This window comes from Clarias gariepinus, chromosome 20, assembly GCF_024256425.1.
Source record: "Clarias gariepinus isolate MV-2021 ecotype Netherlands chromosome 20, CGAR_prim_01v2, whole genome shotgun sequence".
NCBI lineage: Eukaryota > Metazoa > Chordata > Actinopteri > Siluriformes > Clariidae > Clarias > Clarias gariepinus.
The window spans coordinates 14867706-15358982 of record NC_071119.1 but is presented as its reverse complement, the minus strand read 5'-3'; the positions used below and the strand labels follow the sequence as shown (position 1 = coordinate 15358982).

The 491277-nt window shown below is 37.9% G+C and overlaps 5 protein-coding genes across 8 annotated transcripts; 2 read left to right on the top strand and 3 right to left on the bottom strand.

Annotated features, from left to right (window-relative positions):
* The first annotated feature begins 15441 nt into the window (after positions 1–15441).
* nvl (nuclear VCP like) lies at positions 15442–34088 on the top strand. Of its 3 annotated transcripts, none has more exons than XM_053480370.1 (23): positions 15442–15748; positions 17895–17965; positions 18081–18133; positions 18995–19085; positions 20600–20660; positions 21372–21650; positions 21763–21901; positions 21992–22068; positions 22733–22867; positions 23791–23892; positions 24822–24939; positions 25282–25426; positions 25562–25829; positions 25936–26157; positions 27324–27428; positions 28138–28200; positions 28481–28600; positions 29537–29636; positions 29720–29826; positions 29913–29989; positions 30199–30287; positions 33444–33541; positions 33980–34088. In XM_053480370.1, the coding sequence occupies exons 1-23, from the start codon at positions 15692–15694 to the stop codon at positions 34022–34024; spliced, it is 2622 nt and encodes an 873-aa protein (XP_053336345.1). In that variant the 5' UTR covers positions 15442–15691; the 3' UTR covers positions 34025–34088. The 3 variants fall into 3 exon arrangements, with proteins under 3 accessions (XP_053336345.1, XP_053336344.1, XP_053336343.1); XM_053480369.1 differs by having other exon boundaries at positions 25562–25838; positions 25939–26157; XM_053480368.1 differs by having other exon boundaries at positions 25562–25838.
* Positions 34089–64572: 30484 nt separating this feature from the next.
* Positions 64573–71993, bottom strand: degs1 (delta(4)-desaturase, sphingolipid 1). The gene is made up of 3 exons (XM_053480227.1): positions 71776–71993; positions 66187–66929; positions 64573–65764 (listed from the first exon to the last, which is right to left on the bottom strand). Exons 1-3 carry the CDS (start codon positions 71855–71857, stop codon positions 65618–65620), a joined length of 972 nt encoding a protein of 323 aa, XP_053336202.1. The 5' UTR covers positions 71858–71993; the 3' UTR covers positions 64573–65617.
* An 8591-nt stretch (positions 71994–80584) lies between these two features.
* Positions 80585–89809, bottom strand: fbxo28 (F-box protein 28). Its single transcript, XM_053480371.1, has 5 exons — positions 89606–89809; positions 86900–87009; positions 86538–86676; positions 83296–83491; positions 80585–82945 (listed from the first exon to the last, which is right to left on the bottom strand). The coding sequence occupies exons 1-5, from the start codon at positions 89792–89794 to the stop codon at positions 82452–82454; spliced, it is 1128 nt and encodes a 375-aa protein (XP_053336346.1). The 5' UTR covers positions 89795–89809; the 3' UTR covers positions 80585–82451.
* An 8849-nt stretch (positions 89810–98658) lies between these two features.
* Positions 98659–110515, top strand: phf3 (PHD finger protein 3). 2 transcript variants are annotated; one of them, XM_053480050.1, is made up of 16 exons: positions 98659–98978; positions 101009–101266; positions 101366–101482; positions 101891–103181; positions 103377–103611; positions 104641–104686; positions 104781–104889; positions 105137–105293; positions 105432–105548; positions 105648–105767; positions 105853–105991; positions 106095–106305; positions 107450–107597; positions 107681–107770; positions 107865–108060; positions 108286–110515. In XM_053480050.1, the coding sequence occupies exons 2-16, from the start codon at positions 101029–101031 to the stop codon at positions 110118–110120; spliced, it is 5049 nt and encodes a 1682-aa protein (XP_053336025.1). In that variant the 5' UTR covers positions 98659–98978; positions 101009–101028; the 3' UTR covers positions 110121–110515. The 2 variants fall into 2 exon arrangements, with proteins under 2 accessions (XP_053336025.1, XP_053336023.1); XM_053480048.1 differs by having other exon boundaries at positions 101004–101266.
* A 2585-nt stretch (positions 110516–113100) lies between these two features.
* Positions 113101–444083, bottom strand: eys (eyes shut homolog). Its single transcript, XM_053479756.1, is given in 48 exon segments — positions 113101–115271; positions 117498–117659; positions 119659–119831; positions 120380–120554; positions 127639–127783; positions 128458–128624; positions 129334–129516; positions 137366–137538; positions 153960–154180; positions 159274–159382; positions 188532–188682; positions 205192–205350; positions 217746–217975; positions 224850–224962; positions 228144–228291; positions 240058–240149; positions 240389–240570; positions 257895–258054; positions 259102–259226; positions 259494–259618; positions 261781–261980; positions 266973–267051; positions 269632–269794; positions 272814–272959; positions 278383–278490; positions 279269–279365; positions 300864–301123; positions 304326–304447; positions 321913–322034; positions 337337–337534; positions 341593–341706; positions 342049–342162; positions 342542–342655; positions 342914–343036; positions 347232–347342; positions 353391–353503; positions 371361–371404; positions 373703–373959; positions 374636–374716; positions 374719–374754; positions 374757–374787; positions 381603–381685; positions 392432–392533; positions 398279–398380; positions 408226–408277; positions 410559–410755; positions 441829–441945; positions 443321–444083. Coding segments are annotated over 48 exon segments (8235 nt in total). The 3' UTR covers positions 113101–114078.
* Between the last annotated feature and the right edge of the window lie 47194 nt (positions 444084–491277).

Sequence of the window (491277 nt, the reverse complement as noted above, 5' to 3'; positions counted from 1 at the left end):
CTTTACATTACGTTTCATACACTGGAGGACCCGAAACCAGTATCAGAAAATTTTCTGTGTGTATGTGTTCATATGTGTGTTTGTATGTCTGTATGTCTGTCCAGCATCACACAAACTGGCTGTAATGAAACAGGATTTAATAAAACTCTGGCAGTACATGCTATAGGTATTTGCCTAAAGTTAAACCTGTGCCATAAATTAAATTGAATTGTTTAGTAGAAGGGAAGTTATAAGCAGTTTTGTGCCACACCTTTTGACAGAGTATTGCTCATGCGTCAAACTGTCAGTGTGTCTTAAATCAGTTTAAATTTAATAAAACTTTTACAGGACTTGGACGTCTGCCTGAAGTTTAACCTGCACCATAAGTGAAATCAATGTTGCGTAAAAGCGATGTTACAGTATGATTAGTTATGTACCAGATTTTATAATCTACTTTAAAATAAGCTACTAATAAGCTGCTTGCTCAGTGTAAACAAAGCCCTTCTCTAATAATCATAGTTGAACGTTTATGAAAATTTCCAGATATGAAGGTCTTTAGTTTATTTTTCCATACAGTCTAAAGTTTGTGGACACTTAGTCATCATACCAGTGTTGTCACAAAACTGGAAGTCCAGAATTGCCTAGAATGTTTTTTATAATGTAATGTTTAATGATCCTTCACTGGCACTAAGCATGTCCGAGCAAAAAGCAAGGTTTATGAAGACATGCTTTAAAGTGGAACAAGCTTAAAGTGCAACCTTTCCTGTGAGTCCAGACCTTAACATCACTAAACACCTTAGAGAACTGCAACATCGACCCAGACGTCCTCGCTGAGCATCAGTGCCTGACCTCATGATTATAATGGTCAGCGTCCATAAACCTTTGTTTAATGTAGGTGCATAATACACATAGTTACAGTGCCTTACTGACATTTGTCATAAAATTATTAGTAATAGTCACATGACATTATATATATTATACATTATAGTATATTAATATAGACATTAACACACACAATTTCAAAACTTAAAAATAATCTAATGTATTTTTATTACTTTCCGGTGCAATTAAATAGTTTCAATCCCATTTTATAACATATTTTTTCTTAGTAGTTAAATTAAATACAATTTGCAAAGTGTTACGTAATGCGGTATGGAGCGCCGCACCACGAGATGTTTTTTAATGATAAGAGCCCTGACGCAGGGCTTTAGAGGGGTTTAGAGGGGTGTAGTGAAATAGGAGGCTGTGAGAGTGCTTATGATACGCACGGAAAGACCTTCCTATTTGGAGATGGCGTTTGATTATTAGTTATCCGCCGTCTACTTAAGAATGGATGGGGCTCTGAAAACAAAACAAAAACTATATCCTCTTGGAGCGTTTGCCCTTACCAAGGATTTAAGGGGAGAGAGAGGGGTTGTGCTTTTGTGCAAACTTTATACTTAACCTGAGAGCGCACGCTACACAGCTGCGTGATGCTCTCTCTCTCTCTCTGCCGGCGTCTTAGGAAGGCAGAGGCTGGGGCTTTGTCTCTGTCTCTTTCTGCCGGTGCTACCTAATATTCGCACGAAGTGCGGAAGTATCAGGACCCTTACATATTTATTGGAGAGGTGGTGAAGTGTTTCAGTTGGGAAGTGTGGAAAACTGGATGGATTCGGAGCGCCGCAGGCAGCTGAAGCCGGTAGGTGACAGTATTCATCCAGTGGGTGATGCGGTATGGGCCGATGAACCTGTGAGATAGTTTGCGTGACTCTGTGTGAAGATGGAGATTTTTTGTGGAAAGCCATACCTTGTCACCTTCGTGGCACAATCATCCCGGAGGGTGTCGACGGCGATGCTGGGCGACGTAAGTGGTATTGGCACGTTGGATGGCGAGGTTTCCACAGCCGCCGACACCTACAGACCAACTGTTGGGCCGATGGTACGTCAAACCATAACATACCTCAAATAGGCTTAGGTTGGTGGCCGAGAAGACGTGGAGATTGTGAGACAGCTCGGTCCATTTGAGGTAGCGGGCCCAGGAGCGCTGGCGATCCGAAACAAAACACCTCAGGTAGCGCTCCAGTTGTTGGTTGGTCTGTTCTGTCTGACCATTAGTCTGGGGGTGATAACCGGAGGACAGACTGAAGGTGGAGTTGACCAGATGGCAGAAGGCCTTCCAGAACCGGGCGGTGAACTAGGGGGCCCCCTGTCCGAGACGATGTCCTTGGGGAACCCATGCAGGTGGACTACATGTTCCAATATCAGCTCGGCGGTGTCTTTAGCTGATAGGAGTCCGGTGAGGGCCACCAGGTGTACGGTTTTGGAGAACCGGTCGACGATGGTTAAAATAGTGTTCTTTCCTTCGGAAACCGGCAGGCCCGTGAAAAAGTCTAGGGCAATGTGCATCTGTGATAACTATAGTAAATGCACATTATGTTAAATGTTTTGATAAGATTGCTAAGTCTGCTTAGTGTCATATACAGTACATTGGATACATGTCATGTTGATGTGATTCTGAAAATGGTTGTTGACTGCTTACTTGTGCTTACTCAAGGAAAGGGTGTTCTGTGCCTTTAAATAGTGCTCCCTGTTAATCGGCATACCTGTGTCATGACGTCATCGCATGCCTCAGTAGGTGGCGCGCATGTGCTGTGCTTCATTCGCTGCGCATGTCTTTAATTAATTTTCTTAATTAAATCTTCTGTTCAGTCTGTTCAGGAGTGTTACACATCCAGGGCCGTCGGGGAACGAGCAGTGGTTGGAGCTCTCCGGGGGTAGGTTGGTTTATGTCCTTGGCCCTGGCGCACACCGGGCACGCCTGAACGAACTCCTTGATGTCTCTCCTCATAGTGGGCCACCAGAACGCCCGTTTTACAAATTTAAGAGTTCGTTGGGTACCGGGGTGCCCTGCGACGGGCGAGGAGTGGCCCCACTGGAGGACATCTGATCTCAGATGCTGGGGCACATAGAGTCGTCCAGGCGGCGCACCTGCCGGCCTGGCCTCTGCAGCCTGTGCCTAGCGAACCCTCGTCTCTATGTCCCAGTGGAGAAGTGCAATGATTCGTAAGGTGGGGATGACAGGCACGGGGTCCACCCAGGCCGCCGCGTCTTCTTTTTGACGGGATAGGGCGTCGGCCTTGGTGTTCTTGGACCCCAGGCGGTATGACAGATGGAAGTCGGACTGTTCGAAAAACAATGCCCACCGTGCCTGTCGTGGATTGAGTTGTTTGAAATTTCGGATAGTGATGTGGTTCTTATGATCCGACCTGACCAGATCCTCAGACCAGAAATGGCTCACTGGCGCCCTGGAGCCAGTGACGCCATTCCTGTCGTGGATTGAGTTGTTTAAGATTTCGGATGGTGATGTGGTTCTAATGATCCGACCTGACCAGATCCTCAGACCAAAAATGGCTCACTGGCGCCCTGGAGCCAGTGACGCCATTCCTCCAAGGCTCACTTTATGGCCAACAGCTCGCGGTCCCCCACCCTGTATCGCTCTGAGTGGGGTCAAATTTCTTGGAGAAGAAGCCACAGGGGTGTAGCTTCTGGTCTAGACCTCACTGGAAGAGAATAGCGCCAGCGCCCACATCTGACGCGTTAACCTCCACAACGAACGGTTGGTTGGCATCTGGGTGAAGAAGAATGAGGGCAGTGGTGAAGCGGTGGCAAAGTTCTTGAAATGCAGAGATGGCAGCAGGATGAGTTGGAAGGGACGAGAGGGGGGCCTGATCAGACTGGTCAGTGGTGCTGCAACTGTACTGTAGCCCCAAATAAAGCGACAATAAAAGTTTGCAAACCCGAGAAACTGTTGAAGCTGTTTGAGAGTCCTGGGTAGGGGCCAATGACGAACAGCTTCCAGTTTCTGCGGGTCCATGGCCACACCCTGGGACGAGATGACAAAACCCAGGAACACGGTGGAGTGCTGGTGAAAGGCAAATTTTTTCAACTTGCAGTACAGTTGGTGAGCGAGCAATCTCTTAAGAACAGCCCGGACGTGCTGGATATGTTCTTTGATGGTGTGGGAGTATATGAGAATGTCGTCTAAGTAGACGAACACCCATCGGCCTAGCATGTCTCTCAGGACATCATTGATGAATGGTTGAAAGGCTGAGGGTGCGTTGCAGAGACCGAAGGGGGTGACCAGGCTCTCGTAATGTCCAGTGGGAGTGATGAAGGCCGTTTTCCACTCATCGCCCTTTCTGATGCACACCAAGTTGTAGGCGCTCTGGAGGTCCAACTTTGTAAACACGGTGGCACCAGAGAGGGGGCGTCCAGGGCTGAGTTGGTGAGCGGCAACGGATGTCGATTCTTAATAATCATCTTATTCAACCCCCGATAGTCGACACATGGACAAAGTTCGCCCCCTTTCTTCTTCATGAAGAAGAAGCCGCGGCCGCTGGCGAGGAGGAGGGCTGGATGGTTCCATGGCAAAGGGCGCTGGCGACGTATTCCTCCATCGCCTGCGTCTCAGCGGCGAACAGCGAGTAGAGGTGGCCGCGGAGGGGACGGAGCCAGGTCACGATAGGCAGGAGGGATGGCATTGGTGTCGACATCGGGGGGCCTCGGACTCTGTGGAACACGTCCCAGCTTGGGCCCGTAGGCAAAGTTCAGTGCAGGTCAGCCCCCAGAGAAGTGATTTGCACTGGCTGGGATAACTCCTTGATTTTTACCCCTATTTCTCTGGCATCAGTTGAGTCAATGAAGTTGTCGGTGGAGTCGATGAACGCCGCACTTCTGTCTCGTTTGTGGCCAAATTGGAGGATTACCTGCACAGTAAGGCGAGAGGTGGTGGTGTCGGTAGTGGTGGAGATTTGGTGGAGATTTGGAGTGAGCACACCACCGGACGATCTGCCCTGTCTGTCCGGGAAATGCACAGCCCCAGTGAGCCGGAGGAGAGACTCACCGGGGCTGTGCATTTCCCGGACGGACAGGGCAGATCGCCAGGTGGTGTGCCGCGGACCCACAGTAGGCACACAACCCCTCTCGATACCGGTGCTCGCGTTCTGCTGCAGTCAGGGAGGCGCATCCTAATTGCATGGGTTCCCCAGCTCCGGTGTCAACCACGGCAGGAGGTGGAAATCCGACAGGTCCAGTAGTAGCAGTGGTGAAAGTGGTTTGTGGTGGAGGTGCAGTACAGTGATAGGTGAGAGCAGGCGGCAGGGTCCTCCCCAAGATGTCTGTACGGCGAGGGTTCTAAACTTGGTGTCGGTCTCCACCTCGCCCGCAGTGTGTTCGAAGGTGAGTCTGAGTTAGCGTGTGAATTCGTTATACAAATGGGCGGTGTCCGAGTCTGATCTAAGAACTGCCGTGGCCCACTCTGCTGCCTGCCCAGATAGCAACAAGACAAGTAGAGCAATGTGTAGCTGATCGATGGAGTATTTGGTGAAATTAAACTCAAACACCAGATAGAGCTGGCGGCCCGGGTACGAAACTCGACTGTGTAATCTGCAACTGATCGCCCCTCTTGATGAATGGAAAGGAGGGGCGACACTACACTGCTCGTCGTATGCGGATGATGGAAAGTGGCCCTAAGTGCCTCAACGAAGGCACTTAGGGTGGCGTGTTCAGAGAGGAGGTGCTGCCACACTGCAGTAGCCCACTGTAGTGCTCTTCCTGTGAGCAGAGACACCATGAATGCAACTTTTGACTGTTCTGATGGAAATTGGGAAGGTTGCAGCTCAAATATGAGTGAGCACTGCAGGATGAATGCATTACACCTCTCTGACTCGCCCGCATATGGCTGTGGAGATGGTAGTCAAATTTCGGCCACCAGATGGGGTAGTTGAGCCACTGATCCGGGGGCGTGTGTTGACTCCGGGATCGACTCGCGACCAGATGTAAACCCGGAAGTGGCGCGCGCCTCAAGCTGCCCAAAAATTTACTCGAGGCGTTTATTAATCCCACGCGTTAGTACTTCCTCATGCCTATCAAGCACTCTCGCTTGACCCTCAACTATTTTCTCTTTCACAGGAAGACCTTTCTGTTTGGAGATGGCGTGGGATTATTAATTAAGGGAACTCAAAAGGAAATAAATAAAAATTAATAACACAAAATATACAGAGCTCCGCCGTCTATGTAAGACGGGCTCTGAAAACAAAACAAAAACTATTTCCTCTCTGGGAGTTTGCCCTTACCGATGATTTACGGGGAGAGAGAGGGGTTGTGCTTTTGTGCAACCTTTATACTTATCCCGAGCGCACGCTACACAGCTGTGTGACACTCTCTCTCTCGCCGGCGCCTTAGGAAGGCAGAGGCTGGGGCTTTGTCTCTGTCTCTTTCTGCGCGCTTTTCTTTCTTTTCTTTTGTCTTTTCTTTGATCTTTGACCCTAATACCTTACCGGTGCTACCTAATATTCGCACGAAGTGCGGAGTTATCAGGACCCTTAATCGACGCGCCGCCAGGTGCGGCTCGTTCAGGCTGATTGCCTGACGGCGGTGTTGCCTGGCAGCCGTGTGCATAAATGGCCGCACCTTTGCCTGTTCAGAACTCCGCGTGGTAGCAGCCTGCGGATCTGCCCATTCTGAACAGTTTAAGTGCGGCTCTGCCCTTTGCGCGAAGTACTTTCATAGATGCAAATAAATTGTTTAGCAGCACTTAAACCCAACTAACCTAGTCACAAGTATTATTAAAAGTTACAGACCCTTTTTTTAATTACTGCATTGTTTAATCAATCATTATGTTTAATGTACCTTTGTAGTAGATTGTTAGTTGTGCAAAGTTTTTATTAAGTTTTATTACGTGTTTATTATGTTTTGTATATTCTTATATACAATAAGTTTCATACATTGCAGGACCAGAAACCAGTCTCAGAAAAAAAAAAATATCTATATGTCTGTCCAGAATTTGTCACAGCATTACGCAAAACTGGCTGGCTGTGTCATGAATGAAATCAAAATGTTGAGTGCTTTTTCCCTGGAGGTGGGCGGGGCTACACACGTCACTCAAAAGAGTCAATTAACGCAATAATTTAGCGTGTATACACAGTGTATACGGAAGACACATCTGGATAATGACCGTAAATCCCATACAAAGCGCCCAAATCCTTACGAAACACCAACAAATGCATGAAACAGGATGGCTAACTCCAAAAAAGGCAACTGTTCTATGAAAACTGAACCATTTAAAATAAATGGACAGATTAATGAACACAATACATGTTAAATGATAAAATACAGGTTTATTTTCCGCAGCAGTCTGAGGTGAGGGCATGTAAAATACCCGAAAAGCTCACTAGGTAGGCGGGCTCCTCTTCTGCAGGTGTGCCAAGGGACGGAGCCACGGGAATCGGCACAGCTGGTGAGCTATCTTTATTAATGAATCCCGGGCTTCTCCTCGCGCTATAAAACACAGTGGGGAGTATAGCTTAAGGGCTACAGGACTTTTCTAAGCGGAATCTCCGCGGCAAAGACAGCCGCGAGTTCACTAACATCACAGAGGAAGAAAAGGCCGCTAGGAGGTACACGTCGCGGCCTCTGCTCCCAGCTGGGAAAAGCGCCCAGCCGCCGGACGTCCCAGAGGACTCCTGTCGGAGGCTGCGCCAACAGGAGAGCTGGAAGGGGCCGTTCTGGCCATCCCCTGAGAGCAGAGCCAGCACAAGCGAATTGCACAGTTCCACGAGCTGCTGTCCACAAGAGCCCTCGCTGCCACTTTGCCCCACTGCCACTGCTCACCGGCCTGTGCCTGCATGCCAGCGGGGCACTGCCCACCAGAGCTGCACATGCACATCACATCATTCACAGTGAGACCTTGCCTCGTGTTCGTGCGAAAAGGGTCAGACCCGTTACACTAGCTACTTAAGTGTGCCATTTTTATCATGTACAAAATACCTGAGTGCTCAAAAAGCGCACCAAATCCAAAGGTTCTCCTTTTATAGAGGAAGTCATACTCTAATTAAGTGACTAATCTTGTGCAGTTCATTAGTAACACCTACAGGGGTTGAATAATGAAATTGAAACGCCTGGTTTTAGACCACAATAATTCATTAGTATGATGTAGCACTTCCTTTTGCGGCCATTACAGCATCAATTCATCTTGGGAATGAAAGGAACAAGTCCTGCACAGTGGCCAGAGAAAGCCATTCTTTTTGCAGAATAGTGGCCAGGTCACTACTTGATGCTGGTGCAGGAAAATTTTTCTTGACTGACGCTCCTCCAAAACATCCCCCAAGTGGCTCAATAATAATTGGATCTGGTTACTGTGTAGGCCATGAAAAATGTTCATCAAACCACTCTGTCACCAGTCTTGCTATGTGTGTTGGTGAATTATCATCCTGATACATGGTACTGCCTTTAGAATACAATGTTTAAACCAATGGGTGCACATGGTCCTCCAGAATGGTACTGTAGTCCTTGGCAGTGACGCGCCTGTCTAGCACAAGTATTGGGCCTAGGGAATGCCATGACATTTTAGCCCAAACCATCACTGATCCACACCCATGCTTCACTCTGGGCATGTAATAGTCTGGATGGTACGCTTCTTTGGGGCTTCTCCACACCCTAACTCTCCCGAATGTGGGAAAGACAGTGAAGGTGGACTTATCAAAAAACCATACATGTTTCACATTGTCCACAGCCCACGATTTTCGTTGCTGGCCCCATTAAAACGTTTGTCATTGGCTGGAGTGACCAAAAGTTTGGCTACAGCAGCCCGGCCATATACATTGACCCTGTGGATCTCTCGATGAACAGTTTTGGTGGAAACAGGAGAATTGAGGTGCACATTTAATTCTGCAGTGAGTTGGGCAGCTGTGGTTTTATGTTTTTTGGATACAATCCGGGTTAGCACCCAGACATCCCTTTCAGGCAGCTTCCTCTTGCGTCCACAGTTACTCCTGTTTGATGCAGATGTTAAACTAACCATGTCAGATCGGAACCTAGAATACTTTACTCCCCTTGAAATGAACTCATCTCTTTTGCAAATTCATCAACATGTATATTAGATCCTATACCAACACATTTTCTTAAACAGATAGGACCAGCAATAACAGAACCCCTGTTGAGAATAATTCATTTCTCACTCAGCATTGGGTATGTTCCAAAACCTTTTAAATTAGCAGTCATTAAACCAATAATTAAGAAACCTGACCTCGACCCCTGTCAGCTGTCCAATTACAGGCCAATATCAAACCTCCCTTTTATCTCTAAGATTCTGGAAAAGATAGTGGCAGAGCAGCTATGCTCATATATACAAATAAATAGCATACATGAACTGTATCAGTTAGGATTTAGGCCTCATCACAGCACAGAGACAGCACTCGTTAAAGTAGTAAATGACCTCCTACTGGCCTCTGATCACGGTTGTGTAACTATGCTTGTATTACTCGACCTCAGTGCAGCTTTTGACATAATTGATCATAGTATTCTTCTTTACAAATTAGAAAATGTAGTAGGAATTAAGGGTGCAGCCCTTTCCTGGCTCAGATCCTATTTGACCCATCGTTATCAGTATGTAGACTTAAATGGTGATTTTTCTGCATGTTCTCTAGTGAAGTTTGGTGTTCCATAGGCTTCAGTTTTAGGCCCACTGCTTTTTTCCCTTTACATGCTTCCTCTGGGCAACATAATCCGTAAGCATGGTATAAGTTTTCATTGTTATGCTGACGACACACAGTTATGTCTCAGCAAAACCAGATGAGAAAAACCAGCTTACTAATCAGTCAGACTTATGTCCTGCACACAGAGTTCAACTAAAGTTGAATAATGTGTGCAGGACATAAGAGATTGGATGCTAATTAACCTCCTTTTGTTTAATCCTAATAAGACAGAAGTTCTAGTTATAGGACCGCATACAGCTAGAAGTAAGATTTTAGATCACACTGTAACTTTAGATGGCCTTTCTGTTTCATCAAGTGCAACAGTAAAAGACCTCGGTGTGATTATAGATTCCAGCCTTTCATTTGAAGCTCATGTAGAGAATATTACCAGGATAGCATTCTTTCACCTCAGAAATATTGGCAAGATAAGAAATATATTGTCACTAAACGATGCAGAAATACTCGTTCATGCTTTTATCACCTCTAGGTTGGACTATTGTAATGTCTTACTGTCTAGTTGTTCAACTAGGTGCATAAACAAGCTTCAGCCACTCCAGAATGCAGCAGCGCGAGTCCTCACTAGAACCAGAAGGTACGAGCACATCACACCTACCTTATTTTCACTTCATTGGCTCCCTTTGAAATTTCACATTGATTTTAAAATACTACTCTTGACATACAGTATAAAGCATTAAATGGTCTCGAGCTGCAGTATCTGAGTGAATTGCTAGTGTCTTACGATCCGCCACGCCTACTTCGATTAAAGGATGCAGGCTGCTTGTCAGTACCGCGTATTATAAAAACTACAGCCGGGGGCTTAGCTTTTTTACTTACAAAGCCCCAAAGTTATGAAATAGCCTTCCAAATAGAGTTGAGGACTGTTTAAATCCAGGCTAAAAACCTATTTATTTAATCAAGCATTTTTATAAATAGATTTGTCTTGGGTAATGCCTTTCTGGGGGGACTCATGAATGTAGAGTATTAGGTGAACTGGTATGTTTAGATGCTGTCTTCCCACTCTCATTGATCACTCAGGTTTCACTCGGTAAGGTGATTGTCTGCTTTCACATCTCAGGGAGCCCTCATGTCTGTGTTACCTTCTGGCTCTTCCTTTTAGTTATGCTGTCATAGTTAGTCCTGCCGGAGTCTGTGCTTGCACTCTACAGTAAAAATACATTCACATTATACATTTATGTGTGTCTGGGGACGGTTTCACTCTACCTAAAAGACAGTTCTGGCCTCGACTGGTGTTGACAGCTGTTTCTCTGGGGACTGGACAGTTCGATAGTTGAACTGGCTGCCACCTAACACAATATAAATGCAGATCAATTCCTGCTATCTGTTTTACCCAAATGAGGATGGGTTCCCTGTTGAGTCTGGTTCCTCTCAAGGTTTCTTCCTATTACCATCTCAGGGAGTTTTTTCTTACCACTGTCAACCTCGGCTCACCAGGGACTAACTAACCTTTTTGATTCATACACATTCACATTCCATACAAACTTAAATAATTCTTTTAATTGTGTAAAGCTGCTTTGCGACAATGACAATTGTTAAAAGCGCTATACAAATAAAATTGCATTGAATTGAATTGATGTGGTTCGTCCTTCTTGGTGGTATGCTGACATTACCCTGGCTCTTGATACATCACAAAGACTTGCTGTCTTGGTCACAGATGCACCAGTGAGACAATTTGACCTCTTTTGAACTTTTGTGCATTGGAATATTTTAAGCAAAACTGTGCAATTACTCTATTAATTAAACCTTTACACTCTTACTGGTGGAATGTGCAATCAATGAAGATTGGCCACCAGCCTCGTCAAATTTAGCCATGAAAACTCTAACACTATATTGGCCAGTATTTTAGTTTCATTATGCAACCCCTGTAGCTGCATGGAAGAATCAGTGGTTTTTGAATGTTGGTTTATCTTTTGGAGGAAAAATACTTATACACAGAAATTTGTGGTGTGTTTATTAACACATTTAATTCATTTAATACTAGATGTGAATTAATAAATTTAACTACACACTTATAAGCACATTAAAAAAATTCTAATTCAAATTTTATTTCTCGCATACACAGTCATTCACATATGGAGGACTAAACATGACATAATTATAAATAAATAAATAAATGTGTGAATAAATAAGTAAATATAGAAATAAATAAATACATAAATACAATATACCCTGAAAAAATTGCTAAATGTATTCCTACTTTTGTTTATTAACATATTTCAAGATTTATTTATTTCTGAATTTCCACATTTCTTCATTTATTTATTCCTTTATTTGTCTATTTTAGATTTTCCACATTTTTACATATATTTATTTCTGCATTTCCACATTTCTACATGTATTTATTTGTCGCTGGATGATAATAAGGTAGGCGGTCCTAGCCTTAGTCGAAACCGTGATTGCTTAAATAAAGTGAGATTGTTTCGACTCTACTAGTAATGCCTTGGCTTGTAATGACTGCTTTCTGGCAACTATGGCATATTTTTTACAAGCTGCCACTAATGAGTTAAGATCATTAGCTGGTGAAAATAAGAATCTCGCAGCAAATGACTACGTTTTTATCATGTCGGAAGATTAATGGACGATTTAGTTCAGTTTGATGCTGAGATGGATGTTGAAAAACAAAATGAAGACTTTGGAGTGGCCTTGTCAAAGTACTGACCTGAATCCAATTGAGATGCTGTGGCATGACCTTAAAAAGGCGGTTCATGCTCGAAAACCCTACAATTTGGCTGAATTACAACAATTCTGCAAAGATGAGTGGGCTAAAATTCCTCCTCGCTGTAACAGACTCATTGCAAGTTATCAAAAACACTTGATTGCAGTTGTTGCTGCTAAGGGTGGCCCAACCAGTTGTTAGGTTTAGGGGTCAAACACCTTTTACACAGGGCAATGTAGTTTTGATTTACCCTAATAATAAAAACCTTCATTTAAAAACTGCATGATGTATCTTTGGGGCAAACACTTTTTTACACCACAGTATTTGCTATACCCGTCACTCCGCATGAGTAAAGGAGGGTTACCTGCATGTAGAGATTCATTAGCAATGGGTTTGGACTGACATACCTGTTTTCAATGTGGGGTTTACTCGCAGCTCTGTCCGCGTGCAGATCCTGGTGCCTGTGTGCTACCATTACCTGTCAACTCTGCGCTTCTCAAGCTACTCCAATGTAAGGCCTGTGACATGCACACAGTAAGGCAAAAAAAGCTGATAACTGCCTGTGACACGCTCACAGTATGACATAAAAGTTGATAATGCTGCCTATTGCTTCATTTGGCACAGAATTTCTGTTTTATATAGAAAAAGGGCCAAAAAATTTATGCACACTTCAATAGTTATCTATTCCGTTTTTTAAACTTGAATTTAATTATGGCAGCAAATATGTTTTTTTAGGAGCTGCCTCATCGTTGATGCTATCATGTGACCATCAGAGGAGAGGCGTATATTTTTTTATGTTAAAATGTGTATACATTTTGTAGACCCCCTGTATATAGATTGTGTCTTGCTGTCCGAATGTACTGCCAACTGTAAAAATGATTACTTTACCTACGTCCTAACCCTGAGTGCAGGTAGAGACCCATTATGTTCAGGTGACAGTGGTAAAGTCAAGGGTTGAGGGTTTGGTTCTCGCCTTGGATCTTTGTTCATTGACTTTGCACGTTCTCCCATTTTTGGTGGGTTTTCCTCCAGGTACTCCGGTTTCCTCCCACAGTCTAAAAACATGCAGATTAGGTTAATCTGCGTTCCTAAATCAGCCGTGAATGAGCATGTGTATGAGTATGTTCCCTGCAGTGGATTGGCACCCCACGACCCCGTATACAGGATTTAGGTGGAGACTAATGGTCAGATGTGGTTGTGGCTATCTTCTACAGAGGGCGATCGAGAGCATCCTGAACAGCTGCATTCAGGATGGTTTGTGAATTGTCTGGTTTGTGAATTGTGCGTCTCAGACCACAAGACCTTACAACGGATAATGAGGACGGCCAAAAAGATCATCAGGGTCTCTCTTCCGTCTAACACGAACATCTACACCAGGCGCGCATGCGCAAAGCATCGCAAAACCTCTGTATGGTATATACAGGAAACAGAATTGAACGATTCTTAGCAATAAGTCTTCAAGTCCCGAGTCGTTCGTTTTTTTGTCACGTGACTTCCATAGACGCTATGCAGTGCAATAGATTTAAAAGAGCGGATGACTTAGACTGGAAGATATTAAGAGGTAAGCTATTCATTGTTTATTATAATATGTCCTTGGTTGCATTGTAATATTTTCATAACTGAATCTATAGCCAAAATTTGTGTATGTAGACGTATTGGAGTATTTTTTCTTTTGAAAACGCAACATTTTAATCTATTTCTGATCGAAAGAACGAAATGAACGTCATGACTCAAAAAAAGATTCATTCAAAGAACCGAGTCACTAAAATGATTTGAACCTCCCATCACTATTAGATACTGTTTATTTTTGCCAAAGAAATACAGCTGGTGGATCTACAGTACCAAGTTCAAGTTGGCTTTATTGTCACTTCAACCATATACAGTTAGTACACAGTGAAACGAAACAACGTTCCTCCAGGACCAAGGTGCTACATGCAACATAAACTTACAACATAAATCAACAGAGAAGCTAAACTAGCTAACTAAGAGGCCTAGTTAGCTGGCTAGCAGAAACAAGACAAATAATCCTAACATAAATTACAACATAAATTAACAAAAACTAACTAACTAAGGAAGACTATCTACAGGTGTTACAGACAACATAAAGTGCACGTGCAAATGTGCACACGAGCAACAACCAAGTGACAGTGCGACAACAACGACATAACAAAACATAAAATATGGTGTTGAGGTAGTAAACACAGCAGCAAGAATTGAGGAATTATTGCAAAAAGTAATGAATATTCTGCAAAAGAGATAAACCATGAAGCATTTACAGATTTGTGTGTACCATAGTTTGGTAGTGTAGGTCAATGTGTGTCTGCGCTTGTGTTGATTAGTCACGTGACTGTATTTCACCAATCAGACGTAGCAACAGTAATCACATGACTCCTTTTGACCAATCAGCTGCAAGAACAATAACCACATGTAGTCACATCTTCAGCCATGATAGACCGCGAAGGAAACATGTCGCGGTTAGTTTAGATGTTTTATTTAATGTCGCAGTGTCAATATATATATATATATATATATATATATATATAATTAACAAATAAGCTAGAGGCTAAAAATATAAGTTTCTTACATTTGTTCTGCTGTACACAGTTAATTGTAAAGTGAAACCTTGTTATTTTCTGCTGAGTCATTTGGGGGGCGACTGAGTATACAGTATAATCTTACACTGGAAATAGTTTACACTGTTTGTGCACACATACATATGTTACCTACAGTAGGGATCTGCTTCAGTATGTATACATATATTCATTGAGTACAAACATATTACTTAGTCAACTGTGTTTACTTCTAAATATATATTTATGTAATTATTTTTTACTACACAGATGTCCATATTTTATAGCCAGATTGTATAGTATACATTTATACTGTTGGTATTTCCCCCCCTATTTTTATTTTATTTTACTTTATTTTGTTGTTTCTTAATTTTTAACTTTGTACTGTCCACTTGCTGCCGTGGCAAAACAAATTTCCCACGTGTGGGACTAATAAAGGTTTATTTTCTCTTATCTTCTTTCAATATTATTTTAAAGTACAGCTACTCTTACTTGAGTAAAATTTTTGGCTAAATTTTTGGATAATGATTTTATTTGACTTGTTTGTGGCGACCCCTAGTGGGAGCACCCGAAAGAACAAAACTGTTGAAACGATTTTGCACCACCGGATGGCAGTAGTGAGAGAAGAGGTGAAAAAAAAACAGCGCTCCAATCCACTAGGGGGAGCTTACTTTAGCTTTCACTTTGCTTAATGCAAAGGAAGAAGATTTGATTCACATGGCAGCGGTCGGATCGGAAAACTTAAAGGAATATAACATATGTTAACGATAAGATCGAGCTTCTAGATTAAAATTAAACGCATGAGGCGTCATTACGGTAAAGTGTGCCGTACTTGAGGCGCTGTATGGTTACAGACTTGATTAACCTAAAGCTCGTATCACTTATAACGCATTTATTTATATCTTTATATCTTACACGCTTGTAAATGAGGAGTTAGCTTTCTGTAAAGGAGGAATATGAAGAACAGGAGCGGCGGCTTTACAGACCAGCGACTCAAACAGAGAGTTGAGCAGGTAAGAGGGAATAGATGCTATATATTGATGTCAAAGTGTGTTACTGGCAGAAGATCAGAGTGACACGCATCAGGTTTTTACAGAGCAGATGACAGAAAGTAAAACTCTGCTTAACACTGAGCCCCTGAGAACTGTAATGCATAAAACATACAGGACACTCTGAAGTCATTTTCGTAACCGATCAACAGATCAGATCTTTAAATTTAAAATTGATTTGTCACGTGCACAGCTATTTACAGGCTGGTACGCAGTAAAATGCTTATAGGACTGTTCGTGATCTTAAAAAAGAAAGAGACGGGATGATTGAAACATGTAGTGATGGGGTCGTTCATAAATGATTCGTTCTTTTTGACTCAGAAGAACGAGTCGTCTCGGAGAGTGATTCGTTCATTTTCTACTGGGCGCGCATGCGCAAAGCATCGGAAAACCTCCGTAGGTTATGTACAGGAAACAGAAGAGAGTCCGAGTCGTTGGTTCTTTTGTCACGTGACTCCGATAGACGCTACGCAGTGAAATAGATTCAAAAGAACAAACGACTCGGACCAGAAGATATAAGAGATACTTCATGGGATGTTTGAATCGTTTTAGTGACTCGGTTCTTTGAATCTCGTTCATCAAAATAAAAGAATCTTTTTTGAGTCATTTAGTTCATTTCGTTCTAAAATAAAATGTTAACATTTAAAAAAAAAAGACTCCCAACATGTACAAATCTTGGCTATAGTTCCAGTAATGAAAATATTACAATGCAGCTAAGGACATATAATAATAATAAACAGAATGAGCAGCTCACCTCTTATATCTTCTAATCTGAGTCGTTCGTTCTTTTGAATCTATTGCACCGCATAGCGTCTATGGGAGTCACGTGACAAAAGAACGAACGACTCGCAGTAGAAGAGTCATTGAGAAAGAATCTCTCAATTATGTTTCCTGTAAATAACCTACAGAGGTTTTGTGATGATTTGCGCATGCGTGCCCAGTACAAAATGAACGAATCACTCTCCGAGACTACTCGTTCTTCTAAACACGTTAAAGATTTGCTCAAAAAGAACGAATCGTTCATCCCATCAGTAATCACTATTACCTGTGAATGGGGTGTGCGGTCAACTCGCTGATATTTCGGTTAATGTATTACAGTGACACTTAATACATTAACACACAAAGACACTTAATAACCTTGCACACCTACCTTCACAACTACACTACATTTTACAGTTTTACGTTTACATCCTGGACCAGTGCACAAAGACACTTTAATAACCTCTGCACTAAGACACTTTGCTCTATGCATATTTGCACACACCGTACAGTATATTTCAATTTGCACAGTATATTTCTATTTTGTACATCATATTTCTATTTTTATTTCTAGTTCTATTTTTTTTTTTCCCAGCACATTTCTATTTTTATTTTTAGTTCTATTTTTCCTAGTTTAATTTAATTTTTTAATTTAATTTCTATCGTATTTCTTTTATTCATATTTATTTCTTATTTGTAAAATTTAACTCTCTTTTAGGGTCAATGGTAGTCGTATAATGCATTTCACTACATTTCGTACTGTGTATGTTTGTGTATGTGACAAATAAAATTTGAATTTGAATTTGAATTTGAACAGTGGGACGTAAAAGTTGACACTGCTTACTGTTACACAGTGAGGGACGCCTTCTACGACATCCACTGGTAGCAGGCCAAACTGAATTTCTGTTTAAGAAATATACAGATAAGGCATGAGTAGGAGGCAAGATGGCGTAGTGGTTAGCACTGTCGCCTCACACCTCCAGAGTGTTTTCGATTTCCACCTCAGGGCTGTGTGCGTGGCGTTTGCATGTTTTCCAGGTTGTCCAGTTTCTGTGTCAGCTGCAGTGTTATTGTCCATGTCTTAAAGTGCAAGTTATTTGTGTGAACTAGAAGAAGAAATTTGCAGCGTATGAGCAGTAGTGCAAATGTGCAATGTGGCAAGTAATGTTGTGTGTTCCAATACAGGTGTAGATTAGTTTAGTTCAATGTGTGGTTCTGGTAGATGCTCGGATAGCCTGCAGGAAGAATCGCCTCCTCAGTCTCTCTGTGTCGGCCTTCAAGGAGAGTGGAAGTGCTTTCCTGACCACAGCAGGTATGATACAATACTAATTTTTTTTGTTTTTTTGTACAGTACCTGAAATCCAGCAGCAGTCAGTATGTTGACGTTGCAGAAATGGCCGCAGACCTCCAGCGACAATACAGGTCCAATACAATAAACTACATCATCATTATTATTATTATTATTATTATTATTATTATCATTATTATTATTATTGCAAAAATGACTCACTTTTGTTATGAATGATTATTTTTACAGACTGGATTATGGACGAAGGAATAAAATAGCTTTTAGGATACAAGTGGAAAAAGGTAAATCCAATCCAGCCTTTCAGGTGCAATCATATTAGCTTGGATTACTAGATTATTAGATAGAAAAAGCTCTAGACACCTCAAACCACATTACAGAGTCAGACTCTGGATTCTTAGCTATCGATCACCATGTCATCCAAGATTTCATAACTTCGTCACAGTGAAGTTGCTGGTTTCTCCATATATGATCTGAAACTTCTTAAAATAATGTCAGGCCACAGAATAGGATCAACAGCGTTAGATATTGCAGTTACAGTACGTCGTTAGCATTAATAGCCAGCAAGTCCTTAATTTCAGTTTTGCTTACAATTCCCGCAGTGATTTACACTTTCTATTGATTTTAGCTAGTCAGAAACCAGACTCAACATACTGTGGGTGTGGGAATAGTCTAGAATGTCTGTATGCTTTAGTGATACTGTAAATGTAGTTATCCCTTCACTGACTCACTAATGCTCTTATGACCAAGTAACCACAAATCCCCACAGCAACACTCCAAAATGTAGTGTAAAGACTTCTAGAACAGTGACATTTATTATAACAGTAAAGTTAATCCAGCAGGGGATGTTAAACAATCACATGACTGTAATGGTCAAGTGTCCATAAACTTTTGGCCATATACTCTGTGTGCTTAATTTTGGAATTATTTTCACCAGGTGCGTTATACAGGTAGTTAAATCTCATCACTGACATGTCATTCAATCATTAATAATAGTAATTATGTTTATCATGTAGTATGGCATGTTTGCAAAGTAGTTGGTGTACCTGTATACTAGATTGTTAGTTTTACAAAATACTTTATAATGTTATTATATTTTATTAAGTTTTTATTATTATTATTATATTTCTTTTACATTTATCCAGTGCACACGTTGTTGTGTAACGAGTCTGGGCTTTTAGCACTGGAGGAAAAACACTTGGCTAAAAGAGCCAGACGCAGTAAAGAGGATGATGGGTAAGAGATGTCGGCTATAGATGCTCACAACATCCAGTAATCAAGATAAAATGAATAACTTTGTTTCTAATTCATGTTGAATTGCGCTGTAGTCTATTATGTCTTTACATCTATTCAGTTAAAAAAAAAAAACTGTTCATTTTGACTTTTAAAACGAACCACAGATTATTGTAATGTATTTGAATTAATACAAATCACAGTTCTAACTGAGTAATCAGATTGGACGAAAGGCATTCCACGAGTGGTGATAATGGATGGTAACAGCACTGGGATATTTAACTACATTTATCAAGTGTCCCAGATGTCTATACACTCGTCGCAGTATGAGTAAACCCTAGGGGAGAGAAGCTTCTTGCCAAATCCACATACAAAACCATGGATGCACTTTAATCAAGAAAACATTTGGTAATCATTTGTCATTTTAAACAACACCATGTCTCCTTAACTACTAACACAGGGCTGAATCCCCAATCCTTCTGTAACCCCTAATCAGGGGCACTACTTAGTGTGTGGGAGAAAGGATTGTACAATGTACATTCAGTAGCACACCAGCTTCCCATTCAACACATGTTAAAGGAGTACATTTGAGCGAAGTTAATGGGTCTGATATTCTAAAGCAGAATATGTGGAAATATAAAGCGATGCCTACAACTGCATCACAAGCATGCTTAAATTCATCACCACAGCACTCCCTCGTCACGTGATATTCCTCAAATGTACTCCCTTTATTTTACTTCTCCTTTAAATGCGCTAATTGAAGGTCCTTTTCCACAGAAATCGTGCTATAAAAGAGGCAATAAATCCAACTTAATTTTGCGCTTTACCTTGCATTTATTTATTTTTTATTCACACAGAACCTATGGATTTGGATAGTGAGCCGGCTCAGTGTCGACTGGAATTCTGCGCTCAGTTGTAGGCGTGGTGTTTGTCACAACAGCGTTGGTGTTTAGTGAGATGTGTAGCACATCTGGTTTCAAAACAATAAGGCAGAGTGAACTGAGTGTTGAGTTGTGAGCCATGCGCATTTAGACCTCACTGTCTCCCCAGTTTACTGACATTTCTCACTGACGAAGCACTTAGACTAAGCTGTCTATATGTTCTGCCTTTGCACTCTAGAATATTTATTTCTTTTATTTTAAAACTCTAAATAGACATCGAAATAGGTTTACAGTCTTAATCAGAATCTTCAATCCAACCCAGTGCTGACAGCAGAGGGGATCTTCTTATATGAGGTCACATTAGGGGGAAATCTAATTGGCTTGTTTAAGCCCTGGTCAGTACCAAAGTGGAAAAAAGACAGAACACAGGGAATGGTTTGTTTGCCCCATTGTACTTGCTGTGATTTGAATTATAACTCTACTGGCATAAAGAATTAATCAGGCCATTTTTACCACCTTTTAATTTTAAGACTTAATGATAATACCGGAGTTATAATGCACTGCCTGGGCTGATAAAGTAATTACATAAAACCTGCTTGATTTTCACTCTGTTGCCATCTTTCTTGTTTTCTATAGTGAGGACGGCAGTGTGCTGAGTGACAGCACAGACAGCGAGGCCGATTTCTCTGAAAATGAGGTGTGTATGTGCATCTTATCATGACGCAGTAACATTACAGTATTATTATTTACCCTTCCACCGTGTAATCACCTCAGATGGTAAACCCTTAAACAACCTTGCAAAGTGTTGTGTTAATGATAATATTGTATTTATAAAACATCTTTTTAAGAAAACACAAAATAAATAAGACCCAGGTTTTGCGGTAAGATGTTTGTCCAAGGTTAAAAACTAATTCATGCCTTCGAGTGGCGCAGTGCTAAAGTGCTCGTCCTATCATCCGGAGATCGCGAGGTCGTTTCTTGAGTGATGCTGTAGCCTCACGCAGCCGGAGGTCTAGTGAGAGCTGATTGGCCGAGCTCTCTCAGAGGGGAGGGACGGGAGGTACTTCGTGCTCCCACATTAATTACGGCTCTACAGCCAATCAGGGACGTCTGTGAGCTCACGCAAGCGGAAGGAGCAGATGGCGCTTTCCTCCAAGGGGGGTTACTCCGCCCCCAACGGTGCGTGAGAGAGCAGTTCGGAAAGATGCGGTCGGCTGGAGTCACGTGGTTCAGAGGAAACACGTGATGGTCTCCGGCCCTCCTGAATAAGTGGTAGTAGTAGCCTTAATGTGGGAGCCCCCTAGTGACGGGGGGGGGAATTGGACGCGACTAAATTAGCATTGCTATATAGATAAAATGGATTATTATTCTAGATTGTTCGACTAAATATTTTTCTTCCTATCAACAGAACACCAATCACATGAACAACTCGCTGATGTCGCTATATTCCAAGGGGAATCCTAACAATGGAGTCACTTCAAGAGAGCAGGGCAGCAGTAGCCCCAATCCGGCCTCTCAGAAGGGTTCATCAGCTGAGGGCAGCAGTAGCAGTTGTACCCCTCAACGCTCCACCACCACCGTGTCCGCAGGTGGCTGGTTCATAGATAAGAAAGGATCGAAAGGACGAAAAGATCAGGAAAGCATCTTGATTGACCTGTGTGAGGAGTCAGCCAGCCCTGCAGTCAATGTGTGTTTGCTGTTTGCGCAGCACTTTAAGTTATTCAACTTTTTTTTTTTTTGCATTTGTTTGGATATTTACATGACTTACTCATGTGTTTTGTATTTGTATAAAATACCAGAAAGACACAGATGTATTAGCGCTGGAGCCGGAAAGGAAGCCAAAGACGAGCAAGAAGAAAGAGAAAAGAAAAGCCCAAAGGGAAGGAGAAGGTAAAGATGTAGATGCGGATATTGAAGGAAGTGTCATGTCAAAAAAAGGTGCGATTCCTCATGTAAAATTAAAGGATATTTTTTTTTCTTATTGTTACTTATCAGAAATTAAATGACATTACATCATTTGTGTTTTAGCCCGGACAAAACCTCCTGAACTTCAGCATTCCACAGTGACGTTTGAAGACGTTGGTGGTAACGATGAGACTCTAACGGTATGTGCAGGTTAACGTTAGTTAGGTTTAATCAAATGTTTTCACAAATCTTTAAAAAATTCTTCCGAATATGAGAATGTGTGTTCCTGTTATTATATCTTTATCAGCGTGGCAATATCTCATTAGGAAGCAAATTCATAAATATAATTTCATATTTCAAAAAAAAAAAATCAATTATGAATTTCTCTACAAATTTTTTTAACGTTCAAGTCAAACTGGGAGCGTTCTTTAGTGCCTGGATACCATTAACGTACAAAGTTTTCTCAGTATGCTAGAGCCATGATCAGACTGCCTGCTTCATGTCTAAAACACTGGCCACCCAGGAACTCCTTTAATGGCCCAAACATGTGGAAATGGCTGGAAGCGAGGTCAGGAGTGTACTGTATTGTATGATGTGTTCCACTCAGTGAATGTTCACAGCTTGTACAGTCTTCTTTAAAAACTTTTATACTACTGAAGTATGGTGAAAAGTCTCATCACCGTACTGTGGCTAAAGTCTTTTGTAAATGTCAATACATTTTACGTCTTCATTCATGAGAAATGTCATCGCCAGTCCCAGTTTGATTTGAACACCCTTTGTATATTGTCTTGTATGTCTTGGGTATTTGCATGCACCGGCCAATGTCATGCATGTCGAGCCATTTTTTGCGTTCTTCTTTTTCAGGAATTGTGTAAGTTGCTCATCCATATGCGTCATCCTGAAGTATATCAGCAGCTAGGAGTCGTGCCTCCACGAGGTTTTCTTCTTCACGGACCTCCTGGTTGTGGAAAAACCCTCCTCGCCCAAGCTGTTGCTGGGGTGAGTGCACATTAGGTGTAACTTATGATAATAATTGAATGGGTGATATGTATGTTAATATGGCTCATAATCACAAGCTGCTGAAAGAAAACTGCCTAGCTAAAAAATGTCATTTCAGAAAGTAGAGGTTAAAAAAAAGTAGAGTTAAAAAAAAACATTACTACTCTGAGTACTCCGGTTTCCTCCCACAGTGTGTGTCTGCGGTGGATTGGCACCCTGTAGGCCAACCTGTAGACAGGTTTGTTTGTAAGTCGGATTTGTTTGTAAGTCCGACACAGTGAGTCTTATACGCCTTTGACATGAATATACAATGTAAAGCATAAAAATTCACTTGACAAAATCTGCCCCCCTTCCCCACACATTATGTAGCCAAAAAACGAAACTTCACCTAAGGAAATGAATCACACAGTGAAATATTTATACTTTAATCCTGCGCCTTTAAATCTTTACACCATTTTGTCTCACAGCTATTTTCAACGTATTGGACAGTGAACCCTGTTTTGTTAAAGATTTTCCAAGATTAGGATTATTCACCAACAGGACAGCAATTTGCTATCATCGTGCTTCCAGATTGATTTGATGAAACCGGCGAGGCAGACTTATTTCTCCCGCACCCCTACACATGCACACATACAATACATGTGAGCTACTTCCATGATTAAACCGGAAGTAGAATCGCGGTCTATTCGTCTCTGCGTGTTTATCCATATTGTTTATGGACTTTACAAGGGATTGAGAATTGGTTCTCTCCTGTTTTTCTTTTACGTTTTGTTATTGAGCAGAAGTTGGATCTTATTTTTGGCAGTTCATCGGAAAACATGACTAGTACCAAGTCTAAAACATGTATATATGCTGTAGGTGATCTTGTTGAAGAGATTAGGCAGTGGTGTATGGTCATCAGAAAACTTTCCATGTAATTCCAGGAAATGGAGCTGCCCATGTTGAAAGTCTCTGCCCCGGAGTTGGTGTCAGGAATTTCCGGCGACTCGGAGCAGAAACTGCGTGAGCTGTTTGAGCAAGCTGTGGTAAGTGCACTATAAAGCCCATTTTGGACAGTAAACAACAGGTGTAAAACATTTAGCAGGGCAGGAAGGAACACAGACACAGGGAACACTAGGTTAGAGAAATAAGTGCTCTTTATGGCCTCCAGGAATAGCAGAAGCCGGTCTTGGGCAGTCGATGGGCTGGGCAGGAGGTTGCAGGCTTTCTTTGCTCTGTAACAGAGAGTGCTGAAAAGAAGTCTTCGGTTAGCACCAACCAGACGGCACGTTTTTGGATTTGCCGTCAGCTCAACCCTATTGAGTTCTTCCAGGACCTTTTTGAGGTCATAAATGGGGACCTTGTGTACCCATAAGGAGGTCCTTTGGTAGGCCCACGTGACTAAAGAGCTGCACTAGCTCTTTGGCGATGGCTTTGGAAGTCGCTTTCCGAAGCGGTAAAGCCTCAGCGTAGCGTGTGACAAAGTCCATCGCTATAAAGATGTACTCATGGATCCTTGCAGATTTTGGAAGTGGGCCGGCCAGTAACGTTTAAATGGTGTTCCAATGATAGGCAGAGGAATTAGTGGGTTGGGGACCGGCTTCTTGGGCGCACTCCTCTTGCACCCGGGACCCTGTTGATGTGACACCAGGATGGTAAGTGCTGTGCTGCCTTCTGCCACAGTGAGACACCCAGCCCCTTGTGTGTATGAGGGTGGAGCTGACTATGGTGCTGAACTTATGCTGGGGTTTTCTTTGTTTGGTTGAGTGCGAGGGTGGCAGATAGTAAGAGGCGCTGGCTCTAGGCACCCCCGTCACAACGGGATACAGACATAGTGACAGTATACGCAAGTGCATATTATTAATATAGCAAGTTTACTGTAAAGCTGTTTATTGGCAGGTCTGTTACGCAACTTTTATTGGTACCTTTTGTTGTCTTTAAAGTATATTTACGATTTTATCTTTCCCCGGTAAAGAGCGGAGCTCCGTGCATTCTGTTCATCGATGAGATTGACGCCATCACCCCAAAGAGAGAGGTGGCATCCAAGGACATGGAGAGACGGATTGTTGCTCAGCTACTCACCTGCATGGATGGTAAGTTTTCTGTGATGAGTTTATGATTAACGGAAATTAACACATTAATTTCCCCCAAAATGATCACAGTTTCAGAAGGGCCTGCATCAAGCTAAGAAAACATCTAAGGAGAACGCGTTATTAAAATGTAGAAAGCTAGCACAGAACAAATAAAAATAACTTTTTTTGTTGTATTATAAAACCAATCAATAGTGGGGTAGGAAATCATAGTTAGGTTTAATAGTAAAAGATCTAAACTCAGCAATGTTATGTGGCAACAAAATAAAGTCAGCTGAATTTACTAAATGACCGTCTTTGGATTTTTAAAAAATATTTCAATTCTTATATCCTCCTCCTTTTTAGATTTGAATTCCTTACACGTCCCAGCACAAGTTTTGGTTATTGGAGCCACTAACCGGCCTGATTCTCTGGATCCAGCTTTGAGAAGAGCAGGACGTTTTGACCAAGAAATCTGTCTAGGAATACCCGATGAAGGAGCACGTCTTAAGTATGTATCCCTCAAAACCTGCATTGCAGCTTCCCCATGTGTTACACCTCATGGAAAACAATGGCCTTTATTTTAAATATACAATACTCCAAAGTTTATTTTTTTATTATTATGATTTTTCTTTGTTTCCCACAGAATTCTTAAAACTCTTTGTCGTAAGCTTAAGCTGCCAGAAGACTTTGACTTTGCGCAGGTGGCACGACTCACCCCTGGGTACGTTGGTGCAGATCTGATGTCGCTGTGCCGCGAGGCAGCCATGACTGCTGTCAATCGGGTCCTTCTGCAGCAGCTTGAGACTAACGCCAAGCGTCATAACATCACTGTTGTCCAGAATGATGATGGTGCAAAGTCCCAAGATGCAGCGGAAGAGCCTGGGCAGGCTTCTGGCGATTTAAGTGCTCCGGTAAGTGAGGTGAAAATCACAGATTTTGAACCTAAGATCTAACACATTGTTTAGGTGGCATCAGATTTAGTATACTGTATGTTGATGTTTTCCTCCTATTCACCAGCAGGGGGAGCTAGAACAGCTGCGTTGTCTGGTGAGGAACAGCCAGTCTTTGAGTCAGGAACAGCTTGCTGATATCTGTATCGTTATTGAGGACTTCAGGGAGTCGCTAGCACGGGTCCAACCATCTGCCATGCGTGAAGGCTTCGCCACTGTGCCTAATGTCACGTGGGATGATATCGGTGCTCTGCAGGACATTCGCGAGGAGCTGACGATGGCCATCTTGGTAGGGTTATGCACACTGTTTAAAATAATCAAAAACGCATTAGAGAATAGTCGAATAACGCTAACTGCTGATAGTAAGGTGTTTTATTTATTTATTTTTAATCCAAATGTTGTGAACTTCATATTGCTTTTAAAAGTGTGTGAAAAACTCAGTGTTCTATGAACTGCCAGCACTTCCAGCAGGTCCGTGTTTTAATCCATTTAAATGTGTATGTCATAAAGAATCCCTAATAATATCTGGATTAAGATCTGGATCTGTAACAAGGAAGCCGGAGACACCAGTGTCGTGGAAGAAAACTCACTGAGACGAAATAAGGAAGACGCCTTAAAGACAGAAAAGACTCAAGAAGGGAATCCCTCCTGTTTCTTGTGACTCTGATGCCAGAAGTTTACAGTGTACATTATTGTAGTGGTGTTAAATCAACCAAGCAGGAGCCACACCCGATTCCACTTTATTAATTAGTTAATCCTGGCTTTTAATAGACTAATCAGGTGTGGCTTCTGCTTGGGTGGACCAGTTAAGATTTGATACCCCAGAATGTAAAATATGTTATAAGGAAACTGAGATCAGAAGTCCTGAGAACAACAGTTATCTTTTATTATACAGTACTGTACAATAGTCTTGTGCCACCCCTCATGTCTTCATATCAAATTAATAATGTATATTAAGTTAAAGAAATGGGAACAAATGTTTTACTAAGATACAACATACATTTTTTTTTTTTTAAAAAAGGTTGTTTATATATTGTTCCATCTTCCCATCACCCTCACGGCACCTGTCAGTACATTTCCATCCCTATCTTTAATCACTCTTACATGCTGCACATTCTTCCCATCTCTTTTTTTTTTGCCTCACCAACCCGTACAGATTCACCTCTCCCTCCTTAATGTCCAACCTAGCATACAAGTCCTCACCTTACGCCGCATCTCCTTGTACCTCCTGTCTACTTTTACAACCAAATTGTTATTTATATATCCTCAGCAGCAACCTCATTACACCTCTCGTCTGTTCTAGTCACTCACATATGGTTCATGCCTTATACTATGGTTCACTGACACAATAAACATTATTATTTAATAAATAAAGATTGTTTGCTAACTCCCAAGTGTTCCTGAGGTTGCTTATCCTGTCCAAAAGGTTTGAAATGTAATATTGTGTGTCTTCAGGCTCCTGTGCGTAGTCCAGAGGAGTTTAAAGCTCTGGGATTGAGTGCCCCTGCAGGAGTGCTGCTTGCTGGACCTCCAGGCTGTGGAAAAACCCTTCTCGCAAAGGTATTCAGATTTTTTTTTTCTCTTTCCTTCTTTATAGACTTTTCCTCATTACTAGGCTGTGATTTATATTTTATGACTGCAATGTTTTAGAATTTTCTGAACACAAAAGAAAAAAGCCCCAGATGCTGGACAAGAAAAAAAAAAAACATCACACTATGATGGTATTAAATATGATGTCACTCAGTATGATGTCACACGGAAAGTTATTAACCACTTTTTGGCATAAGTTTAAGGCGTCGTCACAGCTGACCTGTTTGAGATATCGAAAATCCCTCCACAATTCTGCATCCTGAATGTATTTAGATCACATGGATGGTTAGTTTGGTGCCAACTGTGCTATCAAATTCCATTGGGTGCGTTTTGCGGACAACCCAAAATAATTGACTGTTGAGTTGTTCAGCTCACTTGGATCTAAATGTGTACCCAGTTTCTTGTGTATTTGTACAAGTGCAAATTTCCGTGGCTTTCAGGTGTCCTAATGGCAGCAGATTCTAACATTTTATAATGTGCCCTCACAGTCTATGACGACATGGGGCCGATGTCATAGTGCTTGGGCCCTAAAAATGCACAGTATGTGTCCAGCTAACTGAACTGCAGGAATTTGTGTGTTTATTAGATAGAACATCTTGAAAGTTTAAACTAAAGTTGAACTAACTAGTAACTTAGCAGCCTTGCAGCTTAAAAACAACCTATCTGTTCTTTATTACAGGCTGTCGCCAACGAGTCTGGTTTAAACTTTATATCCGTCAAGGGCCCTGAGCTACTGAATATGGTGAGTACGGGTGACAGGCTTTCCATGCTTAAAAGCCCTTATGGGTTAGCAAGAATGCTTTTTTTTAAATACATTATCATCATCATCCTGCCAGAATGCTAAATATTGGTCTGAGTAAACCAACTTAAGAGCTTAAGTGTCTTTGTTTTATCTTCAGCACAGGTCTGACCCGTTTTCTCGTTTAAGGCGCTATGCATCAATATAATATGGTATTGTATTCTGTTACTGTTTATTGATTTATTTATTTATTTATTTATTTTTTAAAAACATTCTTCTGTAGTATGTTGGTGAAAGTGAGCGGGCAGTTCGCCAGGTGTTCCAGAGAGGACGAAACTCTGCCCCCTGTGTGATCTTTTTTGATGAGATTGATGCACTTTGTCCCAGACGGTCTGGTCGTGAGGTAATAAGAGCAATTTGTAAAATCACATGCATCTGCATTCTCACTGTTTAGTATAAATTATTTTGGGTTTAAGTAAATTTATACAGCATAAATAGAGTGTATTTCCCGGTCTAGTTCAGTACATGGACAGGTCAGACTTGATAGTCAGCATAAGGAGGGTAAACCACAGAAGGTCAGTGCTGAAATGGTTGGCTGTTTGCAAAATGCTATATCCATGGATATTCGTGGAAGGGAAAAGTGTAATAGGAAAAACAATCTGTAACAGAATGCAATAGGATGACTGCACCCTTTAGAAAATTGTCAAGCAACGCCAATTCAAGAACTTTGGAGAGTGTCAGGCATAAAGTGAGGCTGGAGTCAGTGCATCAAGAGACACCACCTACAGACGTCTATTGCCTGTGCTAACAATAGTTCACAACAGAAACAATGTAAGATCTGTGAAGAAATCCCTAATACAACATGCAGGGACATTACAAACAACGCTCACAGGGCAGGCGTGAAGGTATCACAAGCCACCAGAAAAGGTGAAATGTAGAGGCCATACCACAAAATGCACAACGATTCATTAGCAGTAAGTATTAAAGGGCCAGTATATTAGAATTTGCAAAGAAATACATATGTGGCCATATGTGCTGGAAGTCAAGGAAGCAACAATCTCTGTGCACTCTGGGTCTGCATATGCTCTTTCCTGTCAATTACAGAAACGCTAGACCATAGTTGCCACCCCTTTAGGAAATACGAGAAGAGTTAATAAGTTACTAGCTTGTCATATTACATTTGTCTTTATTTTTAAAAAAGGCAAACTGTTCTAAACATGACTGTATGTCTAGAGTTCTTTATTTCTTAAATCATCCGTGTAGCAATGTAGCTGTTAATTAAATTTAAAGCTGATATTCAGATGGGATTGTACAGTATGTGTTTGGTTTGTGTGTTCAGTCTGGAGCCAGTGAGCGCGTGGTGAACCAGCTGCTCACTGAGATGGACGGGTTGGAGACACGGCGGCAGGTTTTTATCATGGCCGCCACTAACCGACCAGGTAAAACGACACTGTGTACCATTTTACACACATTTTTTTGTCTTTGCCAATATCACCTGATAACTTCGCTGTGTCTGGTTCAGATATCATTGATCCAGCAGTGCTTCGACCAGGCCGTTTGGACAAAACCTTGTACGTGGGTTTGCCTCCAGCAAATGACCGACATGCCATATTGATCACTATTACCAAGGTGAATTTATTTATCTAACATGATTGCTGCAATAATCCACTTGTACATAACAAGCACGTTGTAAATAATTTGTTTAATTGCTCCAGGGGGGAACTAAGCCTCGTCTGGAAGAAGATGTAAACTTGGAGGAAATTGCCTGCGACGAACGTTGTAACTGTTTCACGTGAGTGTTACAAAACATAAAGAAAAGAAAAAAGCTTAAATCTGTGTTACAACGGATTAGGTAGTTTATGATATTGGTCAACATTTTTTACTGGCATTTACTGATATGTTGGTTGATGTCATTGTTTGCATTATATTGTCTCTCTGTGTGTGTGTGTGTGTGTGTGTGTGTGTGTGTGTGTGTGTGTGTGTGTGTGTGTGTGTGTGTAGTGGGGCAGATTTGTCGGCTCTAGTTAGAGAAGCTTCCGTGAATGCTTTAAGAGCCCACCTCAACTCGCAGACAGCTCTTGCGCACCCAGGTAAACACACCAACATGCCACACACTTACAGTATGATTGCCACCTTCATTGAGGTTAAATAAGAGATGCAACCCCGGGTTTTCACCTTAAAAAATATAAATGAGACAATAGATCTGGGTACATTAAACCACTTGGAACATAACACCACCAAGGTAGACCATCTTATTTTCATATGAACAAAGTCTTAAAGTAAGAAACACTTACTACTTGGTAAGCGCTAGATCATGAATAAACTGTGGTTATCCAACTTTTTTGAAAAGCTGCCACACCCAGGCCTAATTACTACCAGGTCTGTTGAATCAAAAAATCACCTAAATATAACCTGTTTGAGCAAATGAAGGATGTTTAGCGCCTTGCAATCTAAAGAAATTCTAGAGTTTGGACAGCTTTTTCCCTTAATAATGAAATTGTCGTTTGCATTTTGTCAACTGCATTTTGTATTTACTCAAGTTATATTTGTAAAATATTAAAACAAAGGTCCTGCATGATGTTTCTTTAACCAAACAAGAGGAATAAATATCTCTTGACCTGTATGAAAAGCAGTATCAAGTATCATAGTATCTTTATTTTCTATTGAAATAGGATATTATCTTGATATAGGATATTAACTCCATTAGCAAACTATGGGGGATACATTTCAGAATCACTTTTTAAATCCTGTGTTTGACAACTTAGCAGGTTACACAACAATCGTTCTAAGTGGATTCAATTAGAGTGGCTGTCCCTGTGAGTTGAACATGCCCAAATGCATGTTTGTATCTTCTAAAGTTGTAACTCGAAGTTTTGTGTGTAGAAATGTGCTTTTTAGTAAGCACCGGCTTCTTTTGTGGTGTCCTGTCATGGGCACTCTACATGTTCAATGTTTTATGGACTTGACTTGACTTGACTTGACTTGACGACTCATAAGCCAAGATGTTAGCCATTTCCAGTGTTGGTTTCTTTACCTTATTGAGTATTTGTTGTGCTCTTGGGTTGCTGCCTAAGTGACAGACCGGTCAGGGTGCCCATGTTGACCACTAGCAAAAGCACCTACAATGGGAAAAAATCTGGAAATCTGAATTGGAAAAGCGTGACTTGATCTGATGAACCACAGTTTCTTTTGCACATTATGTGGACAACCAAGTGTATGTGCATCACATTCTTGGGCAAAGGAAGACACCGGTCAGGGATGCACTATGACATGTTACAGAAATCTCTTCTTTGTAAAAGTACTTGTATATTGATGAAAATAATGAGTGACCTTCAGTTAAAGGGGTCCAGTCATGATCTTTGAGAACATATAAATCAAAGGCAGTAAAAATTAGAAAGACAAGGGGAAAATTCTTTGAAGCGGTTAGAGCAGGCTGTAGTGGAGTTTCCTCTACTCAAAGATGGAAAATGGGAATGGGATTTTTGTAAGTTGAAACATTCCAGTACACCCATTATCCAAGTTTCCTTTTTGTACCCATTTTCCAATGTCAGTACTGTTAAGAAACCTCCCTTTAATGTTAGGACATCTCCCCCACTTAGGACATCTGGCACCTTGACCTATTCTGCCTACCTCATGTTCAACTGGGTTTCCCCACTTTTTCATGAATCTCAAGATGTCCAAGCCTTCTTTAAACAGTGTAACAACTTCTTGTCCTCAAGGTGCAAGACTTTCTCTATAGGACAAATCTGACAAAAGTGTGGGGCTGAGATATCAGCTCATAAGATATGACCCCAGCCTACATCCAATATTTTCATAACAGCCCTCTCGGTGGCCACTTAGGGCATTTGATGCCAATTGGGGAAGTGGGTTGGTGGCCAACAGTCCGAAAAGACATATGGACGCCATCAGAACACATACCATACGTATGTCAGCTATATAAGCCAAGCAGCCAAAAGCCACCCAGGTATCTATAGAGCACAGAGGTTGGGTCAAAACACACACACACCAGTTCAAGGCTTAAAAAGTAATTTTCAAAACTAGCCCCAAAATGGAGTGATGAAAAAATTGGGTCCCGTAAACTAAAAGCTTAGATGGAGAAATGAGGACAAGATGGACATGGTTCAATGTGGAAAATATTAAACCGCATTTCGGGGCAAATCTCCCAGAGGCTCTGGCTGGGGGAGATAAGTGATGCAGCCACATAAAAAGTGTGCAATGGGTAAAAAATGAAATGCCCCATTCTGTGTATAGACTCCTTGTAAGGGGAAGGGGCAGGTGCTTGCTTACATTATATGTTAAACTTTGCTGAGCATAAATGCCATATAATTAGGGGGGAAAATGTACAACTGTCTAATGTTATGAATTGGTTTGGAAGCCTCCAAGAGGAGGAGAAGGATTGTGCGAGTGGCTTGGAGACAAAGATGGAAGTGTAGAAACAGAAGGAAGGAGAGCAAGTGTGAGAGAAAAAGTGTGGCTAAAAAAAACGCAGCATACCATAAAAACTGCATAAAGGAACTGCATAAAAAAGGTGGATGTACTTTAAAGTCACCTAATTTTTGAGAAGTTCCAAGGAGTGTACCAGATTATAAGTTTGTTTTGGGGTGTGCAGTAACATGAAAGAATGCCGAACGGCCAAGTGATACCCGAACCTCCAAGTGATACCCGAACCTCCGACTTAAACGCAGGATATGGACTCATTCTTCCAGAGCTTGATCTTGGATTATTTTGTTCTTTTTCCCATGAAATACATTGCTAAAAGATTGGGTCAATATATTCCTTCTGCCCTCCTTGAGTTAAGACTTAGTGGTTTCTACTGATGGACTGTTAGGAATGAACAATTGCGTATATATGAACTGTGCCGTATTTGTATATTGCCTGTATAAAGAGCTTATAAAATTTTGGTGTATACTGTATGTATATAGACATAAGGGGTTCTCTGCAGAGATATAAAGGTGTTGTTGGTGTTTCCCTATAATTAATGGTTTTCAAAGAGTTAGGTGAGGGTTTAATGTTTTCTCATTTAAGTTGGTGTAGATTTCTTCTGTACTGAGTGTAGCAGCCCCTTTGTTTTTAAAATTAAAAGGTTATTACGCATGGGGGCAGCTTTAAAAAACCTACATATTATTGTACATACTGTATAGTCAGTTTGAATTCACTAATGACACTTGTGTCACTTGTTTTATGATGGCACGGTTCTGTCCTTGTGTGCATATGGATCACTCATTGGTATTGTTTCTTTGATGCAGGGCACACATTCTCCTCCAAGTCTGTTAAAGATATTCGCGTCAGCAGGCAGAATTTTGAAGACGCTTTCAAGAAGGTGCGGCCATCAGTGTCCAAAAAGGTGAGAGCACTTAACACAATACAAGAGTTCCCAGATGTCAAGCTGCTAAAACAATTCTCTCTTATCTCAACATTTACCACACTGTCAAAATGAGTAGCATATTTTGACTTTACATTGAGGCTTTTTTTTTTTTTTTAATAGCTGATGTTTATATTTGTTTGCCTTGATGGAACAAAGTCAGCTCTGATTATTTGCGGTGGTTGGGCGGCGGCAGCTTTGCATTTTTGTGGATTTTTTTTGTGGAAATGTCTGCAGGATCAAAATGTCTGTAGGCATTTCAGCATTTTATAATTTTTTTAAATCAATTGTTGTTTTCTTATTTCGAGCTCTGGGTATTTGGTGCGTTAAAGGAACGGGTTTTAATCTCACTTTGACGTTTAACTTTTGCCTTCTTCTGTGTTTAAAGTGCATGTTTCCATTTCACTTTATTCCGTACAGGACGAGCTGATGTATGATAAACTGCGAGAGTCTATTACCAGATAGCTGGGTGGCTGATGAAGGGTCATGCGATGGTGGAAACCATCTCTTCTCAACTTTTTTTTTTTTTTCTTTTTTTTTTTTTTTTCTGATTCATAGTTCTGAAATAAAAACATGCCAAAATATACTTTTGGGGTTCTTGAGTTTGTTCTTTTGTGTACCATGTGTGATTAAGTATATTTGGAAAGAAAAAACATTAGCAGCCATTTAAATTTAAATTTATTTAATGGCATGACACAAAGTCATACACAATGTATAGAACGCAACAAAGAAAAATCAGAGCGATACATTCTTAGATTAGACTGTAAGGACAGTCGAACAGGGAATCTAACTTGGGTTTAATTTTAAAAGAAATAATTCAGGTAAGACTTTAAACATCTATTAAACAATATAAGGAAAGACATTAACAAATCTTTACAAAAGAGCCAAATAACTTCTGTTGACTTTAATCGTGCTTAATTATACTGTAAGTGCTCTAGGTCCTGGGTTTTATTTTCACGTCGGGTCTATGTGCATGAAGTGTGCATATCCTTTCTGTGCTAGATGGGTTTCCTCCGGGTACTCCGGTTTCCTCCCACAGTCCAAAGTCATGCAGATTAAGCTAATTGGTGTTTTCAAATTGACCGTAATGTGTGAATGAGCATGTGCATGCTTTTTTTCTTCAAAAGGCCAAAAAGGGCTTTTTTTCTTCAACACAGGTTGTTCCCAGTATTTGGTGTCAGTATAAACATAATAATATAAATTATAATATAAAAACATACTGTAGACCAAGAAGAATGCCTGAGCTTTAGCATAGAAAACTAAAAGCAACATGCCTTAAAATGCCTATTTACAAGCATATTGCAGAACAGGAAGAAATCAGCTGAATGGAGTGGGATTTCGATATAGGAAAGTCCAATGAAAACCAGCATTAACACCTAAGCAAAAGTTTAAAGTGGGCTTAAAAAAATGCAATTCTGACATGTGGGTAATTACATTATTATATTCAGGTATGAATCACATCTGTATTAATATATCACATGGATTTGATGATGGAACTTCAGTTTGGTGCTGTTTGAATGAAATGCATAAATGCCTGAGGTGAAATGTAAAAAGAAAAAATGGGAAATGACATTCATTAGCAACAGTCAATGCACAGGTGTACACTGAAGCTTTTTGCTGTTTGAAGAAAGTTAATAATAATAATAATAATAATAAATGTTATTTATATGGCGCCTTTCCAGAGCTCAAGGACACTTTACAATGAGTAGAAAAACAGTCAACAAACCAAAAAACAAAAAAAAACATGCAAAGGACAGGTGAATTCAGGTGTAACATTTGGAAAATAAGTGAGTTTTGAGTAAAGATTTAAATATGGAGATGTTAACAGAACGGAGAGAGTGTGGTAGAGAGTTCCAAAGTTTGGGAGCAATAACACTGAATGATTTGCCGCTCATTGAAGAGAGGCGGTACCGAGGGACAACAAAAAAAACAGAATCGGAGGAACGTAGTGAACGAGTCGGAATGTAGGGGGCAAGTACATTAAAATGATAAGTGGAAGCTAAAGCTCTGCATTCAATACCATATTTCCCTCCACACTCACCACCAAGCTGGAGCACCTGGGACTCAGCTCATCAATGTGTCAGTGGATCTCCAATTTCCTGACTGGCAGACCACAGGCAGTAAGGATGGGCAGACTTGTCTCAGCCTCACTCACTCTCAGGACTGGAGCCCCCCAGGGTTGTGTTCTGAGCCCCCTGCTGTACTCTTTGTATACCCATGACTGCGTGGCCACTACCAACTCCACCGCCATCATCAAGTTTGCTGACGACACTGTCGTGGTGGGCCTGATCACCAACAATGATGAGTCGGCCTACCTACAGGAGATTGTAAATCTGGAGAATTGGTGCCAGAGGAACAATCTCCTCCTGAACATCAGCAAGACAGAGGAGCTGATAGTGGACTTTAGTACAAAGCAGGAGAGGAACTACCAGACTCCCATCATCAACAGGAGCCCAGTGGAGAGAGTGGACAGCTTCTGATACCTCGGTGTTCACATCACGCAGGACCTGTCATGGTCCTGTCACATCAACACCGTGGTAAAAAAGGCCCAGCAGCGTCTCTACCACCTCAGCCGCTTGAGAGACTCTAGACTGCCCTCTAAGGTGCTCAGGAATTTCTACTCCTGTACCATAGAGAGCATCCTGACAGGAAACATTATGACCTGGTTTGGAAACAGCACCATGCAGGACAGACGAGGTCTACGGAGGGTGGTGCGATCAGCTGAGCGCATCATCCGCACCGAGCTCCCTGACCTGCACTCAATCTACAGCAAGCGGTGCTGGACCAAGGCCAGGAAGATCGTAAAGGACCTCAGCCATCCCAACAATAGACTGTTTTTTCTGTTGCAGTCTGAGAAGCATTTCCGCTCCCTGAAGGCCAACACAGAAAGACTGAGGAGGAGCTTCTTCCCGCAGGTGATAAGGTCTCTCAATCACACCACACAGGACTAATATCTTTTAAACATTGACATTGACTGGACAATCATGGACACATTCATGCAATACATATTTACATATCTGAAACCATTGCACATGTCACTTTCATAAGTCACTTTATACAATACATGTTTATATATCTGCCATTGCACTTTGCCACTTTAAAACATTTTAATGCCACTTTAAAACATTAAAAAATATATATATATCCCCCCCATATTCCTATATTTCTATATTTTGTGATATTTTTACATGCCCGTATTTGTACAGTTTGTTTATTTTACTAGTTTCATTTATTTTCTTTTGTATTTCATTTATTTTTATTAATATTTATTCCTTATATATAGTTTTTATTTCCTTTTTAAGGTCACCGGCGGTCGTACAAGCATTTCACTGCATATCGTACTGTGTATGACAAATAAAATTTGAATTTGATTTGAATTTTTAAGCCATTTATAGATTTGAAAACAAGGAAAAGAATTTTGAATTTGATACGGTAGACAACTGGGAGCCAATGGAGATCAGACAAGATTGGGGTTATATGAGCAGAGCGTTTGGTATGAGTGAGTATTCTAGCTGCAGAGTTTTGAATATATTGTAATCTGGAGATGGAGCTGGCAGGTAGACTAATAAAAAGGGCATTACAAAAATCAATGTGTGATGAGACGAATGCATGGATGAGAGTTTCAGCATCTTTGGTACTGATGAAGGGACGCAGTTGGGCAATGCGGCATAAATGAAAGAATGCAGATTAAGTGACAGATTTAATGTGAGGCTGAAAGGAGAGTGTGGAGTCAAAGATTACTCCTAAATTTTTGACAGAAGTAGATGTTTTGATGTAAGAGCCAGCAATCTCACAGGTGAAATTGGTGGAAATGTTGCTGGTGAGTGCTGGGGTTCCGATGAAAATTATTTCAGTTTTGTCCATGTTAAGTTTCAGAAAGTTTAAGTTAAGCCAATCTCTGATGTCCTTCACGCAAGCAGAGATTTTGTCAATTTGGGCAGACGGAGTAGGTGTACAGATAGAGTAAAGTTGAATGTTGGAACCAGCTTAATTAATCAAAGAATTCAACCAGTCATAAAAGCCTGACAAGGAGCAGAAGTACTAATTCTGTGAAGGTTTTTGTTCATGATTCCATAATTTATTGTTTTGCCTCATATCTATTATTTGTTCATTTTAAAATGCTGGATGAACAATGGAATGGGGGAATGGGGGGGGGGGCGATTCAGTTATAATTTACAATTCTTTGGTATGATGATTCATGTATTGCCTGACTCCAAAATTTATTTATTTTTTTTAACTGTTTTTACAATTATAATAGAGATGAACCGGTCAATCGGCCAGTGACCAGAATTGGCTGGTTTTCAGTTTGATGGCTGTGATCAGTGATTAGCCTTAGATGAAAACGATTCTGTACCAAGCGCAGAAGAAAATACAAGCATCTAGAGCAGCTGATGACCTGATTAATAGGTCAAAGACAGCCGCAGGGTTGGAACCTAAAACTAGTCATTAGTAAAGAACCTTAAGCAGGCAGGCAGGCACTGCCCCTTCAATTAAAAAAAAAAGTCAGCCTGCTCTTTCAGTTTCATTCCTGACTGCACAAAGGCGTAGCGACATGAAAAGCATAAAATATTCACACAGTACAAGCGTTTATCCACAACAGCCTTGGTAGAACTAAATAGCCCATCACTGCACAATGACTGCATATTATGTCAACATGAAATTAAATAGCCTGGGGAATAAACGCTCCTACTTTATATCAGGACAAAAGGTCCTGACACAGCTTCATGTCAACTGGCTGGTTGCAGGGTCAAAACGCTTACTAAACTTATGTAAGTGGCCCAAAAACCTCCATCCTTAAACAGAAGATGTGCAGACTTGACTCTTATACTTGTGTAAAAGTTTTATTAATTTAGTAGTCTGTGGAAAGAAACAGGACAAATATGACACTGCTTATCTGTTATCATTCTTAACTGCTAACTATTTTTATTTGGTTTTGGACATCTTAAAGCATTTTATCAAATAACTAGTTAAGCTTTGTGTCTATGCAGTAATGTTGCCTTCATATTCTTTTACTAACATGTACCCTTACTGTTAACTAGCAGGCTGCCATCCACATGCAGACTAGATAAAGTATTTCAATGACCCAAACAGTTGAAAAAGGTAGTGCAGGAAAACCTAAAAATATATATTTTTAAAATGTCATCGTTCAGTCATTTACATTTTTTACAGAAACCCTCTTTTGTAGCAACTGCTCTGTTGATGCTTCTTGTTTGCAGAAATAAGAAACCTTTGTAGATTTTTGTTGTATTTATCAGTTCTGGTCTGGTTAATAAAGTGTAGATAGTAAAACCGAACTGTTGTTCATCCCTTGTGACTCATCCCCAGGTCAAGACCTTGTTATATCCCTGGACCAACCGTGGACAATCATCTGTCATTTTCCTCACACATCGCTGCTCTTGTAGATTTCTTCTTTACAACATCAGAAAAATCCGCCTATTTCTTTCTTCACAGGCTACTCAGGTGCTTGTTCAGTCCCTTGTTATTTCAAGACTGGACTACTGCAACTCACTCCTGGCAGGCCTGCCTCTGTCCACGATTCGTCCTCTGCAACTGATCCAGAATGTAGCCGCACGTCTCGTTTTTAACCTTCCCAAGTTTTCCCACACCACCCCACTCCTCCGCTCCCTGCACTGGCTTCCTGTAGCTGCCCGCATCAAATTCAAAACGCTGATGCTTGCCTACAAAGCTAAAAATGGCCCAGCAACCACTAACCTCTCTGCGCTAATCACACCACGCACTGCACCACGTTCCCTCCGATCCTCCAGCACTGCTCATCTCGTCTCGCCATCTCTCAGGGATCGAGAGCGGCATTCATCCAGACTCTTTTCTGTTCTGGCACCAAGGTCCTCTAGATGTCTGTACAGCGGATCTTTAAACAACGACTCAAGACGCATCTGTTTCTGCAGTACTTGGACTGAAAACACAATGTAGAGATATCGCACCTCTACTGTGTGATGAAATCTGAGTCATAAGCTCATAAGGCTCTAGTCATAAGTGGTAACATTAAGCACCATTGGGGAACATAACCACCACTACACTGCCTCCAAACTCTTGCCTGTCTGTTTGAGCAGTTTCAAGCACAGGATTGCTTCTAGTGAGCGCTCACAGCTTCTAAAGCATGTGTGTGGAATGAGTGGTTTTAAAACTAGGGCTAGCAGAGAAAAGCCGAACAGAGGATTAAAAATGATAAATAACTTGCAGCTGTTTTTAATAAATTAGTTTAGAGCAGTTTAAATAGCTCAACACAACTAATATAACAAGTGATTTCTTAAAATTTAACACAAATGGCCCCTTCTAATGATTATTGCAGCCTCAGGATTAATCAGTTCCCTAAATAAAATCCCTCAGTAGGGCACAAATTTGCAAATCAGGTTTTGTCTCAAGCACACCTCATGAAACTGATTCAATTTCTCAGGTGAAGTTGTTTTAAAACACAGCAAAAACCTGGACTTTCTAGAGATTTGTTGATGAAAATGTTTGACTGCTTGTCAGAAATTTCAAGAGAGTTGTTCATAAATTTAAGAGAAGAGATCTTTGCCTTGCACAAACAATGACAGGAAATAAAAATAGAGCAAAAGCATTAAATGTTCCCAAAAAAATACAGCAGAAAACCTATTTTGCAAGATCAAAGTTAAAGAAACAGTGGCTACACTACCTGGACGTAGCAGAAAGAGGAAACTATGATCACCTGATATCATCATGAGTGCAACATCATTGTGCAACACAGAAAAAAACTGTAGAACAACATTCACACTAGTGATGGTAAGTTTGAATCACCAAGTTTGAATCGTTAATTTCATTCTTTCGATCAGTAATAGAAATATGAACGAATCAGTCTCCGAGATGACTCGTCCATCTGAGTCATGTTAAAGGTTTGTTCAAAAAGAACAAATTGTTCATGAATGACCCATCACTATTTCACACACACCAGTCTACCGATAGAGACTTTCACATGGACACACATGCACACACACCAGCTTACCAACAAAAGCAGAAAGAGGAGAGCTTGTAGGAGGGCTACTGTGTAAGACAATGTTTCCACACACCAGGTAAACGAATAGAGACTCTCACTTACACAACTGCACGTACGCACACACACACACACCACATGTGAGCCAGAGAGAGGAGAGAAGAGGAAGAGAAAGGGGGCTACTGTGTAAAATGACTTTCACACACACCATTACCGACAAAGAGACTTACTGACAAACACGCGCTCACACACACACACATACTAACTCAAAAAAAGCTTCATGCGCACATATGTGGTAACAATGTTATGGTAAACAGTAAATATGCGCTCAGATGTTGACAACTATACAAGTGGCACACGCGCACCGAGACCAAGCAAATGAGACATTTACCCACAATAAATACACCAAAAAAGTAATCCAAGTACTTTAACGCGTTACTTTGTAACACGTTACACCCAACACTGGTGGCCTATGGGGCTTGACTTGCTTTTGGAGCCTGCCTAGTGGACATTATTACAGTCTACAGCTATCAAGGGCCCTGAGCTACTAAATATGGTGAGTTCCATGGGCGCTCATGTGACACGCTTTCCATGCTTTAAAGTCTCTATGGGTTAAGAAGCCTGCTTTTAAAATTATTTCTAATAAATCATTTTTCTGTCAGAATGCTAGATACTGGTTTGAGTAAAAGGTGATTTTCTGAACGATGCTGCTTCACTACGCTTAATGATTAAGCATCAGCATTACAGTGAAAACTAATACCATGCTTAGGAATTATGTTGCCCAGAGGAAGCATGTAAAGAGAAAATATTAGGGGCCTAAAACCGAACCCTGTGGATCACCAAACTTCGCTTGAGAACAGGCAAAATAGTCACTAAATCTGATTTGTGGATCTTAATCATTAAGCGTAGGGATGCAGCATCATTTAGAAAATCACCTTTTACTCAAACCAGTATCTATGATGATTAGGAGACACATTAAGATCCACGAATCAGATTTAGTGCTGAAACTTTGTATTAATGAAAGAAGAGCATTAACAGTTAGGAATAAAGTCTCGCTGGTTGTTTTCCAGTGCTGCTGTGTATCTTTACTTAATAATATAATATAAAGCAGTGTTTTTCTATAGAGGTTATCTTAGTTTAGTTAAAGTGACCTGTTGTATATTACTGTATTAGCTTTTAAATTACATTTTTTAAACTGTGTCCTGCTTGTGCATGTGCAATCACCATCAGCTGTCTATCTAACACTGACTGAAGACAATAAGCATGAAGCATATTTAAAGCTCATTATCAAGCGTTGAAAAACATATGCTTACATATATATTAGAAATACTGTGTATGCAAAAAGCATGCAAAGTGAATTTAAATGTGACTGCTGAGACAAATCTTGTGTTGTAATGTGCTGTAATGAGACATTTTCTTTCTTAAATTTTATTTATTATTATTGATATTTTGGACAAAAACATAAATGAACAAAGAAATAATAAATAAAACCTAATACATAGTACTACTTTACGACATGTACTGTACTTCTCTTTCTCTTTTTGCAAGAAAAGGGATCAGTAATCTCTTCCACAAGTATTGTAACATACACCCTCTTTTCATTTTTTTTACAAGAGCAAAAGTATTGTAACAGAAAGTCTTAATGTAAAATTTTTTTATTCTTACCCCTTGCAATAATGCCTTGATTCCAGAGATTCACTGATATCATCTCATCACAGCACAGATACAGCACTTGTTGAAGTAGTAGATAACCTCTTATTGGACCTCCTAGTAGATGCATTCCATTTTATAATTTAGGAAATGTAGTATGAATTAAGGGAATGGCCGGCTCAGATTCTATTTGATTAATTGTTATCAGTTTGTAGACTTAAACAGTGACTATTTTGCTTGTTTTCAAGCAAGTTTGGTAATCCACAGGGTTCGTTTTTAGGCCCCTAATATTTTCTCTTTACATGCTTCCTCTGGGCAACATAATTCCTAAGCATGGTATTAGTTTTTACATTTGGCATATCCCGGATGTAAAGACCTGAATTTGTTCGACCTGAATTTTACTACCTGAATTTGTAAGCTTGAAAAATAATGATTGTATTTTTAACACTTGAAAATATTTTTAAACTGCAATTTTGCAGTACTTAGATAAATTTGCAGTACTTAGATACCTGCCTAAAGTTTATCCTGCACCATAAGTGAAATGTTGAGTAAAAGTGACGTTTTGTGAGTTATGTGCCAGATTTAATAATCTACTTTAAAATAAGCAACTAGTAAGCTACTTGCTTAATGTAAACAAACAATGGATATATATTAGATAAGCTATTAAATAAACAGAATATTTACTACTTAATATTTTTATTGCTGATAACATCACTGAAGTAGTCTAAGTGAATTTTAACATACTGAAATTGTTTTGAGACAAACTTAATCTTTATCCGATTTACTTCTTTGATATCTCATCTGCAAAAACTCTTAAGATAGCGAACAGGGGCTGTATGGGGTTAAAGACAAAAGAAGTACGACTTGGTTCTTACAACCTTTAGTGAACCTTTATTTCTTTGTATTAATAAGTTGGTTAGAATGCTGCTGTACAGAAAGACAGTTGGACATGTGGGTTTCAACCTGAAATTTGGGTTTATAAACTTAATATACGCTACTCATTTAGCAAGTGGCAAATATTGCTATAAGAAAAAAAGTTTAAGGAGCTTGCAATGCTGGTTTACTGGCATTGATTTCATTCAGTTTTCTGTTGCTCCCTTTAGTTTTTTAAATATTTGATAAGTATATCACAAAAGCAGTGTCTAGAAATACTGTACAAGTATTGCTGGCTCTGAAGCTCTTGCGTTGCTTTTTGGACAAACATGTCCACATTGAAATTCTGCTTGCTGATGCACATTTCTTTAACAGACCTGGAAAAGAATGTGTACCCAGCAATAAATAAAAAAGACATAACCAAAAGGTGATCCACATGCACCCAAGGACAAAACTGTGCTGTCATAAGAATATCCTAATTTATACAAGAGTCAGCGTTTGTAAATTCAAACATTTGTTGGCAAATCAGAAACCCCACATGACCTGCCATTTTGGCGACACTGACTCGTTTATCTAATAATCAACTGGTGACAGATCACTCCAGTATATTATAATACTGTAACTATCCTATCATTACCCTGTTAAAGAATACAAGGAAGCTTGTTTAACTAGAGCTGACAGGTCTGCCCCACTACACACACACAGACAATATAATGCAAACAATGACACCACCATATTACATCAGTAAGTGCCAATAATAAAAAAAGTCATAATTTGACCAGTAAAACTGTACAGCTGTAATAAAAACGATATACAATTTTTCCTTGAAATACAGAAGCAAGAAACATTTTACATTTAGTAACTAGAGAAATGTAACTTTTAACTAAAAAGCAAATCATATACAGTTAGTCCCTGACTTTTGAGTTATAAAAATTCCAAAGATACGACGGACCTCGCATCTACAGTACTATTATTCGTAAATGCAATCAAATCACGGAAGTAGCTTATGTGTATTGTACAAAATAGACACCGCAGTGCACCAGATAACAATATTTACAACTACAATGTTTTCAGTGCGTAAGTAAATTTATAAACTCTCTAAAGTCAGATATATTGTGTGTGTGTGTGTGTGTGTGTGTGTCTGTGGGGGTGCGTGTGAAATGAGTCGGCCTCACCAGTTTCAATGAATCATTCCGGGAGCACGATGATAGAAAACTGTCCTGTAAAGCTGTCCTGATGGTGAATAATCCTAATTTAGGAAAATCCTAGAAAAAAAATGGTGTCCGTTTAAGAGTGCAGTATGCACCATGCAGCTGACTCTGCTGCATCACCGGGATTTTACACACGATTTCGAGGTGCAGTCTTGCAAAAGGATATTGTGCAATCAAAACACTAAACCTGTGTGTTTGTTTTTTTATGCTTTACGTTGTATATTTAAATCAAAGGCGTACAAGATTACTTTGTTGGACTTGAGAACAAATCTGACTTACGAACGTGCTCCTGGAACAAAACTTGTTTAAAACTCAGGGACTTACTGTATAGTAAACTACCTAACCTGTTGTAGCACATATTAAACTTTTTTTTTTTTTATGTTTTGTATTACTCACATACAACTGGCACACCGTTCAATTTCCTGTGACGATTAATTCAAATAAATGTATCAGTTTAACAGCACAGACAAAGCATAAACGCTGCTCTATATATGAATGACATTCAGTTTATTCAGTTTTTGCAGTATGTGAAATGTGAAAAGAGAATTAATTCTCAGGTCTCCCAAAAGCAGTACATTATCAGTGGCTGGAAATCAGCTTTGTTGGCTCTTCAGAAAGTGCAGAGAGTTTTTACTGTAGGTTTTGACTGGTGATCCAGCGTTGCATTTAATGAAATGTATTTTCTGCAGCATTATAATTAATCCATACATATGTACTGTACACAAACCTACATCAATAGAGCAATTTTATTTTGAATTAAAAAAGCAAATAATTTATAATAATCTAACCAATCCATTGTAGCAAAGATTTAAGCTGTTTTTCTTTATGTTTTGTAACACTTACATGAATCAGTCGCACTGTTCATCACGGGCAATTTCCTCCAACTTCACATTCAACGCCCGATGAGGCTTAGATCCCCCCTGGGGCAATTTGACAAATAATTTTAACTTGCTTGGAATTCAAGTCATGTTACTGTTACTGTTGTGTAGAAGTGGATTATTGCACCAATCAGGTTCTCAGGAAAACAACACAAAAAAAGAATGGTAATCTCCACGAATCTCTAGCATTATGCCATTTTTGCAAACAAGTATGCAACCAAATTAGTGTCGTTTAAGACTGTCTGTTCCAATATTTTAGCTCATTAAAAAATAAGGTGGTCTGCCTTAGTAGCGACGTGTTCCAAGTTGTCTAATGCACCTAGATGGCCTATCTTTTATTTTAATATTTTATTGCGAAACCCAAATGTATTCATTGTACGGGGAAAAGGGGGACTGTTGTAATACTTTCTAAATTAAGTTGTTTTTTTAATTCAATCTAGTTTTGAGGATTGTCCCTTACTTTATCGCAGTGAAGGTGGCAACCATAAGTATGTGTTTCATGTAGGCGTGTTTATTAGTGTGCAGAAGATCTGTCTCAGAGGAGAGGTGGGCTCTTAAAGCGTTCACAGAAACTTCTCTAACTAGAGCAGACAGGTCTGCCCCACTACACACAGAGACACATAATATAATGCAATCAATGACTCCAATGAAACTACCATACATCAATAAATGTCAGTAAAACATTTCTATCAAATTGCCCCTCCCTCATGTTAAAATCTTCTCTAGTGATCTAAAGGTGGAAGGGGATATTGGAAATTTAACAATTTAACACATTTTTTAAGATCAAACTTTTAATATTACTGTATGGGAAATAGCTAATGAACAATTTGTGAACGAGACAAAAAATTATAAAACCAATTGGGATTTTTAAAAATATCAGTTTAGAAATGAAGCTATAAAATGATCTAAAGAATAATAATACACTTTAAAAAGGTTAAATTTAGAACGAGGAGTCAGGCAAGCCTGTCTAATTCCCCCCTTCCTTTTTCTATTAGTGGTGGAGATGCTGTACTCAGAATGATCCTATTTTTGAAGGTATTACAGTTTTTGATAGGGCGATTAAAATCTCGCAGTTACCAGATGACACTGCGGGATAATTGTATGTGTTGGGTTGGTGTGTTCAGTCTGGTGTCTGTAGTGAATCACTTGCTGACTGAGATGGACGGGTTGGAGACACAAGGGCAGGTTTTTTTCACCAGAAGACAGACATGTCATATTATTGGCTATTCTTAAGGTTTGTTTAGCATGATTTCAGCAATAATCCATTTGTGTACACAAGAGTAACATTGCTGGCATTTTAAGCAACTTGTAAATAATTTGTTAATTTGCCCCAAGGGGGTACTAAGCCTCATCATGAGTTGTGAAGGTGAACTTAGAGGAAATTGCCTGTGACGAACGGTGTGCCAGTTGTATGTGAGTAATACAAAACATAAAGAGCAAAAATTCTATAGCCTCTGGCTTATCTCTTTATATTTATAAAATTAATAAAGTTACAAAATAAAAAGTGAAATTATGCCCCTTTACTCTTTTAATGACATCACAATCGCAAATATACCTGTTTAAAATACCGTTAAATATGTGGGCATTTCTATTTCGAAAGGTGTGACTAAAAACAAAAGCTAAACCTTTCTCACAGACTGAAGAAAGCAGAAAGAATTCAAAAGTCTACATAAACATTTTCCATTAATTTAGAGAGAATGCATCCAATCTAATTGGTAGGAACTTTATCATGACCTTAAACACGCTGCACAAAAGGACTTCATCAGGAGGGAAAAAAGTAAAAGGTTTTGAATTGAATTGAAGAATTCACAGAAACTTCTCTAACTAGAGCAGACAGGTCTGCATCACTACACACAGAGACACATAACATAATGTAATCAATGACTCCAATGAAACTACCATACATCAATAAATGTCAGTAAAACATTTCTATCAATTCGCCCCTCTACCTGGGGCAATTTGACAAATTATTTACAACTTGATGGAAATCCAAGTCATGTTATTGCCAACAGAACAAAGGACTTCATCAGGAGGGAAAAAAGTGAAAGGTTTTGAATGGGCAAGTGATTCGTCAGGATTTAACCAAAGTGAGGATGTGTTTCACTTCCAAAAGAGAAGACAAAGGGGAGAAACCCCCAAAACATAAAAACTGCAAGAATCTGTAGTACAAGCCTAAAAAAGCTAAATAAAAGAAGATTGTTAAAAGAGTGGTGATTGCATTGATTCTCTGGCATGGTGCCATTGTTGCGGTCTAAGTTCACTATGAACACTCATACAGTGTTCACATACAAACAGTAAACATACAGTACCTGCTGACCAGAGACCCACACACACCAAGGGTGCAGAGCTAGCAATGACGAATCCCAGGTAGCCTAGTTGCAGTCTTTATATATAATAATGTCCCTCTGGGGCATTTAGACAAGTTATTTACAACTTACTTGAAATGCAAAAGTCTTGATACTATTGTGTACAAGTGGATCATTACAACAATTGAAGTCACATGCACATGTAATATACAATATACAATTACAATAAAATAAAATATAAAATTAAGATATATATGAAATGTAAATGTAAAAGTATGAACTCCTACTTACCCTTAATGACAAGACTTAAGCAGGATATGAATAAGTGGATCTCTTTATCAATTTTATTTTTTGGATGAATTAACACAATTAAAATGATTGTGCTCCTCTGTTTACTTTATTTATTTCAGTATACACTGTCATTTAAATCATAACTTCTTTAAGGGTGTACATGAAGCTATTAGTAAGATTATATGTAATAATAAAAAACCCAGGATTAATTCACTCCTCATCTCAAGTCAAAGGATCTTTAAACGACGACTCAAGATGCATCTGGTCCTCCAGTACTTGAACCCAGTGTAAGTATGTATCCAATAATGTAAACTTTAAGCACGTTTTGTAAGTCGCTCTGGATAAGACCGTCTGCCAAATGCCTAAATGTAAAGGTAAATGTAAAGAACTGTGGAGGTGTATCTTTGCCCAACATGCACTTTTGTTATTGGGCTGCTCAGATCAAACAAATGCTTAGACGCAGATGCAATCCCCAATCACCTTAAACCCAGATCTTCCTAGTTCGTTAGCTAGCATTGGCCTTGCCTATTGGACTTGGTTAGAAAAAGGTAGCCAGTTTATTTACAGATAATGTTCTCAAATGTTTTGAGACCCTTAGAATGGATTATCAACTTCTTAAAACATATTTTCTTTTTTTTTATTTCTCCAGCTACATCATTTTATTCATTCTAAACTTATAAACTTTTAAATTCATATCCAGAACATATCTTACCCCTGTATGCCTCCATAAAATGTATATAAATGTATCTCAGCTTATTTTATGGTTGTCATCTCTTGTACCAACTCTGAAGATGTGTTTGGCTCAATATTCTTTCTTTGGAAAATCTTATATTTGACATACAGAACAAATCTGAAATATTCTGGTGGATTTGGGCCCCATTGGGGATCTACTTAAACAATCAGGACCCTAGTCCTGACATTTAGACCTTTTAAACAATACAGTCAATGTGATTGTCCCACTTCAGGTCCTGAGATGCTGGTGCTCAGGAACCGGAATGACTCTACTCCTCTTATAGTGCTGTTCATGATAGTGAGCGGGGGAATTGCAGGGGGGTTTCTACTGAAGTCCACAATCATCTCCACTGTTTTAAGTGTGTTCACCTCCAGGTTGTTGTGAATACCCCAGACAGCCACCTGCTCAAACTTATATGCAGACGTTTTGGATGAGGCCTGGAGAGAACACATCTTGGTGCCAGTGCTGATGGTGCTGCTGTTGGACATGCATTTCCTTATTCTTACTAGCTGTTGCCTGTCTATCAGAAAGCTGGTGATCCACTGACCGCTAGGACCAGAGAGCTGGGTTAATTTGGTCTGGGATGGGCAGTGCTGGGATGATTGTATTGAAAGCTGACATGAAATCCACAAACAAGATCCTTCATTAATTTGTCCAGATGTTGCAGGAGGAAGTGCAGGTCCATGTTGCCTGCATCATCCACAGGCCTGTTTGCTCTATTATCAAACTGAAGGGGGTCCAGCCAGTATGGGTCCAATAATTCCCTTCAGATAAGTCAACTCCAGTTTTTTAAATGACTTAATGACCACAGATGTTAGGGAACTTGTCTGTATTCATTAAATCCTGTTTTTTTTTTTTTTTTTTTGTTTTTTTGGAATGTGGATGATTGTGGAGCATTTGAAGCAAGAACAGACTTCACACAGTTCAAGTGATCTGCTGAAAATCTGTTTAAAGATGGAGTCCAGCTGGTCAGCACAGGATTTCAGACAGGCTGGGCCTAAAGCTTTCCATCTCTTCTGTGTCTTATGAACATCCGTTTCACAGACACAAAGTGCATGAAAAGGGGGGTTGCAGGAGGTGTAAATGGTGGTGTAAAGAGAGTTTTAAATCCATAATAGAACTCTACACGCTTCTTGTAGTTAGTAATGGTTTTCAGGCCTTCGCACAATGAAGCAGGGTAATTTGCAGAAAACTGCTTTACTAGGTAGCTCCTAAGGGGTGGGGCAAGATCATATTAAATCCTATGGATTAAGGATTGACTGTTACTCAAGCTTATATGCATGTGAAGGCAGGTGAGCAAATTCCTTTGACAATTTAGTGTATCAGGCAATGTTTGTAATAGGTGAGTTCTCTCTGTAAAATGCTCCGAAAACATTGCGGTTTCATAAGGGCCTGCATCAAGCAAAGAAAACAACTAAGGAGATCGGTCAAATCCAACACATTACTAAAATTTGAAAAAATAACACAGAAAAAATGTAGGAAGAAAAAAAACTGAACTGAGATCACTAATCTGCTTGAAGAAGTTGCATCATAAAAGATCAACAATAGAACTCACAGCTTTGTTTAGTAGTAAAAGTACAATAAAAGCTTTAGACTCAGCAATGTTACGTGGCAAAACCAATTGACTTGTCGAGTCTATGATCAAACACATTGTTTCACTAGAGCATCTTTTAAAAAAATAAAAATAATATATTTTAAATGACACTTTGTTTATTTATAAGAATTAAAAAAAAACAGTATAGCCTATTACATGTTCCAAGAATGAAGGTAACACCAGATTTAGTATATGTTGACGTTTTTCTCCTATTCACCAGCAGGGCGAGCTAGAACATCTGCTTTCTCTCCTAAGGAAGAGCAAGTCTTTGACTCAGGAAGAGATTACTAACATCTGTATTGTCGTGCAGGGGTCCATCCATCTGCCATGCATGAAGGCTTCACCACTGTACCCAATGTCACCTGGGATGATATCGGTGCTCTACAAGACATTCGAGAGGTGCTGACTATGTCCATCTTAGTAGGATTAGGACACTGTTTAAAATGATCACAATTTTGTAAACTTCATATTTGCTTTTAAAACTAACTCTTTTTTAAAAAAGAGTTTTAAAAAAAAACTCTAATCTACATACTGTACAGATTGTTCTATGAACTGGATTTCACCAGGTGTGTGTTTTAATTCATTTAAATGTCTATGTCACAAAGTGTCCATGATGATATCTGGATTTAGATTTAAATCTGTAACAAGTCAGCCAGAGGCGGCAGTTTTGTGGAAGAAAACTCACTGAGACGAAATAAGGAAGACAGAAAAGACTCAAGAAGGGAATCCATCCTGTCCCATTTCTTGTGACTCTGATGCCGGAAGCTTACATTATACTGTACATTAGGGTAGTGGTGTTAAATCAACCAAGCAGAAGCCACACCCGATTTCACCTCATTAATTAGTTAATCCTGGCTTTCAATAGACTAATCAGGTGTGGTTTGTGCATGGATGGAATGCAAACCTACATGAACACCAGTTAAGATTTAATACCCCAGAATGTAAAATATTTGTTATAAGGAAACTGATAACAGAAGTCCTAAAAAGAACGTATGATGTTCTGACAGTTATCTTTTATTATACAGTACTTTACAATAGCCTTAAGCCACCCCTTATGTCGTTATATAAAATTACATGATGTAGATTAAATTAAAGAAATGGAAATGTTTTACTATGATATAAGGTACAGTATAAAAATTGGATGTTAATGGAACATCCTCAGCAGCAACCTCATTTCCCCTCTCATTTATCATCATTTGTCATCAACTACACCTGTTTCTCATTGGTTCATGCCTTACGTTAGACACTTTTTATACTTGACTTTATAATTCATAGGTCACTGTGGGGCTTAGCAAACCAAAATACATTCCTCTGGAACTGGTTAGGCCCTGGGACTGGACTGAAAACAAGAGTCGGACAGAGAACTGTTTCTCAAGGGGTTTTAAAAATATAAGAAAGTCTGGCTGTTTGGGAGAAAAATATTTTAAAAAGTAGGGGTGGCTAAAGGTTTTTGCAGAGAACTGTACATCTATTATCTCTTGTAGACTTTCACTGACTAAATAAACTGGCTTGACCTGTATTACGCAGGAACTGTCCCAAAGGAGATGCATGTCTTTAGTCACACTATATAACTTTCATTAAATGAGCACATACAGGGGTTGGACAATGAAACTGAAACATTGGCCAATTTAGTGTTCGAGGTTTTAGGGCTAAATTTGACCAGCCTGGTGGCCAATCTTCATAGATTGCACATTCCACCAGAATCCAACAGAAGTAACTGTGGACGCAAGAGGAAGCTGTCTGAAAGGGATGTCCGGGTGCTAACCCGGATCCAAAAAACGTAAAACCACAGTTGCCCAACCCACTGCAGAATTAAATGTGCACCTCAGCTCTCCTGTTTCCACCAAAACTGTTCGTCAGAAGCTCCACAGGGTCAATGTACACGGCTGGGCTGCTCTAGCCAAACCCTTGGTCACTCGTGCCAATGCCAAACGTCGGTTTTAATGGTGCCAGCAGCGAAAATCTTGGGGTGTGGACAGTGTGAAACATGTATTGTTCTTGATGAGTCCACCTTCACTGTCCTTCCCACATCCGGAAGAGTTACGGTGTGGAGAAGCCCCAAAGAAGCGTACCACCCAGACTGTTGCATGACCAGAGTGAAGCATGGGGGGGGGGGGGAACAGTAATGGTTTGGGCTGCAATATCATGACATTCCCAAGGCCAAATACTTGTGCTAGATGAGTGCATCACTGCCATGGACTACCGAAACATTCTGGAGGACCATGTGCACTCAATGGTTCAAACATTGTATCCTGAAGGAGGTGCTGTGTATCAGGATGATGATGCACCAATACACACAGCAAGACTAGTGACAGACTGGTTTGATGAACATGAAAGTGAAGTTGAACATCTCCCATGGCCTGCACAGTCACCAGATCTAAATATTATTGAGCCACTTTGGGGTGTTTTGAAGGAACGAGTCCGGAAATGTTTTTCTCCACCACCATCAAGTGGTGACCTGGCCACTATTCTGCAAGAACAATGGCTCAAAACCCCTCTGGCCACTGTGCAGGACTTGTATCTGACATTCCCAAGACAAATTAATCATGTACAGTATACCTGATATAGTGCAGGGCCAAAATGATAACTATTTCATTCAATTTAATTTTATTTGTATAGCATCATTGTCACAAAGCAGCTTTACAGAAAATCATGGAATTGTGCATGAAATATGAGAAAATATGTATGAATTGAAAAGATCAGATTGTCCCAGGTGAGCAACCTAAGAGCAACGTTGGCAAGGAAAAACTTCCTCAGATGGCAGTAGGAAGAAACCTTGAGAGGAACCAGACTTAACAGGGAACCCATCCTCATCTGGGTGATAACGAATAGCAGGAATTTTGTTAGGAGGCTGGAAATTTAATATAACAGATAATGTGTTCAAGTTAATATGGAGTCCAGGTTTGATTATGATTTATAACTATGAATTATACATACTTCCTCACTTTTTTTAAACTCATTTCCATAATAATAATTATTATCATAATTTTATTTTGGAACAATAACACTATATAATAATAATAATAATATATAATATAATAATAAGGTATAATGAAAAAATAATCCTAGCTGACAAGCTACCAAAGCTAACAATACACATTGTTAGTGTGTGAATGTGGCTATTGTTTAGGTCATGTGTTGTAACTAAGGCGTGAATAAGGTCGCCATTAGCATGATGATGAAAATCATTTGGTAACTCGTAAGTGTTTCTAAGACTGTAATGCGCTCTAGCCTGTCCAAAAGATTAAAATTGTAATACTATATTTATGCATGCGTGTGTGTGTGTGTGTGTGTGTGTGTGTGTGTGTTTTCAGGCTCCTGTACATAGCCCAGTAGAGTAAAGCTTTGGGATTGAGGCGACCTACAGGAGTGCTGCTTGCTGGACCTCCAGATGTGGAAAGACCCTTATTGCACTTAATAATAACTTGTTAAGTTATTACATTTTTTTTTCCTTTTTAGACATCTTTTTTTATCCCTTAGCTGTGATGTATATTTAATGACTTCAGTGTTTTAGAAAAGTCTCTAAAGGATAAATACGTGAATGGATGTATGTCTGTGTCCAGTTAATTGAACTGCATTGATTTGTTTGTTTATTAGATAGAACTTTAAAGTTCAGGTTAGCGTTTGTAAAACGTTATATCCGTCAAGGGCCTTGAGCTACTGGATATGGTGAGTTCTACAGGCCTCTATGGATAAGGAAGCATGGTTTTTAAACGATTTATCATAATCATCATCCTGTCAGAATGCTTGATATTGATTTAAATAAAAGGTGATTTTTTTTTTTGTATGATGCTGTATCACACTGCTTAATGATCAAGCTCCACAAATCCGGCATAACAATAATAATAAATAATAATAAATAATAATAGTAATATCAGGTGGTATCAAAAGGTTTCATGGCAGCATGCATAGTCACAGGGAACACCAACCTTTATAAGTCAGTGTGCCAAAAGACATCGTTCTTCGTACATGTTGAGCTGTGCAAATGGGGCTATGTGCATTACCAGACCTGCGGTTTCATCATTCGAAAAATTAGCGAACTAGAAATTCTGCATGGAAGTGGACGCTTTTTCAAAAGCTGAAGAATATCTCCGGAAGGTGATGAGAGAGTATGAAAACCTATACCAAGCTACGTACATGATGATCATTAGAGAGCACATTGTATTAAAGTCTGGAGGGAACTTCATCGATGTGCCGCGGATAGCCTGTCCTTCTTGTCGAGGATCATTACTGTTGACGAAACCTGGGTTTAGCTGTACGACCCTGAAACTAAGCAACAGTCTTTGCAGTGGAAGAGCCCATCATCTCCACGACTGAAAAAGGCGACGCTCGACCAAGTGCATGCTTACTCGACCAAGTGCATTGTGCATCATGAATTCGTCCCCAGGGGCAATATCGAGCTGTACTGCCAGGTTTTAAGGTACTCTGAGGTACATGTAGGACATATGGCACAAGCAACCGGATCTGTGGCATGTAATTCTTGAAACGTTTTGATACTCCCTCGTAATACAAGAAGAGCATTAACAGTGAGGATAACAATGTAGGGTAGGATGGCTTTGACAAGAATAGGTACATCGTCCATATCTCTCCGGTGGTTTGCACATATCTTGTGTCGAGTGCTGCTGTGTGCTCTTCCTTAGGACTCTCTGTAATTGACAAAGCAAGACATACAGCTAGATGAGCATATAGTCACCATAATAAGATATTTGTCTTTTAATAAGACCTTTTGGTCATTTCCCTATTTCATGATATTACATAAAGCAGTGTGTTATCCTATAGACGTTAGTTGAGTTAAAGTGTCCTGTTGTACTGTGTCTGTTTTTTTATTAAATTTTTTAAAACTGTGTCCCCCTTTCTTTGCGTGTGCATTCAGTATCATTTTTCCAGGAAAAAATCTGGACTTCTTGGAACCTATTCATGAGGCATAAAGCATATTATTATGCTTTAAAAACATATGCTTACATACTGTATGTGTTAGACATTGATGCATAAAGTAAAAGTCCATTTAGATGGGACTTTTGAGTGTGTTCAGAGAGTGTGCTGTAATGAGACCTTTTTCTCCTGATCTATTATTCACCGTATGGAGCGTGCAGACGATTTGGTTACTGCATGCAAGAGATCTTTCCTGATAGAGTTGTGCTGTCATGGCAGGTCACAGTGCAAAAGCTTATCAGTCTCTGTTGCCTATCACATACGGGCTCGAAAATCTCCGTTTTAATCTTTAGCACAGGTCTGACCCGTTTCTTCGTGTAAGGCACTGCGCATCAATATAATATACAGGGTGGGTGAAAAGTAGCTAGGCATAATAAATTGGTGATAAAGTCCATATTTATAATACATATTGCATACGTAATTTATTGCATAGGAAAATGAAAGCAAATCTTTACATTTCTTGAGCCATTAAATATTGCATAGGTAATTTTTACTCACCCTGTAAATAAAACATTATTGTGCCGTATGTTGGCGAAAGTGAGCAGGCAGTTTGCCATGTTTTCCAGACTCTGCCCCCTGTTTGATATTTTTTGATGAGTTTAATGCCCTTTGTCCGCGATGGTCTGGTCATGAGGTAATAAGGGCTGTAAACTGTAACGCCACATACATCTGCATTCTCACTGTTTAGTATAAATGTTATTCCTGTATGGTTTTGCCTTTCCCAATATTTACTGCTAGATTTATTATACAGCTTGTTTTGGGTAAACTCACATTATTCAAGCAATCAGAAATATTGGAACATGTGACAAATGATTATTTTTTTGCCTTTTTTGCCCATGTTATAGCTATAAATATTTACAAATTGTTGCATTAGTTATTAAAATAGATGAAACAGAGAGCTATCTACAGTGCATCTAAAAAAAAAAATCATGGTCAATCATTCCATCATGGTCATAAAAACATTACATAAATCAAAATGTGAAATGTAAAGTTAAATATTTCTAGTGTTTATGTTTGCTTTAATTTCAATGATTTCTGCATATAGTCAATGCAAAAAAAAACATTATTTTATTTTAGAAGTGAGGCTGGAGTCAGTGCATTAAGAGCCACCACCTACAGATGTTTTTAGAAAATGGGCTACAACTGTTGCATTACTAGTATCAAGCCACAGCTGAACCTAAACCAGAGACAATGCCATAAGTGTGGTACCTGTGCTCACAATGGTTCACAACAGAAACAATAACGGTGAGGAAAAACTGTAAAACCCCAAAAACAACATGTAGGGACATTACAAACAACATCCACAGGGCAGGGCTGAAGGTATCACAAGCCACCAGTTGAAGGTGAAATATAGAGGCTTATTTATGTGGAAGTGGGCTTTCCTTTGAGTGTGTAACTCTGCCCTGTGATGCAACATGTGCAGCAAAGATGGCTGGTTTCACGTGTCTCGGTGAAAGCATGTATAAGCATTCATTCTTCTTAGGCGATAAGGTGTTGCTGGTGCGAGGGTAGGGTGGGAATTGGCAGGTGAACCGACTGTGGTGTAAACAGACGTACAATGACAGTGTGTAAGTATAAGCAGATGGTATGTCGCGTGTAACAAATTGTTCCACTGCGTACATCCTCAGTCAGGCGGCATGCAAATTTCCAAATATAACCACAGCATTGTCCCTGCTCAAATAACTTCTCTCAGCCAGCAAAAATAAAGGCTTACTTCCCCTCAAATGTTAAACAGGTTTAAGTATCTTTCAAATCAGTAGGAAGTATGTAAGACAAAAAAAAGATCAGGTTAGACCTCATCCTGATCAGGCAGGTATTGATGTAGTGATCTGCAGAAAATATGAGGCAAGGCCTTGAGACAGTCAAAAGGAGGAGATGTTTCACTTGAAGGTGATGAACAGTTAGTTTGCTATATTAAGACAACTGTATGTCTGTAAGGTCTTATAATGTAGTAAGACAATGTAATCTAGTAAGAAGATTCCTGTGCTCTGAGAACAGACCCCTCACTGTGCTTCCTCATGCCTTCTGTGGTAACACCTTCTATATCCTGTATCAAGACGAGGATACATCCAAATGGCTCCTGTCTGCTAGAATCCTTTTGTTTAATCAGGAGAATGTAAATGTATCTCCTCTCACCTGTCTGTCTCCGGGTCCCTCTATGACTGACATGTTAATGATGGTTCTTTTGATGTTCGGGACGTAGCACTGTTTAAATGTGCTCTCTTTACTGAGAATAAAGAGAGATCTTCAGACATCATGCCTGCGTGTGTGTGTGTGTGTGTGTGTGTCTCTCCCGGTCGATCGGGCCCGGACCGGTAAGTGTATCAAGGTGCAGCGGACACAACAAGCTAAAACTCTTCTTCTCTTAGCTTAAAACTTAGCTCGGACACACACAGCTTCATTTAAAACCTAACAATGTCTAAGCTTTAAAGTAAATTCTTCATTTCTTCTGTGTAGAACTTTGCTAGATCTGGTTCAAATCTCATTGATCCACTAATGCTTCAACTGGGCCATTTGGACAAAACAGCGTTCAAGGTTTTTCCTCCAGCAGAAGACAGATAAGCCATATTGCTCACTGTTACCAAGGTGAATTTGTTTAACATGATTGCTGCAATAACCATCGTGTACACAACACTAAAATGACTTGAATTCCAAGCAAGTTGTAAATAATTTGTCAGATTGCCCCAGGGAGGAACTAAGCCTCATCTGGAACTAGATGTCAACTTGAAGGAAATTGCTCGTGATATTCGTTCGTGTGACTTTACAAAACATAAAGCTTAAACCTGTGCCATAACGGATTAGAAGGTTTACTATATATGATTTGCTTTTTGATTCAAAATAAAACTGCTTGAGTTACTAAATGTAAAATCTTCTGTATATCAAGGAACTTTCTCGGCATGTTAGTTGTTTTTATTACAGCTATAAAGTTTTATTGGTCAAATTATTGTGACTTTATATTTTTTTTACTGGCATTTCCTGATGTAATATGGTATTTTATTGGTGTAATTGTTTAGATTGTCTGAATGCTTTAAGACTCCTCTCAGACAGCTCTTGAGCACACGAGAAAACTCGCCTACTGTACATGCTACACACTTCAGGTTGCCATCTTTATTGAGTTAAAGTAAGGGACAATCCTCAGAACTAGATTTAATTGAAAAACCAAAATCCAACAATTTAATCCCTTCCAAAAATTTGTAAAAGCTAGGACATCTCGGTGCATTCACCAACTTGGAACATATCACTACCAAGGCAGATCACCCTATTTTCACACGAGCAGACATTACTCCTAACACACAATAAGAATACTTATTATTTGGTTGCATATCTCTTGCTCTCAATAATGGCATCATGCCAGAGATTCACTGATATCACCATTCTTCTAACAATCTTTTTTGTGTGTTTTTTCTAGGCTTGTACTACAGATTCTTTCAGTTTCTATGTTTTGGGAGTTCTGGTGATTCCTCCTAATTAGATTGAATGCATTTCTCATTAAACTGGCAGACGATGTTTCTGTAGACTATCTTCTGCTACCATCTTGAGTTACATCATCAGTTGGTGAGCCGTAAACTCAAACCACGAAACTAACTCTATTATGCTTAACCGACGATCATTTTTGTAAGGTTACTTTTTTTTCCAGAATTCGATCTTGGCCCATTTCTGTATTTTTTATATATATATATATATATATATATATATATATATATATATATATATATATATATATATATAAATTATGGCAATATTATGGCTTGCAATACCTTCACTCCTTCCATTTGGAGAATGTTGGTGATGTCAATGACTATTGTTTTGGTTTTTCTTCACAGTCCTTATAACAGCTTCTGTCATCACCTGTTGTTGTTTACCTTGTCCAACCTGTTTGATGGCTGGATGTTGATATACCAGGTCATTCTAAAATGTTGTCTTGGCCTTCCCAATTTTCTTAGCTTCAAAATGGCTTGCTTTCTCCCATAAACAGGTCTCTGGTCTTTTTTTGATGAATAGGAATAGGAATGAATAGGAAGTAGAATCCCATTTAGGGTGTGTTTCCCACCATACCATCAACAAATTCAACAAATAATGAATATTAATAACAATATTTACTATATAAATACAGGGTGACACAAAAAATTGGAAACTTTTTTACCATCCAATAAAACTAGAAGTAATTAAAGAAATAAATTTTATTCATAGTTATTGAAACCTATAACTTGCAATTTACGAAACATTGACGGGATTTATAATTTATAAAATTACGTATTTTAGATGGCGTCCTCCTGTATGAATACATTTTTGAAATCTGCTGTTGAGGTTCCTCATTGACAGATGCAACATCTCAGCTGGGATACTGTGAATTCCATCCCGAATTCTCTGTTTTAACTCATCCAGGGTTCTTGGTCGAGTCGTGTACACTTTACTCTTGAGGTAGCCCCACAAGAAAAAATCACAAACGGATAAATCTGGCGATCTAGGGGGCCAGGGAATGTTACCGAATCTTGAGATCACACGGTTACTGAACAATTCTCGCACAGCTTCCATTGATTGCCGTGCAGTGTGTGATGTTGCTCCATTACGCATTTCAAAAATTCCCGTTATTCTATGTCACCCTGTACAAATTTATTGCTTATTATTTTTGTGTAAAATTGTGAATTGACTTTGGTAATTTCATAATCTATTTAAAAAATACAACATTTTCAGTGATTATGGATTTGTTTATCTGGAATTTGTTTTGAATCTTTAATTTGAATTTCTAATTGTAATCACAATTTCTTTTTGCATATTTGTCTTAAATGATTCGGATCATCAAACTAATATTTATATTACACAGGGATAACAAGTAAATACAAAATGCAGTTTTTAAATGATGATTTCATTTAATAAAGGAAAAAAACTGTCCAACTCTACCTGGCCCTATGTAAAAAGGTCCACCCTCTGGCAAATGAATAATGAATGAACTGTGGTTGTCCACATTTTTTGGAAAGCTAAGTTAATTTTCACTCGACACACCCACACAGGCCTAATTACTCCCAGACTCGTTGAATCAAGAAATCACCTAAATATAACCTGATTGACAAAGTAAAGCAAATTAAACGATTTCAGATCATGCTGCAAACTAAAGCAATTGAAGAACATATGAGAAACTGTTCTTGTTGGTTTGGAAAGCTTTTTCTCTTAATAAATAAAATCATAATTTAAAAACTGCATTTTGTATGCAATGTATATCTCATATGTTATGCAAATCAGCTCATAACACTTGGCAGCCATCCTCCCGTCTCCAGTTGACCTATGCAAAAGGCGCTTCCATTTAAAACAGAGGATTTGCATCATGTTTCTTTAAACAAACAAGACGAACGAATATTTCATGACCTGTAAAAGCACTCAGCTAAAAGCTTGAAAATTTTATTTTTTGCCATATAAAATTTTATTTGTATAGCGCTTTTAACAATTGAAATTGTCACAAAGCAGCTTTACACAATCAAAATAATTATTTAAGTTTGTATGAAATGTGAATGTGTATGAATCAAAATGATAAGATTGTCCCTGATGAGCAAGCTAGGGACGCAAGAGAACGATGGAAACAGTGGCAAGGAAAAACTCCCTGAGATAGCAGTAGGAAGAAACCTTAAGAAGAACCAGACTCATCAGGGAACCCATCCTCATTTGGGTGATAACGGATAGCAGGGATTAATCTAGAGTCATACTGTGTGTTAAACAGCTGGAAGTTGAGTAAAACAGATGTGTTTAAGTTAATATGGAGTCCAGTTTGTTATTGGAGGCTTAAGTAGACTGTGGGTACGCCATTAGAGAACAGCTGTTAGCATTAGCCAAGGCCAGGACCGTCTTCATGGAAAAGTGGAAACGTCCCCAGTCACCACACACATCCCAGGCAGACCACATGGGGCAACCATGCAACGAGATCTCCAATCAGAAGCGGGCCACCAGGACGAGTCAAAAATGTCCAATCAGATTTCTACTGAAATACTAATGTCAACTGGATTGCGTTTCAGCTGATGTTGGTAGTCCAGCATGTAACTGGATGGGGAAGCATATTAGGTCCTGGTTAATGGGTAAGGAAATGGTGATACAGTAACTATAATATGTTGAGATGTTCTGGCACCAACTGGAGATTGGATGAGTGGATCAGAGTGTCTCTAAAATTCAAACCAAATGACTTCCAAGGAAGGATAGTCAGTGAACCGGTGACAGATTCATGGGCTCCCAAGTTAATTAGACTTGTCTCATGACTGCACAGTTCTGTCCTTGGGTGCATGTGGATCACTGGTATTGTTTTTTGAGGCAGGCCACACCTCCGGCTCTGTTAAAGACATATGCGTCAGCAGGCAGAATTTTGAAGAGGCTTTCAAGAAGGTGCGGCCATCTGCGTCGAAAAAGGCGAGCGAACATAACTTTAGAGCCAGCAATACTGATCTCTTTAATATAAGACCTGAGAATTAATTCTCTTTCCACTTTTCACATAGCAGGAGAAAACTGAATGAATTAAATTCCATTCATACCTAGAGCGATGTTTATGCTTCATCTGCATTTTAGTCTGCTAGGCATGTTTATTCACCATTAGGATCACACCTGTAACCCAGAATCGGGTCAGAGGAGCTAATTATTCCTCTAGGAGCCTTTTAGCTTCAGAAGTCATGGGATGTACCCAGGTGCATGAGAAGTGCACTCCCAGAACTCTTTTCAAACAAGATGCTCGTCAAGTGCGAAATGAACCAGTTTGTCCAGTTCCCAGGAGTGCAAGCTGCTAAAACATTCTCTCTTATAGCAACATTTCCCACACTGCCCTTGCTAAATGATTGACGTATATTAAAGTTTATTTTGAGGCCCTTTTTTTTTTTAAACATACCTGCTATTTATATACTATTTGAACAAAGCTCTGCTTTGTGCTACGTGGAATTTGCACACCGGATCAAAATGTAGGCATTACATAATTTTTTATTCTTCTGTTAGAAAAGCAAACAATTACTTTTATGCTCTGAGCATTTGGTGCAACTACTTTACTTCTTTACTTTACTTATCTTACTTTGATGTTCAACTTCTGGCTTCAACTCCCAAAGTGTGTTTGCATTTCAGGTTATTCCATACAAAACCAGCTGATGTACGTGAAAATGCAGGAATGTTTATTACCAGATAGACAGATGGCCGGCTGGATGATAAAGGGAAACCATGATGCATAGCTTTAAAATAATATTCCATTGATCTAATTACAATGCGGTAAACATTATTAGGCATTTACATTCTAATTTATTTAATGACATTAAGGACAGATGCAATTTCGTCAAACAGATTGAAAGCATTCTGAATAGAGATTCTGACTAAACTGTTTACACGGACACTGATCTGATAAGACAAGTATTTACATGCACAAAGCATTTACTCAGACTAAACCTTTTTTGACATGCATGAGGTGATTCTGCAGGAAATATAGCAGTTATTTAAGTTATATTTGAGTTTTCCATCCTGCATTCCGCATTCCGATCGGCTGCAATAATTCTGTTATTTATGATTGGTTAAATGATTTACTACATAAAAAAATTCAAGCCAATCAGTGGCCTTGAGTAAAGACTGGTGAGTTCTCACAGAGTTTACTAAAAAAGAATGGAAGCAAAAAATGTCCTTGCCGGAATAATTGTATGAAGTGTTTACATGGCTAATATTTACTTACTGAAACCAAGGTTTACACTCAGCTTTTATTGGCAAATCATTAGGCGCTTATTACTGGAATATAAGCATCTATGTAAACACAATGCAGCGAGTTGATGTGCTATAAGATGAGTGTGGTTTCCCTGGGGCTTCTTTCTATTTCTGCTAGTTGAGCTGAAACAAACAATGTTTTGTGTCCATATTATGGCCAAAATATCAGTCACTCAAAGGTAATTGCTTGTTGACTTTGTCCATGCTTATTTATACAACAGCTAGTTCTGACCAAGTACAGTAATTTGATTGGACGAGAGGTATTCCACGAGTGCTAATATAGAGCACTCATTCCAGCCAGGTCTTGTGGTTTTATTTTTAAAAGCAAAACTATTACAGCAGTTGATCTTGTCACATCTAACACAATTAGAGGAATGATGTCATGAAGCCGTTTGCCAAGATACCAGAATGGGCTTAAACTACTGCTGCTGTTGTGGTGTCAAAAAGTAAACCTTAATCTGAAAACTCCATAAAAAATAAAGTATAAATTTGATTACATTCCAATCACAATATCACAAAGCATGACGTTTTTTTTTTCCTTCGCCAAAGACTGACATTTTTGTATGGAATAAAACAGCCCGTAGTGCATACACATCCTGTTAAAGGAAAATCACACACACCGGGATGAATGATGCTGAGTTCATCAGGGTTCCACTGCCACTATTGTAAGTGTTTTATTGTTTGGGCCAGGGGTAGCTTAGTGGTTAAGGCATTGGACTACAGTTCGGAAGATCCCAGGTCCAAACCCCACAACCACCGGGGTGCCACTGTTGGGCCCTTGAGCAAGGCCCTTAACCCTTAACTGCTCAGATGTGTAATGAGATAAAAATGTAAGTCGCTCTGGATAAGAGCGTCTGCCAAATACCCAAATGTTTGTTAGTCCACGTATACCACAAAGGTTTGCACAAAATTATGATCTTTAACTTATAACTCAAGTTAGAGCTCCACTAGTCATTCCCTCTCTCCAACACTGTTTTTTCAACAGAGGTTGTTTCCAGTGAAATTTGGTGTCAGTATAAACATAATGAGGAGGTTATGAAAGAAAAACATACGGGTGGACCAAGAAAGACACATAAACCTCAGGATAAGAAACTCAAACAGCAATATGTCTTGAAAATTCCTATTTTTCAGGCATATTGCAGAACGGTAAGAAATTAGCTGAATGATATAAAATTTGGATAAAGGAAAGTCAAACAAGAACCAGCATCATCACCTAAACAAACAAATAAAAAAAACGTGGATAATTACATGAACATGATATTCAGGAATGAATCACAAATCTGTATTACAGGTAATTTAGACAGATACAAATTATTTTGTATTTATGTAAGTATTTGTTGTTATAACAATTGTTACAACATCCTCTTAACATTATCATTTGCTGATAGCCTGGATGAATAGGATTGAAAACAAAACGTCTATTTAATTTTTAAATACTGCTGTTGCAAATTTGCAATTTTGTATGTGACAAAATAATGGCAATTTTTTTTTTTATATAGCCCCCCCCTCTCAAATTGCATAAACCAATCAGAATGGAGCATTCGTACATTCGTACAAGTTTGTTTATTGCTTTTAAATTTTGTGTTACATTAGAAGGCACTTTGTGTTATTGCTTACAATCTAGAAGCAGACATGTCCAAACCAGTGTCTTCTTCAGCAGAATTTTTCTCTCCAGGCTTTGATCACGTGGAGAATTTGTTACACATGTCCTTCAATAGACAAGCATTATGTATTAGATCATACTTCTATAAACCTGTTATTTGTATTAGAGCCAGAAATCCCATCGTAGCTGCCATTATAGGAAATTGAACAACTTTTGACAAATCTGATTTAAAACAACAAACAAACAAAAATAATCACTAGTCATGTGGCATTAATTGGAATAACTTTAATATGCTTGAGTGACTTAACCTTGACCAAATGCACAGTGCTTGAATCAGAAGCCGTTATGTGTTTCTTAATGAACTAACAGTCCCACTGACATTATGACATCATGTTAAAAGACACTTGTAAAAACATTTTACAGGTAAACAGTTATGTTTGATTAAAGCTGAAGCTGACTAATTCAAAACTGTAAAGTGCAGGATGGCTATAGTCACAGAGCAGTAACATTTCTCCAATCCATTGGATGTCTTCACGTCCAACATTACAAATCATTTACACGTGATCGCACGGCTTCGTTTGTTGAATCAGCGCAACGTCAGGACTGTTCTGTGAGGCAAGGTCACTGACTCTCTGAACACTAAAAATAAATATTCGTGATAAGTTATCGGTCAGAAAGAACTTATACCAGACTACACCTTCAGTGCACACTCCTCATGTTAAGACAAAATATATTTTTTTAAATGCATAGACATAATAAGATAAGCACTGAAAGCAGGACGTGGTCACTTCCATATAGTTCTAACAAGGTGAGTCAGGTTGCAGCAAAAATTTCTTCTGCGAGCCGTTCCTGATCAGATTTGTTTTGGTCTTTTTTTTACTTTTTTTATGGAATTACTTTAGCAGTATTGAGGTTTTATTTTTAAGAAAAAAATTATATATATATTAAAAAACAGTTAAAGTGAAGGAAAACAAACAAACAAACAAAAATCACGCAAAAAATTAAATGTGCAGTGACTTTGAAAATTCCTAGACAAACATAATTGTGTACAACAAAGCTGCAGTGTGTGAAAACCCAAGCACAAAGGGCAAATGGATCCCATTTTCCACAACAGACTTTGAAGACATGTTTTGAAATGATTCAGATAAAAATACCATTTTCTCAATTACAAGCACACACAAAATATAGCCAGTCTTTGTTCGCTCACATACACAACTTAGTCCCCAGCTGTGTTGCTGAAAGGGTTAGTAGGTGGGGGCGTGTGTGCATGTCTGAGGCTCGGCAATCATTTTTGGTCAAGGAAAACCCGCTCACTCCAACTTAAGGTCTCCCTTCAGCTTCCTCTTCACACGCGAGTATGGACTTAGCTCGTCATCCATGATAAAGTCGTAGAGGACTCGCAACCATGATGTGTAACACGGCAGATCGTCGTAATATTCCGGTGCTATTTTCTTCACCTTTTTGGGACAAAAATTACATTATAATGTTAAAACCAGAAAAATATTTATTTCTTGTTTTTTTTTTCTCTTTTTTTTTTTACATCAATCCTTAATTATGTATTAATAGACATACAATAGTCATTATTTAATGTTTTCTAAAAATGCTTCCGGTTTTGCATAAGGCAAATCAATTCATTGGGTACCTTGGGTTATACAAATATATTCTTTATAAAAATGAAAACTCATTATCAAATAAATTGTAAGCACTTTAAAGCCACATGTTATTAAGATGATGGATTCATTTTCATAACTTTTTTTGATAGCACCTTACACTGCATAGTGTGCACATGGCCAAGGACTTCAGTTGTTTACACACTGACTAAGCGGCAGAAATCTACAAAAAATTATTTCATGTTAAAATCAAAACGGTTTGATCTTACCAGAGGAAGCCTTCGTCCAGGGATGCTGGGGAAGTCATGGTGCTCGTTGTGGTAGCCCACATTGAAGGTGAGCAGATTCAGCGATCCGTAGTAAGAGTAGGTCTCATGGCCCTTGAGGAACATATAATGCTCGGCAATGAAATGTCCAGAGATAGGATGAAGGCCCATTCCCAACATGGAGCCAGCCATCATGTAAAACAAAGGCTTGGTGCCCAACATCCAATAGACGAGAATGTTAAATGTAAACTGTATGACTACGTTAATGACCTCCAACTGAGTAATGGGTTTTGGGTTGATGCACAGAGGTCGGATTGCATAGAACAGCGGCTGAAGAATAATCCAAATGAATTTGCGAAGGCGAGTGCAAAAGAACCATCCCTCAAAGTTGGTTGGGATGTCCACGTCCACGCCATCCCCACCTAAATAACGGTGGTGGTCGAGGTGGTAGCGCTTGAACGAGGCCGAGTATGGCAGTCCAAAGGGCAAGTTGGCAAAGATGGCAAACCAGCGATTCCATTTCGCATGATTGTTGCCGAATGCCGTGTTATGGGAAATTTCGTGTATGGCTAAAGTAATGGAGTGGTTTATGCAACTGCTGAACGCGTAAGTCCAAAACAGGACCCACTTCCATTCCAAATCCTTCACGAGGTAAAAGGCCAGGAACTGGATGGCTACCATCATGCAGACAATCCATTTTAGCCTTGGGTCAGGTCCCATGAGGGATTTTATCTCTGGATGTTTGGCTACAAAAAGAAACAAAGACATAATTAGCAAAAATTTGACTTCAGACTGGAATAGACACTAGAGAACTAATTAAAATTTTCATGTTTCTCTTATCTCTGGCTACGCAGCGACAAGAAGAAATGCAGAGATATAACAGCTACTAAGAATAGACTTATTAGTCTGGTTTAAAGACTTAAGGTTGTCAGGGAAGGCTTTTATCTGTGACCTAATCAGGTCCTCTGTGCACTCTAAAAGCCCAAGGGTGAGCTGGCAGTTTTTAATAACAATAACTGGCACAGAACTGGCATTTAAATGAACGTACCCATTTTAATCAAACGTACACCATTTTTTCCCCCCCAACAATGCATAAAAAATAAAAATACACCTTATTACCTTAGATAACCTTAGATATGCTGTCTGTAAAGGGTGGGAAAAGCTATCAAGGACACCTCTCACCCCGATTATGGACTATTCACCCTATTCTCCTATTAGGCAGGGATAACACTGCCCGCACAAACAAACTGAAAAATAACTTTTTTTCCCCCCTGTGGTTCTTATAAGAATAAACAGCTGATCATACAATGTCGACCAATACACTACTGTTCTGTCACTTTCAGTCTGCACTGATTTTGCACCATCTATAATTTATGTTCATCATTGCACTACTGTACATTCCATCCATATTTATACTGTATGTACTGTTTCATACAGAAACTCACATGTACAAAGGTATATCACGTTGAGTATGTGATCTTCTTGACATGTCTATCCACTGCAGAATGTTTGCACGTATAATCCTTACTTCCTGCTGCACCTTCTGCGGTACATTAATCACTTTCACCCCCGTACATACTTTTTTATTTATTGTAAATACGTCCCGTGTACACTTTTGTTTAGATGTTAGCTGCATTGCATTGGCTTTGTACATGTACTTTGCACAATGACTGTAAAGTTAAATCTAATCCGATCTCTAAAAAAGTCCAGCAGTGGATTGTGGGAACTTACATATGTTCTATGACATATGAACTTACATACATATGCTTCCATTTCCTACTCTGAGAAAATGTAATAAATCTATAGACATGGGACTAAAGTGCATAAAACAGGTGCTGCATGGCACACCACATGATCTGTGGTAAAGGTGAGGTAACTTCCTGAGCATTATTTGATTTATACGGGGCATGTCCTGACTGAAAGAACGTGTCACAGCCTCCACACGCCTGTGAACGACAAACAGTTCTTAACATTCCTTTTACACTCTTTTTTCCACCTTCTCTGAACACCTTCTTCTTCAAACTGATTTGATTGTACAAAACCTAACCTAAAGTGTCTGCAGCAAAAAGATGTCTAACATTTTAAATAAGCATGCCTTGTTACATATGAGATAATATTGGGCTGAATGTTTGTAATGTTTAAAGCTTATCTGTTTATCTGTGCACTTAAATAGTTCTTGTTTCATTCCATTTCTCACAGCTCTCATGGCACGTTTACTCAAACTGACTTACAAATAAAGCTGAGCGCAATACAAGCATCTAGAGTAGCTGATGACCTAATTAATAGGTCAAAGACAGCCGCAGGGTTGGAACCTAAAACTAGTCATTAGTAAAGAACCTTAAGCAGGCAGGCAGGCACTGCCCCTTTAATAAAAAAAAAAAAGTCAGCCTGCTCTTTCAGTTTCATTCCTGACTGCACAAAGGCGTAGCGACATGAAAAGCATGAAATATTCACACAGTACAAGCGTTTATCCACAACAGCCTTGGTAGAACTAAATAGCCCATCACTGCACAATGACTGCATATTATGTCAACATGAAATTAAATAGCCTGGGGAATAAACGCTCCTACTTTATATCAGGACAAAAGGTCCTGACACTGGGTATTGAATAGGTCTCAATAAGATAACAGCTTCATGTTCACTGGCTGGTTGCAGGGTCAAAACACTTACTAAACTTATGTAAGTGGCCCAAAAACCTCCATCCTTAAACAGAAGATGTGCAGACTTGACTCTTATACTTGTGTAAAAGTTTTATTAATTTAGTAGTCTGTGGAAAGAAACAGGACAAATATGACACTGCCTACAACAACAATAGCCTAAGCGATTATCTAATTGCCAACTATTTTTATGTGATTTTGGACATCGATATAAAAGCATCTCATCAAATAAACTAGATAGGCTGCACTAATGCTGCCGTCACATGCTTCTGAAATTGGCTTTGCCTCCAAGCATACTGCTCATAAAATGTACCCTTACTCTTAACAAGCAGCATACCTTCCACAGCAGACTAAAAATGTACTTTTAAAATGTCATAGCTCAGTAATTTCCCCCTCCTTTTTTGTTTTTACAGAAATGGTTGGAACTTTTGTAGCAACTGCTCTGTTGTTTCCAGCACTTTGCTTTTGCATAAATTGGACTCTAATGGAAGCTCATTAGAAAACAGTAACCTTTGTAGATTTTTAATGTATTTAATCAGTTCTGGTCTGGTTAGTAAAGTAAAGATAAGACACATCGACAATGAAAACACAATGTAGAGATATCACATCTTTTCTGAGTCAATGGCTCTAGTCATAAGTGGTACGATAAAGCACAATTGGGGAACAGAACCACCACTAGAGGAGAAACAACAAGCCTTCTTTTGTCTTAAAGGGGCTCAAAAAATGTATACACTTTAACAGGAAAAATATAAGCCTCTCTTCTGAGGGTCACATGAGGGCATCAGAGATGGTGCAACCAGTAACATCTATAGAGGAAACATAATACTACAGATTGCTGCGATACTTCAATTTGAATTATAAAAAAAGGGAATAGATAACAACTGTTGAAATGTGTATACATTTTTGGGCCCCTCTGTATACAATGCCAGTCTAATGCCTGGACATAAATTTTCATGTATTTTTTATATTCTAGAACAATACTGAACTTTTCTGATGAAATAATTAATGTAATGTAATTAATGATTTAATTACATATGCAACAACAACAAAAGACAGTCAGTTGTCAGTTGTTATTTTAAGAGATGAAGCTGTTCTGGAATAGTTTTTGCAATAACAGTATTGTCAAGTACATTTGCAAAACCCATCAAGCACCATGATGAAACTGGCTCTCATGAAGACCATCCCAGGAAAGCAAGAACAAAACTTATCTCTGCTGCAGTAGAAAAAAATCCATTTAGGGTTGCCAGCCTTAGAAATCGCCTATAAAAATTAAAGCCGTTATAAATCATGAGCTTAGTTAGCAGAGACATCTCGACATCGACTGTTCAAGAGAGATTATTGCATATTTTGGATGCCTTCAGCATTGTTTTACAATGTTGATAGAAATAAAAATTTAAAAAGATCATAAAATTAGAAGATGTGTCCAAACTTTTGACTGAAAATGTATGTTTTTGTGGTGTTCAGAATGAGATTTTTTTCTTCCTGAACACCAAGCAGCATTTGTCATCTGCAAAATTATTCAAAGGAGATTTTATAATGTAGAAAGATTTTTTTTTTTTTTATAATTTATATATGGTTTTAGAAGATGCGTCCACACTTTTAACTAGTACTGTGCATTTACAGTAGAGAAATTCTTCAAATACCAGAGTTGTTAGAAAGTTAGAAAGTAGAGCTCAGGATCATTCATGAGAGGATTAACCATGAGAGCCTGAAAGTGCTTGAGCTTGAACCCTCAACTTTCTGATTAATAGTTGAGCCATGATACATTTTAGCCAGTGGTTAATGGTTAAAGTATTTACACAAAACTGGGTTCAACAATGAGTCATGTAAGTAAACTTTACTTAAAGAAACTACTTGAAGGCAAGGAATTGCGTAGCTGCAGTTTTAGGAATTTTAGTTAAACGACATTTCTCAAGCAAGTACAAATTACTGTAAATATGAATATGTACAACTGTATAAGTGGGGTAAGTGGAGGTGATTCAGTTATGAATTGTGATCCTTTTGTGTGGTGATTCAAATACTGCCACACTGACTCAAAAAGGCGTTAACAGATATGGACTAGTCGATCGGCCAGTGACTAAAATTGGCTGGTTTTCAGTTTAATTTAATTGACCGTTAATCAGCCTAAAATATAAACGATTCTATGGTAGAAATGAATTGTGAATAGGTTTGTTGAGAAATAACAATTACGGCAGATGACTGTGTTGCATTTGTAGCACTAATTTAAAGTTAGTTTGTATTGTTTAAATGTCTGCTTGTTTTTATGAGAAAACTAAAGTTATTAGGAAATGGCTACATATAATTAATCGTTAAACCTTTTTAAAGGTTTAAAAATTGTAAAAAGATCGGGGGGAGGGGTGTAATATCGAATCGGGATATTTGTAAAATCGGGTTAAACACCTGGGTATCGTGATAATATCAGATCGGTAGTTCATAACGTTTTTAGGTCTATAATGTTGCATGCTCGTACACACCAGTTCGTATGTCTTCTTGCTAGGCTGACTGAAGGGTGAGGTGAGAAATAGGTTCTAGGTTACAGTAATGTTTACCAGACTGATGTGGCAGTGTGTGTGTGTGTGTGTGTGTGGTGGGTTCAGGGAGTGGCGCTTCCATTTCAGGACATTAGCTTTTCTGTTAGCCGCCTGAGCTAAATGTATTGACATAACGGTATGTCATATGACGAGTGGGCTTTAGACCTCCGAGCTCTAAAGCTTCACTTATAACACCCACAGCCTCTGTTCATTACATAAACCGGGTGTTAAAGTTGAATTATCAGGGCGACACAAGGTTTATGTTACACAGGAAATTCGTTAAAACCGTTCAAACTACTGCACGTGCAGTAATAGTGCGCAATTTCTTAAAGAAACTTCTAGATCCCAACCGTCATTCGTATTTCAAATATGGTAGAAAAGCTCAAATGAAATGAACTGCTCACCGAGAATCTTTTTCCTCCTGTCGGCATGTGGCTGGTCTGTATAAACCCATTCGTAATCCTGACGCGGCACCCGGTTCCCCATATTCCCCGGCCTGTGCTTTAACTTAACCAAATATTAATTTATATCTCTTGTCGCTTTGTTTCCTCTTTTCCTCGTAGAGAACAGTTAGAACATCTGCCTGGGGTGAAATGGCCGAGTCGGGCTACATCCAGTGGGCGGAGCTTCATTAAGGGCTGGACTAGACTGGAGATGTTTTCCACCAGCCAATCAGAATACAATGTTCCTTTCACAGCATGACGAAGCGTCCAATCACAATCACATTAAAGGGTTTTCGGTATCTTCAAGCCATCTTTCACGTATTTGCTTCGTGCGCCACTTAACGTCCGCGATACGCTGTGTGGAAACGATGTGGGGGGACACTATATTGTATAATTAATCTCCTTGACAAACGTGTTTAAAAAACGTTTAAAGCGTGTTTTTTTCTGTGAGGCTAAAACATCATGTCGGTGAAAGACATTCAAAAGAGATTAGAATGACCAGTTTTTTTTTTTTTATAAAGCTGACCGGAAGTGCTCATTCAAATAAGTACTCTTTGTAAGCGTGGGGAGCAGAAAAGCACCTCAAAACGCATGACGCATTACACTTTGAAGTGGATAAGTATTACTTGACCTAAGTGCAGCTTTTTACACTGTTGATCACGCTATTCTTCTTTACAGATTAGAAAATGTAGTGGGAATTAAGGGTACAGCCCTCTCCTGGCTCAGATCCTATCTGACCCATCGTTATCAGTATGTAGACTTAAATGGTGATTATTCTGCATGTTCTCTAGTGGAGTTTGGCGTTCCGCAGGGTTCAGTTTTAGGTCCACTGCTTTTTTCCCTTTACATGCTTCCTCTGGGCAACATAATCCGTAAGCATGGTATTAGTTTTCATTGTTATGCTGACGATACACAGTTATATGTCTCAGCAAAACCTGATGAGGAAAAACAGCTTACTAAAATTGAGCAATGTGTGCAGGACATAAGAAATTGGATGCTAATTAACTTCCTTCTGCTAAATCCGGATAAGACAGAAGTTCTAGTCATAGGACCGCATACAGCTAGGAGTAAAATTTTAGATCACACCGTAACTTTAGATGGCCTTTCTGTTCCATCAAATGCAACAGTGAAAGACCTTGGTGTGATTATTGATTCCAGCCTTTCATTTGAAGCACACGTAGATAATATTACCAGGATAGCATTCTTTCACCTCAGAAATATTGCCAGAATAAGAAATTTATTGTCGCTAAACGACGCAGAAAAACTAGTTCATGCTTTTATCACCTGTAGGTTGGACTATTGTAATGCCTTACTGTCTGGTTGTTCAGCTAGATGCATAAATAAGCTTCAGCTAGTCCAGAATGCAGCAGCAAGAGTCCTCACCAGAACCAGAAGATATGAGCACATCACCCCTATCTTATCCTCACTCCATTGGCTCCCTGTGAAATTTCGCATTGATTTTAAAATACTACTCTTGACATATAAAGCATTAAATGGTCTCGCGCCGCAGTACCTGAGCGAACTGCTAGTGTCTTACGATCCGCCACGCCTACTTCAATCAAAGGATGCAGGCTGCTTGTCAGTACCGCGTATTATGAAAAATACAGCTGGGGGCAGAGCTTTTTCTTACAAAGCCCCAAAGTTATGGAATAGTCTTCCAAATAGTGTTCGGGACTCAAGACACAGTCTCAGTGTGTAAGTCCAGGCTAAAAACCTATTTATTTAGCCAAGCATTTTTATAAATAGATTTGCCATAGGTAAAGGAGCAGATCTGGGGGACTCATGGACGTAGAGTATTATGGTGAACTGGTATGTTTGGATGCTGTCTTCCTCACTCTCATTGATCACTCAGGTTTGCTGACGGTGAGGTGATTGTTTGCTTTACATGTCAGGAAGCCCTCATGTTTGTGTTTCCTTCTGGCTCTCCCTTTTAGTTATGCTGTCATAGTTAGTCCTGCCGGAGTCTCTGCTTGCACTCTACAGTTAATATACATTCACATTATACATTGTGCGACTGTGACCATACCTAACTGCCATCTCTCCTCTTCTTCTCTTCCCCCCCTCTTTCCTTTTCCTCTCTCCTCCTGTCCCCCCCTTTTACTCTTTCTCTCTCTCTCTGTCGAGCTACACATGTCGTTCCTGAGCTGCCAGTGATCCAGACTCCCTCTGCCCTCCGGACCAGTCTGACCCATCCTGGTGCCCCGCTTCTGGCTGAAGATCTCGTCACATGGATGCCCCGTGTGTCTCTCTGGGATGCGTCTGGTGTCTGGGAATGATTCTCTCTACCTAGAAAATGGTTCTGGCCTTGACTGGTGTTGGCAACTGTTTCTCTGGGGACTTGACAGTTCGATAGTTCATGACTGGAACTTCTTACAAGTCTACCTGGGTCTTCAATAACTACCTGGACTCCATATTAACATCAATTAACATCAGCTATTATAGCTGAACTGCCTCCCACCCTACACACTGTATAAATGCAGATCATTTACTGCTTTCTGTTTCACCCAAATGAGGATGGGTTCCCTGTTGAGTCTGGTTCCTCTCAAGGTTTCTTCCTATTACCATCTCAGGGAGTTTTTCCTTGCCACTGTCGCCCTCGGCTTGCTCACCAGGGACAAACTGACCATTTTGATTCATACAAATTCACATTTCATACAAACTTAAATAATTCTTTTGACTATGTAAAGCTGCTTTGCGGCAATGAAAATTGCTAAAAGCGCTATACAAATAAAATTGAATTGAATTGAAAAAATAAGTAACAACAGCGAAATAAATAATATTCAAAAAAGCCCATCAGATTCCCCCCTCTTTTTTTGGTGTTCCCAAATTGCCCATAGTGTGTGGATGAGTAAGTGTATGTGTGTGCCCTGCGATAGATTGGCACCCTGTCCAGGGTGTACCCTGCCTTGTACCCTAAGTCTCCTGGAATAGGTGCCAGGCCTACCGCAACCCTGAATACAGGAAAAAGTGGTATAGATGGTGAGTGAGTGAGTTATTATATTCAAGTTTTTACATTTATTTATTATAATGATTTTATCACTTAATGATTTAATCCATTTAAGATTGATGGGAGCAAAATGGCTCACCTTTTACTAATTTACATAATTGCAGGACAGTCTATTTAAGTTGCACTTTTGGATGGTAGGTAACCAACAATCCAAGAGAGATGGAAGGAAGTAAAACAGCATGAAAACCAAATTGGACAGATGAGCAGTGTTTACTTTTAGCTTTATGTTTAATGTTTAGGGAATATTTCTTTTTTCCGCCATTATGTCCTCTGCTATAGAAACTCTTAAGCCTCTTAAAAGTCCTCATCTTTAGTCTTAATCATTTTCACCTTAGGAGTAGTTTTTAGGGCTAAGATGTTTTGTGATGAATTTTTTATTTTTTATTAAGATTTAGTCCTAAATTTAAGGGGAAATTCTAAGAAAAGTTCATAATTCTAAGGATTTTTTAAAAAGAATTTTATCACTAGGAGCAGCTTTTAGGCTTAAGAAGCTTTGTGAATATGAGCCCAGGGCCCGTATTCACAAAGCTTCTTAGAATTATTTCCGAGAGCTCCTATCTTAGCCTAAAATGTCCTAGCTGGGAGTCTTGAACTAAAAGTGATTTAGAAAACGTCTTAGAGCAACAATGAGTAAGGAAAGTACAAAAACTTTTATCTTAGTGAGGGGGTGTGGTTGACCCTGTTGCTAGGGATGATGCAACAATACAGGGACTTTGATTTGTTGATTAAAAAAATAACCTATGACCTCTGCAAAGGTCTTGAAATACACTCTTTGTGAAAATAGAAAACATAATATCATAATGTTTGTATATAATGAAATTGTATAATCATGACTACAGGCTACTTTATGCAAATTGTTCGTTATAGACTTAATATCTTAAAGATAATTAAACAGCCAAATGTTGTCTACTTCCAAAATATGTCTACTTCAGAAGCAACAAATTTCCACACAGTAGTTACTATATTAAAGTTCTTACATTTATTTACCATACTGATTTTATTATTACTTTAATTATACCATTTCAGATTGATTGGAGCAAAATGGCTGACTTTTTACCAATATACATGGTTGCAGGACAGTCCATTTAAGTTGCATTTTTGGATAGTATGTAGCAAACAATCCAAGAGAGATGTAAGGAAGTAAAACAACAAGAAAACCAAATTGGACAGAAAAGCAGTGTTTCTTTTATCTTTATGTTTAGTATTTGAACAATCATTTTGTCCTCTGCTATAGAAACTCTTAAGCCTCTTTAAAGTCCTTCTCTCTACTTATAACAATTTTTACCTTAGGAGCTGTTTTTAGGGCGTGAATCATTTTTATCTTAACTAAGATTTAATCCTAAATTAAATATCTTTTAATATCTCCAATATTCAATATCCAATATCTCTCTTGGATTGTTCGCTACATACCATCCAAAAGTGCAACTTAAATAGACTGCCATTTTGCTCCCATCAATCTGAAATGGTATAATAAAAGTAATAATAAATTCAGTTTGGTAAATAAATATAAGACTTTAATATAGTAACTACTGTGTGGTAACTGGTTGCTTCTAAAGTAGACACATTTTTAACATTTGGCTGTTTTAATTAAATTTAAGATATTTAGTCTATAGCAGACAAATTGCATAAAGTTGCCTGTAGTCATGATTATACAATTTCATTATATACAAACATTTTACTGTTATATATAAACAGATTTCACTGTTTATTCTATTATCATGTATTTTATTTTCACAAAGAGCGCATTTCAAGACCTTTGCAGAGGTTATTTTTTTATCAACCAATCACAGTCCATGAATTGCTGCATCATTCCTAGCAACGGGGTCAACCACACCCCCTCACTAAGATAAAGGTTTTTGTACTTTCCTTACTAAAAGTTGCTCTAAGAAGTTTTCTAAATCACTTTTAGTCTAAGATGCCCAGCTAGGACATTTAAGGCTAAGAGCTCTCTGAAAGAATTCTAAGAAGCTTTGTGAATATGGGCCCAGGAGAACGATGTGAAGATATTCTTGATAGAGTTTTTCTACACTTTCATACAGTAGTTAGTCCTGCCAGGGTTCTTACTAGCACTCTGTAGTGAATATACATTCACCTTATACATTACGTAACTGTTGGCATAACTTACTCTCTCTCACTCTTTCTTCCAAGCTACACATGGACATTTTTCCTCCTGAGGGGCACATCATTCACAGAGGGCAACTTTAGCCCTGCCCTGTACATTTACATGTGAAGGACAAAAGCATACTCAATTATTGGAGATCATTAACCATTCAGGAATTACAGCTATTTCCATACACACACGTCCATTTTAGGGGGCTCATAAACAATGGAACGAACTAGAATAATTACAAACACAAGGACTGTCTTCAATGTTTTTGGATGAAAATCCTTTGCAGTCAATGACAGCCTGAAATCTGAAACCTATAGACATTCAATGTGGCTTTGCGAGAGATCAGTGCATAATGGTGGTGTTTACTGCAAACCTTGCATCATGTGTGACTTCTTTTGTTTTTGCAAAGTCTCCAGATGCATTTACATGTACACAAAGAAGTATAAAGGTGTTTCACACCACTCTTAGTGGCACTGCAAACAGTGGTAGAAAATGTCCTTTAAGTGGGAGTAAAAAGTGAGAAATGAATGATGGATCTAGTTATGCGTGTGATGTTTTATCTTAGAGGTTATTATACCATTAGAAACAATACCACATATTTACTCACTTCTTACCACCCCTCATTTAAACTACAGAATAGTCAAAGATCAACATGAAAAATCTTTTCATAAGAGTGCAGTGTAATGGGATACCGTATGATTAAACCCTGGCGCAGTTCCTGTGCGAAGTGTTCCAAAGACCCACCGTAACCTTAACCAGGATTAATGCTTATTGAATGACATGAATGAATGAAAGTTGATTTTGTAGAAAAGGCCTCTATTGATGCATAAAATCATAAAAGAAACAATATACCCAGTGTGAAATCCGATGCTTCAGGTGTACAAGAGATATACAAAGCTTGCACTCAAATAAAGCCTTTCGTTCATTTTGCTAGCCGGCTTGACGTCAGAGAAGCTAAATTTTACAAAGCAAATATACTACTAAGCCACGTTCTACCTTTCAGTCAAATACTAAGGAGCTTGTTTTCTATATGGATTCTATAGCAAGTATAAAAAAAAGATTTTTTTTGTCCTGACATTTGAGATATTTCCTACATTGCAACTGCATGGAACCTTTTACCACCTTTCACGTTATAAAAAAAAAAAAAAAAAAAAAAAGGAGTAGGAAACTCATGGGAACCAGCTAGTGTCAGGCTAAGTCACCGACAGTTCGCCAGTGTTTTGTTAATTTTTAACACGATCTCATCAACTTATACTCACAACCCATGATCAGTGGTGTAAAAGCAAGAGCAGGGAGGAACACTATGCAGATTGCTTAATCACATGCACCTATTGTGACATTTTATGTACAGTACGTGCAACTCAAGTCTTGTGCCACATCTCATTTCTTCATATTTTGCTCCCCTCAGCCAGACCGTCTTGTATTTTTAAAACAGTTCGCCAGGCTTCCTGAAAGCACTGAATGGTTGGAACAGACAAGAGGGAAAATGAGGCTGCTGTCAATGTTGTTACATACAGTAAATAACCTATTTCTAAATGTGTACCTTTAGGCAATTCACAGCCTGCTGCAGTAAAACATTTATTTCAATTTCTTTAATCTACTTAATCTAATTTGTTTTAATATAAAGAAATTAGGGGTGGCTCAAGACTTTTGCACATTGCTGTAGAAGTGAATACACAACCCAATCATGTTTTCCAGGTAGGCATATCGATTATATCAAAGTAAATCTTATATCATGGCATCCGCCAGCTAAATTTAATATTCATTTTAATCCTAGTTTAAAATCCTAGTGTTGCGGTTAGCACTGTCGCCTTGCACCTCCAGGCTCCGGGTTCGATTCCCGTCTCTGTGTGCATGGAGTTTGCATGTGTTCCCTGTGTTTGGTGGGTTTTCCCCCCCAAGTACTCCGGTTTTCTTTCACAGTCCAAAGACATGTAGGTAAGACTAATTGATGTTCCTAAATTGCTTGTGTGTGCGTGTGGCCTGCGATGGATTGGCACCCTGTCCTGGGTGTACCCCGCCTCGTCCCCTAAACCTCCTGGGATAGACTTTCAATCCCCTTGACCCTAAATACAGGATAAAGCATTATAGACGATGAGGGAGTGAAAAATGTAGATGTGTTTTTTTACAGCTATAATAAACTGTAACTACCAGTACATGTCCCCATTATAGGTCAGACTTGGTTTAATGTACAGTCAAGCTTTTACAAGTGTGTCAATATTTGCTTTCCTACAACCACATTTGATTGCATTTACATTTACGACGCAGGTATGTTTATGTTAGCTCAGCATTCATGTAGCTGAATTTTTTAAGGAATATTACTGTAATGTTTATTTGCTTGATTGTTAAGCGCTAAATAAATAAAATTGAATTTAATTTGAAAAAAAAAAATAGTAATGCAAGAAAAAAAAACACCAGTTTAAGAATGTTAGCAGCCTAGAAGACCTTGTAAAGTCTAATTAAAGACTATTTAATACTTAATGTCATTTTTTGAAATTTAATTTCTTATATTTAAGATTGTTTCATCTTAAAATTGCAGAATTGCTATTCTTAAAAAGTTTGGTTTCTAAAATTCACAATGACATCAAACTTCTATACTGGAACTGTCTGCGGGCAATGGCGGCTCAGTGGTAGGCGTTTCATCTGCCATGTGTAAGACCCGGGTTCGATTTCCAGCCAGTGCCCACACCTCAGCCACTGGATGCAGGCCCGGACCCAAGCCCGGATAAAATGGAAGGGCCTCTTTTGCCTGCAGAACTGCCTTACTTTCGGTCTGTATTGACAAGACAGTAGCAGATCGTTAGACAGCAGATTTGTCATGCATATCTACTGTATGATGCGAATCTCCCGTTCCAGCACATCCCAACGGTGCTCTGTTGAAATGAGATCTGGTGAGTGTGGAGGCCGTTTGAGTACAGTGAACTCATAGTCATGTTCAAGAAACCAGTTTGAGATGACTTTAGTTTTGTGACATGGCATGTTTTCCAGTGGACATGGTCAGCACCAATCTTCATGGCGGATGTAGCATTTAAACGTTGCTCATTTGGTCCTAAGGGCTTCAAGGTGTGTCAAGAATAGACCACCATCAGGTCCCTGAGCCACTAATAGAGGGCAGGATGGATCCATGCTTTCATTTCGTTTTCGCCAAATCTTGACCCGATCATCTGAACGTCACAGCGGATATAAAGACATTTTTTCCAATCTCCTATTGTCATTTTTGGTGACCCAATGTGAACTATAGCCTTAGTTTACTATTCTTAGCTGGCATCTGGTGTGGTCTTCTGCTGCTGTAGGCCATCTACTTACAGGTTGGACGAGGTGTTAATTCAGAGAAGCTCTTCAGGATACCTCGGCTGATGTTATCTGAGACATCTCTGCGTTTTCACCCAGAGAACTGCTTCTCACTTGATAGTTTCTCTTTTTACACTTGATTTTCGCAGATCAGCAGTTTTGATCTACGAGGCCACACTCAAAATGACTTCAATCACCCTTTCTTCCACATTCTGATGCTCGGTTCCAACTTCAGCATATCGTCTTAAATGCATCGAGTTGCCATCATGTGATTAACTGATTAGATATTCGCATTAACAAGCGGGATTTGACTTAGAATAAAGGAAACATAGAACCGAATGAAAACTCATCACACACATGACTCTGCCTTAAGCTGATTTAATATGATTGATTTGTACATTGTTTTAACACTAATATGTGCAACAAAACGCCTCCTTTCTGTCACAATCAGGCAATGAATGTACAAGATTCATTTCCCATTGTTACATACATAAAATAATCCAGTCCTCTCTTTGAAGTACATGTTTACAATACAGACTTTTTCTTTTTCTAAAATGACAGTCTTGCTTGAAGCCACAAGTTATAAAGTATTTCTGTGTGCCCGGTTTATATTTTAAAACATACTGTACATGCGATTCTAAAGCAAGGTTTCAGAAAGTAGAGGATGCTGCAGGTATGACATCTGGGTTTAGGTTTCATCAGATCGGATCGAATCATATCAGGCCGAAGCGATATTAATTAGTCTGAGGATAAACTTTGGCCAAATGGCTTGATGCATAGGAATAGATTAACAGAGTTTTAAGGCAACTCATTTTTTTTCTTCTTCTGCTTTTCAAGTAGAAAGAGTAAGGGCTCGAAATTTAAAAGTCTTTTTAACCCAAACAATGCTGATAGGAATCGTTTTAAATATCAAGGTAACAAGCTACGCTGTCTTTTATTTGGAGTTAAATTGCAGTGTTTTTTTTGTCATGTCCAAACCATGTTTTTTTTTTTCCTTTTTAAAGTTCAAATGAACCAGCTGGTTAAACTGCATTTTTTTATGTACATGTCAGCGTAGACATTTCAGTCATACTTCAGGAAAACTTAATAAAGAAATGCCAGATATTTACAATACATGCTTATCACGGTTAACACTGTATCTCAGCGACTGAGAAAAACGATAAGGATGACTAAATAGGTTTGTAGTTAGGCTTTATAGAGTTATTAGTTGATAAAAACCTAATAGTTTCAAAGAAAGTGAATCAACTTAGTCAGGCTGCTTAGGAAGAAAAAAAAATCTGTGCATTTCTATCTGTCAGGGAATGTGCGCTATTTTATCGTTTTTGTTTATTAAAAAAAAAAACGTTTAGGGCTTTAGCATCACATGACCAGTACTAACCAGCTTTAATTAATAAATATAAATGCAAGACACACTTTTGCTTGCAACGTGATAATGTTAAATAATACATCATTCTACGCAACAGCGTCGGTTTTCATTATTCTCGCTCCTGGTGTGGTACTGTTTACGGGTGAACTTTACTTTTTCTTTAACACTCTTTAACAGAACTAAACAGCACGTAGCGAAGTGAAAGCTTTGATATGATTGGGGAAATGGACTAACACAGAAATGTAGCTAGACAGGAGTAGCAGGTGTGTACATGTACTCCTCCGAAATAAATCAGACATTAATAGCTTGTAACGAGGCTTCCCGACAAGTCTCATTGCACTGACGGCTCTATTTAGTAAGCAACTGTACAACCACGAAAATAAGGGTAGCTACAACATCAGTCAAATGTGTCACCTGGGATTGTTAAAGATGTGGTTACGTCTGTACGATATTTGTCATTTAAATTAGATCCTCAGAATTTAGGCCGTACTTATATATGGGGCAACAGATTAAACGATAATGTTGCAGCCGGTGTATGTGTTACATACGTGCTGGTTTTTCACCTCCTGCGTATTCAGCAGGAAATACTTAATTACATCTTCCTTTCACCATGAATTTCGGGAATAATGTCATACAACAACAGCAGACACAGAAGGCAAGCATCACCTAAAGCCATTACACCAAGAGCCTTCAGGCAGATTAGTGTATATGAAACGAGGGGACACAACAGCATTTGCTTAAAACACGGAAAATTGAAAGCAGATCTCCATCACGCTCCGTCCACGGTTCTGGTGCAAAGGAAACGGATTGAGGGACAACAAAACCAAAACTGTAGTGAGCCATAAAACCTAAAAGACCTCCCTTTACTTCTTGCTACGCAGGCGCTTGGAGTGGCGCGGTAGGTCTGAATTCTTGCGGCGGCGCTTCAGAGAGGTGCCACATTCCTCGGCTATCCTCGCCGCTATCGTGCCCAGGCCGACCGGGGAAGTGGATGCTACAGCTACGGTGCTAGCGGATGAAGAAGTTGAGGAGGAAGAGGAGGTAGTGGGCAGGGCCCGGGTGGCGCTGGCGCCCACAGCACTCTCCATGAGTTCGCGCAGCTTGTGCTCGAGCTCGGCGAGGCGCGCGTTCTGCTCGCCGATGACCTGCGTCTGTTCCAGCAGCTTCTGCTCCTGGTCCTGCAGCTGCTTCTGCTGCTCGAGCTGCTTGACGCGGACCTCCTGCATCTCGCGCCTCAGCACCGTCATGGACGCGCCGTTCACCTTTACCTGCTGTTGCACCTTGGTCATCTCGGAGCGCGAAGGCGCGTTCTTGGCCAGAAGAGTCATGGTGCTTAGAGAGCTAGACGGCCCGGCCACTGCGGAAATCGGGGTGCAGAAGGGGTTAATAAGATTTAATTTTTACATTCAATGCATTTTATTAACTTGATTTAATTGAGGAAACTGGCATCCTTAAGATAAGCCCAAGGTCAAGGCTATTTCCTTATCAGTTAAGTGTTTTACTGTGTGATATTTGCTCGTTTAATATTTACAAGAGGTACGTGCTGAACGCAAGCAATATGGTTAACTGGAATACGAGGACCAGGTCAATTTCACTCAAACATTAACCGTTAAGATTCCACTCTGAAACCCTCTTCTACAATCTTACATTAGCTGTAGTGCTGTAATCCTGTCATCTTCAGGAAGAGTAAGAGTATGTGCCTCCTACCTGGTGCAGATCCTATAAGACGGCCAGACAGGTCAGCACCTGGGAGCTTCTTCTTGAGGATGGGGACAATCTTCTCATCGAAGTACTCCATGGCCATAGATGAGATGTCCCGCAGCTCTTGAAGCACCTCATGAGCCCTCTGTGGTGCTCGGGTAGAGTTCACATAGCGCAGGACTCGGTAAATTTCATCGATCACCTGTAAGGAACAGAAAACGTGGTTCTCTTAATTGTGGACGGTTCATGTTCTTCTAATTCTATAGCACGGGAGGGAATTTAAATTACAATATGGGGAAATATTGGGAATAAAAGGATACACTTTTAAATGTATGTTACTTCTGTGAAGAATTCTTTTCTACTAGAGATACTATAATTTATAGTTAATACTATACTTACTTATTCTAATCTTTTATATTTTTGACTTCAAGTATTCATTTTTTTATTCCTCTTTATTCGCCAACATCAGTCCCATTCCTCTTACTCCACAAATTCTAAAATTTATTCAAAACTTTGCTTTAAATTTAAAGATAATTTCTCAAAAATGTTTTAAGCATATCAATTATCAGCAATCTATAGAAAAACATTCTCACTGTAATATTAACACTAACTTCTATGAAACATATGGAACAATAACTTTTTTTTAAAAAAGTGATGTGTGTACTGTTTGTCTAAATGATTCTTTACTGGAAAATGTGCACCACCTAGTGGCCAAATTCAAGTATTACAATGTGAGGCTACAATAAGGAACTCTCCCTGAGGGACAATATAACAACCAGGCTTTGAATTAACATTGATCATGAGGTACATAAGCTCTGCCACATGAATTGCTGTATGTGCAGGATAAGAGCTTTAATCTTCAAATTAAACATCAGAACAGAGAGAAATATCTCTCTGTAACGATGTCTGTGACGTGTTTGTTGGTGCCAGATGGGCTAGAATACGCATTATAATATAGCATTATAGAAAAAGTAATGCTTTGCCTTTATCTCTATGCAAATGAACAAATTATGATCAGATCGGATAAGTGCATGAACGAGGAACCAAGTAGTCAAACGACCTAATGCTAATTGGTTAAAATCTTAATCCTTGGATCCAAGATGGCGACGCGGCAGAGCCAAAATGGTGCTTAGCCCTTGTTTGCACATTTGCACATGCACTTTATGTTGTCTCTCGTCTCAGCTAGCCAGCTAATTAGGTTTCTTAGTTAGCTAGTTAGTTTTCTGTTAAATAATGCTGGAAATTTATGTTACATGTAGCACCTTGGTCCTGGAGGAACGTTGTTTAGTTTCACTGTGTACTAACTGTATATGATTGAAGTGACAATAAAAGCCTACTTGACTTATGTACTAATTAGATGGACGTTAGCTAAAAAAGCTAACTAGAAAATTCTAGAAGATTCCAATTTTTCAGTCCAGTTCCAGTCAGTGGCTAAATAATAATAATCCCTTTTAAGTCTTTCACATTTTGTTATTATTTCACACTTATCTTAAAATACACTCAAATTCTTTTCTTGCTCATCATTCTACACACAATACTCCACTATGACGAAGCAAAAACAGGGGTTTAAAATGTTTTGTTCATTTATAAAAGACTAAAGACTGTCCTTATCCTTTAATTAGTATTCTGTACCATGACTTAGTACTTGGTTAAAGCACTTTTTGGCAGCAAAGGCAGCCTCAAGCCTGCCTGTGATAATGCTATAAACTTGGCACACCTTTCTTCTACAAGTTCCTTTCATTCTTCTTAGCAGGATCATCAATCTCAAACAGGTTTGATAGGCAGACTCATCGCACAGCCATTTTCATGTCTCTCCACAGATGCTCTATTAGGTTCTGGTCTTAACTCTGACTGGGCCGCTCTAGGGTTTTCACTTCCAGGAGTCGTTCGGTGATTTCATGGCGTTGTGGCCGTGTTGTTGAAATGTAAACCGTCAACCCAGCCTGAGATCTTGAGCACTCTGGAAAATTTTTCATTCTGGATTGCTCTTTAGTTTTTCAGCATCCATTTTCTCTTTATACTGATTATACTCTTCCCAGTGGCAGAAATACATATTGTGATGCTGCCACCACCATGCTTGACTGTAGGGATGATAATAACGAGGAGATGCGCATTGCCTGATTTCCTCCACACATGACACAGGGAAATTGTGTCATCAGACCAGGCAATTTTGTTTCTCATGGTCTGAAAGTCCTTGAGGCAAACCACAGCTTTCACGTGCCTTTTAGTCCCTAGACGTTCCTGATTGCACAGAACATGCAGTCATCTTATACATGTGACTATGACCATACCCAACTGTTATCTCTCTGCTACACATGTTTCTCCTGAGCTGCCAGTGTTCTAGACCCTCCTCTGCCCTTAGGACCGGTCTGACTCATCTTGGTGCCCTGCTCTTGTTATACTGAACTTCCAGCCTTCTCACACTTGGTAGGACTACAAAAAAATCCGTGCTATCCGTCATCACCCAAATGAGGATGGATTCCCTGTTGAGTCTGGTTCCTTGCAGGGTTTCTTCCTGTTGCCATCTCAGGGAGTTTTTTTTTTTCAGAGACGGCTCCTGTTAGGGGTCGGACCATTTGTCTCTATCTAACTCTGTCTACCACATCTTCCCTTTGTGACAATGACCATTCATAAAAGCGCTATATAAATATAGAAAAAAATAATAATAACATAAAATCACCCAGCACTGGTTAAGCTACACAGCATTCAGTTGGATCATAATGCGCACCAAAGAGCCTGTCCTATACAAAGCGATTTAAATTAAATTAAATCTAGAGTTAAACCTCTAGTCTTAATTTAAAGTGAACTGATTTATCATTAAAAGAGCAAGGATGCAGCTAATTTGTTAACCAAACAAATCTAGCGAGTGGAACATTGTTAAACGAGAGGGCTCATGGCTAGCAAGTTAAATTCTCATTAGAAAGAGAACTTTACTAAAACGATATTTAGCTACTTAGCTGAGTTTAAATAGAATCACTCTTTCTATAACTACATGCAACCAATGCTTTGTGTTTTGCTGAATTCAGTAGTGTCTGATTCAATAGTAGGTAGTAAATAAAAGTAGTAGTGCTTGTAAATACTTTTTACTTATGACATGCAACAGCACAATGCAGAACAGATTCTTGTTTGGTTTTATATCAACATATTAATAACTACAGATTCCCAAATTCTTTTTATTGCATCACTCAAGGATCTATGTTTTTAACTTTAAATCAGTAAATAATAAAAGCAAGTAAATAACTTTATACCTTGCCAGGTATGAAGCAGCAGAGATTGGAGTCCACGTATTTCATGAAGGTCATATTGAGCAAAGATAAACGTGTTTCCACTGCGGCTAAGATGTCTGCATGGCGAGCCAGAGAGTGGTTCCTCCTCTCTGATTCCCGCCTAAAGGTAACGACAGAGCAGATCATTAACACCATCACACCAACTAATGTCTGTTTTTAAACGGTTGGGCTCATTGCTAACTGATAACTAACTGATAGGTGAATGAGTGACAACCGGAAGCTGATCCCACAGATAATTTAAGTGACAATTATTTTGTTTGTTTCCATCCTCTGCCTGAAAAATGTACAGAAATCAGTACTATTATCTGAAGGTTTAATCTCACCTCGGAAGCTGGGCTTTGACTTGTCTTTGACAGAGGCTGTGATAACGCTCCACTTTGAGGAAACCTTGGTTAAGCATACGTTGACAAATCATGTCCATGCGCTTACATACCTAAAAAGACAACATCTGGTTCAGACAGAATACTTCCCAAGTTATACTGTAAACAAGCTTGTATATAAACAAGTCAATGTTTTATATACAGGTATCTATAATAATAAACAAACAAACAAACAAACAAACAAACAAAAAACCCATACATAACGAGCTTTGACTCAAAAACAAATCTGATGAATATCATGCACTTGAAAAACATTCTGCCAGAGGAAAGCAATGAAAAGATGAATGGCTACAACAAAAAGCCAGATAATTACTCTGCACATATGAATAATGAGCAAAATACACAAGGAGCGTTCACGTCAAACTGAGACTTGTGATAAAATTTCTTATGAATGAAGGAGTAGAACTGATTGACATTTACTAAGACTTCAAGTACGATGATAAGACTGGAATAACATTTGAATGGTGCAAACGTGGCTCAGTGAATGTCTGATTCTTGAAAACTGGGAGATAACACGTTGAGCATATCTGTCTGTGCGACAGGAACATACAGGAGCTGGGAGTTATTGCCACATCGACCGTACAGTCCTGACCTTGCTCCAAGCCACTGCTACAATTTTAAAGGGGTTTCTGGGAGGCCAGCGATTCAGATATGATCTTGCAGTCCAATCATGGTTCCAGCATACTGAGAAAATCCTGATGGTATTTAAGCACTAGTGCACTAGTGAAACACTGAGTGCATTAGTGTATCCACGGATTATATAGAGAAATTAAGATTGTTTTTACTCTCATAACTTTGATCCGTTATTCTGCGCTGTGTTGTCATGCAAGATCACAGCGCTCTTGGACAGCATCCATGTGTGTTTAGGCATCAGCTCTTCAATAAACACATTCAACATGATTGTTTAACCATTTCCTGATAATGTTCTGATACTGCCTTGAGAATTCTAGAAAACTCTAAGCCACAACTTTCCAGCTGATGGTTGACTTTTAAACTTTTTTTTAGTCGGCGATTAAGGATGTTTCCGTTCCGCACTCTGCCATTCGCTCTCAGGATCGTAGTGATTAATTCAGGTCTCGTTACCAAAAACTCCTTAGTGAGAGTATTGGTCTAATTTATTTATTTACTTATTTATTTATTGCAGATCTCCAAACACTCCTACTTCTGTTATTCCGGGCACCAGTTTTACCCTCAGATCACAAAACACGAATCACTGCACCTCTTTTATGAAAATTACAAGTGGGGCACCCATTTTTGCTCAATGAATTGGTGCAATATGTTTACACCCGCACAGCTGTGACTAGGAAGACAGTAGTCTTGAACGGAAACTGCGCTAAATGCGGCTCATTTTCTCGCACCCATTTATTTACACAACAAAAAAAGGACCGCAAATGTGTGCACTGGCATGCTGAGGAAACCGTGCGCGAATGTTAACATCGTGCGTTTGTGTGTTAACATTTGTGTGGAAGAGGGGGAATTTTTTTTTTGTCCAAAAAGCTGAAAAAACACCATCACTCAATGTGATGCCACGCAGAACGTTATTAACCACTTTTCAGCATAAGTTTAAGCCATCGTCACGGCTGACCCATTGGAGAAATCATAAATCCTCATACAATTTTTTATCCTCAATGTATTGAGATTAAGCTAGCATATAAACTACCTAGGAAGTGTGCATCAAATTCCTTTAGGTGCATTTTGCCAAGGACCCAAAATAACTGAATTCTTGTTGAGTTGAGCCCATGACATGCAAGGCGAAAGTTATTCAGCAAAACAAGCTCTAAATGTGTAAAGGTTTCACTTGCATACATGCAACCATGTTTGAGATATGTGCGGGCCCTGGGCGTGGCTCTCAGGCATCCTAATGGCAGCAGATTCCAATCTGTTTTTAAGCATGATCCCCAAAAGACCCCCAAAAAGCCCCAAATAGTGGGGAAAAAAATAATCCTTAGGAAAACAATAGGGTCCTGCACAATGACACATGACACAATGGGGCCTTAGTCATCTTCTACGAAGTGGTCTAATGGTGCAGACAGGAAGAGACTGGACAAGCTCAGTCCTGGGGATTCCCCTGGACACTGTACAGGTGGTGGGAGAATGGAGCTATCATGATTTCTGAATTATGACTCTCACCCCTGTCACTCCTTCAGTGACACACACTCAAACACTTATTCCCACACTAGGGCAATGTGGGGACACCAAATTAGCCTAATCTGCATGTGGGAGAAAACCAGAGTACCTGGAGACTTCATGTGGAAATCGAACCCGGACACATATCATAATAGCTTAGCTATCAACCTTAAGTCTAAGATGATCAGACTGACCAGGTAATGGATTTATAGCCAAAACAAATGATGCATGAAGAACATGTATGATTATCTAGCTGACTAACTACTAATCTAACTTAATTCCTTATGTCTGAAAAGAAAGTGTTTATTATTAAGTAGAAGTATTTTTAATAATAAAAGTGTGAATGAAGGGTGTTGTTCTTTTCTTCTGGTTAATATTTACACTGAGCAGGATAGTGCGCACTTCTACACTACACAGTATGTGCGAACAGGACGCTAGCGTTAACGCCATCCACACTGCTTAGTACAGAAGTACACACTACAGCTTTTTCCCTAGCCTTTGTTTTGGTTGTAGTTAGCTCACCAGGCGCAGCAGGCTGATTTCATCGTAAGACAGGAAGTTTAAAATGGTGTCGATGGCCACGATGGGAAGACCGAGGAGCGGGTTGTTTTGGTGAGGCTGATCCGGCGGTGGAGAAGGCAACCTGGGCGAAACCGAGTCGGAATCGACAGACCCTCCACCTCCCTCAGCTTTCTCCACATTAGCCGCCATCTTCTCGAGCTCGAGACTGCAGGAAGTGACGTCAGACTGAGAGCGCGAGAGAGGGGGAAAAACGGCGTTCAGTGGAAGTGGTGGACGTGACTTCATGATTTTACCGGATTCTAATAAATAATAAATAAGTCCTCCAAATAAATATAATAAATAAGTGTTGTAATGGGTGGCGGTGTTTCCCGCGAAAACACAGTATTAAAAAATGTGCAAAGAAGCTACTTCTGAAGTTTATACATAATGCAAATTTCAAGGTGCTAACTTCAGCCGTTTAGTTTTAGAAGTTATTTTATATGTGCTCATATGTTCTTGTGTCTGACAGCTTTGCAAGTTACACAACAATTGTTCAAAAATAGATTTAAGTGAGGGAGAGAGAGCAAGGTTGATAACCTTAAATGAAAACCAGAAAAAAGGGTACGTCACTATTCCTGGTAAATAACAGTCAAATCACTACTTCTAGAACACACCAGTTAAATAAAATTGAAATAAATACACCAACGAAATGATTTAAATAAGCTTCTAACACAACTGACACATACTATTCTATTAATCCTTTAAAGGACATGTAATACACAACGTCATATTAAATTTTTTGTGAATATATTTAAACTTAACCCTTGTATTGTGTTAGAAAGCTGTTTACACCTGTGGTGTTAGCAGGTCCATTTGGACCCATGATTTAAAAATGCTTAAAAATACCAGTTTTCTTCAAATGTTGTTTTTCAGCTAATTGCTGGCTTAGTATGTATTCATATAAATGGAACCAGTGTGTGAATCGTTTTTTAGTTGGCTCCACAGACACAGTATTTTAAAATATACCACTCGTTAAAATTATTAACAATAGTGACATCTTTGGTGTTTCGGGTCAAAACGGACCCGCATAAATAAATGGTAGGATAAAGACAACAAGTCAAAAAAAAATTTCCATGAAACCAACTTTTATTTAACCATACCAATGAACCAAACAATTTAACCATAAAATAAACAATGATAAACAACACTGTGTGTGTGGTTGTGTGCGCGCTCATGCACCTGCATTGACCATAAACTGAACATTAAAAATAATATGGTGTTAGTGCAGGTATGTTGTTCTGAATTAACCATAATCTAAACAATGAAAACAAACCATAATTTGAACTGTGTGTGTGTGTGTGTGTGTCCCCGTGTGTGTTCAAATGCATGAATCACAGTATTTGATGGTTACCGTGTGCTCCTTGCAAATGATTTTCTTGCATGTGTGGCAAGTGGTGTTGGATTTCCTGTCCTTGTTGGCGGGGCAGGACTGGCACCTCTTTCTCTTCCTCCTGGAATCTCCTCCCTGGTTCTTATCAGAGGATGATGGTGTAGGTGTTGTGCACCTGTATGCATGTGTTTCTGTGGGTCTCTGTCTGTGCCTTTGCATGTGAAAGAGGCCTGTGTGTGTGTGTTCGTGTGTGTGTGTGTGTGTGTGTGTATGCGTGTGTGTGTGTGTGTGTGTGTGTGTGTGTGTTGGTGATGTGGGCCATAACTGTGCCCATTGGGCCATAATTGATCCTCAGAGCAACCCATAGATTTAAGTGATGCATACAACAGCCAGTTTTCTCTGCCGGGTCATTTTAGACCCGTAACACTACATATGTAACTTTTTTTGTTGTTGAGACTTTTAGAATTTACTAAAATTGTGAAAATTTATTTTGCTGCATTTAAATAGGTGTGTCTGAGGATTAGGTGAAGCCTCATTCCAGGACAAAAAAGGAAAGTGTACTTTTTACACAGTTAAACTTGAAAACGGGTCAATTTTGACCCTTACACAACAGAAGGGTTAAACAACAATCACAGCATACCATAAGTTACGATTTTCTTGTAATGAGCACTATAGTGAATTAATTAAATGTCAAGTAACTCAATCAAGATTCAAGTGATCAGTCCTTCGTATAAGTAAAAAGCGGTATTATCATACCATCAGTGTCCCTGAGATGACCAGCAGCCGATGCGCTTCCCTGTCTCACGTCTCCTACACACAAGTTTTTATACACAGACCCTATACAGTTACATCATAGCTACATCATAGTAGATACTGTGAAGTGGTGATTCTCTGTCGCAGATGGTGCTTGTATGTTGAGTCTTTCACTTATTTAACTTTACAAGTAGTTTCAAATGCAAATAATTCATGTTTCCTTAATGAGTATTGATACTGAAAATTGGTGTAAACTTCTAGAAGCCTTTGACCTGTAAACATATAATGTGCATAATCAAGGATTTTTCTCCCAAAACTATCTGTGGTGTCCATAACCATGTCAAATTCACATCGCAATCTCTTAAAACATTAGCATTTTAAAATTATACACCTTTTCAAGATTCAGAACGTGATGAAAGTTTCACCTGAATGACAATTAAGATTATTGAAAGATTCGAATTCGAAAAAGTTACGGACACTACATAAACGGGCATGTAATTGAATTTAGCAAATGTGTTTCTTTTCATATGATAAAAATATGAATAATATTATTAAATAATAATATTCCACTCATCCTCTATACCGCTTTATCCTGTATTCAGGCTCGTGGAGACCTGGAGCCTATCCCAGGAGGCTTAGGGCACGAAGCCGGGTACACCCTGGACAGCGTGCCAATCCATCGCAGGGCACACACACATACGAGCAGGACTCATTATCTATGCATATCTACAAAAAAATAAAAATAATAAACCAGCACGGATCAGGAAGTTAAAAGCATTAAGTACAGTATTATGAAAAATGGTGTTATACGATCCTGTCTGAAAAAGTACTTTTTCACTTATGTGAGACAAATCTTAGCACCAGTACCATGTTTTGGCTAATATATACAGTATTATGATCGCTAATATATATTAGGTCCCCCATTTTGCCACCATAAGAGTGATACACTATGTGTTCTGACACCTTTGCTGTCACCGGTTCACTGATTTTTCTTCCTTGGATCACTTTTGATATGTCCTGACAATTGCAGACTAGAAACATCGCACAAGACCTGCAGTTTTGGATTTGCTCTAACCCAGTCGTCTAGCCATCACTATTCGGCCCCTGTCAAAGTCACCCAAATCTTTGCGCTTTTCCCATTTTTTTTTGCAAAATATGTTCACTTGCTGCCTAACCCGATATATCCCACCCACTTTAAGCCACCTTTGTATGAGACACTTTGACAAGGGGCAAATTATAATGGCTAGACAGCTGGATTAAAGCAACTCCAAAACTGCAGCTCTTGTGGGATGTTCACAGGCTGCAGTGGTCAGGACATACCAAAAGTGATTCAAGGAAGGAAAACCGGTGAATTAGCGACAAGGTCATGGGTGGTCAAGTCTCACTGATGCACATGGGGATTGAAGACCGGCCCATGTACAGTAGTCTGATTCAATAGAAGAGCTACTGTAGCTCAAATTGAGGAACAGGTTAATACTGGTTCCAGTGGAAAGGTATCAGAAGACATAGATTATATTGAGTGATGTTATGGCTGACCTGTATGTGTGTGTATGCATGAACAGTACCAGCTAAATGTTTGGACACACCTTCTTCTTCATTGTTTACTCTTTATTATTTTGATTATTTTCAACATTGGACATTAATACTGAAGACATCCAAAGAATGAAAGCACAATTATTAAACTATTTAGTAAACTAGTTTTAAACAACCCAGAAATATGTATTATTTCTTTTTTTAAGTTGTTTAATGCCAGTTGGAATCCAGTAGGTTTCATTACTACCAATTATAGGTTTCATTTAGTTTTTTATTTTTATACAGTGAAACCTTGGACTGCGAGTAACACGGTTTGCGAGTGCTCCGCAAGGCGAGAAAAGATAAAAAAAAATTTTTTGAGTTGATAAACGAACAAGTCTTGGTTTACGAGTACCGAGTATCGTGTATCACACATGCGCTACTTGTTTTGATGCCGAGCGCCACGTCACGTCACGTCAATTGCTACGGAATTGTGAATAATCGTCTCCCCCGCTGAGTCGTAGTGTTCGTCTCTTACTGGTATAATTAACATCCGTGCACGCGTGTACTGTTAACTATAACACTGTGACCATGTGTGTGCGCGTAAAGCCTCTTTTATTTTGTGTTTATTATAACACGTGTGTGCGCGCTTGTAAAGCAAAGTCTCATTAGAGAGGTTAAAGATCCATTTTCTCACTCTCTGTCATTGGACACCGTGCCCCCTCACACACATCTTTCCCTCCTCTCGACTTCACACACACACACACACACACTAATGGAGACACTGCTCTGTTGTGATTCTTTTTAATAGTAGATGTTTCTTGTTAATTTTCCCGATAAGGCAGTATTTCCATTTATGTGTGTGTGTGTGTGTGTGTGTGTGAGAAAGTCGTCCTGCACAGTATTTTCTCACCCCTTACAAATAAGAGAGGAGGAAGGGTTACTGTGTAAGAGGAAGAGGGTGTCGCACAAACACACACACACACACACAGAAACACTTATCTGTTGGGATTTATTTGTACTTTTTTCAAAGGTTAAGTGCACGTTAATTTGTTTTATTTTTACTTTATATTTTGTATTTATTTTTTTGGGTTGTGGAACGAATAATCTTAGTTTTCATTATTTCGTATGAGGTACAGTAATTTGCTTTGTTTTGATTGATTAATCCAAGGTTTTATGTGTTCTAATTTTGTTTCTTCAACCTTCAAAAATAAAATTCTTCACTCCCTGGTGCAGTTCATTAAGAGGCTGGTTGCTTCATTTCTCCTAATCCATTTGCTGACTCAACAATTGTCAAATGTAATGTTTCAAAATTGCTGCCTGTAATCCGTCTGGTTTGCAGTGAAGAAATTGAATGTTGACATCCAACAGTTTAAGGTTTTGCAACATGCAGCGAGTTCAAGTGAGGTTGTGTCACCCCAGCCTTGTCCAATCAGAAACAAATAAATTGTTTGATCGGACCAGCCTGTTACATCGACCAGCCATGAAAATTACAATGCAAAATATTATGCCCACTATTGGCTCCTCGGGCACGAGTCCACAAGACCTCTGGGGTGTGCTGTGGTGTATGATGGACCGGGTGTTTCTATCGCGACCACCACGAACAAGCATAAATATGAACACTAGGAAATACCACTAAGGCTAATGCTAATGTAATGACAACTATGATAAATCAACAAAGCCTGGCGGTGTCTGCAGCATGGTGTCCGCAAAAGCTGGGTGGTGTCAGGAACAAGGTGTCTCTGAAGCAAAACAATCAATAAAATGTGGTAAGATTGGGTTGTCCTCTCTTACTTCTCATTTTTGCTGTTAGTATTGAACCTTCGGCTGAGTTGGTTACAACTAACACATCCATTTCAGGTATTAAAGCGCATGTTGTAGAACACAAGCTTTCCCTTTACACTAATGACATTTCGTTATATATTCCTAAACCAGAGCAGTCTATTTCATCAGTTCTTAATTCTCAATACAGCAAACTATCAATTTATAGAATTCACAAAATCAAAGGCTTTAGCAATCAAAATATTTCCCCCAAAGCTAATATCTGTTAATATCTTTTTCCTATCTTATATATGGTTACAGTGGGATTTTAATAAGTGGATGCTATTCTACCCGAGACCTGTTAAAAATGATTTACCTTTGGTTTGCAGTATAGGGCTGACTTGGGTGACCAGAGCTCCACTTTTCCTTGGTAGAATAAGTGTGCAGAGAATTAATGTTCTTCCTTGTTCATTATATTTATTTCAGGTTACATGTTTTAGGAAATACAAACTTTGTGAAGCATCTGCAAATTGCTAATCTGAGGTGCTGTAAAATTGGCAGTTTCTAAGGCTGGTCATTCTAATAAACTTATCCTCTGCAGCAAAGGTAGCTTTTGGTCTTTCTTTCCTCGGTTAGTCCTCAGGATTAACTGACCTTAATTTTTTTCTAAATTTTTTTGATGCAATGTCTTATCTCTCCACTTAACTGAGTGTTTCTTTAAATAATGTGGATTTGCGAAGTAGATAGTAATAGCACTAATAGGGCTACTGACTCTGTACCCACCATTTCTCTGTAAAAGACACCTGATGGCATGATGGTCTAAAACACATTAAAAGGGTAAGAAATGTCACAAATGACCTCTTGACAAGGCATACATGTGAATTGAAAACCATTCCATGTGACTACCTCGTAAACTTAATGAGAGAATGCCATGTGTATGCCAAGCTGTCATCAAAGCAAATTGTACTTACTTCGGACAATCTGAAATGTAAAACATATTTTGGGTGTTTGTTTTTCATGTTTTTTCATGGGTTGGATGTCTTCAGTATTAATGCACAGAAAGACAATATATACACATTTTCCATTCTCTGGCTGAGGAATTTACTTTAATTAACTTTAAGAAAAGACAAATACATAATTTTTTACATGCTTTTCAATACACTTTGACCATCTTTCAACAAGCTTTCGTATCCCCTCATTTAAAATGTTTTAGGCTAAGCTGAAAGCCACAAATGCACCACTGTCTTTACTTCTTCATAAGAAGTGAATCTTCATCCTCGTAGGGCTTTCAGGGGACCAAATAGGTGAAAGTCAGATAAGACAAGATCAGGACTATAGGGAGGATGCTTTAACACTTCAAAACATGTTTTGCAGAGTGTCAATAGCGCGGCCAGAAATGTGTGGACGTGCATTGTCATGCAACACCCTTGGACAGCAGCCCTCTGCGTTTATATAGGTGTAAAACAAGTGCACTGCAACTGCTTTTGGCTAGCAGTCCATCCAGAAAAAGTTCAAAATACCCCAAAATAGTCAAAACTCAAAAATAGTTCTTAGATCCCTGCAGAGATTGTTTATTTCTGTATCTGCACAATAGCATAGGAAAATAAAAGATAACTAAAGTCGAATAAAAATGAATTCATGGAAGTTGACACTGCTGAGAACCTGGACAAGCCTAAAACAGGAAAACAACAAAATACAAGAAGAACTGAAGCAGCATTTGTGAAACTCACCAAAGAGAAAGCAAAGAGGACATAATAGAGAGAACAAAGAAACAAGTCATTGACCTTGTAAAACTAAACCAACAGCTAACAGGATCGAGAATTGATGGAGGAAACACATACACATAAAAAAAAGTCCAAAAGAAAACTCAATAAGGAAATCAATGTTAAAAATTCCAAAGAGGAAGGTATGACAAAAAAAAACAAAAAAAAAAAACAAGCAATGTAAATTGGTGTGTAGGATATCGATATGTGGTTCCTCTGAAAGCCTTCTTTGTTGTTCTTGACTTCTTTTGAACAATGCACAGTTATTGTCTGTTCTGAAAGGTTCATATTTGTTAAAAAAAGCTCATGGGACATACAGTATATTGCACCACATATATTTTAACACAGATATTCGACTGACTGAAACAGACACTCCACAACAATTTTTTGCATTATTCTAAATCCCCCAGTTCCTCCTGGTGAAAAATAACTGCATGAAGATACCACCACTGTACTTAATCACAGGAATTATGTTACCTGGCTCTTGAGCTGTTTTTGATTTGCACCTGCTTTGCTTTTCGAACCATAAGGCTTTTCTAAACTTTATTTTTGTCAGATAACTAAATCTGTTTCTGAAATCTATGGAATTTCCAACATTGTCGGTGTGTGCAATGTCACCAAATAGGTTCTGCTCATTTGTCTTTTTAAGGTTCTTGACAAACTTGATATAATCTTATAGTTAACTCTTGGTGAATATATAAATAACGGTAATACATGAAAATATGAATTATATAGATTTTGAACACTCATTTAAAATGTAACAGGTAGGCCGACCAAATACTGGATGCTTTAAAAAATATTAGACAAATTTAGTACACTGTTGTCACCTTGTGCTTGGATTGAGAAAATCTAATAATGTTAAAAAAAAGTTTCTACTGGCCTATCAGGGTCATTTAGGTATAAAATGTATGCATGCCATGTATTATTGTGGCAGAATTTTCTCCAAACACAAACCATAAACACTAGCCATACTGTAAGTGGCGGTAAGTGGCAACATAAACTGATTGTCTGGGGTCGCATTGCACTGTCTATATAATTAAACATAAATAGTAATAATTCCCCATCAGGGATGAAAAAATACATTGATGATGGTCATTTAGAACATTCAGGTCATCAGCTGGCTTAATTTTAATGCCACAAGACGTGTGACGGGGGGGGGGGGGGGTGGATGGTAATTGCAAGAAAGAAAGGTAGGGACGATAGAAGAGTTTAAATATTTGGGGGTGAAGAAGAGAGTGCAGGCGGGTTGAATGGTTGGAGAAGAGCAGCAGGAGCAATCTGTGACAAAAATGTTGCATGGTTTGGAGACGTTTCCGATGACAAAAAGACACAAAGCAGAATTGGTGGTGCCAAAGCCAGAGATGCTGTGATTTGCTTCAGGAGTGACAAGACTGGACAGGATTAGAAATGAATAGGCTATATTAGAGCGACAGGTAGGACAGTTTTGGGACAAAGTTAGAGAGAAGATGAAGATGGTTTGGACATTTGCAGAGGAGAGATAAGGGAGCCTGCACACGTCCAAGCCATCTTCATCTGGCCTTCCAAAACCGTCCTACCTGCACTGTCCCTCTCATATATTCATTGACTTAGATGAAGATGGTTTGGACGTGTGCAGAGGAGAAATGAGGGAGTCTATCGGGAGAATGATGTTAGGGATGGAGCTGCCAGGTGGAGGAGAAGAGGAGGGCCCAAGTGGAGGTTTATGGATGTGGTGAGAAAGGAAATGCAGGAGGCTGGAGTGACGAAGGAAGATGTGGTAGACAGAGTTAGATGGAGACAGATGGTCCAGAGTGAACTTTTCTCTCGTTTACATACATCAGCCGCTAGAGGGCGGTGTGCTAAACTCTTTGAGCACTGGTTCCCTCTAGTGGCCAGTCCACGCGTTGCATGGGAGACCGTGTTGTCCTGCAGGGGAAGGGGAAGTGGAGGCTACTTACTGCTAATTCCCATGTGAGCATGTGGACAGCGGGGTGCAGTGTGTGACTCAAACTACTGCTCACTAACAACATGCACGGTCTGTTCGCCAGTGAAGTGTGTGTGTGTCAGTGAGACCCCGGTGCGGTTACTCTGAGCCGCGGGTGGGCGGTAACGCGGGGGCTCCAGCGCCGCTCGGCCTTGTCCACCTCCAGCCTGCGGGCGAGTTGATGCTGGTAGCAGAAAGCAGCAGCAGTGCGCTTCTTCACATCTCAGGCGAATGAAGGCGCTGAACAGTAAAGTGAGTTTCTTACGCTTGTGTGTCTGTAAGCTGTTAGAAACGCGACTTGTTTTGTACTAGCTGCTGTAGCTTAGCTACACACACACACGGCCTGTGAGGTGACTCTAACTTCCTACTGTGTGTGTGGCTTCCTTAGTGCACTTTATAATATTGTTAACGTTCATGAAACCAATCAGACATTCTATATACGAGAGCAATTATCATTAAGAAACCCACGAGCTAGCTCTCTAACACTCGGCTAATCAGGCCTACCATAGCGTGCTAGTTCGGACCTGCTTTATTTTTTTTTATTCCTACCTGCATTCCGAGTGAACGCTCTACGATTGGCTGACCATATCCCGCCTCTTGGCTTGTGATTGGCTGCTCAACAGTCCAGTCTGGGGTTTGTTTACGAGCGTGAACTTTTAGCCAATCCCTGCGCAGGAGGCGGGACTTGCCGGAACACGGGTGGGCGTGATTTTAATTTGTGTTCATTTTTGTAGCAGGGGGGCTCATTTTAGTTTTAATAACTGACTTTAACGAGCATTTTTTAATTATTTTAATGATCTATACTACACGTATGCCTGCAGGTCATCATTTTTACACTGAGTGAGCTAGTTGACGTGAATGTAAACATCCTGCCCTGCACTCGGACTGATCAATGAGCAGCACGAGGGTCACGTGACTCTCACTAAACACACAACAGTCTATTTTACATTTCAGAACTTCATCAGTTTAAACCACGTGCGTTATATGAAAGTATATAAAGTATGAGGCTTGTGCTCTTTTGAGTCCTGATTAATGTAGATTCTTAAAGTATCACAATTTTGTAAATATCCCAATCCTTGATTTTGTTACTGTTTAAAACTTTTTTTTTTTTTTAAGTGGAAGGATTAATTAAATGCAATCTGCTTCTTATAACATAACAATAGTTTTCTTATTTAAAATACAAGAGCAGCATTTAACCAATAGGAACTAACTTCAAATACAAGAGTTTAACATTTAACTGAGCAGCACGTATCTCTGTCATCCACCATAATTATTATTTCTAAACAAACTTAGCAAATAATTCACTCCTTCCACACGGGATGGGAATGTGTAAACAGAGCTCCACCTGTAGGATTATAATTCTTTAATGAACCTTAAACTTGACACAATTTTTACCACATTAAAGCACCTTAAATTGTTAACAGTGTTCATTAATGCATCCTAATTGTACTCCCCCCCCCCCCCTCCCTTATTGCAATTCTTGTTTACTGCTTAAATGTTGTTTATTATTATGTGAACTGGCTGCTGTAATGTTACAATTTCCCTTTGTTATTAATAAAGTACTCTAATCTATCTATCTATCTATCTATCTATCTATAAAGAAACAGCAATGATTTAACACTTCAAATGCCTCAAAACTCTCAGGAGTTTGTGAATTAAGAGACATGATTTAACGCACACGGTTTTTGACTAATTTGCGCTTACTGTGATTTGAAACTGGTGTAAGCATGTGTAATGACTGGACTCGAGACAAACTCGACTGGAGATTTTTAATTTACACGATTTTTGATAATGTAACGCCAAAAAATGCGTTTCTGTTGCTACTTGGGAGCTTCTGCGCTCGGTACATAATCGATTATATCTGAAACTGATCAGCCTATCACCAGTCACGGGCAATCCACCTGATAACGCGACAGTTTACTGGTCACTGGTCGATCGCCCGGTTAAAAAAAGTTGTTTTGAAGTCAGTGTGGCGATACGTTAATCGTCTCACAAAAACAGTTGCGATTCATAACTGAAACAATTTTATTTCCGTACTTCTTTAGTTATTACATTACAATAGCTGCCAATTGTTAGCCTTAGACTGAGCTTAGTGGGCAACCAAAACATGGCGTTGGGTCACATACTGGAACGTCCACGTGCCTTGCAAGCTCAACGATGAATAGATTGTTTGTCCCCTTCTGCATTATTTGTCAAGGCCGTGGTTAATTTACGTAAATTCAATTAAATGTATCATTATTTTTTTCTTCTTTCTTCTCTCTCTCTCTCTCTCTCTAGGGCAGTCTGAACAGCGGAAGCATTCATGGATATAGTTGGCACATTTAACCATTTAATTCCCAGTGATCAGTTGGAAGACTCCCTGCTCCTTGGCCAGAACCTGGAATGTGAAGCGAGTGATGAGTTTGCGTCGAGCCACAGCCTGCCAGGAGACTCGCTCAAGAACATGCTCAGTGACAAGGATCCTATGTTTGGTTCGGCCAGCGCGCAGTTTCATCTCTTGGAAAACGACGACACAAACTTTCAGCTCTCTGGCTCATTAGGTCCAAAGAAATTAATTACTTATAAACGTAAAAAAACAAAAATGATGGAACTAAGAGTGTGAATGTCATTTTTTTTTTTTTCTTTTTTCTTTAATTCAGAGCATGACATGAATTCTTCAGGCTTCAGCCAGACTAGTGCAGGTGGGGATGAGACTCCGGGCAAGTTTCTCAGAGGCAGGAGGAAAGGTCTCGCTCAGCCACAGAGGAAACAAACCGGTACATACAGTAGAAGAGGAGAGGATTATCACTCTGGCTTTCTAACAGTTTACTGACAGGATTATGATATTGCGTTCTAAAAAAACTGCTTGTACTAAATCTAAATTTTTATTTATTTTTTTAAAGACAGCCATCATACACTGTGTAAGTAACTGTGAAAATGCAGCACAGTGACAAATCTATAAACAGTATGGCACTTGTTTAAAAGGGTGCTTGAGTTTAGGTATAATAATATACTGAGTTGGTGCTCGATGTGGAGAAAATTATAGAGGTTGTGTTTAAACTTTTTTTTTTTTTATACTATAAAGCCTGGGTATAAGTTTTATTTATTCTTCAATATGTAATCTTGATAAAACAAATTGTTTAGACTTACTATTGAGAGTTTTTTTCTCTTTTTTTAATGTCAAGCCGTTTCATCTCGAGGCCGAGGTAGAGGTGGACGGGCAAGACGCCCAGGACCATTTCGAGGAGTGTCCAGTGAGGCTCTTAGCAAAAAAACTGGCCGGATATCCGGAGTTAAGGACGACGAAGAACCAGGATCGAGTAATAGCTCGACAACGGGGAAGTGCATGGAGAAACGTGAAGAATTGCTGAGCCGACGGTTTAACGTCAATGAAGTCGACCCGTCGATGAACCCCGTGGTCGTGCTGAGGCGTCTAACGGTGACCGTAGGTGGTTACAAAATTGAACTGTTGCCTGGTCCTTCTCACACTTCTGCCACGTTACCTACAGACACTCTTGAGTCTATGAGCTTCCAGGACGATGCTGTGACCACGGGAAGCAACGGGTTTGATCTGGGACAGACCCAGACGTTTGACGTGCTTTCGGCCCCAGAGGTTGTCGAAGAGCTTCAGGTCATCGAACATTCAGTCACTGAAACGCCCATGGATTTAGGGCCATATGTAAATCCGAATGAAGTGCAACATGCCAACGGTGCAACAGAAGCAACGACGGACGCCACAGCCGCCGTCCAAAACGAGGCCGAAAAGCAGAGCGACGAAAAATCGGAAAGTAAAAATGTCACAACGGATAAAACCGCCACTAAAAAGCTCCTGAAACCCAAGCAGCCTGTAAGTATAGCCAAAAACAAGCCTGTTAGCAGAGCAGACATTATGCACAAAGGGTCCAAGCATCACAAACCACAAGATAAAAAAGTGCAAAATACTACAGAAGAAAATCAGCAACAAGTCAAAGGCAAGCAGAACAGCGTCGGCCTGAAGCGGCCAGCCCTGACTCCCAAACCCAAACAAACCTTGAAACCACAAAAGGAGCAAGCCTGCGATCCGGTAAAACAAAGCGTCAGCCCATCCGTTCCACTTTCTCCTCCAGTAAATAAAAAGGTGTCGTCCGATTCCAGTCCTGGTACTAAACTAGTTATGAATAAATCTCCCTCTTCGGGAAAGAAACCACAGAATCCCTCACCTGCAGGACTTAAACAAAGCCAGTCAGTGAAGGATGCTCCAGCGGAAGAAGAACAGGAGAAGACCAAACTCAAAAAAACTGAAAAGATCTTGCAGAGACAGAGAAGCAGGAGCAGCAGAAGCGTATCGATAGATGAACCTGAGCTGTTTATTCCTGATAATGCTCCTGTGATGAAGAAGGGACCTGCAGAGGGAGATCCTACACCTGCTTCTGAAAATGAGACCGCATGGGACTCGAGCAAGCAGTGTGGACTGTGTAATAAACCGCACAGCAACAGGTACCTTCTACAGATTGATAAACCTTATCTTAATCTTACATGGTGTCATAGTCATTATGACATATAACCAGCTCAGTAAATTCTAGCATCATTAATAAAATATTTCACTGAACGCTGTACATTTTGGTGTTTTCGATGCTTAATGTGATGTGCTCTCCAGGACGGTGCTGTAAGTAACAGTAAGGGTATTTTCAGATTCATGGTAGGCTGCGGGCGCTGTGATGACTGGTTCCATGGCGACTGTGTTGGACTCGACCTGGCCAAAGTACAACAAATGGAAAAAGACGATCAGGAGTTTGTCTGCCTCAAATGCTGTGCGAATGAAAGTGTGAAGAGCAACAGCGAGAACCCAGACAACAATCCAGCACCAGAGCAGAAACAGGGACCTGAAGCATCAGTCACGTCTGGTGGAATTCGGCCCTTCAGGAAGGTGAGACTCCTGTTCCTGAATCTAAATCAATCTTGCTTATGATTTGCTTCATAAAAAAATCCCTACTTTACTACAGGGTGTGTTTTTATATTTGTCTGGAGGCAGCATTTTAGAGCCAGTGTGGTGCAGTTAGTATCTAATTATGTACATGGATAAAATATCTGATCCTTCAGGCATTGCACGCTTTCTTATTTGCATAGGATAAAATCATTAAGAGCGTAATAAGAGGTACTTCCAGTGTGTTAAATGACTTATATAAATCAGAAAGTTAGATCACATGACTGGTGTAGATCGTCATGTGTGTGTAGTGTGCATCCTCTGCAAGTGCAGTACAAGCCCAGGATGTCTGGACGCAAGCGTGAAGGCAGCGGCGATTAAGCTGGAAGCACCAAGCTAAGAAGAACCAAGCACTACATTGGGGATAAAAGTCAAAATAACTGAGAGAATAGCGCGAAGTGAAAAGATGGCCGACGTTGGTTGTTCTTTTTACATGAATCGTTCAACCATCGACACAGTACCTAGACAATGTTTGTTGGACTTATGAACAAATTGGACTTAAGAACGAGCTCTCGGAACGGAACTGTTTCATATGTGGGGAACTTGATGTTTCCCACTCTGTGAGGCACTGTGAAAATCGAGTAAAACGAAACCCCTTTCATACCTTTAGGTTTTAATTGTCGCACGCACTATGGCAGCTGAGACAAGGTCTTCCTCATGGTGCCTGAAAGTAGTACAGCCCCAGATTTGTGTTCAAGCCAGATAGCTTGCAAGTACTTTTCATAGTTGTACTGCCTACATGTGGCATATACTGTATGTTAGACTTTTCTTGTTTGTTTTAGATTTTTGATTTGCATTTCCAAATATGTTTTATAAACACAACCCCATAATGATGGTAAGAGATTCTTTTTGCTTCTGGTAATTTCTATTCAACATAATAGTGTGTACCACACAGATCATCATTTTTACCAGAATTTGGTATTTGTTCATCTGAGTGAGTGAGTTTGTTATTTTCATGTTACTTTAAACCAGGACTCGGGAGAGAGGCGCTTATCAGCGGAGTCGGCACCAAAATCTGGTAAGATTCTCGTTATTCCTTCGCATCTGATGAAAAACATGCAGGGAAAATAATTTAAAATTCATTAAACACTTGCTTGGTGTGGTTTTCTCAGGGTCAGCTGTGAAAAAGGCAAAAATTTCTGTTCCAAGCTTAAAGAAACCATCCACCGGACAGATCAGGAGGAGTGTACGCGACTCACTAGAGGAAATACTCCTGAAAAGGTATAGGATCTGTTAACCTAGTAGCTTTTTTTTTTTTACTGTCATTTCGAACAGAAATTAAAGCTACTGGTTTGTACGGGACATTATTACTCTGATAATAGTAGTTGTTATTATTATGATTTTGATGGTGTTTTAAAGAATGATGATGTACTAAATAATCGCTCTTTGGCTTTATAATGTAAACGTGACATACTCTTATTTAATCAGTTATTATTATATTTAACCCCTTTTTGTTGCTTGCTCAAAGGCTGAAGGAATCAGACTTAAAGATTTCAAAAGAGAAGCCAGCAGAATTGGCCAGAGGTACAGAAAAAGAGCTTTTCGCTCTCTTCCAAGGTGTCGACAGCAAGTACAAGAACAAATACAGAAGCCTTATGTTCAATCTTAGAGACACAAAGAATAACGTAAGAGCTTCTTTCAACCCATATGTGTAGCAATAATAGATTTATAATTCTGTCGAGTAATTTTCCCCCCTTCTGTACATATTGGAAGGCTAATTTTATGCCTGACATTTGACAGTAAGTAAACACAACCTCTTCCAGGTGTTATTCAAGCGTGTTCTCAAGGGAGAGATTCCTCCTCGAGATTTAGTTCGTATGAGTGCAGAAGAACTAGCCTCCAAGGAACTGGCTGCTTGGCGACAACGGGAGAATCGACATGTAAATTAACACACAAATACAGATACATGAAAAAAATCTCTAATATACCTGAGCATTTTATTTTGATATATTGATTGTCTTCGTCAATCCTATCTGCAGACAATTGAAATGATCGAGAAAGAACAGCGAGAAGTCGAAAGACGACCGGTCACCAAAATTACACATAAAGGGGAGATTGAAATCGAGAACCAAGAACCTGCAAAAGCCCCAGAGGCCTCGGTAAGACTGAATAAACTTCTTCTGCATGCAGTATTCAAATCTTATGTCTAAGTTCAATTAAGAAATTTCTTCCTTCTTTCTTCAGCCTGATCTGATTCCTAAAGCTGTTGAGGTGTCTGAGGAAAAAACACCAGAATCAAAGGTAGAAAGCCCGAAGAAAACGAAAGATACAACAAGCTTGCACAAGTCTCATCTTTTTGATCTTCACTGCAAAATCTGCACAGGTAACGTGTGGTTAAACCTTCAAAATCCTGACTGTTATTGAATTTTTTTATTTATTTAATAAACTTTTTCAAACGCTTCTTTCTCTCCCTTTCCTCCTTCAAGGCCGAATGGCTCCACCAGTAGAGGAGGCGACCACTAAGGCTGTCAAAGTGGCCACAAAGGTCATTAGAAGACAGTCTACAGTTACAGAAGGGGAGAGCCATGAACTCCTCACACCCACATCTCCACCCATTGCTCCATCAGCACTGGTGGATGACTTGTCTTTGAGAGCAATGGAAGAAGGTCTTCTTAACTTTCCCTCCTACGAGTCAAGGTAAAATTCATGAGAGGTCAATGGAAACTTATGAGTGAAACCCATTGTTTAACAAGGTGTTTTATTCTGCTGTTAATTTACAGTACTATGGAAAGGTATTATTTACCCCCCATAACCTCTTTAACCTAATAATTTTTTGTTTGCGATTGTCAAACTCGAATGACATCATCAAACAAGTTTTTATGCTACACAAAGATAACACAAGAAATACTACATGCAGACTTTAAATGATGATTTCGTTTATTATGGTAAAAATAGCTGTCCAAATTAATTGCTAAACAATTCTGCAAAGAACAGTGGACCAAAATTCCTCCAAAGTGATGTGAAAGACTTATTGCCAGTTATCACAAACGCTTGATTGCAGTTGTTGCCACCAAGTGCAACACAACCAGTTCTCAGGTTTAGGTGGCGATTACTTTTTCACATAGAGCCAACTAGGTAACTTTTTTTTTTTTATCTTAGTGAATAAAATCAGGCGGCACGGTGGTGTAGTGGTTAGCACTGTTACCTTGCGCCTCCAGGGTCCAGGTTCAATTCCAAGCCAGGCACGATTCCCGTCTCTGTGTGCATGTTCGGCCCTGTGCTTGATGGGTTTCTTCCAGGTACTCCGGCTTCCTCCCACAGCCCAATGATATGCAGGTTAGGCTAATTGGCGTTCCCAAACTGTCCATAGTGTGAGTGTGTCTATGTGTGTGTGTGCCCTGCGACCCTGATAAAGCGGTATAAAAGATAAGTGAGTAAGTGAAATTATAATTGAACCTTTTTGTAAATTTTTAGGTCATCTTTGAATAATATTAAAATGTGCTTGATGAATCATTTAAACGTAACAAATCAGGAAGGGGCACATACTTTTTTATTTCACCGTGGTGAGGCTTACTGAGAATACGTTAGTACAATCTGCACCAGTGATGACTTGGTTGACCATTGAACTAGGAGTAATTTTCTATGACTGGCTTGTTAGTTTACAAACAAACGTTATGAAAGTTTTATGCAAGTAGCATATGTGTAAATTAGTTAGCAGTCAAACAAACAAAAACAATATTTGGTGTATACATGTGGCCTTAAGTAAGTAATTCCCTGGGATGGGACAATGAAGGTTGTATGTTATCATGCCTTTTAGGAATTGATATTTGTTTCTTTTCAGGTTGGAAAGTGCAAACAATAAGGAAGACACAGTTGCGTTCCTCGCTGGTTTAAAAACCTTATGGCACGGATATATAGACATGCCCTCTGTGGCTCGGTACCTCACAAAAGCTTACCCAGTCTCTGGAATTTTGGACCACCTAACCGAGGTGGGTGTCCTTAGATGTGAACCGGTATTTTGGCACATTCGAATCTAGGAAAAGTTTTCATTTCCGTTATTTTGATGTCACAGGATCTGCCAGACACAATCCAGGTTGGTGGAAGGATCTCCCCCCAAATGGTTTGGGACTACGTGGAGAAAATCCGTGCCTCTGGCACAAAGGTGACACTGACTTTTTTTTTTTATGGCTGCACGATATTAATATGAATAATGAAACGCCACATCTTATGATCTGCTGTTTTTTTTCATCCCTCAGGAAATATGTGTAATTCGTTTCACCCCAGACACGGAGGAAGATGAGATCTCGTACACTTTGCTGTATGCGTATTTCAGCAGTCGCAGACGATACGGCGTCGTCGCCAACAATCGCAAACAAGTTAAAGATATGTATCTCATCCCCCTTGGTTCCACTGAAAAAATCCCACATCAGATTGTTCCATTTGATGGTCCAGGTAAGACCGTGATTACTTTGCACTGATGACTCTCAAACTCTTCTGATATCCACTTACTTTTTTTTTCCCATTACCAAACAAAGGTCAGGAATTAACTTAGCTAAAACAGCATATCATTTAAAAATGTTTGAGATCATCTTCATCCAAACAAAAGCCAATATTGACCTGTATTTGCTCAAACTTGATTCTCAACAATTTTTTTTTTTCCATGATCATTTCTAACAGGTTTAGAGACTAATCGACCAAATCTTCTTCTGGGATTGATCATTCGCCAAAGGCCCAAAAGGGACTTTGTTGTCCTCCTCCCAAGCGTGGCTAGTGAACCTCCAAGTTTCTTGGTGGAGAACAAACCTCAGGTAGAGCCTGTGCAGAAAGCTGCAGTGGCCCAAGATGAGGAAAGAGACTTCATAAGCAGTCTTGGACGGATACAGAAAAAGGACAGCGCAAATCCTAGCAAACCTGCAGCAACTGAATCTCAGTTAGATATTGAGGATGAGGAAAACGTCTCGTTGCGTTTTCTCCCAGGTGTGCTGACGAAGTCCAAAGCTACACCAGCAGATGATGAAGTAAAGAACACAACCAGTGCTGCACTTGGTCAGGCATCTAGCTCTGACACTGACACCTCAGGATGTGTCACTCCTAAAACGCCCACCACTCCTAGGTTGGAGCGGTTCATCATCAAAAAGAAAGATCCCAAATCCGTTGAGAATAAACAAGAGTCGTCTGGCTCAACTGAGGAGATCAGGAGTCCGCAAGGGAAAGAAAAAGAACCACAGAGTGGAGTTGTATTATCCTTAAAGGATAAACCAGGAGATGTATCAACAGAGACTTTTCTAGCTAGTCTTTCCACAGTTCAGCCTAAAACCGAACCTAACAGCACCGAAACGAAAATAGATGTTACACCACCAAGCACACAGCCCAGTCCAGATGTAAACCCGTCTACTGTATTTGCTTCTGTATCAGCCGCATCGAAAGATAACACTAATGATACCACTGAAGATATTTCCCAGGACAAAAATGTGGAAAGTCCAACAAAGATTTTAAAACCGCTCACCACTGGCATTTTGAAAAAGACTGATGCGCCAGAACCTGTTGATATAAAGCAGCCATCTTTAAATAAAGATGTACCACAACCAAAAGTCACCCAATCACCTACACCTTCAGAACAGCCATCGGTTAGCCAGTCTGCACCTTCACAACCATCACCAGCAATAGATCCCGCACTGACATCATCTGAGTTTAAAGCTGTTAAAGATATCCAGACCATCACCACTATTTCCTTGTCTGGAAAAAATGAAGGCCCCAAGCCATTGAGGCAACGTCTTCTTAGCCCTCCTCCTCCTCCTCTTTCTTTTAATACTGGAAGTCACGGGCCGCCACCGGCTGCATTTCCTCCTTATCACGCCGCACCAGCTGCCCATGCTTACCATCCTGGACCAGTGCCCACCTTCCCACCCCAATCTAACCCTGCACCGTTTATACCCATTCATCAGCAGGCGCCTCCACCCTTTAACTACCCTCCACCTCCACCTATGATGTTTCCCCAAAATGATCAAATGCGCGCCCCACCTTGGGCTCAGACAGTGCTTCCTCCAGCATGTTTTCCACAGGCTGTCCCAGAGGCAGTTTCTGGACCTCCACAACAGTCGTTTACAACCCCAAGGTTTCCTGATTCCTCCATGCTAAACGTGCCACCCTTGAACAAGAGTGATCCAGGTTCAGAGCTGTGGGATGGGAAGTCCAGACCCTTGGCTGATCCCTTCAAAAAGGATGACCGAGACCACTATGGAAGGTACAGGCACAAAAGCCAACACTATGAGCGAGAGAGGCACAAGGCCAGGAGTCGGAGCCGAAGTCGAAGCAAGAGCAGGAGCAGGAGTCGCAGCAGGAGTCGAAGCCCGAGCAGGCACAGACACAAAAGCAAACACTCGCGGGAGGACAGGCATGGGGAAAGGAGGAAAGAGCGACATCATAGCAGTCACCACAGGGACAGGGACAAACACAGACGAGACTCTGATCATGAAAAACATCGGAGAGACTCGAGAGACAGACACTCATGATCTTCATGCTCAACCTAGATATACCCATTCTGCTTCATCGACCAGACATGTTCTTTTTGTATTTTACTGCATAGTAAGATGTTATTTATAACATTTAAAAGCAGCTTTTTACAAGTGTAGTTTTACATTTTTAGTTATTCATGATTTCAATTTCTCTTTTAAAGTTTTAACATCAGAACCAGAAATCAGTCCGAACTCAGATAGTTAAGAATCAATGCCAAGAAGCAAATGTTATATCCACCTTTTTAAAATATCTTCATTTTCATCAATTTTCTATTTTGCATTGAATTTCAATGTGTCTGTACATTTTGGTTTATCAAACAGTAGAGATAACGTGCTTTCTGCACAATGTGTTTATGTACAGTTAATAAATTCTTTTTATTGTTGATTAAAAAAATAATAAAACAAAATTTATTAAAAACTCGTGAGCAATTAATGAGAATTTGCTTTAATGCACAATATTGGTAAATAAAACTAATGTAGTTAAATTATAAAAGGACACAAGTGAACATGATGTCAGAATTATATTTGTCACCTAATTTAGCATGTTTTTAATACAAAGAATAGTAATAAAAAAAAAGTGTGGATTGTTGTAGTATGCTTTTCAGCATGACAGTAAAAAATTGGGGAGACTGTTTAAATTTGTAACATCAGATAAAGTAGAGCCTTTAAGTCACTGTATCTTGCCTTCCGTATGTGTGTAAGACGTGTATTTTTGTGACAGGTTTGACTACCGATGTGAAAAATGATGCTCCCAAGGATGTCAGGGATGAGCTAATTGTGCCTTGCTGGAGCAGATTGTGGCCAATGACACTGGTTACAGGAGAACTACACACCAGGTGCTCATCTTCGTAAGAGCAGGAGCTGAAAGCTCTTCTAGCTGTGTACAAGTTTGACGAACACAATAGGTTTAAAAGATTGCCCTGAAACTTAATTTACACCACCTTGTGGAAGGTGGTAATCCAATAATGTAGTCATGTAGGAAGTTTTATTTAGTTTTATTTGCATAATGAAACAACTAGAATAAAAATAACCAATTTACAAAATAAATATTTTTTAACAGACATTACAAATGAAATAATTAAACTGTGCACACTACAACTGATATACTCCCATGTTCATGTTTATTTTCTTTGGCTCACAAGCATCATATCTTAACCCCTTCTGGAACCTATTTCAGAAAGCAGGTTCAACAAACCCTGAGTTTAAACCTGAACTCTGGGTCGACTAACGTTGAGCTGTCAACATTAACAATAACAATAATTAGTTCGATTAACTCTAAGTGATGGTAAACTTAATTAAAGCTTGTGCACAAAGAAATAAAAGACCTCATCAATGGAATGCAGATCATATAAGTCACCATGGCAACAGGAGGAAAGAAGGGCTTGAGTCTTCTACTTCTTCCAGTTAAAAATATTAATGACTGCATATACAGGAGTATGTGTTTAAGGAAAAAACATCCATAACATAAATATACTGCTATAATACATAATAAAAAAAAATAATATATGATTATTTATATATGTATGCTGGTGCAAGAGGCACAAAATGTGGGTGCAAATAAAAAAAAACATAGTAGGATCAACTATATATAAGTAAGCAATTCTGGTATTGTTAAGCCTACATTACCTAATTAAACACCATTGTGTGGCAACATTCAACATGATGCTGAAGAACCCTCATCTTTTGTAGCGCCGCCTTTAGCTTTGATTGCAGCGTGGCATTGTTTATGTTTATTTTCATTGTTTTTGGAATTATGGCTTTGATTATGGCATGGTTCACATGTGAAATTGATTCTTTATGCTTGCAAATCCATCCCCTCACAATTATAGCCCAAATCTGGGCATTGTCTTCCTGAAATAAGTCCATGCCAACAGATGGGGAAAATACCCCAAAATATATTTGGTGTGATAACCTGGTCAATCAGTACATTCAGGTCATCATCTGACTTTTATTGTTATTTAACGTTTCTTAAACCTAGATCTGACCAACTGAAGCAACCCCAGATCATATCACTGCCTCCAGAGGCTTGTACACTGGCATGATGGATGCATCAATTCCCCTCGTACCCTGACGTGCACCTTGCTCTGGAATAGGGTCAATTTAAGCTCATCAACCAACATGACCACCTTCCATTCTTCCAGTCCAATCTGTATGGCCAAATTTAAGCCATTTTTTTTTTTTAGCTTTTCAATTTTCAATTTGAAAAGGATACCTAAATATATTTATAAGTGTCTCCAAATTTGACATCCATCCTAGACAATGGGGGAAAAAAGGGCTACAAAAACAAGTAAAACATTTTTTTCTCTGGAATTCATCTTTTATAAGGCTTGAGGGTCTGTGACTTGAGAGCTCCAACTCGGTACAGTAAACATTTCAGTACAAGACTCACATTTCTGACAGCCTGACAGATGGTTGCCTTGGAAATATGATGGCTGAGAAATATTTAGATAAATGATTTATTGTGCAGAAAAATCGTGGCGCTTAGACATCAGGAAATGATGCATCCCAGTAGAGACTGATCAGACGCTTGCAAAGGGGATTTCTGCAAAGTACTTGTGCTTTGATATCAACTGGCTCTTAAAAAAATGATTTTAGATGTCTGACCTTGAATTTGCAGGAGAAACTCAGGGTTAGTTGAAGAACTTGTAAAGAATGTGCTGCCATAGTAACTGAATCTGAGGTAAGCTCAGTTGGCTTCTGGCTTTTGGAAACACAAGAAGCCAACAAACTCAGAGTTTTTACTCAACCTGCTATGTGGAAAATAACGAGAATAAAACAGGAAATAAACATAGCTTTCATATTTTTGAAGTATGTGTACCGATTCAGAATATGATAGTGAAGTAATTGAAAACACTAGAACCACGAGAACACTTCGTATCAGGTTTACCTCCCCAAGGTGTAACCCTATTCAACAGTAGTTACCATATACCAGAAATTATTTGCTTAACAATTCTCAATACAGTTATGACTCTTGAAGTTTGAGTACTGTTTAATTTTATTACACACGTCTACATTCATGGTGGACATTTTATAGGCATATACTGTGACAGACATTTTTGATTGGTGCCATTTGTCTTAAACCAACTGTATCATTGAGATGTAAAAAAAAAATACAGCAATGCTCCTGGGTCTGATCCACACCTGTTCTACCATTTGATAAACTAGCATGTCAGTGTCAGTGCTGACAATCAGCTATGACCCAAATAATATCAGGTGGTATATGGCGTTCTCTTATCAGTGATGGGCACAGTATGGGCAGAGAATAAATTACATATAGCAAGACATGGGCTACAGTAAGTAAATACTTGTGTATCTATAAAAATACACTTACAATATATACTATATGGCTAAAGGTATGTGGACTCCTGACCATCACACCCATATGTGGTACACAAACGCATTACAGCAACATGAAACTAAGAGGCTGGTTCATGATGGTGAAAGTAACTTGAGTAGACAGCATCCATCCATCCATCCATCCATTCATCTAGGAGCCTCTGTAGTCCAAGTAGTGACCGTGGAGCCCAATGGTGATTACCATTGCATTCATTCCCATTTCACGGGAACGCCAATTAGCCCAACCCACTAAGCATGGGGAGAACATGCAAACATACCCAAGCCGGGAATCAAACCCAGACCTGGGGGTGCAAGGTGTAAGTACTAACCACAAAGCCACTGTGCCACTTTAGTAGCTTGCACAAAGCCTTAACCTCAACCCCACTCCAGGTGAAGACCTTCTCTTGCTACCTTAATTCACCAACGCTCTTATGGCTGAGGGGGCAAATCTCCAAACAGCCATGTTCTAAAATCTAGTTCAAAAAAATGTAGAGGTAATAATTACAGAAATCTGGAATTGGATATTCAAAGCACATGTTGGTGTGATAGTCATTTGTCCACAAACTCCACTAGGCAAAGCATAACAATATTATTTTTTAATATAACAACACTATTTTTATTAATCTCCATTGACAACATTAAAGCCCTGAGATGTTTTCAGAAGCTGTATTATACTTGTGTCTTGATACAAAAGAATATCTTTAATATGTCCTACAAATCCTGATGTAAAGAGCCCAGAAGTAACCCATCCTACATCTCTGTTCAGTTCAAAACCTCCGAAATAAAAAACACCCCCATAATTAATGGAAACATAGTGTTCAAACGGGTCAATATCTTCAAAAAGAACCTTCTTACCATCCACATAAGCTTGCATGACAGTGTGATTGAGAGTAATACATATGTATATCCATTGCTCACAGCATAGAGTTGTGTTACGGGAAACAAGAGGAACTGCAATCTTCTCGCCGAGGTTGATGGCTATTTTGAGATGACCATCCTGAAGTCCGACAGCAAGATAATCATCATCTTCACTCTCTGCCTTCCCCATCCACAAAATCATGCCATCTTTTGAGCTTGCTGAGAGATTAAATGATAACTGCGTGTGCATCAGGTTCCTTCTGCTGTATTTCGGGTCTCTGTATTTTAAATACGAGTTTCCAAGGAAGCGAATGGTTCTCAGGGACACTCGTTGCTCGCAGTAGGTTCCGTGCCATCTGAGGCCACACATGCAGGAATATGTGGCTGATGTAACGTTTGGAATGCAGAGAGAACCATGTTGGCACAGAGCTCCTACGCAATAAACAGAGTGCTGACAGTATGCTCCCGTCCATCCTGCAGGGCAAATGCAAATGAATGCATCATGGCTGTGTGCTTGGCAAGAACCCCCGTTCCTACACACTTTGTACCCGCACTTTGTCCCATCCCAATCCTTCACGTCCACCCCTCGTAGAGCCCCCCTCTCCGTGAGCTCAAGCTCATGGCCATTAACAATGACCTCACGAATGCTTCCGGTGAGGCTAACTGCCTCTTTCTCCACTGCATCTTTGGAAACAAAACTCATCACAGACACTCCTCCAATAAACACTTCAGTCGAGATATCAAGAGTAGTCATGCCCTTAGAGGTGTTGCGATGTACACCGCGCTCATCCAAAACCAGATAGCCTCGGTTTCCATCTCTCTCAGCTTTCACTGTATGCCATGTGCTTCCTGTGAGGTCCACTTTGTTTGGCGACTGTAGAACAATTGTTGTGTCACCAAGATTGTATCGCAGCTGTACAAACCCTCCAGACAAAGACAGACTGATGAAATCACCTTGAGAGAAGACAGAGATTAAAGATTAGTTTGAGTGTGTGTGTGTGTGTGCAGTCCTACTCCAGAAAAAAGAACTTTTTTTTAGTTATCTGGACCTAATAGCAAAGGTGCACAAAAATTCATAGGCATGTTGTCGAAGACTATGTCTGACTACATAGTGCACTTAGAGAATACGCAGTTCTCTTTCAAGAAACACAATGTACCATGAAATTGTGGAATTGCCCGGATGTTGATTCAGTTCTGCAGCGCAAGAGAAAGGAAAACCACGCTCGGCGTCAAAACAAGAAGCGCATGCGTGATACATGATACTCTGTACTCGTAAACCAAGATTTGCTCGTTTTTCAAGTCAAAATTTATTAAAAGTCTTTGCTTGTCTTGCGGAAGACTCGCAAACCATGTTACTCGCAATCCGAGGTTCCACTGTAATTTCTAATCACAAATGGAAAGCTAAAGTTCATTTGAATGTTTGATTTTGTTGTGAGTCTTTCAGCTGCCCCCATTGAGGGAGTCCGCACAACAATTTGACACAGGTTTTACACCGGGTGCATCCAGCGACTGGGGTTTGGGAATTGGCTGGGAATCGAAGCTGGGCCTTTCGCATGGTAGACAAAAGACCTACCACTGAGCTGCTAGCTCTGAAAAAGTACTAGTAATAGTAACTATTATTAGTTACTTGTATTAAAAACTAATGAGCACAACAATGCTTATAGATTACTAGTTAATATGTATGCATGTTGATTGGTCTAAAGAAAATACTTATATACAAGAGGGTATTGAAAAGTTTTGAGATTAGCTCTGTATAAAGGCGACTCCCTCATGCGACTTAAAACCATGCAGTACAATTCGCTATTGATGGTTTGGCCCCTGGGGATGAATTCTCAATGCACAATGGTCGAGCTGCAAACCTCCCTTGCATTTTTTGGTTGTGGGGATGATGTGCTCTTCCACTGTGAAGACTCAGGGTTGTACTTATACATCCAAGTTTTGTTACAGGTAATGATCTTTGTCATCCATGCCACTGCGTTCTTGGCAGACCATGATGTAAAATTCCTTCTGCTCCTGGACCAGCAGTCTGGGGGTGAACTTGGAAGCAACACGGCACATAATACACACGTTTAAATAACCCATGAAGATTGCCTGGACTCTTCCGTATGGTTTTTACATTTTCAGGGTTGGACTCGTTAAAGACCTTCCTGATCGCTCATCGTCTTTCAGTGACATTCTTCCACTCTTAAATGTGCGTGCCACTGGAAAAAACTCAAACAACTTATTGTTGCATCGCCGCAAACTTGCCAAATCACGTCAAACATCTCTGTTGTCCAGTTTCATGGCGAATTTCACGTTCACTCTTTGTTCTAACTTGCTATCGCACATGATCAGAATAGCACCAGTTGCACAGCTCCCGATGTACACAGGACAATGTCGAAGGTCCTGCCTTGTGCTGCCATCTGTTGGCGTGTTACAAAACTAGTCTCAAAACTTTTTGATACCACCTAGTATACATAAATTAATTATTAACATAAATTAAAACTAAAGAGTTGTTACATTGGTTACTGGTGATGCTGTGACCGACCATTTTGGTTACTTCAGTTGCTGTAGTTGGCGTTAACAAGACTATCCTGTAAAGAAATTCTAAGCTGATTGTCTGTTTTGTTTGTTTTTTCCTATTCGAAATAGATAAACCTAGCCCCATACTGGCAACCATTCAGACAAGCTAACCATCGTTAACTATTGAAGCAATAAAATGTACTTTTTTCTATTCATGGTTTCATTTCAACAGTCTGATTACATCATTCTTTAGTAATATAATTCTATTCTGGGTGGCTCCTATTTGTAAAACAATAAAAGAGTTTGTGTACCCTATCATACATTTCTATCTTTACTTCATTTTAATGAGAAACAATTGTACAGTTTCATCATTTCCCATCTGTGCTCTGCATGTATCACTTCATGGGAATCCCAGAAAAACACACTGTTTTACATTTTTAGCTGTGCCCTGCTGAACAAACCGCACAGCTAATTATCAAGCCTAATTGTCTTTGTAATCATTATGTTTTTCTTTTTTTTACACCGAGAATGTGCAATAAGATGTAAGCTGTCTAGGACTGCTAGCTGCTAGAGCCCCGAAACGTTATTAATTATGTATTGAGTAATACTAAACTTAGTGATAAACTCACTATTAACTTGTTAAGACTCTTGAGATAGCTGGAGAGAGATTTTTCATACCGGCTTGGTCACTCAGATACTGTGCTGTGTAGAACAGGATGCCCTCTGGTGAAATCGTCTTGAACTGCAGTAGAAGGTGTGTTCTGTGTCTCATGCGTATGAGGGGAAAAGCCATCCACGAGGACCGATTAGCTTCAAAAAATGGATCGCTGATGGACAAAACTATGGGGGCGATAAGGGGAATAATCAGACTTTTAAGGTTTATAGGACATTTGTTAAAAATGATTAAAATTTCATAAAACCTATATATATATATATATATATATATATATATATATATATATATATATATTAGTGCTGTCAATTGATTAAAAAAAATTAACTAATTAATCGCAAAATTTTTTTGCAATTAATCGCGATTAATCACAATTAAAAGACTGAAACTTTTGGAATATGTAAATGTAAATAATTAATGTCAACTCAAGACAATTAAACTATTTAAATTCAAATATGATTGTTTATTGGAATTTTTGTTTAACTTGTAACACAGATTTTCTCATGTAAACAACATACCTGCAATAAACCATCAATATTCTCCAAATTAACTGTTGGCTTGAAAGCCATATTTATTACAGAAATAAAAACACAGGTATGTGCCATTTGTGTCATTTGAATTTCAAAACAATCAATGCAATTTACATTGGGGAGGCCCTGTAGAGATTGTTTCGGTGGGGTGTTTTGCTTTTAAGTGATATGTCAAAGACGAATTACTTCTGTGGTATTTAAATTCGGCTTTGCAAAATGTACAGATTACTTTTGTTTTATCCACAGAACCATCCGGCAGAATTTTATACTGAAACTTTCCGTCTAAAAGTCCTTCCTTGGTCTTATCCATACTTCTTTGCACGTTGAACACACGTCGGCCACAACAGAAAAAAAAAAAAATGCAACCGCGTTAATTGCGTTACATTTTTTTAATGCGTTAAATATTTCAAATTAATCGCATGCGTTAACGCACTAATTTTGACAGCACTAATATATATATATATATTTGTCTCTTTAAAAAATTCTGGAACGGCAATGGTTTTGGGTTTAAGATCAAAAGATAAATATGAGATAATAGATTGGAATTTCATCTTTTCTTTTCCTATAGTTGACCAAGTATGTCCTTTAAAGTATGCCTTAATGGGTTAAACAAAGTAAAACAATATGAGGGCCAGAGAGCTGTCTACGGGATAAATGCAAGCCATTTGGACGCTTAGAAAAGCAGCCAATTTGATCATTGCACAATCATTGCAAAAAAAAATCTGAAACAGCTGTTAGTGTTACCACCAACAACCTCCACAGTGAAGGTAAAGGTATCACAAGCCACTGTTTAAAGAAGACTTCCAGAGACGAGGCTCATCTGCAGCAGGCTAGATTGGAATTAGTAAAGAAATTCATACTGAAATGAGCCACACAAGTTCTGGAACCGAGGGTAACACTGGCCAAAGCAACGAAAAACACAAAGCGTGAAAAGAAAGTAACAAGCTGCTTTGATGCATAACATATAAGCCCCTTGGTCAAGCACGGTGGAGGTAATACTACGGCTTGGTCGTCTTGCATGGATGCTCCTGGAATAGGCTCACTAATCTTTATTGATTATTTCTCTCATAAATGTTGCATTAGAATTTACAGATGCATGTATTTATTTCATCCAGGAGAAACTTTACCATGCAACATGACCTAAATCACATCAAAGCACCTCAACAGGGGAAAAAGGTGGAAGGTTTTACACTGATGAATCAATGAGTTGACCAATTAGGCATAGAAACAGCTGTAGTTATTTAACGTAACTTATAACATCCAAGTAAAAAATATAACACCAACATGTCAAAAAACAAACAAAAAAAAAAACAGAATCACTGATTTGGAAAAGGATTACCCCCCCCTCTAAAAAACGACTTGTAAACTAAATCAGGTGAAACTAATCACCTTCTCAATGGCAGAAGCTTTGCACATCTTTGCAATATTTGCCCACTCTGAGGATTATTCTTCTCTATACGCACTATATACAGTATGAAATATTCACTGTCTGGTTATCTCTGATTTTGCATAAGCTCCAGCTTTACAATTAATTCTCGTAATTGCTGTTCTTCTCTGTGATTGATAGGAACATCAATTTCACAGTAATTAACCATTATAACAAAGATTTATTTCCCAATGTACTTCAGCAGCTAACCTTCCTGGCAGAACTCGCCACCGGTGCCCAGGGGACACCGGCAGCTGTAGCCTTCAGGAAGCGGAACGCATGTAGAACCACGGGCACACGAGGGGGGCGGGACGTGTCCCAAATCACAGAAGGATATCCTCTCAGTGCAGAGAGCACCTTTCCATCCAGACCTGCACTGGCAGCTGAAGTGTCAGGAAAAAAAAGACATTAAAAAGTGTTTAAAAAGCAATACATTTTAATAGCAACATAATGTTAAAAAAGAAGACGGTGTAGAGCCAAGAGAAATCCGACATGCACAGACTCAAAAATAATACTGTAATATTTGTAGAGGTGAAATGTACAGTTTATCTAATCAATAAATGTCCTCAATATTGATGCAGCCTTTAAAACTGCATCAACTCTTGTATGTTTTATTAGGAAATCGGCAGCCAGGTTGTTTTTAACGTCTTGAAGAAAATGCCAGGGTTTTTTCTTTTTCTACACTGACGTTGGCTGTCTTTTCTCCCAGACAGCCTCAATTATGTTGAGATCAGGGCCCTTTGGAGGCCATACCATCTGTTGCAGAATGACTTGTAGGCAATTCTACTCATTCTACTGACACGTAAAGTGTATTATAGAGTAAAAAAAGATGTAGTTTAGCGATAGTACCCAGCATTCAGTCCATAGTGTACTAGTGTAACTAACATGCAAAGCCATATGGTTTTGTATTGTGGTTGAAATAAAGTCTTACTACACAGAGGATCCGGAGTCGACACAGGTGCCGTTGTTGTAACAAGAAAGCTGATGACATGGAGAGATCCCACACTGACCCACACTGCGGGCGGATACTGGTTGAGTACCCGGCCTGTCCAGCGTGTGGAACTTTCCATCATGTCTGGTCCGGAATTGAACATTAAAAATGCAACCTTCCTCAGACAAAACACATTACGCATCATAGATTAGATTGACCTAGATTTTTTACAAGATTTATAAAAACATGTTTCTTTTGAATTGTACACAACATACTCAGTGCTGGCCCGTTGAACAAGCAATGCTACTAGGGCCCCACCTTATGACAAGGGCCCCGTTTCCTTCTCATCATAATATAACGTGAATACATAAACATAGCGTTGTACTTGCAACACATGGACCCATTAAACATGATACAATTCACAACAACGGTGAGTAAAAAAAAAAACACACCATATTAAATAAAAAGGACAGCTCTATATAAGCAATACCTAAATTGCTAAAAACAATAATAAACACAAAACAGTATAAATCAAAGCATAAAAGATTTGAAACATATACAGAAGCACCAAATACTAATTCTCATAACACCACCTGTGATATACTGGGAGAACTGGAGAGCCGTAATGATCGTAGTATTTGTGCACAGGGATTCCACGATATCTCTTCAAATTGCTCATGTTTGCTAAAAAGTCAAAACTGTCCAAAAAATGTCCCATTTTAGATCTGCCCTTACCATTTATTGATGTTCTATTGCTTATTAGGAAGTTAGATGACAGAAGAGGTGCTGTCAAAAAAAAACTAAAGCTATTTATTTTAATCTTTATGGTAATATGGATTTAACACGTGTGTGTATTGCACATTGTTTTTTTTTTTATTTAAAATGACATGGCAACCAAACGGTATCCTTCTGGAGCTAAAAAAAGGAAGAGGAGAAAGTTAAGCTCAAACTAAAGTTATGTTCTGCTATACATAATACATGATTTATTGCTATAGTATTCATACTATTCATTTATATTAAATTTTATCTGTTTCATATATATGTATATATATGAAATATATATAACTATTTTTTTAAACATATGTTTACATATATATATATATATATATATATATATATATATATATATATATATATATATATATGTATATATGTATATATACACACACATGCAAATGTGTTTAAATCTGATTAAATGTTTTTACACCATGTATTGTATGTTGAATATTTTATACCCAATGCACATTTATACACTTAAATATCGTCATTTTATGTGCTTGTGAAATTGCTGTGACAGTTATTTACACCAGTGGGCCCAGTTTTCATAATCTCACCTAGGGCCCCACAACCCCACAGGCTGACACTGCCCATACTTTAACTTACACCATTTAAAAGCATCTCCTTAATTATAACTGACATGAACTTGCATGATTCATATGTGCGAGTCTTTCATACATGAATAATTTCTATTTTGTAGATTAACATAACAAAATTGCTCAATTTTACACATGCCTTAACAGTATTTTTAAAATGTATACATTGTGTCACTGTAACCCAACAGCGTCCCAGCCGAAGAACACGGTGTCACCATTGTGCGGCAATTTAAAGATTCAGCAAATTCAGCATTCTGGGTCAGCAGCTGTTGAAGCACACAAATCTAGCTAATCAGCCATTATTCACGGTGCACCTTATGTTGTGCTAAGCTCAAATGTTGGCATACAGATAACTTTTCCTTCTAAAAGATAATACAGAACAAAAACTACCGTTGGGCAAAAAAAAAAAAAAAAAAAAAATGTATTGTGGTTCTCCACCTGCTCAAGTCTCTCATCCTCCTACTTACACAGAGCAGAAGAACAGAACCTAATATTATTTGTTGCTGGCTGAACTAAGCTTTCTTTATTTCTTTTGTTTTTTGGTAAGTACATCGCATAAAACCTGTCATCGGGTTAATAAAGAAAAACATCATTATTTTTTAATAAGAATATACAGTATGTTGTATGAGTTTAAACTCGTCTCGTGCCAACCTGTTCATCTGGCCATGCATACCAAGATCCTTCAGCATTGTCACATTCAGGTGTATGTCACATTAATAAGTACAGAAATAACTACATCTACCACAAAACAATCATCATCTAAACCACATTCAGAGAGGTAAATATACTGTAAGTGTAAGTGTATAATACTTGCTTATTCTCAGCTATGGATGAGTGTGCTTTTTTTTCATCAGAGAATGCCACAGGGCTCTGAAGTGTCCTTTAGCCATAAATCTGTTTTTACCTTGTTAGCATCACTGCTTGCTACTTAGCGTACTTGCTCTTTTCACATAAAACTTGTACCTTGTATTTACAGGCTGCTTGTATTTACAAGGAGGCAATACCATCATGCTGCCTTTAGTTAATGGTTATATTTTGTATTAGTCATGTAATAACATTTTCATGCAACATATATGATATGATAAGGCGGGGCAGTGGTGGCTCGGAGGGATATGGCATTGAGTTACTGATCGGCGGTTCGTTCCCCAGGGTGCCGTTTTTGGGCCCTTGAGCAAGGCCCTTAACCCTGTCTGCTCCAAGAGCGCTGTATCATGGCTGACCCTGCGCTCTGACCCCAGTTACGCTGGGATATGTGAAGTAGGAATTTCACTGTGCAGTAATGCATATGTGATGAATAAAGGCGTAACTTAACTTATGTTTCACAGCAAAACGCTATAAATTACATTTTTGGAAATTTACTTAATTTGGCTAATTATTACTTACACTCACTATATAGCATTATCCTGTATACAGAGTTGTATGTGTGTGTGTGTGTGTGTTGGGGGGGGGGAGGGGGGGGGGGCAATTTTCTTTTAAGCCTATCGCAGGAGACTTGGGGCACAAGACAGGGTACACAATGGATGGTACATTTATTCGCACACTACAGGCATTTTAGGAAGACTAATTAGCCTAATCTGCATGTGTCTGGACTGTGGAAGGAAGCCGGAGTACCCGGAGAAAACCCCTCAAGCACGGGGAGAGCATGCAAACTCCACGCACACATACCCGAGGCGGGAATCAAACCCAGATCCTAGGGGTGCAAGGCGACAGTGCTAACCACTAAGCCTCCGTGCTGCCTCCAAATCATTACCATAATTGTATAACTTTTTATAACCAACCTACTTTTTATAATTGAGATCCTTCTGTTAGACGCTTTGAATCTACAGTACACATTTTCAGCAAACTGTGGCAGCAACAAGACTGCATTGGAGTTCTGGGGAATTTGTGTTCTGTATTATCCCTGGGGCGAGGGACAGGTAGGTTATATATTCCATATTGGCCTCAGATTTACATTCCATACTTTTTTGAATGTATTTGCAATGCTGAAATTGGGAATTTCAGGGTCACCTGTTGTTCAGCACCACCAGACTCAATCTACTGTCGTGCAGGAAAACTGTTCCCTGTATGTGCAACCCATGCACAAATGTAATGCAATTATAATGATAATCTATGTAACTGGCGCGACAGTTTAGGCTTTGTGATTTACATATCTATGGCTAAATAAATACAACCAAAATGCACATCAAAGTCACTTTTTTTTTCCTAAGGTCTCTTTTATGTAAAATATATTCTATAAAGTGTTGCTCTCGTGTGGTGCGAGCCAGCATCAGCTCTCAGTCAGACACGTGCCTGTGAGCAGCACCTGCAGTCAGAGGCTGCTGAATTAATCATTTCTCTGCTCCCTGTGTGAAATTCACAAAACGCTGCTTTCATCCCTGAATATTCATTACCATGAACTCAGTTCTCTGTAGCAAAGCGGAGAATATTCACACTTGACAAAAGGGTATATGGTTTAAACGACTGATGGTATTTTGTGCTGGCTAGGGAGTGAGGGACAGAGAGACAGAGACACACAGAGAGACAGAGAGAGAGAGAACAAGACCTCTGTTCACATAAACACTGTCGTTTCCCGAAACATCCACTGCGTCGGATCATGTAACAGTGAGGATCATTACAAATAAGCTTCTCGTCCTTCATTTTCTAAATCTATTAATAGATGTCTGTGTGTCAGACCTTTGACTCCTAATTATATGTGCTGATTACCTCCATGCAACACACACACACACACACACACACACAAATCAAGACACGAGTCCCCCCGAAGATATTGATGGCACTTTATTAGTGTTGATTGTGTTTGTTGACATTTCCTTAGGGACTGCACCTCGCTGATAACTGCCCATGGAGTGCATTAGCGGGCGAATTTACCTCTAGCTCTCACTGTTAGAGACCGGTTTAAGACAGAGGGACTTCTATTACCGGATTGCCTGGAGAAGGCGGTTGACTTATTGAGATTTGTTATCTGTAATGCGCCTTGCATGCCCAGGAAATGCATTAAGCTGCCAAGTTAGCGAGCAGATCTAAATAGGTGGCAAGCATTTTATTGAAATGCGGGCACCCGGTGAATAAAAGTCATTTTAATATGATGACTCACACTCTGGACTTTGCAGTGTTTCTCACTAAATAATAAATGATTGCCGGATGTGAGACTGCTTTAGGAACAAAGAGGAAGAAGAAAAAAAAAATCAAGAGCTCCATGATTATGTAGGTATTATTTCTAAGCAACAAATCAAACTTATTTTTTAAAACCTAACTGTTTGTTCAGTTTATTAGGAACACCCGGACATGGCGCAGTGGGAAAGTGGTAATGGCTGGTTCGATTCCCGAATGATGCTGTAACCTCACGCAGGTCCACCGAGGTCCTAGAGAGAGCTGATTGGCCGAGCTCTCTCAGAGGGGAGGGATGAGAAGTACCTAGTGCTCCCACATTAATCACGGCTCTACAGCCAATCAGGGGCGTCCGTGAGCTCATGCATGCGGAAAGAGCGGATAGCGCTGTTCTCCGAGTGTGTTACGCCGCCTCCAACGGTGCGTGAGCGAGCAGTTCGAAAAGGTGCGGTCCGTGACGTCATGTGTTTTGGAGGAAACCACATGATGTCACCGACCGCGTGATAGTCAGTCACCCTCCCAACTGAGTAGTAGTAGTACAGTGGAACCTCGGATTACGAGTAACGTGGTTTACGAGTGTTTTGCAAGACGAGCAACAATTTTTAATAATTTTTTACTTGAAAAACGAGCATTGTCTTAGTTAACGAGCACCGAGTATCATGTTACACGCATGCGCTTCTTGTTTTAACACCGAGCGTTACGTCATCACAAGTGAGCCAACGGTTTTTCTCTCTCTTGCAGCAGAATTGTAGGTAATCGTCTCTCCTGCTGGGTGAATACACACACTCGCTGTGTGTGTGTGTGTGTGTGTGTGAGATGTGCGTGTGCGCGTGCGCACACACACACACACATTAACGGAGAGACCGTTTTTAAAACCGTTTAAAAATTAGCAGGGAACATCGCTAGTCACACTCGCGTGAGTGCATACTAACGGGATTACTACTGTGAAGTAAAACAACAACAACAACAACAACAGCAAAAATTAAACAGCTCCTCACCTTTGAAAACAGTCGCGACAGAGAGAAGTTTGTGTGTTTATTTGGCAACCTGAGAGAAGGGGAGCTGTAAAGCCGAGACCTATTGTCTCCCCTGCTGGGTCTTAGTGCCTGCAGTGTTTTTGAGAGTGTGTGTTTGTGTCTGTGTAAGGCAGAGAATTTGTGTGTTTGTTTGGCAACCTGAGAGAAAGGGGCCGTAAACGCGAGCAAGCCCCCCTTCATTCCCCCCTTCTCTCAGGTTGCCAAATAAACACACAAACATCTCTCTGTCGCGATTGTTTTCAAAGGTAAGGAGCTGTTTAATTTGTTTTTTGTTGTTGTTGTTTTACTTACAGCAGTGATCCTGTTAGTATGCGCTCACGTGAGTGTGACTAGGAATGTTCCTTGCTAATTTTTGAATGGTTTTAAAAACGGTCTATCCGTTAATGTGTGTGTGTGTGTGTGCACATGCGCGCGCACATTTTACACACATACACCCTGCATGCACAAACGAAAACCCTTATCTGTCGGGGTTTAATTTTACATTTTTTTAAGGTAAAGTACAGGTTAATTTGTTTTATTTTTACTTTATATTTTGTATTAATTATATTTATGTATTTATTTTTTGGGGCTGTAGAACAAATAATTTAAGTTTCTATTATTTCCTATGGGAAAATAAAATTTGGTTTACGAGTGTTTTGGAATACGAGCCCACTTCCGGAACGAATTAAGCTCGTAATCCGAGGTTCCACTGTACTCTTAATGTGGAGCCCCCTAGTGACGGGGAGGAATTGGACACAACTAAATTAGGGAGAAAATCTGGGAAAAATCATCAGAGAATGCTACAGAAATACATTGTATTTTAAGAAGAAATACAATTTTTATTCATGTTTAACTGGCCAGGTTTGCTGAACCTGTGTCCGTGACAAAACTAGAACCTTAGGTCCATACTATCCGCCTTGTATGGTTCAACCTGAGATGGTCTTTTTGAGTTACCAGTCATCTCAACCCAGTCTGGACTATTCTTTTAAATTTTACATTCCTTTTTTTTTCCTTTATCAAATCTAGAGACTGTTGCTTGTGAAAGTCTCGAGAGAGAAAGTCCCAGCAGTATCTGCAGCATTTAAACAAACTCATCTGTCACCAACAACCACGACGCAGTCAAAGTCGCTGAGATCACATTCTGATATTTAATCTGAACATTAACCGAAGGCCTGTTTCTGCATTTTTTTAACGCACTGAGCCGCAACCACATGATTGTCTAAACGAATAATTTCACGAATGAGCAGGCGTATACAGTAGATCTTTCTACTGACGTTGCCAGTGAATTCTAAGATTTTTTACATTCTAAGATTAACCAAAATACAGCACAACTGATATTCACTCTGCTTAGCAGTCATAACCAATACATTCAAGCATTTTTACTCATCAGCCTTTCTTTTAATATCTTATTTCACTTCAATCCTCTTTAAAACCTGTAGAAACGTAGCAGTAAATCCCTTTGTAAATGTACCTAGCGCGCTATTTCATCAGGTCAATTAGGAAGCCTGCCTGGAATGCAAAACCGCTGGGTTGATATTCGGTAGCGGAAAAAAATTCCTAGGCCGATTTCCGCAAATTGAATTCGCCCCACGAGTTGCATCGTGAAACTGAAATGAGGTTCATTACAAGCCTGTAACGTTCAATAGGATACAATGCCTTTAAGAGTTACTCTATGCAGGGCTTACTTAGGATTAATAAACAAAGAGACACTGGGACATTAATTACCTTAATTAAGAAGAGTCCGTACGGCCAATTATCTTACCTTGAAAGCTTTTATTGTATCTGGCGCCTAAAGGCAGCATCTCGGGGAGGTGCTCGCTGTAGCCACCCACGTAGAGCAGACTAGATGTGGTCAAAGTTGCCAGATTACCAGGACTCGACCCCGTCTTGTTCCTTTGCCCGTCGACCTGAACATGCACCGCTTAAAGGTTATCTGACACTAACATGCATATTTTACTGTTAGGTCAATAACACTTTCTCAAACTGTTCACTTTTGACACTTAATGGATTTGCCGTTGACCCAGGTCGTCTCTCTGATTTTGCAGAATACAAATTGCAAATGTACTACACATCATTAGAGCTAAAATCTGCTCCATCTGATACATAATGTCTTTTAAAATGAAAAATCAATATGTTAAATGTAATCGGTCTTAAATTTTAAAGCATCACGTAAAGGAATGGTACATGGAATTGTGAGAATATGTATGAGCTTAGAGGTAACACCAGAGTGCTTTCATATCCTCCGTCTAGGAACCCCAGTAGTCCAACCATAGACCCCAATGGCTACCGATGTGTTGATTCCCATTTTTACATTTCGCATTTACATGCTACCGGCAATTTGGGAACGCCAATTAGCCTAATCTGCATGTCTCTGGACTGTGGGAGGACACAGGAGTTTACATGAGAGAAGATGCAAGAGAGAACATGCAAACTCCATGTACACATGGAACCCGGACCCTGGAGGTGTAAGCCGACAGTGCTAACCACTACGCCACCGCACTCTTTCAGAGCAGCGATAAGTCACCATGGTTCAGCTGTGAACTGTATGAACATGTGCATTGCTCGTAACTAAGAAAAGCACCTTCATCCATCCGTTCCTTAGATATCGTCCGAAGTGCACAGTGTGTGTTTTCATCCTCTGGTTTAAAGGGTCACTGACGATGGTAGCCATCCCTGAACCGAGGTTGAACTTATGGATGATTCGTCTGTTTCTCACCCCCAAGGCAAAGAAGTCATCTCCAGCGATACCTTTTGGAAAGATATGGAGTCACACCTCTAAGTTTTGTGCACAACTCATACAGCAAACACACCAATTTATCATAGCAATTATCAGATGAATGGCTGCTGTCTTATCGTCTTTCTCTCTCCACCTCTTTTTCTCTTTCTCTCGCTCTCTCTCTTTTGTGATTTCTGTCCTCCACTGTACCATGCCATTCCCCTGACAATTGCTTCATTATTCATACAGCTGTCTTCTTCTGCTTTTCCCCTGATGCATCACCCTAAACTGTAATACCGAGAAAGCGGTGCCAAAGTACGGAAGATTCACGACCCCCTCGCGTTCCTCTTCGCCTGTCTGCCTTTTGATTAAATGGCCCGCCACTGGTGACATGTCACTCAGCAGCCAGTGTGGCTGACCTCGGGGAAAAAATTGGGAACAGCGTGACACTCGCTTGAAGCGAACTACGTCATCTTTCTGAAACTGAACTGTTCTAATTAGAGAACGGATGAGAAGCATCTTCAAGAAGAGTAGACTTCAATGGATCGTATTCGTCTTTTGAAGGAGAAGGAATCTTAATTATAAGACCTTGTTTAAAAAAACAAGAAAGAGGAAGAAATCTCCTCTAACGCCGGCATCAAAACGTCCTGAAATTCCCACATGCATTACATACGTGACAGAAATCATTTCTAAACACATGCGGATATTAATTTCCCATGTGTGTACTATAACCTCGCTCACCGTGTCCTTTCTGTCCAGAGAAGAGAATAAGGTTATCCTTCACGGCTGTGCCGTTATTGGAAAACGTCAGTTTCAGATGGAACTCATAGAAGTAGCTCATGCTGGAAATAGGCAGGTAGGCCATGTAGGACGGGTATCCGAACTCATCAAGCCCGCTAAATCTGGGTCGTGTAATTCGGATAGCTGTGGAGAAAGTAAAAAGTACAAAAAAAAAATTATAATAATAATAAAGCCAAAGTCAGAAATAGTCTAGGTAAAATCTATTTGCTTTTGTAGGATACCATCAAAGACATGTAAGTGACACTTAACAGTTTAGTGCAGCCTCCAGAAGAGCCACCAGATGATGCTCTTGATTCACACACTACATTTTTAACCATGCACTTAGGTTTTTTTTTTTTATTTATTTATTTTTTTAATCCAGTGCCACATAGGAATGGCTGTTAGTTAAAGATTGCTATGCTTTTCTCCTTACATTTGTGTTTCGCTCTTTTATAGTTGGCACGCATTTGGTCACAAGCAGATGTTTCATAACCTCTTTTTTTAAATAAAAAAGTGAGGAAAACATGAACAAATGTACTATAATCCCATTTATTTACATAATTACGAATTGTCGATTGCTTCAAAAGAAAAATGAGTCATTTCAGAATTGCAAGCAAGCTGTCAAGTAATTTCATTTACGCCTAAACATACATACATACTGTACAGTACAGCATATTGTTGTGTCTTCAGGTTATCTGCATTTGCCTGCAATGCCACCCATCAGCGAGTGTCTTCCTTCCTTCCTTCCTTCCTTCCATCCATCCAGTCCCCCCCTCCCCTAATGCCTTGTGTGCACGAGACTCTGCCTAAACAGTGACTGCATGCAGGCATTCTGTTTTTCTTTCTGAATTATTTATGCATTTGCAAATTGCACAGATAGAAGCTCATTGCTTTATATTTGCACAGTGTCCAATAATTCCCCAGGACACTATCAAGAGAAGAAGTGGATGAGGTTCTGCCATTTAAAAGAAAAAAAAAAAGAAAAGAAAGTAAAATCCTGTGTGTGTGTGCAACGCCCCCGTTGGCTCACACACATCTGCTCATTTGTGCTTTCTTCGGCTCAAACAAGTCTTTAATGAGACCATGTGTTAAATGACATCAGGTGAAACCTGCGTCCTGTGCCAGCTTCGAAATGTGCTGGAGGACATTCGGAATTTGACATTCTTGAAGCTAAAAAAGGAAACCGAAAAACAATAGCAATCCCTCAAGAAGCTCACTAACCGTCCACAAATCTACAGATTTACTTTATATGCTGTACTAAAATGTCTTAAGCCAAAGTCAAACTGTCATGGTGAGACAGGGTGGTCTTGCATTAAAAAAAAGAAAAAAAAAGAAAAAGCCAGCCTTCATAAGGAAATCTCTCAAGAATTAAACAAGAACAGTGTCATAATTATGGTGTGATTTACAGCAAATTAAGCAGTTGGGAAAAGCTTTGGCTGGTGCATCCATTACTGGCAATTAGCATCAATTCTTTTATGTATCAAACTGGTGGAGGAGATTCAGCGCATATATTAACCAGGCTGTGGGACTGAACAGTTGCTACAGAGGTAACTGGAGTTATATAAGATAGACACATTTCAGTTTATGCTTGTTCATGAATATGAGTCACCCCACACAGCATTACAGCAGTGCGCGGTATTTCATGCCGGGGACTTTCCAACTTTCCCATCGAAACGATTTCTCGGTAAAATATACTCACTATGTTTTGGAAGAATATGTTCAATTTTATATAAGATATCCTTTTGTTAAGGGCTGCAGATAAAACCTGTAGTAATGAAACAAAATGGTGGAAAGAGTACAAAACATGTTAACTCGAATGAAAATAGTCATCAAGATCTAACTAATCAAGTGAGATATGATGAAGTGAACTCCACCTCGATTATCAGTAAGTCCACCTCGATTATCAGTTAATAAGGCTTAAATTATTATACAAAATCCTTTGTTGTACTTGGTCTGCCTTTTGGATAAAGTCCTTACATGCACCATGTGGCGGATATTCTGTGGAGCACAACAAAGTTATTTAAATTCTAAAATGTGGCTTGTGCTATATGGTGCCACTCCGCGGGACGAATTGCGCCCCTTCCGCTGGAAAAGATGTGCATTCTTCCAATAACCACATCTGTATGATGGAAGTTTCTTTTTTATCTGGCTTGCTCCATGTTTCCAAAGGTGATAAGTAGATCCTACTCATTACCCTGACCATTACCTATAAGCTGTGTAAGTACTTTGGGATATATTTAATACTCTGACTATATTGTAATTAATTTAGATGTTTCAATCAATCAGACTCCTTATCCCCAGTAAACTGCAATCTTAATGCTTCTGCATACCAAGACATCTTGGACAATGCTATTTTTCCAACTTTGTGGCACAGTTTGGGGAAGTTCCTATTCTATTCCAACATGACTGTACCCCAGTGCACAAAGCAAGGACTATAAAGACACGGTTTGATGAATTCAGTTCGGTTGATGAGTTCCCAGATCTCAATTCCATTGAGCTCCTTTGGGATGAACTGGAATGGAGATTGCGAGCCTTCTCTTCCAACATCCTCATAAATGCTCCACAGAATGAATGGGCACGAATTCCCACAGAAACACTTCAAAATCGTGTGGACAAGAAGACTGGAAGCTGTTATAGCTGCAAAAGTGGGAGCAACTCCATATTGAATTATAATGTATTTGCACACAATGTCGTTGCCCGGTTGGATAAATACTTTCGTCCATATAGTGTATAGTATATCTGTTAGGCATTTTCATAAAGTGTAGAGTTTCAGCAGAGAAACTGCTTTAAGTTTAAGTGGGTATGGAATTTAAATGATTTAACATTTGCACACAGGGTCTTTAAACGGGCTTGCTGGCTTTCAGGATAAAGTGCATTTTATTTTTTATTATTTTATTAAATGTATAGATCAATTTGCACGTGTTACATGGAAACGCATACTCAAGAATACTTGAGATTCCTGTCTGAACTGTTTTACACCAATAATTTAATATAATACACAAACTAAGTAAAAGAGCCTTGGTTAGCGTGCATTCTGATTACTTTGTCCCTATGCAAATGTTTTATCATGTGTACAAAAAATAAATAAATTAATCAAATCCTGCAGCTGTAGTGTTGTTCACACAGCAGTAGAGCATATGATCACCCCACAGTACACTGCCACAGGCACAGTTACGTTTCTCTTCATGAGGATGCTGGTAACAAGTGAAAGTGACTGGGCCGATGAGGAAGTAAGAGCCTATTAAAATTCTGCTCATGCTCTGTGAGCGACACACCGCCAGTTTATTCCAGCTCCCTGAGAAGAAAAAAAAAGTGGTCTCCATGCCAGTTTTACCACATTTCTTCTTCTTTCAGAAAGAATTCTTATGAGCTTATTTTTTTTTAAATACCAGCAGAGTGTTCTTCAGTGTGGGGGAAAAAGTACTGCAGCCTACGCAGTGTTTAGTCAAAGCAGATGTGCATTTTTTTAGGATACTTTCTCTACATGATTACTGTACTTTATGAGCCAAGCAGCACCTTCAGGTACACTGAGCTGGATTTACTATTAAAAAAACAAACAAAAAAAAACATTAAATCCGTTGAGATATACTTTTAAATGTAACAAAAAGGGGTCTAAGACCTTACCTTTTGACATTTTGGATAAGCATATGGATCACTGTGTATGTGGATTGGGCTGTGTTTTTTTAGATTGACCTAAGAAGAACCTGGACAGATGTTGCATGATTGCAGACAGCATCCAGCCAGCAAAGCTTTGGGCAAATACAACTGTTTTGGCACGCGTTATTGGATTAACTGTTTTTTTTTTTTTTATGTGAAAGCAATATTATCTGCCAGTGAATATGGGTTTTGGGAATTGCTTAACCTACAGAATACATGACTTATCCTGGCTGGCAATTTGTAGACCTTTAAACTGGAAGGACAGGGTTTATTAAAAGGTCACATGCACAGAGGCCATATGACCCCAGAGGATACGGTGCAGTAAAGATGACCTTTACAGCTAGCCACTGTAATGTTAACAAATAGCGCCCTACACCATGATGTCCTGTCTTAACATACTACTCTCACCTAGGGTTATTCTTAGTGCAGCTCGGTCAATAACTGCTTTATATTTATGATTTACTAAGATCAACACTGCATATATACAGTATATATACAGTATATATACAGTATATATATATATATATATATATATATATATATATATATATATATATATATATAATGTAATGTAATATAAATGCATATTGCATATACTGTATTTGTATACATACACAGATTCAGCCAAAAAAAACTTGTATAAGTATTTTAATACAGAATTCATTGCTATGATAATAATATAATAATAATTGAATATTATTATTATTATTATATTAAATGTTATATACATCATACTATTTTTCTTTTCCTGAAATGTGTCTAAATTATTTTGCTGACTCACAAAAGTCACGTAATTATTAATACTACAAGATACTGATTAACAAATCAAACTGGCTGATAAACAATATATATGCTCCACAGATGTATTGACATCGCTGGAAACATGCCAATAAATGCTGACATTTAAAATGCTCTTTAAATGTCCTATCAAAAAACATTTATTATTGTGACATGATTTCATAACCGAGCATTGTTGAATTCTTAAACATAAAGGTCAGGAGGTGTTGATTAATTCTTTCTACCAGCATGGCTCTGGCATCATTTCCAGCAGTGGTTTTATATTAATGCACTTGTTCTAATATGTTATTGTCTCTATAGTAACAGCTCATTCACAGGAACCTGTATCACAGCCTTTCCGCCTAATCTAATAATGAACAAAAAATGTCCTGTTAAACCAAAAAAAAAAAAAAGAAAAAAAAGAAAAAAAAAGGATAGAAAAAAGTCAATTTTATGATTTGGTAAAGCTTTCTGTAATAAGACATTTATCTAATATAACAGTAAGTTTTCTGCCACAAGGAAATCTTCAGTACAAAAGACTTCTAGTTACTTGGTAACATGACTTTTTTTGGCTTATTAACTTAAAGGTATAGAAAAAGAAGAATAAGAAGAAAAAACAGAAAGTCAAATTTTTAACTTATATCTTGCAAGGTAGAAATATAAATGCTCCAATGCATGCATGCCTGAAACATAAAAAACAAACAAAAAAAAACAAACAAACTATATATATATATATATATATATATATATACACTCACCTAAAGGATTATTAGGAACACCATACTAATACGGTGTTTGACCCCCTTTCGCCCTTAGAACTGCCTTAATCGTACGTGGCATTGATTCAACAAGGTGCTGGAGGCATTCTTTAGAAATGTTGACCCATATTGATAGGATAGAATCTTGCAGTTGATGGAGATTTGTGGGATGCACATCCAGGGCACGAAGCTCCCGTTCCACCACATCCCAAAGATGATCTATTGGGTTGAGATCTGGTGACTGTGGGGGCCATTTCAGTACAGTGAACTCATTGTCATGTTCAAGAAACCAATTTGAAATGATTCGAGCTTTGTGACATGGTGCATTATCCTGCTGGAAGTAGACATCAGAGGATGGGTACATGGTGGTCATAAACGGATGGACATGGTCAAAAACAATGCTCAGGTAGCCCGTGGCATTTAAACGATGTCCAATTGGCACTAAGGGGCCTAACGTGTGCCAAAAAAACATCCCCCACACCATTACACCACCACCACCAGCCTGCACAGTGGTAACAAGGCATGATGGATCCATGTTCTCATTCTGTTTACGCCAAATTCTGACCCATTTTTTTAGTCTTCAATTGTCCAATTTTGGTGAGCTTGTGCAAATTGTAGCCTCTTTTTCCTATTTGTAGTGGAGATGAGTGGTACCCGGTGGGGTCTTCTGCTGTTGTAGCCCATCTGCCTCAAGGTTGTGCATGTTGTGGCTTTACAAATGCTTTGCTGCATACCTCAGTTGTAACGAGCGGTTATTTCAGTCAAAGATGCTCTTCTATCAGCTTGAATCAGTCGGCCCATTCTCCTCTGACCTCTAGCATCAACAAGGCATTTTCGCCCACAGGACTGCCGCATACTGGATGTTTTTCCCTTTTCACACCATTCTTTGTAAACCCTAGAAATGGTTGTGCGTAAAAATCCCAGTAACTGAGCAGATTGTGAAATACTCAGACCGGCCCGTCTGGCACCAACAACCACGCCATGCTCAAAGGCGTTGACCAGGACCACACCCCTAAATGCATTGAAGCAACTGCCATGTGATTGGTTGATAAGATAATTGCATTAATGAGAAATTGAACATGTGTTTCAGCAATTGTTAACACTTTAACACTTACTTCTGCACCACCTGAAGGCTGTTATGCAAGAGAAATAAATAATAACAATAAAAAAATATTAGGCAAACTTAACCCAAAAGTTAACTCACTATGGTCATATTTCATATAAAAGATGAGTAAGAGTAAGATGAGTAGGAAAAAGTGAAACGGAAAAGTTATGTAGGAAAAAAATTAAAAGGAATCTAATACAATACAAAACAGCTTTCATGGCACTTTATATCTGAAATTAATTATAGGGCTTCATAACTCTTACCATTACTTTACCATTTAATTAAATTGAATTACATAAAATATATACTATCCTTAGCTGTTAGATTCTCTTTGTTATAGCAACTAAATGCTACAGGATCACATGACTACCAGACATCGCAATTAACATACCAAAAATATATAAAAAGCAGGTAACGTCTGAGCTGTCTCAGGTTATACTCTGAGTGTCTCTGCATACCCATAATGAATGAATGCAAAAACAAAGGAAGCGTGAGCACCAACGAGCGCTACGGCAGCCTCAGCTACTGATCGATATAGACTTTGATGTTAACTGATGGCACCGGGCTTTAAATTGAAATGTCACCCACACTCCATGTAACACAAGAAGATTACTGCGCTCCAGCTGGCATAGGCATTATGCTGTCTAATTGAGAGAGAGGTGTCTGGCACGGCAGCTAGGTGAGCTGTGCCAAAGCGTCTTTTAAATCTTGCTACCCAATTAAGTTATAGCAAAATAAGAGCTTTTACAGTACATCGTGCAGGAGAGATCTAATAGATGGAGAGAGCCTGTACAATACTGTCCATTTAATGTGTATAGTATTAGGTGCTCTGATGTCTACTGTTATTCCCGGTAAGGTTATGAACTAGACGATTGAAATGCAACTATATGAAATGTGGAAAAAAAAAAAAAAACAGACAGTCGGCGTAATCAGTAAACACTACTGTAATTTACACTGTCTGGTAACTTATGGGCAAACTTACAAGATACAAACAAGTTCCAATAAAAAAAAAAAATCTCATCTATCCTGGTTTCACTTGCTCACGACATTCCAGCTCACAACAATTTTATTTAACTGGAAGGCTTGCACAGTGGTGTTTCTAATAGCTTTCTAATTCCCGGTTCAGTCCTGAGCTTGGGTTACTGCACGTTCTCCTCATGTCCTCACGGGGTTCATCCAGGTTCTACACCTCCCAAAAACATGCCAAAAGGTAAATACAGGGTGAATTTGTGTGTAAATGCCACTCTACGATGAAATGCCATCTCCTCCAGGTGTATTCCCACAACAGGCCCTGTATTCCTGGGATGGACTCCGGATCCGCCGCAATTCCGACCAGGATGTTTTTTAAAATATTTTGAAAGATAAGCATCAAGCAAATGTATATCTTTATTTCTTTCTATGACACATTACCCTTATATACACTTAAAATATACCCTGGTGTTTATTGGACCACGCTGTGCCCACTTATTCTTGAGACATAGGGAATGAAATGAATGCATGATGAAATGTACCATGGAACTATGGTAAAAAACTTAGGAATATAAACCATCCTTTTTTTTTTTGTTGTGAACATAAATGTATAGGTTTGGATCAATTCCAAAATCAAATCCTTATTACAATATTGATAAAAAAACAAACAAATTAAATTAAATTAGCTTCAGCTCGAACCACTACCACCACAAATATCAGAACCTACCTTTGTCACACAGGAGGCCTTGCCTTCCATGTGGGCACAGACACACTGCCTCTAACTTGCTCTTGGGAACGCAGGTGGCGCCGTGGGCACACGGGTTACGTTCACAGGCACTGAACTGACACAGCTTGCCTGAGTAGAGCGGGGGACACATGCAGAACCAGGTCTCTGCATCACTGCACACACACAGACCAAAAAAAAAACAAAAAAAAGGAACGGAAAGAGATCATTAGGATCCAAGCGAAATGTTCTCTTGCTGCATCATTAATTCTACTCAGTGTAGCTTGTGTAGAAAATATAAAAAAGTAGGAGGGAGTGGGATAGGTAGAAGGACAGACAGACGGATGGAGAGAAACAGCATGAAGAGACGGGGAGAATACAAAATCACCCCGATGTGCAACGTCATGGTTCTGCTTTGCAATCAATACAAGAGACTGATGTGTACTTCGATAACCCCGTCAGCTCTCATTGAATTTGCTAGCATACATCTGGCCAGAGATTTAGGCTGCTGGATTGATTGTGCAGCGTAAGACAAATTAAATAGAACCGATTTAAAATAACAAGAACCACCTGAAGATGGAGGCTCGTCTCGGGGACGTCGGGAAATGTTGTACGGGGTTGATTCAAATCTTATTTCCTGGTACTGAGTGACTGGAGAACCAAGAGTGGTCTGATTTAACTCCAAGGATCAGTCTGGCTCTTTGAATATTACCATGCTTCATAGCGAGGCAAGAACTGGAAGGTGGGCCAACGAGATAAGCAATATTCTGACTCGGAGTCTATGATGCTTCTCCAAGATGATATCTGATACAGGAAAGATCAGAATTGAGGATTTTTAAATCCATAAATTAATAATGCACTTTGAGCTGCACTGCAGCAGGGTACATTTTGCCACTCCAGAGCTGAATCCAAGAAATGAAATATTTATATTCTCTTTCACAAAAATAAAATATACAGTACATAAAAAAAAAAAAAAATCGAAATTATGGTTTTAACATGAAGAAAAAAAGAAAGAAAAAAAGCGTCCAAATAAAAACCATTAGGATGTCTGGGTTAGGAACTAGATTACCGGTGTGGATAACAAGCTGAATAATGAGGCACCTGCTCAACCATAAAAACGTTTAACCTCTCAACCTGGCCTGAATTCTGTCCAGGAAAAAAATTCAGCAAAACTAATTTGCATCTAAGCATTTACACTAAATTAGCATGGCGCATGAAAACATCATTCACACACACTGATCTACAGTGATCCTGCGGCTCATGGGAGCCAAGCTGGTCGATAATTTTCTCTCGCTGTCGGTAACTCATTGGGTGACCTGGTTCATGACAGTTTCTACACTGGAGCTCTTTAGGATATTCCCAGGGAAGGTCTGTGCACAGTTTGTCACTGCCGTTTGGAACAGCGGGAGGTAATGCCACAGCAGACTGTGAGATTAGTGCCCTGCATTATGGGCAACATGCAAACACATCTGTCACTCTGAGTGATGGCCCTACCGCACACACCTAGCTCAAAACCCGATGCAGATAGAAGGGGAGAAAAACTCAGGTGTCTGCTGCTTAATGACCTAGTGAACATAAGCAAATGATTTCACGGAAGATAAAACGTGAAATAAAATGTTCTGCTACAACTGCTTTTTACATTTGTTTGTATTATTCACATCAGGATATGTAAAAATCTGAAACTAATCGAATTATCTAGGTAGAAAATATCAAATGAAAAAACAGTTTAAGGCTTAATAACTGGCCATTCTTTGACTTTCGTGAAATGAAAGCTCAATGTACATGATCAAGTTATATATCCCACTTCAGTAAAACTGGTGACAGGGTTTTGTGCACCCCAGGCCCATCGATGCCTGTGGGGAGGAAAGGCCAGTCCATCTGGTCCGATTGCACAGAAAAGCCAATGCAAGACAAATCGCCAAAGAAAGGCAATGCTGGCCACAATAGAAAGGCAGGAGAACACCAAGTGCACCACAGCCTGCACCAAGGACGCCACCAAGTGCACAAGGACGCCATCTTGGCCATCTCGGCCTCCAAACTCCAACCCAATCGAGCACCTATGTTAACGCACAAGACAAACAATTCAGTCCATTGATGCCCCATCTCATAACTAACAGCACCCAAATGACGTTCTAGTGCAGGCACCACAGCGCACCTGTAGATATCTTGTGGAGTCATCTTCAAGGGGCACCTTACACAATACTTCCACCGGTGGCACAAGGGGAACCTAACACAATACTTTCCTACTGATAATTTTGCGTTATAGCTCATCGAGATATGGGTGAAAATAAACTAGGCAATATGTAATGTAGAGATTGTAGTATCACTGGAGCCATGATCAAAGCATTCACTAAATAGACCATTACAGTATGTAAATAAGCTTTCATATTTCCTGCGTTGAAATAGTACAGGCATTGGCTGCGAGAGGCAGCACATACAACGTAAACAAAGATGGCCGACTGCTTGACTGTTTAGGAGCGAGCTAAGATCGCAGCATGCTATGTTCTTACGCTGAGATGGTGGCGTACAGTGAAAGAGAGGAATGCAACACTACTGTATGTCTGGAGACAATATAAAATGGTGCATTTGAGGTTTGAGGTAACTGGTAGACGCCACCGGAGCCTACGTTGAAATGTAAAGATTTGCTTTGATTATCCTATGTACAATTTGTACTTTTATTACCATTTTTTAATGCCTAGTTACTTTTAATCCACCCTGTATGTATAGTCCACTATTGATGTATACATTCATATACACCATATGGATTTTTGCACTACTGTATATGGCCAAATGTAGATGGGGCATCATGTGGACACCTGACTATAACACCTTTAACATCTCGTTCTCTTGGTCCTTTAGATCCTTGTCGCTATTATAATAATCTCCACTTCTCTGGAAAGGCTTTCCACTAGATTTTGTAACACAGCAGTATGCATTCGCTCACTTAACCACAAGAGCATTAGTGAAGTCAGGCGTTAATGTTGGGTGAGGAGGCATGGGGTGCTGTAAGTGTTCCATTTCATCCCAACGGGGTTCACTGGGGATCCGGTCAGGGCTTTGTGCACAGGGGAATTGACATGTTGGAATATGTTTGGGCTTTATGCAGTCCCCTACAAAAGTACCGCAATAGCAGGCCAGATCTTTCCCTTTGGCTATAATACTGAAGACCATTTGGGTTTAAGATCAAAAGATGAATATGAGATCATTCTCCAAAAAAAAAAAAAAGGCATATCTGTTCCAAGACAGCTAAGAGAAATTATAATGCTATAGCACACAAAGACATTGTACTACTGCGTGCTTTTGACTTTGTTGCAGCAGTTTGGGGAAGGCCCGTATAATATTATAAATCATTAATAATATAATTTTGGCCATATAGTTTATGACCACCTTCAGTAAATACTATATGACATTTATACATTTATCTCCTTTGGCTGATCCATTTTCCCAAAGTGACTTACAAATCTGTGAAATTGTGAAGAAGGGGTTATGTATCTTGCTCAAGGGGGCCAACAGTGATAGCTCGATGATGCTGGGATTTGAACTCTCAACCTTCCATTCAGGAGCCAAGTAGCCCAACGCCTCAACCAGTGAGCTACCATTGCCAGTTTATAAGACATGCTGTAACTGCAATCTGTACTAGGGGTAGCAGAGAATATAACATGGTGTCTGTCGGAGGAAAAGCAATCATTTTTTCCCATCACCTTGCGAAGAATTTATACATTTGATATGTAGTTTTAAGCAGCTTTAACAAAAAGTTTGTTAAACATTCCGTAGCAGATGATACAATGCACGGTTCAGTGCAGAATTAGCCAAAACACTACTGCTAAAGGATGGGCCGATTGTGGCAGCTGAACCCTACTGCAAACCCAAAAGTGCATCTGTTAATGACTATAATTTTCAAAACTGAAAAGAAGACAGTGAGTGCATGTTGCTAACACATTCCACATTCCACAGTAATTGAACTATTGACTGTACTGTAGATTTGCCTATTTTTTTCCCAACATAATAAATTAAGAGATGGGTTTCACAGACGACTGTGCATCACTTAAAGACGACCTTATGTAAATGTACTTCTAACCCATAACCATTTCTAATCCGACATTTCAGCTTTCTACCAAGCTAACGGTATGTATGCTAGTGGCTACATAACTCACATACAGCTTAGATTAGATATAAAGTGATTTTGTCAGCACTGTTTGCTACTCTAAGTGCATTAGCCTGCAAGCTCTTTCTTCTGATAAGATGATGATGGATGGGTCATCTGGTGTAGAGGCTTTTAAAAAGATCATAATCATCCCATCCGACGCCCAGAGATGCCCTTTATTTCAGTATAAAAAGTAAACCTTTGTTCAACTACAACTGGTGCCATTTTTGGGGCAATATCCAACCTATTTCACTGACTACTATATGTAATCCAACACTCTCAAATCTCAAATCTCTGTTAACATCAACAAGGTGGTTATTTAAATATACTGTAGAAAGTTTTTATATATAAATTGTACATTATAATTGTAATGTTCTGTTCTGAATGTTCTACATGTTCAGTAAAGTGTTTAAAGCCTGTACATCAGTAAGTCTCTCTATTCAGGTTATTGGACTGGACTTCTGTAATGCCCTTTATTTTGGCATTACCCAGTCCTCTTTCTGTCGCCTGCAGCTGGTACAGAATGCTGCAGCACGTCTTTCCACATGCATCACCCCAGTCCTTTTCTCTTCTCACTGCCTACCGGTATGTTAAGGAATAAAGAATAAATTTTTACTATTTGTTTTCTGATAATAGCTCCTTATTTAGCTCTTTCTGATATGGCACCAACATATATTTCTGATCTTACACACCCCTTGCTGTACTTTAAGGCCTTCTATCTACTGAAAGTACCTAGAATGAGATATAAATCGTGGTGTTAACATGCTTTTTTAGTGACAGCCCTACCTCTAAAAGGAAATTCAAAGTCAAACAGAATCAGAAAAAGACTATATTATTAGCTTAGTCTTTCCAACTTGCCTTATAATTTGATCGATTGTGGTGCTTTAATTGTCCTATTTTTATTTGATCTCCTGCTCCATATTTGTATGTCCTTTCTGTGTATTTTATTATTAAATTTTCCAAATTTCGTCCACATTTATAGTGTATAGATGCTATATTAATAAAGACTGATTGATTGATTGATTTTAGCTTAATGACTACTTTATAAAGGACCAAGTCTACTCTGGTAATGAACTAGATATTATAGACTCTTTCGATCCATGCACAACTTTTCAAGCTTCATTATATCGACAGTTTTGCACATCTGGACATCTTTCTTCAATGTGTACAACACGTCTTTAATATTATTAGTCTATTACTTGGACTTTGGACTAAAATAAATCATTTCTGTTACCCTAGCCTTGATCGTGTTTAATTTTTTTTTATTGTTATCTATTTTTCTCAAATTCATTATTAAATTGTCATATAATATAAAATATATAAAAAAAATAACTGAGAATAGGGAACATTTACATAATAAAATGCTCTATTTCTGGTAGATTCTTTTTTAAAAAAGAAGGTTTATCATAAGGATTTTAATGCCAGAGATGTCCACAATATGGCCGAGCCCTAAGAGCATACGCAGCTGTCTGAAATGTTTCCTTTTTGTACTGTGGTTTGGTTGAGCATCAGGGTTTCAGAAAATACTGTCTGACCCTTTCAAGGCTCATAAGCGTCAACAGCTTGCTGTCTTCCCACTTTTCCTCTCTGATTTCCACCACAAGCAAACATCAACATGAAAAATGTCACCAATAAATAAATAAATAAATAAATAAATAAATAAGCTTTAGGAGTTTCATATTTTTTATGAAACTCCCAATGCTTTTTTATATTTTTTAGACCTTTCTACTGAAATCAGCATTAATCTATTCCTCAATTTATAGATGTTAGGAGCTGTTCTATTGGATCAGACCACATGACCTAGCCTTCACTCCCCATGTGGATAAGTGAGCCTTGGCCACCCATGACCCTGTCGCCGGTTCACCGGTTTTTCTTTTTTGAATCACTTTTGGAATGTCCTGACCACTGCAGACCAGGAACATCCCACAAGAGCTGCAGTTTTGGAGTTGCCTTGACAAAGCTGTCTAGCCATTAAAATTTGGCCCTAATCACAGTAGCTACATTTTCAATATCTTGTCAGCTGAACGTGGGTGGGATATATTAGGCAGCAAGTGAAGCTTTTTTCCTCAAGTCGATGTGTTGGAAGCAGAAAAAATGAGAATGCCTAAGTGACTGTGAGAAGGGCTAAAATGTGATGGCCAGACGACTGGATCAGAGCAACTCCTGTAGGATGTACCTGATCTGCAAGTGGTACAAGGAAGGAAAGCCGGTGAACTAGCAATAGGGTCAAGGGTGGCCATGAGAAGCAAAAGGCCTGTGTATTCTGATCTAATAGAAGTGCTAGTGTAGATCGAATTGATTGAAGAGTTGTGATAGAAAAGAGTCAGTGCATCACTGTTATTGTGACAAAAAAAAGGGGGGCAGTTGGTCATAATGTCATGGCTGATCGATGTATTTCAATTCATGTCTATGATATTGAAACTGCTAAGATATTAATAAAGGGTGATACCTTTGAATATTGGCCTTCAATTTCTCTCTCTCTCTCTCTCTCTCTCTATATATATATATATATATATATATATATATATATATATATATATATACACAATTAAAAAGCACTTCTGAGTGTTCTGATGTTAATAAAACTGTCCATTATCACTTGAGGAGTGCTAAGAAAGTGTGAAGGATTAACATATCTTTATATGTTTATTCTGTTATAGTAAGGTAGCAAATCCATAAATGTATGAAGCGTTTATTCTCATAACTTCTATAAACCAGACAGGACACCAATAACAACACGTGATTTCATCGTCATAAATCCCTGTCGCTTCCCAACACACATTCTACTCGAATAAAGAGTATGTTATGCCACCACAGATGGACTTCTTAAGCATTCTATTCAGTCCTGATTTCTCACTTTGACTTGAGGTTCTTATGCACAATGGAAAAGAATGCAGCACAAAGTAAAAAAAGGTGTCCTATGTAAGTAGCCTGCATTTTTCCTAACTAATAAAGTCAAAATACTAAAATCGTACGCTGAGCAGCTTTAAATGCTTGTTAAACCTATAATGCGTATCCATAGTTACATAGTTTACCGGAATTCTAGCAAGCTTAAAGTAGTCGATGGAAAATGTGACTCATGTCAATGACTCATTCTTTAATTACGTGTCATTTTTAAAGAACTTAAATAAACTGTTTATTGTTACTGCAACTGAACTGACAGATCAAAATGAGTAATTGACTAAAAAATATTTTAAAGCACAAAGAAAGATTGGCTTAAAACGTGTATAAGAGAGAGTCCACCCTAAATGACCATGTATATACAGGGTCACGGGACTGAAAGCACAAGGTAGGGTACACTCTGGATGGGGTGTCAATCCATCAGTGTGGCGCACACACACGCATTAAGACATTAAAGGAACATTTTGCAAATTCTATGCACACAGCCCAGAGGTTGGAATCGAACGCTAATGCTAACCACTCCGTCACATTCAGTGACATCATCATAGTGTGATGCTTTTTTTTTCCAGCATCTCTGGCTTTTTGGAGGTTAAAACATAAAATTCCCTCTTTCGGACGCATGTGCCCACTGTCTTTCGGGTGAGCCCGGTGGCGATGTCGTAAGGTGCTTGGGCCCACTCATTGTTGCTTGCAGCTATATTTTGTATTTAAAATACTGAAGTCTTATTAACACATCGTTTAAACAATGTTACCAGTGTGTGCAGCTGAAAACAACAACCTACAGATATCGCAGAGATGGCACCCAAACCGAGCTAGACTTTTCAATTTAACGTTTGGATCTTCACTTGAGGCCAGGTTTATTATTTCCTAATAATGTGTGACAATTTAAAAACACGGTGCCTGGAGTCACCAGTTAATTGCCTCAAATGCTTTCTCAATGTATACCTTTCTGAGAAGAAATAATGAACTGCTATAACTAATAGTTATTTCGCTCTTGGAGGGAGAGAGAAATATAATTTGCAGGAATAAATAAGTCAGGGAAAAAAACCTAGTCTGTGCATGTACTTATGTTAGATAAATGAAATGAAATTTAATCAGGAGTTAATCAATAAAGAAATTATAAGGTTTAATATTATATGTTCAAATATACTATGTGAGGACTATTTAGGGCGGATAGTAAGTTAGTGCCCTGTCCCACTCTGACAAAAACTGTGAATCCTAAAAATATTGAAGAAGGAACTGGGTCAAAATGGAAAAAATGTGAATGTATCAAGTTAATATGCATCTATCATAATGTCATTAACTTCCTATCACGCACATGATCACATGCTCACACTGTCCACTCAGAGCGACCCGAGTTATCACTATGTCCAATCAGATTGCACCACGCTCTTACCAGACTTACCAATTAACAATTTAGTCAGAACAACATTCAATTCTGGCCCATGCTTGTCGTAATAAGGGGATATCAAAAAGTTCTGAGATTAGTGCTGTTTACAAGCTCTTGTACGTTCTTCCTCAGACGTATTAAAACCTGACAGTAGAATTCGCTATTGGCGGTGTGTCCCCTGGGGACGAATTCTCGATGCGCAATGCCGCGAATGTCCAAAAAAAAGACAATGACACTTGTTCAAGCTGTGGACCTGTCTCGCTTTTCTTGGTCATGGAGATGATGAGCTCTTCCACTACTTCGTCTCAGGGTTGTAATCATACACCAAGTTTTACTTGGACTTGAAAAAAAAACCTATAACACCATGGCAATGGCAGCGATGTTGTGGATTGTTCTCCGACAATCATTATACACAAGTTGTAAATGGGTTTGACGTTATCGGGGGTTGAGCTTGTTGAATGCCTGCTTAATCACTCGTTGCCTTCCAGTGATGTTCTACAAAACAACACTGTAATCATCCTAAACGACGCATTGCAGCATCGCCGGAAACTTGCTGAATTGAATTGTCCAGTTTTACATAGAATAGAATTTCTGTGGTCAATATAGCACCAATTGCACAGCTCCCGATGTACACTGGATGATGTCTTTTGGCACACTGACTTATAGATGTCGGTGCTCCCTGTGACTGTGTGTCCACCCTTGTGCTGCCACCTGTTGGCGCATTACAAAACTAGTCTCTAAACGTTTTGATTTCACCTCGGTGAAATCCCCATGATGTCAATATTACACCTTTATTGAGCTCTACCAAAAAAAAAAAAAAAGCTGTGGCAGCTGCATACAAACAGAGACAATACTGCATCCTAACCAGTTTTGAGTTTTACATGGTCTTACTATATTCACCCAATTATCTTGAGGATGTAGTGGGAACATGGTGCAGTGTGATGGAGGGTTTGCAGATTTATTATTAGAACAGAAAGAAAAAATGAAAGAAGGATAGAAGGAAATGTTTTACTTTCATTAGGCATGACATTTTTGTGTTTAATCTGCTTCAAAACTGCTTAAAAAAAACTTTGAACGAGATGCAATTGTTTAATCTTGATATGGCATTACATCTTGCATGCAGAATATAATGCTAACACTCCATGACAGTTGGCTTATTGTATTAATTCTTTATAAAAAGCATATGGATTACACAATGGCAATGAGTAATTAAAAGAAAATAAACTCGAAGAACCTCCTAAAAAGAATATTTAATCACATATACTGATATTACAAAGTTACTGGCACCCATGAAATATACATATGAACATATATAAAGAAAAACACATTTTCATATTTATTAATTTTTACATCCTCTCGGTCTCATACTGTCTACACCTATGTTGCTGCCCCTAAAGAATATAAAGAATCCCTAAAATCCCAATGCATCACCACTGTGAATACTAAAGATTAGTTCACCCCAAGCATACACATTTTAACACAGCTATGGTCATTATTATTATTATTATTATTATTATTATATAATTTGTTTGTTTAAATCGTATGCCTTCTCAGCAACACGTTTTCATCCAACCTGTTTCTCTCCTACCGAATGCTTCCCAAAAGAAAATACTACCCGACTCAGAATTTAATAATCTCTTCCCACTCTATGAGACTCATTAGCAACTTTCATTGCGATTCAAGGCAAAGCAGGGCCGTACCATTCGCATGGGGGTGACTTATTTGCCACAAATCTAAACTTGTTTATGACATTTACATTTTGTGAGTGTGTTTGTTTCTCTGGAAGTGGGGGCCAGCTGCAGCGAGGCGCTTTCATAAATGCAAGGTTATTAGCTTAGAGCAATCAGTCTGAAATGTTACCGGCCCCTTGTGAGTTCTCCAAACCTCTTGATTATAATTTTGACACTGTTTATAGAAGAACATTTCTGAGCGCGGAAATAAAACTTTGTATTTTATGAGGTACGAACTGGACGTAGTGTAAGAGACCTGAACTTTTTTTTACAGTATGCGCCAAAATATACAGTACTGAAATGAAAAGACGAACAGCATCACCTTGTTGTCATCTGTGAGTTTATTTCTCCTGAAAAAAAAAATAAGATACACACTATTAGCGTGTTGATTTACCACGGTATGTGTAATGTTTGAAGTGTGTGCAGACACAGTTCTTGGCGGATCTTCACAGTTGAACACACTCCCCTTTAACATTCCACACAAGTAGGCATCAGGCCATCTCGTGTAAGATTGGCGGAAAAGGACTCGGCCTCCGTTCATGACCGCTTCTACTGTATATGAGCGAAAATAATACTCAATTATAAATACTTTTCCTCCATCTAGAGAGAGCCATTTCCAACAACACCTGCACAACACAACTTCCTTTTTACAACTGGGAACCCGAGCGGCTGGAGCTCTGCGCCATCGACAAACACACATGCACATCCAAGACACGCAAGTTTCAGTACTGTACATTTGGTGCATCCCGTAGATTCACAAAGGAAGGTCCTTAAATGGCTATTTGTTAAAGTGTGGGTAAATTTTTTCCCAACCTGATTTGCACTGATCACCTGTGGGATGAACTTGAACAATGAGTGTATTCAAGCCTTGCTCAACCAATATCAGTGCTTGCACTGGCTAAGGCTTTTGTGGCAAATCTCAGTGGACATGCATTAAAGTTTACTTATAAGATATTGGTGTCTGTACCGTATAGCCAGTCATTTTGTATGTGATTTTGTACCTTTATCCATTGAAGAGCAAAACCCCCTAAAGCTGAATTTCTTTAGATGGAGGGGTTCAAATCTCATCTCTAATTCAATTCAATTTCGATTCAATTTTATTTGTATAGCGCTTTTAACGATTTACATCATCACAAAGCAGCTTTACATAAATCAAAAGAATTAAGTTTGTATGAAATGTGAATGTGTATGAATCAAAATGATATGATTGTCCCTGATGAGCAAGCCTAGGACGATGGCGACAGTGGCAAGGAAAAACTCCCTGAGATGGTAATAGAAAGAAACCTTGAGAGGAACCAGACACAACAGGGAACCCATCCTCATCTGGGTGAAAACAGATAGCAGGGATTGATGTGCATAATAATATGCGAGACTGGAAGTTCAGTATAAGAGGAGATGTGTGAGATTAAAGTCCAGTTTGTTCCTGGAGGCTCAGGTAGACTGTGAGAAATTCCAGTCCTGAACTATTGAGCGACTGAAGTCACAGGACCTCAGAGAACAGCTGTCTGCATCAGTCGAGGACTGGACCACCTTCACCTTCTAATCTGTGTCTACAGAGTTTCCTTTTTCCTCCACATGCTTTTTGGGTTTCTCCATGTACCCCAGGTTCCTCTACAGTCCAAAGACATGCACTCATCTGATTGTTGGTTCCAAATGGGCCATAGTGTTTGATTGGGTGTGACCCTTGGTCAAGGCCCTTACCCCTGTCTGCTCCATGGGGTGCTGTACAATGGCTGACCACAGCTTACTGATAAAAAGCTGGGCTGCTGCGAAGAATAAAGTATTTCACTCTGCAGTAATGTATTATGTGATAAATAAAGGCCTAACTCTGGCCATGTTTTCTTTATTGGACAGCTCAAATTCAAATTTCAAATTCAAATTCAAATTTTATTTGTCACATACACAAACATACACAGTACCAAATGTAGTGAAATGCATTATACGACTGCCATTGACCCTAGAAGAGAATTAAAGTTTACAAATAAGAAATAAATATGAATAAAAGAAATACGATAGAAATTAAATAAAAATTAAATTAAACTAGGAAAAATAGAACTAAAAATAAAAATAGAAATGTGCTAGGAAAAATAGAACTAAAAATAAAAATAGAAATATGATGTGCAAAAATAGAAATGTACTGTACAAATTGAAATATACTGTGCTGTGTGTGCAAATATGCATAGAACAAAGTGACTTAGTGCAGAGGTTATTAATTATTAAAGTGTCTTTGTGCACTGGTCCAGGATGTAAACGTAAAACTGTAAAATGTAGTGTAGTTGTGAAGGTAGGTGTGCAAAGTTATTAAAGTGTCTTTGTGCAATGGTCCAGGATGTAAACGTACGACATGTAGTGTATATATGAAGGAAGGTGAGCGTGTAATTGTCCATAGTGTTCATGGATGTAAGCTCGATAAATTAACAGATCAATGTTGTGATTTTACAAACTAAAAGCATCTAAAATATATAAAATAAAATGATACATTTTATGAAATGCTAGACCATGTGCTATTCCATACTTGCTATTGTATTCTTAAATCCAGCCTTGACCCTTCATTGGCATGAACTTCACAAGATGTTAGAAATATTTTTTTGAAATGCTGGCCCTAGCTGAAGTGTCTCTTTAATCATACAGTTCCTAAGGATCTCATGCTGTGAATCTCACACAACACATTCCTACAGATGTTCTATAGGACCATCACAGATGGCCACTGAGGAAGACTGAACTCATTGTCATGTTCATTAAACCAGCTTGAGATGATGATTTATTATTTTCTTTGTGACATGTTGCATTATGATGCTGGAAGTAGCCATTAGAAGATGGATAAATTGTGGCCACTGATGCGCATGGTTAGCATCAATACTCAAACACGCTGGGACATTCCGCTTGAATCGGTCTGTCTGGCCATTCTCCCTTGACCTCTCTTATCAACAAGGCATTTCCATCTCCAGATCTGTCGCTCACTGGATGTTTTTTCTCGAACACTATTCTAAGTAAACACTACAGAATGTGGTGTGTGTGAAAATCCCAGGAGATCAGCAATTATAAAAATACTTAAACCAGCCCATCTGGCGGCAACATTCTTGCCACAGGACAAAATCACTGAGATCAGATATTTTTTTTATTTCCCATTCTGTGATGGTTGACGTGAACATTACCCGACGCTGCCAGCCCGTATCTGCATGATTTCACGCGCTGCTGAGACATCATTGGCTGATTAGACGGCTGCATGAATAACTAGGTGTGCAGGTGTTCCTAATAAAGTGCCCAGGGAGTGTACAGTATGTTGGCAATATACTTAACTACTATTAGAGTTCGCGGTCAGACTTATATTATTCCCGTGCTTTGCTTTTTGCAATGGAAGGTTCTGTTTTTCATTTTTTTAATTGCGTATTGCTTTTATGGTACCCTGTTTGAACTTGTTTGCTTGGATGTCCATTTAAAGTCTCTTAGGAATTCCTACATAATTTATGATGCTGCTTATGGCAGCCACGAGGGCAGGGCGGAAGTGAATTTGTGGCTGAGGCTAAAAATGAATAAAATAAGTGACAGAGAAATCTATAGCGTCACTGTCTTAGAAGATCCATAATGCTAGTCTATGTACAACTAATAATGTAGAGTGAACATACATACAAGCATGACATGGGAGCATCAGGGCTGAATGGTTCAGGCTGAGGCGAAGATCAATATCTGCATTAAATAAATTCAGTCTCTTGGTAGGTACCTGATAGAAATGTGTTTCTATTCAACTTTGACCATTTTTTTCTTTGCCTGTGCATGGACATATATATATATAAATATATATATATATATTTCTGTGAATACAAAACACAGTATTTTATTTATTTTCATGCATTTCAGGGACACTGTTATGTTGCTTATTTGGACACATTTACATTTTTATTACATACTACTCCAATACATTTTGCCCTTCTCCTGCCAAGGACATGGCTGACTTACGACTAACAGACTGCCGGCTTTGGCAGAAACCTGCACTTGGTTCCCTGTTCTGTTAATTTGGCCAAAGAATTTAGGGCTGTATCTGACAGTGAAGATGACTGATGTGTTACTCTATAAGGAGAAGCTGAGTGGATAATGTACAGCTGTTCACATTTGGCCTCTCTTCCTCTTTTCTCTTAACCAGCCAAAAGATCCGTCTTAGCTTCGTCACACAAAGAAGTCGGGTCCATGAATCAATGCCAGGCTTGTATGTTGGTGGGAGGCTTTTTTTTTTTTTTTTAAAGGGGCAGCTTGGGCATGGCAATAAAAATGTCATCTTTCAGCGGTACTGCAGAGCATGGATGACTGTGAAAGGTCTTTAGTACTTGTGTGCGTGTGTGCGTGTGTGCGTGTGTGTGTGGGTGGGTGGGTGGGCGGATGGCTGTTATGTAGGGCTATAGGGGCATAACAACAACAATGCCACTGTTAGCGTGAGACAAAATGAGCATGGGGTGTCTAGAAGGAGGTACAGGAGATAAGGGCAAAAAAAAAGGAGAGGGTGGAGAGTATTTGCAAACCATCTGTTGAAAAATGGCAGGCTGCAAACATCAGCTGTGAGCTTGGAGGAAAATTGTTCCTCCTACTCACTGGTGGGTTGGAGCTATTTGGATTACAGTTAGGGCAGCAGAAAGCAAAGGCAGTTATCTGCTGTCAAAAATAAGCCCTACAGCTAGTTTTCTGCTTTTAAATCCAATGCGTCTTGTGTCTTAACGTCTTAATGTCTTCAAGCTGTGTTACTGAGGGTGACGTACTCACGAGTCAAAGTACAAACCCTCTGCTTCGTTGGCTGATTTTGAATGGAGAATGAATTGTAGAATGGATAAGTGCCGCAAGGATGTTGTCGTAATTTCATGCAGGGAATCCAGGTTGCAATTTGAACAGAGCATAGACATGGGATCAAAAAAAAAAGTATCAAGAAAAGTGTTGGTACATAAAAAAAAAAAAAAAAAAACTTAAAGAATGCTGGGAAAAATGAGGGAGTGAGTGGGATGTAAATTAGACTATTTAAATGCAAACCCAGAAGGCCAGACATCTCCTGTTGGCTTTGACCCTTTTTTTTTCCCCAGGTGCGCTATTAGATGTACCGCTAGAATGCAACAAACAAGCTAGGTTTTGTTGGCTTTGAAAAAAAAAAAATCTCTTTAAGGCAATGTTAACCCAATGGTAACAGGATTCACTTCAATAGACTTCACTTCGTCAAACCGTCCATGAAAACTAAACTCTCTAATAAGTAGAGCGCTACAAGTTTAAGCCGGCTACAAGTTCAGATCTGAACAGCAATAAAGTTTCACCAGTAAACTGTAAATAAGTACATGCTGTCAAAAAAAAAAAATCCATTCCAAAACACTTTGAACAGGCCATAATTCAGGCAAAAAGCACATCAGTCTAGATGAGCTTTTGAAAGCCTCAAGGGTTTAAAAAGAGAAAGCATCCTCTATAGTAATTATACTGTTAATGTCAGTTTGAACTGAATTATATTGAATCTAATCATAGTTTTTAATCATCTATTTTCATCTGTGTAATGTAGAATGGGTTTGGTACTGGTGCAAAACCCACCAAATTATGTCTATCTTTTTATATCAAGCAAAAATCTGATAATGTGATCATCAAAAGAGAATTGCTTGAACAAAATTATAAGTATTCACAGGAGAAAAAAAAAATGGCCACAATCAAATGATTGCTCGAGGTTAACGCGGTCACACATCCACACCTTTGTTAGCATACATCAGTAATGCAATCAAGTCTGTGATTACAGTCATTTTCAACTCAAGCACGTGTCTGCCTGCTAACATCACACACACACACACACACACACACACACACACACACACACACACACACACACACACACACACACACACGTTATCCCAGAGACGGTACATGGACATTAGTCATTCTACAGAAATAGCTAACCACAAGCTTTAGAATTTGAAAGTAATTATTGGGAATAGTGAAAGCAAAGAAAATAATGTACTGTTTTGTCTCCAAAGTCAGCTATTAGATGAAGCTACGTCCCTTAAATTTACTCCTAGCCGTAATGCTATGCCAATATGTTGGCTGATGAGCAAGCACTATTTGCAGCATCATTTAATCAGGAACATGCTACTAAATATCTTGTACCGTATGTAAGCAAACTTTTTATACATGTTCAGCACAAACAAAAAATTGAACTTGACAATAAAAAAGTAAAATCAACAATACTATCCTCATCTAGCTCAACAGTGCAGAGGTAGGAACTGATACTACATCGTTTTCATCCTCAGGACCACCTGACAGCTTTAGATCCCTTATCAATTAATTAGCAAAAGAGTAAAAGATGCCGCGTGCGAGACGGAAGCACTGTTTAGGAATATACGGCAAACTGCACTGTTCAATGGCTTTAACAAGGGCTTGGGGACCATTTGAAGGAGCAGATGAAGAAGAGCGCTTGCTTACCTGATGCAGGTGCCACCATTCCGGCATGGTTGGTGCTGACACACTGGCATATCACAGTTGTGGATGTTTTGGCCTCGATGAGCCTCTTCCATTATCCTCATTTCCCTAGAGTTCAACTGAAGTTCCATAATGCAGCCCACAAAACCAGAGGTGTTGCCTATTTTGCCATGATGCTTAGAAGGAAATGCAACACCACCAAGGAAAGTGGGTCCAAATTCAACCTGATTATAAAAATCAATCAAAGAAACAAATATCATATAGCAGAATTATATAGAAGAACTTATTTTTGTCCCTTTACTTTCCATAGAGAGAATAATAAAAAAATTAAAAAACTGTGACACAATTTGGGATTAATCAGTTGACATTATTTGTACCCAAGTGTACCAAGAAATTAGGACCGAACACATATTCCCTGAAGTGCTTAGCTTAAAATAATACACAGCTAATGATCTTTAATCGGAAGCATTTACAAGATTAAATGGACAGCCAACTTATGGATCTCTTTAGTGATTATACATTTTGGAAATTAAATACATTTTATGCTCCGGAGCATTATAAAAGCACCATTTAAGCCAAGATAACAGCACGTATATTGATATGAATCTCAGTTTAATTATGGCGGTGCCTTAGAACAGTCAGTTTTCTCCTTTCAAAAACAGGAAACTAGGCAATCAACCAAATGTCGACACTCTGAAATTTGTGCTTTTATTAGACGAGAATTAATAACACTATTGAGGATGCACAAGCTCTAACCTCAGCAGCAACTTCATTAGGTACACATACCTAGCACTGGGTTGGACTCCCTGTTGCCTTCAGAACTTAATTATTCATGGCATAGATTCAAGAAGGTGCTGGAAACATTCCTTAGAGAGTTTTGCTCCATATTGACATGATAGCACGATGCAGTTGCTGCAGATTTGCCAGCTGCACATCTACGATGCAAATCTGCCTTCACATCCCAAAGGTGCTCTATTGAATTTAGATCTGGTGACTGTGGAGGCCATTTGAGTACAGTGAACTCATTGTTAAGTTCAAGAAACTAGTTTGAGATTCTCTTTATCTTACGTGTGACATGGTGCATTAACCTTTGATCATAATGGATTATGGACATGATCGGCCACAACACTCAGGTAGGCAGTGGCATTTAAACAATCTTCAGTTGGTACTAAGGAGTGCAAAGTGTGCCAAAAAATATCCCCCATACCATTACACCAGCAGCAGCAGTCTGAACCTTGACATAAGACAGAATAAATCCATGCTTTCATGTTTTTTCTACCAAATTCTGATCCTAACAGACTAAAGTTGCAGCAAATCAAGATTCATCAGACCAGGCAATGTTTTTCCAATCTTCTATTGTCCAACTTTGGTCGAATGGTAGCTTCAGTTTCCAGTTCTAAGCTGACAGGTGTGGCACCGGGTGTGGTCGCCTGCTGCTGTAGCCCAACTGCTAGAAGGTTCAATGTGTTGTGCGTTCAGAGATGCTCTTTGGGTTACCTTGTTTGTAACAGGATGTTATTTGTGTGGGAATCCCAGCAGATCAGCAGTTTTAGAAATACTCAAACCAGCCTGTCTGGCATCAACAACCATGTCATGTTCGAAGTAATTCAAATCACCTTTCTTTCCCATCCTGATGCTTGGTTGAACTTCAGCAGATCATCTTGCTACATGCATTACATTATATATGTATGGCCATTACAATATGCATATATGGAAAGATAAGCATTCATGGCTCACCAGATATCGTCGATTTTAAATGCTTTAAAAAAAATGTAATTATTTGATAATTATAAGAGCCAAAACCTGTTGAGATATCCACATTTTACAGATTAACATTCACAAAACGGCCGACATCCTCATTTTGTTGATCCAGGGAATGCTGCATGAAGTGAGAAAATGATTAAAATATTTACAGTATGAGACACCAGTCTATCACAGGGCACCATTGCCGCAACATTCATACACTCCTAGGTGTCGTTTATCTTAAGTTCAGTTAGTTAAGCCTTTTTGTTTGTCACATATAAACTACAGCTCAGTGGAATTCTTTCTTCACAACAGAAGGTCAGCCATGATACAGCGCCGAGAAGCAGATAGGGTTAAGGGGCCTTGCTCAAGGGCCCAACAACGGCAACCTGTCGGAGCTGGGGCTTAAATTGCTGAGCTTCCGATGAGTAACTCAATGCTTAGCCAACTGCTTGGAGAAAAGATGCACAGAAACTTCATACAGAGAAACATTCAAACACAGGACTGAACCTGGGACCCTGGAGCTATAAAGGCAAGAGCTCTACTCTCTGCACCATGGTAAAGTAAGGGAAAAAAGTAGCAGAAATCCCTCTAGATTTCAGCTTTAGAAGAGGAAATCATTGCCCCAAACGGAAAACGAACATCTCCGCTCTCTCAGTCTGTACAGTGATACATGGGGAGGCATTTCTGCCTAACAAACTTAAGGAGACAGGTTTGATTCTTAGCTTGGATTGCTGTCTGTGAATGTTCTGGCTGTGTTTATGTTGGTTCTCCCAAAAAACATGTTATCTACTGTGACTCTTACAAAGACTGCATTAGTTAGTCATAGTTCGCTGCAGGCACTAAATATTAAACACAATTTAAATTGACACTTTTTTACCTCTTTTTCATTTTTTTCATAGTGCCGTCGTGCCGGTTGTAAACATATGAAGAATCATTTAAATGGCAATTACTCAAGAAGATTTTCACCAAGCGACTACTTAAGACTTTTATTAAAGTGAATTATTACTACAGTAGCAGTACTTTTACTGAAGCCAATGTGTGGTGTATAATTTCCCCTAAGGCATGACGAATGAAACTAATTTTACTGGCTACACATACAGTATGATATGTATGATTTTTACGACTTTATGCAGTTCAAAGAATTGTAATAAATAGTATTCAAATTGAATACATTATAAAAAAAAACAATTGTATAATGAAAATATGATCATTTTTAATGAAATATTTCAGTTGCAGTGTCATAGTCGGGGATGTACAGCATTGTTGCTGTTTGGGAAAATAACCTACAGTACTTTGATAAAGTTAAACAGTTATGTTTTAAGGGAAGGCCACATTCAGGAAAGAACCGAAGCCAAACTTGAGAATCTGTTTTTAGGTGCATTATTGCATTATTTTCCATCTTTTCAACTGTCATCTGAAGACATGCCGTAGCTTAATCATTTGCTGAGCACAGAAGTTTTGGCTGCTGAAATTTACTCAAGGGGAAGCAATATCCTTACCAAATTAAATAAGTATACAATTCAACAGGCACATTCGACTGAGTCAGCACAGCGCTACTCAGATTCTTCCTCTAAAAGCTAAGAAAAAAAAGTCAGTAAAGCACTATTTGTTTTTCCACGCTTAATGAAAGGACCAATAAGTGGTCCTTTTTTGATTAAAGTTTAGTCCGGTACATCTCTTGTTTTGGTTTGATATCAACTGATGAAATAGAGTAGAAACAACGCCAACAACAAAGTCTGCATGTCATTATTGTACAGCTTAAAAATACCAATATGCAATATTTGAGCCTGGTTTAAAGATTTAATTCATCTATCATGGTTGGGTATAATATAAGTGACAAAGTCATTTATAGCATCACAGTGCTGATCTCCCCAATCCAATCTGTGTTGTTTTCAACGGATTATCCAATTTTCTATAACAGCAGCCCTGACAATGGTGCTGCCTGTAATTTAAACAATATATATAACTTCTATAGAAACTACTAATAAACTGATACTTATACAGCTCATACGCATTGTGAAAGTCTGCCCAGTGTGGTTTGGTACCGTGAATCACAAAAAGATTCAGTGGCGAAAGACTAAGAATGCACCAGTGTCATCTTTAACAGATGTCTCGTTATTCATTCCGAACTGCCTCTGTACCATCGATCTTTCATTACCGATAGTTGGCATGAGCATGAGATCCATCCAATATGCTGATGTTCATCACTCACCTCTTTGCTTCTGAAACAAGCCTGAATCCCACTCTAATTTAGGGCCAGTGGAGGAGCAGAAGGTCGCCGGTTCAAGCCTCAGCTCTGCCAGGTTGCCGCCGTTGGGCCCTTAAACAAGGCCCTTAACCCTGTCTGCTCCAGGGTGGAGTTAATGGCTGACCTTGCATTCTGACCCCTGCCTACTTACAAGAAGCTGGGATATGTGAAGAATCAAGAATTTCACTGTGCAATAACGTACAGTATGTGTGCTGAACATAAAAGCTGAACTTACGCCATGAACAAGGGCACTACTTGGGGTGTGAAACAAGGGATTCTAACTTGCACTCTACATGGTGCATTAGCTTTCCATTTTATACTATTTGAGATTTAACCCCAGCACATTTTTCCCTGGAACAGTTGTAGTTGGTTAGATGAGGCTAATCTAAAGCATTTGGTTTATTCTCCTTGCCTTTAGCTACATAGTACTGGTAAAAATGTAAAACTACTTTCACCCCGCTGACATCTTTATTTAAGGAATAATTACAAACAAACAAACAAACAAAAAAAAGAAATGAAAAAAAAAAGAAAATGTATACTTTGAATTGTCTGAATTATTAAAGTTTTCTACAACAGGAAATTTTACAGAATAAAGAAATGAGCTATAAAACCAGTTAAAAACATGATGTCATGTCATTTAAAAGTAGTAGTAATAATAATAATAATAAAAAACATGCTACAGTATAAAAAAGGAGGGAAATAATTACATTGTATCCTAGAGAATAATATACTTTTGAATGTCTATAAACCATAAATTCTTATTTAATACCATTCATATATCGTATATCATAAAATATACCATCATGTATTATTTTATCTAGTTTTCCATTTAAGCTTATATATATATATATATATATATATATATATATATATATATATATATATTCTTTTTTTTTTTTTTATGTAAAAAAAGCACTGTAAGGGGGGCGATCAGATGCGTCTTTACCATCTGCCACCACACTGTATTATTCATCCAAATGCAAGATGCATGGGTTTGACCTGTTTGATATAGAGTAGATAATTAAATCAGCAACAAGGGAACCAACTAATATCTGTGTGTGAATACAGTTCACAATGTATTTGGTCGAGCTTGAGGTAACATGCAGGCGTTGTTTCATCGCAATCGGCTTACACATCATTTAATGATGTGGTCACACTAACGTATAGTAAATACATGGTGATCTACTTCCCTTTTATCCCCGGCTCAAATCGTGACTAGATGATGATCCCAACCCAACAGACGCCCTCGCAAGAAATGCAAAAGGCTTAGTGCTTAAATATCCAACAAAGTTCATTTGAAATCAGTGATAGTATTGGATTTACCTCAGATGGGAGTTCAGAAACATATTTCTGTGATCGATTAGCAGTTCCATTAGCCACAGCTATTTCAATCATGCATAACCCTCCATCTCCGCTGACAGGCAACCGATATCTGAGAGGATGAAAGTGGGAAGAAAAAAAAAAAAAGGGGACAAAGTGAGAGATATGGAAATGAAATCAGAATATATATGATTGTATGAGTGAGTGAGAAGAAGAGTGACAGCAAGTGGGGGCACAAAAGAGTGAGATTGTGAGAGGAGGTGTAAAAGGGAGGGAAATCTCATTAGGACATGCGGCATTCACAATAAATCCATTTAAGCATGAAAACGATGCAGACTTGGCCAGGGGAGTGTGGTCTGGTAATGGGGCCGGTGTGACTTGCTAACTCTCGCCGCTTCAAAACCTTTCCGTCACACTGCATCAACTCTGCATCAGAGTCAAATCATCCTCAATTACCCTTTCCCTTCCATCACCATTACCACAGAACAGCAGCATGCGCTTATTTATGAATTCATGCATGCGTGCATGGAAAAAAAAAATTATATATATATATATATATATATATATATATATATATATATATATATACATACATATACTGTGTGTGTATGTACAGTCTCTCTCTCTCACACACACACACACACACACACACACACACACACACACACACACACACACACAGTATATATTCCTCAGCCAGTTGGACACCATTAACAGGTCTCCTGCTGGCAAGAATAGGCTGCTGCTTTGAGATAATTTTTTTTCATGTGCAGCCAGAAGGTGTAGATGATGTACATGTTGTTATTCTGAAACGGCAGATCAGAAACCTTTGATTTTTAATAAGTGGGATTAAAAAAAAAAAAGAAATGCTGTAAAACACATTCGATTGCACATGAGATTAAGAAGTGTTGACTTTGGTGTTAAAAAGGCTTCGATGCCAAACACTTTAAAGAAAGACCTTACTTAAATCACTTCATGCTAAGAGCTTAATGCTAATAATATGTCTACACGAACAGCCGGCTCACACAAAGAGAATGCTATTTGTTAATACAACAGTAGGATTTATGGGATTTATGGAACGATTCGTTAGTCCTAAACAAAAGCAAGGGAACAAAAGATAAGGTCATTGGAATACATTCTCAATTCAGAAATGATCTTTCTGCTGTAACTAGTGTAGGGTGTCATGAGAGCGCCAGGGCTTTAGACTCTAAAAATTAGGTTTAAAAAAAAAGAGGCAAAAAACCACCCCTTTCCTTAGGAACAGGTTATGGGACTGACATATATATATATATATATATAATAAAACTGTAAAGTTGGCATGTCTGTACTGTACATTAAAAATATTATAAAAAAATAATTTTGGGATAAGATGAGTAATAGAACACATCAAGACAGTTTTAAGATTTTTTGTCAGTCTGTTTGTTCGTGTACGCATCACGTAAAAACTACTAAACGAATTTTAATGGGGTTTTTACATATGTTTTTGGCCGAGTTTGAGGTAACATATAGGCTATGTTTCATCGCAATTGGCTCACTGGAAGAGAAGATATGCTATTTTAAAATTTAAATGAAAAACGCCCTTATATCATAAAAAAAATCGACTTTGAAAATATCATTATTCTCACTCTCTCATTTATCATCTATACCGCTTTATCCTGTATTCAGGGTCGCAGGGGGCCTGGAGACTATCCCAGGAGGCTTAGCACACGAGGCGAGGTACAGACTGTACAGGGTGGCAATCCATCGCAGGGCAGAAAATATCATTCGTTCATTTAAAAATTTAACATTACACTGTACATTTTAAAATATGCGCTTATTAGTGAGTGCAGTTAAAATCTACTTAACAAACACAATCTCACACCTTCATTCCACGCACTTTACAGTAACACGTAAAAATCGTTTTAGTGGTGTTGTACATTTTTTAAAACATGCTTATGTTTGTGCAATTGAATTCCACGCAGACACATTTAGTAACAAATATACACTAGCTATTTAAAAAAAAAAGGGTTCCCCTGTGCCACCGGGGCAGCTCTGGCCTGCGAGTGTGTTTGGTGGTGTGTGGCAATGGGACGTGAGCAGCGGATCCTTTGGGTCCTATGGGTTGCGAGGATGGGGCCTCCACGGATCGAGCAGCCTATCTAATAATACAGCATGGTGGCTTAGTGATTAGCACTGTGGCCTTGCACCTCCAGGGTCCGAGCTTGATTCCTGCCTCGGGGTCTGTGTGCATGGAGTTTGCATGTTCTCCCTGTGCTTGCCCTGGTTTCCTCCCACAGTCCAAAGATTAGGTTAATTGGCGTTCCCAAATTGTCTGTAGTGTGTAAATGTGTGTGAATGTTAACCGGAGGTCGTACCACAGTCATAAAATGGAATAAATACAGTGATAATTACCATTGGACTCCACGACCCCTAGTTGGACTACAGAGGTTCCTAGACGGATGGATGGAATATCTAACAATGAGACATAAATAAATTCTTATTCAAGACAGTTTTACTTGGCAAGATATTTTTCAGTGTATTTTAAACTCAGAAGCTTATTAAGGCACAGTGTTCAAAAGTTACCGAAGTGTGCATAGTCGAAGAAGCGTTGAGAACAAGGCATATTGCGACCTACTTGTGGCCAAAATGGTGTACAAAAGAGATGGGTACAGCGTCTGAACCTGAGAGTAATGTCACGATAACAAATGCGTGAAATGTATAGTGAGCATAATAAAAACTCAATCTGCTTTTTACGGAAAAAAGTCTCTAACTGTGTAGCTTATTCAGGCAATACCTTTCTTAAACTTAAATCCTTTCATTTTTTTAGCACTTTAAACAATACACATTGTCACAAAGCAGCTTTACAGAGATTCGGATCCCTAATGAGGATGGCAGCAGTGATGGTGACAAAGAAAAAGGAAAAAACTCCTTGAGAAAACTTGAGGAAGAAACCTCGAGAGGAACCAGTCTAAAAAAAAAAAAAGACGCAATCTGATCGTTTGATTAGAAATCATTACAGCATGCGAGCGCAGAAGAGCAAGAACAAACAATGCTGGATGTCTTGCGAGTCTTATCAGAATAACAGGATGAGAACAGTATGTATGATTACAGCAGCAGGACTTAAACTGTTAAGATCTTTAGAGTACATATATGAGTCATAATTCACACATTCCACATCTAAATAACAACCTCTTTTGGTTGCTAGACAATTAATATGGGTTTAACATTTAAAAAGACACACACGCACGCTTGCACACAGTCATAGTTCTTAAGGCGGATATTGATTGCATATATTCCATTGTGCTCATGTCTACCTTTCACTGCTGGGTTTGTGTACTGTATTCTGTGCTGCGGGGGCGGGCTCCTGCAGGCTAGCATCGTTCTTTTTAAACCGTCAAAGGATGACTCGTTCGAAGTCGTGTGAAAAATGAAGGAACTGGCTTGATCTTCTGACAAAGATCTAATGCACAAGTGCCTTTAAACGTGGCAAATTTTTCCCCCACAACTTCTATAATCATTTATATAACTTTCATATGCAATGTTAGTTTTTTTTTTTTTCTTCTCACAAAGCAGAAATACATGATGATCTTTGCTGTAGCTGGAAGCAAGAGGAGGATTGGATCACATAATGAGACATTTACATTTACATTTAGGCATTTGGCAGACGCTCTTATCCAGAGCGACTTACAAAAAGTGAGACGACACTGTAGTAATGCATATTCTGCGTGCCCTTAGGCAGCTCCATGGACTAACAACTAGGTCAGTAAACGAATAAAATAAATGGCATTTAGAGAGTCAATTCAGGGTGACTGTCAGGGAGTGTGTGGGATTGAAAGGTCCGGTCAAATTTGGTTGGAAGCGTTTAAAGGTGAGTAGTAACGAGTTACATTTACTCTGTTACATTTATTTAAGGAACTTTTTGAACTTGACTAGATTTGGGTAGAAGTAACAGTAATTTTACTCTGCTACATTCAGCTACATTTGACTTGTTACTTTTCTAACCATTAACTGTAAACATGCAGCCGGTAGATCTATCGCATGACTGTTTCCCCAATCAGCAACAATAATCAAATCAAATTCAAATTTTTATTTGTCACATACACAGTCATACACAGTACGATATGCAGTGAAATGCTTACACATGACTCCAATTTGACCAATCAGGTCATGCGACAAAGTGGGAGAAAAACCTTCAGCCGGAGCTCCATAAATTCATCCTACCTGTGAATCCGTCCTACATACGCTCTCTTGCGCATGCTTCTTTTCATGTTGGTGTAATTATATGTCTGTACATATAATGTTACTTTAATAGCCTATGAGTATATAAGTATATTTAAGTACAGAATCAATCGCCAACACACATGTTGTACATTTTTTTGCATCCCAAAAAATATGATGCATCATATACAAAGCATCATATACTGTACAGAGCATCATATACAAAGCATATTTTACTTGCAAAAGAACAGCTTCATACTGCGGTGTCTTCTCTATCTGCCAAAACAGTTACACTTTAGCATATACAGTAATATATATATATATATATATATATATATATATATATATATATATATATATAGTACTGTATATGCTAAAGTATATGCTACTGTATATATATATACATATACACACACACACACACACACTAATGTGTATATAATTAGTGTATATATATATATATATGTATATATATATAAATAAATCAGACAATGCGAATGAACAGTTATTCAGGTACTCAGTACTTGAGTAATTTTTCACTGAAAACTTTTTTTTACTCTTTTTACTTCTACTTGAGTAATATTATTTTAAAGTACTGCTACCCCTACTTGAGTAAATTTTTTGGATACTCTATCCACCTCTGAAAGCGTTCAAATGAATAAAAAAAAAATGGAATAGATAGTAATTTGCTTTTTGAATTGCTCAATTTCCTGCTTTTTTAATCCCCACACTGGCTTACTATGGAGTAAAGTGTCTGCTTATATTGTCTATAATTAAATGACTGTAATTCTAAAATCCTAAATTTCCCTTTAAAAGGGAAATCGATAATATTCCTGCTGGTGTCTAACAAAAGTATAGCTGAAGGATTGAAAAAGAATTACAAAAACAAGGTTACAAGAGTTTTCATAGCCTAGAAAGCAGAAACACAACAACAAAAACAATAAATAATAATAAAAAAAACTCCAAGGTCCTGATTTAGCATTGTTCAAAATACCCCGCCGTTCCTCATTGTACCACAACTGTCAGCATTCCCAAAATAAGCATCTGCTTTTTCCCATCTGGGAGCTTCTCTTGCTGTTTTTCTAAAGCACAAAACAGACTTCTATTTCTGATTGTAGCAGGGGTTGGGGAAGGAAAAATAAATATAAGATCGTCTAATGACCAGATGCATGCAATCAGGCCGATTGCCCTTGCACTAATTTGAATCAGCCTTGCAGGACACCTTGTTGTAGGCAATCACTACCCTTCAACTTCAGGTAGCGCTAATTACAAGGCTAGGCGAGCTACGAAACTCGTTCTGCATACAGATTGATGCATTAACACCCAGCGTGGCCTGCAAGCAGTAAATGCAAACCGATGGGCCAAGTATTATACATGTATCAGGTTATGAGACTTGATTGCAGCCCTTTTATGATGCTACTGTTTATGAAATCTCTAATAAAGCCTATAAGGGTGTGATCTATAATGAAGTGATGCTTATCTTAATTATGGGATGTTAATCACATTACGGATATGGTACAGCTGTTTATATTAAGAAGCCTGGCACAAGATGAGATCAGAGTTTCTAAATCTATTTGCAAATCGTTTCAGTGCCTCAGTTTCAATTTTATTACAAAGTTTTTAGGATTTAGCGAAAAATTAAAGATCTACGACAATCTATAAATAAAAAAAAATCTTAATATCTACCTTTGGCAAGAAAGCGGCAGTTTGACGAGAACTGAGAAGAAAGAAGCATTGAATACTAATGCAAAAATTTTTCTGAAACCTACATCAAAACTAAATTAGCAAAAAGAAAATAGATATGTACACTTTGCACTTGGATAGGAAAGAACAAGAATGAGGAGTGAGAAGAAAAAAAAATGAAAGGTGAGGAAAATAGTAGGAAAGTGAGCCCTATATACTGGTGCTAACACCTTCTCTGAACATCATCAAAACAATGTTTGCATTTGCACTTGAAGAAAATGAAGTGGAGAAAGGAAAGAAAGAACGAAAGAAGGAAAGAGAGAAAAAAAGAGATATTTAAAAATAATATAAAATATATTATACTTTATATTATATATTGTACTTACTAATGATAAAAATGTAATATAAAAATGGTACATAATATAATAATAAAATAATATAATAATATTTCTCTCGTTTTCAAAAAGAGAAGATTTTTTTAAGTCGCTTCTTTAATAATAGACTAATAATAATAATAATAATAATAATAATAATAATAATAATAACAAATAATAATAATAATAAATAATGCAAAATAATAAAAATACTAATATAATATTAATATAAAATAATAAATAAATAACAAAATTATTATAAAAAACTATTAAAACTTGTATAAATCTTTACACGTCTAAAAATCTTTTTTTTTCTCTCTCTCATTTGATTTTATATATAAATTTAAATCAAATCAAATTTTATTTCCAGTGTTGGAGGATGTTACGTTTTAAAGTTACTTATTACATTACAAAATTACTGTCATTAAAATGTAATCAGTTACATTACTGCATTATTTTCTGATAAAAGTAACTAGTTCGAGTACTTTTCCATTGCAGAAAATGAAAACTCTTTTGTGATTTCTTATGCATGTTGTTTTAGTCAAGACCTTTATAATTATTCTACCATCATCACTCAGCGAAGTTTGGCCCATAATCTGTTAACTACTAACATGGGGAGGCAGGGCTTGTGGAACAACACACACACACACACACACACACACACACACACACACACACACACACACACACACACACACGCATGCACGCACACACGCACGTACGCACACAAACACGCGCACACACAAACGGAATCACTGCTGTCTGGCTCATGGATTACATAAATTGTTTGAATAACGGATTACATTTTTTTAAATATAACTAAAAAACTGAGTACTTAAATGGCGTACGTAATGCGTTAGATTATTCGTTACATAAAAAAAAGTAATTCAAGTACTCTAACGCGTTACACCCAATTTTGTTCATTTGTGACAAACACAGTACAATATGCAGTGAAATGCTTAAACTGCCTTAAAAAAGATTATTAATAGGAAATAAATATGAAATAAAATAAGTAAAAAAACAGAAAATGACTTTAGCTAAGGAAAAAAAAAAAAAAAAAAAAATATATATATATATATATATATATATATATATATATATATATATATATACTGTATATATAAGACAAAATATAAAAATATAAAAATATAAGAAAAACCTAGCTGGTCAAATATGGAAAAAAATAATTTGCTGTACAAATAAAGAAAAATATATAAACTTTAGTTGAACGATAAAGGGGATTTAAATAGAAATACAGTATACCTGTATAAGTTTATATAAGTATACAAGTGTATATACTGTATATACTGTATATATATATATATATATAAAAAAATATATATATATATATATATATATATATATATATATATATATATATATATAGTAAAGAAAAGACAAAATAAAAATTACAAAAGGTGTAGGAAAAGAATTGAGTGCTAAAGGAAGGAAACAGAAATGACGTGAAGTGAAGAAGTGAGAAAACAAAGAGGGAGAATTAAGATGACTGAATAAGTGGCCATGAGGTCTGATGATGTGCAGCTGCAGTGTTTGTTAGGTGCTTGTGATGCTCAGTGGCAGCTGGAAGTACCTCTCAATGGAAATACTTTAAACTTTAACATTTTCGATACATTTTAGTACAAAAATTGCTCATTATTTATTTATAAAAATAGACTATCTCTTGACAAAAAGATCCATGAAATGAAGCTTGGACATGAGTTTATTTGCCAGATTGAGCTGTATGATGATGATGATGATGATGATGAAGAAAACATTACAGTTGCCAGGCTTACAGGCGGAAAAATAATAACTTTACCTAATGCTTTAGTTGCTTGACCAGGCAGATTAAAAACAAAACAAAACATACACATATACGTAACAGTGCTGTGTTCAAATTCCATTAGAGGAGTGGAAGGTTTTCGAGGAAAAATATAATTAGGCATCATTTTCCCTTCTACTGCTCAGGAAAATAAGCTCATACAGCCTTACTGCACTAGCTGAGTGGAGCAGGAAATGGATGGCTAGTTATATAGGCAGTTAAGGAGAAGAGCTCGAGACAATCCACACTGCTGTTAAACCTCTGACAATAAACAGCAGCGAAGCCTGAAAGCATTTCCCATTCAGAGCACTTGGCTGGATACAGGTCGTTCCTTTCAGCTCTAACACAACACAACCAGGGTGTAAACAAACACCTATTCAATATTTCATCTATCAAAAAAAAAAAAAAAGAAGAAGGGAAAAAAAAAAAGCCTCTCTCATGCCCCTCTCAGCTGTAACTTATTCATCGCGTCATCCGAAATCAAAAGCAGCTTTTGGAGCTCAGCAGGATGAGATGTGCGCTTAAATTATTCAGCTTTCAGTGCTGCCTTTCTTTTTCTCCCCCTCCCCCTTTTGGCCTCACTTCTGATCTATTGCTGTAATAAGAACGAAGTCTCACCAACTTTTATATCCGACTCATTGAAGACTTTCTCCTCACCCGAGACATTTTTAACCACGGCAGTATTAATGGATTAGGTGATATATTACCTGAACAGCTTCTCTCCGATACAATTATCCTTTCTTGAGGATCTGTTAGCATGTGTTTGCCGGATGGGAAGAAACAGCATGTAAACCTGAGCTCACATCTGATGCAATGTGATGACATCTCATACAAACACAGAGTGCCTAGCATGGGGAAAGACACATGCAATTGGGCTTCTGTTACGATGCACATTTTAACAAAGGTTGCACTGAGCTGGAGGAGGAGGAGAAAAAAAAAAAATAGGAAAACCGAGCAGAGATAAAATACCGGAGGGATAGCTCGAAGTGGGGAAGGTGTCAAGAACTGGCAACAGATGGCAGTAAAACATCATACTGTGGAGGCTTCAAAGTCAAGTGCACGCGCACACACACACACACACACACACAAACACTCACACAATGCAGCTTCAGTGGTGGGTGTAAAGAAGAAGAAAAGGAAAGAAAAAAAAAAAGAAACAACAAACTGAAAATGAGAGGGAGTTCTTTTTATAACGTATTCCCAATTCCTGCAGGATTGGCACAACGTCAGCCGAAGCTTGAATCTGGAGAAACTGAGATCTCCTGGAAGTAACGCTTCCAATATACCCATGCAGCCTCTTAAGGACACATTCATGTCTGGCTGACTATAAATGGAATCTAAATAGGTCAAGCCTTTTAGATACAGTCACTAGTTTTTAACCACCAGAACACAGACGGATGGATGCGCGGTGGGCCGTTAGCTTGTTTTACAATATATAATGCAATTTCTTAATGTAACCCACCTACGACGTAGGAGCGCGTTTCATGTGGGACGACTGCTTCTCTCATTGATGATTTTGTGTGTAGGCTACACCGCTGCGTGGTTACAGATCGAGCCAGTTTCCCTGGTCACGCTCCTGATCATATTCATTCTTTTTTTTTTTTTTTTTTGTATGCCACTTTAAACAACAGACTGTCACAAAGCAGCTGCATCATAAATCCAGATGTAGCTTTAGAATGCTTCACAAAGGCAGCACAAAGAATATTTAGAAAATAGAAAAATAGAAGAAATGGTGGAAGCATGTACAAATTGTCCATCCATCCAATCATCCATCCATGGATGGATAAACATTTTGCACATGCATCCACCATGTTTTCTATTTTTGTATTGATAAGTATTCTATGTGCTGCCTATGTGAAAGCACGTTACATCTGGATTTATGGTGCAGCTGCTGTGTGACAGTGTTTGTCGTTAAAAGAGGCATACAAAAAAATGTAATATGATCCATCCATCCATCCAATTAATTTTACAGTAATTTGTCCTGGGTAACCTTAGTAAGAAAGTTTTTTTTCTTTACCAACTCTACACGCCCCTAAGCCATCAATTTTTCCCTTATTTGTTCATTTAATTATGTGCAGGATAGAAATATACCAAAGCAAATAGCAAATGAACCAAAACTATCCATTTATGTTCTACCTTAGACTAGGCAAATGGACTAATAAGTGTGAAAGCACCCTTAGATCCCTAATGAGCAAGTCAGAGGCGGTGGCAAGGGAAAAAAAAACCTCTGAGACTACATGAGGACGAAACCTTGAGAAGACCCAGACTCAAAGGCGAACTCGTCCTTATCTTGGTGACACCAGCTAGGGGATTAGAGATCATTACTCTTGTATGATTGTATACTATAAAGTCCGATGGTGTTGAAAGTATGTTCAGCAAGACTAAAAGACATAAAAGTCTTTATGATTTTAACAACGCAGTTCTTAGATAGAAATTGATGGGTTTCCAGCTCAGATTTTTTTTATCGTGTTAATGCAACTGTTAGCGTTCAACACTGTCCTTTTTTAACTATTTTCCATAAACAACTCCAAAAATCATAGAAAATTATCTAATATAGTAATACAGTGTTGACCTACTGAGTACTATATAAAGCGATTGCTTTACACTGCTGTCTCATACAAAACAGGGAGATTTTTGCTATAATGTAAAGAGAAAAGAATAAAATAATAATAGTAATATTCATCATGGATTCAAAAGTCAATCTATAAGGTCAGAAAGTCATGCTACACATTATAGCCTCTCACAGGGTGACCGTTGCCACTGTGTGAGTAGACTTTACACACCCACACATGTACACAGTCACGTACAAACACCAATGCACACTGCTTTCTGCCTACCTCTGCCCATCCAGGTCACCCATCCATATATTTATAAGCCTATATACTATGTTTACAGCTTCCGTTCCATTTCAGTTAGAACAGCTAAGACACACTGCTAGCAAAGCTGTTTATTGTCTGGCTGTTTATCATGCAGTAAAGTGTATTCATTAGGAACTGTTTGCACATGAGCAAGTCAAACTGCATTGAACTAGACATCATTTGTTTATGATGGTTATACTGCCTAATACGTCTTACCTACATGGTGATTGTTTGTAATAAATTAATTGGATGGAAATGTCTTGCTGCTAAGCGCGTATGTGGGTATTAAAAAAAAAAAAACCTACACATCAGATAGTGTGCATACTATAGGAACACGTTACAGGCGTTCATAAACAGGAGGGGTCAAATTGTCAGAATAGAAAATACAAGATCACAAAAAAGACAAAGTCACATGAGTTTAAATACTATTAACACCTCTGTGTCCGTATGGTCCAAGGTGAAGTGTCACCTCCAGATTTGCTACCTAGTTCCAAGGTGGAAGATCCCTTACACTGTGTTCATCACATGATCAGATTATGAAAGAAGAAGAAGAATGGCCCAAAAGTAATATCTCTCAAGGACAAGATGCAACCTTAGGACATCTCAAAGAGATAGACACCTGGTTTAATTGTGCTTCTTATACTGTAAATACACAGAAAGAACATTCCACACACAGAGAAAACGATCCATACAGAACGTTAGACTATAAATCGTATCCAGAGTTATACAAAAGAAAAAAAAAAAACATTTAACTCACAAACCACAAGTATACTGTATAAACGCATAAGGTGTAATATATTAAGTAGTAATGTGTCCGTGAGACCCTGCAAGTGTATGTGGGTGGATAGCACTTTGTATAATCAGTTTAAAAAGATGTAATCGATTGTCTTTACGTGTCTTGTAGAAGGCATGTGATAGCCTTGGCTCTCCCTGGTTGGTAGCAGTCGTAAGAGAGAGGCCTAAAATTGGTGAAAATTGTCAATAACCTCCTGAAATGAATAGAAAAACAAACACTCCAGTCCCATTCACATTTTCTACTAAATGAACAGCCTCCAGGTTTTGTACAAAAAAACAGCCTTCAACATGCATTTGCAAAGTGTCATCAGCTGCAAATATACACAGGGCCAGGATGTACAAGATCATACTGTATGTTTGTGCACAGTACACAAATAAAAGACACTGCACAAAAAAACAAATCAGCATAGCAGGTCAGTTACTAAATGATGCTGTTCTGAAACGTAGCAAGAAACTCTGGTAATAAATGACGAGTCTGCTCCTTGCTGAAAATAAGTCGAAAGCTGGTTTAAGATTTGCAATTACAGCAGTCTTTTAAGATTATTACTTGTGTTATACTGTACGAGATGATCCCAATAAAACCATGGCCAAAGTCTGTAACAGACTGTGCAATAATTATAATGTGTTGTTCATTATATGGCGAGATGCTTTAACAACAGACCTGTGCTGAAATAAAAAAGGCTACATTCTTTATACTCCAAAGATATGCATGATATGAGCTTCTTGAAGGTAAGCCTGTTTAAAGTTTTTTTTTTGCTAGCCCGAGCCACTTTTGTTTACACTATTGCCCCCCATAAGAAATTTTACTATGGTAAACTATAGCACTATAATATACCCTGGTATTACTGGAGTTCTTCTGACATTACTTTGGTAGACACCATAAGACTTCATAGTGTACCAGGGTAGGTACTATGTCACTTCAGTGGGTACTATGGTAGTACAGTACTATGGCATGTACCACCATACTTAGATGAATACCATAGTAGGTAATGTACCACATCAGTAGGTACCATGGTACTGTAGTACTAGGGTGTGTACCACAATGGTAATGGTAATATTTACAGTATGTAGTAACATCTGTAGCACCATTTTACCAGTGATGGTAACCTCCAAAGGTTAATGCTCATTACTTTGTTAATACCATTGTACTTATTGGGTACCACAATGCCAGGTATAAAAAAAAAAAGGCAGCAAAGTTTAGGTGTGTTATCTTATATGGTACTATACTATACTATGCCATATTAAATATGTTGGTACACACCACTGGTATAGGATAGTACTGGCAGTACCATACCTGCTGAACTTCACTGTCGGTTCACCAAATGTAGTGGTTACCATCACTGATAAACCTTCGCTACAGAAGTTATATACTGTAAATATTAACATTACCATTGTGGTACACACCATAGTTCAACCATGTTACCCACTGAAGTGCTACTGTGGTGTGTGCTCCATAGGACTATACTACAGTACATGGTAGAACCGTTGTACTAAGATAAGTACCATGGTAGTACCGTGTGCCATAATGGGTGTGCATGTACGTTATTGATGAATAAGTACCATGGTAATGTAAAAAAATACCACGGTATATGCACCATTGAATTACCTATGTACCTACGCCATGTTAAAATTTATTATGGGCCACGACCATATTTATAGTGACCTGGGTATTCTGTACAAAGTGTTTGGTTTAGCACTGTGACTGCATTTTAGCGTGCCACAACTTTCACCAACAAGTGAAAGTGAAATGCAATGCAATAAATAGTAACAATTAACTTTGATAAAAAAAAAAAAACACACACACACAAACATGCATTTGATGCTGCAATTCTTAATGGTGCAATGCACTTCAGTTTTTAAAATACAGTATACAGACAAATTGCATGGATATTATGCAAAACATTATGAAAATAAAATAATGGTTTAAGTCACTGAACCTAAATGTCAGTGAATCTAAATTTAGTTATTATGGTTATTGTACATGGCTGAAATCTGTAAGATGCCAGCGCAGGCAGATCATTCTTGACTAAACATAATAAACCAGAATCAACACTGGAAGCACTTTTCCAAGATGAAGCATTTGATTCCTGGTGAAGGGAACACGGAGTCAGTAGTATAACTTCCGAACTGGTTTGTTTATCCAATCTGTTTAAAGCTTTGAACGGTCGGAAAAGCCTGCTTTACATAATGATATGTGTACACATACTGTACAGTAAGTAGATATGTAAACTCCCATGTAGCTATGCAAACAGCTTCAGCTTGAGCTAAAAACTCATAAATGAGTTTAAGTTTACAGCTGAGTTTTGTTTGCTTCTGGTGCTTTAACTTTAAACTAGCTTGGGGTTCCGAATAGCTGAACGACTGAGCGAGTAAAAGCTAATTAAAAAATGCTAAGCTAGGCGGTACACTGAAGGTACATGAGGCAGTGCTTTACAACTGTGCTGTGTATTATTATTATTTCTCTTACAGTACTGTCCATTATTATGGGTTTCCACCACTCTTTTATATACAGTAGCTAAACATTACATGTTTTATGGGCTGGATATCTAAACAACAAAGGCCATTAGTGTAATGACCTTAAACAGCCAACCTTAACATATAAAATTGATGCTAATGCTTGTCCTTGCTAATGCTAGATGAATAACCTTAAACTTGTTAACAGCAGGAGGATTAAGCAATGTGGGCTCAAGGAACAGACAAGTGACTCAACTACTCACAACCTGAGTACCCGGAGGAAACCTACCAAGCACGGGGAGAACATGCAAACTCCATGCAGACTGACTGGGAATTGAACCCTAGCGACAGTGCTAACCACTGAGTCACCGTGCTGCTGGTATACTCTCTCCTCTTTTTTTTTACTGAAATGATCGAGCAATGTCAGATCACTGTAGTGAAGGTTTGGATTTTTAGTGCGGAACATTTTCTGCATGTTACCACTGTAATAAAAATTGCAGGTTCTTGTCTAGCATTTCATGTTCATTTACTTGAGATTAGTCAATAGAAGAGAAATTCCTTGTAGGGTTTGATTTCTAAGTTTGCACTGCGCATCAGCATAAAAAAAAAATACCAAAAAAAAAAACTTAATGACTTTTTAAAAAATGCATTTAATGTAGTTCATCCTCTGTTCTTGCATGGAATCTTGTCAATTATATGTTGTTGGTCTTTCGGCTGCTCCCGGCAAGGGGTCACCACAGCGGAATACCCAGTCCGCACTACAACTTGGCACAGGTTTTACGGTTTTTTTTTTTGGGTGCCCTTCCTGACGCAACCCTCCCATTTTATCCGGGCTTGGGACCGGCACTGCATCCAGTGGCTGGGGTTTGGGCACTGGCTGGGAATTGAACTCGGGCCTTCCGCATGGCAGGCGAAACACCTACTAATGAGCCACCAGTGCCCCACAACCCTGTCCATTATATACAAACAACAAATACAAATTTTATGCAAACAGTTTCATCCTTGATAAAAGTCCAAGTAGGAACTTTTGGTTGGCGAGACTTTGTGGTCACGTTACATACGTTAGGTAGTAACAAGTTACATTTAATTAGTTACATTTGCTTAAGTACCTTTTTGAAAAAGATTTACTTCTATGAGTAGCTTTACTGCACCATACGTTTTACTCTTACTCGAGTAAATGTGTGAAGAAGAAACTCTACTCTTACTCCGCTACATTCGGCTACATTCGACTTGGTACTTTTCTACTATTTATTCTACACATTAGATATTCTTTATTTTTGCCGGAGAAATGCAGCTGGTGGATCTACCATATGACTGTGTTTAAACAATCAGATGTAGCAACAATAATCACATGACTCACATTCGACTTTGACGAATCAGCCGGAATACCAATAACCACATGACCAAACTGGCTGCATAGCGGAGAAAAAAAAATTCAGCCGTGGTAGACAGCGAATGAAAACATGTCGCAGTTAGTTTAGTGATTTTATTTAATGTTGCAATGTTAACATATATAATTAGCAGTTAAGCTATAGAGCTAAAAAAAAAAAAAATTACGTTTCTTACATTTGTTCTGCTGGACACAGTTAATGGTAAAGTGAGACCTTTTGTAAATATGTTTTAATGTTATTTTCTAACTGCTGAGCCATTTGGAGGGCAACATACATATGTTATCTATTGTAGGTATTTGTTTTAAAAGCTTTATATTGTGAAAAAAGTGAGATTAGGAAATTTGTTTTTTGTTCCTTAATTTGCTGGTTTGTAAAGATATTTAGCTTTATTAATTTATTTGATTTATTTTCTGATTTCATTTTTCATTTTATAAAATGTAAGATTTTTTTAAAACATTATTTTAGCATTTTGTCTGGCTGCTTAAATCATCTCTCTCTCTCTCTCTCTCTCTCTCTATATATATATATATATATATATATATATATATATATATATATCAGACATTATTATTACTTTAATGAAATAATGTCATGACATTAACTACATTATTATAGGATAAGAAATGGCAAACACATTCTTGCAAAAACAACTTCAAAACCAAACTGATGGCCTGAGCAAGATTCCAACGCCAGTCACAATTGTGGGAGTGCTGCGGACTTACCAGTTGCCCACAAGGGAACATGCAGTGGAAACATGAGCCATCATTACAACACTACAAGAGATGCACAACATTAAATACATGAACTGTGCCTGTTGGAAACCCAAGGGACAATACTGTACTGGGTTATATATGGTGAGACGTTGTGCGAGAATCTGACGTACGTCTGTTTTTTTGTTGTTGTTATTCTTAACATTAATTTAAAAACAAACATTTATTTGGCAATTAACTTTTTGAAAAGAAAACCGTCTCCCATTTGTATATGTACTTTTTTTCTGGGTACCGACAATAGAATTTTATTTACTAAAATACTTGTGAAGAAAAAGTGATTGATATTGTTGATGGTGCCGTTGACCCCTAAGGAGTTATTAACTGGCTCACATTTTATAAAGATAAGTTAAATTTTTGTTTAAGGTTCTATTTGCAATGTTGTGATTGGGTCATTCATTTATTATCACAATGTCTCAATATCGTTTAACAAATCATTCTAGCTTTTTAAAACAACGTCGTCTTGACATTGTACTATTGGTGTACGTCATCACAATTACAATAGTTGTTCAACATTAGTGTTCCTCCTGGGATTGTGGGAAGAGGCTGAGTGTTGTTCACTCCAAGGAAGTCTTTACTAAATTTAAATTGTAGAAAGGTGTTTATTTTGATACCAGTATTTTGTTGAAACCTTGCACAGCGGTATATATTTTGTTTCATTTTCATATAAGGAGCTTATAAGTCTGGAGTTGATTGTAAGTGATCTTTAAGTGGTTCCCTCTGATGTTTAGAAAAAAAGGCATTTATTTATTTTTTTTTACTCAGCTGCACAAAACATCTGCACAAATTCGCATGGCCTCATTTACAAACATTGATATGTGAAGTACCAAAATACTCATCAGACGAACAGCTTGTGGGGTCTTGAGCGTTCGACTATCAGCAAAATATCACAACAGAATGGAAAACAGCTCCTACAGCAGAGGCTTTTTAAAATGCCAATCACGTGAACGTGACAGTGTGCGTCAATAAGGATTTCAACTGAAATGTCCAAAACGAGGCTTCGCTCAGGAACAGTGTGAGAGAAAGAAAGCGAACATAACTGCATGTTAAAGATAAGTGCGATAACCATGAGGTTATGGAACAGCCATTTTAAGATGCAATGTTTGGGAACTTGCACACAAGATACACACACACACACACACATCATCATTCTCCCATCTGCTAAGATCTCTAATCGGGTCGATAAGCTGTTGACACAGTAATTGGGAAGAGGAGGTTTGAGACTGTGTGCATGAAGGAAGGTGCTGCGCTCTACACCTGGAGCATTAAGATTCTGCCTGAGTGCCTTCTGGCCGACCTTGAATCTGCTGCTGCGCCATGCTTGATCCCATCAGATCTTGCCTGTAAAACCGGACCAGGTAAGGTGACCTCTTGCTGTGAAATCAAGTGGCAGAATTATTGATATTTGCCCAACGATGCTGAGTTGACTCGTATTCCTCAATAATTAGAGATCAGATGCACGAGCACGTCAATGTGCTCGTGCATCTGTACATGTACATATATACATATACTATATATATATATATATACTATATACATAAACATTATGTGTAGAATCGAGTAGGTTATTATCTAGGACGCATGTTAAATCCTGCTGGGGAAGTTCAGAGAGTGTGAAAGGAATGTTGTACCTTTAAGTGTCCACGGTGGCCGCTAATTTCTTGATTAAATATTCAGAGCCGCATTCACCCCCTACTGGTGTGTGATTATATGGGTCAAGAAGTGAAGGAGTCATGACACTGATGAATGGTTATGCACCTACATATTACGACTTTTTAATTCGATTGAACAGTGGCACTATTACACAGCAGTATAACACCCGAATAGCTGTGGATTTATTCTTTATTGCCGAAAGAGGTCATGTCATAGAAAGAAAATTCATTTCTGATGGTTGAGATCTTTATATTGCACAAAAATCTTATCAAACAAATTAATGAACTATTTAATTTTAGCTTAAGTGAATGATTAATTGTGTATATAACCTTATATGACTATAAATGTCTGAATCAGAATTTGGATTCCATTTAATCATGACTTATCATAATTAATAATAATAATAATAATAATAATAATGCAATAAATGTACAAGTTAATTTTTGCAGTATTGCAAATGTTACCTTGTACATTTATTGCATTATATATATATATATATATATATATATATATATATATATATATATATATCTTTTTTTTGTCTCCAGCAGAGAGGCATTCTCCCATGGGCACAGTGGGTGGTCTGTGCAGGCTATATGCAGCTGTCGCTTTGCTGGGAAATGTCAGGGGGACATTTTAAAATAGAAATGTTAAACAGAAATCATATTTGCACGAATGCCATACAAAGCGAGCACAGGCACATCGCCGCAGAACAAACTTCTCTGCAAGGGACAAAAGCAATAGACATGCTGTTGCACTCCACAGCCAGCAGACATGCATCACGCATGGAAGATCAAGGCTAGAAGAAATCTGCCAATCAAGCTCGGGTGTCGAGCACCACCACGACTGTAAAACAGAAGGCAAGTTCGACAGTGATCGGAAAAAAAAAAGAAAAGAAAGAAGGAAAAACCAAGTCAGATCTGTTTTTGTTTGGAGGACATTATTTTTTTCAGTCTGAAAAACTTATTCATATTCAGTTACATATCTAATATAAATATATATATATGTATTTATCAGTAAAGTTTAAGAATACAGATCTCAGCTAAAACCACAAAGGGATGCTGTCTTTGCTGAATCAACTCAAGTGTCCTTGTATTGAGAGTCCTTGTATTTATAGATTGGACGGGCCTCTCTATCTTTTTCTTTCTCTCTCCCTTATAATTTAAAATTCAGATTAGCGCCGGTATATAAGCGGGAAGAACACTATGCAGCATGCTTTTAAAAGGCAAATAAAAATCTAATCAAATCGATTGGCTGTGATGTGACAGAACAGTGGAAGTTGATTAGTTTCCTATAACAGCATGTTCCGCTGTGTTATATTACTTAGGTCACACCAATCTTTGTACACCTTGTAATTTTATATATCATTTGACAGCGATATTTACATTTACATAAAGGCATTTGGCAGACGCTCTTATCCAGAGCGACTTAAATTCTTTAAATGTTATTACACATCTGAGCAGTTGAGGGTTAAGGGCCTTGCTCAAGGGCCCAACAGTGGCAACCTGGTGGGGTTTGAACCTGAGATGTTCCGAACCGTAGTTCAATGCCTTAACCACTGAGCTACCGGGCTGCGAGGTACAATCAATGGACAGGGTGCCGATCTATCGCAGAGTACACTCGCACACAGAGCTCATTCGCACAATTCGGCAGACGCCCTTATCTAAAGCAACTTACAGTACATTTTAATCTATTTATACATCTGAGTATTTGTGGGTTAAAAGCTTTGCTCAAGGGCCCAACAGGGACAACTTGGTGGTTGTGGGATTTGAACCTGGGACCTTCCGAAACAAACTCTGAATGCCTTAATCACTAACCCATATCTTTTTTACTGTGTGAGGAAACCAGAGTACCCAGAGGAAACCCACATGCAGATTCACCACGCGTCTAATGTTTTCTAATTTCATATTTCTATAGCACTCTGCTATACTGTAAGTACACAATAACCTTTAGATTTGTAACTTTGCACACATATTAAATATAATTAAACAACTGCATCCTTTTAAAACTTAAATAGTCCTTCCTGCACCAATGACTCACAGTAACAGACATTAAAAATACAGTAATACTGTAGACAGTTACAATGGGAAGATGGTCGAAGGATCTTTACAATGGCATTTTAACACTTGACTGCAGCTTCGTCCTACTGACATTGTGCCATTGGCTGTAGCTGTAAATGACTTAATGTGTGCTTGATTTCATGAACATTCACCTTAAACTTTCTTTCTATCTCTGTAAAAGATAATTATTCACCACCCCCATGTTTGGAGACATGACTTGAAAAATGGAAAATTCTAATTAAAAATCAGTATCATAAATCAAGTCAAGCCCCCATAAAACATTTTAAGAATGTAACACAAAGCTACAAGCTACATTGCTGAATCGTGGAATTGTATGTCATGATGGTTCACATTCATAATTACAAGTGACTTTTATCTGACTCTAATGTGGATGCATCTGTCCTCTGAAAAGGCATGCATACACACAACAATACTTCTTCGCTAGTGCCATCTGGGTTAAAACATGTCATGGGTTTGTATCCCGGACGTGATTTCAACCAAAAATTATTCGGGATTTTGCTCTGGAGGATGGCAAGATGCTACAGTAGTAGGCTTTATTTTCTGCAACCCAGAAGGAGGAAGAAAGTGAGATGCCTTACTTTAGCTGTTTTATTAGCTCTTGCTAGCATTGCTATTAAATCCCTGCACTGCCTTTGCAGTGAGAACCCTACGTAGGCAGAGAGGAAAAAAGTAGCATTAATCCTCATCTGACTGTTTAGTATCACATGACTTTGACTCAGATCCGATCTGAAAAACATCAGGGTATTCACAAACATCAGTATTCACAAGCTTCTTAGCCTAAAAGTTGCTCCTAGTGATAAAATTCTAAGATTTTTCTTAGAATTATGACTTTTTCTTAGAATTCCTCTTAAATGTATGACTAATTCTTAGTAAAGATAAAAATGATTCACAAAACATCTTAGCCCTAAAAAAAAACAGCTCCTAAGGTAAAAATGGTTAAGAGTACATAGGATTACTTTTAAGAGGCTTAAAATGACAAAATGGCAAAAAGAAGAAATATTCTCCAAACACTGAACGTAAGGCTAAAAGTAAACGAACGTAAAGCTAAAATTAATTGCTGAGTCATCCCTAGTAATGGGATCAACAACACCTAAGATAAAGGTTTTTGTACTTTCCTTGCTCAGAGTTGCTCTAAGAAGTTTCCTAAATCCTTTTTAGTCCAAGACTCCCAGTTATTTTATAAAGCTTTGTGAATAAAAAAAAAATAAAAATCATCTGTGCCACATTAGGGTAAAAAAAATAGAATCGTCTCACTTTAGGCTGGTAATGTGAACACAGCCTAAAGCCTTCAAGTGAATCAGTGAATTTTATAAGTCTATCCATCTCTGATATTCTTCTTGCTGTTTAGCATCTCAGTATATAGCCTTACTTTCAAGAACAGTGTGAGTTTAGCCTTGACCTGTTTTCTTACTGAAAACATGTTTGTCTGACCCCATATCCTTTGGAGGAAATAAACCTAGGAAGTAATTCAGTGCATTTTTTTTTTATTACAAATTTCTATTGTACAGTACCTCAATGAAGAACATTGACCTGGACTGCACTAAAGCTTTTCTTCTTGTGAACTTGCATTCGCTAATGCCACTTCTCTCAATGCTTTTCTGCTTATGATTCTGTTAATAAATAATCAGTCATCCCATTTTCATAACAAAACCTATTTGGTTAGTAATGCATAAAGAGCATTTGATACAGTAAAGCTCATCAGCCTGTTGCCTAGCAATCACTGCTATTTCTGACATATCACTGAATATTACTGTATTCTCCCAATGGTAATGAAATAAGTTTCTTCCAAAGCAAAAACTACAACAATGAATAATAATAATAATAATAATAATAATAATAATAATAAGTAATTATAACAACATTAAGACACATTCATACAAAATAATGATTCAATCATGCAACAATAATCTGCATCAAAAATACAATTCAAGTGTCATCATTCTGTATGTGTAGACGAATGCAGTGTGAAAATTCCTTTTTAATCCATTTTAATATGGCAGAGAACATGTTTTGTTTTAAATCTTTTTTTAACATGGATTAAAATGTTCAAGTCTCAGTGGCTGTAAAGACCTGTCACTTACTAAACATTATATTCTTCAGTAGATTTTAATTATAAACAGAACAAAATCAGATTTATAGCTTCATCATGAATGAGAAGCATGCCCCATTGCACAATGACTGTCTGTGGTGTCTGACAACATGAACAACCTGACAAATGATGGGAAGCAAAGATGGGAAATGCAAGAAAGGTGCATTTTGTACTGACAAAAATGATTACATGAAATTAACACGTAATGGCGCAGATCCGGTGCCAGAACCGATTAAATGGGAGGGGGTCAATAGTATTTCGGGATGGGGGTGGGGGGTGGTATATGAGCTCACAATATGCGCTTACAACATTAAGGAATCCCACAGTTTTTAATCAAGTACACTTAGTGATATGAAACAAACATGATTTCTCACAATACACTAGTAAACACAGCCAACTGCCACTGCAGTACAAACTAAACGCTTGTCCTATACTTAGAGCTATAAGGTAACACTGGTGCTCAACAAGATAAACCATATGGCATCATATTAGTGCCTCTTTACTGAACCAAAAAAGCTTTTTGCTCAAGCTCTATCTGCTTCCATCAAGATCTTACACAACCATGACGATGCATTCACAAACCAGACCAATCAAAGCCTGGAAGAAGGTCAATTCTAACAACTCTGGCAAGGAAACACCCAATCAGAATTAATTGTCGGAGCCTTTTTTTTCTTTAACGGTGAGATGTTAAGAGAAAATGCAAGGAAATTTAAGCAAGCCTTGCTTAAAGTCTTTTAAGTATTTACTTATTTAAATCCAAATAACTTTATGGCTGATTTCTTTTGACCAGGCAGTGTATCCTCGTCCTGGACTACCAGCCATTAAACAGACTCCCTTTATCAATATATCATGATATTATCATGCTGTTTTCCTGCCTGCAATCCCTTTGCAAAAAGATTTTGGTCTCATCCCTCAACACATGACTCCAATTCAAGTTCCAATGATGACTGCCAAAGTTCAAATGCTGCAAATTTTCAGAAGCTCTCAAGAAGGACTTCTCTTGTGCCAAGAGTGTGATCTCTGTGTGATTTTTGGCCTTTCCTCCTCCACCATTCTTCTCACTTAAAGCAAAGTGAGGGGTGGGGGTGGCAATAGTGGATTGGCAGCGTACGTGTGCAACCTCTAATAGGCAATTTTCAACTGTTTCAGACTTTTTGCACTTTTTTTTTTTTTTGGTATGGCCCTCATTATGCTTAAAGGAATTTTTAATCACCTCCCAAGTGAGAGGATGGGAAAGACTGCAGAAGAGACAAGTGGAGATGAGTATCTAAGCTCAAGTATGCAGAGGTGGGCAGTTATTTTAAATGCCAAAAAAGTAACAGTAAAAAATGCATTACCACCTGGCTTCCCAATCCATTTTTTGCATCTTATTTGTTAAAATGTATTCATGTACATCTGAGCCATGCATGCATAATGCTCCTGCACAATTGATGTTTTTTTTTTTTTTTATGTTTTAACCACTCAGCCATAATACATTAACATTGATTATCAAGTATATAAGAGTAAACTAGTGACAGGATCATGGACACCTAAGGCTCATCTATGGCCACAGAGACCAAACGCCAGCGTGTCTGATCTAATCCCACAGCAGAGCCAATGCAACAAAATAGGGTCAATGCTGGCAATGATATAAAGGCACCAGAATACCCAGAGGGCAAAGAACCCAAGGCTGCCGACCTGGCCTCCATACTCCCCAGATCCCAATACCAAAAAGCATCCATGGAATGCACTGGACAAACAAAGGCCCATGCATTTTCTTTTAGAAAAATGTTAAATAAAAATGCCATTTTAACTAGACCAGTAATGAGAGTTTTGCTGTTCCAGTATTCAGTTTAATCACATGCTTTTGATTAATTTAGAAACTAAGTGTGTGAATATTTTTTAGTCTTGCCTGTACAACAGCTGGCTGACAGAACTTACAGACTTGATATATTTTGCCAATTCATGTTAGCAGATGTAAAGTTATTAAATTATTCAGTCATTTAATGATAGTTTTTTTTAGATGAGGTCAAAAAAAAAATCAAGGAGACGGAATGAGAAAGTGGACGTACACATTTGATCGACATTTCTAATGGTTTCCTAACCGCATTTATATTGCTGACTATTGTGTCAATAAATTGGTTGCTTCAATATAGTAATCTGATTTTTTAATGGATTTGGATGTAGTTCTATGGAGTTTATACATTGCATAAAACATCCACTTGAATCTGATGCGCTCATCCAATTTTAATTCAGTTTGTCAAAGGGCTTTTATCAACAGTCACAAAGTACTGCAACAGAAATCCTGACATTGCTTTAGATCCCTAATGAGAAAGACAGAGGAAACAATGTCTCAGAAAAACTCCCGGAGAGATTCATTACTCCTTTTCTGCTATACACGGTACTGTATAAAGTCTGACATTACTAACTGCAGTGAAAGAATGTTCATTATGAGCAGATTGTAAAAAGCAGTGCTGGGATAAACACTAAAGTTGTGACAGTGCCCTAAAGCATCAAGAGTTTTTAGGAAGTAAAAAATCAACTTGATTATTCCTGAAGCAAGGGTCAAGGGTGGGCATAAACTATTTAGTCAAAGCTCAAACGTTCACGATCCATGTGATATCGCCCAAAGCAGTAGATGATGATTCACAAGTATCTATCCTGGATTACAAGGTGCAACCCATCCTGTTGCATCATTCAACACATGTAAACTCAATAGCATCTTTGGTCAAAAAGAAACAAAAACATGATGTGTTTTTTTTGACACATACTAAATTTTTGCCATAAATTAGACCTTATTAACCATGAATGTGTTAGAATATGGGCGAAGTGGCCTATTTAATTTAAGCCGAGCTACACAAATAGTGAACCTTCAAAAAACGGGGTTAAGAAATGGGACAAGACATTTAAAGCTGTGCTAAGTGTGGGTCTCGGGAGAATGTAATCCCCTCCTTTTTTGTTGTAAAGCCGACATTAGTTTTGTGTGTTAATAAATTAGCATGTAAATAACAGCAGTGTGCTATTTAGTAACAACATACAGAAATGCTTCATACTTTTGATAAAAATCTCATCCTTATGCTATTTGATAAGGTCAGCGATTAGGAATATTATCAACATCATCAAAAAATGGTGGGAAAGTTAGTATAGTATGATCCGTGGCCAGCAACACAGCATAGGCCAATGGTGATTTACAAAATAAATAGATTAATGTATTTGATTTTTGTTTATATATATATATATATATATATATATATATATATATATATATATATATATATATAGTGTATATGAATAATTTTCAATTATTTTATTTCAAATAAAATTCAGTTTATTGTTTTGCCTAGGTTGTGTGAAACAAAGGATAGAGGTCACTTTATGGGGGACAGGGATGTTAAGGTGTTGGACTGCTGACCAGAAGGTCCCTAGTTCAAGCCCTGATGCTGCCGGGTTGCCACCGTCATATACATACATACATACATATATATATGTATATAACTTAATGCTCTTAAGTTTTAAGGGCGACACTTAGTATTTGAACATTTCCAAATCTCTTGAAAAAATTGCACAAACACTGTTGAAGGAAGTGAAATTATGTTTTTCGCCACTTACTAAAATAACCTGATGACTAAGAGTAATCATTTTATTTTCATTTAATTTATGAGGAACCAAATAAACCCCCACTGAGTGCTACCAAGTACAATAAAAGCTAAGCCCATTGCTGTTCAGTAAGGCCATATTTCAGAACAGCTGCCTCTGGTGCTGAATGCTTTCTCCCTTTGTTCTATAAGAATTGAACAAAGTGGGTGAAGCCTATAAAATTAGGACAAGGCTTTTCTGCGTATAGAAAAAAAAAGTACCCTCAATTACACTTTAAGGTCTTTTATCTCATACGTAGCAGCCATTTAACTAATACAAATCATCGCTATGTCCACAATTCTTTAAGTTAGGTTAAATTCCTTAATAAAAGAAAAGGACGGAGGACAAAAGGGAGAAGCCTCGGTGTATAAAGATCTCCGGAGTGAGGTAAAGTGACTGTTTGGATCATGAAAGTCAAATAGGTCAGGCAACTGTTTAAATCTTACCCAATTATCTCACATTAAAAGTAGGCCACCTACATTTTGCATTGGTGAAAATATTCTATTCTGGACAACACTGATGAATGCAACCTGTAATCTAATGACTAAACTGCTTTATATGCCATTTCTTCAAGGATACTAATCCAGCAGGACTACTTCTATTTAATATAGTACACACAGAAAGAAAGTGGGAAAAATACTCGTTTCACAGATTTTTAAGTTGCATTTTTTTATGTGATATATCAAATATCAAATATCTACACACACACACACACACACACACACACACACACACACACACACACACACACACACACACAAGCTACATTATAGTTGAAGTTGGATGTTTACATACTGTGCACTAAAGGTTAAAGCCTTTAACCTGTGTTTTAACCACTCTACAGATTTCATATTAACAAATTATATTTTTGACAAGTTAATCAGAACATCTACTTTATACATGACACAATTATTTTACTAATCATTCACTGTGTCACAATTCCAGTGAGTTATAAGTTTACATTCACCTAGCTGACTGTGGCTTTAAACAGCTTGGAAAGTTCCAGAAAATGATGTCATGGCTTTAGAGGCATCTCATTGGCTAACTGACATTATTAGTGGATGTGTTGTGGGAGGCGTCTTCTAACTGAGTGCTTGTTTGTTTAATATCATGGAAAAAGCTAAAGAAATCAGCCAAGACTTGTTTTCAAATGTTTAAAGGTACATGACAGAGAATGTTTAGTAGAATTAAATGTCAGAAAACATCAAAAACTGAGTATAAATACATTTAACTAAGGTGTCTATAAACTTCCAACTTCAGCTGTGTTTGTTTGTGTTACTGTGCTAAAGCCTTAGGCACCATATTATCTGTAGTACAAATGTCAGTATTTATCTTTATCATATATTATGCATTATTATGCACAAAACCATTCACTATTTTCAGACATAAATATTTATAAATAGATAACATTAAACAAGAATATTTGCATGCATGTAAAGAAAGGAACATATTACAGGACACACCAGTTTTTAGTTGCGAACAATACCTAATTCACGACCCTGGGTTTTGTATGAAAATAAAAAGGAACATAAATAATAACATAAAAATAATCAACTTTTAATAAAAAAAATAAATTCTAATCTTACATATGTTAGATTAGATTTAACTTTATTGTATACAGTTAGCATCTAACCAGAAGTGCATCTGTCGCAGTGCAAAATAATTTGCATATGTAAACGGTACACAGGGAAGGAGCTATATACACTGAGTGCAATAAAGGAAGATATATACCATGATAAAATAATTTGCATATGTAAACAGTACACAGGGAAGGAGTTATGTACAAGTGCAATGATTATAGATGGATGCAATGTGGAGAAGTTATTGGTTACCATGGTTATGATATCATGGTTTGAGAAGGTTATATACAGTACATTTGTGCAAATTGTTATGGAGGGTTTTATGAGGGAGGTTAATATATAAAGTACAATATGTGCAACAGTTATGAATAGTGCAATCCTGCGTGTTTAAGTTTATGTAACAGTAGGGCGTTATGAGCCGCAATTATGGGAGAGCAATTCTATTTACAGTATCTGTATAGAAGTATATATAAGTCTTTGATGAGATATAAAACAATATTCGTCCTGATTTGTCTTCCCATTCAGTCATTGTGTATTCTCAGGCCCTAGTTTGTTATTGCTTGCCACACAACAGCTAAGGAAAAGGGAGGTTTATGAGACTGGTGATGTCAATATACAGTATCCTGTTAAACCGCTGCTAATGTGATGTCACAGGATAGTTAAACATTCTGGGTGTAGATTCCAAATTTTTGAGACATGAGTTCAATTCAATTCAATTCAATTTATTTAATGAGTTAGGCATTGTTATCCTAAATGTCACCCTCCCCATTCTGGAAGCAAGGACAATCTAGGTCACATAATCATGGGTGGCTTTGGTATTGCCAAGATTGAAGCTTCTGATGTACAGATTGTTTGATTTATCTATTACTACTGACTCCTTTGCCATAGTCACGCAGTTCTCTGAACAGAATTAAAATTATTACTTCAGAAGCAAAAGGTACACCATCTGATCGTTTCATCTGCCTCATTATTTCTGTGGTGAACAACTGCTGAGAAAATAAATCTCTCAGTAATGATTTGGGCTCATGATTTCTTTTATCTACTAATACAATGATGGTCTCTACACACACACACACACACACACACACACACACATTTCCTATAAACGAATCAATCAAGCTGCTCTATCAGGCACTTAGATATCATTATATATTAATGCAACCATGACAACTATACAGGGGAATATACATTACGTATCCAAAATAAAGTCATTATTTCAAAAGGGTCAAATTATTGGGCTGTGTCAGGCAAAGAAAACAACAAGGGAGATTCAAAATTACTGGGACACTGGAACCCTTCAACACATTATCAAGACCTGTCTAAATATTTCTGGACTGTTAACTTTGTGTAAGAAAAGTGATCAGAAAAAAAAAATTATGAGTAGGAACACTTGGTGAAGTCGCATGGAAACGGATCAACGGGGAAAACAATAAATAGTATTACTGTATATGATAATTAATGCTTGTTTATAAGATAAAATATTAATATAATGTTTCATGGTGAAAATAATAGCATTTCCATATGCACATTGGATTTGAACTACGTAAACCGCAATAACAAACAGCCATAAGAAAACCACTTGTGACTAACAGAGTAATGCAAAAAGCTCATCTGATGAGCTCAGATTGTCCACTGTACAAGCATCACTACAAGAGACAGTGTTATGATCTGGGGTTGCTTCAGTTGGTTAGGTCTAGGCTCAGCAACATTATGGGGCAATAAAATGAAGTCACCTGACAACCTGAATGTACCTGGTTATGACACCAGTGCAGTTTTTCTTCGCGGATGAAATTGGCAATGTTGTGACTTAAGTATGTGGTTTCAGCTCACTTATTCATGTAGCTGATAGCAGGTTTGTCTGGCACCATTCATAAACTAATTTCAGCACTGGAAAACATTACTCACCTCACTGTTATTGGCATCACGGTGTTATTTTTAATGATCTGACTGGAAACGATTTTTAAAACATCCCCGCCACCGCAGCCCAGGCTGGCACCTGGATATCCGTTCTGGAGGAACACATGAAGAAAACTCTTCCCAAACGTCTGCTCCTCAGCTAAATAGACAGAAATCATGTGATCAGTTAAAGAATACATCGCCTGATATCAGCCTGCCAAAAGTGCCATGCTTTTAGGTAAAACAATACAGATATATACCGTAGGTTTATTCATTTAAATTTGTGTAGGTCATGTCTGCTATTCACACAAGTGTGATCCCTATTGAGACTGTTCCGAAAAATTAGGCACTTTCCAGATGTGCACAGATTTACATACTTAACAATAAAAACATTGTTCAATGTTGTCAAAATTAACATTTTTACTTTACCTGAAGATGATTTCAAAAGGGGAAAAAAATGTATTTTTTAAAGAGTACTAACATGAAAATACCACATAAAAAATACTCAACATCAACATCTGTTACAATTCTGTACATTTCTTTCAAATAGAAACAACCATGCAAACCCCAACAACAGCAGAAGACCATTAAACATTTAAAGACGACAGATAAATATCCAAAAGGTGGCGAGTCTCTGCTATAGCCTTAGATTCTCATACATTCTCAGAAATGGAACCTGTTGTGATCTTTGTTGTAGACTATCGATGTCAGTTGTGGGATCTGAGATGCTTTTCTGCTCACCACAGTTGTAAAGAATGATTATATGAGTTCCCTTAATTTTCCTAAAAGTTTAAACAATTTAGTCCCTCGGCTTACAGAATCGTTGCTAACTGTGTGTTGTTTGTTTTACAAACTAGGCTGTGTATACTCGAGAGATTGCTGTGCAAGAAAATCACAGAATATACCAGGGGTGCTCAAGTGAAACCGAGACTTTGGATTATGCAGGATAACAGAACACAGCTCTAACTCCCTTTATTTCTCTATATAATCCCCTGCTACACTAATGCACTTATCCCAGTCTTTCACTAGTGCTTCCACATGTTGGTGACAAGTTATCTGTTCATTTTTTCAAGGATCAGGTGTTCCACACACTGAATGTTCCTGGGAACGTCTGCAGTCGGCTTCGAGCGTCTTTGTCTGGTATCTGCATTCACGGCCTTCTTTAAAACGTATGCACCATTGAGTTTCATCACTGTACCGTGCTTGAAGTCTCTAAATGTCATTCAGTGAAGTCCTGGTTTGACTCCGCTCATACTCAAATCAGCCCATATTGGCACCAACAATCATTCCCTAGTCACTGAAATCATTTAGATTTTTGATGTGAACCTTACTTGAAGCTCTAAACTGGTGCATGCATGATTGTTTGCATTGTGCTACTGTGACCTGATTGATTGATTGGATATGAATGAATGAGCAGATGTTTGAGTGTTTCTAAAAAAAAAAAAATAAAAATAAAAATTTGAATGTAAATGAAACCCAAGACCAGCAAAATGGTCTAGATACAATGCTATTAATTTCATTCTTTAATTTATATTAAAATTATACTAAGGTTATACTATTTCATTCTATAAGAGATATATTCTGCTGTGTACTGTATATAGTGTGTTGTTTTCTTGCTCCTGTATCTTCAAACCTATCTTTGATGTTGCTGGCTTTTGGCAGTAAAAAGGCATGTCTCCTGATGATGTATAAGGACCAGCTATTGTCTCGCAGTGGGGTCAGGTGCTGATACCTCCCTGAAAGAACAAGGAATTGCTGCCCAATCTCTCTGCAGTGTTCTCTTTTCATTCTGCTTTTAATGAAATAAAGCTGCCCCTAATCTGTATAGCGCACGCCTTGTACACCATTATGCAGTTTCCTTCAGGGATTGATTTCCTAGACATCGACATCAGTGAGTCTCAGCCGTTAAGAGGACTTAAAGCCACTAGTCCATTATACCTAGCTTACTCCATAGTATACATGACAAGCACCGTGCAGCATACCAATTACTTTCGTTCTTGTTTCTTATGACATTCAAGGCACTACAGAATGCGTAGGCAGCTAAGTGTGACATTTTTCTTGCTGTGAATTAAGCTTGAGTTACAGTTCTTTAAGACTGACCTATTAAGTGTTATTCCACCTAGACCTCATTAGGTAAAAAAAAAAAAAAGAGCTTCTGATGACATTTTTTATGATTGGCAAGTTGCAGTTCTTCACTGTACAAGCTGTACAACCATCATTATTTCATAATTAACGAATAATAGTAAGGCATAAATGTTTTTCTTATCCCAGAAAATGTTTTGGTTTTCCATATTTTCTAAGTTGCGTCTTGTAAAAGCAACATTTTACAAGTTCTGGGATCAAAGAGCATCTAAACAAATATATAAAGTAGCGGATGTTTCGAACACAAAATTAATTCCATGCACATTCGCAGCCCATAGAAAAAAAAAAAAAAAACATCACTGAATAGAAGCAACCTTTGGCCAAAAAAAAAAAAAATAACTGGTATAGTTCTGTGAACTGAATGCACAATGTTTAACACAGCTATTAAACCTAAAGAGCCCAAATAAATGATCTGCAACCAATCATTATTCTTCAAGTATCAGTGCTGAAGTTGTGCTGAAGTCATGTTCTGCAAAGGGTGCAATCAATTCTACACAGCACAGAGAAAACTGCTTTTTTAATTTCATCAGCAAGGAGCCAGAGAATACCACTCATCACTGTTTAAAGTGATAGAAGCTGTACCAGTGTGGAAAAACTTATCTATATACATGGAACATTGAAAGACTTTACAAATAACATTATGTTAAGCTTGACAAGAGGTGCTGTTGCAGAACAATGATCAAAGTCAGAGTGTGTGTGTAGCAGCTTGGATATGAAGCATTTCGGCATCACAGCAATTCTTTGCAAAAATGTTCTCCTTGCAGAAATGTTCACTCTCAAAAATTATGATTTATCTGTAATAAATAATAAACTTAATATAGAAATATGTTGATTTTTCAGATGTTGAAGTCACTATAAAGATTATAAGACATCACTCTACTTTCAGGTGTCCATTCATCATTTTTAGAAACAGAGGCAACCCTATATATATATACTGTATACACTCACCTAAAGGATTATTAGGAACACCATACTAATATTGTGTTTGACCCTCTTTCGCCTTCAGAACTGCCTTAATTCTACGTGGCATTGATTCAACAAAGTGCTGAAAGTATTCTTTAGAAATGTTGACCCATATTGATAGGATAGCAACTTGCAGTTAATCCAGGGCACGAAGCTCTCGTTCCACCACATCCCAAAGATGCTCTATTGTGTTGAGATCTGGTGACTGTGGGGGCCATTTTAGTACAGTGAACTCATTGTCATGTTCAAGAAACCAATTTGAAATGATTCGAACTTTGTGACATGGTGCATTATCCTGCTGGAAGTAGCCATCAGAGGATGGGTACATGGTGGTCATAAAGGGATGGACATGGTCAGAAACAATGCTCAGGTAGCCTGTGGCGTTTAAACGATGCCCAATTGGCACTAAGGGTCATAAAGTGTGCCAAGAAAACATCCTCCACACCATTACACCACCACCACCAGCCTGCACAGTGGTAAAAAGGCATGATGGATCCATGTTCTCATTCTGTTTACGCCAAATTCTGAATCTACCATTTGAATGTCTCAATAGAAATCGAGACTCATCAGACCAGGCAACATTTTTCCAGTTTTCAACTGTCCAATTTTGGTGAGCTCGTGCAAATTGTAGCCTCTTTTTCCTATTTGTAGTGGAGATGAGTGGTACCCGGTGAGGTCTTCTCCTGTTGTAGCCCATCCGCCTCAAGGATGTGCGTGTTGTGGCTTTACAAATGCTTTGCTGCATACCTCGGTTGTAACGAGCGGTTATTTCATTCAAAGTTGCTCTTCTATCAGCTTGAATCAGTCGGCCCATTCTCCTCTGACCTCTAGCATCAACAAGGCATTTTCGCCCACAGGACTGCCGCATACTGGATGTGTTTTCCTTTTCACACCATTCTTTGTAAACCCTAGAAATGGTTGTGCGTGAAAATCCCAGTAATTGAGCAGATTGTGAAATACTCAGACCGGCCCGTCTGGCACCAACGACCATACCACGCTGAAAATTGCTTATATCAACTTTCTTTCCCATTCTGACATTCAGTTTGGAGTTCAGGAGATTGTCTTGACCAGGACCACACCCCTTAATGCATTAAAGCAACTGCAATGTGATTGGTTGATTAGATAATTGCATTAATGAGAAATTGAACAAGTGTTCCTAATAATCCTTTAGGTGATAATCCTTTAGTATGTGGGTCAATGACGTGACGCCCCCTTTTTCTGTCCGGGTTAATTTTATTTTGCAGAAAAAACTAAAAAATACATAAAAATTTCTCATCTACTTGTTATACCTTTTTTACCTACTAAACCACTCTAACTTCTCCAAATTTTTAAGTTTTTCATCATTTTTCTGCTATCTGAAGTGCCAAAACACCATATGGGGCGACCGCCCGGCCTTGACTTTAGTTGGGACAACTGGTTTAAAAACACCATCAACAAACCACAATTTTGGGACGTTTATTTTAAAAAACATCTCAAGGATGGGATACTGCATCAGCCAGACACAAGTGAAGACCCCCTGGAAACAACTGGATAGTAAATCAGTCTCTCTCATATAGTAAGAAAAAGCTGTTTTTTAACGGCTGTGATGTCGTAGTCACTTTTGGTCATCATGTGGGGCGACCACCCCAAAACTGTGAATTATAATTATTTTCCACAAATCTATATTTTGATGATAAATTTGATAGTGCTTTGTCACTAGAAGAAGCTAGTTTGGTTTCTGAGGCTAACTGTTAGCCTGTTATACTTGAGTAAACTTGAAAACATCATATGGGGCGACCGAGTATCATGTGGGGCGACCACTGCTAAGTGTTTTAAATGATATATATATGTCCTATATTTCTAGTTTTCATATTCTATACATCAATTATATACATAGAGTTAATAGTTTAAGTATAATTATTTGTATATTTTATCTTTTTTTCCTAAATTCAGCCATTTTCCATTCCTTTTATAGGGATAAACATTTATTTTAACTGGATAATGAAGGAGACTGGAGATTGTGAAATAATGGTTTTCACAAAATGAAAGGGCACTAAAGTTTATCTTTCTTCATCAGTTTATCTACTTACTGATATGAGTTTAACTAGTTATTAATTCTGAGATATATATTACGGTCGCCCCAGATGACTTTTTTAAGGCTTTTTTTTTTAAAAAAAAGTCTTATCCGTCAATTACCCATATATATATATATATATATATATATATATATATATATATATATATCAGTCACCTAAAGGATTATTAGGAACACCTGTTCAATTTCTCATTATAAATATATATACACATAATAAATAAATATATATAATAAATACATATTTATACATAAATATATATTTATATATATATATATATATATATATATATATATATATATATATATATATACTCAGCAAAAAAAGGAAGTCCTCTGACTTTCAACTGTTTTTACTTTCAGTAATATTTGTATGAACACTAAAAGAGTCAACACCATAAGACATAAACTAAAAATGTTTCCCAATGTGTCCCTGAATGAAGGGAGGCTCCAAATCATGGTTGGGCCAAAGTATAATTAATATATAATCTGAATGGCGCAGTGGGAAAGTGCTCGCCCTATCATCCAGGGACCGCGAGTTCGAATCCCGGGTAATGCTGTAACCTCTCTCAGCTGGAGGTCTAGAGAGAGCTGATTGGCCGAGTTCTCTCAGTGGGGCGGGATAAGAGGTACTTAGTGCTCTCACATAAATTACGGCTCTACAGCCAATTACGGGCATCTGTGAGCTCACGCAAGCAGAAGGAGCGGATAGCGCTGTCCTCCGAGTATATTGAACAAGCAGTTCCAAAAGATGCGGTCGGCTGGTGCCACTTAATAGTCTTCTGTATAATTTGGCCTATATATAAATATTAAGTGGCCTTGTACTTAATATTTTAAACAAGATATACACTATCACTCATTGTCTATAACGCTTTATGCTGTATTCACTGTGCCGTCTTAAGATATACAGTACTTTAAAAACGTGTTATGTATTCTTGCCTTATGCATAAAGTTTAAGTATATTTGTCTTGTAGCTTGGGGTGGAATAGTTTAGAGCTTATAGTACATGGGTGGAACTTAACCTGTACTTTTATGTACAGAGTTTTATAATTATACAGAAACAGATAACAAATTTAACTGACAATTCTTCCAAATTGTAAAAGTATTGTAACAGGCTGTTGTTGCGAGTCTTTTGGCTATTCCACGCAGCGGCCTATCTGATTCACACACAACTTGGAACAAGTTTCATGTCAGATGCCCTTCCTGACGCAACCCTCTCATTTTATCCAGGCTTTTATAGTGTCTTGGGTTGTGCACTCGATGCAAATTGGCAGGCAAAAAACTAACCACTGATCCATTAATGCCCATTAACAGACTTCATTTATACTAGCTCATATTTTAAGCCTTTACCATATGCAAAGGGGGACAGGTTGGTATAAAAAAGAAAGCACAGTGGCTTAGTGGTTAGCACTGTCGCCTCGCACTTTTAGGGTCTGTGTTTGATTCCCACCTCGGGTCTGCGTGCATGGAGTTTGGACGTACTCCCTGTGCTTGGTGGGTCTGCTCTGGGTACTTCAGTTTCCTCCATTTTACAAATGGTGGTACAATCACTTTTCAACTTCTCTTATCATATTTTTTTATTAAATGTGACCAGAAGTATTACATACTAACATGCAAAACAAACTTTGCTTTACACAGATCAGCTTAAACATTAAAAACACCTGCCTCATACTGGGCAGGACCCTGTTGTGCCAAAACAGCTGTGACCCATAAAGGCATGGACTTCTCAAGACCTCTGAAGGTATTTTGCACAAAGACATTAGACAGAAGATCATTTAAATCCTGTAAGTTGTGGGGTTGGGCCTTCATGGATCATACTTGTTCATCCAACATATTTCACAGATACTTGATCAGATTAATACCATGGGAATTCAGAGGCCAGGCCAAGACCTGTGTGGGCATCCACAGGATGCTAAAATATTGCAAAACTGGACTAACCCTTCAGATATAGGCATCAAGACCACTGATCTGCTCCAATCACTGCGGGACTCCTCTATGATCTGCATGTCAAACGTTGCCATGAGCTCCTCCCAAACCACCTTTTTTTTAAAGATTACACCGGTCTTGATGTGGTCCTCTATGCAGTTAGTATGAACAGGCAAAAGCAAAAAAACATTTGTAAGCAACATTTTTGCAACTAGATTGGGCCACATTTGTTGGACTTGTCACTGGTCCCAGCTCCACTCACTCAGGAACAACCGCTGCCAGAGATACAGTATAGGCACTGCCTCGCCTCACATATTTAAGGAGGTTAAGGAAGTAAATCTACAGTGCCTTGCTTTTATTCATTCATCTAACCTTATAGTCGACTTCCCTGAACTGCTGTGTGACCTCAAAGAGCCCAACGTGGGTAGGAATATGAGCGCTTTATCTCTTCGTGTAAATTCCCTTAGCTGCAGGCCTGGTTTACAGTCAGCAATGCTGTTCTTGTGCCTGTCGTCAATGTTCCTATCCCAGTTTGTGAAGTTTTGCTCTCAAGATCAAGAATGTACTGAATTTTATTTTCAAAGAAGGTCCTTTCTCAAACTTTCCCGGATAATATTCAAAACACCTTAATGCTTGCATCTGTACAACAGTTCAAATGAAGTGAACTCATGGAGGCTTGCAAGACCTCTCATACTATGAATAACAGGTCTTGAGCCATCTGTTCCAATTATGAGCATTATTGTGAATTTAACTGAAGAATCATGCTTTTAAGCATGATTAAATAGTTCAACCAGACCATCTGTTTGCGGGTAGTAGACACTGATGCAAATCGACCAAATGCCAATAATTCGTACAGTTTCGTTGCAAAGTTTATGTGACAAATGTGGTACCCTAATCAGTTAGAATTTCATTCAGAATTCCAACTCAAGACATGATGTAAAATAGTGTATCCACAATACTGCATGCAGAAATGCTGTATGGAGACACTGCTTATGGGTATGGCATTGCACAGTGCAATATAAGCACAAAGCGATATTCATGCAATACTAAATGGTCAGATGAGATCTATACCAATTCTTACAAAGGAGACCTCGATCAGAGGAAGGGGAAAGAATGGCACGTTTAGAGAGGCTGGCTATCAGCTGACGTTGGCCACAGACACCAATGGAGCATTGGCATATGTTTGTGGCTCAAGTTGTTTTCCATCCCTAAATGTCTCTCCATCTAATTACAGTACTATAAACTGCTTGGAGTAACATTTCCTAATATTCCCAAATAGGGAACCCGTATAAGGGAAGGGTAGATGGAGGGGCAGAGCTCTTCTCACTCCAGTGTCTGAAGCAGAGCTGATTTTGATGGACCCGGCTTCAGCTTGGTCTGGGTGGGGACCTGTCACTGAGACCTCGGAAGCACCGCAGAGCACATCGGTTCTTGGTATAGCATCGCAGTACATACCAACCGCAGTACACATCCACCTTCTTGTGTGTGGAGGAGGGAATCGAACTTCTCCTGTTGCTTTGTTCAAAACTGGAAAAGCTCCTGGTGTTGGAAACATTACCAGGTTAGCAAAGAGTCTGGACTCCATAACAATGTACTTCCTCTTCAATCCGGGGTTTTTGCACCAGTGTAGTGCTGAGTCAAGGACTGAAGCACAGGAGGCAGGTTGTGCTTCTAAATTTCAAATTAAATTTTCGGTCTCTCCAAATGAATTTACTTTTTAGCTATATCCTGATATATTCCACCCTTTGACATTGCGCTGAGGATATTGCCCCTATGCACACAAATAACACCACTATCAGTCACAGAATTAGCAAAAGTCACAGTAAAGTGATTGTAGAGTAGAATAGGGATATTAACATAAACTTGGTATGTAGATTATATATTACTTGGTCCATGTTTGGGAAAACAGCATCTAAGGTAAGGAAATGATTAAAGCCTGTATTCAGTTCCTCAGGATGTTAACCAGCAACCAAAGAGCTTAAGGTAGTGCAAACAGCATTTATCCTAATTCTCGTCTGGTAGGTATTTTTTGACATCTCAATTAATGCAGGGAATTTTCAACATGAGCAAAAGATGCCAAATTTACATCCTCACCGTCCACACCACTGTGGAGTTTAATGATTTTTCCCCCAGTTCTACCTCAACTAATTCAACTCATGTAGGACTTGTTAACCAGCTGACAAGTTTAATCTAGTTCAATCAAGTTTAAAGTAAGGCTCTGGTCCTCTAAGACTCGTCTTAGATATATCTGTATTATTGCCAAGGTTTATCTAGAGCTACTGTAGATATGACAGTGGAAAAACATGCCTTCTGATATCTCAAGAGACATTTTCCCAGCTGATTTTAAAGAAGTGAAATAAATGTATGTTAAACAATAATAAAGAAAATGTAATCATTATTACATTATATTTCCAGCATCAAATATAATAATAATAATAATAATAATAATAATAATAATAATAATAATAATAATTGAAGTTACAAATTTGTGAAGCAAGAAGCAAAATACTTTAAATTCACTGTTAGTTTTAATGCCCAACTGTCACCTTCCCTTTACTGTGGTGCTTTTTGAAAACAATTACATTTCCTCCAGGACACCTGCTCCCTGTAACTTGCGTTTCATTTCTTCTCCATCTTTCCCTCTCTTCTCACTTGTGGGATGACGAGATGACGAATTACTGCTCAATGTCCCAATGGCCCCATTACCCTGAGCTGGGCCTAACGGAGCGTTCGTCCTCTTTGTCAGTACCCGTCACCTGTTCTTCGCTGTCCACCGATTCCCTACTTCTTACCACCACATTCCTCTATCTCAGACTCCCCCAGGGCTGCGTTTGTCAGAGAGGAGGAGTGTAGAAAGAAAAAGGGGAGGGAGATGGATGAGGAGCAAGTCTAGCATACAACTTTGCCCTGTATTTTGATACATGCTTTACCTGTACATGTACTTTTTTTTCTTCCCTCTGGTCTTTTTTCAGCAACACAGACTGTGGGAGGATGGCTTAAGGTAGCTTTAGCTTTTAGCACAGAGTAGTAATCTCAATGTATATGAGATATACTAGATTTGTGAACACCTGACTATCCAACCCATACAGTATGTCCTTTTTTATTATAAAGGTGTTCCTGCTTTGTTGTTAAAATAAACCTTCACCCTTCTGAGAAGATGTTCCACACGACTGTTGGGATGTTTCTATTCAGTAAAAATAACGAAGAGACCTGGTAATGTGTGTTTCTTTATTTACAGCTACAAAGCTAACTTGCACTACATGTCCTAACATAATTTTGATTCCAAATGGCTCTTTAACCCATGATCAAGGGCATTATTTGGTGTGTTAGACAATGTATTGTACACCCTAGCGCATTAGCTGTTCATTTATTGCAATTTGGGATTTAACCTCAAAACGTGGACATTACAAATCTAACGTTCTAAAGCGGAATAAGTGGAATAAGTGGAAATATTAATACAAACTCCTGAAATTCACAGGACGGTGCACAACTTCTATTTTATTCTCATCACCTTTTGGCTACATACTGTAGCACAGTAAAACTACCTTCACCTTCACCTACAGTATGTTAATTAAACTTACTGTCGGTCGCCAGCTCTACTACAGTTTACAGTTTGCTAACTGTTGCATAGCTGATGAATGTAAAGGGAAAAAAAACAATGGCTAATGCTTCACCTAAATGATGCTTAAGATAATGCATTTTGTCATACCTTAAATTCCATTTATTTCATTACTTGTCTAAATGTGCTGTTCCAGTGTTTTTGTAAATAAGCTACTGCTGATGCTCAAGAAGAGGTTGGGATTGGACTACAGTTCACTGGGTCTCAGGTTTAAATCCCACGACCACCAAAGTGTCCCTGTTGGGCCCTTAAACAAGGCCCTTAACCCTCAACTGCTCAGATGTGTAATGAGCTAAAAATTTACGTCACTCTGGATAAGGGTGTCTGCCAAATGCCTAAAAGAGAGCAGGAGAGCTGAGCAACTACGGTAGCTTGTTGAGGAGATCTTCTTATATGAGGTCATAATAGGGAAAAAAATTAAGTTTTTCTTAAGCGCCATCCAAAACTAAATAGCGAAAAATCTTTCCATCCACATACAGTGGAGCCTAATATAAATCTTTAAAATAAGGAAAATGTATAAATCTTGCATAATTCTCCCTTTAAACCAGAAACGGGAGAGTTTTCACTGACTCAAAATTATTACAATTTTTATTTATCTAGTCTGGCTTGATTTGTGAATTGATGATTTTTTTTTTGTTCCCAATCTTCCAGTGTGAAATTTAAAATAAAAATGTCTTATCCAGAGGCTGCTGTGCTAGTCGCATATTATCAAACATCACAAAACAAAAACATAATAGAAAGACAGGAAGATAAGCGATACGCATCAGCATGATCTCAAAATAAGAACAGTAGTTTCTTATTGAACATCAAATGCATGCTGGTAAACTGACATGCTGTATGACTATCACAAGGACAACTGCACTTTTTCGGTATGTTATCAAATTATTGTGAAGTTTATCTGAATATTTTGGCTTCCTTTAGGCAAGTGGTTTCAGCATTGGCATACTGTATGTATAATTATGCGATGCAAACTTATTGTATATCTAAAATAACATCAGATGGATAGTAGTAGAAGTTAAGTATCTATAGAATCGGCAGATATTTTCTTAACTTTTCACTTGCTTGTATTCTAATTATCAGCAACACATGTGATTTTCAATAATAACCATTGGTCACTTCTAGGTCATATTGATAAGTTCACAAATATCCAGGAACTTACAAAAGTGCTTTAAAGTTTCTGTGGATTATTATTATTATTATTATTATTATTATGCTGTATTTGACTGATTAATTGACTGATTATTATTAGTAGTAACATTTATGAAACATAATTATGAACAATTTGAGTCATGATTGAAATAAATCTGCCACTATAAATTAGACATTTTTAATATTTTATTGCAAAATTAAGCATGTACTGGCAGCAGATTATTAATTTACAAATTCATTCAACAAGGTCATATTAAATTTACATTTTTCATTTTTACCTAATCATAAGAAAACATCAGGAGGACTGGAGTGCAAAATTAAATCCTATGATGACAGCAATGACAGAAACTGTTTCTGAATAATAAAATGACAAACAGCAAATTTCTTTTTTTTTTTTTTCTCAAGACCTCTATCAGTAGAGGAAATTCATGGGCTCCCTGACAGCCAGTGACACGAGATAAACACTGTCAGATTTGTCCGATGTGGCCAGTGGCAGCTGAGGTGCGCTCACATAGCCAATCTGACAGGGTGGAGGCAAAAAAAGGAATTTGCTAACTTGACATCAAGACCAATCTCATTCTGATAATACAGGCTAAGCCCCACCCATCTGCCATCTCTGTCACAAATTTATAGATTCAGCTCATCTGGCTAACAGGTTATTTAACTGTCAAGCTACAGCTAGAGGAGTTATTACTAATGATTGCTATGAGATGCGTTTTACTCAATTTAACAAAATGCTGAGGGCATTTTAAAAGCAAATGTGAAGATCTGCACAATATGCTAGTTAAATGCAAATGACTGTATTTTACTACATCACATCCCTTGGTAAAACAGACCCCTGAAACATCTGTATTTTAAAAGGGAAGCTTTCCAACAAATGGAAATAAATACAGTGACAACTACAGTGAGAAATGCTTTTTCCAGTCTGTTTCTTACATCGGCTTTACAACCTTTATAAGGCATTGGCTTCATAGGGCATTGACTTCCTCCGTCAATATATTGAATAACACGAGCTTCCTGGTTGTTAGACAACAGGGCAGTTAGAGATCTGACAGGTGTTTCATCAAGTACTGAATACTAATTTACTTTCTGTTATTGACTTTTATTAGACACACACCAATCAGCCATAACATTAAACCACTGACAGGTGGAGGGAATACCATTGACTATCTCATTACGGGGGCACCTATCACGGAATGGGATACACAAGGAAGCAGGTGAACAATCAGGTAAGAGTTAATGTGTTGGAAGTAAGAATAAGAAGCTGAGAGACTTCCAACAAGGGCCAAATTGTGTGGCCTAAATGAATGCAGGTTATATGGGGTGTTCTTGATATATACAATGGTTAGTACCTAACAAAATCATAATAAACCACAGTATATATCGATAACCCCTTACAAGACCTGCCATTTTGGAGATGTTTTTTATGGAGAGTCCTGAGTGGCCAAAGCTCACTGATGTATGTGAGGAGTAAAGGCTGGCAAGTAAATGCTGGCTATGATGGAAAGCCGTCATAACCCATGATGCACTGTAGCTTGCTGTGTATGGGCTAAAGAGTGACTCCCTCAAAAGGCCAATGTTGACCCGTGTCCACCCCCAAAAGTGCCTAGAATGGGAATGTGGGCATTAGAACTGGACCAAGGAGCAGTTAAAAAGGTGGCCTGGTATGATGAATCACATTATTATTTTTTTTTTTACAAAACTTGGATGCGAGTATGCAATATGTGTCTCTTTATTGGGGAAATTAATGGTACTAAGATGCATTATGGAAAGAAGACATGGGGGCAAAGACACTGGATAGTCCTGGGCGATGTTCTGGTGGGGGACCCTGGTTTTTGGAATTAAAAAGGATGTTACTTTGACTAACCACACTAACAGACCAAGTACACACCTTCATTGCAATGATATTGAACGGCAGTGGCCCAAGGATAATGCTTCCTGATACACTGATAACAAAATGTTTAGGAATGGGATGAGGAAGATGCTAAGTAGTCAAAAGTGTTGACATGGCCTCCAAATTCCTCAGATCTTAGATGGCTTAAACATTTCTGAGATATGTTGGATAAACTAGCGTAACCCATGAAGGCTCCACCTTACAACTTATAGGAAGTTGCTACTAACTTCCTGGTGCTGGATACCGCAGTACACTTTTAGAGGTCTTGCGAGTCTAAGCCTCAACGGGTCAAAGTTGTTTTGGCTCCACAAGGCTAACCTACACAACTTTGAGCATGTTTCTGTTGATTGGTGTACGCTGCTTATTTTCAAGTTACCTCCATAAATTTGTTCCAATTATAAACTGTTTTCAATGTCTATTTAATTCATTCAATTAATGATGTTACCAATAAGTAGAGTGTGGTGGCTTAGGTTGCCTGTGTCACTTATGTTACAGATAAACATGACAAAGTTTAAGTTGAATCTTCCTGATAAGGTTAAAAGGAGATGTTTAGGGTTGACCTTTGCAATTTAAAAACTCACTCACTCATTGTCTTACAGTAACCACATTATCCTGTATTCAGGGTCACAGGGGACCTGCCCTGGAGCCTATCCCAGGAGACTTAGGCCATGAGGTGGGGTCCACCCCGGACAGGGTGCCAATCCATCTCGGGGCACACACATATCCACAGACTAAAGGCAATTTGGGTACGCCAATTAGCCTCATCTGCATGTCTTTGGACTGTGAGTGGAAATCAAAGAACCCTGAGAAAACCCACTAAGCATAGGGAGAACATGCACACAGGGAAGGGAATCGAACCCGGACCCTGGAGGTGCCAGGCAACAGTGCTAACCACTACACCAGCATGTTGCCTCAACTGAATAGCAGAATTTAATATTATCTAATGATAATTAATTTGAACCCCTTATCCTCATGTTCTTATGGACTCCAAATATTACAATGTTAATAATGTGTTATAGAATAGCACAACCTCTTTGTAACCTTTTAATTTTGGAAATAAGATACATTTTTCTAAATGTCTTGGATTCTGCCAAAGGTTAGTTTTTTTCCAGCTGTCTAATGACCATATTAATAGAGAAGTATTTTAGGACAGCTCTAAAACAGAAAAGAGGAGCACTATTATAGACGTGCGCTCAGGAGATGCTTAAATGCCAACAGCAAACTCATTTTTAAGCTCATCAGCACTCAGGTGGCCATAGCAATGGAGAGTTTATTAAGAGTATGTCAGTGCTGTGAGAACTAGGAGTTCTGAAAAAAAAAAAAAAAAAAAAAGAACATGGTTAATGAATGTCATGTCTGTTGACCTTCTTAACCACTCATTGTCAGGATCCCTGAAAGGTTTCTAAGGTGAAATTAGATCAGGCTGAAACCTTGACTATAGCATGATAGAGGGGAAAAACAACAGATTTTCTATGCTGTTAAATGCAGTTTGAGTAACTGCAGTTGTTTTAAAAAGAAACTATTCTGTACCTTTTCTGTCCTTAAATCATCAGGACTTGTATTAAAATGGATTAAAAAGGCAACAACAAAATAATGTAAATAAACATAAACTTATACATGTAAACACAGCTCTAGACCTTCCATTAACGTTCACGTCAAACATTAGAATAGGAGAAAAAATGTGGTCTCACATGACTTTGATTGTAGTGTGGCTGTTGGTGCCAGACTGGCTGGCTTAAGTATTTCAGAAGCTGGGGATCTCTGGGGATTTTCATGCACAGCATGTGTATACACAGAATGGTAAGAAAAACAACAACAACAACGACCAGTGAAGTGAGCGGCAGTTCTGTGGGCAGAATTGCCTTGTTGATGTGAGAGGTCAGAGGAGAATAGCTTTCTTGTAACTGTCAGCTGACACCGTAACTCAAATAAGCACTCTTTACACCTCTGAAAAGCATCTCAAAAAGCATATTCTCATGCAGATACATATATGTATGTGATTATTTAAAAATGCCTTGCCAGACGATAGTTATAAGTGTGTAGGGCGTGCGTCCTATGTGCACAAGTGAGAAGTGATCAGAGATTAAATACAGGTAAGAATCAGAATTCCGTGCCGTCCATGCTGACACTATGTCCCTCTGGTGTCTCCAGTGTCTCCAGGGGCATAGCGGTAAAGTACATATTTAATTAAAAACAAATAAGAAAGAAAAAAAACATCAATGTCTGGTTTAGGCCATGTCTACTCCGGAGGTGAATGCAGATAAAAGCATTTGGGCAGACCTGAAAAGACATTGTATTTGAATACATATACTTCAATATGAAGTTGGTCCCCCTTTTGCAGCTATAACCACTTTCACTCTTCTTGAAAGGCTGTCCACAAGATTTTGTGTTTCTGTGGGAATTCATGCCCAGTCATTTTGTAGAGCATTTATGAGGTTAGGCATTGATGTTGGACAAGAAGGACTGGTTTCGCAATCTTCGTTCCTGTTCATCCAAAAGGTGCTCTCCATGAGGTTGAGCTCAGGGCTCTGTGTTTGGGCCAGTTGAGTTCTTCCACACCGAACTTATTAAACCATGCCTTTATAGTCAGTGCTTTGTGCCCAGTGGAGCACAGTCATGTTGGAATAGAAAAGAGCTTTCCCCAAACTGTTGGAAGCATAGCATTGTCCATGATGTCCTGGTATGCTGAACCATTAAGATTGTCCTTTACTAGGGATAAGGGACCTGATTGATTGAGACACCTGACTTTAATAAGTAACAGGTTTGGCCAATTCTTTTGTCCATATACAGTAATGTATGTGAAGCATTTCATGGATACAGATCCTAGAGTGCCAATGTGTCTTCCACTGTATGAAAGCAAAACTTAACAATACATACTGAAGAACAATGAAAACTGAATACTCACTGTAAAGTATGGTTCCGTTGGGAGCTTTTACTTGTACGGTGACATGAATAATCGCTGCGTCTCTAGTAGACATGGTCCCAAAAGCTGTATACACTGAAGTAAAGGGTTGAAGCTCCAAGTATGAAGATCCACTAAATAAAGGGAAGAATATAGTGGTTTCTGAAACATAGAAGGGGAAAAAGAAAAAAAAAAGGAAGAATGTCTAATTAATGAAAGTCAATGAGGTCAATTATTGTGATAGTTAAAGGCATATTAGGGCACATATTTAACAACAGGCAGTTCATCATTCACTCATTCATCAAGCACATTAATTCAGATCATTAGCGCTGACAGTCTTGTGCTTAAACAATTCTCCACACTGTTTGCATTTAAAATGCTTGAGCAGCTACAGCCTACTTAAGGATTCCAAGAGTGATGCATTCTCTGACACTCCACCCACATGCAAGGGCAGAAAGGAATCCCATCATGCTCTGCATGAGGCCACTGTTATCTCAATGAAGATGACAGATCCGTGTGACTTCTTCAGGCAAGCAGGCTAGAGGAATCTCCGGCTTCACTCGCAGATCCTCCGTGGCAGTAATGAACCCTTATCTTTTTTGCTCAAAGGGCAATGTATGTAGTGCTGTCACGCAGCTCTGTTGGGTGATGTCATGGGATTCAAAATGGAAAACCCCGGCAGGCTCACTGATAAGCGTGAGTCAGCAAAGACATAAATAGTAATGACACAGCGGGTCACAAAGCATGAAAAAGCAATTCATGCAGTTTTTTTTTATAAGTGTAAAGCACAAAGATTTTGTACTGTAATGATATACATAAACACACTTACAGTACATATAGCATTACTATTATTGACTGCATTTAGTGCTGACTGTGACATTCTTTCTAACAACAATTTTTTACATACTGTGTAATGTGTTAAATGTAGGTTAATTCCATTATAAAACCCTATGTGTACAAAGAAAATGGTTAAAGAAGACGAAGGCTTTTCCAATGCCTGACTGCTGAGAAGAAAAGCCTTTCTAACCTTCTGAGGAATGTTAATCTAAATGCCGTTAACAAAGTTTTTACATAATACTTGACCGACGGGAGATTATAACAGTTAGTACACAGTAAGAGTTAATGGCATCTGATTGCTCATGACTATTAAAGTCGTGAGGCTATCATAACAACACAGCGGATATTTTATAGAGAATTTCATGCTGCTTGATGTGCCATGGCCCCCCAAGATTTCTGACTTGTCATCATGTGATTTCTTTTACCAGAAGAGCCGTGTGTGCACTCACAAACCCTGTAATTTTACTGAATTAAAGGATGCCATCTGATAAGAAGTGGACAATTTCAAGCAAAGTATCGAAAGCTGCATTCAAGACGATGGTCGTAATCCAAATTTATTATTATTTTTTTTAAATAATAAGTAACTCAAATGACACGTCTTGCCCTATGCTTTTGTAAAAAGCATTTCATAATAACTAAAAAAGAAAAATACATAGTTTGCAAAATTATTTACAAATTAAAATTCCTGGGTTATAACTGAATAAATTTTCCCTCCTGTAAGACAAACTTCTAATAAGCTATTTTTCAACTTTTCCTTGAAATAAATCTTGAATGTCCTGTTGAGCATGCTCTGTGAATATCCTGTGGCAATTCATTGCAACAAGTACAATATAAAAAAGAATACGGCATCAACATGACTCTTCCTAGAGGAGTCTTTCCACCAAATGTCAGTGCACAGTAAGAATGGTTCTAGCCAGAGAAGCAGCCAAGAAGATAAGGGTAACTCTGAAGGAGCCCATGAGATACACATTGCAATTGGGAGAAGATTTTGGCTCCAGGCACTTGACACTCCATAAAGCCTGGCGAGAATAAGCAATTATTGAAAAGATGTCATGTGTGCTTGGAGCTCAGTAAAAGTGAAAAAAGGTTCTCTGGACTGATGACACTTCTATGTTTAGAAGAAACCCAACACTGTTTATCACTACCCTACAGTGAAACACTGTGCTCTCAGGCATGTTATACAGATTTGTATGATTGATGTACAGTATATTAATACAACGGGCAGGATCAAAACAATCTCGGTCATACATGGCTAGTATTAGAATTAAAAATAGTAAAGGTAAGACGAAGAAATCCAAGATTGCATGCAATTAAAAAAACTAAACAAGGACAAAGACAAAGCAAGGCAAGGTACATAAAAAGTTGTATACTGCATTGGCTCAAAATCAAGACCCCAAATGTGTTAAAATGCCATACTCAGAGCCTAGATCTAAACCCCAGGAGAGAATCTGTGACAAGACTGGAAAATTGCACCGACAGCTCTTCTGTAATAATCTTTCTAACAAGAGAGTAAAACTAGCAGGATCCAGATGTGCAAAGAAGAAAAACTCAAATCCCAGATGAGTTGCACTTGGAAACAACCGTAATGCCCCTAAAATGGCCAAATCCTGACCAAACACAATTGAATGCAAATGTAACTTGGAAAAACTGAATCTTCGAAGATGATTGGACATATCAGTCTACAGTATGTTTATTCTTCCTGCGGGAAGTTTTAAACCAGTTTTCTCATCTGTTTTGAAACCGTGGCGCCAATTAACGCAGTGATGTAAAACAGCGCTATGAGATATAACACAGGTCGACACATCCACAGCAGTCCGAGTTGAAGGTGTGTAAAAATACCTGAACTGAGAGTGTGATGCGCTAAAATCAGCAATGATGAGTAAAAGGCGTGAACATTTATGTGTCCGATGTAGTAATCTGCTTTAAACAGGAAGCGCATTTGCGTAAACACATTTTTTCTCTTTGTACCAAGTAGCTACGTCCTCATTAACCCTGCACTGAAAATAACGTCAGCCAAGATGCTGCAGGAGTCCAGTAACTGATACCATCATATATGCCAAGAGATGGTGAGTAAGACAGTGAGTAAGAGCAAAGACTGGAAATTCAGTTTAAGACACAGGTTTTACTCCTAGCATTCCCTCCAGAGGTTAACCTGACAATTTGAACAATGAGAAGTGTCCCATTGCACAATGGGGCACATTTATGAGGGCTGAAGACGGTGGTAATGAGGCGTTCGAGGAGGTCAGAATCAATATGGGAATGAGACTGAATAATTTCCTGCTCCAGTGCTTTGCTGTCTGGGACTGAGTCATGTGATCCCACTCCCACTACTCCTCTTTTGCTCTTCTATGCAGCTTACATGGTTGATAAACTTTAAGCATAGTCACTGACCTCCTGCGTAATGTTAGATGGACCACTTTAGCAAGAGACAAAATTTACTGAAGTCTCAAACTGTACTCTCTGAATTACATTATACTTGTTTGTGTATCCAGATTGTCACAGTCCCTGAAATTATAAACATCCCGCAATAGGGACCTGTTCTCATCAAGGTAACGGTTAACTGTAATTTAAACCAAATGAGCAAGGACTTTAAGCCCTCTGACCAGCGAATATAATTCTCTCCTAAAGACTTCAGTACAGTATATGCAAATAACCTTTGGAACTTGGAGTTCTCTCAGCTGCTTAGATGTGCTGCTGCCTCTGAAGTGTGCATGCAGGGACCCAGAGAGTGCTTGAGCAAATTTTGGAATCCTATAAAGCGCTCAGCCCAGACAGCACGCCAGTCAGACTGACGGACCTTTTCAAACATTCGATGTGATTTGCTCTCTCTAGTGGAAAAGAAAATCATGAAAGTACATTAAGCTTGATGATGCTACAGTACAATTGAAATCAACCTAGAGCAACAATGATTAATATACTTACAGTTGCTAAAGAACAGTGCTACGATTAACAGAAGCCTTTTACATCCCTTTCAAAACAAATAACCTCATATAACACTTTGTTTTTCCCAAAAGTGATAAACACAAGGGAAAAAAAAAAAAAAAAACTTCTATCTATTTTGACTTGCACAGCAACTTTTTTTTCTCAGATACTGTATTATGTTATTGTCAAAGACATAAAAGAACGGAGCCAAAAATGTCAAACAAAAAAATTAATTTTAGAGGCACGTTTAATATAGTTTAATTTAATTTGTGAATAATATTAAATTACATGTATTAAGCATTACAAAAAAGTAATATTATACCGATTTATTCATCTTGTTTATTTAAATCACAGAGACGCCCCCCCCCCGCCCCAGAATAAGGTATACATTTAACATCAATTGTACAGTACATTCCATAGTGCATTTAATTAGAGAATTTAAACAACCAACACCATAGCTAATATTCTATCATGAAACTATCTGGCAGAAACAGAAATCTTTAATAATTATATATAATTTTTAAAAAATTTATTGTATAAAAATATACATATATGTCGAATTTTGCAATGAACCAAAATGTTTACGTGTTACCGTGAAATACTGCGTGGAATAAAGGTGTGAGATTCCGTTTATTAAGTAGATTTCAAATGTACATTCATAAGCGCGTATTACAAATATACAGCGCCATCTGTTGAATTTTGAGATGAACTAATTATTTTTTTAAGGTCAGTTTGTTATGATATGATATAAGGGCGTTTCCCGTTGAAATGTAAAATTAGCATATCTTTTCTTCATGTTGGCCGACTGCAATGAAACAAAGCCTGCATGTTACTTTAAGCTCATCCAGAAAATGGGATGCAGTGAACAAACAGTCAGACTAAAAATTCCAACAACCTTCTTGATTGGTGATGATCTTTATAATCATTACTAATCGTACATCCTCCCAAATTATTTTTAATTTATAAAGAGCATAATATCATCGATTATATACACAACCTCGTTTCCCCTCTCGTCTGTTTCAACCACTCAGCATTCAGCATCACCAGTATACTAATTATAGATGCTTTTATGCTTGAATGACTCATAGGTCACTGTAGCCTTAACAAACAAAAAGGCTGCTTCAGGTATACAGTAGTACAGGGACTGCACTGTAAACACGAGCCAAAAAGATGAGAGCCTGGAGAAGTATTCCTCAAGACTACATTAATAATACAAGAAAGTCTGCATCTTTGGAAGCAAAATAGGAAGAAATGAGGTGTGGCTCAATACCATTTGCACAAGTCATTAAATATATTTTATTTTTGTACAAATGACAACCTTTTCACTGACAGCTATATTTTAAAAGCTATATTTAAATGATTTCTATAAAAAAAACAGGTTTTGTCTAATAATCAAGTGTTTTTTGTTTGTTACTGCCACGTATATATATATATATATATATATATATATATATATATATATAATTATTTAACTAGCTATAACTATATAACTGGCTTTCTCCAAGTTATTATGGATCGATAATAATCGATTCTTGCGTTTTACCTTAAAACAGTTAAGTAGTAATCCTATTAATAAATCTTCCTTAATGTTAAAAAATTTAATATTTCATTAGGAATGCTACATTGTGGGAACCATTCACAAAAAAAAAAAAAAAACACCAAAAATGTCTACCTGATGATTTCTGCCTGAGGTCTTTGTGCATGAAGTTTGCATGTTCTGCCTGTGCTTGGGGGTTTCCTCCGTGTACTCTGGTTTCCTCTCACAGTCCAAAGACATGCAGATTAGGCTAATTGGTGTTACCTTAGTGTGCAATTTGTGCGTATGAATGTTGACTGGAGGTCCTTCCACGGTCGTAAAAATAGGAATAAATACAACGTTCACCATTGGCCTCCACAGTCCCTAGTTGGACTACAGAGGATCGTAGATGGATGGAAGTTTCTAATTTGAATTATGCAGAGTGAGCATAATGTATACACGTATTAGGAAGAAGAAATAACTATAGTGTAGCAGCCTTACAATGCCAGATTAATGGGTTTAATGCTAAGCTCAGGTGAAAGTAACTCAGTTTATTCAGATGGGACCAATGCATGCATCTGATTAATCAAAATCAATGAGCTTTACTTTCTTGCTAACTTTCTAGAATATGTTTTGCGCACGTTTGGATTTAGCACACTTTTATTGCCTCATTTGAAGTACACAGGACTTGTCACATATTAATTGCCAATTTTTTTTAATCTAAAAAACAATACTATACAAATGATTAAACAAAATAACCCAAACCAACAATAGTACCTACTCTCAGTCAGGATGAGTGGTTATAAAGAAAGAAATGGCATAGAGCTTTACAAGAGTGATGGACCATGAGATCGACACAGATACTGTACCTGCCTGATGGATAGATGGAGAGAGAGGAAAATAAACACGTCATGATACAAGAAGCGAGTAAGCCTCAGGCACGAGTGATTAAGGGCATGTTGGGGAAAAAACAGATGGCAAGAAAAGAAAAATAACAAAAAATCTCAAAAGGTCCTCTTTGATCACAAGTACAGGTATTATGATCTGCTAGCAGGTAGAGTATACGATTGTTTACTGTTTATACATAAACAGTGTCATTGAGGAATTATGATGTTTAGATATTTTACTGGATATTCGCTCTTTTAATGATTTCTTCACATTTCATACATTGGAGGACCCGAAACCGGGGCAAAACTTTCTATCTGAATGTCTGTATGTTTGTCCAACCAGATTATATCACAGCATCACACGCAAAACTGGTTAATGAAACTTGCAGTACTTAATGTAGGTACTTGGGTAATTTGCTTGAAATTAAACTTGCACCATAAATGAAATAAAATGTTGAGTAGCAGTGAAGTTCGGAGCAGTTTTGTACCAGATTTTAAACTGCAAGTTTCGACAGCGTACTGTGCATGCGGTAAACTGAGGGTAAGTCTTAAATCGACAGCTGGACAGAATTTAATGAAAATTATGCAATATTTAGATATCTGCCTAAAATTTCACCTGCATCATAATGAGTAAAAGCGATGTTATGAGCAGTTATATGCCAAATGTAATAATGTATTTTATACAGTATATAAGCTACTAATTCAATTAAAACACCTGCACTAATACATTTTCACTAGAAAAGCTAAACTGAATATTTTTACTTGACATTTTCACTGTTTAAATAACAGCGCTGAAGTGGTATCAGTGAATTTTAACCTGCTGGACTCATTTTAAGACAAAACTTTTTTTCAATCTTTATCTGACCTACTTTTCCGATTTCTCATCTGTGATTCACTCTCTGATTACTGAACAGGAAGTGTATCTGGCTGACGGCGGAGAAGTACAACTTACTGTTAACAAGACATAAGATACTCATATATCTTACAATAGTTATTTCTTTGTATTAATAAGTTGAAAAAAGAGTTCTGCCCTACAACAGGTACTAACACTAGTTATTTATATTATAGGATGTTTAATTAACTTAAATTATTTGTCCCTTTACTGGACATTTAGTGATTTATATTACTGGATATTGGATTAAATTATTCATGTTACTGGATACTAAATTAAATCATTACCCATTATCGCAAGGAGACAAGGAACGCTCTTAAAAACAGACAATTTAAGTAGCATACCCGCCGAGTCATCAGATCTTCATGTCTACCAACTCATTAATAGGGGTTAAGGAAACAACAAAAGCAACATCTGCTTGGTGGCAGATGGAAGAGTGTGAAACCCACATGTCTGGTACAAAAGAACCTCACAGGAATAAAAAAAAAAATGCCTGGAAAGCTAATGAATTAATTACTGAATCAATAAATCAATGAATCTGCTTGCGTGATTATAAGATGTTTCCCCCCGGGGAACGCAACTGATCCAACCCCTCATATATAGCACCCCTGTTGCTTTTGTACTCTGCCTGGGGAGACAAATAGCATTTCCAAGGATTACTTAATTATCTGCAAATTAGCACTTTGAGAATAAATTGCAGAGGTGCCAGAGAAAGGGCGAGAGAGCATGGGGGAAAATGGTCCATGAGTTATTGGTAGGGGGGGGAGAGGGCACTGTTTGCCTTCACAGCCTTTTGATAAAGGCTCGCTGTGTCTGTGCGAATGCGCAAAGAAACATTAGTTCATTAAGATTTACGAGTAACAAGCAAGCATTAAATGTTAAGATTTAAGTACGCGATTTTAGTCGACACAGTGACGATTAATTAGCCTAATGCATCAGCGGCACACTAAAAAAGGACAAACGGAGGAGACGGACAAACAAATAAACCCCATAAAGGTATTATTTATTAGCTATTTTAAATACAGTACAACACTTTCACAAATTTTGAGACTTGTGCCAAAAAAACAAAACCGTGCTGAAACAAAAGCCCTGCATTAAAAGCCACATTATATAGCTAATTAATTTCCCGACACAAAGCTTGGCCTATGCATTATTCGTAAGGCACATCCTCACGGCTCTGGCTCCCACAGGAGGACCGATTTATCCGAAATACAGAAAGCTCAAGACGGAGAGAAAGCGGGAGGAAAAAAAAAAAGGAGCTCTCTCTCGTGTTTTCCGCGAGGCATACTGCATCAAGTATTCAAATGTTAAATATTGCCTAAAAACCACTACCAAGTGTTTTAATCCTTTTTTATTTTCCAACTCTAGAAACACCTGCTGCCTAACAGCAACAGCCCATTTGTGTTTATGTCCAACTACATGCTCATCAATCAATATGTATGATTCCAAGCTATGAAAAGTCTCAGTGTATAGCCTATGAATGAGGCTATGAATGACATTAGCATAAATCCATATTTGAATTCCAATTCCACATAAGACTGAAAGATATTCCTGAACGGCCTTGTGATTTTCAAGATGCATTACGATTAACATTTCACCCCGAGATGATGGAATTTTATATATTCCTGCTCAGAAGGTCCATACTAGGAGGACGTTTATGAATATTACAAAAACTTTATTGCTGTTGCGTACCGTCAGCTCAAATGCCCGAAGATATAAAATGACCAGATCACACTCACTTAACCACTCTATTTAAATCGCTCAATCATAGAGGGTTCATAAAAAGAAGACATGCTCATTTCTTTATGTATGTTCATATAAAAACCTTGCTTTGCTGACTGTTTCTACAGTTTTTCATGAGGGCAGTAAAGTATACAACATATCATTGATATACTGAAAGTGTGTGTGTATAGAGAAAAATAAACGCTCGTTTCCTGCATCAATTTACTGTCATGTACGTCATACAGCACACCGCTACGGTGCACCTAAAACAGTCACCGTTATGCCGTTAATGTCAGTCGAGGCTTGCACTTGGGCCACGACTTGTCCTTTTCCATACTGCAAGCTGAGGCAGAAGGACATAGGGCTGCTTTTAAAAGCGCATTAAACGGCATGGGCCCCAATTAGCACAGGGTATATGCTGGTACATACCATACGATCCTCCTGCAATGTCACTTACTGCAGACTCTCACCCGCTGAGCGTGAAAACATTCTCAGCACTGCCTTCTGTGTGATCTAACATTAAAAGAGATGTTTTCTCAGAAATTTTGGTCCCAGGGAAAATTAAAGTTCTACAAATAGTGTCAGTCTTTGGACAAATTTGTTCTGGGGACGGAGCCTTCTGAGAAGCAATGGCACCATTAAGATGAAAGGGATCTCACCCAGCACCATGCTGAGAACAAAAAAATAGGTTATATCAAAACCTGTCCAGAAAATGGCAAAAATCTCATACACATAGACTCTTTCTCTCTCTTACACACACACTCATACTCAATGAAAATTTCAGAATTGAAGCTTAATGACCGTGCTTGTTAGGGCCATTACGACACTTAGCAGCATATACTATACTGCCATAACATCAACACCACCGCCAGGTGAAACGCACAACATCGATATGAGACTATACTGTATATCAGTAAACCGGTGACATGATCATGGGCACCCAAGCTCAACAAAGCCTGGGGGGACGAAAGGCCAGCCTCTCCGATCCCACAAAAAAGCCAATGAGGCGCAACTCGTCAGAAAAGTCAATGCCGGCCGTGATAGAAAGGCAGCAGAACAATCCGACGTGGGATGTACTGGACAAACAAGTGTGATCCACAGAGGCACAAGGGAAAAAAATACATGATGCCTGTAAACCATTGCTTATGATAGAAATTAATTCCTTGCAGCTACCTTCACAGATACCAGTGAGAAAAAAAAAATTATAATAAAAAGTAGGGGGTTCAAATTATTGGCCTAAAGTACGCAATAAAAACATTACATTTTGCGCATGAAACTGTCTATTGCATTATTTAAACCTATAAAAATCATGATGAAGAGTCAACTTTACCATCAGAAAAAAATCATAAATGACCATGATTAGAAAAGCTTGGTCATAAAATAACTTATAGCAGAAAACAGATGTGTGGCCATAAGAGAAACATTTGTTGAAAAAAAAATTGAAAAAACATTTAATTAACTAGGGATCACAAAGATTGGAATTGGAGCTATTGGAAAAGGTCATGTGTCTGATGAGTGACTGACCGTATTCCATAGTGATGGGCGTGTCAAGGTAAGAAGGGGAGCGCATGAAGCGATGCACCCATCATGCAGCGCATCCACTGTACAAGCCCTGGGGGAAGTATTACGATCTGGGGTTACTTCAGTTGCTCAGGTCTCAGGTCTCTCCGTAACGTTATGTGGCAATAAAATTAAGGCAGATGACGACCTTGATATAAGGTCTCTATATACAGTAAATGATCAGATCCAGGCATAATATTTGCTCTACTAAGCAAGACCGAGCTGCAGGTCTTTTAAAGCAACACAAAAACTGAGAGCGGAAGTAAATTATTTTTAATTAATTCATAGCCAGTTATTTCTGCATGAGAAGAGCCGAGTGTTCCATTGACAGAAATCTATAGAATGAACTTGGGGCTCAGCAAATTAGCTTCACACCTGGGCATGGGCTTATCGACACCAGCACGAAACTGAGATAGCGCAGCACAGTAGAAAATACAATGAAAACACAATTAGTCTAATAGAGCTGTGGCTCTGAACTCGATGAGGACCGGCCACTTTTAAGTTTTCAAGCTTTCTCTCCCCTCAGCACACCTAATGCAACTAATAAAAGATTGCTCTCGTATGTCAGGAGAAAAGAAATACTAAATCTTTACAAATTGTCTCTGTCCTTAGTGTTAAAGCTGAAAATGTGGGCAGAAGAGAAAAAAGCTTTTAACACCTTTGTGCCGTTTGAAATGCATTAACAACTTTTATTGCCAGATGAAGAGTGACAGTCAGTCTGTAATGCGATAAATGTGTCCCAATGAGATCGATGTGAGGTTTGCATATAGTAGGATAGCAGTTTCGAACAAACTAAAGTTTAAATGTACGGTCTCATGCTAAAACAATGTACTTTAAAAAAATGGGTCTTCACCTCATACAGAATAATATTATATTGTAAGTTTTACCTTGTCAACAGTGCATGTCACTTATACATCTCATATAAGCTCAGTTTATATTACAGTATAAAGCTAAGATACTATGATTTTAATGTTCTATGAATAAATTCATGTTTCAATAGCATTTACAGCGTCCCCTCTGCATACAAAGCTCTCAAGGTGACATTTCGTATTGCAAAACGCATTTTCCCATTGGAAATATTGTCAATACAGATGATCCGTTCCAGCCACTCAAAAATATTACCAATACTACCAATTTCCAACAATATAATCATATTTTTGCATATAAAAATATTCAAAACATTTAGAAAAAACATGGTAATAAAGTAAAATCTAAAATAAATAGACATTAAATCTCACTTAACCTTAGTTTATAATTCCTCTTGGCACCGGCTGCTTAAAAAACTAAACTGAAGGTGGCTCCCTTTTCTTCTTGCTGTTGTCCTTCCTAACATTCTTGGGAGCCATGGTGCTATGTCTACACGAAATCTTGCAAAAAATGAAAAAAAAATATATATATATGTAAACTCATATTTCATTCATTCTTGCTTTAAAAAAAAAAAAAATCTAACAGACCATTCTTTTTTAAAATCCAAAGTGTAATCCTGTCCAAGGAATCTGAAGGCAGGAATAGGCAATAGTCTTAAGTACTGTAACTTAAAGATTTCTCCACACTTGTGTGAGATTTAAGTCCTCAAAATTTTTACAGAGACAACATCTATAACATGGGTTGAGCTTTTGCTCACAGCTTAGAGTTTACATACTTTTTCGGCAGTCGCCAATAAATGCTCTACTACTGCAGGTGGTGCTATTAAAAATTTAATGGCAATTCCCGTGACCTACAGGAAGAAGACTGCCTACTGCTAAGTAATGCATAAACTATTGTAAGCAGTTGTTGAAAGTACATGAATTAATAATAAAATGAATGAAAGAACTACTATTTTAGTTTAGCACGTACAAAGAAAAAAGGAACAAAAAAGTGAGATCATTAAACAAATTGAGGGTTGAGGTTGACATGTTTAACATGCGAGTGAAGCCTGGATAATTGCCTCATTTGCAAGGATCAATCACAGGCTTGGTTGCCTAGCATGTTCGCCCATAGTGTTTGCCCAGCTGCAATGTTTAGGCTTTTTTTTTGAGCTTCCAGTTATACAGGGCATACAAAAGTCAACACTTCTCAGTGAAAAAAAAAACAAAAAAACTCAGAGTTCAACATAAAGTCACATACATCTAAACGCTTTTCGGGTCCGGGGACGAACCAACGAAGCATACTATGGAGCACAGGTGAAAAAATAAAGATTAATATTCTTCAGAACAAAGTGTTTTGATTTAGGGTATGGTACCTTTCTCACACAGACGGCCGGTGTAATGGAGAGGGCAATTACAGAAGAACGATGCAGCACCACTTGGCATGGACAGAGGATGACACATGCCACCATTGAGACATGGCTCATCGGCGCATGCCAGTGAGGGCACAGTTGGCAGAAGATTGATGCTGCCTGCTCCAGTGGGAGAACTGAACGCATCGGCGGATACAGCAGCATGCACAAGGCTGTCCTGATGCCAGGAAGACCTGAAAAATACATAATGTCTTTTATATTAAAAGGAGTCAAAAAATCTGTACTGCTTAGATTGTCAATTTGTTTAACACAATTTCTACAGAAGATAAAACACAAGACAGCATTAGTATTTAGGTGAGGATTTCTGCAGGACCTGTGTTGTATTGCTGTACTCAGGGGTGTCCGGAATAAAAACAAAAAGGCAACAGACAAGAGAAAAAAATACTGATAAGACAGATCTATAATATAAGCCTCTTGAAAAAAAAAAAAAAAATTCTTCTTCTTTTTTTTTTTTACAGAGAAAAAACATAATGATACCTGTGGTGGTATTTTGATGAAGCAATATGTGCTTTCTCGTGTATTTCTGACATATCAATTTTACATTCTACTTAAAATACATACATACACACTCCCTGCCTTATGTCAACACTTGCACATTCATGCAATTATCCAATCATGCAATTATGCGAGTGTCCAATTATTCACTGAGATACTTTTCTGCTCACTACAGTTGTAATGACTAGTCATTTGAGTAACCAAACCTGTCTCTGTAATTTTCCCATAAACACAAGTGATGCATTTCGCTTGTATAAACATTTCACCATTTCTTAGAAACTTTAAAGCTCTCTTAACATTAGACAAAAATTGTACAACATGGGCAATCAGGCGCATAGTCAGAGGTAAGCTTTCTGACATCTGAAATTTTAGCACAGGGCTTTGCAGTTTCTGACACATACTGTACAGTGTATGGCCATAATAACAACCCACTACCTGGATTTATCTGTGCGAATAGATAAATAAAAGCCTTCCATTGGATAATTACTGCAGTGATTAATATGGACCAGCTGTTAATTTAACCCTAAGTGACGCAGGGAATAACTTCTGATCAACCATGTCAGAAGATGTATCCTGTGGTTTTAGTAAAGTGCATTATGAAAAACTTGGAAGGATAGTGGTGAACCATCATCTATGAGGAAGAAATGTGGTCAGAAAAACATCTACAGTAAGTGGGAGATCACTTAGTGAAATAAAATTGCAAAAAAAAAAAAAGGAAACAAAAACAAAAAAACACAACAGTAGAACATCCACACATACAGTAGTGTTAAGAGAACCTAAGAGACTGGGACTAAACAGCTGTGTATGCTTTAGAGCATAAAGAATGTAAAGCATCGGAAGAAGCTCGCATGGTTTGATGAGTCCAGATGTTCCAAAGTAAGGGGCGCATCAGGATACAAAACGCTTAGTGCCAACTGTACAAGCCTGTGGAGGCAGTGTTATGGTCTGGGGTTGTTTCTAATGGATTAGCAATGTTATACGGCAAATAAAATAAATGTTGTCAGCTGACTATCTGAATATACAACGACCAGTGGATTTTGTCTTATTTGGCACAGGCATATTCCAAGATGTCAATGCGAAAAGAGTGGTTAAGGAAGCACAAGACATCATTTTGACACATGGACTGTCCAGACCTTAACCTCATTGAGAAATGTTTATACATTATGTGCTGGAGAAGACTTTACACAGGGATCTGACTCTCCCATTACCAATACAAGCTCTTTTAGTAAAATTTTTGCAAATATGAACAAAAATAAATGTCACGGCTGTAATTTTTCAATTCAATTTTATTTGTATAGACAATTGGCATTGTCCCAAAGCAGCTTTACACAATCAAAAGAATTATTTAAGTTTGTATGGAATTTGAATGTGTATGAATCAAAATAGATCAGGTCAGATAGTCCCTGGTGAGCAAGCCGAGGGCGACAGTGGCAAGGAAAAACTTCCTGAGATGGTAGTAGGAAGAAACCTTGAGAGGAACCAGACTCAACAGGGAACCCATCCTCATTTGGGTGAAACAGAGAGCAGGAATTGATCTGCATTCATACTGTTTGTTAGTTGGCAGGCAGTTCAACAGTTGATGTTAATTGATGTTAATATGGAGTCCAGTTAGTTATTAAAAACTCAGGTAGACTCAGGCAGACTTTTGTAATCAATGCAAAAGGCGGCCCAATGAAATATTAGGGTGTGGATAGAAAAACAAAACACAGAATATGACTACTACTGAGGAAACCATTATTTATAGCTGCTAAAATGAAGCAATCCTTTTGTAAATTTTTTAAATGATGAGACAGAAACAAGGTGTCATTCTTTAACTAATAGAAATTCTGACACCACCTTACTGTAAATACATACCTGATTACATTCTGTTCCTCAGCTTTCTAAGCCTTAGCTATTTCTGCAGTAATTATGCTGCTCTAGACTTAAAGCATTAATGATAAGAATGTTATATAAAAGCGTTGCACAAACCAACTTGCATAATTAATTAGGCCAACTTCTTCAGTAAGCGTTTGGTTTTAGTTGCCAGTGTCATGTACATAAAGACCAGATATCTTTAGCATTAGTGTTATCTTTAAAACATATCTTTAACTCTAGTGTTATCACCAACCTTAGCTATATAAATGCTTTAGAAACCCTTTAAAATTTATGTATTATAGCTTACACCTGTGTATTTTGCTCCTGCACATTCTTTACCCTGAACACATCTCACATCACCTACATTCTTTCCTGATAGCCCATTAGAGAGGAAAAAGAAAGTAGACCAGAATGTAAGTCTGCAGTCTGATTAAATGGGCCATTATACAATAATGTGGTCATATCTGTGGGAACGACACAAACATCCTGGAGTGCAGGAAAGAAACCTGCTAGGAACTCGTTTTTATTTATGCGAAAACTTTATTTATGTGTCTCCTTTAACTATAAAGGAGACATTTTATTACAGATGACTTAAAGGGGCTTAAGTGTTTCAGTTTTTTTTTTAAAGACATATTAGGTTCGGTTTTCTGCACAAAATATGTTTTTAAGAGACTACAATGGGAAAATTCAGTCTTCCATAAAGATGTGGTGTAAATATGTAAGCTGTTTAACACATTATTCAATTTATGTTAAGGAGTTTCCTTATGTTATTAAAATTATTCCTGTGCTGTCAAAATTAGACAACATTTCACAAGTGACAGTGCTGTTGTACTAAATAACAAAAGATATGATAGGCAGGCCATGCAGTAATACAGTAGGTGCGAGTTCTACAAACATTATTTACAGTATTCTCAACAGATAATGGATTAATATTTGTTCGTTTATTTAACCAATTACGTATTTTGCTCCACTAAGACGCTTGGTGGAAGCAGTGTTGAGCTGGTAACTCAGTTATACCCCTATCTCACCACGAGGTTTCGCGCAGTGGCCATAACTACGGTTCATCATGATTTACCGCAAGTTTTTGGCACTGTGAGTATGTTTCCATCTTTCCGCGCAAAAAATTAAGGGTTATTAACGACTGACAATTAGCATACTGTAATTAACGGGTGTAAGTAGTTTTAAACTGTTACCAGTACAACCATGGACACGGTGAACAGTCCTGTAATTCTTTAGATTTCCACTTATCCCACTTTAGAATATCAGCTAACTGGGTTGAATCCCAAATAGCATAAAATACAAAACTAGTGCACTATGTGAGATATACAATTCTTTGTTCCACACAACAAGTATTGCTGTTAATCAGGGTTATGTGGTATGTAGATGTTAGTTAGCTTAGCAGCTCACATTAGCTGTGAACAAAACAAAACAACACAGGCAGTTAAGACAAAATGCAGACTAACTTAAAAGAAGATTTTTCCTTATCAGATATCAGATTTTACATTATCTGTCATATCAATATTTTCACATTATTAGATGTATTTTCTTGCTTAAAGTGCTTTCGTAACTGTTTTTGAATCTGGTTTTAACAAGTAGCTGCTCTTCCCTCTTTCCTCCTTTCAGCACTATGGACAGTTCCAAGCTACTTTCCCCCATGTTGTACTCAACAGTTGCTTGTTAGAATAATTGTGATGCAAATTACAGCAATTAAACTGGCAAGTGCTGTTAAGCTCTATATCGCCACTTGTGGAATGCCTCTTGTCCAATCCAATTACTCCATCAGGATATAACGGCGTAATATCAGGATCTCAAAACAAAATGTAGCGGACATGTATATAGCTTTAAAATTATTTGTTTGTCCAAAAACAAATACATACTAAATGAGGTCTCATAAAAAGGGCAGTGGATATCAGGCTCTCTAATCTCCTCCAAACAAGAACAAAATGCTAAAATGACAAAATTGCCCATTCGTAAAATGAAAATAATGCAATTTCAATGCTTAGCATCACCAGGTCCAAACCAGATTATAAATGTATTCAACCCTAAATTATCTGGAGTAAAGATTTATACCAGGCAGCAAACTCAGAATTGATCACTTGCTCATAGCATGAAACCCTGTTTACTTTTGTGGGTTTCTTGTCCTTGAGCGCTTAAGCAATATGCATAAAACTTAGAACTCCATTCCATTAATGTGTCTTATACTCCTAATGCTTTAAGACACTTTTGCCCTACAAAGTAAAGAAATATAACCATGTCCAGGACAAATGCTAAGGTTTTTACAAGATGATCTGAAAAAGGGTTTAGTTTTGCTAAAAAGCTACACGTCTCAAAAATATCTGACTGCTACCAAACATCTGCTTATCTCACAAAGATTGTAAAAGTGATCGAATAATCAGGGACATATCAGTCATTTCACACCTCATGGATTCAACTTGGCTATAAGCTATAAGAGGTAAAATAATTTATCAACCTGTTTTACCCTTCGAGCTGTTAGCTGTAGTCTGAGTGTTCTGAAAATATAACACTAGAGGTTTATGAGGCATGATGGCTTGCATCCTACCTTCACCAAGTACTCCCTTTCAGACTTGATGTATAATGTCAGCTTTTCTTAATGTGAGATATAACCAAAACACACTACTATGATCTGTGCTACAGTACAGTAAATACTGTATGAGAACCAAGTACAATCTATTCAGCATAAATATCCGTATAAGCCTATTTAAAGAGAATTTAATTGTATCTACTTAAACTGCAAGAAAATGGAGAACAAATAGGATGGGAAATTAAGACAAAAAGAACACTTTTCTGAGCAGAAGAATTAATATGCATGATACAAATTGAACCACAAAGACTTTAAAGTCACATTGGCCTGCCCTCGTCCCTCGGTTCCACTGTAGCCTCGGGTTGCTGCTTTTTAGCAGAGGCCCGTAAGGAACTGTTTTCGTTTTTTCTACTTGAGACTCCCTTTCAGCTCAAACCAGTATTGCCATTCTTCTCTGCCCTCTCTCATCAACATGTGTTTCTGCCCACTGAACTGACACTCGCCGTTTTTTTTTTTTCTCACTCTATTCTGTGTAAACTCTACAGACTACAGTGAGTGAAAATCCCAAGAGATCAGTAGTTTCTGAAATACTCAAACCAGACTGTCTGGCAGCAGCTACCATGAGAAGGTCAAAGGCACTAATACCACATTTTTCTCTGTTCTGATTCCTTAAACTGTGCCTGAATTATTTATGCATTAGGCTACTGTCATCCGAATAACTGACTAGATGATTGCATATTGTTTTTAATAAATTGGTGAGTGGGTCTATATGTAAGGAATAGGACAGAATATGGTTCACCATTACAGGTGACATGAAAATTATCAAAATTATTTATTTTCCTGGCTTTTAATTGTTTTTCAAGATTAAATGTATGATTTCATTGAGATGAATTCGTTTCTGCGATTGCTTACATTGTACACTATCTAGGGGGAAAAAGGTTGGCAGTCAGTTTAAAAGTTTGTTAGACCTCCAGCTTTGATTATGGTGCACACTGTGGTGGTCAGTTCAAAAACCGAACGATTAAATATTTAAAATGATTCTTCATAAAGGAAAACTCCATAGATGTGATAATGAGATCATTCAGCACATTTAAGTCGTCAGCTTATTTTATTGCCACATAACATTATTAAGCCTAGACCTGACCAACTGAAGCAACCCCAGGTCATAGCACTGACATAACGGCCACTGTACACCAGAGGCTTGTACAGTGGCCGTTATGCATGATGGCTGCACCGCTTTATAAACTCCACTCTTCCAACACTCTGGAACATTGTAAATCTTGACTTGTTACATCTTATCTTTTTCACTGCTTGCCATATCAACTTTTTCTAATGAGTCTCAGTGGTGGTTTTCTTATGCAAGCTGTTTAGTCCCAATGAGTGTGAGTCCCTGTGAGTTCTCATTACACTATGTGTGGAAATGCTCTTTCACTATTACACACATTTGCAATTTTAATAGGAAATTTCACAATACAGCTTTTCTGCATTTAATCAAACAGAGCAAGATGAAAACCTGACTGGGATCTTGTAACACCTTGCGTGACCATGTGTCAAGCTCAGCGAAAACAAAGACCACAGCCCGGACTGAACTGATGGGTTTCAGGTACAGTAATACTACTGTTTTTTTTTTTTTGTTACTCCATTAACTAATCATGTGGAAACATTAACATTTTCCACCAACCCACAATCTGTCTGTTTGAACATGCAACTGTTTTGAAATACGTCAGTGGCACTGCCACAAGCATGGGCAATCTGATTAGTTTCCATAGCACCCAGTATATATAAGTGACTGCTTATATGCATGGGTTGAGGGGAACACATGTCCAAGAGGCATAAAAAGGGCTAGGAAGAGGGGGAAAAATAATACACAAATTTATTTTTTATATATATATATATATATATATATATATATATATATATATATTTATTGTCTTTTATATATTGCTGTATTTCCCCGCTCCCTGGCCTACTTTATATATATATACATATATATATATATATATATATATATATATATATATATATATATACACACACTCTCACTCACACACACACACTGTATAGAGAGAGGGAGGCAAGAGAGAGAGAGAGAGAGAGAGAGAGAGAGAGAGAGAGAGAGAAGAGAAATCTAAGCTCTTAATTAAATGTATCCTTACTTGCAGTTTTCGACGTTGTTCCCAGCAATGGCATTGGAAGTGTGAAATCCTCTGAGCTTATTAATTTCAATTATTTCAATGCAGCCAGTGTAGTTGTACCAATGCTCAGCTCCCTAAGGGAACAAAAGAAAGAAGACAGCTTTTTTCCCTTTTTTCTGCAAGAAAGCAACAACACAAGCACATGCCTGATGTGATTTAAACAATAATTCAGTGACTGTGTGACACTGGGACAATGTTAAGCAAGCTGCACATAATATCATCTGTATCCTGTCGAAACTAATCAAATGTTTAAAATCACTTATTATTTCCAAGTGTAAACATGTTACATCTCATGCACTCACAAGTAAAGCAAATGCTCTTGTGTAAGACAAAAGCCAGATAGTTCAAAATATACCCCGATACACCCTTGTCATATACTGTGATATTTAAGCCTAAGATTTAATTACTTGAGATGATTTTTCGCATACCTCAGTTAAGAAGCTCAGGTCAGACCGCAGGGTCAGCCAGGATATAACGGCCCTGGAGTAGATAGGGCTATGAGCCTTGCTCAAAGGCTCAAGAGTGGCAGCTTGGCAGTGCTTGGGGTTGAACCCCGACCTTCAGGTCAGTATTCCTGAGCCTAAACCAACTGAGCCACCACTGTTCCCAAAGAGCATGGCAAAAGGCAACATTAGGATAATAAATCCACACTGAATACAAATCCATGATAAATTGCTAAAGGCCTTCTCAGCACTCTTATTTTTTTAAAATTTATCCATAGAATCTAAAATGGTATGTGACTACATACACATTAATCTCCAGCACTTTTGTTTAATTTACCCCCGGATTTATATTATGTAACATAACCCTGAGCTTACAAACCTTGAAAAATATACAGCAACAATCCCACATTGTGGCCCAACCCTTCTCACAAGCTGCATTCAGAGGCAGGAGAACCCTAAACCATGTCTATACAGGAAGTCCCCGACTTACAAATAAGTTCTGTTCCGGGAGCATGTTTGTAAGTCGGATTTGTTCTTAAGTCCGACAAAGTAAGTCTTATATGCCTTTGACATGAATCTAAAATGTAAAGCCTACTAATCCACTTGACTTAATCTCTGTCTTCTTTTCCCACACTGCCTCCATGTGGCGAAAAAACTTAACCGTGCCTAAGAAAATTAATCTCACAGGGAAATGTGAAACGTAACAGTGTTGTTTCTGCGCCTTTAAATCGAGAAGGGAATCATGGATGCCATTTTGTTTCAGAGCTGTTTTCCACTGTATTGGACTGTGAACCCTCTTTTGTTGAGCATTTTTCAAAATTCAGATTATTCACCATTAAAACAGTTTTCATAACATAGCAATCGTGCTCCCGGACTGATTCATTAACACCGGTAAGGCCGACTAAATTCTCCCTCACCCTCACATGCACTAACATACCATATATCAAACTTATATACATTCACTTACATTCTGATAATATTATATATATATCTGTAAATATTGATAGGTGGCACGGTGGTGTAGTGGTTAGCACTGTTGCCCTGCATCTCCAGGATCCGGGTTCGATTCCCGGCCAGACTTGATTCCTGTCTCTGTGTGCCTGGAGTTTGCATGTTCTCCCCGTGCCTGGTGGGTTTCCTTCGGGTACTCCGGTTTCCTCCCACAGTCCAAAGACATGCAGATTAGGCTAGTTGGCGTTCCCAAATTGCCCATAGTGTGTGAATGAGTGTGTATGTGTGTACCCTGCGATGGATTGGCACTCTTTCCAGGGTATACCCCTCGTGCCCTAAGCCACCTGGGATAGGCTCCAGGTCCCCGCGACCCTGAATACAGGATACAGTGTTATAGAAGTAAGTGAGTATATATTGCTATCTCATGCACTGCAGCGTCTGTTTTTTATACAATTAATGTGGGCTACTTCCGTGATTTGTTCACATTCACAAATGTCCGTAGAACTGCGGTCTGTTCGTACCTGCGAAAATACGTAGCGTGAAAGTGATAAGATGGGGACTACCTGTCCTATAGTATATTTCCATATAATACAGTGCCTTTTTTTGGTTAACTTTTGAAGGCAGCGTACATGCACCCTTTATCCTCCTACACATCCCATAATACCATGTGTGAGAGCAAGAAGTCCAGCACCTTAGGTACAGAAAACGTCTGTTTTATTATCCCAGTGGACATTTGGGGCCAAAATCGTGTGATATAAGCTGCTTTTGAAGCATGGCACAAAGCTACCAATGGATCAAGGCGGCTGCCTTTTATTTCAGACTCTGACTAATACCCAGGAGAACTCTAGGGGTTATCGCCCCCTCACAGTTCAATGAAACAGCACCATCCAAAGTTTTGAAGAGTACTGCCCTGCCTTTGCTAGTAGCACAGCCATTGTTCAGGATAGAAAAAGGTACACTCTACAACCAAAAGTACAGAATGTGAACACCTCCCCATCCCACACACCTCGTGTGTGTTTTCCTCACACTATTGCCATGCAGTTAAAACCACCGCTTTGTCTCTGTACTGTAAGTAACTCCTCATGACTTCCCAACTGATTTCTCACCAGCTCCAGGATACTTAATTCTGGGGAATTATTAAGCTCCATACACCCTTACACGCCTTAACACAGATCTCCGATCCAATTAATTTAATCAGGTTGTTTACCTACAGTAATGCAATGTGGTTTGTATTTAACAGTAATCATTGCATGAACAAATAGCCGAAAAGCAAATACTGTTGCATATTTGATTTATTTCATTAAATAGCTTTTTGGGTCAGCGTTTAGTTAATGTGCTGTATACAATTTAAACGATTTTTAATTTCTTTTGTGTGTCAAGTTGTGCAGAAATTATGTTTCATGCTACTTGCTCCCTGCAGCCAGAGCGAGGAGTTTGTTTCTATGGTAACCATTAATGACTCCAGTCAACTTACATAAATCTCACGAGATTCAGCAGTGCAGGGTTACATTCTATACCGACGGTGTGAAACTCCAGTGTGAACACAGACTATGTACTGCTTTTCTCCAACGCCTGTATGATGTTTGTGATAAATTTTCCTTATATTACTCGAAACTGCTTCAATCTGCATATTGATCCCTGTGCACTAATACACTTGCATCCTACTACAGGACAGTACCTCTGGCTTTACCGGCATTGCAGCATACATAAAAACACAGGCTGCATCTTATCCAGAACACACTGAAGTATATTTAATAGAAGCTGTCTACTGTTTAACTGCTGCATGGATAAATGTGTGAAAGATTTGAATCTGTCATGCATTAACACAGAAAAAAAGCCATTGCAACTGGAATAATCTTACCTTATATGGAGAGTAACTGATAGGAAGACCTCCTACAAAAACATGGCCAGTCTGTAAAGTTACTCGTGGCCAGTAATTGCTCGGATTGCTTTGAGCACGTTGAAAGCCAGACACAGCAACCTCTGCTTCACAAGGAGCGAGATGCTGTCTGTGGAGGGAAAGCGTTTTTATTAAAATAACGACTCTCACAGTAGTCAAGAATACGGATGGAGATAAGAACTACATAACTGCATGCAGGCAATAAAATCATATTTGGATATTTAAAGCTAACCTTAGAACCATGTTTATCTCCCTGCTCAGTGGTAGTAAATATACTGAATTAATGATCTCGGGTTCACTTTGCAGCAAAGCTATAACACTCCGTTGTTTATGTTGAGAATATTTCTTAGTTGCCTTAGGAAACAATTTTTTTCTTTTTTTTTTTTATAAAAGCGAAGCAATCTAATTTGCATTTTATGGCTATGTTTTACCTCTTTTTAATATTCAGACCAAAAACAGTTTGTGGAGAATATGATAAGCATTGTTTCCATGGATACAGAAGAGAAAGGAGTGCTTTAAAAGTAAAGCAGGATACACAATGAATTCGGTATTCATTATTTTCTATTAGACATGGCATGTCAAATTTTAGCACAGAGTTATGACTTTAAAGTTTCTCGCTTTTCCCCTCTACACTTGATTTATCCCACTGCTCTTTCTATGACTCGATGCTGAAAATATAGAGCAGTAAATGACATAGGGGAAAAAATTAAATCTGCACGCTACTAAGCAATCAAGTCAGGAAGCATGTCTATGTGAATTATAAATAGTATTGAATAAGAATGCTTTTATTGGTTTTTGTATAAGTGCAATGAAATTAAGATATGCAGCATTAAAAAAATAAAAATTTAATTGAAAACTACGTAAAGTCCACACCAGAATGATTAGCACCCAAGATGAAGAAAAGCAAAAAGGTTACACAAATGTTTTATGGTTAATTAGCTTTATCTCTTACGATGAAGAATAAGAAGAATGTAACCTTTAATGGAAGTTAATTAATTATACATACACCTACACATAATGGTATTTTACTTTTACTTAATGTGTACTCTAATGGTTCATGTTTCAGTCAAGTTAAAGTTAAACAGACTATAGAGACGCCATCATGTCGAGCTATCTGGGAATTTGCAAATCAGCTTCTGCTTCAAACTCAAAAAAAGTCTTTAGCCAACTACAGGGGACATGAGGATCAACTCTGAAATCCCTTTATTAATTCTTGTGTCTGACAGCTTTGCAGGTTACACAACAATTATTCACAGTAGATTCAAAGTGGTGGATAACCTTAAATGAAAAAACACAAAAAAGGTACAGCACTATTTCTGATAAATAACAGTTAAATCACTACTTCTAATAAATATTAGTAAAATAAAATGTAAACAGATACAACAAAATTATTTAACTAATCTTGACATATACTATTCCATAAACCGTTTAGCGAACATGTAATACCCATCATATTACACTCTTTGTGAATAAATAGAAAAACACTTTTAACAATCATAAAATAACTTAAGCTACTCTTTGAACAACACTTCCAGAGTTAACCAGTCGATAACCAGGTGTAGCAGTGTGGACAGAGATCAACAAATCAGTAAAGTCCAGAGATAAAGTGCTGCTGACACAAATTAAGAGGATAATATTCAAGCAAAATGGCAGAAAAAACCTTTGAAGAAACATTTCAGCAACTGAAAATTGAAAGAACTTCTGCAAAAAGTAGCTTCACCAAGCTAACTTTCTCAACAGAGAAGCCTGTAGTTAAAAAAGCGTACAAGCGTACAAAAATTCTAATTCAACAAACTACTTTTCTTTTATCTAACCACATAAATGACACGAATCAGAACTACAGTATGTTCTACACAAGGATTAGGCCCTGTCAAAAAAATTGCACTTCTGAGAGCAAACATTGTCCACACTGTTAGGAAGGGAGAAAGATCAGAAGATCAGTTATGTATAAATGTTTTTCTTTCAAAACCCTGCATGGCACGGCATCATGGACAGATTGCAAATGAAAATCTCACAATCTGACTGCATCCACAGAATCAAGAAGTTACACCTGGGTGGTGGTTGGGTCTGTAGCAGGACCATGATCTGAACCAGAAGTCCAAATCCACACAAAATTGAAGATCGCAAAAACAAGGTTTCAAAGTGTCCATCCATTCCAAAAGCATTTAAATATAAATGAAATAAATTCTCCAAGAAAAGTTTGTAGGTTGCACACAGTACCCAACATACAGTACATACACAATTTTTTGTGTAATCTAATATTAACCCCTATTTTAGATAATGATTTTTTTCTTAAATTTGAGGTTAGATTTCACTCATATTTTACACGTGATGTTAAATGTAAACATTTTTTTTATATTTAACCTCCTTATATTTAACATTATAAACCTATTTTATATTTAACATTATAAACCATTATAAAAGCTGCTATTTTAACTACAGTACAGATTCAAAACTAGATCTTCTGAATGATTTATAACTTGTTTTAAGAAAGCACTATCTGGGTTATGGACAGTCTAAAGCAAACTTGGCAGATTTAAGAGCATATGCAGTTGTTACAATGCAAATTATTCATTATCAGAAAATTCGTGGTAATTAGAATTGTTCATTGTCTGCTTTGTTCATGTTTAACTACACATCTGTTTATAACAATAAATACACTTTAGTACTAACTGAAAAGTTATTTTTGTATGCATGTAATTTATTTCAGTTTGACTTTTTTTTGCCTCTTTAAAAAATGATTTCCCCCCCTATTTTCTCCCTAATTTAGTCGTATTTAGTTCCTCCCCGTCACTAGGGGGCTCCCACATTAGGGCTACTACCACTCAGTCGGGAGGACCGAAGACTATTACGTGTTCCCACTTAACTTCGTGACGCCAGAACTCACGATCTCCCAAATTTGAATCCCGCTTTTGTGTACATGGAGTTTGCATGTTCTTCCCATGTTTGGTTTCCTCTGGGTACTCGTCTGGGATTTCTCCCAAAGTCCAAAAACATGCAGATTAAACTAATTTTTTAAACTAATGCGTGTGTGCGCCCTGCGATAGATTGGGATGTACCTGCTTACTGCCCTAAGTCTCCTGGTATAGGGTCCAGGTTCCACACGCCTCTATATACAGGATAAAGCGGTAGAGACGATGATGACAATGGTGTAAGGTATAATTATTAATGTATCTGTAGCAAGGGCAGCAATATTTCTGGAGGTGACTGTATGGTATGCAGCAGAGGAGTGATGTATGGTAGAAGAGCAGAGCTCAAGCTAAATGGATGAAAAGCTTTGCACTCTTATTTGGAGTGCTGTACTTTAACATGGCCCTTTAGCTACTAGTATGGCACACAAGAGCAATTCCAGTATAAGCTTTTAACAATATTTCTTCAAACATCAAATAAATAAACAAATAAATAAATAAGTAAACAAACAAAAAAACTAATAATTTACCCAAATTATAATAGTAATATTCAAATCTTGCACAAAAAGATACAAGCAAAAATAAATAATATGTTGCATATAGAACTTTAGGTGGTATATAGTGTGTAAGCTAAAAGTCTAATAAAGCCAGATATGTTTAATGAATCATTTCCTGGGCAATGGGCCATGATATTGGTGGTGCATAGACACTGGTAAGAAGTTCAAACATCCAGTAACCTAGAGGTGCAAAAGGACATGAGGAAACTAACTTATTTGGACCATTGACTTTTAACGCTGAACTAAAATTGATGAATAGCTTTTTTTTTTTTTTTTTTTTTACAACGTGCTGTGTTTTAGATGGGTTCTTTTAGAGCACTGAACAGCAATCAAGACAGCAAAGCTAAAATATTCAATATCTTTCAACTTTGATATTTAAGGCAAGACACAACATTTCCACCCTCCTCTTGGGAGCAAAACTGGCGACACTTAAACTGCGGTACTTAAATGTCAAAACTCAGCCCTTAAAGTGTTTATTTCGCTGTTTTGCATCATGAGCATTTTTTTTTCGGCTTTAGGTCCGGTCACTGAGCACAACTGTGCCACATTATGAATGTTTACAAGACTTGTTTCATGATATAAATATCAATTTATGTGGATTTTTATATGCATATCAGTTCATTTGAGCTGGAATATTTAAATCGGTCATGCAATTTAATCGCGCTTTAGCTGGATAATTGGAGGGGCTGGTTTTCATTTCAGAATTGACTTACACCTTTAAAATTATTTGAATTATTTATTACCTTATAAATATTAGAGCGTAATGTAAAAACAAAGTACTTGCGAATACTCTCATTTTCAAAACAGGTGCTTGTTTTAGTTAATTCGCAGTTAGGACAATACCATCATCTACTGGACTAGAGCAGATTATTGGCAGGGGAAAAGATTATCACATGGCATTAGAACAAACAGTTAAAATATCCCAGCATTATAAAATGAATCAAATACTTAAATATTTCACTATTAATTAATATTAATATTTATTATGAATATTCTTGTGACTCATATACAGTATGAACTGCACTCGGCGGCATGGTGGCTTAGTGTTTAGCGATGTCGCCTCGCACCTCCAGGGCCTGAGTTTTGATTCCTGCAAGTTCTGCCCGTGCTTGGTGGGTTTCCTCTGGGTAATCCGGTTTCCTCCGACAGTCCAAAGACATGCAAGTTAACTTAATATAGTGTTTCAAAATTGCCCCATAGTGTGTGTGCGCATACGCACAGTGTGTGTGTGTGCTCTGCAGTGGATCAACACCAAGCCTCATGTCCTAATTTTCCTTGGGACAGGCTCCAGGCCTCATCCCGCTACCTTGGTTACAGGATAAGATGGTAAAGACGATGAGTGAGATTGAGTGAGATAAACTGCACTTTTAAATGTGGACATACATGAAATTTTAAAACACATTTAAAAAGACTTATCATAGAAGAATTTCTCGATATTCTAATGTATTTCTAACAGATTCTATACAAAGTGGTAAACAATATTATTATAGCAGTTAATCATATTTACACAAACTTTTCTGTGAATGTCTTTCTCAGACGAGTATAAAGTACGCTGATCTAAACATCCAAAGCCTTATTCTACCAATTAATGCAATTATATATCTAGCGTTTTAATGAAATACACTATTCACCTGGAATGCCTTACATGTTTAATCTTAAATTGATTTCCAGAACGACTTAACTATCAGTGTGTTAAGGAAATTTAACAGTGAGGCACAGTCCAATTAAATATTTCAGTTTTTTAACCCGTTTCTATTGAATCACTACATAAAACCAACAAATTAGGTTTTTCGCCCAGTGCCAGCAGAGTGAAAATCTAATTAAAGACATAGTTTCATCTTTTTAATTACAGCTATTGTACTATGTACTTAGACAGATTGGGTGAGCCGAACATTTGCACTGGAATCTTGCCTGCACTTATGTCTGATAGCATGTATGAAGATGGAAGCGTGTGAACGTTAGAAAGGAATAGCTGACTTTCAATTACAAGAAAAACCCACAAATGGGAAAAAATAAATAAATGCGCGCATGCACGCACGAGCCTTTCATTCCAAAAAGCTGACACCAATGTTTCACATACGGTTCTCCCATAGGGCACTCCGGTATCGTGCATGGAACATGGATATAGGACACACCAAATAAATTGTGTTATAACAGCCATATCAAATAATGTCTGATAGTGTCAGGGCAGTGACAGGCTATTAACAGCACGTAATGAAACAAAGACGGCAGAAAACTGATGTCATCTTTCCTCAGCCTCATTGTTCCTTCCTTTTTTTCTTCCTTTTTTTTTTTTTACCCCCTTCAGTTATAGAAACCTGGGAGATTCCCAAAGCTAATTCTGCCCTTCCAACAACAGGGGAAAAAAGATAATTATCTTAGAGCAGATTCTGAGCTTAACATGTGCAGCAGGAGTCTACCTGCTCGCAGATGCTTTGGACCCACAAGTCTGTGTCTCATGATAGCCCACTCACGAAAAAAAAAAAGAGAGAGAGTGAGGGGTTTAAAAAAAGGTACCAGCATGACTTGCTAAGCCTGTAACTGTGTTCTGCTCGACATTGGCGACTTGGCACCTTGCCAGAGGGCAGCAGGCCTTGCTAGTCCTTGAGCCTGTCAGTCCCTGTAGACCTTTGTTACATATAAAAAGAATTGTTCCTGGCGGAGTGATATATTAAAAAAGGCCAACGACAAAGAGGACCTTGGTGCTCTAGAGGGCCGGTCCAAGGTGTCGACAGCTCAGACGAGCCCTTAGTGGGTCAATTCTTCTGGGATGGATACATGCCTCAAATATTTAGCTTTTTCCTCCAAGCTTTTTTCCTTTTTTTTCCCCTACTACTTTTGTACAGATCCCTTTAAAAGTGAGCAATTTAAAATTTGGACAGCTATTTGGAGCGTCCACAAGGTGCCTTGGTGAATCTGACAGCAAAAATAGACAGAGATAGATTATTGCTTTTAAAATAAAATAACAAAAAACAAAACAAAAAAAAAAAAAGGCTGGCCAGGCATCAAAGTGAATTATGTTCAAATGATGAACTAATAAAAGGAAATTGCGATTTTCCTACACCTTTAGAGTCTGATTGTAATTGGAAAAGATAAAGGAATGTCGCAATCTGTCAAATCTATTTTATGAATAAACATGTCTACTCAAAACAAGATCGCAGAAATACAATGCTGACAACTCAACTAATGGCATAGCCTGTCCAAGTCACTTTTTTTCTAAAATATGACTGCAAATTAATGAAGCCTCTCTGCCCCATTTCTCTCGCTACACATGAGCTGATCTCTTCTGCTCTCCAGACCTGTCTGATCCTTCCTGATGCCCTACTTCTGCTTAGAGTACTCATCACTTGGGGACCACTCATTGCTGCCGAGGATGGCTCCATATGGACTCCTTATGATGTAGATACATGTGACTACTGCAGATGGTTCCAAATGGACAATGGGTAACCTTAACCAAGGGGACACTAGCACAGATAGGACTGTATACAGTATGACATATAGGATTTATTTATCCCTATATATATATATATATATATATATATATATATATACACACACACAGACGGGAATCGAGCCTGGCCGGAAATCGAACCCGGATCCTGGAGGTGCAAGGCGACAGTGCTAACCACTACACCACATACATTTAAATTTTTTTGGCTGATTTTTTTTAACAATACAATACTGTGCAAAAGGTTTAGGCATGTGTAAAAAAAATATGTAAACAAATAATGCTTTTAAAAATGGAAGTGTTAAACATTTATTTTCATAAATGCAGTAAATGACCAAAAGAGAAATCTACAGTAAATCAAATCAATATTTAGTGTGACCACCCTCTGTCTTCAAAACAGCAGCAATTATTTTAGGTACACTTGCACACAGTTTTTGAAGAAACTCAGTTGGAAGGTTGTTTCAAACGCCTTGTAGAACTAACCACAGATATTCTGTGGATGAAGGCTTTCTCACACTCTTCTGTCTCTTCATGTAATTCCAGACACACTCGATGATGTTGAGATCAGGGCTCTGTGGGAGCCATGCCATTACTTCCAGTACTTCTTGTTTTTCTTTACGCTAAGAGTAGTTCTTAATAACTTTGGCTGCGTGTCTGGGGTCGTTGTTCTGCTGCAGAATAAATTTGGGTCCAATCATACGCCTCCCTGATGGTATTGCATGACGGATAGATATCTGCCTATATTTCTCAGCATTGAGAACACCATGAATCCTGACCAAATCTCAAACTCCATTTGCAGAAATGCAGCCCCAAACGTTCAAGGAACCTTCACCATGCTTCACTGTTGCCTGTAGACACTCATTATTGTACCGCTCTCCAGCCCTTCAACAAACAAACTACCTTCTGCTACAGCCAAATATTTCAAATTTTGACTTTGGCATTTTTCTGCACCCCAGTTCCTATGTTTTCGTGCATACTTGAGTCACTTGGCCTTGTTCCCATGTTGGACGAATGGCTTTTTGGCTGCAACTCTTCCATGAAGACCACTTCTGTCCAGATTTCTCCGGACAGTAGATGGGTGTACCTGTGTCCCACTGGTTTCTGCCAGTTCTGAGCTGATGGCACTGCTGGACATCTTCCGATTTCAAGGGTAATAAGCTTGATATGTTTTTTATCTGCTGCACTAAATTCTTTTGGCCAACCACTGAATCTACGAACCTCAAGATCGCCCATTTCTTTGTGCTTCTTTAAAAGAGCTTGAACAGCATATCCTGAAACCCTAGTATGCTTTAAAACCTTTGTCTGGGAGAGACCTTATTGATGCAGTATAACTACCTTGTGTCTTGTTGCTGTGCTCAATCTTGCCATGACATGAAACTGTCTTTCACAACCTCACATTGGTAGCAGAGTATGGCTGTTCCTCACCCAGTTTTAAACCTTCTACACAGCTGTTTCTCCTTTATTCATGACTGGGTTTTAACCTACATGTGACATTGATGATCATTAGCACCTGTTTGGTATAACTGGTTTATCACACACCTGACAATAATCCTACAAAATCCCTGACTTTGTGCAAGTTTACCTATGAGAATTGATGCTGGTTTAAAGAAAAAATGTAGTAACAGCAAAACATTGATTTGGGACCTAGTGAATGACCTGCAGAGAGCTGGAACCAAAGGAAGAAAGGCTACCATCAGTAACACACTGTCATGCCAGGGACTCAAACCCTGCAGTGCCAGACGTGTCCCCCGGCTTAAGCCAGTACATGTCCAGGCCTGTCTGAAGTTTGCTAGAGAGCATTTGGATGATCCAGAAGAGGATTAGGAGAATGTTATATGGTCAGATGAAACCAAAATAGAACTTCGTGTTTGGAGGAGAAAGAATGCTAAGTTGCATCCAAAGAACACCACACCTACTGTGAAGCATGGGGATGGAAACATCATGCTTTGGGGCTGTTTTTCCGCTAAGGGACCAGGACGACTGATCCGCGTAAAGGAAAAAATTAATGGGGTCATGTACCATGAGATTTTGAGTGAAAACCTCTATCCATCAGCAAGGGAATTGAAGATGAAATGTGGCTGGGTCTTTCAGCATGACAATGACCCCAAACACTCCGGGCAACGAAGAAGTGGCTTCATAAGAAGCATTTCAAGGTCCTGGAGTGGCCTAGCTAGTCTTCAGATTTTAACCCTATAGAAAATCTTTGGAAGGAGTTGAAAGTCCGTGTTGCCCAGTGACAACCCCAAAACATCACTGCTCTAGAGGAGATCTGCATGGAGGAATGGGCCAAAATACCAGCAACTTACAGAAAACGTTTGACCTCTGTCATTGCCAACAAAGGGTATATAACAAAGTATTAAGATGAAATTTTTTTATTGACCAAAAACTTATTTTCCACCATAATTTGCAAATGCATTCTTTATAAAATCCTACAATGTGATTTTTTGGATTTTTTTTTCTTATTTTGTCTCTCATAGTTGAGGTACACCTATGATGAAAATTACAGGCCTCTCTCATCTTTTTAAGTGGGAGAACTTGCACAATTGGTGGCTGACTAAATATGTTTTTGCCCCACTTTATATATTTGTTTTGATTTACTTTCTTAAAACCTTCTTTGTGACAACGTCCACTGGTAAATGCTATATACATTGAAAATGAAATTAAAATGCTCAGCTGAGCCTAAAGAGCTACTTCAAGAGAGTTTCAAACTGACGTGCAGTAAAATAATCAGCTCGATACATTATAAATGAAAGCATCTCCCATCATTTACACACCACCATTTAGAAAGATTTATGAAGTGCCATTTTAAAATATTCAGTACGGCATTGTTAAGTCCATTTTGCATTAACTACGAATTATAGGGTACTTTCTAAATGACCTGAATGCCAGTTGTAAAGCAGTATACAGTTGACTTTATAGCTTCTTGCTGTGAAAGGCAGAGTCGATTTAATTTCCAAGATAACTGTAATACACCACCAATATAAGGACATTGTTAGAAAACTTCATTTAAATGGATATACCACGACTCCTTTGAATGACGCCTGTATCTAAACCAGTATTTCGTAAAAGTATTACATAGAAAGTACTGTACGCAAAAGTCCTGGGCCTTTTTATGTATTATGTAGATTAAAAAAAAATTTAAACAATTTGTTTTTACTGCAACAGGCTGCAAAATGCCTAAAGATACCATTTAATAATTGGTTGGTCATGTAATAATCTCAGCAGCGACCTCATTTCCCATCTCATCTGCTCCAACTATTCAGCATTCAGCATCACCAGTGTACTAATCACCGGCCTGATCTTCTGTCACCTTCTGCACCTGTTTCTCACTGGTTTATGCCTTAAGTTAGATGGTTTTTATGCTTGAATGATTCATAGGTCGCTATGTGGCTTAACAAACAAAACAAAAACATTCATCTTAAAATGTTCTTCAGGGACTGCTAAGGTACAGAAACTAGACTAAAAATTAGAGCCAAAAAGTTTTTCAGGAAGCCTGGAGATGTATTCCCCAAAACTACATAAAAAATACAAGAAAGTCTGGGTCTTAAAAAGAAAAACATGAAGAAACAAGGGGTGGCCTATTAAACCCTGCCAGATATAACTGTGAAGAAATTAAACTTTTGGACTAAAGTCTAAATTCATGAATGTAGGAAATGAATCATTAGTGACACTCTGAACCCTGTGGGTTTGTACACTTGAAGCATTTTGTCAACCAGCTGGATATAGTTTTGTGCTCTGTTCCGACAACATTCTTGAATGCTGTCTCTGCAATTATTTCTTTCCCCACTAGAAGTTCTTCAAACTGTCTGTCATTGATGACCTGTCTGATTTGTGGGCTAACACTTAATCTTCGCATGAGTTATTATGGGAAAGCAACTGTCTCAAGTATTGAAATTCTTCACCTTCCTTGTTCATCACTTTCAGAAAAAGAAAAAAAAAAAAAGATCTGGTCCAATTACCTTGAACCCAAATTATTATAGTATGGCCAGTGCTTCTTAAAGTAATACGACTCTTTAGCACAAGGAACAATAGCACTTGCTGTACTGTATCTAAGCTACATTCCTAGGAGTAGTACAACTATTTTCAGATGACCACAGATGTTCCTCTTGCAGGTGCTGGTGTACAGTACAGTATGTGTTCCTATAAGCCTTCTATTTCAATTTGTGTCCTGCATACTGTAGCAAATTGGTACTACATGATAGACACTATGATTGTGTAAAGGCACTAGGGTTGCAGGTCATGTTCTGTACAGAAATAAATATTGTCAAGCAGCCCAAAGACATTTGTCGAATCTCCAGATAACAGTTAGCAAATCCCTGACCGATATGGCTCTTGCTGCATGTAAGTAGCTTAAAATCTGAATAAGTGGCTATTTTGAATTTAGTCATGTGGTATCTTCATCCACTTGCTCTATGCTTCATGTCTCTGGTGGCTTTGGGACTGGCAGACTGTCATCATACAACATTGGCATCGTGGTTGGTGGCAGACTGGGACAGGCAATAGATTCCTTGTTTTTAGTAGACAAGCCAGAGACATTGGTCAGACTGGAGTAACAGTCTGTTTACAAGATCCCTCTGCTCCCGCCATGTCATGCGATTAACAAGTGGCATCGACTTCTGAGCAACACTGAGCCTAAACTGAGTCTAAACTTAATAGTGCAGGATGCGCGACTAATGTGAGTCCAGGCTTTGTCGCGATCACCAAATTCACAAGCGGTTTAAAGCTTATAAGACTTAAATGTAGACAAGAGCCATTTTGAAGGTTTAGGTGTACAGTACCTGTATACCTTTATACAGTGTTAAACACCTGTACTGTTAGTGTCTAATTTGTCCAGCCATGGTCATATATGTCCAAGCATTCTTTATTTTGATCAGGCACATCTGGACACAGCTTTAAAAAAAAAAAAAAAAAAACCTTTCCATTGTTTATGGGCAGCACTGAAATTAGGCAGATAATGTTACCTTATATGCACCATGTACTCTTTTCCATCATTAACCTGTACTTTGGTATTTATGCCGTGAGTCCCATCTTCTTGGCTGCAGGAAAAATCATACTGAAAACAAAACAAAAAGAAAATTTTAGCCCATCATTTCACAACAGTATTTTAAAAATGTGAGATTTGAATTAATCTCACATGAAAAGATTGCATTAATTGAGTAAATTGTTGCAGATGATGATGCACGTACAGTATAACTCATCCCAAATTCACAAATCAAAGCCCAGCTCGGACAGTACGTACAGTAAAACAAGATACTGTTACAGTATACACTATATGACATACAGCACATTTACCTGTAAAAGTCCATTGTTAAGGTAGAGCTTGAGAAAAAAGCAGCCAGCACCTTGGTCGACATACAGGAGTATTCCATTCACTGAGCGAGTCTGAAACCTCGCTGTGATATTATTCACATCACTGAGATTAATGCCCTCAAACTCTAGGAAAGAAGTGCCAGAATATCTTGCATAGGTGATATCTAAAGAGAGAGAGAGAGAGAGAGACAGAAAAATGAACACACTCAAAAAGAAGTCAAAAAAGATCTGCGCGTTTGTACAGCAAACCAAACCTCAATAAAATCTCATATGAATATTTATTTATTTATTTATTTACACTCCATGCTACACTTTTCCTGGTTCCAGTAACAGGACTGAAAACTGGAGTACAATATGAAACATTCCTGAAACACAATATTGAAAAACAATAAAGACAAAAAGGAAATGTAAAAAAGAAAAAAGAAAGAAAGAAAGTCATAACAAAGCATATGACTTTGAATTGAGTCTACTAAATTACATCATTGGATGCTACAATGAAGTCCAAATGTCTGAAATTGCAAGTGAAATTTTGTTTTTTTTATTATTTCTTTTATTTTATACAAACATATGCATTACACATTACAGAATATAATTTAAAACACCTTAAGTGAAATGTGGAATTTCAAAAGTATTTCAGCTTTTCTTAGTATTTAGAATTGATGTAAGTAAAACATCTTTTAGTACTTAACATGGTTAACATGGTCTATTTGTTTAAAATATAAAAATATTGCACACTCTACTTTTTTATTTCACTTTTTATCATCAGTTTTATATGAAAAGAAAAGGATTTGCGACATGGTCTCAGACTTTTGCGGACCACTGTACATGTTAATTATGTGAAACCACTTCTGCAATTTAGTTCAAGAAAGCCCATTCCCAACCTAAAAATTACTCGAGATGTTTCCTTCCTCACTCACACCATCAGCGAGGTTGGAATGATGAGGTAGCTTCTATTCTTAAAACCTTCCAGTGAATATAATTGTGACTCACAAGCGAAAGTTTGACCAAAGTACTTCACAGTGGGCTTTATCCTAGTGGTGGTTTGATGACTAGTTTTTCACTTGACATTACCGTAAATGTGCTTTTAAAATCCACCCATGGTGTCCTTACAACATTCCAACAATTTAAAGACACTCATATTATCAATAATGTCTATTTGAATACACAACACAAAAGAACTGAACACAAAATCTAAAATTACACACATTCATAGTGCAGTAAATTTACTAGATGGTGGAAAATAGGATTGGTTAAACCTGACGTCCAAAGACCAAAGTGCTATTTGAGTGGTTGTAGCTCAGGGGGTTGAGGCTCTGGGTTGCTGATCGGAGGGTCAAGGGTTTATGAAACACCCACTACTGGGTTGCCACTGTCTGGCCCTTGGCCCTAAACGTCCTTAACCCTAAACCCACATAAAATGCCTGTAGGACGTAAGCCTGGAGAATTGGGTGGGTTGCGGCAGGAAGGGCAGCTTGTGTAAAACCAGTGCTAGTAACTTGTAACAGTAAAATGATCCAATGTGGCAACCCAGAGAAAGCCAAAGTAAAAATAAAAAAACGTGGATATACAGCATACAGTTTTTTCACATTATAAAAGGTATCCAAATCAGAAATGTTTTAAATACCTACAGTAGCACTTTAATCACTGGATTAGAGGAGCTTCTGTGTCAAAACACCTTTCAGTCTCCAGCTTTCAGTCTCCAGCTTTTCCCCAAAAAAGATTAACAGACCAAGGCAGATTAAAACTTAATCAAAATGTAGCATTAAATCGATACAATGTAGACATCACTTAATCACCAACTTTAAGCTGAAGGCAATAAAACATCAATCGTGTAAATTCTAAATTCTTTCTTCTCTCAAATCAGACCTCAGGGTCCACTAGAGACAATCCAGATGTTGCACATATGAACAAGATATTCATTTTCTTGTTAAAAGCATACATAAGCTAGTATTCTGTCTACTAGCAAACCCTATTTGGCTAGCACGTGTTGAGTGGTTTGCATTTTACAAACTGATGAATTTTAACAAATCACTTATTTATATGAGACAAATTCATACACATTTATATCATAGCTTTACTGTATTGGACATTAGCCAACGTTGCATAGCAAGAACTTAAAATCTGGTAGCATTGTACCTTATAAAAGTTGAAAATAAGAGATAATTATGTCTATGGACAAACCTAGAGGGTCCTCTCCTCAGTTGCTCTGTGGAGAACCAATCAGTCTGGGGAAAGAAGTCCAACCAAAAGGACATGCAATTTCCAGCCTGAAAATCTTGGAATTAATAAGGGTAAATACAAAATAACTATACAGACAAATTGCCTATTCAATCCTTTCTGCCCTGACTTGCAATCTGGCTATAACATCAACGGTTATGGAAAATTTCCCCTTGGAGACCAAGTCATTCATTAATTCAAGATTCCTTATTTGGACTGTGTAGTTGGAATGTAAGCTTTGATGCAGTCCACATCAACTGGCAGCAGGCACATCCATGCCTCATTAGCATGGGGAAGCCTCTTCCCCAGACTCCACTTTTGTCAATAAGTTGTATTGAGAAGGTCAGTTTAACAGCTTTTTCAGGTGTACTTTAGCTCTGAAACTTGCCCCTGAATAGCTGTTTGAAAATGGTCAGTATAGACAGATGCTGTCTTACAGTGGGGGTTTTCACATGACTTAAACTGCTACCTGTGGAACCTCACTCACTTACTCATCTTCTATACCACTTTATCCTGTATTCAGGGTCGCAGGGATCCTAGGAGGCTTAGGGCATGAGGCAGGGTACACCCTGGACAGGGTGCCAATTCATCGCAGGGCATACACACATACACACACTCATTCACACACTATGGGCAATTTGGGATGCCATTAAGCCTAACCTGCATATCTTTAGACTGTGGGAGTACCCGAAGGAAAACCACCCAGCACGGGGAGAACATGTAAACTCCATGCACACAGAGACAGGAATCGAACCTGGCCGGGAATCGAACCCGGACCCTGGAGGTGCAAGTCGACAGTGTCTGTTTAATAAGATCATGTGAAAATAGAAATCTGAAAAACTTGGGAAAAAAACAGGGAATATAATACAACTGAAAAGCTGTCAAATGTTAAAATAACAACAGACAGCTTGATTACTGTCTACCCTGGAATAGGAACTGTCATTATTTTATTTCAAACTACAAAATCCTATTTCCTACACTATCTGGACTTCTTTTGTGCTGCTTCGGCTTGGGGGCTTTCAGATGCGGTCATGCCCCCACTTTAACCAAAGCTTAAAAGTATAAATGAATTCTCATCATGTGTCACTGGCTTTCTTCGAAATCAACAAATGTCTTTATAAAAAGTGTGAAGGAAAACAATTCAGACTATGACTTAAATCACTGAAAGACTAAAAGAGGTAAACATCTGTATTTCAGTAAAAATTCTTCAACTTACAAGCAATAGACTGACATTTTGTTCGGGCATTACACACACCTTTAATGTCAGGACATTCAGGATACTGTACATGAGTAACATTAAATTAACAGACAGGGAACAGGCAGACATAACATTAAAGTTTCAGCATTGAAAGCCCCATAATTCACTGGAATGGGATACAGATTGAGCTGGTTGAAATCCTAATGAATAATTTATTGATAGTTATGGTATTAAAGTAATGAATATATTGTAACATGTCAATCACACTTATTACAAGTGACCTTACGTAACCTTACGTTAGTATTATGGGGTTACATTTACAATTAAGTATTAGCATATTTACCTACAGGATTATACAATTAGCACAATAATAATAATATCATCCCTGGCTAAACTTTAAGCTGTCTGCTGCTGTAAAAATATTGGTTGTACTGGATCATGTGCTATTTTAGTAATGAGAAAGGAAGTTATATTGTTAAATTAAGACGATTGGTTAGCAACATAGCAATGTTGGTTACAATAGTACTGTGCAAAAAAAAATGTCTTGAGCTACCCATCAATTTTTTTATATTCATTTCAATTTAGTTAAATTTCATTAAATTATATAGTTTAAATTATAGAAACAGGAACAAATGCTTTACTGGGTCAGGCTGAAAAACACTAATCAAATATTGTTTATGATGAAAAAATTACATGAAATTATTTTTAAAATACAAAAATACATTCTGTATAGAAAAAAATTATAAATTATGTTTTTTTATATTATACATGCATATTCTTATACTGCTTATGTTATAATTCATTGATTATAAATAATAATTGTAATTGGCATATTCTGTAAATCATAAACCTATAAATTTATGTTCTTATATAATATTTAAAAGAGATTGTGTGTTTGGGGGGGGAGGGGGGACAGTCCATAGCAGGGAGCATTTTAGTGCATTAAATCCGGTTTAAGTGTGGTCATGTGACTACATGTGGCTAATGTTATTGCGGCTGATTGGTCAAACGGAGTCATGTGATTACTGTTGCTGTGTCTGATTAGTGAAACAGTCAAGTGCTAAATCTACTGGCAGCATGTATAGAATAAATACCAAGAAAAAAAAAATACCATAGAAAAGTACCAAGTCGAGTGTAGCCGGGTGTAGCGGAGTAAGAGTAGCGTTTCTTCTTCACAAATCTTCTCAAGTAAAAGTAAAAAGTATGGTGCAATAAAACTACTCATAGATTTTTTTAGACATAGATAGACATTTTTTTGTAAATGTAATTGTAACAGAGTAAATGTAACTCGTTACTACGCCACTCGGCTAAAGATACTATTTTAAAAAATGGTTGTTCATGTAACATCTTCAGCAGCAACTTCCTTTCCCCTCTCATCTGTTCCAACCACTCAGCATTCAGTACAGTACACTAATCACCGGCCTCGTAGTCTGTCATCATCTGCACCTGTTTCTCACTGGTTCGTGCCTTAAGTTTAATGTTTTTTATGCTTGAATAATTCATAGGTCACTGAACGCCTTAACAAATAAACAAACCACAAAAAAAAAAAAAAAAAAAAAAAAAATTCTCTGAACCTGTCATGTACAGGGACCGGACTGAAAATAAGAACCAAATAAGTCTTTCAGGAAGCCTGGAAAACTATTACACAAAACTCATAAAAAAAATGGAAGAAAGTCTGGTTCTCTGGAAGCAAAATAGAAATATATATATATATATATATACTGTATATAAATAAAACCTTATAAAAAACACAAAAGAAACACTTATTTACTTTGACATCATGTGGATCTATATTAAGCTCTATTGGACTGAATTGTATTTTTACTTCAGATACTTTCTTTAATAAATGAGCAAAAAAATGCTCACGGTTTGACAATTATTGGATTGTCCTACAACGCTAACACCTTTAGAAGCCTGAAAAGAAGCACCTGACACACTGAGGCGATGCAACACCCCCGGGATGCAGATTCACAGCCAAGATACACCTCATTAATACCGCTCATGAATATGCATCAGTTCTGGTGACCTTAGCATGACTCTGGATTTCATGAATCGAGGGCCATGAAATGATGCACCTCAAGGCGATTAAAGCTCCAAAACAATTAGGCAGCAACAGCACAAACGTACACAAACCATAAACCTAGCCTATTACACAGTGTAATCTAATTATCAATATTTTATCCTGTCCAGACGTAAACACAAAAGAAGGCTCGGGTAAGCTTGCCTCAATGGCTTGAGAATTGTGAAGTAAAACAGATTTTAAATAAAGCTCCTTACGGAATACTTTTCAAACCATTCACTCTCCATAGAACCACTTTTTCTCGCTTCAAAATTACCTCCTGCCTCCTAGACATGAATAGTGACATGGCCACCCTGGCCTCGATGCCTTCAACAACCTGTATTTCAGCAGGGTGTGATTTGAAAGATGAAGACGTGAGCTATCTATCTTTTCTCACTCGTTGAAACGGCTTTAGTGCCTGGCATGTTGAATTGGAGCTGAAGGCGATAGCACAAAGAGAGAATGACGGTTTTAACAGAGTACCTTGTGAAACTATTCTTAGCCGCATCTAGGGCTCTGGGTGTTTTTAGAAATTGACCTAGATAGACACTTTTAAGAGCCCTTGTTAGTTGCTCGGCAATGGTATTGACATTTATCCCATGGTGAGGTTGGCATTAACGGGAGATGTATGGGCATTCACTACTGTTGTTATTAATTACGGCAAACTAACTGACAAAAGTGCAAGATTAAAGGCATGGAGAGCAGGCTGACCTCAGGGCTAATGAACTGAAAAGAATTGGGATAATAATCAGTCCGAAACATTTAACAGTCCCTCGTCCTCTTGTTAGTGGCCGGACGATATGCTGTCCTAATTAAAAGAGACACAACGGGTACTGACCATAAGGCTGGTGCTGCATTTCATACTAATCCTGTTCCTGCAGTAGAGACTCAGCTGTGCCGCAATGGGTATGCGGGGTGAGAAAGGATGAAAGGAACACTCAGAGACAATAGCATGTAGCAGGTGCAGCAAGAAGAATCTCATTACAGATATACATCTTTAGGGTACACAGTGCTAGTCCATGACAGCCTTGGCTGCATAAAAAAAAAAGGCAAGGGAAAGAGAACATAGGTTGCTGCCTGCGAAAGTGGAGAAAGCTGCTGTGAGAAGTGCTGTCTTCTGTCCTTCAAAAGCAGCCGCATTTAAAAGGACACGTTCATTTCAGAATCCATTATTGATGCTTGCCTCACATTTCTGTCAATAAACTTCCTTGAGCTTTATCAGGGACAGAATCGTGACCTCAATATCATGCAGTCCATTCGAATGGAACTGCCATGGATGTCTGCTGGCAGAGAATGTGTGCGGACAGCTCAGTGTCCTCTGCATATTGACTTTTTCACATCCGTCATGCATTGATTTCTATAGAGAGCATATTCGGATAATGAAGCGCTCTCTTCCTCGGGGCACGGACTTCATTCTAATATATGTTTATCTTTCACTGTTTGATGACATTTCATTTTAGAAATCAGTTAAAAACATTTTTATTTACAGTTTAGATAATTATATTAAAAAATATATATAATGAAATATATATAATATAATGAAAATGTTTTTTCTTTTCTTTTCTCTTCAATTAATGCGGGTTATTTGGATGAAAAGGACTCAGTTTCATACACACATAAGACTAAGCTTTAGCAAAGGCATAAACATATTTACAGCACATCTTCATATTATCCATAATTATCTTTAGATTTCTTTGCAAGCTCTGACTTTAATGCTAAAGGTTGATTTGTATAAATGCCAGAACTCAATTAGCACATTTAAAAATAAACTTTAAAATACATCGATGGTCCCCATGAATATGCCCTCCAGATTACTGACATGCATCTCACAGTTTTTTTTTTTTTTTTTGGTTGAGTTTACAGGTCAGATGTATAGATTAGTCACACATAAAAAAGGCTTCGAAATGACACACAGGATAAGATAAAGAATTACTTTTACGTAAACCCTAAATACCTACACGGGAAATAGATTACACAGGAAATAACTATGAACTGAAATATTTAATATATAAAGTAGATTTTTTTGTTATCCAAAAAATTCTTAGATGATACTTTTAAATGATACACAATTTTATTTCTATCCAGTTCCCAAACACATTTAAAGGACACCGAGTACCCGAGACAAGTACTAGAAAGGACAAAAATGTGGCGATTTGTTATATTAATGGGCACATATATGTACTGTATATGCAATTTCATATTTATTAGTTGTTTTATAGGCGGTTAAATGGATGTCACAGTGAGGATCCTTGCACAGTCACAGCCTCCAGGGTGTCTAGTTTAATCCTGAACTCAGACTACAGGTTATAATAAATACAGAGTGCAATCAGAACGCTCCAATTTCCATTAACTCAATGATGATCCTTTTAAGCTATAATGCTCTATTAGCTTTTAAAGATACCTAGACAACAACTGGGTGAGCGCAGAGCAACCCATGAAAAAAAAGGCACGTTAGACACATGAAGCTTTAATGAAGGGAGGGAAACACCACTGGAACCAATTAATCAAAAACAATTAATTGAAAGGATTAAAGGATTTCCTCTCTCAGAAGACGGCTTAATACACAGACCATCAACTGTTGCGAAAACCCCAACTAGAAACTCACCATAATCAAAGACATGAACAAATAATAGGACTTAACAATGGCTCTTTGCCTGCACAGTCTGTGGAATCTCTTTGATTCAGCTCATGTACTTGAAAAGCTCTGTATTGAAATCATTGTAACATAGTCAATGAAATGCTATATACTGTAATAAATAGTACAGCACAAGTGTGGATGTCGATGGAAACCCATCAAAAGAAGTCTGTGTATTGTGTATATACTGTGCTGTACACACACACACACACACACACACACACACAAGGAAGAAATGTGGTCGCCAAATCATTTTTGAATGATCAGCTGGGTTTAATAGTGAAAGTACAGTAAGATAATTTCCACATGCACAAGAAATGCAAGGGATTCTTAGAGAGAAATTAATGCAACTATGGGAAAAAAAATGCTGTGGCATTGCAAGAGCTCATAAAATGCTTATCATTTAAGAAAAAAGTAGTCAAATGAAATATTGTTGTGTGTGACCTTTTTTTTTTTTTGGGATGATCATTATGTGTGTGTGTGTGTGTGTGTGTGTGTATCAGCCAAAAAATGTATAGACACTCTAGAAAAAGAATTAATAGTATGATGTATATAATAGTAATGGAATAATAATATTATCATATTATCATCATAATATTATCATATACATCAATATATTAATATATACCTTTATTTATAAAGTTTTTTTCTTTACTGAAGTGTGTGTATATATATATATATATATATATATATATATATATATATATATATATATATTTTTTTTTTTTTTTATTTATTTATTTTTTTTTTATTTATTGCTGTTTTTTGTCTGACTCTGTGTGTAATATGTAATAAGAGTCAACCAAACAGTGTATACAAACTTCAAGAAAAGAAAAACGTGTGCTTTATACAGTATATATATACACACTCCTGAACAAAATCCTAATATGTTCCAAGTATTCGCATCTCGCGCAGGTGGATCATAACCAGGTTGTAAGAACTGCTTCAAAATGTCAGAAGAAGAAAAATAAGCAAGGGACAAAAGAACAGAAATTGGCCATTTATTGAAAACTGCATTTAACCTCAAACAGGCCGCTCATCAGCTGATCCAAAGTTTAAGCCCATAGCAGCAAAACACCCACAACAGAACTAAAAGTGTCAAAAAAGGACTCATGTCCTTCGAGGAGTAGCGCCACCGTTCCATTTCCAGGAGGCTAGTCGGAACGTTCCTCCATGTGGTGAGGATGGCTTCATGAAGGTCTGGAACTGACGTCTGTTTTTGTAAACTTCCCCTGACATCCATCCCTAAACATTTTAAAGGGGATTTATATTAGGGAACACATAGGATGGTCTAGAAGTGCAACCTTATTGTCCTGGAAAAAGTCCTTAGCAGGTGGATATTGTGAACTGCAGCACTGTCCTGTTGAAAGACCCAGTCAATACTGTACCACACAGACGAGGGCCCACAGTCGAGATGGATGCCTGCTGCAACACGTTCACATAGCCAGCGGTCGTTTGATGCCCCTGTACAACCTGAAGCTCCATTTCTCCATTAGAGAAAAAAGCACACCAGATCATAATTAAGGCTTCTCCACTGTGCTGCCTAAAAAAAACATCTCCAGTGGGATCTCCTTGTCATGCCAGTTTTGTTAAAAGCCATCAGGACCATCCAGATAAATTTTTTTCTTATTCGAGAATAGAATTTTCTTTCAGTGTCCGGTGTTTGGGGCTCCCATGATCGGCATGTTTGTGGTGTGGGCGTAAACTTTTTTTTGCTCTTTAAGCCATTTTTTCACAGATGCTGTCTTCGAGTTGTTGGGCTGCAGCCTTAAATTGGGGTCCACTTGAATTTTTTTTTTGTCCCATAACTCTCAGAATCTTTTAAGGAATTTTAAGCCTCCGAGTGGCGCCATGGTAAAGTGCTTGCCCTATGATCTGGAGATTGCGATTTTAATTACAGTGGTGTGAAAAACTATTTGCCCCCTTCCTGATTTCTTATTCTTTTGCATGTTTGTCACACTTAAATGTTTCTGCTCATCAAAAACTGTTAACTATTAGTCAAAGATAACATAATTAAACACAAAATGCAGTTTTTAAATGAGGGTTTACGTTATTAAGGGAGAAAAAAAAACCGCAAATCTACATGGCCCTGTGTGAAAAAGTGATTGCCCCCCTTGTTAAAAAATAACTTAACTGTGGATTATCACACCTGAGTTTAATTTCTGTAGTCATCCCCAGGCCTGATTACTGCCACACCTGTTTCAATCAAGAAATCACTTAAATAGGAGCTACCTGACACAGAGAAGTAGACCAAAAGCACCTCAAAAGCTAGACATCATGCCAAGATCCAAAGAAATTCAGGAACAAATGAGAACAAAAGTAATTGAGATCTATCAGTCTGGTAAAGGTTATAAAGCCATTTCTAAAGCTTTGGGACTCCAGCGAACCACAGTGAGAGCCATTATCCACAAATGGCAAAAACATGGAACAGTGGTAAACCTTCCCAGGAGTGGCCGGCCGACCAAAATTACCCCAAGAGCGCAGAGACAACTCATCCGAGAGGCCACAAAAGACCCCAGGACAACATCTAAAGAACTGCAGGCCTCACTTGCCTCAATTAAGGTCAGTGTTCACGACTCCACCATAAGAAAGAGACTGGGCAAAAACGGCCTGCATGGCAGATTTCCAAGGCGCAAACTACTTTTAAGCAAAAAGAACAAGGCTTGTCTCAATTTTGCTAAAAAAACATCTCAATGATTGCCAAGACTTTTGGGAAAATACCTTGTGGTCCGACGAGACAAAAGTTGAACTTTTTTAGTAAGGTGCGTGTCCCGTTACATCTGGCGTAAAAGTAACACAGCATTTCAGAAAAAGAACATCATACCAACAGTAAAATATGGTGGTGGTAGTGTGATGGTCTGGGGTTGTTTTGCTGCTTCAGGACCTGGAAGGCTTGCTGTGATGGATGGAACCATGAATTCTACTGTCTACCAAAAAATCATCCGGCCATCTGTTCGTCAACTCAAGCTTAAGCGATCTTGGGTGCTGCAGCAGGACAATGACCCAAAACACACCAGCAAATCCACCCCTGAATGGCTGAAGAAAAACAAAATAAAGACTTTGGAGTGGCCTAGTCAAAGTCCTGACCTAAATCCTATTCAGATGTTGTGGCATGACCTTAAAAAGGCAGTTCATGCTAGAAAACCCTCTGAACAACAATTCTGCAAAGATGAGTGGGCCAAAATTCCTCCAGAGTGCTGTAAAAGACTCGTTGCAAGTTATCGCAAACGCTTGATTGCAGTTATTGCTGCTAAGGGTGGCCCAACCAGTTATTAGGTTCAGGGGGCAATTACTTTTTCACACAGGGCCATGTAGGTTTGGATTTTTTTTCTCCTTAAATAATAAAAAACATCATTTAAAAACTGCATTTTGTGTTTACTTGTGTTATCTTTGACTAATAGTTAAATGTGTTTGATGATCAGAAACATTTTGTGTGACAAACATGCAAAAGAATAAGAAATCAGGAAGGGGGCAAATAGTTTTTCACACCACTGTACATTAAAGCCATACAGTATATTTGCACAGATTTACAGTAACTTTTAAAAGCTATGCTCTTAAACTTTTGATCAGCTGATGACCAGCCTGTTTAAGTTTAAATGCAGTTTTCAATAAATTTCCTACTCTCTATTTTTTTTTTCCTCTTGTCTTTCGGCATTTTGAAGTAGAACTTATAACTTGGTTACAATCCACCAGTGCGAAGTGTGAATAGCTATAATATTTTCCCAGGATGTAAGATTTTGTTTAGGTATATAATTAATTATGCATAATTGAACCTCCATTTTGCTTTGATTACTGCCATGGCATGGTTTTGATAAGCTGTCAGCTAAGCCGAGAGTAAACCACATACCCGTACAGCAGAAGCGGACTGCAACTTCCAGCAGGCACACTCCAGCTCACCTGGGTTCTAACCTAATGCACCTGTTCGCAATTAACCCTGGACATAAATAGAACTCAGAATATGAGAAGTGTTGAGAAGTATATGCCCTAGTGAGTTTATGAACAACTCACTCACTATGAACAGCTGAGGCAGCCCCAGAAAATAACACTGCCCCCAAAGACTTGCACAGTAGGAAGTAGGCATGACGGTCTTTTTCCAGAGTAATGGGTTCATCAGGAAAAAAAAAAAAAAAGGTTGATGACGTGATGCACCCGTCACTCTCGAACAGGGTAAATGTGAACTCATCAGACCACATGCTCCATAGTGCATTCTTTAAGCTGCCTCACTAAAAAGTGGTTTTCCTTTTTCTGTTTAGATCCAATCCCTTGAGTATGTTTTAAGATGGTGCCACAGACGGCAGCCTCGGCACAACCCTGGGCTGCTTCTTATCAATGGAGCAAATAAAGACTTTGCACGCTCTGCTTTTAGTGATTCTATCCCAGACAGCAGATTGTGTAATGGAACTATTGGGAAAAATGCAGTGAAATATACAGCATGCACAAATTAAGGTTATGTAAAATCACGTACTGAATAAATACTGCAGCCCAAACATTGTTAATGTTTTTCCCAGGCTAATTTAAGTAATACACTGCAAAATCTGGCAGACCAACTATCTGGTTTGGAAAAAATAAAATCAGCATTATCTTTTTATCACCCTTAGAGACTTTAACAGAGCAAAATGAACCCATGAACTACCAAAATACTAAAAATATTAATTGTCCCACCAGAGAAAACAACACACAGGATCATTGCTACACAGTTTTTAAGGATGAAAACCACTCTGTACTCTGGGCAGCTTTTGGGCACTCTGATTACTAGTCATCAGTGGTTGAAACTGTGAAGGGATGGACCAATGCTGCAAAGCAGGAACTACAAGACTGCTTTAACTGCAACAACTGGAACGTTTTCGAAACCGCAACTGACAATCTGGATGGACTGACTGACACTGTAATATCTTACATGAGTTTTTGTAAAGATGTGTGTTTGTGCTAACCAAATCCTCTGCATGTAGAACAAAAACAAGCCATAATTCTTAACCCGACTAAAACAACATCATCAGGCCAAGGACGATGCCGACAGGTGTGGGGACAGTGCTCTGTATAAGCACTGATGAAGAAGATCAGTGTGACTAAAAGAAGCTATGAGAACAGGAAAACAGCTGAAAAAGTTTTCAGCTAACAATCCTACACCAGTGTGAAGAGGCCTGCAAGACATTACAAACTACATGAGACCGCTTGTGAAGATCTTCACACCTCTAACCCACCTCAGTCCATTACACCTCTAATAACTTTCCTCATCATTTAAGATGCACTCTCAATTCTTAAAGAAGATGTGAAATGGCCATGATGGTCTCTCTCCCTCCTGTCTCAAAGCATGTGCTGACTAATTGGCTTTCATCAGTACCCATACTGTATCTATAACAGTTTACTAGGGCTCCTTTTTCAAATACTAGACCATCATCCTGGTCCCAAAGTAACTCTTCATCAGAGATCTTAATGACTACAGGCCTGTCACTCTGACATCTTTGGTAATGAAGTCCATTTCGCCACTGGCCCACCCAAAGAACATTACAGAACAACTGCTGTATCTCCTGCAGTTTGCCTACCAAACAAATAGTTTAGCAGACGATGCAGTCAACATGCTGCACTACATTCTGAAACACCCTGACTAATCAACCTTATGTATGAATTTTTTTTGTTAACTTCAGTTGAACTTTTTTATTTTTTCACAGAAATATAATCCCAATAATCCCAGAAATACTCTCTTCAAAACTCCTACAGCTTACTATGCCCCCTGCCATCGGTCAGTGAATCTCAGCTTCCTGAAATGTAGGAACAGCAGGTGAGGCTAGGCAGCATTACTTTGAGTATACAGACTGTCAGGATATATCCTCTCCCAACTGCTATTCTCCCTTTATATTTATAACGGCATGTCCAAGATCCCAGCTCTTAAACTCCAGAAGTTTGCAGAAGACACTGCTCTCATTGGACTTATCCAAGATGGCAATGAGTCTGCAAATTGGCAGAAGGTTAAGTGGCAGATGTTATGGTGCTGAACACATTCACAACTGAGATAACAGTGGACTTTGGAAGATACTTCTCAACATTCTCCATGTCATCCATGGAGACCTTCCAGTTTCTGGGAGCTACCCTTTCCCATAACTTGAAAGTGGAGTCCAACATCAACTCCATCCTTTAAAAGGCCGTGCAGAGGATGTACGTTCTGCAACAACAGAAACTGTTGATACAATTCTTCCTGACCACATCCATCACTGTCTGGTTTGAAGCAGCCACAAAACAGAAAAAAAACTTCCCTATCATACGTATGTGATATACACAACTGTAGACTGTATGTGCACTACCATGCACACTCGCACTTTATGTACATTGCCATCATGTTATATATTTGTCTGTATAGTTATTGCATGTTGTGTTCTCCCCGTAGACAGTGTCTTGTCTTGTCTATAAACAAAATATACAGTGTTATTATGTATTTCTCTACTTTTGAGTCAACAACAGCCAGAATCAAAGTCCTTGTGTATATCAAAAGACTTGGCCAGTAAACCTGATTCTGATTCTATCTGCATTGTGAGTGTGGAAATGCTTTTATTTTTACTATTAAACACAATCATGAGTCATGCTGTTGCTTTTTTATGGTTTAATTTCATCAAGTGTTTAAGTGTTTTCCCTTCATGCTCATTTAGGATACCTTTCTTACCATGTTTCGTCCTCAAAGATAATAAATCACCACTATTCTCCCAGGTTTAAAAAATACAGAGTTTTAATTTTCTTAGTTGTTTTCTCTTTTGATGCAGGCCAATAATTTGAATCCTTTGAAACAGAGTAAATGAGATACTGTGCCATTATTTATTTAATTAAAAAAATATAGCCACAAAGAAAACGATCTTGTGGGCATTACTAAGTGCCCTTTGTTCAGTAGATTGTAGATCCACCTTCAGCAGCAATAACTTGAAGCAATCAGTTTCCCTATAAAAGAGAAATTTATGCCCATTCTTCTTTACAAAACTGCCACAGTTCATTGAAGGTTTTGGGCATTCGCTTATGCACAGCTCTGGTCTCGCCACAGCATTTCAAGTCAGCTGACGTCACTTCAGCTAAGGCCATTCCAAAACTTTGATTCTTTTATTTACATTTTTTTATCCATTTTGATGTAGATTTTCTGGTGTGCTTCGGATTATTGTCCGGTTGCATGACCCAATATCCACCAAGCTTTAGCTGTCAGACATATGGCTCCACATGGAATACTTTGGTATACATGATCAATAACAGGAGGACTGAGGTGTTTCTGCTAAAATGTTGTATGGTTTTCACCAAATATAGCACTAGTCATTAACGCCAAACAACTGCACCTTGATCTCATCTGACCATATCACACACCAGCCCTTCCAAACAAACTGTAATTGCAAACCATAATTGCGTTATACCAGTAGAGGAACAACCAGACCCCTGTGATCAATGAGAGCCCGATGGAGAGAATCTGGACAACTGCTGATACCTCGGTGTTAACATCATGCAGGACCTGTCATGGTCCTGTCACATCAACACTGTGGTGAAAAAAAAGACCAGGCAGCATCTCTACCACCTCAGACACTTGAGAGACTTTAGACTGCCCACTAAGGTGCTTAGGAACTTTTACTCCTGCGCCATAAAGGGGATCCTGATGGGAAACATCACAACCTGGTTCAGGAACAGCACCATGCAGGTCAGACAAGCTCTACAGAGGGTGGTGCGATCAGCTGAGCGCATGATCTGTACCAAGCTCATGGATCTGCACTCTATCTACAACAAGCGGTGCTGGACCAAGGCCAGGAACAGCATGAAGCACCGCAGCCACCTTGACCACCCCGAACTGCTGCTGTCTGCATGTTGCACATTCCACATTCCATATACTTCATATAGTTTATTTATACAGTTTTTACTTTTTTTGCATTCTTACATTTTCATATATTTTTTCTTTTGCATATTTACACTTTCTACTTTATTTTATTGTAACAAAATTGTAGATTTTATATTTAATCTTTTCTATCAGCATTTTGCCTCCTTACGTCCTTTTTCCTTTTCAAGGTCACAAACAGTCATGTAAGCATTTCACTGCATACCACACTGTGTATATTTATGTATGTGACAAATTAAACATTTTATTTAAATTGTTTAGTCTTCTTCCAAGTGTGCTGTCGTGAACTTTAACATTTAACATGCTCAGTGAGGCCTCTGGGATTTGAGATGTAGCTCTTGATTATTTTATATTTCATACACTTAAATGCACCAGACAAGCAAACTGCAAAAAACTTCTGCTTCTGTAGAGGTCTGCACACTTGCTGATTTCAATTAATCAAGAAATGATGATAAAGCATTTTTTAAATAAAAAAGTGAAAAAGAAAAAAATGGCACGGTAAAATGTTGTTTGAGCTCATAGTTAATATTAGGCACTTATACTAATTTAGTGATGGGTATGTGCCTAAACCTCTGATCGCTCCTCGCTCACACCGTAGGCTCCCTAAACCGGGCCGGCTTGGCAATGATCATCGTTAATGGACCTCAGCCTTTCTCTGCGTTATAAAAGCGAAGTGCAGATTTAAGTCAGAGATTCGGAAACAACGCAAACAGTCGCACAGTAGAAGACTACAGAATAGCACGTGTTAAGTGAGTTTGTGTCGCTTATTTTGGGAAAAGATGCACTATGGGAAAAAGGCAAACCGGCGTAAGCAGTGTGATGCTCTGGGCATCTTTTGCTGGGAAAACTTGGGTTCTGCCATTCATTCAGATGTTACTTTAACACGAACCCAAACATTGTTTCTGACGAAGTATTCCGTGATGGCAGTGGGCTCTTTTATTAAGTTGCTAACCTGCTTTCCGAATTCTCCAGATCTCCAGATGTCAATCAGCCATCCATGGGATGTGCTAGAAATACAAGTCCAAGTCACGAAGTCTCTTTCCATCTCATCTTGCAACTTACAGGACTTAAAGAACTTGAGGGCGATGCCTTGGTGCCAGATACCACAGCACACCTATAGAGGTCTATAGTGACTTTACAGGTCACTGCTGTTTTGGTTGCTGATAAATAGCATAGTCTACTGACTTATGCTGTAAATAACTGTTACAACAAAGAAATATGTACAAACACTACAAACGATGTCGATGCTGCTATGATTTCTTGTCCTATGGTTCCTGTTATCTGATTTGAAAGGAGGATGATTCCCTAGCATTTAAGAAATAACAAACAAACTCTTGCCCAAACCATCACCTAGTGGTAGAACAACACTTACTGGGCGTGTTTTTAAACCCAGCAAGTTTGGCCAAAGCATTTCTTAGCTACAATCTCAATTCCTGTTTGGCGTCATGACAATCATCTTCCATCAACAACTATTACTGGTAATATTGTATCAAAAAAGGCACAATAACACACTAACTGTCTGCCTACCTGCCACTTGTTCAGCATGAGTGAGGAAAACAGCAGGTGCTGAGGTCACATTGGTCTCCACGGCAACACAGCTCACACTGTTGACGCCGTCCACGCAGGTGAAGCCATCGGGACACGACCAGAGCAAGCAGTCATCATAATTATACTCGCAGTTTCTGCCCTGTAGGGGAGAAAAATGGCCATGTCACAGTGCAGAAGGGGGGTGGGGGGTGGTGGGGGGTGGGATGTAGTCTGTGGTTCATATAAGAGAACTTTTAACAGCAAAAGTGTTTTATTATAATCATATTATACTATGTGCCAATGGCTTTTTTCTGAGCAAGTACTCAACTTTACTGTACTTTCGGCGGAGCAAGTACTCAGCCTGATATTTAAATAGGTATCCCACATAGTCATTATGGGACATTTTACTTTGCTCTGTTGGCGTCGTGGTGTGCTAGCAATGAATGCCTCTTGCTGAGTTTTATGTTTCAGATGCATCAACAAGTGAGGGCACTAAAATTAAGCACAAGGTGCCATAAACTGTGCCATCACTCGCAAATAGTACTGTAGTGAACATGTGTGTCTAAGCACTCAGTGCTCTGCTTTGTGATCTGAATGCTCACTTCACTGCTCCATGTTCATCCATACCCTTGTGTGAGTGGAATTCTTGGCCCCATGCACAGACTTTTTATGATCACACTGACTAATACTACATTCTATGCCCAGGTTGGTTCCCCAAGCACCTTTCTACAGTATTAATGGTCCTGTTCAAAACCATAAAATATTTTATCAGGTAACTTGTATTGTATTGTATTGTATTGTATTGTAGGAGGATAAAGTTGCTCCTCTTAATATTTCCAATATAGTGTATATACAGTATACTATAAACTATTACAATGCATGGTGTTACACGGCAGTGTACAAACAGGTCATTAAGGGTGTAATTACTGCTTTTGCAGAGATACTTATCATAAAAAGACCCATGTGTCTTGGCGCCTGTGTATATGGAATTAGCACCATTTACTGCTGATTTGGTGTAAAGTGGAAATAAACAAACAGGAACTAAAATACTGCAGAGCCCACCCCTCCATATATAAAAAAAAAATGTGGAGCACAAAGAGTTCTGCTTCTCTAGTGGCTCGATGGATGAGGAAGAAGGAGGAACACAGAGGCGGAGAAGAAGGAGGAGAAGAAGGAGGACGAGAAAGAGGAGGAAGAGGCAACCCACAACAAATCCAGGCTGACAGAAACAGGAGTAGCCGTGGCCTGGTTCGTTTTGGATGCACATCCCCTGGTTGCATGGCTGCGGCAGGCACTCATTAATGTCATCCTCACAGCGAAGGCCTGTCCAACCTGCCAGGAATGAGCATAAAAAAACACACATATTGCAGATGGTAAGACTGCACCAGTCAACTTCCCCCTCCCTCACCCTAGCCTTCTTTTTAAAACTCAGAAGCGAATATCAATCGTGTTCCTCCACATTGATTTGCTTTAGCTCCTTTCACTGGTTTCGCACACATCCACATCTCTGGGAGAGAGAGAGGGAGAGGGGTTGAATGTTTCAGTATTCTCGCCGGCTTGCGCGACATGCTTGAATAGGAAATCAAGTAAGGAGCTCACCGGGTCGGCAGTGGCACCGGTATCCATTGATGAGGTCCTGGCAGATGCCGCCGTGGAAGCACGGCTTTGAGCAGCACTCGTTTACGTCCAGCTCACAGAAATCCCCATCAAAACCTGCTGGACATCTAAACCATAAAGAGCTACTACTGTTAAAGTTGAAAAGGAGACTTCTCGGGTACTAGATCACACCATGGCATTGAGCCTGGCAGGAAAGCCAAACATTAACAAAAAGGGGGGGAGGGGGGGGGGCTATATCATAAACACATGGCCATGATATCATGTGGATAATGTATTTCCCAGATGGCATGCAAGCTGAGAAACACCTCATTAGTGACGAGTTTGTCAGATAACATTTGAATGTTCAAATATATCACGAGATTAAGTTCAGCCTCAGCTATGTAACTGTGAGTAGAGAATGTGTGGGTGGCTCCATTATCATATAACAGCTTAATGAACCAAGTTTGTTCAAATTCTTAAAAAAATATATATATATTTATATAATTAACCTGGTATAGCAGTTGCTTGTGAACATATTAAAACTGTTTCATGAGTCATGATCTGGTGATATGGCAAACACTTTTTTATTTTGGCGCTGAGATGCCCTGCTATTTTGATTTATATCTATGAGGGTCAAACCCAAACAAATGAAAACAATACTAAGCATGCTTAATGAATCATTAATTAACTTTGCTTTGTTAATGCAACTTAAAATGGGCAATTTACATTCTAAATCTTTAGTCTAAATATGATTTATGGTTCAAAAATTGTGCTGAGTACATACTATAATGCTTAATAAATGTTAATAAAATTAGATCTTCTAGTGAAACTGGAAGTGTATGCTAATTTTTTTTTTTTTTTTGGATTTCTATACCGACTCTACATACATATTAATTAAAATGTCCACTAATCCTTAATTTATCTGAGAACAGTGTTTAATACTTAACACATTCACTGAGACATCTGGATGCATGGTGATCTTTAAAGTGACAGAAGGCAAGCATCAACAACATTCGCTGTGCCAAGATGTAATTAATTTTCCTCCTAGAGACAAACTTAATCCCTTGGTAGAAAAAAAAAAAAAAAAACTCACTATAACACTGAATCAAGTTTCTCAATGTCTGTAGCTGATAACAATAAAGGTCCTGATTTTCGCACAAACCACATTAATAACAAAGTCAAAAAATAATGACATCATCCGAGTGGCAAGCCATAATTTAAATCACAATATTTCCATTTGTTCAAGAAAAAAAATGTTTTAAGCCTGACAAAATATCTATAATATCATTCTAAAATAAGTCAAAAAATGCAATATAATCACTTAACTATACTGAGGGCTTTGGCTACATGTGGTACTAAAGGAAGTCACACCTTAAACAGGCAAATATGGTGTCAAAAGTATGCATGGTAAGTTATGCAAAGACATTAAAAAACCTACACTTGGACAACTTGGACTACTGACAACAGTTTGTGTAATGGTGATCCAGCAAAAATATAAACTGTGCATCACTTATCCATGCCTTCAAGCATAAGAATCTGATGAATACTCCTACTGTACATGAGCGCTTAGAAAGTGTCAAAGACAACATTTCACCAGGCCGATAATGAAACGTCCAGTTTCAGTGTTTTCTACTTTTAGTCTAACCTGTTGCAGTTCCTGCGGTGTTGCATAAAACCATGATGCCCAATAAAAACTGATTGCTCTTCCATTATCTGATCCAACTTGCAGTGGCGACCAAATGATGGCTGTAATGCAATCAGAGCACAAGCCATTACCCTGCGTGCCATTACAAATGAAAGTAAATACCAAGAATGACAGAGAGTATTTGTTTCCAATTTAGGACAAATCAATCCACTGAGGCCTCATATGGACAGACAAGCAACCCCGTGTCTGCTGTCTGTTAGTGCATCTGCTTTCCTTATAAAGCAGAAATTGGAAAATAGGCTTTGGATAATTTGCAGGTCTGGACTCGGGGGTGAAGTACTGTATATCAATCCTACGGATATGGCGTTTTATATATGTAAAACGTCATAATGAGCGAAAATGAGGTTTTACAGCATACACACACCACAGCCTTGTTTCACTCAGACAATAATATGGCAGCAGATGCTTCGTGATCATTGCCCTGGCAACCCAGCAGACCTTTAATTGGAGAGAAAACAGACTGATATAGGCACTTCTCCATAAGGACCTGAATTACCCTGTGATTGAATATGATTGGGGCTGAAACTCGTATGTTACCCGTGACTTTAGGTAAAGCAATTACATTGTGTGACTCAGAGGTTTTACCTGCATGTAAAACTGTATCCTGGGCCATCCAGACAAGTTCCACCATTAAAACAGTGAGAGGAATTCAGAAGCATATCCAGGCATGCATCCAAGTCAACCTCACACTGAGTCCCGCTGTAGCCCGTGGTGCATATGCAGGCGTATTTGTCCGAGAGGTCGACACAGGAACCAGCATTCAAACAAGGCTGAGATGCACACTCCTGAAAACGCAGAATTAACACTATAGGATTATAATGTCCTATTTTAGAGGTACTGCATTAAAAATTAAGAACGTCCAGTGAAAAAACGTTGTTAAATTGGGACAATTTAAACATTGGTGGCCTTCTATATTTCCTTGTATCTGTATGGGATACAAACAACATTCTTCAACCAATCTTCAGTTGGTGAATCTGTATTTGCACGCTACTGGGCTGTAAATGAATGTGAAAGGACTCTGGTGCTCTTTCATACCGCGCTCTCAAGTTCAGGTATTTTACACGCCCTCACCTCGAATTACTGCAGATATGTCTGCTCTAATAATCCGTGTTTTGTCTCTTAGTGACACTTCATATTACTGCTTTTTATTAATGCCATGAATTCGGAACATATGAGATAAACTATTTTTAAACTCCTTGCAGGAAGAATGAACATATATTGATCTGTCCATTCATCTTTAAAGGTTCAGTTTTCATAGTCTACTTTCCTTTTCTTGGAGTAAGGCATGCTGTGTAGCGTTTTTGTTAATAACATATTATTGAAATGAATGCGTGGCCAAACAATAGTTTAACACAGATGGTGCGAGCGAAGACATATCCATGTACACATACTGTATGTGCTGCCTTAGAGGACAGATGTGTCCACATTAGAATCAAATGAAAGGCACTTGTAATTATGAATGTGAACTGTCATGATATGCCAATGCAATCTGACCAAAACAACTGGAATTGAACAACATGGCTTTACATGTTAACATATCCTAATCGTTTGTATCTGCTTAGACCTTTCTAATGCCACAATATCTTATAGGTTAAAAAGTAAACTAAACAATGCATGCTGTGCCCAATAAAAAATGTAGGTAATTAAATTGCAATGCAGAAAAAGTCAAACATTTTTGTTGCAAAGAGTTTTTTATTCAGTTCATGTAATTGAACATGCTAATTCAGCTTTGAGGAATTTGGCATTTCTACAGAAAATAATTAACAATACAGTGCCGTGATAAGATACAACCCTTAGGTTGATTCTTTTCTAATTAGTTGATTATTTTAGTCTGCTTTTATAACAGTGATATAGGAACCAAAATTAAATGTATGAGTGACATTTTATTTGTAAAATTGCAGAAAACCTTCAAGCCAGGTTGGTTCCTCAAATAAGTTTTTCCCTTCCCTATTTTTTCCCTAATAGAAAAGTTTTCCATATAACTTACACATCACAAATTCTTGTGTCCTGAAGACTTTCTTAAACAAATTTTATAAACTGGTAGTCTTACATAAGTGTATGAAGCCCATGTAACTATGCTGTTGCTATAGAAATGTATTGGAATAAGTGCATTAATGTACTGAACAGCTTTCACTTACTGTCAGAACTAATAATATAAGAAACATCTGACATCAAAATTTAAATTTTAAGAGATTTTTAACATAAAGCTTTGTAATTCCATGTGTTACGCAAATTATAATTAAAAGTAGCAAAAAGTATAGAACTTTATTTAATCACAGGACTACCATGATGCCAGTTACATCAATAGAAGCACTGTTAATCGTTAAGTACATCAAGGTGAGCCAAAAAAACAACAACCTGTTGATTACCAGATTACCTGATGCTTTTTTGTCACACAAGAAAGAAAAAAAAAGGAATAAGTATTGAAAACTATTGAAAACTGCATACTGGTAGTGTACTCACTGTTTACTAACAGCATGAGTGCTAATTGTACTTATCACATATCACTTACTGTACAGTGATCTGATTACTTACGATAGTTTTGGAAAACCTTTCCACAACAATTCACGTTTCTGCAAATAACTTCATTACTTCGACAACTCCCTGTGATTTAGAGCAGCTGGATTCAGTTGCAGCCTTGATTCTAATGAATTTCCCAATATACTAATGAATTAATGGGGAAAATTCAGGGCTTAGGGAGAGCACAAACTATAGGTTGATTCATTAGAGGCAGAAGACAATGACCAATTATTTATTCCACAAGAAGTTCCCACAGCCCTATCAAGAACCCCATTGTTTAATCCCAAGGGTATAGTTGAGCCTGTGGTTAGCTTTAAAATCAATTAAGCATTAGAGTGATCACTTTCTTTCTAATCAGCCATTTGTATTGTGCTTTCATGACGGCTTGCTTCCTTAGACTCTTTATGAAGGAAAGCTAATTGGCTCGAAAGCCTGGGACAGGTCAAAAAAGATGCATCATAAAGGTTATGGATATTATGTTTTGATGCACTATAAACTATCTCCGGACAATAATAAGAATGACACCAAATAACAATCATGATAATAATGAATAATTATGTTGTGCAATTAAAACAAAAACTGTATCTTTTTGAATAAGCCACCTATTATGTGTTTAATAATACATGTGCAGATTGTGTGTAAGGAAGCTATTCAACAGAAAAGGGTAACCAAGTTTGAACAAAAACATGACAGGCATTACCTTGTTCGCAGTCTGTTACGTAGTAGATTCACTGCTAAATGACATCTTGCGCAAAAGGGCAAGGGCTGATCTCTTTTTCTTGTCTCAAGAGGTAATGGTGTTCAGATTCTGTTAAGCCTGAGATATGTTTGACCTTCTCATCTTTTTTGTTATTGGGTGTCTAAATCAGAAATCTAGGGCAGATATAGGGCTCAGCATCCTTTCTCTTGCTTTGCCCCCCCCCCCCCCCCTCCCTTTTTCCTTTGCAATAAGTTGCACTTCTGTGAAACTTTTTGTGCCAATACCCCTTTTTTTTTGGAGCAATCCGTGTGAGCAGTGTAATTTCATAAAATTTGATATAATTCCCTATGATGATATACATTACCAAATTTAAGAAATGATGTGCAATGTTGAAATCAACAACAATCGTCATGGTATTACATTTCCTACTGGCTTTGAAAGGTGTTCAGTTGAATTGACCTGTCGCAACAGCAATTGGAATCTAATGGAATTGAACCTGTCTGGTTGCAGTGTTACACAGTGACAAACAGCTTTTCATTGACTACCCTGAGCGCTAATGCCTGTCCAATGACTCTGGCTTCACTCTGTCCTTATACAGTCCGTTCTAAAAGTATTAGAAACTGGAAAAGCAGGTCTGGATATACACTACAGACATTTGGTTTTTAGATCCGAAGATGAATATGAGAATATTTGACTATAGCGGTATATATCATGCCCTGATATCTACATCTACGTAGATGAGTTAAACAACATACTGTATACTGTTGATAAAAGGACACCCAATTTTAAGTAAGCAAACATATACTATACAGATAGCAGTCTAGTATTAGTAGATTGTCTTACAATAAACTAACATAAATAACAATTAATATTTGCATGCATATCCATATTGTCAAAACTGCCTCAAGACTCAGTGATATCACGCAACTGCTGCATTATTTTTTGCTCTGCTTTTTCAGACTTGTATTTCAGTTTCCTTCAGTTTTTGTTTGTTTCTGCCGCCAGTTTTCTCTTCAGTGCAAGAAAAACACACTCAGTTGGGTTAAGGTCGGGTTAATGACATGGCCAGTGTAAAACCTCCTACTTCTTTCCTCTGATGAAGTGCTTTGTTGTGTTGGCGGTCCGTATTGGGTCCAAGTTCCTTCCAATTAGACTGGATGCAATTACCTGTACATTGCCAGTCAATATCTTAGTAGCCGTCTGAATTCATTGTACTGCTACCATCCTGAGTTACATCAATAAAAAAAAATCATAAGCAGTTGCAAACTCAAGTTTCCACCTTGCTTAAGTGATGATCTTGTATGTTTTGCACCATGAGCACATTGTTCCTGTCTCCAAACATTGTTTTTTCTATCACTGTTGTAGAGGCAATCTTGGTTCCAGAACTTTTGCAGCTCATCTTATATTTCTTTCCAAAAAAAAAAAAAATGCAGTCTTACCTTTCAATTCTTACTACTTTTAATTTTCACTCAATCTCACTCATCGCCCATACCACCTTACCCTGTATTCAGGGTCGCGGGGGCAAGGCGACAGTGCCAACCCCTACACCACCGTGCCATCATTTTCAATTTTCAATTCAATTAAATTTGATTTGTATAGCAATTTTAACAACTGTCATTGTCGCCAAGCAGCTTTACACAATCAAAAGATATTATGGAAGGATGTATGAAATGTGAATGTGCATGAATTAAAATGATAAGACATGATGATATGATAAGAGCAAGCCAAAGGCGACAACGGCAAGAAGGAATGGCAACAGGAAGAAACCTTGAGAGGAACCAGACTCAACAGGGAACCCATCCTCATTTGGGGGATAACGAATAGCAGGGATTGATCTGCATCATACTGTGTGTTAGAAGTTCAGTATAACAGGAGACGTCTTTAAGTTAATATGAAGTCAAGTTTGTTGTTGCAGGTCCATACTGCTTTATCCTGTATTCAGGGTCGCAGGGGTGGGAAACTTCAGTCCTGAACTATCGAGCGACTCCGACAACAGCTGTGAGCAACAGCCGAGATCAGGACTGTCTTTATGGTAAAGTGGAAACCTTTCCCAGTCACCACATGCGATAAGATCTCCAACCAAAAGGGGGACATCAGGACGAGTCAGACAGGTCCAGAGGGTTGAATAATGAAATGTGATACCTCCTGCCCTGTGGAGGTTGATGTCACTGACTGCTGTTTTGGGTATTGTATTTCTTCACATCCCTCCCAATATTTCTCTCATTAACTACTGCTTTTCTTTGTCAGACTGTCTCACCAATGATTTCCCCCTTTTCAGGCCATTCCAAATTGTTGATGTAGCTTTTCCTAGTCCCTGTGCATGGGGACTAAATGCATCCTTACATTTTGAATGGCTTGTATTGGCCTTGCATGTTGGCGTATCTTTTTTAAGCCTAATGCATTTTTCACAAGTGATTGTGATCTTCTATATAGACATATACTGTATATTTTTCATAACCATTCCATGTTAACAGTAAAACAGCAATAAGAAACTATTAACATGCGTTTTAAAAATCTTACAGCCACTTTCCCATATCCAACAGGTGTATATACTTACGTCCATGTTAGTCTCGCATCTGGGGCCACTCCATCCTCTCTCACATTGACAGTCATATGCGTCAATGCCGTCTGAACAGCTGGCATGAAAAAAGGCTTAGTTAATGCTCTGTGACAACTGCAAACTCCATCTTTATGAGCAATGATTTATTAGGTGCTATCGCACACACTGATGAGGCCACCCATCCAGTGCCAACACACTTTCACGAGCTTTACCTGCTAGCAGATGTGCACGCTTATATATATGAAATTTAATAAGATGTGAGCTATTCACAAACAAATCAAAATGACATGCATTGTTTACAATCCTACTGTATATTCACTCTGTATACACAGAGCATACACACTGCATTACACAAGTCAGTCACAACGCAGCACTACAGTTAATGGGCCATATTCTAATGCGAGTTGAACTTACAGATTCAAGTATCCTCTATATCTGTTTTTAAATTTGGGTACCATGGGATTTCTGGATTTCAATTCAATGAGATTTAATGTGTTTTTATTATTTGATGTGGGTGTTTATTTATTCTGAACATTTGCGAAAACAACAGAAATGTGACAGCATTAACAATCTTTACTTATTTTGTGTACACCTTTGAATTTACAAGCACGTGGTGTTCTTATTTAAAATAATCCACGGACCATGGGGATCCAGGGTCTGGGTTCGATTCCTGGCCAGGCTCGATTCCCGTCTCTGTGTGCATGGAGTTTGCATGTTCTCCCCATGCTTGGGGGGTTTCCTCCATGTACTCCGGTTTCAACTCACAGTCCTAAGACCTGCAGGTTAGGCTAATTGGCATTGCCAAATTGCCCGTAGTGTGTGAGTGTGTGTATGTGTGTGTGCCCTGCGATGGATTGGCATCCTGTCCAGGGTGTACCCTGCCTCGTGCCCTAAGCCTCCCGCGATAGGCTCCAGGTCCCTGTGACCCTAAATACAGGATAAAGCGGTATAGAAGGTGAGTGAGTGAGTGAATTTAATCAAATTGATGTTTAAAGTTAATAAAGAGGTTTAGATACCCACCACAACATCTGATATAATTATATGCTGAAGTATTTGACTATAGACAAAATATAAAAAAATATATAAAATTTATGGTTGATGCAAGAATAACACTTTAAAAATACAAAATCTTATTAGAGTTGCAATTAAATGATGTTTAACTTGATTTTTATGGTTTAAAATGATTATTTGTCATGTTCTGTGGTATGGTGTATAAAACTTTGGCTATGTGAAATTTGCATAATTTGAATAACATTTTTTAACACAAATAAAAATGCAAATTAAAAAAATGCTTTAATAAAGGTTTATTAAAGGTTTATTCAATAATGTTTGGAGAAAAAAAACAAATGAATGAAATTTTAATTTGATGCATAGATGATTACTGAACTATAATTTAAAATTTTAAACTGAACTTTAATTTAAAGGATTTAACAAAAGTTTGGTATTAACCATTCAGGAATTTTCATCTTCATACACAGACGCCATTGTGTGGCTTATAAAAATGAACTAGGTGTGCATTACTAGGTGTGGCCTGGTCCCTTGTTATACCATTGTTAGTCAAGCAGACAAAGGGCCTGAAGATGAGTGTGTGTGTGTGTGTGTGTCTATGTAAGTGAAGGTGGATATCATTTGGCTGAAAAAGCTAAATAAAATCAGCCAGATAGCAAAACAGTGGGAGTGGCAAAAGTTTAAACAATTCTTAAAAAGAAGGAATTAATCTGTCCATGGTGAAGAAGAACCCTTTCACATCTAGTCAAGTCAGAACCACTCTTGAGGGTGTAGGCATGGCAAAGTGAAAGGGACGGCTTTGTGAAGTGAATACAGATGCCTGACTACAAAGTGCAAACTGCTGGTAACGCTCAAGAACAGAAAGGCTAGGTTAGCCCCCGTTGGATGGATGAGATGAAAATTTACTTGGACCATAATGATGGGTAGAAGAAAGGATGGACAATGAAAGGGACAGTGCATGATTCAAAGCATCCCAAATCATCTGGTGGATAGAATGTTATGACATAAGGGTGTATGACTGCCAGTGGAACTGGTTCCTGGTGCTTTACTGTGTTTTATTTAAACACATTTACATTTCATACAAACTTCCATAATTTCTTTTGATTGTGTAAATCAGCTTTGCCACAATTAATTAATTCAATTCAATTCGATTAAAGATCTGGCAAAGCTTCGTGAAAGAGGAAATACAGCATTTGTCCATGTCCATGGGTTCCAGACTTAAGACAGCCATAGACATTAAAAGGTTTTCATCCAAGTGTTAAAGGCAGTCCTTATATTTGTAATCATGTTTACATTGTTCCAAAATGAGTGTGTGTGCATAAGTCCAAAAATAATTTATGGGTTAATGCCAGACTTTTGTCCAACCCCTTGAAATAAAGTTGAAAGACTTAACTATGCTCACATTAAGTGTTTCATTCCAAATGTAATGTGTTGGTGTTGGTACAGAGGCCAAATAGCAGAAAAAAATCTATCCTTTTCCAAAATTTATGGACCTGGCTGTACAAGCAGATGGACAAAGAGCTACAATGAACCGCAACGTACTTAAATCTTGAAAACTAAAGGTGCCATCACTTACGGTGTTCCTGTGATGGCCAATGACAAAGCACTTAATTGTTGAAACCTGACAACATCATTAGGGCTTACACACCTTCCATGAGCACAGGGGTCTGAGGCACATTCGTCAATGTTGTTCATGCAGTCAGAGCCGGTGAAGCCACTGGAACATAAACAGTGGTAGCCACCAGGACCGTCGACACAACTCCCACCATTTTGGCATTGGCACTCATCCACATTCAGCTCACACTGTGTGCCTTTGTGCAAACAATTAATTCATATAATTAATAAATCATTCAATCATGCATTTGTGCAATAGTTCATTAATTCAAACAGCAATTTAGTATTTTTATTCAGGTCCTTTTGCTTTTTGTAAAACACTGCCTACACACACACACACACAATTGTCCAATATTTTGCACTACAGTGAGCCTCAGAATAAAATTTCCATTTATTTTAAACGGCTTTAAACCAAATTCAGCCCATTTCGCGAGAAACTAAGTCAGACAAACAAATCCAGTCATAATCATTATGATGTGTGCTAAAAGTTACATTTTTCTTCGTAATTACTCCAGTGAGCGAAATAAAACGTCCATGTATTTCCCACTGCGGTAAACAGGAATGAGCACACAATGTGACATAATGTATGTAATTAAAATTTTATAATTGCAAAGTTTCTCTGATTCCTTGTACACATAAGTTGTTAATGCTCTATCTGGTGACATGCTACTTAATCCATAATTCATTTATTTATGCAGAGTTAACTTCCTACGCAAAAAACCAGGGTGAGCAGCAATACTTATCAAGCACCAACTATGCCAGAAACCAAGTGTTTCACCAATATAAAGTCCTTGATAGGACTTTATATTTATTAATGCTATTAATGGTATTTACATTAAATGATCCAGTTGTTGCAATTGCAGTGGCGTCTAGCTTGCATGAAGTGAGAGACAACCACAGTAACCACAGTATCACAACACTCTAAATAAATTGTATTGTAATTAAGCAATATCACATAACAGGGAGTGCTGTTGTACTGAATATCAGCCGTGTTGATACTCGGTACAACATCACAACCTGGAGAATGATATTGCTTTTATATAACAGTTCTCCAGTTTTATTACGATTTTATTACGGTTTTATTATTTTCTGGTCTCTTCTTTCTATGAGAGTCACGTGACAAATAAACAAACGATTTTGACCAGAAGATGTGATAAATAAATATTTTTTTAATCATATTATTACCTTATCTGCATTGTAATATTTTTATTACTGAAACTATAGCCAAAATTTGTACATGTGGACGTGCTGGGGGTGTATTTATTGAAAATGTAACATTTTATTTTATTCCTGATCAAAAGATGAAAATGAACTAAAAAAAAAAAAAACTTCATTTTGATGAATGAGATTCAAAGAACCGATTCACTAAAATGATCCAAACTTCCCATCACTATCGTATAATGCTCTATATCATGGTATAGTATTATAACACTCTAGTTTGGATAAAAACAGATAAAAGAAAATCTTAAAATACTTTAACCTTTAATGTCACAACATGCCAGGGGATATATTAAGTACTTCTGTATAATGTAAATCCTAGCTTTTGTAAGGGACCTCGCTGAGAAAAAAAACACTTGTCTGAAAAAGGGGATCCCCCAGAGAGACCAACCGATAAAATCATATTGGTGCAGGATGAAACCTTTTCACTCACAGCGCAGGAAAACTATACATTCTCATTCTCATAGCCTCAATTATTTTGCTCCACAGGAACTACTTTAATCCATGTGGTATCATCAGATTTGTTGTCCCAGAGGGAATGCATGTGAAAGAAAGAAAAAAAGAAAGTAAAGGATACACAGAGGTGCTGCATTTATACCGTCGCAGAACCTTTGTATACAGGAAGTATTCATTTTCCACATTCCGGAGACCTCTCGCAGAGCACACATAGTGCATGAGTAGGAATACATGATGCAATGTCAATCACATTCAGCGCAGATTGAGTCTGTTCTTTGAAGCATTGTTCTATTGCCCTCAGTGAAAACAAATCATCGACTAAAAACAGGCGTGTTGTGATATGTGCGGATATTGAGATTCGCTCACAACAGAGATGACAGCATCTGAAATATTGCCACTGGTAAGCCAAAAAGTGTTCCCTTCCATGAAGACTCCATAAAAAAAGCTTTCTCTCTGACAGTGCTGACATTGGAGTCTCCATTCTCATAGAAATCCTCACCATATTAACGCTTACAAATCTAAATCTAAATCTGTTTATTGCTTTAGACTTAAGATCCCTTTAAATGAGCAGTTACTATAGAAATTATAACATAGGAGCATTCATATAAACCTGTCATTTGGTTAGGATCGAACACTACTGTCAAAGTAATTTTATTTAAAAAAACAAACAAAAAAAAAATTCTGATCAATAAGCTTTGAAAATTCAACAGCGCTGCCTGGAGGAACAGAACTCAGCTGACACTAGCATATGATGCACAGCAAGTTTTGTCACATGAACCATCTTTGTTCTTTTTCTTATGCTTCAGAAAAAGAAAAAAACAGTTGCGACACCATTGCATGTCTTATTAGGGCAAATATTTCCTGTGAGTTCGAGTCAGATGAAGCAATCCAAAATATATCCTCTGGCCCAGCTCTCCAGGGACACATCTCTTTCCTCAGATGAGCCGAGAAAAGAGAAAAAGTAATGACTTGTACGAGGCTGAGAAGGTGCCTAATAATAAAAGCTGCTTCTTGGGGAATTGGAGCTTGCATGCCAGGTTGAACTCTCTCAGGAGCGCCTATACCTCTGAGATTTAATTTTTTTTGCTTGTTCCTCCCTGCGTCTCCACCTGGAAAAGGATAAATTGATAATACAAAGTGGAAGACAAATGAAATTAATCTTGGGGCTGAGGCTGACAGGAATCACGACTATATGAACCTAACTCGAAAAAGCACAAACATTATTCTAAAAAAAAAAATTATTAAAAAAACACAAAAAACGTATTATTATTATTATTATTTTTTTTTTACGAATTAAAAGCAAGGTGATAAAAGCCTGGCTAATTGAGAGAAGTAAATGACAGGGGACTGTTAAATGAACTCAAAGAGTCTGGGTTTGCATGTGCAGGAAATTTAGCTCTAAGCAAGGAGTAATTAGGTATGCTTTGTGCAATTTGTTTCCATTAACAAATTCATCTGGAAAAGGAAAGTGAGCTCCACACACCTTATGCCTCAATATTTCCTATTGATCTGTCATCGATTAGGGGTTTAAAAGGAACATACCCGTGTATCCAGGCTTGCACATGCATATAAAGCCCCTTGGATTGTTGATACACACACCGTCATGGAGGCAGGATGAGGCTTCACACTCCTTCACGTCCATATCACACACAGGCCCATTGTATCCAGGCAGGCAGGAGCATTGAAAGCTATATAGTTTTTTTTTGGATTGAAAAAAAAAAGTGCATCTGTGCTTAAAGCTAAACAAATAACTCTTCAAAATATAACCAACACTGGTGCATGCTTTAAACATCAAAAAACCTGCAAAGTTAAGTATACTTATTTTGAATTAGCTCTGAGCAATACTAAATCTTTACACCAAAGCATACAGATGATCAATGTTTTATGTATTCAAGCTACATGAAGTTTTTTTTTTTCGGTGTATTTAATGCTGCAGAAAATAAAACAAGTAAAACTGTAATAATAAGAAAGCAGCAGAAGCTGGCTGTTGCTTGCCCTTGAGCTGCTGTAATATCCAGAGATTTCACAGTTCAGGAAAGTAAAGAGCTGCTGAACAAACAGCTAACGTAACAAGCATACTCGACAAACAAACACAGAACAAAGCAAAGCTCTTCACTTACAGAAGGCTCTACCTACGAAGCTATACAAGCAGCTTAGAGGACTGCCTATCAGATGTTTACCTACTGTACAGTATGACCCATATGTCTATGAAGCTCAAATACCAGTAGGCCTACACTGATCAGCCATAACATTAAAAAACATTAACATTAAAACCACCCAGGTTTTAGGTTCCCCTTGTGCCATTGGTCCCCCAGGGCATGAGTCTACAGGGTCTCTGGGGTGAACTGTGGTGTCTGGCAGCAGATTCTTTCGGTGCTGTGGGTAGAACTATGGTGGATTCCATGTGTGCGCACTCGGATTGGGGTAGAGGAAGTTTGGAGGCAGGTTTGCCTGCTCGACCCCTCGATGCAGATGGCGGTTCTATTGCAGCCAGCACTGACTTTTTTTGCTGATTTGTGCTGCCTTGGCTTTCCTCTTGAATCGCAACTGAAGAGCTGGCCTTTTGTCCCAGAGGAAATGGGTGAGCCTTGCGTGCCCATGATCCTGGCACCAGTTGAAAGTTAGCTGAACACTGAAAAAATAAAGCAAACTGTCTAACTGGGGTGATATTTTGCGCATCGTTGCCGGGTCTTGGATCAGCTGGAAGTAGCCATTAAAAAGTGATGTGATTTATTATAAGGTGGTGATGCATATGGTTGGCAACACTAATCATTGTGTGCCAAGAAAACATTTTCCCTACCAAGACACCACCTCCGACAGCCTGAAGTGTTGACACAGGGCTAGTTAAGTCCATGGATTCATGCTGCTGATGCCCAATTCTGACACAACCATCTGCACTAGAAACCAAAATTTATCAGGCTCAACTGTCTAACGTGAGCCCACTTTAGCTTCACAAATTCCTGGTCTTAGCTAAGACCAGTAATGTTTGCTGATGTTTTCCAGCAGCAACAGCTGGAGTTGCCTATCCAGCTAAGGTTTGACATCTTGTACACACTGAGATGCTTGCGAAAACATCATGCAGAGCCTGGTGGATGTTGCGGACAGAAATCTGGCTTTGACCAAAATATAACTGAGAATATACTTTAACATCTCTACTGTGAGAAGATGAATATCTTTCATGAAAATGGCATGGACATTTTTTAGGAAACTTTTCCTTGGTTTTCTGCCTGGAAAGATCATGTTGTGTAAGGTACCATTTTAATATGCACAGCTGTTAATGCAGTCAAACTGCCTAAAATCTCTGAAACCTTGTCATCCAAGCGTGATGTTTCCTGATTAAAATAAATTGTTGGATAGTGAAATGGATATGGGTGCAGATTGTAATAAGGTACATGCTGTCAAAATGTCGGTGCTTCTCCTGTGTTGTCATATCACCAAAACAGAGGACGGTGCTCATACTGTACTCACGTACACACGACACTGAATAAAGTGGTAAAATATTAAAATGACCTCATTTACACTAAAAAAATGGTTTGAGGCTTGTCAGATTTTACATAATAATAATATGTCTATTTTACTACAATTATTCTAGTTTGTAAATATGTGCAATTCCATTTAATGAGTTAAACATAAAAATACTATTATTTTTTTCTTAGTAAAATTTTTCTTTTCTTGCACATAAATTCGTTCTATCTTTCTTTTCCATCCAATCTTTCCTTTATAAGTCACGCACAGTCGTATGAGTATTTCACAGTGGGTGGTCGTGTAGACCTTGCCTTGTCTGCTGGGATAGGCTCCATGTCCCTGCGACCCTGAATACAGGATGAAGATCTTCTTAAACTCTTAAGTGGAAATTCTGCCTTAAATTTAAATATGTTGATACAGTAATCATTTTGAAGGGAATTTTTTATGAATATTAATAACATGATATTTAGTCAACAAAACACTCACTTATCGCTCCAGTCGGGGACTGGAGCCTATCCCAGCAGACAAGGTAAGGTCTAATGGATGGGGTGCCAATCCATTGTAGGGCACGCAATTATATGCTCATTTACACCCTAAATGCAATTTAAAATTATTCTAACCTGCATGATTTTGGACTGTTGAAGAAAACCCAGATTACCCAGAGGAAACCCACCAAGCGCAGGGAGAACATGCAAACTCCATGCACACAGACCCCGAGGCGGAAATCAATCCGTTGACCCTGAAGGTGCAAGGTGACCGTGCTAAAACCACTAAGCCACCGTGCTGCTGTCAACAGAACAGAACTGACTGAATTAATTAGTGATGGTTTCCCCACTCAGGTAGAGACTAAAGTAGAGTCGAGTAAAGCAAAAATGTAAAAATGGTTTTAAAATGTTGTGTTTATGTTGTACTATTATAAGCACATTATGTTAAAAAGTTAAGCCTTAATTCGTCACATATACATTACAGCACTGTAAGATTCTTTCTTCACATATCCCAGTGTAACTGGGGTTAGAGCACAGGGTCAGTCATGATACAGGCCCCCTGGAGCAGAAAGGGTTAAGAGCCTTGCTCAAGGGCTCAGTAATGGCAACCTGGTGGAGCTGGGGATCGAACCACCGATCATCCACTGAGCTACCACTGCCCTCTGTAGCTCCCACTACCACTGCAAGTAGGTGCAAAAGTGGATTAGCTTATATACTGACCAGCCCTAACATTGACACCACATAACATTAACACATTAACATTAATTTATCAATTAAATGCTAATAAACCAATGACAGGATCATGAGCATCCAAAGCTCACCCATGCCTTTGAGGAACAAAGGCCAGCCTCCTCAGTCTGATCCCACAAAAAAGCCAATACAGCACAAATCGCCAAGAAAAGTCAATCCTGGGCACAACAGAAAGGCCAATGCACTACAGCCCAAAGCACACGAGGGCCCAACCGACAAAGAGCTGAAGGTCTTTGACCCAGCCTTGAAACTCCTCTGATCCAACCCAATCCAACCCAATCCAACCAAGCACCCATAGAATGTGCTTGACAGACAAGTTTGATCCACGGGGGCCTCACAGCCCAACCCAAAGAACACCCACAGAGCTCTTATGAAGTCCTGCCCTGAGGAGCCAGAGCTGTCCTGGTTGATGTTATGGCTGGGCAGTGCATAAGTGGAGCAGTAACATTGGAATACGATTCTTTAAAATGTCAGTTTCTTTATTACTCTGTTAATAAAAAACCATTAATTCAACATTAGGTTCGAATGAATCAGACTGATTGAAAGAGCCCCAATTCAAATCTGACTCAAAACCTTAGAGCCGGCCAAGCTTTTAACATACTGTATTTGCTACGGTACTCTATATGAAACTCCTCACCTGGTTTCTACCAAAGGGAGAGAAGATGAGGAGAAGAGGAGACATGAACTCTGTTTAATATAAACTCCCTTGGACTATGCCATCCAGGACAGCGTGTTGAAAAAAGAAAACCAGATGCACCTATCATATGGAAGTGTCTTTGCAGTGTGAGATAAAGCAAAGGAACTATTTAAGACCTAAATTGGCCCTGGGACTTGTCAACCTATCTGTTCAACAGAGATACAAGAGGCCCCAGGGTGCCTATTAAGCCTTATGAGGAGAAACTCCAGAAGGAAAAAAAAATTATAACCATGATCTCATGGTGAATCCTGGTCTCTTATGTCATTAAAGAGAGAGAGAGAGAGAGAGAGAGAGAGAGAGAGAGAGAGAGAGAAAGTGTGTGTGTGTGTGTGTGTGTGTGTGTGTGTGTGTGTGTGTGCGTGTGTGTGTGTATGGTCAGATCATATACTGTAGCAGCCATTTTCTTCTCTAAGTAGTGTAGTGCTGGCCAAATCGGAAAAAAATTCTCACCCAAAGTGCACAACTGTGACCAACTGTGATTTAACAGGCTTATTATCATATCTTATCTAAAAAAAACCTCCTGTAAATATCCTCATATTCTCTCACTCATTAGATTTCCTTTTGCTACCAGTAAGCTGTCCTCCAGGTTGATGAAAGAAAGAAACAAAGTAAGGCCCTGTCCCCATTTGCACTCTACTCCCTGCAGTGCTCCTTCAAGTCCGTACGTGTCACAACCGTAAAGGTGCGGACCGCCTGTGTGTGAGTGTGAGGGCATGAGGGTGTCAAAGAGAGAGGTCCTCAAGACTCCATCACTTGTGTTCAGTGCAGCGTTTGACTTTTCAGCAACACACTTTGTCATTACTCCCCCGAAAAAATGAAAAAAAAAAAAAATGAATTGTTTGTATGAGCTAGGAGAGGAAATAATTACAAATAATTGGATACACTGCAATGCACCATTAAAATGTAATTTTCCATTCGGACAAGATCGAATTGCATAATCATTTCGTCAATCATTAAACCTGGACCGAAATGTAACAAGTTCATGCAGTCAAATGATCGGCAAAATTACTTTGGCGAAATCAGCTTTGTTAAAGCATGCTGTAACTTTTTTGTTGGTTTAAAATGTTTCACTTTCTTCAAATCTGAGAAAGGTTGCTTAGGGACCTCGAATACATCCTCCAGGGCAGGTTCTCACCTGACATGAACAGGCTTGTTAAAGAAGGTGAGAGTAAGAGAAGATAGTGGTTAGGATGTGAGGATCACTGAACGTTTGGTAAAATCTATTAATCAATCTGTCAGTCCGTCTACCTGTACACCCAGTCATCTACTGTACCTGAATGCCGTACATGTAGGTGGACCAGGTACAGAGGATAGTATTTAGAAATGACATATGACAGTGCTACCACCACAATTCCAAATTGTTGTGATGGTCTGTGGATCAGTGCACTTACAGTAAATGTGCATTTAATTACGATTAAATGTGTGTGTACAATTGTGTGTGTGTGCCCTGCATTGGATTGGCACCCTGTCCAGGGTGTACCCTGCCTTGTGCTGTAAGTCTCCTGGTATAGGCTGTATACAGGATAAGCGTTATAGAACATGAATGAAGGTAACATAAGAAAACATGAAAATCACACAGGGTAAATCCCAAAATGCCCACTTAGAATCTAATCAGACAAAAACTTCCACCCAACTGAAGATCACATATTAAAGATGAAATATTCATCCACATTTATCTACAATTTATTTATATACATTTATCTGATCTATTTACCTGTCCACCAGGTCTTGGCAGATGCCATGGTTTAGGCATGGGTTGGACGCACACTCATTGATGTCTTCCTCACAGTGCTGACCCGAGAATCCAGGTTTACAATTACAGCTTCGAAAGGAGAGAATAAGGTTATTGATTGATGTCCTTTATAGGATGTCCTTTTCTGCAAGCAATCTCACACACTGAAAAACTTTACAGGTTACAGAGTTTTCCTTAATGGGGAAAATAATTAGTTTGGCATGAGGCGTGGGTATGTAGATTACCTGCCCTGTATGCTATTTTTCAGCACTCTTCCAAAGACCTAGTTTACATAGACATCATGATGTGTGTTAGTAGATATCATCTGGCAAGATCTGGCCCATTTTTAAAAATACAGACAGATTCTTTTGCATTTTCTGCAAATTCTGCCATCACTGCTACACATCCAGCACTTTCTTGTAAATCCTGTGCAATGCACAGCAGTGCAAAGCCGATGGGTCAATAACACAGAAGCTAAATTCTCTTGTGATGCCATTCCTGCAGCCAATGACATGAGGAGAGGAGGAGTTGCTCCACACGATCATTATTTGCACCGTGTAATGGCTACAAATCAATGGCTTTCAGCTAAGGCCATACACTCACAGTTCCTTTTACTGCCCTGTGACAAGCTGGTGCTTTTTATATCTTAAAAGTGCAAGTCTTAGCCATGTCGCACTCTGCCTAATTGGAAGCCATTTGTGTATGTCATTTTAACCAATGGATTAAAAAAAGCTGGATAAATGATCGATGATGGAAAAAACAAAACAAACAAAAATAATTTAAAAAAATAGAAAAGAAATTAGATTCTCCTTCCATTTCAAACTGAATCTTTTATAAAGACAAGAAGGTTATTGCATTTACTCCTTACTAGTAACTGTTGACCATGTCCACACAATGGCCGTGGTTTTGGCACGGGCTGGAGCCACACTCGTTGGTATCAATATCACAGCGGAATCCCTCAATCCCTGAAAGATAAATGAGATGGTCACGGATCATCGACCCTGGCTACTTTGGTGGGATCAATGCTAACAAAAGCCCTTGGAGAATGCTTTCGGAAAGGAAACAGCCCCCAAAGCATCTTTGGTCTCCAGAGAAGAGCTGAATGTGTGTAAAAAACACTTCAGCACCGGGGCCTGGTGTGAGGACCATGGCAAACTGCAGGGTGAAATGGTTTGTCTCTGGCTATTATCTCAGATCTTTTCTTCCTGGAAGCAAAAGCATGACAGATGAACGGCACATGATAAAGTTGTCAATTGGTCGTTACTATGGGCATTTTGAAATGTTTAAATAATGCTAGTACCACAACTACTTCTGCAACCAATACTACGTATACTTCTATTGCTGCTGCTTCAAAAAAAAAAAAAAAAAAAGTATTTGACTAATTAAATATTTGTTAGTTAAGTTTATTCAGAACAATATTGTAATCTATTCTATCAGAAAAAATATGGCATCAAACCACACCATTACAAATATAACTACATTCTTCAGTTGAAAAACATATGCAAAATTTTATATCTATTTTATTATATTATATTTTATATAATAATATCAAGAATTATCTATTTTTAAAATGCACTCATATGGACACTGCTCAGTTAAAATCTTTAATTTTGGAAATTTAAAGCATGCCAAGTGAATTCTCATGCCCTCCAATACGGCCTCCTTATAAATTCAATTCAAATTTAAATTGTATGTGTTAAGTACAGAATACACTATATAACATGCAGTAAAATTCTTATACGAATGACCATGACTATGGCCGCCCATACATCTCAATGAGACCTGTTTAAATATAGGATGTCAGGGTACCAACATTATCTGTTTTTTTTGTTTTTTTTTTGTTTCTTACCCTTCAGGCTGATAATTACCCAAACCAGGGCTGTGGAAATAGCTAAAAAAAAAAAAAAAAAAAAAAAAAGCGTCTGGAACTGCCTCTGTCAGCTGGCATGTGTTAAACTAGCTGAGTGGAATTGGATAGTAACATGCAACTGGCAGCCCCAAGTGTGATCTATTTTGCACAGCACTGATCACAATGGAATTCACTATGCCAGAGTGTGCAGATTTGATTTAGCTTTAAAAGACAATAAATAACTGAGGGATGAATTGCTGCAAGAGTGGGAAGGAGTAAAATTTTAGACAAGTGCTAAGGAGGCATGCACACTTAATACAAACTGATATCATATTCTTTATCAAATAAGATTTGAATAAAAGCAAAGGAGTATAAAATATGACCTGCTACAGTGTCCTACACAATGTGCAGGTGACTGTAAAATAGCATACTGCTAGTTTCACAGATTTAAAGGCAAACAAAATACTCCCTTGCACCCCCCCCCATCTGTTTGTGTATATCTTTAGTCTACCTGTATACCTTGACTTCCCCCTGAAAAAAATTGTGAACATTTTTGTGTAGTCAACAAAAATATGTTAAATAATTCTATTTTTTTTAAATATTTTTTAATTATTTAAAGTAGCCATCTTTCGCTTTGATAACAGCTTCACACACTCTTGGCATGCTCTCAGTCAGCCTCATGAAGTAGTTTGGAGTCATTGCTCTGTTAGATAACAAATTATGGTCCAACTAAAGGCAAACCAAAAGGGATGGTCATTTCAATATGCTGAGGTACCCATGCTGGTTAGGTGTACCCCCAATTTTGACTATGTCACCAACCATGTCACCAGCAAAACACACTAGCAAACATTTAGGCATTTGGCAGACTACCTTATCCAGAGTGACTTACATTTTTATATCATTATTATAAAAAAGTGTTAAGGGCCTTGCTCATGGGCCCAACAGGGACAATTTGGTGGTTATGTATTTTAAATCTGGGACCTTCTGAACTGTAGTCCAATGCCTTAACCACTAAACTATTCCTGACCCTGATCAAACCTCTTCCTTCATGCTTCACAGCGGGAACCAGACATTCAAGAACCATCCATTCACCTTCTCTATGTCCACAGTGGTTTAAACCAAAAATTGCTAATTTTAACAGACAGTTTTCCACTAACCTATGGTCCTTTACTCATGTTTTTTGACTAAGTAAGTCACTCTTATGCTTGTTACTCTTCCAAAATATGGTTTATTTGCCACAATTAAATTATGAAGGCCTGGTCTAGTAGTCTTCTCTGAGCATGGATGTTGAAATATATCTGCTGCATGAAGTCTACAAGATATTTATTTGGGCTCTTATCCAAGAACCTTTAAACCAGTGGTTTCTGAGGTTGGTCTTTCCAATAAACTTATCCTCTGCAGCAGAGGTAGCTCTTGGTCTTGCTTTCCTGGGACTTATGAGAAAGTTTCATTATAGCATTTGATGGTTTTGGTAACTGACCTTGGAAATACATTTAAAGTTTTTGAAATTCTTCTATATATAATACATATGTGTATCGTGTCTGGATTATGATGTACAAAACCATTGACTATTTACAAACATATCCTAAAATAACCAAATAAATACCATTACAGAACAATATTTCCATTCTTGTAAATAAAGTATGTATGTATGTATGTATGTATGTATGTATATATGCACGCATAAATACATATTGCAATAGGTTGACTCAGACTAATGAGAAAAAATGAAGGAAATCAGGAAAAAAAGAAATAAATACAGTGGGTCTGGAGCAGTGTTCAGCAGACATGTTGGCAAGAAGCTGGTAAGCCGTGGCAGTAGCAGGCTGAGAAGGTGGGCATGTAGCGGTAGCAGCAATCACTTGCCTGTCAGCACCATGTCCATGTTGAGTACCAAGTGGCCGATCACCACTCGCAGTCTGGTAGCAGTGGCTGTAGGCTGTAAGGCATACTGTAGTAGCCAGTCATCACCAGTGGCATATCAGGAATCTGAAGCGAAGAATCTGTCTAGGATGTCACAATTGTGTGGCTGTGGCAGCAAGCCAGAACGGACGTTATTGAGATTGAGACTGTGGCAAGCTAATCAGGAGGGCATGAAACAGGGCCTGCTCAACAGCAGCATGCCAGAAAAACACTTTCCAAGTCCAACAAGTCCAATAGGCATATACCATGGCACTCACAGCATGTCATCTCTAGCAGGGGGTATACATTCCTGCTGATATGCACGCTGCAGATCATCATGGTGCTTGATGGGTTTTTCAAATGCACTTCACAATACTGTTCTTGCAAGACCCATTTCAGAACAGGTTATTTTTTTAAATAACAACTGACTGTTGATGATGTTACTTAATTAGAGAGAGGAGATGTGGAGAAAGCGGGCTACTGTGTAGGACGACTTTCTCATGCACATGCGCAAACGCACAGTAACGAAATGACTGCTCTCTGACAAAAAGTCTCTGTTGGTGAACTTTTTTAAGCCTCTCTAATGACACCTGATTTTGCCTCCTTTACGGAATTTGCGAAAATTTGACATTGCATTGTTGTTAAATAGATTGAGCTACAGCCTTTTTATTTTTTTTCACAAGGGCTGTTGTTGCAGTACAGTTGCTACAGAACAGTTACTACACTTAAACACAAAATAAAAATGCGCACACGTGGTCAATGTTATAATAAACAATGCACATGTGCACGGGGGTTGAATATACAAGTGATGCACGTGCACTGAGACTGAGCATATCTGACAATTACCTACAATCCCACAGCAAGTGAGAGAAAGAGGAAGAGAGAGAGGGAGAGAAAGAGAGAGAGAGAGAGAGAGAGAGAGAGGGAGGAACTATCGATTTAGATGTGATCATGTAATGCTCGGCAGACAAACGCGTGCGTACTACTCATATGTCAAGACCCTGCTCGTTTATCAAGTTAAAATGTATTTTAAAAAATTGCTCATAATCACCTTTGAACAGTTGTTCTAGAATGCATATATGAAAAAAATGTATACACACTATCTTCCTAATACTATATGTATTGCATGATGGTATATATAAGAGGTAGGCCTCTGTGTCACATCATATTTATACCACAGGCAAAGGTAGTCCTGAATTATCAACCAAACGTTTCTAGATACTCTGATCAACTTTATAAACTACAGTAAATATAACAAAAATGCTCTATTTACATTAATTTTATCAGAATTGTTAGGGGCCCAATAACTGTGTCTAGTCATTGCATTTTGTTTTATTATTCATTTGAGATAAAGGTTAAATTTTTCTACAATTTTCAGTGTAAGATTATGCTTCTGCAATAAAAAAGCAGAAGCATTAAAAAAAAAATTATTAAAAGAATTATATATATAAACAATGCTATCAACCCGAACTGATGCAGTGAGAAGCTTCGGATTCCTTTAACATCCATTTTAGAAGAAGCAAAAGATTTGATACTCTTTCAGAAGGGTCAAACTAAGTGTCAGCATGAACAGGCATGGTCTGCGATGTTGAGGTTGCACCATAATGTAAAAACTTGACAGTAGAAATTACAGCTGCTTGGTCCAAAAACAAAAAGAAAAAAATAAAGTAAATAACTCACACATTGGAATATTTTTTTGAAAGAACTTGTATAATGATGGAAAGTAAGGTCATCTCTAGCACACAAAAACCTCAACAGTGGCCAGTTCAGGTGTTAAAGTGATTCATCATGATCCCAGAACCAAGTTGTGGCATTGTCATTCTGAAATATGGCCATGCTTTATAGGAGTTACGAAATACACTAATGGGATAAGTTGAGAAATTGTTAGAAGGTGTAAGTGTAAGTTAGTACAAATGTTTCGTGCATTAAATTTTTTGTTTACTCATTTTTAATGACAGTGGACAGGACTAAATCCATTACACAGAAAAATTCTAGTGAGCACTACTAAATCCCTAGAATGGCACATAATAAAGGGTATGACTATAAACCATGGAGGTGTGATAAATCTGACAAAGTTATACTGTTAACATTATGCTATACCGGCACAGATAATGAGGTACCAAAAGGAAAAAAGGTGGGCCATTTTTACTGAAAGTTCAGTGATGAATGTGAGCACTGTGGGCACTTGAATTTGCATAAAATTCCAGGCTGATGTGGTTGCCTTCCACAGTAAACTGTATCTTCTGTTCATTTATTTCTGTATGTGGTTGTGTGTGTGTGTGTGAGTGCGCACATGTGCTTTTAAAGGAGCAAAGAGGTAGCAAAATATTTGCACGCCTTTACCTACTGACAGTCATTCAGTCTGGGAGGTGGTGTGACGCACCCTGGGTAGATTGTTTCCCAGTAGCAGCCCATAACAAGGTGTTTTATTCTTTTACACCCATTAGCATCAACATTATGTCTTAGATCCAAATCCAGATGAGAAACACCAGGTTAAAAAAATTGAGGATTGAAATTAAACACTGGATGCATACTAATTTCCCAATGAAAAGACAGAAGTACTTGTTCTGGGACCACATGCAGCTAGAAGTAAACTTCCTGATCACACAGTAACTCTGGATGTTCTTTCTGTTTTATTATGTGCAGCAGTAAAAGACCTTGGTGTGATTACAGCTTCAAGTCCTTTATTTGAAGCTCATGTAGATAATATCACTAGGATAGCATTCTTTCATCTTATAAATACTACAAAGATAAGAAATATATTGTAACAACACTACATGATAGGATGTTCGAGAAATAGACACAGTCTCAGGTCTAAGTCTAATTATTTAGCCAAGCATTTTTCTGAATAGATTTGCCTAAGGTAAAGGAGCAGATCTGGGGGACTCCTGGACATAGAGTATTATGGTGATCTAGTATGTTTACTGTAGATGCTGTCTTCCCCACTCTCATTGATCACTCAGGTTGTTGACGGTGAAGTAACTGGTTGATTTACCTCCCAGGGAGCCCTCATGTCTGTGGTTGCTTCTGGCTCTGTTTTAGTTAGGCTGTCATAGTTAGTCCTGTCATAGTGAGTCCCTGACTGCACTGTGCACTAAATATACATTCACCTTATACATTAAGTGACTGCATACCTAACTGCTCTATCTCTCTCTCTGTTGAGCTTTTAATGATGACCAATGGCTGCCAAAACCTTGAATCGCCCTCTATTTCTTCACATTAAATCATATATATATATATTCAGCATTGCCAGTTCACTAATCAACAGGCTGATTATCACCTGATATTGTCAGCTATAGTTCAGAACGGGAGTTTTTCTACAGTCTACCTGAGCCTCAAATAACAAACTGGACTCCATATTACCATTAACACATCTCCTGTTATACTGAACTTCCAGAGTCCTAACACACAGTATGATGCAGATCAATCCCTGCTGTCCGTTACTGTACCACCCAGATGAGGATGGGTTCCCTGTTGAGTTTGGTTCCTTCCAAGGTTTCTTCCTATTACCATCTTAGGGAGTTTTTTTTTGCCACTGTCGCCGTCGTCCTTGGCTTGCTCATCAGGGACAATCTTACACATTCACATTTCATACAAACTCAAATAATTCTTTTGATTGTGTAAAGCTGCTTTGCAACATTGGCAATTGTTATAAAATTAAATCAAAGTCAATTGAATTATCTGTCATCATCTGCACCTGTTTCTTACTGGTTCATGCTTTACGTTTGTTTTTTATTTTATGCTGGTATGAATTATGGGTCACTGTGTGGTTTAAACAAATAAACTCTGAAACTGATCAGGTACAGAGACTGGACTAAAAAAAAACAAAGTTCTGGCTCTTTGGAAGAATTAAATGATTGGGGGAGGGGGTCAAGACATTTGCAAAGTACCATACATTATTCGAAATTTCATTATAAAACGATATAAGTCCCTCTTTGTAGTTTTATGCACAAACAAACAAACAAATAAACAAACAAAACTTACACCCCAAGCAGGTATGCATCATATGTCTGTCTCCAAACAAGCTTGTGGGTTTCTTTCTTTCTTTCTTTCTTTATTTTTACAACCTGCTCCGTCATGCTTCCCCAGCAGCCTTAATCAATTTTGATTCCTTGCTTTACTGAGCGGAGACTTGATCTTGCACACCGCTTCAAGATGACTTCCAAACTGATTGGTTAACAAACTTCCCTGCTCACATACCATTGGTAATTGAGAGATATCCTGTTGCACAGTGGTTAAAAAAAAAAAAAACTTTGCCGCGTTAAACTTTGATTTGGGTCATGAAATCTAATGAATATAAAATAAAGCAGGGCCCTCTTTTGAAGACTCGAGGAGAAATCAAATCATTTCTTTAGCTTAAACAGGGTTAATCCCCAGATACTCTGTAGTCAGCCTGTTTAAATTAATCTAACTTGAAACTTGATTAAAATCTATGCATACATATTGAAAAGATTTTTTTTTCAAGTAATGAATAGAATCTACTTAAATTAATTTGAATAAAATTGACCACTGCGCTCTGATCCCTTTAACGACCTGAACTTTCTGTGAAAACTGGGTCTCTGTGCGTTACCATAGGAACAGATCAGAAATGTCTGATTAAACCGGAGGCCTGAAAAACAAGTCCACATCTCTGCATCAATCACAGTATCTGCCCAGGACACATCCACAACAATGTATTATATACCAGGGAAGTAGAAACCTGGTGTTTGTTGAGCCTAGCAACTGTGGTCCTAGAAGGGTGCGAGTTCAAACTCCATAACTGCCATTCCTAAACCCTTGAGCACTATCTTTACCTCATCACTGTTCAACCAGGGTTGCTGTAGAATAGCTGACCTTTTGCTCTGTTTCCTTTGTAGCCTCTTTCTCAGCTCTGATATTAAAAATGCAAGAACTCGCACTTGGGTCTTGCCCAAAGTGCATCAAAATATCAGGCCCTCAGTCTAAAGGAAAAAGCATAAAACTACAAAATCATGCAGCGAGATGCATTCCTGCATGCTGATATGTATATTGCATATGTTGCCTAAAGAAGAAAAAATCCACAGTTATTTTCAGCTCACAGCTTGTTCAGTGGAAAAAGATCATTTTATTTCTTGTCATCGGTTTGTTTGATCAGATTTTTTGGGGGATTATGGATTTGAGTGCACCCTGGTCACAGCCACATTCGTTTTCAGTATATGCTTGACATGCATGCATGAACTTACGTAGACATGGGAAGAACATGCACAGAACCACCACACAGACAGGACTTGTGGTACATTTTGCATGGTACTAAACTCATAAGCATGCATAATGTTATAATAGAAATACACAGACTAATATAGAAAACCAAGACTGGTGCTGAGTCCTGTAGATTAATCCGTGACAGTCATGCCAAGTGATTAGCCAGAGTGAAATGCTCACTGGATCACCGTTTTGGGTGATATTTATCAGCTCGGGTTGGGAAGTGAATGTAAAATATAATTGCAAATGTAATGTGCAAATGCAGTGAAGTGTAAAATTATGAACAGTGGAATTAGATGACAATTCATTAGTAATAATGATAATTTTATTAGTTTAGTCAGGTGTCATGTGTTTTTCATTAATACTGTATTCATGGTTTCTTCAAATATGTAAAAACAGTGAATATCAGAACACTATGGCTTAGAAAAATGATTAAAATGATTAATATAATAATAACATTGGATTTTTTTATATTACCTTTTAAATATCAATTTAAAGCCTCTGTACAAAAAGTGCATGTGATTGTACTTTAAATACAAAGCTTACGTTTACAGGGCTTTTTTCAAAATTATTTCTAGACCACTATGTGAAATAAAAGGTTACGCAGGGAAACACTTGACTCTTGCTCCTGAATGCCAACACATGCTAAGCAGATTTCACTTAACCCAAGGTTTAATAGTGCATTAAGCGAAATCATTGCACTGCATATGATTTAATAATTTCTCAAATAAATGATAAATTCGTGTTTTCCCATTCTGGCCCCTTTAAATAACTGCACATGGTACAGTGGACTGAGCTCCGAGCGAGTTCGATCATGCATGGAGGCATATTCTTTATAACTTATTCTGAAAGGGTCATTACCTTGGCTGATAAATTTATCAAGGTGAACTTCAGTCATTCCTATTATTAACAATCTTTAAAAATAACCAAGATTTATGCATGCAGCCCTTAAGAAACCCATGCTGGTCATTATCCAGGGCCTGTAATCATTAATCTGATGGGCAAAAGGAAAGAAGTCAAATTTATACTGACAAAAAGCATATAAAAATGGAATTTTACAGCGTGTTGATTAAGAAAAAATGCTTCTTATCTTTTTAAGGTCCTTGTATTTATACTCAAAACAAAACAAAATGCTTTTGCATTGCAGCTGCACCTTCCCAAATTACTCAAAAAAGCCACCCAAGGCAGGAAAAAAAAAGCGGTAAGTCTCGAATTACCTTATGAGTAGAAAGCTATAGGGATAATCTAATCTAGTCACAGTGTCTTGTTTAGATCTGCTTTCTCTGGCTGGGGAGACCCACGGGGCTTTCTTTCCCTTATTGTATATTGTTACATTGTTTACTGATGTCAAGTGTGTGTTTCATAAACTAGTACCAAAAAATAGGTGTGTAGTCAGCTTTATAAGTTACAAGATGCAAGCTTTACTATGTTCAGGTGAAATATGCACGTTTTGAATTTAGGTGCTATATTTGTATTAGAGAATACCAAGAATCCCCAGCTATTAAATTGCAGCAAAAAAAAACCCAAAAAACATTACGTACTGTAGAGTATTGTTTAGACTTTTCTTGTGTCACTTGGGCAGCTCTGGCCCCTCACAGCATGACTCCACAATACATCTAGAGGTGTGCTGTGGTGTCTGGCACCGGGACATTGGCAGATATGCTGTTTGTTGTGAGGCCTCCATGGAGTGGACTTGTTTGTCTGGTCTATCCCATGGATGATCTATTAGATAGAGATCTGAGGAGATTGGATTAGCAGCCTTGGTATCTTTGCCTGATGTGCTCCGTGCCATGGCCAGCATTGATTTATTTTTATTTTTTTTGTGATTTGTACTGCATTGGTTTTTCTTTGGGATCGGACCACAGAGACTGGCCTTTGGTCACTGTAGGTAAGTTGTGAGTCTTGATGATCCTGTCACTAGTTCACTGGTCTATAATCGATAGTCAATGTCAAAGTTATATTATGTGGTGCCCACACCTGTAAATTATTTAATTCGGGTGTTTCGATCAGGCCCCTAATGCGCAGTGGAGGGCAATTTTAATGCTTTAGCATTCCAATACATATTGGACGAGGCTATGCTTCCAACTTTGTGGCAAAAGTTTTTTTATTCCCTCATGACTGAGCCCCAATGCACAAAACAAGGACTATAAAAACATGGTTGGATGATTTCCCTGACCTCGATTGAACACCTGTCGGTATGAACTGGAACATAGTTGGTGAGCCAGGCCTTCTTGTCCAACATCAGTGCCTGACCTCATAAATGCTCTACAGAATGAATTTCCACAAAAACACCCCAAAATTATGTGGACAGACTTCTCAGAAGAGTGAAAGCTGTTAAAGCTGTAGAAGGGGGACCAACTCCAAATTGAAGTATATTTATTTGGATACATTGTCATTGCAAGTCTGGCAAAATACCTTTTGTCTGTAATTCCAAGTTAACACAAAGGTCTGATATTAAATCATTAGGTGTTTCATGCACTTGAGAGACTGTAAATATATTGTTAGAAGGATGCTGAGGTTGGAACTGCAAGGCAGGAGGTCTAGAGAAGACTAAAGGGGAGATTTATGGATGCAGTAAGGGGGGCCATGAAGTTAATTGGTGTGAGAGAAAAGGATGAGTTAGATAGAGGCAGATGATTCGCTGTGGTGACCTCTGAAAGAGAACAACCGAAAGACAAAAAAGTAGAAGAAGAAGTGATGCATGAACTTATTATGGACAGCAAGAAACAAAGAAATAAAAACCATGCATAACCATCAACAAGGTTAGTGCCACCAAATATTCCATGCAGTGAAAATTAATGGGAGACCCACAAATAATTTTTGGCAAGTTCTGAAAATTCCATTTTAACACTGGACCCAGGTGAAGCATTAGGAAGATGAATTTCAAGTTGCGTGCAGTAAATAGCTTTCTTTGGTGCATGGAGTGGACCATTATGTTGTAGCAACATGGAGCCATAATAAAAGCACAGCAGAGAACGAGAGCACACAGAAGCAAATTCAGCAACTCTCATCACTCAATTACTGCCTCTAAGCTAACTGCAATTGTGCAATGTTGGAAATCACACAATTGCACTGAAATGTTGAAAATCTTCCCTAACCTTAGACGTGAATGCAACAGCAGGGACAAAAGAGCCCCCAGCTCTCTAAAAACTAGCCATGCTTCTCTATAGTGCTATATTCTGTACATTTCCACTCTAAATATTGTGCTTCTTAATAGGAAGATTCCAGGTGGTCTGGATTATTTACACTCTTTGTAGGACTTGAAGGTAAAACTAGATCAAGAAAAATGCTGCTTTAAAAAATAAAGAAAAAAAAAACTATAAATGTATCTTTTTTTTTTTTTTTTTGATTAAGGATTTTTGTCTCCACAGGTTATACCAACCAATACACCCAAGGACTATGAAAAGGATCTTACAAATGTTGTCTGCACATTATCGCCAGCACCAATTTAGAAAAAAAAAAAAACCTCTTGGTTTCTGTTGTTAAATAAAAGTCTGTTACAAAATAAAAGGCTAAACCTTGCAATAGGGCAGATGTCAGTACTGTTGTACCAGATGAGAGCAAAGAACTGTGCAAAGTGCAGTGCAATCTACTTAGATTCTAACTATACTAAAGTGCTATTAGGCCAAAATGAGGTTTTTGGACAGATCTCTCTGCTAAATGATTGTAACTCTATTTTCGATTTATGCTTCCCTTACTTAATTAACCAACATCTGTAAGCAGAGCTCCTCTTCACAACCCTAAGGTCTGGAATGTGTACTCAAGTCAGTATTCCTGACACAGAGTATATTTGGGCAGGCCACCAAAGCATATCGACCAAGTATATTTGCCCACCATTTGAAAAAAATTTGTCCAGAAAAACGGTGCCATCTACAATCGATTTTCTCTAAGCAGACAGTTTCCTTCTGCGCTACCGCTCCTGAACCTGAGTCTGAAATTCTGCCCTGTCCTGTCTCAGCCTTGGCATTGTTAGCCCACATGGTTTTCAATTTGGTGGGTCTCATGACTTTTAATGTGACCATGCTTTATTTTACACCCTTAAAAATTTGCTTCTGGTTTTCTAGAAATATGTCTCATTCATGTTTTGTTCATTTCTTAAATCATTTATGCTGAGTTCATCATTCTGCTTAGTTTCTTTGTTGAGCATGTAAAGGTGTTCTGCAGCCTTTTTTATGTTGTTTCAAGAAACCTGCTTTACGATTGATTTTACGTGCTTGCTAAAGATTAATACGTTCACCAATCACAATTTTTATTCTAGGTTAGTTTTGGGGATGTTAAATATGATAAACTTTAATAGAAATTTGCCTGCATCGACATCTTGTCTTCTCCATTCAGACGGAGTATCTTTAGTTTAGTTGTCTTAGGCTAAAAAAACCTCTAGAGAATATAATACAATTTTACCAATGTGATTACACCTATTTTCTTACCTTTCAGGAAAGGTAAAAAATAATGTAATCTTTGTCGACATATACTAGTGTAATCTATATTTGCATGAGACACAAAGTTTCTTATTTTAAATTGGCTCTGACCTCATACTGTAACCCTATTTATGCTCCAATGGGCAATACAAGGATATCGTGTAATGCAGTCTGACACTGCTATACTTACAGTATAGTAGAGCTGTGCAGAGCATCTCTTGGACACTTATTAAAGCTCTGAATTTCTGTTTAAAAGTTATATTTCATTTTTGTCCCGGGTTCTTTAATATTTCCATGTAAAGGGGATTACACTGCTATAGATAATATAGAAACTTGCATAAGATTTTTTCCACGGTACTTATGAGTAAGCTTTCTGATATACTGTACAGTATGTCCAGTTTCATTACAACTAAGCTACAGTAATCACATTGAGCAATTAATGATTGTTTTGTTAATTAGACTTCAATTACAAACTAAGTATTAAAACATGTGTCATGTGTACAAAAATCATTATTTAATATGAATTGTTTCGCTCAGAGAATACAATCATTTAATATTCCTTAAACTGTAGTGGTGTCCATAATTCTCTACATCATAACCCAATTATCCTGTACTAATGATACCTACTGGAAATCCACACTGATCAGCTTTAACATTATGACCCCTCTGCCTAATATTGTGTTTTATAATATAGGCCCCCCTTTGTCACCAAAACAGTAATGCACTGTGTGTTCTAACACCTTTCTATTGGAACCAGCATTGACCTTATCAACAATTTAAGCTACAGTATCTCTTCTATTGGATCGAGTAGACAGTAAGCCTTTCCTCCCAATGTGCATCAGTGAGCCTTGGCCACCCATGACCCTGTCACCAGTTTACCTGTTTTCCTTCCTTGGACCACTTTTTGGCAGGTTCTGATCACTGCAGACTGGGAACATCTCACAAGACCTGCAAATCACTAATCACAATTTAGCCCCTGTCACAGTGTCTACTGTGACAATTTCTCATAAGTGAAATATATTAGCCATCATTGAACATTTTGTCCCTGAAGTTGATGTGTGGGAAGCAGAACCAATGGACAAGCCTAAGTATTTAAGCGACTTTGACAAGGGCCAGATTTTGATAGCTAGATGGCTGGACCAGATCAACTACCTTATCTTTTATGGGATGTTTCTGGTATGTACAGGTCAGGACTTCAAAAAGAAATGCTACAAGGCAGAAGAAAAAAAAAACATTGAACTGGCGTAAAGGTTGTGGATGGCCAAAGCTCACTGATGCAAGTGGGTTGAGTAGGCTGGCCCATGTAGTCTGATCTGATAGAAGTGCTACTGTAGCTTAAATTGTTGAAAAGGTCAATACTTGTTCCATGAAAAAAGGTCTCATCGCCATTTTGGTGGCAAAAGCAGGGACCTAATCAACATTACAGTAGGTGGGTGGTCAAAATGTTATGGCTAATCTGTGTATCTACACGAACAAGAACTTTCATGTAAATCGGAAGAACAAATCGCCATGAGCATATGCAGGTCTCCCAGGTAATGCAAGTCCCTAGTATGAATGTAACCTATGACACGTCTTCATGCTGGTCTAAGATATTTTTATAACAACTCTCAAATTTTATGCCTCGTAAAGTTGTTGCTCTGGAGTCTGCTAAAGAAAAGTTATCGAAATACCAATAACAACTAGTACCCGGACCCAGCTGTTGAGGGCTTACACCTGGTTTGAAGCCGTAGTGACAGATTTGCCAATGTAAACCCCTAACCTAGACAATGGATAAACCTTAGCACCTGATTACTGATTACTAGCAACTTTGGATGGTTATTAGTTGAGTTTCATGGAGTATTTTAGTCAAGTTGCGTTGTACTGTTTTAAAAAGTATTTTATTTTACACTGGACCACCGTTTAACAATGCATGTCAATTTTGTTATTTGATAAGTTAAATTAAGCTAAGAACCCAGTTGAAAATTACATCATTAAAGCACTTGCCCATGCTATTAGTCAACAGTTCCAGTAATGTAGTCTAAGTTACAGAGTCAGCTAGTGGCAGTTATTTGCCAATACGGGCCAGGAACAATCTCTTTCAGAATTTGAGCTCATCACTGTCCTTTGCGCAAGGTTTGCACACATCTGTTATTCCTGCACACAAAAGAGGCATCAATGAAAGCGACACTTAAGTGCAGCAGTGCTTGCTTATGAGATCTCACACATATATCGTATTGTCCTGTGTGTTCGAGAGCATTTGTGCAAATGGCTCAAGCTGTCAAGCATACTTAGCCTTGAATTCCAATGTGCACAGACAGCTTCATTGTAAAGGCAATAAACCTTCTTCAGCATTAGTCTCTGGTTGTCTGACTCACTCATACCAGCTGCTTTGACTGCACTGCTGCAAGCCTTGCCCACTTCTTCAGTGATGTCATCTATAATCATAACCTGGTCATCAGAATCCAGTATAGTTTGGAAGCTTTTGAACTTGTCATGAAGTTCCGTTCTCTCAAGGGCATCAATTCTTCTCTCTCAATAAGCTCTGTCTGAAAGTGCAAGGTATTAACTATATTTTTTACACTTCTGGATCAGTGCAACAATTCCTGGAACATTTGGCATTGAATCAGTGGTGAGTATAAGATGTAAAGCATATATGAATATGTGGTGAAATGAGCATAATTGGTGACCTTGAGAAGTTTAGAAGCTTTTATCACAGTTTGACATCCTTCCCACACAAAGCCTCAGTGATTGTCCCAGGTAATGAAGAGCATGCTGACGAACAAAGTCGGAGAACAAACATCAAGTTGATTGTTTTTACAGAAGCCAGATCTCATTTGATGTTATCAGCCAGCATGTCATAAATCTGCTTGGCATAAGATTTTCACAGTGTTGATTCATCGGTTATCATTAGCTGCAGAAAGTTTTTGCCAGACAAGTAACGAAGACCTGGGTTGCTGACAATACAGAGTGGCTCAATCTGAATCGTGGACTCTTCATACATTTGAAGCTGCCAACAGAGAAGATGCTGCCTAGTGTGCTTTGTTTCAGCTTCTGGTCAGTACTGACTTCCTTTGACAGCTGACGCCATGTGCAGACCGACAGTAAGATGATCATATTTTGTGGACGTTGCCGTTGACGGAGTATACAGTAGGACAGAATCTGGCTAAAGAGACCAGTCTGCCCAGTACCACTTGGAGCCTGCTGTTTAAAGAGGCATAGTGAGTAGTAATGGGGCTGAGATCCACCGAAAACATATTTCCTGATGCATCCTTGAACTGAAGTTCACCTTAATATTTTTATGCATCTGCTCGGTTTGGCGAAGAAGCAAATTCACCAACTTTACGGCATGATGGCATGACGAGCAGCAATTTTATATTATGCTGTTTACTAGGTGCTAAAGTACAGGGTAACCAACTTATTTTTAATGTTTTGCAAAGACATTTTACATGCAGCCTAATGCACATTATGAACACAAACAGCAGAACTTTTAGTTTGGCTAAAATGGCACCTGAGATGAAAAGAAAAGTAAGTTGGTGGAATCATTAGAAGGTTTAAAAAAAATACTTCTAAACAGAAATATAATAATAATAATTATTATAGATATTTTTTCTGGAATTTTAATATTTATAATTTTTACGGTTGTCTATAATAATACCTGCAACCTGCAACAATCCAAACAGTAAAAATATAGTTACATATCTAGAATTCGCTCACCAGTAAGTTATGACCGCCTAACTAAGGACCACCACTTATGAACTTATGATTCCCCCCCAACACTGTGTTTTATCAACTTAGGTTTCCATTCCTGCTTTAAATCTAGGTTTTAGTAACAAACTCATTGGTAAATGGCTTGAATTGCAGGGGCACAAACCTGCATACGATGTGTGTGTGTGTGTGTGTGTGTGTGATAGTGGTGGTGGGTGGTGTCTGCTGTCTTTCTTGACTGCCCAAGCTGCTCCATGGCCGCCGGCCCCCTCCCCGCAGCTTTCGGCACAATTTAACATGACCTTACAATTCACTCCTGGCTGCCCTCAGGTCAGTGCTGTTATTGTTGCGTTAGCAGAGTCCTTGGTTTTAAAATGAGATGGCGGCACAGAGGCAGTCTTGTATCCGAGCTGCTACGTTTCAATAAATATTGCATGAATGCTTCGTTTACATGGGAGCAGGTTCGCTGCATCGTGTCAACTTCTATTTCTCAAACTGCAGGCTTTCTGCTATGCTCTGCCACTGTGACGAGGCTGTTTATCTCCATCCACTGTACATCTCCATTTGGACGTAGTTGACTAATTCCACTCTGATCAAGTGCGGCCGTCATGTAGGAGTACACAATGTTTCTGCTTGGAAAAACAAGTCCATGTTTATTTTTCAAAGGGGAATATCAAGCTGCACATTAGTAGAGCTTACTGTAATAACCGAGTGTATGTACCGGGTTTTTGAAGGGGAACAGATGAACACGTCCTGTGGGATTTAACGCTTAATAAAATTATGGTTTTATTAATATTAATAATTACATTCGAGGCATTTTCAGTTCTACAATCCAATAGCAGGGACACTGGCAACGTTTTTAATATTCATGTTGTGTTTTTTAATCCAATAACAGAGTAGGAGAACTTATGGTAAGTACAAACAGTCATTATAATATGACACTGGCATTACATTGGGGAAAGGAAAAGAAAGAGAAAATGTATATGACGATTGCTTCAGAACCCCCTCAGTGGCGTGAAATTTGCCCGGACCAGACTGGCACTTCTAAGCGTATTTGTATGTAAGCGTGTTTATATATATATATATATATATATATATATATATATATATATATATATTTTTTTTTTTTTTTTTTTTGCATTTGTGTGTATGTACGCATTTTTTCCCCTTTTTTGAAAGTCTTAACATGCTCCAAAAGCACACTGGTTATGTGGTGCACCCAGGCGCGATGGCACAGGTGCTTGAACCTGAACTTTTTTGCAACTATATTTATTATTATTATTAGTAGTAGTAGTGGTCGTGGTAGTGGTAGTAGTAAACATCAGTCTAAGCAAAACTAAACAGCACTTAATTTTTGGTTGTCTGTCTCCTACTTGCCATAACAGCATCGGACCCGCAAAAGCCACCGGTGTCACCATTGAGTTGCATTTCTCTTTGGAACGCTTTTTCAGGGCTTGTAATGCAGTTTCTTCGGTTGATGTTTGTTTTGGTGGTTTCTCCAATCAATCCCCTTCTCAGGCCTTAACTGCTAATGAGTGGTTTTCAGTTTGTGCTATAGTCTGTACATTTCTGATTGTGAAAACTTCTTTACATTAAGTTCTATAATATCTACATCTTTATATTAGTGACAGTTACTAGCGTTTTTTTCCCATTTACAGCTCTCACAATGTTTCGGTCATCAGTTGCTGTTGTTTTCCTTCTCTGCTCTGTTCAGTTCAATTTTATAAAAAAATTTATAGCACGTTTTTACGAAGGACATTTTTACAAAGCAGCTTTACTGAAATTAAAATTCGAAAACGAATGAAACGAAAAATTTATAGCATTATTATTTTGTCCTTAATAAGTAAGCCAGAGGTGACAAGGGCATGGAGAAGAAGCCTGGAGAGAAACCAGACTTAAAAGGAAACCCATCCCCATATGGATAATGGCAGACTGGGCAACCGAAAAAAAAAAAAAAAATCTATAACTGTGCTCTAAGGTTATATGTGCATTCTTAGTTAACATGGAGTCCACATTGTTAAAGTAACCCAGTTTTCACTGACGGACATTTGAGCACAAAACTGTTGTTGTATCTTTCTTTTTCAGGGAATCTTATTGTTGTACTGGCTCAGAGCAATTTAGCTTCTTTTATCTGCTTCAAAAGTAATTTATGTTTGGTTTATATGTTCTTAATCCCCTATCCTATCCGAGAAAAGTCTTTCAGAGCTGTTAATCTGACCATATAATGCAATTTGTATCATATCTATAAATTAGTTTCTTAAACTGGACCAACGGAAAAGAGATTCAGTTCGTTTTGTGTTCACATTGTAAGGTTATTTGAAAGACAATGTGTGTTTATTTCTTGTCCATCTTAGCTTTGATGAGACCTTTAACCAGAAAAAAACACAGCTCCACCATTTCCTAGATGTTTACTGCCCAGGTTTACAGTACCTTCAACATGGCAGATGCATCGACACATTTATGATTGTCCTAATGGAAAAGCACATGATCTCTCTCCAGCCAGTCTAAAGACTAAAATACTACGGCAGTAAAGTGAAGTGAATCTAAAGCTCTTTGTGTTCATATTGCACAAGTGAAGCAAGCCACAATATGGATTTGGAGTAAACTATACTGAGACAACCTCGGAAGGTTATTACATAGGCGCGAAAATATCGATTAATTGTTCTCAGTAGTGTTGTTTAAAGAGGCATTTAAAAAAACAAAACAAATAAAACCTCTGTCTTTATTTTTATTAACATTTAATTTTCGTCACAATCTGCTGCATGGCGATGTTCATTCATTATGGTGCGATCAGTAGTGTTTCCTGGGTTACAAGCTCAGTCATCTTAAACTCATCATCATCACAGCAGGATTGCTTAAGCCAAAGAGAAGAGACGACATTTGGGCCCATTTTGTATGAGGCGCCGTATACGGTTTAAATCAAACTTCACTCAAACACACATACAGAGTTGGTGTGCGCATTTCATATGTACAGTAGTTGTTTAAGCAGTTAAGTTAGTATTTGTGTGACTGTTTCATATATGTGTATGCCAGTGTTTCATGTGTGTGTGTGTATGTGTGTGTGTGTGTGCATAAGATAAAAAGATAAATTTTAAAATGTTAAGATAATTACTTTGTAAAAAACAGGGTTTTGGCTAGACTAGATTGACTGTAAGGGTAATTAATAATAATCTTTTTGCAAAAAGGTTACACTTTTATTGATTAAAACTATATGAAAATACTTAAAGATTCCTTTGACTAAAACTCGACTAAAATATCCAAGCTTTTAGTCAACTTAAACATGACTAAACAAAAATAGGATAAGATCATAGACCAAATATGATTAAAAAAAACTAACAGGGACATTTATCAGGGACTAAGACTAAGACTAAAATTAAAAATAGCTGACAAAATTAACACTAGTTCTCATTTTCTCTTGACAACTGTAAGAGTGTGAAAAAAATGGGTGTGTACTATTTAAGAGTATCTAATGCAATAATAATAGTTTAGTATTTTGATGCATAATACACATAGAAGTCCTGTGATTGGTGACGTCATTCACTTCACCCGCCGGTAGTTTTAATGGTACACGCCGATCAGCCAAAGCATTAAAACCACAGACGAGTGATGTGAATAATATTGATTATCTCGCTACGGTGGCACCTGTCAAGGGACGGGATATATTAGGCAGCAAGTGAACAGTCAGCTGTTAAGGCATGAAGATCTTCCTGCAAAAGGCAAATCTGTATTGTCCCAGGTGATGTGAGGAAGGCTGGCATTGATCATCTTCCGACATAAGTAACTTGACAGAGATGCGCTGCACAGGCAATCACTTTGCCTGACTAAGGACATTTTTTTTTTGCCTACCACAATGCAAACTAAATAAGACATAACATGTTTCAAGCTCCCTGTCAGGATTTAGACAACCAATCCAACATGGCACGCCTGGGCAACGAAAAGTATCATTCACAGTCAAACGCTTTTGATCACTTGAAAAATGCTGCAGGTAGGGTGTTTTCAAACGTGCTAAAAGTTGCAGTGCTCGGCATTGTTCAACACGTCTAGACTTTATTATCAGAAAAACAAATCTACAATTCTGATTGAATGTTCCACGTTCATCATTCCATCGTGAACCGAATGTCCTTAGTGTAAATCAAAAGCAAACAAAATCGGACGTGCGGTTACGATTCTATTGGAGGGGAAAGCAGCCGCTGAAGTTGAAGATAAATCCTCTCCTGGCTTTCATGGCTTTTCAAAAGCGCTCTATTTCTATCCTACCAGCTCTTTTTATTCCGCGTGCACTTCTATTTGCTACGGGATATAGTAAAAGTTGCAGGCTTAAATTGCCTTTGTAGGACACATTTCAAGCCATAACAACATAGAGGGTTCTTGTATGATAATGAACGTACTAAATAATGCATTTACTTAGTATACCAGAAGACAAACAGCTACCATTTAAAATGGTCACAAATGGAGACATATTAAACATATGCAGTCCTTCATAACAGCCCAGTAAAAAAAAAGGTTTCCTATTTTGCAAGAGGCTATGCATCTCCAAACCGCGGCAGCTTCGCTTTTGTTATTAGGACGCTGAGGCTCATTTCCAACTGGAAATAGCATTTGTAGGAGATATCTCACGTGAGATTTAATCTCTTCACAGGGGCCATGGTGGATGCAGAGAAGGAGAAATGACACAAACGACCTGTGTAGCTTTTGTGGCAACATGTGCACGTGTGTAAAAAAATAAATAAAAAATAAAATAAGAACGCTACAGGCAGCAGAGAGGTGACTTGGCTGCACCGCATCCTCCCTATTCATCAATGATAGTGTGCGCCGTGCCAGTGGACACCTGTAGCCATAATTTAATAGCAGAGCTGGGACTAGTGTCATGACAGAAGTGGCAGAATTTATTCTCTGTCTAAAGAGAAAGAACAGAAATGCAAAGCCAGGGACAGAAATATGCAACCAAGCAACAAGAAAGAAAAAAAAAAAAAAACACTTTATTGCCCGGAATCCTGATGTATAGGCAGTAATAATGTTTATATTAAACAGCTGCAAAAAAAACATCACACCTAATAATGTAGTTCTTACTCCCAGCGGTTGTGTACACTTATACTGTATGCTGTGCACTGTTGCTTTTCTAAGCAAGAAGCCCTGAGTGAAATATTGAATAGCTTGCTAAAGCAGGCGTACTGCATGCAGGGAAATATACAGGCACAGCTGGGACCTGTGGAAAAACACCTTGCTCCCGGTACACTGTAATACCTTCTTATAAACAATTAACAAACCAACAAGGAATAAATTAAGTAGACTGTTTCACCATGAAGGCCCGCACTGCATGGGTCAGTGTCCTGAGCTGTTGATGAGGAGTATACTGTAAAGGATTCCTGTTTTATACTGCTGTATCTCACCTGCAGGGCAGACACACTTAGCTGAGCCATCTGGGCTGGATCGGCAGGTGGAGTTGTTCAGGCAAGGGTTGTTCTTCACGTCACAGGGGTCGTAAGGCAGCGCGCACAGGGAGCCAGTGAAGAACGGAGGGCAGGTGCAGGAGAACGCGCTGGGATCATCTGACTGCGCACACAGGGCCCCGTTAAAGCAAGGAGACGAAAGACATCCCTTAACATTCTCTCCGCAGTCAGGGCCGGTCCAGCCTGGAGGGCATGAGCACCTGAGATGAAGCACAGGCAGAGGACAGCATAGTCCGATGCATACCGCCTTACAATTAACATTTCAGCTAAAGCTTAAATAAATAAATAGTTTTACAGTGGATCAGATCCTCCCTCCATGTGAATATGTGTACATTACCAGCCAAAAGTTTGGGCATAACATCTAATTCCATGGTCTTTCCTGATTTTTATTACTTTCTACATTATAAAAAAATACTGAAAGCATCTAAAGTATGCAATAATCTCCTTTGAACAGTTGATATTGAGATGTATTTACTACTTATGCTCTGTAAAGCCTCCATAACGGCTCTGATCTGAGGTGCTGCTTGTTATTTGGTGATTTCTGAGGCTGGGAACTCATCATGCCAGTTTCATCATGGTGCTTAATGGGTTTTGCAAATTCACTTGACAATACGGTTCTTGCAAGAACTATTCCAACTGACCTTCATGACTGTTGTTCTTACTGACATTACCCCATTACCTAATGCCATGTACTATTTTATAGTTTTGAAAAAAATCCAGTATTGTTCTATAATGTAGAAAATAAATCCAAACTTGTCTCCAAAATTTTAACTGAGACTATACACAGTATCGCAAAAACTATTAGACACTAATAGTTTATTAGGGCACATTTAGCTAACAAACTCATGCAACATGACAACATTTATGTCCGTCCAGGATGCATTCATTTTTAGCTGACATCATGTATTAGTGGCAAGCTGAACCACTCTTTATAAAATTCTCCAGCACTTTCTACGAACACTTACACTTTAGCGTCAGACCTTTTCATGGAGGACAAGTCACCTGTCTACTAAACTTGCTGCTTCCAAACTAATAAACGGTTTAGGAAAAGTTGCGTAAAAGTGGAAAAGTGCTGTGACTCCGACATGAGACCATGGATAGAGATCAATAAGTGTCTCCTCTGCTTTGCAGGCTTCTTTAAACTTCTTTATTCATGTATGCACTTTGTTTTTGTCAATGGTGCCATTACTGTAAACATTCTGTAGAGACCATCAACTGTTGGTCAATTAATAAAAAAAGCGTTAGGTCTACTTGTGCATAACGTTCGGCACAGCCCTCATATTAGATAAACATGCCTACAGTCTAATATTTTGAAGTGCATATCCAAAACCATTTTTTTTTTACGAACTGTGAGCTTTCACTTGTAGTGGATGGGGTGTCACAGCTTGGCTCATCAAATTAACCAGGATCTTGAACGTGCTATATTTGGTGACTCTTCCTGCAAAGGGACCATTGAGCTGAGTCATATCCAGGGAGCTAGAATTAGTGGAGCCCATTGAGTCGTCAAAAGCAATCAGCACAAGACTTTTGCTTTCCATTCAATTGGCTTTAAGTGTTGGATTCCTTCTCTGTATTTTCACAGAAAATTGAACTGCTGACACACTTTGTTTGGTGGTGTGCACTGCTATTACAACAAACTGGCTTTTTAAGGTCACAGTCTGAAGGAGTCACACAGCAGTGTAATGCACATTTGTATTGAAAATTGAATGATATCTTCCTAGTTTTCTTTCCCTATGTTTAAAGTAGAATTTTATTACTTGTGCTTGTCAGTAGTCAATTACCTTCCCAGGGACAGAGGTGGAGCATTTCTTTTGTGACCGCACGTTTTACATTGTACTCCACTGCAGATCGGCATGGAGCTGTTGCGTTACAGAACAGTTGGAGGGGGGCTTATTAATTCTTAATAAATATGAAAATGATATATGAAATGTATAATATATATAAAAATTATTACTATGAAGCGGTAATATCACCAGATGCCGACTAGTATGCATAACTGCATGATTTGCCTTCCCTAACCATGTAGCAGGTGTTTGAATCACGTGTGGAGACAGCTGCAGATAGTGACAAAACAGCACACTCACAGATGGAAGGCACAGAGAGATAGAGAGAGAGAAAGAGAGAGAGAAGGGGGCGAGATTTGTTACTGAGCCGTTTAATTGAGAAGCAAAATTAAACACTGAAGAACATTACAGACAAAGAACTGTTATATAATACCTATTAATACTACATTTAAGTCTCTCTGTGCCATAAAGTGCTTTTACCAAACATCATTATTGGGTGAAATTCCTAACGATATGTCTAACACTTACAAATGTAAGTTAAATTGGAATTCCAAAACTGGATGGCCAAGTGAATCTCTCTCTTCTTCAGTGTCAACTGTGTCAGTCCGTCTATACCTACACATTACCCAACACCCCCCCCCCCATCTGTTTTCTGTGAATTACTATAAACCTTTGTTAAAACCTATTGTTCAAAAATAAAATTGTGTTTCAAGAATTCAAATGTGCATTTAATTATTTAATAGTTTTTAAGCAGACCTGTTATTTTCAAAGGCTACGACAACATAAGAAGGATTTCTGAGCAGGACTAACAGGTTAAACACACCACTGGACTATTGAGTGATAAAATGCAGGAAGCTAAAAGTAGGACACTGTGAGGTTAAAGCACTGAGTTGGAATTATATTTACCAGAAATTTGTGCACGTGTGTGTTGGAAAGCGCGAGAAAAAGTGAGAGAGAAACAGAGAGAAGAGAAAGAACACGTGAGAGAGACAAAGAGACAGAAAGCCAGACAGAGAGCAAGGGGGGGGGGGGGGGGGAGAGACAGAGAGAGACAGACAAAGCAAACGAGAAAGACAGAGAGTCAGGCATAGATAGAAAGAGAGAGAGAGAGAGAGAGAGAGAGAGAGAGAAGAGACAGAAAGAGCAAATAAGAAAGAAAGACAAATAGAACAGACAGAGATACAGGAAGGGATAGTGAGAGAGCGAGAGAGAGAGAGAGAGAGAGAGAGAGAGCGTGAGCTATGTGTGCTCCACTTGGTGGCAGTGAGCTTACAGCTCTGGCTCTAAGCCAGCTTCACATCTTCACTTCCTCTCACTCCCCCACACTTTTCCCTCATCTCGTCTTTTTCTCTTGCTTTGCGTGTGTGTGTGTGTCACTGTGTGTGCGCGCACCAACAGCAGCTTTTTTAACTGAGTCATAGATTCAGTCCTCTTTCTGCTGAATGTCACTGATTGATTCATTTGTTGTACCTGCCATATGCCGTTCATCGTGGGAACCGTTTGCAATCACTAAGTTCAGAATGGAATTGTTCCTGATTACTTTAGTGAGGAATGTGTTGAAGGTTGCCATGTCCCACGTCCTCGCATCCCTCTCTGTTTACCGCTGACACCTACCTACCTGTAGGAGTTGGGCAGGTCGGTACAGGTGCTATTATTTTTGCACGGGTTTGAAGCGCACTCGTTGGTCTCAATCTCGCAGAACTTGCCCTCCCAGCCCAGGTCACAGACGCACTGGTAACTCTGGAGCATTAAGAGAGAGGGAGAGTGAAGAGAATCAAAAGGAAATAGAGTGCAAACCAGAGCTACACATATTTCACCCAAAAATTGCCTTGACCTACATAAAAGCGGCTCGGCTGCCGAGCACTTGCAAGGAGAGTAAATAGTGTTTGACTTTTATATGAAGGATAGAAATGAATTGAACAACACCAGCCCTAAATTTCTCATGATGTGTACTGTTTACAAACCCAAATACAAATTTGTACGGCTTTAAGAAATGGAAGGAAGGGGGATTCTATAGGAAGCCAGAGGGAGTGCAGAGCACACAGTTAGACAAGTTAATATATTTTGGATAAATGTCATGCTGCTTAAAACCACCTACAGGCAGAAAACAGTTCAGTTATTATTTAAAAAAAAAGCAACCACTGCGATGGAAATATCCTCCTTTATACACTCAGCATCAAGCAAATCTACAGCAATATGTTCAAAGAAACATTTTACCATAAATTACTAAAGCAAGCAGCACGACCTTACGCACCATCACCATCACAGAATCACTTCAGCTTGGTTTAGTTCTACCATTTTAATTAAGAAAAGCAAACTCCAATGCACCATTCAATCTGCAGAGATGATCAGTAGCTGAGACCTGCCCTTCCTCATCGAGTTTTATTCCAATTATGTTCTTCTGCCACTCAAAAAATTTGTTTGGGGTCATGGTACTTTTACATGGTGGAAAAGTGGAAAAGTGTTTTTTTTTATTTTAGTTTCCTTGCATATTTGTCACACAACCTTAATATTGCACAAAAATGCACAAAAAAACCTGCTTAAACCTATGTTAAAATGTAACCTACAGTATAATGCTTTTATAAAAAGAACATCTGGCCAACAGTCAAACAGTGGTGGTAATGTGATGGTCAGGGGCTGCCTTGCAGCTTCAGGACCTGGACTACTTGTCTTAATTGATGCAACCATGAATTCTGCACTCTACCAGTCAATCCTGAAGGAGAATGTCCAGCCATTAGTTTGTGACCTCACGCTCAAGCACACTTGGGTTCTGCAGAAGAACAATGATCCAAAACACACCAGCAAGTTCAATTCTGATTGGCTCAAAAAAAAAAAAAAAGGTTTTGTAGAGGCCTAGTCAAAGTCAGGACTTAAAGCCAATTGAGATTTCGTGGCATGACCCTAAATAGGCTGTTCATGATCGAAAAACCCTCCACTGTGGCTGAATTGAAACAATCCTAAAAACAAGAGAGGGCCAAAATTTCCTGCACTAAGATTTATTGGCAGTTATCTCTAATGCTTGACTGCAGCTGTTGACACCAAAGGTGGTACAACTAGTTATTAGGTTTAGAGGGCAATTACTTTTTTACACAGGACCTGGCAGGTTTGGACAGCTTTTTTTTTTACCATTATAAATGAAATCATCATTTATAAACTGCATTTTGTGTTTATATGAGTTATCCTTGCGTAATATTCAAATGTGTTTGATGAGCTGATGAAATATCAGCGCAAATACTTTTTCTTAGCGCAGTGAAACACAGTAACCTCATTTCTATGACAACAGGATACATCTTGTGACATGGGTTCAAATGAAATTAGAATAAAAAAAAATGAGAAGCTACTCAGTACACGATTTAGGGTTAAAAAATATTGCCAGCTGGAAAACAGTAATCACTAGAGGAATTATATATTTAAAAAAGGCTTATTCTACCACTTCAAAATTGGCAAAACACGTCTTCATGGAGTTTGCTTTGCGCACTGGGGCAGTGTCATGCTGGAACGGGCTTGGCTTCTTAGTTCCAGTGAAGGGACAATGAGATGCTACAGCAAACAGACATCTTGTACAACATTGTACTTCCAACTTTGTGGCAACACATTGGGAAGGAAGCACTACTCTGTGTGATAGTCAGGGGTACACAAATGTTTGGACATTTACTGCTATTACATATATACGCTATTTGTGTATTTGTATGAAGATTTCCAATGTCACATATATAAAAAAATATCTGAACTAAAATGAAGATTTATGCAATAATCATTAAAATAATAATAATAATAATAATAATAATAATAATAATAATAATAATGCGCCTCCAAGTGGCGCAGTGGTAAAGTGCTCGCCCTATCATCCGGAGATCGCTGGTTCGAACCCCGGGTGATGCTGTTTTCCTCTTACAGCCGGAGGCACAGAGAGAGCTGATTGGCCGAGCTCTCTCAGGGGGGAGGGATGAGAGGTACTTGTGCTCCCACATTAGTCACGGCGCTACAAGCCAATCAGGGGCGTCTGTGAGCTCGCGCATACGGAAGAAGCGGCTAGCGCTTTCCTCTGAGTGTGTTACTCCGCCCCTAACGGTGCGTGAGCGAGCAGTTCGAAAAGATGCGGTCGGCTCGCGTCACGTGGTTCGGAGAAAACACGGGATAGCTTTCGTCCTCCCGACTGAGTGGTTGTATAGCCTTGATGTGTGTGGGAGCCCCCTAGTGACGGGGAGGAATTGGCCACGACTAGATTGGGGAGAAAATCGGGGAAAAAAGAATTGGACAGGACTAAATTAAAAAAAAATTATAATAATAATAATAATAATAATAATAAACTAGAAACTCTAAACCTTCAATATGCTTTTATTGCTTGCCGAAATATTAGTGCATATAAAATGACTATAGGGTCACACTGTCACAGGGGATTTTGAAAACTGTCCCAGCTAAGAGCACAGGAGCCCAAACTAACATGCATTTAATCCACTAAGGGGGTGCTGCTCAACTCTGTCTGACAATTTGAGCACTGCATGCCGTTTCATAATGGCGGAGGCATAATTCTGTGCACCAGTAATTTTGATGCCAGCTGGAGACTCCCTTTCAGAACTGGCAGGAATACAAAATAATCTTATTTTGGCTACAGCAACAACCCCAAGTAAGTAAGGACGAGTATTTTTAAACTCAAACATACAAACAGACACCCACACGCAATATATAATTATATATTTTACCACTATTTATAACTTCGTTACAGACCCCTGCATCTTCATGCAGTTATCTAATCAGTCAATGTATGAGATCATGCAGCTACAGGTCCAGAGCTACAGCTTCAGTTAATTTTACATCAAAAAATCTGAATGAAGAAAAAAATTGATCTCAGTGACTCAGACTGGCTGGTTTGAGCGATTCGGAACGGAAACTGCTGATCTCTTCGGATCTTGGTGCACTACAGTCTCTTGTGTTCACACAAATTGATGTGAAAAGAACAAAAAACAATCCAGTGAGCCTCAGTTGTGCAAGTGGAAACACCTTACAGATGTGAGAAGTAAATGGAGAATAGTAAGACAGATCAGAGCTGCCTGCAAGACTGTGATAATTCCAACAACCACAACTTTACAACCAGAGTCAACAGACAGAATCTCAGAATAAACCACATATCAAACAGATGGGCAGCAACAGCAGACAACCGCATCAGGTTCCACTTCTGACAGCCAAGAAGAGAAACCTGAGGCTTTAGTAGGCACAAGCTGAGCAAAACAGGATAGAGGAACACGACAGATTGGTCTGAAATTCTGCTCGATTTCTTCTGCAACATGCAGGAGGTCAGGTCCGAATTTGGGGTCAACAGCACGAATCCATAGACCTGATTTGCCTTGTGTTAACAATTTACCCTTTTGGTGGTGATAAAACATAGGGAATGATTTAGTTGCTCCACATCAATCTTGGAAGATTTATATGGCCATCACCAAACAGTCTGAAATTCTAGAAGGCTTGTTTACAAATGGAAAGCCTTCAGGATAGTTGCCAAGCTTCTCGCAGATGGGCATCTCAGCAGATACAGCCCACGGACAGACCATTTAATACTTAGATATACTACGAGGGGTGTTCAAGTCAAACTAGGACTTGTGATAAACCCAACTGGCATTTACCAAAGACATCAAGCACAGTACGGTAATGAGACACTTCTTCTTCTTCTTCTTTGTCTTTCGGCTGTTCCCTTTCAGGGGTCGCCACAGCGAATCATCTGCCTTCATCTAACCCTATCCTCTGCATCCTCTTCTCTTACACCAACTAACTTCATGTCCTCTCTCACTGCATCCATAAATCTCCTCTTTGGTCTTCCTCTAGACCTCCTGCCTGGCAGTTCCAACCTCAGCATCCTTCTACCGATATATTCACAATCTCTCCTCTGAACATGTCCAAACCACCTCAATCTGGCCTCTCTGGTAATGAGACACTTAACTGCAGTCAAACGTTTGAATGGTGCAAATGTGGGACATGAATGACAATCCCGGCTGAGGTGGGTCACAGCCCACTGCAGTTGTCCCCATGAACATTTAGTCAATTGAACGCCGGATACCTGAAAATCTACAGCTACTGTAGCTTGTCACCAAAATCTTTCTTCTGTCTGTCTTCCCCAAACAGTCCTAAGCTTGCTCCAAGCCATTTTCACTCCACCTTTAGGCAAAGGAGTTCTTGGGAGGCCAGTATTTCAAGCATGAAGCAGAAAGTCCAATGGTGCTCTGGCATACAAAAAAAAACTTTCTATCTTAATGGAATCCAAGCACTTAGTGAAACTGCAATAAGTGCATCAGTGTGGCAGAAGATTATATAAAATGGTAAAAAAAATAATAATAATTTAAAATATTGATGGTTCTTTAATTCTGCACAATCAAAAGTCAAAAACAAAACCATCTGTTACATCATGTGACTTACAGATGCTTTTCAAAAGCAGCACAATCAACTGAACAGTAGTGCCTTTAAACATACTAGCTGTCAAGCATGGCGGTGGAGAGGTGATCATTTGGGATCATTTGCAGTCACATGATCTATGAAACTTGCAGTCACTGATACAACAATAAGCTCCACTTTATACCATACAAATAATTTATTCAAATTTATTTATATAAACAATTTACTGAAACAAATGTTTTCAGTACACCTTTAGAATAATTGTGCCAATTTTTTAGAAAAATAAATCTGATTTAAGTGTCAGGAACTTTATGACGCATAATGAACCAACCCAAAAATGACTGAAAAAAGTGTGAGGACTGGCCAATCAATCACTAGATTTTAGAATATCTTAAAAACGAGACGTAAGTGTAAAGCCCCTGGACCCCCCACCCTCCAAAAATATATAGCACTAGATCGATGCACAGTGGATTACCAGCTTCATCAAGGGACATGCGACTGAATATTTACCTAAGACTGTCTGCTCTAATATATTTGCTCACCTAAAAAATACAGTAGGTGTACAGTACAGTCTCCTGACAGCTCTCTGGTCTTCATATTGGTCTAATCTTTATTAAAATCTAATTTATTGTTCACAGGTAAAACCCAGGGCTCAAACTAATAGACTTATTAGAGTTATTATTTGTAAAACAACCAATTCTGGGCAACAAGAAATCAGAGAGAGAGAGAGAGAGAGAGACAGAGAGAGAGAGAGATGGTTCAAATAAAATAATTAATGTTTTAAGTTGTTAAAGAAATCCAGTTTAAAAATATATGAAAAAATATATTTACCATATGGCAAAAATAAATGCTTTGGCCTTGCCATTTCAGTGCTTCCAGGGGGTAATACTGTATATATTTTTACATGATAGATCATACATTTAATGAATAATAGATCATAAATTCCATAAAATAATTATAAAAAATAATAATAAATTAAGATTAAAACAAATTCATAATTTCCAACATTGACTAAACATGGCATCATAATACACACATTTCTTGGCTTAAATTTTTTAAAAGGTATTTAAATATAGTAATTTGAACAGAAATTTAAAAATATAAAGTAGAATAAAATAAATTAAAATAAATCTTATAAATAATAAATAAATAAGACGGCAAACTCCCATCGCTAGAGCAAAAATATAACTGACAAATGTAACATTTATGATATTTACCGCTTGTATAGTGCAATAATACTGTTTGTGCTCAGGTTATTTTTAGTTGCAGGAGCTTTTAAAGGAACAAACAAACAGTATGTATTATGATCATCCAGTCAGCTCCATATCTGAGATTTCCTCTAATAACTATCCCAGTGGATCAATAGACACTAAAAATGTCTGCAAGAGTCAAGATGCACATTATCACCTTATTAAAGCTATTAGATGTAAATCCAGTTTACAGCATAAGCACAGTGCTCAAGAGAAGGATGTGGAATACACTACTTTAAATGTACACTCCTTTACAGTTTTCTATAAAAACAAGCCTATATAATGAACATGGAAAAATAAAGTACATAAACTGCTGGCAAAACAGGTGATTTATTTTAAAGCTCACAAACGTGAATGTGCTTTAAACAACACCTTCGACCCCCCTCAGGGTCATATACCTTAGGTTGCTCTCTTCCCTTCTGGCTAAAAGAAAACGAGATAAAATTCCATTAAATGACTTGTGCGGTATTGATTATTGTTACTCAGCAGCCGTGACAAAATGGCAAAACCACCCAATCATAAAAAAGTTATATGAGAAACATAAAAAGATTCTTAACATGGCTTAATAATAACCTTATAACTGTTCACTGGGCGGCACCAAATAACACAGTTATGCTCTTTATTATGCTGTCTCCTTTTGCAGAGGTCTGCAGCAACCTTTGTTCCTCGATATGTTTAAGAATCTGCGTGAACATTGATCACTTACAGTACATTACGCATACCGTGGTAAACACGCCAATAGAGTTAGTGTGTATATATTGGTGCATACTGTAGTTCTGAAAACTATTTAGTGCTTTTGCATGCATCACAACAACACCACTGACATTTTCAAAGCAAGAGACAGGAAGAACCTAATAAGGATGTACTGTAGTGAAAACGGCATTGACCAGTTAAAGACATAAATAACATCTCTCATTGATGTCGTGCAGAAGGGAATGATTGGATGGTGTTCTGACAGTTGTCATTGGGATGTCACTTCAACACTGGTGGTGCCAGAATTCGTCTCGTCGACGACTATACAAATAAAACATAAGGTGGACCTCTTCCGATGTCATCCTAGAGTGTAGTGCTATTCATTTAACTACTGTACCAGAGCACACCATTAATGCATGTGCATGGTTACGTTTTTATACACTGCTTTTAAATACATTAGTCATCTACAGTATAATCAATCACATGATCAAGTATTAACCACAGACTGAGGTTAGACTGAATAGTTTTACCGTGTTAAGAATATTACAGTACATGGCAGTGAGCCAAACATCTTGCTTAGCGAACCTCCATTCCTAGAAGACGTTGCCATGCAGACAGAGGTCAAGTGCATGCTCTAGTTTTCTGTGAAAACTTCTGCTCTTCCAAAAAAGAAAGGATATTTTGATGTTTTGCTACCTTTTTCATTTTTATCAGTTAACATTAGCCAGGAACATGGCTGGATTCACTGAGCACCCTGCAGCTTTGAAGACAGAATGATTTTTCATGTGTTGCTCAGCGCATAAATGGACTTAGTGACTCAGTCAAGGCACCTTCAATTTTACTGACAATCTAGACCATTCTATTTGTTTTGATACCTATGACATACACATACACACATATTACTGATGATTGGATCTTCAACCTTATACAAAAATGTACACAAACTATTATTTACGAATATTTATACAGAACGTCATTCTGATGTGCTTATGCATATTGCTACAGTAACATACACCAAAATCGCATCATTATAGCCGGGTGTTCCCAGTTCATTACAAGCTGTAGCATTGTTGGCCAAAAAAAAAAAAAAATCACAACAGTATCTCAGCTGCATAGTATCACACACATATACACACACCCATATACATCAATGAGCAATGCTAATGTATACAGTAGTAGGAAGTGGTGTATCCACTGTACCAGTCAAAACATGCATGAAATAACTATAATTAACCATGCATAGATTAACAGGTACAATCAGTGTACCGAATAACTCACAGAACCAAGTAGACAATTCATGATAAAAATGTAATACTACCTTTGATGAATATGGCAGGAGATTTGGTATTGAACACAAATATTATTTCATTTTAGTCCAAAGAATTGTAGTCAAAGTAGTTTTTTTTTTTTTTTGCCTTGTTTAAGTGCATGGCCTGGTTTTTTAAGTGGGTAGTCTCAGGCCCACCAAGGCCCACCCATAACACCGTCTATACACTATACATCAATGGGGTTTTTACAATGACCTCTTCAGGTTTATGCTACTGCACAGTAAAACCAAGCTTGATCATGCTGTAGAAGATTGCATTAATTCATATTATGTTCTTCTAGCGCTTACTGTGTTAATGGCGCACATGCAGCAGTTTATCAGCGCGTCTACTGTACAGTATGTCACGTTCAGGAAACGCACTATAAATACTGGATCCAATTCCTCACACCATCACTTTATATCCAAGTGCTTCACCTGTCGTAGTATTCATATCAACCGCGCCAGATACAATGACAGTAGAGTAAGCGCATGATAAGATTCATAAAAAGTGCAAACTGATCAGACACAGGAATAACTCGGTTCGATCTCATCGGACCTGGTAAGCGTAGGATCATGTGTGATAGGAAATTAATGACAATATGATAGATGCATTAACAACCTGACACTGTGGGACAACCATAAGGTCTTGTTGCAGTTTGACAGGGCATAAAGCATTGAATAACATTTTCAACTCTTTATTAAATTCTGTTTTACTTAAAGACATCAAGCTTAGCTACATTTACAAAATAATCTACTTGTGGAAAAAAAACACATTAATGTCAAGTTTTACATAAGTTTACAATAGGCATGAGCTGTCATTTAGATTATCAGTATCATTCGCAACAGACCCATGACCCGAGTTAAAAGTCACGGCATTTAAACGAGATCCTCATCATTGCTCCATTGACTTGACTGAGCTAACCTTGGTGGGGAAATAATTGCTTATCCAGTGAGATCTGCTGACAAATGTCTTGTTATTAATGTCTTTTATTAGGTCACATAAACATTTACATCTTTCTGAACTGTCAGTTGTACAGAGCGAATAAGGGCTTCAGTTAAATTGATTAGGCTGATGATCATTTTTGCTATGAAATGGATATATCCATAAGCCAAAACGAATTAAAACTTCTATTGTGTGCAAAAATCCAACTTAGATAACCGAGTTTTAGACATCTTTTGGCAGACTGACTGTGTTCCTTAACGTGATGTGACTGTTTTTAGGGAGCCAGCCAAGATAAGGGGTGTGCATAGGCTGAATAAAAATGTTGTTTTGGAAAAATGAAGAGATATAAAGTATATAGACTCACCAGCCACTTTATTTGGTACACCTGCTTAGCAAAGAGTTTAAACCAAGAATCAGAATAGAAGAGAAAGGTGATTTAAGTGACTCGGAACATGGCACGCTTGTTGGTGCCAGATGGGCTGGTCCTAATATTTCTTCAACAGCTTTTCACACACAACCATCTCTAGGGTTTACAGAAAATAGTCTGAAAACAAGAAAATATCCAGTGAGCAGCAGTTCTCTGGGCAAAAATGCCTTGTTGATTACAGAGGTCAGAGGAGAATGGCCAGACTGATTCGAGCTGATAGAAAAAGCAACAATAACTCAAATACCATCTTGTTACAACTGAGGTATGCTGAAGAGCATCTCTGGAGGCTACAGCTTCACCACAAGACTACACAGGGTGCCACTCCTGTCAGCTAAAAACAGGAAACTGAGGATACAATTTGTATGGGCTCACCAAAATTGGACAACAAAAGATTGGAAAAATGTTGCCTGGACTGATGAGTCTCAATTTCTGATGAGTCACAACACTCGGATGAAAAGGCCAGAATTTGCCATAGTCTTCATGAAAGCATGGATTCATTCTGCATTATATCACGAGGTCAGGCTGCTGCTGGTGGTATAATGGTACAGAATGGGAGACATTTTCTTGGGACACTTTGGGCCCCCTTAGTGAACACAGGATAACATGCCATGTCACGACGTTAAAGTAATCTCCAACTGGTTTTTTTAAACCTGACAATGGGTTTAGTTACACCAGATGGCCCTTCACACCAGATCTCAGTACAGTAGGGCACCTTTGGGATGTGGTAACACTTTCAGTATTTTCTAAAATTTAATCTTAGCAATCTCTATAGGATTTTCCAAAATTTGCCTCACATCAGCCTTCCAACCAAAGCACTATGGAATGTGGCTCTTTATTTCTGTCTTGCTCTGTAAGGCTGCCTAATAAACACAACACAGATGCACATCTAGAGCTCCATTATCCAAAACTCCTCTACCACACCCCATCGCCTGACCAAGCACATTTCAACATACACAAAAACAGAAGATAAATTACATTCATCGACTAAATCAGAAGTTATACGGGTCATCTGCTGTTTAATGTCAACTCTTTTTTATTTATTTATTTATTTTCAACTTTTTGAAACGCTGCACCGCTAGCCTGCATGCTGTCATAATAGCCACAGGAACGTGAACCATTCAAGTGCTCAATTACATGCTGGTGAGGCCATTTTATAGTCAGTGATTTCATGCCTGTGGGGTTGTAACAACCTCTGAAACCACTCACGCAATGATCCAACCATTCAGCATATAGAGTGCCTATTAATGGGCTCAAGCTTTTCTAAATCCATATCGCTAGATATAAAAAGTACCTGGTGATGTCCCTTCCATTATGTGCAGCCTTATTAACTACTTTGTTACATGCATTTGTGAGGTTTAATATTTAATTCAACTTCTCTGATGTTTCCAACTGATATTACTTGTTGCTTTGCATGGAAGTTTTTAAATCGCAAGAGCAAATGGACCTGTAAAGAAACATAACAAGAAGCATATCAAATATGCTGTCAACTTAATCAGAATCAGAGCAATAAAAAATGCCCTCATAATGCAATCAGTGTAGAAATAACCTAGCAAAGTGAAAGTTTTGTAAATATACAGAAGTCAAATTTGTCTATAAGATTATGTGGAAAAACATTACAGCCTATATCTATAGTAGACATTTTTATTTTAAATTTTAAACCTTAAAGAGGCTTTTGCTTCTTTTATGAACTGAATGCTTAAACAAAATTATCTGCCCACAAAAATAAGATTATTTTCACTTGCTCGGTTTCGTTTTTGCAATGCTAACAAACAACTTACTTTTTTTTAATGAATTTTTTTCATCTTTGTGAAGCTGCTTTGAGACAATGACCATTGTTAAAAGCGCTATATAAATAAAATAAAATTGAATTGAATTGAATTGAAAAGTCACATATTTAGGGGTTTTTAAAGTTAAAAAGGCTTCTGCAGAAACACTATATGCTAAACATATTCATCTGTTCATACAGTATTACTCACTTGTTACAGCTGTTGTAACAATCATTAATTCCACTCATACTAACAATCAGCTGTCTCATGATGGAAGGTCAGTACGGTCAAAAGTATTGAAAAGAGCAAAGAGCAGCTGCCTGACAACACCAACGAAAAACTCATCTGATAGCATTGCCATCTTAAACAATACTTTGTTGCCTTAATAACTGCTTTTAAGTTGTTCTGAATTGCTTCTGTCCATGTCGTTTTGTTCACAGCTAACATGTGCTACATAGCTAACTAGGTTGTAACACAGGGCTGAATCCCAATTTCCTCTCTCCACTACTTGGTGTGTGGGACAAGGGATTGTACACCCTAACTTTTCATGTAACTCTAGTCGCGATTCAATCCCAGAAACCCAGAAGTTAGCTGATATGCTAAAGCTAACTATTCTAGTAGTCCTTGATAGCAAGAATAGTAGCTATATAAACACTACTGTAAGTCCCAGAATTATTGACATTCTTGGTAAAGCTGGATTAAAATGGTAAAAACTATCCACAAGCAAAATCTAAAAGAAATCTAACATACAGTGGTATGAAAAAGTGTTTACCTCCTTACTGATTTCTTTTTTTTTCATGTTTGTCACACTTTAATTTTTTAGATCAACAAACAAATTTAAATATCAGTCATATTAAACGCATCATGCATTTTTTTTTATAATTAAAGGAAAACAAAATCCCAAACTATATGGCCCTGTGTAAAAAAATTTTGCCCCTGTTAAAACATAACTTAACTCTGGTTTAGCACAACTCAGTTCAATAAGAAAATAATTGAGATCTATGAGTACGAAAAAGGTTATAAAGACATTTTACACCAGTGTATAATTCCAGGTATTATTTTGTAAGGAAAAAAACATGGACATGTAGTCTTTTAGAATATTACTTTTGCTTTACTGAATACCAATAGAGTTTAAAAATACTTCTTTACTGTACTTAAGTATTTGTTTCATGTATCGGTATTTAACTTTGCAAAATCCACATAGACTGAAGTTAGACTGAAACGGTTTATCGTGTTAGGAATATTACATGGCAGTGAGCCAAACATCATGCTTAGAGAACCTCCATTACTAGAAGTAGTTGCCATGCAGACAGAGGTCAAGTGTCCTATGGAAACATTTTATCTTTTCTGCTGCTCCAAAAAGAAAGGATATTTTGATGTTTTGCTACCTCTTTCATCTTTATCATTAACGTTAGGTAGGAACATGGCTGGATTCACTGCGCACCCTGCAGCTTTGGAGACAGAATGATTTCTTGTGTGTTGCTCAGCGCATAAATGGACTTTGTGATTCAGTCAACGCACCTTCAATTTTACTGACAATCTAGACCATTCTATTTGTTTTGTTACTGACTCTTTCCTATGACACAAACACACACACACACACACACACATATTACTGATGATTGGATCTTCAACCTCATCCAAAAATGTACATGAAATATTTCTGAGTGTCAGTCTGGTGTGCTCCGGGTGGACTTTCTTGCAAATTTTCCATATGTAATATTTTTTACTTTTGCTCACTACATTTTTAAATAAACCATGTCAGATGAGGATTGACTTATTTTTCTAACATAAATGTAGAGTAAGTACTGTATTTATGGTGTCACTCCCACCATAGCATGACCTAAGCAAACTCACATGGCGATTTTTACCAATCCTAGTTTATAGAAATGAGGTCATTATAAAAACACTGATTGGATAGTGCACCGTAATTGCTGGTTACCTGGGCAATGGATCCCGCCCACTTGATCTTAGTGCTGTGGATTCTTCTGGCCCCTTTGCAAGCCCTTGTCAAGGTTCTGTAAGATTAGAAGTGATTTTGCGAATGTACTGAGCAAAAGAATTGTTAAAAGAACTCTTAACTGTATTTCGCGCCAATAACGTCTGTTTTATAACAGGCTTATAAAGTTTTGGCGCATTCTTTACTCTGGGTGATCCAGTATGCCCATGTTTAATTGAGTAGACATTGATGTGCACTATACAGGCTAGCAATGGTAGCAACTACTATAGCTGTTTTAGCTAGCAAGGTGATAAAAAACGGAAAATAACGAAAGACTTACAATGCTGTTTAAGTTCATTTAATTAATGTCAGATCTTGTCGTTCTCAGCAAATCATGGCATCATGACAAGGGTCTGCTTTCCATTAGTTTCAATAATGTAATATCTCTGAGTTATCTTTTTTTATCTGCTTTTTATTTGTTAAAAAAAAAAAAAAAAAAAAACATTTCCCTGGGTTGATTTTTTTTTTTTTTTTTTTTTTTTTTTTACAACTGACATTTTGCACGCCCTACAGCACTGACTATCAGAAGCTGAAACCTTTATTCTTAACAAAGGTAATCAAGAATTTATTTTTAGCATCTGAAAAGTCACAGCTCCCATGAACTCCAACTGCAAGCATGCCAGAGCAGATACTGCTGTCATCAATCTGGTCTCTTCTTTACCCATAAAACTCACCAGTGCTGAAATATATTCCATCTGAAATAATGAAATATCTGTAATGTCCTATGTCTAAAATGTATCCAGTGTTTACTCCTTTCTGTCCAGCCGTGTCTAAAACCAAGTGGACAAATTATTAATACAATTTGTGTTTAAAATTTTAAATGAATTGGTCCAGGGTCCATGCACTAAACACAACCAAATGAATTGTACATTTATTTATTCATTATTCATTTATATATATATATTTTATTCTGGTAAAGACAATTAATATTTTAGATTTCTGCAGAAAACAAATCTTAACAACAGCATCAACTGAAGTTGTGTTTAAGATACCTTAAAGACAGTTTCTCAGTTTTTTAGTACTTGTAATTGATTTAAAAAAAAAAGTAAGTACTTTTACAAGTTTTTTTTTTTTTTTCATTTTTATGCAAATACTTGTACTTTGACTTAAGTTTGTGTACTTTTGCCACGTCTGGGTTTACATTAGGGGACTAGAATGACTATTTCAGCAGCTGGATACTGCTAAGTGTGAGTGTATGCGCATGTGTGGATTTAAATGTATGTTTTAGATCATCGTCCTTCTGGGAAATTCAACCACAAGCCAGTATCTTCACAGGCAGACAGATTTTTTTATTTTATTTATTTCAAATCTCCTGCCACCATGATGCCATGAATCCTAACAAAGTTGCCAACTCCTTCAAAGGAAAACCAACATCACAGCATTGCAGATCCTCCACCATATTTTACAGTAGGGATTTGATGATTTCTGTATCCCATATTTGTAATGTCTCTTTTGAGAGAGGTTCTGTTCACTTTTTTTTTTTTTTGTTAGGTTTTTTTTTTTTATTTGACCATAAAATTCAACCATTCCTAGGAGAACCCTGCTGGTGAACCTTCAAAACAGTTTCTTAGCCTAGAGACGGCATCTAATTTTTAAAGAGTCTTTGCGACCCCGAAAATGCTCCAGTGCTTCATCCGTTATTCTAGGGCGATATTATCTTCCATTTTTAATCATCTTTCTCATTTTGCGCTGGGACAAAGTGTGCTTACATTTTCTTCCATGCAGGTTCATTACAGGTCAAGGTGTTTTAAACTTCTTAATTATTACTAACATTTTTACAGCTACTGTCTAATTTATAAAGTTTGTTTTATTTCATTGTGTTTTTTTTAATCAGCCTCATTAAAATGGAACATGGTCTCTGTGCCATGTTATATATTTATATCTGTGTGAATTAAAAAGTCATGGATGACCCCTTAAGAGTATACGCCACTATAATGGACACTATAATCACACAGCGATACAGTTATATTAATTGTCTCACATTGATTTTAGGTTTCAGTCAATTGTATACTACTAAAGACATGTTCATTTCTTGTCAACAATAGTACTACACCTCTGTGTATGTTCTAATCTAGAGCTGTGCATTCATGCATACTTAATGCATGTCGTGCCGTTTGCTCCACGGGCACTGTGTGTGTTAAAAAAGGAAAACCTGCAGACATGCAGCGACTATTCAAAAATATCATGTAAATGGCTGTCACTAAAATACCTCCATTTCAGATCTCCACTTATATCCCTATAAATATCCCCAGGGTCCGCGCTTGCATTATTCAAAGGAATAAATGACACATTGGTTTCCCATTATGTTTTAACATGGAAGAACAAGTCTTAACACCCTGTTTATACTGTAATGTTGTGGGAAGAGGTTTGCCTCGCATGAAGGGGAGGAGACGAGACGAGACGAGAAAAACAACAAAGACAAGTGTACAAAGCAATGGTGAATAGCGGAGAGACTGAAAATAGAAAGCGAGGACAGAATGTGTATAAGGATGGATGAGAGTGCTGAGGATGAAGAACGGGTCAGAAGGAGGACTCTAAAATGAACTGAACAGGGCAGATTTGTTTGCTGTAAGGGATGGTGCAAAAAAGAACAAACAAAGAACAAACACAGAGTGGACGACAAAACCTAAAAAATACTAAAAGTAATAATGACTAGGCTGCACGATGGCATACACAGTCCAAAGACATGCAGATTAGACTAACTGGCGTTCTCAAATTGCACAAAGTGTGTGTGTGTGTGTTTGCTGTGTGATGGATTGGCACCCTGTCCCTACCCAAACACCTAAATACCTGCTTACTGTATTTTGACTTCATGTTAGCTATGCATTTCTAAGCTCACATTTCCCGGTGTGTTTACATTCATTTTAGATTGTGGCTTGTTTTATGTCAAATAGTATCCTAAGGTCCATATTCTATCAGTTTCCTTCTTGAGTTTTAGCACATGCTCAGGGACGCTTTTGTGTGTCGCAGAGTGCTGCTGGCTCTCCCGTTCGGTTTATAGTTTCTCTAACGCCTGCAATTACATCCAGTCTCTTCATTCCTGGCAATTCATGCAATTTTACAATAAGCCAATCATGTGGCAGCAGCACAATGCATAAATCATGCAGATGCATGTCAAGTGCTCCAGGCAATTTTCACATCAAAGATGAAAATGGAAGGGGGGTTCGGGGTCTGAGTTAGTCTGAGTATTTTAGTCTGACTATTTTATCCTAAAATTTTTTACACACAACAGTCTCTAGGATGTACACCCCATTTTGCAAACAAACAAACAAACAAACAAACAAAAACAAGAACAAGGAAAAAAAACAGAGGAGAATGTCCAGACTGGTTCAAGCTTACAGGGAATATCTTTTTTTTTTTACAAATGTGGTGAGCAGAAAAGCATGTCAGAACGAATAACATCAAACCTTGTAGAGGCTGGGCAACAACACTAGAGTATCACATCAAGCCTTTCGGCCAAAAACAAGAATCTGTGGCTACAGCAGAAACATTATGTAAAGAGTTAAAGATTATGAATTCCTTTTCTTTCATTGTCCAGATTTTTGCTTGTAAAAATCAGAGGATCTTACACTTGCACCAGCTACTGTATTATAGTTACTGAGATTACTCCTTTCACATTTCAAGATCTTTGACTTGGGGGTGCACCACAGAATCAAAGTAATTCACTCACTTACTCATCTTCTATACCGCTTTATCCTGTATTCAGGGTCATGGGGGCCTGGAGCCTATCCCAGGAGGCTTAGGGCACGAGGCAGGGTACACCTTGGACAGGGTGCCAATCCATCGCAGGGCACACACACATACAGTACACACTCACTCACACACTTCGGCCAATTTGGGAACGCCTAACCTGCATATGTTTGGACTGTTAGAGGAAACCGGCGTACCCGGAGGAAACCCATCAAGCAAGGGAGAACACCCAAACTCCATGCACACAGAGACGGAATCGAGCCTGGCCAGGAACCGAACCCGGACCCTAAAGGTGCAAGACGACGGTGCTAACCACTAAACCACCGTGCCACCTCCAAGGTACGGGTTTCGACAGGTACCTCATTTGGGTGATAACTGAGAGGTAAGGTCTTACTGGAAAAGGAAATAACTGATATATAGATCCAACCAGGATTTCACAATGCAAATCATGAACAAATACGATATGAGATATGGAAAAAAACAAACAAACATCTAAACATCTAGAATGATTAAAAACAATCAAATGGCCTGCTTTTATATACCGTACCGTCAGCCAAGTCAGCTCCCAGAACACTGCTGCTCAACTGCTATGACGAGGCATTCCATTTAATCCTCTTGCCAAACAAAACTGAAGTAAAACTTCATATTGAAGTCACTAGTCACGTCAAAGGTTATTTTCAATAACGGGATGTCCCTAGTTTAATTTCCTGAGGTACGCACAGGTCTAACATGGCTTCCCAAACTCACCAGATGGAAGTCGACACAAGTTGAGTTGTTCTCGCACACGTTGCTGAGGCAGTCGTCAACGTCCTGCTCACACGTCAATCCGGCATAACCCGGGTTACAAAGGCAGTAAAAGCCATCCACAACTGCGGAGGAAAAAAAAAAAAAAGAAGCAAACAATTCCTTAGTCAGGGTCAGGGTCTTTTAGCTGGCGCAGGCAGAATGAATGACTTTTGGGCAAATAAGCAATGAAATCATGTCGACTTCATCATTTACTCTAAGTGCAGTCTCATCTCTGTGGGAGCAAGAGTTTAGAAAGAGCGGTCAGATTGTGGTTAAAAATAAAAGCTCTTAGAATCTCTGTGCAATCACTACAGGGGTTGGATGGGGTTTCGACCAGAGGAAAAACCAGAACTACTTATTGTGATTTGTGTCTGTGACAGTCTAGTCCGAATGAAAAATGGCCCGCAAAAAGGGCACACGACGTGTACTGCTATAGTGTTCTGAGAGGTGAAATCATTTACCATCATTACTTCCTGTCCAACCCTTTTATGCATGAACTTTAAAATGCAAAACATTCCATAAACAGGTTGGGTTACAAGTTGTTGTTGTATGTTTTTTTTTTTTTTTCTTTGCTAGCAGTGCACATGCAAATGTGACATAAAAATACACACAGCCTTCACTGGATTTATCAGGGGTTCATAACACAATAATCTGGCCTTTATTCATTACGTGCAGGTGGCTCTTTAACCTTTGCACATCTTGAAAAGCCTTATACAGGCAGCCGGTGACAGAGGTAATTGTGGGATTCTTTCAGGAGCAAATTTATTGCAAAACCTCGCTCCCATGTCCCAGGATTCTTCATTATGCCTGAGATTTAGTGCATAATCTGTGCTGTCACTCTGGCTCGGCACGTGTAGCTGCTATTGCTCTAATTAACTGCTTGGGGTCCTGGGTGGCAGCCACCATAACTCATAGCTGCTGCCGCCAAGAAACCCCTCTTTGTCTCAGTGCACCCCCTTCCCATGTGTACAGACATGCACACACACAGGAGGGCACTGACTGTAATGGAAAAGACAGCTTAGAGTTTATTTAATATCTGGATCTGGGGAGTATATATAATCTATACAGTACAAACCTTTGTTTTGCTCCTACAAAAAAAAATCTATACCTATATCACAAACACAGATCAGTCAAAAGATTACAATGCAAAAACGATACAGTATGCCTGGCATGACTCTATAAGACCTCTGGGGTGTGTTGTGGTGTGGTGTCTGGTGCCAGGATGTTGGCAGCAGATCCTTTGGATGCTGTGGGTTGCAGGGCAGGGCCGTCCAGAGCTTTCGGATCGGGATTATGAAGAGTTTGGGCTCTTTGCCTCCTGGGCCAAGCTGTGGTGCACTGGGTGTGACTTTTTTTGCGCTTTTGTGGGATCAGATCTTTGGTCCGGAGAGCATCCATGATCCTATAACCAGTATACTGGTATATAATTAATAATCAATGGTAATATGTTAATCCTATGGCTGTGCCAAACCTATTGATGACACAAACACCAAACCCTGACAAATTTATGTACGAACTCCTACAAGATTGGTTGGAGTGTTGTATCATTTATGTATTACAATGAATTTACATCAGAAAAAATGATGCAAGAATCTTGTTTGTATGTTTTCCCTTCAAAAGCAGCTGGACAAATAGAAGTTTGAATGTTTTTTTTTTTCCCGTACAGTAATGAAGAAAGCAATTATCATCTCTCAACCAGAGAAAGTAGAAAACTATATATATATATATATATATATATATATATATATATATATATATATATATATATATATATATAAGAGTAATTCCTATAGACTACCAATTAAAAGTTTTCGAACATGTGGAGAGCTACTGTATTACAGCCATTTTAATACAGTTTACCCAATTACCAACATATAAATAAGGGAAAACTGTTGTACATTTAAATGTTTATGTTTAAAAAAAATATTCATTGTGTACAGGAGTCTAAATACGTACTTTATAAAGGTTGAGTGGATTGTTAGTGTCTGATTATGCGGTAGTGTAGATGATAGACAGTGCTATTATAAGCCGTTAGATAAATGTATGTTGCATGCTACAAAATCCAAGTTCTAATCTTTTTTGCTTCAACAAAATTCACTTTTACATATTGTTTAAATCACAAAAGAGCCACTGTATCCTTTCTTGCTTGATCTAACTTGTTTAGCTTCAAAAGCTGTAACTCATCTTTAAATGGACAGGACATTGTTCTTTTTGATTAAGAAAATTTGTAAAAGGTTCCTTCTGTTTTTTTTTTTTGTTTTTTTTAAGCGCTCTCGTGCTTTGACTGCATTTCCTGTCATTTATCATCAATTATTCAAATTACGGCGCACTACTCCCAAATTGATCTGTTTTCATAACTGAGTTAACATACATGAGTGCACCTGAGCTAATATAATTGCGCGGTCACGTTGCACCGAGGATCTTTATTCTCATGACACTACTTAATGAATGTTAATAAAGCTTTTGAGAGGTAAAACTGGGGCTTTGAGCTTCATCAACAGGCATAACAAACCTCCTATCAGAATGAACCTGGCCTGACCATCACTTATCTAATCAGAAAGATATAAATGATTTAAGTTTGATAGAGAATGTCAGAAATAATGTCTTAATAAATATGAGAACAAATGCAAATATAAGCTTAATTATTCCTTTTTTTATTTTTAATTATGTTTTAGAAAAAAAATACTATCAAACTCCACAATTTACACTGTGTGTGTGCATCAGAACTGGAATCCCCACAAGATGAAATAATAATTACCAGATTTTTTTATTTTCATTCAACGGTTGATGAAAACAAAGCTTGTGGGAACCCAGTTCTTGTCGGATCTCGGTTTAGTTACATAAACCACCGATCTTCAGCCGTTTTGCAGTCTATCGCATTAAAACATTCGTTCCCCTTTCTTTAATCTGCACCATTTAATTGAATTTAATATGAAAAAAAAAATTCGGGGTGGCTCAAGATTTTTGCACAGTATTATATTTACAGCACCGTTAATTACTTTCCCCATGAGAGACTGGGAAAAAATATTTTCAGCTAGGTTCGTGCATTTGTGTGTTTTTGTTGTTATTGTTGTTGTGATATTAGTTAAGATTGGAAAGTTGCTGAAATGGAAACAAATGTTTTACTGCAAGAGACAGCAAAGTGCATAAAGATTGGTGGTTTATGTGTTTATGCGACTCCCTCTGCAACAACCTCATTTCCCCTCTCGTCTCTTTCAACCCCTCAGCATTCAGCATCAATAGTATACTGTACTACTCACTGGCCTAATCATTGGTCATCATCTGCACCCGTTTCTCACTGGTTCATGCTACTTCTTTGTTTGAAATATTTATAGGTGACTGTGTGGCTTAACAAACATAAACCTTCCAATGTAACTGCTCAGGAACTGAACCTAAATATCCTTTTAGGAAGCCTGGAAAGCAAGTGCTTAATAAGGAAGGTTGAAGCCCATGTTCATGTCTTTCTGTACATCAAATCTCTCTGCCTAACTTATTAATACAAAGAAAAAAATTTTTTAAGGTTGAGTATTTTTTACGCCTAGTTTACAACAAGTTGTACTTCATTCATCGTCAGCCGAATACACGTCCTGTTCCGTAATCAGAGAGTAAATCACAAAAAAATTTGATCGGACAAAGATTACAGTAGGTTTTGTTTCATAACGATTACAGTGCGTTAAAATTCACTTATAGCAAAAATATTAATAAATCCCAGTAAAAATATTAAGTTTAGCTTTTCTCATTATTATATATTGGTGCAAGTGTGTGATTACATTGAGCAAGTAGCTTATTAGAAGCATATTTTAAAGTAGATTATTAAATTCGGCAACATTTTGATTGCATTTATGGTGCAGGTTTAACTTCAGTCAGTTGAAGTACTAGTCAAAGTACTGCAAAAGTATTAATGAAATTCTGTCCATTGTGGCATTGTGGACATTTGTCAATCACTTCAATGTCTCTATTCTTTGTTTTCTGTCAGAGATTGGCATTTTTGTGCATGGAGCAATTCGTTATGGCGTGTTTGTGACAGTAACAATCATTTTCACCTTTTCACAGAATGGATTGGTTTAAATAGACGATTGTCTGAAATCCCAGATTACTCTAAGCTTTTCATGCTAATTGGGCCTAATTAGATTGTGACAAAGGGAAAAAAATGTACAAAGGGAAAAGCATGTGCATTTGTTTACTAGCAGGCAAAACAAGTCATGCATATGCAAAGAATAGTGTTGTACTCGAGATTACTACTGAACAGGTAAAAAATAGACCGCTGTGAGATTTAATTTTAGCATTAGACTACTTTTTGGCCATAAAATAGGGACTTAACAGAACACACTTTCACACTGCATGTCAAGTCAATAACAAGTCTGTGGGTTTTACTGTGAACTTGGAATCATTGGAGGTCATGGGAGAGTGGCATTTCTTTCGACCTTATATTCATTGCTTCCATAAATACAATCAACAATGCAAACTGAGAAATTCTTAATGTTTCGGACATTGTTGTTGAAGTGTCTAATCATCAAATGAAAAGAGAAACCCTTCCCAGATTCAGATCCACAGTGAATGTTATGTGCATGCGAGTCAGATCCAGGTTAGAGTTGTTTCCTATCTGGGTTAATTGTTCTGACACTAACGTGCCAGTGTTCAGCCAGTGTTCTCTAGCTTTCTCTGGTTTATAGCTAATTGCATGAGAGATAAGGAAAAAAAAATTTCGGTCCACTTTAAAAGAAAGGACCATAGCAAAAAAAGGCATTCCGTCTTTCTCCTTAGTCACATAATAATGTGTAAAAATTTCAGAATATGCAGGGGAAAGGGAATGATTTCATGAGCTACAGTGAAACCTTCATAGTCACCAAATCCCACCAATGTGAACAGAGAAAAATAAAATGGGCTAAAACCAGTAAAGCTTTACAGGCTTAAATCACACACACAACCAAAAAAAAAAAAATCACAACTATCACTGCTTTTGACTTTGTTTTCTAATTTGCTGTTGAAGAAACCTTGTGTTATAATGCATTGCTCAATACCTATATGCACCGTTATCAAACTACTGATTTTAACCCTTTCTTTTAAAATCAGGACCAAGCAATATTACAGTGAGGTGCACTTCACCTAATGGAAACAGAAAAAAGAATGGGGGGAAAAAAGAAATCTATAACAGAACGTCTGTGTGCACTATAAATAAATTCTGAAGAGAATCGTGGTAATGGTCCACAAAGAAGCCATTGCTAGCTATACAAAACGCTGCTGATTTCAAGTTTGCGAAAGACCATACTGATGTTTCACAATGCTTCAGGCATGTTCAGATATATTCTGTAGACAGATGAGATAAAAGGCAAAAATGGCCAATTCTGTGAATGGAGGGAAAAAAGGCACTGCATGGAGTATAAGAATGGTGGATGGTGTCATATTGTTCGGGGCCGCATTACTGCCTCAGGCACTGGACATCTTACATTCATTGAGCAAATAATGTCCCAAAACAACAGAGAGAGAGAAAAAACACAGAGGCAAATGTGGTGTTTTTGAATGCCCAAGTCAAAGGGCTATGAACCGGAACGCAGCTGTTCATGGACGGCATGAAAAAAAAAAGTCATTAAAATATTAATCAACTGAAATAGTTTTGCAGAAAGGAAAGGTTTACCTTGAAATAGAATAGGTCTGCAATGTTCCCCTTGTAACAGCTAATACCCAAATTCTACCCATTGCACAACTAAGTTGAAGAAACTTGTGAAAAAGTAAACAATTGAATTTTTGGTATTATATTTATTTGCATGCGTATGGGCAGGGCTAAAAGCTATGATGCAGACAACACATTTTATTTTCAATGCTCAAAGCTTTTCCTGCTCAGCTGATCTCCTCATCATATTTAAACCAATCAGCCAATACTGATCACCAACTATGTACCAGTAAACTTGTGAAACAATCAAGGACACCCAAGGCCGACAGAAAAGCCAATGCAGCACAAATGACTAAAAAAGTCGACAATGGTTATGACGGAAAGGTACCAGTACACCCAGTGCACCACAGACCGCAGTGTAAAGGCTCCAACAGGCACAGAGCCCAGTCACTGGCTCAGCCCCCAAACCCCCTAGATATGATTAATCACCCAAGAGATGCACAGAATAAATAGGTCTGATCTACAGAGGTCCCAAACCGTAACCCACAGCCCCCAAAGAATCTGCTGCCAACATCCTGGTGCCAGACAACACAGCACACACTAAGAACTCTTTTGAAGTCATTCCTTTCAAGAAACCTAAAAACCACTTAGGATTTATGTCAATGGTTGTATGGTTATGGATAACTGGTGCATTTATTAAGAAGAAAAATAATTTAAAAAATTTACATATCACAATATAAAAACAAAAACACTGGCAACTTTTTACTTTTGCAATTGAAATAAGAGAACATAATTCTGAAGCATAAGACCTTTAACATTACATTTTGCAAATACTGTCAAATATGTACACTAAACACCAGTGCTAAAAGCACAAACATGCATCTAATATGGAACATTATGTCCATGACTTATTCATGAGCCATGCACCTGAACATCTCTCTCTCTCTCTCTTTCTTGATGTATTAGCCCTGTGCTTCCTCTGGTTGGTCCACCATGACACATGACACCAAATCAGCCAATGAGACAACGGAGTCAGTCATAAGACAATAGAAAACGTTAATTCTTGGACTACTTCCTTAGTGTTTCCTCACTCGCATGGTGATGGTATTATTCGTGGAAGTTTATTTTCTGCAATGGAAAATTCATGGTTTAAAAGCACATATGTTAATAAGAAAAACTATTTGCACCTTGCTGTAGGGTTGTTTATATATTTAATAAAACCAGTGCCAGAAAAAGGAAAGCGAGGAATAAAGCACAGGTATACTGCTGTCGCTAAACTCTTAATTGTATCATTTAGTAATTACATTTTATGTTTTGTTAACACCATCATTATATTTTATATATAACATAAATTAGCATTGCTGTTCTTAGATTATCTTAGCATCACTTAATGACAGTCATGTGTATTATTATTATTATTATTATTATTATTATTATTAATTTCTTTTTTTTTTTTACAGACCTTACTGAGTTCTATCCTGTTCATGATACTTTTGTTGTTTTCCTTCCTTTAATACACATGGTATAACTACCTGGCTAGTTATTAGACATTTTATGAATGTACTGGCAATTTTCCAGCATCCAAAACTTTTTCCATTTTTTTTTTGTAGCATTAACAAGCAAATCTGACTCCGAAAAACAGCCCTTTTCAGCCTCACACAAGAACTCGATGACACATTTGCCTCTAATACCTTTCCCCCAAGCGTAGCACCAACCAACACAGAACTGTTCCCTCTTTCAAATGTTAACAGGTCACCAGTAAAACAGTACCTGGAAGGGGAGAACTAGAAAGAACTTTTCGTCTCTGTTGGACTGGCCCGCACAAGTCTTCTTCGAAACTCACTCAGGAGCCTCAGAGTTGGAGCTAGATGGCTGTTTTGTACAGAGAGGAGTTTAATTAAACACCAAGGAGCAGAATGTGGTATCTAACACCACAGCATGTTGGGTGCCATTAAACCCACAGTATAGGGGTGTGATGCTATACAGTACAGTACCACTAACAAAGAAACATAAAAGAAGAAATGCAGTTCTGTTTTTCCTGCAACTTTCTATATACTGTACACTGGCTTTAGTTCATATCCAGCACATTGACGAAAGAGACCGCATGAAAATCATTTGTTGTGTGGTTTCATGAAGTTCAATAATGCATCAGCATATTCTGTCTATTTTTAAAATAGCACTATGACACAAATTAATATGTAGTAGAAACCATTCCCACTGTGTTGAGATAAGTCAAAAGAGATAATAGTGCAATTGTATATTTGCTTTCTAAGCATCCCATTTTACTGTAGATTTAATCCACTTGTTCTACTTATAATACCCTTTCCTGTTCTGAAAAAGCTTTTTACCAGATTTTGTCCATTTAGCCACTTAGTGTTCCATCCAAATGTGTCCATTGGAGTAGAACTCAGGGCTCTGCACAGGTGACTCAAGCTCCATCTAATTGTTGGTAAACCATATCTTCATATTTGTCATCAATGACATTATAGCATCTGGCTATTAGTATCGGTGCAGGAAACTGTAATGCAACATGATTCAAAGACATCCTATACAAGGATTCTGTACATTTTCTATATTATAGATAAAGTTTGAGTTGGATGGATAGGTTTTCACACACCTTCGAGGATGTAAGCATGATTGCTTGTACTACTGTATGGCATTTTTAAGTAGATTTTTCTGACTTCCAGGGCAAATGGAAATAACAGAGAACACAGAAATGAGCAGTTGCAGCATGTTAAATATTCCATTAATTTATATATTATGTTAAAATCCTCACGATATACAGTACATTCTATAAGTGTTCATCTGAAGACATCTCCTCAGTTAGCGCTTTAGTCTTAGCGATAGACTGTAACATCTACCACGTCATTCCTGACTTCTCAGAATCATGACTACAGTGGATGAGTCATTGCAATATTCTCAATAAGTGAGTAATATTCTCAATAAAGGGTGAGTGCAAATGTGGCAGAAACCGGGAGAATGCTAATGGACTGAATGCTTGATCTTTAGAGTGATTTTGCTGGGATTTATTTCCAATTGTCCCCCTAAGAGGAAAGGGGCACTGCAAATCGATGCAAAATTATACTGATAGATTAGATGTACCCTACAATGAAAATTGTATTTTTCAAAAATACAAGCAACCTACCGAGAGTGAATGGTGTAAACCAAGGCAGCTTATAATAACTCAGTTTAGTAATTTTCTGACTGACCATACCCATCTAGCTTGGTAAGGTTTGACGTTAACTCTCTTTTAGACAAATTTAACAAAATTGTCCTGAGCCACCTACTATTTATGTTGCTGGCCCTGAACTGCATCTCTAGCTCCAGTACGAACCACCTCATTAAGATCGCAAATGACTGTGGTGGGGCTCATGAGCCGCACAAATGACACGTCGTACAAAGAGGAGGTGCAACGACTGGCAAACAAACTGCATCGCCGTATTGTGAAGACAAAAGCTATGACTGTTGACCCTAAAATGTTTAAAGTTATCCTTTCCCTACTCAGCAACAATGGTAACATCGTGCATTTAGTGAATAGCACCAAATGTCTTGAAATATACATTGCACAGGGCCTTCCTTGTACCATCTACATTAGTTCCCTGGCCATGAGAGCTCAGCATTTACAAGATTGTCCTGACCAGCTTCGTTGCTATCTAGTACAAGAACTGCCATGATGTCCTACATACCCATAGCCTGAATATAAGAATACAAGAGCTTGTCATCACATGTAGAATGTGACTTGCCTGCAACTCCTTTAAGCCATGCCATATGTTTCTGGTCTGCTTCCCTGATATGTTTCTATTTTGCCCTTTTGTCAATTTTGAAAGGATGGCACATTGTTAAGAAAATTAATTTCCTGTTCCTTTTTTTTCCTCTGCTTGTTGATGAATGTTTTTCATGGTTCATCCATCTTTTTTTCTTTGGAAATGTACCCTCTCCTGATTGATACCTTTAAACAATGAGATCCTATACACGTATTATAAGCTTTTTGTACACATACAGTAGCTTCAAGCCAAGAAGATGTCTGAAGAAAATTCAGCTGATCTTTCTTAATCAGAATCTCTTGACAGGTGTATTATAATTTGCTTTGAATGAGTTTCATTGTAATGAGATTCTGATCACACTCACCATGTCACAGTCACTGTCCTATTATTAAAGGGTCTGCATGCTTATAATACGTAAAATTTCTTTCTTTGTTTTCTTAAAAAATAACATCTATTTAATTCTTTTGGCTGTTATATCACATGATGAAAAAGATCTTACATGATTTAGCTCGGCTTAGTTTCACTAAAATTTTTATATGCATGGTGCAATGATAATAATATATCCCAAAGTATGACCTCTTCTCCAGCCATAAAGCATAGCAGGACAGCCAGAGACACAGAGTTACGAAGGACACTTCTTGTTTACATAAACTCCACTTTCTGCCTGCTTGGGATGGTCATAAACCACTCTGTGAAACTCACTTAAGATTATCTGCAAGATACCCAAAAATGATAAAGTCAAAAATCAAGGTCACTTTAGTTCAAGATGGACTAGAAAAGATATAACAATGGGACAGGCTCTGGAATTCTTAAACCAAAATTGTTTGGAACACATCAAATCAGAAAATTTCTATGGGACAGTCGCCCTTTTTGTGTAATGTATCAGTTGTTTTGTTTGTGAATATTTAATTTACTAATCGTCATGTCCTTAATTTATCACCAGCACTTAATAAGAAGAGACAGGGGAGACATACATCACCTACTTCTTCTGTGATCTGTGCATTGGATTTTTATCCACCATGACCTCTCGTCGTCTAATTCAGAGTTGTGCCTGTGTCTCTAAATGAATTTGAGTTTCTGAATTCCACTGAAGAATAGTGGGCATTGAGTTACAAGATGTCGTCCATGATCCCTCGATAAGCCCACTTGACTGAGGCTATGGCAGAACCACACCACAATCTCTCATTACAATGGATTCACCTAATTTGATGTAAATCCCTCAGATAATAGGGAAATTATAAGTATATCTTATCTTGGTGATGATTCTACAAGTGTCCTCCTTTTATTAATAATAACGATTTTTTTTCTAATATTTTAATTTAAGAGGAGTTCACAGATCGAGCTGTCCTGATGAGTTTCTTATCCCCTTCTACTCCTCTGTAAGCCCACTATTCAGCTCCCTTTTCTTCAGCAGGATGACACAACAGGACAACAAAGCATACTTGGAAATGTTCGAGGGCACCAGTGTAACAATTTCTTCGCCACGGTACTTATGAGACCAGGCGACCCTGGATGAACCTGTTTTTGAGCTAATTTATTTTTTTACACTTATGCCACAGCACAGTAATGAAACGGAAAAATAAAAGCTTACTGCTCAGAGGCTGAGTGACACAAACAGCTTGTTAATACATTGTCTGCACCCCCCCTTCCCCTCTCAAAAAGCTGTACACCATAATATTTTGTTATACATAATCTCTAGCTTTGATTATGGCACATGTTCTCCTGGACACTGTTTGAACGCCCCAAAACAGTATCACAACACTCATCGCATCCAGAATTGCTGGCTTGATATCTTGATCCATAGTGATTATGGGAGAGTTGATCCACTTCTTAAAGTCTTCTCCAGAACAAGACTTTCCATGGGGTGAAGGTCAAGACTCTGTGGTGGTCATTTCATGTGTAAAAATTATTCTTCATCCTCCCATAACAGTTTAAGCCCAGTAAATCATGGTAATGTTATTCTGGAATATGAAGAAAGAAGAAAGAAGTGCACTGGCATGACAACCTGGTTATTCAGGTCATCAGCTGACTTTGACTATGACCACATAACATTACTGAGCCTAGATTTGACCAGATGAAGAAATCCCCAGATTAAAGGACTGCCTCCAGAGCATGATGGGTACAGTACATTGCTTCATGCATTTTCCATCTTACTCTGGTGTTCCCATCACTCTTGAACAGGATCAACCTTTAAATGACCTTTTTCCATTGTTCCAAAGACCAATCTTCATGCTCACTATCAAGGTCATATGCCTTATTTCTCATTAAATTCACTAACAAGTGGATTTCTTGCGGCCACACAGCTATTTAGTCTCAATCCTTATTACAAAGTTCTCATCATATTGTGCAGGTGGAAATGCTTTTACTTTCAAAATAATGATGCAACATTAAAAGAAATGTTACAATCATCTCCAACGCTTGTCATTCAAGATTCTTTTAAACCACATTTCTTTCACAAGAGTGTCTGTTCACTGTTACCTTTCCCGGACTTTCAACTTTTGCTTGATCCAAGCCAATAATATAATTTAACTGATCTTCTAACATGGTTGTTTAAAAAATGAGAAGATACTCACTGCATCATTCAATGTAATAGCTACAATAACCATCATACCAAAGGCTTTTAAGTATTTAACTGTTTAAATTCAAAATGGATTTTTTTTTTTAGACATCAGGTCTGCCGCATCACCAAACAGACTTCTTCTTCTTCTTCTTCTTCTTTGTCTTTCGGTTGTTCCCTTTCAGGGATCGCCACAGCAAATCATCTGCCTCCATCTAACCCTATCCTCCGCATCCTCTTCATGTAACCTTCATGTCCTCTCTCACTGCATCCATAAATCTCCTCTTTGGTCTTCGTCTAAACCTCCTGCCTGGCAGTTCAATCCTCAGCATCCTTCTACTGATATATTCACCGTCTCTCCTCTGAACATGTACAAACCACCTCAATCTGGCTTTTCTGACATTATCTCCAAAACATCTAACATGGGTTGTCCCTCTGATTAACTCATTCCTGATGCTATCCATACTTGTCACTTCCAAGGAGAACCTCAACATCTTTAGCTCTGCTTCCTTCAACTTGCCTCCTGTCTTTTCTTCAGCGTCACTGTCTCTAAGCCATAGAACATCGCTGGTCTCACCACTGTCCTGTACACCTTTCCTTTCATTCTCGCTGATACTTTTTTATCGCACAACACACCTGAAACTTTTCTCCACCCATTCCAACCTACCTGTACCCGCCTCTTCACCTCCTTTCCACACTCTCCGTTGCTCTGGACCATTGACCCTAAGTGCTCCCTGTATCCTCACCGTTCCTCTTGGGTTCCTCTCATTCACACACATGTATTCCGTCTTGCTGCGGCTAACCTTCATTCCTCTGCTTTCCAGAGCATACCTCCACCTCTCCAAATTTTCTTCCACCTGTTCCCTGCTACAAAGCACAATGTCATCTGCAAACATCATAGTCCATATCATATCATCATATACATACTCTAGTCTAACCTCATCTGTCATCCTGTCCATCACCAGAGCAAACAAAAAGGGGCTTAAAGCCGATGCTTGATTCAGACCCACCACCACCTTGAACTCTTCTGTCACACCCACTGCCAAACACCAAACAGACTACAATGTAATATTCTACAGACATGTACTGTTTAACCATTTACAGTTATACTGAACGTTCTGAAGCATCCATGACACAGTTAGTCCTTTATCACTTTTCATGTACTTAAAGACAAAAGTGCAGCTTATACAGGTAATTTGAAATCAACCTACCACACATGACTCTGGACTGTGAAAGGAAACCAAAGTGCCCAAGGAAAGCCTAAGAAAAACCCACCAACCACAGAGAAAGCATGGAAACACAGAGTGGAGGCGAGACTTGAACCACCAACCCTGGAGATGTGATGTGAAGTGAAAGTGTTAACCCAAACATGCTTCTATGGCAAATAAATAAATAAATAAATGTTCTAAGACACAAAAAGCCTGTTTCACAAATATCAAATATACATTTCATTATAAAAGCTTTGCTATATAAACAATATTATACTAACCAACTATACTACTATAATATACAAGATACAATTTCTGGAGGACTAGTGAAGTAGGGGGAGCAATCGCTTTTTTGGCTCACTTCTAGGCCTTGGTTATAAAGATATGAGTCTATATGCTGCCTGTGATATCAGTGTGTGTGTTGACGAAGCGTGGTTTTGTCCTCTCACCCCAGCTACATGTGAAACTCACAGGCACAGAGAATGTATCCAGCTTTTCACTTCAAAGCCAACGGGTTTGGTTTCCTGTTGCACTATTACTTATATCAAATGAATCGTATGTACTAGAGAGTTGGTTCTTGGATTGTTTGAAAGAGCAGGCTGGATCGCTTCATTGAAGTACTTTTTAAAAAAAAGTGCAGAAACGGCTGGCAAAGTGGTCCAAAAGCATTTTTCCACTCTACAAACTTCATATCTGATAGTGATGTGACACAAACCTACATAAAACAAGCAGCATGATGGAACTCACATTGATGGTTACTTCAAATCTATTTGTACTGTTGATTTGTGCATAATTTCTGTGATTTGTCATATGGTGAGAAAAACAAGCATGTCTCCAAATATCCAAACTTCAATCTGGCAACTATTTGGCATTTATCACACTTGTATAACAGTAGCCAAGTGGTTAGCAGCCGTTGCCCAGACACAATACACAGTGTCTGCTAAGAAGCAAAAGCTTTCTCACTTCAGTTAACATAATATGGAATTTTCTTCACACTTAGCCTGGGCTAGCTCTTTGGGGGTATTAGGCAATGGATAAAATATGCTGTCACCTAAATTAATGAACCTTGTGTGTTGGTGCTTTATGCATGACTAGTAGGGGGTATCTGGGGGAAAAGAGCTTTTCAGTTCAAATGCAGATTGTCACTCACCAAAGTAAAATCACAAGAGGATAAAAACGCTTGAGATGTAGATGAGACAGAAAGAATATAATGTTCTGAGTACACTATGCTTGGTATGTTTACAAATACACTGATTTACACTATGGTAAGCAGATGCAAAATGTAATTCTTTAAGAGTCAGTCTTTAACAAAAATAACCTTACAGTATATTTAAAATGATGTCAATTTGTCCCATTACAGCTGAGTCCAAACAACACAAACATTAATCGTCCCATATTTTAGTTAGTAGTCTTTTATACCTCAGTGTCCCTTACAGAAAGACCTGGACAAACCCCCCCATGTCGTCACCCATCATTTTTCTGTGTTTATATGTTTATTTCTGTTATTTCTGGGTGTTTACATGGGAGTCTATGGGGATTGACTTTGAAACCAGTCCTGAGTGGACATTTAAGCCTGAGTGGCTTCATTTTTCAGAACCGGAGGCTGTCAATTGGACTCCTTTATTTAATTCCTCCTTCAAGTGTGCTGTTTTAGTGTCTATGTACACGATCTACTGCTGAGCCAAACAATTCTAGAGAACAGCAGAGCTAAGTACGTTCACCTGGGCAGAGCTGAGCAACAAGCTGGCAGAGGGTTATAACCCTATCTCACGTATGCGGTTTGACTCGCGATGAGCTGCGTTGTTAGGCACCTTGAGCCGCCGCGATCGCCCGCCGACGTTCTGCAAAGTCCTGCAAGGTCCTGCAAAGTCCTGCAAGGTCCGCAAGCTTCCGCGAGGTGATTACGTTTCCGGAAAGATGGAAACGTAATCACAGCGCCAAAACTCGCGGTGAGTCATGATGAACCACACTTACGAACCACGTAAGTGAGGAAGGAGTATAAGCATAATTACTGTAAGACCCATCTGTGTGTCTAAAATGACTTAAGTAGATTTTGGATAAGAGGGCTCCTTAAAATTGTCCCATGCTTCTTATTTACTGTAAGATTTTTATTTATTTATTTATTTTTAAAAACCTGGACATCCTGTACTTAATATAATAATTATAGTAATAATAATAATATAAAATATCCTAATTTCTATAGGACCGGGATGTCTGGGGAATCATGGTGTGTCATGGTGTGTACCGTTATAGCAGAATCCGTGGACACAGGGGTTAGAGATGCACTCGTCAATATTAATCTCGCAGTGGGGGCCAGTGAAGCCTCGGAGGCAGTGGCAGTGGAATCCCAAAGGGAACCGGTCCAGGTCAGTGTCTTCAGCACACTCGGCCCCGTTCTCACATGGATTATTTGCTTCACATGGCCGGAACTCGCAGTGTACGCCTAGGTTTCAAGAGAAATGGCATATGAAGTAAAGCATACAAGATTTTAAGCAAGCAAATAATCCAAACCCAGTAAAATACATAGTTAAATACACTTTTATTAATGTGTCATATTAACTTTGCCTATTAAATAATTTTTATTAAATCCTGCTGATTTTTTTTCCCCTCAAAACTTAAGGTCCCCAGAGCATTTTACTATACATTTAAGATAAGATGCTCTTATCTAGAGCGAGTTACATTTTATCACCTTACACAAATGAGCAGATGAAGTTTAAGGACCTTGCTCACGGACCCAGCAGTGCCAGCATGGTGGCGCTATGGTTTAAATCCAGGACCCTCCAATCATTTTCACAATGAACCGAGCTTTGAGAAATCAGATGACCTCTAAAGTAAGCCTCCTCAAAGCAAATATCTATGCACCCGTAGTTCAGATTTATTTTACAACTAAATAAAATTGATGATTTGGCTAGGTTTGTTGTCAGATCGTTTTTTCCCCTCTTTTTTTCTTTTTCATTTGTCATTAAATTTTAATTATCGGTACAATAATGCTGATAACTGAGTGCGTTTCCACCACTGCCACAATACTGGAAAATCGTGGACCATCTGTCTCTGCTTTAAAAGGCCCCTGGAGCCCACTTTGAGAAACATGGCTCTAAGGGATAGATTTAAATGGCCACCATATTATGTACACAATTAACCCCTGGAACGGCCTAAATCATTCTTTATCGCTCACTTGACAGGATCGTATTCCACCACATTCCAAGATTACTCCAGTATGGCCGAGATCTGCTTCGTGACATATTTTATTGGATGCAGCTACCATAAGATTGAAGGGAAAAAAGACTTATTAAGAGAACTGTGGCAATAAAGAAATACACCCAGCCAGCAATAATACTGAGGTAGTCTATGACATTTAATCAATGCTGCAATTGGTATTAAGGAGTGTACTGTGTACGAAAAAAAGCATTTACCACGCCATTACACCTCCAGCAGGAGTCTGAAAAGTGAGACAAGGCAGACTCAACCAAGATTACATCAGATTCCGACCACATTACATGCGTGTAGCAGCGGAGATTGACCAGGAGCCCAGGTGACTTTTTTTTTTTTTTTTTGGTGAGTCAGTGTTTTCTGGATCAGTTTCTTATTGTGAGCTAACGAGCATGAAACCTTGTTCGGCTTTTGGTTGGTGCAGCTGGTTCAACTTGTCTTCAACAGCATGTTGTAAATTTCATGTGACAAATTTAGGTGTTTCTGACAAATGTGCATACAGTGATTGCCCATCATACTATACTGTAGGATGATTAGACATATGCATGTGCCCACTGAGCCTCATGATTTATTTCATTACTTGGGCTTTCAAGTTCCATTTGTAGCATTTCCACTGTCATTTTTCCCCCTTTGATTGAAAGTCATGAACAATATGTGTTCCTAATTGACAAATCCGTACTCATGAAAAAGACAGAATAAACTTAAGCACACAACAGTAATGAGGCCAGGGTACAGTACCTAAGAAAAGCATTCTAATATTATATTACTACACAGTATGATGCTATGTTGTTCGTGGCACACTTGTAAATTGTATGCCCAGTGGAACAAAAGAATGAGGGAAGGGGTGCAATTTTAAAATGCATGGGTCAACAGTTGAGGATCTGTATTTCAAATTGTGAAAAACTTTAGTACTACAAATAAAAATAAAAAAATCAAGTTAAAATGGGACCTTTGATTGTACCGAATAATAAAACTTAGTTATTAGAAAACATACTACCGTTATTTCTGCTTATAATCCCGCGCTACACTACTGCACTTATCCCAGTGTTTCACTAGTGCTTGGATACCATTAAGGTAGAAAGTTTATCTCAGTTCTGCCTGCGTCTCGTCTGAAACGCTGGCCGTCCCCAAGTTGGTGACAAGTTATTCATTGATTTCTAAGGATCAGGCGTTCCACTTGCTGAATTTCCTCACAGAAACAACTGCAGCGGGCACCAAGCCACCTTGGCTGGGATTATCATTCACGGATGTACGGCCTTCTTTAAAACGTTTGCACCGGTTTAAAATTTTACTGTAGCTAAGCACATCATCAACGTACTGTGCATGAAGACTTTACAGTAAAGGTCTTAAATCACAAAACATTTCATCCTATTATGACTTTAATGCCCCTCCAGGGTAACTCAGAAAAGCATTCTAATATCATATTAATACACAGTATCTCGTTTGTGGCACACTTGTAAATTGTATGGCCACTGGAACAAAAGGTGTAGGTAAGAAGAACAATTTTAGCCACTTACTATATTTTAAATGCATGCGTCAACAGTAGAGGATCTGTATTTAAAATTTTGGAAAACTTTTATTATGAGTTAAGAAAAAATGCATCGATTATCGCATTACGCTATCTGGCTAGCTAGAAAGTTTGGCAAATGAACCCTAAAAACTCTCTAGGAATCTAATAACTATAATAAACCGTGAATACTTAAATAAAGACAAATAAAAAAAATGGGATTTTTAAAAATAAAAAAATGCAAAGCTGAGTTTGTGATCTTTAAGATATTTTTTTTTTTTTTCGAAGTGCTTTCACATTTTTACCTGCTTTATTTCTTTTACTTGTATTTAAAGAAGCTCTTAAGTTTATTATATGGCAAAGATGTTACAGATGTTTAACCTCACATTTATATAGCGGTTGTCATTCGAGACTGAAAGAATGAGTGCTTTAAAAGTTTAAGTCATAATAATTTAGGCACAGGAAACATAAGAAGTGTCTGCTGTTGTCTGAGTTTAAATAGCGAACGCTTGGTATTATGCAATTATTCTGTCCACATTTCAGAAGGTGTGAAAAATTCTGGAGCACATGGATTGCTTGCATTATCAGACTGTATGGAGGCTGTGCTATTTAAAATGATGAATCTGCTACGCCCATCACTGAAAGTTCATGGCTCATACGTTGCTTGTCAGATGTAGCAATTTAAGAGGCAAGCTCTTATATTAACAATGACAATGTCTGGTTTATGTCGTAGAAGTTATAAAGTATGCTCTTAGATCAAACTGTAATTTATTATAACATCACTAGTAATAATAACATTAGAGAGCACAACGATAAAAAAACTGAACACACCAAAAAAATATTTCTGCTCACTTGTGACAGGTATTTAAATGGCATTTCTAATTACATAGTCATGATTTTTATTAAGAGTTTAGGGAGTTTAGAAATGCTTTCTTCAGTCATGCAAATTACCATGCACTACCAAATAACGGTGCACACAAGACAAAGTGGGTGGAACGCAAACTATTCATTTGAAATAGTAAAAACTGTTATATATCAAGAAAGCAGGCAGTGAAGAATTCTGCCAAGAACGTGATACATGCTTGCACAGTTAAAAACGCATAAATTTACACTTACCTGCATAATTGCGTACTGGGTAAATGTCATTAACATGAGCTGGCTTATGGCCAATTAATCAAACACACATGTGCGTCCGCTAGGGTGGAGTCAGAGGTGGTCTCGTAAAATGCATGACAGTTAGTCAGAAATTATGTGCTTAATAGAATAAAGTTAATGGAGCAAAGCAATACTACATCAAAATATTAAGCTTGAAGATAAGTAGATCCATTCCACAAATATGAACACAAGCCAGAACGAGCACTTTCCTTTGACCCCTGCAATCAATCTGGCTAACGACACCAATCAGTATGAGTGGGACTTTATGATGAACCATATTTAAGACCTACCTTTTCTCAAGCAATTATTTTTTTTTAAAGTGCACATCCAGTACATCACATCATCAACCATGTCCTTGAGATGTTGTTGTTGTTTTTTTAACTTCTCCAGGTCTTAGCACAACACAACATGGCTTGCTGAAATCTGAGAGTATTAGCCTTTGTAATTTCTTTCCTGTTTGTTCTTTTTTTTTCCTGCTTAACCTCGGTGCATTCAGAAAACGAAGATGTACCAGTGTGGCAGCAGTATCCAGATGGGTTCAGACAGGCAAAGAAAAAAGCTTTCTGAAGTTAATTAACCTTGCTTTTTTGCCTACTGCTTCCCTACCTTTCCTATTCTGTGCTTATTACCTTTAAATGGATCCACACATTGGCAGTGGTAATTACCAGGCTGGTCTCGGCAAGTGGCTTCATTCTTGCAAGGAGAAGAGCTGCACTCGTCAATATCCACCTCGCATGCGGGTCCTTTGAGAGGGGAAACAGACAGCGGGAACAAATAAACCGAGGCACAAATACACAAATGGGATGATTGTCATTACTGTCATCCTTTTATACAAATCATTAGCTATTCAACAAACACACACAGGAGAAAATATGTTTAATTAAATATTTAAAATTACAGAAAATATCCTACAAATAGTCTTTTAGGAATAACGTTTTGCACAAAATATTTCCAAATAACTGGAATTGCCTTAAATATTCGATGCATTTTAACACAATGATTATTAAATAAAAATCCTGTGTTACTGCTAATCACCTTTAATATGTAAGAACAGTATGTAGTTGACATAAACGTTTGACCCGTACCAGTGAAGCCAAGAGAGCAAATGCATATGAATCCATTGGCAACATCCAAACACGTGCCTCCATGCAGGCATGGGGATGACAGGCATTCGTTGATGTCACTTTCACAGAACGCGCCTGAGGAAGGAGGAACGCAAGAGTCTGAGTCCAATTATATATCAAAAGCTTGTACAGTATGCAGATGGAGATGAAAGGAAAAGTATCTCGAAATCCTTTAAAAAGTTTTTTTAGTATTGCACCTCCTGCTTGAACAAAATCTAAATGGGATACACAATCTGTCGGACAGGTGGTTATTTAAACACACAGTCAAAAAAGAGTTGGTTTAGAAATTTGTATGAACATGAAGAAAAGAAAAGAAAAATGAAAGATAAGTAATTGCATGCATGCATGTGAGCAGCAACAGATTTAATGTCTTTAAAAGCTTTAAAGTGAAGAACAAAGTGATGAAATAAAATTATTATATATATTATTATAATACTACAGTTTATGGACGTACCCGTGACACCATCTGGACAGACACAGCTGAAGGAGTTGAGGTGGTCCAGGCAGGATGCTCCATTTTTACAGGGCTGACTAAGACACTCGTTTACTTCAATTTCACAGTTATTACCTATGGGGAAAAAAAGAAATGGTTCATTTTATTAAATAAACGCTACTGAATAGCAGTTATCTAACTGTGGCAACAGTTACATTCATGCAGAGATTAGTCTGCAGATTAGTCTTTAAAAGCTTGCTTCATTACAACACAAAACACATCTTAGGTTCTAAGTGAAGGACGGAAAAAGTGAGAGATTTCCCATTACATCTATTCACCTTCCGAAACAGGAAAAATGAAAAAGCTAATCTTCAGCTGTTAAAGTTAAGGTACCTATAAATCCAGGTGCGCAGAAACAATGGTAGGTACCGATGCCATCTCGGCAGATGCTGACTGTTCCACAAGGGTTACCGGCACAGTCATCAACGTTGATTTCACAAAATTGTCCAGTTAAGCCTGAAAGAGATGAACAATGAGGTCTAAATTGTAAAAACACACTCTGGATGTGATTACCTGAATACACACATGAACAAGGGCCAGCGAAGTTTAAAATTGATACAGTTGGTCCTAATCAAAGCACGGACTTACAGTAAGAACACAATGGAATAATGAAAGCACAGAAGTACAAAGAAAAGAATCCTTTTGTACTTTAAAGGAAATCGCCATTAAAGGATCATGCGATGTTACCAGTAACTCAGCTCCTTATTATATAACTTTATACATGACCCATGACATCAAATCAGGTATTAAGTTAAACTGTGATAGATTTTTTAGATTCCTGGTTCAATAAGGTCTGAGGTGAAGGTGCAAGGTGTGCTAACCACTAAGCTGTTGTGTGATACCTGACTTGATCTAAAGGGTCACATACAGTACGTAATGTCAGTGCATTTACTGTACATACAGTACATCACAATGTCCAAAGCCTGTCACACAAAACAGATTAGTACAGTATGGGCATGAGAATGGCTAACAGACTCTGACACAAGTGTGAATAAATCTTTGTGACACATACACTTACAGACTTTCATGTCAGGTCATGTGAAAAAAAATCTCCACCTCGTGGCATAATCTCATTACATGAGAAATTTACACACCTGACCCATACACCCTTAAAGGCACAAATACTCGAAAACGTCTCACGTATGGAAGCTTCTTAAGCAGCATCTATTGTCTAATCGCTGTGGAGCGGACACTCACTTCGTGAGTCATGGACAAAGTGCCAGGCATAAAAAAAGAAAGCTGCTCTAAAAATGCTAATAAATAATGATAGACTGTGAGCTGGATTTATCATTATAAATCGAAAAGCTAACCAGACCCTAAAAGCTTTCACCCATTTAAGTCACATTAGCATTTACAGGTGATGTTTGTTTTCTAAGCTCGCAATTTGGTAGTTTTCCCATCACTTTTGTATCCTCAGCTGTTGAACACATTCCATTACTGATAATTTATGCATTTACCTCCATTGAGCCAAAAGCATAATCAAACTGATGAATGAGGCACACGACTATTAAATTGCTGTGCAAGGGAAATGTCGAGGGTGCAGGAGTACATTCATTTTTAGGCAAATAATTCTCTGTTACACTCTGCTGTTTTTCTCAAATGAGGTTTTAACTTCAGCACAAGTCTGGTGGTTCGCTGTGGGAAAAACAAATTGGATTAACAAAAAATAAGTGAAAACTGTAAACGGCCATGAAAGCAACAGTGGACTAAAACACTAAAAGTGTTTGCGCATAAAATAACAGAAATGTTGAATATCAAAACATATAAGACAGTTTAAGTTTTTTGTAAATTCACCCCTGGAATAAAAAAAAACACATCTCAGCAAATCTATCAAATTGAATCTAGAATTTCGTAAATTAAGTTTATAACAAACCAAATTTATGATTATTAGGCTAATTTCTTATTAAATGTTTCTAAAATTGTAAGCGTTTATTTCTTGTTCTATGTTCAGAATTTTTTTTTCTTTCACAGAAAAAATTAGAATTAGAAACTAGAAAATGGATTTGTTTTTTGTTTAGTTTTTTTGTTTAAATAATTCAGCAACATTTTACTAGAAATAAATTAATATCTGGTTGATTATGGTTCTATTTTAAGAAAGTGTAGATAAATGTAACTATATTCAAGATATTGTCACTTGCTAAGGTACAATTTTTTTTACAGTGCAGCTCGAACACTATTTCTGGGTGTAATTGTAAAGATGTGTTTATATTAATGATTTGTTTTTTATGTACAAAATTTTCATCCATAGGAAATTCTTAGGATTTTTGTGCTTTTATCTATAAAGTTTGCCTATAATATAAGCTGCATTTTTTTTTGTATGATTATATTGTGCCAGAATGTCCCGAGTGCAAAAAGCATAAAAATAAATAATATGGTGTAAAAATATAAAATGTAAAAATATAGCATGTGGATATGACAGCAGCAGTGTGATTGAAACATGAAGTATAAAATGAAATGATGTGTACGTTCACATGCAAAATAAATACTGAATGACATTTCTGACAAAATATAGAAAACTTGTTTATATGTGCTCTGGCGTGTTGAAATAGATCCTGAAAAAGAGACATTTCCTTTACAGGACATCGGCTACAAAGTGAGTTTGGCTTCTTTAGGATCTGTTTCCACTAGCTGAAAAAAAATATGTTTTGGAAGAAGTAAATAAGAACAAGAGCTAGCTTGCTTACGATAATTTATTATAAAAGATTTATAGTGAAACATTTTAGAGAAAAGTGTCATTATGGTACTACTGAAGTAACTGTTTTAACCAGGATATAAAATCTATTTTAATAAGGGTATACTATTCCTAATTAATAAGGAGGAAAGGCTGTTAAACCTCAAAAGGTTTCCATTTAAAATCACTTTTAAAAAAATAAATAACTATTTTACATACATGGAAATCTCAGAAAAGTATATATAAAGAGTTATTTAGATGTAATATCACAGTAATGATAAAAAAAAGTTTAAACCAATGGTCCTTATTACCTATTTCATTGGCAGGCAGAATAAACTTAGTTCAGATGTTTATTTTGCCAAGGTTTTATTTTTATTTTAATATGCTTCATTGTTTATCCACCAATCTTTCTTTAAGGAATAAGACGAACATCTGTCTTCCTACTGTAAATAAGGTATTAAAGTATTTCAAGAATGATAAAAGGAACTTTTTTTAGAAAACAGAAAGATGCGGGAGGATTAGCATTGCCCAAATTTATGTATTACTATTGCTCATGCAATATTGATAAGCTTATTTATTGGGCAGAGCATCTGAATCAGGAGAATGGACTTTTTTGGGGAGAGATGAAACGAGCATCCTTTAGGCCAGCCTCTTTATTTTTTAGTGCTCTGTACCTCACTACCACTGAACAGGAAGTTCACTGATCTGCAACGTAATCCATTGGTAACTAGTTCCTTAAAAATATGGGCTCAGTGTAGGACACACTTTAAGCAAAAACAAGCAATTTCCTTGTGAATCATTATTTCCAATGCATGAAATGCATTTCACCATCCTTAACTGATCATTCCTTTCAGACATGAGTGTGTGAGGAATTTTTTTTTAGAGCAGTAGTTTTATTTCCTTCCCACATATGAGTAAGGCATTGGAGATTCCTAAATCTCTGCTTTTTTTTATTTTTATTTTTTTTTAGATATCTTCAGGTACGAAGCCTAGTCAAAAATATTTTAATACCCTTTCAACTCCTCCTCCTCATAGTTGGATCGAAGAGCTCTTCGACTTGAATGTATCTAAGCGAGGTCTGATATCAATAGTCTGAATCAAAGAGCGGCCCCGCCATCTTTAGACTCTTTAAAAAACAGTGTGAAAAGGATTTTGGAAGTGTCTGGCAGTCAACAGTTAAACGAATTCAATCATCATCGATCTGTGTCAGACAAGGACTACTGCAATTTAAGATAATCCATAGGCTAGACCTTTCTAAAAGTAAACTGGCGAGAATATTTCCAAGAATAGACCCGACATGTTCTAGAGGTCATAGAGATACAACATGGCCACTCTGGGTCATATGTTTTGGACATGTCAAGCTTTAAGATTATGGTGGTATGCTGTGTTGGAGACATTTTCATATATTTGTTTAAAAAAAAAAAAATCCAGATCCAATGATGCCAATATTTGGCGTGGCATCCGAGAACCTCATATTACCACCAGACCAACCGGATGCATTGGTTTTCTTTTCATTGTTGGCCCGATGGCTTATTCTTCTACAATGGAATCAAACTAACCACTAACACATAATAAGTGGGTATTATTATATATCTTTGATGTTATATATCTGTGCAAGTTTTTAAAAAATGTGCTAAAAAGATTTCTCTACTGTAGTAACCGTTTAAAAAGAATGTGCAATTTTATATAGTAAACACAGACAATCAAGGTATTACACAAAGTGAAAAATCCCAGTGCTGCTACAAGTACATATTAACACACCATGAAATCATACATTATTACATTATATACTAAAGGACATTCTTTAATAAATAAGTAAAAGCTAAAATTGCTGTGATACAAAAGACAAAACACTTTCAGTACAGTACAGTATATGCTTCTAGTGGAAAACTAATTAATGACAAGAATACTTTTTTTCCTTTTAAACGATATCATGTTCGCTTTCTCAGTTAATGACTGCACAGAAAAACTATTTTTAACCTGGTGGGCAAGTGCAAAGGATGTCTCTGTTCTTCATGCCGAACGTGCCATTACTTTGACCTGGTTTATAAAGAGGTGTGCAGTCGGTAACCTTTATGGAGCAGTTCTTATCTGAAAGAAACAGGAAACATTCAATCAGTAATGCTTTTCAAAAAGAAGCATAGTTCTTACATTAGTACTGATTTTACATACAATTTTGTATGAATTACTTTACCACATATGAGTTTGGCAATTGTTTAATTGTAAATTTGATTTACTTAGAAGTCAGCTATGCTAAAGTATATATTTATGACATTCCCAAATTATTTACTATTAACCTTTTGCATGCAAAGTCATGACCTCATTGTCCTGCCCACTTCTGGATTACAATTACATATTTGTACACCGTCTAAGGTAATCACTTTATGATAAATAAAAAAAATCAAGCTTCTGCAAATTAATATTCTTATTACGATTTTCATCCATTTTCACATGCTGTTTTCTCTTTTGTATAAGTTACAAAGTCCACCACCACATACTTTTTACACAATTAACGGACCAGCCACTGTTGTAACTGATGTCATACTGTAGTAGTCACATGTCTGCAAATAATCAATACTGACAAGCTAGTTTTTATATACAGTAAATATGCAATTTCTGGAGAAAATGACAAATTAAAGAAAAAGTAAATTTCTTAAAGAAAAAGTAAAAGTTAATCATCTAAAATCATATCTACAGTACTGTACCAATCAGAACTTTGGATACACATCCTTATTCTTCTAACTCTCTTGATTGTTATTTCAGTCTACACTGTAAAACAATGCTGAAGGCATCTAATCCTAATAATTGCTTTAAACAGTTGATATCAAGATGTGGCTGCAACTGAAGATGCTCTGATCTAAAGTGCTGTTTGTTAATTGGTAATTTCCGAAGCTGGTAACTGAAAATAAACTTCTCCCTTACGGCAGAGGTAAGTTTTGGTCTTGCTTTCCTGGGATGGTCTTCATGAGTGCCACGTTCATCATGGTGCTTTGATGGGTTTTTCAAATGCATTTGACAATTCTGTTCCTGCAAGAACTGTTCCAGGACAGCTGACTTTCTTGTCTTAAAATGACAAATTTATTCTTGTGGTTACTGGATTTCATAACTGTGTGTTATTTCATATTTTTGAAAATGTTATTTTCTTGGACGTCCCATGTACAGTAGTCTGCTCAGGATACACAGCATGTGGTGACTGAGGATGGTCCCATATACAGTACCATGAAGGCCTCGGCTGATGCAGCCAGCTGTTCTTCGAGGACTTGTGACTGCAGTGGCTCAATAGTTCAGGACTGGTATTTCTTACAGTTTTCTACCTGGGACTCTGATAATATTCGTATTAACTTAAACACATCTTTTGTTATACTGAAGTTGAACTAGCCTCCTAAGACTCAGTATGACTGGTGATCAATCCCTGCTATCTGATATCACCCAAAATAAAGCGCTATACAAATAGAATTTAACTTTATTTAATTAATTAATGTTTATACTAACATTTATTGCTTGTAGAAACCTATAAACCTTAAATCAGCCTTAGACTGATTAAATAATTTGATCTAACTTTTTAATTATTAGGCTTATTATTGAACAGTGTACAGTACATTGCTATTTTGGCCATTTATGATGTTCTCTATTTGTAGTTATTACATAAGAGTTTTTAATAGAAATTGTACAGACATGCTTCAGTTATTTATTCATTTTTTATGATTTAGACTAACTTTTTTGACACGACCAGTAAAAGTGGGATAAGAAATATTACAAAAAATGCAATACCTTTAATACCTAATCCTTTGTGACTTCTACCATAATAGATAAGTAAATAAATAAAATCACAGACCCCCTGGCTATGGATCACAAAGCCCTGGGGATCCCTGGACCCATCTTTAACAACACACTTTTACAAAGCATAAGACATAGACTTAGACTTATAATGAGCAAACAAGCCAAAGGCAACAGCAGGAAGGTAAAACTCACCTTTTACCTTTTGAAAAAAAATTTGTGGAGAGTTTAAAGCATGAAAAAAAATTGTCCCTGGAGCTTTTTGTGCCTCTTAAAACTTTTAGAATGAAAAGTTTAAGGGTGGGGAGGCATGACTTTTCTACTTTCAATATTTTCCCCTCAATGTTTTATATCTACATTTAAAAAAAAATCAACTCTGGACATTTACATAGCCAACATTATATCATTAAATTACTTCAGTCTCAACCAATATCTATTTTTCATGACCAAAAATCTCAGTAGTATGCTTGACGTCACACCGGTAGCAAAGGAAATTCCAGTTTGAATTGTTATCTTGGGTCCAATATAATGAGGAAAAGGAGCCAGTGTTTTGTTTCACCTGAAAGGGAGCTCTGGAAGAAAGCAGACATGTGTAATAAAATAAAATTGATTTACCATGGAAAATGTTTTGCGGCTTATCAGTTTGATGATGATTTAATGATTAGAGCCTTCAGCAGCCTTCAGCTCATCTGTATTGTTCAGTCAGGTGTTTCCAATCTCCCTCTTGAAAATACCCCATAGGGCATCAGGTCGGGTTATTTGGCTGGCCAATCAAGCACAGTAATGTCATGGTCTAAAAGTCACTAGTTAGTGGAAAAGGCAGTGTGGGCATGTGCTACATCCTGCTGAAAAAGGAAACTGCCATCTCCATAAAGCTTGTCAACAGTTGGAACCGTGAAGTGCTCTAAAATACTGTTAGACGATGCATCGATTTTGGCCTTGATGATACACAGTGGACCAACACCAGCATGTGGCATGGCACTCCAGTCATGGCATTCCAGTCAACTTTCCATAAATATGCTATTCCATATATACAGCTCTCTGCGAACATTCAGGGCTTTCAGTGATGACCTTCTGTGACTTACCCTCCTTGTGGAAGGAGTCAATGATCTAGTCAACAGACTTCACGCATGTTCTGAACTAGACTGAAAGATAGATTGTATTTATTTATTTATTTGCCAGAAAAGAAAGTTGCACATTATATAAGCAACATCTTTTCAGAAAAGAAAAGGAAGCTGTTAGATTTCGTATGCCAAAAAAGAAGCAGGTGCAACGAAAGCCCTAAGAAGAACTGTGGGTGGTTCTGCAGGATGCTCAGTAAAACTTTGTAGCAGCTCATTTCCTTATAAAACTGGACAAATTATACCTGCCACTGAAGGGGTCTTAAAGCACTGTCATACTAAATAATAACTTAAATTAATTATGTTTACTGTTTTTTTTTTTTTGCTTTTGCTTTGTTGTATGTATGCATGTTTATGTATGTATGCATGTATATTCTTGCATTTCCAGATTGTAAGTGGTTGCCAAACTGTATAACAAACATACAAATGTAAAACTGCAACAAATTAGTTTTTATTTATTGGTTGTGTTGTAACTGTAGTCAAAAAAGTTTAAGTTTCTGGGGTAAGTTTTCTTGTTTCGTCATCTTAAGTCACATGTTATCTTGTCATCTAGCCTTCTGTGGAATCGTTAAAAGGAACTGCTTGGTTTCTGTTAGAAAGGTGGACCAACAGCATGACTCTCGTAGGGAGGACACTTTGGTCTATTAATGAGGGAAAAAGATTAAAAAAATTAGGATACACAAAATCACAAAGAACTATGTAAATGGTAAGTGGTTAAAGGGTAAAAAAAATACATAAGTGTACAAACTAATGTTTATTCAATCACTTGAATAAGTTCACTTAAAAAATCAGAGTTCAGTCACTTAATCCACAAACAACATGGGCTGGGGGCATTACAGCAATACAAAAACAAAACAAAAATAAGACAATGGAAGTCAAGACACCATGACATTCACTTATTCCACAGGCTTCAGAAGTCTCATCGCTGGAGAATTCAAGCAGCACATGTTATACTTCCTTTACAAAATGGAGTACTATGGGAAAGCACTTAGTTGCATGCTTCTTTGAAGCATTAGTAGCGAGAGAAGGCAGCAGATTGTTTCCTTTCATGTATTTCCACATGGGTATGTGTGAAGTACAAGGCTAACACACTGGTACACAACGCTTGTGCTTTAGTTCTGCCTAGGGCGAGGAGTTTAGCAACCATGGTGTCTTCATACACCTGTCTGTCAATCACTTCACAGCAGTCTAAACTTCTCTTACACAGCCTGAAATAACCTGGTCAGCAAGGCAGCAGTGGCTTTCTCATCAACTGTACTTGATAATGGAGCAATAAACGATGGCAATAAATAGCGTAAAAAAAAAATCTGTCGCTGCCGCCATGGAAATTTTACACTACGGACATTAAATAATGAATACTGATACTATTATAAAACTATTAAAACTATTGAAATGTGTATACCTTTTAAATCAATTATTGACTAATAATAAAAATTTATTAAAGACATACGAAGATTTTTTTTTTTTTTACAGATTACTTGCCTATATAACACTAAGGATTTTTCGATTAAATAAAAATTGTTTTTAAGATGTCGTTGTCGAAAATAATGATAATAAATATATAAATCTTTTTTCGAGCTCTATTTTTTTTTCATCCTCCAGCGAGATGCAATGACCTTTTCTGGTGAAGTGAAGACCTGATGTTCACTCGTTCCCTACACCGTTTGCAGTTCCCTTTGAACTGAACATTTTCGCTCCCTGTGGTTTGGAATCACACTTAACATGGCTGAACACCCAGTGAAGTATACTTTACAGGGTACTTTACGCCGATTGGAATGCACCCAATGGGAAGGTCAACAAACCTGATTTAGTTACACCAGGTCAGAAAAAATTGGCAGAATATTGTGAGAAGCTTATTCTAAGCCTCAACTTGAGGCATTTAAAGGCAATATTATGCAATATAAACACAGTGTAAGTAAACATTTGTCCAACTGAAAATCTGGTATATGAATATAAAAGTTGAAATAAACTGGTGTTTCAGAGTTTATTTTGAAATGACCTTTTACTATATGTACATAAAGTACATAGATACTGTAACTGACCTTACACAAGAAATGTAAGATAATTTAAAAAGCAGAGTTGTGAACTTTGTAGAATGTCTTTAGCCTAGGTGTATTTGATCTTTGAAACTGCATTTTATGTTTCACACATTAGAAATTAGATTTCGGAATAAAGATCCCTCCTGTACAGTACAAGGCTGCCCTTTAAAATGTACACTATATGGCCAAATGGAATAGAAGTGGACTCCTAATTATTACTGTAAAATGCAGTTCTTTCCAAAATCTTGCCACAACATTGTACATACAGAACTATTTAAAATGTTTAAATTTTATAGCCTTTACTCTAAACTAAAACAAAAACGAAAAAATGTCTTTCAAAAAGATATTGGAGGTCATTATAAGAGCAAGTGAGGATTTCCATATTTATAATTACATTTCAGCATATATTTTTACCACAATAAGAGCATTAATAAGCCTAAAAATGTAAACAAAATAAAAAAAAAGTCTGGATCATGCTTAGGAGGAATAACTACAAGTCAGAACTTTGACTAGTTCTGAACTATTTCTTTTAGATGTGGAATTGTTTTTAAATCATTTCAGAAGTTAAAATTACTTTTATAACTGTTCTTTCTCCATCACCTAACTGAGTCTCAACTCTCCGCGTATCAACCAGGACCCCTGTCTCTAGACTCTACATGAAATGGTTCTGTATCTGGTTCTTCAGATGATCTATATTCAGAAGCTTGTTGCAACTGACATAAATATTTAAAAAAGACAAAAGGTTAACCAAGGCCCTGAGAATAAGTCATTATTGATCATATGACATACAAATGAGGTGGCATGGTGGCTTAGTCATTAGCACTGTTGCCGTGCACCTTCAGGGTTTGGGTTCGATACCTGCCTCGGGTCTGTGTGCATGGAGTTTGCTTCTTCTCCCCATGGTTGGTGGGTTTCCACCAGGTACCTCCAGTAATTGTTCTTTGTCTCCAAAACATTAACCACAGCCAGACGTACATAACTCTAAAATTGTAAACTTTTACCTTGGTTAATGCAAGCCCATTAACTATGCAGTTAAATAATAACCAGTGTACTGTACAGCTTTTCTGCACATTGAGGTCCTTATTATTTACTGGGCCATTTTTCATGCATGCATGGACCTTAGGACCCCAATAAATAGTTAGGATGAACATTATGTAACAGGAAAATTAGAATCATCAGACACTGATTGCATCAGCACTCACTAGCGAATCCCTTGGGGCAGATGAATGCATAATCTCTCGGTAGGTCAACGCAGGTGGAATTACTAATGCAGAAACCAGAGCAACGTTTATGCCTACCTCCACCCATCCAAAACCTAGAAAAACACATCACCATCCGAACTGAGAAACGAATTACTGTATGGTACAGTTGTGTTACATAATATCAGAATTAGGCGTTATGGTGTTTTTTCGATGTGAAGAACTTGTTTTAATTTTATCCTTTACAATGATGTCCCATGCAGGAAAGGGTCAAAATGGTATGCGCTAATAAATGTATTCAAGCGAATGGTCATGCCACGAAATGACTATCATTAGCTCTGTCACGGGTTACGGTGGCTACGGGAGCGGCGTGACTAATGCCTGGCTATCAGTGTCATTGGTGCAGGACAAATTCTCATCATTGCTCAAGCTGGCCGTGGAACCAATTTCCCCCCCTCTCGCCATGTCATAAAATTTGACAATTATCCCGACTTCATTAATAATGCACACCAGCCCTTGTCTGCAATCAAGCACTAATCAGCATTATGTTTTGCAGGTAGGGGCACTGATTGAGCCAAAAAAAAAAATTGGCAAACAGCAAGGATTCATTTTCCCCTTTTCATTTAACGGTGTAAATGACTTAAAGTAAAGTACGCTGTAGTCTGTATATGTTGCAGGGAGTGTGGGTTAAGATGCAGACAGCATTTTAATGAGACATTCGCAATTTCCGATAAGTATTGTGCTTGTGTGCTGATGAGATACTAATATTTACTAATTATTAATAACAAAAACCCAGACTCCACACACAGCAAACGACTTCTTTTCATGTTCCGCATTGTGACTTTTATGTCACAATGCGGAATCTTTCTAATAAGTAATGAAAAGCTTGGTTAATAATATGACAAGTCTTCAAAAATACATAGAATTGCTTTAATTTCCCTTGCTATATGTACTGTATCAGGAGCTCGAAAGCAAAGAGCAGACAGTTAGACATGACAATCGATTCACATCAGTGTTGATTTATCTCTCAGAGCAGGCTGTCAAAGGCTGCAAACACAGAACTGGATCATTATCGGAGTCCCTTCGGTTACTTGAATCCCACAGCCAATTAAGATTTGTATGACTTTGTTTTCTCCTCAAAATCAGCTTGACAGCGCCATTACTGATTCAGAGAACGTTGTGGGCATGCGCAGCCTTTGTACACTCAATCCTTTAATCACCGTTAATACAGACCAGTCCTACTCACTCTCATCTTTGTGCCTAAATAGGTGACAAGTTCCACCAAGGGTAGATAAAAGACAAAAGGAGAAGACATGCACACAAACAAGTACACGGGTGCGCACACACCCACACCCACACACAAACCATTTCAGGCTAAGACTGATGTTCTTTATCTGTGAAACAATCAGTCTTATGATAGTCTCTTTTAATGACAGAATCAATAGACTGCATTCATAGTTATTTACAATATGCATCCCCTGGCCGGTGGCCAACCACAATGAGACACTGGTGTTGCATCAGTTCTGCATTTGACCAGACTGACGGTACACCGAGCCAAGGTCAGCACAAATAATCTCACACTGTCATCAATTGCTCTCACTTTATCAACTGGCACGAAAGGCTCCTGGTTGAGAAGAGCTGGTGCACGTAAACAATAGCACTAAACATTTATATTAGTGTCTCGGCGGTAAAGTGAACACCACAGCAATAAATGTCTGGGAGTTAAGTCATTTTATGGGACACTTAATGAGACATATCAGAAAGGTTAATTTTATGTTAATTAGCAAGAATTGTTATCACAGTTAAGCAAGATCCTACACGAGGGAGTGCTGTTGTACCGAATATCAGCATAAATGTGATGCTGTAAATTATAATAATTATTATTAATAACAACAATAATGATAATTATAATAAAAATAATAAAAAATATTATTATTATGGTAGTACTCAATAGTTATACTATATGAGGGGCTTTCAAGTCAAACCAGGACTTGTGTGAATTATGGTGTTAAACTGATTGACATTTACAGAAGACTTTAAGCCTGGTTTGGTGATGAGACTCATGGTGATGAGGTTTGTGCAAGTATTGGAAAAAACTCCGCACATCAGTGATCCTGGCTCGGAGCAAACTTTCTAACTATAAATGGTACCCAAGTACTAGCGAAATGCTAGGATAAGGGCATTAGTGGAGTTCAAATAAAACAAAGACAGGTCCTTTTCTTGGCCTACTAACTTCTAACAAGTAGATGAACCCAAAATCTCTCTCCAACCCCCCGATCGAAGGCACTACTTGTTCTGTGAAACAACGGATTGGACACACAACATAAAATTGGCATTTAACGCTATTTGGAATTCAACTCCGGCACTTCTGAAGTTCTGCAGCAGATATTCTAAAGCAGGATATGTAGAAATATAAAGTTAATCCCCACCTACATGGTTTATTTTCTTTACCTTTTGGTTACTAGTAAGAATGGAAAACTACTTTCAGCCCCGTTAATTACACTGACTGTCTGTTGGGTCGAGATATGTTGCTGCGGCAAAATAACTAAGGAACAAATCATAATCTGTTGAGAACAAATGGCATTTGTGGAACTGTTGTCATGTATAAAAGCACCATCTTGCTCAAGGTCGTGCTGTTATACTAAATATACAGTACATATTTGTCTGTGTTACAATTCAACCCCTGAAAACATTCATACTGCAAATACGTTCCCTCAAAGTCAAGTGACACTAATGAAAGGCATTCTGCGAGTTGTGACTTGTCCTTGAGAAAGGTGCATGGGTTGATTTCATTTACATAAACAAAATCACCGACATCTCTCATTCTGATGTACGTCAGTGAATAAGTGCAACTAGACTAATGAAGTTCTGGTTATTGATGTGGTGGAATGAACCTGTATAAATTCATTTTTTAGTTTGAGATGATGTTTTTATTGGGTGAGGTGTTGTGGTGAATAATGATATATGCCAGGCTGGGCTTTTTATCTTGCTTAATTCCTCCACCATATTAAACAGCGTCTAAAGCCACTTTCACATGTGCATTTAGCATAGATACATTTAGCTCCATAGTGTGGGTCATTATAGCCGAGGTGAAATTAATGAGTAACTTAAAACTTACTCATGGTTTTAGTCACCTCAAGAGGTGACCTAAACTTATACTCATAAAGTACATACAGTATCCAACTTTTAGAAAAAAGACTTTACTTTAATGAAGTAAGAGCCGATGGATCTACCGCATGACTGTGTTTCACCAGTCAGACGTATCAACAAAAATCACACGAATCCGTTTGACCAATTAGCCGTAGTAACAATAACCACGTTCATTCTCTTCATTCCCTGTCCACTACAGCTAAAGATTTTTTCCCGCTATGCTGCTGCATCTGTGCTACAATATGTCGCTCCTGAGCTGCCAGTGATCCAGACCGCCTCTGCCCTCTGGACCTGCCTGACTTGTCCTGGAGTCCTGCTTCTGGTTTGGGATCTCATCGCATGGATGCCCATTGTGGTCTTTTTCTGGGATGCATGTAGTTCCACATTTCCACGAAGACGGTCCTGTCCTCAACTGGACTCCATTTTAACTTAAACACATCTCCTGTTTACTGAAATAAGGATGGGTTCCCTGTTGAGTCTGGTTCCTCTCAAGGTTTCTTCCTATTACTATCTCAGGGAGTTTTTTCTTGCCACTGTCGCCGTCGTCCTCGGCTTGCTCATCAGGGACAGTCTTATTATTTTGATTCATACACATTCACATTTCATACAAACTGAAATAATTATTTTGATTTTTTAAAGCTGCTTTGCAACAATGTCAATTGGTAAAAGCGCTATACAAAATAAAATTGAATTGAATTGAAGAGGATGAACACCCCTGGTCTTATGTACAAAGCATGTTTCGCTTACACATAGTCCAAAAGGACAGCCTCATACTGCAGTGTCTTCTCTGTCTGCCAAACCAGACAGACATTTCAGCATATAAAAACTTGACTTCTAACCTGAGGAAACCTGTCGCGGTAAGTATACTGTTTCATTGAATGTTGCAATGTAGGCATATATAATTATTATAATTAAAATAATAATAAATCAGACATTACAATTGAAACATTTACTCAGTACTTGAGTATCTTTTCACTGAATACTTTTTTACACTTGAGTAATATTTGGATGACTACTTTTTACTTCTACTTGAGTAATCGAGTTATTTTAAAGTAATTTTTTTGGGCTACTCTAACCACCTCTGGTGTTATACCTATGAATGAGGCAACAAAGGCTACAATACTTTACCACCCAACTCTATTCTAAAATAGATTTAATTAATTTCCTTTGGTGTCAGTTACAAGCTTTGCAAAAACATGGATTCGGAGATCTTCTCTGATTCCTCTTTGCTCCATTCCTTCCAGCGGTCTTAAGTTAAATAGAGAACATATTGTAGCCGTGCCACTAATTTCATTTTTCTCCTGTCATTCTTTTAATAAGGTTAATGTTCTTGTTCTGGCTAAACCACTGAAGGACAATCAGCAAACTTTGCCGAACTCACTACTGTGTTCTCTGGGGATACTGTAAAGTTGAAGTTAAAAAGTGTCCAAAGCTTCTGGTTTATTTAACAATGTACAGTACCCTGCAAGGGTGCAAAATTCTTTTTTTAATTAAAGAGATATTTAATATCTCCTCATATTAAGTTAAATTACATCAAATGATAGTGTTTTACTGTGGAGGTACGGTGGTGTAGTGGTTAGCAATGTGCCATCGCACCTACAGTGTGAAGGGCTTGATTTCTGCCTTGTCTGTGTGCGTGTGTGTGTGTGCGTGTGTGCTCTGTCTCATGCCCAAAGTATCCTGACCCTGTACAAGATAAAAGATATAGAAAATGAATGAATGAATTTTTCCTGTGACAGACTGCAAAGTGTCTAAAGATACAACTTCAAAGTTGTTGGTTTATGTATGACCTCAGCAGCAACCTCATTTCCCCTCTTGTCTGTTACAACCACTCAGCGTTCAGTATTAATAGTGTACTAATCACCGGCCTGATCACCCGTCATCGTCTGCATCTGTTTCTTTCTGGTTCAAGCCAAATCTGTTTTTATGCTTAAATAATTCATAGGCCACTGTTAGGCTTAAACAAAAAATATTCCTCTGAAACTCCTCAGGTACAGACACTGGACTGAAAATGAGAGCCAAAAACTTGCTAAAAATGAGAGGCAAAAAAGTCCTTCAGGAGGCCTGGAGAACTATTCCTCAAGACTGCAATAAAAATACAAAAAAAGTTTAGCTCTTTGGAAGCAAAATATGAAGAAATGAGGAATGGCTTAAGACTTTTGTGCAGTATTGTACTTTCATCTTTCTCTCCTGGTAAGCCTCCTAGTTCTGCTGCTTTAAAAACCTATTAATACAGTATGCTGCCACCACCATGCTTTACCACAAGGATGAACGATGCTTAATCTCCTCCATATCTAACACACAGATCGTATCATTTGTTTGAACCTGATTTCATTACACAATGGAAACTTTTTAAAATGCATTTATTCAAACTACAAGCGGCATTCACAAGCTTTTTACTGAACTGGTCTTCTGACTGTTGGAACACAGAAACGGTAGTTCTTCTGACAGGTACAGGTTATTTCGTTTTTTCTTGATGGACAGTTCTATGAGGGGTATTTCTGGTGCTGAACTTTGTCTCTTTCAGAATGATCAAGGCCACTGGCTCCATACCCCAGAGCTGTGTCCTGACATAATCCTGTCTACCAGCATTTTCTTTAACCTAATGGCTTAGTTTTTGCTCAGCTGTTAAACTTTAGCATCTCGATGATGATCTCAAGGGATGTGCAATCACCTGAATGTACCAGAGGTTAACTCGAATTAAGCTGTAGAAACATCAAGATTGATGAACGGAAATATGATGTACTGTACAGTATCTAACCTCAATTTCAAGTGTCATATCAATGGGTCTGAACACGTGTATTCTTATTTTTTTCCCCTACTCCATCATTTTGCAGGGAGAAAAAGAATTTGAGTAAAATTGTATCAAAGAAAGGTTGTGAGTGCTTTCTAAATGCAGTAAATATATTTGCAAGTTGCAGTGTTGTTTTTTTTTTCCTTGGTGTAGGCTGGAAAACTTTCTCAAAACCAGCAGCAGAAAAATTTCAGACAGAATGTTCCTTGTCAGTTGGGCTTTTTTTGGGTAATAAATTGCTCATTGCTGGGAAAGTGTTTATAGCTAATGGAAATTAAATTGCTTCTCATTCTTTCGAGAGCTCAATAAAATAACTAGCCTATTCTTTTGATTTCTCCAGTGCAGACACAAATAGGAACTCCTGCAGTACTACGCTGAGGTTATTGCTGATAAGAACAGATGATTTGCACCAAATTTGGAGGCAATTTAGCATAGCCAATCCACCAACGCAAATGCTTTGGGGAAGAGGAAAATACAAAAGGAGGTACTTGCTGCACCACTGTGCCGAATTCATGTATTTATAAATGTAAAGAAACATGTCTGATGTCTGTTATATTGATTACAGTTTCTGTGGCTCAAAAATCTTAAGCCAACTGCCTTCACCACCAAGTTTGTTGAACTATTTTATAAACCACTGTCTGTTACTGCACTACTGAATCGACTAAATTTCCACTTGCATAGTAAAGTCTCATTTTAAACACTATATAAATACATTTTTTGGTATATGAATTTACAACTTTAATTAAATTCACTGACAAATTTCTCAGAAGGTTTGTTAGCCAGGCCATAAAATGTTTCCAGAATTAGATGCTGTTATGGCTTTTTTTTATGTTTTATTAGGTAAAGCCATCTTTTTGACTAGGAGATTTATGAAGCCATCGATTCCTTTCTCTGGCGCTCTTTGTGCTGCCCGGTATGTTAATAGGCTCATCTGCGCCTCAGAGGCTTGGTGTGGATGATCTGATCCATATCACATTTGTCTGGTCTAGCAGAGTCACTAACTGTGAGCCGCTGATGGATGAGTGCATCAATGGTCTTTGTTATAAATAAAACAGCCACCCATGTAATATTGTAATATTCTCTCAATGTCTGCAGCGCTAGTAATTTTCGCTTAATGTCTACAGCACAAAGCCGAACAAAGCTTGACAATTGAATAAATTACTAGATATATACATAACTTTTCATGTGTACAAAAAAGAAAGGGGTTGGACACTGGTGGCAAACAAACACTAACATTTGTGACCTCATTAGACACATTGAAGCCAATGTAATTAGCCGAACATACAACGATCAGTCATATCATTAACACCAGAATGAGGTGAATTGAATACTATTGATTAACAATTATATACCAGTAAACTGGTGAAAGGGTCATGGGCAGCCAAGGCTATGCCTGTGGGGACCAAAGGCCAACCTATTTGGTCTAATCCCACAGAAAAGTCAATGTAGCACAAATTCCTAAAAAAAAAAAAGAAGGCTGTCCATGATAGAAAGACATCAGAACACCATGTGCACCAAATCCTGACATGTTTCGTGCTTAGTAGGAGAACAGTTCAAAGTTGTTGATCCCCAGTTCCCACTCTAAGTAAAAAAGTCTGATCCATGTAATGGTGCCAGACATACACACACACCCAGAGGTCCTCCACACATCACTCACTCACCTGGACACTAGACGTGGGGAATTATGTTTAATTATGTATGAAATATTATGTTATTATGTTTTTTCAGGAATTATGTTTATCACTTTGTCGACTACAGCTTAGCATTTAATACCATAATTCACCTTCACACTTCACCAAGCTGGAGCACCTGGGACTCAGCCCATCTCTGTGTCAGTGGATGTCCAATATCCTGACTGGCAGACCACAGGCAGTAAGGATGGGCGGACATGTCTCAGCCTCCATCACTCTCAGCACTGGAGGCCCCAGGGTGTTCTGAGCTCCCTGCTGTACTCATGCTGTACATTTACGACTGCGTTGTCACCAGCAACTCGACCACAGTCATCAAGTTTGCTGATGACACCGTTGTGGTGTCACATCATGCAGAAACTATCATGGTCCTGTCACATCAACACCGTGGTGAGAAAGGCCCGGCAGCGTCTCTACTATCTCAGATGCTTGAGAGACTTCAGACTTACCTCCAGGGTGCTTAGGACCTTTCAATCCTGCACCATCCTGACGGGGAAAATATCACAACCTGGTTTGGGAACAGCACCATGCAGACAGACAAGCTCTACAGAGGGTGGTGAGATCAGAGCGCACCATACGCACTAAGCTCCCTGACCTGCACTCAATCTACAGCAAGCAGTACTGGACCAAGGCCATGAAGATCGCGAAGGACCTCAGACACCCCAACAACGGACTGTTTTCTTTGTTGCAGTCAGGAAAGCGATTCTGCTCCCTGAAGGCCATCACAGAGAGACTGAGAAGGAGCTTCTTCCCGCAGACGATAAGGTCTCTCAACCAAAACATCACACAGGACTTAGAACATCCAAACTGTGTTTTATGGACATTTCTCACACCCGACAATATTAGTCCATTTATGGACACTATACATTTGTACATTCATGCACATTTGCACTCACCATGGACATTTCTAGAAATGTATAACTAATTAAATATTTGCCATTTTCATTTTTCACATTTTTGCACATTTTGCATATTTGTACAGCCATTATTGTGTATATTTTGTACAGCTAGTTTTTAAAAAAAAAATATTTTTAATATCCCATATTTTTTATATTTTGTTCTTTGCTCTGCAGTTTGTATTTATTGTAGAAAGAAGGTTTTTATATTTTATTCTTTATTTCATTTCCTAATGCAACCATGGGGGGCGCAATCCAATGTCTTCTTGTGCCAGTCCCAAGTCTGGATAAATGCAGAAGGTTGTGTAAGGAATGGCATCCGACGTAAAAACATTTGCCAAATCAATGATGCGAATCACAAATACCATGCCAGTGGAAATTGGGCTACTGTTGGATTCTTTATTTCATTTCCTAATTTATTTTTATTTATATTAATAACTTAGATTTTATGGTCACACAAGGTCGTATAAGCATTTTACTGCATATCATACTGTGTATGACTGTGTATGTGACAAATAAAATTTGAATCTGAATTTACAGAGCCACAGCCCAAGGGGCCAAAGCCACCCTGGTGGCAAAAGAGAAAACCAAATCCAAGTTGGATTTAATGTAATTTTTTTAAGTTATGGCTGATCAGTGTATAAAGACTAACTGTAGCTTAAAAGAAAACAAATAAAACAGCTTAGAATTATAACATCAAAATGATTTAAACTCCTTAAATGCTAGTTTGATATTCTTACGCCGAAGTCACCAACAGACAGCACGTATTTCAGACAAATCACGGGAGCAGTATTTAATAACTAATTGCTCGTGCAATTCACTTGGAGGGTAATGTTGCATGAAGGAATGTCATACTTACTGTGCAGCCTTATCCAAATGGGACTCACTGACCTGACCCAAGGCAGGGAGTTACTTCATTAATCCCAAAAACACTGGAGCACTGCACATACCCATGGCTACACCACAACATTCATACCAATGTCTCAATAAGCATCTTAACACAAGTCTTAAAAATTCATCACACACAATTAGGCTGGCACTACAACCTGCTTCCATTGCCAAGTGAGAAGATCCTACCGCTATTATGTACAAGGTACGGTTCATGAGGGGGAGAATGAATGAAGGTCATTACATTGCATTTAAACTTAAACTTAAACTGTTCTCCAGCTGCTGAACATAAACCATTTAATTCTATTTCTTATTATTGTGAAGGTAATTAAGCAAAATGTAATCCACATTTGGATTAACAGCATTTTGTTTCTTTAATGGAATGCATAATTAGTAATAAATACTAATAAGTCAAAAGCACTGTGTGAATCTAGCTTTCTCCAAAAAAAAAAAAAAGCAGGATTAGCAGGATTTAGGAATAATGAATGAGTGCAACAATGGTGTCGTGATGGATTTCATGACTGAGAATGTGCAACATGGGAACCAAACAAGCACCATGAATTCTAATTCAATTGTGACTAATGTACCGTTAAACATCTGATGATGCATATATTATTGAGTTTGATCAGATGATGTTTGCTAAATGAATGCGAATACAGAAGAAATAGTATAGAGACTATGAATTAGGACTGTAATCCTGCAGGACAAAACAAAAAGGCAAAATAATCACCAGAGGTTCAGTGTCATGCAGCATTTTAAAAGCACTAGACCGAGTAGACTGTAGGAGAATGGTTGGGAACTTCCAGATAAATTCGCCAACTAAAAACGGCAGAAACACACTTAACCTTTTAAATATTTATAGTGGAATGTTGCAAAAGTACCTTAAGTACCTAGTGGAATGTTGTTCTCCTTACTTATGGCCAAATGTCATCAAAATTATCACAATATATTTGGAAATCGTTAAGTACAATCACCAACCACTACTTTGCAGAAATTTGTTCCATGTTGTAGGTCTACATGTATGTATGTCGCCATGAAATTCTCACAGTGAAGACTAGAGACCTAAATAAAAAGAGGTGTGCAGCCAAATTGTTCTATTTTTTTCAGTTGAGAAATACAGAAATAACCAGATAGAAAAATAATGTTAATATTATATATATATATATATATATATATATATATATATATATATATATATATATATATATATATATATATATATATAATAAAAAATAAAAAAAACGCCAGACTGTTGTGCTTGCAATAACTACAAGCTGCAGCTTGCCAAATGCAGGGCAGGTAATAATTTTTTTTTGAAACAGTTACTCACTACTTGAGTATCTTTTCACTGAATACTTTTTTACACTTGAGTAATATTTGGATGACTACTTTTTACTTCTACTTGAGTAATTGAGTTATTTAATATATAAAATCCAGTACAAATTCATAAGAATTTATTTGAGCCAAAATGCCTCATTACATAAGATTCAGATTTGCTTTGCTATAGCAGTTCTATTTCTGTTTTATTTTACTATATCATTGTGACTTGGATTATTATTATTGGATTATATTTAATGTGACTTTGTTGCTTGTGCATTTTAATTATGTTTGATTCAATTCATTTTTTTTGTATAGCCGCTTTTAACAATTGTCATTGTCACAAAGCAGCTTTACACAATCAAAAGAATTGTGGGAGTTTGTACGAAATGTGAATGTGTATGAATCAAAATGATAAGAAGATTTCTACAATGTTATTGTAGACATTATTCTACAATGACTTGTGTATTATTTTGCCATAATCTAGATGCAATTGTATAATTTTAAAGACACCTTTAAAAAAGACTTTTCAAATTTAAATATTACATTTGTTTTATGTCAAGGTCTAATGGGTACAACGTAATAAAAAATGCATTCCAGCCCTTAGGCGTCAATGCTAAGTTGCCTTGGTGCCCCTTGTTCAATTTAAAAAATGCCTAGATGCCCCTGCTATTTTTCGAACATTCAAGGCAATTACTGCAGCGCCTTTTGTGCCATAAAATTTATACACCGCATATAGTTAAATATAGACCATGCCTATTTCTACTTCAAATGTAAATACAAATATGCATATCAGAATCACGAAAAATGACAGCTACAGCTGGTATCTGTAGCAAAAAATACTGAATGTTGTTTTTTTCTTACATCTTACTGGGACCAGACAACCGTATCACCACCACTGGCTCCCTGTTTGCTTCCATTTAAAAATAATTCTTCTGCTCTTCTAGTGCCAGCATGGTCTGATCCCCGCTAGTTAAAGTATCTAGCCTCCTGCTTCCATACTCTCAGATCATCTGACACTCACCTGCTTGCTGTTCCTTCAGCTAGACTCTGCACTGTAAGAGATAAAGCTTTTAGTATTGCCACCCTGAAGCTCTAAAAAATCTCATTTTTTTCTCTATATCCATGCCATCACCTTCACTTTTATAAATCTTAGCAAAAAAAGTTATTTTTTGTTATTACTGTTGTTATTATCATTATAATTATGGCATATCCTTTATCCTTTACTTGTGCTGCATGAATACATTTTAATGGTATTTAAAAGTTTGGGCACCCCTAGTCGAAATTTGTTCTGTAAATAGTTAAGTGGCACAAAATTAAAGATTCAACATGTTAAACAGGATTAGTGCATTATCTTTAGAGCATCATGCCAATGTTTAGGAGGCCAAAAAAAAATTGAGCTCTCGGATAATGTTTACCAAGGTCTCAGATCTTATATAGCTTGTGAGTGCTACTGTATTACTTTTCTTACAATCATCATTAGGAAAGGAGAGGCGATGGAAATTTCAAAGCTTTATACTGTAAATACAGTACTCTGACTTCTTAAACCTTGTCCAAAAACCAGCATGCATGGGCTCCTCTAAGCGGTCCACTAGCACATTAAAAATGAAAATAAATGATGCCCTCAAAGCAGAAGAATTCTATAGACAGTAGCAAAACACATGCAGGTGGCTGTTCCCTTGGTTCATGATGTAATTAAAAAAAATGCCAGTTAACAGAAATGATGGAGGTCAAGTTAAAGTCTGGAGCCTTTTAGAGAACTGCTTTCAGTATTGCTAAAAAGGCTAATCAAAATGCTTGCTTGACTGCAAAGGACCATCAAGAAGATTTATCAGATCCTGGAGTGGTGGTGTAACTGTTCTCCTTTGCAGTGTCACTTGAACGAATATGACCTTCACGGAAAAGTATTTCCGGGTATCCTGAGGACAAAATTCAGTGTCTGGCATTTTTAAATAACCCTGATGTATTTATGGAATGCCATTTTTGTGGAAATAGATCTTATTGACTAAAATGAGCAAAGTTATGTTCAGGGGAAAATGACAAAGAATTTCATTAAAAAGGGCATCTTTTTCAATCATCATTAGGGTCAGTAGGCTTACTGTGTGTTGCAGCCAGTGGCATGGACACTACTTTACTGATATTAACAGGGAAGAATGTATTTAATGGAATGCCAGCAAATTATAAAAGCAAAAAAGCTGTAGATTGAAAGAAGACGACAAACAAGAGAACGATCCTAACTATGCCTTAAAATCTACAATGGGCTACCTCAAGACGAGCATGCTGAATGTTTTAGCATGGCCCACACAGTTCCCAAACCTACTTATCATCAGAAAAGAACAAGACAGCTGAAGCATCTCACAGAACAAGAAACAGTTTTTTAATATAAAAAATGGGTAAAGAAATAGGTAAAAAGCATGTGCTCTCCTAAGCAACCAGGTAAAAATAATAATAATTTTTGTTTTTTTTTTTATATGTTTTTCATTGTTTTTCAGTTTTTATTCATTTATTCATTGCAATTGCACTTTGAGGTTGGATAAAGTTGACATGAGTCATCTTGGTTATTTTTATACGTTTATTTTCTACATCACAAAAAAAAAGCCATTTTAACAGCAATGTTTGAACTTTTTATATCCACTTTAGCTGTCCACAAAAAAATGCATTTACAAGTTATGATCCTTACCAAAGGGGGTGTTAAAAAGCACATATCTTGCGTGATGCCTAAATTTTAGCTTTGTTTGCTTTTTTGTTATTTTGAAACTCTACAAGATTCAAAGATTATTGCTTAAAATATAAAACAATGTGTCATCTTGAACTTTATGCACTTCAGAGAACAGTACTAGCTACTTTCAGTTTTCACAGTAACAAAAGTTTAACCAGGGGTGCTCAAACTTTTGCTTGCCACTTTACATGGATTTTCACCGTCTGAAAAGTAAGAAAAGCATAGTAAAGCAATAATCTGAGCACACCGTCACATAAAAAAACAGATCTACCGGTTCCTGCAATACAATGCATAGCTGCATGCTTATGCAAGATTCCGTAATGCAATCACCTAATGATGAAATCTAATCATCTTGATTCTGCACTCTATAAAGCCACGATTAGCATAACTACATTAGAGTTTATTCATGGACAAAAATAAACACAATACTAAAATTGGTTTAAAATTGAATTGGTTGAAAATGATTCATTTAGAGAAGAAAGTTAACAATTTAGAAAATCTACAAAGCTGTTAGATGGATAACTGACTAATGGTGCAGCTTTGAAAGGAACCCCCCACACCCTTTCTACCATAAAAAAAATACATGAAAGTCTGGCTTTTGGGAAGCTAAAAAAAAACCAAAGAAATTTGCAAAGAACAGAACAAATCAATTCAATTTGTATAGTGCTTTAAACAATTGACACACACACACACACACACACATATATATCTGTTTTACTGGTTAGAAAAAAATCAATGTGAGTGTGTGCGGTGAGCTGTTAAGCATTATGTGTATCCTTCGCTGTGTGGGTGTTTTAGGCGCCAACAATAGCCAAGTTCAAAGATGAACTGTCTTATTGTTCCTATGGTCTGTCAGTTCTGCGTGTTATGTGCACTAGTCGTTTAATTCTGAGCTAATTAATGTGTATAAGTGATTACTGATTATGCTTGAGGAATCTGGGAAGTTTGCAAGATGTGTGAAGAAAAGAAAATCACGGGGTTGTTTGTATTTGATTTAAATATACAGTAACAGGACTATGAAAAAGTCTTGATCCACCTCATACAGTACTGGCTCATATTTTGTTTCCAAAAAAAAAATTCAAGTTTCTTCAGCACAACTAGTTTTCAGGAACAGTATTCCAGGCTTCCTGAAGGACTTTTTGTCTCTTATTTACAGTCCAGTCTTTTTACCTAGGCAGCTTTAGATAGATGCTTTTTGTTTTATTAAGCCACACAGTGACATATGAATTATTCTAGTATAAAAATCATCTAACTTAAGGCAGGAACCAGTGAGAAACGGGTGCAGATGTTCTAGCCAGTGATTAGTATAATAGTGAGGGTGAATGCTAAGTGGTTCGAACAGACGAGAGGGGAAATGAGGTTGCTGCCAGGGTTGTTGTGTAAAAAACATGTTTTTAAATAGCATATATTTAGGCACGTTGCATTTTTTTTAAAACATTATTAATTTTTTAATTATTAATTTTTAAAAATGAAATATCTATATATATTCTTATTTGTTACAAATCAGGACTTTAATTAGGAAATCTCTTGTTATTATTTCCTACATCAGCTCAGATATGTTGAATGACAAATTTAAGTCTGAAAAAGATCTAGCAGACGATCAACAAGAGAAGAACTGAAAAAGGGAAAACAAATGATTTAGAGTGAAATTAAATGTAATACTAGAAGAGAAAAAATATGACTGGCAACGTTTCTGCTTTTCTTCTTGCTGAACACGCGTGGCATTCATTTTTTTCAGTTTGACAAAAAGAATAGTTTTTTTTTTCCAATGTATTTTTGCGTTTCAAACTGTAGAGTGAGAGCCTACATGCGTCACCCTGGTGTGTAAACTTGCTAGTGTTTTTGACAAGCTGGAGAACAAAATATACAAATGAAAAAAATGTATCTGGTTCACACTCGAAAAATGTTCACATAGGTGTATGGACAGTTCATAGATTATAAATCATAGATTATAAATGTATCAATTCTAAAGTGTTCTGCTTGTGCATGTCTTTATTCCTTTATATAGGAACCTAAATCGGTATACTGTATGTGGTCAACAAATTTTCTAACATTGTGATTTTGTGGCTGTGTGTGTGTGTGTGTGGAATCTATTGTAGCAGGTTTACATCTGGTAAACCTGCATTGGTCTAAAAAATCCCTCGTTATTGCTGCCTTTCTGCCTCCAAATTTTAAGTTGTAATTTATATGACGTGTTATTAATTAGTTCTCAGTTGGAAATTCTAGGAAAGAGCGTGTGTGCACAGAGATGCTTTTGTTGTATTTTGCCGGCTTCTTCTAAAGTGAAAAAAGTTGCCACCAGAGATCACATAGAATCGCACTGAGGAAACAAAATCGACTGATGAGCAGCTCATCACTCTCCAGACGTTCCTCTGCTGCTTAAAAATATTTCTCACTGCACAAAGCTCTTTGTGGCAAATCATCAAACAAGGCAGCATTCCAAGTTATCTTTAGACATGCCTTTTAAACTATTTTACTTTTTTGTGTGGTATTAATTCTGTGCACCTTGTTGTGAGCATCACAGTTAGTAATTAAATAAATCACAATAAGTAAAAATGGAGCACAATTAGTCCTTCTGTGCGTACACACAGTTATACATAAACACGCACATTCTCTATTGCAAAAGAATACCTTCATTACTATTAAATCTATTAATACTTTATGAACAAAAACGCGAATGGTGGTTAGTGCTGGGTCTGGGTTCGATTCCCGGCCAGCCTCGATTCCTGTCTAGGTGTGCATGGAGTTTGCATGTTTTCTCTGTGCTTGGTGAGTTTCCTCCGGGTACATCGGTTTCCTCCCACAGTCCAAAGACCAGCAGATTAGGATAACTGGTGTTCCCAAATTGGCCGCAGTGTGTGTGGATGAGTGTGTGTGTGAGTGTGTGTATATGTGTGTGGCCCCTGCGATGGATTGGGATTCTGTCCAGGGTGTACCCTGTCTCTACCCTGTGTTCCCTGTGTATAGAAGATGAGTAAGTGAAGAAAAACGTTTTATGAACAGCAGCGTGCATGTGTCGTTAAAAAATGAGAGTCCAGAAAAAGTCAGCACTGTCTTGTTTTTCCAATACTTATTGGAAGAACAAGACAGCGCTGACTTTTTCTTCCAATAACTGTATACAGTTATTGAAAGAACAAGACGGTGCTGACTCTTTCTGATACAGGACTAACTTGATTTGTTCCTAAGAAATACTTTATCAGTAAACTGCTGCAATGAATAAACTAAATATTGTTGATGAAACAGATCCAGGTACTGTAGATGTGTGTAACTGGATCACACTGGTTTCCGCCAATTTTTTGATGATGGCACCGCTGGACATCTTCATTTGTCAAAGGGAAGTATGATGAAATGCATGATGAGTCTTTCATCTGCTGCATTAAGGTTCTTTGGCTGACCACTGAGTCTCTAGTCCGCAAAATTTCCTGTTTTTTTGTGCATTTTCTAAATAGCTTGAACAGCACATCTTGAAACCCCAGTCTGCTTTGAAATCTTTGCATGGGTAAGAAATTGACATTTAGGAATTTGGTTGATGCTCTTATCCAGAGCGACTTACAAAATGCTTTGAAGTTTTCATCATTGGATAGATCCTAACTGGGCTACTAGGTTAGGATCTAGAAGTACCATCAGTCAAAGGCTGGTGTAAAAAAAAATAAAAATTTTTTTTTTGCTCATTGGTGAAATGATATATGAAATATATAAAATTTTGTGATCTTTCCTGATTTTTATTTCTTTCTACACTTTAAAACAATGCTAAAGGCATGCAAAATATGCAACAATTCTTAATCAGTTGTAAACCCTTCAAAACGGCTCTGAGTGGTGTAAATTGTTTATTTGTGAGGCTGGTAACTCTAAATAAACCTCTCCTCTGTGTCAGAGGTAAGTCATGGTATTTCTTTCTTGTGATGGTCTTTGGGAGCCAGTTTTATTATGGTGCTTAACAATGCTTTTTTTTACTATATATTATTTTTTTAACAGAATTTAAATATGGGAAGTTGTGAATGAGAACTTTATTTAACTTAAAATTTGAATTTGAATGGCTGACATACACCGATCAGCCCCCAAATTAAAACTGACAAGTAAAGTCTATAACTGTGTCTCATTGCAGTAGAACTTGTCATGGGAGAGATGGAAGGCAGCAAGTTAACAGTCAGTCCCTAAAGCTGATGTCTTCAGGAAAAATGGACAAGGGTATGGATTTGAGTGACTTTACCAATGACTGGGTTGACTGGCTCAGAGCATCTCCCAAATGGCAGTTCTTCAGAGGGATGTTCACAGCATGCAGTGGGTATTACCCACCAAAAGTGGATCAAGTAAGAATAGTCAGTGAACTGGTAAGAGGATCATGGGCATCCAAAGAACATTGCTGATGATGGGGCGTGAAGGCTAGCCTGTCTGGTCCGATCCCACATAAGACCTATTGAAGCATAGGGAGCTCAAAAACAACGGTTCCTATGACAGAAAAGTTTCAGAATACAAAGTGTATCATAGCATGCTGTGTATAGAGCTTTGTAAAGGGCAGACCTGTCCGAGAGCCCATGCCAGGACACGTCCACTGCCGAAAGCACCTACAATATGCACATGAATGTCAGAACTGGAGGTTAAAAAGTGGTCTAATAAATCATGTTTTCTTTTACATGATGTGGATGGCTAGGTGTGAATAAGGCACTATGGGAATAAGGCAATCCACCAAAGACTGTTTGATGCTCTGTGTTCTGAACCACCCATCTAAACATTGTTAAGGTGAACGAAGACCCAGACCAAGTGCATGATAAAAGTTCATGCAGCCTCCAAATCCCTCCGATCTCAATCTGATTAAGCAAAGAGGACCTACATACTGTAATATTAGGTGTTTAATGTTGCTGACGGGTGTACATCGTTGTACTTCTTTCGCTTCCATCCCTACAGACAAGCCACCAATATTGTAACTACAAACACTTTTATTTATGATAATAGTTTATTGTAACCCAACAGACTGCCATATCGCATAAACGTTTCTTTTACAGATTAAATAATTATTGTGCTTAAAACCAAATTATCAAATATTACCTTTTAATCTTCACGGTCCTTAAGCACTTGTTAATAACCTGTAATTTAAACTATATTAAGAACTGAGACATAACTACAATGCTACCTCCTTTTCTACTTGTCCTTACCAGTTTCCTTGTGACTGTGACCCAGTAGAGAAGCTTAATTAACTACCTCTGGTTTGTTATGCTCATCCTCTTTCTCGTTCTCAATTTTTCAAAAAGAGAATTCAAGAAACTAATTATAGCACCTTATTCTTTGTTTTATGCTAATTTTGTTATTAATTAATCTGCACCCAAGAAGTGTGCATTGAGACACATTGTGTAAATGTAATTCGAGTGCTTGACTTATTACCTACCACGGCCGTGTGTTGCCTATGGTTTGTGTCAGTGTGTAGAAGCATAATAATTTCAGGAATTTATTAATAGAAACGTATATTTCAACTCAGAATGGTGAGCCGTTTTTTTTACACCATGCTCAGATTGTGTGCAATGGTCAAATTTTTTGAGACTAATGCATCTTGCTGAGCTTTAATTTAAATGCAGAACAATGACATAGCAATTTAAGAATCTTGCAGGTTATGCAAATATTAAAACACTCATTAACCCTAATCTGCACAATGAGATATGTGATCTGTGTTCATTGTTGTATTAGACTTGACAGAGTTAAACAAGAATGTTTTTGCAAATACCTGTTTTATGTTCAGTTTCAGATTTAACCACACACTTCATCCTGAATCAAATCAAAATCTCTGTATGCCAGACTAAACTCTGTTTTTACATTTTCACATAGATCACTAGATTTCAGTACTCATGTAGTGTTAGAATTATTTTATATCTAAAGCAGTTATTTCAACTCTCTTGCTCTCTTCCTCATAGATCTGATATTAACGTGTTAAATCTTTCCTGTTGCTATCTTCCTGTCTCCTCTTGCATCTGCTCTTGAAGGTGTGAACGCTCCCACGCTCACCTTCCCATTCTCTCTATATGTCTCTCTCTCTCTCTCTCTCTCTCTCCCCCTCTGTCTCCTTCCCCCTCTCCCCCTAACTCGAGCTAACATCTTGTGATCTGTCTTTGGACGGACACCTCTCTATCTTCCTCTCCTTTGATTCTTTAGGATCTCACCAGGACATTTACAATGGTTCATGTTCTTTGTAGTAATGTATGTCTATGGCACGGGTGTTTGGTCAAACATATATAAACCTCATCTTTTGCTGTTAATAAACAGAGACCTTTCTGACAGACAACGTGTGTGTGTGTGTTTGACTGAGTCTCTCCTGGCGCCAGAGAAACTTACCGAAGCACAGCGGACAGACCGAGCAACTCGCCTCTCTTACTACGTAACTTTAGAAAAACTTTACATGTAGATAAGGAATCAGCCAACCATTGAAGCAGTGCATTAAATCATGGAGGTGCAATGTATGAGCTTCAGGTAAAGTTAAAGGAAAACTGTTACCTCATTGACTCTGACCATGACAAGGGTGTTACTGCCTAATGAGCTGCTCTGAGAATTTCAGAAACTGTTGAAAATCTTTTAGGATGTCGATGGATTTACTGAAGCTACCAAAAAAAAAATCCAGTGACTGTCAATTCTGTGAGTGAAAATGACTGGTTTATAAGAGTGCTCAATGAAAGGAATGGCTGAGCTCATTACAGATGACATGAAAGTTATTTAAGTTGCCATAAGTAAAAAAAAAAATAATAATAATAATAAAAAAACACTCATTCAAAAGCCACGACCTACTGTAACAGGCCACAGCAAGCACAGTTTTTTAGTAGCTTTAACTCCCAACCTTAACCTTGCTCAGTAAAGCAACTGTTCGATCTGTAAGGCTCAACTTCAGATCCAGCAGCACAGAAACACCAGTAACTGGCAACAATACCCATGCAGGTGGCATCATTAGCACATGGCGAACTCTTGCAATCATCTGTCTTCATCTCACAGAGAACTCCTGTGTACCCTGGCTGGCATCGGCAGGTGTAGTTGTACTGCTGGTTCACACAGACGCCGTGCTCTGAGCACTGCTGTCCAACGCCATAGTCAATGTCAAGCTCGCAGTAGACCCCAGTGTATCCGTGGTCACACCGACAACTGTTGATTCATTAAAAAAACTAAATGCTTCCTCGTGTAAATAAATAACTGATATAATGTATAAATGGTTTGAAATCTTTTAACTGACTAACACTTATTACCTACTTATTGACAAAATCTCTAAATCTTTATTAAGTGCTCTGTTCATACATTAAAGCAATAATCATTTGTTCAAATATTTAATTAATGGTCTGTATTTAAGCACACACACTGACATGAGTGTATATCATAAAGTGTGCATCAACTCCAGTAAAGAAATCTGCAATGTATATAATCACATATGATTTGGTAAACTACGCTTTTAAAGAAATAAAATAACAGCATTAAAAAGAAAGAAAGATGTAATTTAGTTTGACTATTACAGACAAATAAACACAGCGATTAGTATTCTAGTCATCATGGTTTGTATTCAGCTGGCGAAGTCTTGAACAAAATTTCCAGTTCATGAAATAAAACAGCTGTGTTGAGATAGGATGACTCATGCATAGGTCACTGTAAATTGCTTAGAATAAGAAATAATAACTTCTCCTATTGACATCCTACAGTACAGTAGTTAAGCCTTGTTAGTATCTAATCTGTGTTTTTACATGCCTTAGGAAAACATCATTTAGTGTGCAGAGTTAGGTTTAGGTGCATTTAGGTTTGCAGAATCCGCAAATATAATTTTTTCCAGGGGAAAGAGCCACCAGAAACTTCATCCACATGAGTGGATCCATTACGACAACACTGCTGAGTGCAGTCATTAATGTTGAGCAAACATGTGGCCCTGTCCAACCTGGTGCACCGATGCCCTTGTACTGCTGATGAAACACTGTCCTCTATTGCTACGCACCTGTCAAAAACTAGAATGCTGTATTATCTACAATCCACACTATTAAATGCATATACATGACGATATGCTTTGGGTATAATTATAAAAAGGAACTTTTTGATGATGAATTCTAACATCCGAATAGTGACATGGTGTTAATTAAGCAATATCACACATTTAAGGTCATGATGTTATATTGCTTTAATACAACAAACTGCATTTATTACCAACAGATTAGGATTTGCTTGCTTAATCCTAATCTATAGAGCTCTTGAAACAAAAGTTTTTTGCCAAGACATAGGCACTGAGCTGACGACCAACTGTAACCAAAATTTAATTAATGGGGTAAAAGCACTTTTAAATGTAAATTTAAATTGTTCTCTTTATATTTCCACTTATTTCCAAATAGCATTAATTGGAAAGCTAGTGCACTATGTAGGGTGTCCAATCCCTTGTTTCACACACCAAGTAGGGCAGTTGATCAGAGATTAGAGAAGGATTAAAGAGGGATTTGGAATTTAGCCTTATATTAGAAGCTATTGTATCTTGCATTAGCCATGAGCATAACAACAGAATGATTTTTATGTAATTCTTAGCTTGAATTCACTCATTCTAAAACGGTATGATTTAATTAACAACCTCAAGGAACTAAACAAAGTGATCTTATAATTTTATTTCAATCCTAACAATGAGATAAAAAGGCATAATCATTGATAGGGAGTTTTCTGCCATGGCTCTCTAAAGTTTATTAATAACTGATATTATTAACAGTTAAAATGTACTATAATCAACAGCAGGGGTTGTTTACAGACTGCACATCTGTATCTGTAATCTTACCCTCCTAGTCATGGAGTATTTATATCAGGAAACTCTGTTGTGCATTATTACTTACTTATAAAAACACCTTTTTTTCTTAATCTTTCTCACTATGACTGAAGATTATCGATATAAAACTACTTTATATCTTTCACTCCCTGAGGTCGTATAAACCTTAGCACTACTGTATGAGTCAGCAGTGAAAGTGCAATCCCACTGAGAGCATATTTAAGCAAACATTAGCATGTCAACTGTAACAGTCAAGCTTCTACTTTAAACCAGAGGTTTTTCCTTTCATTTGTATGTAAAATAGTCCAAGAATCTTTGGAAAGTCTTTTGAAGTCCACAATTTTCTTATCAAATATGACTAATTCCAGGCACTTCATGACATTTTAGGCGAAAGTAGCACTGTAACAATAAATAATTGTGGCTTTCTACTTTGTTTGTGCTAAATGAGTATTTGGAGGTCAATAAACCAACATTTAACCTGGTCTGAGACACAAATAAAGCAGGTCCTCGGAGATGCTTTCACCCTGCGTTCCTCTAAGGCATAAGGACATGACAAAGCGCAACGTTACAACCCAGCCCAGTAAATCCTGACAGGAAAAAACATACTAGCAATCTGTTTTTAATCTGTACATCTGAATAGTTGAGGTGGGAAATTCAGTATAATCCTGGTCAGGTCTGTAGTGGATCGTGAGTTTATCTTGGGTAGCTCAGTGCTCAAGAAGACAGAATTCATTCCAGAGGGGACACTAGTCTATGATGAAGCAGAATTCAGTCATGATTATTTAAAGATCGTTCAGGCATTAGTGCTGAAAATAATAATAATAAAAAAAGAGGAAGTTATCACTTTTTTAAAAGTGCTCTGGGGTGCTAACCTGGTACAGACTGAGATAAACTTAAAAAAAATAATTTGGAAACCTGACCAACTGAAACAACTTATCGCCACAAAGCTGTTAATCTTGACCGGGTTTTTACTATTGAAATTTTACCATGCAAGTGGTACTACCTCACCAAGTGTATAAGTGATCTAAGATTTATGATTTTTTTTCCAACCACATTTCTTTCACAATGTAGAAGGGTCAGGCACTATTCTTGCAGGTTTCAATAATGTGTTAAAGCGTTCCAGTTCAAGTAATTTTAAAACGCCTTATTTTTTCTATTTGCTCGAAGCAGACCAATAATTTGACTCATTTGAAATTATTATAATAATTTTTTAGCCAGGGAGTGCACGTCAACGACCCATAAAGTTAATGTGGTGCTCATGAAGCCTTTTTAATGTCAATCAAGAGACAATCACTCATCTCTTTATTGTTGTGGCATTATCTCACTCCTTAATTTTCTTATGTAAACGGTAGTTACATAAAAACTGAGTAAAAAGTAAAAATTCCCTATGGGAAATGTTGCTCAAATATAGATAGAAGTCTTTCATTTACTTGTATATAGTACATAAGTAATAGTCAGCAGGTGGTAAAATTCCCACTTCAAACACTACACACCCAAATGTAGGTAAATAGGATATTTTTGCTGTACTTTTAAGTGGAATAAAAGTAAAATATATCATCTAATAAAACTATTCAAGCAAAGTTCAGATACATAAAATAGGTACTTTAATAAAGTAACAAAGTAAATGTACTCAGTTACCTCTCACCTATGGTTACAGAGGACCATCTGTTCCTGTGGATAATAATTCACCAAAATTAGTAAAAGCCTGAAATTGTGGTTTATCTCAGTTTGCTATCAAACTGTATATATACAGGGTGAGGCAATGGGTCTGACTTGTTAGTCCAGCGCATTCCACAAACTCTCAATCAGATTAGAATCACAGGGATTTGGAGGCCAAATCGACAACGTTGACATTTTTGCTTGCAAAGCCCCATACACAGCCGGCTGTGATGCCTTGAGTGTTTTGATACATTTCTATCATGATCAGCCTTGACTTTTTGTCAGTAATTTGTGCTACATTAGCTTTTCTGTGGGATCAGACCAGATGGGCTTAGTATTTATTCCCCAAAGGCATAGATGATCTTGTCACCGGTTCACTGGTATGTAATTGATAATCAATGTGATTCAACTGACCTGGCAGTGGTGTTACAGTATGTTAATGCTGTGGCTGCTTGGTGTATAATAACTGCAAAAACTATTGTTGAAATGTGTAGTATATAGAACAACAAATATTTAAAATGTCTATTTTGTTTATTATTTAATAAAATCCCAGTTATTACGCTGTGCATTTTATAATCATTAGTGCATTAAACATTTTATGTGCCATGCTTCTAGCCTTTATTGTTTTATTTATTTGCAGCCAGTGTTGGGGGATGTTACTTTTTAAAGTAACTAATTACATTACAGAATTACTGTCTTCAAAAAGTAATCAGTTTCATTACTGCGTTACTTTCTGATAAAAGTAACTAAGTTAGAGTACTTTTCCATTGCAGAAAATGAAAACTCCTTTGTGACTCCTCATGCATGTTGTTTTAGTCAAGACCTTTATAATTATTCTACCGTCATCACTCAGCGAAGTTTGGTCCATAATCTGTTAACTACTAATACCCCTATCTCACCTATGCGGTTTTGCGTGGTGACCATAAGTACAGTTCATCATGGTTCACCGTGAGTTTTGGCGCTGTGATTAGGTTTCCATCTTTCTGCGCGTCCATCCTCGTATAGTCAAAGTGCATAGGTAAGATAGGGGTATAACAGTAGGAATAACAGATGGGGCGAGGCTTGTAGGACGACTTTCTCTCTCACACACACACACACACACACACACACACACACACACATACACTAATGGATTACTTTGTAACGTGTTACACCCAGCACCTTTTGCAGCTCTGTAATATGAAAAAAAAAAGCAAAAATTTTATTTTGACTCTTTCATCAGTGCTAGATTAATTAGTTAATTTGTGAAATGTATGTGTACTGTAGAAGCTTTAAAGTAGACCATTTATATTTTCCCTCTATTTTCAAACATTCAAATTAGTCAAAGCCGTTCATGGAGTAAGTCATTTATATGATTTCTTCTTCTTTTATTCCAACTGGAGTCTACATTTAATGACAGTTGGGCAGAAATAGTGCCATAAAGCTCTGAGTCAGGTCTGTTTACCATGAAAACCAGCCTAAGAGCACAAAATTGGAGTAAAGGATTTTAAAGGCAGCAAGGACATTGTAACTTCCACTTGCAATGAGGCAGCTGTTGCATCACTATGGACATTATATGAACAACAAAGTCACTGCATGCTCTAGCATGCTTATCTTTTTCTGCTTCACAGTGGCATCAAAGATAAAACAGTTCCAGGAGTGAAAATGAAAGAGCAAAATAATAGTGTGCAGTTTGACAGAAAAGAAGAGTTGGCAGTGATAACCAATAATATTTAAGAATATTTTCAAATTTTCTAATTTGTTGTAAAACTTCTAAAAACTGGAAAATCAATTTGACATGAAATCTAAAAAAGGTTTAATATTTTTTAACATCAAGTCAATGATGAACTCCATTTCCACTAAAATATTCTTGGGAATAATGTGAGGCCACCTGCTTAGCAGCTTAAGCTGGGCATAAATTAGGTCCTGCAACACACAATGATCATAAACACCAAGCAAAATCGACAAATCTGAATAGACAAAACAACATAATCAAAATGTTGAAGCAGCCAATTCCAATTACAGATCTCAACCACTGAGATGCTGTGGCAGGATGGTAAGAGAGCTGAATGAACTGAAGCAATGTTGTAAAAAAGAGGAGGCTGAAATTTCTTTAAAATGATGTGACAAAGTCCTACAAACATTTACAGTCAAGTTCAAAAGTTACCATCCCCTCTTTTAATTCTTTGTGTGCAAAAAAAAAAAAAGTATTCTAAAGGCAAACGTGAGGTCATCTGTCCAACAGCCAAAGCTTATTTGAACTTGGGCCATGCAACAAGACAATGGTTTGAGGCACACCAGTAAATCAGAATGGCTTTAAGAGAAACAACTGAAGTTTTGAAATGATCTTGTCGAAGTCCAGACCTCAAGCTAATTGAGATGCCCTGGCAGGAACTTAAGAGAGCTCTGCATATGCCAATTCCCGAAAACCTCAATGAACTAAATCAATATTGTAAAAAACAACAGAACAAAAGTTCTCCACAACGATGTGAGAGACCAATACAGGAAACTATTCATTAGGAGCCAAGCACTATGACATCAGCATGATGATGACATGACATCATCGCCATCGCTCTGATAATGCTGTTTTTAATAGTGCTTCCAGGCCTTTTTGGGGGTCTTAACATTCTTAGAAACTTATGAAAATGCACACAGGTTGGAATCTGCTGCTACAGTATCAGGACGCCTGCGAGTCTCAAGCACTCACGCACACCCACGCACACCCACACACACACTAAAATCCTTCACACACACACTCACACACTCTTCACATCCTACACAAATGATGACCCAAACACTTGCATATTACGATCACCATATGACATTTAAAAAATGAGGATGCAAAATTGCAAAGGGATTTTGGATATATTAAATATATCAAAATATTTCTGCACTTAAACTTGTGCAGAAAAGTGCCAAATAACTTCCTGGGTGACATCATATTAAGGACTCCATCACATCCCTGGACTCCAATTAAGTTATTTATGTAACTCTATTCAGATGTAAGAAAATGCTTATTACTGTGTTGTTATATGTGCTGATGCATGTCCATGTCCAAGGAAACAGGCAGGTTCAATGTTCAAGGAAGAAAACAACAAAAAGTTTTCAATATTTTCACGGAAATATATCGGCAGCATTTTGATCAAAGGGGAGATGAAAAGTGAAATGTGAAGTGTGCACCGAAGTGAGCATCTTTATTTCACTTATAAAACAACAACATAGTACAGTACAATGCATGCTGTCTGTGTATGGTCGAAATGTAGTTGTGAATAAGCCTTCTATCAAATGTAAAATGTTTTACGTAAACCAGGAGGGTACGTTCACTGTGCAGAATTTTGATTGAAGGCAGATGTACATGTGCACAAACATGAGACATTTAAAAGATATTTATATTAAAAAGATGCAGTTTCTCTTCAGATAATCTGCCAGAAATACTACACAAATAAATACTCAATGCCTTTGCAAAGCTGCGCAAAACACGCGGGAAGTGAGCTGCTTTATTTCAGTCATAATACACTATAACTTTTTTGCTGTGTGATTTTTTTTTTTTTGTGCACAAGGATTGCATTTAAATAAATGTTTCGAAAACCGTGCTTTATTTTTTGTTTCTCTTTAATTTCCTGTACGGAGTATATAGGTGTGAACAGCTGAGCCATCAATAGGACTCCTGGGGAAGCCTGGTGTCACCTGAGCCAGGTGTCAGTAGGGCTTACATATTTATGAAGAGTCATGGATTATCCAGTGAAACAGAGGCTCTGCTGAAAAAGGTCAGTCACTTTTCCCCAAATAAAAGGTCTTTCTGATTGGATGATGGGCACACACCCAACACTTTTATGAACTCAGTTCTGTATTCAAAACAATCTGCCAGGTTTTTGTTCTCATTTTCCCTGCTTTTTGCTAGTTTGAAATAGTATGTTCTTGTATGTGTACTTTGACATGAGTTTAAAAGTTGTACATGAATCTAACATACAGTATTTACATCAGCCACATTATGAAAGCCCAGTTTGTGCCCTACTTAAATAAGGGAAAATGTATTAGCTACTATACTCAGCAAAAAAAAGAAACTTCCTCTGACTTTCAACTGTTTTTACTATCAGTAAACTTAATGTGTAAATATTTGTATGAACACTAAAGGGGTCAACACCATAAGACAAAATGTTTCACAATGTGTCCCTGAATGAAGGAAGGCTCAAAATCAAAAGTACCAGTCAGTATCTGGTGTGGCCACCAGCTGCTTGAAGTACTGCAGTGCATCTCCTCCTCATGGACTGGACCAGATTTGTCAGTTCTTGTTGTGAGATGTTACCCCACTCTTCCACCAAGGCACCTGCAAGTTCCTGGACATTTCTGGGGGGAATGGCCCGAGCCCTCACCCTGCGATCTAACAGGTCCCAGGCGTGCTCAATGGGACTGAGATCCGGGCTCTTTCGCTGGCCATGGCAGAACACTAACATTGCTGTCATGCAGAATCTCACGCACAGAACGAGCAGTATGGCTGGTGGCATTGTCCTGCTGGAGGATCATGTCCGAATAATACTTAATGTTCAGAATACAACTACCTGGAGGAGGTTGGAAATCTGGAGAACTGGTGCCAGAGAAACAATCTTCTCCTGAACGTCAGCAAGACAAAGGAGCTGATAGTGGACTTCAGTACAAAGCAGGTGAGGAACTACCAGACCCCCATCATCAACAGGAGCCCAGTGGAGAGAGTGGACAGCTTCAGATACCTCGGTGTTCACATCACGCAGGACCTGTCATGGTCCTGTCACATCAACACCGTGGTAAAAAAGGCCCGGCAGCGTCTGTACCACCTCAGACGCTTGAGAGACTTTAGACTGCCCTCCAAGGTGCTCAGGAATTTCTACTCCTGCACCATAGAGAGCATCCTGACGGGAAACATCACGACCTGGTTCGGGAACAGCACCATGCAGGACAGACGAGCTCTACAGAGGGTGCAGCTGGAGCTCTACATCCACACCGAGCTCCCTGACCTGCACTCAATCTACACGCTGGACCAAGGCCAGGAAGGTCCTGAAGGACCTCAGCCACCCCAACAATGGACTGCTCTCTGTTGAGGTCTGGGAAGCGATTCCGCTCCCTGAGGGCCAACACAGAGAGACTGAGGAGGAGCTTCTTCCCGCAGGCGATAAGGTCACTCAACCACACCACTATGCAAAACTAACACAATATTTTCACAATTTTCACAATCAATCAATCAATCTTTATACATCCATGGACACTATGGACAACTCCACGCACATCACATTTACACTACATGTTTATGTTTACGTTTACATTCTGGACCATTGCACAAAGACACTTTAATAACCATTGCACAAAGTCACTTTTTCTATGCATATTTGCACACCATTATAGTTCTATTTGTACAGTATATTTCTATTTTTAGTTTCTATTTTTAGTTCTATTTTTTCTAGTTAAATTTTTTTTATTTATTTATTATTATTTTTTATATTATTATTATATTATTTATTACTTATTATAAGCTTTAATTCTCTTTTTAAGGTCACTGGCAGTCGTGTAAGCATTTCACTACATTTCGTACTGTGTATGACTGTGTATGTGACAAATAAAATTTGAATTTGAATTTGAGTCCTAAACTCTGAACTTTACTCTCACCAGTGGTACTCCGGACTCTAGACTCTCGACAAAGCTCCCTGCCTTACTTTTTTATAATGTGGTGGAAGTCCAAGATCCATTCATTAATTCCTCCTCAGCCGTGCCAAATCTAGTGGCCTTCAAACCCCTGCAGAAGGGGATGCTGCCTCTGTAGGAAGCCTTTGGAGTAAGCGAGGAGCGAAATTAAACTCCTTTTTGAAAGTCATAAATGTAAAAGGAAAAAAATAAAAGCTACAGATTGATGCACACATACTGTAGATGCTTTGTTGGATCAGGTGCAGAGACAAAGCAACCAAATGTGCATTAGTAGATTCAATTTAATTGCCACATGATAAAACTAAGCCTGTAATTTAGCAATTGAAAGAACCCCAGATCCTAACACTGCCTCCAGAGGCATGTACAATGGGTACCAAGCATGATGCTATGTCACTTCATGCATTTCCCTTGTTACCCTGACATGCCCATCAGTTTGGATTAAGTACTATCTGGACTCATCAGACCACGTGGCCTTTTTCCATCGTTCAAGCCTTTATCAGATTAGCTTCACTATCAAGTGGTTTTCTTATGGCCAAACAGCTGTTTGGTCCCAATCGGCGGCTGCAAGTTCTCATCAAATTGTCTTTATGGTAATGTTCTTCTTCACTAATGAACTCTGATTTATATTATATATCAGTTTTTCTTTCTTTTTTTTTTATTTTTACTATGCAAATTCACAAAGTATTTTAGTCATCTCTATTCAGCATTTCTTTTAGAACTTAATTTCTTTGACACAGCAGGTTCAGCACTAATCAGTGAGGTTTCTTAATCTAATACCTGCATTTTCCTCCTTAGTTGTTGTTTTTTTTTTTGCTTGATGATGGCCAACAATTTGACACTTTAAAATTGCCGACCTTTTTTGCACATTCTCATGATAACATTTTACTTAAAAAGTTCACCCATAGATACACTTAAAGACTTTTGATTTAGCTACTTTTTAAAATCTTTAAAATATACACACACACTACAGACATGATTTCCCCTATTAATATATATATTTTTATCTTCATTAAAAACAAGTCTGGCTATTTTGAGTTCATGAATTTGGTCTGTGGATAGGTTCTTGGATTTTTCTGATCTGATCGTAGTACCACCTACTTCTTTCATGCCATATAAAGTCTGGAAAATCATGCTAGGTACAGGCAGTGACTTAAAACCAATTATATAGATGCATGTCAATGACCAAGGTGGTGTTATGATTCATGTTCAAATAAGGACAGAATTCTAAGATAGCCCTGGCATGCTTGCCACAAAATAAAGAGGGTGGCATACAAGAATATCCACAAAACTCACAGTAAAATACACTGGTGGATTATTGATGGCTCGGAGGTGCAGAGACATAAATCCAAGCATAAATCCAAATCAACAGAGAAAATGTTGTGGGGCATAAAATGAATGTTTTGCAAAGACCTTCTGAGTATTTTGATGTTAAAACTATGAAAGGCTGTGGTCTGAATCAAACAGCCCAGTCCACCTAATGACACTATTCAGTGAAATATCTCAAGCATTCAAGTTTAAATAAAACACTAAGCCTCAGACTTGAACATGTAAGGCACTGCACAGAATATATACTGTAGGATATATAGCATCCACTAAAGCAAACACTGATTTAAGAAAAGTAGAGCAGGCAAGAGACTCAGACTGTTGGTAGAGAGACTTTTATGATGGCAGAAAGTGATGAATGTGAGATAGTGTCATTACTGCAGCATTAGATATTTAAAGCTTGCACGGAGTAAAAGGCAAAACCTGCTAAACAGCAAAGGAGCTGCTCAAAAAAATGTCATCTGTTGAGAAAGATAAAAGTTAACTGTGAGGAGAAAATGCATAAGAATACTTACAAGGCAAAGATTCCTGGGGGGAAATGTGAAAAATCTATTTCATTATAAAGTGTCACATAATAAGCAGTTAATTTATAATTCAGGCATGTCCACCATGACAGAAATATGACTCTGTTTCACAGAAAGAATTGAGCATGGAAAATGAATTTCCCATTGCTACCCGAATCCTATATTCCTGATTCTCAAATTCAGATTCTTTCTTACACTCTATCTCTGTATATATATATATATATATATATATATATATATATATATATATATATATATATATATATACACACACACATAAATATCGACACAGAGAGGAAGAGAGAGACATATGCAGTATATTAGGCAGCAAGAAAACATTCAGCTCCAAAAGTTGCTGTGTATAAAGCAGGAAGCATGGGCAAGTGTAAAGATGTGCAAGATTATGTAAAGCTGTGATTACTACTGTAGATAATTGGTCCAAAATATCTCAAAAAATGCCAGGTCCCATACAGAAAGCATCTCAGTATGCAGTGGTTAGTATCTAGTTCCATATTATACATATCTATAACAAATTAAGATAGATCACAAAAATCATCCAAAGAGTGTATGTTAATCTGCAGCCGAAATACCTCTCAGATAAGGCACTGTCCTCTGCACTTCTTTCAGTGTCAATGTAAATGAGGTACTGCCAAACCCAAGTGTGCCAGAGAACAGCAAAGCCAAGCAACAATCCTCGTTACAAATAAGTATCTTCTTATATGAGTTCACATTAAGAGGGAAAAAAAATTCTCCTGGCTAGTTTAAGCCCCAGCAAGTACAAAACGCAAAGGTGACAAAAAGTGCCCTCCCCCCACCCGCACCCCTCCTGAGTGAAGGCTCGTAAAATTTTCAAAATAGTAATAATAAAAAGAGCAAAGATAATCATAATGTACTACTAATATACAAGTTCCCTAATCATTAGACCCTACTGTATGTATACGGAATGCTGAATACCTGAGTGTGTGGATTTTTTAAGAAATTTAAATTCCTCCAAACTACTTTCAAATTTTGATTCTTCTTTTGATGAAGATAATCTGTAACCAGTGCTTTCACCTTTCTCAAACTACCCCACTGGCTCTTATACATATACTTGCATCAGCGGTGCGGAAAACTTCTCTAAATATGCTGTAGAGCCCTATGAGAAATATTATAAGAAACATGTTTACCATTACAACACTGCCGGAATGCCAAAAGGTTGTGTGTGAAAGTTTTGATTTGCAATTTGCTTTATGCTTCAACCAATTGTTGGTTGTTCTTCTGTTAATGAAGTACCTTCATAAAAAAAATAGTGTCACATATTTATTTGCACATTCAACTATACCTATTACCCCCCTACACTTGCATCAGGGTGGGTGCATCAATTGGCACCAACAGTGTTTCTCCTGTCATATGCTCAAATGATGGTAGTTCTCTAACTGGATCTCAAGTGGCCACAATCTCAAAGAAATGGCTGGCTGCAAAATATACCCACTCATTCCACCTATGAACTAATGAGTATCTGACTTATTATGAAGGTTTTTAAATCACTCAATCATTCTTCAATCAATCATCATGCTTTATCCTGTGTACACGGTTGCAGGGGGGCCTGGAGCCTATCCCAGGAGACTTGGGAGTCAAAGTAAAGATACCCTAACTAAAATATTACTCAAAAAAGTAGAAGCCCTCCATTTACATTTCTACTTAAGAAAAAGAAGCTCACCTTTTCACTTGAGGTACTCACCTTCAAATGTACTTATGTATCAAAAATCATAAGCTTAATGTAGCCTTTGAGTCAATGCAAAAGAGGCTCTTGCTCTCTCTCTCTTTCTCTCTCTCTCTTTTCAAACTGTTGCTGATTTCAAACACCTGCTTCTGATTTTAAACATATTACCACTTCAAATAATACACACCCCTGTGGTTATGTAAAGCAATGCAATGCACAAATGTAGTGAAGCAGAAAGTATTGATATTTGTTGTAAAATGTAATAAATACAAGTAAAAAGCATCCACTAATAAAACTACTCAAGTAAAGTACATACAAGTGAAAACGGTGCTTAATACAGTAATAAAGTAAATGTGCCTAGTATTTAGTCAACTGTGTAGTCAACTGTGTTTATAAGTGGTGATGTCACACTTGGAGTTACTCTTCTGCAAAAAGCCATCAACGCTTGCTATTGACTTTAGCTTAATCTGTATATATTTCCACTGTATTTGTTGATGCTAGTTACTGTCTGTAAAAACGTCCTTGATATGCAAGTAGAATATACTCAGCAGACACTTCATGCCCTAAAAATTGCATTGTAATCACAGGTACTGGAGTTAATAATGCTGCCGCCGGTTTCCCTTCCCCACTTGTCACAACCAATCATTTTGACCATTTCAGGGTAAGCTAATTTGGCTACTTGTGCAGGCTGGTGCTCGAGTAATGCTCCTCATTTTAATGATCTAGCATTTACCAAGACCCATCCAGTATGCTTCTTACAATTAAGATAATACATGGCTCCATCTACCCACATTTTTAAATCAGGATTTCTCAGTGGTACACGTGCAGGGCCTGAAGTTTTTTAGGAAATTAAAATTTGCACTGTGATGCATCTTCATGAGGCTTCAAGGACATTGTAGATGACATTATTGACATACTGCCTGTCATTTGTACATCTAGATGCTTATTTTAGATGCATCTAGAGCTCACAAAATTGGTTTTCCATCCATATTGATTGTATCGTATACATATGTATTATACGTACATCTCGTACCCAATCCTAAAGTAATAGTTCGCATCTAATTGGTCATGCTCTATATGGTTCATGAAGTGATTCTTTTGAGCACTCAAGAGACATTAGCTTGCCCACATTTCAGAATATGACTAGCATAATAAAATCCATAAAGCTTTTTTTCTGCTAGTTTTTTATAAACTTTCTTTAATAAATGAATTAAAAAGATTGCGTGTGATGGACCCTTATGTAGGTTATTAAGATGCTATCATAATCTCAATATTCTTTTCTTTACCAAGAAAGTATCAACACTACAGTGTTCTAGAGTCCCAAAGATGCATCCAAATATATAGTCTAAGTTAATTTGAAATGGCACCTGAATGCTCCCACGTAATTGTAAAAGTGCTCTTCTTTTCTTTCGCCTCATTAACAATTAATTTGAAGTTAGTTCTCAGCATTAAAGTTTTGTTATTTTGAAAAGTTGCAAGTCCCAACTCCCCCACCATATTTTACCCTAAGGACTTAAGTCTAGTTAGGGTGGCCCTTACTTGGCCTGGTTACTGCTTGCCTTACACGTTGCCTGGGTCTTATGAATTATTACATGACAGAAATGGTACGTTCCCCTTGTAAGCAACAGGCAATACAGGCGATGGCCTGAAGTTAAGATACTACTCAGAATAAAGTGCTCTTTAGCTGGCATGTGAAGTAAGAGTCTTCTTAAAGATCTTGCATGGTAGTAGATGGTACTAATGCTCAATTCTCATCAATTGATTGTTAATCAATCTCCCTCCCTGTCTTTTTCTTAATTCATATCATCTGTTTTAGTAGGTATGACAGGCTTGATCTTATTCATTTGCTGATAAGCAACCACCTGCAAAAATAATGGCATCCAGCTGTAGTTGCTTAATCATGTGAAAAAAGCATTTTCCGGACAAAAGCAGTATTAACATGGTTTGAAATCACCCAGGTATCGGACCCAACAGCAGTGCCTTACCTCACAAATACTCCTGTAAGGAAATTATCCACAATCTCCCTCGCAGAAAAGGTTACTGTATGTTAATCAAATTATGCCAAATGTAGATCTAAAAAGGATATCTTTATAATTGTATGTAAAATCATACTGAACCCCAGATTGCTCTGAATGCCGGAACATAAAACATCCCAACGGGGCCTGTTTATAGTTCAGAATACTTTTTAGCTAAATCTCAGTTTCCTGGCAGCATCCAGCAGCCACCCATTTTTTTAGTTGCCTACAAAGGCATGTTTAGATTTCACCGTAAAACACGCTCATTTAAGGCCTATCCATTTATTTGTGTCAAGAGAAATCATAAAATGAAGTTGGATAAATAAAGTGAGATTTAATGTCTACTTATTTTATATTTTACTTCATTTACATGTCTTTTCTAACTTGCTTTATTTTTTTATATGCTTTTCTAAATCAGAATCAGAAAGAGTTTTATTGCCAAGTACGCTGGAACGTACAAGGAATTTGTTTTAGTGACAGAGCTTTCAGAACAAAAAACAAATGACAAGACAAAACAGCATGACACACAAAAAAAGGGGGATGACATCAAATGGAATAGGGTGTGAGATACTTTTAAACAAGTTACATAAATATCTGAAATCTGTGGTATTATACAGTATATTGCACAGTCTGCAATATAATATAATCTGCATTTTCAATATTTCCTTTTGGAAAATGTGTTTCACAATATGAAATTTCGCCTTAAGAACTCGTTTCTGGAGCAGTTTAAATTCGGATGCTGAGGTATCTCTGTGTACAGTATGTATATAGACAAAGTGATACAGGTTGTTAAACATCCCAGTGCTGTTACCATGTATTATAACCACTCATAAAATGCATCTCGTCCTATCAGTTTGCTTGGTCGGAATGAACTGTTAGATAACTTTGCATTTACACATTGATTTTGGGTCATAATGCTGTAGTTGCTTGTAATGATATGCTGGAAAATATTGTAAAGAACTGAGTTCTGACAAGCTTACAAAAAGCATTGTGGTGTTGCCTAGTATAAATTACTTTAACACTGCTGCATCAATAGGTTTAGTTAATAGCTATTCTTAATGATAATACACAGTGCATATGTAATTATACGAGAAATGATTAAGCCCTTCGGTAAAAGGACAAACTGTAATAGTGCCATGTTTAAATGTATAGCACAAAATCATTTTATAAATTCCTAACACATCGTTTAAAAATAGTCATCATCCTGGTAGAGGTTAAAAGCAGTGTGCAGGGAATGGAAGGAGGATATTTAAAGTAATGTGTTCATTTTCAGATTGGTTTTGGCAACCTCAAACATCAGACATATACGCTAAATGAAATATAGGTTTATCTTGCAGAACATTCTCTATAAGCTACTGAGACTTGACCTGCCTTCAGTCAGTGATCCAACTACTCATGTAATGTCCTGATGAATTGCTGACAGGGGGGTCTTGTAACAAAGGATGTGATGAGTGCTGTTTAACAGCTCCTGCACATCATGGTGGATAAACTCACCTAACAACAAAAGTTTTTCTGTTTTGCCTCCATCTATTTTGGTTTGCTTCAAAACCTCATTTTGTTTTTAATAAAAAAATTACATTCCTAATTGTATGTAGTTTACCTTTATTTGCAAAATTATATTAGAAGCATTAAAATCAAAAATCATATTTTGCCTGGACTGGAGTTTGTATCTAATGTGATTTATTACAACATTCCAAGACAAAGGACATCAAGGTTTAAGAAAAGGGAATGAAAAAGCAAAATATTTTCTTAAATATATGGAAGACTTAAGATGTTTGTTTGTATTTATTGGTGCAAAGAACCAACGTCCATATTTGTTTGTTTTGTCAGATTTACCTAGAAATTGGCCTCTAACCTCCATATGCCCTTCATTTTTTCCAGACATGATGGAATGAATTACAGAGAAATCCATTTAGGAAAAGGCAATGTGCAAAGATGAGTAGCGGGAAAGCATGGCTTTAGGCAACTGGGCTCATTTGAGGAGAACAGATCCCCTGGCTTCCATTCAGGCCTCGCAGCAAATAACATGACTAGGGAGTTGGTAATTCAATGAAATTTAACAGTGTGGTACATCATCATACTGACAAAACCTATTGTCTTGTGAATGTCAATTTTATTAGGAGAAAATGTCACGTCCAAGGAATAAGGTGTATTTTATATATATATATATATATATATATATATATATATATATATTTTTTTTTTTTTTTTTTTTTTTTTTTTTTTAACTCTGTTTACTGAAAATGATGTTATACTGTTTACTGAGTATAACCAATCAATTTTATTAACAGTTAGTGTTTTTTTTTTTTTACCCCTGACAACTTGTCCACTGTAAAAGCTCCTTAGCACTCTAATATTATCAAATAATAATAAATCGTATGCCACAATAATACTTACTGTATTTTTATATTATATATACAGCAACTACTGCATTTTTATATTATATATACAGCAACTATGGCATGGCAAACAATCAGAGGCACGCTTAGCGACCGCGCTATAAGATGTTGTGAAATATGTGAGAGCCTCCATGAGGGGATTTAGAAGAGAAGTTGTGTAAGTGGGTGCAGGAGTGATTGCGTGCACTTTGGGGAGAGTTTATTAACTCAAGGGAGAGACAATAACTAAAGCGAATGTAATAATTGCCGACAATTCCCTCGTCTCCTCGAGATGTGGTTAATCCCTTTACTTTTCACCTGAATCTTTTTCTTCAAAGCAAATTCTATCTTTTCCTCTCAATATAAACCTTTTAAAAAATGCTTTTCTTGTATCTTTGCTTCCTTATTTTTTGAAACACAACTATTCTTTTGAGCACAACTTTTTTTTCTTTTCAAGCATCGTTTCTCTCTTTTTTTGGGCACACTTTCTCTCATATATGCTGTTTTATCTCTTCTTCTCTTCAACAATCTTGTTTTTACAAAATCCTTTCTTCACTTTGTCTTGAGTCCGGACCCTATAACCAGTTTGACTGATCATACTGGGCTCTCGTACTGTACCTGGTGCTGCCTAATGTTCGCATGCTGGGTGCCAATTCTCTTGAGGGGGGGGGGGGGGTTAATTAGGCATGCAGCCAGGTGTCATATGTTTCACCTGATTGCCATCATGGCAGGGTTGCCTACTGTATCAGCCGTGCTTGCCCACTGATCTGCTAGAAATCCATGGCTTAGTTGTGCGTGATTTGGCCACCACGTCACTCAGACTATTTACTTTTACAACACTTATGTTTTACCATAAATATGTCTTACTCAAGTCTTGCAGAACCACAGTTATTTTCTTTGTTTACGTCATTCATGAATGTATCAATGTCTGGCTTAAAAATGTCAAGATCTAAACCCACTGCATTCTGACCTCTTAATTAAAGTAGTTAAAACGTGTGCAAAACGTGTGCAAATTTCCATACTGTAAATGTTTAGGAGTCCTGAGAGGCAGGACTTTTGATTAAACTCCCATGAATGGTTTAAAATTCTACTAGAAAAAGTTGCAGAGAAAAAAAAAATTATGTAACAATGTTGGACAATAGGTACAATGCGAGGTGATGGATCGTAAACCCTACGGGTCAAATATGCTTCAAAGACACAACGATGTAACCCATAAAGCTTTACAGATTTTCAATATAATTGTGAATAAAACTTCATTTGGGAATTTTAGAGGGCTTATTTTCAATATGGTCCAGTAAAATTTTACAACTGCATATATGTAAATATTTGAGGCCAACTTGTAAAGAAAAAAGACACGAAAAAAGTTGAACTTTTTTAGAAAAACTATAAATGATTAGCAGATAGAAACTGTCCTACTACATTATTTATATGAAATTAAATTACAATAAAAAAAGCAAATTTTACAATCAATAAAAAACTTTTACAATTAAGTCATATTACCTGAACAGCATTACCAAAGAAAGAAAAAGAAAATTGCAGGTTTATATAATTTACCTGTGCATCTGTAAAGAGGTGTAGTTTGCTGACCTGTGCTGATGCATGTAGCTCCATTAAAGCAACATTTTGGGTAAATCAGGCAGGCTTCGTGTTGACACAGGCTCTCCATCCAGCCCTGAGCACAAAAACAATAAAGGGGGATGGGGGGGGGGGGGGGTGTTAGGGTTTACAAAACAACTTTAATTTGACTGAATGCTGTAATTAAATCTGTAATTTTACATTTGTTAAGTATTGGCTTGTAACTAGGTTCACTTTTTAAAGACAATTACTATTACATGCACCTTGAAAATGAACAATCCATTTCACAGATTGTGTTTAAGAGTAATCTAAAGCAATGTATAGTAAATAAATAAATAAAGGTTAGAAGCAGCCATGTCAACGTCATAATGAGCCACTGGAGGAAAGCGTTACCTGTTGGGTTCACTTGTATCTTTACGTCTTCAGATGACGCTCAACCCATCCCACCCTCCCAAATATCAAGAATGACCCAATGACGTAACAAGGCTTGCTCCCCTACAGTAAATCAAATGTAGAGAACCCTGTGGAAGCTTGGGACCCCTTACATTATGAATGAATGGTGGCTGAAGGTACTTGTCCAAATTATGACTTTCATCTGCAGCCCAGTCTAAAGACCTAATGGCCTGACAAGGTTTTTGCTAGTTCTTTCCTCCATTGGAGGTAAAAAGTAAAAGAGCGCATTTGGGGTGATCTAAAGAACTTACCAGCTGCCATTCAGGACATTAAGTACACTACTTTTACAGGTGTCCGGCTGAATGCCAGGCTGACAGACATGGGCCACGAGTCACACAAGTGTTTTATCCAGCCCTAAATGGCCTGCCTTTCAGTTGTAATGAGTATCTTGGAACCACATTTCCTTGCAGCTTTTCGGAATCAACAATTGTGTCATTTCCTCTTTGGTTTAAGTTTACTGTATAGCCTCTATATGGCCTCTAATCATCTCTAATTGCAAAGTAGGAGTGGAAGAGCTCAACATTAAGCTTAATCAAATAGCCTTCACCAGGTCTCACTTGGCACACTTTGGTACATGACTGTTCCAGAGATAGGAGTCCAATAAGAGTAGATGAGGCAGAGCATCTCCTTGATATGGAGCTATCATTGAAAGCTGGGTTACAGAGGGTTAGGGACAAAAACACAGTGAGAGGAGTTTGGGGGTGGGTGGGTTTGGTTTAGGCAAAGCAAGGGTTTTAGGGGAAGGATTTTAAGGGAGGGCCCCTTATTACCAAGGGCTGTGGGAAGGCAGGGCGGACAAGCAAGAGAGAGAAGGAGGTTGCCTGTTTCCTTATACTCTGCCTCCTTCAGCATCACACCACACTTTCAGGAGACCCTCTTTTTCATGTCCCGCAGCAGCCGCAAATAATTTTTTTTTTTTTTTTTTTGCCAGACTAGTCTGCAAATGATTTATTTATGATACGCTGCTATTTAGCACCAATCCTGAGAGTTCACATCACACTGTATGTCTGAACAGCATGTGTCTCAAGAGCATGTCCACTCAGGCTTTTTGCAGTCCCAGGAGGTGAGCTGCTCTCGTTGATGCTCACTGTGGGTGGGCCCACCTGGGAACCCATTGTCAAAGGTAGAGCGTATTGTGTGACCAAATCCTGCCCTGGTAATTAGTGTATCGGATGTCGGAATCAATCAACATGTGGAAGCACAGTGAATCCCATTCCATGAGGGAATTCTAGGTAAATATCTCTTTCCTCTGAATTACTGTGCACCTTGCATCTCCAGTTAGCTAGGTCTTGTACTCATCTTGATGAGACAATGATGTATCTCCGTCAGTGACCTAGCCAAAGACTTACTCCCTCTGAAAGTCTTTTAGTTCCACAAGGCTCAAAGTAACCACATCTACAGCTATAGTTGGGAATCCAATCACTTAGAAAAGGAGAATAACAGAACTACCTGCCTGAATTTGATTGGCAAACACAACATCTGCCAAACCTTGACAGAGTGGCCTGTATTCTCAATGAACGTAGATCCTTAGTGATAGATGCTAAGATTTGTTCTGTTTGTTTATGGATCCCTTAGAGCCTTAGAAAACCTGTGCAACTATAAAGTGGATTAGGCACAAAAATTAAACTGGAAGTCTATTGCCTCTCACTGTGCATTCAGGAATGATGGGAATATGGAACTATGCATAGCACAAATTAACTGATTAACTAACAGTTATGTGGCATAAATAAAATATGACAGCAGTACCATCTAAAATGGAATGTCAACCTAAATCTAGAATAAAAATTGAAACCACCATCTTTATTCTGAATAAAGTAATATGTAGAACAATATATAAATAAGAAACATTTGTTCTTTTTTGTCTTTTTTATTTTGCCTCTGTCCCTGTAGGAACAATTGCAATGGATCTAGGCATTAATCTTAATAGGACCCTTAGCAAATTAATCTGCCTGTTTTGGGCTCACATTAGGTTGACAAAATGTGGGCATTAGAATGGGTGTGGCATGACCAGTCCATTTGGTGTCCTGCTTTGCAGACCTGTGTTCTTCTACCACCTTAATGCAGCAACTCTGGCACACAGGGCAGTTTAGCTTTCAGATGCTAAAGGTAGAATTGAACATTGGTTCCACTGTCGAATCACAGTTAGCCTAGAAATATCTCTCAGGCACACCTCACCAGGAAAGGAAAATGAGAATGCACAGAGGGAATTCACTAATGTGACATTTTCCACCACAAACAGATCGCTGTACACTGAGTAAGACTCACTGGACCACATTCAGTGTGCCAGTGGTGGCAAGTATAAATACTCTCTTACTATACTTTTTTTTTCACATAACTGTGTCTTACTTTAGTTATTTCCTTATGTGATTTTTCCCCCTAACTCACTACATTTCCTGAACAAAAACCTGTACTGTTGCCAACTACATTGTAAACAGAGGTTCGTTAACAGTTAGATGAAGATCACGCTGCGTTGATTTCCTGATTTAAATATACATCTATGTAAGTAACATAGCGAGCAAAAGATGTTTGAACTCTTACGTGTTCGATTTATGTTTTACATCGATTACAATGTCCAACCTTAATGGATTGTATGTAACAATGGTAGCAACTTACTAGTTTATCTACCGTAATAAGTTAATGCTGCTTGCTTTTAATTTAATTAATCTCAAATCTTGTCATTATCAATAAGTCATGGCATCATGTCCAGGGCCTTATTTCCTTAAGCTTCAGTTTATTATTTGACTTGTGTTAATTTTTTTTTAAAAATTAGCCTAGAATATTTTTTATCTTGGAATGCCTACACATTTGCATGAACTTATAAAGCTTTGGAATACGCAAAATAAATTACACACTTATGTATTGATTATTTCTACATATATTGATATTTAAATGTATACACTTATACTTCCATTCTAGTAAAAACAAATCTTCACTAGACTTGCACAATCATTTTAGCAACTGGATCAACTTCAATTCTATTTACAATCATTAAAAATACTGTATCAGTAACTCGGTTGGATAGATATCCAAAAAAATCTGCTTGCTGTGGAGTACTTGTACTTTTGTACTTAAAGTACATTTTAGTGCATTTACTTCATACTTCTACTTGAGTAAAAATATTGAAGTGGTAATTCTACTTATAGTGGAGTACATTTTTACATGTAATTTTACTTGAGTATTGAGTTTGTGCACTTCTGCCTCCTCTGCACTGTGCTAAGCCACAAGCCTGCTTGATAATAGCCTCCTGACCAGATACCAGGAAAAACAGTAAGAAATCCTGCATGTAGAAAAATCCAAATAAATTCTCTAACTCAACAGTGAAGAGCAAGGTATGAAAAGTGAGGATGACTCAGCCATGCTAGTGGCAATAGTTTGTTGGCCTGTAGTTCACAAAAGGGCGGATGATGTAAAAATGTACTGAGCCCAAAAGGAACCAAACTTGATAACACTAAGGTGATTGCTGTACCAAACAGCAAACAATAGTATATACAGTATAGCAAATGTCCTGCCAATGCAGTTGGAGATATCTAGCAAGAATATGAAGCTCAAAGCTTGCAGCCATGGAGTACTTAGCAGAATCCAAAAGATTTAGAAAAAGTACACTTGGTGTAACTAGCCCAGCTCATACCATCTCTTCTTTTGTGGTAAGTTTACTTTTTTTTTCGACTGGAGCATATTGACTAGGGTTGGGAATCACAATGGACCACCAGACAACATTATTCGAATATGCAAATGCTAATTTGATTTGTATAGCAATTTTGTAAGTATCACAATTTTATAAATATCCCAATTCAATGTTATATTTTTTGCATTTTGTTACTATTCTAAACAAACTTAGCAAATCATTATCTACTGCTACACATCCTGCCAATTTGTGAATAGTTTAAAGCCACCTATAGGATTAAAGAAGAACTGCAACATTTTACCACCTTAAGTGCAAACATAAGATTTTTTTAAATCGATTTTTCGAATAGATTTTGCCCCACCACTATCATTAACAACTTTGAAAAAAAAAAATTGCCGCTAGCTTGACCATGGTCACATGCCATTAAACATATTTTACATGCACTACATGATGTTCAGTGAGTGCAAGGGAAATATAATAGCTGTATAATGGATTTATCTATTGCAATTTCTGCACCAAAGATAAATTTGTAACTTTGTCGGAAAGTCATGACATGCACATGCACAATTAAGATGTACACACAGATTAAGAATAAAGTGATAAGGAGTTGGACCTAGAACAAATCAGAAAATAAGATTCAATTGTACACATTATATAATTATCTAAAATAAAAAAGGAAGAATTTGATTACAAGAAAACTGAAGCCAATGTTGACCTTCATACTAATTGCCTCCAAAGGTTTTCATCTACATTGATGCTGTTTGCATATTGTGAATATTCAACAACCAGTACAGACCCTGACCTACATCTTAAGGAACCAATTCCGAATTTGATATGATCCGTGACATATAAGAACAAATATCTATCCCCTGCATAAGAGAGTTTTCTGGCACATCCCTCAAAAGAGCCTATGAGGCTGATAGAATGACAGTATGATGTTATTAGTATTGAGGGGTATGCTTAGGACTCCAGGACACACATAAATCATGGGGACAGCCACTAACATGATAATGACAAAATGAGGATGGGCGAAATTTTTACAAATGAATACTTTCAGGGCACAATATATTTTGGTGTTATGAAGGTAGCATATTTGTCTTTCCATGGTTCTTAGATGGGACAAGTAAGCCATCTAAGAAATAAAGGTGCAAATGAAGCCAGTGGCAAATCAGAAAGGAAGAAAATGTCTTAAAGCAAATGGAATTAGGCAAAAAGACAGCATTTGAAATGCGTACAATGCTTTGAATGCAGGTCTCAAACTTCTCCTTAAGACCACAACTGTTAAACTGTCCATAGATACTCACTCGGTCTAGATATCATGCTTTTCTTCCATTGTCATCATTGTTGTTGTTCTGACATGTTTGTTCGAGTTTAAATATATTTATGACCAGATATTTTTTAGTAATTATTTCTACTTTTAAGTGTCTTAATAACTTTTTGATTCATTGCCATATGGCTACAACTGTAAAAATAAATAAGTTTTGACCAATTATATAATTAATTACAGCAGTAAATACATAATGCAACATTTGTCATTAACTGTATTTCCACTTTCTTCAAATTGATTAACATGACAATGAGTTGTTTTGTACACTGTAATAAAAAATTAATAACAAACAGGCAATTCTGTATATAGCCTTAAACATAATAAAGGACAAAATGAAAAATTAAATATACAGTAGAAAAAAGATCTTACTATGTGCAGTTCAAATCAAAATAAAGTTTTAATTTATATGTTTGCTGGTATTTCATTACTTTGCCACAATATCAGATTACTTCATCATATTCACCAATTAGGTGGATACATGATCCATCATTCAAGCATGTAATAAAATGCAGCTTGCAATATAAAATTATCTTCTCACAGTTTTTCCTAGTAAAACCTTTGTAGAAACTATGCGACATAGAATGTCAGCTGCCACTGGGTTCGAGTTTCTAACGCAGGGATAACTGTCACATGGACTCTGTAAATATTATAAAAACAGCAATATTTGGTAACCATTTTTTTTTGTATTATGTTATGAAAGTGGTCATTGTGGAGCATGGCTACCCTTGGTAGTTTTTTTTCCAAACAATTTAACCCCTTAGATTTTAAAATGCAAACTCTGTAAGGAGTTAACTGAAAATATTAGAGCATATTTTTTATTATATATTGTGAAAATATATATCACAATCAAATTTTCAACCAATTAAAATGTGAGCATTTGTAAAAATTTATATTCCTTTAGGATAATAAAATCACTAACATTCTTTAAACAATGCAAAAAAAAAAAAATATTTGAGTTACACACACAAAAGAAATACATTAGGTAACTAACCAAACTTAAAAAACTTCCTGGCAAAAAGTAGCCATTTCATATTATTGGCTTACATCAAGCAAGAAATTGTCCAAAAATATTATTAAAACCTGGAACAATAATGCTGAATTCTTAATTTCACTTCTACTTGGTGAGGTGGCATCATAAACACTGACAGCAGAAATCATAGCTGGGTTAAAAAATGAGACTAGAAGCATTTCCACACACAGTGAACTCACAGGTTTGGAGCTAAACACTCATGTCGTCATAAAAAAAATGAAACAAAAAACACTTATTAATAAGGTTAATTTAAAGAAAAGGCTTACAATTTGCTAGGTTGCGTAAACATTAGACATCAGAGCAGAGTAAAAAGGTCATGAGGTCTGATAAGTTCATATTTAACCTATTCTAGTTTAATAGGCAAGAGTAAGAAGGGAAGCACATGAAGTAATGCACCCATTCAGGGGCATTATCGAGGGCCCTGGAGACCCAATAAACTACCATCAATCAACCAAAATGCGAGATTATTATACTATCCTTCAGTGCATTATTATACTTGATTGGGAAGATGCAGCACTCAAATTAGGCATTACACTGGGGCACAAGAAAAAAAAGAAAAAGGCACCATTATTGTGTGCGTAAGTGTGTGGGTGTGTAAGCAAAATAAGAGAATAAACTTGCAGCGGTTTTAGGATAAGCATTATGAGACATTACACAAACATCAGTAACGTAATATTTACTGGATGTCACATGTGTTGCTCTCTATTGAAGGCTCAGGACACAGCCTATAGGTCAGGGGACAACAGTGCGCTATGTTCAGCCAGATCCACACTTTCATATGAAATCAGGAAAGTGAACAATGCCTACAGAAGCAGGATACACAGCCACTTCTGAGCGGGGACACCAGGCACATGTGGCAGGGAAATCAATCAATGACAGAAAGTACAGGCAGAATACGGATGCAAGTGACACTTTACTTTCAGACAGCCTCAATAAATTGAATGCCATGAAACATCTAACACCACAAAAAGAGGAAGGCCGAGTCCTCTCATATCCTGCATTCAGTCAGCTCCGATAATTGACCTTGGGCGTGCAAGGAGGACCATTGCTCGAGTCAATCCATGGAAAGCAGCGGTCCAATAACATCCCTGGCCGAGTACTTAAAGAATTTGCTGATGCTCTATAGATGTCCTGCAGTCCTCTTTAACATGTTCTTCAGTCAGGCCCAGATGCTCCGAAACATCTACAGATCATACCTTTAGCAAACAAATCTGTGGTAGCCTGTCTAAGTTATTGTCATCCAGTGGCCCTAGCCCCCAAAGTGATAATATCCTTTGAACTACTTAAACTTTACATCACTGCCAGCATTAAATCCTCTGCTGTTTACCCCAACTGATTTTCTAAGGATGCCATCACCACAACATTGCACACAGTTCTGTCTCATCTGGATAATAATAACAACATCTATACTAAAATTCTGCTCATTGATTTCAGTTCAGCATTTAATATAATCATTTTGCTGAAACTAGTAACTGGTACTTGGCCTAAATAGTACCATGTGTCAAGGATTCTGGACAACCAGTTCTAAGTCTATTATACTGAGCACTGGCACCCCACAGAGCTGTGGGTTCGGTCCACTGCTATTTACACTACACAGCCAGTTTCAAGGACAACATGATCATCAAATTTGCTGATGACACCACATTGGTGGGGCTTAGCATCAATAACGATTAATCAATGTAAAGGAAGGAGATTAAATACCTACAGAGCTAGTGCAGTAAAAACAAAAAGGATGGTGAAGCAGTCCCAGGAGAGACTGGCAGAGAAGGTAAATTTAAATTAAATTTAAGAATGTATGCCTCTTACTGAAAATAGGTTAGAAAACTTGCCTAACCTTAATAGCTGCTGTCCTGTCACTTCTTGTTCGTCTCAATATACAACCCTTAATCATTTGGTTCTCCATCATTACTTGCCGTGATATAGCCATTTTTTTTTTACTTAACACTTTAGAAGATGAGTGTGTTCAATAGACAAAATGTCAGCATTATTCAAAGTAAAATAAAGATCACTGAGCAATAACAAAAAGCAAAATAGTTTTTATAGGAATCTGATCTTAATTGTCTAGTTCACATCTAGCAACGCTCTGTATATGCTTCTCTTTTTTCATTAAGGAGAATCGGAATGTAGCAAGAACAAACAGTAGAGAGAAAAGGGCTGAGCCTGAGGTAAGTAAGAAACTACACTATCTGTCTATCTGTCCTCAACCATAAGGAAATTAAAAGCCATAAACTATTTTAGGTTTTACCCCACTACAGAGAGGCCTGTAATTTTTATCATAGATGTACCTTAACTATGAGAGAAAAAAAAAAATCCTGAAAATCACTTTGTAGGATTTTTAAAGAATTTATTTGTACATTATGGTGAAAAATAAATATTTGGTCAACAATAACAAAATTTCATCTCAATACTTTGTTATATACCCTTTGTTGGCAATGACAGAGGTCAACAGTTTTCTGTAGGTCTTCACAAGGTTTTCATACACTGTTGGCACACATTTTGGCCCATTCCTCGATGCAGATCTCCTCTAGAGCAGTGATGTTTAGTGGCTAAGGGTGTCACGATCCTCCAAATCCTCGATTCGATTATATTTTCGATTCTAAAGTCACGGTTCGATTCGATTCTCGATTAAAAAAAAAAAAATTTGAAAGCACAAGCTATGCCATTTTAAGACTTTTATGCAATATAATAATATCTGACCCACTTCTGCTAAATGTTCACTTGTGTGAGCTTCATATAGGGGCGAGTTTGAAGTACTGGATTTTGAATTTCCCAGTCATTATTAATGTAATGCGCTGTGACAGTCATGAAGCTCTGTGTTGCTCTGGAGGTCCAGCAATCTGTAGTCAAGGCTACTAAATGTGCACTGCTAAGACCTTCAATAACTTTCTCCTTCACATTATTGTACATGGAGGGTATCACCGTAGCTGTGAGATGCGTCCTACTTGGGATTTCGTAGCGCGGTTCTAGCGCGCTACTGTAATTAAATGCCTAAAACCTAGGCAGTTTTCTACCACTGAATAAGGTCGCGTGTCCGTGGCTATACATACTCCTACCGAGCTTGTAATTGCCTTTGCACGTGTTGAGTTACTTGGAAGTTTTATTCCAAATGAAGACGGGAGAGTAGGTTGTGTTAGATTTGTCTGTTAAACCGACAAGTGTATGTTTTTGTGGTGCCTGCAGAGGTGCCCTGCCGGTGGAATAATATGGTATACGTACATAGCAGAGCTTGCAAACTGTGTTTTTTTTGTCGACAACATGAACGTTGTCAACATAACTCACTGGAAATCCAAAATACTTCCACACCGGTGACTTCAGTGAATGAGGAGGGGGTTCAAGTTCTGTCAACAAGTCTCCTGCGTCTGCAGTTGCCATGCTATCTTTTGGCTGTTGTAGCTGTTAGGTTGACTCGCAGCACTTCAACAAGCGTGGTTTTTTTTTTCGCTTGGCAAGCCAAGCTGACGTGACATGGGGGCGTGGCAGCATCAACGATTCCATTTTTTGATTCGATAATCGAGATTGAGCATGAATTATTGATCGATTTCGATTTAAAATCGAAATCGTGACACCCTTATTAGTGGCTGTCGCTGGGCAACACGGACCTTTAACTCCTTCCAAAAAATACATGGTCCCACTCATTCTTTCCTTTACACGGATCAGTCGTCCTGGTCCCTTAACAGAAAAACAGCCCCAAAGCATGATGTTTCCACCCCCATGCTTTATAGCAGGTATGGTGTTCTTTGGATGCAACTAAGCATTCTTTCTCCTCCAAAGACGGTTCTATTTTGGTTTCATCTGACCATATGACATTCTCCCAATCCTCTTCTGGATCATCCAAATGCTCTCTAGCAAACTTTAGACTGGCCTGGACTTTAGACTAGAATGGCTTAAGCAGGCAGACACGTCTGGCACTGCAGGATTTGAGTCCCTGGCAGCGCAGTGTGTTACTGATGGTAGCCTTTGTTCCTTTGGTCCCAGCTCTCTGCAGGTCATTCACTAGGTCCCCCCGTGTGGTTCTGGGATTTTTGCTTACAGTTCATGTGATCTTTTTGACCCCGAGGATGGAACTTGCGTGGAGCCCCAGATGATTGTGATTGTGATTTTGTGGATTTTTGTGATTTTGTGGATTTTTTTTTTCTTATTTTGTCTTTCATAAGTAAGGTAGACCTATGATGAAAATTACAGGCTGACTAAATAATTTTTTGCCTTACTATATATCCCCCCCTCCCCCCAGTAATTCAATTCAAAAAGTGAAACATTATACAGCTTCATTACAAACAGACTGATATATTTTAAGTATTTATTTATTTTTATTTTGATGATTATGGCTTACAGCTAACAGCTTACAGAAAATCCAAGATTCAGTGCCTCAGAAAAAAATCTAACACAGAAATGGTGAACTACTAAAAAGTATAAACAATATAAAAACATATAAAAAAATTACTGTAGAAATGGGACAAAACTGATTGGACTGTTGCTCAGTGGGCCAAGGACCTTTTTTCAGATTTGATGCAAATATTGCATTTAATTTGGAAATCAAGGTTCCAGAATCTGGAAGAAAAGAACATATGCACAGAATTCAACTTGCTTGGTGTCAGTGGTGGTTTGGGAAGCGCTGTCATTGCTGGTGTTGGTCCACTGCATTTCATCAGGTCCAAGGTCAGAACAGCCGTCTACCAGGAAGTTTTAAAGCACTACATGTTCCCTCTGCTGATCAGATTTATGGAGATGATTTCATTTTCTAGCAGGACTTGGCACCTGCTCACACTGCCAAAATACTAATACCTGGTTTCAGGACCTTGGTATCCCTGTGCTTGAGTGGCCAGCAAACTTGCCCGATCTAAACCTCATAAAGAATCTGTACGGTATTGTGAAGAAAAGGATGTGACACACCAGACCCAACAATGAAGAAGAGCCGAAGGCCGCTATCAGAGCAACCTGGGCTTCCATAACACCTCAGCAGTGCCACAGACTGATCACCTTCATGCCATGCCGCATTGCTGAAATAATTCATGCAAAGGGAGCCTGACTAATTATTGAGTTCTGTAGATGTTCATACTATTTTAGTATAGTCCAACATTTCAGTTTTTTTTTCTTTTTTTTATTGTTCTTAAGTAAATATTCTAATTTTCTAAGATACCGGATTAGCTGTAAGCCATAATCACCAACAGTTAAATATATCAGTATGTGTGTAATAGATCTATAAAACATACGAGTTTTATTTTTTATTACATTTTATTTATATTTTATAATATATATATATATATATATATATATATATATATATAAATATATATATATCATTTCCCCCAACTAACCTCAGAAGAGGTTTTAAAAAATATTTAACTCTCATGCATACAGTTCACCCCCATGCCCACTGCCCAAGCACCTGTGCTTGCTTCAGGTGGTCAGGTCTAGGTTTAGAAACATTATGAAGCAATTAAATGAAGTCAGCTGACAACCTGAATGTACTGAATGACAAGGTTATCACATCTAGGGAGTTTTCCTCCCTGATGAGACAGGCACATTCCAGGACTCAAATTATGAAAGAGCGGAAGCCAGCGGAATCAATTCTTGACCGCATGCGAAAGGCCAGGGTTCAATTTCCACTCAATGCCCAAACCCCAGTCACTGGATGCAGAGCTGGTCCTAAGCCCAGATAAAATGTAAGGGTTGCATCAGGAAGGGTATCAGGCGTAAAAATCTGTCTCAAGTTATGCGCTGATCAAATTGGCCATTGTGCCAACCTTTCGACAGGAGCAGGTGAAAACAATCATTTAGGTAACTTTGGTAGTAGCCAAAAGTAAAATTTAATGTTTAGTGACAGGAATACATATATTTTTTTATTTTATAAATGAACAATATTTAGTAGGAACTCCTTATGCTGCGTAATACTGTACTTTTGCCCACCACTGTATCTGTACAAAGATGCCCTAATACACAGTACAAACAGAGAAAATAATTGTAGAAGTGTTTTCTTTATCGCTTAACATTTAGGCTAATTAAGATAAATGAAGTAATTCAACAGGTTACACAATCATATGCATAATCTATGGTGATGAGGATGTGTTCTCTCCCTTGCTCTCTTTCTCTCTCTCTCCGTCTCTCTCACGCACACAGTGTCATTTATTTCCCATTTCTTTCTTCATTTAGAATTTTAATTTACTGTTTTCTCTGTCTTTTTTTCCCCCATCGTCATTTTGCCTGAGAGCCTGGTTAAATTTATTGACTCGAGTGATCTCTGCTATTACAGCCCACAGAGATGTATGGGTTGAGATAAGTGAGGCAATAGCTACAAAATGCCCCTCAGAAAAAAAAACGTTAGGCTCAAGAGCTAATAGAGTGCTGTTATTTGTCACTTCTTCCCCGTGCTATTAGTAAAAGGTCATTAAAATGTTCTCATCTGATGTGGCTGAAAACTCCCTAATCAAACCTGCAGCAAGTGTAGTAATTTGGTTGGGAGTTGCCCATAATAACCGTAACCGTAATAACCAATTTTTTGTTTGTTTGTTTTATGGGGTCGGTCTCCGTCTCCAATTTTTGACTGATATGCTGACTTAGGAGAGCCCTTAAAAACATCATTTTTAGCTTTCTTGTCCACTAAATGCACATAAAATTCAAGCCAGTGTAAAGAGGAAATAATGAGGGATGTGAAATAGGTAAATTTCAAGTTCTCCCTGTGCTTGGCGGGTTTCCTCCGGGTTCTCTGATTTCCTCCCACTGTTCAAAGACATGAAGATTAGGATAAATAGCATTTCCCAAAATTTCCCATAGTGTGTGAGTGAGTGTGTGTGTGTGCCCTGCGGTGGATTGGCACCCTGTCCAGGGTGTAACCCGCCTCGTGCCCTAAGCCTCCTGGGATAGGCTCCAGGCCCCCCGGGACCCTGTATACAGAATAAAGCGGCACAGAATGTGAGCGAGTGAGTAAGTGAGTGAGTGAAATAGGCCTGTGCTTCTGACATTATCCAGGTGAATTGTTTTGACCTGTGAGTTTTTACCTTGTGAGCCAAGGACGCAGACAGTCGGAGGAGCCGCTGATTATTATGTTTATAGTGAAACTTTCCCTTTCTCTTCCCTTAATCTTGCTTGGTACACATCTAAAAAGTATAACTTAGTTAATGCCAGTAATATAGATAAAGGGCAATGTTTGCAGAGGTAAGCAAAGTGAACATTCTTATTATTATCATTATTATTATTTATGTATTCTTAAAGAAAAATTCTCCAGGCTTCCAGAAGTATATCTTTTTTGCCTCTCTTTTTAAGAAGGTTTTTGGCCCTCATGACCTATGAATAATTCAAGCATAAAACAAAACAAGGAAAAAACAAACATCTAACTTAAGGCCACTGAGAAACAGGTGCAGATGATGACAGATAATTAGAATACTGGTGATGCTGAAAGCTGAGTGTTCCCATTTCGTTAAATCAATCTACATAATTAAATGAATTGAATTTCATATAAAGAAATAAGTAGTGGCTCAAGACTTTTACACAATCCTTTACCTTCAAATTAATTGATTTAAGTGTTAAAAGTACTGAACTCGCATTGCTTCACAGTAGTCTTTAATTCTTAGTAAATCTTTCTCTCTCTCTCCTGACAATGGGCGTGCTGTTTCTGTCTCTATCTGCACCTGTGATTTCAAACACCTGCTACATGATTAAGCTTATCACAGAGGAAATACAATTAGGCATAATAACCAGCAGGTGCTGATATTACCTCTTCAAACACTACACATCACACTGGTTATGAAACGCAACGCCATGTGGAAATGTAGTGAAGTGCAAAGTTCATATGTTTATTGGTCAATGTTGTAGTGGAGTAAAAGTAAAAAGTATCCTCTAATAAAAACACTCAAGTAAAGAACAGATACGTGAAATGTGTGCGGTGGTACCTCAGCATATGAATTTAATCCATTCCCAAGGCGAGTTCTTAAAGCAAACTTCAATATTGCGAAACACATTTTTCCATAGGTAATATTGTAAATGCAGATAATCTATTCCAGCCACCCTAAAATATTGCCAATATTACCAATTTTTAACACAATAATCGTATTTTTGGATATAAAAACAATCAAAACGTTTAAAAAAGACATGCAAATGAAGTAAAAACCCAACTAAATTCTCACTTAACTCTTATTTATAATGACTCTTGGGAACAGCAATCTCTTCACTATATCATGCACAGAATAGAAAAAAAAAACACCAGAAATATGTTAACTTGCTTCACTTGACGCAAAGTTTTGAATGGCTCCCGGACATACGCACAACTTAGCCAGAGTTCAGCTCAGTTCGTTTAACCTTATGCTGAAAATGCTTTTCATGCAGATGAAAATGTCTTTTATGAGGCATGGCGTTCATATCCTGAGCTACCACTGTACATAAGAACGGCAACTAAGTCAATTTCTTTCCAGTTACCAGGGGGACCAGAGGGTGTGTGCCAACTATAAGAGCATTGTACTCTAAGGCACTGGAAAGGAGGGTTCGGCCAATTGTCAAACCCCAGATTGAAGAGGAACAATGTGGATTCCGTCCTGGTTGTGGAACGATGGACCAGTTTTTTATTCTGGCAGGAATCCTGGAGGGGGCTTGGGAATATGCCCATCCAGACTACATGCTTTTTTGTGGATTTGGAGGGAAGGCTTATTACTATTTTCTCTGCAATTAGTCATACCAGAGGGCTCTAGAATTGATCAACTGCTCATTAAAAATATTAGAAATATAACAAATTTGACAGCTAATGTATATACAAGTGCAAACAGAATCTGGCAATGAAAAGTGAAAAGAAATGAGCAAAACTCAATAATTCATACATAAATTTCACCATCCAGGTCCTAGTAGTCTAACATATAACCAGTATTATGTAGTGCATGCGGTACAAGTGCATCCACCTGCAATAACACTCCTCTCCTTTATGCTATATTTTTTTTACAAAAAAGCACTGCAATGTTCTCTCTGTTCCCTGCACTTTGTACCTGAGCGCACAAAAGTACCATTCTGTGCACACTCACATCAAACTGAATAAAAATAAACTCAGCCATAGTCATGGATCATCATGTACAACCAGACATGGGCTTTAGAGGTACTGGATGTGAAGGAGATGTAAATGTGAAAACATTAAGGTAATTGATCACCTCTGGAGCAGCGTGATCAACTGTGTTTATCACTCCTGAGATAACGGAATGAAATGCTGAATATCAGCACTACTTTTCCAGGTATAAAGAATGATCATTTATATGCTAGTTAAAGTTTATAAATAGAGAATAAGAAGTAATTTGATCTGACAGCAAGTCTACAGTAACTCAAATAACTACACTTCACAGCTGTGGTGAAGGGAAAAACACACCATGCCAAATCATGAAGCTGACATGCTACAATACCTGTAGTCCACATTGGGCTCCACTCCTGACAACCAAGAACAGGAATATGATGCTACAATAAGCACATGGTCACTAACACGATGGTTGAATAAAAGGAAGCTGTTGTTTTTTTTGTGTCACACTATTCTGTGTAAACACTTAAGACTCAATGGAAATACAGTAATGCGGCTCTTATATCAGCATTAAAATAGGTACTGTATTTATATACATTTAGGGGTCCCTAATGCTTTTGATGGTGGCATTTTGGCTTAGTAGTGAGAACTGTCGCCTTACACCTCCAGGGTCAGGGTTTGATTCCTGCCTCGGGTCTGTGTGCATGGAGTTTAAATGTTCTCCTCTTGCATAATGGGTTTACCCCAGACACTTCGGTTTCCTCCCACAGTACAGTATGCAGGTTGGGTTAACTGGCGTTCCCAAACTGCACATAGTGTGTGAATGACAATTGGGCATCTAGCTGGCAACCCTACCCATTAAGTAACTGCCACAGAAACAACAGCTATATTTCCAGGGTTGACCCTGGAGGTACAAGGCTACAGTGTTAACCACAAGGCTAGCATACTGCTCAAGAAACATTTATTTCTGCTTTTTTCGACTTTGCTAATTAAAACCACTGGTTATTTTGCCAAACAGTTTCAGTAACCATTTGGCAAGGTTAACATTTAACTATCATCTTAAACAACTCATAGATGTTTAGAGTATGGACCCGTTCCATATTGGATGCAGTCTCATTAAAATTGGGCACTAGGAGACACTATTCATTTTGTGTACAATAAAGCAATCTACTGGATCTATGTTTAGATATGTAATGGCATTTTTAATGACTACCTAATTACTGAAAAGCATGGCCATGAAATATAAAATTTAAATGTTATGTTTTGCTTTCTGATGCAATTACATTGAAATGGCCACTGTGTGGGGGAGTTCATTGAGTTCGGAGTTTAGTTCAAAATGCTGTTTCTCAGGACCAAACTGTTGTACTGCATGGGTCTGTGGCTGTTACTTTTTACAACACTGAACTACATCAAAAACATGGCTGCCTGAAGAGAATCAGTTCCCAGCAGGCATTTTCCATAACTAGCTTAGAAGCTTAATAAATATGCTCCTGTATGGCCACTATATCGCTGTATGTATTGTGGCAGGAACTGGCGAGTTGGCCAGTATTTGGACCGTGCAGATTAAATAGAGCTTTGCTTTATTGTTAAAATGTTTCGTCATGGTTTGTTTTATTGAGGAAATTATAGCCATTTCTCTTATTTATTGCTGGAAAATACAAATAAATAAAAAAATGTCTTACAATTTGCTACACAGTAAATCAGGAACACATTAAAAGAGAGTTCCTGATTAGTATTACCACAATATCGCAATATCCAAAATCATAACCTTTTTCTTTAATCCATATTGCACAGTTACAGTAATTTTAGCAAAGCCAACAATGCTGCATTACCGCATCACAGGAACCATTTCCTTATAGCATTTATTTTTTACTAGCAGCACTAGGATGTTGAGTGAGATGCACCTTTAAACAAATAAGCGCCAGCTCCAGTGAAGCAGGAATGTTAAAGCACAAACAGAGAAAGAGAAGTCATTAGCCAGCTGTGCACTCCACGCTCTGTCTAACTGATCTTGACATCAATACTATTTTCAGACCTGGCCCTTCAAAGATAAGCAATATAAAAGGACCACAGTGCCAGATGACAGGAATATAGAGCTGTCTGCTGCTGTTGGACTTAGCATATACGCAATGAACAGAAAAGGGTTATTTCACTTTCGAACAGATGAGCTGCTTCAGGAGCTGCCACGAACACATCTAATTAATGTAGAATAGACCATTCTAATGTTAAGTGTATGTCGGAAGGAAAGTGGATTAGCCATCAAGTTTTACTGTCCGCACTTTCAAGTGACTGAAATGCCTCATGGGAATTATAACCGGGTTCAGGTGGGAAATATAAGGAAGACGAGGAAAGGTCACCAAAGACAATTAGTCCATTATCACCCTCACTTTTAGCCAATTCATTTCCACTCATAACAGTTGAATTACCTTTCACCTAAAGTTTCACGAGATCCCAAAATGCTGGCACTTCTAGAAATGGCTCGAGGAGAAAAGCTTATCTTTCAGTAACACAAATTTCTGAATGAATGTGCAACAGATCACTTCAGGCCTGTAAAGTGCCATAAAAGCCACCCCGAAAGACTGCTGATGCCTTTCAAGTGACAAGTTGATCCTGCTTAAAAGGGGCCTTGTCAATATACATATGACATTTACTATAAATCATCTCCTTAGGGAAAGAAAATGAATCCAAAAATATGGAAAGTAGGAAGGAATAGGATCTCACATGTTTGACAATGCCATATGCTTGCTCCTGCTGACAGCCAAGCGTTGTGCAGTTGTGTTCCAGCTTCACTTCACAATTGGAACTGGTGAAGCCTTCTGGGCACATGCAAATGTACTTTTCACCATGTTCCTCACATTTGCCTCTGTTTCCACAAGGCTGTGAACTGCAGGGGTCTTTCTTCTCAGTGCAGAATGTGCCTGTAAGCAAAAACATACAGTAAGGCATATAGAAAACAACAGTTCCTCTTTTTTTTAATTATAAAAAAAGTATAATAAGGTAAATGTATTTTCCTGTCCACAAAAAGATTCCTGTGAACTTGCACAGAAAAAAATGATGAAAACTGCTGCTTACATATCAGCAATTAAATAGACACAAACAAATACTGTAAAATGAAATGGCAATAGATCACATGTGATAACACGCCAAGAAAGAGCAAATCAACTGAGGGTTATCAGTGTTGATAACGAGCAATAGTCTATCAACAGTTTTAAATGTACTGATTTAAATTAAAAGACTAAATGGCAGAGCAGACTTTATCTATAACTAGCCCACAAAACACATTACATTATTTAAGCTTGCTCTTTAATCCAGCTAAATAGGAAGATCTTATATTAATATTTAATATTTGAATATATTCTGAAATAATCGCCGATTTTATTTTATTTTTGTTATACATGATACAGAAAATGTGTGTGTGTATGGAAGTGATTAATCTTGCTTCCCTAAAAATTACAAGATTTAAACTTCAGCTTCAGATTTAAACTTCCAGTTTTGTAGAGATTAAGGTATACTGTCTTTCTTTAAACAATAATAATTTAAAATGTAAATAATGCATATTCCTTTATGATTATTGATATAAAAATTGGTGTAACCTTTTAGAAGCATATGTCCTGTAAAAATTGTTGCTTAAATTAAAGCATTCCTTGCAATTCCCCAAAATTACTAACAGTGATTTTGTTTAAATGCTCCAAATGAGACACACCTTTTGTTATGTGGCAATGGGCAATGAAATTGGTTTTTGTATTCTGCCCAATGATTATTCTTAATAACACATATAACAATAAAACCCCAGGGCTATCTCAGTGCTTTGCATGAGATTTTTTTTTCTTTTTTCTTTTTTTTTTACAGAATAAAAAACTCATGTTGCAATATCCTGATTCAGTAATTTTGGAATAATAAGCTTTTAGGTTTATGTCTTTTTGTATGAAATTTAAATTAGCCAACTTTCATCTTAATGGCAATTGAGATTATTGATTTGAATAAAAAAAAAAGTTACAGACACTACATGAAATTGTATTTAGCAAGTGTGTTTCTTTTAATTTGATTCAAATATAAATGTGTATGCATATTTTCAAAAAATGAAGCATGTATCAGGAGATGAGAAAACATTAAGTATTATGAAAAATGATGTTATATGATCCTATCTGAAAATTAACTCTTTTTTTTTTTTTTTTTTTTACATACTTTTTAGCACCAATACCATGTTTTGGCTGCTTAGAATATACATAAACCACTTTCGTCTATAATAAATACCCTGCTGTTACTAGTGACTTGTCTGATATGTCCATATGTAATGGAGTCTAAGGATGTAGAGCGATTGTCCATCCTATAAAACATTGATAAAGATGCTTCTAAAATCAATGCCTAAATATCAACTGAGCTTTCACATCTGGGCTGTCACTTCTGTGACATTGTTAAAAAGATAATTAGGGATAATGATCAGTCTTAATATGAGAAATCTGTAGTCAGAGACACTGCTGAGTCCTATACTGGGAGATTTCAGACAACCTCAGCCACTTTTTTCCAGGACAATGACCAATAAGTACAGTGCCGCAAGGGCGGTAACTGAAGTAGAGGGCATAAAACTAGGTTACTGCTCCTCCAGAATGCCTGAAACTGAATCTAATCGAGATGGTGTGGTCTGGAGGGTAGTAATTTTATAGTATTAACCTAAATGACTATGGCAGCAACCGCATAACTATTGCATTGGCCTAGACTCGATTTGGTCAGTGATGAAGTATAACTGTAAACCTGTAAACTAAAAAAATGTAAGTGTTAATTATTTTATACACATTGAATGTAAATGTGCCTAAAACCAAAGACAGTAAAATGGAAAAGCTTGTTATTGGATAGTTTAGCACCATCACATCGACTGCTCGTAGTGCAGAAACACACTTGCTGTTAACTGTAAATTTATTTATTTAATGTATTTATTCGACTCTTTGTCGGCTCATCTGCCTACATTCAACACACAGGCTTCCAGTACACACACAGAGAAACTTAATCAGATGGTTTTGCATAAAGTTTTAGAACAAACACGATGACACTTGGGGTGCTTAGTTTCCATTCTGACATGTAAAATAGGTTGCATCTCTCATACTGATGCATATTTGTCACTATGCAAAAGATGTGAGATGTGAGAGTAATTGAAGACCTGGTGGCTCAACCATTCCTCGAAACTGTCCACCATTTTTAATGCATCTGCTGACTACACTGCCCTTACTGTTATGCATAATACATCTTGCAGGCATGTATGGGGTGTTGCATTTTTTTTTTTTCCGAGGACGTGCACAAGCTACACACCAAACGAATGTAGGATATGTAATTAAAAGAAAGTATATTGTATTTCCACCCTAAGAGAAAATTCCCCAATTGGTTCAAATACATGAGTTTGCACCCAGGGCTTGCTTGAAGGCTGGACTTGTAATCGCACGGCCGCATGTACATTGTTTGGAATGATTCCATTTATGTATGTATGTGCATGAAGAGAACATGGAAAAACCTTTTGCAAGGTTTCCCTGTGGCACTCAAACAGTAAACAAGTGTTTATGTTTATATATTTGAAATAAATGCCACGACCTTTTGCAAAAATACAAAAGAAAATAAAATTCTTGCCCAAAATAAACCAGATTTTTTATCCAGATTTTTATGTATGCAAGCACTCCAAGCACAAAAGTTAGTTAATTACAGTGCTCCAGTTCTAGTCTTGTTTTAAACCAATAAAAGCCTGTTTCCAAATATCATAAAATAAGAAAAAGAAAGTAATTTGACAAGCTGAATCAATCATATTATGCAACAGGCAGCATGGGTGCAGATAGCTAATATACCTGATGTTACTGCTTCCAGAACAAAACAAACAAACAAACAAACCTTATACTGTATGTAATCTTTTTATCAATGGGATAAAACAGTCAAGGGAAAAAAGACTTAATTAAACATGCATCCTTAAAAAAACAGCATTTGCTACACATTGGGTGGAAATTATTTATTTGGCTCATTAAATTCTAAACCTCAATGTTTCATTATCCCCAGGGTAGCCATGTAGCTTTTTTTAAAAGATGAAGACAAGTCTGAACTCTCTGTGCCACCAAGCAGACGGTGGAGAAATTGTGACAGAATGTGAGTAATTCTTTGAGTGATGGTGCATGAAATAAGTGATGGTTTACATGAAAGCACCTAAATAAATTGAGTTGTGGCCACATCTGTTCTGCATTATTCACAGAAGATGCTTATTTTACATCAGAGGGTTAAGGAAGGTTGAGACGGGCTTGGCGTGATGGTGACATCAAAAGCAATGACTTTCAAACTAATAAAACCAGACAGTGGAAAGCATACAATCAAAAGGGTTTTCTTACTGACGCTCCAAGGTATTTCTTATAGGTACATTCACATTCATAGAGATTTAAAAAAACAAACAAAAAAAACTGTACTGTAGTTCAGTACCAGAAAGTAAAGGGACCAACGCAAACACTTGGAACTAACAGTGTAAGGTTTATGAAAATGCAAAAAAGCTCAATCATGCTATTTTTTATCTGGTAAGCAACATTCTGTTCACAGACATCGTGTTTTGTGGTTTTCTTTTGGATAGTTTGTTAGACAGTTGAGCAACACTTAAGAATGAAATAGAAAAAGAAAAAAAAACTCCTATATGTACTCAGAGTTAAGCATAATGACATTTATATCAGTTTATGTCTGTGATCAAATTTGAACCCTAATTTAATCTGGTCGTAACCAAAAGGAGTTACTAATAGAAAACAGAAGCCCAGAAGTAGTAATTTCAGCACTGTGTGAATTCTGTCTGTAATTGTTTTCAATCAATCCAGTTTATAATTCACAAATAATTAGGCCAGCGTGGCTGCTTTCTGGAATTCTGCTTGCACAGTTATTATTTTGGTTTGTACATGCCACTGATGTTTGCTAACAAATTGTGACAGATTGCAGTCTAAGGAATTGATTCGGTTGAAGTAGTAATCTAATTTTAACCCTTGTGTGTTGTTCGGGTCTGTGGGACACATTTTCACTGTTTATTAAAAGAAAAATATTGTGATTAATTGGGTTTTTAATTTTTTTCCTCCATCAGACTTTTTGGCCTGGGCAGATTTTCTAAGAAGAACACAAAGTATTTAAGCAACTTTATACACATTCCTGCACAGTGAAATTCTTTACATATCTCAGCTAGGTGGCTGCGGTCAGAGCGCAGGGTCAGCCATGATACAGCGCCCGTGGAGCAGACAGGGTTAAGGGCCTTGCACCCAGAGCCCACAAAGGCAGTCTGGTGGAGCTGAGGATTGAACCGCCGACCTTCCCATCAGTAACTCAGATCCACAAACTGCTGAGCTACCAGCGCCCCATAAAACAATACATTTTCAATGACTGCACACTGTGCACCATGCTACACATTTATATTATGCACAGTGTGTGGTGTTCCGGTCTGCTGGACTCAGGGATAATAAAAGTGTGCAAACTGTAGGTGCTTTCTGTCTGTGTGTGTGTGTGTGTGTGTGTGTGTGCTTGAATATATTGTATACTTACCAACCACTTCATTAGCTACACCTGTTCAACTGTTTATTAACACAAATCTCTAATCACATGGGACCAACTTAATGCATTTAGGCATGTAGACATGTGCAAGATGAGCTGCTGATGTTTAAACTGAGCTTCAGCATGGGGATGAAAGGTAATTTAAGTTACTTGCTATGTGACATGGTTGTTGGTGCGAGATGGGCTGGTTTCCAAAATTGATGATCTACTCTTATTTTTACATGTTTACAGTTTACAAATGTTTCTGCAGCAGTTCTCTAAGAACCAGGTTAAAATGCCTTGTTGGTGCCAAAGGTCAGAGGTGAATGGCCAGACTGGTTCAAGCTAATAGAAAGACAACAGTAACTCAAATAACATTTAGTTACAACTGAATTATGAGGAAGAGCATCTCTGAATGCACAAAACGTCGAACCTTAAAGCAGATGGGTTACAGCAGCAGAAGACTAGACTGGGTGCCACACCTGTCAGCCAAGAACAAGAAACTGAGGCTGCAATCTGCAGAGGCTCACTAAAATTGGTCAATAGAAGATTGGAAAATCTTGATGGTGTGAACAACTTGAAAGCATGGAGGTGGTGGTGATGGTGTAAAGGTGTGGGGGAGATTTTCTTGGCACACTTTGGGCCATTTACTACCAACTGTGCATCAGTTGTATGATGAGACACAGTATGCATGCAGCATGTGCAGAAAACACAGACACAGCACACAGTAAAACTCATGTGTTCTACAGAATGGCATGAATAGATTATGTGTCCAGTGGGAGTGTTGTGTTGTGCTGACTGGTATAGACACTGGATCCGTTCAGTCCGGTTCGTTTTGCTTAGACTGACATGAACTCATGAACATGATGCTCATTTTTAAATGAACTTAAAAGAAATAAACATCATCAATGATTTAAAAAACCTTTTTTAATATTTGTTGTTATATTTGTTTATACCACTCAAATCGTGATTAATGTTAACCTTTTCTTATGTTACTACATTTTATCACAAAATAAATAGCATGTTCGCTCATAAATGTGATGTAACAGAGGTAAATGGCTAATACAGCGATACCTCGGCATACAAATTTAATCCGTTCCGAGTTCTAAGGGTAAAATTTTGTATTGTGAAACACATTTTCAAATAGGAAATAATGTAAATGCAGGTCATCTGCTTCTGCCGACCAAAATATATTACCAATTTTATCAATTTCCAACACTATAATCATATTTCTGCATATTTCTGCCGATGCCGCATGTATTAACGATAAATATTGTTTGTATATTGTTTGGTGATTAATATATGTGACCCTGTTTGCAATCTGTACTTCCAACTGGATATAACCAAGGTGTCGCACACAGCTGTGATGTGTCTGAGTTTATAATTTGTTGCAAATGTAGTGTTTTGCTGAAGTTAACATATAGCAGAAAAGGACATCAAGGACACAAGTTCTCTTTTCTTGTTCAATCCATGGTTTTAGTGGACACTCTGAGAAAATATGCCATATAGTGAGGCACATGACTCCTCAGCTCTTGTGCAATTCACAAGGTGAGGTCTTTGTACTCTATTACTAGTCGAAGTTCTCTCCAATGTGCATTCATTATGCAATAAACTAGATACATTTTTACTGCTTGTGGGAAAAAATATATAAAATAATAAATAAATAAATAAATAAAACTTCTTTTTATGATCCATTTTGTGTGAAACATGGCTGTGTGACAGTCCTAGAAATCTGTGTTGCAGCTAGAAAGCTTTAAACTTAAAAAAAATATATAATAATAATAATAATAATAATTTAAAGGATGGATGATGACATCAGACAACTCCCAGAAAGGACGATTTGTGGATTTACACAAACAATGGCTGATGTGTGACTGAAAATGACCGTTCTCCTTTACAGGAATCTTTATCCTTTAACTGAAAACCCTTCTTTTCCCTGCATGAGTTCACATCCTACATGCTGGTCTGTGTTTGCATTCAACTGCAAAAAAAACACAAGCAGTATAGTCCTTGGCTACATTAACAATGGAAGTTTACGAAATGGCATACCTACTATAAATACAGAAGTTCATTAAATCTGTGACCAGAGAAGAAAATATATACACTACAGACGGTATCACTGTTGCACCACAGGCTGCATGGTGGCCTAATGGTTAGCACTGTCGCCTCGCACCTCCAGGGTCTGGGTTCAATTCCCACATTCGGGTCTGTGTGCATAGAGTTTGCATGTTCTTCTCGTGCTTGGTGGGCTTCCTCCCATAGTCCAAAGAAATGCAGATTAAGCTAATTGTCATTCATACCTAAAGCCTGTGACATCCTACGTCAGTTTCTATGAGGACTGCTATATACCACCACACACCAGGGTGAGTTACAACAATACAGTAACATACCTTGGTTCACAGCTAATCTCAGCTACAGGCAGGAAAAAGAAGATGAAACACACTGTGCTGTGCAGCTCCGTCCTGTGTTCACCGACATCTTAAACACATCTCTGCAGACATGCCATGTCCCATCCTGCATTAAACCCTCTAACATTATCCCTGTTCCCAAAAAGGAAAGAAACACAGGACTTAATGACTACAGACCAGTCACCCTGACCTCTGTGGTAATTATGTCATTTAAGCGCCTTCTGGCGACACAGTGGCTTAGCGGTTAACACGGTTGCCTTGCACCTCCAGAATCTGGGTGCGATTCCCTCCTTTAGTCTGTGTACATGGAGTTTGCATGTTCTCCCGGTGCTTGGTGGGTTTCTCAGAGTACTTCGGTTGCCAACAGAGCCAACAAGTCTAAGATTAAAGCTGAAAACATGGCCATCTACTTTATTCTTTACCTAAATATCCTAGGAAATTATGTCAGGGTCCTTTTCGTGGACTTTAGATCCCATCAGCCAGCCAGGCATCAGGACATGTCCTTCCAGATGAGCATGCCAAACTCCATCTGTTGGTAAATCACAGACTTTCTGGTGGACAGGATGCAACATGTGAATCTGGGGGCAGACAGATCTCAACCATTTACTCTCCACAAGGCTGTGTTCTTTTTCCTCTACTCCTCTTCCTGTACAAAAACAGCTACACCTTGAGTCATTAGTCTGTTAAGCTCCTGAACATGAGAATAACATTGCCCTGATTGGTCTCATCTCTAGGGGTGACAAGTCTGTCTACGGGTGCAAGACTGACCATCTGGTACTTCCTAATTTTTTAGTTTGCACCACATTGTCAAGAGAAATTAACTGTATGTGAAAACCCATTCGGCAACACATCTGATTGTGGCATATAAATGCTCAGAACCACATGAAAGCAAAAACCTCTTTTTTTTATGTTATTGTTTTCCAACGCATGTAGGGTGATCTAATATGCATAAAACAATTTGCTATCAACAAGGTTAAAGTATGAATTCAGTGATCATAAAACCACAATGACAAAACCAAACAAAATCATACAAATACATGGCATCTCTGACATCAAACCAGGTTTGGCTCATGCTCCATGTGGGTTAAATTTAGACATTACGGTGTATAGCAAAAAGTTCAAGGTGAGCATGATTTGATTTTATTCCCTGGTGGTATGCTGAGTTTTCTGTGTTCTTCAGAAGACACTAACTCATTTATCTTGCAAGGCCTTTTCCCCCCTTAGCATATTCTGCTATGCTAAGCGACAGGATGATATAAAGTCGACTGTCTATGAAGCACCACGCAGATTTTGAGGAATGTCTCACTGGGCACCATTTTTCATAATCCTTTTTTTTTTCTAGTGTTTATGGTACAATGCTGAACTTCTTCAAAGGTTAAAACCACTCCATATTTCCATGTGTTTCCCTACATCTTCCCTATAATATCTTCCAACCTTCCATTCTTTAATTAAAGTAATTAATTAATTAAAATATTTCCATGGACATCCATGGAAGAACTGCGGGCCAAAACCATGCCTCAAATGTAGAAACATGGCTGAGCAACTCGACTATGCACAAAAACACAGAAACCAGAGTGCAGAAAAATGGCAGCGTGTGCTCTGGACTGATGCATAAAAATCTAAAATATTTGGCTGCAGCAGGAGGCAGGGTGTTTGCCTAATAATGAGTGTCTGTAGGCAACTGAAATTAAATCTCACAAGCATTTTAGAGAAAAGGAGAAGCAGCGTGGCTGGTGTTTTCCATGCTTTTTTAGGTGTGACATGCGAACTGTCCCTTAGGGCATCATGTGGGCCAGGGGTAGCTCAGTGGTTAAAGCATTGGACTACGGTTCGGAAGATCCCAGGTTCAAACCCCACAACCACCAAGTTGCCACTGTTGGGCCCTTGAGCAAGGCCCTTAACCCTCAACTGCTCAGATGTGTAATGAGATAAAAATGTAAGTTGCTCTGGATAAGAGCGTCTGCCAAATGCCTAAATGTAAATGTAAATGTCACTATCAAGGTTAATCAAGGTTTGTTATTACAGTTTATGTTATCCTTTAGGATCAGTTTGGTTAGTTAGTTGGTTTATTCAGTCATAACACAAAATACTTTGCTTAGGCATTAAAATCAGTCAATAAAAATTTTTCTAAAATGCCTATGAACTTTTTTAATGTTGAAAGTTGGACCTTAGTGCCAACTTGAAAGATATTTTGAATCTTTTTGACTATTACTGTATGTACGTTTCTTTAAAGTTAGAGTTGTTCTGGTTTAAGCATCTGATTGTACCATGGCACTGTTTTCCACTGGGATTGAATGCCTTTTGTCTCAGGCTGCCTTAAACATAGATGTATGTTGTTTGTAAGTTATAAGCAAATCATTTGCTTATCACGAACTATTCCGGACTTTTGACCTTGAATAGAAATTACAGTACAAATCCATATTATAACAAACACTTACTGTAGTTAAGATAAAAAACAGTCCATCGTTACTTTAAGAAATGAAGAAGTCAATCCAAAAAATATTTTTAAAAGTATCCAAGTGCACGTGCACTAGTCACTGAAAATGTTTATGATTATTTTAAATTAAATATAGCATTAAAGAGTGGGCGCTTTTACACATAACTGTGTGTGTGTGTGTGTGTGTGTGTGTGTTTATTCAATACAAGTATTAAAATATTTAAGCTTTTTTTGTTGTTGTTGTTGCACCATGAAGCTGAGAGAATGTGAAGGATATGAAGCAATGGAGTTTGTGGTCGCAGTACCAGTAAGATTTTAAAACCACTTTTACCTTTGCATATATGCAAATACACATAATTGTTTGCACATACACATTTTATTTTCCCTTTTCAGATATACAAAACAAAAGAGCTTAGCCCGCCAAAACTACATCATTTACTTACAAATTGTGGAAAATAAAAGTTAGAGAACAGCAAACCAATTAACATTGAACTCCACTGGACATCCCTAGTGATGTGGCCTACTTGTTCCCCAAGACCTTGTTATGATCGATCCTAGCAAAAGTAAAAGCCTGGTAGAAAGTGCACAATCAAAAGAAAATATGATTAGATGCGTTCCACAACTGGGGCCTCATTATTATGTGTGAGGGCAGCTGCTAACTTCACAATGATTAATAGCATGACAGCTAGAGCAAAGTCAAGGAAATGTTAACACCACTTGGGCCAAGAAGGAACAGAAGTGAAGGTGAGCCCTTGAAGGCATCACCCAATGCACTGCTAGATGGCAATGCTGCAGTGCATTGCTAAGACTGAGACTCAGGCAAATAGAAAAGCTGAAGTACATATATTTTGTTGATAGGATTAATGTGGTTATTTGCCCTAAGGAGAAGCCATCTTTGATAAACGAGTGCTAGAAGAGCATTAGTGGTGTGAGTGACTGACTACACAAACTCTATGAGTAGACAATGCAGCCTTTTAGATGTTGCAGACATTTTAAATACTATTGCAGCTCATTTCACTGACTGATAATCCCTAGTATCTATTACTGACTTATGCAGGTCAAGACCTATATGCTTCTTCTATCTTCAAATCTTTTATTTCTGGAAACCCCTGCAGTGATGGATGAAAAAATTATTTTATACAGTTTGTGTCCCAGCTAATAGTTATACCACTGCTATACTGTAGAACATGATAATTTATAAAGAACGTCTAATAAACTTACATAAACCAGTTCATACGTATTTGGCCAGCAACACCACCAGTAACCTCACCATCAGCATTATTTCTAATATAATCAATCAAGAATAATTATGTTTGTTGGATTGATACATTGATAGCTGCAGATTTATATCACACTAGCATGGCCAACGACTTCGTTCACATGGAATTTAACTGCACACTCGTAAGCGCGTTTTAAAAAATGTACAACGCCATCTGTTAAGGTGGTATAACTAAAATTTAAATGTGTTTCTATAAAGTAAGCGGAATAAAGGTGTGAGATCGCGTTTATTAAGTAGATTAGTAGATTACTATTAAATAAGATAAGTAGATTATTATTTAAGTAGATTTTACACGTATAATGTATTAAAAAATGTACAGCGCCATCTGTTGAATTTAGGATGAACTAATGATTTTTTTAAGGTTGATTTTTTTTATGATATGAGGGCGTTTTCCATTGAAATTTCAAATAAGCATAACGTCTCTTCCCGTGGGCTTATTACGAGGAAACAAAGCCTAGATGTTACAGTACCTCAAACTTGGCCAAATACACCTGTAGTTTTTATGTGAAGCGTGCTTAAACAGACAGACAAAAATTTCAAAAAACATTTTGATGTGTTCTATTACTCACCTTGCACCCCCCCAAATATTTTTCTTACAAATATCTTCAAACGTACAGACACACCAACTTTACAGTTTTAATATATGCATGGATCAGGTATTAGATATGATTTCAGAAATTGATGCCATTTTCACAGGGACAAAATCTTTATCTGAAAAGAAAAAACATTATAAATATTTTATACTTAAGATTGAGGTCAGGTAAATCACTCTTCCTTGAATAATGGCCTTAACAGACTTTTGCCTTAAGAAGTTGTAATGTTGCTTTTGCAGTCCATTTTGGTTATCATGCATCTGTACTTTAAAGTGGCGTCCTATCAGTTCTGCAGCATTCAACTGAATCTGCGAAAATTCAGCTTGGTGTAGATCTATGCACTTTAAAAGTCTTCTTGCTACTTCTATCACCAGCCACATCAGCAATAAACACCAGTGAACCAGTTTTACTATATTTTTGTATTTTGTATTGAAACCTTATACCTTTTTTTATACAATCAATAGATCTGCCCCAAACAGTTGCATTCTTTTTTAGCTCATTTATTCCATTTCAAAATAAATAAATAAATGTTACATTAGTCTAAACAAAAAGGCACCATTTATAGCTGACAATCTATTCATGTGATCCGTACAGCTCTCTGCTACCCAGACACAACGTCGCTGGAAGCACATCTAGAATGGAACTTATATTAATGACATCTTTGACCTTTAATACATCAGGAAAACATGTTAAAGCAAACATTTACATTTTAACCAAGACTTGTACTTGCTCACCTTTACTTTAGGGGGACAAGAACAATTTAGCTGAAACTGTATAATGGCAACGATTCCTCTGTTCCTTTGCTGTTTGTTAAATGCTGACTGTTGTATCCTGAAACTACTGCTCCCACTCTCCCCAGCTGTGACCATGGCATCATTATCAGTCAATACGTTTGTGACTATGACTCTAGTTTCTCATCAGTTAAGATCCATCAGTGTTGCTGGGTCATTTATATTCCCTGAAGGTTTGCCAATGCGTTGCACTGGGCTGCTGATGTGTTGACCAACATACTGTACTAGGTTGCTGGCTGTGGAATTTATTTTAATTGAACTTTTTAAAAAATACAAATATATTTTTCTATTTTACACTTGCTTTTTAAAACATTTTGTTTATATGTCAACAAGCTTTCATAATCCCCCTATTAAAAAATGTTTTAGGCTGAGATGCGAGTCACGAATGCACCTCTGTCTTCAGTTCTTCAGCAGAAGTGAATCTTTGTTCTTAGAGGGCTGCTTTCAGGTGAAAGTTAGATGGAGAAAGGTCAGGAATATAGAGAGGATGCTTTAACGCCTTAAAACTGTTTGCAAAGTGTCGACAGTGTAAAAAGTATTATGCAAGATCATGCAATATCACATCGCTTTTGGATACCCTAAGTCCTCTGCGTTTAATCCAAAGTTTAGACTTCAGCTTTAAATAAGTATCACGGTGTAACGAGGACTGTTGATTGTTAAGCAGTTTTCCTGATAATGTCTGAATACTGGCCCCAGATAATCCCCAAAAAACTTTAAGCATCAATTTTTCAGCTGATTGTTGACTTTTTATCTTTTTCTTGGTCGACGATTGAGGATGTTTCCGTTCCATACTCTGACATTTACTCTCATGCCCGTAGTGATGAATCCACATTTCGTCATTAGTACTGATTCCCTTTATGAAACTTTTACCATTCCTAGAGTATAGGGACAAATTTTGTTTGCAGACATCTAAGACAGTGTGGCCAACTAAAGTATTTAATACAACCAGAGTGCAGATAATTTTTGACTCACCTTCCCTCATTAGAAAAATGTTACAGACTGAGCTACGAGCCACAAATGCACCTCTGCATTACATTGCCATCTGCATGTTTATGCAATTATCCAATCAGTCAATCATGTAACAGCAGCAAAATGCATATAATCATGCAAACACGGGTCAGGAGTTAAAGAAAAAAGTCTTATCCATGCAATTTTAACTGTGTCATGGTTGTTGGTGCCAGATGGGCTTTTTAAGAAAATGCTGATCTCGGATTTTCTGTTGAGTTTAAAGAGAATAGTGCAATAAACTAAATAAATAAATAATTATAAAAAACTGAACGAGTGGAGAGGCTGCAGGCTGAAATACCTTTTTAAGAAAAGATATCCGGCAGAATGATCAGACAGGCCTGAGCTTACTGTAACTCAAATCAACACCTATTAAATCCAAGGTGCATCATTACTCATGAATAAAACCAGCAAACTTGTATGAACAATGTTTACTTCTTTTGACTGTATACATCCATTTTATTATAGTTCTACAGTATATGACTATATGGACAATGCAAGCTTCACATTTCGGTTTAATTGCTGATACCTTATACCCCCATTACACTGGGCCAAATTTGCTAATGACATGAAGAAAAATAAAAACAACACTACAGACTATTACAAACTATTACCGAGGTGTTAACAATATGACAACAACCTTATATCGTCACTTTAACAGATAGCCACTGACCTATAGACACCGGAGAAATGGGACATATGCCCCATCTGCACTCTTTCACATACACTGTTTTGTTCTCACCACGTTGTTCTCTCCAAGTGAAGAGAAATAATATTTGTTTAATCAGGTTGAAAAACAACATTTACAGATGCGTGAAGACATCAATCACACTCAAAAGCTGCACGCAAGTGCACAGTGAGGGTAATGACAATATTATCCAAAGAGGGAAATACATGTCAGCATTTACAGTGACATTAAAATATTTGCATGGAGTTTAATCATGTAGCATTTTTTATATCTTTAAGACACTCAAAGGCTAATAAACATGATTAAGAGAAAATTGTGCACAGGAGAGATAAACAAACAGACAGACAGACAGAGATAGACAGAGAGAGAGAGAGAGAGGGGGAGAGAGAAGGACTCACAATCATACAGTATATGCAGCACAATCCCATTTTATGTTCAGGATCTCTCTCTCTCTCTCTCTCTCTATTTTTCTTCTGTTTAAAAAATTATTCTTTCTCCATTCATTATTGATATTAGTATTATAATTATATTATTATTATTATTATTAATAGGTGTACTAGCAATAATGCTGCGGTTGTTATTGTTATTATTACCTTTGCTTTCTGCTTTCCTTCTTCAGTTGTTTTCACCCATACAGTAGTGTCACTTTATGTTTGACTGCACAGTTAAATGCGTGTATATATTTTTAATCTGTTTTTTTATATTTTGTGACTCTAAGCTTCGCAATCCGAGTGTATGCAGGAGCCCCCGAACAATACACATATCATCAAGTGTGCTGGACTAGTGATGCACTCTTTTTTTGTAGAATTGAACTCAATACAGATATTAAAATGTTCTAGGACATAGAGAACCCGAGTCATGCAGGGTAAGGTGTACGGTTAGTGTGACTAAATGCCTGGGCATGCACAGTGGGGGAGTTGCATACATGTCTGCGCAAAACCAATTTTAGGAATAAGAATTAGAAAGTAAATTTGTCATTTACAAATTTACAAATCAGTCTATATTATGTGATTAACAGAAATGATCAAACCGCAGACATTTTAGGTTAAAACAACTCTATTGTTCATCAGACTTCAATATGTAATAAAATTTTTTATCTTGTTTAATCATTACTATTTTAAAACTTAAAAATAACAGTGTTAATTTTGTTATTACTTCCATCTACATTTAATGAAAAATATTTTGTCTGATAAATGCTGCCAAACAGGTGAGGAGAATCAGTGTCGTGACCTTAAAACTAATTAAACTCATGTTTACTGTGTTAAGGTTCTAAGCAGACATGCTGAGTGAGTGTATACATTTAGGCATTTAGCAGACACCCTTATTCAGAGCGACTTACATTTTTATCTCAATATACATCTGAGCAGTTGAGGGTTAATTGCTTGCTTAAGGGTCCAACAGTGACAACTTGGTGGTCGTGGAGTTTGAACCTGGGATCTTCCGAACCGAAGTCCAACCTCTGACCCCATAGAAACCTATACTATGGCCCCCCTCACCACACACAGAAATAACTTTAGTGCAATGCCAGATACTGTATGTTGTCCAATAAAAAAAACGCATTTAATATTTTTTAATTCGATGACGAATAAAAATAAATAATCTATCTGCTTGTTTCTAATTTGGCAGTGACATAAGCACCAGCTTACGCTCCAGAAATACAGAGAGAGAGAGAGATAAATGTATTAAACTAAAAAAAAGAGCTGGCAAATAATTTCCTATTAATGCTTAATTCTGCAAGTATGAATGCTGGCCAGTAGCTGTGTAAAGGAAAATTTAATTTAAAAAAATATCTGGCAAACTTTAACATTCATAAATCACAATCAATCTTTTTTTTTTTTTTTTTAACACATTTTTTGGCTTAAATATCCAAATTAGCTGGAATATCAATTTTCCTTATCAAACTGTAGCATGGACTGATCTACCAAACTGAAAAGTGTAATCTGCTGACTATTTTTGCTAACTCACATTATTCATAACAAACTGGTCAAATGGATCCATGTAATGCATTTTTAAGCTGCTAAATGAAACCGATAGGCAATGCTAATTCAAATCAATATCAATCTCTTTTGGCAATGACATGTAGTGACACCTTTAACATTCTGTTTGCTGTCTCAAACTATTTATAATCAAGTGAGAAGCCCAAACCCATGCGTTTAAAAAAAAAAAAAAGCTGAAAACCAAATCTAAAAAGGTTACTGATAAATTTGCAGTTTGCATCTATTGTCAGTGTGACTGCTACAATAAAACCTTAATTTAATGCTATAACAGAGATATACTTGAAATGAAACCTAGACCTCATGGGGGTGGAAGGCGGGTGCAGTCAGATGGCCTCATTTAACACAGACCCTTTTATTAAAGCAATCCGGATCAGCGATTCGTCCGAAAACATCTCAGGTTTAATAAATGTATTACAAAAACCTTAATAAATGCTGTACCTTGATTACATAATGCCCACAAACTCTCAGAAAAAAAATATATAAAGCCATAATAAAGACCCCGACCTTCAGTCTTACAAGTGTATTGCACTGCAACCAGGCTTATTTCAGACACTGCCTGTGTTTTGTATGTGCTATCACCACATAAGAGTACTTAATTGATATATGAGTATATTCACATGAAACATGAAGGAAAAAGATTAATTTGGGCCAGCAATACTTAAAATGCAGTTCACAGCATGACATACGACAGCAGAGCAGTGTATACACATCATATCTGTATTCATTCAGATTACCTTATGGCCCATATTGGGGTGTAAAGGCAAGAAAAGGTCATGGTTCGATTTGTCCCTCGGTTGGTCGGTACAGTAATGGAAGACATTTATTATGAATTGTAAACATTTGGCAAACTGGATGTAATTACCTAAACACATAAGGAATGTACAGAAAGGCCCATCCCCTTCTATACTTAAAAATTAAGGTAGCAAAATCCAAGAAAAGAAACAACTTTGTCTGTTGCAATTAGTGCAATCTTTTAAATGTACTGATATTTAAATGTACTGAATAAATGTTAAGAATGCTATTTAAAAAAACATTTGCAAGATTTGTCATTGATTGTATTATTATTTTTGCACAAATATTGTGTTGAAGAAAACGAGGTGCATGTCTATTATGACATGAAATGCCATTGCAACTGGGTTGTCAACTTTATTGACTTTACTTTATACATGAATCTAAATAATGACATATTTGTTTGTTAAATTAACTAGTGGACAGTACTAAAGTAAATGTAATCTGGCAATTTACTTAATTACTTTTTTAAAATATCTGTACTTTGCTCAAGTTTTTTTTTCACTTTTTCACTTTATTTGTTGATTATTCCTACTTGAGTGGGAACAAACAAAAAAAAAGGTTGTCCAAATTGAACCAAACTATAGCACGCACTTTATTTTGGCTGATTTTTTTTACTGGTTGCTTGCATGTGCAATACTAAATGTACCATACCATACAATACCAACTTTATTTATAAAGCATTTTATAAACCCACACTGGACCAAAGTGCTGTACAGAATCAAATAAAAGACATAAAAAAAACTAAACAGCTTAATATGTAAAAAAAAATGTATCTTCAATTACAAGTTCACTGTAACCAGCTATACCTACAGCGTCTGGAAAAATGACAGAAGAAATGACTCGCTGTATCTTGCCACTTCAACAACCATGACCTAATTAAAAAGTTTTCTTTTTTTGTGTGTAACAGTTATTAGAGTTGTTTATTTTCCAACGTTTTCTCTTCTTGCCTCATTCTCATATGATTTCTTCTGCAAGAATTCTCTCTCAAATCTGAGCAAACATACAGGGGTAAGCCGTGTATTCTTGTACCGGTAGTGGTTATTTTCTTTAATCGGACATCTAAAGTAAGTTTACATCAGCAAAATATTTAATTGTGTATATGTTTAAAATAAACCCAGCATTACCATGATTATGTCCTTTGCATGGCGAGTTTGTTAGCTATGTAGTTCTTGAGCAGTAAAGTGCTACTAAGCGCACTATACCCTAATAGCTAGAAAGCACCTCAGGCTGAAAATAGAGATCATTAATTGTAAAATTCAGTGTTTAAACTTCAGCATAAGCATATACATTTTAGCGCATACTTTTATACTGGTTTTGCATGGAGTGAATCATGCTCAAACATTTAGCGTGGGCAAATGGCTGCTCTACTTTAACCAAATAAGGATGCTATTTTCACAACTCCACTGTCCGTGGTCATAACCTCTGCTAAACTATTAAACAGTCCAATGTCCAGTGTTGGGTGTAACCTGTTACAAAATAACGAGTTAAAGTACTTGGAATACTTTTTTGGTGTAACGAGTAATCTAACGCGTTAGGTCCGCCATTTAGGTACTTAGTTATTTAAAAAAAAAAATTTCAGACAATTTATGTAATCTGTGAGCCAGACAGCAGTGATTCCCAGTCCATTAGTGTGTGTGTGAAAGTTATCTCATAAGCCCCGCCCCCGATGTCATTTTCAGCAATAGAAAAGTACTCTAACAACTTACTTTTATCAGAAAGTAATGCTTTAATTTAACTGATTACTTTTTAAAGACAGTAATTTTGTAATGTAATTAGTTACTTTAACAAGTAATGTCCCCCAACACTGCCAATGTCACAGTACATCTCTTACATACCCAACACAGGGAGACTGAACGCTTTGGTTAAAAAAAAATAGTAGGAATTTTTTCTTTTTTTCTGAAGAGCACCTGATAACCAATGTACACATTTTTTCAGTTTAAATTAAATCCTAAAAGGAAAGTTTGCCTGTTCTAATCCTGTTGTTTCGCAGCCACTCAGAGTTCCCTAATGGATTTTTTTTTTACCTCTATGCTGACTGCTCATAATAACGTTAATTGACATCAGTGTCAGACTCATTTAATGACCTTATACTAACAGATCTGTGCTTTCAGAGACATTGGAGCATTCTCACCTAAAATAAGTAGCTTAAGTGAGTCTAATTACATAAATAATAACATGCCATTAGACCCATATTACATCACAGTATTTTTACTTTGAATATGCAAGTAAATGTAAAGGTAAGTACTATTAAAAATTTAATGAAAAGCTTTGACTTTCACTAGAGTATTATTTTACCTGGGGCAGGGGTAACTTGGTGGTTAAAGTGCTGGAGTGCTAAAGAAGGTTCGAGCCCTGACACCACTAAGCTGCCAATGTTCAGCCCTTGAACAAGGTCCTTCATGCTCAACTGCTCATCGGGCAGTGAGCTGGCAATCCAGCCGTTTAAGTTACTGCCCTTAAAACAATGGCTCTCGAAGGGTGGGGGAGTATTTGTTGCCCAATGTGCCTGATGGCATGTGAATGGCCTTCATCTTATTTTAGGGGTTCCTAGGGTTTATTTACCTTTAAGTACAACATCTGTGTACTTTATCCATCACTGGTTAAACTTATACAATGAATAGTTGTTGAGAAAGAAAATACACCATATGTGCAGCTTGTTGCTAACAAAACTGGGGCATCCAGTTTTCCATTTTGAACGTCTGTCCACCTAGTCGAAGTCTATTTTATATTTTAAATAAAGTTTTATCTGACCTTTTAAAACTGTATCAAAACCGTGCCAGTTCAATATTTTAACATATGAGCTCAGTAGCCAGGGTGGTGCTGCCTGTTTAAATTCCAGTTAATTTTTTTTGTTTGCTTTTCTGAACTAAGCACACAATGTCTAGGAGTAGTGCAGCCTGTATGGCACACTTAGTAGTTTAAAAGGGCTACGTTTTACCTCCATATTACTTTAAACTTTTACAGGATTCATAAATGTTTTCATAACCATTCATGATGAAAAAATGCATACTGTATGCATATACTGTATACACCAATCATCCACATTATTATAACTACCATCTTGTGAATTAACACCGATCACCATCTAAGTACCAGCAAACAGGTGACAGGATTATAGGCACCCAAGGCTCACCCATGCCCACAAGGACCATAAGTCTGTAACTACAGTCGTGGCCAAAAGTTTTGAGAATGACACAAACATTAGTTTTCACAAAGTTTGCTGCTAAACTGCTTTTAGATCTTTGTTTCAGTTGTTTCTGTGATGTACTGAAATATAATTACAAGCACTTCATACGTTTCAAAGGCTTTTATCGACAATTACATGACATTTATGCAAAAAGTCAGTATTTGCAGTGTTGGCCCTTCTTTTTCAGGACCTTTGCAATTCGACTGGGCATGCTCTCAATCAACTTCTGGGCCAAATCCTGACTCACAGCAACTCATTCTTTCATTTGTCAGAGTTAGTGGGTTTTTGTTTGTCCACCCGCCTCTTGAGGATTGACCACAAGTTCTCAATAGGATTAAAATCTGCGGAGTTTCCAGGCCATGCACCCAAAATTTCAACATTTTGGTCCCCAAGCCACTTAGTTATCACTTTTGCCTTATGGCACAGTGCTCCATCGTGCTGGAAATGCATTGTTCTTCACCAAACTGTTGTTAGATTGTTGGAAGAAGTTGCTGTTGGAGAATGTTTTGGTACCATTTTTTATTCATGGCTGTGTTTTTGGGCAAAATTGAGAGTGAGCCCACTCCCTTGGATGAGAAGCAACCCCACACATGAATGGTCTCAGGATGCTTTACTGTTGGCATGTCCTTCTCCGGACAAGCCTTTTTCCAGATGCCCCAAACAATCGGAAAGAGGCTTAATTGGAGAATATGACTTTGCCCCAGTCCTCAGCAGTCCATTCACCATACTTTCTGCAGAAGATCAATCTGTCCCTGATGGGTTTTTTTTGGAGAGAAGTGGCTTCTTTGCTGTCCTTCTTGACACCAGGCCATCTTCCAAAAGTCTTCGCCTCACTGTGCGTGCAGATGCGCTCACACCTGCCTGCTGCAATTCCTGAGCAAGCTCTGCACTGGTGGCACTCCGATCCCGCAGCTGAATCCTCTTTAGTAGACGATCCTGGCGCTTGCTGGACTTTCTTGGACGCCCCAAAGCCTTCTTAACAAGAATTGAACCTCTTTCCTTGAAGTTCTTGATGATCCTATAAATTGTTGATTTAGGTGCAATCTTAGTAGCCACAATATCCGTGCCTGTGAAGCCATTTTTTATGCAATGCAATGATGGCTGAACACGTTTCTTTGCAGGTCACCATGGTTAACAATGGAAGAACAATGATTTCTAGCATCACCCTCCTTTTAACATGTCAAGTCTGCCATTCTTACCTAATCAGCCTGACATAATGATCTCAAGCCTTGTGCTCACCTGAGTTAACAAGACGATTACCGAACTGATCTCAGCAGGTCCTTTAATGACAGCAATGAAATGCAGTGGAAAGGTTTTTTTGGGATTAAGTTAATTTTCATGGAAAAGAAGAACTATGCAATTCATCTGATCACTCTTCATACCATTCTGGAGTATATGCAAATTGCTATTATAAAAAGTTAAGCAACAACTTTTTCAATTTCCAATATTTATGTTATTCTCAAAACTTTTGGCCACGACTGTAGTTTTGCAAACTAGTTAGTAGGCAGGTACTGAGACCTGCTGTACTGACTTTGGACTTAATTAAAAAAAAGTAGGACGAAAAAGGAAGAAGATGATACAACACCTCAAATTATTATTATTTTTTTTTTTGCATATAATTTTTAACAATGGTCACCATCATATAAAAACACATTAAAAGTGTAGGGAAATATGTAATAACAACCATAATAAAAAATTACTAATAAAAAAAAAAAAACGTACTGACATCGCAACAGGAAAAACACTGGAAAGGAGCTCAACAAGCAACCCATCCTCATTTGGTGATGTCAAATATTATGACTAATCAATCTATGGTATATCTCTGTGCCATACGACTGACAGTTCAATATACTGTAATGGAAAAGGTGCTCAAGTTAATGTAAAGTCCACTTTCGTTGATTAAGACTTGTGTACAAAACTGTGGGAATTTCAGTCCTATAATATTGGACATCAAGCAACTTGGATTCTGCTCCTGTCCACTCCTCCTCTAGACTAAACAGAGGACTTGTGGAATGATTACAGTCTGTAGTGGTCAGGACCTTCCCAAAGAAGGAAAAATAGTTAAGAAGGGAAAGAGTCATGGGTCACCATGGCTCACTGATGCATGTGAGGAGTGAGGGCTGGCCTGTGTAGTCCAATCCAATGAAAGAGCTACTGCAGCTCAAATTGTTAAAAAAAAATTCATGCTGGTTCTTATAAAAATAAGTCAGAACACACAGTGCATCGAAGCTTGTATGTTTGGGACTACTTAGCCGCAGACCAGTCAGGGGGCCCATGCTGACCCTGGTCTACCTCCGAAAGTGCCTACAATGGGCATGTTAGCATCATAACTAGACCACAAAGCAATGACAGAAGATGGTCTGGTCTGATGAATCGTGTTTTTATTTGCATCATGGATGCCTGAGTGCGCTGCTCACCTGGAGAAGATGGCACCAGGATGCAGTATGGGAAGAAGGGAGGCCAGTAGGAGAATCCATATTTCCAACATAGTACATTAGTACTGAAGACACCTAAACTATTTTTAAAACATGGAATAATGTAGTACATAAAAATGTTAAACAACCCAGAATGTGTTTTATATTTTAAATTGTTCAAAGTAGCTACATTTAGCTTTGATGACAGCTTGGCATTCTCTCATTAGATTCATGAGGTCATCAACTGGAATGTTGTTAATTCACAGGTCTGCCTTATTAATATTGACATTTCTTGCCTTCTTAATGTTATTTTAATCATCAATTGTCTTGTGCAGACGAAGGGTGGGTATATAGTATTGACTATATATTCAATAGTACATCTACTAGAGTACTGTGGAAATCCATATTATGGCAAGAAACACTCAGTTGAGTAAATAGAAAAGACAGTTCATCATTGCTTTAAGACATGAAAGTGAGTTGATCTGAAAAATTAAATGTATACGGACTTTAAATGTATACCCAAGTCAGTCACCAAAACCATCAAAGACTATGATGAAACTGGCTCTTCTTAGGATCATCCCATGAAAGGAAGACCAAGAGCAACCTCTGCTGCAACAGATATGTTTAAATGACCAGTCTAACTGCCAATTTACAGCACCTCAGCTTAGAGCCAAGCTAGAGACAAAAGCTTCTCGGAGTCGGCAGAGAGATCTCAACATCCACTGTTCAGCAAATATTGCATGAGTCAGGCCTTCATAGTTGAATTGCAGCAAAGAAACCATTACTTTGAAAGAACAACAAGCAGAAGTGATCTGCTTGGGCCAAGAAACACAAATAGTGGACAATAGATCAACTTAAAGAGGTTAAATAGTTCCTGGATGTGTGATTCCAACAAATTCTTAACATCTCTGAACTTATTTTAAGATTTTTGGAAAACTATTCAAGGTGATTATTTTATGAGGCTAGAGAATGTCAAGAGTGTGCCTAGGTGTCATCAAAGCAAATGGTGGCTACTTTGAAGAATTGAAAATATAAAACGTAGTCTGTCATAACTTTAATGTCTTTAGTATTAACATACAATGTCCATCTTACATACTGAGCCATCTTACTTCTTAGTACACCAGTATCAATGAAACTATTTAATGACTATTTTGTTGACTAGTCGACACAAACGTACTTAAATGAATAATGAAATGTTCAACAGAAATGCAGCAAGGCACATTTCATGCAAATATCAGACTGAACCACTGACTAAAACAAAAGCATCTGCTGTGTGCCTGAAACACTTCAGAAATTAATGCAAGGTGACTGGACTTAAATGCAATCTAAAATCCTAAAGGCATGACCCAGGGTGGTGACACCAAAAAGGCTGAAAACATTACTGATAGAGAAACAAGGAAGGTAAACACTGATAATGCTCTCAGTATATATAGCATTCACATTTTCACATGCAATTATGGTAAACCGACTAGGACACAATAAGCACTTTAAATACATAAAAAAAAATTAACAGCCTACATTTATGGTCCTTCAGGGGCTCACAGACGCTGGCGGCCTGCCTACAACATTCATATAATCACTGACCTACAACTTCTTTTATATATCTATAGTTTAAGTAATTGGCTCAGTTCTGTAACATCTGCAAAACCATGTCAACCAGTGACCAGTTAAAAAAAAAATCTGCAGCCTGTTTATTTTTTACTATTACACATGATTTAAATTACAATAAACAATAATTGTTTGTCTATATATTGTTCTTTAGAGCTATTAAGTTTTCTGTTTATAAATGTTCAATTACATAAAGTCCAGCTTGACAGTATTTGCAGTGAAGGATGACATAATCTCTATCCCAATCAAGCATAGCATCATTAACAAATAATACGTATATATGAGCTTCTTTGTGCAAAAGAGTTCAAACATTCTCTTCTGGGGTTCTCAGTGTGTTACTGTACTTAAGTAGACTTACAAAAATGGCAATCCTGCCCATGAAGGTGCCTTGCTGATAAGAGAGGTCAGATAAAAAGGGACAGATTATTTTAAGCTGCCATGAAGGTAAAAGTAACTCGTGCTGTTGAAGCTTCTGCCGTTGTAGCCCATAATATATGCATTCCATTCCATCGCTGTCATTTTGAGCACAGAATCACTAAATTAATCTTTGTTCAGTGTTTGACTGCCCAGATTCTATGAGCTTATTTTAGTTACTATAGTCTCCCTGTCTTTTGTCTGTTATTTTTCCTGTGATCTCTTTCATCAACAAGGTGTTTTAGCCTGAAGAGACTCTGCACACAAGATCTGATTGTTTTGTTGCACCATTCTGTGTAACCTCTGGAGAGTGTTGTGTGTGAAAATCCTTGGGGATCAGCAGTTTCTGAAAATACTCAAACTAGCCCATCTGGCACCAACCACCATGCTGCACTTAAAGTCACAGACATCAAACTTTTTCCCCATTCTAATGTTTGATGAGAACATTAACACAGACTTTTGGCATGCATCTGCATAAGTGTATGCCCTGATTTGAGAACTATATAAATTAACAGGCTTGCAGAGATTCTTATTAAAGTGGGCATTAAGTGTTTGTATAGTTAATTTCAATGTGTTAACCTCTGTTATTTTGAAATTAGCATTTTAACTAACAGCAATTTCTTCTATTTTCCAGTTAATGTGAACAAATATCAGTCTTTAAAAACTGCTGTTTTGGCAGTAAAAATATAAGTAGCATGTTTTAAAACTATACATATACAGTGGAAACTCGGATTACGAGTTACGCGGTTTACGAGCTCCGAGTATCATGTAAAACGCATGCGCTTCTTGTTTTGACACAGGGCGTCGCATCATCACAACTGAGCCAACGGTTTTTATCTCTCTGACGCTGCGAAATCGTCTCCCCTGCTGGGTCTTAATGCTCGTCTCTTTTCTTTCTCTTGTGCTGCAGTGTGTGTGTGTTGTGTGTGCGCGCATAATTTGACACCGCCAATTCACACACACACACACACGTTAGTGTGTGGGCTCTCTGGGCGGACCAAATATCTGTGCGGCCCAGTGGACAATTTGGATAGCGCAGAGATGATCAGGTTTATTTGTGCGACCCGGGGGATCGCGGACCAGTTTCTGTCGCGCAGCACGGACCTACTTGAGCAGCACTGCTCGAATCACAAACATGCGTGACCCACTGGGCAGCGCTGCATGACTCTGATAGAAATAGACTCCACCCACCATCATATTACATTTTACCCCGCTGGGATGCAAAAGTACAAACCAGGCATGGCAAGGCGGTAACAATATTAAACAGTTCTGACATTTTGAATAAATTGTTGTCAAACACTGCAGTTTCCATAAAGGAAAAATAACCATAATAAATTTAATAAAGTTCAACTTCATAATGCCAATATTGTTATAGCCTAAGTAAAAAAACTGCTTCCACTTGCACTCTAAACTACAGCGAGAAATTGTGGATAAAATGTAATATGATGGTGGGTGGGGTCTTTTTGTATCAGAGACCAGGTGGATTGCGCAGCGCGAAACAACTTGATCAAGTTGGTCTGCGCTGCGCGACTGAAACTGGTCCGCACTGCGCGATCCAACGGGCTGCGCAAATAAACCAGATCATCTCTGCACTATTCAGATTGTCTCGCTGCGCTGTCCACTGGGCCGCGCAAACATTTGGTCCGCCCAGAGTGGCTAAATCGGGTGCCACGGTTTCATCCCACTTTTGATGTATTTGGCTTTCCATACGCGCATGCAATTAGACACCGTGCCGGTTCACACTCTCTCTCTCTCGCCTTTAATGTGTGTGTGTGTGTGTGTGTGTGTGTGTGTGTGTGTGTGTGTGTGTGTGTGTGAGAGAGAGAAACAGAGAGGGGGTGCTTCACTCACACACAACAGGCACGGTGTCAAATTACGCCCGCGCACACACAACACAATCAGCCGCGCAGGACAGAGAAAAACACACACACACAGCGCCTGTGCGCATAAATGGAAACACTTATTGGTCGGGATTTATTTTTACTTTTTTTAGGGTAACATGCAGGTTAATTTGTTTTATATGTTGTGTTAATTATTTTTATGTATTTATTTTTTTGGGCTGTGGAATGAATAATTTTAATTTCCATTATTTCTTATGGGCATGGAGTTTCGATATAACAAATGTTTTGCAACAACAAGGTATGACTGCAGAATACCTATGCTTTATTAATATATTTCCTGTCACTGGTTTAATTGAACACGTAAACAACAACTGCGTTTACAGTAAAGTACACATAATTTTTCTCAAAAGCATAACATTCTTTTTAACATTAGATACATTTCTAAATCATGTATTCTCCAAAACAGAATAGGAACTATTCAATGCCTGCTGTGATTCCTTCATCTTGCATTAAATCAGTAAGGAAATTCTGCCTGGATGTGTCAGTTACAGTAAAGTAAAGGAAGCCTTCAATAGGCTAAAAAAAAGCAAAAGATACCAAGCAAGTTTTTTTTTTTTTTTTTTTTTTTAACAGGTCAAATTTTTTTTAAAACATAACAATGAGTTCATTGTACTTAAATGGCAGAGCGCCTTTGGGATGTGGAACAGGAAATTTTCATTATGAATGTGCAGCCGACAAATCTGCAGCAACATCTGGTGGGAATGTTACCAGCACCTTTTTAAATCTATGCCATGAGGAGTCAAGGTACAATCCAGTACTTACAAGGGGTACGTAATGAAGTGGCCGGTGTATGTTAGTCTGCCCAATTACTTTTAAACCTGTGAAAATTGAGAAAGGTTTTCAACTGTTGATACAATATTTTCGCTAAAGTCATCAAATTAAAGCTGAAAGTCTACAGTTCATTCTCATTTTTATTGCGTCATTTCTTATCTAGTGTGGTGGTGCAAATGGACAAAATTCTGAAAACTGTGCGGCTGTCCAAATACATTCCCACTCAAATGTACAGTATATACACAACTACATACAGTAACAGTAATCGTAATAGTAGTAGTAGTAGTAGAAAAGTAACTTAGAAAATCATCTGCATTGCTGTGATTTGGAAAAAAAGTTAAGAGAACTAATAAATCCTTCCTTTAACTCAAAATCTAAACCACCATCAGCAGTGTGATATTTTGGCTCGATTCTAAAGCTAAAAGAAACCCCAGGTAAACTTTGCTTGCAAATACAGCTGCAAAGGTCTGAGATGCAACCACTGCATTAGGAAATACTGCGTAGTTGGACAAATTGCCACTGCATAAGGAACAATTAATCACTGTGTACGGCCACCTGGATTTTAGACCCCAGAGTTGATCATAACATTATTATCTGTGCCACCCAGGGGAGCAGAAAACTGTTGACACACCTTTGTCGGTTAGATACTCAGTATCCCAAATGGGATTTTATTATTCATTACTGTCCTAAAGGGGTGACACTGCTTTGTCTCATAAACTGTCTGGGATATTTATATCAGTAATTATAATTGATTTCTCTGTACTTTCTGGGACACATTCAAAATTTTAATCAGGCCATAGACTTTCTTTTAATGCTGCAAAACATGCTCTTTAAAAATTATTCAATGGCAGTGTTTGGGATTTAAAGGAACTACTTTAGCATTAATGGGTGTTAACAGTATATGCATACCAAATCAAGGTGCGCACCGATAGCCCAAGTAAGATGTTTCTATGGTAAAGAAAATAAAGCATTTATAATTTACATAATTAAAAAGGGGCATGCTATGTGACACACATCAACAAACCTAAGTGACTCAGGTTGTCTCCAATCAGTACTGATTAACACATGCACACTTTAATGGTACTTAAATTGCAGCTACAATACACCTGCAGTCATGTGCAAAAGTTAGTGCATCCTAATTTAATTTTAAGTTCTTTTGTGTAAAAATATTATTATAAAAAAAAAAACGTCCAATACTAGCTGGTCTTCATATTAAGCTAATACAACCTCAAACAAAGTTTTTTTTTTTTTTCACTAAGCACATTTTTTTTTTTTGTTTAACAAAAACTCCCCCCAAAAAAACAGTACCCCAGTGTTTCCAAAGGATTTAGAAGGGTACGTTGCAGCCAGGTGCTGCAAATCATCAGCCCATGATTAAATTATCATCAGCAGGTATGCAGACCTCCAAAAAGCAAAAATTTGGGCAGTTTAAAATAAATAATAGCGCTGTAAAAAAAAGTTGTTGAAGTACAAAAGGAATATGTTTTATTATGTTTGTACACAAAAAAACCTGATTTAAACACTAACATTTGCACATTACTGTAAGTCGATGATTGAACGACCACTGTGACTTAAAAAAAATAAATAAATCTGCCAGTGCGTTTATTGCACTTCACACAGCAGACAAAACCAGCAGCTAATTTATAGAATTTTTACCTTTACATGGGCATATTGGACTGAACCAGTTATATTAGACTGAACATCTTAGACTGAACCAGCCATTCCAAACTGGTGTCAAAACTGTTTCCAATACTGGATCTTTGACTTGCTGCTTTAGAACTAGTCAAACATGTTAAATACACTAACAACCATCTGCACCAAGTTTATTTATACCAACCAATGCAACTGTCCTTTAGCTGATGTCAGTGAGAGTGGTTTTTTTTTTTTTTTTTCGCACCAATCAGAATGTTCTGACATACAGGAATTACTGCTTACTGGCATATAGTGAAGGACAAAAACATAGAGGACAAAAACAGACAAAAAAAAATTATTAATAATAAGGTTGCACTCTTAACTTGAACAAAAATGTTGTGAACTGCAACATATACAAAGTGGATCTTGCCTGGCGTGAGAGCAGATCTGGATCTCTGGATCATGGAGGTGCTGTATATAGCCATTATAACTATACTGTTCGTTCTCAAGTCTCATTTTTAGATAAAACAGACAAGCAAAAAATAAATGCTTAAGGCATTAGCACTAAAGTGGATAAGGGTGTCTGCCAAAACATTGGCTTCATCATAACATATAAATTTTTAGTGCATTGCACAAAATGGCTAGACTCATGTAAAGGGGTAGACTCATGTAAAGGAGGAGAAGTAAAGGGGACAACCTCAAAAATCTTAATCATAACCTGAAATTATCAGCCAGACTGTTGAAAGTTGGATAAAATTGTGTTATACGTTCTTCAGTCAGCTTAGATTCATGTTTGGGCTCATTGTCCTCTTTTAACACAGTCTAACCTTTACACTTTGGATTCTCAACCTTACTGAAAACTTGTAGACCACGCTCAGGTTCTTGCCAGGAAACTTAATTGAACGCTACAAGCTCTGCCAAGAAGAGTGGCCAAACAGAAGTCTGCCAGTAGCTTCGTGGCTTCCAACAGTATCTGCTTAAGGTTAAATTTTCCAAGGGATAGTTAAACAAATACAGTATTAGCTAAGGTGAAAGTCATATATAAAAACAGGGTCCAAAATCTTCAATGTTATATAAAATAAATAAATAAACAATTTAATTAACAATTTAATTTTGATCTTTTAACTGTTTCTACAAACCCTTTACCCCTCAACGATGGGTACTACCACTACTAGGCTGATAAAATCGGATAAAAAAAACAAACACTATACAAACACTAAACACATTTAATAAAACTTTATACATTCACCTTGATAATCTAAACAGTAATGTAACACTTACATCTACTTCTGAAAAACCTTTAAACTCACATACACATTACCCTTAGGTTCTCTTGCAATCGAGCCTTTACTCTATTTCCATTAGAAATAGATTTAAAATAGATATAGAGTATAAAGGTAGTTACTGTATATAGATTAGGGCTGAAACGATTCCTCGAGTAACTTGAGTAATTCAATGACAAAAAATGATCAAGGCAAAATCTTCTGCAAAATGGAACGGAGCGATAAAAATATTTGCGAGATAAAGAAACCCGCAAGAGAAAACTACAAAAATGGTCAGTAAAGGTTTAATTGCACACCTTAGTGTTTTTGTATAACTATTTCTTTTAATGTGTGTCTTAGTTTTTTGATCAGTAAAATATTTGAAATACCTTCTTTTTTTTCAGTTTTTGCATCTAAGAAAAGGCTTTAAAATAGGAATGTATGGCACTGTAATGCACTTAATTCATCTCACCCAACTTTAATACCACTATCTCACTTACGCAGTTTCACGCGGTTGCCGGATGTGCGGTGTATCATGATTCACTGCGAGCCGCCTTAAAAACATGTCAAATTTTTTTGGCGGTCCTCACGGAAGCTTATGGACCTTGCAGAACTTTGTCGGGAAGAACGTCGGCGAGTAACCACGCGGTGCACGGTGCCTTACACCACATCTCACTGTGAGTCAAACCGCATAGGTGAGATAGGGGTATAAGTTATTTCTTGTGTTGTGAATAATGACAATGTTTATTTTTAATAAAATGCTGTATGCATTTAAAAAATTTTATTAGATTTTTCTAAAAAGAAAACCAATTAATCGTTGTTTCTCTTATATATTTTACATTGCTTTTTAATTAACATTTTATCAGATTAATCGATTAAATTTTTGGTAAAATACCCGATTACTAAAATATTCAATAGCTACAGCCCTAATATAGATAAATAAAAGAAGAAAATAAACTCCATTAAAATTATTATAAATATTATTTTGATTGAGCACATTAATGAGAAAAAAAATGGTAATAAACAAAACTTTAGGAAAAGGCAGGCTTGCATAAATGCATTTCATTGTAAGTAAAACACAATGACCAACCATTTCTTTCATACCCATTTTTTTTTATTATGAGTTAAAAAGTAAAAATTATATTATCCTTAGAGAACTTCAAAGTGAACAGATTGCTAGTTATGCTAGTTATTTTGGATTAGATCGAGTAATTATAATTATGTAGTATTTATAATTATGTAAGTAATTCACTTCAATTTAATTCACTAGATGCATGTTTTTCCCACTTACCTGTGTATCCATTGAGGCATTCGCACCGAAAGGAGTTTGGGGACACTTGACGACACACTCCACTTTTGCACTGTCTCATACAGTTGGTTTGACCAAGAATTTCAGAGCAGTTAATACCTATAGAGCAGAAAAACATTTACCATTTAACATTTTAATAAATATATTATTATTATTATTATTATACAAATATGTTGTGTTTTAGTGTTTAAAGTTGTTATGAGTAAACTACTATGATGCATAACAGGAACCCTCAAAATCATATAATTTAAACAGTGTATTACATAAAGCCTCCTCTGTTATTTAGACTATATCTAATAAATGTATAATAAATTCTAAGCTCTATTTCACATTATACTGACAAACCATGTCAAACCAGTACAATGTATATACTGCCCAGTCATACCATAATTGAAACCGTTATGCCATGTATTGCATAACTTCCCCTTATGAGACCTTGGGCATGGTTTTCCTGGGTTTGACACCAGAACTTTGGCATCAGGTCCTTTGTGCACTGTGGGTGAAGGGTGGGTCTTCCATTGACTGAGATCTGGGGAGTGTGGAAACTGGGTAGGCAGCGTTGAGCTCTTTGCATGTTGGGCCCCTTGTTCAGCGGGTTGTGGTGCAATGGGTGTTCTCGTGCCTTTGTTAGAGATTTGTGCTGTATCTGGCTTTTTTGCTCTTTGGCTCCCGATGAGCATGGGTGAGCCTTGGGTGCCCATAATCCTGTCATCAGTTTACTAGTATATAATTGATGATGTTTTTGTGTTAATGTTATGGCAGATCGGTGGATCTTATGAAACATTAAAAAAAGTCCCTAATGAATGCTTAATTTTTTCCAAACTATTTTTATAGCATTTAGTGCATTATGTAATTCAGAGTGGATGTCAATATAAAACAGTGGTTACACAATTTGCAACTGTAATATACTTTATTCATCCTAACGTTTAAGTGCTCATTGAGAGGCCTATGTTTAAGCAATGTTTGGGAACACAAATCAATGACAGCTGCACACAGAGAGAAAACATTTAAACCTGAATGCTAGTAGAAGAAAAAGTACAGTACAGAGTAATTAAGCATGCTTTCATGTACTGAATGCAGTTTTGAGAGACAATTTCTTTTTCCCCCAAATAGATCACACATGGGAGAGCAATGTAATCAAAAAATAATTGCACTGAGCTAAACTGAACTGGTAATTATCACAGACAAATAATTAATAATAATTTGTACAGAAACAAGAAAACATTTAGGATAAGTGAAATCAGGGTGCCAGGCACGCATCAATGTAGCAATGTGAAGCTGAGGCAAAATACAGTCTGGTGATACAGTATGTAAAGTTATGGAAGAGTTGGCAATGTGGTACAGTAAGGAGACAATGATAATTTATTTATGAAGATTTTTTACCAGTGTGAAGACGAATCTGAATAAAAAAAGCTGTGCCTAAACGGATCTAAAAAAAAAATAATTTTAATGATGATGCAAATGGTATACTCACCGGTAAATACTGATGGGCACAAGCACTGGTAAGATGCCTGACTTGGTTGAACAGAGCAGTTGCTTATGCAGGTCGCACCATTTAAGCATGGCTTCTCTAAACACACGTCTAAAGCTTCACAATATGGTTCAGAGTACGGCTTACGGCAATGACAGTCATATGCAAACTGTGCAGTTTTTGCCCTACAAGCACCTTTTCCTGAGCAGAGAAGAAAATGTGGAGAGCTCTGGCAGTGTTGCACTTTGACCAGCACACTAAAGCGGAGGCCGAGCTGACATAAATGACTACTGCCTTTATGAGTGGCGGCGAAATAATGAACGCCAGGGGAAAGCCACTTTGAGGCCACCTTTATGCTACCTTTCATAGGGCTGGCAAAAAGGTGTTGGTTCCTTTTTTTCCCTGTAAAGCAACCGTCAAATTGTTCTTTTGTCATATTAATAAGATTAACTTCATATTGTTCGAGTACTGGGTCAATGAACGCAAAAAGTGCATCTCCCAACTGGACCTCCATGGGGCATAATTGAGGAAATGCATACGGCTGATCCGTCCAGTGCTCCAGCAATGTCTCCAAAATACCATTCCAGCACTGATTCACATTCCTGCATGTGTTCTCCATGAGTGACAATCTTATGGTAATGTTCCTTGGTTGAGGATACCAATCATGATATAGGGGTCTGCGGCAGACTGACTGGCTTGAGACAATAAAATGGCTGAAGAGAAGGATGAGCAGTTTAAGCACATTTGTCTTTTCCTCTTCTGTCATGTTCATATTCCAGACACGCATGAAGGACTGTTGGTTAGTCTCAAATACAAGTCAGGTGAAGGTACTGCTCTGCCTGCTATGGTGGTAATGGTCAATCAGATATCAGATACACATCTAAGGGGTAGAACACATACAACATTATTAATGTATGTATAATATATAACAGAAAAGAGACTGACAAGTGACGCGTATAACAAAAAAACGTAATATTTTCACAATGGTCTGTGAAGGTTTAAAGCTAGGTACTCAAACTACTAATACCATAGCAACATCTATTTGTTGTAACATATTTACTGTCTAGCACTGAGCAAGTCACAGTGGTACTTTGTTAATCAGCCTCCCTAACCATACTGCAACCAATTTAAGTCTTTTTTTTGAATAGTTTTTTGAACTCGTTTGTCATTATTTGAAAAAGGTACCCAATTATGCTGGTGACAGCCTACAAAGTACTGACACATCTTATTAGTATCTACAGAAAAAGTAAAGGTGTAGTAAAGTAAAGGTCTTTCCTTTTTTTTCTAAAGAAATAAACTTCTCCAGCTTAAAGCACATTCAAGCTTACATAATAGGCAAAAGCCCTGGAGGATCCATCTGCACCCCACACTGCGGTTGCTGTTACCATCAGCTAACCCATCCAGCCATGATGGCCAATGGAGGGCCTCTGAATTCTCACTACATTTAAGATAACTTGATATATATAATATATTAAGATGATTTGATATATATAATATATTAATTAAAATTAAGATTGTTATTTAATTACACGTACGTTACAGCACAGTGAAATAATTTTTCATTTATCCCAGTTAGAAAGTTGGGGTCAGAGGTCAGGGTCAGCTACTGTAGGATACAGCGTTTCTGGAGCAGACAGGGTTATGGGCCTTTCTTAACGGCTCAACAGTGGCAACTTGGCGTTGCTGGGGCTCGAATCCCCAACCTTCCGATCAGTTACCCACAACCTTTATTGAGTAAGCCACCACTGCACCTAATGGTCCCTTTTTTCAACCAGTGCCTCTCTTAAGTTTGGTCCTGCAGAACAAGGTCTCCCAACTATGACATCAGTTTGCATACAGAGTAAATAGGTCTACAGAAACACACCATTACCACTAGGGATGGGAATCACTTGAGACCACAAAATACTATATGATAATATTCAATTTGATTTGTATTGCAATTCTATTAATACATTTTTAATAAATATCCTGATTTAATGTTAAATTGTTTACAGATTTAGCTACAATTCTAAACAAACTTCAAAAATATTTTGCTCCTACCACCCACGACGCTGAGCTTTCTGCCAATGTATAAATAGTTTAGAGCATGCCACCTGTAGGATCATAAAAGAACGTCACCATTTTTTTTTTTTTACCTTAAATGCAAAATTATATAAATTAAATGTCATTTTTATTTTGAATGTGGGGATAAATGAACTGAACTGTATCCCTGCTTTCATGCTCCTGGGTAGGCACATCACAATGATATCACCAGGACTACTTAAGGCACAACATTCAAGTACAGCCATTTTAATTTGTAATACAAACTGACAGGTAATTTTTACAGACCCAACTGCATATTAGTATGTATTTATTCCCAAACTGAACTATTTGTATGTAGGACTAATAAAATTCAGCAAAATATGCAGCGACCAGCTGGGTGAAGCAAAGCAGACATAGATCAAGATGCAGGAAAAGTCATTTGGAGGTCTTATGCCGGCAAGATAAGATGTAGATTTAGCGGGCAGCACAGCTTGGGGCGCTTGATGGTAAACCTGACAGTGAAGTTCCACTCTGGTGTCCAGCTGAGCCGACGTGGTGGTCCCAGAGCGGTGGCAGCCAGGCGGCTGGAAGAAACAGCAGTTTCAGCAGTCTCATAGCAGGTGAACAGAGCGAGCAACTCGAGTATAGCATGCATACAGTAGCATCCTATCCCCGAACTGAGCTCTTAAAGCAGGTGTACAGAGAGAGCAGTGCAAGTATGACATACTATAGTCCTAGCGTCCTATCCCGAACTGAGCAGGGCCTTTTATCTCTGGGCAATGACTTGAGGACGATAGATCCTAAAGCATCTCCAGAAATGCCAAATTTCAATGCCCTGCACTGTTCTTCAAGCATTATTCCCTAGATGAGGAATGATGTATATGGTTGGCCCGGGGTTACACATCCAGTGCAATATTCTTCCCATGCCAATGAATATATTACACAAATCTCCATTACTGGGCTATCTTGCTCCTCCTCGAGATGACCTTCAGTCAGTAAGGGGCCTGGGACACCATGTTGTAGGGCTCATCACTATAATTCACTCCAGGGCCCCTTGATTTTAAAGTTGAAGATATGCAAAGCCAAACCTACTAAGTGTCTGGTCTTTGCATTCCACTAGGTCTTCTTCCTTGTTGCATCCCAGGACTTCTGTACACCTGGAACAGGTGAGGTTTCCAATGTATGTTTCACCTCGCAGCTGCTTGTTAAACTCAAACAATACAAGTGTGAAGTGAATGGGGAACTCTTCCTGGCAATCTTTGGCGCATATTTGCGACAACATTGCACTATACAGTAGCTCCCTCTTCTTCCCTCAAGTTTTATGGGGGAGAATGTAGAAGTCTCTTGCATGTAGAAGTCCCTTAAGGCGTGACGCAAATCTGAGATGGTCAGTTAAAAAAAAAATTCATAACACTGTATGGGTACAGTACACACACCAACACATGCCTAAATTTATTTTATTCTAATTGGAAGTCATGACCAAGCTATAGAAGATTTCTTATGAGATGCTTCTTCTAGAACCTCTAGGTTGTCACCAAAAGTACAGACTTGCACACAGATCACAATGTAGAGCCTTTAAGAAAATCCTCTCAACCTGCCACCTTCGTAAATTTACACTGTTCCCAACAATCCAAGAAGAAACCTCTGTGCTTTTAAGAAGCATGAGGTATTCCCAGAGAAATAACATGTAACACAATAGAGGTCAAATTTTTTGTTACATATACATAAATAAAATAGTCCATATACCATTGCTTTTAAAACATTAATAGCGGGGAAGTGAGCGCTTTAATGCTTTTACCATTTACTGTATGCACAGTTACATGACTCTTTAAACACAACAATGCATAACCTATGGTGATCTTAAAGACCACGCTGTCTCCCCAAATTCCCTCCACTTTTACCTCCAGTGCTGGCTTAAATGTACAACCACATGAGCCTTCTCACATCTCTGTGCCCTTCATACAGAACAGTGAGGTCTAAAATTGGTTCAACAGGAAAAGGGGCCACAGTCTGACACTTGTGATACAGAGTAACATCTTTGCCATGACCACAGGATATAACACCAACATGGTCAGGGTTAGTAACTTGTTGGTGGGTTGGGAAGTGTATTCTTTCCTGCATTGCATGCATTGCACATAGGAACGAATTAAGCTTAAAAAGGTAATTCTCCCAATTGCACCAGGCAACCTTATTTGTGTATAAAACGCATAAAAATCGCCCTTTAAATATAAATCTACAGTAAAGCTGGTTGGCTATAAAGACAAGAGTAATTTGTTCTACTGTATATTAGATGTTAAACCGATCTAACATCTATCTAGAACAGTGAATCTCAACCCTGGTTCTAAAAAGGTTTGTGTTTTTCTGGTTGAGAACCACTAAAGATTATGAAGTAGACTATACTGCAATCACACAAATAATCACATTATAATAAGTGCTACAATATGTTGCTCAACCTGTTAAGATGATAAGTTTTATAATTCTAATATGTTTAATGCTTTGTGAATTACAGCCTTCTATAATTATAGGTATAGGATTTAATTACCAGCATAATTACCTTCGTGTTTGAGCACCATAGCTACATTCAGACTGCAGGACAAGCTAATCACTCAGTGATTTACTGTTAAAATCTGCTTTTTTTGTTAGGCAGTTCCAATTATATTTTTTAAATGGGATATCCAACACCAGTCTGAAGAGGTCCTAAACTGATCCATCAAGAAAAATGAACAGCGATTATATCTGGGAAAATAAAATGCTGCTGAGGAGTGCAAATTGCAATTTTTTTTTTTGCTAAGCAGACAATGTTAAGGTTTTTGTTGCCGTTGCAATTCCTGTAACTGCTGCTTACATTGCTGAGCCACAATGTACATTTACATGACAATGATAGGAATTACAACTAAAAACCACTTAACCACTTGTCATTTCATACAATGATTCTCACCCTGTAAATATCCTTAACACTTTCACTCAATTTTCTCAACAAGCTTATAGAGCAACTTCAGTGTCATAACGCTGTGGCCAAAAATTGCATTTACATATATACAGTGAATATAAAAAGTCTACACACTCTTATTAAATGCTAGGCTTTTGTGATCATAAATAATTTAAAAACTTTTCCCAACTTTAACATGACTTAAAACCTGTACAATTTCACTATTTAAATTTTTTTTTGTCTTTTAAAGGGCGCAGATAACTACGACAATCGCAACTCATATACATATCCCATTATTCACTGTCACTTTACGCACACATACACTGACATTTGCACACTTTATACATACTTATTAACTTAAGTAATATCTTTTTCTTACCTTGAATTGTGTTTACACTTTATATATATATATTTATTTATTTATTATTTATATACTGTGCTAATTTATATAAAAGGTACAATCAAAATCTGCACTACCCCCCACCCCCTTTTTTCTTCCCTCTTCACTTCATTAATGTTTGTGTAACATGCTGCTGCTGCAACATGACAATTTCCCTTACAAAATCAATAGAGTATATATGTCTATCTATTTATATAAATGATAAAATAAAACGATGTGGGTGCATAAGTGTGTACACTCTCTTATAATTAGGGAGTGGGTTGTGTTGAAATATAACAAATAACATTTAAACTCATGTTACATAGCTGTCATGACACACTTGACACAATTAACTCTTTAAAACCGACAAAACCACAGGCGAAACCATTTGCATTTCTATTTAAGTGCGAAAAGAATCATACAAAAATAAAATAAAGGGGAAATAAAGTGTCCCCTCAAACAATGTGCAAATATGCGTTTTCCACAAAAAAACTTACAAAAAAGGTTTATTCTTGCTATTATATATGCAAGGTGTGCATTTAAACACCCACGGTGGCATGCTGTATATTGTGCCTGCTTGCTATTACTATGTGTGTCGCAAGCGGTGAGTTTTTATTTTTTGCCCTCTATCACTGCAGTCTTGCAGACTCTCTCTCTCTCTCTCTCTGTCTCACACACACATTTTTGAAGGTATGAATAAAATAAAATTATCCTCCCCTAAATATCAGTGTATAAATGCATGGCTCCTTTTAGAAAACTTTGAATCAATTTATTACACACTATCAGCAAAAACATAGTATTGGAGCTGGATTTTTTTTTTATCATGTACATATAATACAGAATATGTGTGCTCCAAAAAAGCTGCCAACTTTAGCTGGTTTAAAAAGATGATTTTATATATATATATATATATATATATATATATATATATATATATATATATATAGAGAGAGAGAGAGAGAGTGAGAGAGAGAGAGAGAGAGAGAGTTATGCTCACCATTGTTATTGACGTTCTGGTAGTGAACTGTGTCAACATTATGCAATCAAATCATCTCCTTTTGCATATTTACATATATATTCACACCGAAAGCACCTAAAATAAGAGGGTTGCATCAGGAAGGTTATCAAGCATAAAAAAACTCTGCTAAGTTGTCTTACGGATCAGATGGTCCACTGTGGCGACCCCTTGACGGGAGCAGCCAAGGGGCAAACAACAACAACAAAAAAGACTGCATTGATGTATGGTATATTGCTTTAAAACTGACAACAGCATGTAAACATACTAAAATACACTTTGGCGGAGTTCTTCTATGGCAGGTCTTAAAGGGTTAAAGTGACTCTGTTAAATCAAATAAAGTTCAGCTATTCTAGTAGAATTTTACTGACATTTACCTTTTTGCACTTTACAGCGAAAGTTATAGTCTGCCAAGAGCTTACAAAGTATCAAAAAGATTGTTCAAAGTAATCAGTCAGAAAAAGGTTTTAAAAGAATTTCCAAGGCAATAAATATACCATGGATCACAATGAAGTTAGTCATCAACAACTTGAGAAATTATGGCAAAACTGTGACATTACCACAAACTGGATGCCCCAACAAAATTGAGGAAAGTCAAAAAACAAACAAAAAAAAAAAAATCAGGGAGAGAGGCCTAGTGACACAATAAAGCAGCCACTGGACCAACACTGGTTGTGTACTGATAAAATCCATATACAACAAAATCCTGTATTCTTTATATGTTTGAGCTATGGGGTAGGGTGGCTAGACAAAAGCCTTTCCTTTTAAATAAAAATAGCTAAGCCAGGCAAATATTTTTAAAAATATGCATCTATTCTTCCAAAACCATGTGGAAACGTGTATCACGGTTTAAAGGTTGACCTCTTTGGCCATAATTCCTAAAGGTATTCCACAGCACATCACACATTTAGAACACTTTAAATTAGAATTAGTAGAATTAGGGCTTTAGGGAAGGTGGATTTTAACAGGTGTTTAACAGTTCTAAATACCTGTCAATTATAGCACAAAAAAGTAAGCACTTTTGCAAGAGAGCGTAGACAAAAAATGCAAAGTCAAGATGTGTCATGCTGATAGACCATCAAAATTCTATCCAAAGTATTAGTTTAAAGGTCATTTTATTAGAATTTGCAAACAAATTGCAAATACACAAATTTTAATATCATTAAAATTAGTTTTTTTTGGCAAAAGTGAAACATTCTAGATTCAATTTTGGTTTTAATTTCAATGATTATAGCTTATAGCGCATAAAAAAATCCAGTATCTCATAATATCAGTACTGTATATGATAAGATCAATAAAGGATACTCTGAGCTGCTTTAGCACAAATTAATGGATGAATTCAGTAAGAAATCTCCTGCATGTTGTCTCATTGGTTTGTTCAGGAGTGGCTTGATACCACAAATTTAACAGTTGTAGCCTATTTCTGAAGACGTCCAAATATAATGACTGCAATGATGCACTGACTCCAGCCTCAATCCGCATACAACTTGGCACAGGTTTTAAGCTGGATGCTCTTCCTGATGCAACCCTTTTATTTTTATCCGAGCTAGGGACCTGTGGCTGGAGTTTGGGCATTGGGTGGAATCCAGGCACTAGTAGCTTAGTGGAAGGTTTCTTGCTTGCCATGCAGAAGGCTTTGATTTAGTTCCCATCCAATGGCCAAACTGGCATTCAATGTAAAAACTGTGCCAAGTTGTATTCGGACCTAAGTGTCCACTGTGGCAACCCCTCGATGGGAGCAGCCAAAAGACGAACAACAACAAAACTAAAAATGTCATAAAAAAAAAAAAAAAAAAAAAAAAACTGCTTTTAACTACATTCAATACCAGAGAATTGAATAAATAAAGATGTAGGTAATAACCTTACTTTATCAGATAAACATTTAGAATGTTTTCTTCCCTTCAAGAGTCATCTGAAGTTATTGTAGATTTTACTAGTACTGTCTTCTTTCATCTCAGAAATATTTTCAAGATAAGAAATATATTGTTACTATATGATGCAGAGAAACACCTTGTCACCTCTAAGTTGCCTTAATGTCTGGTTGTTCCACTAGGTTTATACAGAAGCTCCAGTTAGTCCAGAATGCAGCAGCCAGAATTTTTACTAGAACATATGGCTTCCAGTGCAATTTTGCATTGATTAAAAAAACAGGCTATTTGTTGTTACCTAGTATAGTTAAGACTACAGTGGGGGTAGGGTTTACTCTTACAAAGCACCACAGTTATGGAATAGTTTTCTAAATAAATAATGTTTGTGTTTCAGACACAGTCTTAGTGTTAAGTTTAGGTTTGCTTAATTAAGCAACCCTATAGCAAAGTTATAAAAGAGATTTAGTAACTGTTGTGCTATGTTTATCACCCAAATGAGGATGGATTCCCTTTTGATTCTGGTCCCACTCACGGTTTCTTTAAGTTATCCAAATTTCCTTGCCACCATCACCTCCAGCTTGCTCATCAGGGACAAAATAATAAAGTTATAATTTTTTTACTTATATTCAGAATTTCTATTTATGTAAAGCTCCTTCTTAAATGTCTATTCTTAAAAGTAATAAAAATTTACAAACAAAATAGAATTGCACTTAATTGGTTTTAACTTGATCCTATATCTGCATGAAAAGGCCCGCAGGACACTACAAACTGAGTAGTGAGACCAGGCTGAGACAAACGCTGAATAAGCACCTGAATGTTTCCTACTGTGGGTTTAAAGAGGACAGGTTTACACCACTCTCCCACTCCAGCTCACTGACAACTCCAGGAACTCACCTCTGGCAAACCCATACCACTTTATAACCATCTGCACGCACAAAATGTAAAGAGTATGCAAAACAGCTCTTCCAAAGAATAAAGAGCAGAAAAGCTTTTGGTCCCCTCCTGTTGTAAAGGCTGTGTTAAAGAACCTGCTCCAATCTTCACTCAGACTTTAATAGATCCCTGGAGTTGTGTTACATCTCCTACTGCTTTAATCGCGTCATCATCATTCTGGTCCCAAAAAAACCCTGCACCAAAAAAAAAAAAAAAAAAAAATTTAGGCTGTCGCCCTGAAATCTGTTGCAATGAAGAGTAATTGAGAAACTGAAGCAAAGACTGAACTGAAACACTTACAGCACTACAACATTTTGACTGGCCAGGGGCATACGCAAGGATCCTTTTTGTGGACTTTAACCTGGCATTTAACACCATCAACCCAGACATCCTCTCCTCCAAACTCTTACAGCTCCCTGCACCCCACCATCTGTCAGTAGATCACCAGCTAGCTGCGAGCCAGAAAACAGCAGGACAGAAAACAGCAGGTAAGGCTGGGGAAAGTCACTTCTTGTATACAGACATTCAGCGTAGGTGCTCCCGAGGTGTGTCCTCTCCCCACTGCTCTTCACAATTTATACTAATGATTGCACCTTCAGGGACCCAGCTGTGACACTTCTGAATTTTTCAGATAACACTATAGTCATTGGACTCATTCAGGTTGGCAACAAATCTGCATATCAGCAGGAGATTGCATGACTGGTGCTCTGGTGCAATCAGAACTACAAAGATCACACTGACAAAGCCCAACTAGACAGAACTAACACCCTGCAAAAAATACTCACTCATGTCTATACCAACCACTTTATTCTGTATACAGGGTCACAAAGGCCTGGAGCCTATTGCACGATTAACAATTACATATTAATTTTTTTTTATTTATAATTAGTGTTCTTTAAGTTTTATAAGTAGTAAAAAGAAAGCTAAATTATGTCTTCCTTTTTTGCTGATTAGAAAAATTAAACCCCAGCCACTGGATGCAGTGCTACTGTAGTCCCAAGCCCGGATAAAACAGGAGGGTTGCGTCAGGAAGGGCATCCGGCGTAAAACCTGTGCGAAGTTGTAGTGTGGACTGGGTATTCCGCTGTAGCGACCCCTTGCCGGGAGCAACCGAAAGACCAACAACAACATCCATACCTTAAAAGTCTTAGTAACATTACCTTCCAACCACAAAATTTATATGTTACACATTAGATTTATGTATGCTTATAGAATTAAGGGAAACATACATGTTTTTAATTTTCTTGACACAGCTTCCAAACTATTTACATCATACAAATAATTTACAATTAGAATACTAGCAAAATGCAAATTCATTAAATGAATAAATAGTCTAATAGTCTCTGGCAGAAGCTTAAGCATGATATTTAATTTTGGGCTACAAAAAAAAAATACATTTCATGATGCTCTCTGTGTCTAACATACTAATCAGCTATTAAGTTCTTGAAATATGTATAATTGTAGGATTTGGAATCTTGAGCCATTTAAAATAGATTATTGGGACAATTATCTATTTTATGCAAACTTTTTAGCAATTTTTAAATATTCAGTTTGGTCTCCAGACTGTGTGAACACCCACAAAGAAAAAATAAGGATAATTCCTGCTGTTTGTCCTTTTTTCCACTTTTGTATTGGCTGGGATTTGAACAAGTGAATCAGAGTTTTACCCTATTGTGACCTCATTCATCTGGGACAGCTAACTGCTAATGGTTAACCTAACTATTTTTAGCATTTAAGATGCGCTATAGTTTTTCCAGTTTTTCATTCATATAGGTTAATGGACAGAAATAAGCAAAAAAATATTTAATGTTGTCTCACTATGACAATATTTAGCAATATAAAAGTTGTATAATATAAAAAACACAACTAAAAGCTGATTCTTAAGTCCTCAATATTAACACTCTTACATATATATTTTTCCACTTATGTTTGTAAAAAAAATTATTGTTGTTGAGGTCCCGAACGATGATTATTTCCAGTCCCTGTGTTCTGATTAGCCTGTAAAAATTTACTTCCACCAAGGGGAAGTCAGGGGCAGTTTAACACTACAGACATTAAAAGAGCTTTTAGAAAAGGAGTGAAATATATATATATATATATATATATATATATATATATATATATATATATATATATATATTTTTTTTTTAAGTCAGGCATGCCATCATGTATAATTCCAGTTACACTGGAAAAATAATTTTGGAGACCTTTGAAAATGTAATAATAATCTAAATGAAGTTTTAATCATACAAACCGCATAAATAATTTCATTAATGGTCAAAGGTACATCTCCTAATTGTAGTAAAGCTTAATTTATACTGTATATCTCTAGAGCAGACTGCTGTTGTAAGAGTATGTTGATATGTGTTAATTATACTGTACTCCCTCTCATGTACCTGACAGTAACTTGTTACTGTAAGTCTTTCATGCTACAACATTCCTGTCTCCTCTTGGATCTAACTTTAATGTTTTAACTCTTCCACTCTCTCTCTCTCTCTCTCTCTCTCTTTCTCCCTTCCTTGAGCTACTCCTTCCTGGTTCGTCTCCTGACGAACATCTCTACAACTTCCACTTTTTGTTCTTCAGGATTTCATCAGATCGTGTTAAAATGGAATATGTTATTTGTAGTTACAGATGTACACGACACCAAACATTTGGCCAAACAAAAAAAAAAATCAACACATTTTCCAGTGCTGCCAAACTTCATCCAAAATGTAACATTTTCTAAAACTTTTCATATTCCCATGAACATAACTAGCAGATGTTACTGAAGCCTCATTTCCTAAAGGTTTGAACAGTCAGTGACATTTTCTCCCACCTGAGCGATAGCACAGAGCTAAAACAGATGGTAGTGTCTTTCTCTCTCAGGCCCATCCTCAACTTGTTCTCAAGATAAAGGAACAGGTCCTGCTGCTTTATGTATTCCTCCACAACACCCCCTGTCTTCGTTTCAAAACAGTAACTGATATGAATGACTTCTTGGAAAGAAATACTGCTACGCATGAATATACAAGCACACTGTAAATTGAGTTTGGTGGATGGATGTGTTGCTAATAGAACAACTTTTATTGACAGACAGAAGCAATGAAACAGACAGAAGCTGGAAAGTTATAGCAAGGTCTTGCACTGATAGCCAAAAAACAGATGTCATGAACCTATTAAAAAATGCTGGATACAATGCCCCTATTTTATTTTTTATTTTTAAAAAGGGCCAATCAGTGTTTGTCGGGGAATACAATAATATGCACCGTCATTCGAAGGCTTGTGTCCACAGAGATTTAAACTGTATGGATATCTGCTGCATTCTGTTAAACATATGCAACTTGCTGCACAAGTTTTGCAATGTCTAGATTATTTTTTTCCCTTTTTTGTGGGATTGACACTGACAAACCTTTCTTAGCAACCCGAACAGCTATATCAGCCACAACACTAAAATGTCTACCAGGTGAACTGTATAACATTGATAAACAATTATTTACCAGTAAACTGATAATGAGCTCATTGGCACTCAAGGCTCATCTATGTCTGTGAGGACGGAAGGTTAGCCAGTCTGCTCTTATCCCAAAGAGAAGCCAATGTAGGATAAATTGCTGTAACAAGTCAATGCTTGCAATAAAAGAAAGGTATGAGAACACCCAGTGCACCACAGCTTGCAGTATGTGGGGTATAGAGGGCCCCCAATTTCCTTAGAATCCCAACCCAATCGAGCACCCATGGGAAAAGGCCGGAAAAACAAGCCTGATCCATGGAGGCCCCAAACTGCAATCCACAAGACCCAAAAGATCTGGCAATAACATCCTAGTGCCAGACACCACTGCACACCTGAGCTTCAAAATAACCTACACAATATTGGGTTTAATAATCTGTGCTGTAATGTTATGGCTGATCGGTGAATATACAGTCATTTTAGTACAATTCTTGCTTCGCATTGTTTTCCTTTTTCATTGTTTTTGCTCACTTTCTTATTTCACCCTCACAGCTAGACGTGTATATTCTTTCTACTGTGAAAGCTGCAGATGACCACTGTGGTTTAACACAGTGGTCATCTGCACAGACATGCACACACATACACTTACATGTATAAGATTTGTTGCCAACCTCACATGCGAGTCCATTCAGTTTAAGGTGACCAATCTCTTCAGTCACACGATTCTCCCAAATGTGAAGTCTGATTATACAGGTACCCAAGGCAGACAACAAACAGCTTAACAAGTGTAACACTGACCCACTGAGCAAGAGAGAAGCAAATCTTGCTCTTCGCTGAAAAAATTCAGTGATTCATGAATTGCTGACTGGGTTTGTGAAATAATCCCCGAAAATGTATTACATCACTATTGAATTTGCTTTAAATATTCTCAAATACAATGCCTGGCCCAAAAAGGTCACCATCTATGTTGTAAACATTAAAGCACTTTTTGTAAGTCGCTCTGGATAAGAGCGTCTGCCAAATGCCTAAATGTAAATGTAAATCTAGATTTAAATCAGCAAATAAGTAAAGAGCCTAATTATTAGGGTTCAGTTGGCAACAGGTTATTTAACCCCAACTGATGCAGTGAGAAGTTTCCCATCTTTTAAACAACAACAATGTCAAAAGACATATCCTGTGCTTGTGGCAAAGATGTTACTCTGGAGGGGCAAATTATTGGTCTGCACCAAGCAAAGAAAACAATTAAGAAAATAGCTGTAACTACAAAAATTGGGTTAAAAACTGTAAAATGGCGTATTAATACCTGAAATGAAAGTGTTGAACCATCATGCTCAAGCAAGAAATGTGGTCAGAATTTGTTTTTTATTGTGGAATAAAACAATTAAAAAAAAAAACTCACTGATACTGCATGTTAAATAGTAAAAGTAAGAGCATTTCCACACCCACAATGCAAATAGAAAGATTGGGATTAAACAGTTGTGTAGCTTCACAAAAAAACAGTTATCAATAAGACTAATTAGGGTAAAAAAAAAAAAACTTTTTGCTAGGGAGACAAAAAGAATAGACTCCAGGCATTTATGGAAAATGCTTATGTGGTCTGATGACTCCAGGTGCACCCTGTTCCAGAGTGATGGGTGCATTAGGGTAAAATGAGGCAGATGAAGTGATGCACACATCAAGCTTAGTGGCTACTGTACAGTACAAGCCTTTGGGGGCAGTGTTATGATCCATGGTTGCTTCTAATGGTCAAAACTAGGTTTAAAATTTGGTCTGCCCAAATATAGTGAACGACCAGTTTCCCCTCCCTCTCAATCAATATTTCTTTTTCTCCCCTGATGGCACAGATATATTCCAAGATGTCAATGCCAGGATTCATCAGACTCAAACTGTGAAAGAGTGGTTGAGGGAGCATGAGGCATCATTTTATTTTAGTTGTTTGTTTTAGGGTTTCTCACTTCAATCAGGGTTCGAAATGCAGGCTTAAAAGATCTGGAGATTGTCTTAACCAGGCTAAGACCTTCCATTTTTTTTCCCCTGAAGAAGTCCCGTTGTCTGTTAGGCAGGCATTATTTCTGTAGTCTTATAAAGTAATTCTATCAGCATGAGTTACATCTATATAAAGGAAAAGGTTTTGTCTGTACGTTGGTCAAAACTTACTCTTTCAATGATATATTTGCACGTCATACATTGGAGGACCGAGAACCAGTCTTATATAAATTTTCGGTCTATATGAATATCTCTCCAGGTTGAAGTTAAACCTGTGCCATCAATAAAATCTAAACATTAAGGAAGAGTAGAGTTTTGAGCAATTATGTGCGAGATCATTAACCACAAGTTTTGAAAGCACACTGCACACGCGTCAAACTGTGGATACATCTCAAAAATCGACCGATGGACAGAATTTAATGAAACTTTGGCAGTATATAGGTATTTGTCTGAAGTTAAACCTGCGCCAGCAATAAGGTTTAAATAAAAATAAATATATTTTGAAATAACAGTGGTGAAGTTGTTTAAGTGAATTTTAACGCTTTGGACTCGTTTTAAGACATAAGACGTACAGAAGTCAGGCAGACATGTACGTGGGCTTCAACCTGAAATAACAATATCACTGATTACAATAAAGCTGATCAGCTTTTTTTTAGTTTAAACTTTTAAACCATTTCTATAAACTCTCTTCCCATCGATGATTGGTACTAACGCTAGTCATCAATAAAGTGAGCCCTGATGAGTTTATACATTTTTTTAATCAAAATCAGGCTCTCTTTTTTTCACTTTGGTAAAGGTATGTGTTTTTATAGGATTATTGTAGTTCATCTCTTTTTTTCATAGTAAACTCCAATCTCGCCTTTCAATTCTTATGATGCAGGTGTAAAATCTTGTGCGATGACCTCCATATTTCTGCTCTCAACCATTCAATGCATATGCTGGAATGCCAAAGAGACAAGCTTATTGAGGAACTGGATAAGTGGAGATGGTATATATGGGGGTCAAAGACTTAAGATCAAAACAACAACAACAACAACAAACTAAGCTCAGAAAGGAAAAAGTGAGGGAAAAATGACATGGAATCTCACTGCTTGGCTGGATCATTCAAATATTATATTTTCAAACAGCTACAATGAATCTTTGCTTCTGCAATTCTTCCCACTCCAGGTTAATCATGTGCTTTCTCGCTCTGGTGAGCTTTTTACCTAGCCTCAGAAATCAACAGTCACTGCTGTGTAATGTAATTATGCAAATATATCATCCTGAATAGAACTATGTGACTTAATTAGAGTGAAGTGTCTCCAACTAAAAGATGTACAAGCTTGTTGGATACACCTCTAATCTCTTTGGACAGATACGGTCTCATTGTGCAAAAAGAATTTTTTTTTTTCAACGTCAGAGGTGTGAATGTTAATCAAACTGCAATGAGAGGTTAATTATCTATGCTCTGGAAGAAAAGCAGATTGAACAGAGGGCATATTTGGCTGCCAAAAGCTCAAAGTTTTGCATAAATACAAACCCATACTGTGTTGCAATTAAAGATGATTTGCTTTTTTGTATACAATTTAGAGCTGTAGTGTATGTGGCTGCAAAAGCAAAAGAGGGCAGATAGGACTTTCCTATGAGCGTGTTATACAGCCATGTGATGCAACATGAGCAGTAGTTTAAAAAGAGTCATCCTGTCTGAGTAGTTGGAGATAGCTGGATGGTGATTTTTTTTCTTTTCTTGTTCAAGTCAGCGTGGTTTTAGCCCAAACTGAATTTGATCACATAAAAAAACACATTGCATGTGCCTAAGACACGGTGTGCCCAAGACAGGTGTAATCATGAATGTAACCAACAAAAATGTCCCTTTTTGTAGATCAAATGCCTCATTTTGCTTGCCATATTCACTTCCTAATATTTTTAAGCTGTAACATCATCTGATAGAGGTTGTTATTGTTGTATTACAGTCAGTAACCTGTTTTTAATTCAGCTTAGTTAGAATTTCTGTAGTAGCATATGTTAAATAAAATGGCACAAATACAGACATTAATTATTTTTATTTTATTTTTTTTGTTGTTAAAGGGACAATAGTATTTTTAATTTATTTTGGCTTCTGGTTCAGGAATGCTTACTTGTGTTTAAATGCACCCGCACCAGTATTTTTTGGAAATTATATGGGCCACATCCATCAGAATATTTCAGATGTTGGACCTAACTAACCAATAGAAATTTAACTTAAAAAAAAGGACAATATGACCTAATATTATATAATACACAAACAAATTTCTCCTAGAGCATTAACAGACACATTTTTGGGATAATCTTTTTTAGTTTTAACCAAAGTAATGGTAAAATATGTAAGTTTTTAAAAAGTATTTACACACAGACACACACACACACACATTGGAAAACATGCAGAATCCACTCTCACAGACCCCAACGTCTGCAAGTGCTAAAGATCTAAAATTTGTGCTAAATTGCAAAATCCACTCTCATAGACCCCAACGTCTGCAAGGCCACAGTGCTAAACGCTTTACCACTGCGATGCCTGAGACAGAATTTAAACTTTTAAGTAACAAGTTTCAACTTTAACGCTACATTACTTAGTTTAAGTATATACATGCATAAACAAAGTATTTACAAATTGGCAATAAGATGGAATGCATTGTTGTCGAACCAGCCGCGAGCATCTGCCATGGAGAATTCTTTCATTGAGTTCTTGTCTGAAACACAACTGTTAAAAGCACAGAGAATTCTGGGCATCGACACCCACCAAACACACAGACTAAACACAATCTAACACATAATTGGGTTGCTGTCTACTCATTTTGTGTTAGACTGAGAAAACCGGAGTGTTTTCTGCTGAGATCCTTGCGCTTTAAAAAATTACCACGTCAGACTGGGTTCAGATTTTACCTACCATGGGCCAACTGTGGATGAAAGTAAACACTGTGACACATTGACAGACTCCAAGGAAGTAACTGATTACTTCAATGAGCTGGTGCAGCCCAGAGACTGTATTAAAAAACTGGAGAAACCCTTAGTAATGTCACCCATAGATTTTCTCACTGGCAGTTCTGAAGCTATGGGTGCTCTGGTTGTCGCCAGCTTGACAGGAGCTGATTCCACCTGAATCCAGGTTAATCCATACACGGACACAAACTGGCTATTAGTTGGAACATGCCTACTTATCTCAGTCACCACAAGCTACCCAGTTACTGCACCCAGTGGACATTTGAGGAACTGCAGGTTTTTGCCACCTCCGCAGTGGCTTCATTTTTAAATACAGAGACTGCTTCTTGGTGTGGTCCTACTCTTTATCAAGCTTGTTAAAGCCTGATTTAGAACCGTCACATCAATAATATGAAAATGTCACATCCATAATGCCAGTTTAACATAAATTATTTATTCCGAAAATGTAAAACTGAAACTTTCTCAAATCAAAACTGTGTTTATTCATGTCTCTTGCATGGTATAAGTGTAATGCTTTATGCAGTTGTCCTTAAACTGCGCAAATTTTGTAGAAAACTTGTACTTCGTCAAAAAGTTTGTCTATTGAATGTCACATTCACAGCGCTCATAAAATGCTATACATTTTCCATATGTAAATGTTTATATCAATTTTGAGGATTATTTTGTTTTTTCAGCAGAAAAGATTACATTACATCCTATGTAAATGAATTCATTGATACTCAGCTCGTCCATACTTGAAGGCTTTTTGTTTACTAATAGGAGTCCAAATGTCACATTCATGATTCTCTGGAATCACCCTGTAACTTTAAGTAAAAATAGCAAGACTCATAGCTTCACCATTAAGTTGAGTCAGACACTTGGAATACATCTACTCTTGAGCTTCTGTACTAATGAAAAAAGGCTTTAAAGTTGTTCCTCATTCAGACAGCAGCCTGATGTGAATGGATTATAAGCATTCCGGAGTGAACATACACACACGGAACTTTGAAGATAAGAGCTGTATAATGCTTAACTCACAATACAGGCTGGTTGTACACAAATAAAATGGTGACTCCTGGGCAGTGCTACAGTATAAGCCCCTATAACAAATGATCACTCTCTTTCCTCCATCACAAATAAATGAGATTGAATGATTGCATACATACACATGGATAAATACATATAAACATACTGTACATGCATACATACATACATATCCTAACAAATTTACATACTTAAAAAAACATTTTTAAATATTTAAAGAGCCTGCGGCTGTTTTCAGACTTGAAATGAACACTTCACACTGTATACACAATTTATTCCGGGCCTTTCGGGGGCAGTTGCTTTACACCGATTCCTCCCACACCGCAAAATAGGAAACAATAGGTACATTAGGTGCTTTTGTTGCTGTCCTTGTTGCCTACATTATGAATATTATTTTTATAAGTGTTTCTTTGATCTCAACATGTGCTGCTTATAGCTATATTTAAATTACACTGCCTGGCAAAAATAAATAAATATTTTTTAAAAAAAAAAGGTGCACACACTACTGTATTTCATTTAATCATCTTTAGCTTTGAATACAGCACATAATGCGATTGCTATATATTTTAATATGATTTCTCATGAACCCATAAACATTCTTTCACAATCTGAGTGGTGAAATATGCCTGTGCCATCAGGGAAGTAAAACTCCATAGATGTAATAACCCAGTCATTCGGAACATTCAGGTCAGCAGCTGAATCTCTTTTATTGCCACATAATGTTACTGAGCCTAGACCTGACCACCTGAAGCAACTCCAGACCATATCACTGCCTCCAGAGGCTTGTAAAGTGGCCACTATGCATGAAGGGTGTATCACTTAATGCACTTCCCTTCTTACTCTGACACCCATATTACTCAGCAATCTGATCAGTCTTAATTCATCAGACCGCATCACCTTTTTTCATTTCTCCAAAGTCCAATCTTTAAGCTCTCTAGCACTGCAAGTTCTTATCACTTTGTGTAGGTATGGAAAGGGGTTCAGCACTATCAGTCCAGGTTTTAAAGGGTTCTTAACCTAGTTCCAATACTATTAAAAACTCGAAATATGTAATAATGCCATTTAGAGCAAATAATTTTTTAAAAGCCCTTAAAAGATCCAGTGTTTACATTATTTGCTATAGTTTTGCTATTTGCTCTAAATGTCCTGTAGAGCTGTAACTATTCTTGTACAACTAGATGCACTTCCATCTACTCAAGTATACTTTTTTTGAAGAAAGATAGGTATGTGCCTCCTTTACATAAAAACAGTGACTTCAAAACCATAAGCTATGATCTTTTTTTCTGTACTGTTACACCCCAAGCTTTCACTAAAAATGGTGTAATGGTTTTCATTACTACATATGTTTTTCAATTGCAGAATTTACTGTAGATCACATGTCCGACATACATTGTCATGTGCGTAGCGTGCAGCCCAGGATGTCTGGAAGCAAGCATGAAAGCAGCGATGTTGAGGCTGGTATTGCTAGGAAGCGCATATAAGAATAACAATGGAGACAAAAGTGAATATAATAAACAGAAAAAAGCGAGGTGAAAAGATGACAGACATTCTTTTTTTTTTTAACAAGGAGAAAATCATGGAATATACTGCGTATATCCAACTGTGTTAGTATCCTAGTACCTGGACAATGTTTGTTGGACTTATGAAGGAGCTTTTGGAACAGAACTTATTTGTATGTTCTGGACTTACTGTATTGTAAGGAATTACAGGTAAAGCATGACTACGTCTACAGGCATTCAGCATAGCAGGATCCCACATTCAAGCTGAGTTAAGAAACAACTTCAGCAAGCAAAAACTCACTGGTTGAAATGTGGCATAACTGACCATACTGTAAGTCCATGAGTTCAAATCCCATCACTACCATCCTGCCACTCCTGAGCACTTTTACAAGGCCCTTAATCCTTAACACTCAAATGAGATAACGGCATTTACCAGATGCTGTTAAAGTGCAGATCTTCAAACTGAGTCATTTACTGAAAAGCTTAAATAGGGGCTGAGCAGATCATGCAGATGATGATTGTGGACATTCATTCACTCATTTTGCTGATGAGTCCAATTATGTAAATTGCCTCATACATGGATAATCATTCCCTAGACACTTAAAATTACCACATTTATTATTTGTGTTTAAATGACTGGCACGACTTTTGTTAAAGGTGCATATGGTTTAACAGTCCAATTAACCATTTGTTATTTGCTAAAAAATTAACTGCTCTCAATGGACAAGCCTGTTTACTGATTTTTTTTGTAAATAGATACACAACACTATGTAAAAAATAAAAGAAAGAGTGTAAACAGTGAGACGTGGACGTGAGATTCCAATAATATACATGGACTTCATATTAACTTAAACACTACTCCTGTAATATTGAACTTTTAGCCTTCTAACACTGCATGACATGACTGCAAAACAATCCCTGCTATATGATATCACCCAAATAAGGATGAGTTCCCTGTTAAGTCTGGTTCCTCTCAAGGTTTGTTCTGATTGTCATTTTAGTGAGTTTTTTCTTGGCACTGTCGCCTATTGCTCATCAGGGACAATCTGATTATTTGGATTTATATATAAATTTCTCACACATTTTCTTGTCCTTTTGATTCTGTAAAGCTTTGTGACGATAACCAAAGCACCATATAAATGAAACTGTATTGAATACTTTTGCTTAGGTGTTTAAATAATTAATAATTTACTAACAGGCCTATAGTGAAGGCCTTCAGAAGGCTACGGTCAAATGTATGTGGACACTTGCCTATATCACGCATATATAAGCAACAAATAAAAGACTCACTTTTATGGAAATTTTTAAATAACATTATGACAATATATTACAAAAAGCATAACGCATGTTACAGGTAGAAGATTGCTTCTCATCTCTGGCCCTGGAGAACCCCCTGTTACACATACTGTATACAGTTGCACTTGAAATTATTCAACTCCCATTGAAAATTTGTTTTAGTTTTTTTATGGACAAAATTACCAACTTGCAGCTGTTTGTAATAAATCTGTGAAACAAAAGCAATTTAAATCTCTCAAAACACCTAACATCATTGATTTTTTTCTAATTCCTCACAAATGGCAAATTTGAACATTACTGCAGTTTTCTTTTCTTTTTTTGCAACCCCCTGAATAAAATCCCTTATTAGAGCACACATTTGCAAATCAGGTCTTGTTTCAAGCACACCTGATGCAACTAATTAAATTCTTCAGATGTACTGGATTTAGAACAGATCGAATACCGGAATCTTTTTTTTTTATGTCATTGGACCTTCCAACAGAACAATGATCCCAAGCGAAGTACACCAAGGCGTTGTTTCTGATAAACCTGAAGGGTTCTAGAGTCGCTGACTTAAATCCAATAAAATTTTTTTTTTTTTTAAAAACAGTTGCAGCACGCAAGTCTAAGAATATTACTGAACAAGAGGCCATTTCCCATGAGGAATGGACTAAGATCCCTCAGAAACACTGCCAGAAGCTTGTGTCTGGCTATATATCAAGTCTGCAGCAGGTCATTCTACTAAGTACTGAAGATGTTTCTCATCAAAGGGCTGAATAAGTGATACTGTAAGTCATTAAAAGTAGAGTTGACTTTGAAGAAATCACTTATATTCATTGTGTTGATTTAAATTTCTCTTAGTTCATTAATTGATTACAAACCATTGCAAGTTAGTATTTTTAACCCCAAAAAAGCTTTGTCCCTGGAAATTAATCTCTCTCTAAAGACTTTAGTCATAAGAAGAAAGAATATGTGCACAATCAGTGGATATCCTGGAAACCTTGAAAAAGACACCAGTCCACCAGTCAGCATTCATACCTACTGTACTGTAGGGCTGACTGAGGGACTGGTGTCTTTTCCAATGTTTCCATAATATCTCTAGATTGTGCAATTATTCTTTCTACAACAGGTGCTTGGAGGAAAAAGTTGAATGTGGAGAAAGAAAGAGCATGTAAGAATCCACACAGATTGTAACCAAAGCTAAGAATAAAGCGGGGACTCAGCAACTAATGCTGTATTAGATCATTTCAAGCTGTTTTATGACCATTCAGATGACCAGAGGAACCGAAGAAAAGAAAGATTTGCCCAGAAAGCAAGACACACATGCAATCTGTTTTTCTCCTGACACTCCTGTGTTCATTAGGAGAAGTGATGTAGAGTGCATTGCTGCATTACAGCTCTGGCCTTCTGACTTCCACAGGTAAAACCTTGTAAGATTTATTTATATATTTATTTATTTATTTAGGCCAAAGCTATACAATCATAAAAATAGCATTTAAAACATACAGAAATGACAAGACAGAATATTTGACCTATTACGGTAATTAAGCTTCATCTTGAAAACTGTCACAATGTTGCCAATTCCACATTTCTGTCATATTTGCCACATTTGAGGAGTTTTTTGGTTTCAAAATAATAACAAAAAACTTTTTTTTAAATGAATTTACTTATTTTAATAATTTAAATGTAACAGTCTATTAGCTTTAACAGAACTCTGTCCTGCCTCAAAAATAATTTGTTCTAATATCAAGTGAACAGCATCACACTCTCATCCTCCACTGTGACACACACACACACACACACATATATATATATATATATATATATATATATATATATATATATATAATTTTAAACTATTCACTAAAATAATTTTGGGTGCAAGTGTAGTTCTGGTTGGTTTAATAAGTTGGGCAGTAGAACAAACACTAACACCACACGACCCGCAAACAACGATAACGCAACAAACACGTAAAGCAGAGACTCGCGCAAGAACGCTGTTGTTTATCAGCATGACCAACAAACAATTACAACAAACAAAATGTCGATATTATTATGAAATACACAACTAATATAGATATGAAAGTAAAATTATGTTTTTAAGTCTTCCTACCTTTACGTATAAAATACCCCACATCTCTTTTACAGGTAAAAACGCAGGACAGTGTTAAAAGCACAACACCGTGTGTTAAGTAACGAGGACACTGTTGCTAATGATAAAACACACGGGTTGCCATGTTGGTGCGATAAAAACATACTTTATCGCAAAGGTCCAACATATTGTTTTACACAAACACCATGATTATTCCCATGTAAATGTGTATTCATAAAGTGTAATGTTATAAATAGTCTAATAAATAAACCATATTAAAACATGAACATTCGTACTGAAATTAAGTTTGTCCAGGCCTATTTATCTAATTCAACATTAATTTTTTTTTCTACTATATCTTACTCTTTGCATTATTTCACCTGTGAATTTACTATTTTCTGATGATCACCCTGGCCTAAGCAGCTTCCAGAACAATATAAACTAATGTCCCCTGTGCAACAATAACCTAAAGGTAAAACTACGGACTTGGCAACCACACACCTGCTCTTAAATGCTAAAGAGCTAATCTGAAGAGACACTAAGCTTTGTGGTGTTTTGGATTAGTTTTTATATAATTTGTCGCAAAACAGCGGATAGCAAATACGTTAAATAATACCCTTTTCTAAATGTGTTTTAATGTGTTTATAATTTCCAAAATTTTAACTCCACTGTTTGTTTAGGAAAATGACAAGATGTCAAAGAGGACAATTAAGAAATAACCTCTGACTACATTATTATGTTAAGAAATTAATATGTATATATATTACGTAAAAAAAAAGATATCCACTCTTCACCGATATTTAAAAAAAAAAAAAAAAAAAAAAATCCTGAGATAAACTAAATAAGAAATTTAAATACACTTACAGATAGTTAAACTGGAACAGTGTAGTTCAGCTTTATAAATCTGTACACAAAGTGCATTCCAGCTTTTCTTAAATTTTCCTTCCCAAGTCCACGCCGCTTAAAAAAATCATTTTAATCTCAAATAAATCCACCATCTGTTCGTCACACTGCCTCAGGCCTGGTGTGCGATGCTCATTTCCACTGTGCAATACAATTTAAACCTGAGATATTATTCATGCTTTCTTTTAAAACCAAAACTTGGTGGAGTATAGTCTATATAAATGTTTTGTTTATATCATAATATACCATATTATAAACAGGTGTATTATTCACAACAGCACATTTTAATCATTGGTTTTCAATTTTGAAAAACACTTAGGGTACACATTAATTCAGAATGTCATCAGTCGTCTGGTGAGATATATATATATATATATATATATATATATATATATATATATTTTTTTTTGGGGGGGGTAATATTTTGCGTGAAATTCTTTGGTTAGTGTTAACTTAGTTTCATGGCCCTCTACATTACCCACAAGGCAATTTAAGAACCTGCTGATAGTGTTTACTCTCACTCACTCATCGTCCATAACGCTAAATCCTGTGCACACGGTAACGGGGTGCCTGGAGCTTATTGCAGGAGACTTAGGGTAGGAAGCAATGTAAACCCTGGACGGGGTGAAAATCCATCACAAAGCACGTATACATACACTACCAGCAATTTGGGTACACAAATTAGCCTAATCTGCCTGTGATTGGACTGTGGGAGAAAAAAACTGAATTCCTGGAGAAAACACACCAAGCACTGGGAGAACATGCACACAGACCCTCAGGCAGGAATCAAACCAAGACCCTAGAAATGCAAGGCAACGGTGCTAACCACTAAGTCACTTGGGAGTTCATCTCTCCCTAAAGAAAGAGTTGCAGCAGGAGAAAAAGATAGGAGGAAGAATATTTGCTCAGTCTTTTGAAATCCTGGAAACCTTGGATAAGACACCAGTCTATCAGACAGCCTCATATATTCATACCTATGGGTAATCCTTTTTTTAGAGGTTAAAGAAAACAGGGAGAGCATGCAAGACTCCACACAGATTGTAACATAAATTATATCTTAGACTCTGCAACTAATTCCGTATTAAATCAACTGAAGTTGTTTTGTTTTGAAGTTGTATGCAATCTGCTTTTCAACCCTACAAAAGAAACTTTGATTCATTAGGAAAGTGATGTAGAGTATGCTGCTGCATTCCAGCTCTGATCATCTGATGTCCAGACATCTATAGAAGTCATATATAATTTATAATATATATATATATTTTTTAATTGTGCCATCAGATGAAGGCACAATTTAAAAAGATCGATAAAATATGCATTGCAAAAACTAATATTGTGCATACATAGCAGTGATGGAAGAAATTATTCCGTATTGATATAAGCGAGCATCGTTAAAGCAATCACAAATAAATACATAAACAAATAAGTGGGTTCTTTACAATTAAAAATTTTACCAGGTAAATATTATCTATAATGTTGATGGTGAATAGTGGAATTTGTCCTAGCAGATTTCAAAGGCAGAAATAGGAGAGCTAAATTTACTATCTGATACAACTGAACAGAAACAGAAGGTTGTTGTAAGGTTGTGCCTTACCACACAGTAATAAAACATTATTATATTAAATTGTAGGTATAACTTTAACAGCCTCTAGTCATTTACAGTATGTATCACCTAGTTATAAAAGCTATACCATATTCTTCGAACGAACGATTTCTATAATTTAGGGTACATTTCCTTTTATACTTATGTTGTATAAAATAAGCATACAGTATTTATTCAAAATATTTATTTCAAAAATATAATTTTTTACCTATTAAGCCAATTATGCTTCACTTAACTTAAAAATTGTCATAATGTTTCCAAATTCTGCCATGTCCAATAATGACTAAAACTATTCAAGTTAATAACAACAATAATAATAATTTTCTTTTACAGAAATATATATTTTAAAACTGTTCACAGGTTTAAGACCTGCTGGTGTATTTTAAATAATTGTCCTGCTGCATAACCTAAGACAAAATTAAGGATTTGAAGAGGCCTAGTCAAAATCTGGACTTAAATCTGATGGAGATCCTTAAACAGGCCGTTTATACTTGAAAACACCCCAATGTGGCTGAATTAAAACAATTCTGCAAAGATGAATGGGCCAAAATTCCTCCACAGAGACGTGGAGGACTCATAGGGGGATAGCCAGTTATCGCAAATGCTTCATTGTAGTTGTTGCTGCCAAGGGTGCCACAACCAGTTATTAGATTTAGGAGCAATTACTTTTCGACATAGGGCCAGGCAGCTTTGAACAGCTTTTTTTCCCTTAATAAATGAAATAATAATTTAAAACTTGCATTGTGTGTTTATTCAGGTCATCTTTGTGTAATCATGAAACAGTTGGATTATTTTAAATCCTTAAATGTGACAAATATGCAAAAATTAAAAAATAAATAAAATGTATACTGTATATTTATTCAAATATTGTGCATGAGTAGAGAGAGAGCATGTAGTCATGGACGTCATAAGACATCTGAAAATGTGCTGTATCTGACACCAAGACAAACTGCGAAACATTGATGTGTGTTTTCTACAAGCATCTCAATGTTAATTTTTTACATTCAATGTCATTCGTAGCTTAGAAAATGCAATCAGGTTTCAACTTGAAATATTCCTGTTTATTCGTGGATTTCAGTCATCTTTATTCATGATGCCCTAAAGAATCAGTAATTCACCTTCATGTGTTACAGTGAGTGTGGAGGCATAATTGGTGTGTAGCCATACTTTAGATGTAAGATTTCACTAAAGGAAATACCTTTTTTTTTTTTTTTTACAATAGCTAAACAATATAGTCACCTTGTGAATGTGACCCTACATGGCTAGCATGTAAAATGTCTCTTCTACATTAAACTGATCCTCTTTCCTATTCATGTCTTTTCAAGGGGATGAAGGACTTGATTCAAAATGCTAAGTAAAGTGCTCTCACATTAATCATTATTGTTAAATCTGCACCATCAGAAGAAGCTGATGGTAATTCTAGTATTTGTGTCAGTAGCAGCATGGAGCTTTGGGCGCATCAGGGCCAAGTTTAAAAATTGATAAATTTACACTTTTGCATACATTTACAGAATACTGATCTTGAAGTGCTAGTAGTACTGTTTGACTGGCTTGAAGTTTGAATGTGTCTCTGCTAATTCTAAAATAAAAACAATGATTTCAGAAATAATCATTATTTCATAAAGATTTTTCCAACATTATGTGCACCTGATAAATTTATATTATGTTCTAAAGGTGCATAGCATGGTTACAACAAATGGAAACATCAAACATGTTCATATAGCTTTAACAGAGCTGCTGTTCCTCCGGGCCACAATGGAATTGGAAGATGATCCGTGATCGATACCCAAATAAATGAGGAGACTAGAGCATGTTCGAAAACCACTCACAGAACCGTGCCCATAATGCTAATAGCACGGTGGTAAGCTTGCAGTCCATGTGAATACTGCTGACTATTTATTATTCCTCCACTGAAGATGCATGACCACAGGAGGGAGTGAAGTAAACAACAGGTATAGCTATCAAGTCCTCTGAAAAGGAATGGTAAATCTTACCTGCTTAGCCCCTGAAACACTGAGCATCTTTAAAACATTGATGCAAAGAGGAGATGCCAGTTAGCAGAGCAACAACACAATGAAGAATATAATTGGGAGGTCTTATGTACAGATATCTTTATGTATGCAGGGTCATAGATGTCCACGGCTTATTGATACTGTATGTATGGGGAGTGATGCTCATGTGAGCATCAGAACTGTACCAGGGAGAAATAAATAAGAAAGGTGGACTGGTCTACGGAATTATATTTACTTGTACATCATACGGCCAGGCAGAGGTGTTACCTAGCAAAGAAATGGCATGAATGGAGAAAGCAAGCCAGCAGAGGCAGTGTGATGCTCTGGGCAACACTTCTGCTGGGGCATTCATGTGGATGTTACTGTGACACTTATCAGCTACCTAAACATGAAGATACATCAATTACAAAACATAGAAAATGTGCAGTTATGGTTTGAAGAATATGAGTTCAGGTTGTTGGCTTGGCCTCTAAATTCTTGGGGGTGTGCTGGACAAGCAAGTCCCACTACCAACTAACACAACATAAATAATAAACATATTGGTGTCAAATACCACAGCACACCTGAGGAGTCCATGTCAGAGATTTTTTGGTGGTGAAGTTTTAATGTTATTGCTGATTGCTGTACATATTGTCACTAGTCGTGTGAGCTGCATAATGTAGCGGTAATAAGAGATTTGACGCATTGATTTACAATGCATATGATGGTATGTCAAATGTGGGTTTAATGAAGATATTATGATGCATCAACAGTAATGTGGTGTATGAATATTAAATATGCATTAGAATAGAATAGATTTAATTACCATCTAGGCAGCAGGGTAGTACAACATGTAGCTCATGTCTCTCTGGGGTCCTTGTTTCAGTTCTGAGCTTATGGTACATCTGTGCCAGTAGGTGGACTGACTACTTAAATTAAAATTAAAATGTGTGAATAAATGTGTTAATGGTGCAGTTTAATGGACTACTGTCCTGTCCTGTCCATGCACATGCCAGTTTTAGTTTTAATTAATTTTTATATAGAAATTTGCTTATGTTTGGCCATCTGGAGATCTTTTAACAAAGGGCTTCTTTTGGAATTTTAGTATGCACATGTACTAACAATCTTGGGGACAAAACTTGGGACAAGAAAATTTTATTATACGTACAATTAATTACAAGTAATTACAAGTATACAAGTAATCCCATTATTATAGACATACAATTTGAATAAAACGCCTTATGTAAATTACATTAATACACAATTTTAATAAGAAAAAAAAAGAAAAAAGCTACTGTGCATGTTTATTCCTTAGGCATTTCCAGTGGAGCCAGTGGTTGACTGGTAATCTAACATACAGTAGTAGGCCTCTTCCTGGTTGACCAACACATCTTGGGTCCAGTATAATTTAAGTAAAACCTATAATTATTCACTTTAAAAAGTTGACAACAACCATTGGTTTATTTTTTTATACAGACACTTGACACCCCATCAGTCTTAGTCTTCTTAGTTTCTTTTCGAAATAAAGAGAAAGCATGACAAGGTAGTTTCATGATTAATATGGACTCACAGATGAGTAAGCAGGAAGGTAGTGTGTGCCATGCCATGATGACGACTACGATCAATAAAAACGATGTCAATGATAATACACTCAACATAATCATAGTGCTATCATAAAGTGAGACTGTCACCTATAAATCACGATCGCTCAGTCAATTAATGTCAAATAATGCAGCGTAAGCTATTTGGCTTTTTTTGTAACTAGTATAGCTCTGTAATGCAATCACACATTCAGCTGACTATCACAATGTTAACTAGATATTATATGTGTCAGCGCAGCATACTGTAGCATTGCATTGACCAAGCTCACACTGTAGTGAGGTCCACATTGCATTATCATTATATCATTAAAAAACTTGGGCTAAGGGTTCCCTTGATGAAGATGTGCAAAAAGACTGTATAATATACAACACTTGTAGTGCTGCTGTGCTAAAATGAATGTCTGCTTACAGTATGTAATGGATAAAGAAGAAGCCTTTACAGTACAGTGATTTTTTTCTTTTTTTTCTTCACATGAGGTGAGAGCACAGGGTCAGCCATGATAGAATGCCCTGGAGCAGACTGGGTTAAGGGGCTTGCTCAAGGCCTCAACAGTGGCAACGCGGTGGAGCTGGGGCTTGAACCGCTAACCTTTTGCACAGTAACACAGAGTCCTGACCCCCTGAGCTACCACTGCCCCTTTATTTTTTTTTTCTCTTATCCTTGAGAAGAAAAAAAAAAGTTTCATTTCTAACAACAGACAACAAAGTTGTCCTATGTTTATTTTCAGCCTGGTAACTGTTATGATATGGATTATTGTTATTCTTAGACTACACATACTGTACGGGGGCTGAGGCTCTAGGTTGTTGATTTGGGGATCTGAGGAACCAGGTTCGAGCCACACCCCAAACCCCAAAATGGGAGGGTTGTGTCAGGAAGGGTCTCCGGCGTAAAACCTGTGCCAAATTGTTGTACGGATTGACGGTCTCCTGCGGCGACCCTTCGACAGGAGCAGTCGGCAGACTAAGAACAACAACAAAGACTCCTTACATGTAATATTAAGATAAATAAAATACTTTGAAATGACACTTTGACTTTTAGCAGAGCATTTTCTTTGACAATTATTTGTAGAACTGATTTAATATGGAGATTGTGTACTTCACAGCCACCTCTGATCCCTGCAGAGACCGTTAAGAGAGAGTGAGCACACTTGTCCATGGCACTTATTTCTCAGCTTGGTACTAGTTTAGCAGAGATGATACGTGTATTTAAGATGATGATGGACTAATGGGTGGTGTCTAGCTGATTAGGGTGAACCCTTTAAGCAAACTTTTTTCATGTCTGAAGTGTGATATAAAAACTTATATAAAACTTATATAAAAACACATTTTTGTATTACCTTGTTGAGTGTGTCCTCAAAAGAGACATGGTGTAAATATAGTGTTACCTCAGCATACGAGCGCCCCAGCGCACAAATTTTCGTAATTTTGTAAGAAATTTGCCTCGGCATGCGAAGCATTTCAGGCTATCCAAACCTAGCACCGGCTAAGTTGCGCGTCTGTTCAGGAGCCGTTCAAAACTTGTTTCCATCAGTGGAAAGCAAAGCGAGTTTACTTTTTTTATGATTTTATGTTTTAAGATTTATTGAAGACATGGGTCACAAGAGCCACTTTTAGTTTAGTTTTTAAAGCAGCCTTTGGTAAGAGAAATTGTAATCAATAATAACAAATTAAGGATAGGTGAGGTTTACTGTAATGTCTATTTATTTAATATTTTATTTTATTTACATGCAAATCGTTTCTAAATGCTTTGTTTTTCTATGCAAAAATATGATTATAGTGTTGGAAATTGTTAATATTGGTATTTTATAGCATGTTTGGGTGGCTGGAACGGGTTTTTTGCATTTACATTATTTTCTTATGGAAAAATGTCTTTTGCAGTATAAAATTTCATCTTACGAACTCACCTTCGAAATGCTTATAACCAGTTTTTCAGAGAAATAGTGTGAAGTAACATTTGCCCTTATAATGCAGATGGATGTTGGATAACTGAAGCAAGTCGAACAATTTACATTGTGCGATTCCATCTATGTTTTATGACTGTTACTTGTCGTACTGTATGAGGCAATCACTAAAGAAAATGACAATGTTCTGTCATGCTCGGTGAACAGACACATATAGCACAGAATTGTAACTATTTGACTGGAAAGCAGAAAATAGTCTTGTGATAATAGTAAATGAAATCTATGAAGAGCGAGAAAGAGACCCCTTGCTATGTTAGCTAATTGCTCATTTGGAAGCTTTAAGCTTATTATCCACCATATCTCTTTTTTACTAAATCCCTTTTTGTACTGTCTTGATATAACTTTGATAAGAGATTATAGACTCTTTCAGCTGCTGCAATCCAAAATACTGTTTTTTTTTTAAGAAGAATGAATTACACAGCTCAGTGTTCACCTGTTTAAGATAAAGCATGCAGTCTTTATTGCCCTCCGGTTTTAAATATCTGTAATCATCAGATAGCAAAATATTAGGTTAGGTGAGGGTAAAATGAATATTGCTGCTGAAGGAACTGAAGGAAGGAACAGCTGACAACTAAACCACATGGCTGCAATTTTACTTTCGGCATCCTGTCTTTAAATCAGCCTATATAAACATGAATTATGGTTCTAATTCGTAATTTGTTATTGCTTATGAAAGTTGTTCACAGCCAACTAAATATGTCCTGCGAGCAGCGATGCCACATCCTGCATAAATATTTATTTTAAATGGTCCGTATTTGTTGAAAAATTAACTCCACTACTTGCAATGCAATGCAATGGCAAATTATTTGTACTGCATTGATGTTGACAGGAGAATATGCATGGATGATACTTTGATTGTTTCATTAAATATAATAAATTAATCCGGTATAAAATTTACTACATAAATGTTTTATTAAGAATGTATAAATATTATATACTGACAAAGAACTGATAAGAGGTGACATGAATACCAAGCAGATCGTTTTACATTTTAGTACATTCTGGTGCATTGACTAGTTGCCAGAGGCAATAATTTACCGTGTCCTTTTTGTGGGTCGTTGTGCTCTTAAAAAAAAAAAAAAAAAATAGAACAAATAAAAAGTCATGGAAATTATCAAACTATATTCGGATATCAGCAAGTAAAATCATCAACCAGTACTTCCAGTTTTCTGGGTTCTTAAACTTCCTGCTCATTTGCTCATTTCAGACATTTTATTGCATGATAGTTTACATAATCTGGATGACGACAAATTTAAATATCACATTCTTTTTGTCATGTGATGGTCTGCGCTGTACAATATAAGAAAAAATGCCCTCCTGCCCTTAGGCGTGATTGCTATTTGCCTCTGCGTCCCTTGTAAAACTTCAGAAATGCCTTGGTGAATCTGCTACCTATTTGTAGGACATTAAAGACAATTACTGCAGTGGCCCTTGGGACTTGAAATTCATGCCCTGATAATTTATAGGATTAGACAAGCTGGACCTGAATGTGATTTGGGAATCTCATTCAGTGCTCGAGTCCTTGGTTTTGGGAAGACAATGTAAATTTTCCTTTTACATATTGAACATAGATTGTAATTATTCTTGTAAGCACAGGTTTAAAGTGAAACTTTTCGGAAGATATTGGTTTAGTTACATCTTACAAAGCACAAGCATCAAACCAACCAACAAACATGATGGTAGTAATGTGAAAGTGTGAGGATGCTTTGCTGCTTCTGGCCTGCCTGACTTTTTATAATTGATAAAAGATCATGAACTTCGCTGTTGCCCGAAACAACTCGGGCAAGTCCACCTCTGAAAGGCTTACAAGAAAAAAATTAAGGTTTTGGAGTTCTAACCCATTTAGATGCTGTGGCATAAGCTTAACCAAGTACAGTAGTCTCCAATGAGAATCTATCCAATATAAGGTGGAATTAAAGGAGTTCTTCAAAGAGTGTGCCAGAAGTTCTCTACAGCAATAAAGAAGACTGCTCTCCAACTAAATGAATTTGGTAACAGCTTTGCAAAAGTGGCAGAGTCATTTAAATTTAGTGGGCTATAATATTTTTACATGGGTTTTCTTATAGTTAATAAAAAGAATTTTGTTTTGTGTTCTCTCATGTTATTCTTGTCTTATACAGGATTGAAGGCAGGGTTTCTGGCAATGTATATAATCTCAAGAATTCTCTTGCTTTGATTTGATTCCCAGAAGTTTAGTATTCCTAATCAAATATACTGTATGGCAGCTCGCACACCATGTTCTTCTGTCCACTATATTTTACAAAACATGGGTGAGAAGTTGACAAAATGTGAGAGTCACAGAGAACAGACAATAGTTAAAAAGTATGAAATTGTAGTCCAAAGTTATAGAAGTTATAAGGTTATAAGTTTTGGACTGAACATTATTTTTAATCACATGCACTGACATTGTGTCCCATTTAAATTGTGTATATACATTTTTATGTAATATTATTTAGTATATAATATCTTCCTACCAAGAATATTTGGACCACTTATCAAACAGGATTAGGATTACTGACATCTTCCACATGTTTCTCTTTCCTTGTGTAAAGGTGTCTGAACATCATACTTTGGTGCAATATGCCACTTTATCAGTAATTATAAATTATCAGTTTACTTTTTTAAGTGAAAACCATTTTTATTAAAAAAACAATTAAATATACTAATATCAGTAAAATTTGGGGGTTGATTGTGTACAATTTAACCTATACCTACTGTATGGAGTCTTAATGAATAGTTTTCATTCTTTTTCATTTTTTATTTAAGCCTGCTAGGATTATTTTCCAGTATGTAAAACACCTACAACCTAAACAAACTAGAGCCTTATGGGAATTATAATACATACCCTGAATTCTGAGTCTGATATTGGCAGACACACATTCTTCCCATCTCTTTAAGTCTGGACTAGTGATGGGTTGTTCATGAACGATTCTTTAACCTTTTGAACGAGTCTTTAACGTGACTCAGAAGAACGAGTAGACTTAGAGAGTGATTTGTTAATTTTCTACTGGGCGCGCATGCTCATCGCAAAACCTCTGTAGGTTATGTACAGGAAACAGAAATGAGTACTTAACTCTCTAGTCTTTTGGTCTGAATCGTTTGTTCTTCTGTCACGTGACTGTGCAATAGATTTAAAAGAACAAATGATTCGGACTAGAAGACTCATGAGAAGAACCGTTCAATTCTGTTTTCTAAGTAATGCACTGCATAGCGTCTATGAGAGTCACGTGACAAAAGAACGAACTATTCGGACCATAAGATATAAGAGGTGAGCTGCCCATTCTGTTTATCATAATAATATCCTTAACTGCATTGTAATATTTTTTGATTACTGGAACTATAGCCACAATTTGTGTATATAGACATGTTGGGGGTCTGTTTATTGAAAATGTAACATTATAATATATTTCTGACTCTATTTGGGATTCAACCCCAGAACAATAAGTTAACTATTAATTAGAAAGCTTGAAATGTCAGTATGTGTTACTGTACAGTACCTGCATATAATTTTATGAAGTGTAAAGCAAAGCATGTTCCATAACATCGGCTCATTTGTAACAGGAGCACTGAATGAGCTAACGCTAACGCTAGCAAATGCCAACAATTCCAGGAGAAATCACACATTTGTACACTGTCTGAGGTAATCAGTCAAACAATGTAATATCCATATTTCCTGCTTTATTTACTTTCATTATGTATCTCTTATGAATAAGTCCACCACAACATACTGGATATGAAAATAATTAGCAGAACAGAAGCTATCAATTGCTATTGTAGGTTATTCTTTTATCTTTGTGATGAAGCATCAGGCAATCATCAGGTAATGTGTCTGTTATTTTGCTCTGAAATGTACCATATATAAAATATGCTGATTGAGAATAAAGAAAAGGAGCTGGATTGAATGCGAGCATGTGTTCACTTTAGCTTGGAGTATAATTCCACAACATTACACATGGAGTGGAAAAATTATTTTGGGCAGGGCTAATTCACAAGTCATTACCACAGCTGACAGGCATCAATTTTTTACTTAGTGTGATTTCAAGCATTACTGTACTACCATATAAATCACGAAAACATTTGCAAAATATGTCTAATATTTATGCATGAAAGAAAGACCCAGATAAATGAAGGTATTTAAAATGAAGATCTGGAACTCATCATCATTGCTTATTAATTAATGCAAAAAAAACAAAAACAAATTTCTTCTGTGATTTAAAGGGTAATTTGTAGCAAGTCAATTCCGCTCGTTGTAATTTGACTAGGAAAAACATTATTACTGTATATAATGTTAACACAACATACAAATCGAGAGGGAGGAGCTCTAGCACCATGAACAAGTAGGGAAAAATAGAGCTATCGCCAATCCTGTGGCCAATGTCCAAAATCACTTTCTGTCCCTGTTAGAATAGATTAACGATTTGCCCTTTTGCATCCAACATTTCCCATATTTCTAATTCCCTTGGTGTGTGGACTCTTCATTAGAGAGAGAAACACTGACCTTCACATAGCTTTATGAGAATCTATAACATAGGAGAGTAAACATTTGTCCAAATGACTTCTCAAACTATATTTTTCTCCCATCACTATCATTTGGTATCTTAAAACGCTTTCCCTCCATCATTCACAGAACTGCATGGCCATAGCAGCCCCAAAAGGAAAGGTATACATAAATGTCACCAGCAATGTAACAGTTTGATGGTGGCTCTGTGTTTTTATGCAGTAAGAGCTTAAATGCACTACAGGTAGACAACTAACACTACAACCAGATTTTTATTAAATCTATAAACAGATTTGCAAAACAAGGTTGTTGATCATCATTAAAAGTTCATGGTACTATTTGAACATGACTTGCAGTGTTTATAAAATAAAATGAATCAGATTAAAATATAATTTACATTTAGACCAGATCGCAAAACTTTGGACTTCTGCTAGTTCCCATAATATCAAAATCTACAAAAGGGGGTAAAGCGTTCTCATTTTTAGCTCCTAAGCTTTGGAGTAGCCTTCCAGACAGTGTTCCGGGGGTTAGTTTAAAAGTAGACTTAAAACCCATCTTTTTAATCTGGCATACGCAAAATTAATTCCATAACCTCATACTCCAGTACATCTAGATGCACACCCCTATCTAGTGCTGCTAATGTCCTGAACGGCATCTACGCTACTGTCAAAAACTAACTTGCAGTGACCAGAAGACGTAGCTTTTGCGGTTAGCCCTTTATTGCGTGAATGGTAAACCCCGCTGAAGAACACGAGTAGGCAGGATAATCACGCTATTTAGTCTAAGGACTCTCACGAATGGGGAGTAAGGGAAAGACACAATCTAACCCGCGTCCTATAAATACACACTTGATCAGGAAATTAAGCCAAGAAGGTGAGTACTCACAGTTCGGTGGAGAATTCCGACGTAGCATTGGCGAGACTCTGAATGACTGAGCGAGGTGCTATGGTTTGTTTACCTCTTTTATACTTCCTGGTTCGCGACCGCTTAGCTTCCAGGTCCTAGTGCCGGTCGCGTTCCGAGTGTGCATGACAGTACCCCCCTGTCCAGGACCGTCTCCAGACGGTCCTGAGGTGGAGGATACCCTCTGACGGTAGTCCCGGATGAGCTCGGGGTCGAGGATGAACCGTGCTGGAACCCAAGATCGCTCCTCGAGGCCGTAGCCTTCCCGACCAGGTACTGGGTGCCTCTGCCCCGAGGGCACGAATCAAGGATCCGTCGCACGGTGCAGGCGGGACCGCCATCAATGATTCGGGGAGGAGGAGCAGGGGGGGTGGGTGGAACCATAGGTGAAGTGGTGAAGGGTTTTAGTTGTGAGATATGGAATACTGGGTGGATCCGGAGTGCCGCCGGCAGCTGGAGCCGGTAGGTGACAGGGTTGATCTGCAGATTGATGCGGTATCGGCAGATGAATCTTGGTGAAAGTTTCCGGGATTCTGTGTGAAGATGGAGATTCTTGGTTGAGAGCCAGATCTTGTCACCTACTTGACAACAACCATCCCGGAGGGTGTCGACGGCGGTGTTGGGTGATGTAGCTGGCGTTGGTATGCTAGATGGTACGGTTGGCTTGCTTTCATAGTCGTCAACACCTACGGACCAACTGTTGGGCCGAGGGTACGTCAACCTTCATTTCCTGATGGGCGAACTTCGGAGGTTGGAACCCATAGCATACCTCAAATGGGCTTAAGTTGGTAGCTGAGGAGACGTGAAGGTTGTGGGACAGCTCTGCCCAGGTGAGGTAGTGGGCCCAGGAGCGCTGATGGTCAGACACAAAGCATCGCAGATAATGCTTCAGTTGTTGGTTGGTCTGTTCCGTCTGACCATTAGTCTGGGGGTGGTAACCAGAGGACAGAATAGTGGTGGAATTGATCAGACGTCCGGCGAGGGCCACCAGGTGAGCTGCTTTGGAGAACCAGTCGACGATCGTGAGGATAGTATTCTTCCCTTCGGAAACCGGCAGGCCCGTGATGAAGTCCAAGGCGATGTGCGTCCAGGGTCGTCGAGGAATGGAAAGGGGTTGGAGCTCTCCGGGGGTTGGTCGATTGGATCCAACATTTCCCATATTTCTAATTCCTTAACCCCGGGGCACACCGGGCACGCCTGAACGAACTCCTCGATGTCCTTCTTCATGGAGGGCCACCAGAACGCTCGTTTTACGATCTGCAAGGTTCTTCTGTTTCCAAGGCATCTGGCGATTGTGCCAGCTCCAGTAAGCAGAGGCCAACCCTGCGAGGATCTTGAAGCACCTAAAAAAGGACCTCCTACAGCTGGATTCTGCTTCATGGTGGTTTGGATCTACACATGCTGCTCCTGAGCTCCCAGTGTTCCAGATCCCCCTCTGTCCTCTGCACCTGCTGACCCATCCCTGTGCTAAACTGGACTCTATGATAACTTGGACAACTTCTGTTATACTAAACTTCCATCAGTCTAACACATATGATGTTATTATATAATTCCTGCTACCTGTTATCAACCAAATGAGAAAGTCTGGTTCCTCTCAAGGTTTCTTCCTATTGCCACCGTTGCTGACACCCTTGGCTTGCTCATCAGGGCCAATCCCATTATTATCTAAACACATTTTTTCTTACTCATACACACTTCCATAAATTTTCTTTTCATTTTGTGAAGCTGCTTTAAGACAATGACCATTGTTAAAAGTGCTATATAAATAAAATTGAATTGAATTAAACCAGGAAGAATGGCAGGTGATTGTTATTTATCAAGTGATTGTGACCCCATGTCTATGGCCACATCACAGCTGTGCTGATATTCAATACAACAGAATGACCTCGAGTATGATTGTGAGGATTCACCACTAAAGGGCACTGTCTGTGTTTTGTAGTTTTTGGTTGTAGACTCAGTTTCCCAGAAGGCACCTCGGCCAGGTGATGCGGGAGCTTACCGGAACCAAGGTAGCTCATTAGTTTCGTTATAAATAGCTGTGTGTTTTGGGAAACTGGGTTAAGCATTAATGTTTATTTTTTGGTTAAGTTGGCATTTGATTTATGGAGCTGGTTAAGTTTATATCTGTTTTGTTATAGTATGTATAGTTACTATGTCTTTTTGTCTCCTAGTAGAATTAGCCTTTTGTGAATTTCCCCTTGTGTGTAAGGTAAGTAACCTCTTGGATGTTTAGTTCTTTGTCTGTATAAATACTAACCATTGAACTACTAACCTGCTTAGATCTTAGTCTGTCTAGTCTCCTTGTCTGTTTAGATCTTAGTCTGTCTAGTCTCCTTGTCTGTTTAGATCTTCGTCTGTTTAGTTACTAACCTGTAGAGTTCTTAGTCTGTTTCATACAATACCTAGTCTGCTGTGTACCCAGTCTGTTCATTCCTTGGGTCTCTGGCTACTAGTCTGTTTAGCAACTAGCCTGTTTAGCTAACATCTAGCTTAGCAGCCAGTGTGCATAGCAGCTAGTAGGCCTAGCCAAGTCCCTTGCATGTATAGTTCCTTGTGTTTAGTCCCCAAGTCAGTTTAGTTTGTCTAGTCTTGTCTGTTTGATATATTACTTTGTAAAGGTTTTGTTTATAGCATGCTCCAAAGTAAAGCCAATCCCATTTGTTCATGTTTTGTTCATGTTTTGTTTGGTTTGTTCATCATCCCTCTCTGCGTCTATGCCTGCCTCAACACTAGCCCACAGTCCAACACCTAAAATACGTGACAGTGATATTACTTAATTGAGCATAATCAGTGTTTTTTATTTTAAAAAAATAGTCAATTAATCCATGTTTTGTGCTGAATATAGCAAACAAAAATTAGGTTTTATCTCTTTGCTCACAAAATCGTAGTGTCAGTTATTCCCCAAGTAAACCATGCTCTTTCATTTTGCAATGCATTTTTTTTTTTTCACAACTCATGCAATTTACAGATTTTCCCCCCCCAAAACTGGTTGCACACATTTTTGCAAAAGCACATGCACAGCTTGGCAGTTAGCGTTGTATTCCAAATGTAATATAACTATGAAAATATTGCATACCTACATTAAAATCAGCCCATTATACAAGAAGCAGGAGAAAGTAATGAATTAGAAATGCAATAATTTACTTTGGCCCGCCTTGCATGTCCAGCTTCAGCCAACATCATTTAATAGTCAGATGATTTATTTTTTTTAACACTGGAATAGCAGCAGCAGTAGTGGGAGCATTTTTTGTACAATTTCTCAAATGAAGCCTTTGAATTAGTCTGCCTTGTCTTGGCATTGTCTCTCTCTTGGCCTTTCAGACCTAGGGCAATCAGCAGTGGAACCAGCAATGGAATCTGTTTCATAGACTGGAAATAGTATCCTGGCAACTCCAAACCTGGTGACGTCTGCTTGCATTGTCTAAGGTGGGCATCATAGTGTAAAGACAAAATGGACAATCAGAATATTTGCCTAATTTTTGATGCCAAGACTTGTCAGCTGGACATAATCACATCGCAAATATTGTCCCTTGTAAAGATTAAGAATTTAGTTTATTGGGTTTTTGTAACTGTACAGATTTTTTTTATAATTATTTCTAGCTTAAAGTTTCTTTTGTACATGAGTCTACACAAAAACACAGCCACCAAACCCTTAGGATATTCTTTAGCTTTACATCATAGACAACATATCTATATCTCTAGTATATTTAAGACAAAAAAGAAAATCAAGGAGAAAAACATTTTACAAAGCAAAACATAAGAGGAGTTGTAACTATGCTCAGGAATAAACAATCAAGTTCAGACATAATTGCAACTGCCATAAATGAAGTGATTCTAATTAAGTCCAAATAAAGATCAGCTTCTTCTGGAGAATTTTCTTGACATTTTTTTTTATTATTTATTTAAATGTTGAAGACATTGTTCACAAACAGTTTACAAAGCAAGAACAAGAACTTGTTGAACAGGTAAGGCACAAAAGTGATTTTAGAGGAAACAAGACACGCTTTCAAAATTGTTGAAATGAGTAGGAGAAGGCTTGGAAACGACTGAAAGGCCTCCCAAAAGATCCACAATATAAAAAGAGCTTTAGGAAAATCTGGCAAATACTTGTCACTCTTTGCATGTGATAAAAAAATTCCTTTAATTCTTTAACTGGCTATGGTTAGAAAAAAAGGGGTCTTTCTCTCTTACACCCACATACCCACATCCTCACAATAAAATAATTTAAACTTTTTTTTTTTTTTTTTTTTTTACAAAAACATTTTATGGTCTGATAAGGCTAAGTAAAAAAAAAAATAGGGCTATATTCTGAAAAATTATGTTTGTAGTAAAACAAGACAACTCATCAACTAAGGAACATAATATGGACAATAAAGCGTAATTGTGGCAGCACCATCATGGAGCAGTCATACAGTTAATAAGGAGGCTAAAGATGAGGTAATGGATAGTTCTTTTTTAGGACAAAAATGTTAGATCTTTGATTGTTGCAAATTAAAAACACTTTCCAGCATAATTCTAACCAATAGCATGAATCCAAGTTAAATATAAATTAGTCATTACTGAACGAACAAAATACAAAAATACCCCTGTCACCCCTTCACTCATCGTCTATACTGCTTATACTGATATACGTCTATACTGCTACAATTTAGGGCATGAGGTAAGGTACACCCTGGATGGGGTGCCAATCCATCACAGGGCACACATACAGTACAGTACACACACACACGCACACACACACGCTACGGGCAATTTGGAAATGCCAATTGGCCTAATCTGCATGTCTTTGGACTGTGGGGAGAAACTGGAGTATCCGGAAAAAAACCCACCAAGCATGTCGAGAACATGCAAACTCCATGCAAACGGATGTGTTAATGTATTATTATTATTATTATTATTATTATTATTATTATTGTTATTATTTTTAAGTAAATTTAGTGCATTTCATTTGAGCGCAGTAAGAGTTGTGGATTTTGTTTTTACCTTTTGGCCTCAAGGTTTCATCCACATCATGCTATATATCCTTTTAAGCGATACAACAGATATTTTGCAATTTATGATTAACGTTTCTGTATTACAATAATCCCAAAGATGTATGTCTTTGTATGGAAACAAAGGCTGGGTACATCATTAGTTAAACTAGGAAACTGTTAAGTGACCTTATCATCTGGAGATCACCTGTGGGTGTCATATTTCCAGTCCTACATCAATAATATTGACTTGTCAGAGGGTGGATAGTTCCTCAGAGTTTGTTATGTTATAGAGGGTCATGGGTGCCATAGGTTTATCCCAGGAGACTTTCGGCAAGAGGCAGGGTACGCTTTGAATAGGGTGCTAATGCATCACAGGGCACACACACTACAGGCAATTATGCATGTGGGAAAAAACATAAGAATCCCATCAAGCATGGAGGAGACCACACAGACTCAAAGTGGATATCAACCCTGGAGGTGCGAGACCACAATGCTAACCACTATGCCACCATGCCTCTTGTTCAAAAAAATGTGTTTGGTAAAAAAGCACATGTTGCTTGCGCCTTTCCTGGGTTGGTAGCCGTCACTGAAGGAAGAGTCCTGAGTGGGAATTGGATATGGTTAAATTAGAAACAAAATCTGGAGAGAAAGTAAATCTGTTTATTTTAAATTTGTATTTAAATTTTACAAATAATAAAATATTTTTTAGTTTTAATGTTCAATTCATGGCCATTTATTCTGTAGAGCATTATTGATGTTGGACAAGAAGACCTGGCTTGCAACCTGGCCCTTTACTGGGGATAACTGGCCTGATTAAAACACCTGGCTTTAATTATTATCATATTACTGTATATATATATATATATATATATATATACAGTAATAATTGGCTCTTATTCCAAAACACTCATAAATCAAATCGAATTTCCCTATAAGAAATAATTAAAACTTCAAATTATCAGTTCCACAGCCCCCAAAAAATAAATACATAAAAATAATCAACACAAAATATAAAGTAAAAATAAAACAAATTAACCTGCACTTTACCTTAGTAAAAATAAATTCCGACAGATAAGTATTTCCGTTTGTGCGCACAGGCACATGTGTATGTGTGTGTGTGTAAAGCTAAAGTAAGGAGCCGCTCCCCCTCTCCCCCTTCTTTACACACGCGAACACATAATGGAAACACTGTTTTATCGGAAAAATAAGCAAGAAATCTCTCTAATGACACTCTATTGAGCGAAACTCCAACGGAATCACAGCTGTAAAATAAAAATAAAACAAATTAACCTGCACTTTACCTTTGAAAAAAATCGCAACAGAGCAGTGTTTCTATGTAGAGCATAGAGAATGAGTGTGTCTGTGTGTGTGTGTGTCTGTGAAGGCGAAAGTAGGAGGAGTGTGTGTGTATGTATGTGTGTGTGTGTGTGTGTGTGTGTGTGTGTGTGGCATAGTGTTCAATGATGTGCGCACACACAGGCACAAAAGGCAGACTGTTACAGACTTTCTTTTGCTTTACATGCGTGCTGTATACACACGCATACAGACACAACAAAAAAAATGTTTTACGCGCACACACCCAGCAGGGGAGACGATTACCCACAATTCTGCAATGCAAGAAAGAAAAAAAACGTTCAGCGTCAAAACAAGAAACGCATGCGTGATACATGATACTCAGTACTCGTAAACCAAGACTTGTTACTTTACCAAGTCAAAAATCATTTAAAATCTTTGCTCGTCTTGGGAAACACTCGCAAACCGCGAAAATATAACACCACAGTAGTGGAATAATACTGTACACTGGTGGAACACATCACATTCAGGGTGGCAACATCACACCACTTCATCATTATTTTCCGGACTGCAAACCCCATCAGGTTTCTAACTTATATTGTATTATTAATGGCTATAATTTAAAATTTCACATCACGAATTCAAATCTCATGAGACACAAAGGCATGAAATGACTTTATATATATATATATATATATATATATATATATATATATATTGAACAAAAATATAAACGCAACACTTTTGTTTTTGCTCCCATTTTTTATGAGATGAACTCAAAGATCTGAAACATTTTCTACATACACAAAATAACCATATCTTTTAAATATTGTTCACAAATCTGTCAAAATCTGTGATAGTGAGCACTTCTCCTTTGCCGAGATAATCCATCCCACCTCACAGGTGTGCCATATCAAGATGCTGATTAGACAGCATGATTATTGCACAGGTGTGCCTTAGACTGGCCACCTGTAAAAGGCCACTTTGAAATGTTCAGTTGAATCACACAGCACAATGTCACAGATGTTGCAAGTTTTGAGGTAGCGTGCAGTTGGCATGGTGACAGCAGGAATGTCCACCAGAGCTGTTGCTCCTGAATTGAATGTTCATTTCTCTACCATAAGCCGTCTCTAAAGGTGTTTCAGAGGATTTGGCAGTACATCCAACCAGCCTCACAACCGCAAGCGACATGTAACCACACCAGCCCAGGACCTCCACATTCAGCAGGTTCACCTCCAAGATCGTCTGAGGCCAGCCACTCGGACAGCTGCTGAAACAATCGGAGTGCATAACCAAAGGATTTCTGCACAAACTGTCAGAAACAGTTTCAGGGAAGCTCATCTGCATGCTCGTCGTCCTTATTGGGGTCTTGACTTGACTCCAGTTCTTTATCGTAACAGATTTTGACAGATTTGTGAACAATATTTGAGAGATATGGTTATTTTGTTTATGTAGAAAATGTTTCAGATCTTCGAGTTCCTCTCATTAAAATGGGAGCAAAAACAAAAGTGTTGCGTTTATATTTTTGTTCAGTATATATATATATATATATAAATATATATTTAGTGACACTGTACTGTACTATCCTACATCAGCTCCTGCAAAAACAAATAGTTGTTCCTACCAGGACCAACAAGTTCTCATCACCTGGTAATTTCTACTTGTCACATTATTATTTTGTTATAAGTCTAAAATTTTGCAGTGCCTAGTTTATACCATACACTCACCTAAAGAATTATTAGGAACACCTTCAATTTCTTATTAATGCAATTATCTAATCAACCAATCACATGGCAGTTGCTTTAATGCATTTAGGGCCGACTGACTGAGCAACTTTGACTGAAATAATCGCTCGTTACAACCGAGGTATGCAGCAAAGCATTTGTGAAGCCACAACACGCACAACCTTGAGGTGGATGGGCTACAACAGCAGAAGACCCCACCGGGTACCACTCATCTCCACTAAAAATAGGAAAAAGAGGCTACAATTTACACAAGCTCACCAAAATTGGACAGTTGAAGACTGGAAAAATGTTGCCTGGTCTAATGAGTCTCGATTTCTGTTGAGACATTCAAATGGTAGAGTCAGAATTTGGCGTAAACAGAATGAGAACATGGATCCATCATGCCTTGTTACCACTGTGCAGGCTGGTGGTGCTGGTGTAATGGTGTGGGGGATGTTTTCTTGGCACACTTTAGGCCCCTTAGTGCCAATTGGGCATTGTTTAAATGCCACGGGCTACCTGAGCATTGTTTCTGACCATGTCCATCCCTTTATGACCACCATGTACCCATCCTCTGATGGCTACTTCCAGCAGGATAATGCACCATGTCACAAAGCTCGAATCATTTCAAATTAGCTTCTTGAACATGACAATGAGTTCACTGTACTAAAATGGCCCCTACAGTCACCAGATCTCAACCCAATAGAGCATCTTTAGGATGTGGTGGAACGAGAGCTTCGTGCCCTGGATGTGCATCCCACAAATCCCCATCAACTGCAAGGTGCTATCCTATCAATATGGGCCAACATTTCTAAGGAATGCTTTCAGCATCTTGTTGAATCAATGCCACATAGAATTAAGGCAGTTCTGAAGGCGAAAGGAGGTCAAACACCGTATTAGTATGGTGTTCCTAATAATTTAGGTGAGTATATATATATATATATATATATATATAAATTCAAATTTTATTTGTCACATACACAGTCATACACAGTACGATATGTAGTGAAATGCCATTGTTGCATTTGCAGGTGTTTTAATCAGGCCAGTTATCCCCAGTAAAGGGCCAGATTGCAAGCCAGGTCTTTTTGTCCAACATCAGTAATGCTCTACACAATAAATGGCCATGAATTGCCACAGAAATACTTCAAAATCTTGTGGACAGCCTTCCAAGAAGAGTGGAAGTTGTTATAGCTACAAAAGGGGAACCAACTCCATTTTAAAGTAAATGTATCTTGATATATATTCAATATTTTGTGTGTTTTTGTGTAAAACATAATAAAGGTCGTAGTGGGTCATAGTTTTGATCAAATAACTAAAAAATACAATCACAAGCCAAAAAGGAAAAGGAAAAAAAAATGTGGGCAATAATAAGTACCCCTTACTGTTGCTGAAAAGAATTACAAAACCATTTCCAAACAATTTGAAGTGCAACATTCTACAGTTAAAAGGATTACTCTTTACAGCAGACACCCACTACCTACTGTCAAGCATGGTATATATTGTGGCAGGGGGCATAACCTTGACGCTTGCAGGGACCAACATCTTTTCACCAAACTCACACCGCACAATGATGTGGAAACTTATCTACAAAGAATCGAGCAAATGGCGGAGGCTGACCGAGACTGGTTTGGAGCACTATACTTGTCCCTCTTTTCACCAAAGAAGCCCGCTCACTCCAGATGAGGCAGAAGGTTAAAACCAGCTAAAGCAGGAGCTTATGGTGCGCTGCGGATTTTCCAGCACACAGGCGGCATGTGTACTCAACCGTTGGGTTTATGACCCACAGACGCCGCAGTACAGCTAGACCACAGAGAGGAGTGTTACAGACATGGATACAGGGAGCGCGGTCACCCTAACACACCCCTCTATTATTTTGCTGGGAGCGCAGACATGTGAGCCAGTTACCTGCATTCCTGGTGATTGCCCAGAGAGGTACCCGCAGTGCACATCATCATAGAGAATGGGAAGCACACAGTCATCAGCAGGGTAATGGCCAACCTTCCGGTGCCCCTTCTCCTGGGACGAGACAGGCCGGTAGGAAAAACTGGCAGGAAGGTAACCCGAGGTTCACAAGACACAGACACTGAGACTGAAGGTCAGTGAGGTCTCTAAGCCAACCCACTTTTTTCCCTGTCTCAGCAGGTGAGACGATATAGAAAATTTGTAGAGGACACACCCCTAGAACACTGATGGAGCCAGGTTCGTGAAATAGAAGGCATGAGAGTGTGAGGTTAAAGGGTTAAACCCACTTCATACTTGATCGGTGATGCACCTACTGTAGCACACACACCTAGGAGCAAAGAACACAGCAGAAAAAAAAATCATTTCCACTGCCTGAGACTCGATGCTGAGGTAAAAAAAAATCTCTCATTGTTATCTTGAGTGCCAGAAACAGCGCTTGGAAAGCCTATCCCTGCGCCACTAATTTTATTATCGATCATGAGCGTTTGAACAAATCAGGATGGAGCTAGTCAGCCCCTTCCAAGGTCAGCCAAGGCCCATGAATATATTCTACCCATTGTTGATTATGCTACCTGGTACCCTGAAGCGGCCCATTATGCAAAGCCACCTTGAAAAATATTGCGACATACCTGGTGCTGTTCTTCATCTGCTCACTAATCAAGGTATTCCATTTGTCTCTAAATTACTGTCAGATGTGTGTTGGCTGTTGCAGGTCAAGCATATCCGCAGGTCAGTTTACCACCCACAAACCAACGGCCTGATAAAGCGCTTTAACCAAACCCTGAAGAGGATTCTACGGCGAGTAGTGGGCGAGAGCGGACGTAACTAAAATTATTTCCTTCCCGGAAGCCCACCGTCATGCCATCGCTGCCGAGGTGAACATAAAAAATGCCATCACAGAGGAGTCTACTAGCCCCTGGTCAAGCTCTATTGTCACAGCACCAAAGCCCGATGCTACAATGCAGAGGCAATCTTAAAGCCATTGCCTCTTACTGTCTGACAGCTCCACACTTGGCTGGGAAAAGAGACCCACAGTGCACATTCAGCACCATGGACTGCTTCCCTAAGCGTGTGAAGGACGGGAGTTTCTATTTACTGTACCACCCTGCTGTCACCCGCTGCCTGTAAAAGGGCAGAGGACC

Excerpts from the sequence above, each read along its gene's own strand:
- nvl (XM_053480368.1), top strand. The coding sequence starts at position 15,692 with ATGAAGAACAGGAGCGGCGGCTTTACAGACCAGCGACTCAAACAGAGA. Across the intron at positions 21,651-21,762 it reads CAGCCAGCCCTGCAGTCAAT|AAAGACACAGATGTATTAGC; the intron begins GTGTGTTTGCTG and ends ATAAAATACCAG. Across the intron at positions 29,827-29,912 it reads TATTGATCACTATTACCAAG|GGGGGAACTAAGCCTCGTCT; the intron begins GTGAATTTATTT and ends TAATTGCTCCAG.
- phf3 (XM_053480050.1), top strand. The coding sequence starts at position 101,029 with ATGGATATAGTTGGCACATTTAACCATTTAATTCCCAGTGATCAGTTG. Across the intron at positions 104,890-105,136 it reads GAGGAAATACTCCTGAAAAG|GCTGAAGGAATCAGACTTAA; the intron begins GTATAGGATCTG and ends GCTTGCTCAAAG. Across the intron at positions 106,306-107,449 it reads TTTCCCTCCTACGAGTCAAG|GTTGGAAAGTGCAAACAATA; the intron begins GTAAAATTCATG and ends GTTTCTTTTCAG.
- degs1 (XM_053480227.1), bottom strand. The coding sequence starts at position 71,857 with ATGGGGAACCGGGTGCCGCGTCAGGATTACGAATGGGTTTATACAGAC. Across the intron at positions 66,930-71,775 it reads CAGGAGGAAAAAGATTCTCG|CCAAACATCCAGAGATAAAA; the intron begins GTGAGCAGTTCA and ends TTCTTTTTGTAG. Across the intron at positions 65,765-66,186 it reads CTGGACGAAGGCTTCCTCTG|GTGAAGAAAATAGCACCGGA; the intron begins GTAAGATCAAAC and ends TGTCCCAAAAAG.
- fbxo28 (XM_053480371.1), bottom strand. The coding sequence starts at position 89,794 with ATGGCGGCTAATGTGGAGAAAGCTGAGGGAGGTGGAGGGTCTGTCGAT. Across the intron at positions 83,492-86,537 it reads GCTGCTTCATACCTGGCAAG|GTGATCGATGAAATTTACCG; the intron begins GTATAAAGTTAT and ends TGTTCCTTACAG. Across the intron at positions 82,946-83,295 it reads TCTTATAGGATCTGCACCAG|TGGCCGGGCCGTCTAGCTCT; the intron begins GTAGGAGGCACA and ends CGATTTCCGCAG.